The sequence below is a fragment of the Cloeon dipterum genome, chromosome 1 (genome assembly GCF_949628265.1).
Source record: "Cloeon dipterum chromosome 1, ieCloDipt1.1, whole genome shotgun sequence".
Classification (NCBI taxonomy): Eukaryota; Metazoa; Arthropoda; class Insecta; order Ephemeroptera; family Baetidae; genus Cloeon; species Cloeon dipterum.
The window spans coordinates 33,936,910-34,381,842 of NC_088786.1; the positions used below are offsets into that span (position 1 = coordinate 33,936,910).

Below are 444,933 nucleotides of genomic sequence, written 5' to 3' on the forward strand. Positions count from 1 at the left end.
GTGTTTAGCCCGAAAATAGTCAACTTTCGCTCCAAAAGAGTCTGAAATTTCGGAAAATTAAGTTGAAAGTTAAAATTTTCAGTCTCTTGGTGGAACCAATAATGATTTTTGTGATTTAGAAAAGTTCCTATTTTTTGTCATCCATCATGAGAACTTTATATTTTCCATAAGAATTCACGTGTTTCGGAAAAATGCGCATAATTGCAGAATAACCAGCAAAAAACAGTTATTTGTAATGCAGTGAGGTTTTCCGGAAAAATGCTGGTTTTTGTGAACCCTGTTTATAATACACATAACTCGCGTGCTTTCAGTTTACTTTTCTGCCCCTAAATTTCTAGCATGGGTGTTTTCAGAGTTCAGAGATAAATTTCTCAAAAATTAACATTTTTTGGGGGTCTTATTTTTTTGCTGCGCGAAAATTCATACATATTTACAAATACTTATTTTCTGAATAACCTTTGAACCAACCGAACAGTATGTTTCGAGCTGAATTTAAATCAATTTAACAATTATACCACATTCAAAAGTGCCATTCTCTATAACGATCGTAAAATCTTGTATTTTAAAAGTTAATAGCAATTCACACACTCAATTACGTTTTCATAGGGAGCTCAAGCGTTGGATGCGGTTTTAAATCTGGAGTTTGTGTTTTGCGGCTTGGGCAAATACGGCAAAAGCCATTACGCACGCACACAAAAATAGTCTGTGTGCGCGCCGAGAGGAGGGTTATATGTGAAAAGCATTCTGTGCCGCGCGGAGATCCGTGCGCGTGTTTACAAATTTCATTATCCCATCCTTGAAATCCCTGAGAATCGAGCAGCATTAAGCGCGCGGTAAAACGAAACGGAGCTCATCATAGCAGCACGCACACACACACCTTTGCTGCGCGCTGGAAATCTTGCACAATTGGCGGCATTGTCCATCTCCGCGCTTTCTGCGGGGTTTCTTCATGAATGGCTATTTGCGAAAAGTATTTGCGTCAGAAACTAGCGGAAAAAAATGACAAGACGGCGCAGCGCGGTCGGTGGAGGGATAAAGCGGCGCGCGGGACGGTCCCTCAAGGGCCGTGCACGGTCCCTCCGAGGGATGGGCACCAAAACAACAAATGCAAACATTGCACAGCCTTTATTATTGAGGACGGCTAGGGCCTCCTTTTCTCCGGCGGTAATAACGCGCGCACACGGGCCATTGTTGCTGGTCCACGCACTAATAAAATGAGTAAACACACTACAAATCATTCATCCAACGCGATATCACCCCATCCATTTTTATTACCAGCAGGCTGCTTTTGCTTTTTCACATGCGCGCGGGTCGGCAATTTTAGGCAGCGATTTTACGCAATGAATATTTCACTGTTGGCTCGTGAAAACGTGCTGTTTGCTCAGCACTTTTACGTGGCCTCAATCTCCTTCAAATCACAAATATGTACGAAATGAAAGGCAGCCATTTAAATTGTCGCTCAGACAATGAGCTTTCCTCCAAATAAAGATAAAATCAGATAAACCGCTCTATGACCGATAAAATCTATAAGACATTCTTTGCTCCATGAATCAAGCGCAGAGCCCATAAAATTCCACTCCAGTCTCCACGCAGGATTTTTTATACTCCCGCTCTTTGGTCTAAAATTTGCAACCCCGGTGCGGCGGTGACAAACATCCCGTCGGAGAAGAAGCAGCAGCGGCTTTTTGCGTGCTTTTTTATCTTTGCGCAGAAAAATGCTCGGCGAGTATAATAATCTTTCCGGTGAATGGGGGTTATAATTTTTTAATGTTGCTGGGGTTGGCTGATAAGCGCCACCGACGCCGCTGCCGCCGCCGAGCGACCGACCAACCCCTGCTCGTGCAAAATGACAACGCTCGCTGCCTCTTGGCTCGAGGCGCTGCTTTTCCGGCGCCGGTCGATGCCGGCAACCGAGCGAGCAAGAAAAGTGAAAAGAAGAGTCTCGCGTGCTCGCTCGCTCGCCGGCAAAATTGCATCCCTCGCTCGCAGCCCCGAAAGCCTGCGCTGCGCACACGCGTCCATTTTTATGCTCCACATACTCCTCCACCCCGCCGTCTTGCCGCTTTTCCACCCTTCTGCTTTAAAGCAATCTTTATTCGTCTCGGAAATAACAGACTCTCTCTCTCTCGCGTTCTCTCTCTGCGAGTTATTCCACGCGGGCGAATGCTGTATATATGTAGGCGAGAGAGAGAGAGAGCGAGTTCGTGCACGCGAATATAGCGTCGCAGCCGACTCGTTGAATCTCCATTTTGTTTACTTATGAAAAAGGGCTTTTTACATTATTTGGTAGTGAAATCTTGTACAATTATTTGCACCCTAAATCTCACTCCAAATAATCAGATCGACCGTGCGAGTGCCGCTGTCACCGCTTAGAGTACTTTTTAATGCACTTCGGAAAGTAACAAAAACCCTTCCAATCTTTTAAAAGGTTGTTGAAAAGCAACTTCTTTATTTTTGTGTGCTTTCACTCAGCAAAGCCAAAAAGAGCTTTTTAAAACGATATGAACAAAATAAGTTTCAAAATCCACCCCCCACAATACCGTCCTGTTTTATAAAAATGAGAGATGTATTTGTATATGCTGATGATGAAATTTATTGGTTAATGTCCAACAATTTGTCTGCCAAAATAAATAACAGTATGATATGTTTGATTTGCGCATCGATATAACGTGGAACCTTATGCTTTCCGCACTGAGAGGGTGTTATGCGGCACAGTTTCCCTCGCTCTGCAAGGCGTATATGGCATTACGATTTGGTGTGTTTGCTATAGAAGTTTCACCCTTTCTCAAATGCTAAGGATGTTTTTATAATATTCATTCATTAGTGTCTTTTGACTGACTAAGGGTACAAACATCTAAAAACACAAAAAGGGCTAGTTTTCAATCGATGAAGAAATAAATTAAAATTATGAACAAGAAAATATTTATTATCGTGCAAAAGGAACTCTATAAAATGTTCTGACTGGGATGAAACTACAAATCGCACTCATTAATTGGCGATTTGGACCACTCTTTTGTCTTCCAAGCCACCAATAGATGACACCATCATATATATTTATCAATTTCATGGCTTTATTTTATTCAATTCCGCAGTGATCTTATTTTCACTTAAAACCCTCTAATTCTAAAACTCTTTAAATGCACCTTGACCCAACTGAAATATATAGTGACAATACGGAAATAGCAACTCAAATTTATCAACCCACATTTTAAGAGCCCTCCCAAAAAACTACACACAATGCCCGAATTAATCAAATCAACACAAATCGACTTTTGGAGGCGCCATTAACGTGTCACGTGTCACTCATCAAGCTCGAAAAACGTAATGACAGATAATGTCAAAATCGACACCCTTTGTGCCGTCGTTGGAAACGCGAATAATAACGCAGAAGTGGCGAGTGTGTCAAAAATCCAGCACGCCGTGTATTCATCGCGCATAATGCGTGTGAAATTGCAGAGGTGCGCGCGGCCAAATTGCATGTGGCGCGCCGGCCAAACATTATTACGCCGGCGTAAGTGACGTGCGCACAATGAATTCCACCGCACCGTATTTACCAAAAATATTTTACTGCTGTTCTCGATTGATATTATTGATGCGCTCGTATCAAAAGGAGCTTTTTGTTGTCGCGTCTCCTTTCACGCGCGCCAAGTCCGAGACATACGAAAAATACGGACCAAGGAGTAGTTCGTGTTGGACAAACATTATCACGGTTCAATTTTTCCGCACAAAGCGCGGCGCGCATTGTCGTCGAAATGTGTGTTGGTTTTGGAATTTCCGGTGCACTGGAATCCTGTGATGGATCGTTTCGGGCGCCTCGACAATGGTGACGATATCAGATCGTACAAAAGGGATTATGAAGTTAAAAAAAGAGCAAATCGTATAGCGACTGCACGCGGACCAAAGGCGAAACAAAGGAGAGAGCAGCGGCTGAAAAATAATTCGATTACTTCCGGCCGAACGCTTGCTTTGAATACAAAGCTGGCGCCTCGCGCTAATTACTGCGCCGAGAAGTTGAATCATCAGCGAGCGCTGCCAGAATTGATGACGAACATTTCGCCGCCACTCCCGCCGTGTTGATTCAGCCGCGTGATCAAGAACAAAACGGAATATTTTATTTTTTCTTGTGTCAGAAAGGTTCCCTTTTTGGCAGTTGATGATAAAAATCTTACATATGGTATTACTATCCAGTCTCGAATAAATATTTGGATGATTGATGATGAATGCTGTGGAATGCAGAAATTTTAAAAAAAAAAATGTAAAAATAAGTATATTTTCGTTACTAGGACCATGATATGATCAACTTTCGTCGTGAGACCGCGACGAATCTTGTAATTTTTAGCGATAAATAATTTAGTTTTTATCGAACTATATTAATTCATGCTGCCAAAAATGTCAAAACCGTCTAAATCGGCGAAAATTCTAACTTGTTTTTAGTTTCAAAGTAATCTTTATTATGGTTCTGCAGGGCTATTTTGCCCCATACATTGCCATATCCAGACAAAATAATATCAGTTTGAACATAATTGTTTAAAAGAGAGGTGATTCAATATTTCTTGAGGTACTGTTCTTTTAAAAATTCCTTGAAAGCACTTTGGTTTCCGTTGAGACACAAATTCGGCGGAAGATTGTTCCAGAGGCGGTAGCTCTGCACTTGAAAACAGTTTTCGGGCACTTCAACACTTACAAATGGGGCCAGTAGTTTCATTTGATGCGCTCTTGTCCTGCCAAAAAGATTTACATCGTACATTTTGGTTGCTAAATGGCACAGATAAGGCGGACAATTTTTGTACAGAATTTTGTGTGTCTGCACTAACACGTGCAGATTTCTCCTATCGACTACATTTAATATTTGACATTTTTTATAGAGATGAGACAGTTTTTGGCCACGTTTGACATTATAAATATAACGAATTACTTTATTCTGCAGTATTTGTAGCTTATTTAATTGACAGGTACTGAGATTACAACACACAATATCGCCATAGTCAAAATGGAACAGGATTAAGCTCTTAGCCATTGTACTCTTATTTTCTCTGGGGTTACGCTTCTAAATTTTTGTAAGTTTTTTAAGGTGCCGTAAACTCTTTGAAAAATTCGCGAAACTTGGCCATGCCAGGAGAGGGTTTTATCAAAAACGATGCCTAGGTTTTTCACATTTTCGCTGAACTCGAGTTCAACCTCGCGCAACTCAATCTCATCGCTAAATTGAATTTCATTGTCTTTAATTTTAACTTTACCGATTGAGTCGAGCTGTACGCGGGAGTGTTGCCGCTCAGAGCCCACTAACAGCACCTGTGTTTTGCGTGGATTGAGTTTCAGGCCGTGCATTTCAGACCAGTTGGCGACGTCTCTTAATATTGTGTTCATTTTTTACAAAAAATCTGATCTGTCTTTGGCCCAAGGGCAACTTTAAAGATAAATATTTAGCCCAAACTATTTTATAGACTAAAACACTGAAAAATATTTTATTCACTTAGAAAAATTAGGTTTTATAGAAAATTTTAAATCTTTGAGGTCATTTCATATTTTTTTATATATCCAGTAAATTTACAACGTTTGATTGATTTTTTAAATGCCCTGATTTATGCGAATGTGAAGTTTGCTCTTTCAATGGCAAATGCACAAGTCATTGGCCAAAACAATATGAGGTTTCAAATATCTAATAAAGAAGTAATAAACATTTATTGAGGGCAAAAAATATTATTGAGAATCCAAATGAACTCAAATGGGGATGAAATTACCTCACAATTGTGTTTGGCAGGGATTTCAAGGCTTTTTATTAGTATCTGTTTAAGGCTCCATTCCGATTTTGATTTTCCATCAAGTGAATCAAATAATTCTGGGTCATTCAGAGACCAAAAAGAGCCGGTGAACCTAGAAAAAAGATTTTCCCTTGAGGTTTGTATCAGCCTATAGTAAAAATCATTTGCAAAAAAGTCTCTGTCTGCTAATATGATGAAATGAATAAACAGTTTAAAAAATGTAGCTCCATTTACTGGTTTGCATGGTTTCATTTAAAAAGAGAAAATCCGTTGATTTGAACGGACACGGCCGGCAATGCTCAGCAAGAAAAATGGCATTTTGTGCTGGCTCTGAAGGCACAACATGTGGCCGTAAAAATTCATAATATGCACATACGAGTATGCACCCTCGCTCCCTAGGTCGGCTTTAAAATTTCGCTTCAATTTGCACTTTCCGCCGGCGGCGTGGCAACGAATTTTCAATTATGCATCGCAACTCGGCTCGTAATTTATGTAATCCTCTGGTGTAACGCTGCGATATTACACCGTGGATTATAAAATCGAGCGAGCGAGTGGGCTGGCTGGCGAGCACTACTTTAATAAAAGCGGCAAATCCATCTGCCTTTGTTGTTGTTGCAGCAGCAGCAGCCCCATTTTTCCATTTGCAGCACGGCGAGTGACGAGTGTGTGTGTGTGGATTTTGTGATTCACCCTGCCCGGCCACCCCCGCACCAACGGTGGGTGCATGGCAATTGCTGTGCCTTTCAACCCTCGGTACGCAACGCACCACCACTCAATCATCATCCACCAGCGTACACGGGGGTGCTTAAGTCAACAAAAGTGCTGCTGCATCGCCTCTCCGCCAAATGAAAATGCGCGGCGTAAGCACCGCCGAGACAAGAGCGAGCAGCCATCCAGCCAGCACCGCACCCTGCCCTGTCTGCAACGTGCTGTACACGCGCGTCCGCCAGAACTGCATCATTATCGACTTTCTCTGGCGCGCACTCACTCAGTGCTCCGCTTGTTTCACAGCTCACACCCGCTTTCATTTGCTTGCGATTGAAATTTCCTGCAGTGATGTTCTCACTAATCTCACTGCGTCTATTTCAAAACCTTTTATTTTTGTAAAATAGTCACTAATCACCTATGGCTACAAAATTGCCTTTCGTTGCAACATTTATGTTTTTTTCTTTTAATTTTCTAGTTTTAGATGGGCAAATTTTACTCTCTTGCATGATTAATAATTGAGAAACTCTTCATTGACTAAACGGATTATCAATTGTTGCATTAAGGTATTTGACACAGTCCAAAATTTTGTTTATTTTCGATTTTTATTGCTTTCAGCCCCTCTTTATTGTTATTGTTTATTCTCCCATTTCGTCAAATACATTCATGTTATTGCATGTCATTAAAAAAAGTTTGAAAAGTATGTGAGAAAATGCTACAGTCCTGTCAGATTTCCCTTTTTATTTCCAGCTAGTAAAAAATTAATTGTTTTGCATCCTCACTTGGTCCAAAAGGATAAAACAACAATAATATAATAATATGCGTCCTAATCAGGGTTCTCAAAAACTCGCATTTTGTTCGGAAAACCCACTGCATTGCAAATAACTGTTTTTTGCGGGTTTTTCTGCAATTTTGCGCCTTTTTCCGAAACAAATAATAAATTCTCATGATAGATGACCAAAAATAGGAACTTTTCAAAATCCCCAAATACTGGTTCCACCAAGAGACTGAAAATTTTAACTTTCAATTTAATTTTCCGAAATTTCAAACTCTTTTGGAGCAAAAAATTGACAATATTCGTGCTAAATTCGGAAAAATGCGGAAAACCCAAAACTGGAGGGTTTTTCCTGCCGGTTTTTTGCGCAAGAAACCAATGGTGCATTTTTGCGCATTGCAAAATTGGTGAACCCTGGTCCTAATCGCAGATCTGACTAACTCTCCCTAACTTTATTTTGGTTTTTCTGACCGGTTCTAAATGTCAGGAAAAATAAATATACTAAAAACATCTTGCAAACGATGCTAATTACATTTCAATTAATGTTTAAATTTCCTCGAATGTGATAAGAACAAAGTGACACTGTGCCAAAGCCACCAAAGCAAAAACGAGCATTGATCTGTGATTTGCTTTAATTATTATGTCTATGTCTGTTGTACACCTTTTGTATTTAATAAAGATTTTCGTTCATTGATTAATGTTTACAGTGTTTAGTTATAAATATGACACTCAAAATGAAAATATACAAATTATGCTTACCATAGGGAAAAAATATTAATATTGTTTATTATAATTAATTTCATTCATTTCTGATTGTTCTCTTTTTTGAGAAAATGCAAATAGACAATAGACAAACAAATAGCTGGGACCCTGAACGTGCACGTATCCATATTTTATTAATGCATTAAATGGTCAACAGAGGAGTAGCACCCTTTTTGAGCACTCGCCAAACACGGTTGTGTGTGCGCTGGAAAAAGAGTGCGGACAGCGTTTGGCCGCTGCACTCGCTCTGTGTGTGTGTGTGTGTGTCTGTGTCTGTTTGAAGTGCGGGGTCTAGAGTATACTCTCTTGAATAATAGAGCCGAGAGAGAAAGACAAATTTACATTTTGCTCGCGTATCAGCCCACTATAATTAACGATCTCTCGCAGTATAATTGTGTGTAATTTATCCCGCGCGCACCAATTTACTCCTTTGTCCACAAACGCTGCGGCACGCGCGGCTCGCAAATTATACCACGAAGAAGCGGATATGGTGTTTTTTTTTATTAACAGTGTTTATGTGCATGCGGTTCTGTTGACTGCTAATTTCTTAAATCTTAAAATATCCTTCACCCAAAATTTGATTTTTTTGCGGATAACTAAAAGTTAATAATTTTTTATAATAAATATATATCGTATGAAAATTTGCAGACACGGAATATTTTTCCCATTGTGCAGCTGTCATTCAAAATTGTGGAGATTGATGCCACGAAAAAATAAAAAAATAATCAGCTTTTAAAATTGATTCCTATGGCCTTTAGAAAAATCTTGCTACTAAACCTTTTTGCGGGACTCTTTTTGTGAAAGGAACCACTCCACCCACCGACCTCAGTGCGGGGAGGCAAAAAGATAACAACGATTGGCCACATGGGCCCCATGTTATCCGCTTGAACGTGTTATTCAGCTCATTTCAAATGGGATGTGCTGAGCAGAGAGGTTCAAATAAATAAATAAATCGAGAAATAAAATCTAATTCGGCATCAAAGCGGCAAAAGTGATTTTGGCCGGAAAATTTTTAAAATTGTTTTTTGCCCGGCATTTTGTACCCTTTCTATGAGCAAGAATTAATTTTTAGGCGTTAATTTTTAATAATTTATTTATTATTTCAATATATATTTTTCTTGGCCGCTCAAAATGTAACAACCAATGGCATTATTTTTCTCTTTGGTTAAAAAAAACGTGCTGATCTGTACAAAACTGTCTCGTTCAACTAAATGAGGCGACAGCAAATAGCATCAAAATCAATTTGTCTAATTTGGATATCATTTACGTGATTTTATTTAAATAGATATTACTCTGGAAATATTTATATATTAATTAATTTTACTATGTGATATATTATATTAATTAATAAATTTACATATTATTGGTCCCTCTAGCGCTATGGATGACCTTTGAATATCGAATCGGAGAGCCGTGGTCCGCCTACACAGCACGCGATAGGCAAAAAGTTGCATCTCATGATTAAATTAATTCATAACCATTTTCTGTGAACAGAAAGCGGCAAAATTCGCTTGGCTCGTCACGAAAATTAGCGGCGCTCGTCCGCGGGCTTTCACGCCGCTGACTAAATTTCCTCTCTCGCTCTGACACACGGCGCAAAACCTGGCTGATTGCTTTATTTTACGAGGGCCCCCATGTTTACGCAAACAAAACACACGAGTGGTTATTTGAATTACAGTTTCATCCATTCCGGCCGGCGCTGTGTGTGTGTGTGTGTGTGTGTGTGTGTAATGTTCATTTAATATTCATCAAAAATTCAGGCTGGCTGGCTCGCTCCGGTGCAAAACGCGCTCGCATGGGTAGATGGCTGCAGGCACCGGCGGTGGAAATGCAAATTGGAATAATTTGCCTGCGCGAATCATCAAACACGCCGGCCGTGCGCGCGGCACAAAGAGAGCTGCACAGGTGTCGACCAATCAAAAAGCTGCCAATCATTTGTACTAGCAAGCGAGCCGTGGCTAGCCTCTAATGAGTGTTTGCCGATTGCTGCGCGCCTCGCGCATACATATACATACACACACTATATATCTACGTATGTGTGTTCGCTCGGCTACAGAGAGAGAGCGAGAGAGAGAGAGACCTGCAATGAGGGTGCTTTTGCTCGGCGCCGATCGTTACGATATACCTGCATAATGGATGGCCAGCCTGCCTCCAGGGGATCACACGTGAAACACACTCGTGAGTGACACATCCAGCAAATTGCAAATTACGATCGCTCGCTCTCTCCATCGTTAACATATACTTGGTACGTGGTCGCCGCGCGCTCCCAGATTTATGCCGTTTTGCACCTCAAATAACGCAGCAGACTTGCTGTCCAGAGGCAATGAGCTTTCTGGACACCGGCGGGAACAAATGGATTCATTCTAACGTCTTCGGAAAACCAAAAAAAAATGTGATTTTGGAAAAAAGTACCTAATGGATTATATTAACTTTGTGGGGAGAGTTTTTTCAGTTTGCTTTTAGTTTAAAAATAAATATATTATTTTATTTATTTCCAGCAAAGGTTTTGGCTGCACTTTAGAAAAGATTGAGTTAATTTTTTGTTTAAATTAATAAAAATAACTATTTTTTTTGCTCTTTTTATCCCTGTCCGAGGACTGGAGGACCGGGAAGGGCGCGCACTGCACTAGCACGAATGCTGAAACCCGGGTCCCAATAACACCGCGAACGGATAACATGGGCGCACCAGGCCGCACAGGGACCCAGCCCACTCAAGGGCCACTTGCCTCCTCACCGAGGACTGCATTGAAACGCTAGACATTTGTCCCGTGAAGCCAAATCACGCATGCTGGAAAGGTGCAAACCAGCAGGTAGCGAGTCGGCGCCGGTGCGCCTCCCAGCCCGTTGAGCAATTTGAGCATTTCGAGTCACTAAACTAACCACTTTTTGCCATTTCTGACATTGGGTAGCCAGTATTAGATCTCCGAACTGCTCAAATACCTCTCATTGCTTTGACACTCCTGAGAGTGCCTTAACAATGCGAGCCAACGGGCTGGTATTTTATTATAAAAATAATTATAATTAGTATATAATTATTTTTGTTTTTAATTTTATTTATATTTTTTATATAATAAAGCGAATTCATTACTTTAGTGTCTCTTGTCTCTTAGATACCTGATACACATCTCAATGGATATTTAGTTGTTACTTTGTATTAAATTTAACTTTTACGATTTGCCTGATATCAATGCTCATCAAATGAGTAAATAATTTCTAAAACATGGAAAAAACAATTTGTTTTCCAGTCATGAGACTGAAAATCTGAAAATAAAATTTTTAATTTTGCCATGCTTGAACCTATTTTCGGAGTTGCTAATTTAATTTATGGATTCATATTTTTAAAAATACTCATTGAACAAAAATTACTGAAAAAATTGTTACTATTTAGCCTTTAAAAAAAAGCATAAATATACACAACTGTTTGGTCTGTCCAGTGGAGCATATAATTGCTTATTGGAAAAATTTGTTATTCAATTTAAAAAAAAAGTATTTTATCTTTCAGCACTTTGTACCTTTTATATGGTTGTTGTTCATTTGGAGAGAGTCAGAAAAAAATACTGCAACAAAGTGCAATGTTTTTATGGTTTTTAGAAAAGAAAAGGGATGAGAAAAGAGCTGCGTTGAGCTGAGATGCGGCTTAGTCGGCAGAGAGCGGTCTGGTTTGCATGCACAAAGCCTGGTAATCAATCCGCCATAAGACGGTCGGTTAATGAGTGCCGAAACTATTAGCCTGGGTGGCGGCGGCGTCGTGAATGTGTGTAACACGGCCACTCGACGCTCATGGCGGCGCTCGAGAGGCTTTTTGTATGTATAAAACGTCACAATTTAAATGTCAACATCGACAACAAATATTTGCAAATTCTCCGCGAGAGCAAATACCTGCCTTGATGCTTTAGCTATGGAGCTTGACTTGTGTTTACCATCCGACCAGCAGCAGCAGCCAGCCATCGCAGCATTATAAAGGCCTAGCAGCGAGCGAGCGAGCGAGCGAGTCGGCTTTAATGCGACCTGAAGCCGAACCTCAAACATTATTCGGAATATTATTTATTTATGCCGGCTCAATCTCGCGCTGATTATGACATTAGCCCGGATCAAGGTAAACTAATAAATATAAAGTAGCGCGAGAGCGCGTTTTGTGCTCTTGTGTGTGCTTAAAAAATCAGCAGCAGCAGGTTTTTATACTCACTCACTCGCTCTGGCGGCACTGTGTACACGATAAACACGCTGCGCTGTTGATTTATCAAACAAAAATTCTGTGTTTTTGATTACATTACCATTATATCGAGATCTGCACGCTCTCTGTCTATATAAAAAAGAAGACAAACTTATTTGCACACATAATATTAAATGTGTAGCGCGCGCGTGCATTAAGAAGAGGGTTTGTCAACCAGCCAGCCACACCGGCGACTCTATTTTGTATGCAGAAGTCAAATATTAGGCCAGTGGATTAGACTCGATTATTATGCTTGGCGCATGTAAACGTGGACGCAAATGTCTTGTGGCTGAATTAGGGGGTAGAAAAGGGCAATTGGCCGATTGCTTTCCCCAGTCATTTTTATTTTTAAAAAAATCATTCAATTTTAAATAATTTAAATATCCATTTTCTTGTTGGCAAATTGCTAAAGCTTTGATATTATGGACATTGAAATGCATTTCGCAAGCTTTAATCTATTGATTTTCGATATATTTGATAAGATTTCCTTTCTAAACTCAGTCTCCAAATTAAGTATTAGCAAAAATTTCAGTGTTGCGCAGCAGAGACCAGATTCGTGCGACGCGCAGATATGGCGTCCGGTGGAGCATGGCGCGAAAAAACGGTCACGTGAAAATGCGCGAAAAGAACCAAGTTTTCGTCAATGTTGTGACATAATTTGAATTAATGGAACTCATTGTGTCTTTTGGATCGTAAAAACAAACTCTTGACACTCGTACGGCAATCCAAAGAGAGCTTTTTGTTTCCCACATTCAGACGCCATCTTGGATCTGCGCAGAGGAACCAATTTTATCGCAATTATATATGCTGTAAGATAAAAAATAAAACCACTCTGTCGAATTCCATCAGATTTTTTTATTCTGTATGTTTATCGGGGCTAACACATTTTGTTTTACCGAGTTTTAAAGGTACAAGATCAATAATGATCAATTAATTTTTAAGTCAATAAAACCTTTAATAAAAGAGCGGTTCCCAGCATTGCACGAGGAAAGCGTCGCTTGTCGTCGCTTCCCTTTCCCGTGTGTCTCAACAACTGTTTGCTCTGGCCGATTATGCATGCAGCAAAGAGCCATTAGCGCGAGGAACCCTTCTTTTTATCACTCGGCGGCCACACGCAGAGAAACAATATCGCGCACACCGCACGTTATATAAAGAGCGAGAGCGATTCCAGCACGGTTGTGCTCGCTGCACTCGTTTAAGGGATGCCGAGGGTTTTAACGCGCTGCCGAGAGTGCAAGCTAGATGTCGGACGTGACCCATTGACAATTAAGGGGATCACGGACGCCGCTCCGCGCCGTATAATATACAGCAGGGAAAATGACAAAAAGCGAGGCAGACTCTCGGCGTGCGCAATCTTATCGCCGCTAACGCAGCCATGCGCGAGAAATGTGTTCCTCCAATGATAAATTAAACAACCCCTGTGACTACATCCCTAACTGTGTTCGTGGTAACTAAATGCTTTTTAATTATGCATATTTATGGCTGTAAAAATTAATAAATAAATTTTAAAACAAAACTATGCACGTCATTTCCAGCTCCAACATGAGTCAGTCGAGATTGTTTCAGAATGACGTGGTGCACATGCAATAAATTTGTAGTTTTTATTAATTCAATACTGCTTCCCTAAATATTATAATTCATTATCGATAAATATTAGCATTACTATCAACATGGAAATTAATCTGAGCTCTTTGATTCATTATTTTTCTAGAGGAACGCCCAAATTATTCAAAATATTAATAGTACCTTTTACATATTGTGATTTTTAATATGATATATTTCCACCTTATACATATAAATCAAATTGATATCTGCTGCCAACACCTTTTCACATTTTTTTGAAAGGCGTGATGACCCTTTTCCTGTGATATTTCATTTAACCCCGCCAGGGTCAACTCCCGTTTTTACAAATCAAATTTTCCCACCTCATTTATCACTCGTGCGATCGCCTTCTTTATATTCAAATGTTGCTGAAGACTCTCTCACATACCGAAAACATTCCTCACAATCGACTTGGCCGTAATAATGCCTTCTTTGTTGCCCATTCTCGAAGCTGAATGGAGCCGAATGTGTTCATTTTATCTGCAGCGGCGCGCGGGGAAATTTTACACCCAAAATTTATAGGACCACAAAAGCTTTTTACAACTCCCACACTTTATCATCTACCTGTGCGACACGCACTTTGTTTGGGTGCAATATAAAAATGCGCACAATCTTTGTGTATAGGTGAGAAAATCTTTTCTTATTTAGGGCGAGACGATAAAAAGCGCGCACGGGGAGGAAGGCGACCGCGACATTACAACACAGTTTTCTAACTTTATAGTCGATTGCTTCCTGTTTCCTTTGTGAAAACATGCACTTCGAGACTGACTCTGCACATTGGTGCAATGATTCCGTGTCACAATATTTCCGAACAAAATATCTATTATGTTGAGTTATTGCTCATTACTGTAAAATGCGATGTTTCGAAAGGCTTTGTTGTCTGGAAATTGGAATCAAAAAATTCCACTTAATGAATTCGTGTAATTATTGTTATTATTATATGTATTTAAGTAAGTATGTTAAAATTTCGAGTTAACAATACATTTATTTTAAAAATTGATTTTAAAATCTCTGGTCCCAGATAGGATCGACTTAGCGGTAGTTAAAAGAGAAATGATTGCAGCAAAATATAAAATGTCACACAGCCTCCTACTGAAACCAGCTGTTTTGTCTCTCAAGCCTCATTGGCAAAACTTTTCCTGTACCAAAAAATTTGCGCCGATGTGTTAGTTGCAGGAAATTTTGATTCACTAGTTATTATAAACGCTTGGTGGTATACTCATACAATTAAAATGAAAAATATTGACAAATATCTGTGAAACTCCATGCACCTCTAGCAATAATTCATTTAGGCCTGAATACCGTTCTTGGTGCTTCAGATTTCGCTCTTTATATCACACAAATTTACTATATTTCAATTTAAAATTTCAATTTTTTCATCGTGTTCATATACGTAGAGTGAAAATTGATCCCGGTTGGCGTATATAAAATAAAAATCCGCCGCCCCAAGCTGTCGCCTTTTGACAAAAGTCCCTTCATTCACGGCTTATACTAATAAATTGATCGACATAATCGAATTTATGACCGCAGGTGCTTTTCGCCGCCGCCGCTGCGCGCGAATAAAATCCCCTTTGACGCGCGGCCAGAGAGGAAATGATACCGATATATCAGCGCGCATATACACGTGTGCACTGCATGTAAGAGGATTTGCTTTTGCCTCCTGTTAGTATTCAACTCATTTGTCAGCTGACTTCCTAAAATGTTGCGCTTTGTCCTTTTGTGCTCGTCCGTTGCCTGCCCGTTATATACCTGCGAAAAGACGCTCCATGCACCTTTTCATCCGGCCAAAAAGGGGAGCAACCCGCGCCCTCTGCTTTCAGAGGCATGTTAGGAAGTTTGCGTTCCCAAATTTAATGCGGAGGAAGACTTCTTCTAACTGGAATTGGAGAATGAGATAAATATTTCAAAAGGAAAAACTTTGTTTGAATAAATTTAATGGAAGCAATCTCAGGCCATCGTTTTTCAACCAATTGAAGAAAACTAAAGAAATGACTCAGAATGTATAAATGTGTGATGGTTGAATGTTGAATTGAGCTAGAGGTTAAGTTACACAAAATTAAAAAATATATTTTTTATGTGTAATCCTTCAATGACCAGAGTGCTGCATGTGTTGGAGGTTATCACTAAATAAGACGCAGTTTATTTTAAAAATTTGATGTTTTTCATATATATGGGTAAACTTATTTCAATTTCACTTCACGAACAACAATACATAAAAATGATGCTCAATGAATTTAATCGAATATGGGAAAGATAAGGAATGGCCTGATTGTGTTGTAACCTCTTAAATGTTCAATCCAAAAAAATGTCTTCACTACAAAAATTGACTTCGAGTTAATGGTAGAAACTCCTGACTTGTGTAATCAGGAACAAAACAAGAAGAGGGTATGTTAAATACACAATTTATTAATTATAAAGAGATACGTAAATGTACTATTATGTGCTGCCATTTGAGTGCAGGACGACAAAAATAAATTCAAGTTTTAATTCAAATCAGCGCTCATCATGACTCTATTAAAATATAATATTAGTTGCAAATGTTTTGAATTATAGTTTTAGAAAGTTAAGAACATTTTTCAGGACACTAAATTGAAACAGATATTTATATTTGTCCACAGTGTCATTCCAGAAAAGATAAAATTAATCTTTTCCGATATTATAAGGCTTTAAATTTGCAGAAACAAATAAAAATAAATTAAATTTACTTTTCCTTCGCTCCTGTTTCATTTTATGTCCATAGTTTAAGTACTTTTTAAGAAAATTCCTGTGCTCGTAAGTCACGTACGAGAATATATAGGTATTTTGCATAAAAGAAACTGTGACTTTCTCCAAATCTTTCGCCTCAGCGCGTATAGTTATTGCAGAGGAGGAAGTTTTTTTACATTTCCAGGCATTGGGGCATGCATAATGGAAGGAGCTGAGCGCGCTCAGACCGGGAATGAATAGCTACAACATATCAAAAGCTAATCCTCGAGTTATGAAAAGCAGCAGCAACCCTCATACATGCATACATTGATCTATCCTACACACATGCACATATACGTATTATATACTCGGGGTCGGGCGCTGAGTATTTTATGCTCTCCGCACGGGCAATAAAAACGACCGACGAGACGCGGCCCGTATCTCAGTGAAAAATTAAATAATGTGACCTCATCGCATTCGAGCCAGCACGTATATCTAAAATATTATTATTATCATCTCACTCGCTCTCGTTCGAGACGAAAACGCTGCATATGGATAAGAGCAGGGGTGCTACACGTGTGTTCTTCACACATATAACGACTTCTAGGAAGAGTCCAGGTCCATTTAGAGGGTGTGATTTCTCGTTAGGAAACAAGTTCGTTGTCAATTATCATCAATCTAGACACATCAAACATTTACATTAAATTAAGCCGATAAAACCATTTGCTCAATTCCAAACAGTTTACTTTATGAAAATTAGACATGTTACAATTTTTCAAATAAAAATAAGCCACCTAGGATTGAATAATATTTGATTTTCCATCTGTTTAAACTATAGCAATTACAATTGATAAATACTATCACTTTAATGATTACTCGTCTTGATAAGATATGGTTAACCTTTAAGTGTATCAGATAAAAATATAAATAGAGTTTTTAGCCTCATTACCTTATAGTTATAAGCTATTCCATATTAATTAATTTAGCGTTAAGTATAAAAATTGTGACAGATAACTTCAAAATATCTGTTGAATTGTTTATGCTGGATTTTAATTTATTCCCTCTTTCGTATAGCAAACCAAAACTGATTGAGGAACGCAAGTCTATTTTGGTTTTAGCGAGGGCAAAATACGTTTTTCAATTATGGTTTTTGGTTTTTATGAAACACATCCCGTTGCTCACCGGGTCCCAAATGCCCCAAGAACACCGCCGAGTGGATATCATTGGAACCGAGTGGTCGCAGAGGAGCTTGGGCCCAATGTGGCCATCTTTTTGCCTCCCTGCACTCTAGAAATTTGTCCATAAAGCCGCTGGAAAGGTGCAAAAACAGCAAGTGGAGAATCGGCGCCCGTGCGCCTCTCATTGTCAGTTGAGCTATATTTGAGTATTTCTAATCTCGAAGGGCTGAAAAATTTAAGAGGAAACTTGCAAATTTTAAACGTTTGATTTTTGCATTAATTAATTAATCATCAAAGGTTATCTTGCTGAACAGATGTTTTGGAACTTTACTGAAACATTAAAAACGAGCATTTAGTGTGCTCAACTAAATACACTAAAATTTGATGATCACTTTTGGAAAACTGAAAACAAATACTACAATTAATCCGATAGTTTTGCATCGCTGCAAATGGGAAAACGCGTCAATGCAAATAGCAGCCAATAAGAACGAAATGAAAGAGTGTAGAGAGCAGCAAGCTCTGCGCATATTCCAGGAAACCCTTTGCCAGGCTTATTTCTCTCGTCTGGTATATTCCTTCTCGAGCGAGTGTAATTATCAGGAGGGAAGCAGGCGCTCTGCTAACCGAAATTGCACATACACTCTTTTCATTAACAACAAGGCTCCTCTGCGCTGCGCTCCAGTAGCTCTCGCTCCACTGCTAATTAATTAAATTAATTTCCATCTAGGAAGCAGAGTCGGCGGCGGCGTTTATGTGGTGATTACAGTGCACGGGCACATACGTACATGGCGGTGGCGCCGGTCTGGTGCAGCGCCGTTATTGCGCATCTAGAGCGAGAGAGAGAGAGAGAGAGAGAGAGAGAGAGAGAGAGAGCCGTGCTGGAAGCATACTTTATATTTTGCCCCCGCCCGCCCGTAATATAGGCTGCCATCATTGCTTGTGTCAGTACTGCACAGTGTTACCATGGATACCCACCACATTATGTCGAGCCGCACAGCCAAACAGCAGCTTTCTTACTCGATGCGATGTTGGAAATTGATGTGCAGTTGGCTGGAAAATGTGCCGGCGAAACCGGAGAAAATTTTCCGCCGCCGGCTTTTGCGCCGCGCAGAGAACGAGCGGGCGGGCGGGTAGAGAGAGAGAAGAGAGCCGACGGGCGCTATTTTCGGAACTGCTGCTTGCAAATTGACTTTCCTGACAAACAACGCGCCTCGAGATGAGCGCTTTCGCTTTCCTCCCCTTTACGAAATCTTCTAGCCAGCCCCATATTGTTTGCTCTTTTTTGTTACCATAAAAATTCGTGATTGCACTAAAACTTTAATTTCGTGAAAATTAATTAATGTCTTACCTCGGGAAAATTCGAATTTTCCCAGATTTATAAAATCAAATTACACTACCATTACAAATTTTGATGTACACCTATCATTTGGCAAATTTTGTGAGTTACTCTCAGTAGTTTAAATATACAAATAGGAAGTTTAAATTCCAAAACATTGATGTGTTTGCTCGTCCAACAGAGCATTTTGCCGAATTTCAAAATAATCCACCGGCCGACTAAATTCAATCACTGCCAGGTAAAAAAAAAATATCAAGTTCAATAGGGAAATTAGCTTTTACACGCATTTCTCTGCGAATTATTTCCAAAGCAAAAATGGCTGGGCTGGCAGAAAAATTTAATCATTCAGCCATCATTTCAATTTTGTGCGCGAAGCTGCTTTTTCCGACTTGGCATACGTAGCACTGCGAGTTAAAAATAATTATTCAGAGAGAGATAGAGGGCAGATGAAATGTGTGTAAACAGAACGGGAAAGCGGAGCGAATTCCGCAGGATCGGTTCTGCTTTGCACATTTCGAAATCGCGGCTCTCGTTCTCTCGGGCGGCGGCGGCAGCAGCACTTCTGCATGGGTTGTGTTTGAAAAAGAATCAGCGATGATGTGGTGGCGGTGTTTGATGCAAACATTCAATATTTACAATCTAGACATCATAATTACACTGCTGCTGCAGATAATTACGTACTTATCGCCACGGAGTGTTTGCGGATTTTTTATTAATAGCCTCCGGAGAGCGAGAGTGCGCGCGCGATGAGCGAGCGGATAAAAATCGTTTTCACGCACGCCGATAAAGAAACAAAGCAAATAATAAAAAAATCTCTCTGCGGCGCGTTCGTTGTCTTGATTGCGAATCGACAATAGGTGAATTCGATTGTTTAACTCTTCTGGTGTCGCATTCTGTTTGCCCTACTCTCGGCTTTGTTTACGCGCGTCATTCAAATCGATCAAGGCTGCTGCGGCGGCCTCTTGCTTTTTTCGCTGCGTGTTTTCTTTACTTTTACGAACAACAAGTCAAATTGAATTAACACCTTCTTGCTTCCATGCATCAAGGCGAGAGCTGAAAGCTTCATTGTGTCACTCACTGTACTGGAACATGAATAAATTTTAAATTTCAATGGAGAATCAATGTTTGGACCATCAGATTTCAGAAAATTATTTTAATTGGTGTGTACTCTTTAGTAATTTCAACCAAATGTATACCAATAACAGGAACTGCTATAAATTTCTGAATTTATTATAATTGTCACTTTGCTATTTTACAATACAAAACAATTTTGACAAAAACTAAATAATAATAAACACCATAATTTAGTTTTAAGAATTTTCATTTCAGACGATACTTGATCAGGAATTTCGCGAATTTCGCTTGAATATGAATCATTAACTTAATGTAGAGAAATTCTAATTAAGGGAATGTTAGTTTATAAAGCCATACGTTTGATTCCGTCTCATCAAAAGCATGAATGATCAACATTGACGCACATCCACCGCTAATTTGCAAATCTTCTGTGTGATTACGAACCGGAACGCAGCAATCAAAGCTCTCTTGACTAATTTGAGCAGCACCTGGCGCTTACGTGCATGCGTATATGTATTTATTTAGCGCGCGCAGAGCGCACGGTAGGAATCGCTTTAAGGAAAACATTTGGAGAGCAGTTGGCGCTGCTGAATATATTTGTTGATATTTAACAAGCACGCCGAAACAGCTAATAATTGATCTCAAACATTATAAAGTTGTAAAACATTTAATATTTACTGCGCGTATATAGACACACATATTATCGTGGCAAAAGAGAGAGAGAGAGAGAAAGAGTTTACTTAAAACACACAGCCACGACGTACACAATTTTTCTACGTGGCCTCTTTCGTCGTCGTCGTCGACAGGAATTAGGCGCAGCCATGGTGCGTGCCTTCGCTAAACGATTGTCTCGACGAAGAGGGGGATTCTGGAAAAGGAAAAGAAATTTCTCTCGTTTCTACACAAATGTGTGTGCCGAGAGCGAGAGACATCTCCGTCGACGAGCTCAAACAAACGCCTCCAGCTTCCTGCTTCATGAAAATTGGCAGCGTCCGCCTGAAGAGCTCTTGTCCGGAGACCTCGAGGAAAATTTAGTTCTATGCTATGAAATCGATGACGGAGTGAGGTAATATTCAAGGGGATTTCCTAATAAGGAAAAGTGCAGCGCATCTTGTCGAATAGATGAATATGTGAATCCACACGCAAAATGGAGGGTTTGTCTTGTTGATCTCTTCATACACAATTTCCAAGATGTTCTTAAGTGCTAAAATTCAGAACTCAAAATTTTAAAGTCGGACCTTTTTTATATCTTAAAGAAATAATTTTTCAGATAACAAAAACTTATTGTGTTTCAGATTTGGCTGATTTGAGTACGGGATAATTATTAATGATTAAAATCGTGCCACAAACAGAGCTTAATATATATTTTGATATATGACTTGATTTTAGGCGTCAAACAGGTTTATTTTCGATATCTCAAATGGCGCATGGCCCCCCTCACCTCAGTTTTCACCTGAAAATTGAATATTCATAGTGAAAATTACCTGTGTGTTAGTTACATGATAAATAATTCGCCTCTCAACATTTGCAACATGGTTTAAGCCATTTTCGTGTCAACCATATTATATTAAAATTAATCTTTCAATAACGTTGTGAGGCGGCCAGAGCACCTAATTATTTAGATGTGAAATTAATCGAATTCCAATGTCAGAAAAAAACAAAATTTCCCTATCTTTGAAATTAGCTTTTCATAAATTAAAATGGATGGTATTTTGAGGGGAGGATTAAAATTACAGAGAGTGACAAGATTCCGTCAATCGTTTCCTCTTTACAATTTCACACAGAAATATAAGTAGAGCCGGACAATTTCGACGATCGCTCCCTGAGATTCATATACTGCGGCAATGAAGTTTGTTTTGGAGGCAATGCCTGCGGGGTCGAAACAGCTACTGTACACATAGTATGAGAACGCGACATAAGATTTTTCCTCATGTGTTTTTCACTAATAGGCTGAGCATCAAAATTTAATTTCCCACGCACAGAGGAGAGTCATCTATAGTTTCTTGAATTTAAAAATTAAAGAAATTGATACAATTTATCCCAAATATTCATCTCTCTAACATAAAATCCACTATGTTTTGAGAGCATTAAACCTAAATGATGTGCTTTCCCATAGAAAATCGATTTCAATAATTGAGAGACAAGAAAGCAAATCAATTTCACGCGTGTTTGCATTTATACATGAGAGGCGGCCTTGTTGCGAGCGCAGACGATAGATAGAAGAGCGAAAAGTTCTGTCAATAATATCGATCAGTGGCGGGAAAGTGGAGCAAATCTGCCGAGCGCAGAATTAGGGACGCCAGGAGTTTTCGGCGTGCGTGGAGAGCGCCGAGCAGAGCAGAGCAGAGTAGAGAGAACGAGCGGGCGGGCGGGCTGGCGCGCGTGTTTACATTAAAGTGGCAGTGGTATTATTTTTAAAAGGGGTGTACCTACCCGCGTGGAGCAGCGGCACCGGGCCGTGCGGAAAATGTGTAAGGGTGTCATCATCGCCGTTTGCTAGTTTGACTCACAGACAAATATTGATGTTTGCCAAAGAAAGGCAGCAAGCAGCATTTCGATGATGCTATAAACCCCTTGCCAGAGCCAGTGAGTGTGTATCCAAAGTCTAAAGTGTATGCAGCCAGCTCGGAATTAGCCCAAATATTTGGAGAATGCTCCACTAAAGACTTGTCTTGTTGTCCTCCATGCCCGCTTAAATGCTCCTTCATTACATGTGTGCGCACCAGCTGCATCGACACGCGCACTCAGAAAGGAATAATATATTATAGGAACACCAAAATATTTGTTCAATGTTGCGGGGTGAATTATGCGGCCAGTACAATTTTCTTCCACCTCAATAGTTTTTCTGTATAGTTCCTCAAGAGTCGGATGCAAAAAATAACTAATTGCTTAACTGATCAGATTTAAGTTTTCATTAAATTTGGTCTTTTCCTCTTTTTATCTCTGTCCTTAGACCGGGAAGGGCGCGCACTGCACTAGCACGAATGCTGAAACCCGGGTCCCAATAACACCGCGAACGGATAACATGGGCGCACCAGGCCGCACATTTCAGGGACCCAGCCCACTGAAAGGCCACTTGCCTCCGCACCGAGGACTGCATTGAAACGCTAGACATTCGTCCCGTGAAGCCAAATCACGCATGCTGGAAAGGTGCAAAGCAGCAAGTAGCTAGTCGGCGCCGGTGCGCAATTTGAACATTTCGAGTTACAAATTTATTTGGGTAATGAAATTTAGAAAATCATAAAATTAAGCACCCCACATTTTCACTTCATTACTGATTTTTTTTAAATTTTGAGCAAAAATACATGTTTTACATATATGATCAATTTAGTGGACCAAATTAAATGTTTTAAATTTACTTTTGATAATATATATATTTGTCAAAAGAGGATATTAACTCTTTTTAATTTTTAAACATTTCAGTACTTGCAGCAAAATCCAGCAAAAATAATTAAACTGTCGTTTAGTCATTCAAAAATATTTATTTCAAAAATCCGCTCTATTCCACAGTTTGCAAAAAAAATCTCTGCTGAGAAGAGGGATTTTTGTTCAATAAAAAACAAAAGATTGAAAGCCCAAAATATTCATGTCTTTGTTTGCAAAAATAAACTTTAAAATAACTCAGATATTATTCTGCTCATGAAAATTATCTTAATTAAATTTTAATTTCAAGTTAATTCTACTCAACTGATTTCCTATGGCAACATTTAAACTTTAAACGTAAATGGAACATTCATTTGAGTGGCTTCTTTGATTGTACAAATTTTTAGCACTGGAAATCTCTGCTCTCTTCTTTTTTATTATTTTTGTCACAGTAAAATCATTTATAGAAATATAACCAACAAGGGAAACCCTTTAGAAAATATCGTTCTTTTGCGTATGTGAAGAGCGATGCTGCGCCGAATAAATTTTTCAAGGTCCGTTCCGTAAAAGGCATATTTGTTTAAAAGTTTTCCATTTTGTTCTAAATTCGACCCTTTCGCGCAGTAACGTTCCCGGGTGACAAGGCGAATAAAACACATTTTTCTCTGGCGAAAAATGTGCGCCGGGGCGCGAGTTAGCAGAGACGTGTACGTGGTGTTGGGGGGTCTTGGAAAAAGCAGAGGCAAGGCAACGCGGGCACGCAGGAATATGCGCGGCGCCGCGCGGGTTGCCTAGCAACCACTTGTACTTTGCGCTTATCAGCCTCGATATGGGCTGACTGCTCCTTATCAGTGACAGGCAGGAAAGGAAAACTTGAGCCGGCGGAGAGGTCGCCGTGCAGCCGGCCCGACTCGTCCCCATAAATAATCATAAATTTGCGTCCGCGCGCCGAGCGAGATAAATTTTCTTTCTCAGCTCGGCCGCGTTTATTGCGATTTTATTGCTGCTGCGAGCGTGAAAAAAGGTGCCGTGTGTTTTGCATCTCGCGCGCCGCGCCTGCCTGCCGAGTGCAGACATGATTTTTCCGTGTCGTTTCGTAACGGGCCGCGCGCGCTGGTTGGAGCAGCCGCCGCCGTGCACTCCGCCTATCGATCTCGCCCGCCGCCGGTCCAGCCAGCGGATGCTGCGCGGAGTGGGGGCCTGCATCTCCCTGCCGCCCTCCCTCCCGCCCTGCTGCCCTGCCTCACTCAGCCCGGCGCACAATTACCATCACAATGCACCGCGTAATTGCAGATTCACTCTGTACGGCTTTCATATGCGCTGCCGCAAACGCGACAATTGAATTACACACGACACACACACAAAAAATGCATGACATGTGCTGTTTCGCACACAAGTTGTGTCTTTTTTTATTGGATTAGCACGCCGAAATCTGCGCGGAAATCAGAGTTCATTTGGTAATAGTTAAGAATGTGTTTATGGTGCTGCTCCAGAATTGTAACATTGGTTTTTATTCAAGTAAATGTACATCATTTTCATAATTCATTCAGATTTTGACAAAATTAATTTTCTTCAATTAGATGTCCTCAAAATTTATAAAATTTCACGTTTATATAAACTCAATTAGCAGTTTGAAGCGGATTCTTGATAGAAATCGCAAAAATAAAATAAAACATGTAAAATAAAAATTTATATTGTTATTATAATTTTGAAACTATACTTTAATGTTTACTAATAAATATTTTTTAATTGCATTGACGGAGAATCCAGAAATATATGTAATGTTTAATCTTGGTTCTCAATCTTAGGTCATTAGAAACCAGTAAAAGTTGCTTTATTTCAGAAAAAAAATTACGAAAAAATTAAATGCCGGAATATTGATCCAACCAAGATTTAAATTTGTTTATTGTACAGAATTTTGTATTTGATAAAGGGATAGTAATTAGACATCTGAGCCGCCCACGTTTTCATCGGCGGCTGGCTTTCCGGCTCCGAGCCGTCAATACAGACATCGGCGGCTGGCTGGCAAAATTTCGACGGCTCGGCTGGCGGCTGGCTTGCAACCGGCTCATGTGTTTTTCAAGACTGCATAACTCAAAAATCGAAAAATCATAACTTATTTGTAACACGCTGTAAACTGCACAGATCGCAAAAAAACCTTTTTTCCAGAAAAACACACTGCGTTGCAAAAAAAATCAATTTGTGCGTTTTTTCTGAAATTTTCCGCTTTTCTTCGGATCACATTCGTGAATGCAAAATTTGAACCCATGCAGTCGCAAAATTTGAGCCCATGCAGTTCCAAAATTTGAACCCATGCAGTTCTAAAATTTGAACCCATGCGAGAACATGATCGCCTGAGTCGGCTGGCTCGGCGCGGCGCGGCTGGCTCAGATGTCTAATAGTAATTAAATGAAAATATGCTTTTCTCTGAAAGGAAAATTTAGTAAGCTTTTATATAGGCGAGGGAAAAATATCCTCGCTTTTTCTCGTACTGGACATCTCAAGTGTATATTTTTTATAAAAAGTTTTGAATGAAATTTATACATTTTTTACCCTTAGTCTGGTGTCAATAAATATTTAATAAAATTATAAATTGTTTTTGCGACTCAGTGAGATGAGATAATAAAATTGGTTTGCAAATTTGATTCCATGGTGTTAAGTGTTTTAACGAATTAAATGATAATACTGTTTATGAACTAATGCAATGACAAAAAAATTGTTCCAATCCTTGGCATCCAAGTCCAGTATTTCTCAACGGTGTCCCTAAATCACAGTGATAAAATATTCGTCCCTAGTATGTGAGATGCACACATTGCGGCGCATATGGGACGATGGCTGGTGCGCGAAATTTCGAGAGAAGCGTAGAGGCCAAAGGAATCACACGCGGTGGAGACCCCCGCACACACGTACACACACAATGTAAATTTAACGCAAATATTGACGTTCGAAGTCAAAAATTTGCTTTTATTCGCCCCATCAAACACGCGCGGCCGTGAGAGCACACAAAGTAAGTGAGAGATCCGCATTGGAAACAATAATTATTTCACCCGGCCGGCGCGCGGTATCGCATGTGTGTGTACTCAACGCGCGGAGCAGAGAGGTGACCCTGTTATCACGGCCCGTAATCCCGTATCTAAAAAGAGGCATATGTGTGTTGATGAAGGAGAAATAAACCTGGGCGGGTTCTGCAGCACCGAGAGAGAGAGAGCAGAGCAGAGCCGTGGTGCTGCGGTGTGTGTGTTCACGTGATGACGATGATGATGATGTGTATCTCTCTCTTCAACGCGGGGATGACATTTTTCATGATGCGATGTTTGACAAGTAATAAAAGCCTTGACAAACACCGCAAAACTCTCGCCTCAACGTGACCTCACAAGTCCCGAGAAGGCCCCCTGTGTGCGAGAGAGAACCAGCAAGCCGCCCGACGACCGACCGGTGAATCTGTGTGTTGACACTCCTCTGAAGTGAAGGAAACTTTTTCCTTTCTAGACTGAATGCACACACAGAGCTCCCCGACAAACTGCATGCCGGCCCTGTGATCAAGGCATCAGCTGTTGAGAATCGCAATTTGGTTTGGCGAGCTACGAGGGGCTCGTAATAAATTAACCTTGAACCAACAATGCTGGGGAGGAAGAGGAAAAATTTGACTTATTTTTTTAATTAATTTTATCTTGAATAAAAAAATCCTCAAACAATCTATACAAATTTTGAGATATATTAAACTTTGTGACGCTGATGGCCATTCTTTTAATATTTGTTTACTTGCCTGGATTTCATTTTAAAGGTATTGGTATTTTTTCAAGATGTATACATCTGATCACAGTTTGAAAATAACAAATGCTCCACTGTTACGTTGTTTCTTTAGGACTTTTAACAAGCTGGGATGTTTTTAAAAATAGCATTTTGAAGCCAGTTTTCTAACAATCGTGATGTTTTTATGTGCAGTGTCTCTTTTACGAATAAATGATCGATCCATGTGTTTTATTTTTTACTGTCCTCTGTGGTTTGGTTTTATTAGGGACAGGGAATTCGCAAATTTAATTTTAAAGGCTTCATCATTGCCCCAAACTTTCTGAGCTGAAAGAATGGAGAGTAGGATAATATGTTTTGTGGTTTTCAATATCAATATTTTCGTAAATTACTGAGCAGAGGTTCTAAAAAAAGAATAATTTTATCAAAATAGAACTGTATTATTTATCAGCATTAAAATAATTTAGCATTAATCTCTAAGTCTATATAGAATTGAGCGAATCGAGAAACTTTGACTGCTTTAAATTTTATTTTTGTATCATCTTGCTTTTAAATGAATCCAATTATAAGTACCAACTTCATCAAAACCCAAGAGAGCTAAAAATTAACATTCTCTGGATAATGTGACAGCAAAAACATATCAAAATATATAAAAATATGCAACGTGCGTCGCACAACTGCCTCAAGGTGTTGCCTAGATTTCAAAATCCGTTTAAATTGAAACAATAAAAATTTCCTTGTTCTTGTCGTTCTTGTCAAATAAATGAAAAGTTAAAAAAACATTCAGGAAAAAAGCATATTTCTTTATTCAAAATTGTCGTAAGCATCTCTATATTTCCTGCGCTAAATTTCAATTTTTCTATGCAGAGTCAGTCAACACAGCGGGCGCAGTGTTTGGCTGAAAGTGTTCGACAAGAGCAGCAATTTCCTCCCTTTTATTGTGTCCGGGGGCTGTGAGAGAGTCTCATAAAATAAAAACTCGAGCGGCCCACTTTGAAGCGGACACGCAGCACAATGGAAATACACGTCAAACCTTTTTGTTTTACGCGCACTCGCCTAATTTACGTCGGGAATAATGCGCAGAGCGTCTCGTTAATTATTCTTTTATTTGCAATAAACAAAGTAATTATTCGGAATTAACGCGCGGACAAAAGCGCACACAGCATTACGGCCGCGCTGAAAACCGCCACCGCACGAATAATAGCATCATCAGCACCATCAGGTGCCCATTATGGGGGCGTACGACACTTTTGCATGCGGATATGGAATAAAAAGCAGCAGAGGCCCTTTATACGCGGCTGTATATTATATTAGGTTGTTTGTCACGCGCACAATGAGAAATAAAACAGAGTGAGTGCGCGCGTGTGTGTGCCCCCGCCTGCCCGCTTTTGATGGCAGCAGCGCGCAAGGGTGTCATTCAAATTACCGCCACAAGCAGCAACAGCAGCAAATGCCGCGGAAAACGAGGCAAAAGCCACCCCTAAATGCTGCTCCCTCTTACCGTGACTTGTTTATTGTGCCAGTAAATTATTTATGGCTAATTTCGGGCCAGCAATTGAGACAAATCGGTTTTTAAAAATTAGTAATTTAGAAAATAATTAATTAAATGCTGTTAATTTCCTAATTTCTAGACACCCATGCAGAAAAAATAAATAGCAAATAGAAGAAACAGATGAAATGGAATAAAAAACTAAAATGTTTCGCTCTCCTGAAGTTTGAACACGTTATTAGTCAGTTATTTGATGTATGTTAAGTATTTATTTTCTGAAAGAGAAAATAATAATGTACATATCAGGTCAGAATTCCGTTATATAAAACGTTTCACAAGAAAAGCAGCAAAAAGTATAATAAAGCCCAACAACGGTGAGTCAAGTACAACGAAAACCACTACAAAAGGAATATACAGTTCTTTATCATTTATTCCCTTTTTTAAACAGGGACCGCCAACAGTTTTTAAAGACCATATCAAAAGGTTTTGCCGCATTTTTAAATAAATACTGCAAGTTTGTTGTCAGTAAAAGGCGGTAATCCCATTTGTCGGAAAAAACCAAATAATAGAAGTAAAATTTTCTGCACAATAGAGCCGAAGGAGATGATCCCTATGCTGCAATGGGAAAAAACGCAGACAGATTGGTTTTTTACGGGGTATTTATTGTTCTTGAACGGGAGCAGAATGCACACACATAGAAGAGCTTTGAGTGCGGCTCGATCGAGCGTGAAACCCGCCCCTGACGCTGTTGGCCAACATTCAAAGGACGCGATCGCTTCCAATTATGTCCGATCGTGTGGTCGACAATCAAAGCACGCCACCTTTTCTTCGTCAATTAGAACTACACCTGCGATAGGTGAATAGGACCCAGATGGTCGATCGCATAAACCACCCTTGAGGGCTGCCAATTGTAGAAACGTCTCTGACTGGGTGGCTCTCCTCTCCGCTATTATTGCGCATTAGCAACGCGATTTAAGCGTGGCGAATTGTACGCATTTTCCCAGAAACTATTTCACTTGCCGAGGTTTAACCGTGACATCTTTATGATTTTATCTCAGAAACTTGTATTTCCTTTTTTCATTTACTTTAAAAAGAAAAATCGTTTGTTTGTTGACTTAGAGAATGTGCTAGTCGGGTGAGATAAGGACACGAGACGAGTTGTGCATCGATAGAGGGCCGTGAAGGATGCGATTAGATCAAAAGAAAGACGATCCGCCGCTGCTGATATACCCATACACTGCACGACAGAATTATGCCGCCGGCTTAGTTTCTGAGGAATATATATCGGCTCCTTTTCTAGCGCTAATCCCCAACGTCTCCTGATGCGCTATTTTGCAGGACGTTGCGCGTGTCATTTATGGGCTGTTGCGTCACCAATTGTCTTGCATGCCTCTGCGCTTATCTCTCAAAATCCAAAAACAGTGCCTACGATGAGCTCTACTAAAAGTTTTATCTCTCCGGAGGCAAAAAGTAATAGTATTGTTTTGATGTGTTTTGACATTTCCTGATAGAGATTAAGAATCGTAAATTTAATAAAGTTTCGAAGACCATTAACGTCGTATTCATTGTAAAATTGCTGTAAAAATTCCCATAGTTCGCACAAAAGGCTATAGGAAACAAAATTTAAATTAGATTAACGAGTTCAACAACGCAACTTTTAGTTTAAAAATGAACTTTATTGTGGTTCCGCAGGGCCACTCTTTCTCATTGCCGTCCAGACAAAATAAAATAATTAACACAAATTAAAATTGTAAATTTACATTCCTTGAAGAATTTTTTCTTTGATTTACTCTTGATATGTACTGATTTTCTCATGTAAATACATAACAGTAATCAAAAAGTGGCAAAATAAGGCTCTTAACTAACTGGATTCTAATTTTCTCGGGTGTTGCATAATCTGAATTTGAGCAAATTGTTTAACGAACCGAAAACTCAGCAAAGAGTTTTGTCAAACACAATGCTTAGTTTATTTACTTTACTAACTAGACTTGAACTGAACCTCTTTCAAGGCAACTTCATAACTGAACTCGATTTCCTTGTATCAGATTTTAACTTTGCTTGTGTCTATGTCACTGACAATGATGTGTATTATGCGCAAGTGATTTCTCGCGGAGCCTAATACATCAACAAGAGCTTGAGTTTTCTACGGAAATAGTTTTATAGACTGTCTTTTTTGACCACCAGAAGCCAACAAAAAAGATTCATTTATATCTTGAAGCTGCGTAACGATTATCAATGATTAAAAAAATTTAATGAGCTCTGGGAGATAATGTCGTTTACGTGATTTAGTTAATCATAATGTTTTAACACGTCAATGAACCACATGTGACGTCATTTTAATTGCAAGGAAAGCGAGACATTTCAAACCGTTTATGGTAATGAATGATTTTCACTTTATTCAATACATTAAAGGCAGAGCTTTCCCTTTTTCTCAGCAGGCGCAGCACAGATTTTCCAGCATGGCGGACGTTTTCGTGAGGAAGGACTGTCAGACCTGCGTTGTCGGTCCAGTGGTTTTGCGATGTTTTATATCGCGCGCGCAGCGCAGGGAACAGCTAGGGAACAGTCATAGCCGGAGGATATCGTCGTCGTTTGGTAATCCCGCCGCTCGTAGTTGGTGCCTTCAATGAGAGCGGCCATGTGATCCCCAAAGCAAATAGCTGGCTGGCTCTCTGCTCCTTTATTCACTGCATTACACGCATTGAAACCAGCAGCATAAAACAACCCCCAGCGCTGAAATCAGAGCGAGCAGAGATCAGACAGACGAGAAGCAGTGAGGAGCTAGCCAGCGTGAACTTATTTTCTGATTTGTTGCATGATGACTGACAATAAGCGCGGAGAGGGAGCCTTCGCCCTCAGGGGACTCGGGGGTGTATTAATTTGAGATTGTTTGAACTGCTTCTCGCGCATTTTTTTTTTATTTCGATTCGCTATTCGCTACGGTCTTCTATATTGGATTAGGGTGTACTTTTTGGTAACCTATTCAGGATTAGGATTAGAGGTCTCAGCCGCGAGATTTAAGGCGGTGGCTGGCTTAGCCGATATTTTGGCCCGGAGGCGGCTGGCCATTTGCACCGGCGGCTGACAATATTTTAAACGCGAAGTTTGATAGTTCTTATAACGGCCCGAAGAGCCGGAAGATATTTTTTCTCCTGTACTTTTTAATTTTTGACCCTTTCTCCCCGGCTGGCGGCTGCCCACGTGAACCAAATATTTTGGTTGAGACCTCTAATCAGGATTAAAAGAAAAAATGGAGCAGATTGTGGGTTATTAAATAATTGCAAAAAAGGTTTGCTTGGAAACTCTTTTAAATAAAGTAAAATATTCAAATTTTAGCAATGCCATTTGGATGAGCTTTTCGAAATGAATCCAAAAACTTAACGACATATTTTTTGATAATATTTCTATTGGCTGCGTTCAAATTTCCAGCGAACGCGCCTTTCTCGCGGCAGTTGCGACACAAAATGCGCTGTCCATCCCCTTTTGCTGCATGCTCTATGAGAGAGGAGCATATGCGAAATGCTTTCGGTGCGGCTTTTGTTCGGCGGCGCGCGCGGCCGCGTTTATTGGGAAAAAAAGAGAATTTGCTGCATCACCAGGCGCGATACTGAAATTGAACTCGTTTGTGCGCGGCGCGAGGGGCGTCGGGAGGGTCGGTCGGCCTGCCTGCCTGCCTGGTGATGTGTTTTATTGCAAGCGCTGCACAGAAAAGCAAACACAGCGACAGCCCCTGTGATGTCTGCCCCGCTTTCTCACTGCGCTGCACACTGCAATATCGCACACCAACCGAATCCAGTTCACAGCCAGCTTTTTTACATTATATACACCGCTGCTGCACCATACAGCGTATACACGCCTTGCTTTCCCTGCTCCGTTGTCGGCGTAAATGTACTGTACATTATGTACCCGCCCGACGCCAGTTTGTCCATTTGTGCCGAGCGCCATTGTTGCAATTAGGGGAGCGTCCCACCTCATTATTGCTCTGCTCTCTATTTATACGCGCATATGCAGCAGGCGCGCATCCATCTTTTTGCCAGCAGTCAATGTGTACACAAAATATTGAACGCTGTATACACCCCAACCAGCAGAATATATATGCTGCGTATTGAGGGAAAATCGAATGCTGTTTGATTTAGTCCAATGTAATATATTGTTTACCCAAAAAAGCATGACAGAATAAAAATAGCGCATTTCCTCATTTTTATCTTTTCCTTTTATTGTCATTTTTTCAATCCCTACAGGCTTCAAAATCAATCGGGCAATCGTAAACAGCAATTAAAATTTGATTCTATCATATGGCTTTCATTTCCTGATTAATAAAATTAGGAAAAGAGACAATTTGTGAGAAAACTTAACTCAGCAGCTGTTACGGACTCTCTGCTCAAGATTTTTCCTCACCGACCGTTGAAACGATTGATTGTACTCGTTGCTGTGAGCAATAAAAAAGGTAAGGACAAATTTCTACCTGTCTCAAACAAAATATGTAACTATATGGGGAATGCGTCGAGTTCACCACAACGCAAAACTGTTCGAATTCAGCCACCGCCAACCAAGACGCAATCTAATACAACTCGTTTTGGCAGAACGATAAAACCCCTTACAGACCAAATCACGGCAAATAAAGGCATTGCAACAATTTGTGGGGTTGAGCGGCCGTCGTTTACCTCCAGACAAACTGAAAATTGCGAAAGAACTCTTCCAGAAAATGGAAAAATCAGGCGACGTGCGCAGAGACAAGAGTCCTTGGGCGTCTGCCCTTCATCTTGCCAAGAATAAATTTTTTGTACATAACAAATCCATTCATTTTAAAATGGAGATTTTAAGGAGAGAAATTTCTGCCTAGTAACTAAATTACAAAAGTAATCAAATATTTTGAACACCTGCATTTCAATGATAAGAGATTTTTTATTTACTAATTGAGGATTAGCGAGGAAATAAAAATAAAAAATCAAGATCTCTACATTTAATTACAAGATTTTCAACACTAAAAGAGCCGTAATAACTCTATTTTAATTAGTATTTTTTTATAGTAATGGCCTGGTCTGCCATGCTGCAGCATTATTAGCTGAAACTGGTTGAGAAATGAATAGACGACGTTTTAACAACGATGAGAGTGGTTTTGATTTGCATAGCCATCCTCGTTCATAAATCTTGGACTTAGACGAATGCAATGAAATCCGAATAGAACACAACAGATTGTATATATTTATTCATAATGATATATTTTGTGGCTAGAAGGCATCCAAAAGGTAGCAATAAAAATTTATGAAAAATAAAATATAACCAAAAGCAAGGTTTTTCACTATTCCTAATTTTGCCCTTTTGCTAGCAGCCGCAAAAGGATGGTGCTGGGATCCGGACTTTTGGCAGCGAGAAGGATGTCTAAATCTCTCATGAGAGTGAAGCGAGAGAGAGAGAGAGAGAGAGAGAGAGAGAGAGAGAGAGAGAGAGAGAGAGAGAGAGAGAGAGAGAGAGAGAGAGAGAGAGAGAACATTTAGTCTGTATATTATGGTGTGCGCTGCTGCGCGCGCTGGCGAACGAAACTTTTGCCTGGCAGTAGTAGGAAGTTACAGCGGAGCGAGAGAGGCAGCAGCTAGGGATGCTATGGAAAAGTCCTCCTCCTTTTCCCTAGGGCCCAACTCCTGCTGCAGAACTTCATCAAACTCGCGCTTGCTCTTCTGCTCAGCCGAGCACAAAACCTGGTGCCGCTGCTTTATACGAAATAAGCAGGCCCACACGCGAATATTGTTGAAACACAGCAGCGACGGTGGCAGCAAAGAAAAAGCGACGGGAGTTAGTGGCTCCGACAGAGATAGAAATGTCGATGCCGCCCGCGCCCTTGTGTAGCGTTTGGGAACGAGCTGAAATGCCAGAAATTTTGCTGCCGCTTCAGGCTGTGGACATTGTATATTTTGTTTCAATATTTAGAACGTTGAAAAGGGTACTGAGTGCTGAGTTCCAAAATTAAAGAATTAAAAGAACTTTATATCTACTGGATATTTATTTTCATATTCAGCCAAAAATACTTCGTGGTCAAAAAACACAAGCGTCTGGGGTAAACTTGACACTCCTGTGATGAACTAAGATGACAAAAAATCCTGTTACATATTACGCCTTGCAGAGGGAGGGAAACTGTGCCGCTGGACAGTCTCCCAGTGCGGGTGGCATATCACTCCCCATTATTTTCCCTTTTGAAAGCCAAGAAAAGTCGAACTAAGTTTTTGCCTAGGTCTGTTACCTCTTCAATCGACACGTTTTTCACTGTTTTTAAAATATGTATAGAATTATTAAAAATCGACTTGAATTGTTTGCTATTTAGTGAAGTTTGGCAGAACACGCATTATTGATTACGCGTTGTTAGCGGGCGCACAGTTGGACTTTTCCGAATCGAGAGGTGCCGAAAAGCGCGTGGACTGGATGTATTTTTGAGACTGGCGCAAACAAAAGTGCACCGTGATATGGAGAGCCTCTCGACAAGGACAAAGCGCTGGCTGGCTGGCTGCGCGGATTCTGCTCTTAATCGAGTGCCTCGCAGCAGCAGCAGCATCCACTCGATGCATGGCCCAGCTGGTACATATGTATATACACGCACGTGGTCGCTTTTTTAGCAGTTTGGCACAAAGCCGCAAAAGCCAGTCGATGACGAGAGGACGGGGTGGGCGTGCGGCAGACATCGCCGGCTTCGAGATTGCCAACAATGCGGTCGGTGGAGGCGACAACGCGCGCGGCGCAGCGTAAGCCTCGCTCCAGTCTCGTGCATTATAGATGCAGCCGAGCAAAATACACACGAGAGGATATTATATTTTATGAACGGCGGGGACACTTTTTATATACACACATATATATTCGAATAAAGCGCGCGGCGCGGTGCTTCAAGTGACGTGCTTGGAGAAACCGCGCGCGCTCTTGATAATCTCCGCGAGCTGCTGTCGCCCTCACTGCTGCTTTGGCGCAAAATGGGTTTTTGTTGCACGCGTCAAAGGATTTTTGATGGCCTTTGTCGTAAATCACTCGTCATTCCTTGTTGTGCTTTGCCAAATCTGCCGTGAAATGGTTTGTCGAGTGTCGGTTTCAAATCAAAACCGACGACAGATTGCGCACACTCCCGACTTGAATGATCGAGGAGTTTTGATGCCTCGTTTTTATTACTAAAACCATCGCAGAGGCCAAAATCAATTTTTTTAATCCTGGTGCTGAAATAACATCAATTTAAAAATTAAGGGGAGGATTCGTTGATGACATCTCTACCATTTTTTTCTAAAAACGTTTTAAATTTATCTGGCTTCCCATTTTGCCTTGCACAATTCTTAAATCGATGTAGTAGAAAGGAAATTTCCCCTTCGATCTTAGGGATTTTTCTAATTTTAAAATCTTTTACAACTAAAATCTATCGCACAAACAAGAAATAAAAACTATATTGACTTATAACTTTATGGTCAGTTTTTTATTGTAAATGGATGGACATTGCGTTAGTTTGATTTAAATTTTTAATCAATTTTTTCGACAGTGGAATCTAAGTATATTTAATTGGAATTGTATTACTGAATGAATTATCTCCCATTTATTTTAATTTTATACTACCATGCTGTTTTCCGAGTGTAATTTATATTATGCTCTAGTTATCTACAACTAGTTTAAAATATATTTAATAAACATGATGATTGAGATAAAAAATAATTAAATTCCATAAAAGAACTCTAAATAAAATTGTTTGCTGATAAATACATTTTTACAGTAGGAGAAACTAGGGATAAATATTGTTTAATAACTATACCGCATAGATTTTTGTATATTTTGCTTGTGAGTTGAATATGAATTTAATTTGGGCAAGTAATGATTCTTGTCCAAGTACAAGCAGAGTCAGTATCTCACTGCTATCAGCGGAGCCTTTTTTTATACATTTAGAGCAACAAGACAAAAACACATATGTAATAGTGCCGCCTAGGTCGTTGACCGGGCGGCTCGCTCGCGAGATGCTCATTCTTGAGAGCTGCCTCCATTCACCTGGTGGCTTTTGTTGGGCGCTCGACAAAGGATTGCGGTTAGAATTTCTCAACCTGCTGTCAAAATACGGGGCGGAAAGCGAAAGGAATTTTTAGCCAAAGCGTGCCAGAAGGCGGCCGGGGATTGATTAGAGCTTTCGGGACACAACAGGTCTCCTCGGAAGGGTTGCAAAGGGTGGCAGACTCGCTAAACACACGGCGCGCTGCAGACTCGAGCATTGCCATGTAAGTGAGAATGAGGTGAAATGTAAACAGCTCTCTGGTGGTGCGAGTCGGAGTCTAAAGGGGTTGGTTTGTTTCCTTTTAGTTGACCCAGCAAGTTAGAGGCTGAGCAAAGAGAGAAAAGGTGCTGATGAATAAGAAGACACGCCGGTGCAAGTGTTGGAACAACATTACATTGTAACTGCCCACCGCGAACACACACACACACTGGGTATTGTTCCTGCGTGTTTCGACGCACCACGTCAAATGAGCTTTTAATCTGTAAAAAGTACGAATACAAGTTTTATACAAGTCTTCGGATGATTTTAAAGTGAAGAATTTTTTAATATGATATAGTATATTACTCCATCTTCGTAGCTTCTTATTTCCTTCCTTTTTAATTAAAATATGTAAGTGACAAATAATCATGGATAATTTATTTCTTAATTATTTTTATTTTTTCTCTGATATGACATTCTTTTTTATTAGGCATGCATTTATTTGATACTTTAGTTAAGTTAAGGCTCTTTCTTTAAAAACTTTTATTCCAACTTTAGCTCCTAAAAAATTAAAATACTTTTAATTATATAGAATTTACTGACCTTAAATTAAAATCTAGCTCTTAGGCCTCTTTTAAGCTTTTAGACATTGTTCACGGAGCGAAGCAAAGTTTTGATAAACTCCAAGAGGCGTTTCAGTTAATAATTCAGATTTGATTTCAGCAATTCGATAAATTTAAAATGGAATGATGCTGGGCAACAATTGAAAATTATTTAAATTGTTGGATGCCTTAAACAATTGACCGATAAACAATTTGTTCAACAATTTGAAATAATAAAAAAATGACCTTCCTACAATAAAAATTCAAATTTTGCCAATTTTCTCCAAAATTTACAGTGCTCGAACATATTTTCTTGGCATATTCCGATTCCTCTCGTCGAGATCTGTTCAACGGTGTATGCCACTTATTGAGGAAACTCTTGGTTTTGAAATTAAATCGGATTTCAAGTAAGGAGACAGCCATTGCCATTTGAAAAGCACGCTAACTTTCCAGCCAATTTTCTCAAAAAATTACAGCACTCCTTAGGTCAATTTAGGCTTTAACTGAATCCTAAGGGACGAGTGTATGCATTTGCATCAAGCATTTTCCAGGCTTTTCCAGTATCATTCCTCTTTAATGCGTCAGCAAAGTTGGTTTTACTGAATATCAGACACTCGATCTCGTTCACTCCACGCAATCAATTATAATTGGACAGCTAATTAGGAGGTGATAATGCGTGGGGCGCCGAGTTGATTACCATCTTGTTATGAGAGAGCCGCGCTGCAGAGATTATCATTGGGCCGCTCGCTTCCAACACCTTCACGTCTGCGGACGCGCACAGAGTGCACCTTCGAGATGAACTCGAATTTTGGACCATATCTGTGGGTGTGTTATCGGAAGAGAGAAAGCAAAAAAAACATCTGAATGACGCGGGGACTACGAGTCAAACCATCGAGAGCGAATCGGAAAATTAGATATTCAAGTGGCTTGGGAACTTTAATATTGTGTGTATCGCATCGAGAGCTTCATACACACGTCATTAAAAACACACCAGGTCCCCAGGGCGAACTCTGAATGCATAGGGTGCGATTTTGCTGAATGAGCGTTGACCATGACCACGCACGAGGGAAAAGGATAAAAGTCGCGTGCAGTTTCAAGTGTCTTTGAGCGCACGCACGTCAAAATATACGAAACCCCCGCTGATCGCCACCTGTTTCGTCAGCAGCAGCAGCACAACATGAGTGAGTAATTCTGCCTCTCCCATTCAAGCCAAAAGAGAGAAAAGGATAAATCAAATCAGCATTTTTCTCGGATTTGCTGTGTTTGCCAATTTTAGAATGTTAAATTATTTATTTTATGGTCGATGAATTTATATAGGAGCATGACACTATTTTCGTAAATTGCAAATTTGCAGACGAATTTAATGGCGATAACTGCTGTTCAATTGCGTTAGAGAAATCCACGATCACCAAAGAAAATGATTTTTAAAGAAATAGTGGAAATAGTCTATAATTGTATTTATGATATCTTTAAAATATCGAAGGAAAATCCAAGAAGAGGAAATTTTGCGTCATGAAGGGGAGCAGAGAGAAAATAAATTTCAATTTAATTTGATTTGATCGATTCGGCGCAGCTCCGCACATTTGGTAACCATGCGGTAAATTACTCCTAAATTTTCAAACTAAATGTATTCAGCCGACTCATCTCCTACAATTCAAAATCAATTTTACCTATTTAAGGTAAAGCTAACAGGAAAATTTATTCTTGATTTCTGATTATTTTTTATGGAAAATAATCTTTTTTGAACACAATAAATAATGCAGCACGTAGATCATATTTCCTTTTGAAGCTTTAATTTTTAATAGATTTGGCAGCCCTTAAATGTTAAAGAGGAATGATACTGGAAAAGCCTGGAAAATGCTTGTTGCCATTGCATAAACTCGCCCCTTAGGATTCAGTTAAAGCCTAAATTGACCTAAGAAGCACTGTAATTTTTCGAGAAAATTGGCTGGAAAGTTACCGTGTTTTTCTAATGGTAAAAACTGTCTCCTTACTTGAAATCCGATTTAATTTCAAAACCAAGAGTTTCCCCAATAAGTGGCATGCACAATTGAACAGATCTCGACGAGTGGAATCGGAATATGCCAAGAAAATATGTTCAAGCACTGTACATTTTGGAGAAAATTGGCAAAATTTGAATTTTCATTGTAGGAAGGTCATTTTTTTAATTATTGTAAATTGTTGAACAAATTGTTTATCGATCAATTGTTCATGGCATCCAACAATTTAAATAATTTTCAATTGTTTCCCTGTATCATTCCACTTTCAAGGATCAAACGCAGTATAAAAACATTAATTCAGAGTAAACTGTGGGGCAGATAAAAGGGAAGAAGGCAGTAAATCGAAATCTGTTAAGGAAAATGGAGGTTCCCCTTCTTTCTGTTTTCTTTTATCACGTTTAACTTGCGACTTTAATTAGGAAAATATTTCTCCAATGACACGACAGACGGCAGAAATATTCAAAATAAGTAAAAAGCAGCAGTGCGGTGCGTGGGAATAAGCAGCCACGGATACCGGGTGCATTTTCCTTCAAAGCAATCAGTCGGACCCAGCAAGAGCATGCTATGCTCTCGTTGAGCTGCTAATTTCAGCGTATGCATGCACTTGCTACATAGTGTGTGGGAAACAGAGACATATTGAGCACAGTTTCCGACCGACGGAGCGCTTACAACGCTCAGAGATTGATTTAAATAGTTTAGCAGGTACTTTGATCGCGCGCGGCGAGAAGGAGGCGAGCGAGGGTGCACTTGTAGGGGGTGGATTTGCAGCTCTGCACGCAGGCCACTTACTACCCCGCGAGCGCACATACCCCAGCTGTTGTACGTGTAAGCAAATTGCACCCCTTTTGAAATAAAAGCCCCGTTTGATGAAAACAATTGGTGTGTGTACAACAAATCTGCGGAGCGTACTCCCTCGGCTCTCTCGGCTCGTGATTAATTCATGGTTGCACCCCGCGCTCACCCGCCCGCCCGCCGCACCAAGAAATCTCGTATATTCGTGGCCGGAGGCTGTGAAAAAGGAGCGTTTATAACGACACAATGGAGGGCAATCAGAATAATAAAGAGCAAGATTATTGCTTCATTGAATCCTGCTAATATTCTTAACCCCTGTCAGCGAGCAACCCCCGCAAGGTCACATCCGCGCGCGCCCTCGCCACCCCGGGCTGTCGTAAATTATTATTTGGCCCGGCCTGATTTTATTGCCAAGCGCTTTATGGCCTTTCCACGAGACGCTCCAGCCGGATAATTAATTAAAAGTGGAGCTGCGTATAGTGGTGGGGCGGTCGCTTCGTGCGGCGATTTTCGGCCGGCTTTTGTGGCCGACACCAGAAAAGAAAAATTTTAGGCTAAACAGTGCGGGAAGAGAAAATAAAATGCGCAAATAAATGAGCTCAACTAAATTTTATTGTTCTTTAAAATTATCTTGAGTTAATTATTGTTGTTTATGATTATGAAATTTATTTCGTCTTTGTTAATATTAAAAACAACTCCCAGAATTTCCTAACGTATTACTGTCGACAAAAATCTTTAAATTTAAAGACAAAAAATTTCTCTATGCTCTGGACGGTATGAATTTGAGGATGGACGACTGAGAGTAAATTAAAAGATACGTAGATTGTAAATATAATACGCAAATAAATAGAAATCATGTCAATTCTATTTATATCGGAAGAAACATAGAAACAAAATGTCTAGCTCCGGGCAAAAGTGGAAAAAAGAGGTGACACGAGACGACGAAAGTCACATTGGTCGGGAAAACACATTTTTTGTGCTTGGCACGCGTTTGTTTATCTCGCGCTATTTTGTTTCGCTCGTCTCGTGTACGATTTTGCTCAGCAGGCACACAAACACATACGTACGTACACAAAGCGCGCGGCAGCAGCGGCAGTTTGCTGAATTTCAGATGGTAAATCACGGGGAAAGTTTGCGAGGTAAACAGTTGGCGCGGGGCTGAAAAAGTGGAGTGCTGTGCTGCATGCGCTCTCGGCGCCGAACAAATGATGTGCGCACGCGAGAGTTCAGCACTCGGCCAGCATCTAATTTGTTTACAAAATGGAAATTTAATTAAAATGCCTTTTCTCACTTCGAAATAGTTAAATATTGAAATTGTTATTAATGAAAATTTCAGGTCAAATATTGAAACAGCCCGCGCTACTCAAGCATCCTGCGCGCTCCCACTCGCTGCTGGCGCGCGCGCTCGCAGCTCTCTGCGCGCTCGAGAATATTTGAAACGTTGTTTCCGCTGATGAAACTGCTCTCGTTTCACTCACTCGACGCTTCATTTGCACATTCGCCATAATTTCTCGTGCAAGCTCTTCGATTTATCACTTTTGCTCGGTTAAAAACTCTAATCGAACCAAGGAGACTTTTTACCTCTTGAAGAAATTTAAATGGAAATCCGAATGGACTTCTTCGATTTCTCTTGTGTCCTCAAATGGTCATTTCAAAAGAAAATCTTCACGGATTCTTGAGAATGTAAACATTTGCTTTTGCTATACTCTGCTTCAATATTGAACCGTGTAAACGCGTGGCATTTTCAAATTTTGCAGAGTTCTGGCTCATTCTTTTACCATCCACAGGGAAACAACTTCTGAACGTTAAACAAAAAGTATTAGAGCGCCGAGGAAGTTTGCCGAAAACGCGGAGGGGGTGGTTGATTTCAAACACGACTGACTTGTGAGGGAAGACAAAGTTGTTTCCGACGTCAATCATCCTGCCGTGTGTATATACGCGGGGGAGGAGGATGCCTGATATAATATTCATTCAAATAAACATCAAACAAAACAATTTCCGGCGCCAAGTGCACCAATTAAAGCAAACACACGACTGGCTTTCATCTTGAAACAGAAACCAAATCAAGACGCGATGAGCGTTTCGCAATCTCAAAGGTTTTTTCGTGCGACATAGCGACGTCCTCTGACGCTCTGCTGCTGCTGCTTTGCGCGGCGTATTGAATTGAGCTCAGCGGCAAAGTAGAGTTGCGTTTAAAAGATTCTAAGCTGCTTCTTTTTGATCCTGGCGCATGAAAAAGCCCGACCAGAAACTCGTCTCACTCACTCACTCACTCTCGCGAGCGGCAGCTATTCAACAACAAAAAATTCAAAATCAGCCCTCGCTGCTGCTGCTGCTGCTGCCGTTTTGCACTTCATGATATTCACAAAAGGGGCACAGGCAGGCTGGCAGGGTTATATCTCTCTGGAGAGATTGGAATATTCTAATATCACGGCGGCGCGGCACCAGCAGCACTCTCTCGGCTCTCTCTCTTTCTCTCTCCTCGCTTGCTCTCTCTGTAAGGAAGGAAAGAGCGGCGAGGCAAGGACTGCGACGTCAGGGGCGCGCGGCGTGGAGTTTTGTTTGCACAAGGCTTCAAGTGAAATATTAAAACCTGCGCATAGAAAAGGGGATGCTGTTGGAAGAGATGGAGCTCCACTCTTATTCCCGCTGCCAGGGAAGCGGAGAGAGAGAGAGCGAGAGAGAGAGAGAGAGAGAGAGAGAGAGAGAGAGAGAGAGAGAGAGCTGGTTGCTGCCAACGCGCCAAGAACGCCGCCAAAAGTTAGTTACTATCTGTTCAATTGTAGAAATTTCCCAAATGCGTATTTCCATGCGAATAAAGCAGAAAAGGTCAAAGGTGGTTTCATCCTGCACTTCAGAAACACACATTTTTAAATTGTTTAATTCAATGTGTGAAGCATGAATGAAAATGCGCACAATGTTATGTAATATATTGTAATTTATTCTCACAAACAAAGAAAATATGTTCCTTGATCAATTTAAAGTCAATAATTGACACAGTCCAAAAGCTGAAAAATATTTTAATTTTTTGCTAAGAGCAATTGATGGAGTTGATTGTTTTCCAAAATTTTTCCCAAAATTGCGGTGCTGAACAATTTTTATCGATTCCTCTCGTTGAGCTTTATCCGACTGTGAACGCTCCTTTTTAAAAGAGACTTAAAATTTAAAGAACAATCTGTTGGTAACTGCATCTTCAATTTATTCTTACGTGTTTCAATACTGACTATATAGCAACCATTTAGATAATTAAACAATTGGATTCAGAGAAAGCGGAGGCAGTGCAGAGGATTTATTTGTAAACACACACGCTAACGCAGCCGGCGTAAAATTCATTGGACTCGGGCTGGCAGACAAGAGCGAGCATTGATCCAATTAATTGGGGGCTTAGCTGCTCCGTGCGTCCATGAAATCCATGTACATGCGAGCAGCACGTTCTATGACATTTTGCTGCATGATGATTGCTCGCGGGGGTGCTCAGCTCACCCCAGCGTAGCCGACAAAGGAATGGAAACAATAATCAGCGACACACCTGCTGCACTCAATCGCGAGCAAACACAACACACGAGACTGTATAGCATATAGAGAGCTGCTCTAGGCGCGACGCCCTTCCCATATGGCGTCGATTTTTCATATTTAAATTGCCCCTGTTTAAATCTTCTTATCACTGTTTGAAAGATCCCTTTCAAATGTTGCTGACAGGATAGTTTAATATATAATTAGACCATCATGGTAAACGACGCGTATTTTGTAAATAAATTAACATAAAATAAAAAAAGGAATCATATTACGGTAAGTTACAAACAGTTAAATTGCAAATAACAATTAAAATTAGTATTTTATATAAAAATTAGTATACACTACTAAAGGAAAATCGTTATGATTTGTTTTATTTTGATTTTTAGTAGATTTTATTTTTTTAGTTTTATTTAATATTATTATTAAATTAATATTAGATAAATAAGCATATCTTTTAAATTTATTTACTTAACTGTGTCATATTATTAACCATATTCTAGTAAAAATTCTGCTTTCAGGTGTAAACATTTTGCTTGAACATCCCTTGCTGCAATTCGTTCTTAAAGTGTCGGTATTTTTGGCTTTGCGTGCGGTCGATCAGTTAATTTGTTTTGGTCAGATTCAATTTGCGCGTCAGCATCAGATTGTAGGATTGTAGCTCCGCTGCGATCGCAAAGTGAATGGCCGCCCGCTGCTGATACGTGCGGCAAACACAAGAGCAAGTGGCCGTCCCTGGGGTGCATCGCCGCGTCGAGCCCTTTCTGCATCCCAGGAATAATGCGGCTGGGGGCTCAGAGTGCTAGCTGACAGCTGACGTGCACACCGCATCATCATTCATTACCGCTGCATGCCAAATTGGAACTAATTCAAGCTCAAGCAACACACGTACAATTAATTTCATTTCGCTGTGGCGCACCCGCGAGACCAGGCGTATATTTTATTTGTTCTGGCGGTCGTGTGCATTAATTTATTTGAACCTCTGTGTGCGTTATGGGATTAATTCATTTGATGGACTGTCAATTTAGATTGGAGCAGAGTGCATTGCACAATGCCGTGAATTAATTGAACCATTCTATTTGAGCTCGGCTTTCATAATTTAATGTGTGATTATTAATTAAAAACAGTTGTATATAGAATTGGCGACGTATTAAGGTTGATATTTTGAGTAAAAATCGTAATTTTAATGTATTTTCTTGTCACTAGATTAAATACAACAAATTCATCATTCCCCTTAAATTAAAATTGCAAATCAATCCCTTCTGTTTGCAATTAAATTTTGCAGAAGAGGATACAACTATAATATTAAACTATTGGCTGGTATGGAAGGACATGAACGGTGGACAAAGTCAATAAAACATCAAGTGAGGGGTAATGGATTTTCTTTTGATTTTGCTGAACACGCAGCTCTATGAGATATGTGGATTAAAATGGAAAAATGACACTCGGTTTTTGTTTATTGAGCAAAACTTTGTATTTGACGTTTTTCTTGTCAATAAAATCATATTTAGGGGGTCGCAAGTGATTACGTCAAAATTAGATAATCTATTCCAGATATTTAGATTTTTAGACCTGCGTATCTCACACAATTTTAGTCCGTAAAGCGAAGATCACGTCATAAAACTGAGCCATTTGGCTCCAAAAAAACTATGACGCATAGAAAAATTCGATCATCTATAATATCAACCCTAATGAATTTAGACTTTTGGACAGCAATATAATTTAGGGGTGCAGTTCAATAATGGACTTCAATTAGGACGAAAAACTCTTTCTGCCAAAAATCTCAGCATCCAATTGGAACCTTTTGGTATACCATATTTTTCCTTATGTTTCTAGATTTGTGTGGGAGGACAGAACATCAAACTGCGAAAAGGAGATGCTAACTGTTATTTGCTGCTTGCCCCTTACCATCGTCAGAAATCGAGCGGGAGAGCTAGCGAAGAAGAAATGCTTAGCTCAAATATATTAAACTTATAAAAGAGGTATGTGTCCTGCTTTTCGGCCTCTGCACTTGTAAACTATCAATAAAATATTCTACAATTTAATTTGGCTGTGCAATTTTAAACATCACCCTGAAATGTAATTTTACACAACAAACGCGTGCTATTAGAAACACCCTATAGTGTGATTTTACACAATAAATGCGTGTTTTTTTACACAACCAAAATGTGTTATTCTACAAAATGCAGCTATGCACCATAAACACTGATAGTTGTGTAAAATTACGCTATTGGTTGTGGCACCAAGATTTACACAACTACGTTTCGTAATAATATAACACAAAATTATCAATTTTCATTGTATGACGCATGGAAAAATTCGATCATCTGATAATTTCAGACTTTTGGACAGCAATATAAATTAGGGGTGCAGTTCAATAATGGACTACTTCAATTAAAACTCTTTCTGCCAAAAAATCTCAGCATCCAATTGGAACATTTTGGTATAAAATCAGGCAGACGGAGCAAACATAGCTTAACGAAAAACAAAGACGCGAACGAGAACGCTGTGTTTCAATCCGCATGTGCCGCACAATGACGGGGTGTGCTTATGCGAGAGAGAAAAAGAGAAGCGCGTCATACAATAAAGTATAAAGCCAAAAGGCTTATTGCTGCTCCTGCACTGCGCTGGCTACGTGCTTCATGCCGCTGATCCGGCGGGGTGCAATAAACGAGCTGCTAAATGTCACATTAACAACGAACAAAACGACGCCGGCAATAAAGTGAAAACAAGAGCGGCGGCGGCCCCGAATGGATCAGATTTGTTATTGCTAAACGCGCGCTCGCCTTTTATTTTCCTCTGTGCGAGAGAGAGGACAGGAAGCTGCGTGAGGAAGACTCCAGCTGCATTCGGTTCGTGCTCTCTTCTCTCTATATATATTTCTGCTGGGGTAATCTGACGTGCACGATGACAATGAGGGGACGACCAAAATCTGGGCTGCCCCCGTGTCCTACAATAAATCCCGGTATGTGAATTGTGAACAGTTGTTGCACATCATGAGTCTCGCAAAGTTGTTACTTTTATTGGCATGTACAGTTATAATTGTGTCTTGTTGAAACCATTGAGAGCTTCAAACAAAATTTTAATTAAAAACGGTTGCGCGTTAAAATTCTCCCTTTTTTTGTATAATATGTGAGCAAAGGAACTGAGTACTGTCAATCATTTTCATTTAAAAGAAAGTCGGAAAACATGATAAATTTTAAAGACAGCGTAATTAGATTTTTTTTTAATTTATCTGTTTTACACTTTTACAATATCTGATTATCTACTCTTTGGTAGATATTTTACACATAACCAGACGGGCCCACAAAAGAGGTCAAGTCGGGCAATGACACCTGGACAAATAAGATCGTCTCCGGAGGTGAGCTCAGGGCTGCAAACTTGGGTCACACGCAGCCACCACCCATAAAACGAGCCGCGAGGCCTTTTCGACTGATAAATTAAATCATGTTTGCTATTTTTTACCCATAATTATGACACACTTAAAATTCAAAAAGAAAATAAACATGGAAGAAAGAGTAATTAATCATTTATACTATCACATTCCACCTGGGAAAGAAATTTTAAATAATTAAATAATAATCTGTGGCAAATCTATAGTGTTCAGTGAATTTACGGCTCAGTGCGGCGAGAGATTACGTTGTAATTCATCGTTTTTGCAATATGTTTGCTAGTACTATGCCCTCTCTTGCTGTATTTTCTATTTAATCCTTGAATTTTATGTATTGACAATATCAAGAATAAACAAGAATAATTAAATTAAAAATATAACAGGCTTTTTAACTTTTCTCATTTGAAAAAAGGCTTGCGTCATTGAGTTTAAAGTTTCATGTATTTTCTGATGTAAAAATTGTGTTGGTTGAGTAATCAAAATAATCTAACGATAAAATGAAGTGATTCGAAACTGTTATGAACTATCGTGCGGAAGCAGCATGTGTAAATTCAAACAGAGTACGCGGAAAGTCAACTAGAAAATCAGCAATGGTCCAGATGAAAATGAGTAAACCCACTCATTCGCGGTCGATTGATCGCGCACGATCTGGTTCTTAATTAAAATGGAACAGGAGCAGGTTGGCCGTGGCGCGGGAGAGAGAGAGAGAGTGGGAAAAAGCGCATGCCAATCAGCCAATGATGCGTGAAATGGCTGTGAGTGCCGCGCGGCGCCAATTTGGACCTCTTATTTCGCAGGCGGAGCGCGCGCGCCACTAATTGGCTGTTTTGATAATTCGCTCGACTGACTGACTGAATCAAAGCTTCTTAATTGACGAGCAATTGGGCCGTGATAAATGGCTGCTCTCGCGACGATTGCGCCGCCGAGTGCTGTCTGCGAGTCGCCGCCGCCGCTGCCGCCGCCGCCGTGTTGAAGAGGGGCAGATAAGATAAACGCGCGCGCGGCTGGACCACGAGGGTGCGGATCTCTGCCAGCACCGCCATAATCCCGCTTTCTTGTTACATGTCACGCCGAAATACAGATGAGACTCATCGAGCGAGGCGTGTGCAAAGAGAAAGCACGAGATAAAAATGCTGACTGTCTCTTCGCACTCGAGTGTCCAGCAGTAATTCAAAATTAGGAAAACAACTATACGCACGAAGCTAAGAATATATGATAAATATCATCGTGATGGTTTCCTGAGTTGCGCTGCTTTCGTTTGAGCATTCCAGTAAATGGAAAAAAAATTATCTTTGCCGCATCCCCTTATGACAATTTTAAATGCCTTATTGACAATTTAAAATGGCACCAAAGCATAATATACAAGAGCAATGAACCAATAATAATTATTATAATAATACATTCATCAGGGTAAAATATTTAAACAATTTATCAAGTAGTCAAGAAAATTTGAAAATAAAATGATTTCACGGCATGTTAACATTTTATAGTTTTATATTTTAATAAAATTATGCTGTTATATAGTTAATAATCCTCCTTTAAGGCTCAGTATCAAATAACAACTCATCATCTTGACGAAATATTACACCTTATGCGTTGTAGCAAATTACAAATTAATCCAGAGTCAAATTTAGACATGAAAATAAAATTAACATAAAAGCCATAAAATCAGTCAAATGCTCTCATAGAGCGGCTTGAGATCACACTATCGCATCTCTATAATAAAAAAGAACACATTTCACAAGCTCGACGCGCACAATGGCGTCTGAAGGAGATTGACAATGGCATCATGTGAAATTAAATCGTCCGATGAAAGCCCCGCCGTCTCGGTGCGCTCAACGAATAACTCGGCGCGTAAACAGCTGCCTTGCGTTCGTCGCTGCCACCGCCGCTGCTGGCTGATTATCCCAGGGCTATTAGCTTTTTAATGCTGCCAGAGAAAGGGTTCTTTTTGCGATTAATTTTAAATGCCACTCGGAGAACGGCTTTTTCTTGCTGCGCGCTCACAGCAATCCGATCCGTTCTGAAAGGCTGAAAGTGAAACCCAAATGACACGCACTTTGTTTGCATTTCTGATTTCCAACCTTTTCACATTAACACAGCCCTGAAAAGGAAAAGAACTCTTCGATTTTTAGTTTTAATTAAATGATTTTGTTATATTAGATTTGCTATTACCGCAACATTTTACAAGAACGTTTGGGATAATAAAAGAGGCATTTAGTGAAACATGAGATGTGAATAATGGATCCAATTTATACATTATTTGGCTTATTTTTCCAACCCAGCTCATCCATGAGGGGGAAAGGGAACTTATGTATAAGGTGTGCAGCTGTCAAATCCCATGCTCATTTGCGCAGTGTTCTCAATGTTCCCTTCGGATGTATATAGTAGCAATATTATAGACTATATTGATGCTGGCGTTTATGAAAGTAAATTGATTGCAATCAAAATAAAGAAAGTTAACTTTGAAGCAATGAATTTAATTATTTCAAAATACAAAAAAATAAAAATAAAAATTTTAACAAACTAAAACTGTGGACATTTTTAGGATATGTGTCCTTTTTAAAAGATAAACTGCTGTGCCAGCAGTTACAAAAGGTTAATTTATCTATTATTGAGTTCGAATTAATGCATGTTCATATTCTAATTTTACACTGTTCGCGCGGAAGGTTACAAGGAACTTTGCCTTGACCGAATAAGAATGAAAAAAATTGGCAAATTTCTTCTTCCAACTGGGTGTTTTTTTTCAATTTTGAACAAATTTTTTTATTGATTTAAATCAATATTTAAAAGTTCATCCGCTTGTTTAGTCTCAATCAGGGTTCGCCAATTTTGCAATGCGCAAAAATGCACCACTGGTTTTTTGCGCAAAAAACCGGCTGGAAAAACCCACCAGTCTTGGGTTTTTCCGCACTTTTCCGAATTTAACCCGAAAATAGTCAATTTTCGCTTGAAAAGAGTCTGAAATTTCAGAAAACTATGCAGAGAGTTAAAATTTTTAGTCTCTTGGAGGAACCAGTGGCTCTAATACTGATTTTGGTGATTTTGAAAAATCCCTATTTTTGGTCATCCATCATGAAAATTTTTTATTTTCCATAAGAATGCATGTGTTTCGGAAAAATGCGCAAAATTGCAGAAAAACCCGCAAAAAAACAGTTTTTTGCAATGCAGTGGGTTTTTCCGGAAAAATGCGGGTTTTTGCGAACCCTGGTCTCAATAGTATTTTGTCAAAGAAGTCTTTTGAGTGTTTCTTAAATTCCTATATATTTTAGTGGAGTATATATGCATTACGAGCTGGTCTACAAGTGCTACAAAAATTGGAGATAAAAAATAAAATAATATAAGCATTACCACAGACAGTTTGAGTATTTTTCATCTGACCTCTAAGTTCATCTGTGGCAAAAATTTAAAGTGTTTGAGACAGTGTTTTAGCATAGGCCTTAATTGTTTGGCTCGGCTATGTCTCTTGGTCAGGGTTCGCAAAAACCCGCATTTTTCCGGAAAAACCCACTGCATTGCAAAAAACTGTTTTTTTGCGGGTTTTTCTGCAATTTTGCGCATTTTTCCGAAACACATGCATTCTTATGGAAAATAAAAAATTTTCATGATGGATGACCAAAAATAGGGATTTTTCAAAATCACCAAAATCAGTATTAGAGCCACTGGTTCCTCCAAGAGACTAAAAATTTTAACTCTCTGCATAGTTTTCTGAAATTTCAGACTCTTTTCAAGCGAAAATTGACTATTTTCGGGTTAAATTCGGAAAAGTGCGGAAAAACCCAAGACTGGTGGGTTTTTCCAGCCGGTTTTTTGCGCAAAAAACCAGTGGTGCATTTTTGCGCATTGCAAAATTGGCGAACCCTGCTCTTGGTTACCGATGTTTAAGCGACCTGATCGCTTTTTCAAACGCCTTTTCACTCTTTTTTTGATGCACATATGGTGTAAGAGGAATAAATAAATAAATAAATAAACATTACTGAGGGATGGCCCTTTTATGTTCGGACCTTCTAAAATCCCATGTTTACTCAGCCAGGTAACAAGTTTGTATATGTTTTCAAATGGTATAATCTTGTCCATTCAGTGGATGATGCGGTTAGGAGGAAGCTCTTAAAATATGACGATTTTGAGGACGCTCCGATTTGAAGTTTATAGGAGAGGAAATAAAATAGAACGAATGAGCGATTGGGAACAGAAGATCGAGAGGTTGACCGGTCAGCACTAATTGGCGCGAATAACACACACGCGAGCGAGCGCGAGAAACACGCACTCGGACGGACGGACGAGAGCTGCAGCGCAGAGCAAGAGCGAAAAGACAGTGGTGCGCCTGGGTGCGCTTGGCATTCAAGTGAATGGCCGCTGAGCACACACCATCGTCGTCATCATTGCCGTGCGGCTGTTTGTTTACGCCTCTTTATAATGCGCGATAGCGAAATTAATTGCAATTAACTCTAAGTGCTCCTCCTTCGCATGCATTAAAGAGCAGCGAGAACGCCGGCCGTGTGTTATGAGTATGCGAGAGCTGTTTGCAAGCTGCGCTAATGTGTACACACATACATATGTACATACATATAGCACGAAACATACATTAATAAGCGCACACGCGCGTCGAGGATATTATAATGTCCGCCGCGTATAGTGTCAGGGAGACTCTGGCTCCGAGAGCGATAAATGCTCCATATATATTTATTTCCGTGCGTAAGTCCGTACTTAAGCACACAACATTATCAGCGAGCTGAAATCGCGCGTCCTTTTGTGTATAATGTTATTTAAATTGTATCTCTGCTACCGTTAAGTGGGGCAATTTTCTACAAGATTTTGTTATGCAAGTCGTTGGCGATGAGTTTGCAAGAACTGCTCGAGTATTCAATCTGCGTTTACAACGGCCATGTTGGTAATATCAATTCAGTTAAAATGAGCTTATTTTTTACTCAATTTTAGTTCTGCATTGCAAAATGTTATTTAGAATTTTCAACAAATCAAAGATTAAATGGTAATAAAATGAGCTATTAATAAATAAAAAGTATAAACAGTTGAAGGGCAAATCCAGATTTTTCTCTTCCGCGCAGATACGAAACCTGGACTCAGGGTGAGAAATGTGAGATTGGGTTTAAAATAATATATTGGTGTTATTGAGCTATTATATTTTTAAAAAGGGGTTTGGAATTTATATTTTTAATTGATTAAAAACAAACATGTGATGTTGCAAATGTTTGTTTAAATTGTAATGAGATCGCTTTACACAAAAACATATAATTTCTAATCTGACCAAAATCGACACTATACTCTTCTTAAAGTTTAAACTTTTATCTTCTTTAAACAATAAAATAGAAATAATTTAATAAAATATCTTTCAGTCATATTTTCAAAAATTTCATGTTTTAAATTACAAAATTGTTTAATGAACGAGACTTGTGTCCGATTAGTGTAAAATAATAAAGTCACAATCTCCATTGGGTATAAAATGATTAGAAAGAAGAGAGTTTTTTGTCCGATTTGATTTGAGCCTTTGCTGCATGCGTGTGTATTTTCAGCGCGGCGGTGCACGGTGCGGTGCCGGCGGCGGCGCTAGAGCACATCCGTTATCTTATCAAATGTGACACCAGGCTGGGAGATTTGATAAATATGTGCTGCCTGCACAAGGCACCATTGGTCTCGACTGAAAAATCACCGCCGAGCCGGGCGTCCGAAAGCTGCGTAAAATGTCACTTTCACGCGTTCGCGTTCGCGCCGCCGACTCACTCTACTGTGCAGTCAGGTGAAAGCTGAGAGCACGCGTTTAATTTCAAAAGTGCTGCGTGCGAAATCTATTTCCGGCATCCAATATCCTTAATGGAACAAACAGAAAAGAGTGTTATATGTGGGAGAGTCGGGAAAGCTCGGAAAAGTGATCATGAAAATTGATTTCTTGCCTTCGCCTTAAATTTCTTAATATTTGCGCTAAATTTGTACGTTTTGTTCGAATAATATTGGAAAATCTAAATAAGTAAAATTTGTCAAAGCTCTCAGCATGTTGGAGGTTCATTAATTGTAAATTAAAAATTGTTACAATTGTTCCACAGGTTATTTTTATTATCTTCTTGGCGATCAACGATTATTTTAATTTTATTTATAGTTGAAAGGTATTTCTAAGAGCTGTTAAAATTTGAAAAATAAAAGATGAAGAAATAAATCTTAATGTGTATGAGTTCATTTTCAATAATCAGAATCAATTCTGGAACATCTGTCTTGAGACAATTAAATGTTGGATCAGGTCAAGATATTATATTAATCCATTTTCTTTATTTCCATCTAAGTCAATTAAGACGTTATGGTCTGTTTTATTTGCTTCACACACTTAATAAGGGAATTTGCAGAGTAATCGTTTTGTTTCGCGGTTACCATGCAAAAGGTATTTTGAGCCATTAGGTTTCCAAAAGCATCGTTCTCTTCAATCAGCAAAAATAGTTAATATAGAAAATATTTATTTTTAGGACTCACGAAACTTATTCAGAGGAATTGCTAGTTCCAAGTAAATTTGAAATAAGAAAATCTCAAGAAATTCAGTCTTTACACAGTTGGCTCAATACTTGTTAACAAAAAAAAAAATATTTGAGGAGGAAATTTGCGAAACACGCGCGAGCTTTAAATTTAACATGTGCGAATTTATAGAAAATGTGTCTCTCTGCTCGAAGCGAGAGATTTTATTTGCTCAACGTGACATCGCAGGTAGAGAATGGAGTCTTTTGCTTGTAGAAAAATTGCAATCGGTTTGTGGAACAGCGCCTCTAGTTGACGACACTCATTTTATTAGAAGAAGAGAGAAGATATTCTCTGGAAAGTGACATCAGCATACCACGCGCACCAAGGACACTGCAGAAAAACAAATGGCGTAGAAAATGAGGCTGCCGCTCACAATATCTCGGCAGCAGGCCAGTTGCAAAATCCGACACGAGCGCTCTAGAATCACCAATGCGTCTGATTTTCACATAAAAGCTAATTATTAGATGCATTTTATTTCGAAATAATTTCAGAAGCAAATTGCGTCGTGTCAGAAACGAGTCTCGGCTTCGCATCAGAAGCCCAGCAAGTTTTTGGCGCGTTATCTGAGCGTTTTCCGTCTTCCTGCACGGCTTGTTTTGATCCAGAAACAGGGGCAATGTCGGTTACAAAACGCGCAGTATATTTCTCTCCCAGCGGATTTTTAGAGGTGTCTCCATGCGTGCTTCCAAGAATACTAGCCGCCCGTTTCCATGGCAATTATCACGTAGACGCGTCACCAACGCTCAGAACCATATATACGGCGGCCCTCGCGCTTCTCTCTTCATGATAACGGACTGAAATTTATGGCGCTGCACCATTTCTCATTCACCAACGAGGAAAAGCTTTGCCCGCGGGCAGCCATTGTGTATTTGAGTTAGAAATAATTCGTTGTAAAAAATAAACTATAATGGGTTCATTCATTGCAACTTTATTCTTCTTTCATGAGAACTTATTAATTTTTAACTCTTTAATATTAATGGTAAATGTACCTTTCAGATGAACGAGTTATTTATTGCACACTTCATTATCTATTAAAAAAATTTAATTCGCTAAAGGATTGTCAGCGTCGTTGAATGAAAGCAACAGATTATCCGTTTCAAACATATACTTTTATTTCTCATTTTCTGGCGATAAAGAAATTCGTCGCGTCATTTCAGAGACAAGGACAATAATAGAGAATCATATTTTCCCTCCTTATATCGTACGCAGAGTACAAATTTTCGTGGTATTAAATTTGAAACAGATTTTATATACCAATTAATTCACATTTGTTGTAAATCAATAACAATAATAAAAGTGTGGAATTTAAAAATTGCAAAGATAAACGTTCAGTTGCGTTTCATGTTGTGTGTGTGTGTGTGTATTAATTCCATACATTCTTTTTAATTAAGTTGCGTCGGACTAACGCGTGCGGAGAAACAGCATTTAGAAAACACCAAAAAATTGGAGCACAGTTAAGATCTTTTTGGTGAGGATTGCGTTTTTCAAAATTACAACAAATATATAGCTTTTGCGGATCATTAAAAAACATCAGATTTATGTAGAGTTTTCGCCTGCGCCGAACTGCTGCTAAAAATGAGCTCTCTCCTTTATATATGTTAATCATTTCTCACAGTGATTGTATAATTTTTGAGTATGCTGTTAAACGCAATTACGGCAACAAAAATATTTCGGTATCAAAATTTTGTACAGGCCTTAAAAAAATTCTTCACACGACCCACCTTAACCAACATGCGGACACGAGAGGAATTATTAAACAAATGAGATTTCGCGGTGAAATAGCTTTCGTCTTTCGGAAAATTCGTGTACAGTATATGCACAGAGGACTTAAGAAAAAATATAACATGATTTACAGAGCGAAAACAAAGTGCAAACCCTTTTGCTATTGCTATAAATGGACTAGTTTCATTCCGCATTTTCATAAAGTGTCACAGATTTTCCTATTTCGAAATGAACACATTTTACATTTTACATATCCTGACGGCGGCGGAATACAAAATAAAGGGGTTTAAATAATATATGAATGGAGAGATTATTTATTACGCGTTCACTTGGCGCCAAAAGAAAGAAAGTACGCATTGTTTCGTGTTTGTGTGTGTGTGCGTGACTCACCCATTAAAACAAGACAACGCGCGCGCTCCCGATTATCTAATCGAAAAATTAATCATCACCATTCACGAAATGCAGTCCGCGAGCTGTCTCACTAAAATACTCTCTGCAGCAGTGTGTAAGTTTGTGTGTATGCGGCACGTGAAATGATATTATAGGACGAAGAGACGACACACACGATCATCGAGTCTTGATTGATTTCGCACGCGGTGCGCACACTGAAATGAGATTTACACGGAGAAAAAGAGGATGGGAGCCTACGCTTTTACACGATTGTCCGGCTCGCACTGGGGGGTCGGAGATTTTACAATTTTGCAGTCACTGGAACGCGTGTCTGTTCACTGATCTGCTGGTGGGAAGGCCGCGGTACTTGCAGGCGGCCGTGTAGCCTGGGGGCTGCTGATGCCTTGCGGGGTCGAGCTGCTCCTAGGCTAGGGGGTACTGTCACAAGGTGGTGGTGCTGGCTGGCGGGTGGTACAGCGAGCTCTGGTAGTAGCTGCTGGTCTCCTGCGCGTTGGGGATGGGGCTGAGCGTGTTGTAGCCGGTGGCGGCCGCGTACTGCGCCGCCATGTCGTACATCTTCTCGGCCTTGCTCTCGGCGGGCAGCAGCCGCGTGATGGAGAAGGGGTGCGTGGCGACCGCGTACGGCGACGTCTCCTGCTTGAGGTGCGCGGCGGCCGCGGCCGCCTGCAGCATGTGGTGGTGCTCGGCGGCCAGGTGCGGGTGGCACCGGTTCACCATGGCCACCAGCTCGGCCGACTCGTGTCCGCCGTGGTGGTGCCCGCCGACGCCCACCGCCGGGCTCTGCAGGCAGTTGCCCATGTCCTGCTGCAGCAGGCCGGCCATCGGGTCGCCGGCCTCCAGCTTGGGCTGGTGCAAGCTCATCAGGTGGTGGTGCTGGTGCTCTTTCTCCAAAGCCTTCAGCTCGTCGGCGTGGTGGTGGTGCGACGGCGTTTTCTTGCCCGAGTCGGACGACGACGCCGAGCCGGGTGTCTTGCTCACCTGCCGCATCTGCTCCTTCTTCTCGTCCTTGAAACGCTTCTGCCGCCGCAGGTAGCAGCCGTTCTCGAACATGTTGCCCGAGTCAGGGTGCAGCGTCCAGAAGGAGCCCTTGCCCGGCTTGTCGGGCGTGCGCGGCACCTTGACGAAGCAGTCGTTGAAGCTGAGCGAGTGCCGAATCGAGTTCTGCCAACGCTGCTGGTTCTGCCGGTAAAACGGGAACAGGTCCATGATGAACTGGTAGATCTCGCTCAGGGTCAGCATCTTGCTCGGCGAGTTCTGGATGGCCATCGTGATCAGCGAGATGTACGAGTAGGGCGGCTTGGCGTGCGTGTAGCTGCGCCGGTAGGTCTTGTCGGCGCGCGCCCGCTGCAGCGCCGCCGCCGAGTTGGGCGACGTCGCGCCCTGCGGCACCGTGTCGGCCGCCATCGACGCCGACGCCGAATTCAACGCGCTCGAGTAGCCACCCATGGTGGCCATGCACGCACCGTTCATCGCCGCCGGGCTGCCCATAGAGTTGTACGCCGACATGGACGACGGCGTCATGCACGCGCCGTTCATGCCCATGGCGCCCATGCCGGCGGCCGCGGCCGCCGACGCCAGGCCCATGCCGGGGGCGAAGCCCCCGGACGCCGTCTGCGGCGAGTTCATCGCCCCGGCGCCGCCGGCCGCGTTCATCGGCACGCCGTGCATGCTCGACGCGTTCATCGAGCTGTACGTCGGCGTCATCGACGAGTTGGCCATGCTCGAGGCCACGCTCGAGTCAGGGTACAATTTCTGCGACGACAGCATGCTAGCAGCTCATTCCGTGTCCGTGCGTTTGCAGATCAACAGGTTCGCACGGAGGGACACGTACGGCGCACACGCACTTTTCAGAGCACTCAGTTTGTCCGTCCGTCCTTTCGTCCGTGTGTGGGGCACGCAGGTGGACAGGTCGTCGCGCTGCACACTGCACACTGCGATCCGAGAGTGGTGTCCGGTGGGTCGCGGCGGGGCCGACGGAGCGCACGTCGCGCGGTTGCCTCAGGTGCTGGCTGCCTGCCTGCCCGGCTCTCGGAAGCGAAAGATGAGCACGAATGATGCGGTGCGAGTGAGGCGGCCGCCGCTGCGCCCACCCCGCTCGCCGCACGCCTGCGTTCGCCGCCGCGGCCCCGCCCCCCGTCGCCATGGCGACGCCAATGGCTCCGACCGGCAGCTCGCATGGCGCCTCCCTCACCGCGCACGCCAGCCTCGCGCTCTGCACCCCTTTCAGTAGACTTTGGACCCTCACCCTGCCGGTGCCAGCGAATGCCCCGCTCGACCGCACGCTCAGCTGCTGCCACGCTATGTACGGTGTGCAGCGTGTGCGCTACCGTCGCGCCGCGTCGCGCCCCCAACCGTAAACTTTCCACCCTGCCGAAAGGTCAGTTTACCCCCGCGTACATCATGCTTCTTTTCATACAGTGTATTTGATAAAAAAGGACTTGTTTTAATAATAATTTATATCAAATTAAAAAATTTAACTCTTTATTTCATGTAAATATTACTAGCAAATAGTTTTAAAAAATTTTAAGATTGATGAAACCCATGTTTATTCTTTTACTAAAGTTTGTTTCTAAATTATCAATACTCAGATCTGCCTATTAACATTTTAGCATAGCTATATTCTGAAAAAAGGTGTTCTCTTCTTAACTTATGAATAAAAAAGCTGAATTTTGAATAATTGCATTTTCCTAATCAATAAAAAAGCCTATATACGTTATTCGTTCGCGATGTTATTGGGAATTGGCGGGACACAAAGTTTTTGAGAGTTGTTCGTTATCGCCACATCCGTCGTCAACCCATCTCAAAAAAAGATAAACCGCATGAAAAAAAGATAGAATCAAGTATCCACACCTTAATGTGATAACGTATTTCATTTAGGCATATATATCTAAATTCAAATTAATTCAAGAAGAATGTTCTTTCTGGCTTAGCAGATAATAAACAACTTCACGAAATCTAACATTTTTTCATTATATCAAAAAACCAAAATGCAATTTGTAATTAATTGCAAATTATGCTATATATAAACACACAATTGTTTTTTTCCATCTTTTCCCACAGGTATATTGATCAAATTGTTGAATATATTGAAATAAAACTTATTTGTTTGCTTTACAATGATGACCAGAAGAATGCAAAATGTTTCCCGATTTCCTGCGGTCTAATGAGCTAATCACGATAGACCGTACCATTTGATTAAATTTCTTTTTGCATACAAATTTGTGAATCATGATTTTCAAATTATCTAAAAATAGGTTATATTTAGTATTAGGAAAAGTGCGTTTCACTCTTATTTTCTGCTTCACCGTAATTGAAAAAGGCTTACGGAGCGATAATTTTCATCTTCAGACTCATCGTGTTTTGCTTCTGTGTGGCAGGATTTTAAACCAAACTGATATCAGTCTGGCCTTGTTTGCCCAGGTATATTGATCAAATTGTTGAACATATTGAAATAAAACTTATTTGTTGCTTTATAGTGATGACCAGAAGAATGCAAAATATTTTCAGATTTACTTCTTTGCGATTTTAGAAGCTCATACTGCATTAAATTTCTTTTAAATCTTCAAAAGGCATATTATAAATGATTGTAAAAGGAAATGATTCAAGAGTATAGATGAAGCAAGTTTTATTTTTAGAAATTAGATTTCTCAAAATATTCTAAACCTTAATCTCTCTGCGTGCTCCTCTCATATGTTAAAAATCCAATTAAATTCTTCAAACGTAACAAATAATGTGTCCCATTCACAGAAATCGATACATAAAAAACTTTAAAGTGGCATTTTGCTGTCTTAATACCCACTTCTGCCGTGCAGTGTGAGTACAAGCAAACGCGGCAGCCCGTCTCTCTCACTTTAATAAGCTTGAAAACATTTATAGTGCGATCTTTTTTATTAATTGAGAGTCAATATTGACTCAGTCGCGTGTATAATGTGTGTTATTTGTGGCAATGATGATAGCGCGCGGCAGGCGCGAGCGAGCGAGCGATCCAGCCTGCCATGAGAGAGAAACATCAACAAAAAGTCTGGAGGTGTTGTGCTGTGTTGTTGGGTGGGCCAAATGAGCTGTTGTGCGCGCGGAATAGAGCCGTCATTAAGGAACCCCCGGCGAGCGAGAGAATCAATGTCCTTATTAACAGTCGTTTATCCGCCCATCATCAAAGCGTGACTTGCACATTCTCGGCCGGCCGAGATGCCACTCGACTGGCTCCATCCAGCCCTTGATGCGAGTTGCATGCGCGCGGCCTCAAGGATGAGCAGCGACGCTCCAGCGCGCCCCGAGATGATTCCGCTCGATCTCTTGTTTAATTCCTGCATGCAGTGGGTGCCAGTCGCGCCTTTTGTCCGCCGTTTTCATTCATCCTCCGCACTCTGGCGCATGTTTCACTCGCACTATTCACGATAAGCACGCACTCGGAGAGCCGATGGAAATAACGTCTCGTGCCGCATGGAACACCGGTCTGACGCGCAGCTGACTTCTACTTTTATTTCAACAGTTTCTTGGTAAAGAAGAAACCTACAGATTGTCTCAATAGAAAATCCAATGTGGCCTTCCGAGCTAATCACACTGGGAGATCCCTTGGATTTGTATTGAGCTCTTTACCAACTGCGCAACAACACGCATCAAGGATAATTCGTCGTGAACGAGGACTGCCTTCTTGAGATTAATTTATTATTACCAAGAACCGTGTCCGGGGGCGGACTGGTTTCGCCGAGACTGATCGAAGTTAGATTTAAAAAAAACTTAAATCAACGAGGATATGAAAGTCTTGTTATTCATTTTCCTATATATCAACAAATTAATTTAATAAAGTTTTCTAGATGATGTGTGCCAAGTATTATAGTATATTAGCTGTGCCCCTCTTTCATCGCGCTGGGGTCTAAATTAATGTTTTATTTATTTTCAAGTTTATAACAACGTTTGGTTAACAACTGCTCTGTCTTCTATTTATTTTTAATAACGTCACCTAATAAAAATGGCAAAATCATGTCAGACGCAGGAGGTGGACACCACCGAGAAAAGGTTTGTAAACGAAAATGTACGTTTATTGAAACACTGATACTCTTTAATAAGCTCCAAACTTGTTATCCGCTTATCACAGCAAAAGCAACACTATAAGTAAAAATCTGTGTTTGATAACCGACAAAATATTTTTCACGTTTGATTCTTTTCAATTAGGACCAAAATTTTATACTATTTCGCAGTTCTCAAAGTCAGCCGAGTGAGATTGTTTAAAAAGCTGCTTTTTGAGCCACCACAAATTATAAATTTATGTTTGACTTCTTTCTTCTGTTTTCAGAAAGCGTGAATAGCTCCGTATTGTCCCAAAAACCATTCAAATAACCAGGCCAAGCGTCCCAGCGGTCAGTATGCGATGTTTTGGGTATTCACCTGTCAACTCTCAATCAACCTTATCTTTCAAAACGAAAATGTTTAGTTATCTTGTTTAGTTTTTTTGTAAATCTTCCACCATAAATATTTGGAGATTGCTATAAATTAAACGGTATTTTAACTTCCAGGGTCAAGATAAATTAAAAAATAAAATGAGCAAATTAGAGCCTCACATTAATTTAGGCATAAAGCTGCAGACGTTTTTAAGGCACATGTTTGATTAACACAAGTGTTATTGCGCTCCTGCAGCGGGATTTTGAAAGGACAAATTATCAAAAGCTCAACTCATTGATGAATTAAGCGATGCGCAGTATATAGAGATTTCACTTTTGAGCAGTGTCTTCTTGTATACTTAATGCGCGTTAATGTTTCCATATTTAATAAAGAGGTCTCTCTCTTCTTTTCTTGCATGTCCCCATAAGGCGCAGAGCCACATTAAGTTCAACGCACATCTTCTCATTCGCACCTCAAGATGAAATTTACATAATCTGCGGTGCTAATTACTGTACTCGGCAGACCAATTAACACATCTAGGAATCGACGCAGACAACTGGCTGCATGGTGTAACTGATTTAAGCTCTTGACGTCATTTGTTACAAAAATTATATACTCTTGAAGGAATATAGGAATAAAATTGTGAAAGCTGAATAAGCATCTCATTATTTGCCGTTGATCACTGCAACACCTATAAAGTATCATCCTTCCACGCATAAAGAGTGGAAAAGTTAATCAACTGATTAATTTTCTGTTATCCAAATTGGAGCGGACACAATATTAAAACTCTGTTTGATTTGATGTTAAATTTGTCGAGGTACATAAATATGACATAAATTCTGTTCTGTAAATTGGAACACAGTTAAAATGAAAAATGAAATATGTCTTAAGACCTTCTGTCCCAAGATGAAATATTATTTTTCTATATAATGGAATGACGCTTGTATGATAACTAAAGTACCGTTAGTGGTTAAGTTTGAAAGAAGTTCACATAGTTACTCGAAATCATGGGGAAATTCCTCATTGTTCTATAACGCCTGATTGGAATATCATTAAATGTTTTGCAGAGTTATTGCGTATTGCTTTTATTAGCGAGAAGGGTAATTTTTCAAATAAAATCTCTCAAGATATATATAAACTCCAAAATTTCTAACGCAAGATTTCTAACTCTCTTTAAACGTGGGCTTCATCTATAAAGCAATAATGAAATCAAAATTCCCTAATCAAGTCGTCCTACTTTATTTTGTCATATTATGAATTCCAAAGATGAAAATTTCAAGATTCTTGTCCATTTATTTGTCATGACATTCGGTTGCAATGAATTTTCTAATGTTCAATATTTTCTCTTGAGCATTTATTGGTCCATAAAATGTGTGTCAATCAATTTAATAAAGATCTTTTGCATGCACTTCGCAGCATGCTGCAACAATCCATCTCTGCTTCCTTTCATCGCAGGCAAACGAGCGTGCTCAATTTGTCATAACAAACCAAAACAGATTCCTAGTGCCGGCGGCAGCAGAATAATCCACGAGCTTGTGCTGATTCCCACCCCCAAGCCATCAGCGCAGTATCTGGACCCCTCGGCGAAAACTCGCTCTGCAGCGCTGACAGGGGCGAAACGAATTCATGGGGCCGCGCGCGCGGTTAGCAGATAAGCCCGGCTGTAATGAGGGGATCTATGTGGGAATAACAATCAGCAAACGAGCCACCCGCACCACCCCCCGAGCGGCAACAATAACACAATTGTATCGTCACCCCACAGTTCTCACTTTTCGTTGCCGACGCGCGCGCGCTGCATAATTAGTTTTTAATCAAGTCGATCCGATCCGCTGCGCTTTCACACTCCAATGAGTGAAAAAACGGTTCCACCGATTGGCGGCAGATTTACTGACATTTTAGACCTGATACAACCATTTATACCAACTCATTGAATTCCAAACAAACACATGTCAATTGATTTTTATTAATTGTAAATAAATATAAGGTTATGACCCAAACCCTTTTATTTTAACATTTGTTTGGTTTTTAGTGTTCTTTGTTAATATATTTAAGCTTTATTTAACACCTTTTGTAGTTTATTTATATCCCAACGTAATTGTTTTAAATAATAGCTGCTGCAAACTGCGACATTGATAGAATTTTATGTGAGTTTTCATTCATTAAAATTTCCCCTCTTTAGCGCAACACACCCACAGAAACCAGAGTGAAGCACTACCACACGATAAAGAAACAAAAAGACACTTGAACAGCTCACGATAAAATAAACGACAGCCAATTTGGTCCTCCACAGCTGTTGAATGCATCTTTTTTTTCCTTCGCTGCTCAAAACGAAGGAAAGTGTTGGTTTTTTTCCTACAGAGCGACGGGCCCGTGTTGCTGTCCCATCGAAATAAATAATAACGCTATTCATCCCGCAGCGTGTCCCGTGATGTCTTATTCCTTAAATATTTTTTATTATAATGGAGAGCCGAACTCTGAACCTACCTGCAACACGGGAATGACGCGGCCGACGATTACTATCATAAAGCGATGACGAGACACAATCGTATGTTAAAAGAACAAAACGCGGCCACTTTGAACGCACAAAGGAATTCTAATTTTGGCGTTTCGCGTTGCAAATCAGTCGAGCGGGTGTTTCTAATGCTAATTAATAGCTCGAAGGATGAAATTAATTTTTGGTGTCGTCATCTTCAATGGTATCAAGATTTGTTTATGAAATTTTCTCATTGAAGCACTTAAGAGAAGTTGTGTAAGCCTCATAATTGATTCAAATGTATGGCATCAATAAGCATGGATTTCATTCAAGATAAAATGAGTTACTTCCACGATGGTGGATTTTCAAATGAGTTCCATGATAATATAGATGCCTGTCTTTAAATTATAATTATTTATTTATATGTAACTAAGCTAGGTGAACCTATACCATTTTGTTTGATTTCAAAGTTCAAATATTAGTGAGGACAACAGCTATAGGTCAAACTCAATTTCGAAAACGAATGAGAACTTATTATGGTCAGTTTATTGGATGTTTTTGAGAGGTAAAAAAAAAATCATAAGTAAAATTATTTGTTGAATATTTTTACGTTTGTCACTGCCTTATTTACATGTTATTTCGTGTTGAAACATGTTATTAATAGAGGACTCACAAGGTTCAACAATTTTGAAAGGAAGAGGAAGATATGAATTAAATATAACATCCGATGAGTGGGGTGGGGAGAGTCCAAAGTATATCGTTTTGGTGCCTATTCGGGATTTGTTTGAATAGTCATTGCCTTGCTGGTAGCAGAATGGAAAACAACTCGAATCCATCGCACCAGCAGCACCAGCAGCAGCCGATGTTCACTGACGAAAATTGTCCTGCAAACATGGTGTTCAACCCTTTGCCCTCGGGCTATTACAGCAGCAGCACCCCCTCGATGTACGCGCCTTACCCGCAGCAGCATCAGCAGCAGCCGACCTACGCTCCTGTTGGCGCGGAAAACGCTTCATCCGTCGGGAGCCTCGACGGCGACCTGCCTGTTGGTAACAACTACTGCTGCAGCTCCCCGAACACCCCGACCAAGATGAAAACCTGCTCAAACGTCAGCATGGACGCACGCTGCAACCCTTACGAGCGGCCGCCGTACTCGTTCATCTCGCTGATCACCATTGCCATCATGGAATCACCCAACCGGAAGCTGACGCTGAGTCAGATCTACAACTACATCGAGACCAAGTACCCTTACTACCGGACGAACGCCAAGCGCTGGCAGAATTCTGTCCGGCACTCGCTCAGTTTCAACGACTGTTTCATTAAGGTGCCACGCACGCCCGACAACCCTGGCAAAGGTTCATACTGGGCGATGCACCCTAAATCCGGCGACATGTTCTTAAATGGGTGCTTCCTGCGTCGTCACAGCAGGTTCAGGGATGAAAAGAAAGACGCGAAGCCAGGGTCGGCCCTCGATCAACAGTGCCACTCGCAGGTCGTCGGCGCGCACACGCAGCCCCTGACGAGCGTGCTGACGAGTCAGTCGCAGCCTCCAGCCCAGAGCCTGCTGCCGCCGCCCCTGCAGAGCAACTTTCTGCAAAACCGAGAGCCATACTACTTCAACGGCGAAACCGACACGTTGGCAGCCGCGATGAACCAGCAATTCACCATCAATCCGGCCCAGATGATGCAAATGCAACATCACCCTCAGTCGTACTACCCTGACTACTCATCACTGCCGAGCATGGTCCAGCCGTTGGCAGAATTCACCCTGGAGTTACCTGCGTGCAGTGGAAATAACGCTGCAGTTCGTGTCCAAGAAGAAGTAGAGCAAGACCAGAATGTTCCGTCGTCGTTAGCACAACTCAAGTGATTCGCATACGTCATTAGGAATTAAAAACTCTTTGATGTAATGAAAATCACAACCTCATTCATACTTTTTAGATCCAAAATAGTTTCAAACGCATTTTTCCTTAATTATCTCCATTTTTAACATTTTCAATTCATTAATGATAAGTTTATTGATAATCCTCATTTAAAATTCAAACATAAATATTTTGTGATCTCTTTTGGTAACGCGATCTCATTAATCTGTATTAAATGTGCAATCAAATGATCATCTCTCATCACGGAGGAAAATAGTCAACAAAAAGTATTGTTTAACTATGTCATGTCTCTATAATGTTATTAATTTACTTGATTTAAAACCTGGTGTTGTTTAGCTGAAAAGCAATTATTTAATAACACGGCAATTCCTATATCAATATCTTTTCCTAAGAGACTGGAATTCCAACATTAAATAAACATTTATATTTTATGGCAAAATAATGTTTTTTATTCACTAAATTGCGCCTGAGTAATTAAAATCTGTTGCTATGAAAAAAAGTGAACAAAATTGATGGTTTTGGTTTGTTTAAAGGAGACATTATACACAATTCACAGCGTCTTTACTCAGTTTAGTTGGCGACTCAAAGAGTGGAAAGTAGCAAAGATGCATTAGCGTCCTTTCAAATTAGGGAACAAAGCATACAAATCAACATTACGCACTGAGATTGTATCAGATTATATGAATAAAGTAACTCTTTTGTAAGTGTGAGGGTTAATGGTTTTGTCGAGATAAATATTATAAAACATAATCGTTGAAATCTTTCTCTCCGGCGAAAGATAAGCTCATGAATATTATTGCTTATCATTTACTATTTCACAAAACGGGTAAAATTACATCGAACCTGTGACTCATTGTTCCCCTCTACGCCTGAATGGAGCTCAACATGCAGTATATTATATTAAAATAAAAATTTCTTTCCACGGAATATTTCAAAATTAAATGCTCTAATAAATCTTAAAAGTAAAACAGCCAATTCCTGTGTGCGAGAAAAATTCGAAGGAGAGCAGCTTTAGTAATGAGGATAAAAGATTTTAATTTTGAAAAGAGATGAAAGGATTAAATGATTTTTATTTTTTATAATAAAAACAAAACAATAAAACAGCAAAAATAGCTCTGCTAGTCATAACAGTGTAAATCATCCAGCGATTTAGGCTTACTTGCAATGAGGTTCGGTTTTGCGCGGCTAAAGGAGCCCGAAATAATTAATGGCCATCTTAGAAGGACAATTAGAGCATAAACTTTCTCCCCCTCGGTCATCACGACGTCGGTGCTCGGCGGCGGCGGCGGCTAAGTTTGTTGAGCCAAGTCATTTTGAATGCTAAACTACGTTGGCTTGGGCAAACAAAAAGCAAAGGCGATCCGCTCCTTATCTCACTGCAAACAGCACATTCTGCACCCCTTTCCTTGGGCTAGGCGAGAGAGCGCATGGATGTGGCCGCTATTCTAATAAATATTTCACAGAAGAGCAGGTGTATTTGCAATATCATCGCTGAGCAAACCATCTTGGCGCAAACCGCAATGCTCGGAGGTGGTGTGTGTGTGTGTGTGCTCTTGTATTAAGAGAGAGAGAGAGAGAGAGAGAGAGAGCTGCTTAAACAACAAAGCAGAGATTAAGAAAGAGCAGATGAGCGCGGAGCGGCGACGGAGAGAGATAAAGCAAATAATTCAGCAAACGAAAAAGAAACAGCACCAAAGATGCGTGCGCGTGTTGTATTTGAGTAAAGTGCATGCAAATAAAATAAAAGCAGGCGTTTTCCTTCCCGACGAGCGAGCTAGCAGGCGAACGACGACGAGATGTGCGCATTCAAGCGACAAATATTTGCCCGAACTTGCGTAATTAGAGCCTCATTAACTCGATTGTCGCGACTTTCAGCTCTGAGAACTGCACGTGATCAAAACTCTCTCAGAAATTACCCGCGCCGCCCGCTTATCAAATTCCCCAAACATTTGCATTGAAATAAAGTCGGACCGCTTTAAGAATTACTTTGAATTGTTGCTCGCATTTCTAGAGCATACAAACAATAAAGCAAAAAAAAAAATAAATAAATGTCGAAATAATTGTTCTAGCTCTTATTTATTCTTGGGTGATCCAGCAAAGGGTCTCGGATTTCATGTGCTTTTGTTAATTTTTAAAACTACGCAATCCAATGTAAATTATAGCTACCTTAAATCTTAACGTCTTTTATTTAAATGCTCCGGTTAATTATTTGTGTGTGAAGGGGTAATTCATGATTAATTACATTTTAAAGTTTAGTGATTTAACATAAACTTTAAAATATTGACCTAAGACATTTTTGTTTTCCTTGTACTGGTAAACTGTTTGAATGAACACTTTAAAAAAACCTTAGGATGAAAAAACCCTAGAAAAAAGCCTTTTTGGATTTGTTTAGTTTTTGTTGTAATATATTTAATTCCTCATCTAATGCGTTTTTCCCAACTGAAAATCTTCATAGAATGGAAGCAAATGATGTTGCACCAAAAATTGAAATAACGCATCATCGACAATTTCATTCATTCCTTCTTTCAAAATGAAAGCACTACCTCCAACTTTTCTCAGCGTGACGGTTTTGAGTTTTGAGTACGCGCAACTCACGATGGATAATTACAATGAGCAAATATACACACACAATCGGTGGGAAAATGTGTGTTTGCAAACATCTCATTCGGATTGAATTAAACGCACTCGAGCGACAGGGTTGAACGAGACAATTTTAATGGACTGCGCGTTTGAAAAAAGAGGAGAACTCTATTATCCAGCAGTGGGAGGAAATGAAAAAGAGCTGGCGATGTCCACTTGAGCGGCGAATGCAAAGAGGGTGGCTCGAGCCGGGCCACGTGCCACCCCGCGGCCCACACGGGGCACACGCGTTGAGCGCCACAACGAGCGCATTGCGTGGCCGGCCGCCAGCATTGTTTGTCCCGTGCAAGTGCATTATTTATTTTCTCACACGACTCTTCCTTCCGATCCTTTCGCGTGTCTATGTTATTAAATTTTCGCCCGGAAATCGGTCTGTGGATTAAGGCAGCGCGCGCGCGTGTGTTTGTGCAGAGCGGTGCGTTATTAAATTCGCTGCAGGCAGGATCACGGTCGGTCTATTTTGCTTTCAGATTGGTTAACTATAGAGGATTAAAAAATGCCAAGTCTAAAAAAAATAATGTTTCAGGAAGTGACGTATAAAACCTGTACCATGAACTAGATTTTCATTAATGTTCGATATAACCCTTTATGTTAGAATTACAGGGGTGATAAGGCGGAATAAAATCCAAAATTCCATGGTTGTGTTTGGATCCGTTTATTGGAAGTATTACCCTTAGAATAATTACCAATGTACAGAAGAGAATATAGCATTACGTACATGCACGATGTGAAATAATGGATTTCGCATGTTTTTGCTTTTTTGTCAGGCATGTGCTCACATTTGCGGAGAAATGAATAGAAACCAAGAGCAAAATACACAGTATCAATAAGATGGTACTCACAGCTCAATATAAACATAATAGTATTTTGTGTATAGTTATCATTAAAACCATAGCAACAACTATCATGGTTAGTAGTACAAACGAATAAAATAAGCGAGCCGTGGGCTGCAAAAAGTATTACAAATTACAATTAAAAGTTAACTTCGTTTTGACTGTTTTGTTTAAACTCCACAAAGATGAGAAACTGAAATACTGCCATTGACGGTCACAGTTCATTTCTTCTTTTGACTCGAAAGGTTTAAATTACAATAATCTTAACTCATCAACTGATAAAATGTTGCGAATGAAGTTTATCGTTACCAATATACAATGAGGACTAATGGATTTAGAAAACTACAAATATTACAATAGCTGCGACAGTTTGTTCCGATTTACAGTCCACATTTTTCATGTCGGAAAAGAGAGACGGATTTAAGAAATAATTTATTTTTACACCACTAGGATAAAAATGAGTAGCAGGTACAGGGAGCAATATATTGATTTTAAATTAATAGGAAAACGGGGGGAAATGCAAATGCGCTTGGTTTTTAATTTACAAGTTGTCAATGTTCGAGGACGGTCGACGTTGGCTCAAGTCTAAACTTACATGTTTCAAGACGGTTTTGTTCAGGGACGAATTTCAATTGGTTGCTGCGCCAATCACAAGCTACCAGGACGCAAAGGGGTTAAACGTTGTACAAGAGATTTTTTAGACGACACCTAAATCGGTTGCTGGGTCATTTCTCATTGCTGGGCGAAGAACACATTTCAATGGGAGTTTCGGATACAAGTGTTTTTATATGACGAGATCTCGAATCATTTGGAAGGTCTATCTCCAAACAGGGTCATGGTGATATGCATCGTTGTTGAGTGAGGGCCCAGAATTCAAAATGATTCCTTTTGGTTTATCCATCCAAAAAGGCAAGTTTTTGTACTTGTTTGATACGATAAAAACTGAAGAAAAGCAGCTGCCTTAAAAATTATTTCACGAGTTGCTACTGATAATCAACAAACATTGATTCACGAATAAATACATTAGTTGTTACAAACTATAGTCAATTTACACTGCATTCTCTCATATTATTTATAAGGAAGCAACCTGCAGTCCACAAAAACATTCTCCTACGATAAGCAAGAGAAATTTGTGAGTCGGATTGAATGGATACTACTTGGAAATGGCCTCGATCGGCTTAATGCAAAATTATTACGAAGCGAGCATCCGTATGATTATTAATAACGTACCAACCAACATTCCGGTTTTGAGATAATTATTCAGTGTGATTGTTATTATCACTCATCTATTTTGATGTGTTATATTTGACTCCTTAGGTTCAAAATAGAGGCACACACATATCTACAGTAGGATACTAACGGTGTAAAAAATGCTTAGAACAAAATAGTTGTCCTCCATTCATTGTTTTTCCTTGTGTCTAAACATATTAATTGTTATTTTCGACTGTTTTTAGATGCCTCTTTTGGTTGGCGTAGTGAAAATAAGGCCTCAAAAATTTTGAACGACGGACAAGCAACATTATTACCTCTTGTATTCGGGCAACGGTTTCACTGTTTCTTCTTGGTATGCTCGGTGCACACTTTCGCAGACAAATCGATATTGACCCTGAAAAAAATAATCCTATTACAACCGGGATCTCATTACTACATAAATGAAAAGGAAAAGTAATAGCAATGAAGCAGAATATTAGGAGATAAACTTGAAAATTTAATTAGCCGGATATTGCACATGTAAGAGAACCTAGAAATTATACCAATACTTCACAAAAAAATCTATTTTAACTTTGATTAATATTTAAAAGACTAAAAATTGTAATAAACCTTTATCCCCAATATAATATGTATCTGAATAAAAAATAAACTCTTTGTTCAAAGTCATTGGGTTAAAAACCTGACTAAACTAGCAGCGGAGCATACAGTTACAGGAAAAAGAGGAACTCACAGGTGTCTGGATCATCATGGCGCGCTGGTCTCTCATCGTGCGGACGATATCGAGCGGGTACACAGGCTCGTTGGCTTCGATGAGACACATGGCCGTCTCCATAAGTACAAGCACGCCTGTTCGTCCGATGCCAGCAGAGCAGTGCACCACAACTGGTTCAGACGAGCCCACGCGAGCTTGCCTCACTTTTTTACAGAAGTTGATGAACTCGGTGCAATCGTCCGGCACACCATGATCAGGCCAGGCAAGGTACTGCATGTGAGAAATCTGTCTCTCCTCTCCAGTCTGAAAATAAATGTGTGGGCCCAGCATGAATCTCGTGAACGCACAAAATAATGTTCTTAAATAGTTTATGTAATGATGCCATTTAAACTAAAGAAGTTATATTGCGGCTAAAACTAAAAAAAAATTACATACCTTAGAATTTTTAAGAGTGAACTCTCTGAAAGCAAAGCTTTCGTCTTCATTCTCCTGAATGCACGTGACCTGCAGCGAATTAAGTTCAAGCGGCGCCTCTCCAGACGAAGGCCAGTACTTGTGGCACTTGACCCTGCCGCGCTCCACCACGGTGGTCAGCATTACCACCAGCGTGCATTGAGATTCAAACACCATATGCCAGAAATCACCAACAGTGGTCGGCAAGGGACCCTGTGTCGCTATGTAACGATTTATTATGCACGAGCCTGGAATCTCCATGTTGACGACGTTTGCGTTGATGTAGTCGCCGCTTTCGCAGTCAGTGAGAATCACACGTGTAGCGTCATCTGAAAACAGAGTGATCCAAGTGAGAATTCACAATCGATTCCTTGAAATAAAAGGAACTTGATGGAATTTAAAATAAGGTTCATAAACATTTTAACTGGAATATGCGTTGAACCCATGTAATAATAGCATCATTTCAAACATGTAGGAACTTAACAAATGAGAAGCGTTTATGTTGTAGGACTCCCAAGTATTAAATGGATCACAATACTGAACTGAAAAAATGGAAAATATCAGGACAGGAAATTGTGTGAACGTGTGGAGCTTTCTTCAATTTTAAATACAAATTATTTAAGATCAGTAATAATTTCACTTGAATTCCAAACTTAAATTAAAACCTTTGCAGGCGATATCACAAAATTTTAGAATATTTTAAAGAGTGCATGTCATTTTCCAATCCTTGAACTAAAAAATCAATGGGACGTACATGGAGATATATCCCTGTATCGGTTCTTGTTAACATTATCCGCCTTTTTTGACTCTTCTGCCTCAAGTCCAGGCTTCTTTCTATAAAGCTGCTCAAATTGCTGCATGGCCGATCCACTCTCAAGCGTTTCAGCCAGCAGCAGAATAGATTCGGCAAGGGCGTCTGCATTGGGAACTGCTGAAGGAACGTGTGGAACGTCGGGGACATACTGGAATGCAGGCTCCTCTGCATCTCTTGTTTCATAAACTGTAACGCAACGTTTATTAGTACAATGATTCATCCCAGACTAGAGTTATACCATTAGGCCGCACTGTGAGGACTAGTTCGCAACTCTGAGAGTCGCCTGATGTTCGTATCAGATTCACAACTTGGTCATGAGTCAGACCAGTCGTCTCCCTTCCATTAATCAGCAAAACCTGGCGAGAAATGAGATAAATTATTACGTGGTGTGTTGGTAGTATCATGTGTAAACTAAAAGTGGTTTCTTCCACTGATATGAAGCGTGATTCATTCTTAAACATATGGTGGCCAAGTCACTAATCACTCTTAATAATAAAGCACTTCCAAAAACACATCTCTTAGTTAAATTTAATAAAAACAGAATGTTAGAATTATTTTGAAATTTTCAGCAGGATTTATTTAAATGGAAAAAATATAATTTTTGGTGACACAGTAAAATATTTATCTTGAAATGAAAATAAATTACTTTACCAATGGTTAAGCTGGGGAAAATGAAATAGTTAAAAGTGTTCCCACTTGAAACTGGTTACAAACCTGATCTCCTTCATTCAGCCTTGGATAGCATCGGTCTGCCGGCGTGTTTGGTGCCACTCTCGACACCAAAATGGGCAAGCCCAGGTCAGAGCCACCCTTGACGTTGAATCCAAATCTGCCATCGGTGTCGGGGCTGATGCGGATTTTCACAAGCGAGTCCTCGTGGGCTTCAATATATGGAGGAATATCAAAAGCCGGTCGTTCCGAATCTGGAACGTCGATATAGTCGATCGTGCGGGGCAGCTTCAGCGTCTCCAGAAATCCTCCCTCGCTAGAAACAAATTAGCCTCATTAAGCGAAAAAGAAGAGAGGCTGCCAACTTACTCGTCTGACTGAGCGGTGTCCTCCCACGCCTTCTTGGGTTCTCGCCCGAGGGACTGCACTTTATTATCGTAAACGCGAGGAGTTCGTGCGGAGGACAGCACCGATTTCTGTTTCTCCTCACAAATAGGAACAGTGTGGCGAGCCATTTTCTTGCTTGGAGACCTGGCGATAGTAAGATTATTTAATATAACGTCTACTGAATTAAATTAAAAATCTAATACCTAAGAGAAACACTTCACAAAATAATGATGTTTTAGTAATGAGTGTTCTAATCCACACACTAGCATAATAAAATTAATTGCAGAAAAGAGCAAGACAAGTAACAATTGGATCCAAGATTGAATGAAATAATTTATAAATAATATTTAAAACGTGAAATTTAAGTTGACCAATGGATCAGCTCTATGCGGATTTTCTCTAGATATTTAGCTTTGCATGAAATTTTACTATTTGAATTTCATAAAATTACCTGAGTGTTTATTTTAATCTTACTTCAATTTTTTAAATGTTATTTTAGCATTGTACCGTATAAATGTTCGCTCCAATCTAGCACGTCTCTTGCACTCCTCCACCGTCTGGTATTCAGTTCTACCAGAATATCGGAATTTGGATCCCAAAGTGAAGACAAATCGTCTGGTCCTGGCCCTAGGTGTGTGGAGGCGGAAGAAGGTGTGGTGCTCCACACAAGACTTCCAAAGGTTCTTGGAAGACCTGTAGCTCAGCATGTTGAAACCTAGGATTGTGTCGTATTCCTCACACTAGGGAGACAAATTGTTAATTTTTGATCCAATTTCTCAGCCTAGTCTAAATTACTGGCTCTCGACGAAGACTGATGAAGAACTGCTTGCGCTTGAAGGAGATCTTGATTATTTTGGACCACGAGAACAGATTTATCCTAATGCCATTGTGGAAAACAACCAACCCCAGAGATGTGACTCCCAGCTGAATTTCCTTTCCAGCGTCATCCTGTGGGAGGAGTTGTCATCAAAAGGAAGAAAATTAAGAAAGATTAGTCACCATTGCTTTGTGAAGATCAACTCCATACATATCCAGTCTCTTAACCTGATCCAAAAAATTAAATTCCGCATCTGCCGGTGTTTGACCCCTGAAATTTCCAAAATGTTAGAACAGTCTATTAATAAATCTTCTCCTCTTTACGTGTGCAGTTTGTGCAATTCAGCGATTTTCTTCTCCATTTCTTCGTTCTGGCCTGGAATCAATGACAGCGGGCTGAGATACCCGGGCAAGTGGTCGGTTGAGTTGTAATCTCCTATCTCGGCTAAAGACGGAAACGGTTAGCTAACGTCAAAATTCCCCAGAAGACTCACATTGAGCGATGTAGCTGGCCAGAAGACACGCGATGCTGGCAGGAACGACCAGTTTTGCGTCCAGAATGTCCCTGCGCAGCTGCATGAAGAAGTGGTACCTGGTGTACTCCTCGTGCAACTTGCTAGGGTCAGTCACATAGAACTTTACTCGAAAGTAGAGGTGATTGTCTGAAAGGGAAAAGCTGCTAACACTGCTCATTTAACTTAAGACTGCCGACTTACGTCTCAGCTGCTTTTTCACTGGTTTTATTGGATCGAGCCATCTCTGCGGAAGTTGAAAAACAATGATACAATTCAGCCATGAAAAATACAGAATAGGGTCTGGTAAATATAAATATATATCCTTTTGAAACTAAATAAAAACGACAGCATCACAAACCAGACACCAGACTAAATCATGAATTTTAATGTTAAATCGATGAATGTAAAGTAGGTGCAAGTGGTAGGAATCAAATAAATTACGCTCATAAAATAAAGAGTTCTTCAGAACCTAGAAACCTATAAACAAATATTTATTTTATTTTTGCTGTTTAAATTTGGCCATAGAGGCGAGAATAAATTATTTGTTTTAATCTTTAGTAAATCACCAAAATATTATTTACGCAACCAAATGTGCTCTTTAAATAACAAAAATGACACACTATTTCAGATATTCTGAACAAAAATTATAAATATGAAACAGAGAGTACAAAGTAATTAAATCTTTGCTTGAAATCTCACCATGGAGTCCCCATTGGAAGACGAAGGAGGGTTGCCATTGTCTGAAAACTGCAAACCAAAATAGTCTTTCTCCACGAGCTCCAAATGCTGAAAAACTTTGTCCAGCAACTCCTGCCCCTTCGCTTTTTTCTGCAAAAATATTAATTACGTCATTAATTCCTTCTAATTAATTTGCAAAACAACGCACATCAAGCTGGAAGGATTCCAACGTGTCGTCCAAGAAAGTAACCTTGGCGGTGAGGAACTTGAGGTTTCTGTCCCTCTCGCGCTCCGAGGCCCGTACATGGTAGGTGCCACTGGAGCCACCGAAGGCCCTCCTCGAGATGTTCTCGATCATGCTGCGACCCCTCTGTGTCAACTGCTCCAGCTTGAATGGGGTCGGTGGCTCCTTGTCAATGTTCTGCCTCTATTCCATTCACCGCTGCCTGCGCGCACAAACGAATTACTACCAGACTGACACACAAATACATGCCGCGAGCACAGTGTCATTGGCACTTGCGAGGCTTTCCGCAGCACATACATACATATATCCGTGTAATTCGATTTGTTTTGTACCTGCTGATTGCAGATGACGGCCAGTTCTCATCATTCACTGCTTCGCGGAAAAGGCACACTGTAAGTTCAACATGTCAAATGAGCCTGAGCTGCGAAATTTGCAATATTTTTGGCCGAGAACGCACCTTGTGTGTAGCAAGGACGTCCCTTGAAAAATAATAATTGCGTTCAAGGAAGTTCATTATTGTCACTTGAAGAAAACTGGCTGGGCGAGATTGCTGAGGTACATACACCGAATGGTCCGATGTGTTGCGAAATTTAAATAAATCCAAGGCCGAGTCTGCGAATGCTGCCCGCACTAGACCTGCACCCTGAGGCACACCTCGTCCTGCAGAAGCCGGGACATCCTCGATCTACATACAACAGACAACAGTCACAACTCACAATTGTCGTCAGCCATTCTGCGCAGATTAATTTTTTAATTAGCCGATTAAAGAGAAGAAAAACGCGACGGCACGAATTGGGTTCGCAAGGCAACACCTACCAAGCATTGACGCCGACGTCCATTCAGCAGATCTGGCCAATATTAATAATTTCTCTATCGAATTGCGCCTTCCTTCGGTGCAAAAGCATCAATTTCGAATTAATATTATTCCCCTACTCGAATTATTTGCTTTTGCTGCTCCGCCAGTCCACGGTCAAAACGCCGCAACCCGCTGCGCGTTTGTTTTCGTTTCCTGCCCGGTGGCGCTAAACGCAACATGCGCGTTGTAACATCATTTTAGTGTTTTTCGTCTTTTTTATGAATAATTCAAGGTCAAAGTTGAAAAAAAACGTGTTTTTCACCCTGAAAATCGACTTCTTCGGAGTATTGTTATTTTCGTGCAGATTTCGAGCGAGATTTTGACTCACATAATAATTTTTTATGATTTTTAGAGTTCGTGTCCGAGGGTTGGAACCCACCCCCTACTCCCGGGGGTGAAATATTTTAGTTAAATTAACCTTGGTCATATCAGAGGGTTCACGGTGACATTTTAAATATTTTTTGTTTCGGCAATCTCAAATATAGACTCATTTTCGTCGTGGATTTTACTCCACTGTGAGAGCAGGACTTGAAATCTTACTTTATTTCTTATTTCCGGACAAAGATTTCCCCCAAAAAGTATATAGAAAACACCGTTGGATATGAAATAGTGAAATAAATTTTAATTGTGTAATAGGTCCTCTTCTTGAATTATTGCACCACATAACTACATAATACTGCTTATTCTCAACAATTTTAAATTTAATAATTTTCAATTGTTGTCCCAGTATTAATCCACATTAAATTTTAGTTATTTGTAAGTTGGCCAATAAAATGACGGAAATGACGTTATGAGAAGAAAAAATAAAACAAACTAGGTTAAGTAGAGGAAAAATCGTCTTTGATATTTGGTCACGAATGTCGACAGCTCACAGAGAGCATTATTGCGCAACTAAACGTGTTACGCCACTTTTTATATAAATATATTTTTAGCCTCTATACACGCTCTCAGTTTATATAATTAAGGGTTTCCGATTGCTCACAACGTGTTGATGAAATGCTTTATAGTCACAGGCAGTGGTGTTTAGCAGTTTTGCATGTGTCAGAAACGCATCTGTGCGAAAGGGCATGCGGCGAGGGTGATCAGGATTACGAAAAGAAGGCGAAGCGTGTCCCTTAACTATAAATGTTATTGCAGTTCAATTAAAGAGAAAGAGAAACCAATACAAATGACGCTATTATAAATAGTGAAGCAGCAGTGATAACAATTGAGAAGAGCTAGGATTTTTCCTACTCAGAAATGAACTATTGATAATGAGATGCGGCTAGAAAAAAATTCAAGAAAAAATTAGAAACTTACCTTCAAATGTAAATGTGTAACGTTTGGGTATAGTAGGTGTAAATCCACATCGACGACTGGACACGCACGTAAAATTTCAACACTATCTGGCGGAAACATTCCTGACTAGAAAATGATGTTTTTTTTAAAAAAAAAAAAAAAGTTTTTTTTATTTGTCAATTTTTTTTACTCACGCGCAGGCATTCAAGTTGCTCGCGGCGTTCAAGTTATCGCGTATTCAGCCGCTGCTTTCGCAGTCTCACTTTTGTGAAATGCAGTCTTGAAATACATGTCCTTTTGCTGTATATTTTTCATTTTTATTCTAAAAGTTGATTATTTTATTAGCTAAAGAATGCTTAGAATACATTTGTGGACAGCTATATTTTCGTAAAATTTAAAATTAGAGAAATTATTTTTCTTTGTTTTGCCTATTCTGAACCGCATTCATTATCGATTTTTTCTTATCTTGGTTTGCATTATTTTCGCATCAAATCAAGAGATAACTTTTTAAAATAATATTTTCTTTCTGCCAATATAATATAGTTTACTCAATTGTACATTAAATTTTTGTTCCATACGTGTGTTGCGCTAACTTAAAAGCTTTATAAACTGAACGAATCCTTGTAAGCTATTTAATAATTATTAAATCATATTGACAATTGTAAAACCTATGTTATGTTTTACCTGAATCGTGTCATGAACCTAGGGAGCAACGGAAATAGACTCTATACACATTTGCTCAAGAAACGCTCGTGATCAGTTTTAAGGGATGCAACATGGAAGCACAAACAAACAACAACACATGTTCGCGAGTCCATTGCTAATGCTTAACTGACCAAGCAGCAGCCAGCGCTCAGGGTACTCAGGTGGCATCGTTTCAAATTAACCCTTAGAATTAGAGAAGGGGGTAGCGCTTGCGACGATGGCGGGAATTTAAGGGAAAAAATACATTAGGCATATTCAAGGTCCTAAAAACATTGGAATACTTTCTTGTACGCCGAGGTAAAGAATTGAATTTATCCACGAGAGAGACATTTTCCTCGTTAAACGCATGAGATAAAATATTTATTTCATCCACGTGATTGTATAAACCTTTTTCTCGGGGACAATTCTTCCTTCCCTTTCTTTTCTTTTTGGTGGTGGTTGTAGAGTGTCGAAGGTGAATTTGCAGAAAACGACGATATCACTAAGTCAGCATTTTTCTGACTTGCTTGAGCTGAAATAAAATGAGCCTTCTCTTCCCTCGCCGAAAATATTATTTTGCTAAAATCATTGAGGTGTTCCTGCATGCGTGAAGGGGGAGCACAAAAGCATACTTTTCCTTTTCCGTGTATAGGTCCTTCCCCACCAGCATCCTCTCTTTTTTGTGAAGATCTGCAGACGAGCAGCAAAAAACCCTCCACGCGCGTGACAATGTGTCTGCTTCTCTTCAGCTGTATTACATTCAACATTGGCGGCCGGCGCAGATTTTACATTTTTATTTGGCGCCGGCGTCGTCAGAAAACAATGCGGCTTTTTGCCTCCGTCCGCTTTTTTGCACATTTATATACTCAAGCTTCATCTCCTCTTGATTATGAGCTAAAACTCCAAAAAAAGTAAATACTATTTATATAAGAATAGAAGTTTCGCCGCTGCTGCCGCAACCCCGAACTTCCAAACAATCTGCTTGTGTGAAAAGCGACGCTCTCATTAATTACAATTTTTATAGCTCTCAAAGTTGAGAAGCATGCAAAATAGAATGGCCTATTTTATTCTGGCTTCAAATTCCGGTACTAAATAGGGTGAACTTTGAAACCATTATCCCTTTTGGAGTGTCGGAGTTCATATTGCCTTGTTAGAGCACTTAGCTATTTTGTGTGCGGGATTTTATTGTAAAATACAAATGGCTGTTGAAATAAGAATCGCAATTAATCACTGTAAAATTTAAATTTCTTCTACAAACGGTATTTAATCATAGAGTATAAAGTAAACTCAGTCAAAAACAGAATTTTGAAGGAGATCTTTTTTATCATATATTTAATTATTGATCAATTTTATTTAAACTCCCAGTTATATTTTAGCTGCCATGATTCACGCAATTGCCATCGATATACTTTAATATGTACTTTAACTGTTCTATATTTATTTCATTGTTGGCAATTTTTTGCTGATCTATTAGAATTTCACAATAAGTTACGCGCACCGATACTTTCACGCTGCACCTGCCTCTAGGTTCCCCTGCCCGACTTACTGATTTCAATTTCGCACACAAGAACGCTGGATTGTGCTCTCCTTGATTTCCTTCTATATCTTATGAGAGCGGGGAGGAAATAAGTATATATCGTGCTTCTCGCTCTGGCAGGATCCTTTCCCAGAATCCCTCTTCTTTTGATCTCCTCAGACAAACACACGTGCAGGCACTCGCTCATGTCCGGCTACTCTTGACGAGTCGTGTGTTCCGTTCGACGCCAGTGGTAACCTTTTTGTTTAGTGTGCGGCTGAAAATAATTAGGTGGCTCGTTTTCCACCCTCTTCTTGCATCAATGAAGCTCATTCTCGACTTTGAATAACACTCCACTTCAAGGAGATTATGGCTTTAAGAGGAAAAGGAGTAATTTCTTTGAAAAAATGGCTTCCAGCGGTGAGTCGATTATCCATTATATTTATTATTTGATTTAATAATTTTCCTTGCACTAAGATTTCCTGCTATTTCCAAATGTTTAAAGAATTCAGTGCTATAAGTAAGTTAGTAGGCACAAAAGTGAATATTTATTTGTTTTGCCTGCAGGCGCGTGATCTGTTTTTAAGGAATGTGTATGTAATTTTCTTTCCATTTCATTTATCTCACAAGAAAAGCACTCGTTGAAAGTTTCACACAGACAGTAGAAACTATAAGGCCCTACTTTTAACCACGCCACAGACGTTGCTATTTCTGGATTTAATAGCTGACACACTCCAAATTACGTAAATTACAATCTATATAATAGTAAGAGGCGCCCTGATAAATATTTAACAGGTCTTTTTATATAGTATAGCAGAAAATCTTTGAAATAAAAATATAACGTTGGAATTATAATCAGAAGAAAATTAAATACCTCAAGAAGACTCTCCAAAGAGATATGTTGAAAAAAAAATTCAAACTCGATATTCTGTTCGCAGGCTGTGTGGGCGAGCGTCACATGTGCGCTCTTCTCCTGGGCCTACTTCCGCTACCACCACGAGCCCCGTTATTTCTACACTCGACAGATTTTAGGGGTGCGTATAAGAGTCATGAAATTTCCACTCAGCACTGATGCGGCATTATTAGAAAGATATGATCACGCGTTGCTCTCCTTCCCGTCACCGCGCCATTTCAAAATTGTCAATTTTTTGCTTGTGAATTAAAAGGAGAAATATTTCAAGTAATTTTTAAACCATCATATATTTTCAGCAATGGTTGTGCGTTTCAAGAGGTACGGCAGCGGTTTTGCATTTATGCATGGCCTGCGTGGTTGTTCCTGTCAGCAGGTTTTTGCACCTTGCCGTAGCGAGGGCAGCGCTGCCTCAAAGGTTGCCCAAGATTAGCGCCCTATTTCTTGTGCACATGCGAAAAATGCATGTCACGTTTGCTTTCACTTTGGTTGTTGCTTCCGGTAATTTTACATAATCGATTGCTTTGCTATTTTTATCTCTTTTGTTGTCTAGTCGTGCACACAATATCCCATGTGGTGAATGCCTTCAACTTTTCTTTACACTACAACTACGAGTACCCTGAAGTGAACTGGGGCAAAGCTGGACAGGTGAAATGTTTATTAGATGAGATTGTTTTTAATTAAATCTAATTTAATTCTAAAGGGCGCGCCGTCTTTAGTGTTTACTTCTGGTAAGTTAACAATAAAGTGCAAAAATAATTAATTTTTCGGCTATTATATCGATTTCTTCAGCGGTCGGGCTCTCTGGAATCGGCATGATGGTTATTATTACTTTGATGGCTTACACGTCGTTGGAAAAAGTGCGCAATCCTCATTACAATTATTTCTGGTTCTCTCATCACTTGGCTTGGCCGTTTCTTGCGCTCTACTTAATTCACCCTCTCAGGTAAATTATTCTCTCACTTCTTCATCAACTCAATTTAATTTTAATTTACGACTTGCACGCAGCAAGGTAATCAAAGAGATCTCAAACATCGAAGAACACAAGCCTTGCTTGCAATATGTGGTGAGAGCAAACGATTCTTTCCAACAACCCTGCGAAGTACCGCCAGCATTCAAAGCTCCAGAATCAGATGTAAGTGCTTCCATGGATTTCTCCTTGTACAACATTAATAAATTTCTTATTCATTAGGCGTGGAAGTGGCTCTTTATTCCATTGATGTTAATGTGTTTCGACTTGATATTGAGACTCAGCAGTCAATTCAAAGAGACGACTGTTTCCTCAGTGGCCGCTCTTCCAGGACTAGCACTTGAAATTTTTATGCACTGCTCTAGTTTTTCTTGTTCTCCAGGACAGGTAATAATTAATTGCCCACTAATGGCACTCAATTCTATCAGGGTTAATTGCAATTTAGTACGTATTGCTGCAAGTTCCGAGTGTCTCGGCGTTGGAGTGGCATCCTTTTACCATAGTCAAGGTAAAGCATTTTATCATTGCTGTAACTGCGATTTTATTTGTTTGTTTGCATCTTTTCAGTGCCCGTCCGACAAAGATAGAAAGTTTTCAGTAATTGTCAAGGCCCGAGGAGACTGGACAAGTAATTATCGATAATTTGTTATATAAAAAAATTGTTAAAAAAATCCTCTTTTCAGGGAAGTGTGTCAAACAGATGGTAAACCAATTTATCTTGAGTGATACAAATAATATGATCAATAAAGAAATAAGGTATGCAAGAAGCATTTTAAGTTTCCCAATTATAAAAAAGTTAATTTCTAAACAGGTTGCTCATAAGCGGTCCATTTGCGAGTCCCATGGAACAAGTGCAGAGAGGAAAATATTCAGTTTGCATTGGAGGAGGAGTAGGAATCACACCGTTCATGTCTCACCTTCGATACTTGTTGTAAGTTTTACAATAACAAAAATAAAAAGGGCCAGATTGGATTTTTTCATTTCAGGGAAGCAGACTGCAATCAAGTCGAACAACTTAAATTTATCTGGGTATGTCCTGATGCTAGCCAAATATTGTGGTTCGCCTGGACACTATCATCTCTACACGATAAGGTATGTTTTAAAAATTTAGTTAAAAACCCAATGAAGATGAGCAAATTTTGCAGTTCTGGGAAAACAACAAGCCAGACGTTTTCAACTTCAGCATTTATGTGACAAATCCCAGCAGCTGTCAATATTTAGAAGGAGTTTTGGAGGCTAAATATCCTATAGTCGCGCAGAGAGTTCACAGTGGAAGACCGAAATGGGATGCTCTCTTTTTTGATATTAAATGCGAATTCAGTACCAAAGACGTGGTTAATATCTTTGGTTGTGGATCAAAAAGCATGCTCCAGCAGCTGGGCTATCAGTCTAAAATGATCTCTACTAGTAGAAATAGGTACGTGCTTGTTCGAGAGGCATACTCATGATTATTTATTGTAATAAATTTTATTCTTAAATTAATAAACGCGATACGAATGCACATGGAAGGAATGTTCACTGTACTTAACCTTTTCTCCCTTAACTTTTAACAGAGATTATTGCAGCCCTTTGAACACCTTTGAAGTTGTATTTTTGAGCACGATGATATACTTCGTATGAGTCACATTTTAAATCTTCCAGAATGAAAAATTCACATTTAAAATGTTTGGAACTGCTTGTACAATAGAGTTTGGACCATAACACTCCAGAGAAATAGTGTTTATCACAGCATATTCAAATATTCAAGGTGTAAAAATACTTGATTGGACCACAGCTTGTTCACTCTGGTTTTCCTGACGGCTCCGCGCACGAGGTTCCGATTTCTCCGTTGTATCCAGTTTCTTGCTTGGCTTTTGATCTCCACTCAACCATGCAGAACGTAATCGTACCAATGATGGCAGTCACCACCAAGATGGCTAACTGCACGTGCAAGCCGACATGACTGCTGTAGAAAAAGCAAGCAGCCGCCGCCAGAGACTGAAAAATAATAATAATTAATTATTCAGATCGTAATTGAAGATTTTGTCAGCAATACTTGAGTAAATTTGAAGAGTGCAAAAGCTGGAGCGCTGTCTTCAGGGAAGATTCCACCGATAATGGAGTAAATTTGAGTATTGTAGCAGCTGTCTGCAAAACCTAGAAGGAACGAGCACAGAATCGCCAAATATGCGCTGCAAAAAGAAGGAAAATTACAATAGACCATTGCGTTTCCTCAAAAAATGAAGTGATTACCTGCTCGTAATGAATGCTTCATCGTTGGTGTTTCCAAGCGGCGCGGCGTTGGGCAGATTCAGGAAGATGAGGAAAAACGAGAGGATGTGGATGATGAATCCCATAATCACAATAGGGTCCCTTCCCCACTTGATTGTCTTCTTGCCCAGGATGCCGAACAAAGCACCGCCTTGATCAAATAAAAATAATATTAGTTGTCTCATCTCCGTGAAATGTAAATTTGGTGAAAAAATTGATAAAAATTTGAAAAAAAGATTTAAAAATTTGCAGTCATTTAGAATAAATAAAAAGAGGCTATTGGAAAAGTTTACAACTTACCAATAACTTCACCCAGGCCAATGAATATTCCTGACATTCCAACCAGCTGCTTTGCTTGTTCGCCCAACTGCTGGGTGAATCCTATACTGGGGCTGTACACACCGCTGAAGAATGAGAGCTCAACCCCTACAAATTCAAGGAAGAAGTTAAATCACCCTAGAAAACAGTAATAATTACCGGTGTACAAGAAAGTGCACGACAGAAGGAGCATCTCCTGGGTAGTGAAGAGAGCAAACGCTCTTTTCAGGGCGTGAAGGGGCCCGTTTTCTGATGGCAACGGCGCTTGTGCTTCGACCTCAGTAGCGTTGGCCGAGTTTGTAGGCCGGAGGACGAGCAGAAAGACAATTCCCACTGCACTCACTCCTAACAGCACCAAAAACACCAGGGTTCTGGTCTCCTCGTCGATGTGCGTTTTTCCTTGGAACACAAAGTAGACGAATGTGTTGCCAAAGAACATGCTGAAAAAAAAACACTTGTTAGTTCTATCATCATCAAAAGTAAAATTAAGTGATAGCCAAAATACCTGCACTGCAGCATGGCCCAGAAAATTCCAGAGTTCCTCGAGATCGTTTGGGAGTCTGAGTTGAGGATCAGGTAGCTACCCTGGCCTGTCCAGATAACAGCAGCACCGGCACCAACGACCACAGAGGCGACGTACAGGAGCCACGTTTTGGGCGTCAAAAAGGACGCAATGAAGAGTCTGAAATGATTTTCTTTTTTGTACCAAACGCATTGGAATATTTGCTCCAACTCACGAGTAAGTGATGGCTCCAACAATCATGGCAACCTTCGATCCTGTCACTGAGATGATCGAAGGAGCAAGCCAATTGCAAATGGCCAGGACGGCGTAGATCACGGCTAAACTTGTGTAACCATCTCCTTGAAATGAGGGATCGTCGCTCGTTATGCTGTCCAGCACAGTTTTCTGCAAAAATATACCACAATTTTTTGTTTTATTTAGTTCACTCAAGGTAATGTTGTTTTTATCTTAAAGTGTGTCAAGTTTCAGCAAATATATTTGAGTTTCAAGTTGATAAAATCCACAATTAATATTAATAATTTTGTCAATTCCAAAGCCAGGCAGAGCTACCATCAAAAATAATTATTTACCCTTACAGGCTTTTAGGAGGAATTTTTTCACATCCTTTAAACTAAAATGTAATTGATTTAATGTTAAATATAAGGTCCAGCATTGAATATTTGTATTTTATTTCCATCGCCAACCAGCTTAAAATTGCGTTGCACAAAAACCAGAGACAGATTAAATAGTGTGTGTAGCACAAACTTTATGAAACAGATTAACTGACCTAAATTTGATAGACGAATAGGTCGCCTACATCTCATATATGTGAAGGTTAATTGTACGCCTTTAGGAGCAATTGATAATATTTTTATCTCGCATAATTCAGAGCTCGACAAAATCCAGACATCTCACTCTCACTCAAGAATAAATACGCAGATTTAATCGAGGAAAACAAGCAATATTTCGTCACACAAACATCTCCGACGCAAGCACTTTGAGTGTAACATTTAATTATTATATTTCTGCTCCTGCACACATTAATGCGATGAGGAAATTTTACAAACACACGCATTAGTTCAAGAAACAAACCGCTTAATTTCTCAATTCAGCGAGATTTGCATGAAAGCAAAATGCGTTGGCCGAGAGCGTTTCATTATTATGACAACTGTTATCACCACCACGCCCTTGATCGCCGCTTGGATTGTTTAATCTGCCTGAGTGTAATACCAGAGCTAATTGATTTGCATACAAAGAGTTGATTGAGCTGGTTTCTCTTTTAATTTTTAAATAGGATTGATTTTCTATTTTCTAGTCTTTCATTTTTTTTAATTTGTAACTTTTGATTTTTGAAAGAAGTTTCGTCATTTTGGCGCAATTATAAATATTAAAATACAGGTACTTTGATATTTCTATGAGATCAAGTTTTATTTAATTTAGCGGCAACCTGTTTGACTTCCATATTTTACCCAGGGCTGGGTATCTCCCGGGGAGTTTCCCAAACCTGCAGTGCAGTCGTTTTTTGCGGTATTTCCCAGTTTTGTGCGGGTTTTTGCACCTTATGGTTTCATAATAATATGTACAAATTTCCCATAATTGGAGAAGGAACGGGTTTTTGGTTTTGGTTGACTCATGGGATTTTGAGTTTTGAAATATTTTAAATGTAATTTTTCATGAGCACCAAAAATGTGGGAGACACTAGATGCAAAAAACCCTCAAATAACCGCTTAATACCCATGCCAACCCTGGAATTCGTTCTGTTCGCTATTTTTGTTGCGTCATTAGCGAAATGGCAACTCGCTGGCTGGGATTTGGCAATAAATAGAAAACGTCATTTGCATAAACAGGAGCTTCGGTCGGATTTTGCAAAAGGTTGATTCGCTCGCCTCCGGGTGATTGATTAATTAAGCCAAAAACAATGAAGGCTTATCGCGCGTATGCCAATTGAGCTCTGCCGATGCTGGCGTCAAAAAGTGGGTCACAAACTTTGCAGCTCTCTCGCACATTTTTTTTCACACGTCGGGCTCCTATTTTTGCGTATGCACGCCTTTTATTTCGTATTTCAGGTGCTTTCTCTTTCCTCTGCGAGATTATTTATTCGTGTATGCTCGAGAGGGTCGCCTTGAACTTGTTTTGGGCGTGTGCGTCGTTTGAGGACCCGAGACCGGCGGGTGACACACCAAACGAGAGAAAAAACAGAGGTGATCATAAGGCGACCTTTTAGCATTTTGAATTTGTTTCACTTGTACAGTTTATGATCGCATGTACGGGGTTAAGGTTGCAGCTAATGGAAACTTGACAGACTTGTCGCGAGACAACTGTTGTAGATTGAATCGATTTTTAATTGGCTTCAAGCTCAAGTATGAAGCAATCATTTATTTAGCGGCTGCATCGAGTAATATGATTTACTTGAGTCGATTTTAAGTGAGAGAGCAGCAGCAAAAATATCTCTCAGAAATGTGTATTTAATATATATAAACATTTGACCGAAGATCATCACGTGTGCTTGAAGCTAATTCTTTTAATCGTGATTTATCTACAAATTTGCGGATTGCTAGGAAAAATATATTTAAGCAAAATAAAAAGGCAGGAAATGCTTGCCGCTTGAAAAGCATTACGCATTTCATACTTTGGAGCCTGGATATTATCAGAAATTTACTTGGTTCAATTTTAACTTTGATTTTTTTTAATTAAAAATCTGGCAAAGATATTTTTCTGTGAGTAACGATCCATTTAAATTTATTTTCTCATTGCAGCTTTTACTTTCTATAGATGAAAGAATATTGAAGACAGCAAAACAAATAGAACGAACAGTTCTTTTCAATAAAAATTTGATAAAAACATGCTTGAATAATTGCATTCCGAATATTGAACGTTGAACGTTCGAGATTAATACAGGCCAGTGTGTCAGTGATTAGACGGATTTGAACTTATTCATGAGGCAATGCCACCAAGATCAAAGTGCTACTCTCCGCAGATCGACCGACGCAATTCCTGGCGTCATTCAGACACTGCCCACATTTTAAAACTGACCTAATTGCAAGCGAAATTTTGTGACGTCTCTTGATAACGGATCAGGATCGAGGTTGTAAAAACATTTATTGACGAGGTCTGAGGCATTAATCGAAATCACGAATCTATGTACGAAATACCGGGTTGTCCCAGGTATTATGTTTTATTTTTTCAAATTTGAAAATACAACTTTTTGTCATTGCTCTGCGGTGAAAGCTGAATTAAATGACAGGATATACACACATTAACCGTGTCACCGATTAATTGACCTAACATTGGTGCATGCAATTAATCATTTACGCAACTACGCACGCGTGCTTGACGAGTTTATAATCTCCATTCGCACGCAAGGACATTTCAGAATGCACGTGACGGGGCGGACTGTTTATTTTAGTAGACTAAAAAACAAACCACGCGCTACTATCTGCTGATGATAAGTATCACAAAAAAGAAAAAGATTATTTACAATCGCAACGATACAAAAAATTCAAAGCAGTGAAAAAGTAGAGCAAAATTAAATTTTTAAATAAATGTCCATGTTTCCATAGTTGGAAAAATACGAATGTTGCTCCTGCTTCTCGTGATTCTCTCAATTAAATAAATACCGGAGTAAATATTTTAAAATAACATCCTTTGTATGTTAGTCAATCGCACTATTTTGTAAATATTCGAAAGCACCTACTTTTGATAGGCATTCTCACTGCCAAGAAAATATACATTTGGCTCTTTTCAGAGCAAAAAGGAGCATACGAGAGGCGTGGTCGCATTTTTAGATCCCTATTTTAATAAAATCGAACGAAACTTTCTCTGCGCGGCCGTTATCCTCCTCTCGCTGGCGATTGAACCTGCGCCTGCACAGTTTATTGAACTCACTCACATTTCTTGATTGTGTCAATTCTAATTCATAATTCATTGAGTAATCCCATTTTGCAAGAAAGGTGCGGTTTGAGTTTCCATTAGTTTCATCATAAACAAATTTTGTTGTTCTGACTCAAAAACTTATTCTGTTTTCTCTGAATACCAAAAAGAAGATTAAAAGATTGTGATTCCCTTCTTCATGACGTACAACTTTCTTTTATTCAAGACGCAGCAACTCCAGAAAATGACGATCGAATTATCCTCATGGGATTTTCCCGACTCAACATAAACATAACCTGTTTTATTTAGCTAACGTATAAATGAGATTTCTCCAAAGTTCAATGTGCAAGTTTGCGATTGGCATGTATAACTTAAAGTAAACACGTTTCAATTTGCTTGACGCATCATATATTTATATGTCAGATTTTATTTTTTTGTGCTTATGCTAAAGAGGAAAATTAGAAAGCTCCAGTGGAGCCTCTCAAGTTGACCAATATACTTAATCATAATGCAAACCGTGTGTGTGTATAATTGAGGAAAACTTGGCAGAGATTTATTTTATTTTTATTTTTAACCCACCGGTTGTCATGTGATTTTACGAAATCAACTTTGATTTTCTCTTTAATATACGGAGAGGATTATTCGTATGAAGAGATCATCCGCGAACTGAATGTGAGTGAAAGTCCGCTAACGAACGAACTCACAAGGAAAAAGATCGATGGCTGAATTGGAGCGCGTGCCACGGCGTCTCGCTCAAAATTGTTTTTGCTCGTGCGTGCTGTGTTAATGAAAGTGAGTAAGTGATAATTTTCAATGCCAATAAACAAGAGAATTAAATCAAAGCTGACCAGCAACTTATTCTTTTATTTTCTGGACCTCCTGGACAGGGTTTTCGTCAGCTGTTTGCCAGGAGTGTTGCCTTTTATGCATAAATATTTATTGACTGCCATAGCATTGACTAACTGTGATGTGAGAATAAACAACAACAATAATTATTGGTAATTCTAGCCAAACAAGCTGTTTATTTGATTTGATTGAATTTAATTCACATGAGCGAGAGTTAAATTTATTTCTTCACTGCAGCGCATAGTTAGAATCTTAGAATCTTAGGAAAATCATTTCTCAAAACGTTTCGACAAAATTGTTGGCGTTACCAGAATATCGAATGCATACATACTTTCAAATGTTTCACTTAATGAATGAAAATGTTAAAAACGGTAAAAAAACAATCGTGAATTTAAATTTGACATTATGTATCTATTTTAAATGCTACGCCCAAATTGACTAGTTAAATATTTTGGTAGGGTCCTAGACACGCTTCGATTTTTGTTTAGAAAATTAATATGATTTAAAACCTACCTCAATATTGCCCATCGTCTGAAAAGCCGTGAAGACGAACATGAAGGCAAAGCCTAGTAAGATGACGTTGACGAATTTCCTATCCATCTTTGCCTCCTATGTGTTCTAGGTGCTGTCAAAAGTCAAAAATTAATATCGCTCAAGCGGCGCCCTATGTCGTGCGGCAGGAGATCCTCCCAGTCAATCGACAGCACCTCAGCAGGTTCAACTCAGGAATGTTTACGTTTTACGAGTGCTGCTGATGTTCAATCCTCCTTTCTTTTTCTTTCGCTCTACACTAGTAGTGAATAGTGAAGTGATGGGGGTTAGGGGCGTTTTCGATAATACCCCTACTCTTGTCCAGACGAGCCTCCAAACGAAAACGTTAGTGCGGTTGTAATTGTCTCCAGCAGATGGCAGGCAAAAACTTCTGGTTTCTGGTGATAGCGAAGGAAATTTGTAAGAATTAATTTAGCCATTTGTATTTTAATTAAATACAAAAATTATGAGCACAAGAAAATTAATTAAAAATTTATAACACAACAATCATGAAATTTACCAACATTTCAGGGTAGCAATTTAAATTGGGGAGCTGCGAACCAAAATTTAAGTTTTAAATAAGTGCTACTTTTAGAAAAAATTTCCCGAAAAAATCTTCGTTGGCGTTGATGAATTAAATCATGATTAAAAAATCTCAAAATCAACCCTAAAAAGGTTTAAAATTAATTTTATTTCAACTGTTAATGTCTGTACAACATAGTTTTCATTATTAGTTGGCAGTGGGAAAAATACTCTATTAATTTAGTTTTTTTAAATTTTTTATCGCTTTATTTATCAATAACAAGCAACAAAATCATGCTTTTATTTTTCGTTAATTTGATGCCCACACAACACGAGCAACACAACCAACTATGTAAAACTTTCGCGCTGTAGAATCTTTGAGAAAGAGAAGAACGCAAGAACGCAAGCGCAAACCAGCTGACCAATCATTTAAAACAGTGAGGTAGTAAACAACATTACATTGATCATTCAATTCAATCGTCAGGAAACATAGCCATTCTCGTGCGGCAATCCGCTAACATTGTTGCTGCAAATTTCTTCAAACAATTTCATCCTTGGTCTCTTGAACCAACGAGTCAAATTGTTCCTGCTGCCTAGAATTCAGGTATTATAAATTTTTCTTAAGAACTTCTGTATCATAGACTTTTCAAGAATAATTCACGCAGTATATTGCGTCATTCATTTTTCGAGAAATTTCCGTCAAGAAGGAAAATATTATGTTTACATAAATTGGAAACGTTTTGATGCATAGAACCAATAATAATTTATCATTTTGCTTTCCATATGACATTTCAAATATGTAAAAAATGTTTCTTCTAATTTGCAGATCAAAATGTTGTCGACCGCTCGAATGCTGTGTCGTGGTTTGAGCCGACCTGCGAGTCTAAATGCTAAACTTACGGTCATCCACTTTGCTGCTCCAACCAGGACAGTGGCCAACGATGCCAAGACAAACTTAGCCTCCAGACTGACGAGGAGAGGGCCGACCCTTAAGGAAAGGGCCATGGCTCCTGCCAAAGATTCTGGTACCATATTTATTTTCATTAAGTTTTAAAATTGTCGTGTTACATAACGAAAGGGAACAAATTTAAAATTTTAATTTAAATTGCAGCTTTCAATCTGGGCCGAATGGCTGTTGCTGGTGGAAGCGTCGTTGGCGTGGGGGCTCTCTGTTTTTATGGACTCGGCCTGTCCAGCCAACCTGGAGCCATTGACAGAGCAGCGTGAGTTAATTCTTCCTAAAATCCTGATTTTGTGGCATTGAATCGAGATCAAATTGTTTCAGTTTTTGGCCCGATTACGTCAAGCAGAGAGTGCACCACACATACATGTACTTTGCAGGCAGCACTGCCATCGCAGTCGCCTCGGCCGCGGCGGTCATGAGGTCTCCAAAGGCGATGTCCCTAGTGGCCAGAGGAAGCATTCCTGTAAGTAATAACTAGTTATTTTCAATAAAACTTCAGAGTGATGTATGTTGTGAATTAAATGCTGCCCACGATTAAGAATTAAGAATTTCATTAACCCTCTGTTTCCAGGCCATGCTGTGCTCAGTGGCTGCAATGATTGGAACTCAAATGCTGGTGAGATCCATCCCATATGAACCTGGCGTCAACATGAAGCACCTTGCCTGGGCCCTGCACGCTGGGGTTTTGGGAGCCGTGTTCGCGCCCTTGTCCTTCCTTGGTGGCGCCATTCTCACCCGAGCTGCTTGGTAAATTTAGATTTAAATTCTCTAAAGCATTAAGACCAATTTTTCTCTCTCGAAGGTATACTGCTGGCGTTGTGGGAGGTCTTTCGACTGTAGCTATGTGTGCACCAAGTGACAAATTCCTGAATATGGGTGGACCTTTGGCTGCCGGTCTAGGAGTAGTGTTCGCCGCCTCAGTCGGCACGTGGTTCCTTCCCCCTTCGACTGCTCTTGGAGCAGGTCTTTACTCGATCAGCGTTTATGGAGGCCTCTTGCTCATCTCAGCCTTCCTACTCTACGACACGCAGAAAGTCGTCCGCAGCGCTGAGAATCATCCGCATCCTTCCTTCGCCGCAACTCCCTTCGACCCAATCAATCAGTGAGTGTTGATTTCTTCAAGATCCTCCTGAATTTGTGCCTTAATGCTTGTTTTTATTTCAGATCTATCCACATTTTCATCGATACTGCCAACATTTTCGTCAGGATTGCAATGATTCTTGCTGGTAACCCTAACAGGAGGAAATAAATCAACTCCAGAAGAAATTACCTCATTTACGAATGGTCTGTTAATTATTAGTTAAGGTTTAACGCTTAAATCGTTGTATAATGTAACTCAAATAGTATGCTCAGGTGATAAGCGGCTGACTGTAACTTTCCAAAAATAAATTTGATTTTCCACAGAAAATGTCCAGTTCTCATTTGAAGAAACACTCGCAAGTTAGATCAAGTTTTCATTTTTATTATACAATACAGCATTTTTTATGTTGCTAAACCGACATCAAATATCAGTAAAAAATCTTAATCAATAAAATATGAAGTCGGGAAAATAAAACTGCGGATTACATTAATAATAATGCGTTTATCTTAATTGAAGCAAGGACTAGGAGAATATAACCATACTCGTAAATTTAATCAGTTATGATGATATAGTTTTGGCAACTTTAAAAAATGGCTGTCGATAAGCAGTAGTAAAAACTAAATGCAAAAACGCAGTAGGATCGTGTCATAGTAAATCAGATCAGAGATGCAAATCGTCCGTGTTTGATACATGATGTTATTGCTTAAAAAACGATGCTGTTTGTACTGAAAAACAAAAATAAAGAAGCAAACAAGTCCACGCCATCGTAGGAACTGACTGTGTCAAATCTCTCGAAACAAACAGTTAAATGCAAAAATTAGAATGTAGAATTTCAACAGATCAACTAATATCATGGGGTACACAGTAGAGAAGTGATTGCGGTAATCAGGTGTGTGATAGGGGCGGGCGTCAGTGTGTGTGTGTATGGTGGCAACGACTAGATAAAAAGCAACTGAGAAATCACTTCACTCTTCTTCTTCTTCATCCTCTTCTTTGAAATCAAAGCTACCGAAGTTCGGTTCTGACCACTTAAACGCATCGCCGTTGTTCTTCTTTCTCGGCCGCTCGGTGTCGGCAAAAAAGTCGTCATCGGCGAACGGGTCGCTTTCCCTGGAAAAGATGTTCACCGACTCGGACTTCTTTATGTTGCCCGAGTCCTGCGAGGCCATTCGAGCCGACGAACTCAGTCTATTTTTCATGCCGGCCACCTGCCTGTCGTCAGGCCACCGCTGCTGCTGCTTGCGCCGGTGTTCATGCGGCGGCGCGTCCACCTCCGGCTCAGGCAGAAACACGTCGTCCGCCCTGCAAAAGGCCGGGTCGTGCGGCGAGCGGCTGATATCACTGGAGATGCTGGAGAGGATGCGCGCAGAGCCGCGGCGCGTCTCCGGCGGCGTGAAGTCGTCCTCGAACGGCGACCGCCTGCTCGAGCCGATGGATGCCTTGGTGCTGGAGATACGCGCCACCGCAGCCGCCTGTTGCTGCTCGTCCTCGTCCAGCTGCCGGCGCACCGTCTCGGCCGTCGGGCTCTCGATCGAGGAGAACTCGGTGGCGTGGAAGGAGCGTGTTGAAAAGTCGTCTTCGAACGGCGACTTGTTGTAAAAGTCATCGCGGCGTTGCTTCTGCCGCCGCTTGGAGTGCATTGTGTACGAGCGCTGCTCGTAGTGCTGCTCGCGCGTCGGTGCTGCCTCATGGTCAGAGTTGAAGTCATCCTGCCAGTGACGCGCCGGGTCGGCGCTGGGCGTGCGGAAGCGTCCGCCGTCGCCGCCAAAACCCGGCTCCTCGTCGTCCATCTCGTCGTCGTCATCGTCATCTGGCGAGTGGCGCCCCCTGCGCCCACCGCCCTTGCGCAAGTCCGTGGCGCTGGCCGGCCGCTTCGGCCCGCTGCCCACCGTTTTCTTGCTCTTGTAGCGCGGGTCGTACGGCTCGTCATACTCAGGCGGACGGTAGTTGTAGTAGTGACTGTCGAACTGCTTGCGCCGCGCTGCCGCCGCCGACTCGCGACTCCGACGCTCCTGCGAGCCGCCGCTCTTGCGCTGCCCGCGCTCTGCCCAAGTCGCGTAAGCGGCTGCGTACTTGCTGCGCTGCTCTTCCCATTCACGCCGCCGCATGTACTCGCCGCGGCTGCCGCTTCGGTCTCTCTTTTCTTCATATCTGCGAAACAGTTTGCACATTAATGCAAATGCGTTAAGAAAATAATTGGTGAGTTTAAAAATAATTTTAAATAAAAAATTATATCCAGAAGAATACAAAATCAAGATATTAAAAATAACTATAGGTATGGATTTTTTATTAAATACAAAGAATGTGAACTTATTTTTTTCATTGCAGTTACTATTATTTACTAACTTTATGCTTGATATAAGTAATGGAGGTAAATTACCCTATGCTGATCTGCAATTCACATAATTTTAGGCTTAAATGGCAATTATCCAAAACGAGTTTCTATTGTAGGCTATTGAAAGCAATTTTTTTTTTAAAATAATGAATTAATTAATTTAGTAATTAATTTTATTCACCGCCTGGAAATAAATACTTCCCTCGGCAAAGAATTGAAAATACAAAGAGAAAAAATCTGATATGATCTTATTACTGACAAAGAATAATGCAAGAACCATTGCATCAACCACAACAATTAAAATTAATTACTTTAATAGGAATTCGTCAGCAGTGAATCAAGGTTTTCAGTCTCAATATTTAATTATGAAAAATAAAATTTAAATACAGCGTTAGGCAGCATAACTTCACTGAGTTATGCACAGTGTTCTCACCTGTGTGGAGGTCTTCTTCGTGGCTCATCGTACTCAGGCTCCTCATCGTCCCAAGAGGGTGGTCGGCGGTTGGCCGAACTTGGCCTGCCTGGACGCTTAGGTTTGTAGGCCACTTCATCAAAGCTCTCTTCATCGTCATCCTCCCACGGAGACGTCTTTTTTGCCGTCCTCTGTCCCCACGGCGACCGCTTCCTTGGACGTCTGTACTTTTCGTCTCTCCAACCATTTTCCCTGTCTTCCCAGTCGCCTTCTTGATCATCGTCCTCATCATCCTGCCATGGGCTCTCTCTACTTCTATACCTAAGAAAACCTGTCTGTTAAGGCGGATTTGTTAAAGTCATAGTGATTCACGCACCTGTGTCTCCGACTGCCACTGTTTGAGTCAGGCGTGTAAGCCTTTTCAGGAGTGAATCCCTTTCCACCAAACTCCTTGCCATCCACGGACCATGGGGACATTTCAGGATCTTCAAGCTTCTTGTCTTCATCCTCGAACTTTGCCCAGCCTCCACCAGGAGAAATTGACATTTCCTCATTGCTCTCGACAGGAATGGCGAGCTCCTTAGGAGGCGACACAGCTCTTACAGGCGACTGGATATTTTGGACAGGCTCCTCCTCTAACTTAAGAGTCTCCTCTTTGCTGTCGTCGTCCTTTACGGACTGGACGTCTACCTCAACCTCTTCATCTTCCTCTTGCTGCAGCGGTTGCTTTTCAACTGGAATTTCTACTGGCTCTTCATACTGACTTCCACCATCACTTGCAACTTCCTCTTCGAGAATGGTGCTCTCTATTATTGACTCTCTGACATTTGTTGGCTCCATGGTCACAGACTCTGGACTGTCACTAGGCTGCCTTGATATTGACAAAAGGTTCAAGTCTTCGTCTACTTTCTTCGTTACGCTCTCACTGTCATCTTTATCTGATTCGTCCACCTTGAATTATGTAAACATTAAGGGCGTGTTTATTGGCAAAATTACAAGAAATGCTACCTCTCCTTGAGCTCCAGGGTCCTCTGTGCATATCTCTCTCAAAGCCGCGTACTTGTCACCGTCTTCAGTGTAATCCTCGAGCTCCTCGTCCCGCAGTCCTTCTTCCGCCATGGCACTGTCACTGCGGGGCAGCTCGGCCTCCTCCTTGATGCTGTCCTGCACAGCATCTTCGAATTCAGCAGTCTCTGTGTTATCCTCAACATTGTCTGTTGTGGACTTCTCTTCCTGTTCTAGCTCCCGGAACACGGCATACTTGTCGAACGGCGCCTCTTGGAACACATCCTCTTTCAGATTTTGGAAATCAGTTGAAGAGAAGTCGGCAAAATTATTATCAAAATCTGCTCTGAACGTTTCCTCGCCATCAAGTGATTCCCTTAAAGCGGAGTAGCTGAAATGTAATAGTTAAGCAATATATAAAAGGAATAATTTTTCAATATTACTTTTCTCTCTCTACTGGCTCGGATTCCTCAGCCTTTTGGGGTTCAACAGAAACGTCTTTGTTCGAAGACGGACTTCCCTCTGTGGACACGGACGCCAAAAATCCAGCAAGCTCCTGCAGCGTCATTTTAGACAAGTGGCCAGGTGACACGTTCAAACTGGAGGCCAGCTCCGTGATGTTCATATTTGTCAGTTGGCGCAGGGTGAGGTTGGCAGCGACCTTTGGCTTCTTCTCTTCCTTGGCAGGCGGCGGTGGCAGCGAAAACTGCGCCATTTCCTGCGACTGCTGCTGCTGTTGCCGCGGCCTGTAAATTTAGTAGTATTTAAGGACAATAATTGTCGCAGGCAGCTAGAAAATCCTTGGACTCTATCAATACATCAGGGATTGTATTTCATAAAAGTTGGCAAATGATTTCAGCATTAAATTTAACATTACTTGATATTTCTCTTGTGATACAAAGCAAGCAGTAGAAAAAAACAACAAAAAATATCAGTAACGGATTCTTTCCTACCTGGGAATCTCGGTGCCGCTGCTGGTTCTGGGCCGCCGCACGGGCATGGGCAGCGGTGGACTGGAAACGCTAACTGGAGCCTCGATGTTGTTGATGTAGTCGTACTGCTCGCACGGGGGTGGCCGAGGCGGCTTGTATTGCTGGCTGGTCTGCTGCTTCTTGGGTGGCAGCGGTGGCGGCTTTGAAGAGGCTGGTCTGGGAGGCGGCTCGGGCGCGATGTCCGCCAGCTCGGCGCTCGAGTTGGAAATGCGCTCCTCGTCGGCCAGGGGACTCTTGCGGATGGCGCCGGTTCTCCTCCTGCCAGACTTAGGACTTGGGATCCGTACCATAGGCGTGTCCGACACGGCCGGCTTCTGCTTCAGCGGCGACCGCGGAGACTTTGGGGACGATTTGAGCGTTGGGGAGGCTCGCTTTGAGCCAGTGGGTGGCGGCGGTAGTAGCGAGGTGCCCCCACCCCCACTGCGTTTCTCCGGCGGCAGACTGACGCGAAGTGGACCGTGAAACACGTCGGCGGCGTTGTTGCTCTTGTCCATCTTCTGACTGCCAAACATGGTGAAGTCGGCGAAGCACGTGTCGAAGGGATCTACTGACTCAGAGGCTGGGAACGGCTCGTCGACGAAATCGGGCTCGCCAAAAGGGTCGCTGTCGGCGAACGGGTCCAGCGCCATCACGTCAGCGGAATACTTGCGCTGCGTCGGCGTCCTCCGGTCAGAGGGCTGCACAGAGTGGCTGAAGGTGGCGGCAAATGTGCCGCTGGAGGCCTCACCGTCCTTCGGCTCGACCAACTCCTTGAGCACTTTCTTAGGCGGGTTCTTCAACTCTTGGAAGAAATCTTTTTTGTCCACGTAAGGTTTGCTCCGCCCGGTACCCAAAGGATCGAGCTCCGTGAAAACGTCGAATTGACCTTGAGCCGCCGCGTCTTCAACCTGGAATGAAAGCAACGGCGGTGGTCACTTATGTGCAGAGCGCCGGACTTGAAGCGACAAGTAAAAATAAAAAGCAGGCTGCGGGATGGAAAATCAGGACACTGGTCGGGGGCATCAACGGTGCGTTTTTAGTAACGTCTCAGAAACAAGAAAAAGTTAGACGAAAAAAGAAACTTTATTTACCAGGATCTGCACCCCAAATTCCAATTAGGAGTGGCAGGTTTGTGTGCATGCGATATGCCTTTTCTCCAATCAAGAAACCAAAACCTTTCACCATGCAGAAAAGCTACCACAACCACGCTGTTAATATGATTCACGCATCATTGAAGCGTTAGTTGAACCACGTCGCTTTAATATACATTTAGTTAAACTCTGAGCACTGTTACAACAAAAAGCCATCAGACCAGGGAACGTAATGTACAAACAAAAGCGGGGGCTAAATGAGCAGCCAATCTAGCAAATATAGATCTGGTCTCGCTAATTGAGGTAACAATGGGGTGCATGCATCATTACCTGCTCCTTAGTTGTGGGACCAACACCGGAGGTAGTAGAAGTTGTGTTATTATCACCAAATAAGGGATCAGAGGTGGTGTCAAACCACGTTTCCGTGGTGGCTAACGGGGCAATTGCTTTAGTTGTGATAGTCTGAGGCGTAGGGGCCGGACTAGTCGTGGCAGAAGTGTTAGCGGGAGGAGGAGAAGAGGGCTCTAGACTGAGGTGGCGTTTAGAGGAGGCACGAGTTGAGGGAGGCGGCGGCGGCAGGATCACCGCCGTCGGAGGAGGAGAAAACGAGTCCTCGAACGGGTCATAGAAGGAGGCGTCTTTGTTAGAATCAGGACCAAAAGGGTCCGACGGAGTTATTTTCTCCATTTGGTTGATGCCCTGCTGTATGCTGTTTAACTCTATTTCAAGGTCCAACAGATCAGCAATCACCTCAGAGGTCTGCTGCGCTGACTTGCTCGCAGCGCCCAGGCACCCGTTTTCGAGCTTCGAGTCGTCTTTCAGGGCGCTGTACCTGCTGCCCGAGTCTAGAAGGCTCTGAAATTTGTTGTACTAATTATAAATATGGTTAACAAGGGTGTGACAGACTCGAGGCGTACTTTTGAGTATGTCAGATTTTCCAGCGACTTGCCAACCGAGAACTTCATCTGCTGCTGCTCGATGTGCTGCTTGGCCAGTTCTATTTCCTTTTTCTTAAGTTCAAACACAACTTGGAATAAATCTCTCATTGCCACAACAACCTGGAAATCAAGGATTACGTGAGTTAAGTAATTTATCAACGCGACGAGTTCCAACCTGTCCAGCTGCCTTATCAGTCTTAATGCCAAAGAAACGATGGCCAGTGTCCGGGGAGCCGAAAATATAGCCAAAAGCCCTCGAGTCAGTCATGTCTTGCGCTATGAAGGAAATTTTGTGCACTGGGTGGTGATACAAGCAGTCCTGGAATCAGAGCAGTCGGTCAGAGGCTTTCTCTCTTTCCCTCTTGGGTTTCCCTCACCATAGTTTTCTCGTCGCGGAGCCGCAAGCCGTCGATGGCGATATTGATGGTGATCCTCTGCTTGTGCTCGCCCGCCGCCCTTATGGCCATTTTCAGGTCGGCGAGCGCCTCCTGGCACATCCTGTCGCCCCTCGCCTCGCCCACCTCTAATATGCCTATCAGCTTGGCTTTAAAACTGACTCCGTCGCCCAGAAACCGCGACGGCTCATTTTTATCTGCAAAATGAAGAGAGGAGAACGCACCAGAGTTAATAAATTTTAATGACCTTGCGAGAACGCGAGGAAAAGGTTATTGGAATAAATTCCGACTGCATAATTTAAACACCGAATTTCCTGATACTCACACTTGAGAGGACTGTTTCTTTTCCGAAGAGTTTGCATTCTGATATTGATTTGAATTAGTGGCACGCACTTAATAGTGTTACATTATTCACATGCGAGTTCAGCAGAGCAGCGCACGCCCTGGGGTCCGTGAAGCCCCACACCTAACCCTGACGGCCGAGGCCATGAATTGCACGGACTCACGGCCGATCTAATTTCGCGGAAAACGAGGGCCGAATTTCGCCGTAGCTACAAACGCGGCGAGTCCATTGATTCGGCAGCAGCCAAAGTGCCGTGCTCTAGAGGGAGGATCGATCAATACCCCCAGACAACCAACCATGCCACCACCGCCATCCCCCAGTGCGCACGCCCCTACCCTCACGAGTCTTTGATACCGTTGCTCAATCAAACATTAGACCCACATGGAGAATGAACGCCGCGACCCGCCGGCAAGTCACGCGAATTGCCTCAATTCAGGATGTGAATTAACTTTTATGAATGTGAAAAATTTTAATTCAATAATTAGTAAATAAAATTTTAGGAAAGTATGTAACTCAAATTTGATTTTTACTAATTATGCGTAAAATTTATTTTAAAATATCACTGTATGCTTTGGAGAAATTTTTAAATCGTTGACTTAATCAGTTAAGTGCGCTTCATTGTTATTCAGAACGGACAACCACCACCGGACGTTTAATACAAAAGTGGCATGCAAGATCGAAAGTAACACAATAAGGCCTGTGATCCACAAACAAAGCCAGTAAAAATTTACTGCTCTCTCGCATCATATTGAAGGGTTTCACTAGAAAAAAGTGCACGATATAGCAGAAGTTAGAAGCATTGTGTGCTATCATGGCGGTTCTTCTAAGCTGCCTGGCACAATTGTATAATTTGATCTGTCTGGATTGAAAATTGCCTGTTCAATTGGTTGATTGCTCGTGCTTAGGCAGAGGCACGCACGCACGCAAGCCTTCTTTGAATCAATAGAGATGCAGAGTCGGTGCTAATCAGAGTCAAAAGGAAAGTCAGAAATTTGTGGCAGGAAGCCGCCCGAATCCGCATGGGCGGGCGGATGGAATGGACCACAATGCCAGACAACAGGTCATGCTCTGGCAAACAATGTAATAGCCGCGCGAGAACAAATTGAATTTACATTTTCAATGAGTTAATAGCCTATTCGTGAGATTTAAATAATCACGAATGCGGTTCATTCAGAAAAAAAAACTAAACATGCGCGCTCTGTATATAAGCATGTAAAAAATAATCACACTAAACAGCTGGTTACCTCTTGCTGACACGCTTTCGTGGTGGTGCTCCTTGTCCTTCTGCAGCCGCTTGGGCGACGCAAGTGTCAGGAAATTGGGCATCTTGGGCAAGGCCAGCCTCCGGGGTGTGTCTTGGTCGGCAGCTCTTCTCTGCGGCCGGGGCGAGTCTCCAGCCGCTGAGGCCGATGATGAAGACGGAGGGGTCTGCATTGCATCTAAAAATAAAAGCCAAATAAAAAAATTAATCATCTGACAGACCACACACTTGAGAGGAAAAAAAATAAGCGCCGTCTTAGAGCATCTTCTGATCTGGCGGGTCCGCACCGACTGAGAGTGCGAAAGGAGGGCAGCCGCCGGCCAGCGTGTTTGCTCGCGATCAATGGGTTTAATTTAATTATGCACACACGCTCAAAGAAGGTGATCCGACCCCCATTGCAAGCCTCCAAGGGCGATAAGGCAAATTAACACGGACCTGTTTTCAAGTGGAAAATTCTCTCATCTTCGAGATTTTACCTGCTACAATGCGAGTCGGTCCTTCTTGAGCTCGTCCATCGGTGCGCCGATCGACCTAAATCATGGTTTAGCAAAATCACTCACGGCGTCGCGAAATAAGAGAAAAACAGAACACAAATGGGCAAAAATAATCAAAATAATCAACTTTCGCACGTCATTTGTTTGGCGTTTTGCTTTTAAATTAAATTGGCAATGAGCGCGCGTAGGTGGGGAGTGTCGCTCACCAAGCTAATCAGAATACTTCTAACAGCTGACATCTCGTTTCTGATTGGCGGATGCTCGCTTTCTGCAATAATGATTGGTCCATGTTGCTAGATACGCGGATAGAAATTGAAATTGAAAGGATTGAGCAGGATTGCGCATGCTCTAAACGCAGGCTTCAATTTCACAAAATCAAAACAACATCTGGTACGATTCCAATGTGACTGAGAAGGACAACGTGGTCGCCGTTTCTTCGTCATTCTCGGCTTCCACTTGCCGAATCCATTCCGGATGCGAGCAGAAGCAGCTTGCAATCAAAATGTTCCGCCTGCACATAAAACCCGTCTTGTCCAAGCCAAAAGCCACGGCCAAACAGCGTGCTGACAAGGCAAAGGCCTCTCCTGCCAAAGTCAGCACCCCTGCGGAGCCGAAGCCCAGCAACCCTCCTGCGGAGGAATCGGACGTTCCGTCTGAACCAGAACCGGCTGCCGAGCCCGTGGACAATGCCGCCCCCGCCGTCGAGCCTGGCAGGACGCGGACCTTGTCGCACAGGTCGCAGGAAGAGTCGGCCAGCTCGGCGGACGAGTCGCGAAAGAACAAGGTGGTGCCTCGGTTCGCCAAGGCAAGGATCAAGCCTTACGTTCCAGGGGTGAAAAAGAATTCTGTCAAAGCAGTGTCCGCGGAGCCGGCGGCGCCGCCGGTCAAAGTTGTCCCTCCTCCAGCACCAGCTGTTGTAGTGTCAGCTGATGTGGCCGAGATCGCAGAAGCCAAGGTTGTCAAGCCAAGGTACGTATTTCTTCAAATGATCACACAAACTCTGAGCTTTCGTAATTGATTTTCAGCTTGCCGACCACCCCAGTGCCGGCAAGGACGGGGCCGTCGGCTCATCTCGTTCCTGCGGCGCCGAATTGCGTGCCTTCCAATGAGGAAAATTCCTCCTCAGAGGACGAAGGGGTCATAGACCCCTACAACCCCGACCATCCCTTGGGACACAGGGAGAATCCCGAAAAGTGCAGAGGGACCAAGAGCCCATGGGTGATGAAAAAGTTCAGGGCTGGGCCGCCAATAGCCATGATAGACTATCTGTTCTATAATCCGAAAACCAATCCCATGGTGTACGTTTTTCTAAATTTGAAGGGTATACCTTTTTTACCTGAGTCTGCTTTTTCCAGATATGAGGAAGATGACACAGTTATTTCGACAGCCAAAAAGTAAGATTTGGTATTTTTTTCTGCAATTTACTTCATCTATTCTAATCAATTGCACAATATAACTTAAAATAGTAATGAATTTGGTTGAGCATGATGGCAATAATATCATGTATCTTTTAGAGAAGAGGTAGAGGAAGATGTAGACGATCCAGAAGATGACGGTGGCAATACAATTGCTGCTCCTCAACTGAAGATGGGGCCAGACGGCAATTTTATAATTGACGACAAAAGTTTGGTTTGTATTACAAATCATCACGTGTCTTAAGTCTATTTTGAATTTAAACTCCAGGTTATAGAGTCCTCGACAGCTAGGGAGGGAAGGAAGGCTTTGCAATCAAACACGGTATCAGGAAATAAGAGGCGGTACAACAGATCCACGTGGACTAATGAAGGTGCATCTTGCCACTTTCCAATATTTTCAGTTGGTATAAAATCGCGATTTTCCAGAAACGTTGTTCTTCTACAAGTGTCTCAACACCATTGGAACCGAATTTGCCACGATGTCTCGTTTTTTCCCAAATAGAAACAGGCACCAATTAAAACTCAAGTTCAAACTGGAGGAAAAACGAAATTTGAACTTGGTGGAGAAAGCTCTCAGCATGAATGTAAAATACGACTTGTCTGAACTGGAATTGGAATTCCGTGAGTATAGCGTAATTCCTTTGGAAACCCTCAGACTAATTTTCTGACCTTTACTAGAAAATGTGAGTGAGAATGCAGCGAGACAGAGGGCGCAGAAACGGAAACCTAAAGAGGCGAAACCGAAGGAAAAGAAGACTAACGAAAAAAGACGTATGTAACCAGGGCTGGGCATGGGTATAATTCGGGTTTTTGCAGCTAGTTTCTCCTGGGCTTTTGCAAACTTTTAGAAAAGGAAAATTTTATTAGATAATTTTTTATCTAAGAAAATCATTTTAAAATTATAAATGCTGTGAACCCCAGATTTTCAGATACCGTTTTTGATTTGATAGGTTTTAATGGTAAAACTGGTCTATTTTGAGTTAAGTGCAAAAAACCACTGCACTGCAAGTTTGGTAAACTTCCTGGGATATTCCCATCCCTTTATGTAACTCCTCTTGTTCCATTTTCTATGAGTTTCAATTCCTAACTAGAATTTATTGTGCCTTTTAGCCTCAAGGTCGAGAAAAAAGAGAAAAGACTACGTTTATGAAGGTGGCAGCGCTAGCGACGAGTGCAGCTCCTCGGATGACGAAAACAACTCGAAACTTCGCGCGGAGATGAACAACAGCATGGCTGAGGATGGCAAGAATGCGCAGAAATCTGACAAGAAGAGCCAGAGCTCTGAGAGGTTCGCGTTCGTCGAGGTTGTGCCAAACACGAGCGCTGTGGCGCCGCAGCCGCTAAATCCGAACGCGCTGTCCGGCAGTCAGATAAGCCAGCTGATCGGCCAGCGCGCGGACAAGGAGCAGCTGCGCTACGGCAACTCGGAGCTCGCCTTCCTGCTCAACTCACCGACCATCCGCGAGAAGGAGAACGAGCGGAAGCAGCGCACCCCGCCATCCAAGTGCGCTGCCGTACGGAGGATTGCGTTGGACGATGAGCAGCAGGCTGCTCCTCAGGGTTCTCCTCAGGCGGCACCAGAGACACCACGTAATACCCTATCTGGAATTGATTATAAAGTTTTTCTCTAACTCTTAATTTAGTGAGGGAGGAGCACATGGTGGTACATCAGTTGATCAGGGAGATGATCGACAAGAGGATGGAGGAGCGAGATAAACAGGCTGAGCAGGATGAAACCACGGAGGTGACACCGCAGATCGAAAGCCAGCCTGAAGAAGAGGAAGAGAGGAACAACAGTGGTGACGATGACGAGATGGAGTGCATCGCTCAGTCTTTCTCAAAACCAACCAAGTCTGGAAGGATGCCGAAATTGCGCAACTTGAACAGCGCAGGCGAAGAAGATGAAGTTGTTAAACCAAAGGTATGAGGTTATATTTAAATCTACGTGTACAACTTAAAAATTGTAATATTTTCAAATTTGATGGCTAGAATTTTGTTTCATATTTTTTTCTTAGTGTTATAATTCACATTAAAATCAATTATTTCGTAAATAAACAGTTTTCCCCTTCATATACTTGATTGAAGGGAAAAATTGACTGTCAAACTTAAAGCTGAACCCTTTTGGTATCCAGTTAATGCATCCATTTCCTATCTCAAAATTTTAGAGAGTCCGAAAGGTGCCAATGAAAATAACGAAAAAGCGGAAAAGCAGATCAAAGTCCAAGGATATTGTTGCGGAGCCAGAGGAACCCGTAGAAGCCGAGGAAGATGAGGAGGAATCGGAAGATGGCCAAGAAGTAACAACTGTTTCTTCAGAGAATATTCCAAACTTCATCGCCAATGTCGAGCCTGGCTCTATCGTTGTAATCAAAACTGCCGTGCCAAATGAGCCTGACAGGGAAGTTCTGCAGGTATTAAGAAATAAAAATCTTAAAATCCTTTTAAATAACTCCCACTCCCATTTCCACAGTAGATTATAATATAGAGAGTAGTTATTTTACTACCTCCCTATTTATTATTTATAAGAGTAATTTTTAAATATCCTGACCCCGTCTGAATTTGAACTGGACCCTCAAGAAATCTTACTTTTTTCATATATCAAAAAATTATTCCTTGGCAGGTTTTCATGGTTCCTCCTGCGAACCACAGCGGAACCACAGTGGCGCACAACCCTGATGGATCCGTGAGCCAAGTGACGATGGGTGGCACAAACGTGCCCCTTGTGCCAGGTACCATGATCAGCCCCGCCACTCTGGTGCCAATCGTCGCCGCATCCAGCGGATCGGCCGTGGTGCACAATCTGGCAGAGCCAGCTGCGCCTCAAGAAGTTGATCTTACCCAGCACCTACCCTCCTAAGACTTGAAGCAAAATACTATGTATAATATTATGATATTGCCTGCAAGGTGGCGCGGCAAGGCTTGAGACTGACTGTCATACTTACTGATGTCATATCGGTTTCCTCTAACCCTGCCTTATTCCAAGCGAAAATTGGGAATTTTGGCAGTGCAACTGCTTTAGATTTAACAGAATTAACTACTAGTTAAATTCATTCGCAATAAAATTGATCTATATCCTCTAGTTAATATCAAGACACGTATTGCTTTTAATATTTTTGACCATGATTGTTTTCTGCGTGCCAAGGGTGTGTGAGAGATATCTGATGCCCAAAATAAATAATTTATTTATTGTTGAATTTTTAGTGTTAGTAGTTAATACTCTATTGCTCTCCATGGATTACGTACCAAAAATATAGTTGTGTAAGCAACCTGCTCGAAATTTGAGTTGCATGTCATGTACTGAATGTTAAATATTAAGTTCCTCACAGAAGAGATGATCGAATTTTCAGTTTTTGCTTTTTGTAACAATAAAACAACCCTAGAGAGAAATATGCTTAACAATTTTAATTTCATTCTTACAAAAGACTATATAAAGAATATATACATTTTGATAAACTTTTCACGAAATTGTGTGAGATTCAATTTGTACACAGGTAACTGATAAATGACAGTTTTGAATTAATCACATGATCGATATATTTCTGGTGAAATTTCCGTTTTGGATCATGCATGCAGTCTTACTCCGTTCATAATTTAAATATAAACAAAATTTCAATGCGAACCAAACTCACTCGCGCAACCAGGAGAAATAATTCGTCTCACTGAACATGTCAGTGAATAAATGCATTAGAAGGCTCCCCATCTAATCTTGTGCGCGTGAAAAACAAATGCAAGATAATTAACAATATCTGGCTCCGAGTTTCTCTTTTAAATAATTTTAGTATCACATGTCACAGTCATCCATGTTCCGCGAGAGGCAGTGTCTGCGCTGAGAGCGTCGGACACCGTCCGCCCGGCGGTACGGCTCGTTTTTCAGACCCAAGAGTATGTCCTCTAGGGCACCATTGTACACCTCGTCCTGCGGCATGAGACGCGTCTCTTGCACCAGGCGAGCGCGTTGCTTCAATTCCGTTATCACCGCATCCTAAGGGAACACATGCCAGCTTTAATCATACTGTCCCACAAATTCTATAGCGTAAAGCATTTATAGTACACCTGCAGGGATGGGAAAAGCATTTACCTCAACGTGTGAAAATGTGTCTTTTGTTCCAATAAAATCGGTTAACTAATTTTATTGTTTTCTGGTTAGCAGCACGTGTAAATTTGGAAAAAAAATTGTTGGAATTATGTCAGGTATGATACATACAAAACATAAAAAGTCTGTCTGGAACAAAATGTGTTCTGCGTTTATACAAATAATATCCCTTCCCTGCACATAGGCGAAACACAAACACTCACTGTACACACGGTTAAAGGAAAAATGGGTGTTTTGGAAAAATAATTTATTTGTCAGCTGCGAGCCACAAACGATCTAGTCAAAACTAGGTCTCAATAGTGGCAAACAGGTTAACATCTGTCATAGATGAGATTTAAGTGTTGCGGTGGGTAAAACATAAGCGAACAAGCAGTTTATTTTGTGAGTTTGTGATAAATATGTGCAGAAACTTAGTGAGAAACGTAATATTTGCGAGTGAACAAGCATGCGACGCGCATTCCAACGGAATAAACCACAATCACAAGAAGCGTCGTATTTTTGTGTGCAAGCGTTCCTTTTTTTCGCGTTCCATCACCTATCAAGTGATTTCAACTTGATTAAACAACACGTGTACAAAAAGCAACAGACAAAGAGATTTGGAAGACAGACTGACGCGCTGACCTGATGGCACAGAAAAACAAGACGGCATAGAGTTGATTGGATCAAGCAAATGCCGAATTTTAGCAACACACTCGGGCAGGCATTCCCGTGAGCAGGCACGAGGGCAGCACACACACGGCCGAGCCGTTCATTACCTGCTGCTTTTTTTGCGAGTTGGCTTGTCCATTTACTTTCTTTGAGCCGTCGTGGCTGCCGTTCAGGCCTGACTGTTGCTCGTGCGCCGCCGCTTGTAGTCGCAGTCTCTGCTCGTTCTCTAGGTCAGCAGCCTGCACACAGATTAGGGACAATATTACACCATATTCCTACATATTTTGAGCGAAAGCAAGCAACTATTTTAATCTAAAAGGTTGCTAAACGTCTAAGGTTGAGCTTACTTTGAATGATTTGACAAAATTGTTGATGATCAAGAAGAAGGCGTTGGCATCCATCTGTCGTGGGGTCTCGCCAAAATACTCGAGGCAATCTTTAAAGGACTCTTGAGCGTTCTTTGCTTCGCACAATAGCTTCTTCATCTTGTCTTCGGAGTTGATGAGAAAGTCTTTGAGTACGACCACTTCTTCCTTGAAGCTGCTCCTCAGCTCGAGCTCCTTGCGCGCATTTTCCATTCCGCGCTCCAGTTCCTGCACGTCGTGCATCACGTTCTCCAAGGACACTGCGGATTCACAAGGTCAGGGGCGCTGCCAAAAAAAGAATATTCCAATATCTCACCTGTTGAAGCCTTCTCAATGTACAACAATTCGGAGTCAAAGTTCATCAAATCGGGGAAATATTGTTTCACGGTTTGAACAATATAGTTGAGAAGAGACATCCTCCTGTCCGAGCTCTTCGTGTCTAGAAGAGTGCCCAGGCTCTGCAGCTTGAAGCCGTACGCTGGTCCCCGCTTACTCGAGTTCAGGTAGTTGCCAAAGGCCAAAATGACCTCCAGCAACTGTCTGAATTTGCCTGAGTTTCTTACGCTCTTTGAACTTGTAATCACAGCGAGTATTTGCTGCAATATCGAAACATTTTTATCGTAATTTTCTCAAAGAGCCTGTAGTTTAATATTACCGGTTGGTTGACGTGGAGCTGGTCAACAAAATTTCCCATGTAATTCATGATCGACAGTTTGGTGGCAACTCTCTCAATTTTGCCCAACTGCATGAGGAACTTGTCCTCGTCGGACAATAGATCAATGCTCTTCCGCTCAATAATATACTCTTTGTACAGTTTAGTCTGAAAAACCATAAAGGTAAGTAAAATCCTTAAGCTGAGACGGATGACGAATCCGCACCTCTTGGTCGGTTGGAAGCATCTTCTGGATGATCTCCACATTTTCAAGAGACAACTGCTTCAAGTCCAAAGAGTTAAGAGCGGCAACAACCTTGTCTATTGTCATGCCAACCTTTCTTCTTGATATTGCTGTAAGGAGAAAATATTGTAGTGAAAATTCGACTTTTAAATCAAGCAAGAAGTTAATTCCATGCAAATCAAGACCAAGATCAAGATGAAGGAGATGTAAAAGGTGAGCTTACCCAAGTTCCTGAGTCTGGTGTGCTCAAGGAGCGAAATAGTCTCAGGCTTCTTAAAGCGCTTGCTGGGAAAAGTGGAGAGGCCGTCAACTTCCGAGTTTTTGGCATAGGCGAGCGAGTTGTTGCCGATTTTAAAGTGCTCCTCGAACTCTTGGAAATTGATGATTTTAAAGAGCTTGTCGTCGTCAAGCTCGTTGAAGACTGTGCCGCGCACCTGGTTTGGCTTCATGGCCACCCAGTTGAGCATTGGCAGCTTGTGCTTGGTCTCCACCTTGCGCTTGATGGTCATGGCACCGTCGGGGGCGGTCATAAAGCCTGGCGGGGGCGGTGGCATTGGCGGGCCGGACATCGGGGGCGGTGGTGGAGGCTTGCACTGCGGCGCTGGCGGTGCGGGTGGCGGTGGTGGGGGCGCTGGGACTGGTAGACTGTTGGAAGAATGACTAGGCGAGGAAAGGGAGGAGCACGAGGACGACGTTGAGTTGCTCTGCAGCTCCTTGATTTTGCTCTCAAGCAACGACTGCCGCTTCAGGCTCTCTGACTCGTGAGTGTTGAACCGCTTGCGCAGCGTGCTGACCTCGTGGTCCGCCGACTGCCACTTGTTCAGCAGGTCGTCCCGCTCGGCCCGCACCTCCGCCAGAGCTGTCTCCAACTCACCGATTTTGTAAAGAGATTCCTTCTCAGCCTCCTCTAGCCGATCATACGCCTGTTGAAATATTTCCAACATTTTTTATACACAAACAAATACAGCGTTAAGGTAGATATACTAATTACTAATATAATTGTTACTTTAAATGAGCATTAGGGTTGGTAATTTTAAACGATCGACTATTTTTTTCTGAGCTTCAAATCATTGTAGGACCATGAAATGTGCACGTGAATCGTGCAAGTTTAAGCCATTTGAACTTAAAATTGTCTAAAAATGCCTAAATCAGCCAAAACTATCTAATAGTGACTAAAACCCTTCTAAAACCGTCTACATTGTCCTCAAGCTTTTTTTTATTTTAGGATAAACAAATAGATACAAATTAGCCTTTGGTGTGTGGACGAAGAATTCACACTATTTAATTCTTTGGATGGCTGAACTAACACGACAACATCAACCCAATGCAAATCCTAATTGCTCTCTAAAATTTCTCCAATCAAAGATTATTTGACAACAGTAGTTGTGACCTGAGGGTGCGTTTAATACCGACTTTACAATACTTTTAAAAATATGGGCAAGCAAAAGCCAAAATGGTGCCATCGTACTTAGCCCTTGACAAGCTCATGACGAAATTAGATGGAAAAGCACTCTGCAAGTGGTAATTGTTTTAGGATAACATTTTATGTACTGTACTATGAGGAAGGTTTGTGCTAATTTAAACGGGATGAAGGAGCCAAGCTGCAAACATGAAGCCGAAAGGCTGCCTCTTCCAAAAATTCTTGCCCTGAAATACGCTCAGCTGAGCGGTGCAGACGTTGAGAGGAGCATTTCCAATATTAAAGCTATGCTGAGACCCAACAGAATGAGTTTCCAAGTTCAGAACTTGGAAAAGCATATAATTATTAACTCTTGAAAGTTAATGAAGTTATAAATAATATGAATGAAAAAAGTGTGCAAAAGCTACGTCATTTATGTTTAAAATATTGTGTCTGAACTTGTCACTTTTATTGACTGCTGCTGATTGATATGAAAATAATTTTAACTTTTACTGTGAACTTGAGAGTCTGAAAAATAGGTGGAAATATTTTTCCTTAAAAACAAATTAATTTGTAAGAAACAAGTGAACTAACGCACTTGGAAATAATTAAATAAAACCATCTACATTCTTGTAAACCAACTAAATTGCTCGTCGAAAAATAGACAATTATTTTGGAGTAATAAACCGTCTTAAAGTTACAGCCCTGAGCAACACGTTTAAAATCTACTCGTTTTTTTATTCAAACTCTAAACACCCCAGATGACTTGTGAAAACTCATATCATGATTTTAAAGCTTAACATTGATACTTACATGTCCCAACTTCTCTTCTAAGTCCGTTACCCTTTCCAGGGCTACAGTCTTCAACTCACTATCCTCCATTAACGCATGGACATCAAAAACATTATCCAGATACGCTAAAATTTGCACCTGCAAACAAATAATTCAGCCACTGGTTGCAGAAATATGTTCAGCATCAACAAACCCTCAGTTCTTCACTCTCTGTGTGCCTCAAACTTTCCAAGTATTGGTCGAGGCCTAGTGACGTGAATTCGTATTGCAAATGAACCCTGAAGTTCATATCTTCCACAGAGTGCACTATGATGTTTACAAACTGCATGCACGCAACCTGTTTAAATCAAATGGTTATTAATGAACTATTGTCAAAGAAGAAAACAAGCAATTTACCAAGAAATCGATCTGAAAGGATTCGTTCATGAAGTAGTGCATGAGCGTTTGAAACCTTGTCTTCTCATTAAGAACGGTTTTGAAACTATTAAAGGCGTTGAGGATGATTTCGTGGCCGCCTTTGACCAGGCAGATGGCGGCCAAAAGCTCCAGCACCAGAGCTTTGGTGCGCAGCGTTTTGTGGATGAGACTGAGCGCTATGCAGTTGATGGCCTCGCTGTGCTGTATCACTAAATTGAAGCCGTACTGCGAAAAAAATGAATCGTTTTAATTTTAATGCGTGACGAAAAGCAAGGAGACGGACAAGGGTGAATAAATCAGCGCCAACAAAGACTGACGGGCAATTACCTTATTGTTCATGATGGCTCTGAGGCACATGATGCAAACGTGGATGTCGCTCATGCTCTCGCCCATGTTCAGTTTGGCGACATGCCTCGACTGTCTTTTCACAACCGGGCTGTTGGGCACGGTCAGCGACAGCGGCGGCCGATTGTGGTTGGTCACCCCGAGGAAGGAGCCGTTCGGTGACGAGTCTGTACTGTCTGTACCTTTTTGTTCTCTCCTGTTCAAGTGCGGAAAGGAGAAGGTAAGGGTCAATACTTTATAATTTTTTTGTCAGTTACAATTACAAAGGATATAACCCAAAAAAACATTTTTTATATGTTCATGTTTTTAGAAGAAGACCATATTTATTAAGGTGATGTTTTTTTTAGTTGTTTATACTATGCAGCAGCTCTTAATGTTTATCTTATAAATGATTTATAACATTTTCCAGCGTCCATGCACCATGAATAAAATAAAATTTCCATCAGAAGGATACGCTGAACTATTTTACTGAGTTGTTTGTGTGCATTTTTATTACCTGAGCATCATTAGTCGAAAGCTGAGATAGTCCACCAAGACATCGAGTCCCTTGTTTTCTTCATTGAGGAATTCTTTGACCCACCTGTGAACAAGATATTCAGTTTGCGTTTCATTCTTTTATGGCCTTGAGTAAGACACTATAAAATTGCACAGCAATTTATCAGGAATTCGCACTTAGGAGGTGTTTTAGTTTCAATTATTAAGTCAGTGTTTGCTCACTCGATGTGGTTGGTCCGTAGAGAGATCTCAAGGTCGCGCAGCACTTGGGTTGACGTCGAGTCCAACACCATGCGTCGCTTCTGCAAAAAAGCACGATTGATTAGTTTGACGCACAACAAACGGGTTTCAAAGCAGCGATTTGGTTTTATTGCAGTTGCTAACTGCCGATTTACGGCCGTAAATTCCTCATTGTATTTCGATTTCCGTGTGCATGTCTCCTTTTGCGTGTATAGTGGAATAGTGGTCGGTCGGCCGGTCGGTCTGTGCCACAGAAATGCGTGTCTAGGGTTTCGTTAAACATGTCAGAGCAGATGCTCTAATTTGCTGCTATTTTCGGGGCTAAATGAAGAATGACACTTGGTTGAACAAGCGTAGCGAAAGGAAAGGGGGTTATTTAGGGGATGTTTCTCCAAGGGGGACACACACGCTTCCAAGATCCTACATAAATAAATGTGTGTGGGATTTCTCACATTTTGAAATCGAATCGAAAGCATGGCAGAGAGCTTCGGGATTTCAGATTAAAAAAGGAGTGTGAATTTTTTGAAGTTTCACGTATCACTCCAATTAAACATAGCAATTTTCTAGTTCAAAAGAAATATTTATCGATCAAAACATGGACCAGTGCAACAATATTCCGCAGGAAGGGGGAAATCTGTTGCAGCGGCAATAACAAACGCGCAAATTTGCGCAGCACACGTTCATTTATATTATATTTATTCTGCAGGAGACGAGAGATAAAAATCCGGGGGAGAGCGAAAAGAAAGGGTCGTCTCGCCGCTCTTCCCGTGACAATGCTCTTTGTTTATCAGAAAAGGGGCGCATTTTGTAGGGTGGGGCCAGCGTTTCCACTCGCTCACATGACGCCCATGTGTGCACCATCTACATTACATCCAGCTGCTTTTTTTGTGTGTGGCGCGATAGAGCGAGAGAGCAAAGGCCGACAATAAGTGGCATTATAATAAAACCTCGACTACCGCTGTTCAAACCAATAATTCTTCCGCAAGTGTTTGGGCGAGGTGACATTTTATTAAAATATGAGTTTTGTCGCGTCGAGATGAATAAACGCAGTCGTAGCTTAAAAAAACTCGAAGCCGGTGGCGGAATAGAGAGAGAGAGAGAGGAAAGCGCTAGGAGACACTCAGTCAGAGTATCTGATGCCACCAGTGTAAACAGAGGCTCAACGGAAATGACCCATTTTGACGCGGCGTTGTGTCCGATCCTCAGGATTTTCCCATCGAATTGTGGGAGTCCGGCCGCCTGATGGGCACAAAAATAGATGGCCAAAGCAAGCGGAACTAACTCGCACACATGTGCACAAGGCGGGGGTGAATGGAACACAAACTTTCGGAGAGTTCAATGGAGGCACTTCAACAACACAATGAAATCAAAAGATAAAAAAAACTAACCTCACGAACCCTTAAAATGATGTTAAGAGTTAATTTCAACGTTTTCCGCGTGTTTTAAAAGCAAAGTAAAACTTAATCAAATATGCACTAGCATTCAACTTTCAGATTTAAGCAAACATTTCAATAAGAAAGCGGATCTTTTTGCATTAATTGGATGAAGCTAGTGGACTTGAATGTACAGCTACGAGTGATATTTTTACTAAACTGAAAAAGGACCGAAAAAATTAACGTTCGCGCATTCACAGACTTAAAATAAGTTGTATATATCATTTAAATCCTCTCGAAACTCCGGTTGTAAAGAGTTTCAAATCAATTTCAAATATTTTTTAGAAACAAAGCAGATGAAAAATCGATAAATCGTGTCTAGACTTCAACCCTTTGTGGCATGGTGTGGCAGCGACTTTGTAGACAACAAAAAGAGCTGACAATGGGCAAAAGAGGAAAGCTGTGTGTGTGCGCGCCCCTCGTTCCCTCCTCCCAACCAAACATATTCCAGAGCTCTGGAGCTCATTAAATTGGCTCCCATGATCGCTCCTCTCTCGCCCAAAGAGTGAGTGAGTGAGTGAGTGCGTTTTTCCTGCATGCGGGCACTTGAGACGATTTACAAAATGTGTTCCGAGTGACGCACACGAGACGTCATTCACAAAGTCGGCATGTGTTGCTTGCTGCTCTGTGATATACGATTGTAATTGTGGTGTACGAGTGCGTGCGTGCGTGTGCTGAAATCGAACCCCTTTCATTTTGAACGGGATTGACTGCGCCGGCAAGGGGGAACCTTCCAGACCAAAGAGGGTCGATGTCGCACCAAGCAGCAAAAATAAAGCGTAGGACGAGACTCGATAAGAGCACAATATTTATATCGGGATTTTCTACATAGAATCAACGATTAACATATAAGGTTTAATTGAATAATTCAAGTCCTCTCGGATTTCCACGATGCGCGATGTATATATATGAGAAATATGTGAAAAATTAGATGCCACAGAGCCAGACAAAACAAATGATCCGACTGGTCTGTCTGGGAGAAAATCAAAACTCATGCCTGGTATGGCAGATATCAAATGCCGCCGGTTTCGATTTCAGCCTCAATGTAAACTGTACGCAGAGATATTTTAATGACGCGTAAAAAATATTAATTTATCTTTTTCTCTTGACATAAAGACATTATATATCATGAAAATAAAAATAAATAAAAGTCTGAAGCATTTGAAACATAGTATTGCAAACATTTCCCACTGTTCAGGTCACTCACCCTGGCACTGCGTGACGCTCTGGGGTCCAGGTACGTCCTCAGCTTGTCGAGGTAACGAGAGGGCGGATCTTTGGCGTGGACCAGCTCCTGCAAAACAAATCCAAATAATTACAACCTGTCAAACGAATGCAGAACAATCAAGTTAAAAGTGCTTCTCGTGCACGAATTTCCAAACAAATTTGGCTCTGGCTCTATATATATATTGCCATTCCGTCATCTACGTTGGACAGGAAAGTCGGCTTTCGTAATGGACCAAAGCCAGACGCTTCTTCATTCAGCAGAGTGGAGAAGAAAGCGTTAAGCTGCCACAGCAAAATGTAAACAAGGGTGCCGCTCATTAAAAATAGCCTCCAAGGTGCGATCATCGGCCCGAAACGCTGCACGATTACACAACGGCCCCGATCGTATGACGTTGGGCTCAATACTAGCCGAATATGAAAATCAAATTTGATTGCTTTATTATCAGCAGCCGACTTTCGAACTGGCCGTGAATTTTAGCTGATGGGTCACCAAATTAAATAAGAGGCATTCTGGTTGAAGCGTTCTAAAATACTTTTCATTTTGGAGAGTGCTCGTGCATTTTTCTGTTCTCAGAACTTGATGATTATATAATTTCAAGAGTAAGAAAGGAATCACATCAAATCGAAAAGCACGCCTATGATGATGAATAGTCGAAAAAGAAGAATAACAATTTGGAATGAAACGTGATATAGTGAATAACTAAATTTTTGTTTCCACGAAGCAACCTCTGACTCAGCAGCATCAGTTTCGTTTATTCCTCAGCCTGCATAATTATCTTAATTAAGTGCCGAGTAAGGACTTTCTTAACAATTGATTTTCAGCGCAGCTGCTGCTGTTGGCGATTTACACAACAAAGTATATTAATTACGACCTGCGGCCGTGTCGGTTGGGTAAATATTATTTGTGCTTAACAGAGTCAAAGGTCTCGCAGCCGATGTGCGCAGACATGTCGAGCGAGTATTGTTCTCGAAGCAAGTAATTCAATAAAAAGACTGAGAATATCACGCGCGGCTCTCGACCCTGATGATGCGAAGATCGGAATCTCGCAAAAAAGTGGAACAATGTAATTTCGATTCAATCGCGTATTGAACAACTTCCTGCGAGAGATTCCCACAATTCAATTGCTGAATAAATAATAGCCATCAAATCACGCGTCACGCTCCGAGTTAAAATCGATTCGCGAGATCGTTTCATTGGTGGAGAAGTTCCGTTTAAGGCCAGTTATTGAAAATAATGATGATTATGATAAAATTGTATGTTAAGTTTTTCTATGACTTGCTGGCTAATTCAATTTTCATCGCATCAAAAGAAAATTTATATTTTACTTGAAAAAAGCATATATATTTTTCATACAAAAAAATCTAACTAATTTTTAGACTGATGAGGTCTTTTTTATAAATTTTACGTATGTACTTCTCCTTTTTTGTAAATTGCAAGTACAAGTAAGTGCAAGATTAACATGCTGCCCGTCTGACTGAATTATTGTCCCCGCGTGTGAGTTTGCCCATGGAGACATCACCCTTGAAGAATGTGACAAGCAAACACAGGTTATAAAAAATTCTCTTGTCCTTGGACGCTTGGATAGAATCGCTGCCATCGTAATTTTGGCTGGAGAAGACGTGACAGCATGCAAAGTGAATCTCAGCTAGATCGTGATTAATATTTATTTTGTTCTGTCGACCAAGCCCATGTCTATGTAGTGATTTGAAATTCATGGATTTCGCTTGTAATACACGACCAATGCCAATCACGCTGTTAGAATAACGATTTTTGCAATACTGGTTCCGAATTAGAAAAGAAAAATAAGTATTGAATATAGAGGAAAAGACACGATGTCAGTGAGGAAATTATTGTTTTGATGTCGTCAGAAAACGGGTCAAATTCCAAAACTATCAAGGTAGATTAAAACTTCTTATCGCAATGAGTGTTTTTATAAAGAAAGTGTTAATTCGGTAAAATAAAAACAGTTTTGATCTAAATAAACAAATAAATTGGAACAACTCATTTTAGATTGTTTTACAATTTAGTTTTTATTCAGCAGCAGGAAAAGTATGTGTCATAATTGTGGCACTTAAGAGTTTTTTTTTCTGCGAATTGCAATCTCGGCGCGTCGCTCTGTGCTGAGCGTAATGATGATACGAGATGCTATATGCGGGAAGTGATATCATATTATTCCTATTCGCTCGGACTGATAGCACACGCTGTGAGATTCAAAATGGGACACGTGCTGCAGAAACATGGAGCACAGATTAGAGATCTGTCTCGAAGTAATAATTAGTCGCATCAAAAGGAGTCGAGTGGCTGAGAGATCAAAAGGGCACACATTTTGTTTTACGACGAGAGCGGCAGATGCGACGTAAAGAACATAAAACACGTTCGACAACGTGCGTCGTTCCCATGGACAGCTCAATTAAGGCCTTTCCAACACGAATTTCGGAAATAAAATTCAATTTAGACCCCTCACGAACGGCCATAATATATTTTTCAGGTTTAAAATGTATAAATGTGATGGTTTAATTAGATTTTTTTCATACGAATTCTCGGAAAAACTTGTTTAGCATGAAAATGGCTGGCGTATCAAATAGCGAAAAGGTCAACGGTTGGCAGCAGTCGTGCACCACAACAAGCCGTGTTCTCTGGCAGCAACCGCACTTAGTTAATGCACCGAAACCAGAGAAAGACGGCATAACGCCGGTTACTATGAGCAGCCAGTAAACCGCATGCACGGAAAAGTTAGTTGCACGCGGAGATGTTATCTGGCGCGTTTTTTACTCGAGTCGACAAGAACCGCATCAACCGGCCTCTGCAACCTTTCTGCCGCCGCTCGACAACACAATAATTATATATGCAACGCGAGAGCAAAATTCCCCGTCCGATTTGAGCAAGAACGCGCGACGTTTTCACGTATAAATCTGGCGAGCGAAAGTGGCATCTTCTGGAATGCCGCCGAAGACGAAAGAATACTCAAAAGCAGTTCAGTTCTATGAATAACTTTGAATGCCATTTTTACTTTCTCGTTACCTAGTGAAAAGCTTCTTTTGCTCTCCACAATTCTAAATTTACTGACGATATGTTTTTCTCAAGAAAATATGCCAGAATATTGGAACAGTAGGGAAACGATTTATAGAAAAAATAAAGCCTGCAAATTATAGGAAAGCACAAACAGGCATTTTGCATTTTCAAAGAGTATGTAGGGTTGTTATCATTTATCTTGTTAAGCCATTTGCTTTATCCTCTATGCCTGCTCCAAGACGCATAACACGGTAATTTTTCTTAAGGTTTTTCGCAATTAAGATGCAGAGCACAGCGGACGAAGAAAGATATAATCCCTGTCAGGGCACGTCTCGCCTCTCATCTGCCGACCCGACCATTATCCCCACAACAATCGCATTCGACGCCTGGATCGGAATAATTTTGCATAGTCCAGCTTTAATGCGGCCGTAATCAGCTTGCAGAAATATTATATACACAAGCCACCAGCGGTCCCAAGGTTTCCAGACGAATGCAACGATACAAAAGTCAAACAAAGTGAACTTTTTCAAAAGGATTTCGGTTTTGAAATTAGATTTCCTCATAGTCTCAAAGTCCTTAAAAGTTAAAAAAAAACAGAGGATTGGACTCGAAACGATTTTTTTCAACCGACTGAGTTCCCTGAGGTATGTGGCAACCTTTAGACTCGAGTTGCCGGCCGGCGCTGCGCGAGGATGGATAAAAGTGGTGACATCATAATTATTGTGGGCGCAGACCTTGAATTGAGAATTTAATGCACACTTCGGATATGGACCATAATTCTCGTCGCAAAGAAGCTGACAACAGCAGCAGCTTTTTATGCCATTTGCGCACACAAAGCGGGAATGATTAATTAAAAACACATGCTCCGCCTGCGCAGAAAAAAAACGGGTCGGCGGCCTCAGCCATTAATTACAAGGTGATTTGAAATTACTCACCACAGCTGCTATTTAGCGCAATTACTAAGTATGCATAGCGCAGTTTAACAGCCAGCATTTCCATATTTAACGCATCGACGATAGGAAGTGCGCAAAAAGCAAATAATTTGCACTTACGGGGGAGAGAAAGTGACAAGTGTATTGTCTGTTAAACGGGGGCTAAAAATAGAGCTGGAGTTTCCCAATGCTCACGTCAGACCTAATTAATTTATTTTAGCGTTCGTCGCTTGGGTGACGAGTCTAATTAAGGAGACGAATCGTGAATCTTTTAAAAATTTCGCGAGCGGACTGAGCGGCGCTAAAGCTGATCACGTCTGTCTGGGTTTACGATCCTGACGAAAAGTGACGTGCGCCACGAATTACGTCAGAAATACAAGAGCATTGTAAAAATTGCGAACATGCAAGCATCCGCCCTTGCCCACTCGTAATGCAAGCAAGTTTCCATATTCGCGCGTTTGGAAATCGGACGATTCTTTTTGCTCGACCGAGCGGATGACCAAATCAGAAAAATCGCAACTCGCGCACTCGACAGCGCTTTTGCGCGGCTCGTCGCTTATGTCACTTTGGAAAAGTGGACGCATGAAATGTGCTGAGGCTCAAGGGGACATTCCGCACTCACTCGTCGGTTGCGAACAGGTGGGCACACTCGCGATTGTTTAGAATTTTCCACTGGGTGAAGGCTGTGTCGCATAATCAGAATTGTGATAAACACATGTATATTGCCAAATGAGAAATATTTTCATTACTATCCAACGAACAGTAAATAAAATATTTCCCGAGTATGCATTGTGTTCTGAATTAACAATTTACAAAAAAAGCATCGAAAATAGAGCCGTTTTAAAAAATGCAACAACTATTAATTTTACTGTAAGATGATGACTTCCCGTTATTGTAACACACCAATGAATTACGTTATTCTGGACTGGATTTTTGAGGTTGATTCTCTTTTACATTGTACGATCATCATTAAGCAACAACTCTATATGCCGAGTGTTTTAATCATAATTTTGTTTTAGTAACAATGCTTGTAATAATTAAATACCCCATCATTAAAAAGCTTGTCGTACATATACAAAGCAAACTTTTGGCGGTCTAAGAGGCCCGCTTTGCTAATTATTTTAGTACATTTGACATACATGACATGTGATGTCTAAAGAGGCTTTAAACAACTGTCAACAATTTCAACCACATAGATCAACCTAATTCGCGTTGGTTTGCTCTCCCAGGTAGTTTTAGCGAGCGCGTTGGCTGCGCAAACAAATTCGTCAATTGCACGGCCCGCACGCGATCACAGGCATCCATTAAAATCTAATCATCTCTCTCATCTTCACCAACAATATAACAATCTTTTATCGCCCTTTGTTACATAAAAATCGAGCAGGTTTAAGATTGTTCCCATTGCATGATACATGAGAAAGAGTGGAAACAATCGCATCAAAAAGTGAGCAGACGAGAGCGGTGAAATCTCTCGCGCTAAACAGGAAAGTGCATCTTGTTCTCTGGTTGCATCTGCATCAAACTTGTTCTAGGCCAATGGGACAAGTGCGGTGCATTTTTCGACCCGAATCGCGCCATGATATATGGTTCAAGATGCGAGTGAGTCTGATTTTCATTTGCACTCTGCGAACGAAAGTCAAAAGCGAGTGTAAATTTAATTACACGGCTGCGGATCCAAATCGAAAGGTCTCGGAAAATGGTACAACGCATCGAGCAAAAAAAAAAATCATGAACAAGAAGGAGGAATTTCTCCACGAGTGTCAAGACACAAGGCAAATTATTTTAATGGTATTCGAATGCTCAATAGTGCGTTTAACGGACCATGACGCTGTTTAATCGCATGTTTAATCGATCTTCGCCTTCATTGTCACATAATTTTTACGCAAAAATTTCCAATGCGTTCAAAATAAGCCAAACATTTATTTGAAAGAACAATGCAGTCGTTGACTATGCAATTAAAAATGCATTGAGCAAACGTGCAATCGGAGGAAATTAGTAAGCCAGCTGGCTCTGAATTTCCAGGTGCGGTCAAGTCGTGAGCAGGGCCAAACACTGCTGGGAAAACAAAGCGCCGGCACGCCCCAGCGCACGAGTATCCGTTTTTAGTGTAGCGTAATTGGATAAATGACGATTAAACCCTTCACTGCCGATGCTAATTAAATTCAAATTGCAATGACATCACTGCAGACTGGGTGCGTGTACGCTGCAGACCAATAACAATGAGTCATGGCTTTCAAGCGAAAAATAGGGCGTGTCAATTGCGAATTATTACCTAAGCGTTTATAATAAAAGTAAATAAATCGCACTCAACATCGGCAATCGGCGCGCTCTCGCTCAATATTGATAATTCTCAAGAGAGTCATTTGTCACTTGAGTGAGTCATTGCGACACGAGAATTATTCCCATTGCTGGTTTTGTTTGGTTTTTTATAGAAGTAAGATTTTATGTGGTAGCAGGCGGCGCGTGAAATTTTGTTTGAAAAAAGTTGTTCTACATGTGATGCAAACCGACTCTTGGTTGGATGTATCTTGTAAATGAATTTATGTTACTATGAAAAAAGGGGTTACGAAATAGGGTGTTGAATTGAAATTATTACCACAGCTAAATTGATTGAAGAACAATTATAAGTTCCATGCTAGTGAAAATAATAACGTAAACGCCTAACAATAAGTATTTTACAAATAGATGACAATTTAAATTAGTGTATGAATTGATTGGTTACAAAATTGTATGGATTGCATGAATGCTCCTATCACTTAATGCGGCATTACAGAAAGCATCAGGGAGATTGTAAAATCATCAAGGCAATGACATTATTAGTTTATTACAAAAATGACCCATTTATATCCAAGTACGCGAGAGGTGAAATGAGCGAGTAAACCACGAAGAGCAATAATATATAAAATTTTATAGTCAGCTGATTCAAATCACGGACAAGCACGGCAGGAAATGAGTTATCATCCTCCATTGACAGCAAACACGTTTGCGGTGAAAATTAAATAGGGTTCAGCACACATGATTCAACTGACCAACAACTCTATGTTCAGTTGGAAAAGTGTTTTATTGAAGATTTAAGTTTACTGAAGAATTTTTTAAACTTGTATTGATAATTACCGCTTATTGGCAGCCTAAGTGATATTTGTGCAAAACCTGCATTTAGTTGTTTATTTTCCCTAAAAATGTCTGCTGATTCCATTAAAGAAATAAAATAAAATTCAGTCCATTGCTTTGAGGCGAATCACTCAAGCAAGAATCTCACTCACACCGCAGCAATTTCAGCTCGTTTGCCAAATTAAAGAAGCTGCATGAAATTCTAGCAAAAATGTCCTTCAGGGCAGGTGGTCAGCGTGGCTCCTTCTTTTTTTCTTGATTTTTAATGCGCCCTCTGGCGGATAGGCAATTTAGAGACGTTTTACTGCGGCAGCTTGTTGGCACCGAATCAGCTCGTTTCGCGCAAAGAGCACACGCCCTGTGGCTTTTCTCACTCGGCACTCGGCTCACCACGCACGCAGCAGCACCTGCTGCTCTTTCAGTACGGAGCAGCGTGTGCGGCAGGTGCAGTGTGGGTAAACAGGACTGAATGCAAATCGACCATCGGCTATTCTGCCTGTGCCTACCTGGTCGCAGATCATGTCCCATTTCTTCTCCAAGTCGTACTGCTTCAGCAGCTTTGCCTTGTCCACCGGCAGATCCATCGAGTTCTAGAACAAAATAATTTTGACATCATTAGACACTATTTAAGTTTGTGTTTAAAATAAAACAACTGCTTGCAGCTGAAAATTACCAGCTCTCTCGAAAACACTTTTGGGCTTTTTTAGTAACCAACAATTATGGCGGCGCAACAATAGCCTGGACTCTTCTTGTCATTTCCACCCGGTTCGATACAGTTTTAATTGCCACAATTTTCCTATTTTGCTTCGCTCTCGCTTTTTCGACCACAGTCATCAGCACGCTTCCTCGAGCGGATCAGCCTTTATCCAGTTACGCCACTCGCCGCTGAAGAAATGAAAACGAGCACGAAAAGGAGCGAAAATGCAACAGAAGCAGAGAAGATGTTGTAAACCAACGTCAAAATTAACAGGCGCCACATCATGAACACACTCAGCGGCTCAACTGGAAAGACAACAAAGGAACTTACACTTTACCCAGCTATATAGAATTACGGAAAAGTTGTTAAGGTTTCTACAACTGCTAAATGCTACACACTGACAACCTTCTGACATGAAAAGAAAGACTGTATATTTAATCTAATTTTAAGTTAAAAATGATATTTTGTTAAACAAACTCGAAATTTTGTTATTTTTTGAGTTCGATGACATTCCTTGTTGGGCTCATTTGTTTTGAGATATGGTAATCATCATTTTAATTTCAGGTTAATAGCTTAGTCTTTAAAGGTAGGTAAACAACTGATAAATAAAACTAATGACGGCCCAAAAGAGATTTTTAAAATACACATTAAATGCGCAGTACAAGAAACTAGGGGTTTCGAGATACCTAAAAGAATTGAACCAATAAATTTTAAATTTTTAAGTTTATTACATTGGTATCCCAAGCAAGATTTCGTCCGCCCTTTCAATACTTCCTGTGACACCTGATTAGCAATAATAAAAAATCGCATGTGTCACTTGGCACAATGAACACCTGTCAAGGAGGTGCTCCTCCCGCTGCTGCATTTTTGCCAATCACGCCACTTGCAAAGCCGCTCCGCACGAGCATCCTTCGAAAAGCGGCAGACGAGTGCCCCGTGGGTCACTATTAAGCCGAATAAACGACTTGAGGAGCCGATGACGCATGAGAATGAATGCGGCCGATTGTGCTCCTGAGAGCAATTGCAAAATCGCCACCCAAACGGCTGTTTAAATTTGCAGCGCTGATCTCATGCCGGGCCACGTGACGCCCGATGAAATTACACGAATAAAAAAGCAGCTCCACAACATCCGCCGGAACAATATCAGTATTCAGGCGGCGCTCTTGAGCGCTGCAGCGTTTCCATAATTTGTTTTCGCGGCCGGCCGACCATGCGTCCACTCGCTTTGTTTTGGCGCCTTTTCATTATTATTTTATTTTTTTTTCAGTCGGATCTCGAGGGCTGAGCCAAGAATGCGCCCAACACAAAAGTGAATAACAGGAAACCGCAAGCCGCAGGAATAATTGCTGACTTGCTTTGGGAGCCACCGTCAGGAAGCCGCGCGGCGACGACACTTTTGATGACAAGCCGATTTGAGTGGTGCAACAAAAAGAAGTGCGGTTCGTCACTCCCGCGAGAAAAGAAAGGGAAAAGACGAGAAAGGAAGAGGACGTGATTCAAATCGTAACTGACTTCTTTGCATAACGAGGTAAATGGGGAATTTGCTGAGAAATAATCTCATTCCAAAGTACAGCAAAATTCCTATTGCGCTAAATGCAAACTATGACTAGTGTCCGTTTGTTAAAAATACAAATGAATAGCTTGCGACTTTCATCAATAAAATGAAAAGAAATCTGGGAAATTTGCGTTACATAAATATAAAGGTCTGAACATTTTTCATATTTTAATACACTCAATTTTGTTTTGGAACAAAAAAGCCACTAAATATTCAGCCTAATTCTTATTATCTCCAAAATGGTCAGGCAGTGTGCCAATTCCGCTAATGAGCTTGTATGTGTCTTGGTGTTTTTCGGCGCGCGAAGAAACAAGAATATTCGTGAAATCAGCGTGTTTCCGTCCTGTTCTGCTCCGTGCCGCCGCATAAAGAGTTCGCCTGACGCCGTAAATCGACTAATTAGAATAACAATTAGCGCGCCCAGTTACACAATGGTCATAATGCCCATTGTGTGCAGCGTTACAGCGACGTAAAGAATGGGACGAGCGCTGTATAGCTGCGGCATGTTTCCGTGCCACTCGCAAAAAATAAAATATCAGCTGAGAGAGCCGCACTTAACAGACTGTGTTCTCCACAGAACCAGCTTTACGTCAGCCGCGGGCTTTCGTGCGTGCAAATCTAGATGCAGGAAGAAAAACAGAATGATTCCAGCGACAATCACGAGGAAATGCTCTAAAACGATTAGCGAGCTTTCGGCTTTTCTATCATTGTCTGTGCTCGTTGGGTGTGTACTGTTAAAACATTACTGTGATTAAAGAGCGAGGTAAAAGATTTCAATTGTTAAATTAGGGAACCATCCATCGAATTCCAATTTTAATTCAAAATCTTCCCATGCGCCATGGAACTCCATTATTTACTTCAATTATATTCTGATTAACAGTCTATAATTGTAAAATTCCATTATGACACCTACGAACAAAACGGTTGCTTTCATGGGAAATAATTTGCGGTTAAACAGGGTCGTAAAAGAATTTGCCGACGGAAGGTGCAAGCAGAGGAACTGCAGCGCTGAGCAAGCACGATTCGAGCCAGGCCGACACTGGTGTCGGCAGGAAATATTTTATTTGCACCATGAGCACTAATGGCCATATAACACCTTCATTCCTTAGACTTGGAGCAACACGAGCTAGCATAGCATGAAACCAAGAATGCTGGCGTTGAATAAATACGCCCAAAGCAACAAAAATAAATGAATGATAAAACGAGTTTTTTTACTGCTTTGGAATGCGAGCACTGAAAATTACTTCATTCCGAACTTTTTGTTTAAAAAAGGGTTCTGATCGGAATTGTTGTGCGTTGAGGTCATCCAGAATCAATTTCATAGCTCTGCGTTTTGATGCAAGCAGAGTTGCGGGTGAATAATGGATAAACCGCTCTGCAATAGCAGTTTCGACAAAGCTGGACATTCAAGGTTGCTCCGCACTGCAAACGTGGTTACACAAGCAGGCCAAGTTTACTTGCGTTTTCTGTACGGCTCGCTTTAACACCATTATAGCCGTTTTGGCAAGCGCCGTCTTCACGCAACACTGCCCCACAAAAAAGTTGTTGTCATTCATTATCTGCGAGGCGTAGTTGTGCTGTAATGCTAGTCTTATCTGGCGGCCGTGCAAAACAAAAACTCACAGCGCGTTCCCACGAGAAAGGCAAATATTTTGGCGAGGGTGCTAATGCAAAAGGCATTTTATCGTCTCTATTTGCCTAAACGGATGGACTAAAAGCCACCGCTGGGCGCAATTTAATTTCGGACGAATCATAAATAACGGTCAGCGCTTATCTAAATCTGCCAGGAGCAGTATACTGTGCGTGAATATGAATTGACTCGTCTAGCTGTGCTTGCAGGCGAGAAACAAAGACGGTTTCAGAAGGAAGTAAAATATTAGACCTTGTAACATTTTAATTTAAATAGGTCTCACAACACCAACATATTTTTCTGTCCGGTCTCCTTCTGTTGCAGAGAAGCAAAAAATGTGGGAATGAATGAAGAAGAGTGGCGGGCAGAGGTGACTTGCCGAACCTCTTAATAGAGCCGCTGACTCGCGATTTCCAATTCTTACCATTTATGGTAGTTGGCTGCTGCCGCCGGGATAATTATCGGAGCAAAAAGCCCAAACATTACGACGACGGTACAACTGAAAGTTATTTCACCAGCGGCGATCGATATATATTTAGCTACAGAGTTTCTTTCGCATTAATTTAGCAGCTACCTTATGACTCATCGCTCGTCAATCTCGGCTTGGAAACGAGACCAACTATAAGGTGCACGTTTGAAACTGATTTTTTGTTTTACTCGAGAAAAATTATGCGTGATGCAGTAAAAATGAGCGAACAAAACAAGAAAATATGATAATTTTCAGTCACCTGCGAGTTGTTTGCCAGGAGTAATATACTTTTTCCTTTTTCTCACATGCTTTTATTCTCGACAAGATTTTGATCAATTGTGAGAGTAAATTAACATTTTCAATTTAAACATAAATTTAATTTACAAATCGTGCTTAGGGAAATATTTGAAAATATAAACAAATGACATTCTTTATATGATTTATTGATTCATAACAAACAAAAAGCATTTTCGTTTATATGTAACTTTACCCTGCCTTTCAAAGATAGCTCTTTTTCTTCCATGGATGGTGTGCAAAAAAATAGTGACCTCAGAAATTTTACTTGTGAAGATGTGTGAGCTCAAAAGACAAATATTGTATTCTCGCAAGTGCAACCGTATATTTGCTGTTGTCACACATTGGGCGAACGACCTCAGCGCGTGCGACAGTTTGACCTGACACGTATCGCTGCCACGATAAATATTATTGAATAAAAATTGACCGATTGTGCTCGATCGGTTCCCATGGGAGCCCAGAGCTGACCCTTCGACCTCCACAGACATTCCAGCAGCCATCATCGGCGGCCTAATGTAACGCTCGATCGTGACACCCCGACGACAGCACTTTGGACCAATCTGATCGTTAAAGCGGATGCCAGCGGCGAAGATTTCTGTGGCTTGGCCGATCAATTCTCCATTGATTTGAAGACTTCGGCAATATTTAATTTATTAGCACGGATGAAAAAATATTATAACCACTGAACAAAACATGCAGAAGAGCTTGTTTGTTTTTACCGTAAAATGAAAACCAATTCTAAACATTAAACCTCTTTGCTTATGCGAAACACACAGTTAAAACGGAAAGAATAAAGAAGTGATCCTCTTCATCTGAAATAAAGGCTCTTCCCCCTATAATTTCTCATGCTCCGTGCGTCATCTTTTATCGTCCACGATGTGCAAGCAAGGTGCTCATTATGTGCGCGCAAGGAAGCGAGATTTACGAGCAGCCCTCGAATTTGCATGCAGCAGGAAGTGTGCAGGCTCGATTTATTTTTATTGACGACAGAAATAATCGCAAGCGGGCAGACGCGGCGGCCGCAGGAGCGGCACTGGCTTGCGAATGACTCACGTTGGTCGGGCCAGCCGACCTAGGAGAGCTGCAGAGACAATGGTGCCGCCGCGCCTTGCACCGACCTCAAGTGAGTCAGCAGGTGAAATTGAGTCAGGGTGCCAACCCCACTCGTAAATCACGTCACGACACCAACATGTGTGTTGCGCCTCTCACTACGCGCATGCAGTAAAAATGAAAGTTGTATATTTGAAGAGTTTTGTAACAAAAATTACAACAGATGTCTGCACGGAGACTGAAACTGTTTTTTGAGTTGGGCATTAATGCATGGAAAAATTGAAAGGAGAAAAGAACGAGGGTGATTCATAAATATACGAATATTTTGCGATAGGATAGGTTTTTAATTTATAAATATCTTGACCAGGAAAAAGGGAAAGTAGTGGTTAGCTGTAAACAAATCAAACCCTTCCTTCCCTGAAATACATTTTCTTTCAAATCGTTTCAAAAAAGCTTTAATTTTCAGCTGTCGCGGAAATGTTGCTACTATTTGATGTTCACACGCAATAAATGAATAAAATAATAAGCAGTTAAAATACTGTTGTTATTATTCTTGTATTTTTTTATAATTCAGGAAAATATCTTAGTTTATGTTAAAGGAAATAATATGGTGTAGTAGAAAATAAAAAGCGATGGAAGGTGCATACATTAAAATTACACACCCAACACTATAAATTACGTGTGAATCTATTAATAGCAACACACCACAAATCAAACTGTGGTTTTTGTCAAGAGCACGCTTATTATTTCTCAAAGTACGGCCGGAGGCAAATTACTGGGATATAAACTTCCTCTAGCTTTGGCTCAGGATATCACGTGACTTCGGCAACATAAGCCAAAAGGGAATTTCCAAGAAGCACGCATCAAATTTTTCCTCACCTCTTCTCAAACACAGTTTACTTTTTCCTTCCAGTTAATTGGGTGAAGGAGAAAGAATTTGTGCGAGTGCTTTAGAGAGACGAATACATGAATTATTCGTCTTTTGAAATTCGGGAGAGAATTGCGTCGGCTTAGCGAAAAGAAAAGGAGCCGGAAACAGCGCCGCACTTCAAGATAGGAATGAGTTATGCGGCGAGACTGACGGCAAAAAATTGCAAGCGGGCAGCAAAATAATTATCTTAGTCTGGAGAAATGCAAATCGACTGGAGAGGGAGAGAAGCGCTTTTAAATCAAGCCTGTGCTAAAAATAAAATAAAGAATGCATGCATAGTAAAACTGATTTTTGTTTAAATTGTATTGATGGGACAAGCTTAACTTTAACTTCAAGGGTCATTAAATTACAGGGATTTTTGAGACATCAAATTAATTCATCTCTTAAATTTAACTAGGCCTCTTTATAAGGAACGCAGGGGTTCGATTAAATAATATTTTTCCTTGTTAGGGTTTTGTATAGCCTGCGCGTATATTTCAATTTAAAGCGAGACACCCGCTAACTCAGTTAATCGAATTTGAGCCTTGGCAGCAACGAGAAATGCACATCAATTCAAATTAAACATTCAAATGTACTCTTGTTAGCAGCCAGGCCTGACAGTTATGGATCATGAGGACAAAATTACGGGCCGAACCACCGCTCCTCCGGTCAACGCCTCCACGCCGAGATGGACCACAAAAGATAGTGGCGATTGTTCCCTATTCAGTTCTGACAGGTTACATTTGACAGCAGCAAAAGCAAAGGTGTCAACAGTGCATTTGACGCGAATTCATCTGGGTGAAAATTTCATAGTATGGGGAAGCGTGAAAATCAAAACAAACAGAGCTTTTGTTTGCTTGGCAACCAGTCCTTGACGACACATAGAAAATGCAATCGCACTAATTTCCACACACATCGGCCAGCGATAATTATGCAAATAAAACAAACAAGCGTGCGCATGCAAGAGCTTGCTTTGCATTTCGATAAATTATATTTGGAACGGCGATGGCGCTAATCCATTTTTCCAGTTACAAGTTCGGGCCGGGTTCGTGAGTGCAGCTGTCGCTCAGATAAATCAAGCAACTAACATCGGGCTGAGGGGACTAATATGTGTCTCTTTCAGAATGAAAATTTCCGCCCCTCGAATCTGTCGCCTGTCCATTTGCATACATCACAGGGGCTAATGGGATTTTGTAACACTAACCGAGCGGATTGAATGACACCCTTTTTACGGGCGGCGACAACAATGAATGGGAGCCGGGGAGAGTTCAATGAGCGTTTGCAAGTGATTCATGCAGCACAGCACACACGTGTTGCGAATAATCGCTCCTCACTTGTTGTTTTTGGAGCCACCCTGAATATCGGAATGTAGTTCTACTTGCGCAACAGCTGCTTCATCCTGCTCAAAGAGATTTTTTTGAATGGAACGGAAAAGGGTTTCATTCGTGTCGCGGCCCGAATGTTTTGATTCAATTAAAGTCCTGCTCGTTGCTGTGCTGTCGCAGTTAGACTCATTTAAATGAAATTGGATGGGGAGGAAGAAGTATCTTTTCTCAATGTTTGCACTAATCAAACAGGAGGTTAAGATTGGAACACATTAAAAAGGACACGAAAAACTGTTAGCGCGAAACGAATGACGCAAACCCAGTGCCAGCATGCTGTTCCCACTTCTCACTGTCGAAAAAGGACCGCAACAAAAGAATCTGTCCATCACTCGCCCCTCCTTTGGGGTAGATTGATTTTTCCCAGTAGGACGGCTAACTCATCCATTACCCAAACATGGACTAACGGTCCTCATTTTTCTGCCCCGACGACCAGATTCAAATCCTGTTAGTAGAGAATCGGGGAAATTGATAGTTCGACAGTAATTTTATCACCCCCGGGATGAGCGTGTTTGTGTTTTTTTGAAAGCGTGGCAACGCCGCGCTCGCTCTCGGTCTCGTCGCCGCTCTCGAGTTTATTCACCACCCCGGTCTGTTTCCCGCTGTTAATGTTGGACGCCTACACGCCGCATTGGACCAGTTGAAGCTGGCAATCTAAGCCTAATGATGCAGCTAGTTAAGACAACGCCGCGTGAATCCCGGGTTCTGACCTGAAACCAATTTTTCATCGGCGCCGATATAGCAATCGACGGGCTATCCACTACCCTCGATTTTTCACACCATTATCCAAGTTAATTAAAACACGAGACCACAGCCCGCCGAGAGTGGAATTTCATAAATTAAATCTCCGACACGCTGCGCTTGATGGAAAAGGCGTTTATCCTTTTAGATCTCTGTCGACTGCTTAAAAAGGTTTTTTGAATGGACCGGCAAACAATGCTCAAGATCGGAATTCCAATAATGAACCGGCGGTGTTCGTTATTTTGTGAAACATTTCAACGCTCGATTATTCCTCCAATAGCCGCTATTTTAAATTTGACGACAATCTTTGCGATAAATAATTGCAAAAAAAATTGACGAAATTTTGTATTTCTTAATAGATTGCTCCACAATTATTTATGCTCTCGTTATATGTGTCAGTCGGAGGGAAATGCTGCTGTCAGAGGGCCAAAGAGGATTTGGATGGAGGAGAATTTGATAAGGCGGGTCTGCGTGCTGCTGGCAGAGCAGGCGAGGATTAATATTTTGATTCGGCTCATACAGGAGGCTCTTTTCAGCTTCTTATCTTTGGGCCGGGCAAGGGTGGCTCCAAAGATTCCCTTTCACGCCTCAAAGCTCATCACTCTCCAGCTGGATTCCGATTTCGATTTCGCCGCGCGCTGTTAGGGATCTCACGGAACACACCAACAAAAAATCGCTCTCCCTTTGTACTCTCCTGGCTCTGGGGAAACGCATAAAATGACCGCGGCTGGCTTTGGATATTCTTTGACCAGAAAATATGTGTATGTTTACGACTGAGAGAGAATTCACGCGCTGTGCGGTACTGAGAAGACGCCTCTATTTTCTGGAATTTATTTATAGCCCCTTGGAGAGGGTCGCGTTATCTATTGTTAACTCGCCTTTAACGACTTAGACTTTAAAATGTTTTTAACAGCTTCGCTCTCGCTCACTGTTGCCTTTTTACCATGCAAATTCTGCTGTAAAAGTGCTTATTATCGCCTGTGAACCAGAAGCCCGGAAAGAGCGAGCTGAACGCACGCAAGGTCGTTCCCTTGGCTTTTTCCTCTCTTGCTCTCAGGTCCTACTTTTGTTTTCGAGGATTTCCTCCGCGATGAATCACGCTGCGCGTCTAATCGACCAAATTGTATGTGATGTCATTCGAATTAGGTAAGCACAAGGCACGTGCATCACTAAAAGAAGTGTGGCAATCCTGGCGTGGAGTAACATTTTTCCGGGAATACAAAGGAAGAAGTGTTTGAGCCGTTTTAAGAAGATTTAGCTTAAGATTTACGCAATTTTGATATACAAGCGAGGAGTGATAAACAAAATTCTGCAGCAAAGACGTAGCTCAGGAAATAAAATTTAAAAAAATAATACTTTAGTTAAATTAGGTGGAGGATACAGGGCAGAATAATAACATAATTTTGCCATCTGTTCTGCACAGCAGCCAGCCACGTACATATATATTGTTTTACTGAGGCGCATTAAACTAACCGAATAAACACAATCAGGTCGCTAAAAGGTGACATAATCATGCTGATTCACTACGCCGGTTTGAGGCCTGTCTGAATTACTTTCCACTCGGCTGAGAGACGACTGTCTGGAGCCAGTGCGTGTGTGTTATTAATTGCCTCGGCTGGAGCAAAAAAGCCCGATAAACGGCGTGAATGAGGGTCAGAAAGCAGACTTGCGGCGCCCATTGCGCCCATATTATCTTGTAATCAAGCGTGCGGACGTAACTCAATTAACAAAGCCACTCAAGTCAATAGTCCCCACTTGGTTGCATTATTCTTGTGAATCTCTTCGAATATGTATTTAGATTCAACAAGAGCAAAGGCCGGGCAAGAAAATATTTACTTTAAATTTGAGATTACTCAATACCAGAGTTACAAATGTTTTCAAAGACAACGGAAACAAACATTTAGTATTTTTTGTTGGGTCAAGATAAAAAAAAATTGTACTTGCCAGGACTTTTGTAAACCTCTTCTCGATCTCGCTGACATCCCTGGGCATCGGCTGTTGCATTTTCTCGCCGCGGGTTGACGCCCTGAGGGTGCCCGTGCGGATGGTCCCGGTCAGCTGGGACCGTGGCAACAGGGTGGTGGGGCGTGCCTTCAGGGTGCCGCTGTAGCCGGCGTCCTGGGGTGGATCGACGCCCTTCGTGATCGCGGCTCCCATGGTTGCGCCTGAAAATGCGACACACCAGCGGATGAGTCCCTGTTCCTGGGAGCTGCCATCGAAAACACGAAATGACACGGCATGCAAAATAAAAAGCGTAGGTAATCCAACCTGTTCGTGATTCACTCGACCGCTGGGATTCGACCGCAATAAATCACATCGCGACCGATGTACACAAGAGAGATCTCAACTCTCGGTTTTCGGCGGTGCGGGCCAAATGACAAAGTCGGAACTGTCCACTACCCTTTAAAGGTCTAGGGGTGCGAGCCGACCTGTTACCAACGGAAGCGCGCGCGAGCGGTACCGACAAGGCGAACCTTCAATTCTTCGAAGCGGCTCAAAATTGCGATGACACGCTTGCGTCGACACAACTCTACACACTGCTCTCTGATCGCTCTGTTGTTGACGGTGACTACGAAACCATCCCACTCATGCTTTACTCCCGTTTCGCTTTGTAGACTAGCAAGAGCGCGCTAAAAGAACTAGTTTAGTTCCGTTTACTTACGTGAGGAGGCAGCGGCTGCAAAAGAGAGTCAACACGTAGTATGACAATATGTAGTGTGATCAATTTTAATCCGGTAAGACAAAAGTCGGTTTAACCGGTTACCACAAAGGCATAATAATACAATAATATTATCATATAAAAAATGACGATTTTATTTTGACTGGTCAGTTATTTTCAAAACCATACGCCCCACCCATGCCCTCTATGTTGGCGGCAAGACAATTCACCCAGTTAGTTTTGATTTTAAGGATTTTAAGTTTAAGGTGCAATTAATTTACAGTATTTCGAATGATTTCGATGGATAGAAGTTTCTACTTTTCCAGCATAGATTTCGTCAGTTAAGTCGAATAATCAGACAGTTATAAACTTTGGTTATCAATACGCTGAGAAAACGGGATTATATTGAACCAGATTAACTAAGAAAATTTAGAAATTAACTAGACGCAGCACTCAGGTCAGTGCTACGGAAAACTCGTCCTTATGCTTTAAGTTAACAGCTGGTAGAATGTCGAATTTCAAACAGGTGTAGAATTTTGGAAGCACGTTTGCATTTAATAAAACCTTCATTGGTTAAATAGTACAAAAGTGTTTTTTATTTGTACGCTTGTACGGCAAATTGAATCAATACTGACTGTACTTTGTTGGGGAGATCAGTAGCATAAAAGTAACTTTGCATTTCAGTCTTGCTGTTTGATATTAGAATAGAGAAACTGAGATTGATCCGGGTAAGGCAGTCACTTTAACGGCTCAACATGTGTAACTCAAAATGTGATTAAAAGTCTGTCGCTACTGTGCGAAATGCAAACATCACAATGTGGCAGTGAATGCTATCATGTATTTCGTTTGGCTCGATTGTTTTGAGTGGATTTGCCACGGATTTTACAAAAATAGTTTGTAGTCTGCACTCATACAGGAATGAATTGGTATGAACAAAAATTTAAAATTCACTACAGTAAATTGTGTGAGTGTGGTGTCAGTCAAAAACACTCCTTCCTTTCTCAGTCAGCTTTCGGATTCTGCCTCTGCTGCTCACGCTAATGGCGGGAGCCTCTTCTTCCTCTTCGCTTCCACTATCAGATCCGATACAATTTCGTTTCACTACACGTCTTGACTTCCTCGGTTTGATTTCTTCTTCACTCCCCTCGTGATAGGACACCACCTTTTGCTGCCTGCGATTTCTATCGCTCTGTTTAGGGGCCGGCACAGCTCTCTTCGGCCTCTTCCGCTTCTCGGTACTGCTGTCTGAATCACTGTCTCTGCTTCGGACGCGCTTCTTAGCAGCTGCAGCCCTCTGCGGTCGCTTTGACTTTTTTCTGCTTCCATATTCTTCATCGTCGTCGTCATCATCATCCTCAGAAGACTCCGACTGGTCTTCTGAAGAGTTGTCTGAATCGTCAGAGGAGTAGTATCCGATTTCAGCAAAGTTGGCTGACTCTGGCCGGCTCCCACTTGGTGAGCTGCCACCTTCATCAACGTCATCTTCGTCTTCGCTTGATGAGCATTTTTTGTTTTTATTTGTTTTCTGTTGAGAAGGTTGTCTGGAAGGTCCAGCTTTGCTCAAAGTGCCATTATTTATCAAGGCAGCTGGGGAAATAATAACACTATTAATATTATATTCATAACATAAACAAATCAGATTGCAAAAAACCCAAAACGTACATTGCCAAACCCAATAAAAAAAACAACAGCACACACTCAAGCGATTGGCTAGTAGCAAAAGCAAAGGCCTAGGTTGTTTTTGTTAGATGAGCATAATTATATGCTAGGCGAAATTTCAATGAACCAGGGTGCATTAATGTAAAGCACACAAACACAAGTGGTGAGACCATAAATATCTCAACGTACTTAGTGCGGAAGTGCTAGTTGAATGATCAGAGGACACAGCTAAATTTAAGCTGTTCCTACTTGAGCTGGCCACACTCTCGTCAGAGTCACTTGATATCCTGAGTCGTCTGGATACTAAGTTGACAAATTTCAAGTTTCATCCTCAAAAATTGTCTCATTAAATGTGAAGACTAACATACCTCCGTTTGCCATGGCGATCCGTTTTCGACCTCTGGTGAATGAACTGACTGATGAAGCAGTTGAACCCCCACTACTGCTTTTTTTGGCTGAAGAACGCGTAGTTATTGCTGAGATCCCGTTGGTAACCTTTGCTGATTTTTTCTGCTGAGCCCTCCACTCTGCCAATATCGGTTGGAAACTGCCTTCAAACAGGTTTGACAAGCGGACAGTCATCGAGTACACCTGCAGTAGAAGAAAATCAATCAAACAAATTGGAAAGGTTCGAATAATACGTACCATAGATTTTCGGTTTGTGTTGTAGTTTTTAGAGTTGGTAAAGATTAATCGCATGTTCTTTCCAAACTCAACTGGATCATTGTAATCGCCATTTTCCAAAGAATCACGTACAGTTGACAGGTCCATTGGGTTTTGCACTATGTCAAGGTAATCACTAAATTCTGTCACATCGACCGGCTCCTTGAAGGGCCCAGCGTCTTTGTTGTTCATCACAATGTGCAACAAGTCAGAGCATCTAAGTGTTGAGAAATATATTAATATCCAAGAAGTGTTTTCTTTTTGGTAGACACTCACTTCTCTTTCCACTCGTCAGGGTCAGCTTCCATTACCGGCTGAGACTTCTTCCTCGGACTCTTGCGAGATAACTCCTTTGCTCCTGTGACCTCGCCATCAGAGCTTTCGGATTTGTATGTACCCATCAGTCTGTGATACTCTTCGACCACCTTAAAATGAAAAACAATCTGCTGGCTGATGCTTTACGAAGAAAATCAGTTTGACTTACAGAAATGCTTGAATTTTGGATCACATGCAAGCAGAGATCAGTCAAGATATTGGCCTGTTTGACAATCTGACTCTTCCTTTGATTAAAAATTTCAGCGTTGCTGGCGATGTAGCGAACATCAAACTGCAGGGCTTGCACACTGCGATAGAAGCGGTTCTCGAGCCTGGCTCTGATCATGGACAGGTCCATGGGGTAGGCAATGACTAGCGCATAGGACGGGTAATGACTTAGATCAACAGGTGCGCTGAATGGCTCTGCCACCGACAGCCCCATGATTGTGTCAAAGGCTTGCAGCAGTCTTTGACACTCCAAATCACGCTCCCCACTAGGGAGCCACAGCTGAGGGTCGACCGACTTAAACAACGAAGCTTCAATCTCTTGAGGCAGCACGCTGACAGAGCCGCCCTTATCAGCAGGGAGCCGATCAGGATCAACCACCTCTATGTCCCATGGACTCATCCGCTCACCTTCTCCGTTATCCCAAACAACCTGAAAAAAAACTTTGATTTAGATTACCTCTAAACATTAAAGAATTTATGAGGCCATTAAAATGATAACACTAAAAACCCTTAGATAAACTGAGACATTGATATAAATATAATGAAATATTTATATGGTGGAATAAGGATTTAATTAAGTGCCCTTAAATTTCAATCTAGGGTTTCATGTTGAGCATCCTTAAAGAAGCTCAACGCGCACCCTGGAAGCCATAACTGGCACACCTAGGGAGTAGTAATACCTTAAAGCACTGGAATGGAGAGTCTGGAAAATCCAAGTCTGCTGGATTATGGGCAGATATTTTCCCAATCCACCAAGAGTCATCAATTAGGCTTCGGAACTGCTCGCCAACCGTCCAGTTCTTCTCCATAGCCGTTTCGTAATACTGCCGCAAGACTAAAAAGTCAATTACGTCCGGAATGTCGTGGTACTTTATGTTGAAGTAGGAGGTGAACGCGCCAGTGTCCACGTTCATGATAGCAAGCCGCAGGCAGCACAGCCGAGGCGGTTTGATTTCGTACTTGATGCCGACCACCTTAACAAACTCCACCTCTCTGAGCGTCATTTTAAGCCATGGCTCGCACTTGGCCCCCGGGTCGTAAATCTTCTTTGTTCGTACAGCGTTTAAGTACATCTGGTGGCCTTGTCTGAAGTAGACAACCTCGTCACCAATCTGCGGGAAGTAGGGCGTTTTTCGGGGCATTGTCTCATTCAGCCACTCGGACGGTTTGAACTGCTCTGGCACTTCTTTGATGTTGCTAGCTAGCAGCTTGGCTGTGGCCGGGTTGCGTACAGTCCTCGGTGGCGAGACGTCATCCTCATGCCTCACCTATGGAGCATACAATTAGAATGAGTAGGAAGAAGAGAAAACTGACTCTGAATAAGAATGATCCGATTAAAACATCTTTGTGATGATAAAATTTGATGGGGTTATCCAAGCTTTAAACTTGACAAGTCAGAATTTTTGGAATGCACAAATGATTATCAGCAACTGCATAATTGAAGGACTTGAAAATTAGGTCAATGTTGTTATGTGCCACACTTAAGTTAATTATTTTAGGAAACTGATTTTTCAATTAATTTTTCAACCAAATTTGTTAAGAGTTTTCTCAAAACCTGCAAAGATTTAAAATTTACGTAATTTCAAAATTCAAAAAGGAAAGCTGTGTTTCAATACATTCATGTTGAATTAAAGGCACATTAAAATTTAGTCCCTACCGTCTTTTTGGGTGCTTGTCGCAATCGAGAATCACGCTTGACTCCACTGGTTCCTGGCTGAGAATCATTGTCATGTTGATCATCTTCATCAAGCGAATCATCATCATCATCTTCTTTCTCTTGCGAAGATCTCCGCATCATAACAGTAGAGCGACGGCTTCTCTTGGGTGGTTGCAAAGTGGCCTGTCGGTCAGAGTTTGTCTCCGCAACCCAGTCTGAGTAGTCGCTGCTGTCCGAGTCGTTGCTCATAATATCAGAGTCGCTATCGGAAGTATCGCTACTGCTACTGCTTGATGTGCCTGGCAGATCTCTAGAATCAACAAAATCTGCACCAAGAACGGATGTCCTCGTTCTGAAATTAAGCAAGTGCAATTGTATGTGTTAATATTCAGAATTGAACCTACTCTCATTAAGATGCAAATAAAAATATGCACGGCTAGCAAACTGATTGAATTAGTCGTTAAAGAAATCTGGCTTTTAAAAGAATATATAAAATAATATATTTCTTAGTTCAAACATGACCTTCATGATGGGATTAAGAACGTAAGTAGATTTTAATAAGAATATTCCTATTAAAATAATATTACACTTCTAATACCTGTAGTTATGATTGTTCTCATTGGCACGGTTCCTTTTAGGAAGCTTCTTCGTTGTTTTGGTTTTTGGCACTTGCGGTGGTTCAGTCTCTACGGTAATGGGCTGCTTTTTGCTCTCATGATCAAACAGCTTCATCTCCTCTTCTCCCAAGGCACAGTGTTGCTTCATGATGCGTTCCTCTTCATGATGACTAATCTGTCGAACGAGATCTTTCTTGAGCCAGATACAGCACTCGACATTTTGCTGCCAGTTTCCACCAGACTGTCTCACTCCTTCCATGTCCGCGTTCCTCCTTGCTGGTGCGTTTGCACCAGATCTGTTTGGTGATGGCTCCACTGGCGGAGACCTGGCGTAAGCGTGGTCATTAACCGCTGGATCAACAATCTGCATTGGCTCATCAGCTGGCTCATCAACTGCGGGTTCCTCGTTCTGCAACATTTCAAAAAAGTGGTTGTACATACCTTGGATTGAAGAGGTCTTAAGATAATCCTTGTGAGAGCGGTTTACTAAATGTAACGAGGAAACAACATTCATTTCTAAGTAAACTTACTTTTTAAAAGTTAGCTACCAATTAATTATTGCTGTTGCAATCTAGTTTTGGAGATTATTTTTGTTTTTTTGATCAAAATCAGGTTATAAATTGAATGGGTCAAAATCGATAAAACCTTGCTAGGAGCAACAACAAAAATTACTGGTTGAAATAAACATAATCCAACGACGGACACAGACCTTCTGCGCAATAACTTTTTTGACTACAAAGACGCATAAATTCATTTACAAATAAAATATTCCTGAAATTCACTAAAATTTTGGGGGTACACGAGTTTTACAAACCTGGTCATTCTGACGAGCCAGCTGCTCAATCATCTCGTCAATGTTTGATCGCGCTATGGGCTGTGCCGCAGCAATCTCCTCATCACCATCATCATTAACCACCACATTGGGCACCAGCTGCTCATCCTTGAGCTTACATCTTCCCGGCACCAGCCGCTGCATCTCAGGGGGGTAGGGGTTGCCATCAATGTTAACCAAGAATGGCGGCGGCATCAGGTGCGGCGCAATCTGCGTCTGTTCGTCAAGCACCCAATGATTTGAATCCCTCGTCAGGGGTCTGTAGTCAGTGTGGAAGAACATGTCTTTTGGCAACTTTTTGTACTGTTCGTTTTCGCTCAGGCTGAACACAAGTAGATGACCGTGCGAGTCAGTGGCGGCAATCTTGTCGCCGTCTGGCGACCACTTGGCGTCGTAGACAGCGCCATACCCCTGGCCTTCGATATGGTTCTGGAAAGACTTGGTCTTCTCGCCTTTAGTCACATCCCATATGTTAATCTGCCCGTCGTGACCCGCACTAAGCATCAGGTTCTGGCAAATAGGGTGCCTCTCAAGCACAAAAAGTTCCTCCGTGTGGCTTTTGAGGCAGTGGATGAGGTTGCCTGTGGCAGCCTCCCACACACGCAAAATGAGATCGTTGCTCGCGGTGACCAAGTACAAATCGTTTAAGGCCCACGCGACCATGGAGACCTTGAGCTTTATTTTCACTTCTTCTTCTGTCGGCTCATGAAGGCGTTTCTGCATGTCAAGCACTCTGTGTTGCCACTTCGCAGCTTCGTACCACCACACTACGGCCGTTCCATCCTTGGCACCTGACACAAAACGTAGGCCTTTTGATGCCCACTGAATACTGTCAACCCGGTCGGTGTGGACTTTAGTTTCCATTATTCCTACAGGACCTGAAATATTTTTTTTCTTATTTAGAAGTCTAATCCATACAAAATTAGAACGGATTTTACTACCCATTCTACTGTTGCAACTACATGAAAGGAAAATTATACAAGAAGTTTGATTTTCATTTAAGCATTTGAATTACCTTCGTCCCCAATCATGTTGTAAATTCGTACATGGTGGTCAGCACTACCTGCAGCAAGGAAGACGCCACCATGGCTGAATGAGGCACTGATTATTTGAGCTTGACCTGGACGTATTTTTTCCAGGTACTGTATTGGTTTTGGATTGAACACAACGTCCTTTCCCAGTCTGCTGTGAGTGTAGGTCCAAAATGCGACCGACCCATCAGCGCTAGTGGTCACCAAGTACCTAAAACATAACATTGCTTTGAATTACCTTATTCTGTAAGATTGTTGGCATTACTTTGTTCGCCTTGTGAGATGTCAGGGTTTTACCTGAGGATATTATGATCAATAATAATTGCTTACCAATATGCAAAGTCAAATTTCAAGCACCCACAAGGAAGAGCGAAGAGAGAAACTCAGGAGGTATAAATAAATGCACCGCAAGAGCCTCCCTCTGGAGGGGTCGATTTATACTTTCACATCCCTCCACCAACTTTACATAAACAAATTTAAAACCCACAAACAAAGCATGAGCGCTGGTGTGGTTCTTATTTGCTAGTAAATAAGTGCACAAACACATTAATAAAGGAAGAAAACAAAAACCTAGCTAAAGTTTGACAATATCCTTACATATTGGTACACAACAATTATTATTGATCGTAATATCGTCAGTTAAAACCCTGACAGATTGTCCAATTTACAGGACATACCTATAGTCTATGGTTTCAGGATAAGGACACCAACGGACAGAGGTGATGGTGCCTGAGTGCGCGCACAAGACCGCTACTGGAGCCGTGGTCTGCAGGCACCAGACACGGACAATCCTGTCCACACTACCCGCAGCCAGCAAGGTGTTTTCCGGGTTAATGTCAATGTCAGTTATCTCCTGAGAGGCGCCCCTGAGCGTGGCCATCAGCCGACCGGAATGGACCTCCCAGATCTTGACAAGCAAGTCATCGGCACCCGTTATGATGAACCGGCCACTTTTGTCAAAGAGCACGCAGAACACCGCTGACAGGTGGCCCAGGGTGCGGTGGTTCAGCTGCATTCTCGAGTACAGGCACGCGTTCTGAATGCTTGACTGGAGCAAGCGCGAGCTGTTCTCCCTGCCGAACAGCAGGTGGACCGGGTTCCGAATGTCTCTTCTTGCTGTCTGCGCGAGGTTGGAGAGGTGCACAAGTTTCGAATTCCGCACAAGCCCGGAAGTGAGCGGCTGCAAAATGGAGTACTGTCCAATTCCCTTGAGAGCACAATTGTCTTTGGGCAAGCCCTGCGACCACAAACGCTGGCATAGCTGCAGCAGGTGATCATCATCTACTTGAGAGTTCTTGGTTTCCTGTATTACGAAGAATTAATATCAATATCTATACTTCTTGCTGTACCAAGAGAGACTAATCGATGTTATCAGAGATTTAGGGCTAGTCAAAGAAAAATACTTGAAACTTTTTAGTCGTGAATGAAAATTATTTTAATAAGAATGAAAAGGCACCAACATGAAGAGAAAGGTTAGGTTTTGAAATATTTAATCCCTACGGTATGATGAAAAACTATGTAAAAACTCTTGTTGAATAAAAAACAAAAAAAATTAATAAAATTCGTAACCTGCAAGGCTTTATTTAAAGAATTCTCGATAAAGTTTTAAACAACAAGCGCTCCTTGTGCAGCCATGTGTGCGAGGCAAGCGATCGCGTTCTGCCTCGCGATTGGCTGTCAGCGAGTCGCCAGCCAAGACTCCCCTCGTCGCTATGCCCAAGGCCAACTGCGGCGTCCGCGTAAGCGAATCAAAGGGTGGGAGCTCTCTGCTATTATTGATGTGGCCCGGTCGAAGACCCCTGAATTAGCCCTAAATACGCAAATTTTTGCAAATTGTTTTCGGGGTCGAGTCAAAAAATTTAATTTGTTCACGAATCGTTCGAATGGGAGGGGCATGAGGGATATTTCTGAGTCGGCCGAAAATTCGGCCCGAATTCTGCCGAATTTGACTTACCAATTCGTCGAAAGACTGATGATGGGAATCGCCTTTCCAGTCGATGCGTTTGGGCAAAACCTGAAAAAAAATTTCGTCTTTAGAGGCCGCCGAATCCACGCCAAAAAGTCGAAATTGCGAGTCGAGGACTGTTAAGTTTGCCGACCCCACGTGGAAAGCACGAGGCGAAGCAAGACTGCAAATTATTGTCATAAATTCAGCACTCACCTTCTTAGCCTCGAGTTGCTCTTTCAAAGCCTGTAACAGACATGTGTCGAGAACGTTAATCCACGAAGAGCATAAAAAGGCTCTGATAATAATCATTTGAAACACAACTCACCTTGCCAATATCCACGAACGGGCCCTTGCTTAAATATTTGGCAATCAAAAAGTGCAGCTCTGTAAAGAAACGTTAAGGGTAATGAGATAGTATGTGGTCGCGTTCGAAGTGGCGACTTGCACTTCGGAATTTAGCTGCATTGGCAGCCCGCAAACTAACCTTTTGACGTGCCAGATAATTCAACAGAATTTTCACGGTCCATATTCACGTCCAAGCAAGAGTGATTACCAGGCAAGCTCATCAAAATTCCCTATTTACTGATCACGAACCAATGGCATCCATTTCATTTAGTAGAGCTTCAAATTCACCTTTTTGCTTTTATTGTGGGACAGCCGCAGCCGCATGCGCGCAACGGACTTGTTCCGGCGCGGTGGGATACATTTTCCAATTTCATCCGCAACGTAAAATAAACACCCGAAGCGCTCTTGTCAACTCAAATTTGATACTGCTTTTAGCTAAAAATGAAAGTTAAATTCCTTTCATTTCCATCGTAAATAGTATAAACAAACGAATTTTGACTTTACGATCGAATGAAAAGCATGAAATATTGATAAATTTCCAATCGAGAATTGAGAGGGAAAAGTCCAAAAAGACGTTACGTTTGAAATGAACCAATCCCAGCGTACTTCCTATGAGTGTTTCAAGCGCGGTAAAAAGCTGGACTCTTTGAAACTTTATTGCTACCTCTCCTGCGTAGCTCTGATGAGTTAGCTAAATTTAGCCATCTATTCTGCACCACCAGAGCACCACCAAATTCAGTAATATTATGTTAAGAAAATCATTAATATTTTTTAAATTAGCACAGCAACCAATGATGATAGCGGTAACTGTGTCTAAAAGAGATAAAAATTGAACATCTTAAAATTATATCGACTTGAAAGTTTTAAAATTTTTCCAAATTTTTGCTCAGTCAATTGGCCTGTATGGAATATAAAGCGAATTACCACACACACTAACTGCCTGTTCAAATATTTTCAGGTTTCATTGATTTCTAAAACCGTACAAACATAGCAAAAACAACTTTAAATGAAAACATGAGCGGTAATTTCTGTAATTTAATTACTATACGCTCATTAGAAAATAATTTGCAATTCATTTACTAATAAATCAAATAGAAAAGTTAAAATTAACATGAATATGCACGGGGTCAAAAGCAAAAACTATCTGAAAAATGAAAAATGTTTATTATTTCTCGATAGATGCAAATGTAGGCAGATGTACGCGAGGTTGTCACGGCTGTAAGAAATAATTAAGAAATTAAGTGCAGCTTCCTCAGTGTGTAGCAAGCTATTTATTTTTCCATAATATGACCTATCTGTCAATGAAAATTTGTGCCTCCCTAAAATATAAAGCTTTGGTGCAAGAAATCAAATTTTGCGTTCCACCCAGGCTAATACTCGGTGCAATTTCCGTAATGGAAACATTGGTGCTTAATATAATGGTCTAAAAGCGACAACAAAAGGTCTCTAGTGGCGAATGCAGCAAGATTAATTGCACCGGCAACAATCGGGCACTTTTTGAATGCCACGCACCGCGCAACTCTCAAGTCTCATCGTTCATCTACAAATTAGAGCGAGCGGCACGAATGAGCGCTATAAATTATACGGCTTTTATTTTAAAGAATTGTCCCAACTGCGACGAGAAGCAGGTGCCGAGGATTTGTTGTTTTTGCTCGCGAGAACTCCAACAAATCACACCACTCATTGCACAACACCCACAACACCGCGCGCCTGTTTACAGAAAATTTTTTCACAGAAATAACAAAGCAGAGATATAGATGCGTTGCGAATTTCAAAATTATTCCCTCATCAACAAAGTTGGCTTATCTTAACCGTTCTTAACAGCGAACAACATACATCATAAATATATATAAATCATAATTACAACATAAAAGCTACTGTTTCGGCTGTTTAATAGTATTTACCTTACAGAATTTCTATAATGAATTTTGATAAAAATAATTAATGTTAAAAAATACCCAGCATTTTTATCAGAGGACTGATTATCCATCCTAGCCTTTTATAATATTATATTTTTTTGCTCTTTTTCCCCTTTTTATCCCTGTCCTCTCGGACCGGGAAGGGCGCGCACTGCACTAGCATGAATGCTGAAACCCGGGTGCGAATAACACCGCGAACGGATAACATGGGCGCACGAGGCCGCACAGGGACCCAGCCCACTCAAGGGCCACTTGCCTCCGCACCGAGGACTGCATTGAAACGCTAGACATTCGTCCCGTGAAGCCAAATCACGCATGCTGGAAAGGTGCAAAGCAGCCCGTTGAGCAATTTGAGCATTTTGGGTCACTAAAATAACCATTTTTTGTCATCTCTGACATTGGGTGGCCAGTATTAGATCTCCGAACTGCTCAAATACCTCCCATTGCTTTGACACTTCTGAGAATGCCTTCTAACAATGCGAGCCAACGGGCTGGTTTTAGATTCTAACCAGAAAATTTAATAATAAATTAATACATATTGTATGAAAAAAGCTAAAATTATGAAAATGGTTTCATAGGATCAAATAACAGTGTCCCCTTTTTAGAATCTGTGAACTTAAAATTAATCAATAATTGAAGTTACGAGTGTTCGCAGTTGGCTGCTGTTTTTTCCTAATGACGATAATATTTAAAATTCTGCTCTAACTTTTAAACCCTTGAGGATTAATTGTAAGTCTTTTAGACCTGCCTGGCCTTGGCAAATCTTTTAATCTCTCCCCCACCCCCAAGAACAGAGCCGCATGGAGTCGTATATTGTGTATTCAAAAAGTCAAACACCAAAAATGTGTTACATCGATAAACGTGGTGAATTTGAGGGAGAAATGCATGTTGTTGAGCAGGGGTTTGACGCCGCCTGGCGAAAAGAGCTAAATCAATCAAAGCCAGTGAATAATATCTCAGAGGGCTGAAATGATTGACGGATGACAATGCAAATAAAAGTGAACGGAAAACACCCTAGCAGCAGCCAGCAGCCAGTCAAAATAATTTATTTTCGAGTGCCGCCACGCCACACTAATAATAAATTGCAGCAGCTTGCACAAATACTCAGGAAATAATTGAAAAAGTCTGCGTTGTTCCGCACACACGATACTATAAATCATGTTTAAACTCGATCCCCGTCCACCCCGCCGCTTTCTGCGTACTTTTACACCTATAAACGGAGGAAACATTCCGCACACCAGAACTTTCATCAATGTGTTGGCTCTGCTGGCTGCTGTGGCGGGCGCAAAATTTATGATGCTGTGAGAGCTAGGGAGCATTCCGCAAATGCGGCAGCGAAACGACGCTGCCCCCCGCGTTTGTGCCACGCCAATCGCTCGTGCACAAAAATCTAATGTCCAAAGAACGCTGTGACAATATTTGAAAAAAAAATCCCTGCATTTCCCTATTTCTCTTTAAGCACCTACCTGTGTCTTTTTTGGTTTGAAAATACATTGTTTGAAAATGCCAATGATCATCAGCTTTTAAATTTATGCTTATGGTGACTGAAGTATAAAATTTATTTTTGGCTATACTGCTATGCTCAGTCATAGCTATTTTACGTCTCTATAATTAGCCTAAAAATTTTTTTTTACATCCCTTTTCAATGGCCAGTCAAAATTTGAAGGAAGCCTCTTCAAAAAAAGATCAAGAGAAACGATATAAATTTACGGTTTCAATTAACTGGTAAAAAGCCACAATATCCTATAGTGCAAAAATATGTGTGCAAATAATTCACTAAAATTTTATTTCACATTACGTTACTAATTATTTTTAAACTTAATTTTTTCTGAAGCTTTGCAAGTGAATTATATATTTAACTATGACTGCAGCATACATTTTTTGGATGAGTTAAATTATCAAAATAATGAGATGACTTTTTATAAAATTATTATTTATACGTGAAGGCGGAGTTACTAAGGATGGACGGCTATAATGGAAAAATCAGAGAGGAAAACATTAAATACCACGTTCTTGAACATACCAGCGGCTGTTTCGGCCCCGCCAGCCTCATCCTCATCAGCAATATACACTTGGCCTAAAAAAATTCATACTAAAAAGTATTACCTACAAAAAACTTAATCAAAGGTTTTGAAAAATCCCGGCTGCACTTGTCGTTGAGCACAGTTGAAAAAAGAACAAGTGATGAAATCTTGTCAAACTCTCCTTTCGCCCTCCTTGTGATTTAACCCTCCGTCACAAAAATTAACATCCTTTCTTATATGAAGCTACATTCAAGGGAGTGTCATTGTGCTTCTTTTTAACATGAAAATTCTAGAAGGAAACATTCCATGTACATTTTTTATAACAGAGTATAATAGGAGTAGAGCCACTACAAATATTTAAATTTCATAAAATTTCTCTGCGTGCGATTTGCTTTCCTTTTCTGCTTTAAAAATTATTTTGGTGACCATATGAAATGTTTACTATTTTTCGCGAATTTCTTTGGTTAATCTGTTATTTAGCTTACGTTTTGAGGATTGTGTGCGATTCTTATTCACTCTGGCCACATATGCTGCACGTAACTTATTCGATAACCAAATAAAATATACGTATATCATGGCACACACGACACGCATATTTATCCCGCACGCCCCCATCATCATAAATCCCCCTAAATTGCTGAGAGCTTGGCTGAGCACAATATTGCGGAGGAGCATGAAAACGATCATCTGCGCTCCAGCTCATTTCGACTCATTCAATGCGTAAAACGCGTGCGTCTGACGCTAAAATTCCCTCAATATTGGCCGAAATTCCATTATTATGCAGGGTCTCCCCCAGTTCAAGTCTTGGTTTCGAGCGCGTCGAGTGAGTGTAATTGCAGTCGTAATGTGGAGCAGTAGTGGACCCCTTGCAGGTCAGTCATCACTGCACCGCGGTCGCCTATGATTCAACTTTGGATTCGTCACCCATAAGGGATACTTACGCCACCCCAAGTACAACTCCTCCCGTTTTGCTCAACGCTTTGTGGGAAATATCAAAACATGTATGTACGACTCTTTTTCCAGAAGCAAAAGATGAAAAAAGATAGTATCTTATCAGCTATTCTCTGGATGCTACGTTTTAGTTAGTGGTGAATTTATTGAAGTGTTCAACAGCCAGTAATTATTGCGAAAACCTTTATTTTGTAGCTTCAAAGGAGTAAAATCTTTCTGACAATAAACACCGAATTTTAAAACCAGTTATCCGTCAATCATTATGATTTTGAGACAATAGGGCATTGGTTCAAATAAATTCACATTTTTTTAACAAGTTTTGACCATATTATTTGATGAGACATCTCGTTTCTTTCCGGGACATTCTCTACGTTTATAGATATTGCCTCAAAGATCTCTATTATATTAGTTTGTTCAGGAGCAAGATAATTACCCAAATTTGTTTTTGCCTATTTTTTCCTGACGAGGAATTGACACTCAACTGTTCACTCTGAAGGAAGGCATCATCTATAATTAAAAATGGTACTCGCACCTCGCACTTGTTTCGAATCTCCAACTTATTTATTTTAAATTTAAAAGTATTTCATTTTTTCGACACTAAAATTCCACCAATTCTCCAAACAAATTTAAATATGGATAAACGATAGGAAATTTCGTCAGTTTTTAGGAAAATTACCTATTTTCTCTACTAATTAAGTGATATAAATGTTATAGGGCCCAGCTCAAACCGAATAGTGAATTATATTTTCTTTTTTTTTCAAAATAGCAGAAGAAGACCATATCTAAAAAAATTTCTTAATTGAACAATAGCTGTGATATTGAATCAGTTAAGAAAAATAAGCCGAATTTTTCCTTAGCGTAACTAAATAGACTTTTGACATAAGCTGTGCGTATATTTCACTAAAATTGTCAAACTGGAAACTTACGACAGCTGAACAGATTGCTATAATAAAAGTCACAATATATTAGAAAGTTTGTAGCAGTCGCAAAATGGCTCCAAAAAAGCTCCTTTTTGCCCAAATTTTCATTTATACCAATTTACAATCAATGAAAGATAAAAATTTTAATTCACATACCCAACACTGCTTTAAAAATTCGCGTTTTTAATTTGGACCAACGTTTAAGCCTTGTCGGTCCATGCAATAACAGCATTTTGTCAAGATTACTCAATTACCTTATTGTTTTAATTGTTATGACAGCTCGAACAAGATCTCGAAATTATTAACTCATACGTGTGTTTCAAATAAAATAAAACTTTAATATTAGTTTTTGAAACATCCAAAAATTTAAAGACCCATGCCGGCAGGGTTGGCAACCAATCGTCCATAAATTTCAAATGGATATAGCTTCCACATTAATAACAATTAATTGGACATGTTGTAATCCTCTGAGTACACATTTGTAATTCAAGTCTGGTATTTAAGCACTCGCCAGGCATATAATAAATCCACTCTCTTGACAGTATACAGTCACGCACCATAAGCAGTGCGTGTGCAGCTCTTTTTTAGTTAGCGCTTGCTTATTTTGTACGGTGTGAGAACAAGTGCAAACACAACGCACAAAGTCGTGTGCTCTAATAGCCAGCCAGGTTTTACTCGGGGAACTAATCCAAAGTGCAAGACCATAAGTCACAACGTTTGACAGCTCGAATTACTGATTTTCACCCAAAGCCATAGTACTCTCACTGCGGAGGGGTGCGATTCATTAAGGAGGCAAAAATGCTGCATTGCAAATAACATGCGCCGGGCCAGTCGAATTCATTGTTCGTAAATGCAAACGGCTCCCCAGACACAGATATTTTGACTAACAACGCACTCATCTAATGCACTCGCGGATGATGCCATCGAGCAAAGGGGTACAGGGCTAATAATTGTTTTAATGATCAGGTGGGGAAAAATGTGAACTCGCACCACTCAATGGCACTTTTATGCAAATCTGCTCGGCTCACGCCATTTGCATCCGCGCCGAAACTGCGATTAGCATTGCAAAATTGCCTCATTTGTAGTTTTGCACTCTATATTGCGCTGTGCGAATTCGTTTTTAAATATCACTCCGCATCACGCAAGCTTATTTTTATTCTCAATTAGCATTAACGCTCAATCGGCCGCACCCTCCCCCGCCTTTAATGCCCCAAAATTTCAAATTGACCAGAATTATGTTTATTTTTAATTTCAAATTACCTACCTGTGCTAAATGCGGAAGAGGATTCCAGTGATTGCTAAAAACTACAGTTAATAAATGCCCAATAGTCTCACAAATAGCAGCAGAAATATATTAAAAGCACTAAATATTTTATATTAATAAAATTACTTGACAGACGTGTGTAATAATATATTAGTTAATTTTTAAAAATTTTCTCAATTTATTTTGTTAGAGAAATCTCAATTTTGAATTTTAAATTATGATATTTGCTGTTTTCCCGTGGTAATTTATTTTAGAAAGGTTGATCATAAGGGCAATTCAATTAATTAATTGATTAATATTATGTTTTATATTTTCCCAACCCACGATCTCTCCCTTTGGTTCAGCGTTCCTGATTCCTGGTGGCCATGGCACCAGCGCAAACTCAATACACATTTCATTAAAATGCTGGATTCTCAAGTGGTTGAGAGTTGGGCTGGCTTGGTCGAGAGAGACAGGAATCATAATTATTTCAGGCCCTCGAAAGGCTTTTTGATATGCGCGCCTTTGAAAAGAGAGAATTTAAAATTGAACGCGGCGGCCAGCGCAGTGCGCATCAGCAGCGCAAGCAGCAGGCGCTCTTTGTTCCGCGCCAGGCTCGCTGGATGGATGGCTCGTTGGTCGGGAGGGTCATTCAAACATCGCTTTTTTAACAACACGCAATTATTTCATTTAAATTTTCCTTTTGTCTTTCGAAATGCGCCCGAGAGTGCCATATTAAATTTAAGCGAGAGAGAGAGCGCGCGGCATGTGGTCGTGCTCCCATGCAGGCGCTGCACTGCCCGCCTTTGTGTGCTGTGCGAATTTATTGCAAAAAAGGCACTGGTAAACGCAGGGGGAGATCGCGGAAAACAAACGGACAGAAATTTCCTCTCTACTGCTGGTGAATTGGAGAAAAACTTTGAAAAAAAAAATCGATCCGAAATTTTTGAGGGATGCGTCGAGGTAGATATTGTAATATCCGGAATTTTAAATCTCAAATAATAATTATTTTATTTAACATTATCCCAAATAAAAGATAGAAAATGATATTATGTCATTATATAGGCCAAAGTCTATAGCTATGCTTGGTGTTTATTATTCCAATCAATAAATTTCCAAATAATTTTTGTGCTTCCTGGAAATAATACCATTTTTTGTACTACCCGCATTTTAAATTCTACGTACTATATTAAATTGCTTTGAGAACGTCCTACCTAGAAAGACAATTATCTCAATTATAATTTTGATTTAAATTGCAGGGAAAGTGATAATTTTCTTAATTATCGTGTGGAAGCTATCGTAGCTAACTTGAGGCGGCAATTTATAAGACTATATATATACATACACTTATAGTCAGCGGGGTCCAGATTCGTACGACGCGCAGATATGGCGTCCGGCGGAGTATGGCGCAAAAACGGTCTCGTGAAAATGCGCGAAAAGAACCAAGTTTTGGTTAACATTGTGACGCATAATTTGCATTTCTTGTACTAATCGTGTCTTTTGGATCATAAAAACAAACTCTTGACACTCGTACGGCAATCCAAAGAGAGCTTTTTGCTTCCCACATTCAGACGCCATCTTGGATCTGCGCAGTGCGAACCAATTTTATCACACATCTGGACCCCGCTACACTTAGTAAAGTTTATAAAAATTTTATTAAGCGAATACTTGGCACACAGCTAAATTGTTTACAGTTAAAAGTTTTCTACAGTTTTGAAGTTTCTCTTCGGTCATTTTTCTTCAGGTAAAAGGTAGATTTATATTAAGTTTGAAATTGAAAAAGCCATCCAATTTTGATTACATTAAATTTTTGCTGAAGCATCACAATTAGTGAATAACCGTGATGCTTTGAGGACTTTGTTTCGCCCAGAACTTTTCCTGTCAACGATGGAAGTCCTGGTCTAGATAAGGAGTGATACAGGCCGAGCGTGTTACAAAAACGATAGAGAGAAACGTGACGAGGTCGCAGATCGCCAGATTAATCATGCATCCCCTTTTGAAAGGAGAGTGAGAAGGAAGGTGTGTCCCCAAAGCTTAAGCCACACTCTCTGGTTATCAACTCAAAACAGCACGGGCCTTTTTGCGACACGAATTAATTTATCAAGCTTTGCACCGTTTCAGTCAAAACGTAAATGGCTTCCTTTGTTTCACTCTTGCTCATGCGGAAATTTAAGATGTTTATCGCTGCTTTTGTGCTGCCAAGTGAATTGAATCGTTTTTGCAGAGCCAAAAAAGCACGAGATTACGCAGCTGTGGACAAGACGAAATTATTTTCTTTTTTGTATAGTACGAATGTGCTATCCAGCTGCGAAAAGCGACACGTTATTTTTCTCCCTCGTTTTGTCCGAGTTTGATTGATATCACCATATCAATTTCGACCTAAGCGACAGCGCGCAGTTGCGAACCTTTTTCGCAGCCAAATGTTGTCCAAGTGGCTGAGCCATAATTCCCCGGCAATCCCAAAAGATTGATTTAAAATTGATGAGCGCATCACTAATTCAATAAGTGGGCCGCTACACGAGCCGGACTATAACTCTCTGGCCCGATATCTTTCGTTTTTATTGCACTCACACTGCGGCAGACAAAAACGGAGAGGCGCAAGATGATAAAAAAGCGGGAAAGGAATAATTGATGAAAACAAAAGTAACTGGCTACACCAGAGCCAGAAGGGACTTCACGCTGGAACACGTTAGGATGCTGAGAAGAGAGGAAAATTGAACAATATTGCGTCACACATCCAAATTAAATTTATCTTGAACTTTAAAAATTCCTATTTTTAGTTCATTCATCTAAATTTATTTTAATCTGATTACATAAATAATTATAATGCTGTCTAGTTTTCGAAGATGATTTTTTTAACTTTAAATTAGTTTAAATAGTTATAAAAAATGGGATATTGCTATTTTATTGTTAGTATTTATCTCAACAACATGCAAAAATCAAAATAGGACTAAGCAACAGATAAATTTAAGATTTTGTCAAATTTCTCGAAACATAATACGGTTTGTTAATGATTTTTTTTCGCTTGAATTAAATTAATCTCGTCACGATCAATCCACCAGTGTGTGAATTATGAGATAAATTTCCCTTCTAGTAAAATAAATCTTGATTTTCAACAGGGAGAAAGAGCTTCCCGCTTGATTAGCTTTGGAGCCGATTTTCTAAAAATGTAAAACGGTACCTGGGAAAATATTTAGCACTTAACCAATTTTCAGAGCTATTTTAAGACAAAAGAATCATATCTCAGAATTCAGTGCTGAATCCACTTTAAACCAAACAATCAAACGTGTCTGTATTGAGGTTTGAAACAAAAGTTTTACCCTTTTAGATAAAATGCAAACAATTTAAAATACTCTTTCTTAAAGGGTTATAGTCTTAAACTAATAATCACAAAAAAGTGATTAAGATGAGGAAATCCAAAAGGGTTATTCACCCTTCTTTTTATAATCAGGAATCAAATGCATTTGAATAACTCACTCGCGTCGCACGGCCCGTATGGGGCGGATGGACCACCACTCGAGCCTGCTATCACGGCTAAAAAGCATTCCTTTTCACTTTCTACATTTTTATGATAAAAGTTATCGCACTGCATGCGAGCGGCACTTGGTAATGAAAGTTCAAGCCTACGGCTCAGAGCTTACCTTTTTATTTCTTGCGCCCTAAAATACTTTTTATGGATAAAAGACGTTCTCCACAGCTCAAACATGCTTTCGCCCGAAGAGGAGTGAGTGCTCTTCTCCTTGTGCTTTTAAGAAAACGCAGCGGTAATTTTGGTTGGAGACTGACGCGAGATGTATATATATTATTCCACTTAAATTTTGTTTGCCCAGAAAATCCACTGATTCAAAGTGACTCTCATCTCACTCGCCATTAAAAGATTGACTGCAATGATTGTTCAAAGTGCGTTTTAAATTTGGTTATTTATAGGAAACAGGCCATATTATTTCGAGCGAGTTTTAAGAAAGCTCCCATCAAGAGAATAAAAACGCGGACTAGGTTTTCTTGAGAGGAAAATTCAGTAAAATTCACAAAATTTCACATTAAATTCTCAAAATAATTTCACATTTTGTAGATTGCTTTTGGCTGCTTGCCTACTTCATGAATAATTGATGTGCAAAAATTATGAATATTTTCGCGTTTGAGTTGGCACACTAATTATGTGCGGTGGCCCGTTTGTATCGATCAAACAAAGCAGCAAATTTGGACGGGCCGACCTGCCAAAGGCCCGCCCGCTGACCCCGTGACCCCTGACCTACGCGGGTGCGTGGCCTGAGCGAGAGATGGCGCTGGCGGGAGACTGGTCCAGGCAGGGGTGGGCGCCGCGGCCCCAGCAGCACTGCTCTCGCGCCGGCAGTGTTCGGTCCCGCTTTGTCCTGGCAGCAAGCAGCTAGCTCCCCGCTCCTGCAAGACTCGAAGCGAGAGACACATTTTGCCCTCAGTGCCGCCCTGCGTGCAGCCACTTGCTATTTGTGCTTAGACTCTCGGTGTCCTGGAAAGCAGATCGGCCGCATCCGTTCCGGCAGGTGCTGACTAACAGGTAGGACACGAAACAACATGCGAAAAATTCGCGCTGGAATGTGGCTTGCAGCAAATTGTGAAATGGAGATAGCCTTTTGTCGTAGTTTTTCTGAGGAGTTTACATTAAAAGGAGGATTAAACTTGCTATTGTTAGAAAATTAATCTAAAAATATTAAACACTAGCAACGAACATAAATTTGAATATTATAATATTACAAAATATTTTTTATCAGGCAAAAAAGTTACCCTTACGAAAGAAATCAAATACTGATTATTTGTTGCTTGCAGATAGCATCAAAATTAAATTTGTAGGAACAATTTCATCGTTTTGAACCCTTTGACATTCATATTAATTTATTCAGCATCATCTATAGTCGTAAATACTTACAAGAAACTGTATTTTTTGTTGTTTTAAGCTAAAAAAATGTGCAAGTTTAAGGGCGGTCGTGGAACTGAAATCATAGACGCACAATTAAAAATAAACAGGTCTGGAAACTATTGATTCGAGTGGGTTGGTGTAATAGTATATACGCGAGAATCAATAATAATTATTACTGTTTTCGCCCTAAAGGAAGAGCAAATAATAACGCTGCAATATCAAACGCCGGTCGGGCCGGAACATGGTTTGAAATAGCACCCTTTCGCATCTGCGCTAATTGCACACTCTGCATATAATACATAATAAAGTTGCCACTGGAGCTCTGCGAACTGCATTTGTAATGAATTGCATCGGCGCTGCTCGCTGACTCAAACGTTAATTATATTTTATTGCGCCCAGAAATTGCTAATGCACCGGCACAAATGCACATGCAGCCCGAGCTCAATGGCACGGACAGCTTTCAAATGCGCGCAGTCTATGTGCGGCTAAAGTGCAATTGCCAAGCTCGTTTGACTCCAAATGACGCCGACACAAGGAGTATTTATTCAAATAGGATCTGCTTTTATTGCGCTCGGCCGAGTTGGCACGGCGCCGTCATCATTGAAATCGTCCTCAGGTGCGGTTCTGCGTTTATCGTTCTCCGCGTGCATCCGAGGCGAATATAGTTGCATCTTTTCTTTTATTTCCTCTCGCACTGGAATGCTGTTTTAATTTGATTTTTACTGGCGCGAACGCACATTGTCTGGAAAGTCTTTTTATTTCCTTTGCTTCAGTTTTTTATTCGGTGGAAAAATTTGCTCAGCAAAAATATAAAGATATTGCAAATTATTTAGATGTTCGCGCTTTTTGTTTCCTTTGAAAAGCAATTTTTTATTAAATGGGGGTTGTTAAATTGTATGATTGTAAATACCCTATAATGCCTAGTTTATTTTGTATTAAAATGTTACTAGCTGCTTTTCTGCTCTCCATATTCTTCAGTTGAAATTAAATGCCTGGATCACGTACGTCCTTAATAATTTATGAAATTTTCACTCCTTTGCTTACTTAGTCGCAATGCTTGGAAAAGATCAGGGTGTTGTATATCCTTTCCGAAAACTCGTATACAGTTGAAAAAAATTCACTGAGCATTTTCTCGAGAGCGGAAAAGTTGACAACGAGGGCTGCATCAGCAACGAGGCCCGAAATTGGCCTTTTTAGCGTCGCTTTCTCGTCCAAAAAATACTATCCGGCGTCTTGTGCTCAAGTTCTCTCGCTCGCTCATAATTGAAGAGGCTTAATCCGGTGTTTGGTGCTCTCTTTTGAGCTAAGTTGCGCCAATTAAAGACGCCCCTCTAATGGCCCGCCCGCCTGCGATGAACTCTTTGATTTAACTCAATTTGCATTTTCTCCTCGCCGGAGCAACAACCCGACCAACTTCTTAATTGCCTAAAACGAGAGCGATTTTCAACTTCTTAAGCCGAAATTCACAACTGCCGACTCCTCCACTCCGCACTCCACACTGCCGTTTTTTGCTCTTTCTCTCTCTCAATACTCGGCCCACTCGTTTCAGGGGTGCTTGCTGCCCCCTCCCCCTACCCCTGGTTTTGCAATACGGCCGAGAGCCGGACCCACCCTGAAATGGATGCCCTCTGCAATTTTGTACACCCGAAAATAAATTAAGCCGCCGACCGCGGCACTTTGCTGAAACAACACTTTTTATTAAAAAGTGCCCGGCGTACATGCCGACGCGATCGCTTTATTTGGGGAAACTTTTGCCGCGGCAGCACAATTCGAACTTTACCGCCCGCGACTACAAATTAAACTGCCAGTTTAAAATGCTTATAGTGCTGCGCGTGGAAAATCTTGCTGCGGATTCCAGCGAGTTGCCACCGACATGCTAAATTATAGCTGTGTACGTGTTCGAAGCTTGCGGTCAGCCCAATCAATGCTAATTTAGCTTTTCGCTAAATCAGGTTTTTATTGGACGATTGCTGTGATGGAAAATCACGCGTCAAAACAGTTCTGTGTTTGATGCAGAATCAACTGGAGAGCCTAATGAAGGTATATCAATGACAACTCAAATCCAAACTCTCCATGGGATTTTTTATTTATTAAAAATGTCTGCTAATATTTTACTATAATTAAAAATCTTTGATCAAAATCGCACTTTGTCTGGTAATAAAAATAATTCTCAATTTCATCTGCTACTTTACCGTTTGAATGTAAAGGTTTAGTAGAAATACGGCTGCTCCTTATTCTAAGCTCAGATCGAGCAGATTCGAGTGATATAAAAACTGTCTAAAGACACCCCCAGCCGAAACGGACCAAATTGATGCGTTCATGCTAATGTGCGGCCCCGATTTCGGCTTGACAACAAAAGCCACCGCTGCAACCGAACAACAACGCGCAATATTTAGACGGCCGATGAAAAATATCTATTTTCCCTGCTGACAAAGCGCGCAAGATTGATGCGAAGCGGTGAAACGGTCGGCCCGTGACAATTTATTGCAAAAATCTTTGCTTGTGCGCGCCTCTCTCTCTCGCTGTGTTTGCCGCTCGTTGAACTAAGCGAGAGTGAGAGATATAAATTTCCAAACGCAACAACGACTCGGGCAACACCATTAGACGCTCTGCCAGTGATATTAAACACACAGCTTCGGCGCTGGACCACACAAAAGGCTGATTGATCACAATTTAATTACGCCACCAGACCGCAGAGCAGACCCGTTTTCCGTTGCAGCAAAATGCTGTGTGCGTTCCTGCCGACTGATCCTCAGTTTGTGCACATTATGTATGTCACCCCCAGACCCCTGGGTGATATGCATATTGGACGCGCATGTAACTTTAATGCATATAGCCGTGGCGCGGCTCAATAATCAGATACATATTATGTATTGCAGGTGTGGTGCATCAGACCCGTGTAACTCATGCTACGGATATAGCTCATGTTAATATACAGAAGTGTCAAATCGAATCATTCGAAATATACGAAGATTATTTTTTTAATTAGAGAGTTGGACTTCTGTTTCATCTTGACCACGCCTGTAGCACTAATCATGAAACAAAAATTAATACACATACTATACAAAAAATATATTTCAGCCTAACAATTAAAAAAATCCTGTATTTATTTTATAGTTTGAATATATATTTTTCAATTTTTGAAATGTGCAACCACTCGAGGTTTTTTCCATGTGCAATATAAATAAAAACAAGGCTTCATCCTCGTTGTCAAAAGGATTCGTCGTTTTTAATCTTCTACTAGTTTCGACGTTATCAAATACGTCCTAATCATGAGTTTTCAATTACAATCGTATACAATTACAAAACAAAAATTGTAATTTTAGATGCGACATTATTAATTCAAATATGATTGTAATTGAAAACTCATGATTAGGACGTATTATTTGAGGACATCGAAACTAGTAAAGGATTAAAAACGACGAATTCTTTTGACAACGAGAATGAAGCCTGGTTTTATCTATATTGAAAATTTGTTTTTCAATTTTTAGTTTCAAATTAATCTTGCAACTAATTTCCTTTTTGGCCAGATGAATCACGATTTTCAATAAGGGGACAATGCTCACCACCTGATTAGGCAAATTGGAACCAATTTTCTAAAATTTAAACGACAATCTTGAAAATTTAAAATCTTTCACTATATTCAGTGGGATTAAATTATTTTTCAGAGTGCGTCAGTACTGATCCACTTTAACTGTATTTTCCTTGTCTAATAGGACAGCATAACAGCTGGACCTTTTACTCAAAATTGATCTAAATAACTCTCCCACAAAAAAGGGAATGATTGGAAGAAAAGAAGGCAAAATTATATTTCATTATTCGAACGAGGCGGAAGAGGATTGAATAGGAAGAAATAAATCGAATGCTCCAAAAAGCAAACGAAGCGCTGCGAATTCGATTTCATCGCGTCTTAATCTTACACAGACTCTTTGAACCAACAGCGTGAAAAACGCTGACTTTTATTTTCTTCGTTTGTGCAAGAACAATATAATGAATTCTCCTTGAAAATCTCGACGACGGATCGAAAAAGGCGGCGGTTTTTGTTTGCGGTGAGCCTCCCGAAGGGCATTAATCATTTTCCACCGCCGCCGCCGCACAGCGTTTCTCATTAATAACATTTCAAATAAATAATAATGGCAAATACGCATTCAGCGCGTGTGAATTTGCATATTCGAATGACAGGCGGCGATTTTTCACCGGCGAGGCATTAAAAATGAATTTTCCAGACGCGAACGAGGGATGCAAAGTGGAAAAAACGGCTGCGCTGCGCGAGAAATGAGCGGAGGGAAATTTGATTTGATGCGCGCGTCACTTTTGTTATTATTTATGGCGGGATCAACGCGCGACAAAGAAGATCTCGTGGCCAATCGATTATTACCGCTCGCGTTGTCATTTGGTCGGCACGGCAGTGGCAAAGAAATATTTATTATTCCTCCTCTGCATGAATTATGCAACAGTTGTGGGCAAAATTCGGCGGAAAATGAGCCCCATTCATTCTCGGCGTACGCGCGGCGCAAAAAACGCGACAGAAAGAAGAGTAAATTTGCGTTAAATAGGCGGTCATTGCGTCCCATTTAATTCAGAATTTAATGCACAATAACCGGGAATTCTGTGCATTAGTGGATTTTTACATTTTGAATTATGATGAGCGCCGCTCGAGCGGAATGGGCGCACTTGTTGAAGTTAGGAAACCGGCGTGGCAACGCTCTGCGTTGCACAACGCCAGACGCGGCTCCAGAATTTGAACGCAATTTTATTCTACTATAAAATTCATCTAGATATGTTTACTCGTAACCAACCTAAAATTTGCATTTTATTGTAAAGCAATTTCAGAGAGTTAAATTCTGAATTTTCTTTCTTGGAATCATTTCACCATCTCTTATGTATTTCAATAAATGCTGCAAGTAAAAAATCACTTTGTGCATCATGAAATAATTACCCTATATGGAGCATTTAATTTTCAAATTTCCTGTCTGTGTAATATACATCTGAAGCATAATTACAGTTTTTAAAATGTCAGCGTAAATATCACGCTACAATTTGAATGAATCGCTGTTGAGGAAACGTTAGTTGATCTTACTATGATTGCGAAAATTGATCGGCTGCTGAACGTAAACGCTTTATGATGAAAACAAGGCGTAATTTTGTTAGCAGCGAGCTGACAGCGATTTCCGCAAACTCCCCTCTCGTGCGTCGTCTAGAAATTAGCAAGATATGCTTCCCTTCGCCTCTGATGGATGGATGGTGTGCATCATCGGGCGCCGCGCCATTTGTGCTCGCTGCAACAGCTTGATTGTTCCTTGGGCCGCAACAATGAGATGCTGAGCAAGCTGCCACTCTGCGGCACCCCCCGCCCGCCCGACCGCCCCTCGCCCCAACAAGCCACCCCCGTAAGTGGCAGACTAATGAGACACCTTGAGCTCGCTCAGACGGATCCGAAGACGGAATGTGTGACACTTATTAAGCGCCAAATCACGACGCCGCCCTTGTCTAATTATTCACGCTTTTCAACTCCGCGCGCGCGACGAGAGCGGCTTTTGATCGCGGCGGCGACGGCGGAGGCGAGTGAGCACATGTATACACAGAGCAGGGCGGTGCGAGAGCAGTTGAGTGATTGAACATGATGAATGCTCCTTTGCAGAGTGCGTACGACGCTTTGTTTCATGCCGAAGGGGTTGTTTTGGCCAGAGAGTGAAGGCAAGCCAGAATATTAATGATAAAGCGCGGTGGCGAGAGTGCAACTTTTTTTAATTGAAAATGTTGGTATAGAAATGGGTTTTTGGGCTTTAAAAAATGGCATAATATATTTTTAATAAAAGTGTCAGACTGCGAGCAATGCGTAAAGTATAATTAAGTTTTGTGTTTACAAAGAGGAAAATGAAGGATTTTTAAAATTAAATTGCAAAACAGACGAGTTTTGACATAACTCTGTGAAGTTCATTCGAGATTTTTTACAAGAAAAACTGGTAATAGAACTCGAAGGATACGACATTAGATCAAGGTCCTAGGTCCAGGATTGTTGGATTGCTTGTTGGTTTCATATTGTTGCCAACGATGCTCTCATGGGACAATTAAAAAACCAATAATTGGTCACGATATCGCTTCCTGATCGTTACTTTCCTTAAAGTGGAATGATACTGGGAAACCATTGAAAATTATTTGAATTGTTGGATGGCATACACAATTGATCGATAAAAAATTTGTTCAACAATTTGCAATAGTAAAAAGGAGCTTCCTACAGTAAAAATTCAAATTTTGCCAATTTTCTCCAAAATGTACAGTGCTTGAACATATTTTCTTGGCATATTCCGATTCCTCTCGCCGAGATCAGTCCAATAGTGTATGCCACTTAGTGGGGAAACTCTTGGTTTTGAAATTAAATCGGATTTCAAGAAAGGAGACAGCCATTACCATTTGAAAAGCAAGGTAGCTTTCCAGCCAATTTTCTAAAAAAAAATACAGTGCTTCTTAGGTCAATTTAGGCTTTAACTGAATCCTAATGGACGAGTTTATGCATTGGCAACAAGAATTTTCCATGCTTTTGAAGTAACATTCCTGTTTAAGTTAAAATTCCCGGCCTAACAATATTTTTTGTGGGGCTGATTTCATTCTCCTCGTCATAGTCTGCATAACGGTGTATTTATCCATGCAAAAAAATGTTAAGGCGTACAGTGCTCAGCACCTGTAGACGACGAGCCAATTCCTCCAACAAGAAAACGGTATAGTTAATAGTAAATTTTATGCAAATCCACCTGAGCATCAGTCTCCTAAAATTCCCCATTTATTGAATAAAAAATCTTACTCAGCTTTGTGATATAGCACTGATTGGACATCGATTCTAATAAAATCTGACCGATGTGCTGGAAAATCGAATTTTCCTGCCGGTCGTAAAAAGCAATATTGTCCCGGTCGAGCCGTATATGCATGTCTGCAGGGTCCATTATATGTACACATTCCCTGCTCACACTGTTCTCGAAATTAATCTTGCTCTCTCGCCCTTGACTTGCTGCTGCTACCGTGTGCGACGCTGACAATAAGAGTTTCCAGCCGCAGTATTTTTTACGTTTTACCCTCGTCCCCCAGCAGCCGTCGAGTGCTGGACACGTACCGGCTCCTTCACCCCTGCTCAGGGGTGCAGGTGCATGTTGGCGCGCGAGAGAGGGTGGCTTTGACTCTGCTTTCAAAGCTGCTGCTGCTGCTGCTCCGCAAGGCCGGGAGTAAGCAGCCGTGAAAGAAGATACACACACACCTCTCGTTTTCTTCGGGTTTGCCTCTGCTGAAATATTCAATGGTGAATCCGAAACAAATGCAGCCCAGTCTGGCGTGCACGCACGCGGCAGAGCCACTTTTGCGGAATAAATCCAATCCGGCGACTCTCTTCTTGAGTAAACACAGATTCGCGCTCCATTGCCGGTATCGGCTCCAAGAGAGGAAAATCTGCCCCTCCGCGCGCGCGAGTTTTCAGGTTTTTTTTATCTGCCGTCTCTCGGCTCACAGCTCTGGAAAAGAGTCGCAAAAGGAGAAATGCCTCGGCGGCTCAGGTATCCGCTTACTTAACTCGTGTCAGCACCAAAAAAGAAATGATAATTCTGCCCGCCAATGGATTGGAAATTCCATTTCGCGCCTCGGTTCGAATTTTCATCCATGGACAAAGCAGCAGGAAGTGTTAGCCCTGGAGAGCGTGGCCTGTTCTCGACGCAATCAATACAAATGAAAAAAGGAGAAGATAAAAAGCGTGGTGGCAGCAGGGAAAATGATTTGGTGCGGCGGAAATCAGTTTGGATTGAAAAATAACGCTCGGCTAGCCAGCTAGCCAGCGCCGGACGGAGATTGCGGCTCAGATTGAGATTGGCACGGGCCGCGTTCTCATCTCCGTGTGTGATCTATGTTGCTGCTGCTGCTGAGTGTTGTGTACGTTGTTACGGTTAGCCCGGCCACGCGTGAGAAAATATCCGCAAACCGGCCTGGAAGAAGCGAATGGTTGCTCGGCAGCAAGATCATTAAATCGACGACGCTTGGCAGCCCCGACTCGAGCAAATCACGTGCTTTGCTGCCTTTCCGGCCCCTTCTCTGATCAATATAGCGCACAATAGCTAATCACGATTTATTGCCATTGCACGGTGTCTTGGGCACGCAATTATAATTCACAGAGTCCTAGGTGCTGCGGCCCGAAGAGCACTTCCTTTTGTCTTTAATGCTGCTCGCAGTGAATTTGCATGTATCGATTTTCGTTCAGTATCAGCAGCCGCCTGTGCGATAAAATGTGGCGAAAAGTGGCTTTCCTCTCTATAGCTTCCTTCTCGTCGTCGTCTCACGGGGAGTGGAAAAAGGCTGTCTGCCGCACCAAGACTAAATTTACGCAGACGCATTCAAAAGAAGTGCGTTTCAGATCCTTCTATTCATCCAACCATTTAAACTAAGGTTTGAGACACTTTAATCAACACTTGAAAATTGAAAAATGTGAACTGTCAAGTGCAAATTTGATACTTCTCTGTTTTGCTTGGGTGGCTGTGAGTGAAATTTTAAAAGAGAAAAAGTATATTGCACGTTCTTCAACCAAATTAGTGAATTACTGGCCGTTGGAACCAATTGACTGCTGAACAAAATCAATATGAGACGCTAATGAAATTCCGTGAAATTCCTCCCTGCGATAAAGCATGTAATATACCTATCCTATATTAGCAAGTATAAAATAAATTTCGCTATGAATAGTGCAATAAAATAGGTAATTAAATCGAAGGAAAACCAATAAATAAATAAATAAATGAACTCAATACTTGTGCAATGATAAATTCTCTTTGGGTGACCAGGAATATAAAGACACCAGCTTTGACAGCTAAGAGAAATTCATTTATCTTGAAATATAAAAAGGACCATGAGAAGCGGTCCCTCTCTGTATGATGTCCAGATGTGTTTTTCTAAGGAAACTATTATTGTGTACTAACAGGATAAGCAAATTCGACATGCACATGTGTGTGCTTATAGAATAATAACAAAATGTAGATTTATGACAAGGGCGAGAGTGCTCGACCTTTTTGACATGACATTGTTTCTGTAAACAGTGCTATTCATTATTATATGAACCAATGAGATTACAAGACCCAACAATTGGTTATTTTCCACCAACCAAGTTGAAGGAGGTTTGTTGCGAAGGAGCAAGAGGAAGGCTGCGTCCGAGCGGACGAGACGAGAACTTGGAGATCAGTCTTTCGAGACACCCAAGACTAAGAAGACATCATCTGTCTTCTCAGTCTGTCCAAGTGCAGTGAAAGTGCTAACTGTGGCCAAAGTCTCAGCAATCAGGCCCTATCAGCACCTGCAGTGAGAGAGATTTCTGCGATACAGGTTTTATGTGGGTTTCCCTGTGTCCGAGCCAAGCCAAATGGGCAGAACTACTTTCCTGTCCCACACAGGAAAGGTACATTCAAGTGAAGCAGACAATCATTGTTTTCAACAATAAGCAACCACAAGAAAACTGCACCGAGAACAAGAGGTCACCAGCAGCACAGATGATCAGTAAAGCAATACCATTCAGGTCCATAAATGACCAGGTCAACAAGCCGTGAGTACAAAAGCAAGTGAAGTAACGAACTGAAAGACACACAAGTGAAAAGACTTGACAAGAATCAAGATTTGAGTGAATATTTGAATTGATATCATTTGTAAAATCATATGCACAAGTGTTGAGGTTTTCTTAATTAATTAATACACGTTAACTGAAACTTACACGTCAGTTTTTTTATTATGCATGCAAGATCCTGCTAAATCTGCTTTAATTAATTCTTCAATTATTAATCGGTATTTGTCTCGATTAGTCAAGAACACCAGAGGGTACCTATTAATTTTTACAGGTATTTAATTAATCGCCATATTAATCACCTTGCTAAAAAGAGACATTACAAGCATTTTCTCTTGCCCAAATTTTCCTTTACTTTGCAATACAACCAAAATTAGTAAAATTCCACTTATTATAATAAAAAATATACTTACATATTCATCAGAGCTACGAGAAAATTTTAAATCAAAAAAATATATTGTAAAAGATAAATTGTACATATCATCTTACAGCCAAAGCACAATTTGATAGTGTATAAATTAACATCTCCAGAATGAGAACGCTGTGTGCAAAGCTCACAAGAAGTGTGCGTCGAGTCTAATGTCGCTTCTCCGTGCAAGAATTACACTCACCATTACTTTCAGCTCGCCATTCGAATCCGGCTTTGACACTTATAAAGTTGCTTTATATTGGAACGAAATGAGCGATGCTTCTTCAGCTTTGTCACGGTGAAGAGCAGCCACAAGAGCGCGCGGCACACTGAGTGAGCAGTGGGGCGTGATTGTGTCGCAATAATTCCGAGAGCCTCTATGCATTATGAGAGGGTACTCGAAGCAATAATGTATGCGGAATATGGCCACAATTGGAGAGATGCAAATCCCGAGCACTCTCCACTCGCTTTTTGTGCCAGCCGACGAGAGATGCAGGCGAAAATGCATTATGCATGTCGAGAGCTCAAGAGAGCGCGAAAGCAAATATCGACGAGCCGCACGCGGCAACACAATCTTGCTCGATAAATGTATCGAAATTATTCGGCCGGGCTAATAAAACGGGCCGCCGCTTTTACGACACACGACATCCATCGAGGCTTCTTTTTCTTCCACCCGTTTTATTGCCCATATTTCTGATTACCTATATTTGCAGAAGAGAGAGTGAATGCCGTGTCCCGACACCAGCCGGACAATCGTAAAAAGCGGCCGAGCCCTCAGGGAGTGGGAGCCGGTAAATTATTTCCACATTCGAGAGTCGCATGAAATATTCATCACCGCACGAATAATTACTCTTTTTCCTCGCGTCGCCTCCGGCGCCGCCAGTTTTCATTATTTGTTGTGTGTTGCCACTGCGCCACGATCGCCGATTTGAGCTTGTTTTCCAGTTCCCTTCGCTCAGTTTGATTGATTGGAAAATACAAAATAGGCCAAAGAAAACAACTGCTGTTTGTAATTGAAAATATTGACAATTTTGAAATGGCAAAAGGCACCCAACGAGGATAAATTTTGAAATGTGGAGCGTACGCTCAAGGAGTGCGCGCGGAAAGTGCTTTTGTCTCGTCGCCAAAAACAGCTTAAGGGCGGCTGTGGTTCCGCTCCCTGCTCCCTGCCCGTCCGTCTTTTATTTAATGCACCATTTGGTCCCGAATCGCAACAATTTTATGGCTCCGGGGGATTGCCGAGAATTAATTCTTTGAATAAGCCGCCGTGCGCACGCAAAAATTGCCAAGGTATGCGGAAAAGGCCGCGGCTTGCGACAAAGGCTTGTATGGCAAGAATTTTTAATAAAAAAACATAAATAAGAAAGAAAGAGCGGCGGCGGTGGCTGGAGTCGGGATTTATGCGAGTCTTGCAGGTGACATATGGTGCAGGGGTAGCTAGCTGGCCATTGATTCACATTTCGTGTTTGGCCGGTCGAGTCTCGAACGTCGAGCGGCTGGCCGGTCGGTCGGTCGGTCGGTTGGTGCACCAAGGAGTGAGCAGAAAGATGTTACGAGGGCAAAAAAGTTTGCTGCTCCGAGTGGAGCGGCTGGGAATATTAAAAAATCTAATAACAATAAAATAAAAAAGAAGGTGAGCCGGCGAGCGCGCGCGGCGGAAAAAAGAAGGTACGAGCGCTGCATCCAAATCGATACTTTTATCATCCCGCCAGCAGTTTGCGGCTACATAACATACACACACACACACACAGCGCGCTGCCTTGTTTTGTGCTGTTGCGTATTTGTATGGGGTGATGGAATAAAGTTTCTGCAGTTAGTTGCTGCGGTCGGGGGAAAAGCCGGTATGATGGATGACAAGCTTGTGTTTTTTTTCCAAACTTCGGCCAGCACGCCATAACAACGCTCTCAATCTGGCAAAAGCGGTTTCGATTATGCACGCGTCACGTTGCTTTTTCTGCAATCGCGGCGTTTCGTGCCGGAAATGGCCCTATCTGGTGCGCTCGTGATACCATTCAGTCATGTGTCGAGTGGCAAAACACGCCAGCCTTCGAAAATTTTTGTTAAAAAGGGAATGATTTTTAAAAACCACACTCGGTAAATTGCTATGGAAGAGCGAAAGTTGTACATATAATGTAAATTTAAATCTTTAATTTTCATTGCCATTTTTTACTTGTTTATAACGTCAAATTTAGCAAAAATTTAATAAATGTGAAATTTGTATAATGCGGGTGCTTAACTGAATTAATAAAATGGTCAGTTTAACATATTGCCACCAATTTATTTTTTATTGTGTTTCTTCCCTACTTGTCAAACATAAATTTAAAACAAGATTTCAAATTGAAAACGTTTCGAATATTAATTCTTAAAACAATTAAAGAAGCTAAATCTTCGGGGATTGTCTCGCTTCACGAGGAAATATCCTATAGTGAAGTGTAATAAGGATAGAATGCAAATGTACTGCAATGGAAGTGATGCTAATTAAGTGTTGTTTTGAAATGGTAGGCAACGTCTCAGCACGGATGTTGTGCCGGCTGCATACATTCTACCGGCTTTCCTCTCATCTGCATGAACTGTACAAGATTCTTAACCAATATCATCTGCATTGTTTTGCTCGCCGTGCTGCATTTTAATTTAATCCTTTATACACGTTCCTCGATCACGGAGATTATTCTGCGAGTGGAGGACATTTTCAACGCCTTCGTTCGAGCGGCTTTTTCCGTCCTTGTTTTCATGTATATATTTCCCGTTGTTTGCAGGTTGGTTGATGCACATCCGCAATACACAAGGCATTGTTGGCTGTCACCGAGAAGTGTCATCATTTTGCATGAATTCTTCATAAAGCGGTACGTGAGCTGCAATATCACGCTCGCCATTATGCACACAGAGCGCGCCGGAGAACACCCGACTTTGTGTCCGCGCGTCTGTTTAATGCAAATCCCGGTTTGTAGCGCGCGCATTTATTTTTATTACACACTGGCTCACGTTCCCCTTACCTTGCATTTTAATATTCCTTGAAGGGTTGCTGTTTCTGATAATAAATAATAACCGCACCGCGCTCCGCGCGCCGCGCAACCACACGTACACTCTAACAAGAGCGAGAACAAGCATTCCCACTTTTTTGCTTTTGCAAACCGGAGCGCGTTGTGAAAAGGAGACGCGGCGCCGGGAAGGGAAAGCGGCAAAGAAACTGAGAGATTACGTTTTGGCAGCTATTGTTGCGCCCCTGGCTCCCGAGGACGGCGTCTCAAAATCATATCAAAAGTGATGAGAAGGGAGGCGCACATTGCGTGCATCGCAGAGCCGGGAATAAATTACAAATATGTAATTATTATAATTAATAAATGATCAATATTTGCATTTACTTTGAATTAATTAATTGGTATACTAATAAACGTGACTATAGTTTGGTTAATGTACTGCTTTTATAGCAAGGTGATCTGTTTCGGATGGTTTGCTAAAATTAAATCTAGATGATTATTTTTTAAATTCTATTTTCACTGTTCATCTTGAACTCTCATTTTTACAATTCATGCGCAACAAGTATTGGAATGAAATTTGTTGGTTGTTTTCAATTAAATATGCGTTTCAGTTTTAATTAGAGTGAAAACATTGGTAGCAAGAGAGGAACATTAGTATTTCACAGAATATGTAATATGGATATTTGTCTGCATTTAAAAAAGAAACTCAAAGATCCTTAGAGATGTGTTGACAGTTACCACCTACAGGGCTTTGCAAAAAAGTCGATCGTCTTAAATTCCAAAGTCTAGAAATCGACATTGATTTCTTGTAAGTTGCGTAAGTTGGAATTTATTTTTTACGTTTGCTGATGAGACCAAATAAAAGTACATTTATATATAGATGTCACTAACGTTCTTTGCAGTTCGACAGAGACTCAGTCAGACAAATAAATATTAGTTTTGTGCGTCTCTCTTCTTCGAAACTGCGTCCGCCCTATATCTCAAATCCAGGATGGGTGGCATGAAAAGAAAACCACGGGACGTCTCCGATATTAATTAAATCGCGAGCGCGTTTCGGTGTATAAATAAAAAGGTGGGCCCCTCGCAGCGGCGGGCCTAAATGAAAAATAAAGCCCCTGCTTTCACACTCGGCCGAGAAGCAAAGGGGGCGGCAGGCGGTGATTGGATTATTCTGCGCGTTCGGATTATTTGCATCGCGTGCGACGAGTGAGTGTACGTACATTTGTGCGCAACTCGGGCGGCGACGCGCGGATTGAGCCAATTTGCGATCTCTCGGCACAGCCAAAGTGTGTATCAAGTAACGCTCGTGTGAGCAATCTCAATGAGGCCAGATTCTGCAACAAACAGGGCGAAAATGATCCCATTAGACGAGCGGAAATCCAATCCCCAATCAAAAACTACATAGTATTATTATTTGTTGCTTGTTTGCGATTGAAAGAAGAGACCCAACAACTCTCATTTCAACAAGAATAAAGTCAGAAGCGGCTCCTTCGCGGAGCCATTATTATTTGTCGCAATCGAGGAAAAAGCTCCAAATAATATTTTCATGCCAACGGTTTCATCCCGCTGCTGTATCAATATTTGATATCAGCAGAGGAATCAATTTCAATATTGTGTGTTGTGCGGGCGGTCAGAGTGAGTGATATTATACGGCGCAGCGTATCATTTGTATATTGCTGCTGCTGCTGCTGCGGAAGAGACAGACTACTCTATTTTCATTTTTACCCAGCAGCAGCCAGCCAAGCACAGCACATATGCAGACTCCTATTTTAATAATGCATGCCAGTTTTCTGATGCTTTATTGGCTCCTGTCCGGCTCCAGCCCAATGCCAGCCTCATAAAATATTGCACGGCGCCGAGCTCATTGCAAAACTAATTTGCCACTCTGCGTTGCAAAAGGTAAATGCATGTATATACATGCTCGCAGCGAGAAGCCATTACAGGGCGAATGATGCGCATAAAAACTTGCAAAATAATGCACGTTCGGGCATGGATGTTGAAATATCATAAATTGGATCGTTTGAATGCAGTAATAATTATCTAAAAACGATGCACTCAGTTGTATACCCCTGGATACTCGTTTCTGGCCATATTTTTATACCTGGTAAATTCGACAAAATGATTGCTTCTCAAACTGCGAGCTGAAAGTTTCGTCCACTTTTACTCACAGGTGAGAGCTTCAAATGAATTTCGAATCGAGTTCGAGTTTGGAAACCGATAGCTGGCCTTTGATGCCCGGCAAAACAGACCGAAGTGAAAATCAATTTACCTCGGAGCGGATAAGTTTGGATCAAAAGTGCCAAAAGCGGCCTTTTGCTCTCTCTCTCTCACTGATCATCATCATTTTGATCTTTTGCGAGGGTGACACCCGGACGCTTAATTAAAGTGGGCGGGATAATTGAATTTCGAACAGTGGCGGCGCGCGCGCGACGAGTGTGTGTCTGTCGAAAGAGGCTGTTTGAAGAGCGAGCCCCTCGGCTCTCCTGTGCACACATTCGGCCGAAGGTAGGTGAGTCGGTTGGCACGGCTGTTTTGCTGCTGGTCAATCGTTCTGATCAAAAACTCCGTCGCTCCGGGCGAATTAAACACAGCACTGCAGATCCAGACGGGGGATGGAGAGCCAGGCGAAAACTTTTCAATGGCCAAGTCGCAAATCGCAAAACGCCGAGCTGCCTCGCACACGAAGCGCGCTTTTTGATCGCAGCTTTATATGCGCCGCTCTCGGGCCTACGGATTTGACCCGGTAATCGGGTTTCAAAAGCAGCTGCTGCGCTCGAAATGGGTTTTTAATGAATAGCGTGTGTACAAAGATGCCTAGTGGCCTTTCAAAAAAAAGAGCTTTGCTATAAAGAGAAAAAAATTACATGCTTTCGCGGAAAAGTTTTTTAATAAAAAAAATCTTGACTCGCAATTAATAATAAACATGAATGCTGGAAAGCTAAGTTTATTCATGCGTGTAAGCTTTGTTTTCCGAGAATTGAATAATGACAGGAGCTTTTTAGGAATGCGTTGATTAATTTCATAGGGTTTGTTACAACACATATTTTATAATAGGAACGAGACGGGCAGGTAAATATTGCCAAGTGACTTAATTAAATAACAAATAATCTCTTCATTAGTCAAGAGCTTGAAAACAATGCTATAATATTTAATATTAAATGAAAGGTGCTTCTATAATTAACTCTAAATAATAAAAAGTGTCTGTCAACTTGGAAAAATTGTATTATGAAATTTATTAACAATTAAATCCACTCAAGGTATTTTTTTAATTTAGTGCTAAGTGAATCCAGGAAATATTTATAAACCAACTACAGGAATTTAGAAGAGTTTAAAAAAAACACAAGTGGCTTTAATTTTTACACTTTCCCGGGCGGGACCCTTTTTATGCTCCTCATTGTCAAAATTAATTAAACACTGACGGTGGAGTGAACAAGGCCGTTAAATCTTGTGCCCTCTCATTGAGCAGGCGATAAAACAGCTCTGCGCTGCGATTAAATTTATGAGATCGGCCCTCTCGAAGGGCTGGTCACCTGGCTTTTTATGGCGCCTCCGATTACAAAATTTCCCCGAGTTCCTGTGTGCCACTGCCAGATAGTGTGTAATAATTAATGGGTCGCAATAAAAATCTCCGCCCAACAAAACGTGTTGATATCTTGTTATTCATCTGCGCGCGCCGCCGCCTCTAATTGCCTGGCTAATTTACGAGCATCTTTTCCATTTTTATCTCAGGTCGGCTGCTCACACGCATAATTGATGATCGTTGCATTAATTAAGGCGTCTCGCTGCAGCCGTGCAGCAGCACCTTGGCGCCGCCTGCTGAATAATTCAATTTGCCAGAGGTTGAAGGCGCCGAGAGAATCAACTCCAATTATAAGTTGCCAACTTTGGCAGACACGCCCGAGAAGCAGCTAGACGCCTGAATAAGTTACATTTGCAAACACATTTCTCGCTATTTACCTCTTGGGGGCTAATCTATTACGTTAAACCAAAGGTGAATGTTGGAGTTGTGCGGAATCAACTTTCCAACTCTAAGCGGAGAGAAATGCTTCCTCGCGTAAACATCCCTCATCCGTTTTGCACTTTCAAGTGTAAATAAGCCGGTAAATTTTAAAAGAGCGCGCAGAAATTTTCACGCGATCGTTTTATGAGTGAGTGTAGGTGGAGTGATTCGTCGGAGAATTGGCTTAAATTTACCTCTTGCCATTGCTAAGCCTTTTTGCGCGCGTTTTTTTAAAGCTCTTTGAAAAGTTGGACAGCTAGCTCTCACTTCGGGCCTTGATTTGCCGGCACGTCACTCTCGAGCAATATGCCAAAGCAGGCATGAAATTATTCCAATATCTGTCAGTCTGCCGCTTTTCTGTCTGAACGGAAAATAGAAGCGAGTGCACCATCCACAGTTCCCTTTCATATCGTGGATGGGTTCGTTCGTTCGTCCTCTCTGATGCCAATTCAATAATATTTTATTCATTCAAACGCGGCCATCCAGTAAATATCTCTACTTTTCCACCAAGGTAAATAAAATACGGGGGCTGAGCACACACATACAAAAAAACCGAATCCAAGGAGGAGGATTTAATGGGACTGATGCGGCTTTTGATATCGAGCTCATTAAATTGTTCCCGTGCACTCTCAAATTTGTTCATTTTAACTGGATGACGGGGCTGATCTATTTGATTCGAACCCCCCTCTCATTGTTACGGTGAATTCTGTGGAACGAGATTAATATCATTTTTAAACGAGGATTATAATTCTGATGGTGAGTGAAACCTATAATGATCAAAGAGGAACACGATATTTTTCACAATAAATTGGGTCAACTTCATTATTAAAATTTTTGTGAAAGTTTTTCCTTTTTTGCGCTCTAAATCTTCAAAAATACTTTTTATGCAGGGTTCACTAGTCTGCAGACTTTCCAAGTCCCTTCATCCAGCATACATGAGCTGCTGCCCCTATTGTGGCAAGCATAATGATATGTTTTCACTCTGCAAATCCAATTCCGGGCAAAAGAATCACTGACCTATCTCATAATGAAAAGTGCTGGGTCTTGGTGGCTCCCGCCGGTCTTTTATGAGTTCGCAGAGAGCGCGGAGAGAATTTGTTTGTTCAAGTACATGAGGCGTTTTATTGGCGCACAAAAGGGGCGGCCTGATGAAACCGGGATGGAATTGAGAAGAGAGAGAAAATAAATAAATAAAACGCGCGGACGGACCAGGTAGCCGAGTTTTTAGTATATGGAGAGAGAGAGAGGGGCAGCGGCGGTGAATTTATATTGCGCGCGGGGATATATATTTTCTTTTTGTGAGAGAGCCTGGTATTGACATAATAGGGCCTGTGTCTATCTTTTCATCTGTCAGTTGGCGGGTATAAAGAGAAGAGACATCTCTTTATTACTGCACAAAGGAACGCTCTTGGCCTCTGTTCCGACTGTACGTGTGGTACTCTCTGCTTTTGCTTTTTATATTCATTGCAGCTGGGGAGAGAGAGAGACAGACCAAGAGGCTCGTTGCATCATTATGTCAATTATCCTCCGCTCCGGCTCTCTTTGGGGAAAAGTAGCGAGCCGAGGAAAGAACGCGGAATTCGCACCGCAAACGCCTCGGGCCGAATGCCGACTCCCTCGATTTTTCCTCCTTTCGCCGGCTCGCAGGAAAGGAAAATCGAATCACTCAGCGGCTCAAAGGGAAATTTCGTCTACCACTCGAATTTAAAATATATCTATTTGTTTGGGCCTCGCTTTGATCATCGTTTTTGCAATTAATCGCAGCGGCCTCAGCAATTATTTAATCCGCGTGGGTATGCGAGAACGCTGAGAGGGTGCACGAAGTTTTGCAATCACCCGGTGCGCTTCAATTACACATTCCTGCCTCATCGACATGATAATTACAACTTTGTCAATAACAACTCGACGTGCTGATTTCAGCGGCAAGCACCTCGCGTTGGTAATTGTGCAGATTCTAGTGCCACGCAAACTTAATGAGGCTTGTGTTGCACTAGTCTGCATTGTTAAACTAAAAACTAATCATCAGCCATCCAGAAAAGCTGTTCTTTAATTAATACGCGTTGCAAATTTTTTGTATCCAGCATCGTTGAGTTTGCGTTTTATTTTAGAATCAGGTCGTGAAACTTTTTAATGCAAAAACGGTGCGATAAAATTGACGTCTCTGGGAAAAGAACAAAAGCTCCGTTTTCACCCTCGCGTTTCATTTCCGCATCGCTGTAATGAAGTTGTGGCTTTTGCGGCGCGAGAATTACAGAATTGGCAAGTTCCGCAGCGAAAGGGTGGGCGGGTCGAGCTTATCAAAAGAACTGCAGCATAAGCTGGGAAATGTGCATTCAACAGGCCCATAAAGGCTGTTTTGCGCGATATCGCCCTAATCCAATTTGGCCTCCGCTGCCACTACTGCCGCGCTCTGCCAGCACACACACATACACACACACGTGAAATGTAAATCCGCCGACATGTGTTGCCGACGAGAGTCAAAAGTTTGTGTTTATCACACTGCATTCAAGCAGAAGGTACACACGTCAAAATGCACGCCGCGCACGATTCAAACAATGCGCGTTCGGGATTTGTTTGTTGCAGCGCCGTCGAGTGTGAAATTCGGACTGACGTTTTCACTGATGCTACGAGATTTATTTAATTAGCACAATACCGCGTGCGTTATTGGATGCCCATTGTGCGGCTGGGTGGGTGGGTGGCTGGGAGTAGGTGACAGGGGGTTCCCTTACTTTATTTCTAAATTCGATGAATTTCATTTCACATTTTCCCTCTCTGCCTTTCAATCCTCCCTCTGCGTGCAAATGTAAAGAAGCAGGACACTGATTAATGGATTTTTATTTATTTTAGATAAATTTTACCGCAAAATCCGTCAAAAAACTTAGTTACTTAGCCAAAATTTACTACTGCAGAGTCTGTTTTTTTATTAGAAAAATTGTTTCAAAGTTTGTGCGCTTTTTAAATGGCGAGAAATGTTTCCCAATTATAGAAATCTAATTTTATTTCATTCCTGTATTAGGAACAGGAACCCTGTTGGAATATAGTGTCGTTACTGTTGGAGTAATCTTGACGAGATGAAAAACTAGTAACTTCCTCAGAAAATGGGCAAAATATTTGGTCCAGTTTTGATTATTTAAATTAGTAAAGTCTCAATAATCACTCTCACCAGAAGAAAAAAACGCACATAACATGCAATTGTTGGCATGGAAGTATTTTTAACAAATAAATTGATATCGATCTACCTGCAGATTTATTTCAGCTAAAATATGAAAGATTATTTCCTCGCAGTCCCATGAGATGCTGCAATCCCCTTCCTCCACTTGCCTCGGTGAGAGGAAAAAATTGTTGCTGTCACTTGGAGAGCCTAACATTTCACTCAGCGCTGAGTTGTCAATCAAACTCGGCAAAATTTTTTTATTTCAGCGCACGCAGTCTGCCGCCAGTCGTAAGAGCGCGCATTCTCGTGACAAGCTATCCGATTTCAGCGACCATTCAACGTCTCCATTGTGTCCGCGATGACAATCGCTCTCTGTAACGTGCGCATACAAATTGTTTTATACAATGTTGGTCGTGAGAACTGAAGCTCGCCAAGGACATTATTACCGGTTCACGTGCAATTGATGCGACGTTTAAAAGGGTCTCAAACTGCTGTCAAGCACACTCCAAATCTAATTCCAACCCCTTTTAGCTTATCAGGAATGTGCATGCACACTCCGAAATATGCCCTTCGTCTGCACGTCTGATAATATTGTTTAACTTTGTACCATTTAATCTATTTAACACATTCGCCATCTTGGAATTTACGATTCTATTGCTGCTGCTCACTGAGGATGGAATTGATTGCTCCCTTGAAAAGAACAAATTAATTTTATTTTTGCAAGGGCAGAAATTTGGGCGTTGGTTCGCCGAGGAGGATACGCCGTGTGTCATTGAGGCAAAAGGAGGAGAATTTCCCTTTTGCATCTGATAAGGAATGGCAATCCTGTTAGTGCGTCTCTTTTCCTCCGCTCAATCTTTCGTTCAAGTGGCCTCTTTGGATGGTTGAATTCGCTCTGATTAAAGCGCAGGTAATACCATCCAATTTGCAGATAAAATATTCAACAAATTCAAATTGATTTTCCCGTCCGAGCGAACAAGAGCAGAGCAATCACGAGAATTTATTTCCAGCAGCTCCCTTAACTGATGAGGATTCGAATAAAACACACTTTCTCTCTCTCTCTCTCGCCCACCTTCGTCTTCCTTTTCCCTTTCCTAAAAACTCGCAGCGCACGCACACGGAAAGACGGTCGGAAATAAATTGCTTTATTATTGATTCCAATCAATTATTCATTACAACGCTTTTTTGCCGCGGCGCTGTTTGCTCTAAGAATTGTGCAAAGTTTTTCAATCTGTCCGTCTGAAGCGTGTAATCCTGCTAAACTGTACCAACAGAAGATTAAGGTCGAAGCTTTTTTAGCTTGCAATATCCTCTCCCTCAGGCTGGCTATTCTTCAATCGCAACTTTTGCTCAGCAAGTCCTGTAATTAGTCTGCTAACTTATGGGCTGCTCTGTACGTTGCAACTCTTGCCAAACTTTGATGAAATTCAAAGTAGGTCAAACGATTGAGATTTCTAGACAAACATAAAGAAGTGTTTATTACTATGATTACTATAAATTTATCTTTGATATTTTCTCTTGATAACTTCAGGATAATTGATCCAAGGCCACTGTTGTCTTTAATTTGTTGTGCTCCTTTTACGTGAAATACGTAGGAGAAACATGTGAAATGTAAAAACCTCTAAAAAAAACGATATATCAGCTGTATGCCTGAAATTTTTCTCTCAATTGTAAGAAACTTGGCAAATAACTATTTATTTTAACCGTAAGTGAATATATCGCAGATAAATACCACTCAAGACCTATACAAATCTGTGAGAGTGGAGTGCGTGGAGTTCACGGGGCTTGGCACTGCGAGCACTGCGCCAAATTGAATATTGATAACGGCAGGCACATTTTTTCGCCGAGCTCTTTCTCTCTCTTGCAGGCAGGCAGGCCAGGCAGGCGATCTCATTCAATAATTATGGCCATTCAATTCCATCTTCTCGCACGCCATGGGATAAAAGGCCGCTCAAGGGTTGTATTTCAGGCTGCGGTGGCTGCGTACTCTCTCTCTCTCTCCTCTCTCACTCTATCCTCCCTTGCTATTTTATTTACTTACCTCCTCCCCGGAGGTTAGCAAACCGCATGAATAAGGAAAATACCTGCTTGCAAGTCCAATTTAGGGGCCGCCTGCCTGCCTGCCTGTGCCCGCCTCTCGCCGGACTCTGTATATTTTATGTGCCCTGCGAATTTTCTTTCCTTCTGCCGGGCCGAGCATTTCACACCAAAACCGCGCGCGCACCACTGCAGCCGTTCGCAACTTTGTGCGTGAAATAAACAATGGCGCGCGGCGCACATAAGATCTCCGCTAGTCTATTATTCATAGGCCGGCCCGACCCCCGGCTGCACTTTTGGGAAATTACCGCCGTTGACATGCAGACTGCGCCGGTGGTTGCAATTAAGCTGCAGTTTACGCTCGTAATTACACCTTCCGCACGGCTGATTTAGCGCTGCATGACTACGCTCCCGAATTATTAGCCACTTCCAAGTTTTTAATGGTGGTCCAGGGAGTTGCCCAATTTATGATCTTTAGAATTTTCGGAATTTTGAGCGAGCAATAACATTTTTAAAGTTAAAGATCTTGTTAATATGGGAGGATGCACTTTATCTAATTTGTGGTTAAATGTTAGATAACGTGCATCCTCCATTCAATTAATTCAATAGAGTACGGTTGGAAAATTTCTGTTTTTATTTTTGCAACAAAAAAATTAGAATCTGACTATAACATGATGTATTTAGCAAAATAAAAGTCAGGGCAAGTTGTAAAAATCTAACTTTTTAAATTGTCTTTTATTTATTGCAATCAGCGGGGTCCAGATGTGCGATAAAATTGGTTTCCACTGCGCAGATCCAAGATGGCGTCTGAATATGGGAACAAAAAGCTCTCTGTAGATTCCAGTACGAGTGTCAAAAGTTTGTTTTTACGATCCAACAGACACAATTAGTACAAGTAAGGGAAATTACGTCACAATATTGTCCAAAACTTGCTTCTTTTTCGCGCATTTTCACGTGACCGTTTTTTCCCGCCATGTCTGCGCGTCGCACGAATCTGGCCCCCGCTGATTGTAATCAATTTGACTAAAGAAACTCATTTTTCAAGAAAATTGAAAAAAGGTGTGCACATTATGTACAATATATCGCGTGCAAAATAGTTCATTTTGACATTTTTACATATATTTTCTGGAAATCCTTCAAAACCTCTTTGAATATTCGTTTTTAATTGATACGCATAGTCAGAAAATGATTGTAACCATACTCAATTCTTAAATTCCGTCATTATGCTTGGAAATCCTTGATTTAAACTCATTTGAAGTTCGGAACATCATAGCAATCACAGGAATCAATTTAGCATTTCTATAAAAAAATATCTGCTACGTATAAATATTAAATTTGTTGTCCTTCAGTTTGTAAAATCCTCACAATCAGAGAATTTGGCCATTTGTACATTCTCATTCTCTACGGGAAAAATGAATAAAGATTCTCGATGTAAATCCATTGTAAGACGTTCTATATGGAGCGGAGATCAACATTCTAGCCGCTGCTGGAGCAAGAGTTTACCTCTAACGGCTTATTTAAATCTGCCGCAAGAGGCTTTGGCAGCATACCTTGGCGAGAACCCTCTTGGCATAAATATTCAATACTGCATCGCTTTTGCCGGCACAAATCCCGGTCGGGATGCACGCACGCGATTTCAGGTGCATCAAGGAGAGAGCTATAATATAGAAGATGCTGGGTGCTCTTCCCCGCGCAGCACTTGTGAGCGCGCCGCCCGCCCGCCCGCCTGTGTGCTCAAAAAGCCGTTTTTAGAAGGAGATCTCGAGAGGAGGCAGGAAATACGTGCTCGTTCGCGAGTAATGACCTGACGATCTTGTAAAATAGCCCATCATTTTGTTGCTGCATTTTTATACGGCAGACACCGCGGGGAGAGAAAGAGCGTTCGATTCGAGAGCTAGGGCTGCATTTTAGGGGAGCAAAAGCAGTCTTATAAAAAGTAAGAGATGCTGCGTGCGCGTAGGCGAAAAATTCGACTGCGATATAGCTAATAACCTCGCTCGAGTGCTTTCCAGGGAGGAAAGAGACACAACAAATTCATTCGGTTTAATGCTAACTGAGGAGATTTCGGCGGTGATCACCGCGGGGAGTTGCAAACTTTAATTATGCAAATGTGGCCTGTTGTGAAAGTTTTTTCCGAGAAGAGAAGGGCGAGTGCAAGAAATTCGCACCTGCGGCTGCATCTGCAAAAACTTACCCGTCCAATTCAATTAAACGCGTGAACTGTGAGTCGCCATGAACAGCTGCGATTCGTTGGAAAATTGTGAAAAAACAGAGGGAGCGTAGCAGAGAGTGCTTTTAATTAAATTACAGCCGAGAAAATCTCCTCTTGCGATGGGAAATTGAATCAAGTGGCGGGCGGGAAATCGCACGCATGCGGCGGCGGCGGCGCTACTGTTTCCTCCATTATCCGAGGCGTGTGCGAAAACAGAGCAACTCAAATCAGGGATAATTTAAAACCAACAGAAAAGTCGGCGTCGTTCGTGTGGTAATTCATTTGCGACGTTGAGCACTAGGCTTGCGTAATCAGCAAAATGACCGGCGCCATTTTCAGATTAAACAGCAGCCCTCTTTGATGTGCTGCCGGAAATGACCGCCAGATTTGCTCTGTGCGCGGCCGATTGGAATCCTGCGAAGTTCGATCTAGTCGGCCGCATTATTCAGCGAGCGCAGAGAGACAGAGAGAAAGAGAGAGAGAGCGAAACCAACTTTATGGGCCACTGGCTGACGAAAAAGCCTTTTCCTCTTTCTCTCCTCTCTTCCGATTCTCTTTCTCTCTAGTTTCTATTTCGCTCTTTTTCCCATTGTGAGTGTTTGTGGGCCTGTAAGTCGACAAGATCGCGTAAACCTCAGACACGCCGGCTTTTCAGATTTTCCGGAGTTGTCTGTAATGTTGTTTGCTTATACAGCACCAGCTTGGCTGCATAAACAGCGCATTAGAAAACCACTACTGCATCGGAACGAAATGAGCAATAGTTTTAAAGCTTGATGTATTTGATTTGCACTTTTTCCATGAGAATAATAGGATAAAAGAGTGCAATTTTGTACATTTTAGAACACGTTACACCAACTGATTGGACGTTGTAATTGATCTGTATCTTTTTTTAATTTTCTTATTTATCGACTTAAATCTTAAGGGCCAAAAAATGGAAGGGATCTTTTTAGCTAACAGACAAGTCAAAAATTCCCTTGAAGCTTTTTTTACTTCACAAAATTAAAGGTCAAACTCTGCTGATCCTTTGTTTCCGAGAATATATGAAAAAATTTAAAAATGAACAAAAAGAGAAGAGATTTTTTTTCTAATGAAGCACATTTTTTGTGAACATTGCAGTGGAAACTCATAACGGCTAAAAAGGTTTAATCTCAACGTAAAATTGACTTTTTCTATTTATATAACCAGCCCATTTCCACGTTTTTAAGGTTTTTCGTCACGATTCTCAGAGAATTCTAGACGATTTAAGGTAGTCAAATGAGATTTAAAAGCATTCACTATGCGTCATTTTTGCTCATTTGGCACATTTCAATTTTTTATTCCTACTGTCATGTAAAACAGACGTACAGAAAAATGTGAAGATCGCTTTAAATTACTCATAAAGTGAGGACAAAAACGAAATATTCATTTAAAAAAACTCAGTAGATAATTTGAAACTGTCGCGTTATAATAGCGCGGTCCTGCTTTTTGTTAGGAGCCAACTTTGGTCGGTGGTTTGAATTATTGTAATTTTGCATTATTGTTTAACAGCAGAAAGATGATTTTAAAATAAGAATTCAGTTTTCGTCCGTCAGCCACACGGTGCTGACGTGAATCGTTTAATTGTGCAGAACCCGATTCAAAGGGGTGAGTCCAACCGTCAGTTAAACAAAAAGAATTTGTAACTCACTATTGAAAAACAATTTCAGTTCTTGTACTTGATTAAGTGTCCGATCGGATTTCCAACTGTAACTAATACACCAATCAAATTCTTCATCTGAATTCATCGGTCTTCATCATTTCAAATCTTTCTATCCCCCCAAAAAACAATTATTTTACTGCAAAAACAGTATTTATTAAAAGACGAAAATGAAGATATAGTTTACTGCTGACCTTATTGTTCAAGCCCGGTGGTAGTGGCAAGTCGGTTAGACAGTTTCAAACGTCAATTTGCAGGCGTTGACAATGAGCGCAGCTCACTCGGCTGGAGTAATGGAACAAGAGCGGCTCATGCGAGATTACTGCGGTTGTCTGTGGGCAGCGTTCGCCTGTCGTCCATACCTATGTAGCTGTCAATTCATCGAGGCAGATTCTTGCGTAAGCGCGAAGGACGCACGCCTCGTGTTCACTTCACACGTTTTGCCGGCGCGCTGCTCGCTCGTTCGTGGCGTTTAACAAGCGACTGCATGAGCGCCCGGTTATAATATGTAAATGCGCGCGGCATGTTCATGCATACCATCAATTAAACTTGCCGAAGCGTTGTTTTGAGCGCAGAATAACGCAATTAGCCACGCAAACACGCGCGTGTGTTTGATAAGAATTTGCCTAATGTGTGCTACGCCTCGCCAGCTGCGAAAAGCCTATGGCGCACTTAACGCGTCGTCTTTGCTTAATTGCAGAGCTGAAATCGAATTTCACGCCATGCAGATTGAGTGCTGATCAAAATTGCATCGAAATTTGCATGCTAATGGGCACTTGCGTGCGCGAAAGAAAGCTGCTCGAGCGTTTCGCGCAAAACCGTGCAAATTGTGGGCTGTTATCATTTTCATTCATCTGTCCATTTATCCGACAAGCGGCGTCCCTTTAGAATTTCGGCCCGAGTCGAAACTCCTGTCAGCTCGGGATAGCGGTGCCTAACGTCGTTTGCGCGCTAACTTCATAAAGATTGTGCACTTTGCCTTTTCAACTGCGAGTTGTGCTTTTGGCGGCGCGCAACAAAGTAGCATTGTCACGTTCAGAGAGTCTGAAAGAGTTTCCCTCTTTATTCTCCGGCTCTTTCAACTCGTCGGCTACATTCAAATAAGTCGAGAGCACCGCACCTTTTTATCCTGCTCGCTCCGTAGCTCCGTAGCTCGCTAGCTCGCGTCTTACAACGGACAACACGCACAAAACCAAGTCGTTTTCGCTCACAGAATTTGCACTGCAAACGGATTTCAGGCTGCTCTTTCACTCGGCGGCTCCCTTGCCTGGCTGCCGATGATAGAAACTTATTGGAAGTGGCGCGCACGCAGCAAAATCTGTTTCCCAGCAGCCGGAGAGCACCTCATCAAAATTGATTTCCATTCAGCCCTTTGTGCACGCTGTAAATAGAAATTTGAAGCCCGGCATGTGACTGAAAATATGGCTTTGATGGGATTTTACGACGGCAACAAACATTAATACAGCAGCCATCGAGCAAGTCGGCAAATAGAATCGAATGCCTGCTGGGAATATCGACCGCGGCAGGAAAAATGTCTGGAGATTAAAGGATTCTCTAGGACGGGATTTCGCGAGGAAGAATATAGATTTATAACCAATGTGTGAATCCAGCCGCGTGAATAATGACTCCGGTGGCCATAAAAGCCGGCAGGAAAAGTTCTCTCCGCTCGCTCTCTTTTCCTCTGGTGGCACGCTTTTTGCCCGGCGCGCCGTCGTTCTTTTTGATAATATAGAAAAATAATGGAGAAACTCGCAACGTTCCTGCCCAGGCAAATAATTCAGTCTGAACTGTTGGCAAAGGAGTTGAAATTCGCTCCCAGCTGCGCGCACAGAACCTGTCCTTTGCTTCCCGCCAGCCGCAGCCACTTTGCTAATGCCGGCGAAATTGGTGTTTATACACGGATAGCGATAAAACAAATTCAAAATGAAGCCAAATTTATATATGTATAAAAAAAGAGGACAACGATTAATTTAAATTCGCTTAGTGTGGATTTGATTAATTATTTAGCAATGAAGCTTTACACACGAGCAATCAAAGGAACCAATAAAAACATGTTTTGCCAATAATATCGATGATTTGCACGACTCGGTCATGTTTACTTAACTGGCTTTGATTCCTCTAGTCGTGGTCAAATCGACGAAACGAAAATTCTCCTCTCAATCGAAATCAACCTCGATTTTCAAATGGCAGGCAGACTGTGCAACTTTATGGTCGATTTTCTCGGAAAGTGGCTAAATTTAAACTTTGATCAAAACTGATTTTCTTTGATCAAAATCTAGACTTCCCGCTTTATGCAAAACCACTAATGGGATTTTTGTGGCAATACATACCCAATTAAATCGGATGGTAAGCCGATGAAGAGGCTGAGGTCGCCGCAACATAAACATCGGATCAGCTTTTGGCTGAAATATAATTTCCCTCGGCGTGAGCGTTAATTCTAGCTCTAGCGTGCGATGGCTGGCTTTTGCGGGCGACGGAGCGCGGTTACGGAAATGAAGTCGACGGGCTGCTGTGCGTATACTCAAAGTTGATTTCGTCAAGTGGGCTTTTGGCTTGTCACAATTTCTCGCAGCTGGCTGATTTCGTGAGCGAGAGAGGCTTTTGTTGTTTCGAGGGCTGGATGCTGCCGTGAATTAATTACTCGCTGGCGCCGCGTGCGTGTGTATCAGTTTTCAGCACCTCGAACATTGACAAAAGTAAAGTCGCTCGTTCGCTCGCTCTCGCTGCCTGCTGGCTGGTGCAAAATGCTAAAATAATTAATGCCGACATGACGAGAAGGGGGCGTGGAATTAATTAATGTGTGTCTCTGTGTGCGTGCGTGCAGCGCGGGAGAAGAGCGCCCGGCTTGTTATTCCTGATGAAAAGACTCGGCGGGCGAACTCGCACACACAGAAATAACACGACTTGCGGCGTTTACACCCACTTTCTTAATGCACAAACTTTTTGCATTTCGTCTCTCCTGCGAGCGCAAACTGCCGCAAAACAAATGAAATTATAACTCGGCACTGCGTGTTTTATCATTACGCACGCATGCAGAGAGTCGCGCGTTGGTTATTCGTTGTGTGGCTGCCGCACCAACTTGCTCATTTGCAGCACGGCAAAAGTTGCCAGATGAGCACTGTCAGGCTAACGCAGCCGCCGGGAGAGTGTAATTTAATCAGGCGCACGCCAATTAATGTGTATTTCGACACGCAAAACTTGTTGCTACTGACGCACGGGAGGCGGGATTGTTCATTTGCGCACTGTGATTCCGTTGAGAAGTCCTACAAATTATTATTCTTGATTTTATTAATGATCTGGGATTTTAAGAAGGCTGACAGATTTAAGTCATTTGCTTGGTGTTTTTATTTGAAGAAAAGGCTCTAAAATTTCAAAAGATTTTGTGTTGTAAATTAATGGGATTAATCGGACAGTAGATGAAAGGGGCTGCAGTAAAAAGGTTTACTCCACCATAAAAATCCCCCAGCCCCTCAAATAGAATTTATTCTTGACTTTAAGATCGCTTTTTACGCTTCTCTGTGCATATGCACAGTGGCTCCATGCCATGACGAGAGAACACACGGGAGTAAAATGACAGGAAAAAGGATTAGCGGAAGAAGAAACTGCAATTTCGCTGACTGCAGAACACAAAGAAACATCAAATTACAGAGTGCAGAGCAAAAAGGAGGAGCTGTGCGCGCACACGTAAGAAGCAGCTGAGGTGCAGTGAATTAGTGCCATCATTCACGGTGCACTGACGGCGAACGCGCCATCCATCTTCACATCTCGCAGCCGGCATGGATGCTGCTGCTGTTTGCAACTCGAGAGTGTGCTTCATCATCTTGAAGACGAACGAGAGCGAACATCTCTCGGGAGGATTCAACTTTGTTATTATCAAACTTAATTTCGCCGCTCAGACTGCACCGAGTTGAAAAGTACGGCGCAAAGACATCGAATACGGTTAAAAGCGTATGTGCATGCTTTTGAAGCCAGTCATCCAGCCGCCTGTTGGCTTTTGTTAATGCAAAGCGACTCGAGTTGCAAAGTACGTTCCTCCAGCACCTGTGCGTTCGAGATGAAAGAAAGGGTGTTCGATTTCACAAAGAGCTTGACATCTGAATTCCCCTTTTTGCATAATTCCGACCTCCGGCCGCCCTCAAAAGAGACCCTAGACAAATTCTCACCCTTTTGCTCGAGGAGGCAACTAACTCGCAAGTCTGCTTGCAGTTGTTATGAAAATGAAGAGGATAAATTGGATGTTTGCATTTAAGTTGCGACCTCGTTACCAGCAGACTCGACAAACACAAAAATCAAACAAATTCAATTTACGTGCCGCGTGCAAACACATTAAAATTCTTTTCCGGCGCTTATAATTGAATATTTGAGCAAGTTTGCTGGATAATTTTGCGCGTTTCTTTATGCACCGCCGGCGGCTGACTGTGCCGAGTGAAAAGGGGACACACAAAGACGGAGCGGCCCGTATTTGCACGCTGACGGCTGATGTGGATATGTCTGTTTTTGCACCAGCAGCAGCAGCGGCGGCGGCGGCGGCAGCTCATATACTTTGTTCTCGACCTGCCATGCATTACAACTCCAAACTCCATTACTCTAACAACACACCAGAACATCATGTATGTACATACGTGCTGTACAATTGCTTGCTTAGCTATCTAGCCGGTGTAGGTGTGCAGATGGGCGGGCACACATGTGTATATCGCTGCGCGCTATGCCTTAATGGTCGCAAACGTACTTTGCGCCTCTGCTGTTTTTGTTTATTTTCTTTTGTGTTTGAGGCAATTGAGATTTTTTCTACAGAGATGTATTGGTCTTTTTTCTCATTAATTGTGATTAATTTAACATCGCTCAACACGGTTGATCTTTCAATCTTCAATATCATTTTTTATAACAGATAATTAATCGAGGATTATGGGGGTTCTCATATTGCGTATTAAGAAAAAAATATTTTCTTTTTAAACTGAGAATAAGCTAAATGTTTACCCAACTTACTCAGTAAGTTTCCTAGACAATGAGCTACAAAATTTAATGCTTTTCACGCCGCGTGCACTTTTGCTTAGTAATAATCGCTGGAAAGAGAATTTCCAATGGAATCTATTGTCAATTTGATTAAAAATATGAGCCTAAATTTATTTTTCTCCTTTATTTTGTAACGAGTAATTGGATCACTCGCGTGAAAAGCGTTGAACTTTAAAGCAATCTTAAAGTCAAGAATAAATTCTATTTGCGGGGTTGGGGATTTTTGCGGTGGAGCCAAACCTTTTTACTGCATCTACTGTTAAATGTTTTTAATCAAAACTAAAAAGTAAAACTGTTGATCCCATTAATTTACAACGCAGACCGAAAAATTAGGAAAATCTTTTGAAATTTTAGAGCCTTTTCTTCAAATAAAAACACCCAGCAAATGCCTTAAACCTGTCAGCCTTCTTAATATCCCAGATAATAAACTCGCTTTGGGAATCAATCCTTATTTTCTGCATGAATTTTAGCTAGAAATCAACGACGACAGTTTTATGTAAAAAAATCGTCTACCAGATAGATAAAATTGGATTTTCAGCTATTCCGGCGCGGCGCGACAAGCAGGTTGCCTACCCACGCAGGTCTTTTCGGAGCGGACGTGAGCTTCACATTGTGCGAGAGTCTCTCTCTCTCTCTCGCTCTCCTTTTCCAACAGACATGATTAATTTTTTCGCCGCGCGTCCAGTCGGTGTTTGCCGTGGAAAAACTCCGGGGCCAGGGAAGTGACTCAGCAGCATCCGTCCGTCGCCACGAGTTCGAGCCAGACTTTGGACGGAGGCAATTTTTCCAGCCTCGGAAGGCTGCTTGCTGCGGTCCATTCATCTTACTTGAAGTGTCGCCCCCTCGTTAAATGGGGAAATTATGTTTTCCGCGCCAAAGGGTCATTAAATAGCCGCCACCTAATCTCGAATCTCCTGCCCTCGCAGCGGAGCGGCTTTTTCAATATGCGCCACGAAGTTTGCCGCTCGATATTGAATTTTCTATTGTGGACAAATCGTTGTTGCCTATGCGACGGCGGCTGCGAAAGCATTTTCATATGAGATTTCGGAGCCGGCGGAGGGAAATTGAAAATTTCGTACATGTTATAATAATAATACGATTCACCCCTCGTGCGTGCTGGAATTTCGGCTTAATGGAATATGGCATTTTGCTCAATGGAACACGATATTTGCATTACGAAAGTGCGTGTCGCAATTTTTTCGCAGACTTTTAAAAGCCAAATCCTGATTACGTGCGCTGAGAGAGATTCGGGGCTGAGGCTGCTTTGTTAAGTTTGAGCATTATCATATTATATTCAGCAGTCGACAAAAGTTTATTCATTAGCGATGAAGCGCCGCCAAAGGAGCAAACTTTTCAAGGTCCATTATTCATTTTCCCGGCGGAGGTACTTTATTTTGCATTCGGTTGTGTTTGCAGAAACGCGTGCGATTTGCCGGCCATAAATAAAAAACAATTTGGCCCGTCGGAAAGCGCAACTTTTGTGCGCCCGTTTGCGGATTTGGTATAAATTTCGGTGGCTCGAAGCGATACGCACACAGAGGCAGCTACTTTGCGCATGAAAAGCAGGCCTGCCCTGCTGCAAACCAAAATGTCAACAGTATTTTGAAAGGAGCCGCGCTCTCCATTGAAGTGTGCAGCCAGCCGGGGAAGAAAACGAGTTAAAAGTTGGCTTGCTTTTTGCGCCGGCAGCATATTTGCCTGATAAAAAATTTACATTCCTCGGGCGTCACCTTAGTGAATAAACAGCGCGCGCGCTCGCCGGCTATGATGCATGTGCGCGCCGACAAATGCAAAATTTATCACGCCTGCCTTTCGCTGCTCGCTCAAAAGCAGCGTGTTTGCATATATTTTCGCAGCAGCAGCGGCAAAGAGAGCGCATTATTCAGCCGGCTTCTTTTGAAGGGTGCCTCACTCACTCAGCCACTCTCTCTCTCTCTCTCTCTTTCGGCACGCACTACACACGCAGGCACAGGCAGCCAGGCAGACAGCTAGCTAGCTAGCGTATTTAGCAATCACACTGCTCTCTGCTTCTACTGGAATCTCGGCGATTTTTCCCTTTGAATGCCTGCTGCGTGATCTAATAAACACGGCGACGGCGAATTTTCCACTCTACACTTTCATTTCCATCTCTGCCGGCTGTCGCAGTGTCATGAGAGCAGGTACGCGATCAGCCGTGAAATTAGAATATAATTACGACTCCTCTCTTTTATACATATTTCGCGAGATTGGGGGGAATTCTTTGGCAGGCCGACGACGAGTGACAAAGAACTCTTCCGGTCGCCGGTCGCGATTTGCATGCCGCTCTCGGCTGCGAGTGCAAGAAATTTTCTAATTGACTTGCATTGAAGCCACTCCGTCGGGCCAATTATAATACATTCGCGTTTCTTCAAAGCAGCTTTGAGGAGGCGGAAAAATGCGGCCCAGATGGAGCAGCAAAAGGAGCGCTGCTTATGCTGAGTAGCTGGAAATTCGGCATATCAGCAGCTCAGCGGCGCAAGTCCTTTGAATAAAGCGGCTTTGGCGTCGGCACAAGACGGAGCAGTAGAAGAAGAAGAAGTTAAACGAGTTCAATATTGAGAGATGAAACACACGGTTTAAACCCAAGTTCTCAACCACAGCACACGCATTCTGGCTGCCTTTGCCAACGCTGCTGCGCAAAAATTAGTTTAAAGTTTGTTTTCGAAGGCAAAGCACAGACGGAGAGAGAGATTCCGACAGGGGAAACCTCGACATGGAGCCGAAGCCGTTTTGTTCAAAGCTATTGTTTGAACTTGAATAAAATCACTCTCAGCACGAACTCCAACAGATTTCTCTCCTTAAAATTAAATAATTGGATGGAATTTGAGGCTTGTGAATTTTTCTTGTCTCATTGCGTCTTATTTTCAAGGAGGGGGAATTATTTCCCGTTGTTTTCAGAGTGTGTTTAGTTAACTCGACCAGTTTCAACTACATATTTCCTGAGATTTAACAATGCAATGCAATCAATATTCAACAATAAAATAAAAGCTCCAAGTAATCAGTAATCCACATTACAATTTTATCAAGAAATCAGTCTCGAGTTGAACCTTTTCCTCACAATTGTAGGAGTTCAACAATTAAATATTAATTCATGTTAGATAAGCTACAATGAATTTTCTAAGTTTTTGCCATTTTTATTTAATGAGCTGCAAGAGGAATGATACTGCAAAAGCCTGAAAAATGCTTGTAGCCAATGCATAAATTCGTCCCTTAGGATTAAAGTAAAAATTGACCTAAGAAGCACTGTATTTTTTCGAGAAAATTGGCTGGAAAGTTAGCGTGCTTTTCAAATGGTAATGGCTGTCTCCTTACTTGAAATCCGATTTAATTTCAAAACCAAGAGTTTCCCCAATAAGTGGCGTACACCGTTGAACAGATCTCGACGAGAGGAATCGGAATATGCCAAGAAAATATGTTCAAGCACTGTACATTTTGAAGAAAATTGGCAAAATTTGAATTTTTATTGTAGGAAGGTCCTTTTTTATTATTGGAAATTGTTGAACAAATTGTTTATGGCATCAAACAATTTAAATAATTTTCAATTCTTGCTCAGTATCATTCCACTTTAAAATCACATCTCAGCAACAACTAAATTAACCCTTTTTTAAACAGAGGCGAAAAAAGGCAAGTCATTCAAATTTTACTCGTGTAAAACATGCCATCCAGTCGTGGTCTCCCCTCTGAGCAATATCGAAATCTGCTGCTGCTCACTTCCAGCAGCGTGTGTTATTGAAAACGCTTTAAACTTTGCATATTATAATGCGGCGAGCCGGATTTGAGCCTGCATGCGCGCCTGCATTGATTCGGCTATGGCGGTGGCGACGGCTCTTCTTCACTTCTATGTGTGTGTGTGTGCGATTCTGTATATTAGATCGCACTCGCGCAAAATCCACATCAAAGTGTGCGCTCCACTTTATGGAAAGTCAGTGAACTGAAAATTAATAGGCACCCGGCTGGACGGCTCTCTCACATGCAGGCATTAATGCCTGTGGACGCCGAATAAAACTCGTTATGGTGGTGCTGCCGATGATGAATCGGAGCTGTGCAAGAGAGGCAACGCAAATGGTGACTGCACCCTCGTCAGCCCCTCAAGAATGCTAAAATATGGTTTTGCGATATCGAGTGTGCGGGCGGTGTGGTGCGATTGAAATTTTGATTAGAGCAGCAGGGCTTGCCCTTCACGGAGATGTTGAAAGTTAGAAAATTAGAGAATAATGCGATCCTATCTCTTTTTGAGCACTGATTCATTTGCGGTTGCCGGAGAGAACTCTGAAAACTAATATTAATATCACTCACGTTTTTTCACGGAGTTTCGGCGTGGCGGAGGAATATTTTATTTTTGTATCATGCTCTCTGACGTTATCCATTAAGGCAAATTGGAAATAGTGAGGGTTAAAAGATCGCTTTCAATGCGAAAAGAGATGAAATAAATGGCGAAGAGTTTCCAAGGAAGAGTTTTTAAAAGTTGGCCGAAAGCGGCTGAGCGGAGAGCGGCGGGGCTTTTCTCTCTCAATCAAACGTCATGTCATAATCCGCACAAAACTTTTGACGTTGCGCTCGCTCTCTTCATCACTCGCGAGATCCATCCATTCTTCATGATATTAAAAAGGCACCTTTCATCCTCTCTCTCTCTCTCTCTCTCTTTCTTCCTCCCCGGCGGCGTGGCGTATTGATTAGCCGCCCCTGGCACACGCAGCATCAGGTGCATCATTGCGAAGGACGGAAAACAGGGGAAAATCGCCGTCAACATTTTAATTTCATTAGTCGTTCATTATTCGCGAACTAATAACGCCGTTCGTTCGCTGCTTCTCATCCAATTTAACCCGTTTTTTTCTTTTTTTTAATCAGCGACGGCTCAGCATTTGGGTCCAAAATAAAACGCCGGTGCCGCCGCCGGAATCGATCTCGGCACAAAAGTCAATCTTGACCAATTTCCGGCGCGCAATTCGCAATTTCCGGCCGGCCTCGGACTGGCTGTGCCGTATGATTGGTTTGAGAGTCGTGTTTGCGAATGTCATTATCACGTAACGAGGATGTCTGACTTTAAATCCAGAAGCAATTGAGGACGTCACCCTTTGATGCATGGTTAGCATTTCAATGCTGGCGAACAGACAGACTTTGCGGGAGACGACGCACGCTCCCAGCGGAGCCATTCATTTCCAATTATTATTCGCCAGCACACTGTTGTTATTGCTGCAGCTCTTTGATAAATCAGACTCCGTGCACTTTGATCAAGCAGCCGCGCACAATGAGATCCTAATGATATTCTAATCGTACTCCTCCGCACTGCTTCACTTGCTGAGCTTTCAGCTCTAATGATTTGGCATACATGCGGTGAAGTGAAAAAGGAAGAAACAAAAAAAATATACACTTTTTTCTCTCTGGTACTGCAGAAAGAGGCAATCACGGCAGCAAACTTTTTATTTGTCATCCGTGAGGAAAATCAAAAGGAATTTTCGCGAGTTCAAAGTCTCGAGATGAGAGCAGAACACGGGCCCCTTTGAGTGACTTCAGTTAACATTCTGACGCGCAATTTGAACGTTTGATGTTTACGGGGCGCATCAACGAGGATTTTTCCCCTCAAATTCTTCTTTTCAGTCTGTAAAATGGACATTTTAAATACTGGAGCCTCCTTTAATAAATAATGTGACAAGAATAATTTAGAAATTTCCAGCTTGTTTATGTTGTAGATTACATATATGAGAAAACAATGCCTTTTAGAATTTTTTTATTGTTGAACAAAGCTACACCAATGCTGCAGTAATTTCGTTGGCACAACCGACGACGTAACACAGAGAAATCTACAGATAACAAATTTTTTGCAGCTGTGAACTCACTATGGCATTCGCTTTTCTTTCAAGCTGCATTCTAATCTTTTAAAACTTGGCAGATTTGATATTTTCCATGCAGTAATCCACGGTGCGCTCGGTGTCAAGGAAATGTAGCCTTATCAGTCATGGAATTAGTTGCGGCTCATTTGCCGCTCGGCGAATCGCTGCATTGAGCGAATAACTGCGGTTGCTCTGAATGCGAGACAAACGGAGTGTAATTCTGCGAGAGGGATGAAAAAGCAACACTGCATCGATAAAACTGCAGCTCGCTGCTGGTGAGTGAGCAAGCACTCGGCATTTTTCGCTCCCCAAGCTGCATTTCACTGGAGCTATATCTGCACCAGGCACTTTCTTGCATTCACAATGCAAGGTGAGGTCCGCTGGGAATTTCTCCGCGGAAATATTGCCCTGCTCGTAGTCAATCCGAAAAATGTCTTTCTTCCGACGGCGCAAACGGGGGGAGCATTCCGGTTTCTTCCTCTAAAATTGCTTTTCCCCCGAATATCAGTTCTCCGATACACGCATTGGTTAATTTAATTTTCTCTTTTTCAGGCGCACGAGCATCTTTATTTGCTGTCCAAGGAGCTGGATACATTTCGGTGAGTAAAAAAGCAGCGTTTTGCTCGTGCGCACAAAAGTTTGTCTGCATGTGTTGTGGGTGGGCAAAACGTGCGCGATCTAGTCGGGGCTGCTGTTTAATTTTGGCCCGAGTATAAAACAAGCCCTTTTTGTCACTGGTCGCCCGGCAAAAACACACCGGGACCGAAATGCGGGTTGCTAAATGGCGCGGCGCTGCCGGGCTGGTAATTCGTGAAGTGTCTGCCGCTTCTTTTGAGAGAGACCGCCAAACGTGGCGTGGCAGAGAGAAATTGGCCCCTCTCAACACAATGCCTTCGCCGGTTGACCCTTGTGCCTGCTGGCAAAACTTTGCTGATGTCCACGCCGCTCTGAAGCCCCGAGCCGCCCCCGATTTCGCCACTCCCCCTCTCTACGAAGCACGTGGCCGGTCGATCGGGTTCTCTTTTTATAGAAGCGTCGAAAACAAATCGATTAAATCTGTTTCTTTTAAAAAAGACAACACATTTTGTCCTCAAGAGAGCCAATTGTGGCTTTCCTAGGTGTCTAATGTCACTTTCCCTCCATGACCGAGAAGCAAGGGCCTTGCAGGTGACGTTGAAAAACTAAAGTGCGATCAGAATTATTTTTTTGCGTATTAAGGTGGAGGAGGGTGAGCGAAAGGCAGAGTGACGTCGGGGAATTTATGCTCTTTTGATAGGATTTGCTCAGCTGGAAGTCTTTATGCGTTCGGCCACTGTGTATGTGCTGTGTGCGTTTATGTTTTTGCTGCGCTGTTGGTCGGTGTCCTCGAATCAGGAGTGCATTTTTATAACGGTGAGCTATAAAAAAAAAGAGTCGCGCAGTTTGAACGTTTATGCGCTGCAGCGGATCTGAAAGAGCTGCAGTGGCGAATCCATTTGTTTTTTTCCTTTCTTTCTTTCTCTCTTTGCGCACAGGCTGCTTTTGAGTAATGGAGCACGCCAAGTGGCCCCGACCGGTGCATTTGTCTTTGTTATGCTCGCCGCAAATGCAATATGTCGAGCCTCTCATCTCGCGCAGCGGCCCAAACACAAGTACAAATTACCCCCGCGGCCCCGTGGCAAGAGGAGGCGATCGTTTACTCGGAAAATTGTTCTTTAGCCGAGCGTGCGACAACTTCCGCGACAACAACCCTTTCGTTTCTTTTGCATCCAACATGAAATACGACCGAGACGGCGCCTCCGCCCTCTATTTTCTTGCAATGGGCAATTTTACGGCGAATTGTTTGCCACCCGCAAAGACGGCAATTTGCAAGCTTATTTAATTTTTCTACTCTCATTTTTCTCGTTGGAACACAATTAACTAACGCGCCTGTTTTTGTTGTGCACCCGGTCCTCAAAGTGCATTATAAAAGGACGGCGAAAAAGGCTGCGGGTTGCGAACGCTAATTAGCAGCGAGAGTCGGGTGCCGGGCCGAGTTCCTTTGAGGATTGTGTACGTGTAACGCAGCGCAAACTTGAAAGCCGGGCCAAAAGTTGAATTAGCGAACTCGCCGCCGCACGCGTAAACGCGCAGTTGGCAACTTGCGCGTTTATTAATTTTGAGCCGCCAAGTACAAACGGAGCCGAGTGAAAAACGGCGCTTTGTTTTGCCTGATTATTCTGTTTGCTCTATGAATTTAGAAAGCCCCCCCTTGCTGCAAGCTCGCAACGCTGCCACAGTGTCTCGAGGCACCGACTAGAGATATTGCATTTTCCACCAGAGTGCCATCTCATCATAATCCATAAGTAAATAATGTAGTCCTCCCCGCTTAACGGCGAGAGTACCAAGTTTCGGGGACCTAAAATTGAGACGCGCGGTATGAGAACGGCTGAACAAAAGCAAAATCATAAAATACTTAAGATTAAACAATGATACACCATTTTTTTCAGTTTAAATTAAAATAGTATTTAAAAATAGAAGGAAAAACATTAAATCAAGATTTTTTGAGTTTTGGAGCTTGACGAGACAAATTAGTAGCCAGTTTTAACATTTTTCTCAGTTGAAATATTCTCATAACATTAATTTGTCTTTCACTTGGTCCGCGGAACACGCAGCGCGACCGACTACTCTCGATATTCTCAGCGTGGTGTATTTATGTCGAGGAATTTTTTTTGCACACCAAATCAAAAGGGAAAGCCTCGAATTTAAAAAAAGAATGATCCATTCAGATTTTGTTTGAACAAAAATCAGGGGTGACTTAGAAATTGGGCTAAATTTCGTAGATTTTAATAAGAATTTAAGAATACATCAGTGATTTTTATTTAAATTCGCTATATTTTAGCGACTTTCATTTACGCAAGCCCGAGCTTAATTAATTTTGGAATATGAAGGACATTAATTTACTGACAAGGGCTCCAAAACTAAATGTATTATTTGTTAAAAATCCGGGCAACGTATTTCCTCGTTGTGAACTGAGTAGCATTTATTTTCAGACTATTGTTTGGCATAACATGGGAAGCCCTATAAATTGGATGCTGTTTTCACTCCTGAGAGTAAAAAAAAATAGCGAGGAAACTCAATGTCCGGATTTTATTTCCAACAATACAACATTTGACATAAAACAAATTTGATGTTTACTGTTTTATTGCTTTTGTTTCTTAATAACAATAAAAATCACACAAATGTTGCCAATTTTAGTTTCCGCGTAGCTCTTTTGAAGGCCGCTGACTGATTGTGAGAGAAATGTAGACAGGGAGCCTTTGAGTTAGACAGAGTTAGAAGGGCTTTATTATTTAAAACAAAGCCATTACGGTCTCTCTCAGTGTTATCCGCCCCCTGCCACCCTCAGTCGGAGCAGGGAGCGTCGGGCGGAGGCGTGTGTTGATAAGCAGGTAAATATTTAATCATGCCCGCACCAATCGGACGGTGAGCCTAAGCCTTGAATTATGAATCCTGAATAAATTCGCAAACGGCGACTTTTTTGCCCGCCCGCCCGGCCAGCAGACCAAAGTCAAGGGTTGAAGGGTCGGAAAGCATTTTTCAGCGCGCGCGTCAGCAGCTAATTTGTTCTCAAAATTGCGCTGGGATTAACTAGGCCGGCGCCGGTGAGTTGGCATTGTGGCAGGCAGCAGGATTACTTTTACCGTTTTATGAGATCCACGCGCACTTTTGCACAATTGGAATTAACTTTTCATCGCGGGCCACCCAGCGAAGGGGTGGCAGGCTGGCGTTGAGCCGCCAGGCTTCAACGGCGGCGGCCCCGGGAAAACTGAACTGGAATGCCGGAAAAACTCACTCAGCAGCTCCGCGCACTGTTTGCTTGCTTTAATTAACATGCGTTTGCTCAGGAGTGCGAGTTAGATTACGTTTATTACAAAACTTGGCTGTCAACGAGATTTTGCTCGTTCTGATATATGTTGATCCTCGCGTCAGTTTCGTTAGATGATAAATAATTCAAAATTTTAGTATTTATCAGAACGATCTCAATGTTCTAAGAAAGAAAAAAATGGACGTGGTTGCCTTATAAATCGAACAGGGTTGCGAAAAACGAGATTTTCCTCCCTGTCTTAAGAGGAGAAAGTGCCAAAAGTTGTGCAGGGACAGGAACTCGGCCTGAATACCGCTAATCCGTTTTGCTAGCATTGATTTTGCAGTGTCATGACAGCTGCAAGAGGAGCAAAACTTTTTCAATATTGGGCTCTTTGCAGCAGGCGTCCTTCCGCCGGCTAGGTATACGTATGTATCCGGCGTCCGATATTAGAGGGTCGCTTTACACATTGCGGGCTCGTTCGCCGTGGGTACAATAAAAGACCCTAATACGGCGGGCCGGTCATAATTTATGGAGGTGCACCGCCAGTCTCTCCATCTGCACGGCTAATTTGTAGGCTTAATATCCTGGCAATAGCAAGACATTAGCACTGCCCCTAAATGGTCCTGCACCTCCGTGTTTATTTTACGGCCAACATCTTGCAACGCAGGAACAAGGAGAGTGCGAGAAAAGGGTCTTCCGCACGCAGCCGTGTCTGCGTGTGTGTGTGTGCACACCTCATTTTCCTGTGTTGCCGCCGACAAGTCGGAATAATGGATGTCCACGCTGCTGCTCCCGGCGATTAATTCTTTGTTTGCACCAAAGAGAAGCAGGGGGGCAAAATTGCAATCGAAATAAGAAGCGCGCACTATCAGGAATAATTGCCACGCGCACAAAAGGTGGGCAATTCGATAAAAGTTAACGGACAAAGTTAAGTGGAAGTCCGAAAAGGACGAAAATTCCGCTGGGCGAGAGAGTGTTGAAAGCCTCTGTAAGAGAGAGTGAGAGAGAGAGAATAAAAATGGTGCAAACTTTGGAGAGAGAGAGCGCGCGCGAACGAATCTCTGGAGAGTGCACACCAATCAGGTTGTTTGAGGGCCCCTGGATAAAGGATTGCGAATCAATCGGCCAGCAGGGCGAACGGCGAACAAAAAGAAGCAAACACACACACACACACTCGCTCGCAAGCGGAGACGACGAGGTGAAAACTTCAGTGATTGCCAACTTCTTCTCTCACCCAACCACGGGGCCCATTAAGACTGCTTGCCTTCTAATTCTATTAAACGACGCTCGACCAGGACACTTTGCTACTTTTGCTGACTGATTGCCGATGATCTAATTGCTGCCGCTGCGTGATCCGCCGGCTGCCAATTAAACTGCTCCACGACCCTTTGAATTTGCAACTTTCGGGTCAAACTTGATTTCATCAAAGATTGATACAAACTGATAAATCAGATTAAAGGCAGCGTGATGAGGTTAAACTCGACATCGATGCTGCTGCGATGCGAATTTCTAACTGGTGGGATTGATCTCGCTTCTTGATAGATGTTTCTCTGATTCCAAGTCCGATTTACGGGGGAGTTTTCCTGAAAGGCTGTCCCTTCATTTATGCTACAGCTTTCGATTTATTTTAAAAATATAAAATAAATATCCTGACTCGAGGTTTCAATGCATTTTATATAAATAATTTCCAGCGGGGTCCAGATTCGTGCGACGCGCAAATATGGCGTCGAGTGGAGTATGGCGCGAAAAAATGGTAACGTGAAAATGCACGAAAAGAACCATGTTTTCGTCAATTGCATTAATTGTACAAATTGTGTCTTTTGAATCGTAAAAACAAACTCTTAACACTCGTACGGTAATCCAAAGAGAGTTTTTTGTTTCCCACATTCAGACGCCATCTTGGATCTGCGCAGTGGGAACCAACTTTATCGCACATCTGGACCCAGCTGATAATTTCCTATTAATTAAAAACTGTAGTAATTTTCCCTCAGAAGACTTGCCAAGCATAAATCTAGAACCATTTTCCGTATCTGTCTCATGCCTTTAAAAATGTACATATTTTTGTGTGTTACAATTTGCATATTTTTTGTCGAGCAGAGAATAATGGCGAACACGGACGTCTTCATTATAAATAATTCGGTCTGATTTTGCGCTGACCAGTGTGTGCGGGTCACGACCTGGTTTGTTGCTACATGCCGGCGTGCAGGCAATGTTTGCCTTGCATTATGCAGCGAGAAGAGGCTTGCTCGTTTGTGATGCAGCGCGCGGATATTTTTGTATGTAAGTCAAATAAAGAAGGCAAACAAATGCTCGGCGGTAGCAGCAGGCAAAGAAGCGGAGAGAATATCGCTGGCTCGTGCCTTTTGTGCTCGCTCCTGGGCAAAAGAAATCTGGGATACACTGAACGAGATCCGAGAGTATCATCATCTTTCATCGTCAGCTAGCCCAAAGGAGCAGTAATGAGAAATTTTAATTGCGAAATTCGCTAGCGCTGTATTCTCTCGGCAGAAACTACAATCGTTTAATGAAAAGTAAGCATTCATGGCGATTTTTCTCTCGACCCGCCAACACAAAAGCGTTGTTATGAGAATAAATTAAAGTTGGTCTCGCGTGCGCGCAAAGTTTGCTCCCCGGCGGCGGCTGAGAAAGAGGAGCAGGCGATATGCACTCTGCGAAGGCAGACGGCAAAAGTTTGCATTCGATATGAGCGACCGCACTGCAGCTTCAAGGGGCGATAACTCCTCATTTCCCGACCCCTGCGCGCTCGCGCTTTTGACGGAGGAGTAACAGCAAACAACAATATCGCCTGAATTATTTATGGGCTGCACCGATTATGAATCACCACCCTGCAAATTCAATTGCGCCAAAGTAAATTTTCATGCATGCAAAATATGTAGTGTAGAGTGTACGCGGCGTTGGAAAAGTTGAGCGCCGTTGTGTTGCCGCCGCCGCCGCCGCCGCGGCGAGTAATTGAATTGGAAAGCCTGCATGCCTGCTCGAAGCAATAACTTCTGCTTTTGCAAATTGGCTTGTTTAAAATGATACCGAGAGCACAACACACGGGGCACCCACGAGATTGGAAATTGCTCTCCGGCCAGAGTACATTCTGCTTGTGTTTATGTGCATCGTGCACCTCACGTAGCCACGTTGAGTAGATGAAGTATAATGCCGGTGAAGGACGTTCCATTATGCAGACGCGGCCCGTCTAATCCAGCTTCGTTTTTGATATTAAACCACAAGCTCGCTGAGCTAAGCGCATATTCTATTCCTAGAACAGATTAAATCATCCTCTGCACATCTAATTTCGCATCTCATGAGGCTCTATGATTTGTTTGAGAACAGTCTGCTACAATGAAATTAACACAATGCTAACTTATTATCTTCTCCCATCTCGAGAAATGAGATACTGAATATAATTATTTAATTCCTCACAACTCTCCAAATCAAGATTTAAAAAAGAACATTATGAAATTGGTATAAAGTTCAGGTTGACATCAAATTAGGAAGACTCAGACTTTTTGGAAATGAGTTCTTCTTCCGGTGACTTATGCTTTTAATAAATTAACACCAACCAGTTTCATACTAACCCCTCATTTTTCGACACCTTCACTTTCAAAATATTAAAAGAGAGTTTTTTTTACAGTGACATGTTCAGAATTTCCACGATTTAAATTGTAAAAACTTGTAAAATCACTCAGCTGTCAGAGAGAACTGAGAGTGCAAATTCTGTGGTAAACAGTGCGCTAAAAACAACTGTTGTGTTGTTTTGTTTTGTCGTGTTCTGTAAAATACTCCCCAGTTTTAACTTCTCTCGTGAAACTGCACTGGGCGAGTGCAAATTTTCGAAAGGGGAAGCGAAACAGTACAGCGAACGGAAGGGTGCGGACGAGCTCACGTGCGAATTTCCCTGGAAGTTAAATTGTCCGTTTCGGTCGTCTCTCTTTAAATGCACCATTGCAGATGAAAGGCACGTATTTTAAACACGAGGCGGCTGCGAGAGAGGACGTCATTTGGAGCGGCACAAATGTATCTCTTTCAATTTACACACTGCACCGGCGTGGTCACGTAGAGGCAATTACAGCCCATTCATTTGAATATGATGCCCTTTAAAAGATGGCCGGGTGCGGAAAGTGCTGCTGGGGGTGTGTTCACATGCCTCCCTCACATATACAAACCACCCTTGTGTGCAAAGCTCGCCCGTCCGACGCAACAAAGAGCCAATCAAACGGAAATTTGATTACACACGTGTCGGCCGAAAATTCGATCTCGCTAATTGAATTTCGGCTTATTTTTAAACAAAACTCTGGTCCGTCGAATTTATATTCGTTTGGGATGGTGGGATCAGTGCGAAAAGTTAAATTTGTCAAAAATTTTCAATCAACGCGGAATTTCACAAACTATTCCTCATTTCATAGCCTCACAACATCGTAAATTAATCTTTTGACGAGAAACACGATAAATCGTTTTAAGCATGGGTGGCGACCCGATCAGAAAAGGCTTTAATGGAATGCTAAGAAATCATGCTTCATCGGATAGAGAGCGCAGCAATTGATATTAAATTGCTTCGGAGCTAATTAACTCTCGGCTCTCTCGCGAGTGGAAATCGATTAAAAAACGCAATTTGCATAACTCTCGCAAACATTAATTCTACAGAAGGCTTTGAATATCGGCAAGTATAATCGAGTCGTTAATTAGTGAGGCGAGCAGATTTGAGCGAATGAGACGAGTCATCACTTTTGCATCGCAAACACACACATTTTGCACGGATCGGTGCCGTCAGGATTGCCTCCTGAAACGGAAACACATTCGCTACACGAACGAACGTGTTTGTCGAAGCGGGCTGCGATAATGAATTGCATGCGCACAACTGCGCCGCCAACGCTCTGCTACTGCAATCACTGCTCTCGCGGAATCGGGCCTTAATCAGCGCTCGACGAGAGAGCAGAAATTGTGCGCTAAGCCAAACGAATGAGTGCAAAAAGCCTTGGTTTTAATCCAGCGAAAAATTGTATTGCATCGCTCTGATTTATTGGGATGAATGCGAGTTTTCATTTGCAAGCTGCGTTCCACTTTGGAAATATTCCAAAGCTACCGCTGACCTCAAAAGACTCAAATCGATTTGTGCAATGCACGCATTAGCTCTGCATAGATTCAATTTTGAATTGAAATGATGTCGTTTAAATTAAATAACGTTCTCCAATTAATCGTGCATGTCAAGCGCGTTCCTCATTTGTGCGGAGCTATGCAGACCCGCGTCGCACCTGCGACAGGCACGTTGCATACAACTACATTTGGCAGGCAACAAACTACTGGGGATTTCACGCAAATGGAAGCTGGATATGCGAGGAGATAATTTTTGCGCAACGGAAATCGAAAAAAAGCAAACACTAGCTATAGCGCGGCACACAGAGACAACGGCGGTAAAATTTGTTGGCGCCGCGGCCTCTCCATTAGCCGCGCTGCTGGCAAACAAAATAACCAGCTCGGTTAATTAATTTGGGCTGATCTCCTGATAATTCGGCGCGAGGATATCGCCAAACAGCGGACCACTGCTGAATTATTCACGAGAGAGAGAGAGAGAGGAGAGCGGAGAGAGAGAGAGAATCGAAATTCGAGAGCAGAGCGCGATTATTGATTAGCGCGCACTGTGGTCACACTAAATTAAGCCCGAAACCGCACGTTTGTCGTTTTGCGTTTCATCGCCGGCCATGTCGGCTCGTTTTTGCCTCGCAAACCGGCGTCCCAGTTGGCCCCAAAGTGCACAATTCGCATGCAAAAACAATACGCACGAGGATGCTCCCTCTTTCAGCCGCTGGGATCGTCCTAAAAAATTAATTCTCGCGCGTCGCCCCGCAGCATATGTGTTTCTAAAAAATAAATGTCAAAATGTGCTAAGCCAATGGTCGTGGTAAATATTTGAGGCGCAAGTCCCAGCTTGAAAAGTGGCAGGGATGGAATTAAAGGATGGTGGAATAAATAATGATGCAAAAAATAATTTCTCTAAATTTTTTAATTTTGTTAAAATATGCAAAAGGGTCTAGGGAGCCAATGAAAAAGTAAGTTATGAACTATTTTCAACAGATTTTCAATTAAAATCACTTATTATTAACTCGTGTTGGTTCATTTCATTCTTATTTTAAACGGTTTAAACAATTTTAAAGCTATAGAATATTTTATTTAAAAAATAAATTTGTATCTGATTCTAAAATATAAAATTTGAGTGTAAAATATGATTACTATAAGCATTAAGAATTGTTACGAAAGTACCATCAGCAGTGAGAGTTACAAAACCAACGTGGCAAATAAAATTGCCCAATTTTTCTTCCCTCTCAATGATACAAAAGGTCTCATTCGCACTGACGTAATGCGGTTGCGAAGTTGACACGCGGAATTCCGAGATCATTTCCACACTCACACACACACACACTCCCTCCAAATGAATGTACACGCAACAACTGCAAAGGGGGTGGTTTTATTAATGGCTGTGGGGTGCGACGAGACGCCAGCCAGCTAGCTCTTACCCCGTCCATTAAGCAAAGGGTGAGTTAGGGGCGGCGGCGTTCGGGGGCCACCCTCCGGAGCAACAGCTGAGCGCCGGCAAAAAAGTCGGCGTCGTAAAATCGGGGCGCTCTGTGGGTGACGCATCGGCAGAGAACACACAGGTCCATCAAGTCGTAAAAAGTTGCTTCATAACGCACGGCAGACCTGGAAAAGTCCTCGTAAAAGGCATAAGCAGGAATTCGGCTGTAAAATGGAAATTCGCGCGTAATGAGATCTTTCCTCGGCCGTTTCGGCGGATCGTGTCGCAGGGTTACCAGCCAGCCGCGAGAGGGGTGCGTTTTGTTTGTGTGCCTATACGTCTCTCTGCCGTGTTGTAATTGTGGTTTATGTGCTTGCAGAGGGCGCACGTTATATCATATTATTAGGTGGAATGATCTCTCTTTCTCTCTCGCGCGCGCTCGAACTGCAAGAAGTGCTGGTTGCATTTATTACGATTGCTGCGCGCACCCGGGTCCCAGAGCAATTACGCTGCTTGCTCTTCTTTTAAAAGTCCGCGTGTTGTCTGTCTCGGTGGAGCAGGGTGAATTTAATTGAAACATCTGCGACGATAGTAAAAAACGGGAGATGGACCGTAATGTCGCGTTTGCCAATGTTGTGAATGCTTCGATGGAGTAAATAAACGGACGCCATTATCGATCTGTTAAAAGAAAAATACTTGCAGTACCACAATTACAGTCTGCAGCTGCTTCTGCTTGTATTTCAGCTCGAGCTTGATGCTTCTCGTTTATAAAATAAATTGCATTTTTCAATTTTGATAAAACTTGTAATTAAAAATTATTTACAGAGGGTTAAAATTATTAATAAATTAATGCGGAAATCATTGATCTGGAAACAGTAGCATCTAAAAAATAAAAATTGATTTATCAAGTATTCTAAATCCAAGCAACTGCAAGATCTAAGTTTTGTGTTCTTTCCAGCAGCAAAAGGATCAAAAAGCTTCCCTCTCGCTCTTTTTCCTGCTGCTTTAAATAAATTAACAATAAGTAAGTGAGGCATTGCGCCAGCAGCAAAGTAATTTTCGCCGGCAAGAAGTGCAAGTTACGTTAAATGCATTTGTAAAGTTTGGCCTGTCAAACGGGGAAAGCCGTCTCATTCGAGAACGCGAAACGCCAAGCAGCAGCCAGTCGCGTTCCATTAGAGTGGCTCGTGCTTTTAATTACATCAGAAAACAGCAGCTAGCAGAGAAGGACTCGCGCTGCAATTTTCTCTCGGCTGTTGTGACTAGAGGCGCGGGATTTGATTATTGCCGCCGCCGCCGCCAGCCGCACTGCTCTTTCCTGCCCGCGAACGTTTTCCTTCCTGCGCGTGCTTTTATTAATTAAATCCACTGTACGCAGGCAGGCATTGAAAATTATCGCCGAATAATCGATTTCGCGCGCATTACACACGTAAAAGCGAGCGAGCGCGCTCGCAGAGAAAGCGTCGTCAAACGTCAAAGGTCGCGATGAATAGCGAGAGAGGGGCGCGACCGGCAAATTGATTATCGAGATTGGCAGTCGGTGCATGCTTGCGTGAGCTGTTGTAAATGTCACTGTCTCTGCTCGCGCGAAATTAGCATTTCATCTGCGTGACTAATTCACACGTGTTCGCTGTTTAAGGCAGTGGAAAATTTGTCCTTGCGATTCACCTGGAGACAATCAGCAAAAATAGCTCTAGAGGTCCAGATAAATTGATTTATTTGAATCAATACTGATTGTCTGTGCGTTGGTACAAGCTCTTCTAATTTATCTTTTTATGTGTCATTAAAGGGCACTGACTGACACCTAATCTTGGTTCAAACTAGAAAATGCTTTTAGCTTAGATAACGTCAGATTTATTTTTAGTTTCAGTTGATCAGGTGCAATTGTAGCACTTTATAATTTGTAAGAGTGTCCTAAAATATTCACGTTGGAAGCTACTGGCCAGCGGGGACCAGATTCGTGCGACGCGCAGATATGGCGTCCGGTGGAATATGGCGCGAAAAAACGGTCACGTGAAAATGCGCGAAAAGAAACAAGTTTAGGTCAATATTGTGACATAATTTGCATTACTTGCACTAATTGTGTCTTTTGGATCGTAAAAACAAACTCTTGACACTCGTATAGAATCCAAAGAGAGCTTTTGTTTCCCACTTTCAGACGCCATCTTGGATCTGCGCAGTGGAAATTAATTTTATCGCACTTTTGGCAAATTTAGACATAAAGAAATATTTTAAAACATGGTTAAATAAATGATAAAAAAAGTTAAAATTAATTTGTAAAGTTAAAACTTCATTATTTACCTACCAAAAGAGTTTTAGCAAATTCAAGTACTGTTATGCACTCTGTTTGGTATGAATTTATTCATTAGCACGCACGTTCATCACTAATCCGCAAATGCGTTGCGATCGGGCACACTGTAAACTGGACCGCGGGACAGTGCAGCAGAGCAAACGGCTAATTAACCTAAAAGGCCGTGGTGGCGTCCATATCAATAATTGGGTTGATCTGTTTGGTCCGTTAATAGCGGCGGCGGGCCCATTGCAGCTCGGCCGCCGCCGCCGCCGCATTATATAATTCCAGCCAGAACATTACAGCGCGCACATAGGCCGGCGGACACACACAGACAGAGAGATGTTGATGTTGCCGAGCACAAACGTGACATCTGCTCTAGAGAGAGAGAGAGAGAGAGAGAGAGAGAGAGAGAGAGAGAGAGAGAGAGAGAGAGAAAAGCTGCAGCCGCCGGAGGCGGCTTCGACGGCAATAACAATAATAATGCATGAAAGTGGGGGTTGAGCTGCACTTGAACTGATTAAACACTGGTCGGCAAACACACGGCGGAGGCGACCGACCCGGCGAGCACACATTTCACGTGAAATGCTGCACCCCCATTATCTCTTCATAACAGCAGATCAAATAAATTTCCAATTACACACATCAGGCAGCGCTCTGCTGCGCCGAAAAGATAAAATGAGAGTGCATATTCTGTCTGGCGTCGAGCGTTTTGCGCCATTATGCTAATGCAAATTGTTTCCCGCCGATGATAATGCACGCGCCCGCCCGCCCGCCCGCCAGCCCGCCGTTTGTTTAGTCTTCAATTGAATTAATCCATTATATGGCATTTAAAACTTGATTTCCTCGTTGTAATTTAACGCTCTGCTGTGAGGCGTACACTTGATCAGTTTTTTAAGCAGCAGCACGGCTAATGGGAAAAGAAAACAGACGAGCAGGAAAATGAATTTCAAAAGCAAACTAATCATTCTTTGAAATCCAGACAAATAAGATGGTAATCTAGATGGGACTCCAGAACATTTGGTTCAAGTCTCAAGGGACTTATGAGCTTGCGGAAGTCGTTCTTTAAAATTTTCATTCATACTTCATTAATGAAAGAGAACCAATGGAAAATACAATATTTAAAAAGCATAAATTTTTAGTACCTTACAACGTGTTTCACCATTGATTTCGATGTTGTTTGAAATATTCAGAGCACTATATGCTTTGCAATAAATTAATTCTATAGGTTGTAAATCATATCGCTTTCACCTCAAAAGTAATTTAATGTGGAACCAAGTCTGAAGAGTGAGGAGAACATAAAAGAACGTTACGCAACGAACCTTTTACGATTTATGCTCCACGCGAATTGTAATTCGCTCTTCACATGCGATTTTTATTTATTCACAGCGGCCATTTTCGAATGCGAGAGTGCGGAGGTGTTTTGCAAGCGAGATAAAATGTATGCATGTATTCCATTTTGATATTAAAATATTTATGTGCCGGCGAGCGTGTGAGCATGTATGCACGTAATGGAAAGAGCGCATAGTGAGTGCATGCAGCGCGGCGTCCATAAATTTCACTACTTTATGACACTCTTTCCGCGCGCTCCAACACTCCCCATACTAAAATAGCTGCATTCTTTCCTGCGTATTTTTCACCCATAATAATTAATCTGGCCGGGCTAATGCTGTGCGATTGCGGCGGCAGCTTTTCCAACTTGTCGCTCAACTTCGCGTAGAGATCCATTAGCACGCAAAACTAATAAATTTCGCCACTCCCTATATATGTACACAACTTGGTAAAGCAGATGCCTATTCTCATGCTTGAAGGAAATTTGCCTGATCGATACAGGCAGTTTCAGACAAATATTTTCTCTAGGTTTATTCAAAAGATGAACAAAGCTTAAGATAAAAAAAAACAGTCTTAAATCTAATTGTAAGTAAGGAGTTGTTGGAAATATTAACTGTTTTATTTTTTAGGGGAAGTTTTGCTGTAATCTGAGATATTTGAAAGCTTAAATTAGACTTCATGCTACCTAGTCAATTAAGGGCTTTAACTTAAAATCTTATTAAATTTATCAGAGTTATCATTGCTGCTTGAAAATATAAAATGTTCTTTGAGCGATTTCTGAGAGTGTGTCAAATAAAAAATTATGAAATCAGCGGGGTCCAAATTCGTGCAACGCGCAAATATGGCGCCCGGTGGAATATGGCGCGAAAAATCGGTCACGTGAAAATGCGCGAAAAGAACCAAATTTTCGTCAATATTGGGACATAATTTGCATTACTTGTACTAATTGTGTCTTTTGGATCGTAAAAACAAACTCTTGACACTCGTTAAAGGAATGATTTACAATTACTCGTTACACGGGAATCCAAAGAGAGCTTTTTGTTTCCCTAATTCAGACGCCATCTTGGATCTGCGCAGTTGGAACCAATTTTGTCGTAAATCTAGACCCCGCTGTATAAAATGAACTTATCCTCTGAAGAAGTTCATGAATTAAGGCTGCCGAAACTTGAAGGACATTTCTGTACGAATATACGGATGAATAAACAGCTAGCTTCACGTGACCGAGGAAGCTGCATTTAGTTTCTTCTGACAATTTTGACAACCTCGCGTGCTTTTGCCTTCATTGGCATATATCAAGAATGTTTAAGATTGCCATAACTGGAGTTCAATTGCTTTAATTAGTCATCAGTAATCTACAAAAATTCAGCAATTTTATCTTGTTCAAATGCCACAATTTAATCAAATTTTGGATGAAGAGTCGCACATTTCAGCATCGGCCGTACCCTTTAAAAACGAAGCTTAAACAGCCGTTGGAGCGTGAAAAGGACTTTTGAAGGCCGAAAATGTGGGTGTCTTAGCGGCGTACGGTGCACCCCAGGTGTTTCCAGCTCGGCGAGGGCCGCTGCAAGGGCTGGAGAGGCTCAAGCCACCCTGGGCTGGCTGACTTGGCCCGATTTTCCATACGCCGAGAGCAAGGCGGGCGAGGCTTACGGGGGAAAAAGTAGCTGAGCCTGATTTGAAAGTCAATGGGGCGCCAGATTGCAAGCTCTTCAAGTGGCCACCGAGTGCGACGACTCAGCCATAAAAGGGGTAAAAAAGGCCCCCCGCACTTGAGCGGACGCGGAATGAGCGAAATTATACACTCTCTTATTACTCTTCTTTTCGTCTGCGGCTTCTCTCTCGACGAAAAGGAGAAGGGTCTCGCAGACCGATTCGCCGATTGAATATAATACGTTGCGCGAGTGATTACGAAAGAATGGTCGTGTGTGTGTGTGTGTGTGTGTGCATGGAAAGAGAGATTGATGAGAGCGCTCCGCCTGGCTGCCTGATGGATGGATGGATCCGGTCTGAGCACACCTCTGGGAATTCCGCATCCGCACGCACTCTCGCGCCCGTCCGCAATGGATAATTATTATTCGGGCCTGCCTACCGTACCGATCAGCGCATTATGTTGCATTTCAATCCGCTTGCCACCGCCGCCGCCGCATCAGCGTTCGCATAAATTCAGCGCAGCGCTCGAGTGGAATTTCGCCAACTCGTCGCTACTCGTTTACCAGCTTTGTTGCAAATAAATGCCTCTGTGCAATTGATCAGTTATGCAAATCGTTGCCAAGCTACACAGGTAGCGAGTTTGTGTCGGCATTGTATTGCTGCAATTTATTTCAAAGACTTATTTGTAGATAAAGTACGCCAACTGAGCACAGCGGAACAAATGAAAATAGTCTCCGACCGTCTATTATCAATTAAATAAATAATTCATCCTATTCACGATCTAAAATTAAATCTTTATTCATATTTGAATATCAAAAGTAACGTTGCAATTCAACGAATGATATAAAATTAAACAAAATAAAGTGTTCACAAAAAATTGAGAAATGAATCCATGAGATATATGCGAATGCAAATAAAATTAAAGGGACATAATTATGATAAACCTATTTATGCAAAACTATTATTAAAAATCGGGGGTAATTAGTAATAATTAAAAAAACTGAATTTATTTACGGGTATATTTTTCCATCAAAATTAGAAGGATTATTGTGTGACTTTTTTAAGGAATATATTCTATAAATTATTTTTACCATGTCATTTTTACCATAATTTATCAGTATTCTATATTTGTAATCAAAACATTTATACACAATACGAATTGAGTCATAAATTTGATCCCTTCACCATTACCGGTGTGTTTCTTTCTCGCCTTTGTGGACAATATCGCACTTCCAAGAGTTGACGACCGTTTCAATTTACTATTTTCCTGTGTAGCGTTTCAGTTCAATTCAATAGATCGAGTATTCCTGCAACAAACCTCCAGAGAATGAAAATAGAACGCAAAAAGCAATATCCGAGGCGCACGCGACACATACACAACGCGAACGCAATCAACTTCTCTCGTTTCTCGAGCGTAAAGCCAGTTTGTGCGGGCGGCACGCTCTTTCGCCGTAAGTACAAGGAGCCACTGGAAGCATAACAAGATTTAATTGTTGTTCCGCCAAGTGTGCACCAGAAAGGAAAAAGAGAGAGCGAAAGAGCTCACCGGCTGGCCAATGACTTCCGCCAGCAAAACAACTAATTTTCCGTCCTGCGCGTTCTCCTTGATCAGCGTTGCTTGAAAAATGGGCAACAATGCACTCCCGGAGGCACAGCAAAAATGCGTCTGTCTCCACAAAATACACTCAGTCAAGGAAAAAAGCCGAGCTGACAGAGAGTCTAGTGACCGGCGGGTACGCAATAAAAGACTGCTGCGGTCGGTGCGGTCAAAGGCCGGCGGTGCTGTGTTTGCGTCTTTCGCTCTCCATTTGCCGCTGCTGCTGCGCCAGAGAGATTTTTTTTCCACCTTTCTTTCTCCACCCTGGCTGGCAGTGTGCAGTCTTTTGCGTGCGCGCATGAACATTTCACGTGTATGGTGCAGTGAGTTTGGGCCCGAAACGGCCCACGTCGCTCAGGGGCGTGCTATCGCTCAATAATAAATGCTGCAATTTCATTTCCCATGCCTTTGAGCTCCCTCGCCTCCAGTACCATGCATTATAAACGAAGCAGCCAGAACGTGCATGGCACATATGTGTCTCTATATAAATTCGCGCCAGCCGAGAGAGCGAGCGAGCGAGAGAGCGAGCGAGCGAGAGAGCGAGCGAGCACCTCTTTTTTGGCCTTATGATTATTGAATAAACTCGCTCGTTTTATCCGTTCTACCGCCGGCCGCCGACGCTTGCCATTTGCGTGCACTCGCTGTACTCGAGCGCCGTGTGTTTTCTTTATTAATTACCACGGCCTGTACATTTTGTCTCGGGAGCTTGCAAATTTGCGCGTCATATATAACCTATGCATATTTCATGCTTGACCTTTGTCGGCATTCTGCTCCTTCCCCAGCTGAATTAATTTTCTCCTATTAATTTTGCATTGCCAGTTTGTGCCGGTTTCGTCAAAGTCGTTCTCACGGCCTCGGGGGTTTCTCAAAATGAATAACTTTTCTGCCTGACTAAATATTAAATCAAAAATAACATTTCGTTAACCAAATTTTGCTTGATTTGTTTAGTTATGCTCCCGTTTTGTCAGCGTTGAAAAATCATTTCACATTTTTATATTTTCATATAGTTTTAGGCTTAGGAATTTAAGTCAATTATTACATACATTTTATGTGTATCGTCTGATTACTTTTACACTCAAACGTTGATTTTGAAATCAGCTAGCTCTTGAGTAAGAGGACGAAATCGGCTTCACTATTTTTCGGTAGCAGATCATTGTTACCTTAAAATAAATTATTTCTAAACTCTCCATAATATCCTATGGTTCTAAAAAAAATCAATTTCGTGTTCGTAAAAGACAGCAACATTCACAGTATCGAAGCTAACTAGCGATTAGATTTGATAGCAAATCGTTTAATAAGGTGAGAATTAATCACAACAAGCCTTTGCGCAGCCCATTTTGCAATTTTCTCCGCGTAACTTGGTCTGCAAGGGAGTGCGCTTAAAAAGGACTCGCCAGCGATAATAGGATCACAATGCAAAACTTGGTCTGTAGATGATGCAAAAATAATTGAATGCGCGCGCTTGCAAAAAGTTGCGCGCCCACGGCTGCGAAATAATTGGATTAACTGCGACGGCGAAAGCAGCGCCGGCAGCTTTTCGCCTCCCTCGCGTTTTTCCTTTGCGCCGGCAAGGAAAATAAGCGAGATTCCGGCCTGTGCGCCCGCCCGGGCAATATTAAAAATGCGGCTTATTTATTCATAGGTGCGGCGCATTATTTACAGAGGTCGCCTCGTAAATTCTGCATTCGCCACTCGCGCGAATAAAAGAAGTCTGACTCGGGCTGGCACGCTGACAAAACACACACGGCGGGCCTCTCGTTGTGCGCGCGGAAAAACTGTTAAGAGCCGAATTTATATGCAATTCCGGCGAGCGTTGTGGCCGGCCGGGGAAAACACGAAGCGGCAAATGCGCCCTTTTCCCGCCCGCCAGGGGCCACGCACTCGAATTTAGGGGACCGAGGTGGCTATTCTCACTTTTCTTCCTTCCTGCCTACCGACACTTTGCCTCGGCGCTTTATTTCGCGGTCGACTCCAGCCCTATATATTTGATTGCAATCCAGCCACTTCTCCTGTCTCTCAAAGTCAGTAGCAAACTACCATAAATCTCTGCTTGTGTAGACCTCATGAAAATCTTATATTTAAGAAGGCCAGTGGTATCATGGGATAAATCACCATTCAAAAAACTGATTTTGGTGAAAAGTTAATACACAAAGGATGTTCTGACTGGTCTAGTCTCCCCATCATTAGCATATATTTTTTATATAAATGAGTGAAATAATAAATAGGTAAGATCGGTTAGATAAAATATATTTTTCGGATTGTGAATTCAGCACGCTTAACTATACATATGTATTTTGGTGCATATGATTTATTTTTAAGCTCCAAATGAGCAAAAATCAGAATTATGCAAAATCTCGAGCCGTACAATAATTCTACAAAACCCGTTCGTAGGACCAAAAATAGATATTCTAAAGCTGCCGTCTAATCCTTCTAAACAACCGTGAAATCCTCCAAAAACTCTTGAATTGGAGCTGGTCAGTGAACAGGATGCCACGGTAACTCAGTGATTCCGGTGGTAAGGAGTTTTTAAAAATAGGGTTTCCACTCCTACAGTTTTTGATACCTTTAAAAGTTACTCCTGGAGCCTGCGATAGTTAAAAAAAAATCATTTTGATGTAGAGTATCGTCCATTTTTATTTTAACTACTTACAGTTTCCAGTTAAAATTGATATAAATTTAGAACTTTCACTCTCACATGGTTTCATTGATTTTTTCTTAATCACATAATTTGTGTCTCGATGAGACAAAAAAATGGTGATAATTGTTTAACTTAATAAACAATAACTATTCATCTAAGCAGATTTTAACTTCGTCAACATAAATTAGCGTAAAGTCAGTTGTTGAATTATTAGCGCTTTGACTACGTATATCATGTATTAGATGCACAAAATAATTCAAGGCAATAATTTGGGTTTGCCTTAAAACACTTGTTCCTAAGAAAAACAAAAATTAGTTAGAGGCCCTAAATTGGTTTCTTGAATAGAAAATGTCTCAAAATTAATTTAGAAACCATTTAAGTGGAGCCCGAATTGCAAAAAAATATATGCTCTTTTTTCACATTAAAGAAAACCCATTTAAAATTCCTAACTCTTTTTGTTTTCCGTTTTTTCTCTAATTCCACCATTGGAAAAAATGTGAATTCAACGTGAAAACTGTTAGTTACCTGGTAAAAAGAGGGCTGCTCGATTGCTGGAAGTTTACTACCTGCCATATAAGTCTAAAAATGAGAAAAAAATCCTCGGTGGAACGAAAAATGATTGAACGGAATGTATCGAGCCGTGGGGACGCTCCCAAACCCTCAGGAATGCTCCCTGTGAGCTTAGAAATGAATTTAGTCCGTGGTTTTAAACCTGGAAAAGGGCTCAGTCTGGGAAAATGCCCTGCAACACAGACGGCGTGGTTTTTTATCCGCTCTCGGAGGAGAAAAAGTGGATTCAGCGGTTGGCGAGCTGAGGTCGCTGCTTCAAAGAATACACCGTTGTTTGAAGTCGCGCTGGCAATAAAATATGCAGGCGGAGGGTGCGACATTCTTTCTGTGGCAGAAAGCCTTTGACAAGTGACGTCCAAGTGCTTTCAGCCGGCTATTTTAAGCAAAGAGACAGAGAGAGAGAGAGAGCGAAGGCTTCCCTGCTTTCTCTCTGCTTGGCGGCGAGAAGGGCTGGAGTGAAATGCAAATGGTCACTTCGGTGGTTAATCCAGCCGGCCGGCCACCAGAACGATAAAACAACATTCAGCGCTGGGCAAACATTTTAAGCAGATTAGGCCGGCCGAGTATAAGGCTGCTGCAAATAATGAACAGGAAAATGCTCACCTGCCGCGCGCGGCCGGCGCACTCGGCAAACAAAAACACGTATTCAATTTGCTCTGCGTCGTCGGCAGCTTTTTCCATTTCGCGCCGCGACAAAAATATAAAAGATGATTGTTTGATTCACGTGCGCTATCTTGCACTTTTTCATGCGGCGAAAGTGTCACCGCATAAATATTCCGACGTGATGCACGGCCTTTTTTCTGCGCAAAGAGCAAAGTGAATAAATCCATGCCTTTGTTTGCATGATAATGCCCACAGATAAGCAGCGCTCGCTGCCGGTTCAAGCGCGTTCTGATGGTGCAAATTTTATATGCACAAAGAATTATTACGGCAGTGACAACGCGAAACTGATGCTGCTACCACAAAGAGCGAGTTCACCCTCAGTTTATAGCTCACAAAGAGAAACAGGCCCGCACGTTTATTGAACTTTTTTGCCCCGTCGAATTTGGTTAGCTGCTCACGTGTTAGAATTCATTCTACTCTCACATTAGTGAATTTTCGGCGCTGGAGAGCAGACCAATTTTCCTCTTGTGATATGTGGCTTTCTATCATGTGTTTCATCAGACGCAAGTGGCCCTTCCTCTGCGGCTTTAACACCTTGGTTGATTTTCATTCTCAAAAAACTTGCTAAATTTCCTAGTAGATGAACAAGGAAAATAGAAGTTAATTCTCTTCTGTTGAACGGTAAAATGCTTAAAGCTGTGGAAAAATTGGCCAAAAAATCTGGTTAGGAAACTAATGATGCAAAGTTTAAGGAGGAGATGCTAAATTTATAAAATTCTAGCACTTTTCAATGGCGCAAGTAATGAATGTCGTTTTATTTTATGGCTTTAGAGTTATGAAGGAGAGAACTCCTCGTGGGATTTAACATAAGAATTTATTTTAAACCGAAGCCAACCGTGGTATTTACTGGTATGCTCTATTTGAATTTTGATGAATCGATCGATGAGCATTTATTTTTTACTTCACGGAAAGGTCTCTAAATTTAAAACTTTTTACAGGAAAATCGCTAAAGATTTTATGTTAAGTTAATAGCTCTAGAGAGTTGCTCTAAATTTTCTGAGCTGATTAGCAAATAATACAGCTCTACTTTTAATGCCTGGATAATTTTATTTTCAACTTCCTCGCTTTTTTTCGGAAATATTTAATCACCACGAATTATACATGATATTTAACCAGCTTTCAGAATTGTGTAGATTTTTAATTTACGAATAAGATTTATCGAACTTAAACAGACTTGGGAAGAAGAGATAAAATATAGGTTTAAATTTAATTCTTCAAATTTAAAATCAGACTATTGTTTTAAAGTATACAAAAAAAAACATACTTTGCTATTTTTTCAGTTCCGTTGCCGTTGCCATTCCGTTGATTTTTTATTCGTTTGCACGTTACGCTTTAAAAGAGACCCCAAAAAACGCGATCGAAGCACACCTTTGACGTCGGAAATCGGAAATGCAAAACGGCACGATTTGCCGACCTACTAAGCATGTCACTCGACAACTTCTTGTCGGACGGTGCGAGAGCGAGTAAAAATTTAATTCGCCCGCATTTGCAGCTTCGTCAGCGTGGTGGCAAAAAAGTGTCAAGTGGCTCTGGCACGGGGCCTGCCTTCCCGCTGCCAATTGCGTTGACAATCCCAAGATAAAAAGTGCCCTTGTCAAGCCGCTCACTTGAGCGGCGCGCGGGTATTGATACAGCGAGAAATGTTTTGCGGGCTGCCTGCCTGCCTGCACGCTTGCTGCCGGCTTGTCAGCAGCCAATATTGAAAAGGGCCGCCCGCCCGCCCGTTCGACAGCCAACAACGCTAGCCTAATTTCGGATTCGGGAAAAATGGGCTCCCGTAACGCGCGCGGCTGCTCGTTATTTTTTAATGATCCATTCTGTCGATCTCTTTGAAAGAAAAATTATTTTGCTACACTGCGCCACGCAAAACATGCTCTCTTTGGAAATAATAACGACCGACGACAACGACGAGCTAGCAAAATAGCTTCTGAAACCAAATACTCTTTGCGTACGCAAAATTTTTGTTCCTTCCTGCGAGGAGAAATGGAGAGTGAGGTTTAAAAATGTCAATTTAGGGGTTAAATATTTTTCTCGATTTGCACTAAAATATCTTATTTGTTCCAGAATAGCGATGACTTGGAAGGAAACCCCTGCAGCTGCCTGTTAAGCGCCTGCACGATGAAACGCGAGCCAATGTTGGCCAGCCTGCTGGTGGTGGTGCTCGCGGCGTCCAATTCCGCCCTAAGTCTCGACGCTGGTGAGTACATTTCTCTTTTTTCTAATTCCCTTAACGGTTTATCAATGATGATTTTACGAGGCAATTAAAGCACTTATCGGTGCAATAAAATTTTACGGCTGGCACGACGACACTAAAACTTGAAATTAAAAACCCCGTTGATAAAACAAAGCGCAGAGGAGATGGAGAGAATGAGAAGAAGAAGAAGGAGCGCGCAGTTCTCCCTTTCTATTCTCTCTCTCTCTCGGTGTGTGTCGCCAAATGAACCCTTTTCACCCCCTTTTTGCTCGTCGGCATTCTTTCGCGGCACGCACTCCCGGGCGAAGAGAGGGTAGAATTTAAATTCCTTCCACACTCGAGATTAGTTTTACACTCGAGTTAATGTCTCGCGGAACACACGCTCCGGCGAAAGCGCTAATGAAAAAAACTTCAACGCTGAATTGCCTGCTTTTTATCGTTCCGATTTTTGCTATTGAGCAGAGATTTTAGCTTTTAATTCAGTGGCTCGGCAAATGAATTCGTCGAGGTGTGCAAAAGTGAGAGATTTTTCTGCTCTCACAATCAGCCAGGCTGTAAATCGAAATCAAAGAGTGGAGTTTCTTTTGAAAAGCATTCTTTCGAATAAAAAACACGATCAATTGAATAGAGCTGCTAATTGAGTTTTAATCTGCTGAAATAGTCTCCAAATTATCAATTTCGGCTGATCCGGATCGCGGAATGTGCGGGCAAAAAGCCACGTCGATGCGGGAATAAACGGCGGCGGTGGCGGCACGGCACAATCAATAGCGAGAATTCCCAAGTCATTTTTGTCAGAAAGGGTTTTGAGGCGCGCGCGACTCCGTCTTTGACCTCTCAGCAACAGGTTGAAGTGCGGCACCAAATGAACACCGGCGCCGCCCCGAATTGCGCATTTTAATTACCAAGCACTCTTCCCCTGCTCGCTCGCGCGCGGCCGCTTATTGTGTATCACAAATTGAGCTCAGCGCGCGTCGCGCCCGGTTGTGTTTACCTTTGATTATGAGCAGCGGCAGCGAGAGAAAAGAGACTTGATCCGCTCTCCCGCCCGAACCGGCGCGGGCGCTGAATCTGGAGCTTTCAGCCAGAACAGTCGAGGCTAATCCGCTGGAAAACGTGCTTCCTCGCGGAAGAAGCGAACGTATTGATCAGGCAAAAGACGCGACCTGCAAAATGCTTGGGTTGGTGACCTTTTTACTCATAAAAAATGATAATATACCTTTTCAAAGGAAGGTGTTTGTGCGAAATTTTTCTAAATCGGACCTTTCTCTCTTGAAAGTTTGTAATTTTATAACGATATGAGGTAAAGTATGTGATAATTGTGATTCCCATATCCCATGCAACTTTATTTAAAGGGTAATTTAATTTAATTGGCACTTGACTGACCGTCAACTTTGTGCATGTGTGTGGTGGACTTCCTCGTAACCCCTGGTGCGATCTTCGTGACTTGACATTAAATTATAAATATCAAATTAAATAAAATTTTTGATACATTTGTTTGTCTTTACACACAAATATCTTGAACTATTAAATTCCAATCTGGCTTTGATGTAATCATTAAAAGCCTAGCTCACGAAACAGAATACATAATAAGAACTAATCTAAATTCATCCATTTGCATTTGCATCGTTTCTCTGCAGTTGTGCAATCGAATAATTATGTCCAGTCTAATGAATTTATCAGTGTCTGAAAGTTGCTGCAAACACTGCTCTCCGCAGCTCTAAGGAAATTTGAATATATGCGCTCTTTCACGAGCAGCACGGACGCGAACGCAGCTGCGAACCCCGGGAAACAGTTCTCTAGCTGCGCAGCTAGAGCAGAGTAAAATAAAGTAAATTGCAGTCCTCCGAGTGGCAGGCGAGCAGAGCAGAGGAAGGAAGTAAAACCCGTGCTCACTCACTTTGATCTGCGTATTTACAGTTGTTGCCTTCGCAGCGCATTTCCAGCCTTGGAGCTTACAATCTCTGCTTCGTTTTATCCCGCAGAATAAATTGCACTTCACCTCTAGCTCGACGCCATGGTGTTCGCGACTTCATAACACGCGAAACCGGTCGAGGGTTATTTGTGCACCACGGAGTGCTTGTTGCACACTTTGCGCACGATACACACACAAGCAGTGTGTGCATACAAATCTGCACGTGCCTTGTGATATTTTATATATGTATGCATACTTGCAATATACCATTTCAAGAATAGCAGTTTGGAAAGGGTAATACTTACAAAAATAAATTCAAATTAAATCGCTGCCATTCGAACTTTTATTGTAAAGGCGTATTTCAATGTTAAAAGATAGAGTTTACATTAAAAAATTGTAAAAGTATAAATTTGATGGATAGGGGTTGGTTGAATAGATACAGAAAATACGTTAAAGATTTTAATTCGTAAGACTCATCCTCATCCGTGATACCAGCGGGGGCCAGATTCGTGCGACGCGCAGATATGGCGTCCGGTGGAGTATGACGCGAAAAAACGGTCACGAAAAGAAGCAAGTTTTAATCAATATTGTGACATAATTTGCATTACTCGTACAATTGTGTCTTTTGGATCGTAAAAACAAACTCTTGACACTCGCATGGGAATCCAAAATGAGCTTTTTGCTTCCCACATTCAGACGCCATCTTGGATCTGCGCAGTGGGAACCAATTTTATCGCACATCTGGCCCCCGCTGTTATACACTTATTATCTGAGCTTTTGATCATATCTTGATTAATCATTAAAGCAAAACAAAAATTAAATTGCTAAAAACCTATCTTACCAAGACCAACATGACTTTTATTATTTATTTTATGTTTTTAAATTTTGACATCTTTCCGAATCTTCGATTTTTAGCTGTTTAATGTCTCCCTTTTTAATTGCCTCTTAATATTATTTAGGGAACGACGGCTTCCAATTCCTCCCAACACAATTAATATGACTTGGCAATTCCTTGAAACCTCTCTCAAGATGCGAGGCACTGTTTCAATAAGCCCGCGTGTTCGCCTTTCTCCGCGCATACTAACGCTAACATAACACGATAAAGGTCTTAATTAGGCAGAGACTCGCGAGAATCGGATCAAAGCCGGTGGTGGTGGTGGTGCTGGGTCAGTGACACGATAACAACATGAAGCCCCGCTCGTCATAATTATTATGCAGCCCACCTGTCTGGCCGGCCGAGATTAATGCACAGCGCATAGACAAAGCGGATCGTTCGTTCGCTATTCGGCCGACCATAAATCGCGTTTAATGCAAAACGCTCGCATGCGGCAGTCTTTGACGATGTGTATTTCATCTCTGGGAAAATAAATCCGTTGTTTGCCGCAGCTATAGTTGTTGTAAATTGCGCCGAGCGGCGAGTCACTCGGATCTGCATTTTTCACGTTGAGCGAGTGCGGTCAGCGGAAAAGCCGCTTTGTCCAAATGAGGACGTGTGTGAGTGTGGTCGAGGAAAGGCTCCAGATAAAAAGTTGATTCAGCATAGTCGTGGCTTGCTAAGAGCTGCGAGCAGGGGGGATGCGCAGGGAAGTAGTGGCTTAAAATGTGCATCCGCTGCCGCTCGGAAAAAATTATGCTCTAATTGCGCTGTGCTTTTTATAATGACTACGGAGCATCAGAAAAGTGCAGCGTCGCGTGTAATTATATATACCTCTTTCTCTCTGCGAATACTTTTAATTTGCTCTCGCGGCGGGGTAAAAATGCGAGTCATGATTCCGCGTACTAAAGCAATTAATCAGACTGCAGCACTCACTCAGGAAACAAACTGGAATTAATTTCTCCGCAGAAAGTTTTAATTGATGCAAACACTCAGTGTCGTAACCTCATTTTACGTCTAAATTCATGAAAATATTAAATTATAAATTGAAGCAAATGGCGGCTAGATTCGAGTCGACGAGAGCGAGAAAAGTGGAAAAACTCGTAATGCTAGTGCACACATCACAACCATTTTTCATTAAGGACTCAAGCAGGCGAGTGTGTTTTTATATCGAGGTCATTTAAAAGTTGTCAGCGCGGCCAACAACTGAAATAAAAGCAAGTCCACGCGCGCAAATGCAATTACAAGATTGTTTCGCGTCGTAAACCGAGCAATAAATGCAATTTTTTGGCTCGGACTCGACTTGGCGCGGCGCTCTTCGCAAGCGGAGAGCTAATTGCCGCCGGCAGATGCTCGGTGCATCGGCGTAATCATTCTTTCTCGCTGACCCGCTTATTTATCCATTAAGTGAGTTTTAATTATGCATGCTAATTCATTCCGTCCACGGCAGGATGCACGCGCACACATAACTCGGATGCAGACACGGCTAGAGTTGCACTCGCGGGAGCGCCACGCCCTTTCGCGATACCGCAAAGAGTTATTTTTACTTTCTTGTTTTGCTGCCGGACTCGGACGAGAGGTGGAAATGGAAACTGCACTCAGCAGCAGCTTAATGTGTTTTGCATTCAATTATTACTTTGGGTTAATTAATTGGCGGAAAAAGGAAACTTACACGGCACGCCAAGTAATACACAGAACTTCAAACTTACGACTGAGTTGGTTGAGCCGGAAGTCTGTCTCTAATTAATTCTATGGTAGAGAGTAAATTTGAATTCAATTGGGAAACTTGTAAGGCTTATTTTGAACAGCCTGTTGTTAAAATGTTTTTTATGCCTAGCTTTCTAATGAAAAAAATAAAATTTAAAACTTGAAATACTGGAAATTGTCGATTTCTGGCTCAATTACTAGAAATAAACGTTAAAAAGACGTAATTTTCTTCGTTTTGTTCAATTCTAGAAGATTTTTTAATTGAAATCCTTGCCATTTTAGGTACTGTTGACGTTACGCACATAAATGCAGCTGTCATTTCAAAAGCGAATGTTCAAATTAATTCGATTATTGCTTGCCAGGAAACTGAACATTGCAACGCAGCATTGCGGACGATGAAAATTGATAAAAAAAGTTGCTGGCATTAGCGCGGCCAATGAAAAATGGATGCAACGTCTTGGGGGAGCATGCAAGTGAGCGATGGGCGTAAATAATTCCCGCAAGTCCTCGGGGCGTGCATTACGGTGATGAAATTCAAAGTGGGCTGCGAAGTGTTGCGATGCGGTGCGACTGCCGAATGATAAAGTGCAAATTACTTGGCACCGCTGGGACGCTAGCTAGCCGAGCGAGCAGCGGCACCGGCGATATTCTTACGTGATTGGAACCGCAATGCATTTCTGCGCCAATATTCTATATCTCGCTTTGGCCTCTTGATTATGACGGAAATAACAAATACACGGCAAGCTCAGAGAGAGTCTGTGTGCCAGCGCTGCAAATGTGTCGCTCGCTCGCTCTCAATTGAGGAATCGATTTCAATCACGCCGGCTGGCAGCATCGCACTGCAATTGCCACCGCCGCGCCTTTGATGCTGTCACGCCTCGCGCGCGATCCCGTGATCCCAAAAGAAAATTATGCACTTGTGTCATTCTCACCAGCAGCTGCAAAGGATTTCGCTCATTAAAAAAAGGGAATGGGAATTCTCAAGGTTAGCATGATATATTTGCTTGGTTAAAAGTGACATACTTTTTGTTTGTAAATTCAATGCATGGTGCAAAAAATGACAGGCATATATTTTGAGATCGCAAGTTCTGGTAAACCATCATCGCTGGGTGACAAACAATCCAGATCTGATTTAAAAGAGCTGGTTTTATGCAAAATTTCCATAATTATTTCTTTTAATTATTTTTCAGCCAGATTTACATTTTATTTCTTACCATTAAATTTCCTCAGTGCATGTCTGATTTATTTCCTCAGTGGGAAAGGAAGGTCTGCGGGAGATGTGATATTGCAAAGAATTGCGTACTTCCTCTCTCCAGCAATAAAATAAATCTCGCTGCTGCGCGCTTGCTTTTTAATTTCTGCAACTGCACTTTTCGCTCGCGGCGCAGTGGAATAAAGCTTCTGTCTCACGCGGGTGGGCGCACGGATAAATCTATGGTCTTGTTCATATTCAAATCATGGATCGCATTACTTGAAAATAACCGGTGCTCGTATTTCACATTAGAGCGTGACGTTTTAATGTCCGGAATGTATCCCAGCGTGCATAATGGCGCGAGTTGGCTGCCGGCTAATGGAAATATTTACGAGGCAAACTTCGGGGACCCAAGTGAGAAATTCCGAACAATAACCAAGTTGTGCGACCGATGTGTGCGAATTTATATGCACTAGCAGCGCTCAAGATTCGCGTGTTTATTTACGGCCGACTTCCTTGACAAACTTTCTACTTAAAATAGCAACAATATAATGATAATAAAGGGGGCTGGTGTCGCCGCGAGTAATTTCGTTGCCACCGAAACTTTGGTAATGATGCGCAAACACACGCGCCTAGCACGCATACACTTGGGTCGGCTCTATTATTTATTCGGTTGCGAGCGTGAAAACTCAAACACACGCTCTCCGACTCTCTTTGTTGCGCAGAAAGCAAAGTGTCGTCGTCGTCGGCGGCGGCGCCACCCATTGTATTATTAACGCGTGCGGCCGTAATTTTTTCCGCCCCCGAAATTCAAATTGCGCCCTTGCTTGGTGCGGTGTCGGCGGCAGGAAAAATGTAAATATTTCACGGCCGAATCTGTCTTTTGGCGTACGTGAGCGGAAGGCCGAATGGCCCGCTTAGCCTCTTCCGCCGTCGCTGCTGCGCGAAAAATACAAATCCGGCGCGCTTTTGTGCCCGCGTGCATTTTCAATCGAGACCGGCCTTTCAGAGCCGCACAATGGCGTCGTCAAAAGTGGTATGCAACGTGCTCGGCGCACCTAACGAGCACGTTGCATAATTCGTTATCCGGGAAGCACGTCAATAGTGCCTCCGTGCTCCGCTGCAACGTCATTAATAAATACCTACGTCTCCATTTCAACGTAAATTCAGAAAATACTGTACAGCAAATTTTCAGAATTTTGTTCTGGGAGTGTCTGAACAAATTAAAAAAAATATCCAAACATTTTCTCTTTGTAATTTGTGTTGTGGGTTCGAAATGCGTCTTTTGGTAGTGTAATTATTCATCTTTTATTTTTAGTCTCGTGGTTGAAGTTAAGACTGTGCAATAGTACAACAAATTAAAATCACAATTCAATAAATAATTAATAACATGAAAATATCACTTTGAAACAATTACAATTATTACAAAATTAGACAAATTCTTAGCCCGTATGTAATGCTGGTCTGATGAGAAATAGTTTCTAGAATTTTCTCGCACAAAATCTCATATCCTAGCCGGAAAGAAACTGCTGTCGTGTGAGGTTAAAAGTGCAGTAAGGGTGAACTGCTTATCTTACACCTGGCGATGTGAGTTTAATGCGAACCATTAGGACATACAGTAGTGGCGAGAAGGCGCCACAGCGTAATTTGTTTTAATCCTTGTTTTTCCCCAGTAAAATCGTCCTATGAAATGATGCAGGTCCATATTATTACTAAATTATTGGCAGGTCTTAATTGTACTCTAGTGCAATCTATCGCCTTTGGCCGCTTTCAAAATATAATTCTTAACACAAAAATTTACAACGAAAAATATTATTTTAGTACTTTATTCAGATACACTCATAATTTTGGTGTTTGATCAATAATTTAATCACGTAATTATTGGGTTTTAAAGATACTTTATTATTATTTTTTCATATAAATTGCATTGTGAATTGTACCGGAATAAATAAATTAACATTATAATAAATTAACATATCGCTTAAATCCGCATCCAAGTGCAAAGCGACATTCGTGACTCATGGCCACACCATATCTCAACAAGACGCGCCTGCTCTCAATGAGCACACGCTGCCGGTTACACAAATTCTCGAATACACAGAGATAAATTACATTTAGATGGCAATATAGTGCATTCGACAGAAAAATAGTCAACAAGTCTCCCTCCAATTACTTGTTACGCTCAACTGATGATCCAAACATCCTAGCAGTCACAGAAAAATAAATCTATGGTGCACGCCCCTACATAATGTGCTTGCGGTGTTGAATAGGATTCTTCAGAGAATATAAATTGATGCTTTATGTGTGCATTCATTTGGCTGATGTCAGTACAATTATGGAAATAGAAATTACTCGCCCATGCCGGCACTGCAACGGCGGAGCAGTCGTTTATTGATTTTCCGCGAGCAGCAAAGTCCGCGGAAGGCGACGCTTTAATTAAAAGTCAACATCGGCGCGAGCACGCAAAATAAATAGCCTTTCAAGGAAATATTTGATTTCAGCTGGCGATGGTACTGCAAAGCGTCCTGCTTTTATTGGCGGAAATAAATATCACGCAGGCGTGCATCACAGTTTAAACGAACATACACACACACGATTTAATGAACGTGCCTGCTTTATAGTATATTGGCTTTTACGAGCATGAACCAGAATCAACCTATCGCATCCTTTTATCTCGTCCAATATTTGTCTTTTATGATTATGTGCACGATCTCTTCTCTTACCAGTTCCTGAAAGTGTCGTTAAAATTTACAATAGCCAGAGAGAAAGAGGCGCGCATTAAAATGGCGTGATTTATTATTTTAATTAACTGCACGTCATCCTGAGGAAGAAGATCAATGTTTGAACGACTGTGCGGTGAAAAAATTTGGCCCTTAGAGGCGGAAGTGGGTTTTGCCGCACCAAGTTTTAACAGTTTTGCTGCAAGAAGTGCCGTTTTGCTGAGATAAAAATCATAAAAAATATAAACAAACTGCTTTTTTTATTCTTCGCACTTAAATTCTCTTGACTTTTCTTTTATTGGTTACAAATAGATGTAGAAAAATCAAGGATGGATTAATATTTTTCCCTTGCATTAAAAAGTGAAAACTACTTTTGATCCTTTTTGTTTATTCGGCAGGCGGAATGAAATTGGACTTTCCTGTCTACTTAGCAAAGTTGATGCACACCCATCCATCACTTTTGAAAAAAACATTTTCCTCACACCTGCCACGAGTGTGCTTTGCGAAAAGCAGCCTAGCTCTCGCACGCCGTTGAATCTTGTGTGTGTGCCGCACCAACGCCCCATTTAGCACAATATCCTCATTCTGGTGAAATTTTCCGCTCGAGATCGCAGAGTCGGCCGAACGTGTGCGGCTTTTCTCCTCTCAACTTGGTCCATCCACTGCGAGCGCAAAATGGCGCAAACTTTAAATTAAAAATAAATATGCTCTCCACATTACATTCGAATCGTGTTCTCTAGCCGCGCTATTATTACTACTATCATGCCTGCTCAGCTCACTCGCTGCCAGTGAAATGAAAAGGTATATTTCTCACAGCGCCCATTACACCAAATGAATTACAGTATTTCCCTGCGCAGTTGTAGCAGAACTAGACGTGCAAAACTGGAAGTCTTTTCAAAGTTTAGTATTGCTCAGCCGTTGAAATACTTACGGAAAATGAGATTTTCTTCCGGATTGTATTATCATATTTCTGTTTTACAATTTATTTTATTGCCAATCCCCAACATTCTTAATACAAAATATCTTTATTTGCTTCTTAAATTGGATTGGCAAAATAGAGATAGTGAACTGCATTCCTACCAATCGTCCCAATCGCATATTTTCATTTAAAAACGTACATTTTGTTTGAGAAGACGGAACTCAAGTTTTGATAATTAATTGATTTAACATTAGCTTCTGCCATTGGTAACTTAATTAGAATGGATGGCAAATTAGTAGGAAAATTATATAACACAAAATAATATCACTCGCTCTTGTAAGTTACCTTTGGTAGAAACAATTGTAAAATCAATTAAGCAATTAAATTAACCCCATATGGATTTTTAATTTTTTTTTAAATTTCGTTTTGATGTTGAACTTGCCACGACAGGTATTGTTGTATTGCCTTGGGCCGGCAGTTCAAATATGAAGTAAGATGAAAGGTCACATTCAACATCAAGCAGTTTATATCATTCAAACTATTGATGACGAAAACGCAAGCCTGTTTTCCTGGTCCAAAACGTCTGGTTGACTGGTGTAGCTTGTTTTTCACCACAATATGAACTGTCATTGGGAAGGGTTGGTCCATTGTGCCACTAAAAGTTGCCTGGACTCTGTCTTGCGTCCAACGCTGACAATCACCAACTTGTAACACCAAGAGCTAACGCAAAATGAGGATTTGCTAAAAATTTATCCGTCGTAATTTTTCTTAAAATATGATGAAGTTATTAAGCAAAATTGAAACATCCTTTCTACACAGAGATCAAAGTACAAATTGGTTTAGGAAAGTGTTAATCGATATAAGTTGAGTATTGTTTTTTAACGAGTACCCAAAAAAAATACTTAAAATGCCTGAAAATTAAAACTTACCAGAGCTAGCAGAAATCAAAGTTGAAGAAAACAAAGGGTGGAAAAGACCTCCCAGCTTTTAAATATCACAGAATCGGCGGAAGGGGCAGATGAGCTGTTTACTAATAAAAAAGTTTTAAGTTAATGGAGAAGGAGATCATAATGCAGTAAAAATAATACATTACCATTTCAAATCTAAATTTTTAGCAATTAAGCCAACAAACTTTATGCATATTTTGAAAAGTACAAAAAATTCATACTATTTGCTTTTTTAATAATATATTTTTTTAGAAATATTCATTTATCACGTGTCAAATTATCCTTTTCTTGTGTAATATCAATGTCCAAGAGTTAAAATCGTGATCTTGACCTAGCCTTGTAGCGATAGCCGCATGTTTATTGATGCCATCTGATGTGATTCTTTGCTCAATGCTCGTTGCAGAACTATAAAGCGACGGAAAGAGCTGTTTTAACAATAGCAAGTAATACACAGAACAACATTTTGGAATCAATGTGTGTTCAGCTAGCAATTTTAGGTGCTTTTCCTCAATTTTCCAATCTTCCACGGCAGCGTGCGAAAGCGGAGCCACGAACAAACACTCTGCGTCGCCCTCACTTCAATAAATAAAGCGTGTTGTTCCATTTTCCCGCAGCAAATCGAAGGAAAACACGAGTGCGTGCCTCTCAGTTGCTGCTGCGTTCGCCGAGATACTTGTATCCGCCGCTGCCGCGTGCAAACTGGTGTAGGAGCAAAGTCCCGAAAGCCGTCCGTCGGATTTGGCCCGAGCAGCTAGCTAGCTCTCGCAGCGACCTGTTGTTGCCAGATAGCTGCTCGCCGCCGCGCAACTTTTAATACAACGCGCCACGTATATATATTTATTTTGGTCGTTTGCGCACAACAATATCGTCCGCCCCGCTGACGGAGGGAAAGAGACGCCAACCCTCGGCATTATTGCCACTGGCCTCAAAGTCGCAGTGTTTATTTGAATGTGCAATTGTCTCTTGATTTATTCGCCTGCTGCGGTGCGAGATAGTTGGTGAAGTTTTTTAAGCAGCTGAATTTTTCTCTTGGCCCGAAAAGCTTACTATTTTTCATCAGTGCGCTGATTCACGCAAATTCAGTAACTCTCTTCTAGTGTTTTAATCAAATATGATTTTTCTGATAATGTTTTCAGACTAAAATTAAATTCCAAAATTACTGATTTTGAAAAAATGGACCGTTTTCAACGCATAGAAATTATATTAAAATACAATTATCATAATTTGAGAGCATACCCAGAATTTAAATTCATTAGTATTAATTGATCGACGAGAGGCTGCATTTTATCGGGATGAGCTGACGGCGGTGGCAACCCTAGTGGCCGGGCACACCCGTTCCGTGGGACGTGTTCGGGAATTGCGCACACATAGAGCAAAAATATCGATTACACGCGAGTTAACTGCGCCTCCTTTGTGGCTGCGCCACAACAAACGCGGCCGTTTGACGCGCCAAACCGATTGTTTCGAATTCAAAATACGGAGGGAGCGGCGAAAAAAGAAAGCAGCGCGCACCCCTGAGAAACGGCCGGCCGGCCGATCTCATCATCCTGAGAGCTTTCTCTCGTCCGTGAAGGCGCGCAGGGGCTCTTTTCTTTCCGCTTACCTGACGCCAAGCAAGGTGTGTGTGTGTGTGTGTGTTTTTGTTCTTTGCGATCGGGATTGCTAAATGTGATTAACAGCCGCCTCAGCCATTCCATTGCACATACACTTTAAGGAATTGTTTTCCTCCCTTTCCCGGAACGGCTGTGTTTTTTATCTTGGGTTTCACTTGAAAGAACATCCTGAGATACATTCCATGGACCGGAAAATGGATTAAGAAATCCTGAGTAAAAAGATTTTTGATTTAAAACTTGAACGTGATTATAAAATGAACTAAAGGAGCTAGAGCAAACCATAAAGACATCATGATCTGAATTAAAGTTGAAAATGGGTAATTAAATGTTCTTAAAGAGATGTAATGTTTGTCAGGTTAGTGGTGTAATACCCTGATTTTAATAACTGGATACTTTTTTAAAGCACTCGGGTTTATTATCTTTTGTAAGGGGAGGATGAACATAAAAACAACTATCTATAGCACATTATATCCTTGCTCGTACTTTTTAAAAGCATCTGGCATGCTACTCGTCGGATTAGTTGAAAGTGCAGTGTAGTGTGCTCTCTAGGAATTAATTTGAGCTCCAGATTCATAGTGCTTCTATTCTCAATCGGCACGTGGATTGAAGCAGAACGGCAAAAAAAGGAAAGTAATTCAAGCTTGCCCGTGAATAGTCCTACAGAAAGTTTTGTTTTAAAAATGGGTACCCAACGTATGCCTCTTTTCCCTCCATTTTAGACGGAAACAAGGGTGCTCGCCAGACAAAAGCAATTAAACACACTAAAGAGGCCCAGGCAATATGAATGCTTGCGAGGCTAATATTACGTTTTATTTGCTCTCCAAAAGCTCACTTGATTTTGGCTGTAATTTCGAATGCACATGCCCTGCTCTGCTCTACTCTCTCGCTCTCATGTGTGTGTGCGCGCTTTTGCATCGCAGTTTTAATTGCACGCCGGTTCTGGGCTGCTGTTTCTGCTTTTTATCGCCGCCGAGATGGTGTTCTTGGCTAAACACGACCCAAGCACGTACTCGAGCCGTAAAATGGCGAATTATTGCAGCTGTAATTATTGCAATTACCGGCAGAAGGAGAGAAAACGGCGTGCACCGCATCTCATTTTTCTGCGAAAAATGTCAAGTTCGCAGATGCAAACAGCTCGGGAAGTTTCCAACAACAAACATGGCCGCTGCAAAAGCTCCTTTTCCCTGAATTTCCAATCTCCTGTTCTGCGATGAAGATCTTTTAATGCCGAGATCGATTTTCCACTCGCATCAAATCAACCTTCAAGAAACACAGAAGCAGCAGGCAGAGTTAACACTCAATTAACCTCGGCGACTATACTCACAGCGGAAAATAAAAATTCCGATCCGAATGCAATCTCGCGAGGCATCATTTAGATCTTTAATTAATCCGATTTTTGCTTCGCGGGTGATTTCACAACGCGTCTTTGCTCCCCTCTTTTTAATTAAATATCCGGTCGAGTGCGTCGCTTCGTTGCAAAACGCTCCGATAGAAAACGGTCGCTTTTGGATGAATGTGTCGAAAGGCTGGTGATCCCGCACTCTGGCGATAAGCACGCACCTGACGCTCTCTTGCATGATCGACACTGCTGTTTCGAACTCGAGCGCTGCGCGCTAGCTGGCAAAGTTTGCCGAGAAAAGTTTGCCAGTTTACTTTCTAATCTCGGCTAATCTTGTTAGAATGATGAATTTATTCCCTTCAGAGCGCGGCTGGAACTGCAGGGCATAAATCACTCGCTTCCGGATTCGGTGGCATTGCTACATCGCTAGCGGCATGTCTTTTGAAAAATCCAGGCGTAACGAGAGACAATTAAAAAGTGCATTTGCGAGCAAACCAATTAGCGATACGCGTGTCTCAAAGGGTTACCGCACAAAAGATGAATGGCTGCCGAGTGAATCCGTTTGAAAGGCTCGCGCACTGAGGCTGACGTAGCTTCTTAATTGGTGCAATTACTACGCCGCACCGCCAGCACACTATTGCGACTAGTGTGTGCGGGCGAATACGAGAGTGAGACAGGTGCAGACGCTCCCAAAATGCAACTGTCGAAATTCCGGCAGCTCTCATCCGCTTAAGCACACTCTTCACTCTCGCTCGCTCGCTCGCTCTCTCAAATTGAATTTGTCGTAAATCACATTTGCGGCGCGCAACTTTTAAACCTCTTAGCCGAGCGGAAAGGAAATACCTAATCCCTTCATTACTGTTCATAATTCGGGCTGTCATTTCGAATTTCGAGCATTCGCGAGAGCGCGCGGAGCGACGTTAACAAATTTGCAAGTGCTCTCCGCGACGGCGGCAGCGTCACGCTCCAATGCAATATTTATAACAAAAAAGCTGGCGGGTGGACGGGGGAAAAAGTTTTACGGCTCTTAACTCGGGCGATGCTATGGGAATATAAGTGACAGAATGACAGCCGCCTGCCCATAGCGTAGTTGGATTTTACGGCTCCGATGGCAAAAGCTGCAGGCAGGCAGGGAGTCTATCGCGATATTGACTTTTTACAGCCGGCATGAAACAAAAGGCCGGCGTGGCAGCAAATATTAAAGAACGCGTCGGCCGAAAATTGAGAAATGCTCTCTGAAATGAGCTCTTTCACGCAGCGCAGAGCACCAAACTGACGGCGCTCGCCCTTCAACTCTGAGCCAGGCTGAAAAGCCGGTGAGCGTTTATTTTCGCGGGCAGGCCAACCAGAGAAAAATACCATTTTTCTCTCTTTTACTCTCTCTTTCTTTCTTCCTCCCCTTTGAGGCATTTTTCGCTAATGGCATTCTGCACTAAATTGCTTGTCGGAAGAAAAACATGCACGGCGTGTGTTTGTTTCGTTGTTTCGCCCAGGAAATCCGATTTCAAATACCTAATTTTCCACTCCCTTAATTGCATAAGTCGCGACTCTTCATTTCGGCTTTTTACGCACCGTGATCCCGGAACTTTTTCGGACCCTGAGCCGGGGCAAAAGTTTCATTAAATTTCTTTGCCGGCCATAAAGTGGCGCGCGCGCGTGTCGGGCAGAAATGCGTTTAATAACGTCGCTACCACCGCCACCGAAGAGCCACTAGATTATCTGTTTTGCAGCTCGGAATGTTGATTCAGTGTGTGAATGCGAGAGGGCCGATTTCTATTAGCCGCTCCAAAGTTTCGGCCCTTGCTTGGTGAAAAACGATTTTCCTTCGACGCCGTTATCAGGTTAGCGTAAACAAAGTTCAAGTTGCGTAGCATTGAGGCTTATTGGATTTGTTCTTGCGGAGAGCACGCGCCTCCTCCCTCGCCGTCGACGAGAGAGTTTCTTTTTTCCTGCCTTCCGAGAGCGAGCGCCGCTCGCTACTTTTGCTCCCGCTCCCCGTACCCGGCGTAGCCAAGAAAAATATTAAGGCGCACGCTTCTCGCAACAGCGATCACAGCAGCGGACCCACTCTACACAAATAATTCATTCTGAGATGTCCACTTGAGACAAGCGGCACTCAGTTTTCCCAACTTGAGACATTTCTCGTGTTTCCCGGCGACGTTTGAGTAACAATACACACAACACGCGGCGCACGCGAGCCCACTTGATGCTGAAAAAAGCTTCTCCGTGTTTATATGCCTGCCCCCGTGCCCTGCAAAACAGGGTTTTCGCAGCAGAAAGGATTGCGTGCCGCGCAAATCGAAATCCTTTCCGGCTGAGTGGTTAAAAACTTGAGCGCACGTCTCGAGAATTGAGACTTATCGCGGCGCAAACGTCCTCCTCCTCCTCCTCCGCATATGCTGGGAGATAAGTCCGTCACTCGTGTACGTGCATATATTTATTCGCTATGTGTGCGAGATAGCGTACGTACGCGTACGAATTTATTCAGCGGGTGCAGCAGCAGCAGCAGTCGAGTCGGCCTGTGTGCGAGTGAATTCATTCACGTGTTATCATCCGCAGCTGGTGGCGGCGTTATCGCGGACTCGATGCGGGCGCTCCGCCTGCTCATTTCACTTCTCTTTCACCGCCAGATAACTCAATTTCTTGCTCTCGTGTCGTAAATTACTCTGTATCGTTGTTCGCGCAAGCTTTGTGAGTGACGGCCACCGTTTGGAAATCTTGTCAGTGCTGAACGACTCGACCTGCCTCTGATTTTAGATAAAAAGTACATAATGGGCATCTGTGTGGATTCCTTAAATAAAATTTAAATGATGGCGGGACAATTTGTCTCCTATTCTGGAAAAAAGCTCTTTTAGCCCTTCATGCCAAATTCAAATTCTGAATTCTGCCAGAGGGGTTTTCTTCAAAACTGGAGCACATGAAAAAGAGAGCTTGTGATGCAATCTTTGCAACCCCGCCACTCACCCTCCTTGCGACACAACTCTCCCGTACCAAAATTCACGAGCCTGAAATTGAGTCTCATGTGTTTACAAGCTAATCAATTTAGTCATTCAGTAATCATAGTTAAATTCATTTAAAAAAATGAATTTTACATATTTATTTAAATTATCGTTTAGACTCAACATTTGGCGAGAAATGAACATCCTCTTTACTCCTCCTGATTGAGAGTAAATACCTTTTCGGTTGTAAAAAGATGTTGTGGTCAAAAGAAACTGCAATATCTACCAAAATTGGGTACATGAGCTCTAAAAGAGAGAAGACAGGAGTCAAGAAGCCAGCGGATCCGGTTGTGTTCGCCTCCTCGATATAGATATTAATTCGATACACACGGGGAGCAATATCAAAGAGAGACACGGTGGAGCTCAAAGGGACCTCCAGATGGCAATCTACTCGCTGTCATCCGCACACGCGCGCTCGCATTTATTTCCAGCCGAAATAAAAAAAAGCGGCGCGCAGGCCAAATCCATTACACAATGCACCTCCACTATATATGGCCGTGTTGCGACACAAACACTGAGCAAAAATGTCGGAGAGCAGGCGGCATTGTGCGGCAGCGTTTTGAAAATTTGATGTCGCCCCCGGGCAACACCGAATGCTCATTTTGTACGCTTGCTTTACCTGCCAACCAGCCGGCTGGGGAGCACGCGGCGTTCGGCTAATGGAATTTTTCATTTCGCAGACAAATAGCAAACAACGTAAACGAATATATTTTTGATTGTCCGCGGCTTGTAAACTTAAACCATCCATCGGCTCGAACGACAGCTTGCGACGGCTCCGGAGCTGCCGTATTAAAAAACGCGAGCTTGCCGCGATTTGAATAAATCTCTGCCGCGAGCTCTCTCGATGAAATATGCTCCTTGTTCAATCACCGATTCCCTCGCAGCACGTGCAGCGTGAAAATAAAAAATCCGAAGGAGAGAGAGAAAATAAAAGTGGCTGAGGATCGTCTCCTTGTCGTCGTCATCGCCCACTCTTCTCAGCGATTCGCTTTCTCTCTCTACTCCGGCGAAAATTTAATCACACGTCAAGATGAAAAGCAGCGACTGAGGCAATTGTGGAGGCGCATTATTTGTAACGCGGCGGCGCCAACCAATAAATGACATTAGAGCCACGCTGCTGTGTGTGTGTGTGCTGGCTCCATTCACTAGCCGACTCGCTCAGTGCGAAGTCTTTTTTCTTTGAATCGCTCCACCGCGCCAAATGGAGTCTCTCAAAGCGCACCGAGTGACCACCGGTGCAAAGAAGGACAAAGCCAGAACTCAAACTGCTCGCAGACGCCTCGATTGTTTGCTCTTCGTGCTGTTCCATCACCTGAACGCAATTTCCCGTCTCTCTCTCTCTCTCTTCTCTCTCTCTCTCCCTCTCCTCTTTGCTTTATTTCACTCAGTGGCCGCAACGGCTTAACGCACATTTGCAGGAGCAGCAGTTGCCCGGCAACGCGAAATGGATTTTCCTAGGTTGCCCCGCCGTGTGTAACGCTGCAAAAAGGATTAATTTTGCAAAAGGAGGAAAATTTCAACTCCGAAAATACACATTTCTCGCTTTGAGATAAAAGCCTGAATTTATATGAACGTATTCAGTCGAAATTGACCTACTTCCCAGTGAAATTACTAATTCGATGCTCAAATTGCATGGATGAGCATGAAAAATAAACCCAGCTAATATTACTTTGAAACTTCTTCTCAAGCAAATACACGATTCATCCTAAAAGCGAATAACCCATTTGTTTTATATTACTGGCATTATTTTTTAATATCCTACAGTTCACTTTTCCACGATTTTAGTCTTGATTTGCAATTTTGTTAATACGCAGCGGCGAACACTCGCATGAATAATATGTAGAATCACACACAACTCCTTTGACGGCACTTCAAAAATTAAATATTCTCTACTCGCGCTGCTTATTGTTGTCTCGAGATTTAATTTACCAGATTGAACAGCGCGCGAGACTTCTTACTTGACGCGTCGTCAGCAGAACAAGACTGTGCGCCAAGCAGCCGAGCTACAGCGCAGCTTATAATTTAATATTTCACATTAGAGCTTCAGCGGACCGCTCGAGTGCAAATTGCGATGCACATTTCTCGAGAGCATGCACGCCGCTCGTTGCTTTCGCAGAAACGAGTTCATTAATTGACTATAGCTGACTGCATCCGCGCGCGCTCGAGAGGCGTCTGCGAGGGCTCTCGCGCACACCGACGCCCCTGAGAATTCGAAAGAGACAGGCGCGAGCGTGTGTTGCGACATTGTGGCTGCTTGCAACCCTTTTTGCTTGTGGAATGTGCCGCTGCTGTGCGCACAAATCATGGCAGCAGCGTTTTAATTGCAAACGCCCCCTCGCCTCACGCAAATAATGCAGCAGCGTCTCTGAATTTATGATACACTTTATTTGGAATGCAATAACTGTTGCTGCAGCGCAGAGGGTGTAAATGCTCGCGTTTTGTGTGCAAAAAGTGTTTTTAATTTATTTGTGCAGTGGTATTAAATATTTGATGCGTAAAATCTACTGAAAGAAAGCTCGCTGTGTGCATTTCCAACATTAACACCCAACGAGAGTTAAACTCAGTCAGTCAGCACCTGCAATTGGATTACATGCGAAGATCTCCCCGGATAACATTATTGCTGCACCACTCTGGCGTTGAAAGTTGAAAGTTGGCACAAGTTGCCTCCCCAACGCCAAGAAGTGCGCAGGTATGCCGTGCGGAGAAACCACCGCGCCAATAAACTGATGCAATTCGAATTCAGCTCAACCGCATGTCTGTGGTTTTGTAAAATTACCATATATATACCCGAGCATTTCAATAAGGATGTTAATTAGGCGATTGCTATCGCGTGCCTCTTGATGGTAATTCCACCGCCAGCCAACACCGCCTTGGCAGCAATGCGAATTGTAATGGGTGTTCCAGTGCATCACTGGAATTTTGCTTACAGCAATATAATGCATGCACGCCAACAACAGTGGTCACTTTGAGCGAATTGTTATTCGCTGAAATCGATCACTGTGGTGGAGTCTGTATTGGATAGGCAAATTAATTAAATTTGTTTAATAAAATAGGAAAATAAATCGGAAAATTCATCCCTGATCTAAAAAATGGTTGTATTAACTAAGGACATTATTTGCAGTTGATCTGAATGGGCCTCATCCGTCTTCATTTGTTAAAAACAAATCATTTCACTTAAACCAAAAAATAAAATCATTATTTACCTAACCATCTATTGAGTAAAAACATGAACGCCAAGCGGCCTTTTTCCTTATTTGTACCAGATCAAAAAGAACTTTCGTTCTGAGAAATGGTGTGCTGAAGAGAGAAAGGAAAACAGAGGAGGAAAAACTGACTGAGTTCTCGTGAAGGAAAGTTAATAATCCCATTCCAATTTTATTCACCTCCTACTACACGATCTGATAAGACGCAATCCAGCAGTGCGAATAATTGCCGCTTGTCTGACACAAAAAGGGTGCAAAGCTGGCTCGTTCTCTGCCGCTCTGGCGGCAAAAAGCGGAGAGCAAGGAAATCGCCCCATTTGGCAGCGGTTTCTTGGCTTCGTGACAAACGTGACCTACCGCAAGATAAATATCGTGCGCTCTCTCACTCGCGTCCCCGGCAGCGTTTATCCGTCGGCATTGTTGGGGCGGATGCGACGTTGTTTGCCGCTCATCCGGCCCAACAATCCGCGCCAACAATGACACGCGCGACGATAGACATAAAGGGACGGAAATTCTCGTGACTGGCAAAAAGTCGAGTTGAAAAGCGTCGTCTGTGCGCAGACAGATAACGCAAACCGCACTTTGCATAGCCAACCGGCAAGTGCTATGTGTGAAAAATAAAAAAGTAGTGCCTTTTTATTCATCTTTTCACCCGTGTTGTTCCGTGCACAGACAGCGGAGGGTTAAAAATGTGTCAGGCCTCGCTCGTCCGGCCGGCAAGCGAGGAACAAAAAACGAAGCCGCCGGACGACGGACAGCTTCTATATGTTAACATTTTAGAGGCATTTCTCACGCGAAGGAAATCGCAATTTCCCTAAAGACCGCATAATGCAGTCCATCTTCTTTCCATTCGCAATAACAGTCTCAATAAATGTTAGTCGGCCGCCTGCTTCGACACACTTGCTCGCTCGTTCATCAAAGACGCTCGGCGGACCAATAAAGCCGGCCCTTTTTATTATGCTAATCGGGCCGTTTTTCATTTCGCGGGCTCAATATTCTAGCCGGCTCCCTGGATGCACTTTAGCGCTGCACTTGAGCGCGCCGTTGACAACTCACTTTAATGAGCGCAATTTTTCTTGGCGCTCGTAAAACTTGGCCGTGCGGCGCTGCAGCTGCGAGATGAAGTCGCGTGTACGCTCCCCGTCCGTCGGATGCAGCCAGTCTCTCTCTCTCTCTACCTTGCCTTGCTCGGTCCCAGAGCAGCGCCAGGCAAAAAGTTTTAATCTCGCTCGCCGCCGCCACTGCCGCCGCCGCCGCTCAGCGAATATTGAGCGTATTTTCATAACAGCAGCCAGCCGCTTTTTAATTAAATCAACTTTTAGAGCTCCTTTCAACTCTCTATAGCGCTCGCAAACTTGCACGAAGGCTACTTTCACGACTCGGCACGACTGCAAAGACTGCTTGATCAGCAAATTAGCTTAAATTATTAATTGGTCGTTTGATCTAAGTCGCGGAATGAATGCTGCAACTCCTCGTTTTTACCATCTGCTCTTCGACTCTGACGTTGCGGTTTTGATAGACTCGTGCTCATAGAATCAGCGCTTGGCAAAATCATTATCCAGAAAGCACTCGTCAGCGACGATTTGTATTATAGGAAGTGCAAATTTCTCTTTGAAATTATTTCTATTTTGCGTCTGCAAATCAATCTTCCTCTTTGAGTTCAGAATGTCATACATATGATTCATTTTATGAAAGCGCTGAGAAAACTCGATCTTCGTTCCCGTTTGATTCTTTGATAAATAAGAGGCATTGATTTAGAGGCGAGGAATACTGATTGACAGTTGGTGCTCCTTTTTGAAATATTGAAGCTTTTTATAAAACATTTTCTTCAATTCAACGTTGCGTGCATTTAAATTGAAGAATTTTAAATACAAATTTTTATCAACATCTCAATAAAAATAATTTTTGCATCGTGGATTATTTTTCCACGCTTTGAAAAAGGTTGAGAATGTTAACCAGCTTTTTTGGGGGAAATTATTATAAGCCAACGTTTGCGAAAAGCCATTTGAAAATTTTGCCTAGCTTGTTTTCTCCATTTCGGTTTGAATTCTTAATTTGTAAGTGAATTTGAACGAAAAGGATAGCATGAAATTCTCGTTTTGTCTGGAAGCGCATTTATTTTAGAAGCAAACTTTTATCGCGTTTGAAAGATCAAGAGAGCGAGCGAAACACACAACCAATTAATCTACCTCGGGCTCTTTCGGGGCGATGAACTGGCACTGCGGTGTGGGCGAGTGATAATTATTTCACCCTTTGCTGCGAGAAAGACCCGAGCTGGAAACCCTTTCATCTGCTCGCAAACCCTGCGCCGACGGGAGAGCGGGCGAGCGGGCAAGATGATGAACCCGAAATATGTTGAAGCGCAGGAAAATTCGCTTGTTCCGAACAGAACAGTGTGTGTATATACACGAGAGCGACGGCAGCATCAAATTGCAACGCGACCGGCCCTTCTGCCGCTGACATCGCTTTGTCTTCCAACTCCGGCTGGCTGCCTGCCTGCCTGCTGGCAGCGAAAGGCCCGGTGATGATGCTTTTGTATTTTGAGCTGCTGACCTTTGAGAAAATTACGCACTCCATTGTCTGCTGCAGTGGCTCCGGTTTATTTCCACCTGTGATGCGGCTCCGCTCGCCCGAGGAAGAAAAATTGCGTGTTTTTTCGGGGTTTGCACACCTGCGTGCCAGGGTAATCCAATCCCCCGGATTGCCACATAAATATTTATTATCGCTCAGCTGATGATGTAAAGAGCTGCTGCTTAGACGAAAAACACCTACAAAGGGAGGAGGGAGATGATCAAAACAGCGCACATCAGATGCAGTAATCCACTTAGGAAACGCACGCCAGCAGCCGCCGCCGCACTTGGGCTCGCTCGCTCGCTCGTTTGCCGCTACCGGCCTCTCTCTCCGCCTTTGTGCAAGCCAAATTGGCAGCGTTAGCCGGGCAAAAATTTCATCTCGTGAACTTAATCACTGGCACGCGCACTGCAGCCTTTGCGGTGCTTGTAATTGAAATTGCACAAAGGACTAATTACGTAATGTAGTCGGGCGTAAACTGCAATTTTGATCAAGCGCACAGGTTTCTGTTGCGGAAAACTTGTCCATAATGAATTTAAGACTGCACAATTTTTCCGAGATTCCTTTTCCGAATTATTCAATGGTTAAAAAGTTAGTAATTTGTACAATAAATGCATTTTATTGATTTAATTTTTATTTATGCGTATGTTCAATGGATTACAAAATTGCAGTAAATGAATATCTTCGGTTAAAATAACACAAGCAGAAACTGCATATTGTGTCGACGTAGATGAAGCTAATTCCAATTCAGAATAATTATTTTTAGAGATTTGAAATTTATGTCTAAAAACGCTTGCTTAAAAACGCACGAGTAGAAAAACTATGAGAGCTACTTGAAAGTTTTGGCGGGCCAGTGTCCGCAGAGTCGCAGACCGAGGGCAAATAAAACTCAAGGGATACTGCAATGGCCCAGTTAACTTTTGAACTGCACCGATGGCCGTGCAGACCATTTTTAACGGGCTAAGTTTGCGTCGTGCAGCTTTTTGTTTTGTTTGCTCGGGCGGCGTGTGTTTGGCTGCTTTTTTGCCCAAGTCCCCCGCCAGCCAGCCAGCCAGCCAGCCAGCAGCACACGACGCCTAATTACAGGCTTTGTCTCTGAACCAAAAGACAGCCGGGCCAATATAATGCGACGTCTAATTGGTCACTGCTGGCGCTGATTATTTTCCACCCTCGCTCGCCACCCAACCCTTTCGTAATTAGCGGACCGATTGTTTTTTCCGTCTTTCATTTGCACAGTTTGCATGGCGACGCCGATTTTCCCCACGCTTTGTCCGAGCTGCGAAACAGGGAAATACGGATTCCCACCAGAAATTCCATTTTCGCCAAATTAAAATCGTCACAGGCGTAGGCAAAAACTTTCGTCTCTCGCCGAATTCCCCCATTGCCAGTGTTTGAAGTTATAAGCGCGGCCAGAATCAAATTAATGAGCGCTGGAAAGTTGGATTCAGCAGGTGCTTTCCGCCTCCCTCCTTTGACACATTCGTCCATTTTTCATTGCTCATTACCAGCCAGACTTTTAATTAGAAGCCGACCGATTGATTTTCCACGTTTGTCCCTCTGTCGTAGGCGTGTGCCACCGAGCGCTCGGCATGGAGGAGGGACATATTCCAGACGAGGCCATTTCTGCCACGTCGTCCTTTGACGTCAAATCCGTCGGACCGCAGAACGCAAGGTAAGTTCATTTTCTCTTCATGATCTCGCACTTTCAACAAATAATGGAGATTGCAAAGATCAAAGCTTTGCACAAAGGAAAATAAATATTGTGTTACTTAAAATAAAAAAAATAAATTGCTATTATTGACAAAAAGGGAAGAATAGCATTGCTAGATAAAATATCAATAACAAATAATGCCATCTCACGCCGCGTTGAGCCCGGAAATAATCATTATAATTAAAATAGAATGCTAGCGCTCAGATCAACCATCGGTGGAATTTTAAATTGAAGTTTTCTCCTTTGCCAAAGGAAATTGACAGTTGTTTTCAATTAATAATAGTGCATGATGAACAATTATAATTATTATGGTTCTCTGTTGCCTCTTTAATACACGCCATTCCATTGAAAATGCAAGTTGCGGCGTGGACTAACTAGCCTTGGGGGATATCCATTTTGAACGCGAAATTATATGTATATCCCTATGGCTATATTGTTCGGAACACAAATGATTACCTATCTGATGTGGAGCGCCGTTTGTTCATTAAACTCATTATCAGGCATGGAAGTTTTGCCAAGAATGCCTGAATAAATATGCAATAAAACAGGCTCAGGTTTTTTTTTCTGCGCTCGCGGCGCTAATTAAATGGCAGCCCCTCCCTAGCCCCGCTGCTCCATCCATTATTGTTATTATCAAAACATTCGACGCCGGCTTAGATACGAAATTAATTAGCGAGATTAAAACAAAACTGCGCGCTCCTCTGGAATCCAGTCAAGCGTGCGTCTGATTTAATCTCTCAAAAGCAGAGGAGCAAGAAGAGAAGGATGAATTATAATTACAGAACACAAAGTGGCCTCCGCTTCGGCTCCTTGGTCGGGAAATTACACATTTTATTAAAAGAGGAAGAAATATGGCAGTAGAGGAAAAAGAAAAAGAAGGAGCAGAAGTCAAATATGGAGTTTCTTTTGACTCGAACGGTTAATAAAAGTCCAGTCCGACTTTGTGCTCTTTTCTGCAAACAGGCACGACGAGAGTGCGGCTGGAAATCAATGAAATGTAAAATATTGAAGACATGAAATATCGGCGGCATGCTCACGAGTCGGGCTTTGAATATAAATCAGCCAGGCAAAGGGCAAGCATGCAAAAATATGAGCTGCTTTCATCCCCCAAAGTGGAAAAAGACCGTCCAGCGGCGCAGACACGTTGCGAGCCCATGTGATGAAACGTGAATTTTGCAAGCTTCGTTTGCGCGCGACTGACCAGGCCGGTTCATCCCCCCCGCGCGCCCCGGCCGTTTTTCACTAAGCGTACCCCCCATCCCCTTCCGTCCCGTCCGCCTAATCAGATTTTGCAGCTCCAATTTGTTGTGTGTGCATCGCGGCCTGATTGTGCCAAATGCAGAGGAATTCGAGCAGCGCGCGCTCAAAGTCACTTCTGCTCGGCGGCCCCTGAAATTTCCTACGTGTTTTTCCAGCCAGTTATGGTAGCGGAAAAATTCCACTTTCGCATAAGCGCTGCCAACTCCGTCCATTTCAGGAAAATAATAATTTTAATTTGAAACGTTTTAAATACGATTCCGGCAATTAGCCGTCAGCAGGCAGCTAGCGAGTTGTCGAAATCGCGATTCCGATTAGAGTGCGTGACGTCAGGCCGGCGCGGAGATCAAATGTGCTCTTGGGCTTAAGCACTCTCGCTAATGGAGCCACCCTTTACATACGCAACAGAATCGAAAACACATACACACACACACTCTCTTTTCCTGCACTTCGTACACAAACACCCGCCCACTTGGCGTGTGCACAGTGGCCCGTCTCGTTCTACCACACCTCTCTTACTTATTGGCAACCCTTTGCTGGCCTCCAAGACGCGCACTGAATTCGCTTGTAGCACTTGCCTCTGACTATTCGAAATAAGGAACTCCTTTAATTTTCGATAATTTTGTCTCCAACGTATTTAATTTTCAGTTAATTAGCTCAATGTGAGAAAACAACAAAAATATGCAGCCACTCTAACGGTGCTCAGATTTCATATCCTGTGACGTGTTGTGCACTCGTGCTCCTTACACGCTGATTGCCAACAAAATACCACCGATTCGGGTCCTAGAGTATAAATTGCCATGCTCAGATTAAAATCATACGATCTGTAAAACGATGAATGAGCGTGCTTGGCAAAAATTTCGACCGTTACATTATACACACTCGTCATGCATTGCTGAACATGTGAAGTGAGCAAACACTCAATCGAGTTGAACTGAATCATGGAATTAGAATTCAATTTCGAATTAGCTCTCCGACGCAATGAAAAAGAGTAATTGCAGATTAAGAGCGGCAAGCGTGCACGCGTGTTTCATTTTGAAAAAGCGCTTTTGATGTGCAAAACGCGCCGCCGTGTGGAATAATAATATTTATATTTAATTATTCTCCGGCACGGTCCCCTCTCGCGCAGTTTTCGAGAGTGTATTTTGTACCTGGGTTGACTGCCTCTGCTGCTCTCTCTGCCTTCGTCTCTCTGTGCGCGTGTATATATTTAAAAATAACATTTGCTTACTGCCGCCGCGCTGCTGATGCTGCTGCTGTGCCGGCCCGACCCAACTTCGCTGGGCTGTTGCCTTGGAAACTAGCGTTGAATCAAGTTTCCCAAATGATCGCCCCGAGGACTTTTGATTTTTACCGCACGTTGCTTGCGTCTGACAGATTCTATTTGTTTCCATTCCATCCCTAAATTACGCATGGAGACACAGTTTGACCTTTGCCGTTTGACGCTTTCTGCTAAATATTAAATTTGTCTGATTAGCTCCCTTTAGCACTGAAATAAAACTTAAAATAGCAGTACCTTCAACCCAGCAACTTCACTATAAAGTAATTTTGGTAATTTTTGTTATGTGGTGTAAATTGAAGTATTTTATAGAACACTTGTCCACGACAAAAAATGTTTGCGAGGAACGTTTGAGAAATTAAACTATTTCTCTGATTTTTGAAAAAAATCTAATTGTCAAGTCAAGTTAATAATATGCAACAGCGAGGACAGCGCGTTTGAAATTATTTTGGTTTGAAATTTACATGACTTTGTATATCAGCAGTTTCAGTTTGATCGGTCTGCTCTTGCACCACTTTGCTTTTGACTACTTCTATTGAAGAGACAGACTCTGTGGCTAAAATAAAAGCTGGTTTCAAACGGTCTACACTGACATTTTTGTGCTGGCCTTTGATTTCTAACTTGAAAAACTTGGGTCCTAATTCTACTATCGGGAAAGGACCAGTGTATGGAGGCTGCAATGATTTTCTGACCGCATCAGTACGCACAAAACTGATGCGAAGCAGTAACTGCGTCCGCGTAGGGCCCACGCGAAAGAACAAAAGACGCCTAGTTGTTTGGCTGACGGACGAAAACTGAATTCTTATTTTAAAATCATCTTTCTGCTGTTAAACAATAATGCAAAATTACAATAATTCAAACCGCCGACAATTGTTGGCTTCCAACAAAAAGCAGGACCGCGTTGTTGTACCGCTACAAATATATTTAAAGAAAAAAATTAATGGCTCTACTTATTGTTAATGTGGAAAATTTGCTCTGGGTGGTTTGCTAATAGGGAAAAATCTATGAAGAAAAATTAAATAACGCGTTATTGTACTGTATCGGTCCCACAGGCCTCATCAGCAGTAATTTACTTCCAAAACTAAATTCAAACCCGCAGTATTAGCAAGATATGATGACTTGTTTTGAAGAAATTAACCGAATTGAATTTGCTGCAGAAAATTCTGAATCAACGATCGTCGAAAACGTCTGGCTTTACTCATTTTGTGAGTAAAAACGAAACGAGGATACAATTGATGAAATTACGCCAACCCTGTGATTCAACATTTCCTCTCAAAATTTCAACAGTTAAAAAATACCATCAATTATTGTAATGAAACACTGATTAAAATAGCGAGAAATTCTGCTTATTCTGACATGAGAGCTAATTTCCCACACAGAGTAGATAGCCATTCAGTTTTTTTTTTAATTTAAAGATATAACCTTTGTTGTGTATTTCTTTCTTGTCCTACAATATTAACGTTTGGGACATAAATTTTATTTCTTTTTACAAGATTACAGTTTTAATTCATTTAATGCACGGTTTCTCCATCAAGAGCGTCCTATTTTCACAGGTAACAAAGGCCTCTCACACTCGTTGTAATAAATAAACCTGAGAGGGAAATTCAACCACACAAAAACGTTCCCACCCAATTCATTGGGCGGCTGATTGCGAAGGAAAATTAAGGGAGCCGAGTGTTTTCTTTGCAGAAACAAAGGTGCCTGGCAGCTGGTGCTGCCGGGGCTCTTCTTTTTTAATTAATGACGACGTTCGAGGACGTTATTCGTTCTCCTCTTTCATTCCTCTCACTCTCGGGCGGATAAGAAAAGTGTGTTTGCGAGTGTTTTTCATTGTTTCGGTGGCGCGCGCGCACACGCGGCCGGACAAAACAAGTTGGATTGCGTGTCCGGCGCAGAGATAATGGAGAGAGAAAGTGATTATCCTTGCTCTCTGGCTTGCTTCGCGTGTGCGGGCCGGGCGCCCGGTGCTGTGCGTGGCTTGATAAATGTTCTTATTCCCACCTACTTTAAGTGCACATTCAGCGGCAGAAACATGCCGTTTCCTCGACCCCCAGACCCACATTAGCCACCACCGCTAATGGAAAAAGGTGCGCAGATTGAAAATTATGGTCCCTCGTGACGGCCAAATTGTATAATGAGCCGGACTCGGGATTTATTCGCGCTTAAAATATACACGGCAGTGTGCCGACTTTAATTGGGCCTCCGTCTTGCCTCCGTCTAACCGGCTCTCTGACCTAATGAAGGGTCGCGTTCTGCTGGGGATTGCGTCTGCTTAATATATGCCGCTCTGCCCGACGAACGTCACCCAGTAACTTCTTCCTTCTGCACACGTGGTCTGTGTCCCCAGCTACGCAAAATAGACTCGCGACAGTTTCGGACATTTGATAATGAATCATATTTAAAAGATCATGCAGTCTTTTTAACTGTGAACTGTGAAATTCATGTAGAATAGGATGTGATTTGACGATAAGAAATAAAATTTACAACTCCAATTCACGTGTAAAAATCTACTATATAAAATACGATTTTCAGTCAAAGATACAAAAATAAATTTTTCAAATTGATTATTTTTTTAAAATGTTGATCACCGGGGTCCGGGTTGCAATCTGTATTGGTTCCCGCCGGTCAGAAGTCAATATGGCGTCTAAATAGATAGGCCAATCAGGAGACGATCCAGCGGCCAATCAGAAGCGTTAAAAAGAGGCGTGCCGACCTACTAATTTTATTCCCGCGTATTTTGTTAGATTTCCATTAGCCTGATGTGCCATCTAATGGTTGATTCGCCAATTACAGGGCTAATCAGCCGTTGGTAAAGAAATAGCAACAAAAATATTAATTGTGCTGAAGCTATTTTAATGATAAAATCCAAGGAAATTACATTTTACGTTTGTAACTTTCCCGCCGTACTCTATCTGACGCCATGTGTGCGCGTGACGTTGGTAAAATTAATAATTGATAGTTATTTTGTTATTCAATGATATGAAAGTTGAGCAAAACACACTAATGGTTACCAAGCACCACGTTTGAACTATGACTCAAGACGAGAATAACAAGTAAATAACTTTACCTTATTATTTTTCTTGTTTAACTTCTACTACAGTTGTTTGATTCAGGCGAGGTGGTATTGAAATTTCAGTCGCGCCTCTGCGAGAGCTGTCGTTTTGCCGAGTTTCGCAAGCATGCACGAGCATCCATAATTTACGAGAAAATCGCAATCTGGAGAGGGTTGTGCGGTCGTGACGTCACCGGTGCTTGAGCACACGCCACCACTTACTCACCTTCCGATACACGAGGACGGCTTGGTCGTTGCTCCGCTTTTCCGGCTGAATTTTCGCAATAATTGGCTTGGCTGGCTTGTTATTAGCGAATCGGGACTGATTCAATTATAATTTCCTCTTTTGTGCCTCCGCTGATGCGATCGCTCGCTCGCTATCTCGCGCACGCTGCTGAAAAATATGAGATTTTCCTTTGAAATGCCGCAGTAGCAGCAGATGCGTCGATATTGCTCTATATATGCCTTTCAAACATAATGGCCGCACAGTCAGCAGCGCGGATGAGGGATTTCAAGCACGCTTTTAATGAGAATGGAGCCGGACGGACTATTCAGCCACATCGACTACTAACTGCAAATCATTCCGTGTAAGCCGCTCTCTTGCTCTCAAATAGATATTGCATTCCGCGTCTAACAAAGGGAATTAAATTTGAATATTTACACGGGTAAATCTATTAATTTTGCCTCTGCAGTGGACCGCCTGAAAATCTGTGCGATGGATGTGCCTGCCATTCGTCCGATTGAATGGCGTTGTCACAAGCAAAGCTCAATTATTAATTATGATTTCCTGTTGAATGACACGAGAGGGAGGGCGAAATGGAATTGGTCGTGCATTATTGAAAGATTCCATCCAGCCGGTCGGAAGAGTCAAAAAGTTTTTTCGTCCCAACTGGCAGCATCCGTTTCGAAAGTTGTCGCTCGCTACTTCAAAGGCAAAGAGCATCTCTCGTCCTTTGTATTCCCTTTTATTTTTTACTCTTTATTTCCCCTGTGCAGGGCAGCCGGGAGGAAAACAAACTCACTCACCTCTTCTCAAGTTTGCATGCGCGCAGGAAAAGCCATTCCCGAATTTCCTGCTGATTGCGAATTTGATTTATCTCCTCTCTTCCTGCTTTCGCTGCTGCCGCGGAAATATTGGTTTATCGATTTGCGAAGACGGCCGGCTTTTTACCTTTTAGGGCCGAAAAGTGCTGCGTCGGAGTGTGTGTTTTAATTATTACTGCGCAGCAGCGCAGGTAACAGTGGCTAATGGAAAGCAGACGCTTCCCCCCGGCCGGAAAAAGAGATGAAAGAGCGTTTTTACGCAGGGCCGGATATATAATTGAGCAGAAAAATGCTCCATAATCCGCGGTCGTCGCTTCGCCTTGGAAAACAAGGAACTCGCATTAAGCCAGCAAGCCCGCGCAAGAAAGTGACAAATGCGCGCGGAGACGAGTTCGTGAGTTCGTTGGGAGGGTCGGCTGGGGCCGGGGACAATGGCTCATCGCTCAAAATCAAAAGTTGTTGCCGCGCGCTGGCAACTGGCTGGAATTAAACTTTGTGGTCGGCCGAGTTTGTTTGCGAGGGAGGCTCGGGTCTAGGCCGGCCGCCATTCTACATGCACTTGCACTTAATTCTCTCGAGTGCTGTCGTCGACGAAAGCGAAACCGTCACCCCCCGCTTCGCGCCACAAAAGCGCCACGCTCATTGTTCGGCTCGAGTGCAATTATTATTTTTAATGCGCGCACCGCGGAATTCATTGTTGTGCCGCGGTAATGACCCTCTCGACTCTAAGTGACGCACAAAAGGCCGCTTCCTTCGCGCTGTGAGATGCAATTACTCCTGTCGCGGCTGAGTGGCCAACAGGATATTTGTTCTGCGCTCGCTCTATGAGAACCAGCCGCCTCTCCTTCTTGAGTGCAATTATTGCTTGATTAGTGCGGCCAATGCCGAGTTCCACGTGAATCCAATTAGCTTGCTTCGGATGCAATTGTAGGAATGCTCGGAGAGAATGAATTCCACGAATATCTAAATCGAAAAATTACTGCGTCAGAGCGAAGCAAATAGGATCTAGCGTTGGTGACTTTGTCGTCATGACGACGTTTGCCTCAATAGTGTGATTGAGAGTGTGTTATAATTAAAGTGGAATGATACTGGGCAACAATTGAAAATTATTTAAATTGTTGGATGCCTTAAACAATTGACCGATAAACAATTTGTTCAACAATTTGCAATAATAAAAAAATGACCTTCCTACAAAATAATTCAAATTTACAGTGCTTGAACATATTTTCTTGGTATATTCCGATTCCTCTCGTCGAGATCTGTCCATTGGTGTATGCCACTTATTGGGGAAACTCTTGGTTTTGAAATTTAATCGGATTTCAAGTAAGGAGACAGCCCTTACCATTTGAAAAGCACGGCAACTTTCCAGCCAATTTTCTCAAAAAATTACAGCGCTCCTTAGGTCAATTTAGGCTTTAACTGAATCTTAAGGGGTGAGTTTATGCATTGGCAACAAGCATTTCCCAGGCTTTTCCAGTATCATTCCTCTTTAAATATTTTTAGATCACATAATTTAAAAATGATTGAAGTCTTCATAAAGGACTTAAGCTAGAGGTCGATTAATTTTTTTCTCTGAATCTGTAAATATCTGTGGCTCCAGGAACAAAATTTCTCGCAAATTTATACTACTTAACAATGTTTTCATAGCTGATTTCGATTTTTTCCTCGTTGTGATCAAACGTATTAACCTTTGTGAGGGGATATATTCTCTTTATTGAAACAAATCACGATTTTTAGCAGACATACGAAGTCGACAACATGAAAAGCGTGCGTACTTACTGTGAAATTTACAGGAAAACTTGGGCTTATATTTAATTAACCCAATTATTAAAAAAGATTAGAAGAATTTCCATGCATTACGCACTATCAATTTAGTACTCAACAAACCAACTGAAGAAACTACTCTTCTGCAGAAGTAGAAATGCATCATCTCTTCTAGCCATTTTCTGGGCGGTTTTATTGTTCGAAGTTTGCGACAAAACGAGGTGCGTAGCAAGGTGCTTTTGAGCCGCAGAGTTTTCGCAACAGTAAAAAGGGCGGAGCGGAAGGTAACGACGGTAATAAATGTCAATCAGGAAAAGGGTAAGAAAAGTTTTCGCCCTCGTGCGACAAGATGTTGGAATGAGGACATAAAAAGTCGCATCATTTTTCACGCACTGTATTAACAGGCGCACGCCAAAACTCTCTCTTCTGCGTGCCAAGGAGGGAAAAACTTGATCCGCCGAGAGAGAGAGAGGAGAGATTGCCTGCGCGCGATCGATTTGATGGCTTTTGCCCATGACGGCGCTTTCAAGAATCACTTACGGCCATCCATATCGATAATTGGCCAATTGATTCCGCCACACCACCACATATACGTATAATGCGCGAATAAAGCGGCTGCGACGTGATTTATATCTGGGCCAAAGATTCCTCAACTCTGGCACGCCATCAGAAAGAGGCCGGGGTGTGCGGCGGAAAAATTTGCACGTCGCTTTTCCGATTTCGTCGCTCCCACTCGTTGAGGGCTCGTTTGACTGCAGACAAGGTCGATTTCGCACCCCAGTGCGCCACTAAACAGCGGGAGTGATTTTTGGCGTCTCGGTTGACATTGATGACCACGCCAAAGGAATATCTACGAATATCTACGGTTAAAGTATAAAAAAGAACTAAAAAATAAATACATAGAGGAACAAGTTTAACATTGTGCTACTTCTCGACAAAAAGTGACGGAAAATTCACCAACGGATGGTTAACCCGAGCAATTTAAAAAAAATTGTGGCTTTAGCTTTGGCACTTTCCAGCGCCGACATTTGCCCTCGTTCTCGAACGGCTGGAAAGCTGGAAAGGCATTCAGTTTGATTGCATTCTTGAGGTCTGCATAATGTTACTACCTCAAGAAAACCGCTCGGGATATTTCCAGCTCGTTTTCGAGGAAAAATCCGCTTTATTGCTGCACTCTAGCTTGCAAAGTATGCAACAGGACATAATGGCCAGAGATTTCCGAGCCACATGACAAAGTTAGAGCACGACAATAAACATTTTTGCCGGAATTCTCTGGCGGAGCGAGTAGGAATTTCCGTCATATGCAACTAACTTCTCATGCATGCTAATACGACCGCACATTTTGCCCAAGAAAAGCCATTGTCGAGACACTTTTATGATTAAAAATACCAGGCTCACCGTAGCCAGCGCAGAGAATCGATTTTCAATTTTTCTCTGCCACGAGCCTTACGTTCTCTCTAAATCCAAGTCTCAAAGTCTTTCTCTGTTCTCTCCGCTGCACCTCCACGTTTGCCGAGCGATGGATTATCCTTGTGAATTATTAATCAGTCGACCACTGTATTAGCGGCAATTAAAAATGAATGCTGCTCCGGCAGCCACCATTTCCATCTCTATATACCGGACGCGTATCCTCTTCTTGAATTGCGTTGTGTTCGCGGAGCGGAATTGAAATTAAATCCAGCGGACGGCTTGAAACTCCGGCTTGTGGTGGCGAGCAGAGTAAGAAGAGCGAATTTAATCCGACCGAGAATTTCGAAACGCACATCTCTCTCTTGCTCTCACAGCCCGTGCCGCATAAATACGGAAACTCTCTTTCAACCGCACGAGTTATTACGCGCGCAGCCCGCTTTTAGGCGGAATTCTTATTCTTCCCGGCATCCATGGAATCTGAGCTACTTATCGAAATGAGTGCGACGAAAATAATCCGGCTTTTCTTTGCTGTTTCCGAATTCAAAAGATTCTATTATTCTGGAACCAAGAAGAGTTTAATGCTATTTAATTCGACTGTTCATGTTCAGGAGATTAAGAATGACAATGCATTTCTACAACTGTCTTTTAACTGATTCCTTTGAAAATTAGACGAGTCGAAACAACGAAGGCTTTGATGTTTTTGTTTTATTTAACTCCCCCCAAAATTAGAAAGAAATATATATGCAGGAAATTCAGAAAAAAATTTGCTTACTGACAAGCAAAATTTGCCACCTGTTTCCAAATGGGAAATTTTTTCTCAGTACTCAACCGTTCAAAATACTTTTTCTAGAATTTTCATGCCATAAGAAATGAAACTCCTTTAAAAAGCTTAAATGATTGAAGTATGTGTTTTTTTCTTGTAGGTAGGACAAGTGCCACGAGATCCCATAAACTTGTTGTCTTTTTTATCTTTGCGATCTTTGCAAAGCAATGAGTGCAGTCAACCGCTTCATACAGAAGGTGATTAAATTTTCCTGCAGCTCAATTTTTCATCTACCTGTGAGGGGTCGTAATAGTATGCTGAGCAGATCAAATAACATTTCAACGTTTCATTTGGCGGAAGAAATAGAAACACCCCAATCGAGCAAACAAAATTGTGATCGCATATCAAATTAGAAACGGATGCTGCGGTGTGGATGTTGTTGAATGGTGGGCAAATGTCGTCGGAAATCAATTCGGCTATGCAACTCGTGCCGGTTACGAGCCATAAAAGGGGGCTTGCACAATATTTGGCATGCAGAGTCGTGAAATGTATGGGCAACCACGTGCGGCGCCCGCGTAATGAGCCTTTCTCTTGATTCCGCGCCGGAGAGAGTGCGTTAGATGACAAATAACCGAGGCGACTCGGTGTTTTGTCTGCTGATCGATACGCGCCCTCTATCTGGTGCACCTATCGCGGCGTAAATGGCTGCTCGCTTTTATGTGGGGGCCCGAGACGTAAACGACGCTACCGTAATCAGCAAAAACAAAGCCGATTAAAGTTTTACAGCGCACCGAAAGAATCTTTGCTCTTTGTTCGACCGAACAAAGGAACACTGCACGCGCGAGAAGCTGCAAGAAAGCTTTCCCCGATGAGAAAAGGAAAAGGGAGCACTTTCCAGACTGTCCTTGATACTCGATCAAACAGTTTTGCATGTTTGCCACGATGCTTATCGGCTTTGTCCTCTGAAATTTGCGATTTTGCCAGTGTAAAACAAAAAAAATTATTTATCAACCATCAACATTCAATACGGTTGTATAATTTATTTTTCGAGGCGCGAAATTTCCACTCCATTTCTCGCCCAGTAATTAATTTTGCAGGTAAATGACGTGAATGGTGGGATACATTGAAAAGAACCCAGCCTATTGAATTTGATTCCGTGCGCACCGTCACGTGCTGGAACCGAAATTAAGCGTCGTTCACTTTATTTCTCTGGCTGGCTGGCTGGCTGGCACCGGCTCTTTTCAAGATTTAGTGGTGCAGCTTTTCAATTTTTGAAAGACTCACGCTCGAATGACACGAGATGAGACAGACATACATATCCACGTGCGTGCACTTGCGAATGGAAAGAGTCGAGTGGAAGCTGTGGGATGTTTTTTGTGCAAACGACTTGAATGCCCAGTTTAATTGCGAGCAGGCGCGTGTTTTTGTCGCGACGCGCTCGGGCAGAAGCGAGGGAGGCGGCCGCCGGAGCAGACAAAAAGTTGATGATGATTGTCAAGTAGATGATGAGCGTGTCACGTTTCCAACCACCCTTTCACTCCGCCGCCGCGCTCCACCTTCCCACTCGAGCCGCTAACAAGGTGAAACCTCAAGTTACTCAATCGATAAAAGTCAAACCATCGTGCTGTGCTGCCGCGAGGTGCGAGTGTGCGACGCAAAAATGGGCTTTCCGAATTTGCATACGCGTCGGTGTGAGATTAGCCAAAGCAAAAAAGGGTCAAAGGGAAACCCGAGTGTCGCCATTAGCGACGAAACCTGAGCGAGAAAAAGCTGCAGGTGAAACTCGAGAGTCGAATTCGTTTCTTTTGTCGCCCCCGTCCTCCCACGGAGCGGAGTGCAAATTGAATTTGTAAGGCGAGTCTCCGGCCGCCTGTAAGAGCCGGGGTAACAAGGAAAATTTGCAAAAATGCTGTTTGCACACATTCCGAAACTGCGGTGCAAACAAGCACAAAGATGTGAGCAGCTTGCTCCTCTGCTTCCCAATTTCCAAGGATCAGACTGGCCTCTTCAAAAGGTTGTCGATGCACTCGAACACGCAGCTTGTTTGACCCTGTTTGCCGTAGCGGAATGCAAACGCAGCCAGCGTCCAACAAATATTGAGCCAGCCAATAAAAATGGAGCAAACATTCATTTTTTTTTGCTTCCATGCTCCTCTTTGAAAGTCTCCCTTTCATCTGCGAGCGGGGGCCCGGAATAGGGCAATGCGGAATTAAAGCAAAGTCGGGAGACGGAGAAAGGCCCGAATCCCACGCACGCCTTAACAATGCAGGTGCGAGAGAGAAAGAGAGCTGCCAGGCAGTTTGCGAATCCTTGAAAGACCGCCGGCGCAAATAATTGGCCCGAGTCGCTGTTCAAACACGCCCGAGCGCATTATGCGACTCCAGACTCCATTTTCGCGGTGCTGCTGCTGCTGCTGCTGCTGACTGAGATTGTGCGTATGCGTGCACTGCTATCGCGAAACTCTTTCGTGCTCATTAGAGGGAGGCGTGCGTGCAGGGAGCGTTGGCATTAATCACGCCACCCGCGGCTCGCACAATGCTCTCTGCACGCCAGGTAAATTCTTTTGCGGCGATGAGTGATGGCCGCTGTGATTGATTGGCGGCGCGCTCGTTTCTCGTTTGCACGCCGTGATTTATTCCCTTCTCCCGCGCTGTCGTGTAGATTAATGCGGCGAGACGCGCTTTTTAACTTTGGAAAGTGATTTCCAACGTGTCCACTTATATTGTTGGAAAAGTTCTCGAGCAACAAGCACACTACAAAATGCGCTTGATGTTTTCTAGGCTTTTTTCAAGGACTACACATTTTTCATATAATTTTCTAAATAGAAACGAGTCTTTTTAAAATTCTCCTAATTTATTAACTTCATGTAAAATTTATCATGTTCATACGACTTAAGTTTGATTTGTTGACTCAACTATCTCTTTTACACCGGGTTCCGGATTGCGATCTGTGTTGGTTCCCGCCGGTCAGAAGTCAATATGGCGTCGAAATAATGGAGGCCAATCGGGAGACAGTCCAGCGGCCAATCAGAAGCGTTGAAAAGGAGGCGTGCCAACCTAATAATTTAATTCCCGCGTATTTTGTTACATTTCCATTAGCCTGATGTGCCATCTAACGGTCGATTCGCCAATTACGGGGCTTAAATAACAACAAAAATATCTTGAAGGGATTTTCTTGATAAATTTTCCAAACCACGTTTTGTAATTTTCCTGCCGTACCCTACCAGACGCCATGTATACCGGACCCTGGTGCTATTTTATAATGTTTCGACAGGAGCAATATAACACACGTAAAAATTAAAAAATAGAAAATAACTTGCTTCAAAAAATTGGTAAACAGAATGTTTAAATTAATCGACATATAAATTTGAAGCCACATTGAACAGAATCAATGGAGGCAAGAATGGATGAATATCCGCAGTGCACAGCGTGTGATATCGTTGTTACACAATAGAGAACCTCAATTTACATTCCGGTCGCGTCTAGTGTGTGTAATGTGTAGTGCACGTCATCGAATTACCCGAGACATCATTAGACACCGCGTTTTATCAGCTGATGCAGCCAAATCATTAAGTGCAACATTGTCTTTTGTCGCCTGCTGGCCGTTATCTGCAGTTTGCGCCGCATTTTGCTTGCGTCTCTCTCTCTCCTCTAGCAGAGGCAGCAGCTAGCTATTGATGCCAGCTCATTAATCTTGCCTCAGCCCATTATTTCTCGCAGCAGGTTGTTTAAGGCTTCGCTAGCTCGCTTTTCGGCCTGATAAATTTGCATGAGATCTTACAAGGAAGCGGCTGCTTTGCTGCTGGGCGCGTTCGTTCGACAAGCTGCTGCTGCTGCTGCTGTGTTGCGGGGAGGCGGTTTCGAATTTTCAAAGCAGGAAACACGGTGCTAATGGAAGCCTGCGGTAACGGAGGTATGCAATATGCACGACACGCCCGTCCAACAATATGCCTAACTTTTTCGACCTTTCAACGGCGGACACAACCGCTCTCGGAAACGGACCGCCGGCCCCTCGATGCGGATTAATTAGCGAAGCGAGCGCAAAATATTGTTCCTTTCAGTCACCGGCTCAATTATTCATGCAACTTTCAAACTCGTGCGCTATCGATTTCGCGATGCGGCGCTGGGGAGCGTCCCAAAATTTTATGACCGCGAACCGGAGGGGATTGATACGTTCCGATGGCAAAAAATAAAAATTCTACATGTAGGAATATTATTTGTTATTTTCCTAGCATTCAGATAAATTCTGTAAATAGAAGCTGAACAATTTTTATACGAAAGAAGAATGTTACGGTCCACTAGGTTTTAAAATAACAGATATGGATGAGAAATCCCGGTATGTAAATATTTCTGTTGAGGTTGGTGCTGCGATGTACAGCAAATCAGTAATTTTTTATGAGAAGAGCAAATTGCCTGAATCCTGACAGACTGTGTTTGCTTAAGAGTCGTTCGATCAAAATGAAAACAAATGGTCAGTGACGCTAAAAGTATGATTGATATCGTGGAGCGCATCCTCGTGCGAGTATGGGGTGGGCAAGCGAGCTATCCATTGATTAATGGCGCATCAAACTGTCACACACGCTCTCGCAGCTTTCGAGTGCGATGCACGCCAATACCGAGTATGTATTTTGCCTTTGTGCCGCTGGCCGTGGAATTTCCAACCTGCTCGCATGATAAGTGCAAACGATAAATTATTGCTCGCTCGGCGGCTATCGCGGAGCACTTGAGGACGTATATGGCGAAAACCATATTTTGCTGCAGATGAAAAGGGTAGAAATAAAATTCAATTGTGGCTCTGCAACTATAGAATAATAATTCATGATACAATGAATGGTGTATTGTTGATATCAAAAAGAAAATAAACGCTTTCATTTAAATAATTTGAATCTTTATTTAAGCTGTATTTATACAATACATTTTGATGAGGCAGGTTCACGAAACAAAGTTTATTTCTTTTAATTTGTTGTCGCAGAAATAAAGCAGGACATCTTTTTCTCGAAATCCCATATTGAATAATGGATGGAGTTTTGGCCTTGTGATTATTGTGAGAGTGGGTTTTGTCGCAGCGAAAGTGAGTGGAGTTTGTCGCTTGTTCGCTTTTTATGGCTCTCAGTGTCTCAGTCAACCGTTTTCCACGGCCGTAAGGCTTGATTTTTAGTTCAAAGAGGCCCAAACCAAGTGCTGTACAATAAGAGATTAATCTTTTTTTAAATCATTCTTACCACCATCTATATATGTATAATTTAAATAATATAATCAGAGCTAGTTTCGATGTATTTTTAGTTTCAAAGTAATCTTTATTATGGTTCTGCAGGGCTATTTTGCCCCATATACATTGCCATATCCAGACAAAATAATATCAGTTTGAACATAATTGTTTAAAAGAGAGGTGATTCAATATTTCTTGAGGTACTGTTCTTTTAAAAATTCCTTGAAAGCACTTTGGTTTCCGTTGAGACACAAATTCGGCGGTAGATTGTTCCAGAGGCGGTAGCTTTGCACTTGAAAACAGTTTTCGGGCACTTCAACACTTACAAATGGGGCCAGTAGTTTCATTTGATGCGCTCTTGTCCTGCCAAAAAGATTTACATCGTACATTTTGGTTGCTAAATGGCACAGATAAGGCGGACAATTTTTGTACAGAATTTTGTGTGTCTGCACTAACACGTGCAGATTTCTCCTATCGACTACATTTAATATTTGACATTTTTTTAGAGATCAGACAGTTTTTGGCCACGTTTAACATTATAAATATAACGAGTTACATTATTCTGCAGTATTTGTAGCTTATTTAATTGACAGGTTCTGAGATTACAACACACAATATCGCCATAGTCAAAATGGGGCCGGATTAAGCTCTTAACAAGTTGCACTCTTATTTTCTCTGGGGTTATTTTTACTCAATTTGTTTGGTAGTAAGTATTTTAACATATTCTCTGACCGCCGCCATATCCAATTCATTTGAAATAAAAATGATTTTAAATCTAAATTATTGAGAAAAACTACAGGAGAGTCACCAATGCGTTAAAAATGCGGACAGTCAATTTAATCAGTGTATTTAAAAATTTTAAATCTGCGTTTTTTTTCGATTAGCACAATAATGTATTTAAAAAATTTATTTCGATTGCGTTCTCGGAATGAATGAAATTTGGAATTTCTGATTTTCAGAATAGGTCAAATATTAAACTTTCCAGTTCGGATATATTCTATTTTCCCAAAAAAATGTTGCTTTTCCTACTAGCCTGCGCAACTGGGTGTATCGACCGTGCTGTGTCAGGCGCAGCAGGAATTTCTAATCCCGGGAGCAAGTCTTGTGCTAATAAGCCGGGCGATAAAGCTGTTTGATTTATGTCGGTCCACTGGCCAGCGGCTTTATTATTTTGGGCCGATGATGAAATTAGAGAACCCGGGCCAACGCCACCGCCGCCGAGCGCAGGTTTCGTTCGAGAGATTGCGCTAATTTTGCGGGGCTGCCGTCCGTAATAAATTGGGCTATTGTTCCAAACACACACGCGCGCGCACAAAGCAAGGCGGCGGCGGCCGGGCTCTAATTAGCCGACGAATTTTCCGCTTGGGCGCAACCGACGGATTCGTTCGTTTCGGCGCAGAAATCACGGAACGCCCGCCACCTTGCCCCGCCGATTTTGTTGTGCGCGCTTTAACCTGTTGCTGATGTGTGTGTGAGATTTCGTCTCTGCCACCGCCGCTGCCGTTGCTGCCGATCGAGCCACTTGATAAGCCCGCGAATATGCGGCACGCTCTCTTGAATTCTAATTCCGAGCGCCGAATCACCCGACAAAAACGAACGCTCCTTTGTTGCGTGCGCGCCGCCGGCAAAACACTCCCGCACACGCGAATAATGTTGCCTGCTAGTAGCTGTGCCGATTAAAAAATTATTGCTTTCACTCCGTTCACACGCATCATTAGGCTTTCGCACGTACTTTTTTTTAGTCACGGACGGCTCAGATTGCTGCTTGTTGTTCACGCTGGTTTTAGCACGCTATTTTTAGGACATAGTACGATATTTCGTTCAGGATATTATCTCTCAACGTAAGACACCCCAAAAGATAGTTTGGGAAGATAATTCATTCAAAAACTATGTAAAGTGATGATTTTAAAAGTGGATTTTATTTAAGCTGTTCAAAAATTAGGTTAAAATGTCTTCAACTTTATAAATTTTCTTTGTGTTAACACATAACAATGTTCACTTTTTCTGCCTTTTATTTTTAGGGCATGAAATTACTTTGCAGGATTCACTGAAGTGCTCAAATAAGACAATTCTCACAAAGCTTGTTAGCGGTTGCCATGGATTTGGGACCAATTAAGCCACCGTTGAACGCTGTAGGGTGCTTCTGCCAAAAGTTATTTCAGGAAAACAGGATCCTTCTCAAAATAATCTTGGCAGCCATCGCGAGGCTACGTGACGAAGCACGGGGTAACGGATTCTGCGAATTCTCGAAATCCAGTCTTGTTTCAGCTGGCTGCGTCCCTTTCGCAGTAGTGCTGACCCGAGCCTCGCATTAGCAGCTTTTCGGCTCAATTATTTGCTTTGTGAGCTTTCGACAAACAATATAAGTGCATCCTCTGGAACCCCGCCGAGGGAGATTAGAAAGTTATTTTACAATTGATGCGCCCGGCCCGAGCCAAGTTACTTACTCACTCTGCGGCAGGAGCTGCGTCGAAAGCCCCTTTAATTGAATCATGCCTTGTTTGCTCGTCTGCTTCAGATTATAACAAACGCGGCAGCGCCTCCCGGGAAATTCACTGTGCGTCAGTGCAAAAATGTTCATAACAGTGCGTGTTTGCACGATTCTCGAATTTTCCTCTTAATCTATGCGGCGTGTCAGGTCGAACATCGGACGGTCAAAGGACCGAATCAAATTAATTGGATCGAATTCTATAATGAAGTTGCTAACGGTTATGGTTATTTGCTTTGAGGTCGGGCCGTGCAGACTTGACCGCAGTCTGCTTTGAAACCACATTCGTGCAATATCGGCGATTGCATGATCCTCTTATAATGAGATTCACGCACAAAATGCGCAGAGCAAATAATCCCGGTGAACGTGATGTCGAATTCAATTAGGCCAAGCTGATTAAAAATTTAGCGCCGCTTAATAATGTAATACACCCTTTTTCATCAGGCCCTTTGTGCCTCTTTTGTCAGCTCACTGCGGCACAGTTTCGTTTGTTTCCGCTCTCGTGTTTTCTCGTCGAAATGACATTTTTTACTTGGAATTTCCACCCATGCAAAAACAAAACTTTTTCTTCCTCAACCCGGATAAGTGCCGTTTTAATTTCAAAAGCAAACACACATTTTCAGTTGGACGCAATTTCTGTTAATCAACAAATGCAAATTTTATTTTTCCGCCAGAAAGTCGAATTTTATTTTGCAGCGCACTCATGGCTCTGATGAAAAGTCGCAAGACTGCACGTTTGAGTCGACAAGTGCTCTTGAAACGCATCGACCGCACGATTGCAGTGAGCGAAACAAAGGCCTCATTGTTTCCAGCTCGGATTTTATTCTGTACTTTGCGTCAAAGCGAAAGACAAACACGTCTCGGCATTCATATATTTATTCAAACGTAATAAACTTTGGCGTGTGCGCGAGCGAGAGCGTTTTCACCCACTTTTGCCGGAGAGTTTGCGTTTAACTTTGGTGTGTCCCTCGGAGGCCGTGCATTATATTTGCGTTTGAAGCGCGCCTTTTGTTGATCCCCTCGTAATCCTGCTGCGAAAACAATGCGCGAAACACACACAAACCGCGCGCCGGGACCGGAGCACTTGTGTGCAAAATATTATCTGCTTAATAAGCAGGCAGCCCGCGAAAGTTTGGCAAACATCTTCAGACGACACACTTCGGATAAATGTTGTTGTTTCCGCCTCTGATCTAATAATTATCCAGCCACCCTTGCTGGAATGGTCCTTTACTAATTAAGATTCCTTTAATTATACCGAACGCAAGGCACGTTGCCATTTTTGCTCCACGTCATTTAATCTGCCGTAAACTGTTACTGCCAGCAATTTGGCAAAAGTGCTTTTTTGTCCAAGATTTTGCTCAGCATTAATTACAATAATTCAGTTTGCTTAAAAGAAAGAACAGGAAACTAGCAAGTAATCGCTTCTTAAAATGAAAGAAATTTTTATTTAAGAAATGATATTTTATAATTTTGATATAACATTAGAATTGTACAACAGCCAAGGGCAAAAGAAATATATTTTTGGTCCCTCAGAGAGTTAAATTCACTGAGAATTAATGATTACGTATTTTTAGAGTCTTCATTCACGCTAGAGTATTTCTTTTTTTAAATAACTTTCAATTGCTTTGGAAATTTTCCTATAATAAAGATCAGCGAGTGATTTTAATTGACCTCCCCTCTGCTTCTAAGCTCCAAGTTTGCTGCAAAAGTGAAACATCCTAATTATTTTCTCTTCCTTCCTCATTCTCCTCCATTTCGCGCTTTTCATCATGCTGGGGGAGCTCGACTGCCATCTGAGTTTGCAGTTTTCTGTACTCTTTCGCCTCGAGACGCAACACAATCTCCATCTTCTCGTCGGCGCGCGACTTGCCTCTTCGCACTCGGGTTGAGCCCCAGCTCGCGTGTGTAATGGAGGTGCCTATAATGACTGCCATCTGTTCTCCATAATCTCCGACATAACGGCCATATTTCGCAGTCTCTCCAAATTTATCACCAGGCCAAACACACGCAACAGAGCCTTTTAGCGTGAAATTACGCGTTGCAGCGTTCTTATCCGCGTCGTCTAGCAAGCCCATCTAACCGCGTGCCGTGTTTTTCGTCGCACATAATTTCTCATTCCGCACGTACAACGCAACAAAGGTATGCAAAACGAAACAAAACATCAGGACTATGAAGTGTATACGAGCGAATGCTCGTCGGCGCTCTTAACATGGCGCAAAGCTGAGTGATTTGGGTTTTGAGTCAAATTTATTATTGTTATGAATACCTGATTTATTTGAAAAGAGATGTTTCTATATAACTAGCCTTTAGGCCACTAGAAAAAAATTGATCGAACTATGCATCTTTGGAATCATTATCACTGTGATTTTAGTTGGACATAAAAATTAAAAAAAAATAGATTTGACGAAAAGATGCGGCGTTTAACACGCATTTTTCAAAAATAATAATAAAAAAACTTAAGAAATTGCATTTTAATAGTTTTCGAAAAACAAAATTAATCTTTTTACAGTAAAAATTTTAATTTAACAATATCTGTTTAGAAGAAACCAAACTCAATAATTTTGAAATTTTGTAATTATGCTTCTACAAAAAAATTTAACACTTTAGGGCCAACTATTAAAATCCCTTTTCTTACCGTTACCCTCTCTGCAATTACAACGGCATCAATAGCATCAATTTCCTTCTTTTTTTTCATCGCCGTTTGGACAAACAGAGCATCGGTGGTGGTTTGCACGCGATACAACGGCATGAAGATAGATCAGAGCAGAGGTAATTTAATAAAAATATTTGCTCACGTGCCGCTTTCAGCGTGGATTTGGCTGAGTGCGCGCCCCGCGGCACCGTGCAAGCCTCGCTGGGCTCGGTTCGACTGGCGTGCACATGCAGAGGATGTGATGATTATGCACCATTCACTCGGCCAGCGTACACACACACACACACACACACACACACACACACAGCCAGTGGATATGGGCGAGCGAGCAGATAGTGCCATTAATTGAGCGGCGTGTGTTTGCTCAGCAGATCAAATGATGAATGATGATGTGCCGGCAGCGGACCCAATATTTGCCAGGTCTCTCTCTCTAGCAGCGTGTTTGCGCACACGTTCATTGTGCCGGGGAGTAGAGAGCGAGACAGGCACTTTTATGCAAATTCGCTCGAGTGCACGGGCGGAAAAATCAACCGCAGCAATTATTGTGCCGATGCTAATTTCGCCGGCAACTTGATTAGCTAAGTGGCTGCTGCTGCTGCTTGTTTGCCGAGCGAGAGCGAAAGGAGCGAGGGTGCAGCGCTCGTATATAATAGCGGAGTAATCACGACCGCCTCAAGTCTCGTTTTCATAACGCAATTCGAGCCGAATATATGTATGACGGGTAGGATTAAATGTGATTTTGATTTGCCTCGGCGCAGTGAGTCTTTTCCACCGGATGCGGCCTGGCGATTGTTTGACGGTGATTTATCAGCAGAAAGGCGTGAATTCCTCTCCAGTGACGCCGCTCATCATGCAAATGATATGATAATCATTTGGGCAAACTTCATTCCGCCTGCGGCACGTCGGTAAATAATGAAAAAGGAGCGACGCCTCCGCCCGCTATTATGTGCCTGCCCCCGCGCAATAGGAAGTGGGTCGCATTTTTCCAGCGCGCCATTTTCGGTTTTATCTGCACGCGGTTACCGCTTTCGTGTGTAAACATCGCATATTGCTGAGTTTTCATCACTTGAATTATTGTTGCACCGCACAAAAGATGAAAAATGCGCCAAGTGCGTGTTATTTTTTCGGCAGCCACTGCAACGCTCCTTATCCCATCCCTTTCTCCCTCCCCTTGCCCGTAAAATGTAAAAAAATTGTAAAATCATGAAAGGCTTCAACTTTTGTATTTGTCTTAGGGGGGAAATGCCAAAGAGGCAGAAGCAATTTACCTCCTACGTAGTTACGCTTGTAATAATTTTTACCAAACAAACGGAAGTAAGTGTAAAATGCTTAGGGGTATGGAGAGCGTGGTTAAAAACTCATTTCATTTTAGTTAATTTTATCGCACAAAGTAAATGAAAAGCATCGCGTGCCAACCAAATCATGACTTCTCTTCTAGCAAATGCAAAAAATGTGACTCGGCGTCTTTGCATGTTTGTATTAGATAAGTTGTCACAACACCTAGTGTGCTGTTAAAATGCTTTTAGGATGCCAGTTAATTTTTCAAAAAATTAACAAAAAATAAATTAATTTAATTTTGACTCTTCGTGCTCTTAATCAAAGGTCTCTGGAGTTCGTCCCTGCCCTTCAAGGAAAATAGGATTGAAATGGGAATAGCGCAAAAAATTACACACGGAATTTCATGGAATTGAGGTCGCTGATTATTATTATTGGCCGGAAAACAACAATCTTTATGCAAGGCGAGAACAATAGAGAGGGAAAGTAGGAAAGATGTTTTTACAAAAATAAAAAGAAATCAAACATTTTACACTAATTACGTGTTTGCCAATTTTGCTATTGCCTTTTTTAAAAGTGATTGTAACAAAGTGAAAAGGTTCACGTATGTTACACACTTACGAAAATGCTGCGTTGATTGCTTCAAATCTTTTAAATTTAGTTCTGGATTTTGATGGGCTGAAAAAGGGGCGCTTGTGTTTTATCTTAAAATCACTAAAGTTTTCAATGCGTTAAATGCAAAACTTGCATGAAATTCGTTTTGTCTTGACAAACCCTGAGCAACTGAAGTTATTTTGAGGTAGATTACCCACCAATCTTTTTTAAAATAATACAAATTAAGTTTAGTGCTATTTTTAAGTGATCAAAACCATAATATTGAACATTTTTCATCATTAGACCACTTAGGAGACGCTAAGATGTGATGCATGGTGTATTTTTTATTTGCAACTAGTTGACCATGACATTTTTGATGTTTCTGCTTCAACTATCCAAAATTAAATTTATAACTAAACAATCACGTATAAATAATAGGTAAAGTTTCTTGCATCATAATCAAACCGTTTTTCACTCATAGTAAAAAATGCGTACAGTAGAAAATAAAAAAGTCTGACGCCAACCCATCCTCTAAACACTCGCCTGTAACGGGAGCTATTTTTGGACTCGCTTTGTTATTGAAATTCATTGTTCCTGAAAGAAACCCCATTTTGCCTCTAAAAATTTTAGAAAAAAAATATTTTCAACTTACGGCATCTCCCCCTGAATATGATGGAACCCTCTGCTCGCGGCACTCCGGCCCGGGGATAAATTCCCATTACAGGAAGCGCAAAAAGCGCGTCGGAATTAGTGCATGTAAAGGCCATAATTAAAATTTGGTGTCGAATAAATTCATCTGCGGAGGAGAGGGCGGGAGGGGGTGCGTGGTATGAAGAGTGATGGGCTCGCTCGTTCGCTCGCAGCCCCCCGAGACGAGTCGGCCATATTTCCCACTCTCCACCAAGTGCCGCGCGCGCAAATAATTAATTTTTCTGTCCCTCAAGCATGAAATGCAGGCTCGAATTCATCTTGTCTGATGCATCGCGCGACTATTAATATTCAAAAGCTGCGAGCGCGCGTCCCCACCTTCTCATTTCACGCCGTATTTATCGCGCGCGAGCGGCAGAATTTATTTTAATATAATGCGTGCAGCGACAGACGCGCGAGACAATGCAGCACGACAGCCCAGACAGACTGTTGAGCTGCAGCGAAAGGGAAAGCACGCACAAAGCGTTTTAAAAACAAATTTGCCGTGAAAATTAAGCAAGGCATCGAGTGTGCAAGAGCGAGTGCCATACCGAATCGCCTCCGACTCACAAGATAAAAGCTTTTCAATTTGGCGCCGTTATATTGAAGGTTGGCTTTCTGGTCACGTCACACAGATTTGGGCCTCGGAATTAGGGGTGCGGATGCAAGGTCACTTCCCGCGAGAGCTTTCCACGCCCCAGCTCTTTGTGTGCTCGATCTATTTATGCTCCTGCTCTCTTTCACTAAATGCTATCTACACTTTGAGCCATTTATGCATTAAGTAGACCACCTTTTTCAAGCCATGAAGTAGATCAAAATTGCACAAAAATTCCCCGACTCATTTTCTCAGAATTTTTCGCTTCGACATCGATTTTTACATTTCGCTCACAGTTCCAACTAAAATTAAAATGAATTTAAACTCAAATTATTGTAAAATATGTATATTGCAAAGTGAGATGCGATTTTTTATTCATTTTCCAATGATTTTACTGCGTGGATCAGGTAGGACATTATTTTAATATTTATTCTTTGTCAAATTTTGTTAAAAAATTGACATGAAACTATCTTTTTCGTGGGTACCGTGGGTACAAGACCATTACGGCGTGGACATCCAAATTAAATAAACATTTTGCTTCGCGGTTGGTGTTTGTGTGCTTTTGTCTTAGGTTGAATTTCTCAGGTCTAAAGCAGAGGCACACAAGCACCAAAAACGAAGCAAAATACGCGCTTTGCCACGGATTTTTGCTTAGAGCTCTAAAAAAATGTTTGATCGTCAACATTTCACAATTTTCAAAATATATAAAGCTTTAAATTTAAGCATAGATTAAATAGATTTAAAATGAACTGATATTATTTTAAATTTTGAAAAGGTTGGTAAAAATAAACAACACGAGAGAAATTTATGATCATATATAGGAACGCCGTCAAACAAAAACAATATCATTATTTTTGAAACAACACAAATTTTCCTCTGCAAACGAGCTCGCGTCATTAAGCATTTGAATAATTAACCACGCTTTCCCAGCAGCAGTTCGCAGCAGCCGCGAGCTCGTTTCGTTTTTGACACATGTTCGCCGAAAATGCGTATTCATCGGCGGCGGCGGCACCAAAAGCGAGCGCACGTGCACCTGACAAAATATCGCAGGAAAAACAGAGGGAACGACGCAAAATCAATCAAAAATATGTACAAATACACACACACTGGCGCACAGATCCGCTCTCATTTGCGCTGCAAAATATCAAACGTGCAATCAGGCCGTGTCAAAAGCAGCAGCCTCGCTGTGCCGAGCACGCATTCAAAAAAATAAAGCAGGTGGAAAAACAAAGAGCAGTGGAAATCGAGTTGGCATATGCGGGTGACCTCGCCCACTCTCGAAACCGCCCACCTGACCTGAGAGCCGGCCAGGTGTACGTGTGCTCCGCGAGAGTTGCAGCAGTGAAGTTGAGGAACGGCGACCGATCGATACGCGAGGCACGCGCCACTCGCGGGGGACACGCAGCATCCAATTTGCGCCACACGGCCGGCCATTATCAAATTACGCGTCTCCCGCACGCACGAAACAATGCGCTTCTTCTGTCTCTCATCCATCACTCGCTTGTTGCATTCCTCTGCACACGGCAATACACTTGTTTGGAATATTTACCACTTTGTGTTATTGTTATTCCAAATTTAATTTGTTATCTAGGTATGGACAGGGGCGGAGTTGTGCTGATCAAAGACAGTTATTTCTTCGTAGTCATGCCTAGTTCATGAGGCTGTAGAAATACGTTTTAATTTATCCACTAAATCAATTTAATTTTCCAACCCTTTCTTTGATATTAACTCAGACATGTTAAAGTGGAATGATACTGGGCAACAATTGAAAATTATTGAAATTGTTGAATGCCATAAACAATTGATCGATTAAACAATTTGCAATAATAAAAAATGGACCTTCCTACAATAAAAAATCAAATTTTGCCAATTTTCTCCAAAATTTACAGTACTTGAACATATTTTCTTGGTATATTCCGATTTCTCTCGTCGAGATCTGTCCAATTGTGTATGCCACTTATTGGGGAAACTCTTGGTTTTGAAATTAAATCGGATTTCAAGTAAGGAGACAGCCATTACCATTTGAAAAGCACGCTAACTTTCCAGCCAATTTTCTCAAAAAATTACAGTGCTTCTTAGGTCAATTTAGGCTTTAACTGAATTCTAAGGGGCGAGGTTATGCGTTGGCAACAAGCATTTTCCAGGTGTTTGCAGTATCATTCCCCTTTAAATAGATCGTTTGTTGCTCAAATGTAAATGGAAACGAAAATCTAAAGTCGCATGGTTACAGCTGCATTGAATTTTAGCTTTTAAAATGGATATACCAGTTGAGAAAATTAATTCGCGATATTTATTATAATTTATAAATGATTTCATTATCTAATCAAGAGAACACATGAATATGCTACAAGATTACCTGTTAGTATAATATTTCTATCAGCGTGTGGTTTGAACAAATTTATTTTATTGAATGTTATATAAAATAATTTTTTAAAAATCACAAAAACATCAAAATATTTCTAATATATTAAACTAAACTTATAATTGTAAATTGTAAAATAATAAAAAAATTTAATATTAAAAATCTTTATAAATATTTTGTTTTTTAAATCAACTAGTAGTTTTGCTAGTATAAAATAATAAATATAAACTCATAATCAGCATTGTCATCAAATAAACCCAAAAGATTTGATATGTCGGCGAACGTAATTTGTTTATCAACCCATGGGGTGTAAGCTAATTACATATTGTACTAAATCAAGCTGCAAATCAATCGCAAAGCCGTGCAAATTACCTGGCAAATATGTTTGATCTGCCGGGAAGCAAAAGAGTCTGACCCCCACGTGCGTTTAATTGACGAGCTTTGCATTTGACAGCAGTATTGAAATGTTTTGAACCGCCGTGTTAATATCGCGTGTGTGCATTTTGGTCGACCACCCACGTTCTCAGTCACGGGCAAACACGCACCCTCCGTGCCTGTAAAAATCTAAACTAATTATGCACTCAACAGGCAATGAAAAATTGTGTTGTTTTGACATGTGAATTCAATAAAACCAATTATTTGAAACATTTAGTATTTCTTAAACATTTTTTTGATACTTTGCAACACTATTTCTTCCTTTACTGATGAAATGGACGTATAGAGGAACTGGAACTTCAGATTTTTTGTGACTTTTAACTTTTTAAAAGAATGGCCGGTAGCAAATCTTGGTGCTGGGAATCATTGCCTTATTTTTTTATGCAGTACAATAAAGTGAATTGAATTGGTTTGAATACGGTCATGGCTTTTGGTAGCGTACGTGTTTTCAATTATTTTTTTGTTACTACCATGTGTAGAATAAAATTGTAAAATTTTTATCATTATCTTCCATTCCGGTTTGGAGCGCTTGGAATTATTTCCCTGCAGCGGCGGATGTTGAGCGCCGATAAAACTGCAAGATTGACGTTTGCAATTCCTCTCTTCCGGCTCAGCAAGTTTAATACAATTTGAAATCAAGAAAATCGTAAAAGCAGGCGCGATCGTGAAATGCCGACATCCATACATAAACATTACATTGCGCCGAGCAGAGGCGAAAGCCATCAAGCTGCTGGAAAATAACAAAACAAACAAAGCTGCAGATTTGCACCTGCGGAGAGAGCAAGAGCGAAAGAGGTTTATTGCTCGCGAAACACATCATCAGATAATGTGCTTTCGGACGTCAAAAGTACACAGCCGACACGTCGGTGCATACATAGAAACAACACAGCAAGCCGGAATTATACCGGCTTGTTGTCTGACAAAGGACATAAAGCGAGAGTTTAACTGGAAATCGATGCTCGCGTCGACCAACTAACAACGCTGCGCTGCTGATGCTGTTCTCCCTTTTCATTTCATCGCACTGTGCCATCACGTTGTAAAAACAAGCCCGCCGATAATTTACGGCCAGCTCAGCACTCGAACATGCATGCGAATTGAGTCTATGTCCAGTGCTAAATTATAATTATACATTTATCCGTACGATGCGTACTGTTCGCTCAAATTAATTACGCCGAACACATTTTTTAATTAACTGCTGCGCGCGCGCGAGTTTTTACAGACGTGTGTGTGTGTGTGTGTGTGTGTGTGTGTGTGCACTGTCCATGTGTGCGTAAATTTCCGCCTCCTTTTGGTGACACGACGCCCGTATTAATTACAATTAACGGCCGCGTTGGAAACGCTGTTTTCTGCCCACAACAGCTTCATATTTGCTGCTAAATTCATTCCATTAGATCAAAACCTCCTCTCCGCGGGAAGTAGCAAATTTGACTTAAAGTTGAGAAAGTAATTTGTAGGGTTGGTTGAAAATCGTCGTGGTTTTAAAATATTTTCAGTTTTAAAATAATGCAATGACGTAGGATTTTATTTTGTTGTTACTTGTTCATCTTCGATATTTCATTCTTAATTGAGAGCAAATTTCCATGCAAGATTAGATTGTTTATTTGCATTCATTTAACTCCCAATATTTCACTCTTAAATTCTCAAAATATTTCAAAAGCTCTCATTAAGAAAAAATAAATCAAATTTAGTTAAAACTATTTTTTCACAGCATAATTCATTGGCACAAAATAAAAAAAAAACAAACTAGCTGTATATCAGATCATGATTTAATTTATTTATTATAAAACCATCTGTTCACCAATAAAGAATAGTTTCTTCTTTTTCATTGCCAAAGCTCCTCCTTCTTTTATATTTTGCATTTGATCCCTCACTAAATAATTCGCCTAATTAACGATACCAGATTTATTGAATAACAAGATAGCCTCTTACTTCACAGTTTGAAATCACACATATCAAATTGTCAAACCCAGTTTTTTTATATCTCTCTTTATTCATTTGTTCAAGTTTTTTGCGTTTTCAAAAAGCGGCAGTGTCTTGCTGCGCTCCAAATCCGATTGGCGCGCTCATTTGCGAGGAAACGCGAAAAAACGCCGTCCTTTGTGTTTGTGACGAACGGGTTCGCTCATCTGGCGGCCGCACGAGGCAGAGAGGAAAGCCGCGTGTAATGCCTAGTTCGCAGAAAGAGAGAGGCTTATGAATTCTTTCATCGCTTGAAATAATATTCCAGTCGACAGGATTATGGATTAGTGTTCGCGTGTATTCAAAACAGTAATGCCACATCAAAGCGGTGCTCAAAATGCACAAAAAAATGGTTTTTCCACCACCGCCGCTCGCCATCTCGCTACTTGAAAGGAAATAAATTTGTATTCATTGTTAGTTACATGGAAAACGTTCGTATTATTTCCTGGGGTCAAACCGCGGAAAAACCAACCACTATATGGAGTTGGAGGGTATCGATTCGCAGTTTGCGGCCGCTGGCATTTTCCGCTGAAACGAATTAAAATGGGCAATATGGACATGATCAAAAATGGTGCAGCAGATTCTCGTGAATTTCACTAACGTCCGCTCGTCACTTTGCTTTCAGGGTCCGGCAAGAGAAGAACGGAGGCGCCTGGTGCCCGAAAGAGGTCATCAGCAGGTCGGTGCGCGAGTTCCTCGAGGTCAAGTTGCCGTCCGAGCACCTGGTCACGCACCTCGAAACCCAGGGCCGCTTCGGTAACGGCCAGGGGCAGGAGTTCGCCGAGGCCTACCTCGTCGAATACTGGAGAGACACGCTGGGCAGATGGGTCCTCTACAGAGACGCCAGAGGAGACAAGGTTCGTATACCAATCAGCGTTATTTTACTCTTTTATTTTATTAATTAAAAAAACTGCTTTTGAACGGTGTTCAGATCTCTGTTGCTTTGAGAGTTTTACCAGAATAACTACACGAGCATTGTAGATGTTTACTATTGCTTCGTAATTGGACGAGAGCTGGATAGCGGAATAATATTTTTGCGGCAAAAATAGTACAAAACAAATACAAGTTAAAAGGCTTTTTCACCAGTAAATGCTAGAGTTGAAATGCTATTTTTGCACATGTAATGGTAACAAGATGTGGGAATTTGGTGATAACATTGTTTTAAAAATATGATCAACTTTTAAATCTTTTTTTCAGTCTTAGAAGTTCATTTTCTCGAATATTAGCGGGGACCAGATTCGTGCGAAGCACAGATATGGCGTCCGGTAGAGTATGGCGCGAAAAAACGATCACGTGAAAATGCGCGAAAAGAACCGAGTTTTCGTCAATATTGTGATATAATTTGCATTACTTGTAATAATTGTGTCTTTTGGATCGTAAAAACAAACTCTTGACACTCGTTCGGGAATCCAAAGACAGCTTTTTTCCCACATTCAGACGCCATCTTGGATCTGCGAAGTGGGAACCAATTTTATCGCAAATCTAGCCCCCGCTGTTGAATATTGGAACAACCACCACTCTGAAATTGCTAATTCACTCGTACTTTGTGAATAATTTTGAAGGTGTTGTCAGCTTATAAAATGCACTGGGCTAAATATTACAAAAAGCTCAAATTTTTAAAAGAAAATAAATAAAAATGTTGATTTGATTGGTTTCAGCGAGAGCAATCCAATACATTTATGAAAATGCATCTCAAGCAAAATAAATATTGCGTATTCATTTTTCAAATCTCGTCAAAAACGAATTTTTTGTCTATTTTGCGGCTTGTAAATGACCCGTGACTCTTATATTTTTCCTAAATGAATGAGAGCATCCAGTGATCTTTTTTAAGACAAATTTTACGTATTTTAGCGCTCTTTAAAGTGCTTAAATCTGCATGATGCTCTGGATCATCTAAATTTCACTGCCAAATTTAAGCTGTCAAAATTTATTTTGAAAACCGTTTATTAGCCCATCAAGACCACACGATTTCCTTAACTAAAATGCGTAAGAGTTTGGTTAAAACAATCGACGCAAAACATTTCAATTTCACCTGTCTCTCTAATTTAAACAACCGATTCAGGCTTTCTGCTGATGATGATGGCGATTATGATGAAGGCGATTTCCGATACATTCGAGTTAATCCTTCATGCATATTGAAAAGTGCTGGCGGAAAGCAGTGGGCATTAAAAAGCTGCATTGCCGGTGGAGGCACAGCCACACGCGCGCTCGGCCCGAATTAATCCCAGGGCAGTTTGCGTCTGTTTGCGCGCACAAAGCCGGCCGACTCGGTGTGTGTGTGTGTGCGATGCATGCGGGGGCCTTTGCCGCTGATTATATTTATTACACGTGTATGTAGTGCGCGCATTTAATATTTACACGGCCAAGTGAGCGCAAACAAAGCGCTGGCGCGCGCGGCTCCAGAGGGAGAGGGCGCTGCTGCAGCTCGGGGTGTTTGCGGATGTTTGCCGAAACAGTAATTGCATCCTGCGCAATAATGACAAAGACAAACCGGTCGGTCGCTCGGTCACTCGGCGTGGCCCAAATGCCCGCTCCACGTCGTGTCTTGTGCGCAATTCGCAGCGTCAGCCCGCTCTCGGAGATCTGTTTGCGCAAATTAGCCGCCCCCGGGCCGGTCTGGCTCGGCTTCTTTGTCCCTCGGAGCGCAATGCCAACCATCGCTCTTCCGCATGATTGCCGACTTCAAAGAAACGTACTCCCGCAAAAACCTACCGCACCTCTAATCTCGCCCGTTTTTTTATGCTTTTCCAAATGAACACAGACCCGATGAAGCACAGCACTGGCTTTTTCTGCAAGATCACCTCCACCTGTTTTTCTTCCAACTACATAAAACGCTGTTAAAATCTTCAGAAATCTGTTTTAAGATTCGAGAGAGTTGTGAATCCTTATAATGAAACACAATATATTATTTTTAGGCTATTTAAGTATTTCGCAGTTGCTGATTTGATCACAAGCATGAATTTGCAAATGGTTTCAATTTCTTCTCTCCGTCCTACCTGCGGAGACCAGATTCGTGTGACGCGCAGATATGGCGTCCGGGGGAGTTTGGCGCGAAAAAACGGTCACGGGAAAATGCGCGAAAAGAACCGAGTTTTCGTCAATATTGACACAATTTGCGTTAATTGTACGAATTGTATCTTTTTGATCGTAAAAACAAACTCTTGACACTCGTACGGAAATCCAAAGAGAGCTTTTTGTTTCCCACATTCAGACGCCATCTTGGATCTGCGCAGTGGGGACCAATTTTATCGCACATCTGGACCCCGCTGCGTCCTACTTGTTGCGGTTATTAATTTTAATTATTTGTTTGAATGAATATAATTTTTATCTGATTGTGAGAACAATTTCCATTGCACGAGGGATAAAGTTTGAAAAGAAGCTAGAGCCAGCTAGATTTAGTATATTTTTTTAATCGTATTAACTAATTAAAAAACTACCAGAAAGATAAATCAAGCAATATAAAACTAGTGATGGATTTTTTGGGCGAGATTTTGGTGGCAAAACATTTATTTAATTTTTTCAGGAAATATAAACCAGTTTACTCATCACTTCAATTCAATTTTAAGCCATAATGCATATTGAAAAGTATGATATCCACCTTTTCCACCACAGATATATTAACAACAACTATAGAAAAACGAAACATTTCAAAAACGGAATGCTTCAATTCCGCATTCATAGCGAATACGAATCCAGCAGTAAAGTGGCATACACGAATGTATTTTTGTGCTGTCGGTGAAAACAGAAGGTAAAAAACATCGTGTCATTTTTTTCCCGTATTTTGAATTTCGCCTGCCGTCCAGCGAGGAAACAAAACAAAAGCGCGGAATAAAAGCTCATGCACGAAAAACCTCACTTTAGCTGCCGCTTGAAATAACATACACACACGGTGCGCGCGTTCATTTATTTTTCTATCGCCGGACAGCAGCACGAGTGCGTGCGCGCATTACATTATTTAGGCGGCGTGTGCGCGTGTGTTTTGCGCGCGCCGCGGCACAAAGGCGGCCTAGGCTTATGTGTGTGTGTGTGTGTGGCGAAAGGATAATTACTTGGCTCTCTTTGTGAGCTGCGGCAAAGCGGCAGCAGCTTAACGTGCGTATGATTATCATTAAGCTCGAACAACAAACAAAAGACGATGCATGAATATTCACCGGCGCCGGGTTAATTTTTAATGCATCGCCTCCCCAGGCACGATTTAATTCCCCCGCCCCATGCAAATTAGCAGATTCAACCAATCTATCTCCCTTCGAAGAAACTCTCGCAGAGGAAGGAAGGCAGGCACCAAAAAATAATGTTTTAAACGCCTTAAAGCCGCATCATGTACCCATCATAAGAGAACGCGAGGGAGAGTAGAGAAAGATATATCTTTCCACTTCTTATGTTTGTTCGGACTCACTTTCTTTTGATACAACCGCAGCAATCGTCTCCATGCATGATTCAAAATTTTCTTTAATCATTTTTGTAATATATCTCCAAATTTCGGTTACTGATCTCTTGAATGTTTTCTGGGTGGTGGGTCAGTGTGTTCAGTTTTTTATCAAAGCTCCGTAAATCGCTAAACTGTCAAAGTTGAAAATTTCGGCAACCTATGAAAATTTAACTTTTCCTGAAAAAATCCAGCCCCTCCTGCTCAGCAGTCAATTTATTTTTGCAATGTACACCCTTTTATGCTTTTAGCAGCCCTTTCCACTCATTATGTTTGAGCGAGCGCAGCGTTTGTCTTGCTTGAAAAACTGTTATTTCAATGTGGGAGAAGCTGGAATTGTTGCCGCTCATTCATCTCATATTTTGCTCGAGCCGGCACAAGGTGTAATTGTCCGCCGCTAAGAACACAAAGTGCACTAGAGTGGTGTGTTTACGTTCTGCCGGGGATAAACTGCAGAGAAAGCAATCTCCATTAGCGCGCCGAGATCATCTCTGCTTCAGACGAGAGGCAAAGATAATACATTACACACGGTACACGCGAGAACGCTTAAAACATTTTTGCAAATGACTTTTTAAAATTGCGCTCTGGAGGCTGAGTCCGAGTTGGCTGGAACAAAACGCGGCGGCGGCGGGAGGAAGAAAGAGAGGAGGAATAAATCTCGGCCGCGCGCGCATAAATTCTAATTTGAACGCACACTGCAGCTTCCATTACACAAATTAATGGCACACGCACCGAAACGGCTGCATTCCGAGCGGCACATCGCGCGGAATGGATTAAAAATAAAAAGCACGCGTCTGCACCACCCGCAACCCCTCGCCGGCTGCATCGTTTTGTCTATGCTTGAGTGCTTGCGTGGAAAGGAATCAAATTTTCCCGATGTGATTGCCGTCAAACCAAACCAAAACACTCGGCTTTTAATGCACTCCGACGCGCACGCTGGCTGAATTAAAAAGGGTCTTTTTCTTTGTTCCTTTCGAGTGCGTGCGGGATCACAGTTGTCGCCGGATTGCATTTCTAAGTCGGTGCGACAATAATTTTCCCGCTTTGATCTCTAGCGGCGCATGCACACGCTCCATTTTCCGCGCCGCAACCCTTTGTCAAGGGAGAAAGTCATTTTCTGCGTGGTTATATTATTATGATTTTTTTCTTTAAACACGGACGAACCAGGTTTTGTTACTAAGTAAAACTGGAACTAATTTCGCAGCAGCCTCAAAGTGACAGCAGACACTCTCTTTATGCTTTCGTCGTGTTTGTCAGCCGCGTGTAGGATGATCTGAGTTAGTCGGATGAAATCTGTTCTGCTCGCTCGCATTTTCATCCCACCGCGCGCGCATTTCATCCGAGAAAAAGAGAGATTGCGACATGTAAAACGCTGGGAACGTGTCTTCTCCGCCGAATTCCCTGCTGACTGACTCTCTCCCGCAACTCGGCGTACGCCACGCACTCGTCCTTTTTTTATATAATACGTCGCTCGCATATGTCGACGTGGAAATCCATTTGCGCGCCAGATTATATTTCCGCATTTAGTGACGGTTTGAATGTTCCTTTCGCGTTTAGCGAGTGGCAAAGGTGACAGTTGGCCGGACAAATTAGGCCCCGGCCGGCATCCCTCGAGAGATTCTCCACGTCTCCGCATTCTTGGAGATAAACCCTGCGCACACACGACTCGACCTTCCTGATTTTTCCTCGCTGTTTGTCCGCAGTCTGGGCCGGATTTGCAAATTAAAAAATTCCCCAGGAGAAATTAATGACGGCCGTTTATTATTATTAAGCCGCTTCTTCGGGTCGCCAACGTTTGGGCCTGTCTGTCACTCTGCGGTCCGCAGATTTCCCTCGAGCCCGGCGCGCAAAGTTTCATCAGACTTTATGTTTTATGAGAATGCCGCAAACAATGGAGCAACCTATAAATACACATTGCAAAGGTCAGCCGAGTGGCGGTCGCGGCGGCTCTTTCGCTTTGTGCATGCGGTCCAAGTTGTGCCGCGCGACCAAAACTGCCCCAAGCTTAAAATTTTATCGCTCATCATGCAGTTTACGGTCACACACACTCGCATACAATGCCCGCCACATTTGTGCGCAAAATGAATTATAAAACGTGCCCTCCAAGCATCCGAATGCGCAAAGGCAGGCCTGGCCTCTGTCAACAGTTGCATACGTGCACCATATTATTTACGGATGTGAAATTTAGACTTCTAATTTTATGTGCGAAATAGTTTCTTTGGTCAATATATGCGAATTTCAAACAAAAACAATTTAATAGCTTAATTCATTTTGAAAAACTGTTCTCAACGTTTATAACGGATTGTGGTATTTTAAATATTATTTGTTTGTGATTATCCCTTTCTACACTGCACGCACTTTTCACACTCATCACGTGGCACAATTTCATAAAAAATAGAGGGAAATGCATGGAAAGGGATAGTTACATTTTTTTAATACCATAAACCATTATAACGTCATTTAAGGGTAGTATATTTCTTTTGAAATTTTAGTCATAATTAAAAAAACGTGCATTTTATTGCTGTTTTGACAAGCAGTCAGATTTTCTTATTTTAAATCCAATAATTCCGCACTTTGGAGATTTCTATTCAATTTTGGGTTGCTATAATGTTTTGGCTCCCACGAATCGTTCAGCGGGGTCCAGATATGCGATAAAATTGGTTCGCACTGCGCAGATCCAAGATGGCGTCTGAATGTGGGAAAAAGCTCTCTTTGGATTGCCGTACGAGTGTCAAGAGTTTGTTTCCAAGATCCAAAAGACACAATTAGTACAAGTAATTCAAATTTTGTCACAATGGTGACCAAAACTTGCTTTTCGCGCACTTTCACGTGGCCGACTTTTCGCGCCATACTCCACCGGACGCCATATCTGCGCGTTGCACGAATCTGGACCCCGCTGGAATCGTTAATACACGCCATTGGTAATGTTATAGTGTTTAGAAACTTATTCAAATTGAAATAGTTGATTCGGTTAAAATGTTTTTAGAATCTTATCTTTCCATTAATAGATGGATTTCTCTAAAATAAATTAAATGTAACTCATTCAAATAATAACAAAGCGATGGAACCGATCTTTTGCAACATATGAGAGATGATTTCCCTGTTAGAAAATCCAAAAACCATTTTGCAGGGAGCACGACTTCAATTTATTTTCAATGATTTCATTTTATAATAATATTTCGCAGAATTAAATGCTTTTTAGATTGTGTTCAGTGCAGCTTCATTAGCTTAAAGCTGCACATTTGTCCTGTTTATTATTTGATGTTCCCGCAACGTTGAAAAGCTCAGAAAATATACTCTAAATCTTACAGGTCTAGTCTTAAGATAATTGGAAACCTTTTTCCTTTTATTTAAACGCAACAATAGTTTGGACAACTTCTTGATAGATAAAATAATGGAGTTTCGTCAGACCATGAAACTGTTAATGATATGTATGCAACCTGCGCGTCATCCTTGTTGAGATGAATGCATATTTTTTTATAATATTAACCTCTCTGAAATGTCCCATTTACAAAAGTTATTTAGCGAGGCAGAGCAACAAACTCATTTTTCCGCAAGCCATTTAAAAAAGTTTGTTCTGTTAGTTTGAAATTTTGCCGTAATGTTTACCAGGGTAGCTTTGAATGCTAATCACGACGAATTACCTTTGCAGGTGCTTCCGGGCAACACTAACACCTACATCGCCAACAAAAATGAGTTGGAAGTACCCTTCGTGGCCTCGAGGGTGCGCTTCATCCCCTTCAGCGAGCATCCCCGCACGGTCTGCATGCGGGTTGAACTTTTCGGGTGCGCCTGGAACGGTAAGTCTGCGCTTTTTAAATTCGCCTCTTTTAGCCAGCATGATGAAATTTTAAAATTAACACGAGAGCGAAATTTCGTCGGTGCGCCAGGGTGAAATGTGAATATTTCAGGTATGCGCGGCATTGTTTTTGATCTCCGAGCGGAGAGGACGCGTGCGCGAATCGCAAATTTACCTCTGCACATCACATCAGCGAGCGAGTGTGAATAATTTTCGCGCTCACCTTGAGAGCTGCTTATTCCGCATTCCCTTTGTGAATAACTGATGCTGCGCATACATTTTCCAAAAGCAGCGCAGCTCCTGCGAAAAGAATGGCCGATTACGCGCCGAGTTTAATTAGCAATGCAATGGCCCAATAACCGGTTTACCCGCGGCCAAGGAATTAGCCCGCGGGCTGATGCAAAATTCAACCCGGCTAATTACGAGCGCGATTAATAATTAAGCGAGCACTCAGGTAGGTCGTAGCGCGGCTTCCTCTTTCATTGGAACAGTAAAAATTCCCGACCAAGCGAGCGAGTCTCCTCAGCGCGAATGTATAATGCACCATTTCATAATGGTGGAGCGCTAAATTATTAAATTTCATCAGGCATTATTACACTAGCATCGCAAACAGCAAACGAGCAAAAGAACGAGCAGAAAAGCGAGGCTCTTGTGCGCACGCTTCGCAGCAAAATTAACTTTTCATTTAGCACAGCATCAGCACAAAAACGCCAATGCCCACCTTTATGGCATTGTTAAAACACGATTCCATCACAGACAAAGAGCCGCCACCGCTGTGTTATTTTGTATAATTATTCCAGCGTGCCGCCGTTCGGCACCATCAAAAGAACGGCTGTGAGATTTATCAATTGGACCGTATCACTATAAACGCGTCCAATTTTCCGGCATTTGCATTTCATCACTTTTACTATTATTATTGCTGTGTCTGAGTATTTCGTATGCGCACGTGCCACTGCAAAATAGGGCCAGTTTATTAAAATTCATGGAAGCTGTGAGCGATGGTAACTGTTATTGCGCACACATGCTAACGGCGCGCGCACACACACACACATACACAAAGATGTGAAACGAAACGAGCCCAATGAAACCATTTCGCTTGCTTTGAATGGCTTCGGTTTGCGAAATTTACGGTGCGCCTCTAAATTAGATTTTTCGCGTCGCGCGTGCACGCCTCGTCCAATCAGGACGGAGCGGCTAATCCGCTAATTGCAATCCCGGTTCGGGGGAAACAAGAAGCGACCGTGAGAAACACGCCGTCTGATCCCTTTAAAGGCAAAAGCCCGGCCGAGAATCAGCGTCAACTCGCGTGAAGTCGATTTAACCGGGCACAAAACGTGCCGCAGCCGACGGTGCGGATAAAAATCCAACACGCTGTGCGGAAAGAAGAGAGAGAGAGAGAAGAAAAAACAAACGGCCGCCTTTTCCTGACTGGCGGAGGAGATCATTTGATTGAGAAATTATTCCCGGCGCTTGCAGTCTGGTCGCAGGCGGATGCAATCACAGCCGCCGGCGGTCCAGATTATTGTAGCAGACGTCTCGGGCGGGTACGCGACGTGCCCGGAATTCGGCGCGCACAGATTGCATGCACGCACTTTGCCAGCCGGCCGAAACACATCTCGCGCCGGCGTCTGATTCCCCGAGGCAAACGCGCCAGACTAATGACGGCGGCCAGGTCAAACAACACCTCTTCTGCACCGCCAAACACCCCCCGTGCGTTTGATTGTCCGCACCCCCGAGAGGGTGGCATCATTTCGAGGATCTCATCCGTCCTTATTCTTCCGCGCCGACGATGCTGATTCTTTCCTCTCTCCTTGTGGCATATTGATTTTCTTCTGTACACAACGTTGCGTCTTGCAAAGAAGGATTAAGTACGAAAATGTATTTTATTTGTGGATTTTCTCATAGGATCGATTTTGACGTAAAATATGTTGCAAAGCATTCAAAGTATTAAAGTGGAATGATACTGGGCAACAATTGAAAATTATTTCAATTGAAAATTATTTCAATTGTTGGATGCCTTCAACAATTGACCGATAATCAATTTGTTCAACAATTTCCAATAGTAAAAAAGGACCTTCCTACAATAAAAATTCAAATTTAGCCAATTTTCTCAAAAATTTACAGTGCTTGAACATATTTTCTTAGCATATTCCGATTCCTCTCGTCGAGGTCTGTCCAATAGTGTATGCCACTTAGTGGGGAAACTCTTGGTTTTGAAACTAAATAGGATTTCAAGTAAGGAGATAGCCATTACCATTTGAAAAGCACGGTAACTGTCCAGCCAATTTGCTCAAAAAATTACAGCGCTCCTTAGGCCAATTTAGGCTTTAACTGAACCCCAAGGGATGAGTTTATGCATTGGCAACAAGCATTTTCCAGGCTTTTCCAGTATCATTCCTCTTTAAATTTTGTTATTGATGGAAAATTCACACGGATTGAAAAATGATTGTGTGTTAAATAAATGATGCAAATAATAGAAGGTCTTTAATTGGTGCTTTTAACACGCCATTATTTAAAAAATGTTAACCCATGTTTTGTCAATTTGACGTTAAAAATATCCATGGAAATATTTGGCTGAAATATCATATATTGCTTATTGTTAGATAAAAACTGTACAGCAACTGTAACAGATAATTCACCTTCATAACCAAATATCCTAAAATTGACGGATATTTCTAGTTTTCTTTTAACCTTAGGCAATGGAACATTAAATACCAACTAAGATTAAGATTTGACCCCGTTGATAATATTTGGATTTTTTCTCGATTTCATTTATTAGCTGAAAGTCAATTGAACACATTCGATACAGTCTTGCTTGATTTCTGTCCAAAAAGGTTTAAAAATCAGTGTCTAAAAAGGTCTGTAAATTTGCAATGATGTAAAATGTATAATTAGTGAAATTAAGTTTGAGAAATTGACAGATAAATTTTAACCATCAAGTAGAAGTATGTTTTTAGGCCAAGAGGGACCCGATTTCCTCAACCTTTACAAAATATACAGCTATTTACTGATTTTCGCCAGTTTAAAGGGTTTTTTAACTACTGTTTAACAGTTTTAGATGGTTTAATTAAATTAATATGAATCAATACGCTTTAAGACTCAGCGTATACTTTCAAATCGATTTATTTGGATGAAAATGTTTAAATGATAAGACTGTTATTAATTTAACAAGAATCAGAATCTTCAGCAGGTAAATCCTCCATCCTGCTTTGCTACATTCATAGATTTCAATGCAGTGCTTAGTTTGGAATGCATGAGATTTTACATGGCGTTACCAAGTTAATTCAATAAATTGAGGAAATGCTGTTTCTGTTATCCTATTTTCTGTTGCACTTCTTATTCTTTTGTCCTGGTTTAAATGTTTCTGGCGCCGTATTCTACTAAAAAGCAATCCTCGTAGGACTTTAATTAAATCACAATAGGAAGTGGAAGAGATTTCTTTAAGCTTTAATTTTTAGGACATTTTATGCAATAACATTATCATGACACCCGTAAAAACCATCGATCTAAAATTCACTGCCCCAAATTTCAAATTTATGTCTAAGTGCAAAGGAAAAGGCGTCTCTAAATTGGCTGCTTCTCATTAAGAAACGGTGTTAACTTTATCTCAAAAGTATGTAGCACCCATGCTGTTTTTGCCGAGCCACCTCTCGCGATTGTTTTTGCGCTCAGCGAAAGAACATAAAACACAAAGTTGCCTGGCACGACGGGAGCAGTGGGTGTTAATTAAAACGATGAGTTGCGGTGTTCCATTGTGTCGGCATGAAAAGAGAGGTTGCTTACCGAGAAGCAAGGGAAGCTCGCCAAATGATTTGACTACATTATTCTTGAACACGAATGATACAGCGCGCGGCGGCGGAGGCGGCATGCAAGAAGCACCACTAGTGCTTATTATTCTACGTTGAGAGCCCTCCAAACTTATTCTCCTCTGCCGAACAATGTCTCGAGAGCAGGCACGCGGAATCTTCGCTGGAGACAAGCACACCCAGCCACTTATACCCACTCCCCGGCTTACTTTAAAATAATACTACTTCTTGCTACGCTGAAAATGAGAAACCACTTATTGTTAAATAAATTCAAACGTGTGTTTATTCTGGGAATTTCTGCATTTTTTGGTGATCTGTAAACATTTCTTTGTTTAATATTTGTTTCCATTGCTGGGTTTACAAATGTTGATATTTAATTACTACGTTTTTGTGGGTACATGCGGCATTCAGTCCAAGATAATACGTATTTAATTAGTTAATTAAGGGCCCTGTCATTATCTCATCAACACAAATCATGACGAGAGCTAGAATAGTTCAAATGGCTGGGGTCTTTCAATGTTTTGCAAAAACTTGGGTGAGTTATGTCTGTAGTTAGGCGACATATTAGCAGCTGCTGCAGCAGTGGTTTTTCATAATTGAAACAAACACCTTGACGCGCAGCGCGCAGTTTGTTGTCGACGAGCGAAGCGAGTGGTGCTAGCTTTTTGCTCTGCAGGGTGCAGTATTGTGTGTGTGCGGCGCTGCTAGCTGTGGATTTGCCATAGCGTACACCGCTTTAATTGCGCCATTAATATTCATTCAATGGTTGACTTGCGACGTCATTACGACGCTCGAGTGCTATTATTCATAAAAGGCTGGATTAGCTTTTGCACGCTGCCGACGAATTCACGCGAATTTCGTCACAAATTAAATTTTATGCCTCAAGCCTGTAATTGCGTTTCGGCGACACGCTCTCCGCTGGCCAAACGCACGAAAACAGAGCCGTACGTCTGTCCGCCTTGTTTGCTAATTTACGCCTCCAGCTTCCAGGAACGTGAAAATGGACCGTTTTATCCTGGGAGCCGGAATAACACGGCGTATGCGGATATCATTATTGTTGCACGGTTACAGATTTAGATATTTTCGACATCAGATACCCCGTTGGCATGATTACGTCCCAGCGAATTCTCCTCAATTGGGCTGAGAATAGCAACCCTTCAGGCAGGCACATGGAAAAGAAATTCTGGCATTTGAATTGAACGGCGGGTCGGCTGCCAAATTATACGGCGGCAGTGAAAAAAGGGAAAGACGATGAGCAGCCAGCAGGCAGCGGCAACGGTGGCGGAGTGAAATTTAATTACTAGCTAAGGGTCAGGCGGATGGAGAGCAAAGTAAATGTAGAGTTGCTGTTAATATAGCAGCAGAATTCTGGTGTGTTGTGCATGAAGAGGCTGCACTCGAAAGGCCCTCGCACTCCACCCAAACTTTTCATTCCGCGAAATGTAATTAATACATTCGCAAAATAAATATGGTCCGGACTGGAGGACCGCCTCCGCCGCAGCTCGAACTAATTAGTTTCTTTAATTAGCAACTCTGAACAACACTGTCGGCGCTCTTTGCTATTTCTGCGTGGCGATGATGGTCAATCCTTGACTTGCCACATGATAATGAGATAGGACAAAACGGCGCCCATGGTCGTGGCGAAAAACTCGAGGTTCAGCACGAAAAATGGCCCACCGTGCACCACGAACGTCTTCTGCACGTCTGCCGCCAGCAAGTGCAGCGTTGGCGACATGTCCACGTCTCGGCCAGAAATTCGGCTGATCTCGTGAGATAAACTATCTCCCTAGAAAAAATTTTTGAATCATTGGAAAATTATCGAATTTACTTTGATACGCACCGCGCTTTTCACGAATTGGCCGCTACTGCAGTTTGCAAATACGTGTACGACTGATGAAATCAAATACTGAGACATTGCTACTATAATCGAATATGATGGAAACTTTGGAAAAAAGATGTACATTTTATGCGAGTCATATTAAAATGTTAAATTTACCCTTGCTATGATAAAAACGATGAAGCAAATCGATGCTGTGATCAATGCTGCGTTGACGGCAATGTACATTCCAAAGACTTTATCCACTTTTTGGTACAAACTGTAAAACTTTGCCATATTAAAGCATTTACACAATTTAAGTATTTAGTAGCATTCACCGTTTAACTTCGTCATAAAAAGCGATCCACTGGTCCAAGCCGGTTTCTGGGGTTTGATTACCGTGAACAAAGGCTAATTTCCTATGTGACAGCTTCTTTTTAACTCTACTCATGGTATGTTTCAAATAGATGAGTTCTTGAGAGATGAAAACGTGGAAAAAGTACAATATGCTATCCATTTGTGCGACTCTCAGTGGCATGTATATTCCAAATATTGAATGCAGGCTCAAAACGATGTATGCAAATTTGTTTAGGCTAGTTACTCTTAAAAGCTCATTTGAAATTTTTATATCATCAGTTACTGTAGAATTTTGCGAAAAAATGGCAGTGTTTAAGTCGCTAAATATTTTCAATCCTATTAAAATGCTGATCAAATCGAGCGCAAGCAAAATTAGGACTGTCTTGGCAACGATTTTACATGCTTGATTAATATAAGGCGACTGATCATTGCCTAAAGTTACACGTTCGATGCCCCTGAAAATTTCAACAAGTTTATCACTTTTAAGAAAAAGAAACGCTGTCTTGAACAGAATCATAAAATAAGATAAAAATGTTATTACTGGCAGGCACCAACTCGACAGTCTGGTGATTTGTATTGTGTCCGAAAACGTAAGCATTACAAGTGCAAATAAAATCACAAGAAGAGAAAAACACGAAATGTTCCACGCAAATATACTCCTCTTCTTTAAATTGTGTTCTTGGTAATCGAATGGAATCCATAGTCCGAAAAAACGATTGATCTTGAGGACGGTTTTCAGCTGTTTTCTCCATTTGTTGTTCATTTTCTAGCGAATAGTGCTCTCATTTAGGGCCAAGAAGGTGCGTTACAATGCATTTCACGAACACAATGTCTTTAATCTAGCAAATGGGATAAGCCAATATCAATACGAAATGTCTATTATTGACTTTTAGCAAAACACAACCCCAAGTGAATATTTAATCAACTGCTGACATGTCTTATACGCAATTCAGTTGAATCTATTAGCGCTGTTTTAATTTTTGTGCTCATTCAGGGGGATTTATTTCAATAATCTTTAAACTGCTTGAGAATAAAAAAGAATGTACTGCTGTATCCTATCACCGAAGCAAAAAACTCTAAGCTAACGACAAAAAAGGGGCCTCCTCTGATTCTAAAGCTTCTTTGGATGTCCATGACAATAATATTTAAACCAGGTCGACTCAGGTGTTGGTTCCAAGGTCCAGCTATCACCGCATCACTCAGCAAATCTGCCTGAATATTAAAATTTGACTTAATATAATATAAGTAATTTTTAGAGCATTTCGTGATTACCTTTTCGATTAAATTCTGTCCATGTTGACACAATACAAACAACTGCATCAGTTGCAACAGGACTATTTGGATAATTCCCATTTGTAATGAAATGGATAGTACCTAATGAAATTAATTAATATCTGAGAACTATACTGTTGAGTTTATGAGTCTCTACCTGAGTCGCAACAAATGAAATGGTACACAGTGTAGAAATGCTGCCGATGACCATTATCAAGATGTAGAATCCAAATGACTTATTGAAGGTCTGGTGGATTCTGAAAGAATTAAAATACCACCCGATTTACAGTTGTTTTTAAGGTGCACTCTTACTCTTTAACAATGAGGTAATTTCTGTGAAAATCCAAGAGTAAGATGGTATTGTCTTGAACATTTAAAAATTCTACATTTGATTGAAAGACCGCATTTTGCTGGAATTCAACAAACTGTTTATTTAGAACGTGCACTTGACTTGTAACAAATTTTAAAATCGCTAGCATTAGACTGTCCATGAGAGTGCTTTTGCCGAGCAAAATGAAAGAAAAAATGCTGTGGGTAAATAAAGATAATTTTTTATAATTATTTTCGGCGTTCCCTGATCGTCCATATTTAACCATCCAATCATTATTGGTCGTTGATGTCAAATTTGGCATCAGCGTTTGAGATGAAGACCCTGACATTTCTATCACTAAAACGGCTCTTGTGATGATGAAACTAACAACACTAAAAAAGAATGACCAGCCTGCTAATTTTGTCGCATCGCGGCACAACCCTTTAACATCAGCTTTAATTCTACTAGCATTTATCGCCTTCTCTAGCAGTGCGAAAATGCGCATTATCCCTGACCTTATGAAAATCAGATGAATTGTTTTTGCAAGTGGTAGAATATACGCCATTGTAAGTGCTATCGTGTGGCAGAAAATATTCACGTTGAATTTATCAACGCGTTGATAGTGAAATGTTATGATCAAACCGAAGGCCGCAAAAATCGCGCTCAAAACAATAAACTCCCATTTCGTCGGTTTGTTCAACCGATTGGACTCTCGGCTCATAATTCCACTTTCAGGAATCCACAAGCCTGTCAGATGACAAACTCTGAAGAAATTTTTCAGAAGCGGATTTCCCCTCAAACTAGTCATTTTTTCCTTTGCACTGCTTGTCGGGAAATGCTGTATGACAACTACAATATAACAATAGTACTCTAACTGCTATATATGACCTTACAATTATTTTTTGTTCTTCTTCTCTGATCGATTTCGACAAGCAGGCTTTTAAGAAATTATAATACTTTTTAACATACTGTTCTGTTCTTGCAAACTAACAAAGGATATATTAACAACTGAATAATTAAAAAACGTATAAATGTGTTAAATTAAATCTTTAATTCAACAAATCCAAAACGCTATATCGTATTTTCAATAGATGAAAAATGTTACATGGCAATAGTAACATTTTTGAATTGCTGGAGAATAAAAAAAAATGTGCTGATACATCCTAGCATTGTAGCGAGAAACTCGAAATTCATTAGAAGAAACGGTCCTCCTGTGATTTTGAAAGTTCGATTTATGTCCATGACGAGAAGGTTCAAGCCAGGTCGGTTTAAGTGCTTGTTCCAGGGCCCAGCACCCACCGCATCACTCAATGACCCTGCCTGAATAATATTTCAGATGAGTCTGTGGCATTAATTTCAGAACATTACCCTTTCAAGCATGGTTTGTCCACTCTGACAGATTAAAACCGTCTGCATCCAAAACATAACAATAATTTGGGACATTCCGAAAATTAACAGAAGCGAAGAAGCCTATAAGTTAAAAATAAAAACAAAATGTATTAAATAATTCATATATATTTATAGAAAGGTTGTTGCCTGAGCTGCTACAAATGACATTGCACACAATGTAGCAATATTTCCAGTGATATTGATAAATATATAGAAACCAAACAATTTGTTGACGGCCTTGTGGATTCTGCAAGATAAAAGGGTGAATTAAAACGGTGTTAAGCGCCAGTTACTTACTACCGTACTCCTTGATCGTGTTATATTTCCTGTAGAACTTTGAAATAAATAAAATGTCGTCCTCAACTTTGAAGAATTCTGCCTCAAACTTAGTAACTTCAAGCTCTCTGTTTTTTAAGAACTCTTTTTCCAAGCTACAAATTTGTCTAGAAATGAACTTTTGAAAGGTCAACATAAAACTGTCCATAATTGCGTTTTTGCCGAACAAAACAAAGCACACAAGACTGTGCGAAAAGAAAGCAAACCTAAATGTATTGCTACCAGATGACCCGAAAATATTGTAACGATACTTAAAATCTTTTCCTGTCTTTGTTACATTTTGAAATGAAAAATAAAATTCCAATGAGTAAGTTACGCGCGTAATTATGAAACAAACTGAACAGACTGTTAACGACAAAACGGCAAATTTTTTTAGGTCTTTGCAAAAGTTATTTTCAACAGCTATTTTTTGCTCGTCGTCCATTTTACAAATGTTTTTGTCTAGCAAATTAAACATTTTCAATAATTCTGATCTTTTCATGATTAGATACATTGTTTTGACACACGGTAGAAAATATAACATAATAAGCATCAAAGTGTGGCATAGAGTTGTGACGGTGGGAGTATCTATTCGTTGAATATGAACAATCATCAAAAGTGCAAGCGTCACAAATATGACAATTAAAATTATCCATTCCAACTTGGTAGGTTTATTCAAATAGCTATTTGTCCGTTGGCTCATTTTACCGTATTCAGGAATCCACAACCCAGTGTAATGACAAACTTTAAAGAAAAATTTCAAGCGTGGATTTAGCCTTAGAGAGGTCATTGTCAACTCGATCATTGTGTTGTGAACTACACTGTTCAAGACGATACTTCACATTTCAGTTATACATATTTCTCTATTTACTTTAGAAGATCAATACTCATTGCTTTCGAGCCAAGTATTTTTAGCAATGCTTTTTTCACTTGATGACATAAACAATTTTGTTAAAATATTCTCAACAACCTTTCTTGCTTTAGAAGTGTTTCATTTGAAGATCCACAACGCCATTGACTATTTTATTTCAATTAATTTTTTATTCACAAACTTTCTCATTTGAAGAATCACTAAATTGCATTAGAATAATTAAGTAGGCAAAAACAGCTCCCAACATGGATCCAAAAAACTCATAACTAACGACAAAAAACGGCCCTCCTTGAAATTTGAATGTCCTGTCAATGTCCAATACATGCATATTCCATCCTGGTAGGCTCAAACGATTGCCACGAGGACCAGTGCTGATTGCATCACTCAAAGATCCAGCCTGGTATTCATTATTCATATTAGAGTGTTTTATTTTCGTCAATTATCCTCCCTACCTTTTCCAGCAAACACTGTCCAGTGTGGCAAACCAAAATTGTGCGGCCCAGAAAAATCATCAGCATTTGAGTCTGTGCCAATGTCAACATTGGCGAGGGAAACTGAAACATATTATCCATCTCTATATTTGCTTAGTTAGGAAGAAAACACTTATCACCTTCACTCCAATGAATAGAACCAAACACAGAATGATGATGCTGACTGCAACGATTAGTAGGGTGTAAAATCCAAATATTATGTTCACTCTATGTTGAACTCTGAAATGTGATGATTTGTCAATTTTGTTATCATTTTTTTTAAATCAAGCTCGAAATATACCCCTTTAATATTTGATACTTTTGGAAGTAACTGCCAATTGAAACGTTCTCACTCTTTGCTTCGATAAATGCGTTGAAATTCGCATTTTTCTTGTTTGAGTGAAAATACATCTCTAGATATTGCAATTCCTGTATAATGTATTGTTGGAAAAATAACATTAAACTGTCCATCACTGCATTTTTGCAGATCAATATCAAACATGCAGCTGTGTGAGCGTACATTTCTATCGAATATAGAATTCGTAAATTTCCAGACTGAATAACTTTGGTGACCCAAAGCTCTTCAGCAGACTTGGTGACATTTTTATCTGCTGTAACTTCAGTCGAGGATGCATACAGGTAAAAGAAGCTGCTCATCAAGCTCATACAAATTAAGCTGAAAAGGAATGAAAAAAATGCCAATTTCTTGGCTCTTTTACAAAGCGTGTCGACTCGTTTGATTTCATTAACCGTGCAAACCGCATTTTCGACCATCGAGATTAAGGTGGCTAGATCTGACCTTTTCGCAATCAGGTATACCGTCATGCTGAGGGTTGAGATGTAGAGCACCATAACTATGATAACTTGGCTCAAGCTCAAAAGGCTATAAGTAACAATGGTGGACAACTGGAGGTGCATTATCATCACAAAACTTGTAAATATCGCAAACAAATTTAGGCATTCCCATTTCGATAGCTTATTCGATTGATACGTCTCGTCATTTCCGGGAATCCAGAGGCCGGTTAAATAACTAATTTTGAGGATTATGGCAAAGTGCTTATTCTCTCTCAGCCTAGGCATCGCACACGTTCAGTTTGCAGCCAATTCCACGTTCGTGAAGCTACGTTGTCATTTCAAATTAATTGAAGTGTAAATCAATACTCCATTAAATATGATCTCTTAGAGCTTCAAAGTGAATGAAATATCAAATATTTATGAGCGCGCACTTTTATTTTCTCTGTAAACAACAACCCTTGACCGTAAAAGTATCATTTATTATGCCGTAAAGTTTCTGGAATCAATAGCGTTGGTAATTTTGTAGTTTTTAAAACGTTGCAAAAGTTTCCACTGCCTGCATTCACATTTTACGTCAAACATTACTCAAGATGATAAATTAAGTTTCGTGATACACATGTTCATTATCTTGGAATTGCTTGAGAATGAAAAAGTATGTGGTCATATATCCTATTACCGAAGCGAAAAATTCAAAGCTAACCACGAAAAATGGACCGCCTGTGATTTTGAATGTTCTCTGAACATCCATGACAACGATATTCAAACCAGGCCGGTTCAGTTGCTTGCACCAGGGTCCAGTTCGTACCACATCGCTCAGTAGTTCTACCTAATAATTAAGAATGTTATTACACACTTAAATAAATTCAAAAAACTATGAATTCCACTTGTTCTAGTAAATTTTGTCCGGTTTGGCACATTAAAATCATCTGCATGAGAAACATCAGCACCGTTTGGAGCGTAGCAAATATGAAAGAAAATGAGGACACCTGTTGGTGAATTTACAGTCAATATTAAAATCATTTAAATACGAAGAATTTGTTACCTGCGTTGCAACGTAAAATATCGAAAATTGCAAAACAATACTGCCAGTAACTATTATCAAGGTGTAGAGTCCGAATAATTTGTTGACAGCCTGATGAATCCTAAAAATAGCAAGTTTCATATCTGTATATATATTATACACACATTTTCCAATAATTGCTGCCTTACTTTTTGGTCATTATTATGTGTGAGAAAAAAGCAGAATCGTCTTCAAACTTCCAATTTGCAGTCTCCTTATTTTTAAGGAACTCTTTTCTTATATTGGACACTTGGTCAGAAACAAATTGTTGAAATGACAGCATTAAACTGTCCATGATAGCGGTCTTGCCAAATAAAAGGAAGCATATAGAGCCATGCAAATATAGTGAAAATCTGTAAGCATAATCTGATGACTGGTACAGCCTGCTTTTAAGTAGTGAGTCGTTTCTTGTAAATGTTAAATTTTGCCTCAATACAGATTCCGATGAAAGTGACTCAAGTTCCCTCGAGTAAATAATGCGCGTTAGTATAAAAGTAATGGCATTAACGATGAATGTCCATCCAGCTATGTTTCTAAGATCTCTACACAATTTATCAGAAACTCCGATTTTTCTGTTTAAGTTGATTGCCTTGTCTATCAATGCAAAAACCCTCATTAAATCGGACCTTTTCGAAATCAAATGAATGGTTTTGAGAAATGGAAGTAAATACATTAATGAAATTACGATCAATAAGCAAATATATTCGACGCTGAATTTTTCCATGCGTTGGTAATTAATGACCGTAATAAATCCATACGTTGCAAGCATCGCAAGGAAAACCGTCCCCTCCCATATCGTGGGCCTGTTCAATTGATTGTTGCTTCTGCCCGTGCTGCCCTCAGGAATCCAAAAACCTAAGACATGGCTAGCTTTGAAGAAAATCTTGAGACGTGAGTTTTCCCTAAGACCGTACATTTTCAACTGTGCTGCCAGCAAACACTTTTCTTTCCTGGGAGCCAGATTGCTCAAAAATTTATATCAAACTCCGCTTGAAACGTCAATATCACTGAGAAAGCAACTGTTTGTTTCTTAATAATGTAATCCACTCATCTTAATTAATTAATTGAATTGGCGGAATCCTCGCCTCCATTAAAATTGATCCAAAACATTAATCTAAACAGATAACCACCATTCCATATCTCCACAGTAAAATTTTTTTTCAGAAACAGTACATATTTCCGCTTTTGAACTTGTTCATTTCGCCGTAGTTATTAATTCTAATTAAATAAATGAAGCATTTCAAAGTAATTAAACTTTCAAAGTTATTTTAAAGGTGGCGACGGGATGCAAAAGCTGCTGTTGTCGTTTAGTCTGAGAACAAATTCAGGACATTTGTAGTTTGAGGGAGAAATTCGACTGGCATACAACAACCAGCAACATGCCAAAAGTGTGTTTGATGTTTTAGGGACGAGGTGATCAATAATTCACTCTCATGGTTTTCCGCAACAAAGTGCCAAAACGTCGATCGAAGTGACAGAAATGAGAGAAAAGCGAGCTCATATTGAAAGCCTTTTTGCATCATTCTCGCCGGTACAAGTAGCGCACATGTGCTCGAAAGAATATAAATTATTCAGACGGATCCAATGGCTTTTTGCTGTTAGGACGTGTTTTCATTTCAAGTAGACTCGTTGGCTCTAAATTGCACGAGAACGATAAAATACGTGAACACGGCTGCAATCATTGACGCGAAAGCCTCGAAACCTACGACAAAAAAGGGTCCTCCTCGAAATTTAAATGTTCTTTGAAGGTCCATGACGAGCAGACTCATTCCGGCGCGATTCAGGTGCTTGTTCCAAGGTCGAGCACTAATCGCGTCGCTCAGTGACTCAGCCTGCAACTTAAATTTATTATGGTGAATAAATTTTATAATTTTTTTAGTCAACCTTTTCAAGCAGCTGCTGCCCCGTTGAGCAAATCAAAATATTCTGACTCAGGAATATTAGAAGCATGTTACAAAGTGCAACAAATAAAATAAATTTCATCTGAAAAAATATTAATAAAAGCTAAAATTTTCTTGTCCATCGTTTTAATTCAACGTTACATACCTGTGTTCCAACGAAAGCGAGCAAGCAGAGAACAGTCATGCCCCCAGCAAACACAATTAAGGTATAGAATCCGAATAAGCAATTTACTTTTTGGTTGATCCTAAAAAGAAACGATTAAAGGCATCTGTAACTGGTTTAATGAATTTAAAATCTCACTTTTTAATCATTTGATATGCGGTGAAGAAGTTTGAGATAAATAAAGAGTCAGCTTCCACTTTCAGAAAAGCCTGGTCAACTTGTTCTAGATTTTTCAAGTAGGTATGTTTAAGAAAATCTACTTCGTAAATAATGATGCGTTGGAACATCAGCATCAAACCATCCATTATTGCATTTTTCATAAATAAAACGAAGGTAACACATCCGTGCACCGGCCTAATAAAGAGGTGAATTTTGTCCCTAATTTCGTATCTTTTTGTATTTGCAAACAATAATTCATTGTCCGGAATTGTGACATTATCCACTACCATTTTGTCTAGTTTCAGTTTGTATGATGAAAATATAGCAATCATTATAGTGCCGCACAAAGCGCTGAACACGAAATAGTAAACTGTTAATTTCCTCGTGCGTTTGCCTATTGCGTCTAAGATTTCATCAGTTCTGCCTCGGTGCAATGCTCTCATGGTGCGGTTTACGATCGAGAACAACTCGGTAAGATCTGACCTCCTTAAAATTAAGTAGGCGGTCTTTGATAGAGCCAAAACGTACAACATTGAGATCACGATAGATTGACATAGCACCGTGATATTAAATCGTACAACTGATATTAACTGCACGGTCATCATAACGGCGTTAACTGACATAATTATAATGAAAAAGATTAACTCCCATTTCGTTGGCCTGTTTAGTCGTTTGGCGGGACCATCTCCATCCTCAGGAATCCATAGCCCGGTATAGAAACTCGCTTTGTAGAATGCAGAGAGGTAGCGGTTTTGCCTCAAACTGGTCATAGTCATGGCCTCATAAACCATAATGCCAAAAATTTCAGCAAAAGCCTTTTGTGTTGAGCCATATAGGCATTCAAAAGACACTCATCTTCCTTTGGCTGTCATTCATATTGATTTGGTGCACTCCTTGAATGAAAAGGCTAGCGTGTGTGCAATATTATTTAATTATTTAAAAGCTAGAAATCGAGTAATACCGACTGCTCTTCTAAATTGTTCAGTTGAATAAAAAATAATAATTTGGCGAGTGGAAAAATATTTCTTGGAACTATATTGCACGTCGGCGCTAATAAATTGTGGGGATGTCTCTGAAGGCAATGGATACCATTTTTAATGGAAACGCCTGCAGGTGTACTTGCCTCTGATTAGCTTATCAAAAATAAATTCAGCGGCTCGTGGTGGTGGTGGTAGTGGCGGCATTATATCATTTCGAAATGCAGACCTTTTGGCAGCTTTATGGCCAGTCATTGTGCACGCAGGTAGGCACCATTAAAAGAAAACGGTTGCGCAGCGGCGGCTGCTTTTATTATTCTCTTGCCGTGCCGCCGCTGCTTTGCACGTTTGCTGCGCGGCGGTGAAATTTGTATCCTCCTTTACGGCCGGTCATAATTTTGGCGAGCGCCGCCATCAAATTGAATCTTCAAGTCAGTCAGTGCGGCTGAAATATTCATGCTGACCCGGGCTCTCATTTATTCGACGAAAAGCACGTGCATCCCAGTGCTCCACTAAAAAGCCGGAATTATTTCGGTTCGCCTGCCCGGCTCCCAGCAGAGCTCGGCATGTGTGTGTGCTGAAATGAAAATTGCACAACAAGCAGGGTCTGAATTTTTCATGCTCTCCGAGGTTTCGACTCGAAAGACGTTTGTTTGCTCACTCGCTCGAGCTTTTCCGACGTGCGGAAAGTCTGATAAAATATCGCTGCGACACTCTACTGCTTCTTCTTCTTATTTCCCCGAGGCCTGCGCTTATAATCCTTATTGTTTCAATTAGCGACTCACTCTCCTGTTGCAGAGGGCCTCGTGAGCTACTCGGCCAACAGGGCTGGCTCGCACAGCTCCATCGACTCGGAGCCGGATCCTCTCGAGGACATCAGCTACGACGGCCAGATCGAGCGCAGAACCATGTCCGGAGGCCTGGGACAGCTCTCAGACGGCAGGTTTGGACCTGACGACCTCAACATTGACGTCTCTACTGAAGGTGAGAGAAATTTTCTTAATTACTTCAATGGTAAACGGTTAAAAAATAAAATTTATTTGTAAGTTATATTCAGTAGTTTCTTAACAAGTAAAAACACATATTATTAGGAAAAAATGAGATTAAATTACTATCGCAATTCACCAGTTGCATAAACCCTAAGTGTTCGAAGCCGCCAACAGATGGCGCCACCGTAGACTTTCGATTTTAAGGCACTTCCGCTGCGATTTCAGACTCAATCTAGCTACAGTGCATTCTTTAATTAATTTGCTAATTTTTGACGTGCTGAAAACCAAAATCGGATCAGTCAATCGCCGTAGAATCGTGAAAAACTATTTTTTGAAATAAAAAAATCTTTTCCAACGTTTCTACGGCGAATGGCTGAACCGATTTTGGTTTTCAGCACGTCAAAAATTAGCAAATTAATTAAAAAAGCAAAATTGAGTCTGAAATTGCAGCGAAAATGCATTAAAACCGCTTAAAACAAAATTTTTAAGAAAGTCTGTGGTTGCGCCATCTGTTGGCGGCTTCAATAACTAAGGGTTTATGCAACTGGTCAATTAGTCATAAATTTAAAGCAACAAGTGACTAGTGAACAAGTTGACTAGGACCCCGTCCAGGAGGAAAAAGCTGAAGTGAGCTCAGCAGACTAGTAAATCTTAACAAATTGATAAATGCCTGCTTTAATTTATTGGTGAGCAGGGTCTAACAACGGTATTTTGCTTAATTATGTAGCACTAATGAAGGTGGAATGTGCTCAATTCAGGAATGTCATTTTAGCCTTTACTTCAATTATCTTCTGGAAATTGAATAAAGGGCAAAATTTATCTGGCAATGAGTAGCCGTGTAATTTCCTATTAAATTTGCTCAAAATTTTGAAAATTTGGCCGCGCAATGTTTTGCCTCTTTGAATCGCGATTTCCCTAACAGATAGATTGCAACGATGAAGTAAATAAAGTCATTCACAGAAATAATGATTGACAATGTTGCTGAAGCCTATTTTGATTAATGGTTTGGAAATTTAAAATGAGTTTAATCTATATGAAACAATTAAATTTATATAAAACATTCCATTGCAATGAAAAGGTCAATTTTCGTAAAGTTACCATTATCCTCATTAAGATAATTTTTACCTGCTACATATAAATGACTTTCGGCATTGAAACCAAACGTTTTAAAGCTCTAAAAAATCTAATGCATGTTTCTTACACTGTTGAACTCTAGAAGCACGACATTAAATATGATCAGTTCACTAAAAATTGCAAAGATCACTCATTTCTTTTTACTCTTAAAATCAATGTACCTCTAATTATAAATTCAAATTATGAAAACTTCATAAGTGCCAATTAATTAGTATCATAAAACTTCCAAAACGTAATTTGCTCAAAGGGTTCTTCGAGTTCATCCGCGCGTGTGTATTTTGCATATTTGGGCTCGTCGGAAGACAAGGAATAATTCTATGTCGGATGTAAAAAATTCAGAAGCTCAGCGTCAGCGGCCAGCATAAATTAAATATTTTACAGTCACTTGACATTCGTTCATAAATATTTATATCGCGGCGGGTGCAGTCGGCGCGGCATTTAAACGTCAGGCGCGCGTGTTTCCTTTTTGCGTCCCATACGCAGTGGCCCATATTTCGGCCGTAAAAAGCATTATGCCCAGCGCGCGCCCGACGCCTTATTAAAAAAAGAAAATGAAATGTAGCGAGCCATAACTCGGAGGAGGCGTCCGGAGCGGAGCCAAGCAGCATGGCCGCCTGTCACGTCGGCTTACCTGCTTATATATTATATGGAGTCGGGCCGGAGCACCTGCACTACTGTCCCGCCGAGCATCCATCATCCCCGCGCCCCCCCCCCCCCACCCCGATTAATCCGCGCCACTTTCCATAATCGCTGCAGCCGGAAATGCTGTCCAGTCGAACAAATTAGCCCGGCAAACAAACTAAACAAACTACCCTTGAGGTCTGCCCGGCGCTAATTAAAATTTATTCGCTCCGCTGCACATCCAAACAGCCGACACCGTGCTGCTTTCCATTTTTTCCCACTTTTTAATTAAACTAGCTGTATATGTATGTCTGGTGGTCTGGTGCAACACGGTGCTCACGTGCTGATTCAATTTGCAGTTTACGCAAGTGAGCGCCGCGGTGTTAATTGTGTTTGAGCAGCTATACGCTTCTCTGAATTATTCTATCCGCCCTTTAGAATTTGCAAACATGTTCCTGCAACGGGCAAATATACGTCTTGCGCATTTGCGCACAGTGGTGTAATCTGTAAATAATTAAAATTTGCATAAGAAACACCTCGTGCTACGTATTTGCAATAATGAGAGTTGAAAATGTATATGTATTCCATATTCCGAAGTTTAATTCTAAGCAGATAATTGCTAGCTCTGTAATCATTTTTCCATGTAATTTAAAATTTTACAACACGTGGAAAAATTCAAACGCCTAAGGACGGCTTAAAAAGCTCAACTTATATTTTCTCTCAATGATTAATTAAAAAAAATCATAATTTTCTGTTTCAGCTTACAGATGGGTCGCATGGCTTAACGACAGTCTAGGAGGACACCCGCTGGAAATCACATTCGAGTTTGATGGTCTTCGTGAATTCACAGCTGTTCACTTGCATGCCAGCAATTCCGTGACCCGAGGCGTACAGGTTGGTCATTTCTCCCGTGCATTTTTTCCATCAATTAGTTGGCGAGGATCATTTGCATAGCCGTCAAGGAGTTGTTGCCACGAGGCAACAGACGTACACATAAATTTTTATTTAAATTCACAATTTCCTTTTTCTCTCCACTTTTCACACTTTGATGCATGCATTTCCTTTGGGTCGGATGTTGCTTTTACGGAAAGTGCTCTCACTCGGACTGTGAAGGAATGCTGCGCTAAATGCGATTAAAGCCCTTATTTCTAACCGCATCACTCGGCGACGCGGGAAATAATTTATTTTTCCATTTCCCATCCGAGCTGTCATTACAAGTTTTATTCTCATTTCGTAGCCGCGCCTTTTTTAAACCCCGACGCTGAGGGAAATAAACATCCAGACGTCACGAGCGAGTGAGAGAGAGAAAGAGAGCGCGCGCCGCACAATGCGTTGCATCAGGAACCATTTCCAAGATGGTTACTTTCCCGGTAAAAGCACTCAGACTTATAGCTGCGGGATGCAAGCGCAGGGGAGTTTTTGCTCCGCCACTCGGCTGCCCAGTCTGCTCCCGTAAGAACAAAGTTCCGCTCTCGAGATCAACTTTCTCTAAAAACAATCGTGTTTATTGATTCTCTCCGAGGTGGAGAGTATTTATTGTTGTTACCCTCCGCTCGCCCCCGCTGCTTTCTTTCTTTCTTTCTCTCTCGTTTCCCCCGGTGTGATCGCAGGGGAAAATTTGCAAATGACATCCCGCCACGTCTGTGTGTAGCAGTTGCATGAAAGCATGAATACGTTTTCCAGACCGAAAAGCACGCACAGGGGACACCCCATAAATATTTATTCCTCGGTAATTTAGTGATTTGGAAACGCAATCGAACGGTAAAACGGGTAAAACTGTCAGACGGAGCAAGTGAAAGTTGAATTTCTTCAATCTTCCCTAGTACTTTTGAAAACAAACACGGCAAATCAAAATAGGAAATTGATATTTATATATAATAGGCTAAAAATTGTTCAACAATAAATTTTAGATGATTTCTACTTACTAAAAATTAAAATTGTTATACTGACTTTCTTACCAATATTTTATAACAGTTAAAGATGATTATACTTACGACTTTTAATACTTTTGCAAACCAGCGGGGTCTAGATTCGTGCGACGCGCAGATATGGCGTCCGGTGGAGTATGGCGCGAAAAAACGGTCACGTGAAAATGCGCGAAAAGATTATTGTGACATAATTTGCATTACTTGTACTAATTGTGTCTTTTGGATCGTAAAAACAAACTCTTGACACTCGTACGGCAATCCAAAGAGAGCTTTTTGCTTCCCACATTCAGACGCCATCTTGGATCTGCGCAGCGCAAACCAATTTTATCGCACATCTGGCTCCCGCTGTAGCAAACATTAAAATAAATAACGTAAACAAGGAATGCAGGAGGTTTATTTAATGAAAAATGACAGTAAAGCCAAGTTTTCCCCTGGAACCTTATCCATTAGGAGCTAAAAATTAAGATTCGCTGAGCTAAAATTAATAGTGTAACTTTTGACTCTTGGGGAAACCAAACTTTGAGGAATAATGCAAGCCCCCGTTTTAGACAGCAGTCTCTGACAGTTCACATGAAAAGCAATTAGTTGATCCGATTGCGTCTCTTTCCAAACTCCACGCGCGCGCGTGTGTGTGTGTGTGTGTGTGTGCATTGTTGGCCATGTCAAATAGCGATCAGCACTGAAAGCGTGGCGTGGCGGGACTAATAGACGCGCGCGCTCGTTCGCTCGCAACTTTCGACGTTTCGCTGGGGTCCATTGTGAACGCGATAGCAGCAGCGCAGCTATTTGTCTCTCTCGCCTTTTGGGTAACAAATACCTTTCGCGCGCGCCACACCACCGGGCTGAGGGAGCACGAGAAATGCATTAGCCTATATAATTACGACCACAATATGGTGACAAAAGGCTGCTGCCTCAGTATCAACACCAGAGCGAGCGCCGAGTGAGCAGATTTATTCGCCGGTGTCACACAAAGACCGCGCGCGCTGACAATTCTCCGCATGATGAATACTCTTCCGTGAGCGTGTGCCCTGCTGATTGCTCAGTTGCGTGCTCGAATTTAATTTTTCCCCGCACTTTTCTGTCGCAGATCTTCTCTCACGCCTTGATTTACTTCGGACTGGACCCAGAGCGGTTCCAAGCCAACGCGGTGCACGCGGCGCCCAAGTTCCTCAACATGACAGTCAACGACACTTCACGAAACATCACTATTCCATTGTCTCGCCGCCTCGGCCGCTTCGTCAAAGTGCAACTCGTTTTTTCAGCGCCTCTCATCCTCCTCAGCGAAATCTCGTTTGATTCAGGTAAGTTCACAGAATCGATTAAAAATATATCTTAAAAAATTATAACACGAACCGATTATTTTTGGTAGACTTTTTACGTGTGAGTAAATTTAAAAAGACAAGTTTTTTCTTAAAGATTATCGCGCTAGACGCTATGATTAAAATATTTACCCTCATTTGGTGACTGCAACGTGGCGGGTACTTACCTATTAGTAACATTTTTGGCAGAACACCGTCTTTCAAGTTACTCATTTTCAGTTGCTTGATCGCAAAATGACAGAAGAGCACCGGCAACATGAACTATATATTTCCCATCTTCTTTTGTAACTCTAGATATTATATTTTTAGTTCTGATGAGTCTAATAAATATCCTAAAACTTTCCTCAATATTCTGGTCGACAAAATTGATAAAATTTAATATTCCATTAAATGAATTAATATCTATTTAATTTTTATGCTGATAATTTCCCCAAGGAACAATTTTGATTGAATGCGCCTAAAAAATGTAAATGAAAAAAGTTAAAATGTATTTCTAGCGGGAAAACTAATTAAATTTTTTGGGTTGTGAAATTCCATTCCACCTCGAAAAACAACGAAACGTGAAGCGAAGAACGCATTATTAGGCAAACTAGATAGTTTTGGTTAGCAAATTAATGACCTGTTCTATTTTTAATCACGCTCATTTGGTACCCCTATAACCTGATAGTCCAGATTTCATTGATTTGAGAAAGTAAATTATTTTAATGAATTAACCAGTTAAAAATGTTATATTTTTGTTGCAGCTCTGGTGGACACCAACATAACAGACGAGCTGTTTGAGGAGTTCTACGGGCAGGAGAGCCAGCTGGACTACACGATGCGGCCACCGCTGAGCAACCTCAACCCGGACAACGTGCAGAAAAAGTCAGGCGAAACGACCCACGCGCGCAAGGAGGTGTCACCCGGTATGTCATAAAAGCCGCATTAATCCAAATCCGGGCGTCATTACACGCCAAGTATGCACCGCGGTCGAGGTGCAGCGCGTGTGCTGCTCGAGCGAGGCAAAAAGTGTCATCAATCATTTAAATGAGCGAAATGACGCGTGTTGCTGGCGCGCCGGCCGGCCGGCCGGCCAGCCCGGGCTGAGCCGCAGGGCTAATTTGATAAATTACATCGTCAGCCAGACAAGCACTTGGTAATTAACTGGTTGGCAGATCAAACACTCGTGATCCAGCAGTGCTAATCCCCCCGATCGTACCTGCGAGAGCCGACGTCTCGCGATCCGTGTGTTGTGTCTCTCTCTCTCTCTCTCTCTCTGTTGTTAAAGTGCGGCCACCTCTCTCTGGGGGGCCGGTCAAGGGGGCTTTGACTGACTGCCCTGGCTGCCCGTCAACGTGTGCATATCGCGCGTCGGCATTATAATTTGAAAGGCCAATTACCGCGAGCCTCTCTGGCCGGATTAGAACAGGGCGCTCGGAGAACACGGGCCGCTGCTTGTTTGACCTGTCTGTCGAATATGATATCAAGGGGCCCTTGCTGGTGCACAGAGGGTGCACTACTACTCCGGCCGCATGTTGCCTCAGATAATGCTAATCAATTGCAACGTGCATGCATAAACTTTCCTTTCTGATACTCGTGTGTTTGACAAGTTGTGTCAGCACCAAAGCTGGGAATGCCAAATGCGTCAAATTTGATCCGAGATCGAGATCAAAATGCAGTAGTTATGAGTTTTGAATCATTCTGACATTCCTTTTGAGATGTAAGAGCTTTTTAAACGCCTCTTCAATGGGTTACCAAAATTTAAACTGATTTTTTCCAATTTTCAAATTAATATTTTAAATTTGCCTCAAACCTTGGCGGTGAATAATCTGCATTTAATTTGTATATCTGTTTATCTCATATTTTCACCTTAAGAAAGGATCAATAAATTATCCAAGTCTACAATATGCAACCGTTGGGTTACGAGTGTCGTGCAGGTTGCATAATGCCATTAATTTTCCTTCATTTCTAAAATGAGTTTGCTTGAAGCACTAGCACTATTCCTCCTCGTTGTCAGTGAGGTGAATAATTAATTAATTTCGTCTAATAATATCCCTTTTCTTGATGCCACAGACCCATTAGACTTTGCAATTAATTGCATCTTCCAATCCATCCTCAAAGGGCTGACCTGCTTCGTGCTTCTTTCTCCAGACAATATTGCGTTTCCATTTTCCACGCATTGTGTCTTTGTGGTGCGTTTTATATTGTCTGAGTAACACAATGCGCTGGCACAATGACGCTCAATCTTGAAATTGTCTCTTTGTACTCTTTTATGCCGACTAATACTGAAGGCGGATTGAGCGGGAGAGCAGCCGCCCGTCCTCCTCATTTCCCATTCACTTTCCTCGTCGTCATTTCACTATTTATGATTTCGCAGATCGAAATTTTGCATGCTTCTCAAACAAGAGCAGGATCTCTTGCCTTTTGCTCAGGGAAAGAATACGCAGTCTATTGTGCTCACTTTCTTTTCTGCAAAGATGACAACCTTAAAGGAGAAAAATTGACCGACCGGGGTGGTGCGCCCTTAAAAAGAATGAACTCGGGCGATAAAAGCACTTTGCGTTCAATTTTGCGGAAAATCAAAATTTCGTTTGATTTATTCGATCCGAATCTCCACTGCCTTTCCTTTAGCGGGGGCTCCTTAAATCGATAAATATGCCTGCTCCGAGTTTTTGACTTTAATAAAAATTAGGATAATTATTCACATTAAAAAATAAGAAAGTTCCGATGCACCAAATTATCTTGCCTGCTTTCCTTTGTTCTATTCTTATTATCTTCATACATAAATTAGTTAGACACATTTCGTACAATTTCTATTAAATTCTGATGGCTATAAAATTATTTAATTTCCCTAATGGAAGATTGGGACATAAATGACATATTTACAATAAACTTGCGTGCTATCATCGATTTTCTGCGTTAGCGTCGTTTTACCACTGATTATATAATTTACAAATAGGAATTCTTAATCTCCACTCCAGATTAATTAATAGAATGCCGTGTTTTGTATAAATATTGGCATTGGTTATTGACAAGCAATAAACGGAATATCAATTCTAATTATTATTGACTATTTATAATTTGAATTTAGAAAAATCGACACAAAAAACTGGATGTGCTTTTATATCTGTAATTTTTTTTCTTAATTAACCTATTTTTCTTAAAGTTAGCTTTAGATTTTCAAACATTTAAACCAGTCTGACCGAAACGTCCTGTTTTCCCTTTGCAGCGAGTAGTGCTCCGAGCGAGCAAGCGTACATCGGCTTGGTGACGGGCGTGCTGGCCGTGCTGGCCATCCTGCTGGGCTCTGCCGTTGGACTGGTGATCAGGCGCACGCGCAAAAAGGACCTGCTGCACACGGCCCTGAAGGGTCCGTTGCCGGACAAAAGGGCGACCATCAACATGCGCGACCTGCGCATGAGCATGAGCCTCACGCCGATCAGCACGGGCCTCGTGACCAACAACAGCACCGCCAACCCCAACACGCTGAGCAAGAAGAACGGGGCACCCGGTGGCCCCGGCGGCCTCTACGGACACGTGGTGGGCGACGAGACGGACAGCGAGACCTCGTCCGTCTACCACGAGCCGTTCAAACTGCCCAACAGCAAGCAGGAGTACGGCTGCTTGCTCAAGAAGGACAACCTCAGCAAATCCGGCGAGTACACGGGTGAGCTTTGAAAATTAATTTCATTATCCTGACAAAACACGAGGAATATTCATGGAAAGACTCCAGGGATTACGGGATGATTACGTTTTGTATTATGTCTTTTTTCATTTGTCGAAAGAAATATCGTCGTCTAATTGGATTTCTGGCCTCGAGGCACCGGTTTAATTTACCTGCTCTTTCCAAAGAGAACTGCTCTGAGTAATTAAGAAAGAATTTCCTTTCAAAAACACGCCTTTTTAATTACGAGAGAACAAAAATGATGAAAACGGTGGGCAGAGGCGCTTAACAACCTCAAAAAGGGTTATATGTACAAAAAATCAAGCCCGCCTCAGGAAATCGTGCATGATGTGCTCTGTTTAGATCCGGCTGAATAATTCCTAGCGCAAAATGGGAAAACAGTCCAATAATTTATTCCATTAATTTTCTTGCCGGCTTTAGTTCAAAATTTAATCATTTGCTCATTGTTTGCGATACGAGTGAGTGTATCGTGCCCCTCAATTTACACAGGGGTAAATATTCATTTCAATTAGCATTAATAAAATAATCCCCTTTTGACATTCAGCCTGGAAATGGAATTTCAATTATTAATGCGTTTGTTGTTTGCTTTTTAAAATATGACAGCGCTCGTTCAAACACACACACAAAATACGAATGCCACACTCGCTATCGAAAACATTTCAAGGGCCGCGAGGGGGAGGCCGTGTTATTCATTCTTCGTCAAATTTGAGCAGCGTGTTTGGATTGCGGCGTACGCGCAAATTGACGGAGGTATCCGTTCTGCCAGCAGATTTCACCAGCGTGAACAGCTTCCAAGAAGAGATCAAGTACTCGTCGCAGTCGTTTTACTGCCTCACTCAACCCCTGAGGCCTCCCACCAATTCAGCCACCTTCCCTGCCCCCACGAAGCAGACCCCCAGCAAACAAAAGACCCCTGGCACGCCCGCCTCCAGCAAAACTCTGCAAGGCCCCGTCTCGGCGAATTTGCCGCCCACCGCGCCCCAGGAGAATTTCTACGCCGCAACTGATATTGTCAAGGTGCGTTTTGTTTCTTTACTTTTTCATTCTGCTCGCACGATTTCATTATTCATAATTTGCGTGCGCTTTTGTGTGCTTTCTTCCCTCTCGCAATTGTTTTGTTTGTGTTTTTTGTCGCAGACGGAGCGCAGGGAGCAACATTTCACGCCGGGCCGCTTTACGCCGCTGCTGCTGCCCGAACAAACTCCGGCTGGCGCACAAGAGAGTCCCGTGTTCGAATTCCCCCGGCACAGACTGAGACTGCTGGAAAAACTTGGAGAGGGAGCCTTCGGCATGGTGAGTGTTCTAAATTTTAACACAATATTTTCCTCTTCAAGAACAGTTGATTTTTTCCACTAACACCGTGGTTTTTTGTACCTATATACGCCCTCTATTTATTTCACGAACGTTTTTACAATGAATAATAATAAAACTTTAACGTTTTTATAATAATCAAAAGTTACCCACCACTCTTGCGCGAGTGAGGCCTGTGAGTGCAAATTCTGTGTTAAACCAATTCACTTCTACCATTCCCTCGATTGTAAAAAGCCCTCAAAGCACAAAAAAGCAGTGAACGGTAATATCTAGTGTTTTATAAAGCTCCCATTAATAGTTCAAAAATATTTTAAGCCGGCAGGTTGAAGAAACTTTGACAAATAAATTTTTATGTGCTTGCCCGACTCGAATATTTTACTTAAAATTTATGAATCATGCAGACAAGTCAGTTTTTTAACATCGCTTTCTCTGGGAGAGAAGCGTTTTTGCCCTTATCGGTTTGCCCGAAACTTGTGGCGCAGTATAAATAAATGTGTCGTGTGTGTGTATATAGTGTGTTCGTCCCACATAGCTGAAAAGTTTGTCTGTAATCAATATCACAAATGGGGCCAAAGTAATAGGAAACAGCTCGAGCAGGCGCGATTGCTGAACCATAAAAGCGGCGCAAGTGTTTTCCACCAAACTGTGATCATTGCGTTGTTCAGAACAAAATAAAAATTGATCGCGTTTCTTGGCCATTTGGCTGAGTCGGGCGAGCGGGCGATTAAAAAGCACTTTCGCCAGCCGTAAATTCGCCGCCTTTCTTTGCCTTTTCCACACGCAGAGAGCGAGCGAGCGACCGGGTTCTATATATAGTGGATATTTGATACTGTGAGTGACACAAAGGGTGGCGCAATTCACTGAGTGACAGCTCGCACTTCGCTGTTTACGCACTCGCCAATTCCGTCACCCTGTTGCTCTTAAAAACGAGCGATGAGAGACACGCTCAGCTCTTATTTTAGCCCGATTTCTCGCAATAACCAGTTTCCGATATCCTCACAAACTTATTGGCTTGATTTATGGTTTGATATAAGATAAAAATTTCATTGTTCACTTAACTGATAACTTAGCTAACTTACCTGGATATAATATTTTTATCTTAGATCTTTTTAACATTTCCCTGAGTGAAAAAACTACAAGAAATCGTCCTCAAAACATCTCTGAATGCGTACAAATTTTTGCCCTTTAATCAAATGCTGCAAAAGAGATTAAACCCTTGCAGTGTAATTTTATATTTTTTTAAATGTCAAAATTGACTCAACGATAAATTCTTCTCTTCTAATATTGTGTTCAAAAAACCAAAAGCTGGGCTATCAATTAGATTGTAAAAATTGCACACTTTTTAAACTCTTTTAATTGAAATCCTGGTATATAAAAATGTCGATTCACTTCACGAATCCAATGAGATTGCCACTTGTCATCTTTGAATCCAAATATATGTTCCTTGTCAGTTCCTCCATGATCGACAAATAATATTCGCTCTCCCCACTGAGTGCTCAATTCGATTCTCATTCGACAATCGAAATCCCTTTCAAAGATGATTTCACGAATTCATCTGATTCTCACGAGACACGCTGGGATCATCTCTGTCCCCAGGTGCATCTGTGCGAAGCCGACGCCGTGCCCGAGTGCGGCGGCAAACGTCTAGTCATCGTCAAGTCCCTGTGGCGCGGCTGTCCTGAAAGCAACAAGCAAGAGTTCCTGAGGGAGAGCAGGCGGCTTGCCTGGGCGCTGCGGGACCCGAATCTGGCGCGGGTGGTATCGCTCTGCACCGCCGAGGAGCCCATCTGCTCCTTGATCGAGGCACCAGAGCTCGGCGACCTGCCCACCTTCCTAAAGGAGGGCTCCGAGCCCAACGCACCCCATCCAGTCAGGTGAGCTCTTGTTTTTCAATTTCATTTTGCTACATATTTAAAATTTCACGCTGTTTTAAACACACTTTCTTGCCTTCAGATGAGATATTTTAATGCCATACCAAAATTACTGGTGACGCTTAAATTCTATTAAGCATGAATTAAAATTAATTCGAAAATGCCGAGAAATGAACTGCTACCATGTAAATATTATTTAATATCAATTCAGCAAAAAAACTAATGACTGATTTGCTCTTTTCGTTGCTCAAGTTCATAATTGGCATCGATGATAATTGAGTTCTTGAGATATCCAAGCTGCTGGCTACCAGCAATGCTGTGAAATCGATTACGTTCTCATGAGCAAACAACCTGCTTCACGCTTGGGATACAATTTTTTTTTTAATTAAACGGAAGTTGCTCATCTTTACCGCTAGTCCATATTGATTTCCGCTCGCTCCAACCCGCTCAAAATGCTGAGTTTGAAGAAGTGGTCTTTGAAGTGGATACCAGAAATGGAGAAACTCGACAAAGGGCTGTTTAATTAGTCTCACTGCGATTTAATCTGCACGCTTCGTCCGCGCAAGTGGAGCGCGAGAACGCTTTTTTGCGCTCCTTTGTCTGCAGCGTTCAAGAGTCGCAGCTCACACACAGCAGACTCCTTATCTGGCCGCCAACGTGAATGCTGCGTAGCCGAGTCGAGGAAAGAGGCAGGCCTGCTTTTCAAACCGTGTGGGTCTATTGATTAAAGCTGGCCCAGAGTGAGTGAAGTGCGAGAGAGAGAGAGAGAGAGAGAGAGAGAGAGAGAGAGAGAGAGAGAGAGAGAGAGAGAGAGAGAGAGAGAGAGAGAGAGAGAGAGAGAGAGAGAGAGAGAGAGAGAGAGAGAGAGAGAGAGAGAGAGAGAGAGAGAGAGAGAGAGAGAGACCAACACAGACGGTGGGGATTAGTAGCCAGTTCTAAATGGATATATCGTGTCCCAACGCCCAGATTAACTTTTTACACACATACGCAGCAGCACTTCGGAGGAGCAGTTGACGATGACGGAATACACAATTCAACAGCCACTTGCACGCCTGCCCAGCCAGATTTGAATCTGCACGCACGTCATTCAGCGTTTCCCCCTTTTTCCTGCCAGAGTTGGAAATAGAACCTGCTCGTTTTAAATTTTTTAAATCTAATTTATTAAACTTGCTTGAAAAAATATTTAAATCAGTCCCTAAAGTGCAGCAAAAGCAAGTTAGGAAAATGACAGAAGAACTTGCTGAAGAAGCGGCAGCAGTTTTTGACTAATCCTACCCAAAGGGTGTTTTTGTTTGCTTTCCAGCGCAACTTTTTACTTGCAATTTTGGCAATGGGCATTAAATCTCCCCAGGAAACTTTGCGACGCACAAAAACAAATGTCACTCTGCCGACGACAGAGAAAATATTTACTCGTGCGAAACTAAACTTCTCTCCTTTTACTCTTTTGTTTCAGCTACGGATGCTTGATCTACTTCGCGACGCAAATAGCGTCCGGCATGAAATACCTCGAAAGTCTGGGTATCGTACACCGAGACTTGGCCGCCAGGTAAGTGAAATCTAATCACAAATCGAGTTTTTGTAGTGGAGGGTGAAGGAAGTAGTCGTTCGCAGGTGCTGTGCTGGTGCGCACGCGGCGAAAATATCGCATCAGGGAAAAATTGATAGCTTTCCGGCCTCAGTGAAACGGCTTTTTATTATTCGCGACACGCTCGCAGCTCGAAAACGAATTGCTGTCAAAAACAAAGCGCCTTTAATAGAATGCATGTCACTTTGCGCGCGCCCGAGCAGATGCAGCACGCGAAACGCCGTCAAACCAGCCAGCCAGCGCCCCCGGCCTTCACCGCCACGAGAGTTCGTTCTCTCATTAATTTTTTACGCTTTTGCAATATTAATTAATGCGACAGACAGCCCTCCTTGTAAAGGGCCAAAATTAACGTGTCGAAATTCATTATCGGAATTTCCTTTCTTTTTCCTCTGAATTTTTCAGGTGGCTTTTATGGAGCTTCACTATAAGTCTTCTCTGGCTTTTTTTGCAGGAATTGCTCAGTGGGACGAGGCTACAGCATTAAAATTTCGGACCACGCCATGTTCTGCAATCGCTACGAGGCAGACTACTACGTCAGCGACACAAAGGCCAGACTTCCTATCCGGTGGATGGCCTGGGAAAGTCTCCTCCTGGTAATTAAACATTTAATCCTACTTCAAAGATCTTGCCAAAATTCGGCTAAACTCTTGCACAAAGACGCAAAACGGTGAATGGCCTCGATAAGCTATTAATGCAGTGCCTCTGCTTTTGTCATGTTCGCCATTTTTCGTCACAGCATTGCCGCTGTCCCTTAAGGTCACAATAAAGAATTCCTTTGAAAGTTTTCGGCTGTTGTTGCCATCTCTTCATTTCATGCACTATACAAAGAATTCAGAATCGTCTGGGATTCCACTCTATTGATTTCTGAAGAATGGAAATAGATATATAAAAAATAAATGCAAAAATGGGGTTTTTTCACCGTTTTTTTTTAACCCTTCACATTTTTTTGTGATATCTCATTAATATAATAAAAATTGAACAGGGAAATTAATCAGAGCTGAAACGACATTTTTTGTTCATAAATTTTTGTTTCAGCTACTTGGGAATTTGAAAGTTTGGCATTTCCTGATTTTAAATGATGAATTGGTCGAAAAAAAAGGAAAAATAATTTTGTTATGGTCTTGAGGCAAGATTGCTTTTAAACACATTTTCATCACTGAACAAACGGAATAAAAATAAACTGTATAGTAAGTCGTCTTTTTGACTGCACCAACGACGGTCATAATCGCTCAAAAACATCGCCTAAATATTTTTAAACTAAATCATAACCCATCAATCTTGAATTTCAGGGCAAACACTCGTGCAAGAGCGACGTGTGGTCGTTCGCGGTGACCCTGTGGGAAGTTCTACAGTTGGGTGGCGGACGGCCGTTCGCCGAGCTGACCAACGAGCAGGTGGTGGAGAACTGCAGTCACTGGTACCAGGACAACGGCCACCAACGGCTCCTGTCACGGCCGGCCGCGTGTCCGCGCGAAATCTACGACCTGCTGAACGAGTGTTGGAGGCGGCACGAGGCTGAGCGGCCGCGCTTTTCCGAGATTCACCTCTTCCTGCAGCGCAAAAACCTCGGATTTGTGCCTCCACCCACGCTGGCCTGAGCTGACTGACTGACAAACTCGACGTTTTGCGCAAAAAAAGTGGGAAATTGTGTATTGCGCTTAATCACGCGCGTCTTGTGCCACTTTTACTTTTGAAACTGTCATCTCTCTGAGTGCCTGTCCTATGATAGTCTTTCTACACACAAACTCTCTTCTTCTCTCGTGTCCCTTTGCGCGCAGAGCGGCCACTTTTCCGTTCGCTACTCTCCTCCATCCTAAATTCGGTGTGCACTACGACGCATACACGTACTCTGCGTAAGGACCTCTCTTGTGGATCTCGTCATCAGTTCGCGGCGAACGCTGATTAACAATTATTATTTCTTTCCATTAACAAAAGTGATGTGATAAAAGTGTAAGAGCGTCGTTTCTCCTGATGGACTGCTTTCAAATTTAGAAAAGGAAAAGTGTGGAATTTTTTTTGCAGCGCCCTTGCACGTTGGAAACTTTTGCTTTCGATGGCAAAGAAGGATTAAGAGTGGGTGGATAAAAAGCCCATTTCAAAGTTTCGCCCTTCCTTTACGTTTACCCAATCACCGAAATGGGCGCTGCGAACTTTCTGTTGGATATTATATCATCTGTGAAATAACCCTTCCTTAGGATTTAGTGTTTGCTTGGATTTTCTTTTGAATCTAGAAAAAAACGCAAAGAGTGGACCAAAAGGATTTTGGTTTCTAACATAAACCGAGCTGGGCGCTGTGGTCATCCATTTTATCATTCTTCTCATGAGACACAACGAACACAAAGTATGCTACATATAATTATAATCCGATTTGATTTCATTGAGCATCAAAGTGTTATTGCGCTTGACAGACACGGAGTGATTGGGAAAAAAGGAACGAGTGTGGAATTTAAATTTAAGCGATTTCAAACAAACTACTTTACTAATCACATAGAAGAGAGCAACAAAATCGGAAACGATGAAATATAGAATTGACTGACAATCCTGTATCGATGATTTGAGAGTACTCGCGCCCCCTAACAGACACGTAGCACATGAAGCAGAGCAGAGGCCCAGGCAGACAGGATTCTATCGGCGATCTCTCAGGATTTCGACACTAAAGCTCAATCCAATTCCAGTGTTAAGGGCGATGGGCCTATTTTAAGGTCGAATCCGCGTAGTTCAGTTCCCATTCACGTTTTCTCGATAGAGGTTAGGTTTAGAAGACGATTTCCGTTTCCTTTTTCTCAGCACGTAGAGCGATGATGGGTTTCAATTTATCAACCGCATTTAGCAAACATGTTCACACTCCTGACTGTTCTTGTTGTGTGAAAAAAAATCGAGGAAGAATTACGAGCTGATCGCAGTTACCGAAAGTTTTATGACACAAGCTCGGAAACCAAAAGGGTATATGTCTTTAAAATGAGATTTATCTTGAAATGGTAGCTAGATGTGTGACAGGCATTTATTTTTCGAATCGGGGGAATGCTGTGCAATTTGAAAGAATTCAGAATGCTCAATTAATTTGGAAAATAGCGAAAATAGAAGTTGATTAATTTTAACCAAACCAGGAAGTTGTAGGAAAGGTGTTAGTTTCAAACGACCGCACCCTGAATATTGATTTGTTTTTTTCTTTAAATTAATGGTGTCAAAAATCAATGATTATGTCTCAGCTCGGGTTTCTAACGTTTAAGGTGTTGATAAAATAAATATCGAATAAGTCTTGTGGTGGGAATGAAAGCGATTAAGTGAGATGATCTGTAACTGTACATACACAAATACAATATTATGTTTAAGAAAAGGTCTAAAATTTTTAAATAAGATGTTCCATTATTTTTACGACGAATTCTCACTGATTTAACTATTCTGTGTGCAGTGAATAAACGGCAAATCGAGATAGCACGTCCTGCATTGAAGAAATTCAGGATTTGGATCGATTTTCTGTTTAGCTAAAGCTGCCAGTGATCTGATATCGCCGCTGTAACTTGTAAAATACGAAATAGATGTACTTTTGGAACCCACACCGCATTCGTTTTGTAAATAAACGCCGTGCATCTAAGATAGGGATATAACACAAATAACGAATCGAGACTACAGTAGTTCCCTCTGATAGAGTTGGTTCTGTCGATACATGATCTTCCTCCTCTTGTATTTTCATACTCGATCACCTGGTTAATTCTGATCAAATATGCCAAACAACTCACTCACACTTTCAATTTACCCTCTGGCATGAGACCTATATCAAAGCTGACAATCGCCTGACAAATTAACGAAGAAAAAATAAATTCGTCTCAATTAATAACAGACACACGCTTTCTCAAAATTACAGGAATAGCTGGGAAATAAAAACACATAGATTATTGTCGCTGCTGTAGGTCAACTAACATCCCAAAGTTTGAATTTAGGTGTGGAAAACCTGTGCCAAACGATATATATTCCTTCTAGTTGATTTTATTGAAGCAAGCCATATCACCGAGAGATTAGAATTTAGGTTAGCGCATCTTGTTAAACTTGCGGCAAGGTAGATTTTATCTCACTTATTACAAACACCGCAGATCGATCTCCATTGTTTTCTCATGGATTGCAGAATTAATTGTTATTTGTGTACCCGTTGAGGAACAATATAATTCGTGAGTGTCGGTGCAATTGACTGAGAGGCGTACGAGAATTTGTTGAACTCTTGCACAGGAATAAAAATATGACGCATATATTTAACGATATTATCAGGTTGTGTCCACTATTCATTGATTCTCAGATTGATATTCTCTGCATTTTGTCACATATCAAATTTGAACATGTGTATAATAAATTATGTAAGGAGAGGATTCGTTGGCGCTGTACTCGTGCAGTTTCATATAAAAAATACAGTGGAACGCAATTATCATTCTCAGCTCTTTCGGTTGTTGTTTTCATTGTCACATAGAGATGTATAAATCGAAGAAAATCACGTCTTCTTTTTTGTATTCAATGTGTGACCACATATAGTCTGAAAATAAAAAATTTTACGTGTTGGCTTCTAAAACACTGTGTGTCTTTTTCATACATTATCCCTTTCCCTGCGAGCTGCACGTGTTGCTTAAATTTGAAAAATGCTCTCGACTCTATTTCCTGCGGACGTTTGCATAAATATTCAGAAAGGACACCGAGGCTCACTTGAGCGGCGTGAGGCATGCGTCCCCGCGCTTATTGTAACATGAATAATAAATGTTTTGTGCATTCATGGCTTGAAAAGGGATCACCTCTTTTCCTGCGCGTAATGAAAACGCTGTCGCTCAAACGTTCGGAATCAGCAGCAGCGACGGGGGTGGCGTTTTTGACTCACACACGCGCTATTAATCAAAAGTCCAGTACTGAAAAACAACCCCTGCGTGCATGTCGGGCGGGGGTGTGAATAAATGGCTCTGCACATAGTGCATGCGACCGTGTCTGCAAATAAAAATATGCATTACACGCCGCCGTCGCCGCGATACCGATCTCCATTGTGAGAAGCTCCGCGGGTGTTTAAATTTAATATCGGACGAGGCGAAGATCGTATATTTCATCGCCTTATTCAAATCGCGCTTTATGACTGCAATATTCTTTGTGTTGTTAGCAGCGAATGCGAGGTAGAGAAGAAATAAACGATGAATAGCTGTTGAAATTTCCGAACAGGAAATAATAATGTTTGTTAAAAAGGCAAGGGGAGTTTTTGATTACGATGTGAAATACATAAATATTCACAAATTGCTTTATAGTCATCTGTATTTTGGGTTATCTGATTCGCCATAGATCTAATAAAGAAATGAAACTGTCAAATACATAAACATTGCAGCAGTATATTTCTAGATATTTTTAAACTCCAATTAAAATACTCAAACTTTTAATATTGGTCCATAAAAATATAGCGCCTAGATTATTTTTAATCTAAAGTCAGAACCATGAATCCATGAATCAGAATTAATTATCAGTGAGTTCTATTTTTAATAAATTAACGAATGTTGGCATTTCCCGTCATATGAAATAAGCAGAGTGCGCCATATATCAAAGTTTCATTAATTTGTTTTCACTATTCATCAGAGAAAAAATAGAAATGACGAGGGAAACGCCAGTTTATTTTAAACAAAAAAGTAACTTTTATCAATTGAACTGCTAATTTCAAAATTTGAAATTTGAAGCTTTAATCCGAGCGAGTATTCCAATGACAAGAGCCAATTTCAAACAGGCACGACAGGCGAAAAGATGAAACCCCGGCTGCACGCTGCCTATAATTTATCGTCTGCGCAATGATCACGGTAATAATTAGAACGGCACTGGCTCCACTGAAGAGGGTGACGCTGCAGTGTGCTCATATTTATTGCTGTGTTTTCAGGGGGGACGGGGTGGCATTACAATGCACACGCGGTGGTGGGTATTTGCGTGACGCACCCTCGCACCAATGTACGTGTAAAACAAAACCGCCCCTCGACTGCACGAGAGTGTGTAATGTCGAGAGCAGCACATACACATGCAGCTCCTGTATCGCTTTTGTTCTCTCTCTCTGCACACTGGCGAGTATATGGCCTAATCTGAAAATGTCAAACCACCGACGAGCGAGAGGTGCAGAGCAGAGACGCAAAAAGGGGATCGCCGGACAACCAGAGCGCTTAAGCCAGGCAATTAGACGGAGAGCCGCCGCAAATCTCACCCGGATGAATCTGATTTGCATTTTTTCTTTGCACTGCTTGGCGTCTAATGTGTTTAATCGCCTCTATCAAGATAAACAGATTGACAAAAAGTGAAGAGCTGCAGAGACAAGCCGTGCTATTATTTATCCACGGGGCTTTGGCTGAATTTTGTAATATACACGGATTTTGGGTGAACCGAAATGATTCATTTTAGCGAAGCTAGCGCTGAGAGTGCAAGAGTCGGCTCATGCAGAAGTTAAATTTTGCTTATTTAAATAAAATTAAGAGTTTGAAAATATGAATTTTCAGACGGATATACTGCCATCATGAAATGTTTGAGCAGTTCCACGTGAGACCGGGGAACAATTGGACGGGTTTTTATGACGTTGAAATTTTTAACTGGAAACTAAATTTTCCTGAAAGATCTAACTGTGCTGATCGTCGAGGTCGGATGTTAAAACTGTTGGTGTATAGTTTTTTGACCATGCTCAAACAAAATTTGGTGTCTTTTATAATTGCCCGAGGTCTCTCCCAAATACAGCTTATCTATGGTGGTAATAATTTCCTCAATATAAAAGGACTTTTAACTTTTAATAGGTACACATACATTATTTCAAACTAAACAGAGAGCTTCAGATGTTACGCTGCAACTAGTCTGAAAATAAATTGACGCTCTAGACAACGAGGATGTCTGGGTTCTACTATTTCAACAATGGTACATTCCTCGAGTGGCTTCTTTGACAGAAATAAAGTAAATGAAAGCAATGTAGCAGTCGAGTAAGCTGTATTCTGCACGTTAGGAAGAAAAGGGAAATCGAAACTGCACTCTCGCATTTTTAAATGAACATGTTCTCAGAGCAGAATTGACTCCTCTTTTTAAGTTTTTGTCAGGGTTTTACCTGACGATATGAAATGCAGACGAGACTTTTAACGTACAAAACTAAAAAACTTTTTGATATCTTCACTTTCATTGGCAAAAATATTTAAATCTAAAATATGACCTAGCACAATTGATAATTAGGGAATATATTCTCTGGAGGTAGGCCAGCAGACTTGACTATATACCTCACTTTTTTCCTCCCATTCTCTTTACTATTACAGATCTATTTTTTTTTCTCTTAAAGGGAATTGAAAATTTAGAAACACTTTGGAGGAAACACTAAAAAGGTGATCTATCACACCTTTTAGAGTATTGACGTCTAATATGTTTGATCAACCAAAGAGATTAATGACACCGGTTACTCTAAATTAGGATTCTTAGCCCAACTGCATTTCAACGAGCATGATAACTGATAAGAGCCTATATCCAAGAGGTATTACTAAGTCTACATAGTGCTTTGTGCGGGTACAAATTTTTAACCCAAAACCCGCACCGAACCCGCTATTTCGTAACGCACCAAAACCGCACCCAACTTTTTTCAAAATTTGAACCCGCACCAACTTTTTGGTGCAAGCAGTGGGGTCACTTTTTGGTGCAACGGGAGGGGTCATTTTTTTGGTGCAACGGGAGGGGTCACTTTTTGGGAGCATCGGCAGGGGTCATTTTTCTGGTGCAACGGGAGGGGTCACTTTTTAGGTTCATTGGCAGGGGTCATTTTTTTCCCTAAGGAGGGGTCATTTTTTCCCTTGGGAGGGGTCATTTTTTTCCCTAGGGAGGGGTCATTTTTTTCCATAGGGAGGGGTTAATTTTTTTCCATAGGGAAGGGTCATTTTTTTCCATAGGGAAGGGTCATTTTTTTCCCTAGGGAGGGGTCATTTTTTCCCCTAGGGAGGGGTCATTTTTTTCCCTAGGGAGGGGTCATTTTTTCCCTAGGGAGGGGTCACTTTTTTCCCTAAAGAGGGGTCATTTTTTTCCCTAGGGAGGGGTCATTTTTTCCCCTAGGCAGGGGTCATTTTTTTCCCTAGGGAGGGGTCATTTTTTCCCTAGGGAGGGGTCATTTTTTTCCCTAGGGAGGGGTCATTTTTTTCCCTAGGGAGGGGTCATTTTTTCCCCTAGGGAGGGGTCATTTTTTTCCCTAGGGAGGGGTCATTTTTTCCCTAGGCAGGGGTCATTTTTTTCCCTAGGGAGGGGTCATTTTTTTCCCTAGGGAGGGGTCACTTTTTTCCCTAGGGAGGGGTCATTTTTTCCCTAGGCAGGGGTCATTTTTTTCCCTAGGGAGGGGTCATTTTTTTCCCTAGGGAGGGGTCATTTTTTCCCTAGGGAGGGGTCATTTTTTTCCCTAGGGAGGGGTCATTTTTTCCCTAGGCAGGGGTCATTTTTTTCCCTAGGGAGGGGTCATTTTTTCCCCTAGGGAGGGGTCATTTTTTTCCCTAGGGAGGGGTCATTTTTTCCCTAGGCAGGGGTCATTTTTTTCCCTAGGGAGGGGTCATTTTTTTCCCTAGGGAGGGGTCATTTTTTCCCTAGGGAGGGGTCATTTTTTTCCCTAGGGAGGGGTCATTTTTTCCCTAGGCAGGGGTCATTTTTTTCCCTAGGGAGGGGTCACTTTTTTCCCTAGGGAGGGGTCATTTTTTTCCCTAGGGAGGGGTCATTTTTTCCCCTAGGGAGGGGTCATTTTTTTCCCTAGGGAGGGGTCATTTTTTCCCTAGGGAGGGGTCATTTTTTTTCCCTAGGGAGGGGTCATTTTTTTCCCTAGGGAGGGGTCACTTTTTTCCCTAGGGAGGGGTCATTTTTTCCCTAGGCAGGGGTCATTTTTTTCCCTAGGGAGGGGTCATTTTTTTCCCTAGGGAGGGGTCATTTTTTCCCTAGGGAGGGGTCATTTTTTTCCCTAGGGAGGGGTCATTTTTTCCCTAGGCAGGGGTCATTTTTTTCCCTAGGGAGGGGTCATTTTTTCCCCTAGGGAGGGGTCATTTTTTTCCCTAGGGAGGGGTCATTTTTTCCCTAGGCAGGGGTCATTTTTTTCCCTAGGGAGGGGTCATTTTTTTCCCTAGGGAGGGGTCACTTTTTTCCCTAGGGAGGGGTCATTTTTTTCCCTAGGGAGGGGTCATTTTTTCCCCTAGGCAGGGGTCATTTTTTTCCCTAGGGAGGGGTCATTTTTTTCCCTAGGGAGGGGTCACTTTTTTCCCTAGGGAGGGGTCATTTTTTTCCCTAGGGAGGGGTCATTTTTTTCCCTAGGGAGGGGTCATTTTTTCCCCTAGGGAGGGGTCATTTTTTTCCCTAGGGAGGGGTCATTTTTTCCCTAGGGAGGGGTCATTTTTTTCCCTAGGGAGGGGTCATTTTTTCCCTAGGCAGGGGTCATTTTTTTCCCTAGGGAGGGGTCATTTTTTTCCCTAGGGAGGGGTCACTTTTTTCCCTAGGGAGGGGTCATTTTTTCCCTAGGGAGGGGTCATTTTTTCCCCTAGGGAGGGGTCATTTTTTCCCTAGGGAGGGGTCATTTTTTCCCTAGGGAGGGGTCATTTTTTCCCTTGGGAGGGGTCATTTTTTCCCTAGGGAGGGGTCATTTTTTCCCTAGGGAGGGGTCATTTTTCTGGTGCAACGGGAGGGGTCACTTTTTAGGTTCATTGGCAGGGGTCACTTTTTAGGTGCTACGGGAGGGGTCATTTTTTTGGTGCTACGGGAGGGGTCATTTTTTTGGTGCTACGGGAGGGGTCATTTTTTAGGTGCTACGGGAGGGGTCATTTTTTTGGTGCTACGGGAGGGGTCATTTTTTAGGTGCTACGGGAGGGGTCATTTTTTTGGTGCAACGGGAGGGGTCATTTTTTGGGTGCAACGGGTGGGGTTATTTTTGAAAAATCTGGAGCCGCACGCGCGGGTTTTGCGGGTTCAACCCTCAAACCACGACCCGCGCAAAGCACTAATCTACAGCCGTAGCGGAGCAGCCATAAACGGGGTGCACTTCTTACTCAACATTAATTATTCATCTTCGTGGGTTCGATCATGTGCCCCTTGAGTGAAATAATTTACTCGCAGCCAGGCAACTTGGCAGAACGCGGTAGATGGTAGACGCGTATTTTATTACATGCGTCAATTTCTGCGCCCTCGGCAAAAATAATGCAATCTGGTTATATGCATGTGTTTGCATTTCATTTCCTGAAGCATTTGTGCAGATGAAAAGTGAAGCTCCACATATTATATAAGGCTTTTATTCGCGTGCGTCTCATCCTCCGTGGGTAAACGCGCGGATCTAATTATTGCTGTAACTGCCGACGTAATTTCCTCTCCATCCACTTTTAAAAGTCAACACGGCAAGTTTAGTGCTGTTAAGAAATGGGCCTTTGTCCTGTCTCTCGAATGCACACACAGAACAATATAATGGCGTCAATTAGCGGATCCCATGTGTGTTTGCTCGTGAAAACGGGCGGGGGGCGGTTGGTCGGTCGGCGGCTGGGAAAACGTTATTTTCGCAAGTAAAACGCTCGACTCTACAGGGGGAGCGAGCCGGCAGGCAGAGTGGAGGCCGCAGGTGTTTTGGCAAAGCCCGCAGATCCCACGTTAAGACCCAGCATACACTCAACTTATTACTTTATCATCATCATGCATAATGTGCGGCAAAAAGTTTTATATTGGCCAGAGTGCGACTGCACAAGAGCGAGCGAGCGAGAGAGTGAGCATGTGGTGGAATTAGCCCTCAAAACAGGCGCGCAAGATTTATTCCATTTGCATGGTAATCAGTGCGCGCGCCAGAGAGTATGTGTGCATGAAACGGACAAACCCCACTTTGCAGGAATTCTGTCGGGGACAATTGCGTTGTTTATTTGCTCTTGCGTATTGTGCACAACCATTGTTTGTTTTTGCAATGCACGCCCGAGGACAAATTTAGCTGGTATGCAAATTTTGATTTATTTCCGGCTTAAATCTAGGATTAAAACTTCTCGCGTGCGGAATTTATGGAGAACACTTGCACCAAAATGCGACGTTTAAGTTTCAAAATATACTGCTTTTTATTCTTAGCACATTATAATAAAATAATTAATTAGTTTCATAAGACATTAGAATTGATAGCTGATCAAGTGGCTTCATGTCAAATTATATATTGATGCCAAACTGATAATATGCATATATAATATATGAGCATTTCGGTCTAGTCTTTTCGGTTGACCATCTTAATATTTTGGAGGAGCTGATCGAGAGTCATGCCCGCGTTGTGTCCGTTGGACTTGATGCTGGACAGAAGTCTGACGTAGCTCTCCGGCAAATGGGACTGATTGGCTCCTCGCAGAATGGTCTCAAGATACAGTGGTGAAGGGCGTCGGTCTGCAGGTAAATCTCCATAAGATCCGCCGGTGAAAGGTGCCTTTGTGTTATATCTGGAATTGCCAAAAGTTGTTAGTTTTGTTGGATAAGGTTTCAAGGTAAAGAGAAGCACCTGTACGTTCTGCATTTGTATGACCGTCCACTCTCTGAGGTTACGTTGACTTGCAGGACGCTATACACTCCATCCTGCACACCTTCTTGCCTAGAGATTAGAGGAATATTGGTTGTGAATAACACAATGTAACTATTTTAATTGTAATTTTATTTTAAATAAATTTCTCATGCATGATGATGTGTAATTTTTCTATTCAGCATACCAGACACACTCATTTAATTGAAAAATCTCAGAATCATAAGCACAGCGGCCTGTCGAGTCGCAACCTGCTGCACCTTTATTTCTTTTGAAGTTTATGTTTCTTGAACCTCTGCTCAGCACTTTCCTTAGTGGACACAGAGGAGCTTGGACCCAATGTGGCCATCTTTTTGCCTCCTCTCACCGAGGTCCTTTTATTTAAACGCCAGATATTCATCCCTTAAAGCCACTGGAAAGGTGCGTGAACCAGCGAATTGTGGCAGTGCTCCTCTCGGTCTGTTGAGCTAATTGAGCATTTCGAGTCCCTTTATTAATCATCTTTTGCCATGGTTGCATTTGCTTATCACCCAGTATTTTTCACTGCGCAAGAAATGCAAGAAATTAATTTATTCTATAAATCCCCTGTGAAAATCTAAATTTGCGGTCGGAGTGGTCAAATTTTCCTCTACTGCGCAGATTTTTTATTTTAAATTGCCAATTGCTGCCTCAATTTCCCCAAAAAATTCTCTCTGACAATTTTTTAAGTCAAGGTCATGAGCTTATAATTAGAAAATTATAGACGACTGAGGTGTAAATATTGCCTGCAATAAACAGGTTCAAATAAAAAAATGCTTTTTACCACTGCACTCCGTTTTTGACTGAGGTAGCCAGTAACAGATCCCTGACAATGAGATGCTATATTTATCTCCTATTGCTTTGACACTTCAAGGAAGCCTTACAATGCAAGCCAATGGGCTGGTGTTTTAGAACAAATCTGACCAATTGCAGCCCTCAGCTAGTCGTCCAGCTAACTAATTTAATTAGGTGAACTGTTCCTTTTGGTTAATAAACTCCGTTCCAAGGAATTGATTGTTTGGTTTTGACTACTCAGAATTGTTGCAAATTCCAATACAAGGAAGTGATAAATTTTAACGCTGTTGCTTATGATTAAAAATAAGTTTTTTGATTGGTACACTAGAAAAAAATAATGGTTAAATATATGATAATATTAAAAAAGTAATCCTGTTTTTAGTAAAAGTTTCAAGAGGTCCTCTTTGTCATAATATTTTCAGGCATATGATTAATTCCAAAATTGAAAATACTCTTGTAACAAACTTATTCAATTCAGCGCGACCCGACCCAACAAAACACAGAATTAAGAAGACATTTTGAAACCTGTCCAATGATTCGATGTGCTCATTCCCCAGTTCCCAGACAGCTCCCCACATGTGAGTGTTCGTTTGGGGCTCAATGGTTGCAACTGCTCCTCCCCATCTTCTAGAAAATCCAGCAAAATCAAGTCTGTAGCCCTGAAATTGATAAATATTAAAGTTAACACTCCCTGATAATTAATTGTAATATATTACCTCAAGTTTCGCGTGAGTCTTTCGTACGGCGGAAGGGTTGTTGATGTGAATTCTCTTGTCCAGAAGGTTGCTGCCATACGCAAAGTAGAGAAACTTGCCTCTAGCAGCTACTACCTCTTCAGCCATCACTAAAATGTTGAAAAGCATGCACAGATATAAGTAAGGCCGCATTCTTCCTGCAAACAAGATAAAAAAAATAACGTAAATCAACAGACCTGCAAAAGGAGCAAACTTTGTTTTGAGCAAAAACTAAAAAGTAAGCAAAGAAAGGTGTGTGCGCTTGACGTAGAAAGAGTGACCTCAATAAGACAAAAAAAATTAGCAAAAACTACGAGAAGCGATCAGTTTAGATTGAGGTGAAGTGAACGAGTGTGTAGTGAATCAACGTTTCGTGAGACCCTTAGGGAATTTTGGTGGGATCTCGCCATAGAGTTGCATCATAAATAATAGAGGATTCTTTGTGTCCAGTCCATTAACTCTCGTGTTCTCACTAATTTATTTAATGGTTTCCAAATCCAAACATTACAGATTACAAAATAAAATGAAAAGAAAGATTATTACAGCTAACTTGGTGCTTTATAATATTGGTAAAAATCACACTTTGCTGCAGGAAAAAATTTATTAGGTACACATATGGTCATGACTCACAATCAGTAAAACCGTCCACGTTTTTATTTTACTCAGGTATAGTGGCCACTACTCATTGACAAAATTTGTTTTGTTAATAAACTTTAAATACCAATAATAAAGGTAAAATATAATTATAAAACTCGATTATGTATCTACGTTTTAATTCTTATTCGTGTTCATGCACATAAATTTTGCGAATGAATGGCATTTTTGCTCTTGAGGAAACACTCAGACACAATAACTAAATGGGAGAGGAAGTCGCACGCATGATAACGAAATTTATGAACCTGACACCTGCTGTGCTGCTGTGCTGGTGCTGGTGTTCTGCTAAAAGTATTTGTTTACACTTTGGAGCCGACTGGCCTTGAGAATCACATGGTGGTGACGATTGAACCCATTTGAACGGGACTTTAGCGTGCGGCCGTGCGAATTGGGAAACATCAGAGCATCGGTCTGCTCGATACGCATCCCCCACCGCTGCGCGACGAACCAATCGGGACGTCGCTTTTTACTACACTACCACTGTGAGTCTTTGAGTGCCCTGTAGCCGGCCATGTTTATTTAAAAGTCTGTGCTGAAACGATGGTGAATTTCGGCGTCTCGTGGCCGTGATCGCGCCTGCAATTCTTGGTGAGTGTCTCTTACCGTGTTCTCTGTCGTTTGTCGTTGCCCCGCTCCGATTTCCTCCAAAATTAGCCTCGGCATCGAGCCGAACCGCGACAGGCTGCGTCTGTTTTGTAGAGTGATCACTGACCTCGTATATTCCGTGACCCTTAGTTTGCATGTACATATGTACGTACGTACGAATCAATTTTTTCGAGCGCCTAATCGTCTTTGCAGAACCGATGGTGGTCTGATCGAGAGCAGCGGTCATGGACATCGAGGACACCACGGCCCTGGGCCAGCTCTTTCAGCAGATCATCACAGATATGAAGGTAAAAATTGCAAAATACAACACAGCGTTATAACGAGCGTTTTCAGTCCCAAAAAGGCACTTTGCAGATGTCATAATTTAGCTCTCTCCAGCATTATGAATTATTCAAAGGATGAGAGCTGCTTGGCTCTGTTGTTGCCCAATTTCGATCTGGGTCACCACCCTGCGCCCGCTTCCTTTTGCATCTGCTTCTTTTGTATCTATTTTATTTTTGTGCACATGGCATTATTTACTCCCCCTCCGAACGCCCAGTCGTCTCGCAATGATTGCTTTATTATCGTTCAATTCGTTTTAATGGCCCGTCCGATTGATTTTACAGAATGGGGCCCCACTGTGGGAAGACTTTGTCAGCAAAGCGAGCAAACTGCATTCATGCTTACGGTAATTATTGCCACTGCTCATCTCTCGCGCGCGTGGTATCAATTACAATAATTGCCATGTGTGTTCAATCTAGGGCAACTCAGCAAGCGATAGGAGTTTATCTGGAGGCGTTTCAGAAAATCGCAGATGCGGCCACAAATTCCAAAGGTCTGAATACATTATTTGTTGTTCACACTCGGTAATTTTTTTTATCTTTTATTTGTAGGGGCGACCAAAGATATTGGTGCCGCTCTAACGAGAATATGTTTGCGACAGCGAGCAGTGGAGAGCAGAGTAAAAACGTTTACAAGGTAAACAATGTTGCATGTTGTGCGTGAATTTTAAAATTTATGCCTTTGTCAACAATTTGCAGTGCTATTATGGATTGCCTTGTGAATCCTTTGCAAGACAGGCTCGAGGATTGGAAGAAGGCCACAATAAATTTGGACAAAGAGCACAGCAAAGGCAAGAATAAATTTCACTTGATCAAGCAGTTGTTTATTAACAAACAATTAAATTATAGAAACGAAACGAGCCCGATCGGAGCTGAAGAAGCGTTCCACTGACACTCTTCGAATGCAAAAGAAAGCTCGCAAAGGACTGACCAGCACGTCATCCTCGTCGTCTTTGGCGCAAGGACTGACGGCCAACATGGACCCTTTGGACTCTCAGCAGCGACTTCTACAGTCTGGCATACAGCAGCTGGGCGAGTGTGAGGGCAAATCTGTCAGAGCCGCACTGACTGAGGGCAGAGGTCGATTCTGCATATTTGTCACGTTGCTGAGACCAGTGCTGGTATATTTTCGCGGAATCCACTTTGAAAACTTTTAATTCAATGAGCCACTCTTTGATAGGAACAAGAGGTGGCTATTTTCTGGGAGCTGAGTCACGTGCAGGAGGCACTCGATGAACTGAACAAGGCCATCGGAGATCCGAAAACCTTGCCCGACACAATTGAGCAAGTTGGTTGATTTCACTTTGGCTAAGTCAGTGGTTGTAATGAAAATCTGTCGCGCAGGCGCTGCAAGAACTGACCAACGTGACTGCCACTCAAGAGGCAGCCTGGGTGAATGCCACGAACACTGCCAACCGTGACTCTTCCCCTCCAAGCAGCATGGGGTCGAGGAAATCGTCTGTGGGCTCTGCCGCCTCCCTTCAGAGTCTGAGCAGCCACAGCGGAGGTGGAACAGCTAGTCAGAATGTTTGGCCTCCCAGGTCAAACACATTGAGCAAGGTTGACCAACGATTATACTAGCCATCATTTTCCATTATTTCCATTCTAGCATGATTTACTATCGAGTAGTTGTTAAGTTCTTGTTGTATGAAAGTGTGTTTTGAGTCTTTTTGTTTACTTTCTGCCATGAAATAGCTTTCGAGACCTCCTGCATGGTTACGTGCTGTGTCTCAAGACTCTGGATTCGTCTCGTCGCAAGATAGACTTTTCCCATTCTATCATGGCCAAAAGGTATCATTGTTTTTATGCATTTTAAGCTTACGTTTTTGTTTTTTCCTTGATTGGCATGAGATTCTTGACATGCTTTTGCATTTTGTCGTATCGTTGAATTGCATTTTTATCGCTTTGTCTGCATCAGTTCTTACAAACTTTAGTGACAAGAGGGCAAAAAGTATATTTAAACTGAACAAACTGACGCTGAAAGCTTTTGCAGTAATTCTTTCAAAAAGTATTTTTACCGCAATATTTTAGCAGCATTAATACAGTTTGAGAGCTTCTATCCCGTCCTGTTGTTTTTCAGGCTAAATTTTTTGCATTTAATCTGTTGAAACCTGCCCTCCAACTGCTTTCTATAACTATGCGTTTAAAAGGAATAAAATACTTTCGTAATTTACAAAAATTTAACAATTATTGATGTAATTTATCATTCGTGCTTCAAATGATCACAGTAAAAATAATTTAATCAATTTTATAATATGAAATGCAAATTTGCTGATTTAAACTTTATGCGTCCAGGGCAATGAAGCGACAAATGGAGATGGTTCCAACTGCAGCACGCCAACCACAAGTGGTGGCATTATGGAAGAGCTATCTGTTCCTGACTGCAAGGAACCTGGTGCCAACAGTCAGCCGGGATCGTGGCCAAATCTTCAAGAGACTTTGCAATTTGAGCGGGCGGCCAGTGCTATCATGGCCGACCAGCAGAGCCAGCAGCAACCCGGCCCACCAAGTGCAGCTCAGCAGGGCCAGCGACGGCCCCACACCATATCAGCTGCTTATGGCCAGTCGCAGTCACGACCTCCCTTAGGTTCCTACCACTTCTCGCCGCCACCCTCCAGTCCAGCACCTGACGGACAGGTAATTATTTGTTCAATTCTTTAGTTCAGTTTGTTTTGCTCTGTATCCTCTAAAAACAGTTTTGTACTTGATATCATTTAGAGTAAAGCCACGTTAGTTGGCGATAAACTCAACATTTTTAAGGAGTACTAGAGATAAAAGGTCGCCAACCTTCCTGTTTGTTGAAACAATATTGTTAGGTAAAGAGATTTGAATGCGGCTACTTATTTATGATAATACCCTGTATGATTTTTTCCTTTCCTAAAACATTTCAAATTTTTGAAGTCTTATTAATATGCGTAAATTTTCTCTATGGCAAGACTCTTTCTAAGAATTGATTTTTATTCCAGAATCCAAATGCACGGCCTCCGTCAGGTCCTGGCGCAAATGGGAGACCTGCTGTGCCTAAGCGGTGCTCTTCTCTTGAAAGACCGGAGAGACCTTCTGTCTTAGTTCCAAAACCTGCTCACTTTCGCATTGGTACTATCATCATGGCGTTGCAAGCGGTATTTATTGGACTGATCGCGTGACATTTCAGATGCGATATATGATCAAGAAACTCCTACAAATGAGGTCATAGCCTGCCCCGTCTACGTCAACATGCACGAACTTGCCAATTTAGCTGCCAACAAGACGACTGAAAGATCTGGTGCCACTGCTTCTGAAAATAAAGTAAAGACAAAATCCATAATAATTTACAAGCTTTTTTAAATCCAATGCTAATAAAAAAATAATCGTAACATTCGCAAAATTGTTGTTGCAGGACCAAGAAAATAGTAGCGAGAGTTCACATGAATCCAGTAGCGGATATGGTAGCCAAACCATGCCTCTGCATGGTGCTCATGAAGATCTTCCACATCCTGATGGTAATTATTCCAAAACCACCTCCAACTAATATTATTTTCGTTTCACTTTTAATTTTGTTGCATTTGTTTATTTGTTATTTTTATTTCCTCTCGCGGCACCTTCAGTTCAAAACGATGATTTGATTGATTCGCTCCCATTGCCTCCATCGCCACTCTCGATCAGAACAATTCGCCAACTGCACAGACCTATGTCCTACTCAGGTAACCCCAGCTCACAGAACCAATTAAAACCATTAACACGGGACCTGCTTCTAAATTGGGATGGTGTATTTACTTCTTGAAATACTAAACCACAGTTATTTGTGCCTCATTTTGTTTTAAACTTATGTAGATAGAAGTAGATAAACCTGAATCACTCGGTCTTTAAACGAATACACTGGATTTCTAAATAATTAATGCATTCTGGATGTTGTCATCTAATGTGAAGTTGAAACTAATACAGAAAAATATTTTTAAAAAAATCAGGCAAGAAGCAATTTTAATGCTTTTATATAGTTCTTTTTAATAATATATTTTTTTAATGTTAACTGATAAACTTGGAAAGGGCAAGCACCATTAATTTTAAGTACATTTTTAAAAGTTAAAATAAGTTTTGGGTATACAATTTTCAAAACAATAATTGCAGCTAAGGTTTAATTTATGCATGTCTGTATTACTAACCTAAAATTGTATTACAAAATCGCAATTTATCAAATCTCAATGTGTACCTGAGCAGTATATGACCAATAATTAAACTAATAGAGCTAAAAAAATGATTTCTGAACCTTTGCATTACTGGTTTTTCTGTATTCCGCAGGCTACCCTCCGCACGGTGGCCACACAGGCTCTTTCCGGCTGCCGCGCCGAGGCAGTACAAGCACACCGCCAGCCCCGCCGATCCGCAGAACCTCATCTATATCGACGGTGAACAAGATGCCACTGGGCGGAGATGATCTCCCGCCACCGCCATCTCCGTCATTCCTGCACCAGCAAAATCAGCAGAACCTCTACGGCAACATCGCCGAGATACGCGGTTACGTAGAGATGCAGCACATGCCTAGTCAGAGCCGACGGCCACCGACCTCAGAGGAGATCTACCGCACCTCCACAGTGGCTGACACGGTGCGCACGCTGAGCCAGCAGCCCGCCTGGAAGCCTGGCGAGGAGATCTACAAACCAGTGGCGGACGCTATGCGACGACAATATCAGGACGCCAAGGGCAACGTAGCCGACACTGTGCGCACCCTGACCGAGCTCCGGCATCAGCCTGCCAGCCCTATTCAGACCAGGAAGAACGTCAGGATCTCCAACGAGAACCTGCATCTTTTGGAGGACGAAGTTTACTGTAGCAGCAGAAGTCCGGCTACAACCAGAAAGGTTGGTATTATTTGGTCTTAAAATTTGAATTGATATAATTTGCTTGCTATTAATATTAAAGTTAGATTACATCCCAGGGTGTCATGGTTTACGTTGGGAGGTTCAAATAAAAAACCTCAGAAATATCACACCATGATTTGCCTTTGTTTGCTAATTCTTTGAATTTGTAGTACTAGGTGTCGGATGATTGAAAAACGACAAATAATTTAACTCCTTAACTTTAGTTCACAAAATCAACAAATGGTCCTGAAATCTGGGTTTTCAAAATTCATGTCGCAATTTAAGAGTTTATTTTAATTATATTTATTGCTCTGCCCAATTGTTTTAGCAATTTAAATTATTTATGGAGCTCTGAAGAATAGGTTTGTTAGTTGATTTTTTTTAAGACAGTATAATGTTGATCAATGAACCTAAACTGCTCTCTTTCTGGAATTTGATTAAACTTACTCTTTTAGTATTTAATGCAATTTTCTCTCAGTTTGCTATACATCTGGAAATAAATCAGTCCACTATAGTTTTAAAAATCGTTCCTTTTCTCTGTTATTTTCAGAGTGACAAAATCTGAGCTGATTCACTCATTTGTAAGCTCAGAAAATCTTGCGTTTAAACAAATTGGCCATGTTTTTTATGATCTGTTTTTCCGTTTGAAACAGATGTATCCAGAGCATCAGCTGATGGCCAACTTTAGTCCAAGCACCAGTCGCAAGCTGTATGAACAACAGCAGCTGCAGCTGCAGCAACAGCAGGCGCAGTACAAGGTAAGCCGGAACCCTGAGTACGAAGATCCGTCCAAGCTGCGGATGATCCAGCAAATGAAGATCAACAAGCTCAAGCAGGAGAAAATGGGCATGGCGGGGCCGCAACAACAGCAACTGCAACAAATGGCGCCGCCGCAGCAAATGATGCGGCGCTATTCAGAGGAGGAAAACAGAGAGCCGCCGCAGCAGACCTTCTTGCTGCAAAGTCTGACAAGCAAGCTGTCGCAGATGCAGAAGAACAACAAAGCCCTGCGGGTTCGAACGCTGATCGCCAGCAGGACGGTCAAAGACCCCACGTTGGTGCACGACAGCCTGATGGACCAGATAAAACGCGGCACCCGCCTACGCACCACACCCACTGACGATGGCCCCCGCTTCGCCTGAGCAGCAATAATAATTACTCTCAATCAAAATTAACGCAGCCACTCCAGAATATCAACAGACAGTGTTCTCTGAAATTCACTAATTGTGCCCATTTCTTAAATGCCGAGGTCGGGTCAAGGTGACGGGGTAGAGTTAGATTAAATGTTGTTTTACAGGACAATAATATCCCTGTATGAGGAAGGTTTCCTACTTACACAAAAACTGTTCTTTGGTGTTGCCTTGCCACTGGGAGTCACCTTGATTTTATGGCCCAATGCCATGAGATGATTGAATAATAATTGTCGTGGGGAAATACTCTGTACCACAAATAAGTTAATGTTGTTTCCAATTGGATGTCAGCCTCCTTTCTTTCTGCTTCCCTGCTTGATCACTCTCATGTTCAGCTCATTTTCCATTTCTCCAATTTGGTAGTCCCCTCCTCAATTTGAGTTTGCCTGGAGTCACCGATTCCTAAATTTGGGATTGTTTCAAATGGTCTAAAACAAATTAAATTTCTACCTAGAAAAGAGGGTTACTGCAAAATCAAGGGAATATTGTTTTTTCCATCTGATTCCACTTTTGTGTTTATTGCACAAAATCGCTGATTTGTATTTCGAGTTTAGGCAACACAATATGTTATGGTTTTATAGTTGGAACTGATTAGCGAGCTCCAAATCCGCTACGTACAAACAATTTTTTATAATTGGCCTCTGAAATTTGCATTTGTTGATTTAAGTCGTTGACTTATTCCAGATTATTAACTAGCTTTCCGTTCTGCTATGCAATAATTATTGACTTTTTTTGGTAGAATCGCCGAAAGGGAAAGCACGCAGAAAAAGCTTAAGTCGAAATAGGGAGGCTCAAAAAATCGCCTTTAATTGATTTTCAATCACATTAAGTCTGACGAGGACCTGTTTAATTCGTAAGATTAAAAAGCACTAGGGTAATTGATCGAGAGAAGCTTTTAGCAAACACTAGAACCACACAACTCACTTCCACTGGCAGCAGAAAACTACTTTGAAGACGGCGCTGTTTCCGTACACCGGAAGCTAAATTCTCAGGATTGATCTTAACGCAACCCCAATTAGACCCCCAACATAATCACATTGTCTATGTAGTACTATGGTGTATATTATGCGCAAACAAGACTTAAAAAGTAGAATCTAAAACTCACTCAAAGATGTTTATCATTCTGTACACACGTGACGCAAGTCAATTATTTGGATCTATTATCCCCCATCCCCCTTTGCTAGTGTTTTGCCCCTTTTGATTATAGCAGTGATGATTATCGCTGCTACGCTCTCTCTTATGTACAAGACTGGAGAACTTATATATCTCTGATTTTTGTATCCTCATACTTAAGACACGCATATGAAGAAACACAGTGAAAATGTAAACCACGTATAGCGACACACACGTAAACAGAAACTTCTAAATCCGAGTTTTTGTGCTTTGCGTAGTAGAGGATTTTGTACGACAACTGAATATGATGCAATTATTTTTCTTATTCCATCCTACTGATAATGATGTTGCACTTTTTGAGCATATTTTTAAAATGTAAAGAAGAGATGAAAAAGCCACGGAATCGTACACTTAGCCAGTTAGCGAATATTATCTGAAGAAAAATCCACTACACCGTACGAGTAGATTGTAAGCAAACTACTTTCCTCTCACTGTAATTGTATCGTGGTGTGCTGCTGAAGACTCGTCGAGTCCACCTCTATAATATATGTGTGCATATCACTCACTCACTCCCTCATCTTACATACACACAATATTATACACTACTCATCCGTCATATTCGATATGAGAGACGTTAACCGATTACTATACTCTGTGTAAATACAAAGCACAAGACGTGTACCTTAGGCAGGAGTAGTGGCAGCCCCCCTTTTGATAATTGTGTGTGCATGTGGTGTCCCGACTCTTTTTTATCGTTCGCCGGGTGACTGAGCAAAGTTGAGCAACAAAAACGCTACTTGCAAGAATAAAATACAACTTGTTGTGATGCCCCCCCCCCTTTTCAGTTCCTTATGTTCCACTCTAGGGTTAATCACTTCCCTTAATTTATTACATCTTAACTGTAGCGCGGAAAACGAATATGTGATTTGTCGTAGTTATATCATTTCTCTACTTATCTCCAAGATTAAGTTCAATAAACGAGTGCTTCACTGAATATGTTCGCCTTTTTATTTGCAGTCATACATTTAAGTTTTCTATTTAGAACTTTTCGTGTCCGTGCATCGACACAGGATGAAATCACTTCTTCCTTGCCATCGTTCACAATTTACTGGAATTTGTCAAAAGTTTGACTTTTGCAACTCTTGCTTTCACGCTATTACATTGGAAACATACACATTCGACGATCACCGATAACTCGGAAAATAAATCTATGAAGTTGTATTGTCAGCTCATTATGAATTGATCTGAAATTTCTCGTCAATGTTCGTGTCAGTTCTTTTAAAATGCTAAAATCGGGTCTTATCATCTACCAGGGGGAATTATTATTATTAAAAAAAAAAAAAAACAGAATTTCACTAACAACTCGAAAAATCTTCCAAAGAACGAGTAAAAGGTGACTAGATATATGAAAATATTTCACAGATAACAAGCTGCTGAAAGCATTTGGAATAAGCTTGAATGAGCCCAGCTACTCAGTTGTATCACAACATGCATTCTATCAAGTAGAAGTGTTCAGAGTGCGAGTAATTCTAGACGTGTGCATCTTCTAAGGATAAATTAGAACTAAAATCAGACAGATGAAGTTGTGCTTGAAGAAGAAGTACTGCGCAGCTCCAGCTCGGACGATGGAATGTGGAAACTAAGGCAGGCTAATGCCCTCCGCTAGGTTCAGGCTTCATGATCACTAGTCGAGGAATTGTTGACTCCTATCAATGATTCGGTTTGCTCCCTTTCTCGCTCCCCTTGCAATCTACAACGAACGTACGCATTCACAATCTAGGACTCAATCTATTTAGCGCGGCACCAGTACCTGCTGAACGAGTTTCTCGGTGACGTCAATTTGTTCCACCCGATCAGAATCCACCTGGCCAATGGGTCTCGTGGCGCCAATCGCTCGCCATTCGCGCCCGGCGAGGACAAAAAGCCGGCCCAGATGAGGGCCGCCACCATCGGGATGGCTCCGATGTAGACGCGGAGGGGGTACTGCACCTGCCACAGGAGAGCGTCGGCCAAAAAGGACAGTGGCACGGTCAACGTAAGCGCTAGTGTTCCGACTAAGGGACAAGTGAGAAGGCATCCCCTGAAAAATGAACGAGACAATAATTTCCTACATTTCTCCTAATTTTCTTTATCAATTAAATTGGTTATTTTTTTCCACCAATTATTAAGAGGTTACATGTTATATTAATTGCAAAATATCTATTTGGATGTAGATTTATTACTTTTTTATCAAATTAATATTTTCTCTTCTAAACACTCCATGCCTAATTTAATTATAGCTAACATTATCAAATTCTAAGGGTCTGTAAATTTATTATTTTATTGCTAATGTCATGGAAATAAAATTGATAATTACCAGAGCCAAAGGACTTCCGAGAGCACAGTGCCAATAAGTCCGTTCAAGAACATCACAGCCCACTGAGGCCGGGTCGGCCACTCGAATTTTTCCAAGCCGAGAGCGTGGAAGGCGGCCACAACCGGCCAGAGGCCAAGCAGGCAGAAGAGGCCGACGAAGCCAAAAAACATGGGCACGTCCAGCGCCTCTTCCGAAGGTACCTTCTTTTTCAAGCTGACCAGGTAGGTGGCGTAGAGGGAGGCGCTGATCAAAGCCAGCGAGGCTCCAAGCGGGAAACTCGGACTCAGGCTGGACCAGCAAACGGTGCTCTGTCAAACGAAGCGTCACAACAATTTCTTAAGTAATAAATATGGAATATATTACAGCTCCAGCAATGCTCATTCCAACAGCAGCGATTTTCGAAAGCGAAATCCTGTCCATGGGCTCGGAGGGAATAGCGGCTGAGAGCAGAAGGGTGAAGAGAGGTGCCGCACACGAGAGCAGCGAGACAAGGCCTGCGTCGCCGTATTCGAGAGCAGCTTGGTAACTGTAGTTTGCCATGCACCACTGCAAAATTAATTTATCATAGTGTAATGATAGCGATATTTTATTTAAAAAAATTATATTACACGAAAATTGAATCCTAATCGATCTATTTTTTGTATAATTCTGACCAAAAGTGCCCCAAAATCCTTGTTTTGGGCAAAGGAAATTTGGAACCTTAGTTGCTTCCAGGGTGAGAAAAATTGTGACAGTAATTTAATGGTGTGGAGATAAAAAATATTACTTTTGAGTCTTGAGGGATATTTTTTATTTTATTTTTCGAAATCTGCAGAAATTGGAAAGGGGATTGTGTTTGGCTTCATTTAAATTCACCAGTTTATAGTAGCGTCAAAAACTGCCTCTATTCAGAAAGCTGATTAAATTTCCAGTTTCTTTCCTTCGGAGCAAATTTTTCTCAAATTTATTGTTTTCGCACAAAAATTCTGAAAATTTCAAACCTTTAAAATATTTTGGAAAAAATAAAAATACCCAAAAATAAGTTAATTTATTTAAGAATCATCTCAGAATTTTTTTCATTTTAATTATTTCTACAGTGAATTAATTTCTAACTGAGGTTAAAAAGTTTTGAATATTTAAAAAAATTGCGTCCTTTAATGTTTTTTTTTTAACCTCTATTTTAACTCTTTTAAATCTGCTGTGAAGGAACTAGGTACTAAATTTGGCAGCGCGGATTTCATCAAATGCAGTTTTAATACAGTACAAATGAGGCACTTGCTAAAAAAAAGCCTATCAAGGTCAGGACTTGACGCACTCAGCTCTATCAAACAAATGCGATAAAGGCATATTTTTATAACTGAAGCAAATAAGTCCAGATAAATAAGCAAGGGTTAGCTAGAGATAAAATTATGAAACTCTATATATAAAAATTATTTACCAAAACGCAAAAGGTGAAGGCCAGCCAGGCGACCTTGCTGACGGGCAGCTTGTTGGCCGCTCTCCTGGCGATTTGGTCGGCGCGTACGCTGGCCGTGTATGAGAGCCTCGCCATGAGAGCTGCGGTCGCCTCCTCCTCGGACATCTGCCGCACTTCCGCCAGCTTGCTGAAGCGGACCGATCTCACACCCGAGTCGTCGCTCTCTGTGCCCGAGCTCTTTGACGTGCTCCTGCTGCACTCTGGCCGCTTCAAAGGGACATAGGTTGGCTCGCTCTGTGAAAATTTACTCATTATGATCGGAACCTTTACAGGCTATCAGAAAAAAACTATTTTTACCTGTTTCTGCAAAACATGCAGTTTCTACAAAATATACAGATTACCAGGTAGTGTATTCTTTTGGATAAAAGTCAATTATTTAATATTTTAAAAAAAATCGCTTACCAGGGGAGGTGGGGAGTCAGTAAAGTAATTTGTGTCTTCGATATTTGGATCCATCAGCTGAGAAACAAGAATTTAGTAGGATTTTGATTAAAATAAAAAGATTGCGGCAACTTACCACATAAGAATTTGAAGCGCTCCAACTGCACATGTCCCGCCACGGAGAGTAGACTAAAAATCCGAGCAAATAGACGCAAAACATTGAAGTTTTCACGTAGGTTGTGAATAGCGGCTTCTGGTAGGCCTCTTCCTCGTACAGATACTGGAGCAAAAGTTTATATTTGATCAGTGCAGAACTAAAATATTTCGACATGTGTGGCTCACTTTTGTTAGCTCTGACGAAGCAACCCATATTATGTCCACAAGGACCAGTAACACTAGACCCAACGTGAACTTTTGAGATCTATTCAGTCCTATTTGAAAGTCTTCGTGGGAGTTCATCATTGTGCCTGTTTTAATGAACACAAATTTACAAAACAATCAAAAGACAGTATCAGAAAACTTAAATGCCGTATAGTGTAGTGGATATCGGTTACCATGAGGTTTTAAATTAATTTGTTATTGACAGTTGACTTCCATAGCAGTAAGTGGAAGGAACATAAAAAATTAAACGCACTAAGCAGTGATATCAATAACGAACCACTCATACTATCACCATTACGCAATTTTTGAGTCATTCTTTGAAATAAAAACCAAGTTTTAAACGAATAATATATAGTTACTCGTATTAGTCTCATCCGTAATTGCTGACGACGGTTCTGCTGGCATAACTTGCGCCCCTTGGACCATCAATTCGAAAAATATTCATCAGCTGAAGGTCCAATTGTGGGGAGACAGTGCTATGCAGGCAGATTCGAATGCATCTTTCGCAGCTAGCAAGTGCTTCTGAAAGATTTAATGAATCAAGTTTCTCAAATGATCACGTGATAAGCAGAGACTAACCTTTTACCCAATATTCTGCGACAATTTACCCACAGTCGGCAAATAGCACGGCCATGTTTATTTTGCTTTTCGTGGCCAATTATTCGACTATGTACAGAAAAAGAAAACCGGTTTCTTTGTTTTGATATAAAACTGCTTTGATCTTTAGAGAAATGTTTATTTGAACTTAACAAGAAGAACCAACTAGAATTGAAGAAAATTGGTAATTTAGCCAATTAATCAGCATAACTTGCAGTAGAAACAAGAAGAAACGAGTTACCGTTTGCCAGGAAACCGGTTAAAAATGTTAAACCGGTATGACATTGGCGCGAACGTGGAAAGTAGAATAAACCCGAATAAACTATCCATTGCCAATGTGAGAGACCATTAATAAGAGTGCATGAGAACTGAGAAATTTTGGAAATAGTTTGCATAAATTTGAATTCCTAAAATAAATGGTCAGCCGTGCAGCATTTTACAATCGAACCCCAAGCTTTTTTTAGGTTTTACAAAACTTTGTGATGAAGTGCATGTGTGTTTGAGAAGTTATTTTCTCTAATCATCCGAACCATTTACATTATTTATATTTTTATGAGGCAACATAATAAGCACATTTTTCAGATTGATATTTACCTACATTTGCCTGTTTTTTTTCTTCAAGATTTAAATTATTCCAAGTAAAATAAAGTTAATAAGCAAAACACCTGCTGTCCTATCATACATTAATGAGGTTATCTCAAATAAATAAAAACCGAATAAAAGTGGGACATCTTGGCAAACATCCAAATGTATTCTTTTTAACACCTCACTCAGTCCACGAAACATGAAGATGCCGGCCTGGTCCATTTTGGTTGTGCTGCTGATATCGCATTTTAATGTTTTTGCCATTCCTGAAAGACCCAAATTAGGTTTGAGATCTTTTAAGTTGGATTTTTAATAATATACCATTATATGTTTGTCAAAAATCAACAGAAAGTCGAATCCTTGGTGGATCATCGGCGACAATTTCACAAGTGCCTTACCAGGTAATAATAATAAGTAAAATATTTTTCACTCCAACGCAAATTAATAAGATAAAATTTAGCTTTCTCTGCGTGATAATGGATCCCACTTTTGCGGAGCCGCGATTTTAAACTCCGAATACGCGCTCACAGCGGCGCACTGCATTGACCCGTAAGCGCAATACATCAATCAGATAATTTAAATATTCATGACTTATTTGTAATCTAGATCAATTGAGCTCAGCAGAGTACAGGTGGTGTCTGGCGCTACGTTTCTGAATGCTGGCGGCTCTGTTAGCGCAATTCAGTCCGTCGAGGTTCACCCAAACTACAACCGGAAAACGATGGACTATGATATCGCCGTTATTAAAGTGCGCAATCTCATTTCACTGGAAAAATATGTATTTTAAATTGCCATTTCCAAAAATATGAATTTGAAAGTAGTAAAATAACAGCACGCAAGTGAATTAACGCTTTTATTTATTTTAATTTAATTAAATAATAAAACTGATTTGTGAAAATATTTGCTTTTAGGTTCGACAGCCATTCACGATGAGTGCAAGCGTTGCACCGATTGCCTTACCAAGGGCTGGACTTGTAGCGTCACCTGGCGCCGATGCTGTCATTTCTGGATGGGGAGTTTCCACTGTAAAATGCACCTTTTTGCTTTATTGTCAGGGTTTTACCTGACGAGATTACGATCGCATTAATAACTGTTTGTAACAGGACGCAAATTTTCGGAAGAATGGAGGGAGAAACTCAGGTATCAATAAAATGGCACCGCAAGAAATCTCGTCAGGAAAAACCCTGACATTTATATCAAGAAATTATTGCTTCTATTTTTTAAAAGCATCATAAATTTATCACACGAAAAAATGTATTTAAAATTGTTAACATGAATAGTTGCGATAGTTTCTGACCGTTGGGATCAATCTCATTGTAAAATTCCATGGAATATATTTGATTATTACTTTTTAATCGGTGACCGTCCGTGCGGTTGTACAAACTAAATAATTTTATTTCAGGCTGGTGAGGATGAAGACATCCCTAATGAACTTCAACGTGCGAAAATCTCAATCTCGAACTTCAGGCGGTGCAAATTACAATACCTGTTCCGGGCCAGAGTACGGATCACAGAGAGGATGATTTGCGCAGGAACCAGCAATACAATTAGCTCATGCCCCGTAAAATTTTCGTTTTCATTGCAGTTTAACCTAAAAATCTAATTTTATCACATGTGCTTTCGCAGGGAGACTCTGGTGGGGCTCTCGTTGTGAATAATGTTGAAGTGGGAATCACCTCGTTCGGCCCTGGACCTTGTGGATCGAGCCAGTTGCCAGGAGTTTACACAAATGTCGCTGACCCTGAGCTGAGACAATGGATTTCTTCAAAAACTAATGGTCTTTGATTGAATACAGAAAATGATTATTTAAAATATTTATATCAATAAAGCATATATTATTTATTTATTCGCTAAAATTCACTTTTATTTTAGGGAGCGCTGCTGAATAAAATGATCCTGTGTTACATTATAAGAATATGTACTTTTTATTCATTTTGAATGAATTAATCGGATTAATATGCTCCACACACTTCCAAGTAATAAATCAATGTTAATTACAATATTATAAAGAGAGCAAAACTTCAAACGGAACATCTATACCTATTTAAAAATTGCGGTTTCACCAATACAGCAGGTACAGCTGCGAGTAGACCAAGTCCCCATGTTCAACGGCGCTTTTATATATCTCATATTTCGCCCTCTTGCGATATGCATGTGTTACGTGTGTATATAGTGTTAAAAAGCTGCGGTAATTGATCACCTTGTAAGGCACCACAAAGCAGTATAGAATACTTGTAGGTTGGCAGACGTCGCGTTCACTTTTCTGGCTGGCCCTCTCGGCGGGGGCGGTATCCACCCTCCTGCGGCAGTCGCTGATACTGCTGCGAGGGCGGCGGCGCCACCATCTGGGCAGTGGAGAATTCAATTTCCTCAGACGAAGAGTCAGCCTGCGAGTTGTCGAAAAGATCGTAACGCGGCCCCATCAGTCCGTTCTCCTCTGATGAATCCGGGGTGCTTTCGGCTTCTGCCAGAAAAAGAGAGTATTATTTGTAAGACTTGATAAAACAATTTAAAAATTTTCCTTAATTTTGAACGTGTGATTTTTCTGTATATAGTTATTTTTTCAAATATTTTTGGAGGTAAATATCAACCAGACCGTTGGCTCGGATTGTTAAGGCATTTTTAGGAGTTCCAAGGCAATGGGAGATACATATTTGAGCATTTCGGGGATCTAAAACTGATTGCCTAATGTCAGAGATAGCAAAATAGGTGCGATTAAGTTGGATGATTCAAATAATAGTTCAACAGGCTAGGAGGCGCACCGGCACCGATAAGCCACTTGCTGGTTTTCGCTCCTTTCCAGCGTCTTTAAGGACCAATTTATCGAAGATCTCAGTGCAGTGTTGATTGTGAAAAGAAGTTAAAAAAAATAGAAACCAATATAAAGCAAGAATTTTCATTCATTGTAACCCGTGTTCAAGATTTATTATTATTAAGACCCGTTTATTCTCAATTGGCACCTTGATTTCAACTCTAAATAAAATTATTAATAAATATTTTTAAACTACGAACCATAGACGTTGCGAGTGCGAGTGTTAGGGATTTGGCTGCGCATAGGGGAGTTCCACAGGGTAGCCAGACTGGACGGTCCAATGCGTGCAATCCTATTGGGGATTAATTCCTGTCTACTGCTTGACCAGGGCAGGGAACCGTCTTTTGAAGCCTATTATAAAACAAGTATAAAATCGAAAAGAATGTATAAAAATCATCATTTTCGTACCCAAGTGCTGTCGCTTCTTCTTCCCATCATGGGCACATTTTTTCCTCCTGATTTGATGAACCATGTCCCCTCACCGCCGCCGCTGCGCCGTCCAATCCTGGGCACGTTTTTGGTCGCTTTCAAGAAGAACGTCCCTGCGTCCGTGTCAGCTCCGAGTCCGATGACCATGGCCGAGATCAAAAACAAAATTGCGGCTGCAATCGATCGAATTTCAGTATGCGATTATTTGCCGTATTTCTGGCCTACTTGGCGTGAATCCGCCGAGCCTGTTGCTGCATCTGCCCATTTTTAGCGACGATATCCACAGCGGAAAGCTTCTCTCGAGAACTGGCTCATCCCTTGGCTGCCGTTCGACTTTTATACCCCGCACCCGCAGCATCAAGGTGAGTCCCTTGAATGCACCTGTCGTCTCCTCTGGCACCACTTTTTAGAACATTGGCCTCATTCGCCGCTCGAGAGCACTGACAGACAGAGAGGGAATATAATATAATATTTCAAGGGTGGATTATCACGCGCTTCAACCCTTGAGGGCTACATATTAATGGCTAAAAGTGAGATGCATCAATTCATTCCATTTACTTTTAGAATTGGGTCAAAGCTAGCTTATTGTGCTCTCCTCCCTAAATAAATTTCTCATCGCGGTAAAATGGGCCAGTTTCTACACCAAGATTGTAAACACGTGTGCAAGTGTGTGCACCGAAAAGCGGCCTAGATCCAGACACATCAGCCAGAAAGGGTTGAACGCTCTTTTGCCGTGCGAGACGTGCATGATCCCTCGCCTTACTCTGACATTAATAGCTACCAGCATTCAAAAGCGGTTGATTTACAAGTTTCGAATCGATTTATCCGCGTCTCGCACCTTCCGCTGTGAACTGATTTGCACCCCAGCTGAGCAGGTATAAAATAGAATAATTGATATGTACAGTGCACTTGAGTGGCATTTTGAGAGCAAGAGTTGAGTACGTGTGATGTTAGCCAATCGGCGATTTCTGGGGTTTTGCATTCAAACAATGGAAGGGTGTGCTGTGCAACTATTTTATTCAAACAATATTATGTAATTCCAGAGAAAACAGTCGTAAACCTTATTCAAGCAAGAATCGAATAACAAAATTGGTGCGATCAGCCTCTCAAAAGAAAAGGAGATTTGAATAGCACATCATCATACTACTTCTGCTACTACATTTTGATAAAACGTTGCGTCTATTGGATCAGCCGGTTTGGTTGGTTGGTCAGTGCTGACGAGATCGACTCGCTAAGCCTGAAGCTCTCGGAATTATTTGTTTTCAGTGGCTGCTGGTGCGGGAAACCAGCTTGTGCAAGCCTCTGAAGCCAGCTCGCAGAGCGAAAAAATGGTGCGAGCGGTTCCTTCCGGCTCTGTAACAGCAATTGAAAGTGCGCGTGTTTAATTAAAAAGCAAAGCCTGGTATAGAATCACATTATGCAACTTGATCCAGATGGTCAACTTCTGTGTAAGCAACTCAGTCAGCTGACACAAACTGTTTAGCACAGAGTGATTCAATCAGTTTCAGACTAAATCTTAGATGAAAAATCCTGATTGTATTAAAAAGGGATTTTTACTTCAAAATGGTAAGAAAAGGGGAATTAAATATTTCATTTTTTGTAAAATAAATATTTTCCTGAACAAAGCAATTAATTACAAAGAAAGAATGGAAGTCTACTACAGAGATAATGACAAAATTTTCACAAAAGCAAAAAACAGGTTTTTCTAAATTCTAAAAAAATTATCAGGGGTGAACAGGGAAGGCCAAACTGGGGACTTTCATTCCAAAATATGGACCTGGTGATTCTGGATGATGAATCTTGGGACTTTTAAATATTTCGAAAATTTTGAGCGGGCAAAATGAAAAAAAACCTGTCATCAAGAGAGCGAATTGGACTTGCTTGTATATTTACCTGCCCTCTTGCCGAAGATGCTGCCATTGAAGGGTGGCTTGCGGTAGGCGTCGGCAGGGTAGCAGACCATCAGGACAAGGCTCACCACCAAAATGACAGCGGCGAAACGGACAGCGAATGAAGCCATTGTGTTTGGGTTTCTGCGGAAGAAATTGCTTGACTACTATACCAAAAATAAGATGAGTGGTGCGAACAAACGCTTACTTGTGGGGGATGCTTGCTTGCTGGTTGAGAGCTGGTGGTGAAGTGTGTGATCAGGGTTGCGAGGGTGCAGCTTTTATAGCTGGCTGAACAGAAGCTCACCCTAATTGCAATAAACAACTCATTTACCTCGTATCATTTAATTATCTCTTGCCAGAGATGAGGAGTCGACCGCGCCGATGAAAACCAATATTCCTTAGCCTATTGGGACGAGAAAGAAATTGAGCACTACGCCTACATGAAAGCAGCTCCTGTTTTATAGAACGGTATTTCTATATGGAATGCTCGAGGAAGAGCATAATTGTTTTGTTACGCATTGTCAACATATATAACAGCAACTATCTCTAATTAAACAGAGAAAGCTATTACGCGATCAGTGAACGCGAGCATTAATTTAAGAAAGGATTTGCGCTCACATAATGACTTTCACATTATCACCATGAGAGTTGCAGTGTTATTTTCAGCGCTCCTGCACCTAAAAAGCATAGGTATTGTGTTGAAGACCAAATAAGTGCCTCGGGCGACGTCGTTTGCATATGTATCAGAAAGCACTTTACTCTCTCACAGTTACGACTGCAGCCTTGGATAGCTCGCAGTGCTCGTACAACGCGTGAAACTGGCCGCTTAGTAAGTGGGCTCTCTAAATTCGAGGAGCGTTTGATTGATGAGTTCGTGACTGCGGGCATCTTCAATTTAATTGAATAAACGCGTACTCTCTGATAATATCCGTGCACTATGTGATCCGTTTCTCGGCTGCAATTTTAGGTCAAGATGTTAACTCGCTTTTGAAAGGAAAGCACATGCAGGATGCATGCAGCGATACATTTATCTGGGTAATGAGCATTAGCTCATCTTCCGTGAAAAAAAAATCAGTTACACTTTCTACAGATTTTTGCTTTGCACTAAGCTTTCTAAAAAGCACATACAGTTATTTTTATCAATATATTAAATATGCTGATTTGATGTTAATACATATTCCAATTTTTCCCGTTCGTACTGAAGGTTAAGGAATTTTCCCTTATTGTGCAATATCAATTAGATAGAGCTTATTTATTTCTGGAATATACAAATGAAGAGGAGAGAGAAATAGATTTCAATCAGAGTGAGACGTTATTACAGACTATTATCTCCATTGCATAAACAGCAATTAAACAGCCAGCAGCGCCCATTTTTTAATACCACAGTACAACCGCGTAACTTTATTCAAGGTCTCTTTTGCACACACCTTCAACAAATTGTTACAACCTCCACAAGTTACTCCTTCAGCATTCGTTCAACTGCATGCTATAGAACAAGTCTGCTGCAAATAAAATTGATTTGTGCTGCCTCTGAATGCTGTAAGAAATATTGTGTATTTGTGAAAAGAGAAAAGCTATTTCATCGATCGTTTTCTTCTTTATTGGTGTTCTTTTTTATTGTGATTGTAAATTGTACAGTTGAAAATTATTAAAGTTTTTCATTCTATTAAATCACAGGATTATTTTGAATCTAAACTTTTGCTAAAACTTCACTCTTAATTAAATTATAACCCAAAAATAACACTGAAAACCAATAAATTTTTCAACCCATCCGGCTGTTGCCTAAACCATTTTATTAAATTATTTACATTCTGCATATATTTATTTATTTATTTCAGTACAACAACAAAAACATCACGAAGTCAGTTAAATCATGATCTGCACTACACTATCGGCTATACCTTCAACATCAACACACGTTTCTGCACCGAAAATAAAATGTGTCGCTCTCGTGCGTCTGCGGTGTCTGTTGTGCTCCTGCTGCCGCCGCTGCATACTTTCACTCACTCCTACTCTCCAGCGCGGTGTGGCATTGAAAATGATTTCACTCTCGCTGCTAGCCGCGGCGGCTCACGGCTCAGTCGGTGCTGGAGTTAATACGAGAAGAGCTGCTGGGTCTGACATGGACAGCAGCGGCGTGTCCGGCTGGATGCACCACCTGGTGGTGGACGCGTCCGTCAAGTACTGCAACTGCTACGCCAGCAGGCCCTTCTACCGGCTCGTCAGTGTCGCGTGTTTCGCCCTGTGCGTGCTCTTCTTCGTGCTTTCCGCACAGCAGCCGTCCGTCAGCAGACGGACGCACCAGCTGCACGACGCCGGCAGACGCACCCTCTCCCTGAGCGAGCCCGGCGGGCCCAGGGTGGACGCGTTCGACCTGACGGTGAAGCCCTTTGGATTCAACATCGTGCGGCAGCCCACGCACAAGAGTTCCTTTAAGTGAGTTTGATTTATTAGTCGACCTGATACACTGGACAGATAAGTTTCCTCCGAGATTAAAAATAACTTTACAAAATTGGCCTAAAATCAATCATTTTCCCATGAACATTTTTTATTAATTTAAGAACTATAACACTTAAGGAGAAAGAGAAAATTAATTGTTTTAATACACACATTTTAAATTTCAATTTTTGTCTGAAGATCGATTGAACGATTGCTAAATTTCACAAATATAAATTTTTGCGTTATAAACTAGCTATTTATACATTTTTGCGAGGTATTCAATGAGCTGCAATTTTCGACATGCTTAACAAAAATTAAATAACATTTAAACTAATAATTTTCCCCTATCTGTGATTTGAAAAAAACCTGTATTTGTAATTCAAAACAAAAGATTGCGCGCATACAAATTAAATTTTATCACATAAATCCAAGAATGTTTTTGTTCTCTGCGCATATGAGCGCGGATTATGATGAAATATGTGTGTGTGTGCTACATATCTTTAAGGTTTAGCGGCCTTGAATAAAATTCACCGTATCGTGAAACAGACTGCAGCATAGCAGCATCAACATCTCCAATGGTGCAATTTATTTGAATGTTCGTCGCACCATAAAAGGTTTCACTTTTCTAATTAACTAAATCATCTTGAAGTTTTTGAATTTTAAATTGACCCACGTCGATCACGATTGCGCTTGAAGGTTGACACGAGGAGCTAATATTGCAAGATTGAAAAGTAAAAATAGGTGTCACGAGCGCCGCGGTGCATGTTTGCGCAGTAAAGCTCCTTTTTTATAGAAAACCGAGAGAAAAAGCAGGAAGCACAAAAACACGCCGCGAACACAATTGCTTCACTCTTGAATGCACAACCGACGCTCCGCGCTGCGCGTCAAGAGATTTTTTATTGTTTCAATCAGCCATGAAATACCGCAGATGTTGTGATACGCTCAATTTCAAACAGATTGTGGCCTAATTCGCAGAGAAACTGTTTATATATCGAATTTATATCGTTAAGATTTTCTAGCGAGCGGGATTTCCTTTTTTTAATTTGTGAAAATGGATATTAGTCAAAGAAGTACATATATTCATGGAAAGTTTAAATTTACAGAAATTTAATCACCTAAAAATGAAATTCGTGTTTAGTTAATAATGATTTACCTGGTTCATATAAGAATTTAGCGTACAAACTAATTTTTGCAGCTCAATAAAATTTAAAAAATGCTCTGCTAATTGCTGATCCAATACAGAAAGTTGAGTAAATTTGAAATAAACTTCCAAATAAATGGAAAACATTGAAATATTTTAAAATAAAGCTTTTGGAATGTTTTATTTTAAATAATTCTTTCTTCAGATCATGCGAGAAGACCGATCTGCTGATTTTCGTGTGCTCCTCGGTGGACCACGTGGACAGACGGACGGCCATCCGCGAGACGTGGGCCTCGGCGGAGGCGTTGGCTCCGCTCAACGCGGCTGTCGTGTTCGCCGTGGGCTCAGTCGTCGGCGATCAGGAAGCCCTGCACCAAGAGGCTGAGCAGTTCGGGGACATTCTGCAGGGCAACTTCAAGGACACCTACATGAATCTGACCCTGAAGTCAACCATGGCGCTCAAGTACGTGGCCGGAGCTTGTGGACGCGGCACCAAACCGCCCCGCTTCGTCATGAAGACTGACGATGATATTTTCGTCAACGTGCCCTTCATGTTGTCGGCACTCAAGAAGAACTTGGCTGGCGCCAAGAGAATGATAACAGGTCAAGGAAAAATATTATTTATTCATTTTTGGACATGTCCTGTGGTGCTTAAAAACGTACAACACATTTTTTTTCTTAAATAATTTTACTTTATATTTCCTGCGTTATAAATTAGTGCTAAAAACAATTTCTACAAGCTACCGGAATTTAAAATCTATATATACGAATAAATATTTTCAGCTTTTCAAATTAATCGAGTTTTAAACTAATAATTGTGCAGAAACCTCTATAGTATCTTTGTATTTTTTTATCTTGCTTGTAATGAGTAAAGGAATTTAGTAATTCCAATAATTATTAATTTTTCAATTTCTAGGCTGCATAAAACAACGCTCAGCGCCAAGGGGAGTGAGTGCGGACGGTAGGACGGCGCCGTCTATTTTACCGGACTTCGTCGCCGGGGCTGGCTACGTGTTGACTGGCCGTCTGGCCGCCGAGCTGTACGCGGCGGCCAGCAAGGTGGTCAAGCCGATGAAGATTGAGGACTTTTTTGTAACTGCCCAATGTGCCAAACTAGTGCCCGGTGCTTACCCGCCAAAACACGACCCTCGCTTCACCTGCGGAGGAATCGTCAAGGACGACTGTAAACTCGTTTCCATGTGAGTAATTTAAAGTTGCTTTGTTTTTTATATCAGTTAAATTCAAACCAGGCTACAGATTCAAGAATTCATGACTTACACTGTAAATAATCAACGGAACGAAAATAATTTAAAAAGCATGAACGATAAAAGCCCCGCATTGAAGCAAAATATTATTAATATTAGTTCTAGACCGTGCTCCAATTAAAGCCGTATGGCCAATAAATTTGCTTTCACTTCAAGTTCAGATGATGTTCTATCTATAGGCATTTCATTATTGGTCCAAATATGTAACCGTGTGGCATTTCATTTACTACAGGAAGTGGCGAGAGAGTGGCGTCTTTTATTGAGTTATCCAAAGCCAGGACACGGACATAATTGAATTCTTATTGCAAACGCTGTGTTGCGCTCATGTGCTCGTGTGCCCTTTTATTATCCCGGCGTAGAAAGTCGAGATCAGAGATTGGATGGACGCGTGATAACTCAAGCAGACGCTGACTCACAAAGTGCAGCAAAAGAAAAGTCCGTACATAGATGTGCTCTTTATGAGCATCGTTTGCATTTTCGAACGGAGTAAAATGTAAAATACACTATAATGCAACTCGCTCCTCCAATCATGATGACGGCACATTTCCGCTGACATTTCACTTTCAGCTTTAGCACAATATCACTCGAGGTCGAGCACGAAAAGACACAATCGATTTTGCCACATTTTCGGAGGCTCACTCGTAGTAAAATCTCTCAATAATAATGTGAGAACAAAAGTGAAGCATCTTTTAGAAATGGGCTTGCTTTACTCATGTCATTGAAAAAGTGAAAGAGTAAGAGGACAAAAAATGTCATTCAGCTTAATCATCACCGTAAACAAAATCTTCCGTCATATAATTACTGAATTTCAAGAACTGTGAGAGTTTCGACAAAGTTCCAAAATAAAAAGCTATAAAACTGAAATCAGTGTGAACGACGTTTTGTGATTGAAATATGAAATAATTTCAATTATATTTTCAGGTTCACTGCACACAAGATAACTTCACATAGACAGTCAGCCATTTGGGACAAGTTTACTAGTGATCCAAATCCCTGCATGGATTTTTGACCTAAAGCAATGTGAAAAGTGAAAAGTGACTGTGATAAACAAATCCAAACCGTGTGATTGTGGAGCAACAAACACTAACAAAAAGGTGCGTGAGTTACATTTTTACAAACTCTTTTAATGAATGTAAATAATTTAATAAAAAAGAACACATTTTATTGCTCAAAATCTCGATCATTCCTCTGTTCGTTCAAAAATATTTTTAGTTCTCAAAAGTTAATTGATCAGTGTATCTCGTTATCAAGTAAATCAGCACCATGCCAGTGAGGATTCCAAGATTCTGTTGGAGCATGATTAGCAGCGCGTTTTTCTTGGCACAGTGTTTCTCTTCCAGCGCCTCGTCCAGCATCAAGTTCAGCTGAGGAATCTAAATCAAGCAGTCAACAGTGAAAAAGCAATTAAGTATAATTTTTTATTTTACCAAATCGGAAAGGGAAATGTATAAAAACAGTCCGCCAGCCAGCCCGAAAATGTACGAGTTGACTTCAAAAGATTCAAGAGAAATTCCGAGGACGAGTCCAAGAAACGCCGTGCAGGCAGAGGCGAAATTGAATGCTAGCGCTTTTTTCACTGACATTCCCGAGTTGATCAGAATAGCGAAATCACCTGCGTATTTAAACATCATTTAGATAAAAGTTTATTTTTTAACATGGATACAGACCTAGCTCGTGAGGGAACTCCTCAAAAACAATCGCCAGACTAATGCTGAGTCCGGTGAGCGGACTTTGAGTGAATCCGGCGCCGATGGAGACGCCGTCTATGAAGTTGTGGATGCCGTCTCCCAGGATGATCATCCACGCGACTGAGGAGATTGATGCGAAAACGCCCAACTTTGGCGCTTCATTGTCAGTTTCAGCCAAGTAGTCGTGACTCCTGTGGTGAAAAGCCATCTATAAAAGCAGCAATTTTTAATTCATGTTCGCCATTTTTTAATATTTCGCCCTCAGACAAATTAACAAATTTTATAATTCCAAGCTTAGTTTAATTTTTTAAACTATTTGAACAAAGACGCACCTTGTTCTCTTTGTTGATTTTTCCCATGGGCACTGCCTCAGAATATTTATGGTCTGTTTCGATATTCACTTCCCCGTTGTTGAAGGATTTAGGTAAGAAGTTGTCCACTTCTGCTGGGATATCTGCTCTCCCCTTGTAAATTGGTCTGCCGCCTTTTTCGCCTCCCAATTCTTTGTTCCTCGAGTGGCTGTGGCCGTGGTGGCCCTGAGGAAATTTTAAAAACGTTCTCAACCGTGAACATAATTTATTTAACTCACCCCGTTTCCACTCAGCAAAATTTTGCAGAAGCACTCGAACACGAAGAATACCCAAATTGTTATCCAAATAACAACCGAAGCTGCAAGGTAATCCGTTTCCATAATTTGAAAGCACTAGAGAAATTAATGAGAAATAAATTTTAAAAAAAATGAACGCAAGTAGAGCTCACCTCGGGTATAAGTTGAAATATTGCTGTGGAGCTAAGCGCTCCAATGCCGAGGCCAACTAAATATCTCATGACCATCACGAACAATTTTTTCTTCATTAGGGGCACAAATATAATGCCGAATATTCCGGATAAGCTAATGAATCCGACGGAAAGGAAGCCATAGAGCCAAACTGCAGTTGCAAAGCTCTATTAAAAATAAATACAGAAATTTGTATACAAATAACTTGCCTTGCCAATTGACAAGCCGTTCGGGTTTGTTTTCGTTTTCATCGTGATTTTCGTCGTCAGTCCCATTTTTCTGGAAGACTACGAAGCACCTTTCAGCCTCAGGACTCCTCTTGCGTCTGGAAGCATCTTCGGTGGGTGCAAGGGGCGTTGACACCAATTCGTCTGCGGCCGCCGACGAAGAGGTGTAATTGAGTGATGAGTCCTTCTCACTAATCGACTTTGTCAAGCTGGACGAGTTGCTCAAAACGCCGCTCACTGTGGTCGTCTCATCTGACCGGCCTCTAGAGCTTGCGAATCCACTCACAGATTCACACTAAAAAACAGATAGATGCATTAAAAAACATTAATTTGTAGACGGGTTTTTCTGAGAGTGTATAAATTTTATTTACATTGTTATAGTTTTTTGTTGTGTTTAGAGCGCAGGTAGAATGTGTGGATGATGTATTTTGAAATTGTGATAAGTGGCCGACCAGTGTTTACGCATCACCGCTTTAAGAGGGTAAATAAAAGAACAAGGTTTTCTTTGTAGATATAATTTGTTGCGCTACCCCAGATCTCGAAACTATATGTAACTATTCTTAGAACTGTTTGGAAATGACAAGTTTTGAATTTTACAGACAAAAACAGAGATAAAATAATTTCTTATAATCCTTATGAGCAGCATTTTTTCCCAAAAAGGTATAACTATTTTTTAAAAACGCTAGTTAATATTAATTATTTGTTTCAAATCCCCTTTCCCTTTAAATTTTTCCACCCCATTTCGACGCACATTAAACGACCTGGATCACCGAACAAGAAGATAATAAAATATAGATTGAATTAAACATAAAAATATTTTTGGGGTAGTGCAGAAGGCACTGCCAATAAGGGCACAGGCCGGCAAGACAAAATCTTGGTCTTGGTTTTTTTTTTAAAAAATAATGAAATGAGTGAGTATACCAACAAATAGTGCGTTATCTGGCTACTATATTAAAATTATTGAATCAGTTCGATAATACACGTGTGTCATGCTGATATTAAATATTTGTTTTTGATTACCGGCAGAGCTGCAGTAACGACCATACTGAGATAAGAAGGCACACATACATATGAGTACGTTTAAAATGATTTTGAATACTCTTCAACAATAATGGCTAATCATTTTCCTCTTGGCACTAAAAATAACTCGAAACATCCTCAATAAATAAAAACTTTACATACATCAGAGCAGTGGTTACTGGAAAAATAAATATTGATCAACATGCTCGTTCTTTCGTTCTAATCTAACGAGGAAAAAAATTTTTCCACTCTCACCACACGATGTCGTAAACAATTTAATATTATTGCCATTCAGTCTATTTAGCATTCACGTCTTTACCACAATCACGTGCTATTTATTGTGATGCAAAATTGGAAAGATACGTATTATTTTCCTTCCTCATACTCATGCGAAATATAGCACTCTAATTTTAACTGGTCAACCTTTTTTATGTGTAATATTTGACCAACACGCCAGCTTGGTGGAAATGTCACGCGCCTGTCGGGTGTAAATCGACAATAAACACGTTGGTTGGGAACTGCGCGCTAATTATCTATGCGTATACGTAGTGCTCCGAATGCAAATGAGTGCAGTTGTCACTTTCGCGCCAGTGGAAATCTTTTGCAATTAAAACTGACGCGTGATGCGGTTTCTCTCAGTTTGCTATACAGCTGGGAGAAGTGTCGCGCCACAAAATAACTGATTATAAGGAAATAGACAAAAAATAAAATAAGAATGCATGCCAAAGAAAAGTAAACAAAACTGTGATTTTTAAAACAATAATGAAATTACTACAACAACTACGTTTTTAAAATAATGGGGAGTTGATTCAAATATATTGGCACTTTGACAAACAATTTTATGAGAGACAAACATGTTAATTAATTTTTTTATTAAATAATAAGGTACCAGAAATTTAATTTATGGTTCATGTTACACCGTTTCCAACAATCTAAAAGCAGCTTATTTGTCCACTTCTAAATAAACCAAGCGTTAAGAATTTCTTAACCAATAATTTTCAAGCTTATAGTAGTTTATCCGCAGATGACTTACTCTCACTTCCCGGTAACAAGTGTCTCCATCGCACCGAGGGGGCTGCAGGTCTGTCAGCTGGGCGATGCTTGAGGTCGCGAGCAGTAAAAGCGTGATGGGGACGAGCATCTTCAGTTCACGATAAGGGGGTGATTCGAGTCTGTCCTGTGCTGTGCTGTGCCGCCGGTCTAGGCTAGTGACGAGTGCTCATGGCTATGCAGACTGGAGAGAGCCATCCGATGGTCAGCAGCGAGTCGCGTCGTCGCGTCTTTCTCTCGACACCAACCGGCTCCTCTCGTCTCTGTCAGATAAGATATATACTGCTGTAGTAAAAAAGCCAACGTCTTTTTCATAGTAGCATCAGGTGATCACGAGATTCACGCGAGCAATTAAATTACGCGACAACGTGGTGGAAGCGTGGCGCCACAACATTTTATTTTAATTGATTATTCTCTGTTTCTTTTAAAACTTTTTCAGAGTTATCCTTGCTTTGTACATATTTCTAATTAACTATAAGAAGTGTTAAATGAAGTGGCACCTAAATTATTACAGTTCCTTTCCAGAACTGGGTCACGTGCTCTCCACGCAATGGCTCTCAAGAGAAATAAGTCGAAAAAGATTAGGAGTGGTTGGTAATGCTTTTAATTGTCGAAGCGGATATTGCAATATGATTATCAGAGGAACTGTTAAAATATTAATTTTCTAAAATCCATTAGATAGAAAGAGAAGCTAGTACTAAGATCATTCTTACAAGTATTCCGTTTTAAGAAATTGACATTTCATGTTAAAGAAAAAATTATGGTTTACTTTCAACTCACGCATGCTAATCACCTTAAATTAATTTTAGACTCTGACGCAGCAGAGCCGCTGAGTAAATTTAATATTTACCTAAAGCAAATAAAGTTTGAATTAAATATAAATATTTGCCTTTCAGTGAGATCAGTAGCAAAAGTTTCCGTAGCAAGATGGAATATAAATAAAATAATGTCTCCTCTTTAGGGAATCCAGTTTGGAGAAGTGGACTTACTTTGATGCTTCTTCTTTCCAGCTTGCTTTCAGAGCGAGAGACGACTGGCAATGAGCTCGATCTCTTGTGTGCGCGTGGATCGCTTTGTCCCCCACAACTATTCTACTCTCGCACTGATTAAATAATTGTTTGCGAGTTTATCTACATCACAGCGCGAAGCATATAATAACAACAGAACTGCGACTAGAGCAAAGAAAGCCTTCCTCGTAGCGACCTTGAATGTGCGTAATTAAAACTTTTCTTGCGATGCATATGGTTATTTATTAATAATATTATGATATCACTTAGCTGACCTCGAGAAATGTTTGTTGAATATAACGGCCTACCGTTTCAATCAATGTCGACCTTGTGTTTTAGGGGAGAATTAGACAGAAGCGTTATTTTTGTTTTTGAATTTTTCTAATGAACGTTTTTTCAGATTCGGAATAAAAATCATTTGTTACACAGTTAACTGTACATTTCCACTTTATTAAGTCAAAAAGTCTATAGTCAAGAAAAGCAAATTACATATATTCAACAAAAATACACAACATTATATGGTAATTTAAGTTTCGCTTTTTATACATGTAACGGTTTTCAATTTTCTCTCACTCTTGATTTTACATTTCATTCGAGAAGACTCGCTGCAAAGTTGAACCATATAAAAATTAACTTAAGTTAGAGATCACGAAAATATATTTACACCTTCTTTACAAAAATACAAGTTGAGGACGACACTTAAACTAGCCTGGCGGCCGCGCTTAATCGTAGCTGCTGTACAATCATACATATGTAGAACTTTATTTGTCTCGACATTGCTTGTAAACTGAAATTCGACACAGACTGATAAGAAATCCTGCTTGAAGGCGGGTCAACGCTCGATAAAAACCTTCGTCGCGCGCAGGTGCAAGGAAAGGAACGTACTTAAGATTCGTGTTTCAAACATCATAAAGGAATATCTCGTTTTATAGAACACACCGACGAGTACGTGAAAAAAATGTGGTCAGCTATTACTTAGATTGAAACCTTGCTATCATTTGCTCTGCGTCCACGATCACTGCAAAGTCCAACCGATGCACACACTCTAGATCGCTATTGCACTGGTTTGATTGGTTCCCAAGAGTCTCACGGGTTCAGCATTGCTTGTGGATTTTCTCTTACTGTCATTGTCTCCCTCTTTTCCTGGACAACTCCTTCGTTTTCATACGCAGACGGCGTTCGACTGGGAAAATCATTTTTAAATTTATTTTTCTAGACGTGGATTTAATTTCACTTACCACATAATGTACAGTGATAGAGCAACGAATACAATGAAGACGAAGCCGATGCCGATCATTGCAAACATCCATATGCTCATGTCATCTTCCTCTGCAAAATACATTTGGTTTAGAACTTTTTATCCTCCAGATAACTAACATATTTTAAATTATTTTGTTAAAAAATAGACCACATGAAATGAAAATGTTCGCGGTAATTATTGATAACAATTTTTCTCAACGAAAAAATATGCGGTCATGAGTTTATAGTTCTCATTTATAAATTTAATTCACCATTTAGTGGAGCAAATCTTAAAAGAAGGCCAAGTTGGACAAAAAATATTGAAAATGAATCCGAGAAACCTTATCAAGTTTTTTTTGATTAATTTTAGAAAGGTTGACCGTTTAAATTTTTATCCGTTATTAGTAAAGTGGAAATAGCAAGTGATAGTGAAGTCATTTACTTTATACAGTATAAATTTGAGGCGAAATAGAATTTTTTTAATAAACTTTAAAAATTATCAAATGAAATATCAACCGTAAAATTTTATATTTAGTTCCGCTAACATAAGCTTTGTCATGAGCATGATTTGTTGATTATCCAGGATTCAAAACGCGACCGTCAAGTATATTATCATTGAATACATATCACTTTGTCCTGCATGAACGCGCGAAATAAAAAATTGAATTTAAGTACAATGAATATCCTCACTTATTTGTGCTATAAGTAAAATTAATATCAGACGAAAGAATGATTGAAAAAATTTCATTCAGAATATATAAAAATACAAGCAAATTATTCAAACAGTACACAGTAAAAATTAAAAGTTAAAAAGAAGTTTTGCCTTGTTTTCAATTGTTTAAATTAACTTACTTGGATAATAAAAGTGGGCCTGGATCTCGGCTTCTTCGAGGGCCCGGCGAGCCTGTGACATTTGAACGTGATTCATGTCGACGCAGGCCTTGAGTGTCCGCACGGTGTGGCGGTGGATGCCCTCAGCGTACCGCGCCCCAAAGCCCGGCGCACAGGTGCACACGCCCTCCGGGGTGCACACAGAATTGGACACGGTGCACGCGGGCAGGCAGGGCCGCGGCTTTCCGTCGCACGACCCTGTGGAAAAGTCAATATTAGCAGGGTCGACGACTCTGAGAGATAATTATTAATCATGCAGCGAGATCTATCTCAACAAGAGATCTGCTATTTTCTAGTTATATAGTTCCGGCTCACCGGTTATCTGTTCGCCGTCAGAGCGCTCGCACACGATTTTGCCGTCGCGCACAACCCAGTCGTAGGTGAGGCAAGGTCCGGAAAAGCAGGGACGTGTCTCCCACAGCGCAGCCGGGCACGGCTCACCGTTTTGTTTCGGCGGCTTCAGAACCGCTCTCGATCGAGTCTGATACCCTCCTGTTGGCACAAAAAATTAAATTAAATTAAATACAAGAAAAATTGATAAAGAGAAATTTTTCATTGAGATTTTATAGCGTTTTGAAACTCATTTATTTTATTAACAAAAAATGTCATGTTTGTTTACAAGTTTTAGCGTATTTTTTATTAAAAAATAGAGCTTCAATATGTTGAGAACATAATTTGGCCTTAAATCACTTAAATATAAAGCCCGTTTGAATAAATAAAAACGACTGTCGCAGGTCTTTTATTTTAGATGCGGCGTTTTGTTTGTTTTGTATTTATTTTTATCATTCTATACTAGATCGGATGCCATGCAATTATTTTATTTAATCTATATGAGCCTATACGAGGCCTCTCGTAATTAAATAATTCAAATCCCGGCTGGGAGAGTTAGATAAGAAAACAAGAAGTTTGTGAAACTCCACTGTCGTGGGGGAAATTTTGCCAGGTTTTTATCAGAGTCTCCACGTTTCCATGGCGACCGTCTATATACTTCCGGAAAACGATGAAAGATTCGTGCTCGAGTGGGTCATTTATTTCTCGCACCAACTGCTCCTCTGAGCTCTTTTCAAACAGCAGAGTAAATTTATCTGGCTTGAGACTCGAAAGCTCTCGCTGATTAAGTGGAGCCCCTCAGGGCAAAATGTTCACTTTGGCACATCTAGTATCAACTGCTACTTTGCTGACAGCAGTTGTCAAAGGGAATTGAACTTTACTGCTGATGTCTTTCAAGATAATAAACGCGTATTTGTAAGATTGATGGGACTGAAGCGAAATCGAATGCGCGCAATCTAAAGATATAAAAATCGTATTGATTTCTTAATTTGTTCGCATATTAATGTGCAAAATTGTTCTGATCATTTGCGATGTTTCGCTGCAACAATGCATTGGAAGCTCGTGGGAACATCAAATGTGACTCCATTTGTCACTGAACCTGTGTATCAACGAGAACTCCAGTGCGTTCAAACAAAAAGCTGAATGTTTTTCACAGAATATTGAACTGACAGACTGTTTTTTCCCGTTTCAATTAGAGATTTTTTGTTATTTCGTTGATTTTTTGGATGTAGCGATGTATGGGGTAAAGCTACCCTTATGATCCGCAATGAAACACATTTTTTGTACGTAACTTACGGTAACCTATGAAAATTGCAATCAATTAAAAGGTGTGGCAAACCAAAAGGCTTTTGTAAAATAATTTAAAGAACAAACTAAAATCTATTTCTTTACAACGGATTTATTCCGATAATTTTTAGCACTCACCCAGCTCTCCATCTTTGCAGTTTCTGTGGCAGTGGCTCCAGCGGCTCCACTCTCCGACTTCGCAATCCCCTCTGCATGGCACGTAGCATGTGTCTTCCTTCTTGAGGTCAAGGGCGACCTGTTGAGCGATCAAATTGATGGATTATTGCATTTTGGCCAAACCGTTTTTTTACCTCGAGGAAAGATCTGTCGCTGAAGAGCGGGGGCAAGTTTTTGTACCCAGCATAGCACATCTCGTCACTAATGGCCATCGGCAGAAGTTTTTCATCTCCCTGGGAAACTGTGAACTCCCTCCTGCAAGTGACGTTTCTCCTGACCACACCGTGCCCACAGTCGGCGCCCTGAGAGCGGAATTTTTAGCACCTTTTTTCATTTTCAGGCGGAAATCCTCACGTGAAGGTCGCACTTGGACCACTCGTCCCTGACCCAGGTAAAACAGGGCACCAATGGGCAGGGTTTGAACTGCTTCAGCTTCTTTGGACAAGGTCTCCCGGTTTCGCTTGGGTTGGTCTGGATGAACCTGGTGCGACGCATCTTCGAGCCGGTCCCTCCGCAGGCGCACTGCGTCGCGTTCCACTTGCTCCATTCGCCAACCTCGCAGTCCACCGGACAGTCGATGTAGCAGTACTTCTCCGAGGGCGTCGGTTTTTGGTGAGCCGAACATAACCTGACACGGAAGATAAAAAAATCGTGCCGAGAGTTTGATGATTTGAATGAACTTTTACCTATCGTTGACCGGCCTGCCATCGGATCTGGAGCAAACCACTCCCCTGTGCTGAATTCCTTCGCCGCATGGTGATCCACCCAGAGGCAAGCAACTTGACCACTCTGAACTGGTCCATTCGTACGTGAAGCAGGTGATGTTTAAAATGCATTCTTGGGACTGGAATGGGTTAAAATCCACAAATGACTGGTGAATTTTATTAAAACTAAAAAATGTAAACATTATAAAATTTTTGCAATCGAAAAACTCAACTAATTAAAAAGGGGAGCTAGACTATTTTTTAAAACTTTGTTGGAAAATAAATAAAAAGAAGAGCATCACAATTTCCACGGGGTTGAGCCAACAGAAGAGAAAAATGGTTTCATTTCCTCTCAAATTATATTTTAATTTCAAGTTTTTAAAAATGTTTTCCTTTAAAAATTTTAGTTTGAATTTGTCATACCTCGATTAGTGGCGGGCAGGTGCGAGTTGCGTGGAGGGCAGGTGCTCGCAACACGGCCCTGGTCCTCTCCCGTCGTGCACCTTGTCTGCACGGCAACTCGCAGGGTGACCAGTCACTCCAGGGACTGACGACACATTCACCAGGGCAGATGGTGTGGCAAATGGTGTGGTTCGCAGGACGAGACTCAGGGTCGCACTTGGAGCTGGCGACTTTTACAGGAGTTTCGTGCAGCGGTTCGTACATGCACCTGTAAAAAATTCACCCCGACTGCTGAATTCTTTGTTCTATTTTGGCATAGTTCGTCAGATTAGCCTAACATTTAGTCAAATAAATAATAAATTCAATCAAAACACTTCAAATTTCATAAATAAATATTTAAAACATTGAAAATTTCACTGATAATAATATTTTATAGTTTTAGAATTAAGAAATTATTCTCACTGGACGCTTCTAGATTGCTCGCCGGCGCCGCAGCCCCTTAACTGGTCTTCACTGCGCAGTTTGCAGTCCTCCCAGCCTCCGACGGCCCATCGGAAGAGCTCGCAAAGCGTGTTGCAGATTTTGGTCTGGAGGCGCGGCCCGCAAGGCCTGCCGTTGTTCAGCGCGGGTTGCAAGATCTGCACAAAATTTATCTTTTATTTTTAAAAAAAATATTCAATTAAGCCAAATAATACCTCTCTTTGCCGTTTTTGCATGCCGGGGCCGCAAGGCGCGCTACAGGTGCCCCAAGTGCTCCATTCTCCCATGATGCAGTCTGCGGAGCATGGGACGAAGCAGGGCTCCTCTTCCAAGCCAGTGTCACCGCAATGACTGGATTACAAAATAATATTTATTCGTAAAATATTGAAAATTATTAAATTTACCTTGGTTCTACGAGGTTTCCTGCCTTGTCCCTGCAAGCTCTGGCGCGGAATCTGCGCCCAGCCCCACAGAGGGCTGTGCCGAGAGGGTGTCCGTTCGTGGATACCTCGGACAGGTTGTTGCTGTCTAGAATGCATACCGACCACTCTCCCTCAGGTTTGGATTCGTATACGCTGCATGGGCAAGCTCTTGTATTAATTAGTGGGAATTGCAACGTGTCCCTGCACACTTGACGGGTCGCTGATAGACCTAAAGGGATATATTTTATTTTTAATAATAATGGGAAAAAATAATAATATTCTTCTTACCAAGCAACGCTCGCCTTCGGACGGAATTTCCCCCACAAGCCTGTTGGCAGACGGACCAGTGAGACCACTTGGAAAATACGCAGGGAGAATTGCAGGCCATGTGACACGGTTCGCTCATGTCTGGAATCTGTCTGCCCAGCTGCATGCACTCGCTCGCATCGACGCGGGTTTTGTTGTTCAGCAGACACGCGATGGCTGCACAATTATTAATTTTTATGGATGTTATTAAACAATATTATGACAATTACCTCTCGTGCGGAATCCCTGACCGCACTCAACGTTTGACGGCAACTGACACTGCGACCATTCTCCAGTCCACCAGGAATAGTTCTTGCAAACTGCAGTAGTTTCAGGGCACGTACGCACTTCCTCAAGGTCGGGACAGGGTGTGCCACCGGATTTCGGGATTCGCAAAACAACCCTGTGTCTTACTTGCATTGCCGGTTCAATTTTTTTACGATTCCCTTCCTCTGCAGAAAAATATGATGATATTTTTATGATTTAATTTTAGTTCTATTTTACCGGTTAAACAATCTGCAGGACAGTGACTCCACTCGGTCCAAGAAGAAACCTCGCAGTTCTGTGGACAGGGAGCGTTGCAAATCCTCATTTCCGCCGGTTTCATCAGATTCATGCACCTATATATGTGAATAATTTGCATCGCATTAATTTTAATTGTTTAAAACAAAATTGTAACCCACTTTGAATCTTTAACTCGCTTTTCGTTCGCCTCCATGCACCACACGTCACGCTTTTGCACTCCTCTGCCGCACAGCGCCTCGCCTTCTCCGTACTCGTAAGGCTCACTTTTTTGCAAAACGCTGTTGTAGGAGCTGGAGCTGTTTTGGATCTCGCATTTCTGCCAAGGCAGGGCGAACCAACTGTATCCGTGACAGCTGTGCAGGTTGCAAGCCTCGATTTGCAGCATCTCGTCAGGGTCAGGGCATGGATGACCACCTGAGTGACAAATTACATTTTCATCAAGGATTAAACGAACTGGATCTAAATTATTTCAACTGATTTTAATATTTTATCTTATTTATACCTGGCCCAGAAGGTGCCACAACGGTGCGGTTCCTCTGCCTCAGGGCGCCTTGTCTGACGGAGGAGCAAGGGTGATTGCAGCTTGACCACTCGGACCAGGTTGACAGGACGCAATCAAATGGACAGGGCTGCAAGCAGATCTCCTCGGTCGGCGGCTTCATCTCTTGCTTAGCGCAAATGTAGTCGTCCAAAACAACCTGCCGGGGCGAAAATAAATTAATTCCAGAATTCCTGAAATAGACTCATTAACTCACTCCTTCGATCGACTCGCAGACTACCGAGCGAGACTTGCGGCCTTCGCCGCACTTAACGAGGCCAGGGTCCAGTTCGCAGGGCCCCCAACGGCTCAGTTTCCAGGAGAAGCAGGCGGGGTGAGCGCAGGGTTGCACCTCGCGCACCGCGGGGCACTCAACGCCCATATTGCTGGCAGACACTTTGACAAAGCGCTCCCTCTCCCTGAACCCTTGAAGCGGCACCTCGCCCGCCAGTTCAGAGCAGCTCTGGGACTTGCACAGGCTCCACTCCGACCACTGACCAACCTCGCAGTCCCGAGGGCACGCAACTTCACATCTAATTTTATAATAAAAGTTTTTGTTACATCAAATTTTGAACATTGTATTGTATTAATTAAAATTTAACAAATTTTATTTATTTATTTATCTTTTTAATAATTTTTTTATTGGTTGCGGACAATTCTGTCTTAATTACAAGAACATCATTCGTCACATGAAGATTATGTTCGGTGATTACTAGGTGACTTAGTATTGAGTGGTAATGAATTTCAAAATGGATCGCAATGTTGTACATCGCATGTACTACAGCATGCAAATGTCAATTATCACCTTTGAATAGTGGGTAGTGGGTTGAGCGAGTCACACATCTCAGTGGCGACGGGTCTGTCACTTTGCGATTCGACGCAGGTGAGCGCCCGCAGTTGGACGCCTCCGCCGCACGCAACAGGTAAGATCGGTGACACTGATGAATCACCCCTGGTAACCACGCAAGGACTCCATCTGCTTGGCAGCCAGTGGTACCTTCAAAGTCGGTTATTTAATTTTATTACAGTTCGATCACGATTGAACATACTTGTCCATGCATTTTCCCAGAAGTTCAGGGTCGACGACCACCCTCTGCTCGACCAGGTGCGGACACGGCTGGCCATGGCCCTGCTGTATCGTTACAACGCTCCGTTTGCGCTTGAAAATCTCGGGTCGCACCTTTTGGCAAACGGAAATCAACATTTCGAGCAAGCCAGGAATAATTTCCGGCCGTACGTCATTATTGGAAGTGATGCATCCTTCGCTGATCTTGTTCCAGCCGGACCACGGGCCGACGGCGCAATCCTGGCTCACGACGCACGGCCGCACTTTCTGCGGCACGACCGGCTTCAAGTGGTTCTCCAGACATAACCTTTGCGGAAATTTCAAATTCTGTTTTATTCGAATTGCGGCAGTGGCAATTTAATTACTGGATGTCCACGATGTCCGCGTTGAGATCTCTGCACGTCACTTCCCGCGACTGTGAACCAACTTGTGGCTCGTAGGTGAAGTTCTGCTGCTCCCTGAAGTTAATTTTGCCGTGCTTTCCACTACCAACTGCCCTTGTGAGCACGTCGGCCGTGACCACCCCGGCCGGAGCCTCGCACTGCCGCCACTCGCCCACCTTCAGTTTGTATTCGCTCACTCTACTTTTGATTTCAGTCAATTCGATTTGGCATTTGGACACGGCGGCGCACAGTCTAGACTCCGTCAGCTAAAAAAGTGTCAAAATTAAATATATTAGGGGTAATTAGGAGAATATTTAAAATATACTAGAGTTGAGAGACAGAAAAGAGAGCAAAATAATATTAATTTTTAAGGATCTCATCCAGTATCTCCCAAATTCATTTGTTTTTCTCTTCAATTTTGTTTGATTACATAAGAATGAGTTTTGTTGGGATTTTTTCTCTTTTGACAGTGCATTAAATAGTAGTTGCGAAGAAATTTGTATTGTTTTTGTCCTACGTTGCATTAATTTTTTTTAAATGACCTAAATTATCTCCAAGTTTTGCCTTTTCCAAGAAAATTAATGCATTTTATTTCACTAATAATTCTTATTCCTTGGCCTAATTTTCGTCTCACCTCGGGGCAGGGTTTTCCCCCGTTGCTGGGTGCGACAAGCACCGTCCTCGTCCTGGTCTCGTTCAAGATTCCGCAGCCGTCGGAACAATTTCCCTGCCAGTCGGACCAGCCTGACGTGATGCAGTCCTGCGGAGACTGCACGCCACACAGCCTCACGGGATCGGGCTTCCTGGCGACGGTGAAGCAGTTGTCGTCGTCCACGGTGCGGTGTGTGCTCTGCAGGTCGTGCGAAACCAACACGCACGCCACCGCCCGCTGCATTACACCCAGGGCCTCACCATCTTTGTCCTCGAGCCTGATTTGAACAATGGATACACCGAGATACATTACAATCTTTTGCAACGTTCCTAAAAATTATTAACAAGGTTTTTTTACTAAAACAATTCACAGGAAAAAATCATGACAAAGAGTAAATGTGGAAATTAAACAACTTTAAGAGATTAAGTAAGTATTGATCATAGCAATTGGATCATGACGAACATTTTTCCTCTATTTTTATAAGAAATAAACGCATCTAATCGATTAGCAATCACTCACTCTGGTTCAGCGGCCACCTCGAGGTACTCCTCTATAGGTGCGAGTGATTCAGCGACAGGGGTGACCTCAGTAAGGGGTGAAAATGCCCTGATTTGACCACTAGCAGTGCTGGACGGAAACACTGGCAGGCACGGACCCCACGGCCCAACTTGCCACTGCAGTTTATCTGAAATTTTTGTTATTTCATACATTCCCTTGACAAATTAACGTTTTAAGAAGACCTCTGTGGTGTCGGCATGCTGTAAAGCACGCCTTTGTGGTTTCAGGTTTTTCTGCAGGGTCGCAAAGGTAGTCAAGAGTGCGTTTTCCCTCGGGCTCGGAGCACCAGACGTGCCTGTCTCTGGAGCCATCGCCGCATCCGCTGGGAGCGCTGCATGTGCTCCAGTTTTCTGCAACCACGTCCGTCGTAATTAATTAAATAGAGAATTCACTTGAGCGTCGCAAAAACTAGTGCGTACATGTTGCTGGCTGCAATGCAGCAGCTTTTGCCTTTTTGCAGCAAAATGAGAAGCCGCAATAATTTGCTTTCGCAATGGTCACTCGCAAAATGGCTGAGTTAACAAGAAAAAGCACTCGGAGAATATCAATTTCAAATAAATTGTGACTAAACTCCCACAACGCTGTCAGTAGAATAAGAAAAATCTCGTTTTGATTTACTCGGATTGCTCGTAAAATCCCCAAATGGCTTTTTTATTATCATCTCCTCTCACATCTGCGAGGAGAACCAACCTTTTTGTAGCTTAGCCTGATAAGCGAGACATAAAAAAAGATGAGTGAAGCACACTGGAGAGAAAGAGCGAAAGCTTCTCCGGCGGCGCACTGACAAGATTATTAAAAGTTCATTTCTACAGCAGTTAAATTATTATTATATAACTGTCAGTTTAAAAAAGGCTAATATAACGAGATATAAAGTACCTGTTCTCCAAGCAAAGGTTTTGCTGGAAGAGAGTTTCACGGGGGGCGCTGCATCGTGCGAGGTGGCGCCGCCGCCGATCACGAACACGCAGAACAGCAGAGCAAGGAACGAGTTGTGCTGAAGAGTCATTGATGAATCCTTAGTCTAAGAGAGCAGCATTTTAACTCCCTCGCGTCTGAAACAGAAAGCAGAGAGTGTGAGAGTTGAAAACTTTCCATGTTAAAAAGAATTTTCATTCATCCTGTCTTTTGTCCAGACACCAATTAATAATTTCCACGACGCTCGGATTCTCCCTTTTTCAACATCACGAGAGAAGCTTTTACGTCCTGATTAAAAAGTGATTTTTAATCTGGCTAATTGTCCCCAACTGAAGACCCACTCTGCATCCGCCGTCCAAACACGCCGGGCAGACTTCCAAATTAATACTAAAAAAGCTCCGGTTGCGGCCCTCTCTCATTCGGCTTTTAAAAACAATCCTCCGCTAAAAGCATTCCATCATGGGGCGTGTGTGCTTTGCCAGCCTGCTTTTGATTCATTTATTCCCGGCCGCGTGCAGTGCCAGAACTTGGTCTGCGATCATTTTTTTTTCCATCCGGCGAATTTGCAACACTCTCCTTGTGTGCTTTTAATTAGCGCACTGCGGCAGGCCAATTGCCCCCTGCCAATTCCACATAATCAGTGGAAATTCGGCCATTTGAAAAATGAAAGGCAAATAGTCAAGCGCGAGATCAAAAGCCAGACTAGCAAATTTTGCAGCCACTGTGTTTCCGTTCGCCGTCAAAGCGGAGAGGGTTTTATTATTTTCGCCCCGTGTGTCGCTCTGCCCTGCTGGAATGGAAATAGTCGCTCAAAGGGCAATTAATTTATGTGCAGGCAGCAACGGCGTCGGCGGCGGACAGGTAATAAATTCGCAGACGCGCGCGTCGGCGTTGAAACCTAATCCTCGATTAGAGGACTTTTAAATGAAAAACCACCCCTACAGCCTCGCACCCACTTTATGTTTGCATTTAATTAACGACGTCGCAATAAATTTCCCCATCAATTGCGCTCCAATCACGAGCCGCTTGATCTATAACCGCAACGCGACTTCATGACCCACGAAGGTTGCTGCAAAATCTCTTGAATTAATGCTTGACACTCTAGTGAATACAAAACACGTTGAAATTCGATTACAAGCTTACATTGCTAATATGAACTTCCAATGCAATTAGAGTTTGACGCAATTTTCCGCTTGAATTAATATGGAACGCAGTTTCTCGGAAAACAGGATAATTGTACTGCGGTTATTTCCACTTCTATAGTTCGATAAAATAAAATTATTATTGGTGCAGCAATCAAACTTGCATGGCTGATCGGGAGACAATCAATTTCAGGCAATTAGAGCAGCTGTGTGCACACGCGAGCGACGCACATTAATCATTCGGCCAAATCCGCAACATCCACATGGCAAATTATCTCTCTGCGAGTATTATGATTGATGGCTGCGAGTTCCCTCCGTCCAAATTTGTCGAAACGGTGTACCAACGCTTTATTCGCTCGCTTTTTTTTATTCGATCAATTATTCAAATTCAATCTTTGCCTGTCGCTTTGCATTCAACGCCGTGTGCCATATTTTTCCGTCCGGCAGCATTCGAAATGAGTGTTTGTTTTTTGTCAAATGAATGAACTCTCGCTGTTTGCATTCATTCTGCTGTGCCATTTTTCAAGCTAGGCAAGTTGATCAAGCTCATTTGGTTTTGATTCATTTTCTCATTATGAGAGTACTGTAATTTTTTAATATTCACAAATTTATGCAAAAAGCTAGAACCGCAACAGCAGAGCGAGTAGCATTAAAATAAGACAAAACGAAGGATTTTAAAAATATGCGCATTTTTATGATTATTCAAATTTCATCATATCCAAAATAATATTTGCTTTTAGACGATCGTTTACAAGCCATGCTCGGAATGCTCTCGTCCAGAGTGCTATGCGATGGGAGTCACTAGGCCACAAATTGAGCCTTTACCCGCAGTGAAGATTGCCGGCGTTTAATTGGGTTTTCCGGTGTGTAAACATGACTGCAACCACAATTAGCATAACTACAAACGACTGTGAGTGCCGTTACCTGTGCTGCTGCCCGCACAGAGAGCGTCAGCAGCGTGTTCGGCTTTGTCTGGAAGCGTCAAAATTGCGTTTGTCAGGCACCGCAACGTCGACTTTGGTCTGCCTTTGCCAAATGAATGAACGGTTCTTGATTCCGGTCCACTGGGACGGCGTTTTCGGTCTGCGGCTTTTTCACTTTTGCAGCACGACCCAAAGCCTCATGGGCTCGGGAGGAGTTTGCCGAAGTTTGGCTGCGGTTTGCCCAAAGGTCTGCAGGGAGCATCAAAATAGACTCGTTTTATTTTTGCGTGATTTTTTTTTAGCTGTGGGCGTTCCTTAAAGTTAAATGTATTTTTGCTCGAAGAGTTTTTGTTTGTGTTGGACGCCACATAAAAATATTTTTATAACCCTCCTGTGATGGATTGAAATAAAAATTTCCCAGAAAAAAATCAGATTATTCTCTTTCCATTTCTATCAGGCTCATAAAAAACTCCAGTCAGTTCGTTGGGGGAAATCTCTGACACATATGTTTAGCTCATTTTAACATGCATACACACCTCGGCCCTTTTTTCTAGCGCAGTTTTATTCACAATATGGTGCAGGATTAAAAGGAATGAGGGAGATTATCTCGGACAGAAAAAAACAGGTCCCGCTTTGACGTGTCTCGCATAATCAGATTTGCGCGGCTGCAATTTGTATGCACCGGGCAGAGACGTGGAAATAATGAAGAGGGGGATTTTAAGCAAATTTGCCGCGAGGGTGCACAAAGAGATGCTAATCACGCTAACCGGCCAGAATCCGTGCGTCCGACCCCTGCCCGTGTCATTCAGCCGGACAGACAATGAGCGCAGGGATTTGGCGCCGGGCACAAAGGGCTACTGTACCGAGATATCGCCGAATTTTGTGCCGTGCCTCGCCATGCGGGAAATTCGTCGGACGCGCGGATTGAAAGTGCTGCTGATAGTGCACCTTTGAAGCGGCCCATGCGAAAGCAAACGCATTTTGCGTCCAGGGAAAGGAGGGAATTTTGCCAAAAATACTCCAAAGAAATTTCAAAAAACCTGTTTTGACAGTTCCAGAAGTTTTAAAAGCCAAATATCAGCTGAAATTAGCTTGCGTGGTGAAATTTCTGATAGAGATAAGCCCTTTGCTCCATTTAATCAATCGGGTAACAATGGCAAAGTAATTAAAAGCCATCGCGACCTTTTGCAATCAGTTAATTTTTAATAAAAATAAAATATTTAAACAAACAGCAAGATTCTGCTATGTGTGAGTAAAATAATTACATAAATAAACAGGAAATTCAATAAGAGTAGATCACTGGTGTAAAAAGAAAGTGGGAAAAAGCATTAAGACCAAACACGCGAGAATCAAATTACGGTAGTTTCGTTCGTTTTTGTCCTCGTCGCTTTTTTACTTTTTGCTCCTGCCTGCGTGCTGTGTGCGTGCTGCGCACTTTCCTCGTGAGAGAAGAAACCTGGGCGCTAAACAAACAGAGAGTGCGACGAAGGAACAACGCACTTTTTGCAAAGCTTGCGGGACGAGCAGAGAATCGTGCCGTGCTGATGTTGGCCAGCATTAAGGAGCAACGCACACTCACACACACCGACTAGGCACAAAAACTACAATTGATCATCCCGCGCGCGTGCGAAACACGCGCTCGTCGCATCAATTTGTCTCTTTCGTGCGCGCAGCTAAAAATTAAATCCGAGCGTGGAGTTGGGCTGCAATGCAAAAAGTTGCGACGAGGCCGCGATTACTCAACTTGCCAGACCAGACTCGAGACTTTGCGAGTATGTGATTACCATTTTTCATAACTTTTGATCGGCCCCAGCGTGCGTTTGAGAAGAAAAAAAATAAGCAGCTCATCAGCAACAGAGTCTGCGGTGTTTATTCCTGGCACCGGCTCAGCTTGGTGGGCCATTACCATTTTGAGCAATTAGCCGCATTAACAGGGTGTCGCCTCGTAAATCACCCCCCAAGGGTTTGCACGCCCCGGCATCCCTCTTCTATCTCGTCGTTTGCCCACCAACAGAGCGATGATTGCACCTGAAAATTAATCGACTGTGCTGAGTTATGGACCGGAAAATTAATCGATTTTTTTGGGGAGGATATTTTAAAGGTAGATAAAATATGCATGCTTTTTATATTCAATTGTAAATATGTCCGTTCTATCCAGTAAGCGTATATGTGAATGATGTATTATTTTTTAATTACAAGCAAAAGTGTTAAACAGTCAATTCAAGGTTTCAATTAATCGATTGCAGAGCCAGACTTTGATTGTTTATAATTTACATTGGTATGACAGTGTTTATTTTTTAAATAAATAGAATTTTAAATTATTATTTTTACATATATTAAATATAAACAAGAGAAAAATGATTAAAATAATTAAATTTGCTTGAAAAGCACTTGTATTATTCAATTAGTTCTTAAAAATGGAACAAAGTGGCCTGTCAGAACAATTTGAAATATAGTTTTCAGACTAAAATCAAAGATGATGCTCTGGACATGAATGACCTTTGTTGCTAGGGCGGAAGCGAATTGCTGGATGCCATGTTGTGTTGCCCCTCAAGACATGACGTGCCCGGCACCATTAGGAAAAATGAATTTTTTGGTCGATGCGTCCACAGTGGGGCATTGTTTGATCACCTAATGTAAGTATGGTCGCTTGACAGCTCCATTTCCTACCGAACTAATGGATTAGGACGCCATATTGGGCGCGAGCGAGACATTAAATGTTTACACCGGGTGTACGCGGATCCATCACCGAATTTTCCAGCCTATTGATTTGCCGCACCGCTTTGTCTTTTTATTATGATTGATAATCAAGCGCGGGGAGCGAGTGATGGGAAATTTTGATTGATTTCACCGGCAGCGGAAAAAATAATAATGCAGCCGGCGAGATGAGATATTCGATGAGCCGGCGGATTTTTGCGCTGATTACTTTTCCTCTTTTGCTCTAACTTTCTTAATCATTCGCTCATCTTTGCGAGAACTCATCTCGCTGATGAGCTCGCCCAAGTTTCGCTTCTTTTCATGCACCGGGAAAAGCAGATGAATGGGCCGCAGAGTAATTTGCACGAAACATGTCTTGATCACTGGAGAAAAACCAGAATTAAGCAAGTTTTGTTTGCGATCCTCGCAAGTAATCTCCAACTCGTCCAAAGTTCGTGTTTCGGAATGAAAGCTGGCGAATTTGGAGTTGAGCACATCTTATTGCAAAGTTTGGCGCTCCCACGTAATTTGTTATCTCGCAAAAGCGGAACTTTGCCGTGAGATTAGGGCCGAGCTGACCGCGCGATTCGGGGACCGAGATAAAAGTCTGTCGGTCCAGCAGGGAAATCAAGATGGTTCCCGCAGGTAATGAGAGGGACGAGTGCCAAAAAGGGGCAGGCTCCCCCTCGCTTTCTCTGTTCTCGGCGGGCACTCCAGTGACCATTAGCCGGCAAAGCAAAGCAAAGGTTGCATATCCGCACCACGGCTTGAAATCGAACCCTCCGAGGGGCATAAAATTTTGATTACCATACACTTCCGACAGAATTTGAGCAATCCCTCTTTCACTGCGGGCCTAATGCCAGCTATATGAGAGGACAGAGGAAATGCACGCAGGATTTCGGGGAATATGCTACGCCGCTCTGCACGCGAGACAAGCCGGTTGCATAACCATTCCCTAAAATATTTTTGGAGTTGATGGAATTGATTTACAGTTGTTAAGAAATTCTTATCGTTGCTATTCATATCTTCCAGGTATCGGCAATGTGAGTTAAAAAAAAATTTAAGCCGATAATTATTTAAAGGATTTTTTATGAATTATGTAGAATAAATCCAACGCTATTTATTTAATTTATTTTAAATTCAATTTGCCTGCTTTGCTTGGAATAGACCAGATCCAGATCATAGATCAGTATTCTTTGCCTGCAAGTTGATTTTTTTTCTTCTCTTTAATTTCCGGAGTTGACAGACAAGTACAAATGTCCACGAAGAAATTGCTGAGCACAACGGATAAATTAACGTTTCTCTCCGGTTGTTTCATTAAAGCGAAGCAAACAGCGGCTTTTCATTTTGGCCAAGTCGCGCAAATTTCCCCGGAGAACGGCACACACGCTTTGAAGTCGTCGTCGTCGTCGTCGTCGTCGGACAAGCACACACGAGGCCGCTGCTGCGGTGCAGCGAAAGATCGAACGCGCTGTGCGACTGTGGTGACAAATCGCGTGTGCATGCGTGGGCACAATATCGCCACAAGATGAGAAAGGGACGCTCGCTTGTTCCCATTACCAGGCTTTACGACTTGGGCACTATTTATTTTATGAAAGTGCGCGGGCGCGTGTACGTACGTAGTATAGGTCTGTTCATTCCGGCTTTGGCACACTTGCTGCTCCCAGAGTTAATCAAGTCGCGGGTATGCAGCCAGCGGCGCACACTCTATTTTCCCATCTCGTTGATGCCAGAGCCGAGCTGCGGTTTCCATCGGCGCTACGCTGGCTGCTACGGCCAACTTTTTACAACTCGCTCTGCATTCTAGTCAGCGACGGCGACGGCGGAAATCGTCCTCTGTCTCTCTTTCTCCTACGCCGCGTGTGTAGTTAATTAAGAGTTCGCCGCCGCCGCCGACGCTGAATTGTTCTTGGCAAATTAATTTAGCAGTCTTTGCGCTTTTCAATTTCGTCTACCCCCCGCGAACGTGTCTCTTCTTGTCGAACTTGCAGCTAAATTGCACGGCGGAGTGATAGTTTGTGCCACAGCTGATATGATCCAATATAATAAAGTCAATGAATCTCAAATTGTCTTCTTGAAATGGGAAAAACGAAGAAAATTGAGCTTTTCTAGAATGGAATGCCTTTGGCGAGTTTTTAAACAAATTAAATCCCCCAAAGAAGTACTTTAATGTTTCATTCTTGTAGGGGAGTAAAACGTCTCTGATTTAATACCATCAGTAGTAAATCACTCGGACAAATCCTCCTTGAATCGACTAAAAAGGAAAACTTTCTTCACACCAAGAGCTGCTAAGTAGCTTAAGAGGAGTAAGCAATGGAATCACAAAGTTGGAAAATAAACTTTCGCGTTCCAAGCATTTCAGTCGAAACCACACCATCCCTGAACTTGGCTGAAAAACCTTCTGCCTTTGCAATGCAGGATTAGAAGAATTGATTTTCAACTTTGCGCGAGACGCATTAATCAAAAATGGCGGCGCAAAAACAACAATTTCAGCCAGAATTTCATCCGTCACTGTGCGGCTGAGCGTGTGTATCTTTTTTCGCATTGTTTGCAGTTAGCATACGGGAATAATAAATTTCGCAGTCGACTTGCTCTTCCCGTCTGCGTGCGCTTTTCACTGCAGTGATTTATTTACCCGGCGAACAATTTTGCTCATCGCCGCCGCCTCCACCGTGTGTGTATGTGGGTGCGTCTGTGTGTGTGTTTGAGCGAGTGAGTGAGCGAGTGAGTGCAAGCCTAGCTCTTTTTCTGCAGCTGCAAAAAAGACCAGCTTTTATTTCCGCCTAAAAAGAGTAAATAGAGCCAACGCCTACTTAAATTTTGGTTTCGGTAACACAAATCTCTTTGTGGTTGGCATTTCCGTCGAAAGTTATTCCGCTCGTTTGCATAATATTTTTAAAGGCCGCTTTGATCAATTGATATACACACATTTCTTCCATTTATCAGAAGGTATTTATGCGTTGGAAAATATTTTTTCAGTGCTCACTGCGTTTTCCAAAAGGCCTATGAGGAAAGTTAAACATTGATAGAATGTTTGCTTCTCTTTGAGTGAAGCAATAATATATTTTATACACAGGGACAAAGCACTTTGTAAATTCACCCCACAGATTATCTAGAGAGCACTACTTGTATTGTGATGCTTTGTATTTGCAATCACCTGGGATGCTCCCAGTTGATTCCGCAAATACCACTTAATCGATTGCACGTCCGCAATAAGAATTATACAGAGGTCTGCAGTTAAATCGCCTTTGGGACATGGCGTTAGAGAAAAAGCAGACGGACTTTAATCAGCTGTGGGACGCTTGACCTAATTGGTCAGCGGCCGCTCATCTTCAGGGTAGCTGCGGCGGGCGTTCCGCATCCCCAGAGGCGCAGGACGCGTGCTGGCTATGTGTTTCGTTTGCGCGCGCGGACCACCATAAAAGATTTACTATGCGTCGGTGCTAATCTGGAATTCACTGTTGCCACTCATTCGTGCCTGCCGTCGGGCAAAGGTCAGCTTGCATTTCAATTCGGTGGATGACTTCAAAGCGGCACGTACGCTACGAGTGCGTCCGTTTGCCTAGCAGGTGAGCGGAGAACATTTATATAGAAGATAGGAGTTTATCGTTGCAAAAAAAAACTGAAATAATTTTTAAATAATGTTCCAAAACAAGAAGCAAAATTGGGAAGAAAACAACTGTTGTAAAGAGATAAATTTCTGCTTGAATGGATAATTACAGAAGAATCACTGAATAAAAATACTAAACATGTTTTGGTCAAAAATATATTTAATATCCATATTCTTCATTCCCTCTCGTCCCAAAAATCTGTTACTGTTTCTCTTTTTTCATTCAAAATTTTTAATAAAAAAAGTTTCCTTTTAGCTCGGGTCACTTTCGAACGAGCCACAAATCCTCTTCAACTTTTTCTACAGAGGAAAGTTCCATCCCTATATATATACGAATTGATTTGTATGCTCGACCCGACGTGGAAGAAATATTTTGAACATGCAGATTTGTTTCAATATAAATGTAAAACCGAGGGGCGTGTGAGATTTATCCCTTCCGCATTTTTTGTTTGTTGGGTCATTTCGCGTTAGGCGGCCGGCTCTCTTCTCAAGTGCAGGAGCTGCCTCTACAGGAGTAAATAATGCAGCACTTGAAAAGGATGCGAGACGTTATTGTGACACGGACGGGGGATCCTTAGCTCAAATTACGCCCTGCGGAAAATTGGCCGAAACGCTCTTGGAAAAAAAACGAATCGATCTGCTGCCTGGATGTCGAGTCTTTGATTTGCAGTCGTGTTGGCTCAACTAATGGAGCTGAACTGAACGAATCAGAGAGCGTTCCGTTGTTTTAGAAAAAATGGTTAGCTATTTGTCTAAAGATGGGGAGGCTGGATCCAGATGGACGCGTTACGTCAGAGTAGTGTGCTGTGTGTTTGTCGTTTCTAATTAGTCCGCTCTCTCGGCGTCTGCAGCCAGCGTAAATACTAATTATGCTATGCAAACACACACGTCACGACTAATTGAACTCACAATCAGTCTCGCATGCTCTTCATTGGTGTCCTTGCTCTGCAAATTCACATCAAGTCTGTGTCACGAGCATTTTGTTTTCTCGCAAGGTTTAAATTTAAAAGACTGAATAAAGGGATTTTTGAGACTCAGCGAATCTGTTCAGATATTTTCGCTATTGTGACTTACTCGAAATTTATAATATAATTATTAAGATTGTAATTGCATAATTAAATCCATAATTTATCATTTTAAATGTTAGTTTCCTTACATTTTGCGATCTTGCACGAGATTTAAAATAGAAAAGTCAATTTTGGTAAAAATTAAATCTAGTAACAAAAACGTAATTCACAAATAAAATAAAAAATTTGCCCTCCTGATGATGGGAAATCCCAATAATTCGATCATTTCACGTTTACTCGGAAACACGTCAAACTGCATGATCACTTTGCACTGCTGTATCAATACACGTTGTACTGAGTTCACTGAAAGTGCAATTACACGCACACAGCGGACGTGCAGAGTGTGTCGAACCGACTGGTAATCGATTCCGGTTCAGCAATACCCTGCAGCAGAACATGAGCCGACGGGGTCGTGTTTACACATTAATATAGGCTCACACGCGAACGCATTTCCACTTGGAAAATGTCAGTGGGCGACGCATTCAAATTAGCTGCCGGCGTTTGGCAGAGTGAATTCATCACGGGCTCGGTGTTTAGTTTGGCTGAAGAGTTTTTCAGACGCCGCATCACCGAACGAATGCTTTTTGTCCTTTAATTTGCGACTCCATGCGTGGCCGACTAACGCGCTTTGCTTTCTGTTTGAGCGAGGTTTGACAATTTGCCTTTAATATAGGCGCAATCGACAGACAATTCGGTCCCATGCAAATATGCACAGCGCTCAAGCGGTCGTGTTCACAGCACCCTGAAAAGCTACACACATGACATCAACGCGTTGGGTCAAAATGAGGTTAATGTTTTATTCATTCTGCTTTGCAAATATATAGAGCTGGCAATTTTGTCGATTGACTCAAACGTCAATCATTATTTTTTCGCACAACGCAAAGGAAAAACGCCATTGCAAATCAACAACTGATTGCTTTTTAAATTATTAATTTAACTTCTCGCGAAATGAATCACAATTAATGTTGTGGATAATCTAATCTTATAAGTCGTGCATTTTCCAGCCTTTAAAAATAAAACAAATTCTCAAACGCGTCATGAAAAAACAATCCTCAATCCGTTTTCTTTCACGAAAGTAAAAAAAAAACAGATTTTGATGGAGGAAAAATCGATCAATTCTCCCCCACACGCAGTTCATCGCCTCGGGGGAAAGTACTATGTTTGCAAATCAATTGAGAATTCCAGGCTGCAGGGTGGATTCAATTTCACGTGTGTTGACCTTGCGTTATTCAAGATGGGGCGATAAAGCGGCGAGGTGGTGGCAGGTGCGTGTTATCCAGAGCGTAGGTGAGATGTCCAGAGCGAACGGAAAGGTGTGCGCGCAGCGGAAAAACCGCCACTCAAACGACCTGCGAAGTCAATCCGCCGCAGCACGGGCCCCTGGGGCTTGCGCCTTATCTCTCTGGTAACACCTTTCCAATACGCACACATCAGCCCCAATTTCACCCTCTGCCGCAGGCAGGGGTGCGTTTGGTCCCTTAACGCGAGCAATAAACCCGCCCGTCTCGTTCTCCCCAGGGCAGCGGAAGCAGGAAGTGTGCCGTGGCCCCCAGGCGAGGCTCGGCGAAATAACCTTTACGACCTCGTTCCTCCGACCTTTCTCGGCCAAATTAGACTCGTGCCGAAATAGCAATAATGGCAACAGAAGCTGCGCGAGAGACACTTCGCTTGGCATGTTGCTTTACGCGCCGTGCCAGCGCGCAAAGTCGATTCGGAGCCGGTTTTATGCTGCACGCAGCCAATTTCATGTATTTTTCAAGCCTCTGCTCGTAACTTTTTCAGTGTATGTGTAATTTCCAAAGTTTAATATTTTTTTCGGTCGAAAGTGTACCTGTTTTCAATTAGACGAATATTGAATGCGATATTAAAATTATTTTTTAAGAAATAATCTTTCTTGTTTGCACTGTTGTATTGTTTTAGGGAAATCCGTCACTTCTAATCAATTAAATAACCTTGACTGATTGCGTGCCGGCCTTGATAACCCGAAATTGAGTCACATTTAACGTATTGTTATAACGGTTTATCGCAACAAGCAAGAGCTAGACTGTTTTAAATTTTACAACAGTAAAAAAAGCTTCCAATTTTTTTCTTAAATATCCCAAATCTTTAGTTTTCTACGAAATAGATCTCACGAATAGATCCATTTTTATTTTTCCAGCGCTTTAATTTCAAACCATTGTTGACGGATTGGCCCACCGAGAACATTTCCATAATTGCCTGGAGTAAGCGCACACTGTGCTCGACATGAACGCGCGATGGATGCATTTCAATCCGTCCGCGATTTGCATGCTCAAGAGGGCACCAGAGCAGACCTGGAGAGCAGCTGCAGGCCGCCACGTGTGTACTTTGCGCATCAGCGCAGCGCCAAGCATACGTTCAAATCTGGCACGCTCAACATCCCTCTGAGTTCCAGTCATGCATGTGCATCGGCCTCGTATCAGCTCCGCTGGAGCGTGCTCTCGCCCGAGAGGAGTCACTCGCTTGTTCACAGAAAAGCCGACGGCTTCTCGTCAAAGCATCTCTTTCGCGATGATAAATACGGAGGATGAGTTAATCGCGCATGGATCGGCAAAGGAGCCAGACGGATGGACGGGCCAGGTTGCGAGGCACTCGGACGGGAACGGCCTGTTCTGTATTTTTTAGTGTGCAAAATGGTGCAAAAATAGAGGGATGAAAGTGGTAGACGGGGAGGATCGCAAATCGCAATAGAGGGGAATTTTGAAAAAAGGGGTGATCGAGAAGGAGAGCTAACAATAAAAGAAGACTGGAAGAGAAAAGAGATGCGTCTTCTGAGGCTTGAGGGGATGATCCTCCGGCGTCAAAAGGGCTGAAATCAAGGTGGCTGGTGCGCCGTCATCGCTTAATCTGCGTGAATCGTGCGGAGGAGCCGTGCCACCTGTTCCGCACTGTCACCCATCCCATCGCGTGCAGCCCGGAGACGAAATTCGCGTCGTGGCAGCAGCTGTGATTGCGCCTGCCGACGGGGGCGAAACGGGGATGCTTTTCGCTTGGCTGGTGCAACCCTTTGCCGCCGCCGCCGCCGACTCTAAGGGAATGATATGCACCACCAAAGACTGCGCCTCTCTTCGCCTTAAAATTTAATTAGAGCCGGTCTGGCGCGGCATCACTTAACGTCAGCGAGGAATGCCGCGCTGGAATTAATATTCGCCAGCTGCTCGCGCGGCGGAGGAGTCCTCGTCTTCCTCCCTCTCTCTCTCTCTCACTCGCTCCAGCCCAGCTCTCGCCGAGGTGAAATATACGCTTTTGCCGCACATAATGGAGCTCCTCCGCATTAGACCCGCCATTAATCGAGCCGCGCTTGCAAACGGAATGTAATGAAGTGGCAAGCATTTGTGTGTGTGTGTGTGTGTGTGTGTGTATACCTGCAGTCGGCCTAATTCGCGGACAATTTTGCGACATTGTGGCGCGTTTGTCCAGTGGAATCCGGCCGATTGCGACCTTTTTTATGCAGGTGGTCCGCGAGAATTCCGAGCTATGCGTCGTTTTTGCCCTAATGGCGTGTCCGTTTTGAGACACAAATTCCTCCTGCAAAGTGTTTTTCTCTCGCCTAGGGGTTGAAATATCGTTTGCTGGAAATTGCTTTTCTGGTGTGTACAGGCATTTCTTGGCTATTAAGTAGCGTTTCTTATGTTTATTGAATGAGCAAACGCCAGTTTAATGTTCCTGAGCGCTAGCTAAATCGATTTGCTAAACGCCCAAATTGAATAAAATTAGAATAAAACGGATAAAATTTGCATGTACAATTTTCAGCCATAAATAAGAGCTTTTGTAGTTGCAACAACCATGATTAATGATGCTAATAAAATTAGATGTGTTATTAAGCTTTTCAACTGTGAAATGAAAAGTTAGCAAAGATTTCCGAGATTTATTCATTTTTACCTACAGCCCGTGTGTTCATGAATAGAATGCGGATGCTGTATAATTTAGCGTCAACTTATTCTGACGAGACGACCCTTAAAAGTTTTTGTGTACACCGACTCGCGCGTGCTCGTTTTAACAGACAGATATGCTAATGCTGTTGGATAAACTTCATAATAAAGACGTGTTTGCTCTGGCAAAAGTTTCAACAAGACGGTTGTAATTAACTGCTCGACTCGAAATGAAGATTTAAACCTTGATAAGGGCGCGCTAAAGTCAGTTCAAGCCATAAAAATGTTTGTTTTACAAGCTGTGCCAAATCGAATGTGGCAGCACGAAAAACCCCAAACGAATATGCGACTCTCATTTGAATTCACCAACTTCCTATAATCAAGATTTGCGTGACCGTTTGAGGAGGAAAAAGGTAATGAAAAAGTTTGCTTCAATCACGTAACCTGCTCTGTTTGTTATATTTATTAATCTAGTTAAGAGTTCGTTGCTCTGTATTTCAATGCTGATTTTATTTTCGTACAATCGAGTCCAAATTATTGAATTAATTTACAGGTGAATTCTATTTTTTCGGTCATTTCATTTCATGGGATTTATTGATCGATTTTACGCGTTTAATTCATTTCTCAAAATTGAGAGTTATATCTATAGACGTGTCGTCAGCACATTTCGGTCGTAAAACTGACAACGCCTACTTCGTGCGTCGCGCCTGCTGAGGAACTTCGGCACATGTCCTGATTTTACGACTGCGTGTGTCATCCTGCCGACGCGTAAAAGTGGAATCGGCTGCGATGCATTCGTCATCGGCCGGTTGCCGTAAAGCGGAGCACACTCGGCCTTAATGGAGTGTCTTTAACGAGTGGTGTAATGAGGGGAAGCAAGACTCGGCGTAATTGGCGTTTTAACGAGACGGACGCGAAAACGAGCTCCTTCCTCGCGAGCAGCCCTCGACACGGTGTTCGCAGCAGAGATAAGTTCACTTCCGGCGGCTCCAGCAAGAGATTAGCGCATCTTCCGTCGCCACGCTGAACTTTCCATTTATTCTAGATCATCTGCGAGCGAGCGCGCACGGGACGACGAACCGAGAATAATGAGAGCAGGAAAGTTGCGCTCCAGAGAGATGAAAATTCAATTTGCGTAATCTGATTACATCAACAAGAAAACCGACCCCCGGCGCCGGCGACTTTGCTCTTTAGCGCAAAAATTAAAACGACGAAAGCGAAAGAGAGGAAGAACTCACCAAAGAGGAAGAACTCGATCAATTTCAGTGCCGCACACGGAAATCTGCAACAAAGGAGAAGCAATTTTGAGCCAAGAAGAAGAGGGAGAAGAAGCCGTCCTTTGATCTAACTTATATTTTGGAAGACGCGTGCGTCGTGTGGAAATATCATAAATAATTTTTCACCACGTCTTTCGGCGGCGACGCAGCGATTGCTTCAAAATTGCATGAGTCAGCTCAGGCCTAATGAGAATAATCATTTATGCAGCGTGCACGGTGAACGCAAAAGCTGTTTGCGGCTGCGGCGGCGGAACATTTCGCAGTTCACAGCCAAATATGTAGTCCGCATGCAGATAAGTGGGCTCATCCCTCTATTTCCCATGCACGCGTTGTTTGCGCCGCTTCTCGCAAGTCGTTCCGTACTCGAAACAATTTCCTTTCCATTCTTTACCCCCGTGTGAATACATTGCGAGTCGGAAATAAGCACTGAAGGATACAACTCTGCATGAATATCCTGCACCGAGTTAATTATTTCTGGAAAGCAACTTTCCCAGAAGAAATTTCAAAAGTGAAGAGCGTTTTTTTCATTTAGAAAAATTGTCGCTCTCTCAAATCAACGGCTAAGAATTTTTCCCTTTTGAAAGTGAAGGGGCTGAAAAAAAATTCATTTCGAAAAACCCTCTTGCATGTTGGCACTTTCTCCAGATTACGGCGACGAACGCAGGCGCGTGACGTCAAATCTCCGGCGGATCGCGATCGCAGCTCTTCGCGCAAATTGGACAAAGAATTTCATCTGCGTGTGCTCGTTCTAAAAGCACTTTTCTCGCGCCCTGAGCGCTTCAGGTCCGCCGCGCGCGGTATTGTGCCTAGGTTCTCCTTCTGTTCCGCCTTTCCCGCCTTCCCGCCACCCGCGCATATATATTCTCGAATATTCTCTTCGTGTGTGCTTTGCTGGCGGCTCACGTGTGCACACTTTCCCATCCTGCACACAGAATGTGAGGGCGTCCAAATTGGCATGGAACCGAATAAGCCATAATCAGAGATGGGGAACACGCGGCTATGCTTGTAAAATATTCCTCGTTTCCCTTATTTCAATAAGTATTCAGCATCACAAAAATCGGATTTACAATAGAATAATTTATTTTAACAGTAATATTATACTTGTACAAACTTAGTATCCGGTTTTCCTTATTAATTCTCATTTCCTTCTTTCGTTAAGTTTTCGATTAGGTAACTTATGTTTTGATTAAATATTCAGTACAATTATCACGCTATTATATGTCTCCATTATTTTCCCATGAAATGATATCAATTTAAAGCAGCGGGGGCCAGATGTGCGATAAAATTGGTTCCCACTGCGCAGATCCAAGATGGCGTCTGAATGTGGGAAACAAAAAGCTCTCTTTGGATTCCCGTACCAGTGTCAAGAGTTTGTTTTTACGATCCAAAAGACACAATTAGTACAAGTAATGCAAATTATGTCACAATATTGACGAAAACTTGGTTCTTTTCGCGCATTTTGACGTGACCATTTTCCACCGAACGCCATATCTGCGCGTCGCATGAATCTGGCCCCCGCTGATTTAAAGAGCAATATATTTGTTAAATCCCGATAGTGTGCAAGCTATAAATAATATATATTTTATTGATACCATGCTTAAATTTCCTTCTGATTATATTTATAAATTTTTCAGCTTCTTTGTCGATTTTAAAGGCTGTTTAACTTTATTTAATCATTGTTAAATTTAAAGCAACAAATCCAAAAAACATATTCCTCCGAAGTTGAGTTGAAAAAGAAATCAGTTACACCACCGGTTTCTATTTTGCCTATTTTTGCATACTACCTGAGTTTCAGACCCGATTCCCTTGCGTAGAGAATTGAAGCTCTGTTCATAGTTCACCATCGATCTCGCGAGTTGCTGGCTTTTTAATCTTTCCGTCTGTGCATAAAGCTGGCGTGCGCCGCATCCGGAAGGCCGACTCAGATATGTATGAATTCTTTTTCGCACGGTTGTTTCTGCCGTTAGGCGTCGTCTTTCTTTGTCTCCTCAGCACTCGAGGCGGCCCAAGAGTGTTTGCGTTTCTCGGTCCGCGCCCGCTTTTCCCCGCCCGCCACGTGCACACACAGAAGATATACATTAGAATATCAAAGTGAGCAGGGTTTTATTGCGAAATATCGCACCCCGAAGTCTTATCGGTGTATTTACCGCGCCTGGTCTCGTATTTCCCACTTTCCTTTCTCTCTCCAGCTGGTAGGCACTTCTTGTTCCGTCGGCCAGCCAACTCGCAACTTCATAACGCCCGAATTTGTGACCCATTAGCGGTGACACACAAGTTATTGCGGGCCCGCCAAGACGCCCTCTCAGCGTGAAATATCGCGCTTTTTGCATTTTCTCAAGGCCGTGCATTTATTTCGTGGCTACGTGCACTTTATACCCCTCCATTCGTCTTCCTTTCAGGATTGGGCTATAATTTTAAGACTTTCTGTACGATTGTAACTTGGATTACAGAAGGTTGTAAATCACCTTTATTCATAGATTTTTCATTGTGTGCTGAGCTTTTTTGATGCGTATACGACTTCAAATTTCGGACCGTTCAATTATTTATGAATTGCGTTGTAATGTGAAAAATTTAATACAAAACGAAGTTAGGAAAAATAATAAGTCCGCTTTTTTTGCAACAATTGAAATGTGCTAATTTTATACATAAATGCTTGTGAAAGCGGACAATTAATATAAATAATAGACAAGCAACAGCAGTAACACGGGAACGAAATAGGCCCGGCTCGTCGACCGTGAACGTACAAGAGTGAATAATTATTATCAAATTAGCATGCTGTGAATAAGCCATTAAACAAAAACACAATTTTCATGTCGCTGGTGACGCTTGGGGCTGTGAACGCGCATCCACGAACTTTTATATATAATTCACCAGAGAGCAAAGTGCTCATTTGGCACGTTTCGTTGCATTTGTGCCCGGCGCGTATTCTGTGCAAATCGCTGGCCATCGGCACCTCGTTACCGAAAAAAGCGCGTCGGTCACGTTCGCGTTCGCACGGCGGGCAGACCTGTGTGTTAATGCGCGCTAAGCGAAACCATCGATGAAATTCTAATGAGAGTGGCGGAGGAGCAGCAAAAAGCACCCGCAGCTGCAAAAAGAAGATTTTTTGTCTATCTGGTTGGTGCGGAGGCGAGAGCGTGCGTGGCGCGCGGAGAAAACACCTTTGGCGCGCAGAGTGCCGAAATCGTTGCTCCGCAGCAAGCGAGGTGGAAAGGCACAGAAGAGGGCGGCGGCGGCAATATAAATGGCCCTCGCAGCAATTGGCCATCGGGAATTCCGATAGACTTTCTTCCTGCACGTGAAAGTCGTGCCAAACACACACACACAGAGAAGAAAGAGACTGTCTGTTCTTTGCTCCGCCGTGAAGTGCTCGTCGGAAAATTGTTTGTGTCTCTTTCTCTGCACGAATATGATATTGAATATTGAATTCAAAATTGCACCGTCTAGCAGTATCAGAAGTTCGGTTGAATGTTTTGCAATAATTTTAGTTTCTTGCCACTTGAACAAATATTGAACCTCACTATGAATTCTATGGATCAATAAAAGTACATTAGATTGAATCTTAATATAACCAGGAGTTTGTAAATTTTCAATGCTTTCTCATAATGTAGGGGTTTTGAAATTTTTAAAATTATTTGCTTCAATATGTAGATCAGCGGGGTCCAGATTCGTGCGACGCGCAGATATGGCGTCCGGTGGAGTATGGCGCGAAAAAACAATCACGTGAAAATGCGCGAAAAGAAGCAAGTTTTGGTCAATATTGTGACATAATTTGCATTTCTTGTACTAATTGTGTCTTTTGGACCGTAAAACAAACTCTTGACACTCGTACGGCAATCCAAAGAGAGCTTTTTGTTTCCCAAATTCAGACGCCATCTTGGATCTGCGCAGTGGGAACCAATTTTATCGCACATCTGGCCCCCGCTGATGTAAATGTTCAAATTTGGTGTCTAAAAAGCTTTTAAATTCAGAACGTCTGATATAAAAGAATATTTCGGTATTGCAATAATTGACGGGCACCCCCCAGGGTGCTTTTGGGAGAGACTTAATCAAATTATAAACCCTTAGGACTTTGCGTCATCGTCTTTATATTTTCTTTGAAGAAAATCATTTATAAAGCTCATCTTGTCACCAGCGAAGGTGACATTTTTATCTTAACAACAATTCTTAGCCTTTGTGAGAAGTCAATTTATTATGAACATGATTTATGCATTACGTTTAGATTGCTGGGCTGAAATAAAAATTAAGCTTTACGTCAAAGTTTTTATGGCCATTAGCGGTGCATTAAACATCGCGGCTGTTCGGCATATTTATACACGGAATGCGCGGCTTGTTGAAATAATTATTTTTACGTGTCTCTGGTGGAATCGCTCGAGGAGCAACAAGCCGCGAGCGAGAGTAATAAAAAGCAATAAGTAGAGGCGCGTGTGCTTGCCGCGATATTAAAAATGTGTCCGTACACATAATTCAAAAGGGCTTAGAGCGCAACTGAGCGGCCGTAAAACGCAAAATCCGCCCTTATCTCGGCACGAGCTACGTGCATTTATATGAAAACTAGACTTTCGGCTCCGCAACCATGGTGATAAGAAGGAAAAATGCGAAACATCCTGGCGCGTAATCTAGAATTAATTGCTCCCGCACACACACTCGCGAGATTTCGCAGACCTGGCGATTGCGGCTGCTCAAACATTTCAACAAGCACATCGAACGCCGGCTTATCGAGCAGAGATCATTGAAAATATAACATAGGAGCGGCGAGACACGTACTCAGATAATTTAGATGTGCTTTTGCTCCCAACCGAACGGCCCTTGCATACAAATAGGGCCGCTGAATAAGAGCAGATAATTTGTTTACGTATGCAGAGTTGCGTGTGAATTCCACAGCATCTTTTTTTCTATAAATAACCTCAGCGCCGCAATGAAGTAAGTCTCGGTTTATTAAAATAGAAAAAAAACAGCGCCAGCAGCATTTTCTATTTGATGATGCCTTATCTGTTGTTTGTGCACTGAGCTGCTGTGAGAGAGTGCTCTTGAATTCACAACTACATACGCCGCACGTACGAGATAATGCAAACGAGCTCCGCTTTGCATGACTGCACTTGCACAATCGCAATGGATTGCATGCTAATTTTTCAAAAAGCATAACCACAATGCAGAGGCATAAATAAGCTGTGTAAATGGCAGATTTTATAAATTATATATAAAAATAATCAACGCCGTGTTCTAGTTCTCTACGACTATCTCTGTTCATGGGAAAATCAATAATAAACAGCCTCGTTTTATGTTTACTGTAAGTACACAGCAAATAAGGAAAAAAATTTAAAAATGATTGTTATTTCAGCTAAGAGAGAAGATGGAAGCAAGTTTTTCTGCATTTTAATCAATTTCAGATTACAACGGGGTGTAAAATAGTTTAAATATAATAATTAAAAATAAGATTTAATATCTTGTGTATTATTTAGATGATAACCCCATAAATTTGTTTAATAAGGTGTGAAGCTGCACTGAGGATTCTAATTTTGGAGCATGTTCTCTTCCACAGCGATTGCAAAGGGTTTTTTTGCCAATAATTACACAATTCTTCAGGGACTATAGAAATTATTAATCGCTTGACGGCATAATAAAATATATTTCAAACAAACAATCAGTTGGTTCTTCCCCGCAAAGGAATCACCGAAAGCCATCAACAATAATTATTGTCCTATATAATTATATATCTCATCTTTATTTCCTTCAACAAAGACGGCGATCATCGGATAATCGCGTCCCCCGAGAGGAGTTCTGATTGATATCAATTGTTAGTTAAATACGGCGCATCCTACCGACACGCTGCTAGTCTCCGCTCGGCTGCTGCGTGGTCGCCACATTATCTGAGAAGCCATAGAGTAAACATGAACGGCGAGAAGACCGAGTCCGCCTTTTACGAGATGAGCGGTCGCATTCCCGACGATGCCATCGCCGAAAAGAAGCTGGAGCTGCGGAAAAGTGGCCAACCCGACCTCAGGATGACCTTTTTGAGTTTAGTCGACGCCCTGAGCCACGCGTTGGCCATCTGGCTCGTAGTCTACCTGTCCTGGGACTGCCTCAGCCATTTCGAGCTGCTCGCTTGGCACGGACCGCTTTTTACACTTGCGGTAAATTTAATTAATTTTTAGGATAAGGGAAGTTTTTTTCTGATTCATCCTTTAAAGTTATAAGCGCAAATTTTCCTTTCATAAAGTATGAGAATATATTAAACCAAAAATTAGAGCAACCCTTTTATACACTCCATCAAACTCACAAAAGGCTCTCAAAGTATTTAATCAATGCCGAACATCTGCGCTTATATTGGAAAAATATAACATTGCGGTTTTGCTGTGCAGTACGTGTTGTTCATGACGGAGGGCTTGCTCATCTTCCTGCCGCACAGCGTGCTCACCCGGGGCTGGGGCCACAAGCATCTGGTCAAGCTGCACTGGATTTTACAGCTTTTGGGATTCATATGCATTGTTCTCGGCATGATCATCATCATCGTCTACAAACTTTTGAACAACAAACGCCACTTCGCCAAACCGCACTCCATCACAGGCCTCGTGGCAGTGATTTTAGCAGTGCTGGTCAGTCTGTTTGGCTGGTGGACCAGACTGCACAGGCAAGTTTCGATATATAATTCTTTGATACAAATCTCGCACACATGATTTTAATTTGTGCGTCAATCAATTGAGGTGAAACTATAATTTTGATCAGCTATAACCCTTACAAAAAAGATGTAACATATTTCTTGACCAAACAGAAAATTTAAAATTGCTCCATTTTCCAGGAAGTATCACCTGGGCTTCAAAATGTCTAATTTGAAATTGGCCCACACGGCGCTGGGCGTGGTTGCCTACGGCGTAGGGATGGCTGCTCAAATTCTCGGCTACTTTTCAAACTACTACAAGAAGAAACACGACGTTGACTGGCGAGTGTTCCTCTCCGTGATCACCGGCATGCTGGGCCTAGTGGCCTTCCTCTTTGCCTCCATGAGCCTCTACAGGAGGACCAAGACTTTTCTGCGCAAGTGAAAAAAGTGAAAAAACGCACGGGACTAAAATTGACTAAACTTAATGCTTAATAGGCGTGAGACTCAGATCTGCTGTAGGGGTAATTTGGGAAATCGCGACACAATGAGATTTGTACTGTATTTATGATGTATTTGATTGAGATGGATGAATTGTAATATCTAGAATTTTTGATGTAATAAAATCCTATGATTATTATGAAAATTGTCCAATTTGTTCGTATTTTCATACATACACGGCCGGTGGATTGATACTTTCTCATCACTGCACCCCCTTCTTATAAACTAATTTAATAAGCGAGGGCGTTCTAATCTTTTATTAGCACTAAAAAACACTCTTATGGCCTCTTCGAAAATGTTTTGTTCTCAATTAGGGGATGACAATATAGCCAGCCGGTAAACTTTGGGCTCTTGCGGTGCCTTTATTTATACCTGAGTTCCTCCTTCCGCTCTCCCCTGTGGGCGCACGAAAATTCACGCCGTACACAACAATTATTATTGATCGTAATTTTGCCACGTAAAACCCTGACAACACAGCACCCATACATCGGCATCAAGAAAATTTAAATTTAACAAAGTGAAGCACAGGTGAAGCAAAATATTTTGCCGTGGCAAAGCAACATCACAGTCACGTGATTCCTCCCGGTCTCATTTTGTCAGCCAAATTAGTGTTTCGTGTGAGGTATATTTACTATTATTTTTATAGACACACGCGTGAACTGCATGTTGTGGGCTACAGCAGAAATAATAAAAAAATCGGTTGGTAGTGTTAACTGCCAGGATAATTGAATGTCATGTGTGAAACACAAATAAAATAACTGTAGAGTGTGACTGATGGGCTCCAATTCTATCAGTTTTTATTTTGAAAGTGTAGAGCATACTCTTATATAGCGTTTAGTGAATATTTTATCTCGTCCCACAAAGCCCTCTAGGCGTAGTAAATGTAAAAAAAGAATTTATTACACTACATGGCTCAAAAAGATAATTTCATATTTTTAAACCGTACTTTGCCTCTTAAAATAATTGTCATTATTGCCCTTATGAACGTAGCTTCAATTAAAAAGGACCTCGACAATCAAAGAGATTAAAGCACTGATTAATTAATATCAATTTCTACAGTTACATTAAAAAGGCGCAATCTTCCGACGTGCATCTAGTCTGGTCAACTGCCACCCGCGCTCAGCACATTGTTCTGAAGAAGCCAAAGCGAAAATGGATAGCGAGAATACTGTTTCTGCCCACTCCGAGATTGGCAGCCACATTCCTGATGTTTCCAACGCCAACAAAAAGCCGGAGTCACGCAAAAGCGGTCGGCCCAGCTTCAGGGTGGCGTTTTTCAGTTTGGGCGACTCGCTTTGCCATGCATTGACCATCTCGATGGTGGTTTACTTCTTCTGGGACTGTCTAAATCAGTCCATCAGCAGCCTGACCGGTTGGCATGCATCGCTTTTTACATTAGCGGTAAATTGATATAAAATTGGCATTCAAATTTTTTAAATAATTTTACGTTTTTAATTTTTGTATCATTCGGAAATTATGTTCACGTGAAGACTATAAACTATACATATCAAGCCAAAAAGCATTCACTCTATTTATTGAATCATAATGAGGCTCAATATTCTGCTTTGCAGTACGTGTTTTTCATGACGGAGGGCTTGCTCATCTTCCTGCCACACAGCGTGATCAGCCGGGGATGGGGACACAAGTATCTGATCAAGCTGCACTGGATTTTGGAGCTTTTAGGATTCATTTGTCTTGCTTCCGGCATGACCATCATCATCGTGTCCAAAAATCAGAGTAACAGACGCCACTTCGTCTCGTCGCACGCCATCACAGGCCTTGTAGCCGTGATTTTAGCTGTGCTGGTCAGTCTGTTCGGCTGGTGGACCAGGCTGGACAGGCAAGTTCCTTTTATCGTGTTTCTTCAACACTCTTTAAATTTTCAAATTACAATTTAATTGTTATTTAAATAGTTATAACATATTTTATATGATTATTAATGAAAATTGCACTTAAATTGCCTTCTTTAATTGAGAGCAAGTCCAAATTTTGCAGAAAGTATCACCTGGGCCTCAAAATGTCCCATTTGAAGTTGATCCACACGGCACTGGGCGTTGTTTCGTACGGCGTGGGAATGGCTGCTCAAATACTTGGTTATTTCACACACTACTACATGAAAAAACACGATGTCGAGTGGCGGGTGTTCCTGTCTGTGATGACAGCGCTCCTGAGCCTGGTTGCCTTCCTCTTTGCCTCGACGAGCCTTTACAAGAGGACCAGGGAAATTTTGCGCAAGTGAAAATTACGCCCGTGGTCAAATAGCTAACGCAATGAGTGTAGAAATAGAAACACATATGAAGCCGAGAAACTCAGATCTGCTGCTAGGGTAATTTGGGAAATCCCGATCGGATGAGATTGTTAATACTGTTACAGAATATATGTATTGCGTAGCTTTGAGATATTGTTTACACTTTTAACTTACTGAAATAAACCTTTTAAACGAGAAAATATTTCATTCGTCTGAGCTAGCAAGGTGTCGGCGTCATTATTGGCCGTCGTCTGGCTCGCTCAGTGCCACCCCATCAAGTCGGTTCAAAGAGCCTCTTCTTTATTACGCTCTATTCAACTGCCGCGCGCACAGGTATTCCGCTTTGAACCGGCTGCTTTGATAGAGCACATTATTTTGTGCTGGCGGTCGGAAGCGGCAAAAATGTGTTTTACCCGTCAGCACCCTCATTGTCATCACTCATGCCAATGACGCCTGCTTTACTTCCTCTCGCGCGCGCTGCAGTCTACAATTTTCAGAGCGTGCTATTCCGCAGAGCACGATAACCCAGCCGTGAGATGAAATTTTCAGCGCCCTGCCACCTTATTCAAATTAGAATAAAGGATTTTCGAATTTTCCCTTATCAAAGGGAGCGCTCTTAAGGCTTGCCATGCATGAGACCTCAAATGATGCTTGATACGAGGTCATATTTTCGGTCAACAGAGCATGATATATATAATAAAATGGGCTACTTTTCCCTGCGGAACGTGGGGAATTCAGCGCAGAACCGCAAAGGGCGGAAATAGGAGCGATATTTCCGTCTGCGCGCTACGTGAATGCGAATGCACAAAAGTTGGTTCCATCTTGGAAAGGGAAAAAGAGAGAAAAGTGCTTTTGCGGCGGCATCACTCAATAGGACGGACCTAATGGGGCGCAACGTAGATTACCCGAGGCGCGCGCCTCGTGCACCAGCTCATTCCAATATCCTGGCACTGGAGCCCAATCTCCTTACTCGCCGCGATTATTACGTGAAATATCTCTCACGCACACCACACATACATACATACATGCACACAAAGAGAGAGCGAAAAAGAGAGAGAAAAGTTTCCCAATTCGCCCGTTCAGACGATATCAGAGAAAACTCGTTATATGTCTCTCCTTATTTTCAATTCCGATGCAACCGAGTTGAAATAATTTCCTCCTTTGCTCGGAAAACGGTTCGATTTTATTTAGGAAGCCGCTTCATTTCCGCTCCACCACAAGCAGAAGCGAAGATGGCTTAGAAAATTAAGTTTTGGCATGCATTGAGTTTTTATGTATGGATACGGACGGATTAGGGGCTGGCGGAGCCTTTAAAGTACATGTGAAAAGATCATTCGATTTGGCTTTGGCCGCAGCTGGGTCAAAGAGCCGCTGATTCTCTCTCCTCTTTGACTAATAAAAAGCAGCGTTTTTTTCTCGCCAAAGCGGCCGCTCAGCCGACTAGAGGCGAACTCGCGGGGGCTCGATTTTCCTTTCAAGCGAGTTTGAACAAAGAGGCGTATATAATTGCACCGTCGAGATTTTCTTTCAAATAATTGCCAAGAGAGGCAGGATGTTATAAAGAGCGAGCGGTGCGCTTGTGTTTCCAAAAGGCAAAAAGAGGGCAAAGGAACCGACTTGATCGATTCAGCTCAAAGAGACAAAACCCTAGCTGCCACTCGAGACTCCAAAAGGGAGGTGCGCGGATTTGAATTTCGTGCAAGTCGTCAAGTGGAGAAATTTCCTCATGTGTGTAGGGGATGGTTTTAAGAGGGTATCGATTTAATACGAGACAGGAGTGCACAACAAGAAAGGCAAAATTTAATTAAATTATCAAAAGTTGAGAAAATATATAGGAAGGGAGAAGGGATATGCTATTATATCTTCTGTTACTCATGAAATTAACAAAAATTAAATGAGCGCATAACAAAATAAAAATACCGAACGAATTTTCCAATTTTCCCTCAGGCTAGGACACCTGCCATAACCATTTTATAAATTTCTTGCAACGAAACCCCTTTCCTCGACCCACTTTTTTATTTCCACGAGTTATTACGCCAACGTCCAGCGGTCTAAGTCAGGAGAACGATAATTATAACGAGCATTTTTTGCAATTAAGGATCTGGGGCATAATTAACAAAAATGCGTCATCTAGTTGGAGCAAAAGCCGGAAGCAGAATACGGATTTCTCAGGCAGGAAGCGAAGGAAAAAGCGAGGTCGCTGCTTAACCCGCGAGTTAAGCTGCTCATTACTCGTGCACGCAGGCGAAATTGCATTGAAAGTGCGCGACGAGAAGTTTGCGCGCCGAGGAAAAGAAGCAGGACTTTGGAGTATAATAAATTCAGCGCCGGCGGCGGTGGCGGCGGCGTTGGCTGCGCCGCATGAAAATAAGATTGCGCCGAGTCACGCTTGGCAAAGGGGAAAGTTCAGCAGCTGCCCGGATATATCAGTGGAAATCAAATTCCAATTCCGGCCGCCATTGTGAGGCTGCAGAATGCCAGAGTGCTTGTGCTCGTCTCGCCTTCTCTTCCTGCTGGCGACCTTTTGTCCGTCAAATCGACTTTGCTTTGCTTTTTGCACTGACACTTCTATTTTCTCCCAACGACCTCTGTCATTTCCGATCCATTTGGCGTCTCTCGTCAGACGAATTCACTACTCTTTGCTGTGTCTCTGGTTTTTCTCTTTAGTCAACAGGACGCTCAAAGCAGACATGAGAGCCGCGGGTGTTTCCACAGCCCAAGTAATCAGAATTTATAGAACTTAAACCAGAATAACGGATTTCGATGAAACTCCACCTTCTTGAGAGTCGGCCCTCAAATCTAATCTGAATCGTTAAATGATTTGAATTCGTCCTCTCTTGCATTTGCAACCGACGCACTTATATACGTTGCATTCGTCTCCAGTTTACGACTTTGCGTACTAGAAGCCTCAAATAAATTCGAAGCATTATCGTCGTGCGTTTGTGCAGTAAAATAAAGCTGGCTCGTGCGTCGCTCCAGCTTCACATCTCATTTGAGGAGAAAAAGGGGTAATACGAGAGCGAATCGAGACAGGGGACCGCTTCTGCTGGTTAATGATTCGGAAATGATTCGCCGCCGTTCTCCAAAGCTATAAAAGTCAACGGCAATAAAAAAAATTCTGCCGTTGTATTGAAAGTCTTGTGTGTGTGTTCGTTTGTAGTGTCGGCCGAAATTTACTTGTGCACCGTCATTACAACTGGACAGTGGGCTTTTCTTGCCAAAGTCCAGCGGGCGCAGATGGTTTCCCTCTCTGCGGAGGAAAATGTGGAAATTCGATAAAAAGAGAGAGAGAACGTGGCATCGTCTTTTTATGTCTGTCCGAATAAAAGTCGAAGCCGACATTAAAGTAGATGAGTGTGCCAACGGACCCCTTTTATGGCATGCTGTTTCCTGTATGTTGAACGGAGAGCGAAATCGAAAATACAATGCAGAGTGCATCACAAAGCCATTATGTACGATCCAAGCAGCAGACGATAAAATTATGAGTGCTGAGTCAGACTGTCTTCATTGCAAAAACGTTATTTCAAATTTCAGCAAAAATAAAATTGGTGGGAACAAAACGAAAAAATTCATAAAATCCTGAAAACTGACGAATAAATTAGAGATTTAACTACATATTTCTAAACATTTGTTTTCTTTAGCAAAGCTACCTCGATTATGAAAATTTTGATGACAGAACAAAAATGTTATCAGGGGATAAAAGAGCCGTTTAGCAAAAATAAAAGAGTTACGGACTGACAAAGCGAACAAACTATAAATTGCGTTAATTGCGTTATCGTTAAACTCCATCCCAAGCGCAAAACTTTCACAACAAAGCCATGCAGAAAATGAGAGAGAAAGAGAGAACATTCGATCAATTAATCTCGATTCTCAGTAAAACTTCGCAATTCGCGTCTCTTCTTTAATTATAAACGCTCTGGGTGTCTGTCTCGTTGAACGTTCTTGTTATTGTTTCCAACGACAACGCGCCACACAAACTTTACGACGCTGCGACTTAATTACAGAGCCAGTTTAGACGACAGGAGCAGGAAAAACCGATATTCTAAACAATAATTAGTTAATTACACCGCGCTTGGTAAATTCATTAGCGCAGATTGTGTCGTGCGCAAAAGGCTCGCGTCGAAGCACCCGCCGAGAGCTGTGAATATTGGCGTCACACACTCGCTGCCGACGTAAATCAAAGCCTTTTATCAAAATTGGCATCGGCCGCAAAATTAATCCCGTGCCAACAAATCGCGCGCACTTCATCAAGCAGATCGCTTTTTATTGCATGCAATCAGCGTCAAAAAGTGTAATCACGGCCAACACACTCTCGCAGCGAATTAACCACCAATCTGCTCTAAATCCAATCTGACACGGCACTGCGCAAATCGTTATCTTTCAAGCCACCATTGCAATTCAATTATTTCAAATAGTATAAAAGGAGGAGTAAAACACAAGAGGAATGAGAAATTCTTTCCCGCCGTGATCTGATCAAAAAACAAATTGGAGAAGATAAAATTGAAATACTTTTGGTGGCTTTCAAATTTTTTCCATCGTATATGGGAATATGAGAATTGTTTTTTGTTATTATTTATTAGTTAATTTCTTTGATACTTCTTACTGTATGAGTCCGTGAAAGATTGTAGGCATCACAAATACTGAAACGTAGAATGGCCAATAATTAATGCACTTGTTGCTTTTTGATCGGTATAAATTGATTTAACTCCTCCAAAGTTATACTACTTTTAAAAATTCAGGAAAACATTGTTGCATTTCACAACTATTCAAAGTATTTGAAGGCTTACTTTGATCCAATTTTTTGCTTTGCCAGGAAATTGCATGCAGCTTTTGGGAAATAGAAATAAACTGATAGCGCAAATACGAGCGAAAAGGCAGCCATATTGCGTTTCAGCCAGATTGACGGCGGGACGACGTTTGTACGCCTGTGTTTGTTTCGTTTGTTTGGAGAACGCAAAAAAGGTCATTACGAATTTACACAGATGCGAAAGCCATGAGGCACGTGTGTGTGTGTGCCATTGGAGCCTGGTGCGCGCGCGATGAGCGGCGGACCGGGTGACACACACGAGGGAGAGCGAGCGGCAGGTGACGAAAATGCCAATATCGGCCAACGAGAACGGATTTGCATAATAGGCGCTCAAGTGAAACGACCCGCCGCGCGACGTTGACGCAGACCCACGCACCAACAAGTGTCACATTTTCTGCATCCCAGCACAAACAAATCAATGTGTCCCTTTGACGGGTAAAACTAGTGGAATTTTTCTTACTTCTTAACATGCGAGAGATTTCATCCAAGAGAATTTTGGAACTAACAATGCGGCCACGTTAAATTTTAAGTAACTCGCATTTTGTTTGGATTAAGAGGTAAATTGTTTAATGCTCTTATGAAAAGCAAATAAATAAAACCCCAGCTGAGGGAAATTACAGTTGGGTAAATAATACTGTTTGTGTTTGGACAATAAATGGCTGTTTAGTCAGAGTTAATGGTGTTTGTAAATTTGAATAACGTTTTATTGTACAACGAAATTTGGAACCCCCTAACAATAAACCTCGAAAGTGGAGACTTTATCGAAACGAATCGAAACTTTACTGAGCTTTGCATGGTGCGCGGAGGAAAAGAAAAAACCTCCAGAGAGTTAATAGCAAAGAGATGACCAACAATAAGAAACGCCTCTTGTATAGGAAATAACCGTTTTTCGTCTGATCATTTCGGGGATAGAGAGAGAAAAGTCTCAATCTCATATAGAAGCATTGCTCTGGCAACGACCGATTCAACAGATATGATAGGCAGCAGCCAACTTTAGTGCCGCAAACTCCTCTAAAAAGCAGCAATAAAAGCTGCCAAGAGTACGCAGCGGAGAAGTTTCTTTCCATCTCAAAAGATTTTTCATCAGCCTGTCAAAAGCACGTCGATTCATTTGATGCCCTCATAAAAGTTGGTCGAAAACAGCATAGCGGTAAATAAAACATGCCGTTTTCTCGGCTGAAACACAACGAATTTCCAGCAGCGATGTCATTAACAGCTAGCGTCGTCGGAATTCGCACCCGTCGCTGACACGTCAGGTTGTCGCGTTTCGCAATCAAAATTTCTGCTGGCGGAGGCACATTAAATATAATGAGCGTCGCAAACAAAGACCCAATTAGAGTGCTAGAGGTGCGGGGCAAAAATTGTGATAATTGCGAAACACGGAGGCAAATGCTGCCGTCAACGCGGAAACTCGCGAATGTCAAAAACAATTCGCCAGATTGAAAATATCACCGAGGGGGTTTTATTCAAGCAGTTTGCACACGAGAGTTGAGAGTAATTTGACCAATTCGGCAAACGGCCGCGACGAAGAGTTTAGAAAAGCTGTGGGAAGCCTTTCTGCATAGTGAAATTCAAAATTAGGGGATTTGCGAGAATGGCGCGCTGCTTCTCTTTCTCTCGCTCTCACTTGTATGAAAATGAGTTTCGGCCCGTGTATATGTGTGAGAGAGAAAGATATAAAAATGCATGAGATAGTGCGACGCGTGTAAAATATTACGTCCCGTGGAATGCTCTTCTCAGCAAGAAATGGAGGCAAATGTAAATTTCACCCGAGAACGGCTGCCGCGCGCTGCCTTTGTCTTATTTTCTTAAAAGGTATGAGCAGAGAGAACGAGGCAAGAGCCAGGGAACAAGAACAAACGAATGCGAGACGGGCTTCACGGATATTTTACATTTTTGTTAGTCACATCAGGAAAATCCTCTAAAAAGAATATAGAACCCGCGTCTACATAGAGAATACAAGGCTGCTGGAATTAGGAATATGTCTGCTTTATGCAGTATGAAAGAGGAAATGTGAGGGAATTAAATCTCCTCATAAACACAAATTTTTACTTTAAAAAGGCAGTGAAAAATAAAAAGCATAGTTCTGGACGAGTATAAAAAAACGGGAAAGAGAGTTGAGTCGTAAAACAATCTTTTGAATGGTCTTGATTACTTATGTCATAGTCACTCTCTTATTCTTGAACTTGTCTACCAATTTTTTGCTATCTTTTCTTGAATGTTTGCTTCATCAAATCGTTAACCAAAAAATACATACATGTTGAATTAATTTCTGTCAGCGGGGTCCAGATGTGCGATACAATTTTTTCCCGCTGCGCAGATCCAAGATGGCGTCTGAATGTGGGAAACAAAAGCTCTCTTTGGATTGCCGTACGAGTGTCAAGAGTTTGTTTTTACGATCCGAAAGACACAATTCGTACAAGTAATGCAAATTATGTCACAATATTGACGAAAACTTGCTTCTTTTCGTGGCCGTTTTTTTCGCACCATACTCCACCGGACGCCATATCTGCGCGTCACACGAATCTGGCCCCCGCTGATTTCTGACAGATTTTTTCTTAGTGTCTCATTTTAGCTTGATTATGATTAATAAATAACGAGGTTAATCTATAGCTAAAACAATATTGATTTGCAATTGTCTCCAATTGTTTTAAACATTAATATATTTCATAGGGAGCAAAAAATAGTTGGTCTGATTTCGAGGAATATGTGCATAAAAATTTAATTTTGGATCTGAAAACCCATGCGAAAATTGTTTTAAAAAACGTATATAGTTCACATTACTTCTGTTCCAAATTGACGCTCCTAAATAAAAATCCTCCGTTCAGTTTGTGTATATAAGTATATTCATAAGTTTCAAATCGGCTTTGCTACTTGGTTTTTGCCTTTGAGCGAGGCTGGCCGGCGGTCGCAGATTGACCACACGTGCTCCACAGCCGACTTTCGTCTGACCGACGTTATCCGCAGAGATGAAATTATCAGCCAGGCCGAAAACGAGCGTCGAGTAAAACTCATTTGCCTCTCGCAGCCACTGCCGCCGCCGCCGCCGCTTCTGTTATTATATGATGGGTGCGATTGGTCAGGAGCGCAATTTGCATTTATACAATTGTTATTGCGATGGTGCTTATGGCTGTTTTTGAAGCGATCCGGCAGTAACGTTAATTTTTATCACTACACGGGCACTGGTGACGTATTTCCAGGCAGCAAATGACTCTTTCCAGGCTAAATATCGACTTTGCTCTCGTTTGTTTCGTAATTCCACTTTAGAGCTTTCTGGATGAAGATTCTAGACCTTTTCCGCTTTCCTTCTGTCCCAATAAACACGCGCGATAATAAGCAGCATATTATTTACTACTTCTTCGGTCGCAAGCACTTTTAATAAACTTGAAAGGCCGCACAGCCGCGTAGGAACGGAATTTTAGAGAGTAAATTTGGCTTTAATTCCCGCGACCAAAGACGCGTGAGAGCAGCATTGCAGAATTTCCTGGGTGCGGCGGCGGAGAAGCGGATTTTAAGCAGCATGAGCAAGTGCCAACAGCAGCCGAAACTGTTTGCGTCGGGTTTAATTTGAAGAAAATGGTTAACCGCGCCGCCTATAAATTTGATCTTAACTGCAATGATCTGCGGTGGACCCCTTTCAACTGCATCCTTGCGTACTCCTAACTTTATTGTGTTTGCCGGGCTGAATTAATTTCACGGCAACCCTTCTTACATATTATGCTGTTGGCCCTTATTATCACACACTCATTTCCTTTACTCTATTATAATTTAAGTTGGTATGTATGTATGTATGTCTGCAACAGCTAAATAATGTTAATTATCATTAATTAAAAAAGTATTTGAATTTTTTAGTGGAGTTGCATGTTTTTTAGACACAAGTGAGATGAAATTAAAAAGCTATTGTTGCAGTAAAACGCTAAGTTTATTCTTGAGGAGCAAACATTTTAAGGAACTACTTTAAATCATCCTATGCATTATTACACTATGCCGCGCTTTAATATTCACAATAATCCAATTTTGCCGATCAAATTAATTAGCTAACAAGCGGATCATGAAATATTCAGTAGCTGCGGATGTGTATCAAATGAGGCTAATTTACTCGTCGTAATTAGCAGTGCGCAAAAACGGGTATGATTTCCCTGTCAGCAAACAATTGGTTTTCATGCATTATTAGGTTCACCTGGCGGCGTCGATCCCAATTAGAACTGGAGCGACTGACTCGCTCTTGGAGACAAAGCTGCAGCGATGCCATAGCAATAATAATTGATGGCGTGCGTGCGTACAGCATTCATTTATGTGGGCTAATTGGCGTCCCAGCCGGAATTAATCGTCGGTCAGGCTCCATTGAGCTGCACTAATGGGATTGCGTTGCATCTGTCGTCACCTGCGCCATCAATAATGCGCAAACCGATCAATTTGGCCAGGCGAATGTGATTATTGTGATCGGTCCCGGCGGCGCTTTACGGGCTGCTGCACCCGTCTCACTCGCTGCGGTGCATCCCGCACCCGTCTCACGAGGCTCAATTCGGCGCGGCGGTGTTTTAACGTGCAATCTGCGGGTGCGAACATCCCCGCCCGCAAAACGGCCTAACCAAACACAGCCAACACGGGATCGCACTCTCGGCGCCGCAGAATCCACACGCTTGCAACAAAATTAATATATGGAATGTAGTTCCACAAATTTTCTGAAAGTAAATATGAATTATTTCAATAAATTTTCCAAGGATCACTGGCAAAACTGGATTTTTAACCTCGTAATTTTAATAAGAGAATTGTTGAGAGTTTCGTTGCAGAGGTTTTTGAAATTCATCGCTTGTTCCTCTTTTATTACTCTCAAAGCAACTGAGTGTAATAAAACTTCCTGCGGCTGTTGAGGTAAAACGCTATTAAGTTGGCTTTACCGGCCGAAACAGCTCTGGTCTAGAGAAAAATTTTCTCTTTAATTGTATACTTTATTTTAGCCGCAAGCCACATTATATGCTAGAGGAAAAAGGATATTCGTATTCGAATTTAATTAAAATTTTGATTCTCAGAAGGGTTCTCAACTTTGCTAGCGAGCACTGAATGTTATTCTTAACAAAATTAATACATAATACGGTGATGGATTCATGTGAGCCTTCGACATTTTTGTACGGTGGCTCTTGTTGAAAGAATATCACCATTGACTGACAATTTTCCATGATACATATAATTTAAAAATAGATCACTTGTATTCTTTGAAGTATTTGCAGCAATCATCGCGAATTTCTCGCAAATGAAGAGTTCATTTAAGCCAAGTAATTATTATTTTTTCCGGGAAGTCAGTAAAAAGAGTTTTCTGCAAACATCTCCATAAGTCTTCCATCGAGTGCCTCAAGTTATTTAAGCTCGGAACTTTTCATTTCAAGCATTGTCAATCCGTGACCCAGTTTCCTTACAATCAGCTCTTCCGAGAAGTTTCGACAAAAGCCGGAATCCTCTCGCTCCTTGGTGCGTTGCGAGCTATTTATAGTTTCCGTTCAATTGAATCGGTAATGACAGTCGACACACGCAAATCTGAGCAAACTCAGCTGCTTTCGACTCGATCAAAAAGGAATTTCCATTAGTCCGCGAGGCGAGCCAGAGCAGCTTATGCACCGCTGCACATCGCGAGTGCTCGCCGGCACAGCATATCTTGCAAGGCGTTTCTCGGAAATTAATGGCGGCATGCTCCGAGTCCAATTTAATCGCCTCGCAGCAAACCTTGAGAGAAATATATACATATAATGCTCTTGTTCTCGGTGCCAGGCGCGCTCGAGATTGATGCTGATTTTACGCGGGCTGGCTCTTCTAGTGCACGACCTTTTCAACAATTGGAGCAGCCTCGAGGGTTGCAGCAATTGCATCCTGCTGAAACTTTCGAGCTGCTTATGTGCGCCAGGCGCAGGGGAGAACTTGCTTAATTTGGCGAAACACACTCAGTCTCTGAGGAGAATTTTCTACCGATACTCGAGCAACTTTGAAATTTAATGAGTGAACTTCATCTGGAATAAAGTTGGTGCAGCAGAGAGTATTATGCACTTGAAGTCTTTGTATCGCGAACGGCACCAGAGGGAAAACCGCTACGGAACTAGTTCAGACCTTTCGAGGAAGACTGCACTCCTTTCAAATACCGATCGTCGGGTGAATCCGCTTAGCCGGTATAATTAGACTGATATCAGAACAAGTTGGTCAGAATATTATAGCTTTCCGCTTTTGTTGTGGAGTAGAGACCAAACAACAAACAAGCAAAAACAAACACAACTCTGCTGCGAAATATCCGCAGCGCAAATTATCCCCCAAAGTCACATGAAAAAAGATTACGAGGAGTGCGGAGCACGATGACAAAGCCCGGGGCTCTGTGCTATACATACAGCTCGTTCGACCTATTACTGATTTTTTCTATGCTAACGATCCATTGAGTGATTTAAAAATAAATGTAAACAAACATGATTGGAAAACAAGTAAAACTCTCTTTGATTTTTACTGATTGGGAGCTTCATCTGGTTCAATTTTAGAAGAACGCCAACTTTTTGTCAGCTCAAAGGTTTTTATAACCAAAAACGAATCCAAAAAAATTATAAAAAAATCACACGTTTTTTAGAACTCCTAATAAAAAGACTGTTGTCTTTTTATCACAATATGAACAGCACTCAATATAATTAAGTTAGCATTTTGATCGGCACAAAAAGTTCAGGATCGGCGAGATAGCAGGTAGCATGCAACAGCAATTTGCCGCTCGCCGAAGCCAATCGGCGGAAACGTGTCGCTGGAGCGAAATAACGCTAATTTGCATCCATTTGGTGGCCTATTTTTCGCCGGACGCGCCGCGCGAATGCAGAATTGCGAGGGGAGCGCACGCCGTTCCCAGGCGGGCAATTTGTGTTGGCTGTGTGCACCCATTCTGCGATTTGCATTTTAATTGCATCAGCGGCGCATGGGATTTAAAAAAGAGAGAGGGATTTCGCTCAATCACAAGCAGACACGACTTTATTTAAAATCTGGAATGTATGTTCCCCTCGAATGAACAAACAGTGATAATTGTACCACAGTTGCAGCACGTGCGGATGGGAAATTTCTTTCAGGGGCATAGCTTACGTAGGTAGATAAAATATGTCATTTGGATTAACACAATAATTGGAGCACTGGTTTTTATTGCAGTTTATCCCAAGCCTCGTCAGTAAACTCCCCAGAATCTGTCAAGGCAAAATTCCATAACCTCCCAAGCGATCGGGTAAAATTGGAATAATCAGCAATTCTATAATTATTACTGTAACTATACATATAATAGCTATTAAATTATTCTAATTTGATGATGAGTAATTTGCAACAATATCATTTTGCTCAACAAGAAATAGACACGTCCTCGTATCTTTGACTAAATCTCAAAAATTTTTTCTTACGTGAATCCAATGATTATAATTGTTGTCAACACACTTTTAATAATTTACTGTTTAAAGAGGAATGATACTGGAAAAGCCTGGAAAATGCTTGTTGCCAATGCATAAACTCATCCCTTAGGATTCAGTTAAAGCCTAAATTGACCTAAAGAGCGCTGTAATTTTTTGAAAAAATTGGGTGGAAAGTTAGCGTGCTTTTCAAATGGTAATGGCTGTCTCCTTACTTGAAATCCGATTTAATTTCAAAACCAAGAGTTTCCCCAATAAGTGGCATACACCGTTGAACAGATCTCGACGAGAGGAATCGGAATATGCCAAGAAAATATGTTCGAGCACTGTACATTTTGTAGAAAATTGGCAAAATTTGAATTTTTACTGTAGGAAGGTCATTTTTTTATTATTGCAAATTGTTGAACAAATTGTTTATCGGTCAATTGTTGAAGGCATCCAACAATTTAAATAATTTTCAATTGTTGCCCAGAATCATTCCACTTTAAGCGTTACATTCATTATTGTTTATAAGACATGAATATTTATGCAGAGCATAGTTTCAACACAGCAAAATGTTTACGCCTTAGCTCAGAGCAGCAATAATTCAGCTGAAGGAAGAAATCGCTTTTCTCTCTGCAAATTCACGTTCAAAGAGGCAGAGGAAGCACTTTGCGGCAGAACAATGGAAGTTGCATAGGCGACGCGCACGCTTTGGTGCTAACAAGGACGCGGTGCAGGCAGCGGCCGAGTAAATCAAATGTTTGCGTTGCGCGCTGCACTCGAGACCCGCCGGCCCGGCTTTTTGCCCTTTGTCTCGACACTTTATTTATGCGTGCGCGCGCTTTATGTAACTTCCTCGGGGCCCAGCTCGCAAAGAGCGGTGTTTGTTGCTCTCTTGCAGCGCTGAATTATGTAAGAAGATGGCCCAGGCGCTCTTTACATGTAATTCCATAAAGCTGCGGACATTTCGCCGCTCTCCCTTTCCACCCCGGCGAAATATTCTGAAACCGAGGCTCTCTGCAGATTCAAATGAATTCTCCGCGTTGCCAAGGGATTGATTGGCCCAAAAGATAAAATTCCCTTAAAATAAGAACAGAAGAGGCAACTGTTTCCACAGGAATAATTTTTGCCAGTCGAGACAGCACACACAGCCCTTTCTGCCTTTGAAAGCGCACGCAAATTGAACCTAGTCGCACAAAAGGAAAGCTGAATACAGAGAAATAATTAACATCGGACGCTAGTGCTAGCTTCTATCGCTGCACTGTGAAAAGGAGGCCTTTCAGGGGCGAAATTAAGTCTGTGTGCCAGTCCATTTCGCGTAGTACACGTTTTGTCACACGCACGTCGACTGTGCGCACAGTATATTAAAACGAATTTCTATTCAAGCCGACGTCTTTGTGATGAAAGAGCACCTGGTCTTTTGTCTGGCTGAATGACCTCGCAGGGAAACAAACCGCCTGTCTCGCCGCAGATCGATATTTCTACGATATTTTCGCAGGAGCGAAAAGTTTTCTATCAAAACCGAGCACGCCGACCAAACGAACCTTAAAAAACAAGTGCTCGCAACTTTTTCTTTGCACAACTTTTTGTTCTTGCTGCAAGCGACTAATAAAAAGTTGGCTTCGATAAAATAACCACACGGAATTTTCGCAATTTCACTAAACTTCCGCACGAACGGAGGTGAAGATGCTGCGGGCTATATATGCAAACGCCGAAAAGAAAACGGTGAAATGGAAACGCGACTATTTGCTCACTCAGAACCCGGTTCTCGCATGTGTAGTAGTTCCTTCCCTTTGGTGTTATTTCAAACCTGCACACGCGCTAGATACTTGATCCAACCTTGGAATATATTATTCGACTCTGTGTTTCGCCTCGTGTTTGCTAGTTGTGTCCCATTACAAAGAGCAAAAGGAGCAGTGCGTTAAAAAGGTTGTTTTTCGGCGTTCGGGGTAAATTTAATACACACCTTGTGTTCTTTGTGAATTCTGTAATTGTGTGTTAATTACATATATAGTTTAAATTGTCCACAAGCACAACTTGAACAAAATTGATAAAAATGAAGCTTCTTAGAGAATTGAATGATATTTTTTAAAATTCATGACCAGTTTGGCTCATTCACGATTTTATAGACGATACGTTTCGCGCTGATGAAGCTTTTATACAGCATGACTAAATATCCCTGCCCCTCTAGTAATAACGCGTTCGTTGGGCTGCATAACTTTTTATTTTGCTCCAGTTCGGTGTTCCCGACACTATGCTATCTTACGTCCATTGGAAACGCAAATTTGCATCACAATGGGCAGCACCCCCCAAAATAAAACAGAACGGACCCTTTAGCCGGCGAAATCCGAAGAATTCCCAGCAGTAAAAAGAGATAGCTGTCATCAGGAAGGCGGAGCAGCGAGACCGACCGTAATCGGCTGCTGGCTTCATTTCATTATACGAGTGGGTTGAAAGCGAGAAGGTACCAGCAGTACGTCGCTCGTCAGACTGCTTCAGCAAATAGGCAGATTAACTCGATTAGGGCTCTTGAAACGAAAATAGTGACACTTTATCGTAGGATGAAAAGGATCGACTTTCAAAATGAAAAATTAACACTTGAAATGCATTAGTTTTGAACTATGAAAATTGCAGTCATGATAAAATAATAAATCACCAAAAAGGGATTATCCTAAAAAGCAATACTTTCCGGTCTGGACGTGCCAATTTTGTATACAGGAAAAATTAGAGCAGGGGAAACAGCCAGAAAACGAAGAACGTGTTAATCACTCTTTTCAAATTTAACCCATTTGCCACCTATCCTTAGTCCTTGCTGAGTTAATTTGTTTTGTATCACTTCATTTATATCAATTCAAACCCTTTCATGATATTGATTTCATGATTTTTTTCCTAACAAGAACTTGTTCTTCCATAACCTCGAAAGATACGAAACTCTAATCTAAGAATTTAAGCTATTTTAAGTGGTCCTCATCAAAGGAAACTTCAGAAAATGATGCCAGCCTCCGCAGCAACAAGCGCGAAGACAAGTTTGGATAATTTTGGAGAACAGTTTGGTGGCCCAAGTAAGAAATTCGGTGGCCACGGGACATCTGAGGTGCATGCAAATGCTGCTCAGTCAGAAGCCCTGCTTATAGTTTCAACGCGACTCACGCGCGCGTAATCAGATCAGCCCAGAGTGCTTTTGGCTTTTATGATGAGCAGCTGACAGCGAGGCTGAGGCGGTGGTTGCAGCTGAATTTCCTGCCACCGTGCTTATCGCCTGCTCTCATTCCTGCAGACTCGAAACACACGCGCGCTCTGACTGAGAGAGCGAGAGAAATTAAGGAAGCCTGCAGGCAAGCGGCCGGGCACGCTCACTCTCGGCTCGCGCTCTAATATCTCGCCTGTAAGAGGATTTTGCTTCCGAGTGTGGCTGACTGACTATACGATCGGGTTTTGTCAAAGGCTTGCTGTTTGCATGCACGAGTCCGGATTAGCTCCTCATTCTAGTGTTTAAGAAGCAGAGATTTCACTTACCAACTTTGTTCTTCCTTCTGTTTCCAAGGATACTGAAACAGAAATTGGAGTTGATTAAAATTAGTACTGATTATGTTGCTTGCTAGACGTATAACATTATTTAATTACTATACAACAAACCAGCGCTTCTGGATTTGTTGAGTAATTTTGCAGCCCTGATGCGGTCAACAAATAATTGGAAGGAGGCCTTTTTTGCTAATATTAACAGTCACGCTTTCAGGAGACACGACAACGTCTCATTTTTTTAAGGAGCCTTTCACTCCACCGTAAGTAAGAATTGTATTTGGCACATATTTTGATAGTACAAAAAATCTATATTTTTTATTTTGAACTGAAATTCTGGCAATCAATTGTGTTCTCAAATCCATGCTGTAAACATTAATGTCTGTATTTCATCTTGATTTGATCAATTAATGAATAAAATAAATGTTGGATTTAGTTTTGGTTGACAGTGTCGTTCAAAATTAAGGATTTTTTACCTATTACTGAATAAAATCCCGAAGGATTCTTCAGTTTCAGACTTGAAGAATGAGTAATCATTGGCTTCCTTTTTCACTCTTTAAAAGAGAATGCTTTTGAATTCAATTTTTTATTCAAAGGGAGTAAAATGGATCAGTGCATCGACAAAGATAAAAATGCTATTTCAAGCGTTGCAATTTTAATTTGCATAGCTCTGTGCTGCAGAACTTACGTTCCCATTAACGAGAGCAAAGGGCGTCCGCTTGACTAGTTCAAATGATGATTTGCCGTCTGCGTGCACATTTCTCAGCGCCGCCTGCCGACTAGATATTTCCTTTGCATCGAGTTCCGCCGCACAAGCGGCTAGTCACTGGTAGAGACAGTGATTGCATCGCAGATAACAATCTGAGCAGCCAATGTCTCGGAACTCGCAACACACACAGCCCTCTCTTATTGAGTATATTTCTTTCACGTCATGCGGCAAACCAATAAATTGCAGCAGCAGCAGCGGAGGAAACATTCGAAATACGTGTCTGGAAATTTTCCTCCGAGTTTGTTCGCACATGCATGCGAGAGGGCGAGGGTAGGCGAGGGTAGGCGAGGCTGCTGATAGAGACGCAAAAACATCTCGTCGCCGCCACCGCCGGCTTGATTGAAATGGATTTTCCATTTTCTTGCTTCGGGCGCTGCTCGAGAATGCATTGTTGGCGAGGCAGCGAACGTTCCGGGCAGAATTTTTCAATATTCTATAGGTGCACCGTGGAAAATACATTCACTTTGCGTTACCCTTCAATGAATACAAAGAGTTTTTACTGGAATTGATTCAAAGTTTGTTTCTTCAAAGGCATTTCCATAATTCCAGTTTGCAGAAGGCATCACGAGAAACTAATCATCACTGCCGTTCTTTGTGCTTCGGATTGCGAAAGGGGATGAATTGATGAGGTGCAATTCCGCGAGAGATATCCATTTTGGCAGCAAAGGGTGCGGCACCGGGGCGAATTCTCATCTATCTTTTCGCCCCCGCCGCCGCCGCCGAATTCTTTGTTTCTGCTTTGGCCCGAAAATTTCCTTTCGAGCGTTAAAACAATGCGCAGCGAGAGAAAAGAATTTACAATTTATTCTTGCGCCCTGCGGGAGCGAGAAATGTAAAGGCACGCGACTAGGCAGAGAGCAGCCCCCTCCCTTAATTTTCACGCACACAAAAAATCCCTCAGAGGCAGCAGCTTCTGCTCTTGTATAGTTATGATAGCCATCTTTTGCTCTCTTTTTTCTTGCCTAATATTTCAACACACACAGCACAAGGATAATAAAAGTTGAAAGGAAAGTTGCTCTCCCTCCGCTCTTTCAGCCGAAAGTGTGCACCGAGTACGCTTTATTGTAAGCATCGAGCCGAGATGTGCAGTTCGGGGGCAATTCGTTTGTAATGACACCAGCCAGTCGTCTCGGCGACAACTCCTTGCTTATTGCACGAGCGCATTATGACAAAAGAAGATTTTTATCGTTCTCGCAGGGCAGGGGTTGACTGCGAGAGGAGAGTCTCCGCGCGGCGGCGGCGGCTCGAGTCCATTTCCCGCCGCCTTTAAATTCTTAAGTTTCGTCCGACCTGGTCTTAATGGCAGAAGAGAGCGACACGTCGCTGGGGAGTCGGACCGCTGCCCTTTTCGCTATGCGTTCTCGCAACCCTCGCACGCGTCTCTCGACTTGAATGAATAGTCGACGTCAGAATTCGTTCCGGCTGAATGGAACGCCTTAAAAGCGATTTTAGAGAGTGCCGGGCCGAGCTGTGCTATAATTGAAAATAATTTATTCAACGCGCACCAGCTTTTCTCCTTTGTGTTTGTGAATTACAGCTAAATTACAGTAAATAAGACTTAATTCACTTTTGTTTTAGACAAAACAATACGGGTTTAAATTTTCTTGTTCAATATCCAATCCTAATTAAGTTAATTCCCCAATCCAAGGATATTGCGTTCGTGCTAATTTGCAACTGACAAAAATTAAAAAACCTCTCTGGCTTGATAAATTAACAAATCAAATTTAATCGAATAAAACATACAATAATAATAAAAATTACTAACTATTTTCTAAAAAGTTAAAAAAGATACCAATTTTTTCCAGTCTAGAAAAATCGTGCCATTCAAGCAACAATTCTGTCTGGAAAAAGGGTACAGCACTTTTTACAATTTTCCAGACTCGCTCCAATTTCAAGAGGAAAGCAACATCTGGCTGAGCCACTGTTTTCCAGGTCCGCAACAGCGAAGATAACAATAAATTTTTGTTATGATTCCACGCAGTAGCCAAGCTACAAGGAGGGCGGTGCAACTTATCGGGATTTATGCCTGCCGTGGGCTCCAGCAAAACCAAAATTTGCCAGCCGAGCAGTTAAACTTTCTTTAGTGCGATGCATTCGTACTATTGCTGCAGAATGGCAGAGTTGAAAATAAATTACAGTTTGCGTGCCGGGCAAGTTAACCGAAGGCAGCATGTTGAGGTATTATCTGCCTTTTTCCGAGCTAAGCTTCCTCGATCGGATTTCCTGCCAACTCCTGCAAAACTCTGATAACAACCGATCTAAGTAAGAATTTCTCGCCACCGCCGCAATTAATTTGAAACACCACGGAGCAAAGAAGTTACGGCTGCAACTTTGTCTAGCTCGACGTCCATTAATTAATTAACGGACGACTCCGCGGGGAATCGATTTCCTGTCGCAGGCTACCGAGCGCAAAATTCATAGAGATATATATAAAGGAGGCACTTGGGGTTAGAAGACGAGAAACGCAGCAAAGATTGTTCTGATTGGAATTCAACATTTGTGCTTTGGCAACGTTTTCCGATCTTGGAAAAAAAACCTTTTTCTTAATCTGAGAGTGAATATAAAATTTTGGATGAAAAGTTAATTTTTATTTTACATTTTTACTCGCATTTTCCACACTCACATCTGGAAAAATACTCCCACGAAAAACTGGTCTTGCAAAAATATTCACAGCTGGGAGAATTTAATCCCTCGCAATCCGCAGCACTCGCGTCTCTTGCGCAAAATTCAGGCTTAGTGAAGACTTATTTTAGCACTCGCGACTCAAATTACTGTGCTATACGCCTCTTGCGTTGGCGATGTTAATATGATTGACTCTCGCGTTGCGCAAAGCTGCGGATTCAAATGGAAATTTAAGCATGGACTTTTGAATATCTTCACACTGTGGGACGAGAATCTCGTCGGAAAGGATTTTCTTTCAAAAGGAATCCATCTTTTTAATATGAGTCGTCTCGTAATTTTTGGCTCAAAATCAGCGGAAAATAGTATGTAAGAACTGATTATTTAATCGGGAAGCTGGGATAACCTATAGACTAATTAACTAAAATAATAGATGTAAATTGTATATACTAATCGTTCATAAATTTAAATTTCAGCCTTTGATTTTAATCTTCAAAGAGGCATTTTTGAAATTAAAGTAGAATGATACTGGGCAACAATTGAAAATTATTTAAATTGTTGGATGCCTTAAACAATTGACCGATAAACAATTTGTTCAACAATTTGCAATAATAAAAAAGGACCTTCCTACAGTAAAAATTCAAATTTTTCCAATTTTCTCCAAAATTTACAGTGCTCGAACATATTTTCTTGGCATATTCCGATTCCTCTCGTCGAGATCTGTCCAACGGTGTATGCCGCTTATTGGGGATTCTCTTGGCTTTGAAATTAAATCGAATTTCAAGTAAGGAGACAGCCATTACCATTTGAAAAGCACGCTAACTTTCCAGCCAATTTTCTCAAAAAATTACAGTGCTTCTTAGGTCAATTTAGGCTTTAACTGAATCCTAAGGGATGAGTTTATGCATTGGCAACAAGCATTTTCCAGGCTTTTCCAGTATCATTCCTCTTTAAATTTTTCATACTTGGATGATTGTCAAATAATTAAATTTTTTAATTATTCAATTATTAGCTAATAAAAAATCCAGGAAATTAATTTTAAGCTATCCATTGCATTGATTCCGGTTTTCCAAAAAATGATCTATTGTGCTGAGCATCTTATTTTCATCAGCCACGTAATTCTCTGCTACTGTGTACGATGCATAATAGGCCATAACTAAATTTAATATTGGCGTGAAAAGGTAATGGCAAACGGCTGATTGTGCACAATTATTCACTGCGGCACGAGCAATTTGTTCCTGCGGCGCTTAATCCTTTCTCTGCTCCGCGCGCGCGTGTGTGTTTTATCGGAGAAGTTTGTCGTTGTGTGCACTCCGTTTTTCCTTCTCCTGCTTCATCATCCGCGCATCTCTATATTCATTTATTCAGTCTGCACTCTGGTGCAACATGAATTCTCATTACACGCGCGCCGCGCTCCGCGTAGCAGCTGGCTGGCTAGCGCGCGGTAGGGAAGATGCATTTTCCTTGTTTCCGTGTCGTCGTCGGCAAACGTAAGAAACGAATTTCATTAAATCCCGTCCTGCTGAATAATTGAGCTGCCAGCGCGTGCATGGTGTCTGCTGCACCTAGCTTCTGCATTATTCCAGCGCAGGTACAAACACACAAATAAATGGCTTTCCTGTGTGCGCGCGCGATGGAAGCAGGCCACGAAAGTAGCGCTGCGATCTGGGGCATTGCATTCGGTTGCTCGGCGATCTCGAGAGTCGATCGATGCTGTTAGTTGTCGTTTGACGTGAGTGCTCCGAATTGCCACAAAATAAACACGAGTTAGGAATTAAAAGTTGTCAACAGTCGACTAAAAATATCCATGCCGGAAACTATGAAATTTGAATCTACGAAAAAATTGATCACAGGACGGTATTTTGCTTCAAGGCTAAATTCGCACCATTACACTCTACACACTAAGAGAATTTCCGGAAAAAAACCTTTCATCAAAATTTTAATTTAATTAATGATTGGTTTCGGCAAACAGTTTCAGCTTTTGCATTTCTGACGGCCACAGAACCCACGATTTGACGGTTAATTTTTGATAATATTCCTCTGATTTTACAATGGCTACTCCCACAAGTGAACGATCAGGTATGGAATTAAAAAACAATATTTTTTTTTTAATTTTCTAAGTCAAATTTCTCAAAAATGAATGAACGCACCACTCAGGAATTTTTCACAAGTTAAAAATGTGATCCTGGACCTCGTCCTCGTAACGTTAAACTGCGGATCGCTCAACAAACACTCACATTTTCACTGTCGAACTAATTGTTGACCTTTTCTTACAACTAGGAATTTATTGAGTCTGGCCCAATTTACCGCCACTAACAGTAATTTTAGATTGTTAATTTTCAGATTCTTACTAGAAAAAATGACTGCTGTAATTGTTAATTTTGCTTCAAATTAAATAAAAAAAATGTCCTGTGAACTGTCATTTTTTCTCTCGTCATCCAGAATTATTTAGATTCTCGTTGGAAGATTTTGTTGTTTTTTATGCTTCCAAGAAACCATTAGTGTTGAACTGTTGAGTTGAAAACATTTCAAATGGAAAATAGAATGACAATGTTAGCTTCCTGTGTAGCGAAAAAAAAGTCTCTTGAAACAGAGCCGCGTCGAATGAAGCTCATTTGTGTCGTTTATTAAATGTGACTCGTCATGTTTCTGTCGTGCACAATAACACGAGAGCCAACTTAGAATCTCACAAAATCAGATGAGAACACAGTCATTTTTATACGCAAACAAGGCCATAAAAAGGGAGGGTCGCGTGTGCAGACGCGAGCCGCACCTCCATAATGGAAAAGGATCATTAAATTTGCACCGCTGCTGACTTGTGCAAAGCCAACTGGAACAAATAATGCACTCTCCGCCGCGGCGAATGCTTGCTCACCTGCAGTGCAATAAAACTGCTACCTGAGTGGCTCTTTAATAATGATCACGTTCTGCAAAGCAAATAAGAGAGAGAGAGAGAGAGAGAGAGAGAGAGAGAGAGAGAGAGAGAGAGAGAGAGAGATGAACAGGACGAGTAGAGCTGAAGGCAAATTCATATTTCAACGTAAGCACAATCTCAAACGCGCTCCGATGAAACGATTTTTCAGAGAGAAAGAAAGAGAGTGGGGGTGGGGGGGAATATTATAAATTACATGAAAATTAAAAAGCTTTATTCACAACCCAGCCATTATGTGGCCCCTAATTTTTTATTTATTTTTCAGTGTCTGATTACACCCATGAGCTCAACGTAATGAGTCGCGGCGTTAAGCACCTCCTAAAACTAATTATCCTGTTTAGACGTCTAATAAAATCTAATTTATGATCCAGCAGGACAATTACCACAGAGCCATGCCACACCTAAAACGCACCAAACGAATTTGAAATAAATATTGGATTGGTAAAATATGATGCAATGAGGGTTATTATACGTTCTACTTTATTTAAAATGAGAGGCATATGCGTGTTTCAAATTACGGGTGCACTTGATGATTATTCCGGCTCACGCGGCGGCGGTGGCGACGGTGGGGCGGCGAGTGCATATTGTTACACGCACACACACACACACACCACGCTCTGATTATATCAGGGGGCAATTTGCGTTATTAAAGAGTCGGAACACATAACATACACACGGTCCGAGAGTGGCCTGCACTCGAACACAAAAAGCCTGGCGTATAGAGTAAATTATTATTCGCTGTGTGCATTGTTAACAGGCTCGACAGCGACTTGATGAAAAACAACAACGAACGACGTGAGCAGGCGGATGAGACAAAAGGCCCAATGTAAAAGCAAAGCTAGAGGCCAGTTTGTTTTCTGCATGAATAGAGCGGCGTGGCAGAACAAGAGGGCGCGTGCCACGCCCTTCCTTCCCGTTCTGCTCGCGGCGCAATTATTTTCCAATTTTTCGCCGTCAGAGTGGAAAATAATTAAGATTGATTTCGGCCGGTGCTCCTCGAGATGCTGACGTGCGATGTGAGCGAGCAGAGCGTACTGCTGACTCTGCTTTTATTTATTATTAAATACACAATATCGCCCAATCAATGTCTCCAGCAGTTTTGGTTCTCCATCATGAGATGAGTTTTTGCCTCACTCTTCATTGGTGCTAACTTGCTTTTCCACCAGACACTAACCAAAGGGTTCTTTGCTTCGAAAAATGTGAAAAAACTTGTTTATTCACGAAACCTGATATATTTTAGAATACAGAAATTTAGAAACGTTTATCATTGCGAAGGGAATTTTTGACACAGCTTCAAATGAAAAAAGGGATTCTATTTTACGAATTGTACAAAGGACTGATTGTATATCTGGGGATGTTTTTTCTGGTTCAACGAATATTTTGATTAGTAGATATTATAAAAAGTTGAATGGAACTATACAAAAACATTTTTAATGCTTAGAGTGTGTTCTACAAATCTTTATAAAGTGGTTATGTGAAAATAATTTTTTATATGTTTGTAATGACGTAAAACCAAAGGTTTGTAGCTAACTCAGATAGAAATCATTTTATGCAATTTCTTGCTGAAAATTTCAACTTTGAGCCCCTGTAGGAATTCAAAATAAGAAACAATGTATTTTCGAATTTCTACTTCGTTGTTCAAATGAGGATTAAGTCCGTTTCTCTAATAATGTAATGGAACTGTTTATTTTTTACTTTTATTATTAGAATTTGTGAAGTAGCAATTTTAAGCCCATTACAGTGTTATGAATGCATGCCATCGGGCCCTCTTATTACCCCACGTTAGGTATAAATAGTTCGAACATTTCTAGTTTTGTACAGTTTGTGTAACGAATCTTTCATAGATTTTAGATACACCTCCGCCGAAGCTTCTCTACTGTTTTATATTTTATACATTTCATTTGATAAAGTCTAATTACAGGAGATCAAAATGAAGATCCTTTTGATTCTCTCAGTGATATTTTTTGCTCTGTGCCATTGTGATGTTGAAGACGAACTTCTTGAGGACTTATTTCTGTGGGAAGAGTTCAAGGTAAGTAACATGATATAATTGATTAAATTACATATCTACGTAGATTTACACATATGCGTTATATATTACATTATTACATATGCGTAGATTGCACTAACAGGAACTGTGTTGTATGAACAGTGAAAATCTACATAAAATTAGCCAGCCCGTTGGCTCGCATTGTTAAGGCATTTCTCAGGAGTGTCAAAGCCATGGGAGGTATTTGAGTAGTTCGAAGATCTAATACTGGCTACCCAATGTCAGAGATGGCAAAAAGTGGTTAGTTTAGTGACTCGAATTGCTCAAATTGCTCAACGGGCTGGTTTGCACCTTTCCAGCATGCGTGATTTGGCTTCACGGGACGAATGTCTAGTGTTTCAAAAAGTCCTCGGTGCGGAGGCAAGTGGCCCTTGAGTGGGCTGGGTCCCTGAAATGTGCGGCCTGGTTCGTGGTGTTATTGGGACCCGGGTTTCAGCACAGTTCGCGCCCTTTCCGGTCCTCGGACAGGGATAAAAATATCAAAAAATATACCTTGCCGCAATATAAATTATGGTTTCGTTAAGAGAAAAATAAAAGTCTTATCAAAATTCCAGGTGAACTACTCTAGATCATTTTCGTCTGAACATGAAGAGAATTACCGAATGTACCATTTCCTTGGCACTTTGGCGCGTGTAAGAAAACAAAACGAACTCTACGAAAAGGGAGAATCAACTTGGAAGGCTGGAATCAATCAATTTGCCGACATGGTGAGATTTACGCTCGTTTAACTCGTTTTCTTTCTTCGTCATCTTAAGTGACTTAGGTTTATCGACTGATATTTATGTTTTTCTGTTATTTAATACTACGATGATTGCAGGATGATAATGAGTTTAAAACGACGTACCTTGGCTTCAAAACATGGTTCATTAAGGACAACGAGGTTGGCGCCACTTTCATTTCTCCTCATGGCGTGGAACTGCCGCCCTCAAAGGACTGGAGGGAACTGGGGGCTGTCACTCCAATCAAGGACCAGGGTCAATGCGGATCTTGCTGGGCTTTCAGTGCGGTTTGTAAATCTTATATTAAATACTCTTAGGAACGAAATTAGTATCTAGAGTAATTAACAAAATATATTTACTTGCTTGGCAATCATTAAACGTGTTTAATTAAAAAAAGAACTAGCAGAACGTCTTCATTGCCTTGTTTTTACTTTCTATTACGACTGTTTTCATTTTTTTACAGACTGGATCTTTGGAAGGGCAGCACTTCCGCAAAACCGGAGTGCTGGTTTCGCTGAGCGAGCAGGATCTGGTTGACTGTTCCCATAAATACGACAATCACGGTTGCGATGGTGGCTTGATGGATAATGCTTTCTTGTATGTCAAGAGGAACAAGGGCATCGACACCGAGGAGGCATACCCTTACGAAGGACAGGACGGCAAGTGCAGGTTCAATGCAAGCAATATCGGCGCCACCGACTCTGGCTTTGTGGACATTGAGGAAGGAAATGAGGACAAGTTGAAGGAGGCCGTCGCCACCATCGGACCTATCTCGGTTGCCATTGATGCTAGTTCGGATTCCTTCAGGATCTACTTAGAAGGTGTGTTTATTTTGTAATGCGTGGTCTATGTATTCCTTGTAATGTGAACCTTCGGAATGTTATTCAATACCCTTTAATTTGAACTTGTTTCTAATGATTTTATTTCTTTTGTCAGGTGTTTACTACGAACCTGATTGCAGTTCAGACTTTTTAGACCACGGCGTGTTGGCTGTTGGCTACGGAACAGATGAAAAGACGGGTATGGACTATTGGATCGTCAAGAACTCCTGGAGCACCACCTGGGGCGACAAAGGCTACATCAAAATGGCTCGCAACAAAGACAACAACTGCGGTATCGCCAGTGACGCTAGCTACCCTCTTGTTTAAAAATTATCCCTCGCTTCATTAATAACATGATAATCCTTTAAATTAATTAAAACCGAATGTTAGTGTATTTTTTAACTCATTGACAAAATAAAGATGCGTGATAGACAAAATGTGAATGGCAAAGGAGGACTTTCTTCTATTTTCCTCTTTATTTTTAGCAAAACACAGTTTGGCTTGACAAAGTACTACTTCTTTGTACGCCTTGAACCTAAAATCAATTAGTAAAATCGCAATTTCTCGTGCTCAACGGCAGCAATACACAATTAATAGCGTTCCTCGGAGGCTCGAGCAGTTGCGTGTGTGACTCTGGAGGAAAGCGCGCGATAAGAAGAGGAGCCAGTGGTGCAGTGCCCGAGCGATCCATTAAAAATTTATCGTGAGGCAGTACATATAGAGACCATATATATAGAGTTCCACCGCCGCGCGCGCTCCGTGTGTGTATTTCAGACGGAGCAACCGACTTTCTTCCCTCTTGTTTCGCTGCTTGTGTTTCTTGCGAACCACCGCCGGAATGTTTACTTATCCACAAGAAGACGAATGACAGACAAATCCTACTCTTGAAATCAGAGATAAACGTCTCTCGCGTTGGAAACTTTTACCGTCTTGCCCTTTCTTGTGCGGCTCCGACACGACTTTAAGAAAGATAGTACTTTTCAATTTGCTGCCGCCAAAGTTTAGAGTGTCGAGAGACATTTTCTGTTTAAGATCGTATGGATGGGAGAAATAACGAAGTTTCGACTTAATAAAAGCCTAGCCATATTATTTACTAGAAGAAATACTGAGGAATAGACTGTAGAAAATGTTTAGTTTCATTTTTAAAATAGAGAAAAAATACGAGATCCTATTTACGTCGATTAAAAAAATGCAGGAATTGAAAATTCCAAATGCTTTCTTTTATAATTATTATTTTAAAAATTTCTTGACATTATTAACCTCTAAATCTTCTATAAATTTATTTCCTGTAATCAAGTTTTAGATTTCTTGCATGATTAATCGCAAAGTAGCACACCTATCATCTATTCAAACATCTGTAACGCTGTGTAGAAGCCTCAGCGGTGGCATCCATGTCGTATAATTTGCTCTCTTGTACTGTGAAATCACACTCACACGCAATGCACATATGCTATTCCTTCTCATGAAAAGCATGTTTGAGAGCGAGCACAAACTACCGAGGGAGAGACGGAGATTGCACTTCTCTAATTTGCATACTCGCAAGGCTGCCGTGCGCTAATTCTATTTCCAGGCATTTTACCCCGGCGAGTGCACTCACTCAGTGATCGACTGGTTGGCATCTCCCTCGAGATTTATCTCTTCGTCGCTATCGCAGCAGCCTAATCCCGAAATGCGCAGGAGATCAAGAGTGCCTCCGTTTTCTCTCATCTTCCAACCAACCTCCGGAATTTAATTTTCCTTGCGGGTGCGGATGAGATTAAATTTGCGGCTGAATCTTCTATGTACAATGGCTTTCATTGTAAAATAATTAATCAGATTAGCAGTGGTGCCTGCGCAAAAGTTTCACTCGCATAATTACTCACGATACGTCATCATCAGAAACGACGGCTTAATAGCCATTTATTTGAAATGAAAATCGTTAACTTCGTAATACCATTCAAGAAAACGTTTTTTTTTCGGAATCCGTGCAAAGAAGATCTGACAGTTTTTCCTGACTCTTGGTGTTCGCTAATTTATAAATCTATCCAGGTTTTAATTCGGGATCAAATGTAAATTTATAAGAACTAAAGGAAAATATTTGCTATCGATGATTACATAAAATAATATTCGATACTTAGTCTAATATTTATTTAGTTTCAAACTGACTTTTTGATGAAATTGTTTAAAGAAGTATAACAAACTAATAATTATTACTGATATACTGTATATGAATCATGATGCCACTTATTTTCCCCTTGTTGATTTTCAATGTGATTGAAAATGTTTTATTTTTTGTCAATCATCGTTTTTCAGGAACAAGCTTTCATCATTGTTGATGCCCGCAAACAAAAAACAGTGGTTGCCTGAGTGTTATTCCAGCTTTACGCGTGTTTTTTTTTATTAAAAATCTAACGAATGACTGGCAAACAATATGCTCGAGGGGAAAAGTTGTCCATACCTTTCAAAACTTTGCGAAAATATGAAAAAAAAAAATGAACAATGGGCCAGCATTAAATATTTGAGTCGTCCAGTCGGACGCCCACTCGTCGGCGAGATCGATAAATCGAGAGCGGCTCCTACCTTTTATATACATACACAGAAGCAGCTTTGCCCATTTCTTTGCCGCTATCTCTCGCTCGACTCTCGACGGCAGTTTTGTTGACCTTGTATCGCACGGGAGGTCTGGCAATAAGCAACAAAAGGGTCGCGGCGTGTTTGCGTTGCCGGCCGCATTAGGAGCTTTGACGGCTGCACCGAAGTTTGCTAAGTGGTCACTTAGTTTCAGCCCCGACAGCCCCTTTGTCTCCCCAGCCTCATCGCCGAGCGAGCGGCCGGCCGGCAGGCCGGCAGGCGGACGAGGCGCGTTTCGTTTGCGGTCGCCGCGCCGCATTTCATTACACCAGCGCCAAAAACTTGCTGACCCTGCGGCCGATCAAACGCTAATGAAGCCGGCGCTTTTTCCCTCTTCCCGGCAGATTTCGTGCTCCCGGAAACTTGCTTTTGAACGCTTTGTAATGAACACGCGCGCCGCTGCAGGGAATTCCTAAATTGGAAACAACCTTTGATGCACCACCAAAATAATTCAGTTGGATAAATACCAAAAGAGCTGATTGTATATGGGGATGTTTTTTTCTGGTTCAACAAATATTTCCTACTATATATTAAAAAAACAATAAAAATCGAAAAATTCGAAATTTAGCTAGCGACGTAGGATTGCCGGGGAGGTCCCCGCGAGCGTTTTCGCGAATGGGGGCGCGGTCGTAACGCGCCCCGAAGGGGGTGAAAACCGCCCCCGAACGAACTTTCGTCTAACGATCCGGACGAAATTCGGCACGCGGGTCCGGGGCACGCCCCGGAGGCCGCCGCGCTGGCGCGTTCGCCCCGCAAAAGTCCACGGGGCGCCCGGGAGCCCCGCGAAGGAGGCGGACGCGCGGGGCGGGTCGGCGGATCGGCGCGAGATTCGCGGGGGCGGGAGAGGCGGCCGACGCGAGCCGGACGAGCATAGGGACCCGGGGTCGCCGGGCGCGGGATGGGGGCGCGGCGGGGCCCCGAAGTCGCCGCACCTGGGGGTGGCCGCGGAACGGCCGCGCCGATCGGGCCGAAATTCGGTGGGTACGTTCGGCGGCCGCCCCGGAGGCCGCCGCGCGGGCGCGTTCGCCCCGCAACAGTCCGCGGGGCGCCCGGGAGCCCCGCGAACGAGGGGCGCCCGCGGGGAGGGTCGTCGGATCGGCGCGAAATTCGCGGTGGTGGAAGAGGCGGCCGAGGCGAGCAAGACGAGCACGGGGAACTAGGGTCAGTAATCGCGTGAAGGGGGCACGGCGGGGCCCCGAATTCGCCGCTCCCGGGGGTGGCCGCGGAACGGCCGCGCCGATCGGGCCGAATTTCGCGCGGGTCGTGGAGTCGGGCGCCGTCGTCGCGGGAGCCCGGTTTCGTCCGAGGGGCGCTCGGGAGCCCCGCGAACGAGGGGCACCCGCGGGGTTGGTCGTCGGATCGAAGTGAGATTCGCGAAGGTGGTGGAGGCAGCCGAGGCGAACCGGACGAGCACGGGGACCCGGGGTCGCCGAGCGCGGGAAGGGGGCGCGGCGGGGCCCCGAAGTTCGCACCCCCGGTGTCGGCTCGGGAACAGCGGCGCCGATCGGGCCGAAATCCGCGTGGGCATTAGCGCGGGGTCGTAGAAAATGACGCCGCAGGACGGCCGCATCCTTGTAGCTACCCCCAACTGGAGTCAGCTGCCCCCCTAGGGTTGCCATATCCCCAGAGTTCGCCAATAAGTTTTGTCAGGCGCCCGAGTAGGGCGGCCGATACTCGTAGCTACCCCCTACTGGAGTCAGCTGCCCCCCTAGGGTTGCCATATCCCCAGAGTTCGCCAATAAGTTTTGTCAGGCGCCCGAGTAGGGTGGCCGATACTCGTAGCTACCCCCTACTGGAGTCAGCTGCCCCCCTAGGGTTGCCATATCCCCAGAGTTCGCCAATAAGTTTTGTCAGGCGCCCGAGTAGGGCGGCCGATACTCGTAGCTACCCCCAACTGGAGTCAGCTGCCCCCCTAGGGTTGCCACTCTCCCATCAGACGCCTAACACTTAAGTCTGCCACGCCTCCTAGGGTTGCCACATGTCATAGAGATTGCCAAAACTCAATGTGGCCTCCGACCCTAGGGTTGCCACACGCCGTAGAGACTGCCCGAACTCAAGGCGGCCGCGCACTCAAGGGTTGCCAGACACCACACGACCGGACCCAACTTAAGTCGGCCGCGCTCCCAAAGGTTGCCGCACGCCACGGGGACGGCCCGAACTTGAGGCGCTCTCGCTCTCTAGGGTTGCCACACGCCGTAGAGACTGCCCGAACTCAAGGCGGCCGACCACTATAGGGTTGCCACACGCTGTAGGGACTCCCAAAAATCAAGGTGGCCGCCCACACTAGGGTTGCCACTTTCCCATCAGACGCCTAACACTTAAGTCTTCCACGCCTCTAAGGGTTGCCAGACACCATCGGGACGGCCAAAACTAAAGGCGGTCGCGCACTCTAGCGTTGCCAGACACCACAGGACCGGCCACAACTTAAGTCGGCCGCGCTTCATAGGGTTGCCACACGCTATAGTGACGGCCAAACTCAATGCGGCAACGACTCCTAGGGTTGCCACACGCCATAGGGACGGCCCAAACTCCAAGAAGCCGTGAACCCTAGGGTTGCCACACGCCGTAGAGACTGCCTTAACTAAAAGCGGCCGCGCACTCTAGGGTTGCCAGACACCACACGACCGGCCCCAACTTTAGTCAGCCGCGCTTCCTAGGGATGCCGCACGCCGTAGTGACGGCAAAAACTCAAGGCGGCCGCGCACTCTGGGGTTGCCAGACACCACACGGCCGGACCCAACTTAAGTCGGCCGCGCCCCCAAAGGTTGCCGCACGCCACGGGGACGGCCCGAACTTATGGCGGTCTCGCTCCCTAGGGTTGCCACACGCAGTGGGGACCACTCGAAGTCGAGGCGGCCGCGCACCCTAGGGTTGTCACCTGTCACGGGGACGCCCCGAACTCGAGGTGGCCTCGCTCCCTAGGGTTGCCGCACGTCACGGGGACGCCCGCAACTCGAGGCGGCCATGCACCCTGGTGTTGCCGGGGGGCGAATCCTCGGTCACGCGGAAAAAGTCGAGACGTATAGGGGGGGGGTGAAATTACCATATTCTAGTTGATTAAATATTGTAATAAGATGAATGGAGTTAGACAAACACATTTTTAATGCCAAGAGCGGCTAAAAGTGTGTTATACAAATCTTAATAAAAATAATTTGTTTGTTTGTAATGACGCAACCAAAGGTTTGTAGCTAACTCAGATAGCAATCATTTGATGCTATTTCTTGCTGAAATTTTTGACTTTGAGGCCCTGCAGGAATTCAAAAATCGACTATAGCAATTAGAAAAAAAATAAACAGCTTTCTACTTCGTTGTTCAAACAAGGATAAGTCCGTTTTTCTAATAATGGAACTGTTTTTAACTTTAATAGGATTTGTGAAATAGCAATTTTAAGCCCATTACAGTGTTATGAATGCATGCCATCGGGCCCTCCTATTACCCCACGTTAGGTATAAATAGTTCGAACATTTCTAGTTTTGTACAGTTTGTGTAACGAATCTTTCCTAGATTTTAGATACACCTCCGCCAAAGCTTCTCTACTGTCTTATATTTTATACATATGATTTGATAAAATTTAATTACAGGAGATCAAAATGAAGATCCTTTTGATTCTCTCCGTATTGTTCGCTCTGTGCCATTGTAATGTTTTTGAACAAGTTTTGGAGGACTTTGAGCTGTGGGAAGAGTTCAAGGTAAGTAATCTGGTATAATTTATTAAATTACATATACAACTTGCCGCAACATATTATGGTTTCGTTAAGAGAAAAATTAAAGTCTTATCAAAATTCCAGGCGAACTACTCTAGATCATTTTCGTCTGATCATGAAGAGAATTACCGAATGTACCATTTCCTTGGCACTTTGGCGCGTGTAAGAAAACAAAACGAACTCTACGAAAAAGGAGAATCAACTTGGAAGGCTGGAATCAATCAATTTGCCGACATGGTGAGATTTACGCTTGATTAACTCGTTTTCTTTCTTCGTCATCTTAAAGTGACTTAGGTTTATCGACAGAAATTTATGTTTTTCTGTTATTTAATACTACTTATAAAATTCTGAATCAAATTTACAATGGTTGCAGGATGATCATGAATATAAAACGATGTACCTTGGCTTCAAAACTTCAAATAAGAGCAACGTGGTTGGCGCCACTTTCATTTCCCCTCATGGCGTCGAACTGCCACCCTCAAAGGACTGGAGGGAACTGGGAGCTGTCACCCCCATCAAGGACCAGGGTCAATGTGGATCTTGCTGGGCTTTCAGTGCGGTTAGTAAATCTTTTATTATTGTTGTTTATTCTCACAAATTGTCATATACATTCATGTTAAAGCACGTCATTAAAAATATAATAAGCATGTGAGAAAAGGCAGCACTCCTGGCAAACAACTTACGAAAGCCCTGTCCAGGGGGACAGAGCCGGAGTGGGCCCAGACTAGTATCGAAGACACATCACTAACACTTTAAAAACTTGAAATCACGTATTTCTTGCAGAGAGGAATAAACTGCGTCACACTGCATGTCTTCATCACAGGTGGAAGATCGTTCCAAAATTTTACCACCCGATAGTCTTACATTAAATACTCTTAGGAATGAATATTTAACAAAATATTTTTTCTTGCTTGGTCATCATTAAACGTGTTTAATTAAAAAAGAACTAGCAGAACGTCTTCATTGCCTTGTTTTTACTTTCCATTACGACTGTTTTCATTTCTTTACAGACTGGATCTTTGGAAGGGCAGCACTTCCGCAAAACCGGAGTGCTGGTTCCGCTGAGCGAGCAGGATCTGGTTGACTGTTCCCAAAAATACGACAATGACGGTTGCGATGGTGGATTTGTGGATAATGCTTTCTTGTATGTCAAGGAGAACAAGGGCATCGACACCGAGGAGGCATATCCTTACGAAGGACAGGACGGCAAGTGCAGGTTCAATGCAAGCAATATCGGCGCCACCGACACTGGCTTTGTGGACATCGAGGAAGGAAATGAGGACAAGTTGAAGGAGGCCGTCGCCACCATCGGACCCGTCTCGGTTGGCATTGATGCCTTTACACATTCCTTCTTGGACTACTCAGAAGGTATGTTTATTTTCTAATGCCTTATAATGCGAATCTTGGGATTCGATATCCTTCAATTTGAACTTGTTTCAAATAATTGTATTCCTTTTGGCAGGTGTTTACTACGAACCTCTTTGTATTAAATTCTTATTAAACCACGCCGTGTTAGCTGTTGGCTATGGAACAGATGAAAAGACGGGTATGGACTATTGGATCGTCAAGAACTCCTGGGGCACCACCTGGGGCGAAAAAGGCTACATCAGAATGGCTCGCAACAAAGACAACAACTGCGGTATCGCTTCTCAGGCTAGCTACCCTCTTGTTTAAAAATTATCCCTTGCTTCATTAATAATCCATTAAATTAATTGAAACCGAATTTTAGTGTATTTTTTAGTCATTTTGACAAAATAAAGGTGCAGGCCACATACTTGTTGTGTACATATTGATGATTTGTGATATTCAGGTCAATTAAAAGTAATGCTCAAAGCAGTTTCCCAGCAAGCACTGTTCGTGTCTCAACGCGTTGGGCTCTTCAATTAATTCTTGGACCCTTTGCGGCACGTGCCGCGGAAAAGAGCGTTTCAATTATATCAAGTGTTTGAATCAGTTGCTGATCTTATGAATAAACATCCTCATTCGCCGCTCGCTCTTCAAGCAGCTTTTTCACTCCTTTTTTTATACATTCAAGGCTCGCCTTTGCGCGCTGCTGGGCGCCCTCGTTAATTCTTCCCTGCTAAAGAGTAATTGGCGCAAATAAATTAAAAAAGAAAAATGCCGTGTGCACGGAGAAGAGCGCGGGATTAAACCGTGTACAGAGAGTTATTATTAGTGCGCTCAGCTTGGCTGGAATAATAGGGTGCACAAGGCGAGGCAAAGCGCCGAGAACACATATATTTCGCGACCTGCGCTCATCCGCCGGCAGCGAAACTTTTGATCGCGTTTCATGTGAAACACATCGCCAGCTGAAAACGAACAGACAAGAAAATGTGGCAAAAGTTGAAAGAGCCTAGCTCGCCGCTTATCCTATTATATCTTTGAGCTTGCCCTCGTGCAGAAGTTGTTAGTTTGCCTGAGATGGCTTTATAAGTAGTATATAGCAGCCAGTTGCAGCGGAGGAAGGCACTGCGCATGAGGCAAAAGCAGCACAAACTATGTTATTTGTGTTTTGCAAACAGAGAAGCATGCTTCCTTACTCATGCGTGTATGGGCGTGTCTTTATCTAATCTCCAAAATGTACACTAATTAATTTCAAATGGGAATGTCTAATGCGGTTTATGACGATTGTCAAGGAAACCCTGCGATCTGACAGCCCCAAACATGTATTTTTTACATAAATTGTTTACACTTTTGTGATGTAAAACTTATACCACCATATCGATTAAAAAATTCAATTTTTTGTTAAATCAGCGGGGGCCAGATGTGCGATAAAATTGGTTCGCACTGCGCAGATCCAAGATGGCGTCTGAATGTGGGAAACAAAAAGCTCTCTTTGGATTACAGTATGAGTGTCAAGAGTTTGTTTTTACGATCCAAAAGACTCAATTAGTAACAAGTAATGCAGATATATGTCACAATATTGACCAAAACTTGGCTCTTTTCACGGACCGTTTTTTCGCGCCATAACCCACTGGACGCCATATCTGCGTGTTGCACGAATCTGGACCCCGCTGGATAATATCTGGTTCTTGACGAAAAAATTGATTGGTGGGTCAAAAAATTGATATACAAGTAATTTTTTTCACTAGAAACAATAACATAATCTGAAAGATGATAAATTTTATACAATTGAAAAGTTTACGAAATGACTCAGCTCTGAGGTCTGCGGGGCTGAAAAAGCCGCTAAACTGTACGAGAACGTGGTATTTAATTTTCCTCTCATTTTCTCTAAAAGCTATTCGCCCTGAGTAAATCCACGCATACTTTTTAATTATATATTAAATCGCTTAAATTACTAGTTTTGAAAATTAATCGCATTTTGCCTCACTGCGTTGCTTTTATCATTCTCCATATATTAATTTGCAGGCTGTCATGTACCGAGAGTTTTTTTTACCGACAATCGACTAATTAAACTTGAGGAGAGACGGTGTTAAGTGCAAATTTAGGAGTGCATCAAAATGCGCATAAATTTGCAACTGAAAACGGAGCGCAATAAGAAAGTTATTTGTTGCGCAAGAAGACATAAATTCGCAACTTTCCCGTGGCATGCCATCCGGGTATTAAAAATATGCAAAACGGTGGAAAATGCAGCGCGCGGATCTTTCCTGCACCGCGCTGCAGTGCGTATACGGCGGCAATTTGCAAGGCAAAATGCGCACGTAATCCGCCGCAAGCAAGAGTGAGTCGTCGGCCGGCTGAGTAATTGCAGCAATAAACCGCACAAACGCTGAAGACTTTTAGTGCCGTAAAAGAGAGGAGTGCCGATTCCGAAATACGCTCACTGCGGTCCCCGAAGCAGCAGTAAAAACGATTGCACACGCTCGCTAATTTGAATTAGGACGCGCGAAGCGTAATGTTCGCGTGGCACGAGGCTCGCGGCCACACACACGCTCGCTCGCTGCCGTAATTCATTGTGGCGCGCGCTGTCTGAGAGAGAGAGAGAGAGAGAGAGACACGGCTCTATTAAGCTATTTTTCAGCTCTCTTTGTCAGCAGTCACGTGTCAGATGCATTTTTCATGTAACACATCCAAGCAAACGTGCAGCTGCACGATGGAATTGCACCCAGCTGCTGCGAAATTATGAGGAAACGCCTCTGCGGAACGTGCATTCAGCCGTCTACTTGGATTATAAATAAACAGAGCACAAGGTAAATTGAAATAGACACAACACACAACTGTTGTCAGCACAAATGCAACGCTGGTTAAATTTTAATTAAACTCGGAGGGAATTCAAGATTGGGATGCCTGCTCCCGCGTTAACTTTCCGGCAACAAGTGCTGAGCACGAGTCACTCTTTCAGACTCTCAAAACCACACTAGATGTCTTTAATTAATTATGTCAACAAACAACAACACTTGAAAACTGGTAAATATTATTTCCAAATCCTTAGGAAGCTTTTCAATAAAGGTCTGATCTTCCTAATCACTGGTGTCTAAATTTCTCTTTATTTATAGGCTATTAATTTAGCAAAACAGATTAAAAAAACGTTTCTTCAAATCTAGAATTCAAACCATTCTTTCATTCCACCCAAAATTTGCATTTTTATTAATTTTCCGTTGTTCGTGGCGTAATGAAAATCACAAAAAGAGGGATGTACACATGTTGCAACGAGAGAAATTGCCGTAAATTGCCTCTATTTTGAATAGGATAAAGTTCAGCCATGTTTTTATTGTTACACCGTTTGCAGCAGAGAGATTTGTATGAGTCGGCAGGCTGATAGCAGAAATAATTACAAATTCGCGTGGCCAAGCGGAAAAAAGGTTTCGAGTCGGTGGCGCTTGGCGCGGCGTGCTGGATTAAATTTAAGCCGGCGCGCGCGTTTTGATGGCGTCCTTCATCCCGTGGCGGCGGGTGCATGAAAAACGGGGCGCTGCGAGAAATTTAAAAAGTGCGATGCGTGTGTGTGTGCGGTGCGGTGCGGCGATGTACGTGCGGGGCCGAATAAAAGCAATTTGGGGGGACGGAATGATGCATCGGTCGAGCTGGCACGTCCCGCGAAAGCCTAATAACTCCTCCGTCTTCATTTCTGCGCCGGCAATCGCGCCTAATTGTTGTTTTCCGACGCTCTTTGGCTGGCTGGCTGGCTGGCTGCACGGCGAGCGTCTTTTCTCTTTTTCCGCGCGCCGCCTTTTGCGCCTCGATCGAGCATTTATCATTTTGATGGCTGCCGCGCGGCAGGTGTGATTTATGGAGCTGCTTCTCGATGCATTGCCTTTTGACTGGAAATTGCGCCCTGTCTGACGAACAAACTGCTGCTCGCCAAACGTGCCACTATAAATTCTCCCTTCTGCTCATTTGGATTGAATTTTTCACGCTCGTACGCTGCTATTTTTGAAAAGAATGAGCTCTTTGCGGAGAGAGTAGAGCTGCAAAATATAGGGGAGAGAATTTACCGCATTTTCCATCAGCCGGAAAAATACTGCATTTTTTCCACAGTGGAGAAATTGTTATATTTCCTCTTTCCCATTTGAAAATAATATTACTGAAGCTTTAATTTTGACAAATTTTCCATTTTTTTTCAAAATTTTATGTGTTTTCCCATTTTTCTGGTCAGTTCTATCTTTTTTTTAATTTTCAAAAGGTTTTCGTCAAGTACTACGCCCCTCTTTTGAAAATTTCCAAAACCAAGCCATCTCCAAGAGCTCAATTTTTAAAAATAAAAATCCAGCGTGTTTCACCCTCATCAAGTGGTTGTTCTCTATAGAACGAGTTTGGTGGACTTGCTTTTTGAAAGCCACTGCGACACGGCAAAAATTGCATGACATGCCCAATGTGTTTCATAGAAATAACTAACAGAAAGCGACTGTGTATTATTATCAGTAAAGGAAAACAAAAATTCACTGGAATTTGACCAACTAGGAAAGTAGATAGAATTTAAGAAATTGAAACTGCTTGTAAAATGTTCTTGTTGTTTTTGCGCATATCCTTAGAAAATGTTGAAGGATTTTAATGTCCTTTTATACAATAATTTGGCATAGTTCCCACCATGCCAATTTTATTTTAAAATTGGCATGGTTTTTTGGTTGAAATTAAATTAAACTTGGGTTGTGCATCGAGCTGTTTATTTCACCGTAATTCAACAGCAATGTCATTTTGTAGAAATGCGGAAAAATAATCAGCTTGACGTCCTCAGAGGAGGCTGCATTTAAAATTATGGTAACCTCGTGTGCTTCTCCCTAACAATATTCAAATAATGAAGAGTAAATGTTTCTCTTTCAATAAATCAGAATAATTCAGTAGTTCATCCATGCCACACACTTAGTATTAAATATTAAATTCCTTGCCTTTCAATCAGTCAAGAAATCTGAAGCCTCTGAATCTGTATTGATTGACTTTCTAAGAATTAATCTAAACTGACGCAAGTAGGGTTTCAGTTGAATTTTCTCGTATTCGCGCATTCATGTGAAACCTTCTGGAAGAGCAAACGACGAGCTGCTGTCGCTGTCAACCACTGAAAGTTTGGCGCAGCCTCAAGCAGACGCCTCCAAATGCCGCGATAAATAACCCGTTTTCCCTTGCACGCGCCTTTTCAAGGTGTGGCGGTGATTTTCCAATAGACCACACCTGTTACAGCCGCACCGCCTTTCCAACTTCGAGAGCTTCAAGTTGCTGTTAATGACTGCTTATCAGACGCAGAGGCAAGTTTATGATGGCGGCCGCGCGGCAACACGGGCGCTATTTTTGCACCCTCTCGTAATTTCCGTTTCGTCACCTTCGCTCAGGGAGTAGCCGCCCTGCTTTTATCGCGTTTTCCGCACGCCAGCAGCGAGCGTTTGCTCAATCGCCCTGAAACGCAATCGTGACGTGGAAAAGCGGGTTTCCGATTTACTTATTTTCCTTCGCCGACAACTGCTTGCGTGTTTTTCTTTGCGGCTAATACTTTCGGGGAAATTTTCACAATCTGGGGAAAACACATACGTATTTTTTCCTTTCAAGAATAATTTGTTTTGGCATAATGATTGCACGCTATACCATGCATGGCAGCTTCAGTGTGACAGCTTGGAAATGGGGTTTTAAAAAAGAGTTATTCATTTCAAGGCAGATAATTGGAGGTTTAAAATAGCACAACAACTAGAATTACATGGCTGCTAGCGGGAAATTTTTGTATGCATTTCTCGATTGCAATGTACTTTATTTTTAAATTTAATAATAACAAATTAATATTAATTAGACCCTATAAACGACTTAAATGGGATTTTAGACCTTTTAAGATCATGCTGATTTTTATACCAAGAGACTTCCAAGAAGATTCATGTTGAAAATACGAGAGTTGCACATTTTAGATTATAGATTTTTTCTTTCAACTCAAAAGCACTGACATTCAGTTTATTTTCAAAATAAAATTTACGTCAATCATCTTAATAAATGGTCTTGAAATGGTTGCAAAGGATCTGGCATGATAGCCATTATTTGCATTTAAATTTTTCTTCAGCTTTTTTCTGTACGTACTATTTTAAAAAGTGACTCTTTTGCGACAGTGTTTGATTTGCAGTGATTTGGCGGACGACAGCAAGAAGTTTTTGCCTTCATCAACAGGCACTGGAACTCTGCGTCACATTATTTGGCACTTCAAAGCAGCGCAAAGAGTGTGTTGCTCGAGAAAACATTCGTCGGAAAGTGCGAATGCTCATAAATCGCGGCCGAACTGACATCTCAATGCGGCCGAGCAGAATCGCACACATCTCTGGCGCAAAGAAAGCTTTTCCGGGGCGAATTCTCGCTTTAAGCCCGAATTTCCCCCTTTGTGCCGGCAAGTTCTGACCGAAAAGTTGGTGGCAAGAGGTGGTATTTTGCATCCGTAACGACGGATTAAAAAGTTGGCCGCCAAGGAGTGAAAAGTTGGAGCGAAGTCTCTCGCTCGGCAGTCTTTTCCTCCGTTTATATTCTCTTGATTTAATTAAAATCTTGTGAAGCGCGCACGGCTTTGAGTCTCAAACGCAGGGGGTTGAGTTACAAGAACGGGCCGCTTTGTCCTGATGAGCAGCCGAAATGAAAAACACAATTTATTCTGCCGCGCGCGCACTCCCCCGAATTTGCATGCAATCTTGGAATTCCGGCTGCTGCTACGGCCCGCGGGCGATATTTTGCATTTTTATTCTCAACCGCAACAACTGACGCAGCCCGCGTGCCAAATTTACACTCTGCCAATTCCGCACAATAGCACGGAAATTAGCCTGCTCGTCGTGTATGAATTTTCGTGGACACACACACACACACACACACCAATTTTGCATCTCGTTTTTCTCTTCCCCCAATGCTCTGCTGCTTTGTAATTTACCCTTCCTCGTTCTGCCTGCTGGCAATTTGGCTCGCGCTCCCTTTTTCTATTAGCGAGCGGAAATTTAAATCTTGCAAAAATATTTCAGCAAACATTCTGTTATTAAAACTTTGCCTTTATTTGCCCCGGACTCAATTCACCCTTTTGCACAGGTTTCCATGTCAATCTAATATTCAAGCACGAATTGATATTCGAGCTTAATAGAATGAAAACTAGAAACTAATTGCCTGAAATAGACTCGAAAGAGGCGATGAGCAGATTAAATGTCTGCAACCAAGGCAACAAGCATCATTAAATTGCTGTCTTTTGTTTAATGTTATGTAGTTCTGATACGTCGGTGTGTAGAGTTTGCTATATAACTACTAAACTAACATCCAATCGATGAATTTATTTCCAAAACACGCGAATGCAAATGATGGCTTGCTCATTTCGCAAGTTTATACAAAATTCAGCAGCTTGAATTGTGCTCCCTGTGGTTCATTGCTCGTTTTATACAAAATATTTAGAGGAAAGAAGTCAGCCTGACAATGAGTGACTCCCTGCATCAATTTTTTTTAGTACACCAGTTGCGAATCCACAAACAGATGGCGCCACTGTATACTTTGGTAATAAATTTAATTTTAAGGCATTTCCACTGCGATTTCTGACTCATCTTGCCACTGTGCGGCATTCTTCACTTAATATATTCTCTTTTGACGTGCTGAAAACCCAAATCAGTCCAGCCATTTACCGTAGAAACGTTGGAAAAGATTTAATTTTATAAAAAAAATATTTTTCGATTCTACGGCGATTGGCTTAACCAATTTTGGTTTTTAGAACGTCAAAAGAAAGTATATTAAGTAAAGAATGCATCGCAGTAGGATTGAGTCTGAAATCGAAGCGGAAGTTCCTTAAAATTAAATATATTACGAAAGTATACAGTGGCGCCATCTGTTGGAGGCTTCGAACACTAAGAGCTTATACAACTGGTGCATGTAATTAATCTAAAAATTAAGAAAATTTCGCAAATGATATATCTTTCATTCAAATTATGTCTAATTTAATTATACCAACCGTCATATATCTAAATTTCAACGTGATGTATATAAAAACCTCGGTTCATTATTTTTATTTTTTATTTTCGGCCTCTAACGTATCACCAAGCTCATCCCGAATCATGTCACGCAAAGCTGGGGGCGATTTTTTTAATGAAGGGACAAAAAATCCTCGACGCATGAAATTCAAAGTTCATCACGCGCATCAACCCCTGGCCATCAAAACTGGAGCACACACCGCCGATGAAACAGGAGGGGTGGATTCCACTCGAATTAATCAGTGCGTCAAATTAAAATAATAAACCTACGTTAATTGCACGTCAAAAGCAGCGTTGGCTGAAACAACATACACATAGGCGCGCGCCCTTTTGCGGCCAGCGCTGTGTACGCGCGCGTCTGCACATTATGTGCGAAATTTATTTGTCGAATACCGCCGCGGCAGCCTGTGGGTGGAACGCGAGAATGCAGGTGGGCGAAATGGCTGAGTCGACGAGACACAAATGGATTTGCACCGCAACACACGCTATATGTTGGCTGTTGATGACGCGTGTTTTGGACGTGAATTCGCCAGGCTGCATATAGCGAAAGGTGGAGCTGCAAATGGTCACAAAGTGGCGGACGACCATATTTTATGCATGTACTAGCTTTTACGCGTCATGCTAATGCTCGCACGCACCATTGAGCCTATATTTTGTCGAGCTACGTGAAGAGGCAAAAAGGTTAAATATGCATTGCAATGTTTTGAATGTTGCAAATTTAATAAATAAGGGGCTATGTTGGTCTATCGAGAAGGTTCATTGGATAAATTTGTTTCATTTCAAGAGTCAGATATTTTTTCTGAGCTCCCTATCATCAACCGGACCCAAATAATGCAGTTTTCAGCTATTTGGACCTTTTAAATTCGTGGGAAACCACATTTTCGCCTTTTTTGTGGTGTCTATCCCAAAAATATACTGTCTGGCAGACCGTACAATTTGTTAGAACTACTTTTCATGTCCTTTTTTTTCTTTTCATTGCAATTTGTGGAACTGTGTGGCCTCTTTTATTTCCCAGGGTGTAAAAACTGTCCTGTTTTTTGTCATAAAACTCTCTGAAATAGAAAAAAAACCTTTAGTGAAAAAACCTCTGGCCTCTTTGAACGACAGGTTTGCAAATTTATTTCATATTATCGGTCGGGATTTTAATTAAGATTTGTTTTGGTTGAAATTATTATATTCAAAACCAAATACCTTAGTAGAAAGAAAAATTACTTAACGTTTTCAATTTCGCAATCAAGGAGAATTTGTAGTAAAAAATCGAAAAAATCTAACGACGAGTCATTTTAAATATGAATAGGTATTGTCTTTAGTTAGGTAGTAATCGATTAATTTTCTCTCAGTTTCTCTAGCAAAAATGAAGTAATTTATTATAATATTGTGAATTGCGTAAACTATATATTTACCACATGTATGAGAATAAACAACGATATTATATTATTCATATTATTATCCTTAGCCTCTTTGTATAGCCATTGAAAGAGGTTCGGTGTTTTCAATCATGCCTTACTTTGTAAAAAAAAATAATTTTTTCATGAATAGCATCTTATTTCTTCAAAGGAACGTAATAAAACCCGATAGAACCGGATTTAATCTAGAAATCATTTCTCGGAAAAGCAGATTTGTGAAATTCACGTGAAGCCAGGCGGAAAAGTTTCGCAAAAAGCGCAAAATACTGGGGCGAGGCTGGTGGCGAATCCGCCCAACTGCAGCACAATAAGAACCAACTGAGGATGGGTCTGTCGCCTTCTTCACAGAGGCAATTTTACTGTACGCCGCACAAGCGAGACGTGTTTTTTGCCGCACCGGTCGTGATTTATGGCTTTTCAGGTCTGCAAACTAGATCAATCTGCCGCTCATTTTGCCGATCCACTTGGGCATTTATTGCATGAGGCAATCTGTCACCGCAGGAGGCCGGCTCCACGCTGCACAGCGATCCAATTAGCATGCTGATGAGAATCGGCACGCAAATCAATTAAACTTTCTTGCTGACCGAGAGAGGCTTGCTTGTGTAATTGGAATGATGATTCAATCTCCGGCTGCCGTCTCGCTCGCTTTCTCCGCGCGATTAATTGTTGTTCCGCGCTTTCTGCAGAGTAATTAAACTTGTTGTTGTACATAAGCCGACTTTAATTAAGCTCACCATAGGAATTAATTCAGGCGTTAAATGGAAAAGTCGCGGTGCCGCTGCTATCCGGATCAAGTTGCACTTCTGGCTCAGCGTTTTTCATTCCGGCGCGGTCTCGATCTGAACGCGACTCATGTCAGAGGAAGTGGAGACGCCGCTTTGTCGCTGTTGATTGCGATTTTCGGTCCATTGTGAAAATAATTGCAGTTCGAAGATCGGAAGATTAGACGTAGATCGATTTTGGGTCTGATTGTGACGTAATAACTCTTTGGAAGCTTGCTTACTGATTTTAACTAAGGGTTTTGACCAGCACAATTTATATAATAAAGTGAATATTTAACTCATTCGCTTGATTTAGTTTAAAGCTTATTGTGCAATTGGAAAAAAATTAATTCTTCAGCACTTTGCTTTTAAACCCTCTTGATTCGGCCTTCATATTTCTATCTTTTCTAGTATTTTTCGTGACACAAAGTTCATTTCATTCCATAAGAAAGGATTTTAGCAGCCTGGTTGAATTGTTGTAAAAGAGAAATTTTGTCTCTTTTCGTTTTTACTCGGAGATTATTGCAGTCGGACGTTTTCAACGACCATGATTTAGAACTCTCTGCATCTTAAACTGTTGCATGAATTTTGTTTTGAAGGGAAAGGAACTGTTGATGAGGCATGTGGGGCCGAAATTGGGTGCTGTGTAAGACGGAAACGTGTGATGATATTTTCTCAACACTGTTGGTCAACTGTTTATTTTAGTTATTTTTCGCCATGTGGGAGAAGCCGATAAAAAGTCATTTTTATTTTTACTTAAGCAATTTCTCCTTTTCTCCGCTTGGAAATTGAAAAAATAAACAGTTTATGCGTTGGTGGTGAAGAAACTACCAATATTTGCTTCTTCCTTTTCGTCTCACGGCTTACTCAACCCCGTTTTGGTGCGGATTTGCATTGATTGGAGCGGAAAGACTCGGTCTTTCAACGTTGTTCACGGGTTCAAAGACCTCATTGTCAGCTAAACTAGCGCTTCTGCCTTCTTGCAGAAGGTTCTCACGGCTTTTTGCTGCTTGGAAAAGCATTCTCGTGACAGGTCATTGTCGGAGGAATGGCTTACAAACACCCTGCTCTCGTGTTTACGCTGGCAGGCGAGCAGTATCGCCGGCGAGTCTTGGCACCATTTACTCCCTGTTCGAGTTAGTGCATATATAAATAAACAACGGCCGCCGATATTGTGCGAAGTATTCGACGACGACGGCCGGCACACTCGTAAATAAATTACCATTTTATCACCATCCGAATTCTCCGGTCTGTTCGTTTCACGACATAAATCATTTAGCGGTCGACGCAAAGCACAACAAAAGCGCTAGCATTAATCACGAAAAATAGACTGTCAATTGGCGGCAGAAATTTCGGCGCTGGAGAGAAAGCTGACTCGTTTATTTCCTAATTAAAGCGCCTGCAGTTTTCGCAGTTAGGCAACGTGCACGGCATATAAGGCACGCAGGTCGTATATTAGCGAATCGACGGCATGTTGGCTGGAGAACGAGACTGAGTGAGATAGAAAGCGTTTTCATTAAGGGTACTCACCGGGGTGACTGGTCAAGAGGTGCGTGGCGCGACAGACAGCAGCAGCGGCAGCAGAACGCTCGGTTGCCTCCTCCTGCGAGCGCACTCGGCAAGGACTGAAGCCTGAGTGTGTGCTTTTATTGCCGCATGGTGCCTGCTAGCCCGAAGGTGGCGCCGCAGGCCGCTAGGCGCCGCCCCTGCGAACTTCGCGAATATGTAGGGTTGAATTATTTGTTCAGCACAGAGCACGGAGCACACCGATGCATTTCTCGCCACTGGAAAAAATTTGTAAAGTTCCTTCACAATTAAAGACATTGAATAATTATCACTTACTTTTCATATAATATGACAAATTGTTTTTTTGATTACATTGCCACGCATTTAGAACATTGTCCGACAATTTGAGGTCATTCATTTAGAATAAATTAATAATTTCTCATTGTTTATGAGCACGAGTGATTGAAATTAATCTTTTAAATTATTAAAGATCAATTTAAAAGTATTTAGTTTATTGTTTAAATTGTGTGGTGAGAGCATTTCGACTGAAAATGAACTAATGGCAAAAGCAAAATCACTTTGATTATTTCGTTCGAAATTGATAGAATAGATAAATGATGGCTAAAATGACATGACGCTAGCTTATGCTATTGACGATTTAAATCAGAAAAATTTACAGATCTCCTAAATCTCACTACCTTATTAATCCAGTTTAAAGTAACTGAAATGGAAAGGTTTGTAGTTGTTTTGTTGTTTAGTAATAATAGAAAAAACGTCAACACTGTGTTTGCAAACAATTTTCTCACTCGCACTAGAATGGGACATAAAAATATATTTTGTTATTTAGTTTCTCTTTAAAAAGAGGAATGATACTGGAAAAGCCTGGAAAATGCTTGTTGCCAATGCATAAACTCGTCCCTTAGGATTCAGTTAAAGCCTTAATTGACCTTAGAAGCGCTGTAATTTTTTGAGAAAATTGGCTGGAAAGTTACCGTGCTTTTCAAATAGTAATGGCTGTCTCATTACTTAAAATCCGATTTAATTTCAAAATCAAGAGTTTCCCCAATAAGTGGCATACACCGTTGAACAGATCTCGACGAGAGGAATCGGAATATGTCAAGAAAATATGTCCAAGCACTGTAAATTTTGGAGAAAATTGTCAAAATTTGAATTTTTATTGTAGGAAGGTCCTTTTTTATTATTGCAAATTGTTGAACAAATTGTTGATCGGTCAATTGTTTAAGGCATCCAACAATTTAAATAATTTTCAATTGTTGCCCAGTATCATTCCACTTTAATTGACAAAACAAAGATTTGGACAATGTTTGCTTCTTGGCAATTATGCCTGGATTAACATATTTTTTAAGTTTTGTTCTGAATTTTTAAATTTTATTGTCTAATTTTGGTACATTAAAATTGACAAATTGATCTGAAAACTGCAAAATTTACCTTTCCCATGCTACAAAATTTCAATAATAACCCCCAGTGAACGTGATGATGTTAGTAATCATTCGAGGGCAGCCAAGGTGAAATTTTATTGCTCACACACTGTAATAATTTACTCGAAAAACCACCACCGCACTAGAGATAAAAATGCCGAGGTTGAAGTAGGCAGATGAGGCAATCTCGCATAATACTTAATGTTGCACCTGGGGTTGTTAAACAGCGCGAAAATCGTCGGAGGGAACAAGGTGCCGGCAGCAAGGTGCGGAGAGAGCGTCAGTTTTGCCTGGCAATTAGATCGAGCTCGCCCTTCCTTGCGTCTCATGAATAAATAAAATTTCATTTGTACTCGATTCCGCAGTTGCCTGCTAATTTCCTCTCGGCTCCCCTAGCTCGTGCCAACTAAATATTTACAAACAACATTTTGCCTGCGATAATCGTTGATGGGCCTCTCTCTGCCTGGAAACGCTGTGTAAACGGGCCGCACGAAGTGCGTCGCAGAGACTAATGAATTCCGTTATTGGCGCGTAAAGTTGCCGCTGGGATTGTTAATACCGCGCTGCCGAGTCATCTTGGACGATGCAAAAGCTGCTGCAAACGGCCTTGAATGAATGTGCTCGCGAACAAAATGACCCTTTGGAAGCGCTGTAATGCATGTTTGCATTTGCATGCGCTGTTGAAAAGCTTGCATCAAAGGCTTTCCGTCGTAATTCTGTAAGTTAATGTTGTCAGTAGTTGCAACTTGCAGGACGTGAAGTGTAATACAGCAGAGGAAAATATTATATATGTTGTCTTTTACACTAGATATTGCTTAATCTCATCGCCTATAAAAACAAAAAACTCCATCATATCTTCCATATCTAATCGTTATTTCTTGCCTTTTATTTTAATAAATAAATATAATGCTGCACCGCCACATCCCACCGCCGGACAAGCAAAAACTCCTCTCATGCGACCTATATTGTCCGTACCATTCATTAAAAAACTGGCCAACTACGACGCGATGGCACGAATCACCTGCCTGAGGCGCGACAATCCACGGCTGCAGCAACCGCCTCGGTAAAAATGTCACAGCCGCACTGAAAAACTGTTTGGCGGCACAGTTTCCCTCCCTATGCAAGGCGTATGGGACCGCAAGATTTTAAGAAATGTATTTTGCGTGTCTCTGCTTTTGGAATTTTATCAGTCTATGGGCTCACATCGGCTCTGTCCTCCTGGAAATGGACTCTATTTACCTGAAGTTTTACCCTTTCTCGCATGCTTTGATTTTGACCTGTGATGCATTGATGTAAATTTTGTGAGAATAAACATCAGTTATATTTAATTAAACAAGCATGCCTACGTTGTTCTAAGCAAACAAAATAAATTACAGCGTTTAAATGTCTATTCATGTTTCCACCTTTGCGATTAAAACAGTTGAAATTATATAAATATTTTTCTCGCACATGAGATATATTCCAATCTTTCGTGATCGTATAGAAAAGAGCTCCAGATCTATTTAAGAAATTGGTTCAGTAATCCATTAAAATCTGAAAAATATATTTTGCATAAAAATCTGTATCTCTAAATTCTGTTTTCTAAGAAGTATCGATATAAACTTTTCTACGCAAGTCCCTACAGACGTACTTCTGCCTGAAGCAAAAAAAAAAATATATTCAAAAAGAGTAGTAGAGATACTTTTCCAACCAATGCTTTTGCTCTTTAATGAGCCGCCTTCCGCATTCACATTCGAGCCGGAAAAGGGCAAACTTGGCCGTCAAAGAAGTTCGCAGCAAGAGTAGAGCCAAAATTCAGTTATCAACTTTCAGCTTTTCAGCTTGGCTGGCAGAATGGTCGACCGCAAAAGAAATGTCTCGCTCAATCAAATTACGCGAGAAACTTTCCTTCTTTTCTCCGTCGCCGTCACAGATATTCGCATGTGGCGGCGGCACAAAGACAAAGCCAAGTCTGTTACTCGTCAAATTGCGGATTGGCTGTGCGACTTCGACGAGCCCCAACTGCGCAAACTTGCCATATTTATGCACACACAAAGAGCAGTCGCTGGAGAATCAACCTCTCACTCGGCTTGCTTCATATATATGCATACACATATTTTCCTGCCGCGCAGGCAACTTTCTCCGCCACTCCCTGGAGCAAACCTTTGTGCAATATTTATTACTCCAGTTTCGCCTGGCATACATAACTAACACTTCATCCGACGCCCCGTTTGACTTCCTGTCAAAGGTGATTTGCCATTCGCCAGATGTTGTGAAGGGATGAAATAATTTATTGCAGACCTAGAACTAAATTTATAACTCTACCTCCTGCTCTGATTTCAGTCATCAATTCAAGAAGATGATTGTTGTTTGAAATTATTTTCATGGTTTCATTTTTCAAAGAGGAAATTGGGTCGCTGAAAATTATCTCCATAATTTTGACGTTTTTTTAGCGACTTTATGAACTTTGAAGGAAATTAGAAAGTTGAAATCAAATTAACGTCGCTTCGGAATACGTGAACAACTGCAGCTTTAAAAATTCATTATTGCCAATTTTTATTACGTTGTTAAAAATTTTTAATATGCATATGAAAATGCATATTAAAAATGCAAAATCACTTCATTCACGTATATTTATTAAAGGGGTGGTAAAAATTATTAAATTGAACTAATAATGCGAGCCAACAGGCTGGTTTCTGAAATAAATCCACAAAAATCGTGTTTACTCCCACTGATTTCCAGCGGGATCCAGATGTGCGATAAAATTGGTTCCCATTGCGCAGATCCAAGATGGCGTCTGAATGTGGGAAACAAAAAGCTCTCTTTGGGTTGCCGTACGAGTGCCAAGAGTTTGTTTTTACGATCCAAAAGACACAGTTAGTGCAAGTAATGCAAATTATGTCACAATATTGACGAAAACTCGCTTCTTTCCGCGAATTTTCACGTGACCGTTTTTTCGCGCCATACTCCACCGGACGCCATATCTCCGCGTCGCACGAATACCCCCGCTGCTGATTTCAAATTATTGTAGACAATTAGCCACCCACCCTGGTTTCCATTTACTACATTTTTAGCTCAAAGAGCAGACCCTTTTTTGTACATTTATCGGGCTAACAGATAAAAAACACTTATTAATTTCTCTGTGGATCAGTAATAAAAACAACTTATTTTCTATTGTGCTCCATTAAATTATTTTCACACAAAGCAATGTGAATAGAAGATCAGTTACAAGTTACAAGCTGTTCACTTCAAAACATTTCCCTGAGGAACTTGCGGAATTGGGTTAAGGTTCACCACCATGTGTTTTGGGACGTGCAGAAAGTTTCCCTTCGCCTTTGAGGGTGGGAGGAAGGGCGATTGAAAGTGCAAAACTAACCGACGACACTGTAACGACAGCCGGCGTAAAACACGGCGAGCAAATCGCAATGCGCTCATTGTGCAATCAGCGTCGCGTGGTTGAGATCGAGTTTATCGCGGCTGGATGCGGCGGGATTTGCGCCGGATAATGCACTCAAAGCCGACATTGTTCCGCGCGCGCGCCCAAGCCCTCGAGTTGTCGGGGGTTCAAGTTGTTTGCTGCTTGATTGCAACTATCAAAACAACCGCAATCAAACACTGCTCGCTCGCTCGCTCGAGTGTGTGCGCCTGATAATTTTGCATGCTCTCTCTGCGGGGTTAATTGCAAAAGTTTGGGTCTTGGGCTCGCTACTGCCGTCAATACATCATGAGCGAGACCCACTTTCTGCTACGCTCGCCAGCCGAGAGAGTGAGCCGGATTTCGGATTTCAGCGTCGGCCTCGCGCGCTCGAAATCCTGTTTGCTCTCTGCAGCGCGGTCCGAGCAAAGCCGAATTGTGCATGCGTCTCGCGCGCCCACGCGTTTCCTCTCTCGGTATATATAAGCGCCCTGGGACTTGCTGTTTAGTTTGATCCTGCCGGCCATAAATAATGAGCGCGAGACACACGACTCCCCGCTAAATTTTGATTCATTTTGTTGCTGGCTCAAACTTTGCAAATAACCCAAACAACAAACACGATCCGACTTCCCCTCCCCGAGATGGTAACGACTAACGAGACTCTTGAATGTATGTATTTAAGCTTGCCGTTTTGTAATTATGATGTTCTGAAGACAGATTATTGTCTTTTGAGTAGAAGGCGCGGTTTACGAGATGTTTGTAAATTTTATCAAGTAAAACCTCCGGTTAATTTCTGTAAACATTATGAATGTCAGTGAAAAATATGTCAAAATTTTGATGATTGTGAGGCTTTGGAAAATTTAAATAAGTGGTGTATTCAATTTAAAAATATGGTGTTCTTTGGATTAATACTAAATTTAATTAGTCAAAGGTCAGTAGAGTCATTACTGAACATTAATGGTGTTTTCAAAAAAGGTTTTTTACATTTCTTATTTGCTCAAGACTTGTACGGAGAGTAAAAAAGTAATAAATCGAAAACTCTCTCTTAAGAGGTCCAAGGCGCGAAGAAACTTGTGTGAAAGTTTAGAAGAAGTGTTTGCTTTCGTATATAAGAGAAATTTATTTTTATACTTTTGGGAAACAAGAATTTTTCTATTTTTACACCGTTTGATTAATGGTGACCTTTCCTAGTGCAACCCACGTTAAAAACGTGAAAGCATCGGTGAAAATCTAAAAACTGATTCTTTTTTCAAGCAATTGAAAGAAATACCCTTTTAAATTATTGAGAAAATCGAGAATAGCAGAACCACAATTGTAAACCACAAATATTTAAAAAAAAAACTCATAGATTTCCATGATTTAGACTGATAATTGGCTTGAATTTATCGATCTTGCTAAACATGACACAACATACCATTCCCATATCATATCTTACGTTCGCAAAAATTATTCTAAAATTTTTAAAATGCTGATTATCTTGTACAGTTAATAATGTAGGGGACAAGACAACAAACACTCAGCTTTTGTGAACTCACCGTTTATGTTTTTTTATAGTTTATATCCGTTAATCCTCTCACACAGATTTCTCTGTCAGAAATGCGCTTGGCATCTCCAGGAACTTTAAAAAAACACACACACACACACACACTTACTGACCTTTCAGAAGTCTTCCTGTGCAGTCGGCCAGGCCAATCAATGGCAGGCAGACAGCGCCGTTCACCGTTCTGCTGGCAATCACCAATTAAGCGCAATTTGAACTCGATCGCAATAAACGTCGAGCGGAAATTATCTTTATTGGACGAGGCATGTGTTTGCGATGGAGACCGGTCTTATTTTTCTAATCTGGTTTAATACCTTGGCGAACACATCTGCAGAGCAATTACGGGGCGATTCATTTTTCATTTGCACTCACACGGGCGCGCCGAGAGGTGACCTACATTACTCTCGCCGACCTTAATGCTCCCTCCGCCAATTAAGAGTTTTTCCGCACGGCGACTTGGCGCACACACACTTTTCGCCAGCTGCTCCCTCGCACTCGAGGAAAAAAATACACATCCGGCTTGAAAAATCGCCCCGTCCTTTCTCTTCCAAATAAATGCATTCGTGCGGATGTGCAACAAACTTCTCAGCCGAGCACATGGCACTGAGTTATAGCGAGACTTTTCTCTGCGCCATCGCGATAAATTTGCAATAACGCTGCTCTGATGGGTAATTCGCCTGCACGTGGAATTGCAGCTTTGAGAAGGATATAATACGTATGTAATGTGTTTCTGTGCAGTGCGATATACGGAAAGTGGGATGAAGAGCATGTGGGATTGAAAAACTATACCTATTTTTCCTCGTTAAAGTAAAGCTAGAAAATGCAGCACATGAAAGTAGAGTGCAGTAGGTGTTATGTCCAATGATAACTTTCAAACAATTGGCGCTCTTGCTTTTTGTAGAATTTTGGAAAATTTATCAATGTAATCGATTCTACGATTTTTAGGTTCATCTGTAATTTTATTTTAAACGTTTTTGAGGCTAATATCAGTTGCAGATTGACGTCAAATACTTTTTAAACATTAATTCCTTAAACTAATGGTTCTTTTATTTTTGGTTTGGTTAAAAGGGTTAAAAGGTTAATTTTGGCCATATACCCATAAAAAATCGAATCCAGAAAGGGTAAAGAAGTCAGTTTTAAGTAATTATAATCATTACCTTTTGAGTTGTTCGATTGCCACAAATATCTAGGCATGATTTTTTTGTATTTCCACAAAATTGGCGCATTAAAAGATTTAAAATTTCTGCAAGTATCCACCGGTCAAAAATAATCCAAAGAGTTAATATTTTTATATTGACAGGAATTTTTTGAAAGGGAAATTTGACATTTCCCAGCAGTTAAGATTATGATGTAATAAAGTATAGAATGAAACTACCTTGAAAGTGGAACATTGTCAACAACCGTTGATTTATAATTCTCTGCAGCTGCTACTTGGTATGAATTGCGTTTTGAATGTAAAGTATTTGTGATAAAACCTGCGAGAGCACAGCCGCTGTGCCGTAAGGGAACGTGCTGTTTTTAATAGACTCACAGCCACCCATCTCGCGCGAAGAAGAACAATTTTCTTGTTATTTCTTGGTTTTCATTAGATGGTAAAAAAGATTCCTAATTTTCTCATGAATATATTTTGTCCAAACTATTCATATAAGTTAAGATTAATAAGAATATATTTGAATTTTCTGTTGATTGTTGTCGACAAGAAGATAAAATAATACAGGGCCATGAAACAGAAAGAGCTGATTTTACGTATTCAATAGAATATCGACAGCAAATACAGAGGCAACGTACACCCGGAAATTTTCAACAATCCCTGACGCACGCCTTTTTAAATAAATCCTTTCCTTGTCTGAAAATTAACTCAGCTTGAACGCACATGTTTCCAAATGCGTCGTCGAGAGAGAGCGAGAGAGTTGGGCCAGGATTTAATACCATTTCCCTTTCGCAAACGGCGTATAATTGCGAGCGGATTTATGTCGGACGAGTCGACAAGACAAAGCCGCGCGCCAACACTGACTGCAGCAGCAGCAGCGTGTGTGTATGATAATTCGGATGGCTGAGCCGCTAATTCAAACAGGACATACACGCGAGACGTGTTCCTCACTGCACAATTAGCTCCATTACAAGTGCATGCCGAGACGTGTCGACGGCAGCTGGCACCGACGGCCTTTTCGGCGCCGCTCGCGAATGCTCAATCGACGCACCGAGCGAGCGCAAAATTAATTAATTAATTAATTCAGCCGCGAGACGAGTATGTTGCACTGAGCTGCGAGGCCGTGTAATTGATTTTCCTGGAAAGCCGCCTCTCATTATTGAGTGCCTCATCCAATCGGGGTTGCTTTGCTTCAAGTGCGCTGAAAACCATGCTGTGCAGAGGAAATATTATACGCTTTTACGCTAATGTGATTTAATTACATTACCACGCAGCATGAACTCGTTATCTGAAGATAATTTATTGATTTTTTTATGAAAGCTTCTCTCGTGATTGAAAGTCATCTGTGCGTCAAAACAACAAATATCAAATTTCATCTAACAAAGGATAATGGAGTTTAAGTAGTTGGGACTTGTTTCAGAAGTTACTTTTATGCAAATCCGCCACATACATAAGTAAAAGTTTTGGGGGTAGGAGGTGAAAAATAAATGTCTTAGGATCTTGAAAAATTCTTCTCAGATTTAATCAGAAAGTCTCTTGTCGACTAAACGACCAACAGAATACAAAGACCTTTAAACAGAATACATAATCGACTTTAGAATTAACAATTTAAGAGAATTGACTTAAAATTAGAAAACAATTTACCCGATTGAGCCGGGTTCTTCTCAATAAAACGCTCGGAACTCTTACAGATGCGACTTGTTTGCTCGTGTTTCCGGCGAAAACTAATTTAAATTCAAAATCTCTCTCTGTTGCTCTAACGAATTTCTAACAAATATCGTCTAACAATCATTAATAACAATACCCTAAACCAAAAGTGAAAAAGGAGTGGGAGGGAGCTCGGCTCCGCAACCACTACAGAGTTTTCCATATACAGTATGCTCTCTGGTTCAGCTCTCTGTTTTAACCCAAAAATTTATGAAAATATTGTGTACATGTGTGCTCGCTGAAAGTGCGTAGTGTGAAACCCAACTTACCTTTTTGAGCAAAATTTTAGCTAGTACAATACTAAATTCACCAGTTACGAAGGCCCTGTTAGCGTTCGAAACCGCCAATAGACGGCGCCTGCGGTTACTTCCGATTTCTGCTGCAATTTAAGATTTAAGACTCAATTCTGCGCTACTGTGCATTCTTCACTTAAAATTATTACTGTTGATGCGTTGAAAACAATATTTAGTCAAACCAATCGCCGTAGAAACGTCTGAAAAGCTTTTTTAAATTTTTATTTTGCGATTCTACGGCGATTGGCAGACCAACTCTGTGTCTGAGCACATCCAAGGCATTAATTTCAAGTGTAAAATGATTAACAGTAGGATTTTTGTATCCGCATCAGTGTAGAGAAGCTGCCGCCGCCAGAAGATACGAAAATTATGCCAGTTTGACATGCATCTGATTGTGAAATACACCGACCTGAACTTCTTCTTCCTTGCCAAAGCGAGGCAATTGATTTTGATGCACGTGCTAGAATCACCGTGTGCCGCCAATTGCGCGCCGATGCAAGCAGCAGCCACCCAAGGCTGCAGCCGCCACCAGTGAGGAGTGTTTTCGGCCAGAAATCCTTCTCCTTTCGAGTGGTTAAGCCGTGGAATGACCTGCCACCAACACTCAAGGACTGCTGCGTGAAAGAGACTTTTCTGCACTTTGCAGAGAGCACTTGTGGCAACAATATGTGAACAATTAAGTGATAGCTAGGGTGTGAGATATATTTGTATTGATCTCGTTTTTGTATTAAATGCTAGTGTCTGTCTGCCCACTCTTCCCTATGTTATTTATTATATTCTTGTTTATTCTTGCAATGGTCAATACAATAAATTACATTGAATAGCAAATTTAAAAGCAAGAAATGGTGAACAGTACTAGCAAAATAAAGCTAAAACGATCCTTTACAAAGTAATATCACGCCGCACTGAGCCGGCAATATTGACGTTATGTGATTTTTTGTAATATATTATGCTTGTATGACTTGTAGAGGAAGAATAAACCACAATACAGTCTTGATTCTTGATAACAAGATAAATTATATTATTTCAGGAGTTTGTCCATAGTTTAAGGAGCTCTTTATATAATGTCGCGCTAACAGGAGAGATGAAATTATGTGGTTTTGTTTTTACAGATCCCATGGTAGTTATTCTCCCCGCGTTTATACAGCCATGTTAAAAAATTTATGTTTTGTTTGCATTTGAGGCAAACAATGTAATTCCCCCTTTTAAAAATATAAGCTCTGTAATTTACTGCATTAAGAGATGGGGAGGATCACAAACTCAGAGAAACTCGTGTTAGAAACTAATGTTTGGTTATGGGGACAGAATAGGTTTGCGCCTGCTGCATGGTGTACACTTGTCAGGGTGAAAAACGGCGTCCATATTGTTACGGCGAGTATAGCCGAGGCCGTCTCCTCGCGGAAGAGAGAGAGTATGTGTGTGTGTTTGCTCGGGACGAAAGCTTTTTAATGTGATCCGCACCTGCTGTTTCCAGCGCGGCGTTTTTCTTTCGCTGTGCGCCGAGGTCAATCTGTCTCGAGGGCGGGTGTTACACGATAGCGCTTTGTCTTTCGACGGATAAAATACACTGACTGCAATATGTTTGCAATGGACGCCTTCGTTGCGGCAACTTCATGCTGAAAAATGGGTTTGCGCAGAGAAATGAAAAATGCTCTCCCAGCGGCGAGGAATTTGTTGCAAAGAGAGGGGCGTTTTCTCGCTCTGAATTTCGATTATTGATCGTTTTTAAACTCTGTGGTGTGCCCTGGGACATTTTCTAATCAGCGATGAATATTTCACGGATGCGGATGACCCACAAACGTCAGCGAGCGGCATAAGGGCGAATGAGTTTTTGCCCGTCCGTCCGTGCCCGGCGGCAAAAAGCGCGCGTTTTGATTCGGGGTCGCGAGCGAGGAGTGTAGCAAGGGTGCTTGCATAAATTTGGACGCGGCGGCGGAGACGGTAACCAGGCAACAACACGGGGTCATAAATCTGCGGTCGAGAGCAGAGAGAACGCACTTGTCACACACGCACAACGCCCAAATACGCGCGCTAAAGTCTGCGATCAATTTAGCGCCGCGCCGTTTGGGAAAAGAAAGAAATTCGTGGTTCAGCCCGATCAGAAACACAACCTTCGCAACTTTTCAATTTAAAGTCGCTCCGACCGGGCGGCAAAAATCCCCCTTGAGATGTTTGAAGACACTTACGGGCCGGAATCGACAGAGAAAGTGCGCGATTGGTTTCTTTCGGCGGTATTTGCGTTTAATCCGCGCGAGCAGGCGAAAGAGCTCGCAGGCAATGGGAAATCCGTCGCTCCCCCTGTCGCGCCGGTGGCACTTCCTCCCTCGGGACTTTTATTTCACATCATTTCCTTGCAACCTTGAAATTGATGCACACCGCAAGAAAATCCCCCTATAGTTGTGAGAAATAAAAATTTATAACATTGAATCGTTCCAGTTTTGGTTTTAACAAATCTGGATTTTCTGTTTCATAATATTGGCATTACTGTCAGAACAGTAAAATGCAGCTTCATCGGTGTATTTGTTTCACCTATTTTGACAGAAAGGTCGTGTTTGTTGCCCCCAGACTCGTGAATTTGAGCTGCAACTTGTGCCGAAACTAGTAGAGCATGACTTTTCTGTAGAAATTTGGAAAATAAACAGTTCGCTGCACACTGAGGAATCTGCGCTTAATTCTTCTGACAAATATGACAACCTCACGTGCTTTTGCCTTCATTGGCATCTATCAAGATAATTTGATTACTTTTGACGCTCTTTGAACCCCTCTTCTATGTCTGCTAAATTTTTTTCAGTTAAAAGAATGATCTTAAATGCATCTTTTTAGTCTTCCAGCCTAGTTAATACCGTTTGAAAGATCATACGTTTTAATTGCGCTATTAAATTTGATTATTTCTAACTTATTTTGCAGACAGTCGTTAATTTCAGTATTAATTTAAATGAAATAAAATTGTTTAATAGTTACCATTGTTATAGAATCAATTGTTTGCATGATGGCGAAGCCGAGACCCCACACAATTTGGCCATAGTTTCAACTTACAATGAATTGTAATTTCTCTCCCCACGGAAAAAATGTTTGAGAGAAAATTTTCCCTTGCTTTCACATGCATTCAAACTCTTATGTGTGTGGGGTCTCAGCTTCGCCGTGCAAACTTCGTTACGGAGATGTTAGCCAATTTTGCCATTGCTTCAACTTACAATTGATTGTAACACACAAAGACAAAAATAATTTAAAAATTTGTGAATGCTGCATTTTTAAATTACAGCAAAGATAAATATTTTCTAAGTGTATTTTTGTTTTTCTTTATTTTATTTTTGTATTAAAAAAGTAAGTTTAATTCCTCAAGGCAAGGTCTTAGAAGAAAAACTGGATTTCCCCCTACTGTATTTCCATGTTTTCAAGACAGAAGCCAAAACTTCATGCCACTTATTTGATGCTAACAAAACATTGCAGTTATTCAATTGCAATGAACCGTTAACTTATTGAAAAAAGATTTACTCGTTTTCAGAAAACCCTTCCCTTTTGGATAGCCTTCAATTCGCCAGATTCAATTTGAAAATTGTTTCGTTTCATTTGACCTTCCGATATATTTGTATATTCACCGGTGTCTGTAAATTGGGGCGTGAACGATAGGGTCAAAGCAAAAGTGTGGGTCGACTGCAAACCCACCGGCCTCTGCCCACACGAACACACTCTTCTATTTACGTCTCTGCGGATGTGCGCGCGAATAAATGAAGAGTGCTGCACTCCATAAAGCAATTCCACGGGCCACTGCGTCCCCCGTATACATATTTAGAAAACACGTGTGTTGGTGCACGGCCATCGCACGTAATTCCGCCGTCAGCCGGCAGGAGCATGTAATCAATTTTCACTCCCATCGCATTTGTTCTGCATTCATTCGAATCTGACACCAAATAATGTCAATCACCCAGCAGCGACCGGAATAGTGCAGTGCATGTTGGACGACACACGCCAAACATCAAGCTTTCTGCTCCCCAACGGTGCGGTCGAACGCGAATGCTTGTTGCCCGTTTCAATCGAAGCTATTCAGAATGACAGACACGCCTATCATGATTGATTGTTTTTAACTCCTGTGTTTTTTCGGTGATTCTCTGCTATGCATTTTTTTTCAAATATTGATTCGACGTTTTTAAAAAGTTCATGTCACGCTGTGTTCTCACTAAAGAGCTGAAAATGTTTTTTTTCCAGCGGGGGCCAGATTCGTGCGACGCGCAGATATGGCGTCCGGTGGAGTATGGCGCGAAAAAACGGTCACGTGAAAATGCGCGAAAAGAACCAAGTTTTGACATAATTTGCATTATTAACTAATTGTGTCTTTCGGATCGTAAAAACAAACTCTTGACACTCGTACGGCAATCCAAAGAGAGCTTTTTGTCTCCCACATTCAGGCGCCATCTTGGATCTGCGCAGTGGGAAAATTTTATCGCACATCTGGCCCCCGCTGTTTTTTTCTATAATTTGTGTATCATCAATTGGCTTAATAGACCTAATTTTTTGAAGACAGTAAAGGCTGTCTGAAGGAGTTCAAGCTGAATATTAGCTATAGATGGAAAAAGAGAGGCAAATAAATTAGAGCGGATCGATTCATCCACGAAAAATAAAAATCTAAAAAGAGCTCAGGTTTTTGTTTAGCTTTAACGAACTTATTTGTTCAGGGGAAATAGTTAGCCAGGTAATGCAATTTCTTATGAAATTCTTTTAAAACAACAATCATGAAATGCAACTATAAAGTCAGCAAAGTCAGCGGGGGCCAGATGTGCGATAAAATTGGTTCCCACTGCGCAGATCCAAGATGGCGTCTGAATGTGGGAAACAAAAAGCTCTCTTTGGATTGCCGTACGAGTGTCAAGCGTACGTATCATCAAAAGTCAGCAAAATATCTGGTTTGAGGAAAGTTAAAGACCGTCTTTGACGAAGTTTCTAAGTACACCAATCGATTCTTTAGGGTTGAATTAGTTAAAGTGGATAATTTTTCCGTCCAAAAAGAGCAGCGCCACGAGCGAACTTTTTTCCCACCAAAACAATATGAACGTATATGCGAGAAGTGCGCATGAGTCAGAGCTGGTGTGGCCGAGGAGAGGCGTCACGTCAGCCGCTAGCAGCCGGCGGTTGGCTGACGCATGCGCAGTTCTCGCATATTCGTTTCATATTGTTTTGGCGGGAAAAAAGTTCGCACGTCGCGCTGCACTTTTTGGTCGGAAAAAATATCCACTTTACCGAATTTGACCCTAAAGAATCGATTGGTGTGCTCAGAAATTTCATCAAAAATGGTCTTTATAACTACTAAATCATTAATCTAGATTAGTTTTCAAAGATGTCATGTGTTTTTCAAGTGCGATGATACTTGTTTTTATTTCAAAATGCTTTCCAGTAGCTGAAAGAAAGTTATTTTGAAAAATTCCCCTCACGATTTCCAACTTTGTCAGTTTGCCTTTCGCTGCTCTTGCCCTTCATTGTCACCAACAGTGCGTTGTTTGTTGTGCGAATTGACGTCACACACGCTGTAAAATCTCAGTTGCGAGTCTGTTGGTGAGAGGTAGCAGCGGAGGTCAAAGGAAAAAAGGGTCCGTTTCGGAAAACGCGCGCTCCGCAAGTGTTTTTGCCGCTGCCGCCGACCTTTTACGCATTCCTCCCGAGCCCCGTGGGCCCTGCGAGCTAACCAACTCTCATTTCTCGGCGAGCATAAAAAGTGAAATAAAAAGCTAGCGTGTGCGCTTGCTTATTTTTCCCTCGTCGGCCGGTTAAATAAGAGTTCATGCGAAAGCAAGGCATCAAGACCCCTCTCTCCCTGCGTGTCTTTGCAAAAACGCTCGGGAAACTTTCGACAGTTGCGAGAACAAAAACTCACGCACATTCTCCAGATAACAGCCTATTTACATGTGAATTGCTGATGCGGTGCTAAGGCCAAAAACTCGTGTTTTGCAAATTGAATTTTACGAATTT

At 41.8% G+C, this 444,933-nt stretch overlaps 23 protein-coding genes across 41 annotated transcripts; 12 read left to right on the top strand and 11 right to left on the bottom strand.

The window, feature by feature from the left end:
• Positions 1-54,801: 54,801 nt before the first annotated feature.
• Positions 54,802-57,927, bottom strand: LOC135940676 (protein fork head-like). The gene has a single exon (XM_065485673.1). The coding sequence runs from the start codon at positions 57,612-57,614 to the stop codon at positions 56,268-56,270; it is 1,347 nt and encodes a 448-aa protein (XP_065341745.1). The 5' UTR covers positions 57,615-57,927; the 3' UTR covers positions 54,802-56,267.
• A 6,860-nt stretch (positions 57,928-64,787) lies between these two features.
• LOC135947886 (hepatocyte nuclear factor 3-gamma-like) lies at positions 64,788-65,579 on the top strand. Its single transcript, XM_065496863.1, has one exon. The coding sequence runs from the start codon at positions 64,793-64,795 to the stop codon at positions 65,570-65,572; it is 780 nt and encodes a 259-aa protein (XP_065352935.1). The 5' UTR covers positions 64,788-64,792; the 3' UTR covers positions 65,573-65,579.
• A 3,277-nt stretch (positions 65,580-68,856) lies between these two features.
• Positions 68,857-76,535, bottom strand: Ptpmeg (protein tyrosine phosphatase Meg). The gene is made up of 18 exons (XM_065485596.1): positions 76,375-76,535; positions 76,016-76,243; positions 75,891-75,948; positions 75,523-75,760; positions 75,336-75,464; positions 74,838-74,880; positions 74,616-74,783; positions 74,446-74,566; positions 74,305-74,392; positions 74,101-74,253; positions 73,813-74,045; positions 73,288-73,449; positions 72,964-73,234; positions 72,488-72,605; positions 72,190-72,435; positions 71,418-71,764; positions 71,001-71,285; positions 68,857-70,664 (listed from the first exon to the last, which is right to left on the bottom strand). Exons 4-18 carry the CDS (start codon positions 75,670-75,672, stop codon positions 70,581-70,583), a joined length of 2,598 nt encoding a protein of 865 aa, XP_065341668.1. The 5' UTR covers positions 75,673-75,760; positions 75,891-75,948; positions 76,016-76,243; positions 76,375-76,535; the 3' UTR covers positions 68,857-70,580.
• On the top strand, positions 72,684-329,475 carry LOC135940600 (protein MTSS 2-like). 4 transcript variants are annotated; one of them, XM_065485569.1, is made up of 16 exons: positions 72,684-72,688; positions 321,296-321,359; positions 321,433-321,506; positions 321,565-321,649; positions 321,712-321,803; positions 321,862-322,133; positions 322,193-322,300; positions 322,357-322,572; positions 322,708-322,803; positions 323,308-323,649; positions 323,979-324,108; positions 324,167-324,300; positions 324,392-324,494; positions 324,600-324,695; positions 325,291-325,850; positions 326,504-329,475. In XM_065485569.1, the coding sequence occupies exons 1-16, from the start codon at positions 72,685-72,687 to the stop codon at positions 326,990-326,992; spliced, it is 2,865 nt and encodes a 954-aa protein (XP_065341641.1). In that variant the 5' UTR covers position 72,684; the 3' UTR covers positions 326,993-329,475. The 4 variants fall into 4 exon arrangements, with proteins under 4 accessions (XP_065341641.1, XP_065341632.1, XP_065341660.1 ...); XM_065485560.1 differs by lacking the exon at positions 72,684-72,688 and adding an exon at positions 320,885-320,979 and having other exon boundaries at positions 321,298-321,359; XM_065485588.1 differs by lacking the exons at positions 72,684-72,688; positions 324,600-324,695 and adding an exon at positions 320,885-320,979 and having other exon boundaries at positions 321,298-321,359.
• LOC135940643 (NADPH oxidase 4-like) lies at positions 79,946-83,273 on the top strand. The gene is made up of 14 exons (XM_065485618.1): positions 79,946-80,312; positions 80,831-80,926; positions 81,102-81,303; positions 81,356-81,450; positions 81,506-81,533; positions 81,595-81,748; positions 81,811-81,937; positions 81,995-82,159; positions 82,218-82,280; positions 82,340-82,400; positions 82,456-82,528; positions 82,584-82,703; positions 82,759-82,864; positions 82,918-83,273. The coding sequence occupies exons 1-14, from the start codon at positions 80,262-80,264 to the stop codon at positions 83,218-83,220; spliced, it is 1,644 nt and encodes a 547-aa protein (XP_065341690.1). The 5' UTR covers positions 79,946-80,261; the 3' UTR covers positions 83,221-83,273.
• On the bottom strand, positions 83,221-90,224 carry LOC135940686 (UNC93-like protein MFSD11). Its single transcript, XM_065485683.1, has 8 exons — positions 90,072-90,224; positions 85,078-85,247; positions 84,846-85,022; positions 84,500-84,780; positions 84,323-84,448; positions 84,005-84,173; positions 83,808-83,943; positions 83,221-83,749 (listed from the first exon to the last, which is right to left on the bottom strand). Exons 1-8 carry the CDS (start codon positions 90,156-90,158, stop codon positions 83,552-83,554), a joined length of 1,344 nt encoding a protein of 447 aa, XP_065341755.1. The 5' UTR covers positions 90,159-90,224; the 3' UTR covers positions 83,221-83,551.
• On the top strand, positions 91,055-92,983 carry LOC135940704 (growth hormone-inducible transmembrane protein-like). Its single transcript, XM_065485708.1, has 7 exons — positions 91,055-91,215; positions 91,438-91,636; positions 91,723-91,834; positions 91,897-92,038; positions 92,147-92,322; positions 92,378-92,677; positions 92,740-92,983. The coding sequence occupies exons 2-7, from the start codon at positions 91,444-91,446 to the stop codon at positions 92,822-92,824; spliced, it is 1,008 nt and encodes a 335-aa protein (XP_065341780.1). The 5' UTR covers positions 91,055-91,215; positions 91,438-91,443; the 3' UTR covers positions 92,825-92,983.
• Positions 93,017-102,084, bottom strand: LOC135940533 (protein disabled-like). 6 transcript variants are annotated; one of them, XM_065485466.1, is made up of 12 exons: positions 101,843-102,084; positions 101,391-101,585; positions 99,786-100,000; positions 99,584-99,727; positions 99,388-99,528; positions 98,801-99,340; positions 97,362-98,287; positions 96,852-97,154; positions 96,412-96,799; positions 95,780-96,354; positions 95,425-95,724; positions 93,017-94,807 (listed from the first exon to the last, which is right to left on the bottom strand). In XM_065485466.1, the coding sequence occupies exons 2-12, from the start codon at positions 101,578-101,580 to the stop codon at positions 93,622-93,624; spliced, it is 4,908 nt and encodes a 1,635-aa protein (XP_065341538.1). In that variant the 5' UTR covers positions 101,581-101,585; positions 101,843-102,084; the 3' UTR covers positions 93,017-93,621. The 6 variants fall into 6 exon arrangements, with proteins under 6 accessions (XP_065341538.1, XP_065341547.1, XP_065341560.1 ...); XM_065485475.1 differs by having other exon boundaries at positions 98,801-99,325; positions 101,884-102,083; XM_065485488.1 differs by having other exon boundaries at positions 99,221-99,340; positions 101,884-102,083.
• Positions 102,236-106,703, top strand: Bdp1 (transcription factor TFIIIB component B'' homolog Bdp1). The gene is made up of 11 exons (XM_065485606.1): positions 102,236-102,870; positions 102,927-103,199; positions 103,257-103,295; positions 103,416-103,530; positions 103,585-103,687; positions 103,743-103,937; positions 103,995-104,087; positions 104,427-104,906; positions 104,960-105,237; positions 105,482-105,727; positions 105,937-106,703. Exons 1-11 carry the CDS (start codon positions 102,404-102,406, stop codon positions 106,171-106,173), a joined length of 2,526 nt encoding a protein of 841 aa, XP_065341678.1. The 5' UTR covers positions 102,236-102,403; the 3' UTR covers positions 106,174-106,703.
• On the bottom strand, positions 106,704-134,039 carry Frl (formin-like protein). 3 transcript variants are annotated; one of them, XM_065485517.1, is made up of 17 exons: positions 133,719-134,039; positions 133,395-133,659; positions 123,229-123,312; positions 115,647-115,733; positions 112,989-113,068; positions 112,768-112,851; positions 112,254-112,467; positions 111,906-112,151; positions 111,703-111,846; positions 111,531-111,647; positions 109,542-110,241; positions 109,301-109,428; positions 109,078-109,242; positions 108,739-109,018; positions 108,405-108,682; positions 108,165-108,296; positions 106,704-107,298 (listed from the first exon to the last, which is right to left on the bottom strand). In XM_065485517.1, the coding sequence occupies exons 2-17, from the start codon at positions 133,605-133,607 to the stop codon at positions 107,098-107,100; spliced, it is 3,153 nt and encodes a 1,050-aa protein (XP_065341589.1). In that variant the 5' UTR covers positions 133,608-133,659; positions 133,719-134,039; the 3' UTR covers positions 106,704-107,097. The 3 variants fall into 3 exon arrangements, 2 of the variants coding, with proteins under 2 accessions (XP_065341589.1, XP_065341579.1); XM_065485507.1 differs by having other exon boundaries at positions 133,395-133,615; positions 133,719-134,038; XR_010574897.1 differs by having other exon boundaries at positions 107,161-107,298; positions 108,031-108,296; positions 133,395-133,615.
• BRWD3 (bromodomain and WD repeat-containing protein) lies at positions 134,684-143,696 on the bottom strand. Its single transcript, XM_065485447.1, has 16 exons — positions 143,544-143,696; positions 143,385-143,443; positions 143,273-143,302; positions 143,066-143,125; positions 141,789-142,414; positions 141,096-141,322; positions 140,063-140,958; positions 139,230-139,657; positions 138,632-138,983; positions 137,655-138,242; positions 136,916-137,404; positions 136,708-136,856; positions 136,414-136,648; positions 136,137-136,359; positions 135,958-136,071; positions 134,684-135,696 (listed from the first exon to the last, which is right to left on the bottom strand). Exons 1-16 carry the CDS (start codon positions 143,623-143,625, stop codon positions 135,086-135,088), a joined length of 5,169 nt encoding a protein of 1,722 aa, XP_065341519.1. The 5' UTR covers positions 143,626-143,696; the 3' UTR covers positions 134,684-135,085.
• On the top strand, positions 154,804-310,943 carry LOC135940583 (discoidin domain-containing receptor 2-like). Of its 3 annotated transcripts, none has more exons than XM_065485532.1 (17): positions 154,804-154,998; positions 192,815-192,861; positions 215,416-215,548; positions 239,108-239,213; positions 268,703-268,934; positions 276,156-276,303; positions 292,762-292,947; positions 295,468-295,601; positions 297,723-297,936; positions 298,698-298,859; positions 301,163-301,600; positions 302,385-302,635; positions 302,756-302,911; positions 304,526-304,803; positions 306,254-306,346; positions 306,837-306,978; positions 307,675-310,943. In XM_065485532.1, the coding sequence occupies exons 3-17, from the start codon at positions 215,470-215,472 to the stop codon at positions 307,981-307,983; spliced, it is 2,928 nt and encodes a 975-aa protein (XP_065341604.1). In that variant the 5' UTR covers positions 154,804-154,998; positions 192,815-192,861; positions 215,416-215,469; the 3' UTR covers positions 307,984-310,943. The 3 variants fall into 3 exon arrangements, with proteins under 3 accessions (XP_065341604.1, XP_065341619.1, XP_065341611.1); XM_065485547.1 differs by having other exon boundaries at positions 302,388-302,635; XM_065485539.1 differs by having other exon boundaries at positions 215,421-215,548.
• LOC135940714 (gamma-glutamylcyclotransferase-like) lies at positions 317,418-320,924 on the bottom strand. Of its 5 annotated transcripts, none has more exons than XM_065485730.1 (5): positions 320,690-320,924; positions 319,415-319,542; positions 319,224-319,357; positions 317,868-317,957; positions 317,418-317,808 (listed from the first exon to the last, which is right to left on the bottom strand). In XM_065485730.1, the coding sequence occupies exons 1-5, from the start codon at positions 320,922-320,924 to the stop codon at positions 317,583-317,585; spliced, it is 813 nt and encodes a 270-aa protein (XP_065341802.1). In that variant the 3' UTR covers positions 317,418-317,582. The 5 variants fall into 5 exon arrangements, with proteins under 5 accessions (XP_065341802.1, XP_065341793.1, XP_065341819.1 ...); XM_065485721.1 differs by having other exon boundaries at positions 319,415-319,590; XM_065485747.1 differs by lacking the exon at positions 320,690-320,924 and adding an exon at positions 320,332-320,468.
• Positions 329,139-333,409, bottom strand: LOC135940653 (solute carrier family 35 member F5). 3 transcript variants are annotated; one of them, XM_065485629.1, is made up of 11 exons: positions 333,307-333,409; positions 333,087-333,249; positions 332,689-332,813; positions 332,483-332,626; positions 332,368-332,424; positions 332,263-332,286; positions 331,927-332,199; positions 330,873-331,055; positions 330,510-330,817; positions 329,964-330,233; positions 329,139-329,903 (listed from the first exon to the last, which is right to left on the bottom strand). In XM_065485629.1, exons 2-11 carry the CDS (start codon positions 333,151-333,153, stop codon positions 329,822-329,824), a joined length of 1,533 nt encoding a protein of 510 aa, XP_065341701.1. In that variant the 5' UTR covers positions 333,154-333,249; positions 333,307-333,409; the 3' UTR covers positions 329,139-329,821. The 3 variants fall into 3 exon arrangements, with proteins under 3 accessions (XP_065341701.1, XP_065341709.1, XP_065341717.1); XM_065485637.1 differs by lacking the exon at positions 332,263-332,286 and having other exon boundaries at positions 333,307-333,408; XM_065485645.1 differs by lacking the exons at positions 332,689-332,813; positions 333,307-333,409.
• Positions 333,410-334,063: 654 nt separating this feature from the next.
• LOC135940753 (trypsin alpha-like) lies at positions 334,064-335,765 on the top strand. Its single transcript, XM_065485785.1, has 7 exons — positions 334,064-334,193; positions 334,258-334,310; positions 334,370-334,458; positions 334,516-334,657; positions 334,821-334,934; positions 335,312-335,470; positions 335,536-335,765. Exons 1-7 carry the CDS (start codon positions 334,109-334,111, stop codon positions 335,692-335,694), a joined length of 801 nt encoding a protein of 266 aa, XP_065341857.1. The 5' UTR covers positions 334,064-334,108; the 3' UTR covers positions 335,695-335,765.
• Positions 335,766-335,810: 45 nt separating this feature from the next.
• LOC135940761 (uncharacterized) lies at positions 335,811-337,491 on the bottom strand. Its single transcript, XM_065485799.1, has 4 exons — positions 337,376-337,491; positions 337,130-337,323; positions 336,922-337,072; positions 335,811-336,373 (listed from the first exon to the last, which is right to left on the bottom strand). The coding sequence occupies exons 1-4, from the start codon at positions 337,413-337,415 to the stop codon at positions 336,165-336,167; spliced, it is 594 nt and encodes a 197-aa protein (XP_065341871.1). The 5' UTR covers positions 337,416-337,491; the 3' UTR covers positions 335,811-336,164.
• A 3,617-nt stretch (positions 337,492-341,108) lies between these two features.
• LOC135947685 (beta-1,3-galactosyltransferase 5-like) lies at positions 341,109-345,061 on the top strand. Its single transcript, XM_065496577.1, has 4 exons — positions 341,109-341,478; positions 342,828-343,225; positions 343,539-343,821; positions 344,809-345,061. The coding sequence occupies exons 1-4, from the start codon at positions 341,165-341,167 to the stop codon at positions 344,894-344,896; spliced, it is 1,083 nt and encodes a 360-aa protein (XP_065352649.1). The 5' UTR covers positions 341,109-341,164; the 3' UTR covers positions 344,897-345,061.
• Positions 345,028-349,769, bottom strand: LOC135947683 (metal cation symporter ZIP8-like). Its single transcript, XM_065496576.1, has 9 exons — positions 349,640-349,769; positions 348,634-348,913; positions 346,563-346,875; positions 346,335-346,504; positions 346,165-346,278; positions 345,908-346,111; positions 345,555-345,783; positions 345,315-345,499; positions 345,028-345,260 (listed from the first exon to the last, which is right to left on the bottom strand). Exons 2-9 carry the CDS (start codon positions 348,739-348,741, stop codon positions 345,096-345,098), a joined length of 1,488 nt encoding a protein of 495 aa, XP_065352648.1. The 5' UTR covers positions 348,742-348,913; positions 349,640-349,769; the 3' UTR covers positions 345,028-345,095.
• A 317-nt stretch (positions 349,770-350,086) lies between these two features.
• Positions 350,087-360,623, bottom strand: LOC135941525 (thrombospondin type-1 domain-containing protein 7B-like). The gene is made up of 26 exons (XM_065487134.1): positions 360,494-360,623; positions 359,800-359,967; positions 359,579-359,744; positions 359,042-359,336; positions 358,390-358,673; positions 358,196-358,331; positions 358,008-358,138; positions 357,764-357,955; positions 357,176-357,491; positions 356,923-357,118; positions 356,579-356,834; positions 356,400-356,515; positions 356,126-356,347; positions 355,878-356,072; positions 355,572-355,818; positions 355,383-355,518; positions 355,150-355,325; positions 354,709-354,955; positions 354,268-354,425; positions 353,936-354,209; positions 353,716-353,883; positions 353,543-353,660; positions 352,103-352,279; positions 351,749-351,985; positions 350,896-350,986; positions 350,087-350,840 (listed from the first exon to the last, which is right to left on the bottom strand). Exons 1-26 carry the CDS (start codon positions 360,621-360,623, stop codon positions 350,744-350,746), a joined length of 4,929 nt encoding a protein of 1,642 aa, XP_065343206.1. The 3' UTR covers positions 350,087-350,743.
• A 20,336-nt stretch (positions 360,624-380,959) lies between these two features.
• LOC135944081 (transmembrane reductase CYB561D2-like) lies at positions 380,960-382,328 on the top strand. Its single transcript, XM_065490798.1, has 3 exons — positions 380,960-381,272; positions 381,501-381,773; positions 381,942-382,328. The coding sequence occupies exons 1-3, from the start codon at positions 381,030-381,032 to the stop codon at positions 382,179-382,181; spliced, it is 756 nt and encodes a 251-aa protein (XP_065346870.1). The 5' UTR covers positions 380,960-381,029; the 3' UTR covers positions 382,182-382,328.
• A 996-nt stretch (positions 382,329-383,324) lies between these two features.
• LOC135948233 (transmembrane reductase CYB561D2-like) lies at positions 383,325-384,476 on the top strand. Its single transcript, XM_065497416.1, has 3 exons — positions 383,325-383,638; positions 383,809-384,077; positions 384,233-384,476. Exons 1-3 carry the CDS (start codon positions 383,390-383,392, stop codon positions 384,474-384,476), a joined length of 762 nt encoding a protein of 253 aa, XP_065353488.1. The 5' UTR covers positions 383,325-383,389.
• A 23,984-nt stretch (positions 384,477-408,460) lies between these two features.
• Positions 408,461-410,436, top strand: LOC135941684 (procathepsin L-like). Its single transcript, XM_065487325.1, has 5 exons — positions 408,461-408,551; positions 409,124-409,276; positions 409,387-409,575; positions 409,752-410,109; positions 410,225-410,436. The coding sequence occupies exons 2-5, from the start codon at positions 409,172-409,174 to the stop codon at positions 410,434-410,436; spliced, it is 864 nt and encodes a 287-aa protein (XP_065343397.1). The 5' UTR covers positions 408,461-408,551; positions 409,124-409,171.
• Positions 410,437-416,309: 5,873 nt separating this feature from the next.
• On the top strand, positions 416,310-418,105 carry LOC135934693 (procathepsin L-like). Its single transcript, XM_065476616.1, has 6 exons — positions 416,310-416,408; positions 416,508-416,671; positions 416,730-416,745; positions 416,797-416,982; positions 417,377-417,791; positions 417,886-418,105. Exons 1-6 carry the CDS (start codon positions 416,310-416,312, stop codon positions 418,095-418,097), a joined length of 1,092 nt encoding a protein of 363 aa, XP_065332688.1. The 3' UTR covers positions 418,098-418,105.
• Positions 418,106-444,933: the final 26,828 nt, after the last annotated feature.

Bases quoted from the DNA above. Each gene is read 5' to 3' on its own strand.
- LOC135948233 (XM_065497416.1), top strand. From the start codon at position 383,390: ATGGATAGCGAGAATACTGTTTCTGCCCACTCCGAGATTGGCAGCCAC. The intron at 383,639-383,808 runs GTAAATTGATAT...TCTGCTTTGCAG, and splicing joins CATCGCTTTTTACATTAGCG to TACGTGTTTTTCATGACGGA. The intron at 384,078-384,232 runs GCAAGTTCCTTT...CAAATTTTGCAG, and splicing joins TGGTGGACCAGGCTGGACAG to AAAGTATCACCTGGGCCTCA.
- LOC135940533 (XM_065485466.1), bottom strand. From the start codon at position 101,580: ATGCAGACCCCTCCGTCTTCATCATCGGCCTCAGCGGCTGGAGACTCG. The intron at 98,288-98,800 runs GTAATGATGCAT...CTTTCATTCCAG, and splicing joins GTCCCACAACTAAGGAGCAG to GTTGAAGACGCGGCGGCTCA. The intron at 96,800-96,851 runs GTAATATTGAAA...ATTACATTTCAG, and splicing joins GAGCCAGTAGAGAGAGAAAA to CTACTCCGCTTTAAGGGAAT.
- LOC135940714 (XM_065485721.1), bottom strand. From the start codon at position 320,924: ATGTCCATGACCGCTGCTCTCGATCAGACCACCATCGGTTCTGCAAAG. The intron at 319,591-320,689 runs GTAAGAGACACT...TCTTGTTTGCAG, and splicing joins GACAAACGACAGAGAACACG to GAAGAATGCGGCCTTACTTA. The intron at 319,358-319,414 runs GTAATATATTAC...TATCAATTTCAG, and splicing joins AGACTCACGCGAAACTTGAG to GGCTACAGACTTGATTTTGC.
- LOC135944081 (XM_065490798.1), top strand. From the start codon at position 381,030: ATGAACGGCGAGAAGACCGAGTCCGCCTTTTACGAGATGAGCGGTCGC. The intron at 381,273-381,500 runs GTAAATTTAATT...TTTGCTGTGCAG, and splicing joins GACCGCTTTTTACACTTGCG to TACGTGTTGTTCATGACGGA. The intron at 381,774-381,941 runs GTTTCGATATAT...TTTTCCAGGAAG, and splicing joins GGACCAGACTGCACAGGCAA to TATCACCTGGGCTTCAAAAT.
- LOC135941525 (XM_065487134.1), bottom strand. From the start codon at position 360,623: ATGACTCTTCAGCACAACTCGTTCCTTGCTCTGCTGTTCTGCGTGTTC. The intron at 358,139-358,195 runs GTACGGCCGGAA...GTTTGCCAAAAG, and splicing joins GCATCACTTCCAATAATGAC to GTGCGACCCGAGATTTTCAA. The intron at 350,841-350,895 runs GTAAGTGAAATT...TGATTTTCCCAG, and splicing joins CTATCACTGTACATTATGTG to TCGAACGCCGTCTGCGTATG.
- Frl (XM_065485517.1), bottom strand. From the start codon at position 133,607: ATGGGAGCCGCGATCACGAAGGGCGTCGATCCACCCCAGGACGCCGGC. The intron at 112,152-112,253 runs GTAATTGCCCGT...TTTTTTTCGCAG, and splicing joins GAGCCATCATGAACAATAAG to TACGGCTTCAATTTAGTGAT. The intron at 108,683-108,738 runs GTGAGATATTGG...GTGAATCCGCAG, and splicing joins CATTGAGAAGGCTTCAACAG to TGTCCTTGGAGAACGTGATG.
- LOC135941684 (XM_065487325.1), top strand. From the start codon at position 409,172: ATGTACCATTTCCTTGGCACTTTGGCGCGTGTAAGAAAACAAAACGAA. The intron at 409,576-409,751 runs GTTTGTAAATCT...ATTTTTTTACAG, and splicing joins CTTGCTGGGCTTTCAGTGCG to ACTGGATCTTTGGAAGGGCA. The intron at 410,110-410,224 runs GTGTGTTTATTT...TTCTTTTGTCAG, and splicing joins CTTCAGGATCTACTTAGAAG to GTGTTTACTACGAACCTGAT.
- LOC135940753 (XM_065485785.1), top strand. From the start codon at position 334,109: ATGAAGATGCCGGCCTGGTCCATTTTGGTTGTGCTGCTGATATCGCAT. The intron at 334,311-334,369 runs GTAATAATAATA...GATAAAATTTAG, and splicing joins TTTCACAAGTGCCTTACCAG to CTTTCTCTGCGTGATAATGG. The intron at 335,471-335,535 runs GTAAAATTTTCG...GTGCTTTCGCAG, and splicing joins ATACAATTAGCTCATGCCCC to GGAGACTCTGGTGGGGCTCT.
- LOC135947683 (XM_065496576.1), bottom strand. From the start codon at position 348,741: ATGCTCGTCCCCATCACGCTTTTACTGCTCGCGACCTCAAGCATCGCC. The intron at 346,112-346,164 runs GTGAGTTAAATA...AAATTTCCTCAG, and splicing joins TTTTGCTGAGTGGAAACGGG to GGCCACCACGGCCACAGCCA. The intron at 345,261-345,314 runs GTAAAATAAAAA...TGCTTGATTTAG, and splicing joins ACATTTCCCTTTCCGATTTG to ATTCCTCAGCTGAACTTGAT.
- LOC135940676 (XM_065485673.1), bottom strand. From the start codon at position 57,614: ATGCTGTCGTCGCAGAAATTGTACCCTGACTCGAGCGTGGCCTCGAGC.
- LOC135940704 (XM_065485708.1), top strand. From the start codon at position 91,444: ATGTTGTCGACCGCTCGAATGCTGTGTCGTGGTTTGAGCCGACCTGCG. The intron at 91,835-91,896 runs GTGAGTTAATTC...AAATTGTTTCAG, and splicing joins GGAGCCATTGACAGAGCAGC to TTTTTGGCCCGATTACGTCA. The intron at 92,678-92,739 runs GTGAGTGTTGAT...TTTTTATTTCAG, and splicing joins CCCTTCGACCCAATCAATCA to ATCTATCCACATTTTCATCG.
- LOC135940643 (XM_065485618.1), top strand. From the start codon at position 80,262: ATGGCTTTAAGAGGAAAAGGAGTAATTTCTTTGAAAAAATGGCTTCCA. The intron at 81,534-81,594 runs GTAAGTTAACAA...CGATTTCTTCAG, and splicing joins GTCTTTAGTGTTTACTTCTG to CGGTCGGGCTCTCTGGAATC. The intron at 82,865-82,917 runs GTATGTTTTAAA...CAAATTTTGCAG, and splicing joins TATCATCTCTACACGATAAG to TTCTGGGAAAACAACAAGCC.
- LOC135940600 (XM_065485560.1), top strand. From the start codon at position 320,917: ATGGACATCGAGGACACCACGGCCCTGGGCCAGCTCTTTCAGCAGATC. The intron at 324,109-324,166 runs GTACTATCATCA...GTGACATTTCAG, and splicing joins ACCTGCTCACTTTCGCATTG to ATGCGATATATGATCAAGAA. The intron at 324,495-324,599 runs GTAATTATTCCA...CGGCACCTTCAG, and splicing joins AGATCTTCCACATCCTGATG to TTCAAAACGATGATTTGATT.
- LOC135947886 (XM_065496863.1), top strand. From the start codon at position 64,793: ATGAAAACCTGCTCAAACGTCAGCATGGACGCACGCTGCAACCCTTAC.
- LOC135940583 (XM_065485532.1), top strand. From the start codon at position 215,470: ATGAAACGCGAGCCAATGTTGGCCAGCCTGCTGGTGGTGGTGCTCGCG. The intron at 304,804-306,253 runs GTGAGCTCTTGT...CTTTTGTTTCAG, and splicing joins AACGCACCCCATCCAGTCAG to CTACGGATGCTTGATCTACT. The intron at 306,979-307,674 runs GTAATTAAACAT...CTTGAATTTCAG, and splicing joins CCTGGGAAAGTCTCCTCCTG to GGCAAACACTCGTGCAAGAG.
- LOC135934693 (XM_065476616.1), top strand. From the start codon at position 416,310: ATGAAGATCCTTTTGATTCTCTCCGTATTGTTCGCTCTGTGCCATTGT. The intron at 416,409-416,507 runs GTAAGTAATCTG...TCAAAATTCCAG, and splicing joins AGCTGTGGGAAGAGTTCAAG to GCGAACTACTCTAGATCATT. The intron at 417,792-417,885 runs GTATGTTTATTT...TCCTTTTGGCAG, and splicing joins CTTCTTGGACTACTCAGAAG to GTGTTTACTACGAACCTCTT.
- BRWD3 (XM_065485447.1), bottom strand. From the start codon at position 143,625: ATGAGCTTGCCTGGTAATCACTCTTGCTTGGACGTGAATATGGACCGT. The intron at 143,303-143,384 runs GTGAGTTGTGTT...TGTCTGTTACAG, and splicing joins CGTTCGTGGATATTGGCAAG to GCTTTGAAAGAGCAACTCGA. The intron at 137,405-137,654 runs GTATTACTACTC...GTTTTTTTTCAG, and splicing joins CTCCATTCCAGTGCTTTAAG to GTTGTTTGGGATAACGGAGA.
- Bdp1 (XM_065485606.1), top strand. From the start codon at position 102,404: ATGTTCCGCCTGCACATAAAACCCGTCTTGTCCAAGCCAAAAGCCACG. The intron at 103,531-103,584 runs GTTTGTATTACA...TTTAAACTCCAG, and splicing joins TAATTGACGACAAAAGTTTG to GTTATAGAGTCCTCGACAGC. The intron at 103,688-103,742 runs GTGCATCTTGCC...GCGATTTTCCAG, and splicing joins ATCCACGTGGACTAATGAAG to AAACGTTGTTCTTCTACAAG.
- LOC135947685 (XM_065496577.1), top strand. From the start codon at position 341,165: ATGGACAGCAGCGGCGTGTCCGGCTGGATGCACCACCTGGTGGTGGAC. The intron at 341,479-342,827 runs GTGAGTTTGATT...TTCTTTCTTCAG, and splicing joins ACGCACAAGAGTTCCTTTAA to ATCATGCGAGAAGACCGATC. The intron at 343,822-344,808 runs GTGAGTAATTTA...TTATATTTTCAG, and splicing joins GACTGTAAACTCGTTTCCAT to GTTCACTGCACACAAGATAA.
- Ptpmeg (XM_065485596.1), bottom strand. From the start codon at position 75,672: ATGATCGAGAACATCTCGAGGAGGGCCTTCGGTGGCTCCAGTGGCACC. The intron at 74,254-74,304 runs GTGACTAATCTT...CTCCTCCCACAG, and splicing joins TTGATCTTCACAAAGCAATG to GATGACGCTGGAAAGGAAAT. The intron at 73,235-73,287 runs GTAAGTTGGCAG...ATTTGTTTCTAG, and splicing joins GACACCGCTCAGTCAGACGA to CGAGGGAGGATTTCTGGAGA.
- LOC135940761 (XM_065485799.1), bottom strand. From the start codon at position 337,415: ATGGGCAGATGCAGCAACAGGCTCGGCGGATTCACGCCAA. The intron at 337,324-337,375 runs GTAGGCCAGAAA...GATCGATTGCAG, and splicing joins GCTCGGCGGATTCACGCCAA to CCGCAATTTTGTTTTTGATC. The intron at 337,073-337,129 runs GTACGAAAATGA...GTTTTATAATAG, and splicing joins GAAGAAGCGACAGCACTTGG to GCTTCAAAAGACGGTTCCCT.
- LOC135940653 (XM_065485629.1), bottom strand. From the start codon at position 333,153: ATGGTCCAAGGGGCGCAAGTTATGCCAGCAGAACCGTCGTCAGCAATT. The intron at 332,287-332,367 runs GTAAGCGATTTT...TATATTTTGTAG, and splicing joins CTGACTCCCCACCTCCCCTG to AAACTGCATGTTTTGCAGAA. The intron at 332,200-332,262 runs GTAAAAATAGTT...AAATTTTCACAG, and splicing joins TGCATGTTTTGCAGAAACAG to AGCGAGCCAACCTATGTCCC.
- LOC135940686 (XM_065485683.1), bottom strand. From the start codon at position 90,158: ATGGATAGGAAATTCGTCAACGTCATCTTACTAGGCTTTGCCTTCATG. The intron at 84,449-84,499 runs GTAATTATTACT...TTGAATTTGTAG, and splicing joins GTGCACTTTCTTGTACACCG to GGGTTGAGCTCTCATTCTTC. The intron at 83,944-84,004 runs GTAATCACTTCA...TTCTTTTTGCAG, and splicing joins GAAGCATTCATTACGAGCAG to CGCATATTTGGCGATTCTGT.